The 553557-nt window shown below is 42.7% G+C and overlaps 7 protein-coding genes across 16 annotated transcripts; 3 read left to right on the top strand and 4 right to left on the bottom strand.

The window, feature by feature from the left end:
- Window positions 1–10028: 10028 nt before the first annotated feature.
- On the bottom strand, window positions 10029–57786 carry LOC117039819 (phosphatidylinositol-binding clathrin assembly protein-like). Of its 2 annotated transcripts, XM_033137040.1 has the most exons (20): window positions 57246–57786; window positions 39734–39876; window positions 38226–38301; window positions 36572–36674; window positions 36002–36095; window positions 35779–35890; window positions 34318–34424; window positions 33791–33832; window positions 30022–30107; window positions 28931–29054; window positions 28219–28358; window positions 26719–26822; window positions 24900–25046; window positions 24345–24455; window positions 20618–20734; window positions 20489–20519; window positions 18802–18922; window positions 15230–15286; window positions 13944–14051; window positions 10029–13077 (listed from the first exon to the last, which is right to left on the bottom strand). In XM_033137040.1, exons 1-20 carry the CDS (start codon window positions 57373–57375, stop codon window positions 13063–13065), a joined length of 1968 nt encoding a protein of 655 aa, XP_032992931.1. In that variant the 5' UTR covers window positions 57376–57786; the 3' UTR covers window positions 10029–13062. The 2 variants fall into 2 exon arrangements, with proteins under 2 accessions (XP_032992931.1, XP_032992932.1); XM_033137041.1 differs by lacking the exon at window positions 24900–25046.
- Window positions 57787–75310: 17524 nt separating this feature from the next.
- Window positions 75311–158728, bottom strand: GAB3 (GRB2 associated binding protein 3). Of its 3 annotated transcripts, none has more exons than XM_033137344.1 (11): window positions 158033–158728; window positions 105555–105858; window positions 97227–97443; window positions 92838–93310; window positions 89104–89159; window positions 87516–87635; window positions 86480–86735; window positions 84696–84777; window positions 79655–79757; window positions 77756–77863; window positions 75311–76911 (listed from the first exon to the last, which is right to left on the bottom strand). In XM_033137344.1, the coding sequence occupies exons 1-11, from the start codon at window positions 158102–158104 to the stop codon at window positions 76795–76797; spliced, it is 1908 nt and encodes a 635-aa protein (XP_032993235.1). In that variant the 5' UTR covers window positions 158105–158728; the 3' UTR covers window positions 75311–76794. The 3 variants fall into 3 exon arrangements, with proteins under 3 accessions (XP_032993235.1, XP_032993236.1, XP_032993237.1); XM_033137345.1 differs by lacking the exon at window positions 158033–158728 and adding an exon at window positions 135156–135536; XM_033137346.1 differs by lacking the exon at window positions 87516–87635 and having other exon boundaries at window positions 75312–76911; window positions 158033–158726.
- A 25343-nt stretch (window positions 158729–184071) lies between these two features.
- On the top strand, window positions 184072–209697 carry VSIG1 (V-set and immunoglobulin domain containing 1). Its single transcript, XM_033138248.1, has 8 exons — window positions 184072–184108; window positions 186170–186330; window positions 191354–191473; window positions 200678–200876; window positions 204773–204934; window positions 206870–206989; window positions 207779–207917; window positions 209407–209697. Exons 1-8 carry the CDS (start codon window positions 184072–184074, stop codon window positions 209597–209599), a joined length of 1131 nt encoding a protein of 376 aa, XP_032994139.1. The 3' UTR covers window positions 209600–209697.
- A 3310-nt stretch (window positions 209698–213007) lies between these two features.
- Window positions 213008–219953, bottom strand: PSMD10 (proteasome 26S subunit, non-ATPase 10). 2 transcript variants are annotated; one of them, XM_033137755.1, is made up of 5 exons: window positions 219778–219953; window positions 217855–217953; window positions 215028–215174; window positions 214777–214943; window positions 213008–213890 (listed from the first exon to the last, which is right to left on the bottom strand). In XM_033137755.1, exons 1-5 carry the CDS (start codon window positions 219892–219894, stop codon window positions 213737–213739), a joined length of 684 nt encoding a protein of 227 aa, XP_032993646.1. In that variant the 5' UTR covers window positions 219895–219953; the 3' UTR covers window positions 213008–213736. The 2 variants fall into 2 exon arrangements, with proteins under 2 accessions (XP_032993646.1, XP_032993647.1); XM_033137756.1 differs by having other exon boundaries at window positions 219865–219941.
- A 431-nt stretch (window positions 219954–220384) lies between these two features.
- On the top strand, window positions 220385–242243 carry ATG4A (autophagy related 4A cysteine peptidase). 2 transcript variants are annotated; one of them, XM_033137244.1, is made up of 13 exons: window positions 220385–220448; window positions 227716–227790; window positions 228571–228642; window positions 229499–229597; window positions 230863–230964; window positions 231703–231775; window positions 234059–234138; window positions 235025–235212; window positions 235439–235517; window positions 238771–238916; window positions 239375–239431; window positions 240502–240613; window positions 242089–242243. In XM_033137244.1, the coding sequence occupies exons 1-13, from the start codon at window positions 220439–220441 to the stop codon at window positions 242151–242153; spliced, it is 1158 nt and encodes a 385-aa protein (XP_032993135.1). In that variant the 5' UTR covers window positions 220385–220438; the 3' UTR covers window positions 242154–242243. The 2 variants fall into 2 exon arrangements, with proteins under 2 accessions (XP_032993135.1, XP_032993136.1); XM_033137245.1 differs by having other exon boundaries at window positions 220398–220448; window positions 227719–227790.
- A 5031-nt stretch (window positions 242244–247274) lies between these two features.
- COL4A6 (collagen type IV alpha 6 chain) lies at window positions 247275–419996 on the bottom strand. The gene is made up of 47 exons (XM_033137243.1): window positions 419842–419996; window positions 419672–419723; window positions 356384–356467; window positions 313854–313988; window positions 311841–311885; window positions 306381–306497; window positions 305518–305586; window positions 304752–304787; window positions 303708–303770; window positions 302420–302455; window positions 300869–300910; window positions 298230–298322; window positions 296201–296254; window positions 292482–292541; window positions 289817–289861; window positions 289057–289110; window positions 287051–287120; window positions 285765–285875; window positions 284214–284363; window positions 283307–283411; window positions 281725–281882; window positions 281418–281597; window positions 280099–280282; window positions 278477–278530; window positions 276091–276162; window positions 275630–275737; window positions 274940–275161; window positions 274168–274329; window positions 273103–273111; window positions 271848–272018; window positions 270183–270326; window positions 269583–269708; window positions 267851–268032; window positions 266183–266246; window positions 264856–264930; window positions 264132–264239; window positions 262551–262658; window positions 260979–261050; window positions 260071–260196; window positions 258875–258991; window positions 257453–257614; window positions 254836–254934; window positions 253527–253673; window positions 252471–252587; window positions 250759–250950; window positions 248918–249204; window positions 247275–247682 (listed from the first exon to the last, which is right to left on the bottom strand). Exons 1-47 carry the CDS (start codon window positions 419850–419852, stop codon window positions 247422–247424), a joined length of 5139 nt encoding a protein of 1712 aa, XP_032993134.1. The 5' UTR covers window positions 419853–419996; the 3' UTR covers window positions 247275–247421.
- Window positions 419997–422023: 2027 nt separating this feature from the next.
- On the top strand, window positions 422024–543907 carry COL4A5 (collagen type IV alpha 5 chain). Of its 5 annotated transcripts, XM_033137704.1 has the most exons (54): window positions 422024–422414; window positions 465161–465220; window positions 470199–470288; window positions 472061–472105; window positions 473668–473712; window positions 473834–473896; window positions 475202–475255; window positions 477198–477224; window positions 479071–479151; window positions 481268–481330; window positions 482670–482705; window positions 482804–482845; window positions 482962–483054; window positions 484200–484253; window positions 484354–484410; window positions 486812–486856; window positions 486950–487003; window positions 487825–487866; window positions 488324–488456; window positions 490078–490251; window positions 490588–490671; window positions 491763–491855; window positions 493199–493269; window positions 493377–493568; window positions 495270–495438; window positions 496947–497039; window positions 497133–497237; window positions 498092–498189; window positions 499263–499413; window positions 499844–499957; window positions 505976–505984; window positions 507621–507788; window positions 509109–509198; window positions 510075–510224; window positions 510605–510703; window positions 512619–512708; window positions 513148–513287; window positions 515556–515682; window positions 516920–517000; window positions 520487–520585; window positions 520749–520799; window positions 521547–521732; window positions 524680–524688; window positions 528199–528207; window positions 530529–530662; window positions 530786–530858; window positions 532266–532337; window positions 535050–535178; window positions 535348–535446; window positions 537151–537363; window positions 538139–538316; window positions 539104–539218; window positions 539559–539731; window positions 542521–543907. In XM_033137704.1, the coding sequence occupies exons 1-54, from the start codon at window positions 422304–422306 to the stop codon at window positions 542600–542602; spliced, it is 5115 nt and encodes a 1704-aa protein (XP_032993595.1). In that variant the 5' UTR covers window positions 422024–422303; the 3' UTR covers window positions 542603–543907. The 5 variants fall into 5 exon arrangements, with proteins under 5 accessions (XP_032993595.1, XP_032993598.1, XP_032993597.1 ...); XM_033137707.1 differs by lacking the exon at window positions 524680–524688; XM_033137706.1 differs by lacking the exon at window positions 505976–505984 and having other exon boundaries at window positions 422025–422414.
- The last annotated feature ends 9650 nt before the right edge of the window (window positions 543908–553557 follow it).

Genomic DNA, 553557 nt, shown 5'->3' with positions numbered 1-553557 from the left:
CACTGCAGGAATCTTTCGCCCAAAGTGGAGTTTAAACCCACGACGCCAAGACTAAGGGTCTCATGCTCTTCGGTTTTCCCACTCCCCGTTTTATCCGCGCAGTAACCCTGTGTGGTAGGTTAGGTTGACTGTCAGAGGCGCAACACGGTGAGCCGGTGGGGATTTGAATCCTAGTTTCCACTACATCACATTAGCGGTGGCAAATGCCCCTTGATTATGGTAGGGAGGGAAGGGAGGCAGGGCAACAAGAGGTGGACCCAGAGTCAAAGACAGGTAGAGCCGATTGATTCTGGTTTTGGCCCCCACTCACCTCCCTGCTGAATTCTACAAGGGCAGCGCTGAGACTGAAAAAGAGGAAGGTAGCAACTAGTTCCACCACCTCCTGAGGAAAGGAAGCTGAGGTTGGCGGAGCAGTGCCCCCTTAGCCCTTATGAACCAACCTCTAATATATCACACTGGTGGCTTTCATAGAAAAGCTTCCTTATACCAAGTCAGACCATTTGTCCTTTTAGCTCAGTATTGTCCACACTGACTGGCAGCGGCTCTCTAAGTTTCCAGCTGGTGACATGGCCAGCCCTGCCTGGATATACTATGATTTGAACCAGAGAAACTGGTGCTCTACCACTGAGCCATGGCTCTTCCCCTTTACCCATGGTTCTTCCCCTTTACACCACCCTTCTGAGTAATACCCCTCCCTACTCCCTCACTATATTTAAGGATCTGGTGACTTCTGTTTCAGTGTATCTGAAGAAGTGTGCATGCACACGAAAGCTCATACCAAGAACAAACTCAGTTGGTCTCTAAGGTGCTAACTGGAAAGAATTTTCTACTTTGTTAGCAAGATACTGTAAGCATTCTTCAACAATTTTACCTTCTCTTCTACCACTTCTTTTTGGAATCTCGAAATTGTATAACTAAACCCTTTTTATTATCTTCCTTGTAGATTTCATTTAATTGTCTGTAATGTAACCAACTCTGAGCATATCCTTTTATCTCCTCATAATCTTTTAGTTTCCATTTTCCATCTTGGTCTTTCAGTAAGTCTCCATATGTAGGCCATTTTTCTTTTTCCCCAAGCGGTTTGAGCAGTGAAGCCTCAATTGGCGATAGCCACCAAGGTGTTTTTTGTTCTATTAAATCTTTGTACCTTTCCCACACTCTCATTAATGATCTAATTATGTGATTCTAAAATCCTTTTTGTATCTTTCCTTTCCCATACCAAAGGTATGCATGCCATCCATATCTATTATCAAGACCTTCCAAATCTAAAGCTGCTTCCTTTTCCAGTTTTATCCAGTCCCTAATCTGTACCAAACAAGCAGTCTCAAAGATAATTTAAGGTCTGGGAGGGCGAAGCCTCCTCTTTCTTTTATATCTGTAAGTATCTTATGTTTGATCCTTGGCCTTTTGCCCTCCCAGACGAATTTAGAGATCTCCTTTTGCCATCTTTTGAGATCTCCTTTTTGCCATCTTTAACTATTACTGGGACTCTGTGGAAAAGAAAGAGTATTTTTGGTAGCACATTAATTTTTGGTAGCACATTCATTTTTATCGCTGCTATTCTTCCTAGTAGGGAAAGGTTCATTCTGCTCCATATTTCCAAATTTATTTTTATTTCGGACCAAACTTTATCCTTATACATGTTTATATATTTTGTTGTTAACCAAATTCCTAAAACTTTTAATGGACTTCTATCTCTATACTTTCCTCCAAATCTTTTTTCTCTTCTTTTACGTTTTTAACTAATAATTTAGTTTTATTTTTATTTAATTTAAATCCTACTACTTCCCCAAATTTTTGATTTTTTTCTATTACCTTAGGAAGAGTCTTTTTGGATCTTCTACCGTGATTACTAAATCATTGGCAAATGCTTTCAATTTAAATTCATTTTTTTCCAGTTTTTGTCCCTATAATCTATTTATCTGTTCTAATATTCCTGGCAAATACTTCCAGAACCAGAATGAACAACAGCGGTGATAATGGACATCCTTGCCTGGTTCCTTTTTGAATTTTACATTCATACGTTATCACCTGATTTATAATTAGCTTCACATTTTGTTCTGAATAAATTGCTATAATTCCTTTCAAAAATTGAGATCCACACTCAATTGCTTCAAACAGTTTTTTCATGAAACCCCAAGACACGTTATCAAAAGCTTTTTCAGTATCAATAAACATCATTGCTGCTTTTTTATCATTTTTTACCTCCAGGTATTCTATTACTTTCAAAATATTTCTTATATTATCTTTCATTTGTCTGCCTGGTAGGAATCCTGCCTGATCTTGATGTATATATTTGCCTAAAATTTTCTTCAATCTATTTGCTAAAATATTTGCATACTATTTATAATCATTATTTAACAATGAAGCAGGCCTATAATTTTTAATTTGCACTAAATCCGAATCTTGCTTTGGAATTACTGTTATATAAGCTTTCTTCCATGTTCCTGGGATTTCACCTGTTTTTAATATCTCATTCATCATATCCTTCAATGGATTCGATAATTGTTCACTAATTTTTTTTATAATACTTTGCCATTAATCCATCTGGTCCCGGTGACTTGCAATTTTTTGTCCAGCTGATTGCATCTAAAATTTCCTGACCTGTTATTTGAGTATTTAAAAATAAATGTTTTTTTTTATTTTGGCAAATTATTATTTTTAATATATTCCTCTATTTTAGCAATTTTTCCTTCCCTTTCTTATACAATTCTGAAAGATATTTCACAACCATGGCTTTTTAAATGGTTTTTTTTGGGGGGGGGGCCTATTGGTTTGTTTTTCATGTATTATGTATTTTGAATTCTAATTTTGTATTTTTATGTTGTGAACTGCCCTGTGGCCTTTGGATGAAAGGCAGTATGCTGACTAAATAAATAAATAAGACAAGGAGGAAGCAGAAGATGGGGAGTGTATCATGTTCAAGAACATGTACTACAGTATTCATAACCAGCTACCCACCCAGATATGTGGTTTGCAAGCTTGCTACCTCTCTTCCCTCACACATCCATTCTTGTTCCATAGGAATTTCAAGTCTATATACATTTGATGTACACAATTTGCTTACCATATCATTGATGCTAAAAATACTAGTAACTTTTACTGCTAACTTCACAGCTTGGGTCCTGCCTTGGGAGCTCCATGAAACCAAGTGAAGTGAGAGATGGCATTTTCAGCAGTGACAGCACCCTAGCTATGGACTAGCCTTCGCAGAGAGATTTACTTGGTACCATCACTTTGGTCTTTTCAGATTCAGGTGAAGATCTTTCTGATAGTCTAAATTATCTAAAAGCCCTAGGTAATCTGGGTGTATTACACACACAAACACACACACACACACACTGCTTTTTTCTGGGGATACGTAGGGGTACGCATACCCTTAAACATTTTGTGAATCTTTATACTTTTGTCCATTTAATGTATTTATTTTTCCCAATCTGAACTATAAAATGGTGGTTTTCTTGACTCAAAATTAGAGTACTGTTTCAATTGTTTTTTGACATTTATTGCTAATTTGTCCAGAGAACTGTGTTGTTGGGCCACACACAAACACAATAAAAATAGTTTCTGTACTGTGAAACTGATTCCAGTAGGAATGTAATTATGATTGGGGCATAATTTGAGGCTTTTAAGGGCAAAATAAATGAGTGATGATATAGTTAAAACCCTAGGCCTTTGTTTATATGCATTTTTCTGCCTAAGGCCCTCATTTCATATTTGGATATGTGGTCCGTGAATGAATGTATTTTGTACATGGGAATAGCTTCCAGTAGACAAAAGCTAAACTTAGAAAGCAAACTCTAATATAGTACAAATTTCCAGTTGGTTCCAGGGCAAACAATGCAGGTATAAGCTCTAAATTTTACTTTAACGTAAGATTAGAATACACAACCATGGTGTTATAGGCGAAGAAAATAAGAAGTTAGGCAATGTGGTGGGGAAGGTGTGTTCACTCACCTGCTTGCATTGAGAGAGGTGGGACATGTACTTTGGGTTTTGATAGCTACCGTAGGTTCATTATATGTATGCAAAACTTGAAGCACAACTTTCTAGCTTTTATGTCATTCTGTAACAGCCTGTAAATATGCACATATACCTGAAACAACCATGTAGTGCATCCTTTTTTACTGCCTATGCCATTTCTGCTGTAACAAATTTTGGATTTAGTCAGGGACCTGTCCTACTGTGATCTGTAAGGCACCAGTCACTGGTGGAGCTATATAAATAATAATTAAAAGGGTAAGACAGCTCTTAAGTTGAAGAAAAATTAAGTAATTTGCCAGAATCGCCAACCATAAACATTGACACAACTTAATTCCAAAAGTGACAGTACAACAATAGATTTGATAGGTTCAACTGAAAGGTCACACAGACTTTGAGCCCATTCACTTCTTAGCTGGTCCTACTCAAAATGATTAAATCTACTGATTTTGGGGAACGTTTTATTCTACTGGTTTGACATGGCTACCTGAACCATTAATGAAAAAGTGTATCCCTTTTGCAAAAGCCCTTTGGTTCATTACCCATAGCTGATCATCCTTAAACACCCAATGCCAATGGCATCAAATAAAACAATAAATGCTTTTAAGTGTTGCTGGTTGACCTGTACCATTGGCTGAAATGAAACACTGCTTTTTAAAAAGATATTAAAACACACACACCCAAGACACTTTGTGCCAGTTTATTTTCCAAAACCTGTTTCATTAACAAAATGGAGGACTCTCAACCACCTCCTGTTTTACATACTGTCAAGGATCATTAAAATGTTAACATAGCAAGCCCTGTGCTTCAGCAAAGTAAGTGTTGGGGGCGGGGAGAAGAGGCAGGAATTTATTTACTTTTTTTGATGGCTAGATGCACCATGTTCTCACACTGCAACTTTGTACAGGGAAAGCAGATCGAAATCAATATAAGTAAGAACAAACAAAGCTGGGCAAAATACATTTTTTCAGTAGTTTAAATAAAAAACACAATAAACTCCATTAAGCTATATTTCAAATATGAAATAAACTGAGAAACGTTTGAAATACAAAGTATGAGAACATTTGCAGAAACCCTGTTTTCAAAATAAATTGCTAAATGCGTTTATTCAGTAATGTCTTAACAATGCTTTTACAACCTGCAATTTTTAATTGTACTTGTGTTTTTAATTGTTTTACAGATAATTAAATATGCTATTTGTTATATCAGTTGAGGGGAAATTATTGAATCCGCTTTGATAAACTGAAGTCTAGCATCATTTTGGTGTTTAGTGGCCTTCACCACAACAAAACTATTGGTTGATTAATCATAATGGTACATTAAAAGAAATTTCCTGCAGGTCCAAATGACAATAAACTTGCATTTTATTAGCTAAACAAAATTTGGGCTACTAGGTATTCATGCAGCATTCAAACATTTTGCTGTTTGTCATTCAATTAATGTGGCAGGTATTACTATAATCTATTCTCAAAACGAAACAAAAATTCACAAGACTTCCTTTTTTTCTAAAATAAGAAGTCAACTCTGCAGCTGCATTCAACATTATTTTTTCTGAATATAGTCTGTCTCTATCACAGCCAGACAGCAAGAACTTCACATCTAGCCTTTAAGCTGTGGTTCCTGCTGCCTAGCTGTGATAGAGACAGATGCAGCAAAGAGGTCACTGAATTAAGGATTCAGCTCATAATGCAATATACCAGTAATGCTCACCAATACCATTTCCCAGACAATAAGGTGTTGTAGACTTTTAAAAACTGACTCACAGGGGAAAATATTTTTAATAACACAGTGACAAATGCTCTGTCTCAGAAACTTTTATCCTGTTGCTTCCACCAATAGCACTAGCATGTCATGAACTCCCCATGTTTGCTGAGACTCTCCTTGCCTGCACTAGCACTACTGATGTAAGCAGTTGCTTTCTGAACTGCAAAGATTGTAACTCACTTAGCAGTTCCTTCCCTTCAACTGACCTCTTGGAACCATGTTAGACGATGCAAGAAATGAGCAAGTGTCTTAAAAAGGAAATGAGAGGAAATAGAGAGGATCAGGTGTCTGGGTTATAATATGCAAGAAGTAGGGCTTAAACCTTTTCCCCACACTCTAGTAATCTTGACACCCACTCACCCCCAATCTGCTGTTTGTTCTGTGAAGAAAATAGTTACTGGAGTTAGTGGCATATGCTCTTGATTGCAAGGAAGCTTGTTCAACAAACTCAACACCATAGGTTGATCCCAGACTAAGGCAGTTATCTCAGACTAAGGCAGTAATCAAGTTACTACTAACTTGTCCCATTAATTACAATGGGAGCTATATCCTACTAACTATCTGGATCCAATGCTGCATGTTTAGTGAGCACATAGGACCTAAAATCTGCTTGAAAACCCAACTAAACTTCCAACCTTCTCCAACAACGATGTTTTCCTTGCTCATTCTACATACAGAATAAAAAATGATCAAATACTACAGAAACTCCCCAACACATTTTCTATATTAGATACAATATGCAATTTAAATCATATTTGAAATACAAATATATGGATTATCAATACTGCCCTGCTGTGACAAAATTATACAAGGATTTTAAAGAGTCATCCTGCAAACAGGAAGCACCTGTCAAATTAATATATATATAAAGGCACATACCTATTGCATTGGGGTGGGGCAAAGAAGAGAATATTGGGAACAATGAGTTGAAATTATCAATTAGAAAACCACACCCAGAACAACATACACATTTAACACCTTTCCCCCCCTGCTTCCAATATTCCAAGAAAATTCCAGCCAGCTATTTTATAAAGGAATACAATTGCATCAAATTATTTACCAAACTGGTAGGGTAGGGGGAGAAGAAGAATAAAGACTGCCTTGGCTATTACAATATTTTAAAATAAATGCTATCTTCAGAAAGCTGGGGGTGTGAGGTACACAATACATACTAAAGCAGTACATGGGACAGCCAGGAAGTCAAATTACATATTCAAAAGCAACATTTCTAAGTAATTTCTAGAAACTGTAGCGATAGCATGTACAGTTCCCCATTACTCAAAAATATAATCTTTAAAATGGAAATAAGTGACTGATACACAGCGCATGTCAATATTATTCTCAAAATGCAGGCTACTTAAAAAGAAAAGAGGTTTTCCCTTTTATGTACAAATAAAAGCACTGATCCACAGTGCATTCTACTCTAAAATTGTAGTCCACCCTTACCACACATCAATAAACCCCAAACAGATCCAGGTACACCCTGTATTTAATTTTAAAGTCAAAGACAACATTTTACAAAAAACCCAAAAAGTATACTTGCTTTCTTTTTAAGCTCTACACATTCTTATCAGAGACTGAAAATGTCTTTATTATATTTTTTAAAAATGAATGTATATCTAGGAAAAGGAGCAACAGCTTTAGAAGAGACGTTTTCAAGTATGACAATATTACCCATTAATATCACATTTCTATTCTAATGGCCAACCAAATGTGACCATAGCAGCCATGTTTGTTTATTCCTGGGTCTCATATAAAGTGGGGTTAGGTGGAGGCTGGCTTTAACTGCAATAGGTTTTCAACAATAAAGGGGATGGACTCTTCCCAGTCCATAGCATTAACTACATGTGGCTCATTGCTGCCCATTATTTACTCCCAGCTCATTTCATTTCCAGTGTAGAAGCAGAGCTGGAGGGACACATGTGGGCAATGGACCAGGGGACGGAATGGGCTCAGGTTTCCATATTCTTCTAATATTAAGCTCAGACGCCACCTTCCATTCTATATGAAAATGAGGCAGAGATGTGAACAAAAAAAGCACAGCCACTATCATCACGTCTAATCTGACCCTTAGAGAGAGCACTCTCTGTACAAGGGCACCTATCACCCTTCAGAATCTCACACTCTCTCCTAGAAGCCACATGATGAAACTGCCATCACTCTCATCCTGTTTTAAGAATGTACGAAATCATAATATTATAATCAAACTGTCCATGCTTCCCAAAGCTTTCAAGACAGAATTCTTGCCATTTTTATAATCTATATGTCTTCTTTAAAGCAAAAATAAATCTCTTATCAGAGTTGAATGAGGGAAATGCAGAAAATGGTGCTGACACAGAAATCCGTGTGTGTGTGTGTGTGTGTGTGTGTGTGTGTGTGTGTGTGTGTGCATGCATATTTCTCCTCAGCTTCATGCATTTTTTCTCTGAATATCTGTGGGAATTACAATCCTGACCTACCAGTCCAATTATCAAACTATAAAAGTATCAAACACAACTAAAGCCAGGACACACCAATCTGTGACCCTAAATACAATGGAAACAATGGAACAAAAACAGATGAAATAAATCTGCCTTGGTTTTGTAGCTTTTAAAATGGCAGCCTTGTAGCACTGCTTTAAGGATAATCCTGTGACAAGACCACCACCACATTGCTTCACCTGGAAATATTTCAGGACCACAAACACATATTTGCAGTCAACCTAAATAGAAAATTCTTTCCAGTAGCACCTTAGAGACCAATTGAGTTTGTTCTTGGTATGAGCTTTCGTGTGCATGCAACCTTCCATAGTTTTGCGTCCTCCAGATGTTTTGGACTACAACTACCATCAGCCCCAGTCAGCATGGGAAGGTTGCCCTAAAATAATGAATAATAGAAATGATACCAATATGTTCATAAGGAAGGAGTTGTTCTCTAAAGTCAGTATCTTTGAGAAGGCAGCAGGTTGGTCAGCATCTTTCTCTCACAATAAATTTACACAATGATGTCACATGCAGTGCAATCCTGTCCTGAGTTTAGCTGAGTTGCTATTTTTATAGTTAGCTTTAACCTGCTAATATATCTAATAGGGAAGCAGCAAATGTCAAGTATGTATGATGGACATCTTATTGGCTTTTAAAAACCTTTAAATACATATAATCTAACATTATTCAGACAGTTCAATTATAAACACCACTAATACCACTGTAAACAACCTTTCGCCAACTGGAAGTTGAAAGTAGTACAGCTACCTGTACTTTTAGCATTTCTGGCAAGACGAATAAAAGTGTAATTCTGGCCACAGCAACCCCAAATGCAGTTTCAATAAAGTTAACAGTGACCACCATCTAACTGCTAGGGTCAGCTATAAAAAAGATGCCTTGCAATCTTTCAGCAAGGAAATGAGTGTTAAACCCACCTCCACAGAGATAGGAGAGTTCTAATTCTCCAGATTTGGCACAGAAAGTGGTGCTAGCAGTTGTGACCAAACTGTTATTTTGCTTTTCCATAAGGACAGACAATTCCCTAAAGACCCAGTGTGGCTGCAGGAATGACTAGCTCAGGTACGAAGGGGGGAAGAGCGGCCATTCGCCCCAGGTGCCACCCTGACGTGGGGTGACAAAATGGCGGGCAGCACTCGTCACTGCGGGGCCTGCAGCTCTGCGCTGTCCGCCTGCCTCCCCCCCAGCTATAGGGTGGCTGAGGCCTCGGTGTGTGCCCTCTCCCTATGGGCACCATGCACCCCGTCTCGTCTCTAGGGGCACGGTCTTGTCCCTATGGGCACCGTGCACCCCGTGGCGCTCAGTGCCCATAGGGATGCAGTGCGAGGCAGCGCCCATAGGGATGGTACAGGACATTGCGCGCCTCATTCTGTCCCTATGAGCGCTGAGCGTCCTGCCCCTATGTGCGCCCCACCCCTATGAGTGGTTTGCCCAGAACCTATGGGCGGTTCACCCCGCCTCAGGTGCCTGAAAGGCGTCCACCGCTGCTGGACTAGCCATGGCTGTATTCTGTTCTTCCCCCAATTTATTTTGATCTCACACCTTGCCACTGTTCTCATTTGCGGCAACCTAAATATGAAGCAAAGACAGCACTCTAATGATACTCAAGAACCACCCCACTAATTGCACATTAAAGACCTGATAAAGGAGGGAGATTTTTATATATAAGTTAAAGAACTACAGACTAAGTATTACCTACAAAGGTTCAATGCTAATATTGACAGCCAAAATACAACTACTGACATTTATTTACTTTTTTGGACAAGATGCCATTGGTTTATTGAACAAATAGATAATCACTTATTGTCTAGAAAGCTCATTTATTATAAAATCAAAGTCCTTGGTTATAGGATAAAAGCACAACCTCCAAGTTTAGGTTTATTGGAGACAGAATGTAAAACTGAATCTGACCAAATTACACCAGTATAGTGGGCAACAATTCTTAAAAAGAATTCCTCAAATAATCATTACAGGTTAACAGTAATGCCATTACTAGGGTTTACAAGGTTACCTTCATGTACGAGCATGGGGAAAACCCCAAACATTTGTTGTAGGGAAAAGGTTAAATTAGGTTGTGCAAGTATCACACTGCTTACAAAGATTGTAAGCATGAGAAGATGCACATACTCAGAAACATTTTGAGTTCAGGTCACTGAACTGGCAAGTTAGATACGAAAAGAGAAATTATGAAATCTGGTCTTCCTTAACGAATTAAATTGCATATGAATAGAAGCAAGAATGTGTAAATATTGGGGGCTTATGCTACCATGGGACTATTGTGATTATTATGATGCTTTGAATCTGATTTTAATGGATACATCAATGATTACTGTATAATGTTGTAGAAAGCACATAAAACAACATACATAAACCCATTCATTTTGAGAGTTGAAGCTGCCCTCTCTCTGAGGAGGTGGGTATTGCATGAAGTTCCCTGCTGTAAGACTGCGGCCAGTAAATGCAATAAATTAAACACAGTTAAACTGAATTATTAGAAAATAATATCTGGGGGATAAAAAAAGGTTGCTGCCTATTTTACAGCCCCAAACTTTACATGGTCACAGCCTCTGAGATCAAACATTTTAGCTAGTTATTATAAAATCTGTGTAATTTAAATATATGTACTGGTCCAAACTGGATTAAAAGACAGAAAATTGGTTAGAAGCATGATTTATAATCCTAAATGAGGATCATTTGAATTAACTCACTAGAATATAAACTAAAACAAGGCCTTTAAGTAAGCTGCTCCAGCTTGTATAGGGCTACAATAAATATTGGTTTTGGACAAACCAGGAGAGTACATTAAAGCCCAAAGCCCTTGAAAATTCACTTTCCACATTTAATTACTGTACATGCATCCAGTTTATGTCTTTGCCAGTACATGTCCAAGATTTGGTCTGAAACGGTTTTTCCAACTTGCAACATTTAATCCATACAAAGTTAGTGGTTACAAATTGCAAACACATATGTAAAAAAATGATTCTTTTTTTAAAAAATCATGTTTAGTTTGACAAAACAAGTATATCTTTCTTGAAGCAAGCATATATATATATTTACATTCTTGGCACAATATTAACAAACACAAAAGACACTTACAGGGAAAAGACTGGTTTTCTAGAATTTGACACAGCCTGAGCCACAAAAGTACTTTTTGTTTCTGCAAATCCCTTCCCACGGAACAAGGGCCAATAACTTGGCAAAAACACTTGGAAGATCAAGCTCAAGTGCTGCAAAATGTTTAAAATGATAAAAAGGGGCAAGCTTAATGAAAGAAAGCCACATTGACATTTAAGAGAGAACCTTTTTGCTGTTATTGCTACCGCAATGAGCTCAAGACAAGAAAATCATCATAGCAGTGATAGAAAGGAAAGAACCAGTTTGCACGCTTTCTTCAGTTAAAATGTTCTTTTAAAAAATAAATAACAATAATCATTTTTTGCTTGCCATCTCCCCTCATAGGTATGCCCTGGACTCCATCTGACAAATTTAAAAAAATGTTTAAGGTAATCCTTTCATTATTTTGGGGCATTGGGTTTGAAAATCATGGACCATCTTACATTCTCCTACACTGCAATAATATCTTAAGTATCTTGAAGGATAATGGTCTGAACTTTTCAATACAAAAGAAATTTGAGCTAAATGTCTTAAAGCAGTACAATATCTGCATTTTGAATGTGTTACAAAGAAGAAGAAAAGATTATGCAGTACTAGATATATATTTTTTGTACTTCAGGGTTTACAAATATTTACACTCCTCCCCCCCCCCAAAAAAGTTTGTTTTATGTAGTGACTGGCCCTTTAAAAAATTTCTTTTGCTCCTTTACCCACAACATGGATCGCAAGCTATAGAGGGATAGAGGAGCTCAGGAACACAATTTTCCAGTTCTTAAAGTGCAGCACTGTAAATGTTGAATGACTAAGAAAATGCTGGTGCCCTACATCTTAAATTAAGGGCAAAAAACTTCCCAGACTCATTGCTGCTGGCCACCTGCAGACTTTTTTCTGGGACATGAAGGCAACTACCTAAAGTCTGAAATGATGCTGCTATCTGTACATAAGAGGCTGCATAAGGAAGTGCAGCTATTGCCATCCATGCCAGGACTGCACACACTCTACTTTGTAAGATACTATTTTCTTCAGAATAGGTCAGGTGCCCAAGTCTCTGCCAAAGCATAGCTCCACCACTTGGCAAGGCAACGCTCTGCTGAAATGCCAATTGACTATAGTTTTCTGTTAATGGCCTACATTTAGTTAAAAGTTGATTCACAGCATTTAAAACTCACAGTACAAAATTTGTGAATTAGAAGAAGCTAGTCTAGCATGAGAAAAAGCAGAATATTGGCATTTCTGATAATGCAAGATTCTTCTCAGAGTCTTATTGTATCAGGTACTGCTTAAGAGTATCTGAAAGGTTTATTGCTCAACTTCATTAAGTGGTGCCATGGTAACAACGGCCGCAGAATTCTGGGAGAAAATAAATAGAATAATTATACCCTCCACTAGCTTACTAGAGGCTAGCTGTTGCATGGAAATGCTGCAAAGAGTTTCCAAGTAAGCTCTTATTTAAAAAGGGAAAGTCAGGATTCTCCTTACATACTTTGCTGACCTTCAGCTTCAGAATACTTCAGCTTTCCACTGAAAACAGTCTTATGCTATCCAAAACCAAACATGATTTCATACCATAGTGACATAACAGTAATCTCTAAAGCACAGCAATTCGAAGTAATTGATATTGTATGGGAAGCAGGTATGTGCCCTTGTGGGGACCGCAGTTCAAAAGTTCTGTCTTCTTTCTACCAATATTTGGTTGTCAAAGTGTCTTGCTGCTTTGGCGGGTCTACATAAATTGTATCTGCAACATATATAAAGAAAAACAAACTGATTTAAAGTCATTAAGGTAACGTATATTTATTCATAAAATACTTGTAAACTGCTTTTTCATATATATTTTAAAACAAAATTCTGGTGCACAACAATTCTTTTGTACATACACACACTAAAAGCACGTAAAAATTTAAAATCACAGATCACCTTCCATCTGCTTAATAATATCCCATGAATATCTCTAAAAAGTTGTGCTGATCAATCAGAGGCTTGGGTGAAGCCCTGCTTCTTAAAGTTGAACTACAAGGTATCAAGTCTTAACTTTTGAACATTCATCACAATAAAAGTTCCACTACTCTACTAACTACAATAAAATATATCTTAATTGCAAATTAGGCAAACTTTTTTTGTCTGTTTTCAACTGAAAAACAAAATGAGATGATACTAAAGATACAAAGAACTGGTTTGTTTCCTGCTAGCAATATCCAGGCACAATCAGTTGCTGACAGACCCATTGCTGAAGGGCCCATAACTGCTTTTTTAAAAAGAACATTTTAAATAAATGTATATTTGATTCATTCTGTAACTCTTTGAGTGGAGCTGATCAAGCTCTATCTGAAAGTCTTAGCCTGCCTAACTTTCATCAGGAGGGGGTCTCAGTGCTGTGAGACAAGTACTTTAGGATCTGAGATGGTAAAAGAACATACCACTATCCTTTCAAGCTCACGGATAGTTGAATATACCAGTAAATAGTGATGGTGATGATGTTTTGCAGCCTGAGGAGCAGATTTGACCCATCAGGGGCAGTATATAAATATTTTAAAGAGGCAAGTGCTGATACCAGTCTACAGGAATCATGAAGAGTTTAATCTTTATGCTAAGGAATACACTAACCTGTGTTCCAGAGATAGGTGCAAAAGGATTTGTTGGCCTTAGGCTGGTTTGGGTATATATCATAGGCTGGGGTGCCATAATAGGAGTAGCTCCAATCTGAGCAGGTACCTAAATTCCAGACAGAAACAGGAATGTATAACGTCATTTATTGATCCTCTGAGCTTGAACATGGTTGATCTATATATTTTTAAAGCTGAACAAATTCTAGTTCCCTTTCAGCAACTTAGCGCCAAAGCTCTCGAGGCTAGGTGTAGAAGCTGCTTATGCATGAACACAGTACTCTTACTGCTGAAGCAGTCAGTTTCTGCACTCTTCAGACAGTGGTTCAATGTGGTCTTCAACAGAGTCAGACCACTAATCCATCTAGCCCAGTGACATATATTCTTATAGGAAGCAGCATTCCAATAACTCTGGCAGAGAAGATAATTTTCCCTGTCTGAAATCTGAGAGAGATGGAGGACTGAATTTGCTTGCAAAGGAACTGAAATGCCTCAGAAGTGTGTTGACCAGATAATTCCACCCACCTGTAATGGTCATAAATTACCATAGTGCAACTTGAGCATAATTATAAATGCAGGAGTTCAGATACAGCCAAGGTATTTCACCTCTTTGGAATTTGTACATAAATGGTGGGGGGTGGATTAAGCTACAACTTGAATGCACTTTCAATCAGTGTTTACAAAGTGGTTTAGGACATATAATTCTAAATATTAAGCACCACCAAACGAATGGAATTACTTACATAAAATATGACTAAAATTCTGTTTTAGACTCAGATTTCCATACCTAAGCTATTGTGGACATGATTCTCAAAAACATGGTGGAGACAGAATATTTGAGTCTGTTTCAAGAAAGAGATGAGGAGGCTAAGATAACTTCATGGGGGAGGGACAAACTAGTGAAAAGGTCTTGCTCTAAGGGGATGCTAAAATTGCATCCATTAAAAGATGCAAAGACCACATTGGCAGATGTTAAAACTTGGTGTGGGGATAATATAAAAGACATTTCTTAGGACATCCAAGTAAAACAGTGGAAAAAACCTTATACAACACTTTGATTAAAATGTTGGTAAGTACTGGGAAGCAAGATAAAAAAAATACTTCAATGACTTCCCTTGTGCATGTAGAAGCTTTTCAGACTATATTACAATGCAACAGAACAATCAAAGAATTGGTACTTATTTGAGATTTCAGGCTCATTAGACTGCTGCAAATCACGATGTATGACATTCAAAATAGAACATCTTCTCAATGTATTATATAAATATAAAGAGTGAATATTCTTACCATTCCATACACAGGCACTTGAGGTGTATTCAGTGGGTAGGTTACTGGAGCAGGTACCTTTGACAGTGGTGGGGGAGGGGGGAAAAGATTGCATATAAAATTTGGCTACAAATTCCATTGCTAACGCTGAAGAAACTGTATAAAATGCATCTTATTTTGCATAATAGGAACTTGCATGTCCAAGATAAGGTACTCCATTCTATCATAGCAAAAGGAGGAAGGACAGAAAATTATTGGGAGTGGCAGGATACCAAAACTAGAATGACTTTAGCTAGAAACAAGACAAGCTAGTTATGAAGTTAATTATGCTCAGTCTTGCACACCATATAACTGTACATTCAAAAAGAATTAATGCAATGTGGCTGAATGAAATAACGGGGCAGCTATACTATTTGACTGTTCTTTTGTACAGAGAAAGTTCTAGTTCCATATAAGGAAGGAATAGCTAAGGAGAATATTTTCATTAATTTGATTCATGCTTTTCAGCTCAGATTTGAAGCAACCAGGAAGCATAATAGATATCTAAGAAAGAGCTATCATTTATACATATAAGAGCAATTCACACCGAAACAGTAAAGCTGCAATCTGTGCTACTACAAACAAGTTAGAAGGCATCAAGCACCTGTTACTGGGAGCTGGAATACAAGCCTATGACTTTTTTGCCATATCTGCCAGGATCCTATCAAAAATAAAACACCAATCCACAAAGAACTAGACAGCAGAAGTGCACATGTTCCAGGGTTTATAGGGCTGTTTCTCTTCAGCTGCTTCTCCAAAGCCCTTTAATTTCAATTTAGTACACATCAGCTACCTTCAGAATACAGTATTTTCCTTCTGCAGCTTAGAACATTAAAACCATTTAAAGTAATAAAATATAAATATCACAATCATGACAGTAGTAAAAAAGACTTCACATCTGTCAGTGAACTGCCACCTGGCCGACTGAGGGGACCCAAGGGACTGTTGGGATACAGGGAGCCCCTACGCCAACTGAGCAGCAGCACCTCTTCCAGCACGAAAAGCAGCCACACCTCCAGTGAGGAGGAAAGGGAAGGGGCCAGCCGGGCGAGGAGAGGGCTTGGGGATGCTACAGAGACCCTGCGTTCACCTCACTTGGCTGGTCAGGAGGGAGGCACGCCATTTGCACCGCCCCAATTGAGCAGAGGAGTGAAACGCAAAGAGGATAGGAGGAGAATTTGGGGTGCCAAAGTTCTTATGCTGAGGAAAGAGCCGGAAGGGGCCACTCCCGGATTCTGCCAGTGACTGAGATGGACATGTACTTTGTAGCTCTGCAATGTAAATAGTTTGCACAATAAACCTGTAAACAGACAGGTTGGGGTCCTGCCTCGTTACTCATGAGACACCACCACTCGGACCTTACAACGTCAATATGTTACAACCAGCCATACCATAAAAAGGAGACTGAACCTCCTCACTAAAGGCAATCCTAAAAAAAAGTTTTTAGAGTCTGCCTAAACGCATCATGGAGCAGTGTTTATGCCCTCAAATTATTCTAAAAAAGGCCTAGGTTATAAGTAAAACACTGGGAATCTTGCAAATAAGCTTGTAAGAATCATTAGCCGGGGAACATTGTTCAAGCTTCTGACTCCTAAGAGGGGAAAGGAGAAAGGACCAAACCTATTGTGTCCCAGTAAGTGGGTGGCGCTGTGGTCTAAACCAGAGAGCCTAGGGCTTGCTGATCAGAAGGTCGGCGGTTCAAATGCCCGTGATGGGGTGAGCTCCTGTTGCTTGGTCCCTGCTCCTGCCCACCTAGCAGTTCAAAAGCACATCAAAGTGCAAGTAGATAAATAGGTACCGCTCCGGCGGGAAGGTAAACGGCGTTTCCGTGCACTGCTCTGGTTTGCCAGAAGCGACTTAGTCATGCTGGCCACATGACCCGGAAGCTGTACGCCGGCTCCCTCGGCCAGTTAAGCGAGATGAGCGCCGTAACCCCAGAGTTGTCCGCGACTGGACCTAACGGTCAGGGGTCCCTTTACCTTTAAGTGGTTTAATACAAGCTTGGAGTATATTTCTGTTCACACATAACACCTCCCCTGCTTTTTCCTCCTTTCAAACATTTACTCACAACAAGCTATGACTTGCATATATCCCCTATAATAGAATAACAAAATCACATTTTGATTGTGGTTTACAGTTCTGATGAGGAGAGTGTGTGCAAACCATAATGTGGCAGGTCAGATGTAATGGCGGACTATGGTTTGCCTGACCAAATAAATAAGTGGATAAAGGATGCAAGGGGAAGAGGATGCCTGCGAGCCTGAGCCTCACTCATGTAATGCCAACTATTAAGTGGTTCCACCTTAAACTTTTACAAAATGAATCAAATATAAATATAATACTTTAAAAGTATGTAATATATGACATACAATATATTAAAAGAATGTAAAAAAAAAACCCCACAACTTTAAAAAGCTGTTTACCTGGGTGTTTTTTTGTTTTGTTTTTACATTGACACCTCTGGCCCTGTTTATTTTGCCGCACTCCTACCCACCATCAGAATGTGACCCCAGCAAAGTTGGTCAGGTTTGGTTTAAAAAATGGTTCCTCATCACTGTCATAAAGACCTTTTCAAGACTTTGCCTAAAAATCCATAACATAGGATTTGTAGTTTTCACCGTCACTGCATACACTGAGAGCCAGTGTGGTGTAGTGGTTAAGAGTGGTAGACTCTGGGGAACCGGGTTTGAGTCTCCGCTCCTCCACATGCAGCTGCTGGGTGACCTTGGGCTAGTCACACTTCTTTGAAGTCTCTCAGCCCCACTCACCTCAAAGATGAAACAAAATAGAAAGTTTGTTCTTGGTATGAACTTTCGTGTGCATGCACACTTCTTCAGATACACTGAAACAGATCTGGTGACTTCTGTTTCAGTGTATCTGAAGAAGTGTGCATGCACACGAAAGCTCATACCAAGAACTAACTCAGTTGGTCTCTAAGGTGCTACTGGAAAGAATTTCCTATTTTGTTTCGACTATGGCAGACCAACACGGCTACCCACCTGTCACCTCACAGAGTGTTTGTTGTGGGGGAGGAAGGGAAAGGAGAATGTTAGCCGCTTTGAGACTCCTTCGGGTAGTGAAAAGCGGGATATCAAATCCAAACTCTTCTTCTTCTACTACTACTACTAAGTTGATGCTTTCCATAAGATATACATCACAACCCCAAGATCTATTTCCTGGAGGGGAATCTCAAAGCCAGTTTATGATAGCTGTGAAGTGCTCAGAGAAAAACAAGGCAACAACTCCACTAGGGTAGCACCAGCCCCTAGTGTGCAATTAAGTAGTTCTTTGGATTCTGGCCAATATTTTTGTCACAAAAATATTTTAAAAAATACGGAGAATCACATCCAGAAGGTACTAAAGTATTTACATGTTATACAAGATGCACTGTAACCTCCAATTTATTTTATGTCCAAATCCTCTCTCTTGGGATTCTAAAATTTCATGCCAAAGCCTTATTGGTAAATTCCTCTCAAAATTTTGACAAGAATGCTTTGTGAAATACAGGGGAAAGGCAAACACACAAACAAGTCTGAAAATACTGGAAGTATTACCATCTGTGGAGCAGGAGGAATAGGGACAGTATTCCATGTAGTTGAGGTGCTTGTTTTCGCTTGCCAGTTGGTTCCACCAGTAAGTTTCTTCTCTGTAGGTTGATTCCACTGCATATCAGATCTAAAAACAAATTGAAAACTGAGCAGTTACATAAGGAGAACAGCTGAAATGATACTGCAATATACGGAACTGCCACTATAATCACTTTTAGCTGCCACTATAATCACACCTCATAGCCCCTGGATCATAGCATTTGGTATATGTAACTTTTTAAACATCTACTTTTTATCAAATTCATAAATGCACAATAAATTACTTCAGAAAGAGCCTGGCAAGTATGACAGCCAACTTTCCATAAAACTTTGTGAATTACACTGGTGCTACTGTTACTGCTAAGGTAGCAGATAACACAGCTGGCTTTATACATCGGAAACTGCTCTCACAAAGCATTTCCCAGAGGTTTAGGCAAATTTTAAATCATACCAACCAGCTCACCACCTGGTCAAAACAATATTTTTATTAGCAATGTTAAAAATTCACCTGCGCCAGAAACTCTGCCTTATTGATGTGAAGCAGGTCTCAGAGCACATGGTGGCAAGTTTGATGTCACTGCACTTACAAGCAAATTCTATTTGTGATTTGTTTTATAGTAAATTAAATTATACTTTTAACATCTTTTACTCTGGGACTTCTTTACCTCTTTAGTTATTGATTATAGCAAGATATATATGTTAATTTTTGAATGCTTAGAATTAAAACATTTGGATTTTTTCCCCTCTAGTCAGAAGAGACTGGCAGGATGGTGAAAGTTTTACAAACCTTTCTTTTCCAATACTTGAACAATAGTGCTATTCATGAAATCAGTTGTGTCACATATTTTTGGAGAGGGATTTGTGCCCCAACCCTGGCCCGGAAATGACTGCCAGAACAGCCAGGTGCTACATGGGGAGATTGGGTTTGTTTTTAATATTTGCTTAATTTTGTATTTTTATCTGGATGTTAAAACTGGATGTTTTCATAAATTATATGGAAAAAAGAGGTGCCCAAGACTTCGCTTGGCTTAGTGTAGGTTAAAATCCCACTGGCAATTAGAATGCTCTCCACAGACTTATCAGCTGAATACAGACAAGAAATAATGAATTATTAGGAACCATTTAAGGGAGGTGGGAAGTCAAGTTACAAATAAGGGAGATGAGCCAGAAGTTGTAAAAAGATGGCTTGTATATACAAAGATGTATAACTAAAAATGTTCAGTTTTTTTAACTTTCTTTTTCTTCTTGTTTTTTATTTTTTCTTCTTCTCTATTTTTCTTTTTATTCTTTTTCTATTTTTCTGTATGTATATGTATATGTATTTGTAATATGTAACCAAAATAAAATTACACAAACACACACATACATTGGGTGTTTTATTATCTATATTGTACACTACCTTGAACCTCTGGGCTTGTACGAAGGCAGGCTATAAATCTTCTTAATAACTCAAAACAATCTTAAATAGCTATTGCTGAATGTCTCCTTTTGAAGGTTAAGGTCTGTTCTGTTAGGAAATATTTGCTCTCACAGAATGACTGTATTGACACTGAATATTAGAAAATTCTGTGATAGCTCAGCAATGCAAACACAAGTCAGGGACATTTTTATCAATATATAATTAGAAATTATGAAATTAAGAAATATGTCTCACTTTTTCGATGGTGTTCCTCCAAAGCCAAGATCTGTAATAAAACACCCCAAAAAACATTTAATTAAGATTTAGAAACCTTTCATAATAAATATAGGGAAACTTTTTTTTTAATGAAAATGTTAAACTTACTTCCAACCAGATTAGCAAGTGAAGAATCAAGGTCATTGGCCAAAATCTTCCCACTGTGCTGACCAATTAAAGCTACTCTCTGATTTTGAGCTTGTACTGTTGGTTGCAATACATCATCTGTAAATTAAAGACTGGGTACAAAGGAGATAACCTTTTAAAAAAAGAGTATTATTGGTTTGCAGCTATCATTTCAACTGGTAACAGAAGGCAAAAAAAGGGTACCACCACCCAGAAATCCCCTTCTCCCAATAAAATGCCACTACCCTTTTTACCTGGTTAAATTAGTTATATATGCGATAATCTGCTTACATCCACAGATGTAGGAATAAGAGCTACATCTATACTGTAATACTCACTGAAATGTCAGAATGTATATTTTGACGAAGCTGGGACGTGCATACCCACCTAAGCACACTATTTACCGAGAGCAATGGAAACTGAATTCTAGCCAGCATTAGCTTTTATGTACAGTTTCCATTTCAAAAGAGTTTAAGGATTAGACAAGATATAGGTTAAACCCCACATTATTCCTGGAAAAAAATATTCTAGACAAAATTCTAATAAGCTGCTGGCATGTAAGATCTGCACTTCAAAGATTTAAAAAGGAATTCTTAAACCCTGGATTTTCAAGCAGTCTTGAAAGTGTACAAAATATTTTAATGCACACAAAGATAACCACAGTTTCTCCTATGTATATGTTGGTTTGACAATTGCACTTTCTTAGAGATGTAAAATTAGAAAGCACAAACCAAAACCCACACACAACCATCAGTGCAGGAAATGGACTTGCCCAAGCAGCACCAAAAAGAGAAAAATTTACAAAACTGGGGTGGGTGTAGATGGGGAGGTCATAATGTTTATTTTATCAGAATAATCAGTTAAAAGAAATTACATAGCACTGTTTCAATTCTAGCCTTCAGGTATCTTAAGTACTTTAAAGCCAGAGTGTGCAGTAGTTTGAATGCTGGAATTAGGTACAGCAACCTAATCACTCACTATGCTTCATGGGTGATCTTAAGCTTCTCATCATCTCTCAGACTAATCAACACATAGCTGTCAACTTTTCCCTTTTTTAAGGGAAATTCCCTTACTCCAAATAGGATTCCTCGCAAGAAAGGGGGAAAGTTGACAGCTATGAACCAAGTTGGTGTGAAGAAAAGGGGGGAGTGCCATGTACATTGGCCTGAGTTCTCCAGAAGAGGGGAATGATAAAGATCAATAAAAGTTTTTTAAAGCAAGGATCATGTTCTTAGCGTTAGGCAAATATAACAGCTAAGAACTGCAGGCATGTTAAAACACTATGATGTAATGGTCCTTAGAGACTGGCTATTTGCCTTCCCCTGGCAATGTTTGTCTTGGAAGTGGTGGCTCCTATAGAGAAGCATTCAGTGTTGGAGGCAGTTGCTGGGGAGCAAGAATGGGGAGAGTGATCTTGCACTCTGGTCAGCCACTGTGAGAACAGGATACTAGACTATTATTATCCATCCTTTACCCTCAAGGCAGATTTCAACAATTAAAGAACAATGTTAAAAACAAGCAACTTAAAATCACAGAAATAAGTTGGGAACTAAATCTATATTTAACTCAGGTGTCAAAAGCCAGGGTAAAGAGATGTATGTCTTCAACATTTTACGAAAGCTGTATAATGAAGATATCAGACACATCTCTATGGGGAGCGAGTTCCACAATTTAGGGTCTGTCACAGAGAATGCACTCTCCCAGGCACCCCACCCCAAGCTTCTGGGGGCAGTGGAATAATTAACAGGGTCCCCTCTGCCAATCTTAACACCTGACAGGGCTATAGGGAAGAATGCAGTCTTTCAATTATTCAGGGCCTGGGTGTTTTAGGGCTTTGCTCACTAATTGTGAGCACCTGGGAACAAACTAGCAACTAGTGCAGCTGTTTTAAAACAGGAGTTATGTGAGATCTAAACAGAATCTGGCTGCTGCATTTGGGACCAGTTGAAGTTTCAGAGTTGCCTTCAAGGCCAGCCCCACATGGACCACATCACAGTAATTGAATCTGGAAGTTACAAGAGCATAAAGTGCGGTGGCCAAGTCATTTCTGTCCAAACGGGGCCATTGCTGGCAGAACACCCAGAGTCGGAAAAAGGGGGATCTGGCCACAGAAGTCACCTGAGCTTCCAGTGGCAGTGTTGAATCTAGGAGCAGGCCCAAGCTGTGGATGTGCTTCTTCCAAGGAAGTGCAACCCCATCCTGGATGCCTGCCTGGGTTTTCTGATCTGGGTCTCTAAATAGGTCTCTGATCTGATCAAACAGGGCTCAACTTATGTTCCAGTATGTTTTAAGACAATGCATTCCTATGGTCACAGGAGTTGAGTTTTGTCCTCTGCAATCTAACAGTTCCACATCCATTTCAATTGAGGGCTCTGATCCGGGAACGTATTCTTTTACAATCATGTTCATTCCCTCCCTTGCAGTTGAACACAATATTGAGTGCCCAGGAAATTCTGGAAGCATGTGCATTTGAGGAAGGTAAAAGAAGCATTTTGGGCCTGTACACCAATCAGACTAATCTTTGCACGAATGCTCCTCATTGAGGAGCAGTATCCTGCTCACAACCTATAAATGCCCAGATGGCCTTTCTATGTAAAAACATTGCTGTGAGTAAGAAGAATGCTGCCTTTCAGAGGAGAACCCTAAAGCCCTGGATTTTACTTTCTGGGTTACGCTTAAGGGCAGAGACCAGGGGCAGCACAAATTTATTCATGTTTACAGAGAACAGAATCCTGTGCTATTCAATGGGGCTCACTCCCAGGTTAAGCGTGCATAGGATTGCAGCCTTAAGCTTACAATCACTTTATAAACTTACCCATTGAAATCCATGATCCGGAACGCCATATTGAAATATACCAGAAATAAAGAAAAGGACAATCACAATGGGTATTACATTAGCAGGAAACAGAACTAAGCACTTGTACTTTGGGGCAGGTAACTTTTTTTCTAAAAGACAATTTAATCAGAAACATTCTAAGGAGCTTAGAATTTCTAAATTTAAATTATTTAAGTCCATCAGTTTAAAAAGACAGGTACCCTCCAGCGAATAAAACTATTTGACACACTATTTAAGCAAAATTAAAGTATGACTTCATCTCCATGATTAGGCAGCATGGTGAGTCTGCAAGTGACTAACTAGCAAGTAGAAAAGAGCAAAGACTATTCTCCCCTCCTCTTGTGGCTGAGCTTTAATGTCTAATCCAACAGTGGGCATTCCTGCTGCCCTCCAATTGTTTTTGGATTCCAACACCCATCAACCCCAGCCAGAATGGCCAACGGTCAGGGATGATGGAAGATATAATTCAGCAATATCTTAAGGGCCACAGGTCTCCCCAGCCTAATGGGAATGCCAACAACTTTTAGCAGCCCAAGACTGTGAGGAAAGGCTATTGATGCATGTTCAAGGAAAGGAAACATACAGAGAAAAGTTATGGCTGAGCAGTAAATGACAAGGAGGAAATTTGCCAGACAGGTTTACAGTATTCATTTGCTCCCCACTCTTTAGCCACTAACTGTCCATACATGTGAAGTATTGGCACTCTGTCTTCCATGAATTCTGGAAAGCAGTGTTTTACAGACTGACATTATATAAAATAATTATCTGATAAAAAGGCAAATAGTGAATCCAATGACCTATATAACAAGACAAATAAATGTAGCTGCTGGATTTATAAAATGCAGAAATTTGAAACACATTCAATAGCTTTACCTGTTGCAGTTCTAAATTCTTGTACTGCTGATTTGCCACCAAATACAGCATCAAAATCCACACTGACTGTTGAAGAGGCAGTATTCTGTGGTACCGAATTAAGGGGATATCCTACAAATGATAATAAAAATTATTGGTACTGTTTTCATTAAATAGTTCTGCAATTCTAAGAGGCTGATGCTATGTAAACATTTATAAGAAAAGTACAGGGTAGTGTAGAGAAAGAAAGGAACAAAGCAGATGCCAGATTTAAGAAGGGGCATCTAGTGAATTATAGAACTTTGGAAACCCAATCATATATATATATCTACTTTAAAAAAAAAGTTATGGTCATGAACATGTCAAAAGTAACACATGCAATTTTGCATATTTAAAGTGCACAATTTTGATTCTTAATTAAAATTGCCACAGCTATCTGACCAATAATTAGCAGTTGTAATGTAGTTTTGAGTTGAAACTAAGAAAATTAAGGCAGAAACTGAGAATTAATATAATTAGAAATATTAGAATCATTATAATAATGTATATTTGGAAAGAAATTAGAGGATGTTTTACCACTAAACAGTTCCACTGTTTGTTTGGAGGTAAAGGAGGATGTCACAAAAGGGGTGGTACTTTTTACAGCTTCTTCAACTGGCTTCATATCAAAGAGGTCCAGGTGGGGTGGAGACCCAACACAACCATTTGTGGATGAGAAAGTTCCTTTCAGATACAGCATTAGGTTGAAAGAAAGGGAAAGAGGTAAAACTAGAACACAAGTAGTATTCAAGAGAGAAGACACACTGAACAACATGGGGAGTTCACAGAAGCAGGATGGTAAGGACTTAACACGGTTTTGTGTAAGGCTGTTTCTCATTGGTCTGCTTACCCAAACACTACTGAATGAAATTCATACCAGTTTTGTCTTTCATACAAAAAGGCACAACCCTTTGGGAGTGGGAAACATATATTACACCAGAATACACTTCCAGGTCTTTAGACCAAGCAGTTGCTATTTCTACTTGAGCCTCACTGACTTGCTCACAAAATAGTTATGTCCTCAACACATAGAAAATTCGGTTACCGGTATGTTACGGATACAGTCCAAACTGGTTGTTGAGATGCTACTTCCCAGCCTCAACTATAGGCACAGTAAGATCATGTCACAGACTCGTGCTCACAGATATCCTCTCTTGTGCATCATACAGCTCTGAGCCAGAGGTTAGGGGAAGGAAAATGCAGTGCCAGAAAACCCTACAGGTCACTCTGCTTATGAGAAAAGTTAACAAGTGGACAGCTTAACCACCTGCCCCCAGAAGCTAGGAATATGTCTGCCAGGAAACAGTGGCTAGCATTCCATTGCAGAGCAAGCAAAGGTTCAGATGCAATGTAGAGACATGTTGTGAGAATTCTATCTCTACTTTATACCTAAAGCAGACTTAGATTGACAACCAAGGATGAATCTGTGTTGGTAGAATGGAAGGTGTATTTACTCCTGTACATATCTGTTATATATAGCAGCCTTATTTAATTCCATCACTAACTAGAATCCTAATGAGAGGAAGACATTCAAGTTATAATTATGGGCAGAGGCAACTCTGTGTAGATCAAACTTCCTACCTCAAGTTGTTCTGATAGCAGCTAAGCATTTGGATGTAGAACTCAGAAATGCAAAGTGGGACAGTTACAAATACCCACAGACCACAAACGTTCTGTTATGTTCTCTGCTCTTGTTACATGTTTCATTTACTATGGAAAACTGGTTCACAATGACCTAACAGTTCAGAACACACACCAAGAGATGCAGAGAAGATGTTACACTAGGCCCATGTGGCAGTGGGGGGAAGGGAGCAGCCAGGTGCACCTGCCCTAGGCCTCAGGGGGCTCTCCCAGGGACTAGTTTTTTTTTGTTTTTTTTACTTTAAAACTTTATTCTAACAAGGCTCCTATCCTTGGCTTTAGACAAACTCCGCATGGGCCTGTGTTACACCCTATGTAATGTAATAATAATAATAATAATATTTATTATTTGTACCCCGCCCATCTGGCCGGATTTCCCCAGCCACTCTGGGCGGCTTCCAACAGAAATCAAATACAAAAATGTACCCTCAGCAGACAAAATTTGCAGATGTTTATAAATCTAATGAAACTAGGAAGAAAACAAAGATAATCAGACACGTTCCTTGAAAGAAAAAACAGCAATAATTTTGGAGAACAATAATAGCTGCTGTTATCAGTTACATGTTTCTCTGCCACAGCTATTAATAAAGGTAACTGGATTACATGGCAACATAAGATTAGCTGTGCATTCAGGAATGTATGACAATCTGAAAGGGTAAAGACAATTAATTCCAAGGACTGCAAATGTTTTGTTTAACCACAGCAGTAAACTTACCTCCCCAGGCACTGCCTGCTGATGTTGCTATGGCTGGAGTACTCTGTACCGTTGGAACAAATGCAGGTTGGAGATCAAAGAGATCAGTAGAAAGGTTGGGCATGCTGAAAGTTCCAAAAAGGTTGTCAGCTATAAATGGCATACTTAAGCAAGAGGAAGTTTATTATGCTGTTTGAACATCTGAACATTAGACAACTTCAAGAAATGCCTGCATACACATCCACTGACATGAAAGAAATAACTTGAAATTTCACTTTACAGCACAAATTTGATTTGATGAGATCCTCCAAGAATCTTACTCGCCAAGAAAGATTTTGTTTACAACAATAAAACAAGTATTAAACCCACAGCCACCCCAACAATACTGTCAATGCTAGGTTTGCGCTGCAGAAGATTCTGTAGGCTTGTTTGGACTCCTCTATACAGGCCTTCCAATAAATGGTGAAGGAAGGCCTTCAGCATCTGTCTGACCTTCTTAGTAACTGGTTTTATTTGACCATTTTAATCAGGGGTCAGCAAACTTTTTCAGCAGGGGGCCGGCCCACTGTCCCTCAGACCTTGTGGTGGGCCGGACTATATTTTGAAAAAATAATAATGAACAAATTGGTATGCCCCACAAATAACCTAGAGATGCATTTTAAATAAAAACACACATTCTACTCATGTAAAAACACCAGGCAGACCCCACAAATAACCCAGACATGCATTTTAAATAAAAGGACACATTCTACTCATGTAAAAACACGCTGGTTCCCAGACTGTCCGCGGGCTGGATTTAGAAGGTGATTGGGCCACATCTGGCCCCCAGGCCTTAGTTTGGGGACTCCTGGTTTTAATCTTCAATTGGTTTTAATGTTTGTTCTCCTGCTGCTGGTTTGTAACATTTTAAGGTGGAAATTTTATGTGGCTTTTATATTGGTTTTATTTATTGTTCTGCCTGGAACTGCAGGATAAGCAGGATATAACTGCTAAATTGGAAAAAGTCTACAATCCAGTTATTGACTGGGTGGGGTCATTATTAATGCACGGAGGAATGCCATATTAATTTAAGGCTGAATGTTTGGACAGCACTATGTTCAACCTTTGGTTCCTGATCTCATACATTCATTTGTCATTGCAAAGTCAGATTTGAGCAATTTCTTTTACATTTTTTTCTTGCTGGTATCACTTCTATGTTATATACTTTATCTAAAAATGACTGTATAAATCTTGACGTTCAGTATTCAATCCTAATTTTTCAATTAATTGATTACAAAGATTATTGTAAAAGGGAAGGAGAAAGGTTACAATTGCTTTTTTAACAAAGGAACTTAGTCAAGTTTCTCTTCAGTAAAACAATGAATGAGAGTCTAAAACCTTTATGCAAATGAAGTGCCTATTCTCTTCAATTCCCACAAAGGATTCTGAGTTTCCACTTGGGAATGCTTTCCAATACCATAATATGAAGAATTAAAGTTCTCACTCTAGATTATTTGTACCTGATATTGAAATATTCCTCACCTATTGGTGGTTGGAGCAGGTGTTGCAAATAGGTCAACAGCTGCAGCATTGGTGTTTACACTCTTCCCTGATAAAGTGCTTGGAGAGGCAGATGTAGAAGTTGAATTTGACACCACAGAAATCTCTCTCAATCGCTGTTCCTAAAAGAGTTGTGCAAGATAATTCAAATTTTACATTATGTGAGTTTTTCAGAATGCAAGTACACCAACAATGAAACTTAACTATCTTGCAAAGTTAACCCACATCTCCATTCTACCGAGTGTTATGATGTAATCCAGCCATATTTTACTGTCATGAAAATCAGTGAGACTGTCCTGTTCATGAGTTAAGGTCATGATCCAGTCAAAACTAATCACTTTCAAATCACATTGATTTCATGAAGAATTTGGTTGGCTCTTTCCACACCAAGCTCAGTAGACGTGGAAGTGCTCAGCTTTGGCTTAATCTGCGAATCCAAGATTTACAGATTTTTAAAAATAGGTCACTGATTTGATGCTGTGATCAAAATGAAGACTAAGGCTGCAGCATATGGTCAATTTCCAAACACTCAAAGCACTCTTTCTCTCTCTCTCTCTCTCTCTCACACACACACACCCTTACTTTAACAAGACACAGAGCCAAGTTACTTTTTACAAGGGTATATGAAGTGCAGCTGCCAAACTAGCTTACACATTTTCTGACTCTGCATGTCCAACAAAACCAGAAGCAGTACCTTCAGTGCTTGAAGTCTAGCTTGCTCCTCCTCCAATGCCTGCTGTTTCTCTCTTTCATCCATTTTAGTGAAGGACATTCCTGTGTTGGCAAGTGTAGAAACTGCACTGGATAGGGTGCTTGCTCTGAAATTTGAAAGGAAAAGAACCACATATTTAACACCTTTGAACTTGAAGGAAGCTTCAAGCATCACCTAGATAGTTCATGAGGAAGGGGGAAACAGGACAAAATTCAGAACACTACAACGTTAGTATTCTTCAAATTAACCTGGCAAAGAATGATAGAAGGGCATAACATATGGGATCCTATGAACACTTACCTGGGAAGAAATCTCACTGAACTGAGAGGGACTTAAATCCAAGTAAATGAGTGGGAAACATGGTATCTCAAAGTATCCATGTTTACCATGCTTTTTATGCACTTAAACTGGATTACAAAATGCAACAAATTACAATAAAATAAGCACAACATATTACAATTGTTACAACAGGCAGAAAAAAATTAGATAATCCATCAAGACCATTAGCATTCTCAAGTGGTCCATGATCGTTTGGGAACCACTGTTTTAGGGTATACTTCGCAATGAAAAATAATCCGGTTTGTCTGGTAATCCAAAGTAAATCCAAATAAAGATTTTTGGAGTGCTTGCATGAGATAAGACAGATCTCAAAGGGAGGGTAATTCCACACGTGTGAGGCAGCTACCAAGATGACCATATGCATGTAGACAGTACTAAGTCATTTAGGTGGAGAACTGAGAAATTCACCAGGTTCTTTTTGTGTTTTTTTCAGGGAGTGTGGGGAAAATGAATTATTTTTCCCATTTCAGCCCATAATTGCATCCACCCACTCTTAAAGGCAGATGCTTTGGGCTAATTCTACAATTCAATTAATCTTCTGTGCAACTTTAACAGCCTGCTTTGCATTATTGCTTTGGTGTTATCACCCATTTTTGCACTTACTATTTGAGAAGAAACAATTCTGCTACATTACATAGAAGTCATAAAAAACAAGACTATAAAACAAATGGGAACATCCTATACTTCAACACTCCAGTATGCCAATTCTGGTTGCAGTCCGCCTGCCTATTTACCTGCTAGCAGCTGAAACCTCCTTTGTCTTCTTCCCTTCCAGTGAAGCCAGATGCTGCTCCAAAGCTTCAAGCAGACTGCTGGGAGCCTAAAGTGAAAATTCTTATCAAATGTATGCAGGATTGCAAAAAAAATAAAAAAAAAAATTGTATAAGATATAAAGGAATGTTAAATGATGTTTGGAAAATAGTTGTAAAAATCCAATAAAAATGTTGTTGTTTTTTGAAAAAGTATGCCAGATTGCAAACTACTATTTCTTCTTCTTTACATTTTCCCACTCCAAATACAAAAGAAATCACTTTTATGTAAGGTACATACATAGAGAGGAAGGACAATGGCCTCAAAGCCTCCACATCTACTTTCCACCTTTGAAGGTGACCCGGAAACTGCAATTAATCCAGAATGCGGCAGCTAGACTGGTGACTGGGAGTGGCCGCCGGGACCACATAACACCGGTCCTGAGAGATCTGCATTGGCTCCCAGTACGTTTCCGAGCACAGTTCAAAGTGTTGGTGTTGACCTTTAAAGCCCTAAACGGCCTCGGTCCTGTATACCTGAAGGAGCGTCTCCACCCCCATCATTCAGCCCGGACACTGAGATCCAGCACCGAGGGCCTTCTGGCGGTTCCCTCACCGCGAGAAGCAAAGCTACAGGGAACCAGACAGAGGGCCTTTTGGGTAGTGGCGCCCGCCCTGTGGAACGCCCTCCCATCAGGAGTTAGAGAGATAAACAACTACCTGTCATTTAGAAAATACTTGAAGGCAGCCCTGTTTAGGGAAGTTTTTAATTTGTGACTCTGTATTGTATTTTGGTATTTGTTGGAGGCCGCCCAGAGTGGCTGGGGAGACCCGGCCAGATGGGCGGGGTATAAATAATAAATTATTATTATTATTATTATAATCTCATAACTGAGCGAAATGAACAGTGGCTGCTTTACATCAGGTCAGACAACTTTCCAGTAAGACCCAGCATTGCTGATTCTGACTGGCAACAGCTTGCCAGGACCAAAGGCAGAAATCTTTTCCATTATCTCCTTTATGGTCCTTTTCATTTTGAGCTTCCGGGGCTAAATTTGGGTCCTTCTGCAGGCAAAACATTGCTCTCTCTGTGAGCAAGGAACCCTCTCCTGGTTGATGTTGTTTTTAAATTTAGGCAGGAGGCTTGTTATAACATTTCTGTCACCATCTTCCAGATGAGTTGTTTTCAGGAACTATTCCAGAGAACCGTAGGAGCACCTCAGCAATACCAGTTCTCGAAGTGAAATATGTTAGCTCTGACAATTCCACAGTGAAGTTTTCAGTTTATTATGTTGGTATGCTGGAGTCTACACTGGAGTGAAACGTTCCTTACATTTATTTGTAAAAAAGATTCATCAGCACATAGCTCATTAACTTCTACAGTAGACAAAATGATCAGAAACAAGAGCACATGATGTGCACAACTGAAGAATGCTGAATTCATTTTAAAACGGCTCGGCTCCATAAGCTACCTGAGTGTCATTTTGTTTTACTGGATGCTCACACACAGGTAAATGGAGTGGATTGCATTTCTCCAAAACATGGCACATATTTACAGAAAAAATTGGCTGTTCTGCAAGGGTTCAAACTAAGCCTCCCAAAGTCAAAGAAAACAACTATTATGCCAAGGTAATAGTTCTAAAGAGCTAACTTAAAAAAGTTGTTCCAAAGGCATTAGACAATGTATTAATGAAGATTCCTGTATTGTGCACCACTATAGCTTTGATTCACAAGGGGTGCCATGTTAACTGCTTAAAGAGTCGGTAAATCAATTCAACATCTCCTGGATGCATACTAAGGCTGGAAGCACACTAAGGTGGTTGTACTTCATTCCCACTGAAATAAATCACTGAAGTTTGCCCAAAGATCTGCATTGATTTCACGGTGTCTGCTCTCAACATTGGATATCACCCATTGTTTTTCTTTGTCCATATTTGCATTAAAAACAAAAAACAAAAACAAAGCCCTCCCCATGCTTCTTTAGCCTGCATTATTCAGCAGGGCTCCACACAAACACAATAGTCCTAATTTTGCTCCCAGTTTGTCAGATTAAGATTCAACACGTACATAAGTCTGAAGCCATTACTTCAGTGGGTATTAATGGTGTGACCCCAAAAAATGTGGGGGGACACACACAACATTTTAAAGAAGGGACCCACTTCAGGGGCATGCAGTCAAAAGGAGTACCTTGCCTTTACTAGGCACCCTAGTCATTGGAACAGTCAAAAAGCCAGAAGGGCTGACAAGGCAAATGACACATTGTGGGGGCTGTCCCATTGGAATGGTAAGACAGAAACAGACAGGAGTTAAGCAACTTTAGAGGCAACAATAAAAATAAGGGGACAGAGGGGTGACATGCGCTAGTAGGTACAAAAGGCAATGCCTATTTGGGACAAGAAAGAAACAGAAGAGCATGGCATGGTGCCAGCAAATGGAAAGATCCACGAAGATTAAGAGGGATCTACGGAACCATTTGAGGCAATGTTGTAACATTGGCAGCATGTGAACTATCAGATTCTGAGCTGGCTAGCAAGAATTTTTCACTTTGTGGAGCTGTCCTACATGAATTAATTCTGTACACCCCCCGTTATGTGAACATGTGGAGCAATTTTACATTGAATCGGTCTGTTGTTTTGTGTAGCCCTGTGTTATAGCTCTCTAAACTCTTTAAGTTAAATTCTTGCTTAGCTTTGTTAACTGTATCCTATAACTAGAGATCCTGGAGATTGAATCTTGGGCCATTTTCAGATAAAGTTTGCTCTGCCACTGAGCTAAAGGCCTCATCAAGTTTTTGTAGCTGTGGCTGAAACTTCTGAATATTATGCCTGGTGTATAGCACCAGCAAACCTCATAGAAGAAACTACTGTATTTTCCGGCGTATAAGTTGACTGGGCGTATAAGATGACCCCCAACTTTTCCAGTTAAAATATAGAGTTTGAGATATACTCGACCGCAGATTCTCCACCTGGCGTATAAGATGACCCCCGACTTTTGAGAAGATTTTCCTGGATTAAAAAGTAGTCTTGTACGCCAGTATATAGTTTCCATAACCAGGAGTTTATACCTATGTCACCCAAAGGACAACTTTAGAGGCCTCCATTTTCTACTTTTTATTTGAGCAGCCAACTCCCTCCCTGGCTTTCAATTACATTTTTTAAAAATCTCTGAAACACATAGGAACATAGGAAGCTGCTTTATACCAAGTCAGGCTATTTTACTATGTTGCCCAATATTGTCTATTCTGATGAGCACAGGCTCTCCAGGTTCCCAGGCAGAGAGATTTTACTGATCCTTTTTTTAATGCTCTTCCATTGTGCTATGGTCCCCTGCTGAGCAAGGTTCCCCTCCTGAGCAAGGGGAGGAGAAAGCTGTTCAGCAAGTGAAGTAGTTGTACTGCCCCGCTTGCTCAATTTGTGGAAATTGCTGAAAAAAACAAAGCACCAGGTTTAGGTATCCTACCCCATGTCTTTTAAGGGTGGTGGTGGTGGTGGTGGTAGTGTTTTTAAATAAACCCCCAAAATTTCTAGTAATAATATTCTCCAAAACAGCACAGGAAAAACAAAAGCATTACTTGTTACTGAGCACATTACCTATATGAAGCAAAACAGGTTACAGGAAAAATGGCATGTATTTCCATATATAATATATATGGAAGAAAATGAATTCTCAGAATGTATAGAATGGAACACTAACTATTAAAATCACAAAAGGACACAGGACTTAGGGGTTAAATTAATATGAAATGTACACTGACCTGAGTAAGATCTGGAATGTCACCCTGATCAATTCCAACTTGCTGGGTTCACAAAAAAGGGAAAAAAATGTACATTACTACATGCAGTGGCAATGAAAAGAAAGAACTGTGGATCTGAATGTCTACATAAAGGCTAAGGGAACAGGGAGGACATGGAGAGCTTTCTGAACTGGTACAACTCTAAATGCGACTTCTAAGCTAAATTTCATATGGAGATCTTGAAAGGTATTTCTTAAGATTTTATGTATTTCAGTTACCAGAAATAGTAATAGCTTGTCAGAACTTTGGAGAAAAAATATTCAATAGATAGTTTAAAAAAAAACCACCACCTTTGTTCAACAGGCATTTCTTAGTTGATAAATATAGAAACAGAGCTTTCAAAATATACCCTTAAATGTACATAGTTTAAGTGATGTTTACATCCAGCAACATACATAACTTGCATGAAATTGTGATCATAAGCACTTATTACTGTACCAGTCCAGAGAGCTAAATGAAATACTACTAATGCTACTGGATTTATTTACCTCTGCCACTTTGAGAAATTCTGACAATTTGGTCATTCTGGCTAAGAATTTTTTGTAAATATCCAGACCTTCTTTGCACTGGTTCTTCTTCATATCAAAATACTTTTCTGAAGCATGAAATTCAAAGAAAAAAATTGTGTGAATAAAAGAACAGTAACATAACATTATTATTAATAAAGTGGTATGTTAGACTTAAAAAGGCTAGGTTTGATGCTTTACTATTTGAAGGTGTCACTAATTGATTTCAACTATATTTAACAGCAGTTTTAGCCAAGACTATAAAATTAATCCACCAATAACAGTTAAGTTTATTCTACAAGTGCCCTTCACAGGAACTTCACTGACAGAAGCAGGGATTGCAAAGCCCGAAGAAGAACTGAAGGTCAGCTGAAAAGATATATCTGCAGCTGTAGATGAATACACTGATCAAAATCTATTGCTAGTGTGAGTCTCAGAAGAGGCCTATAATCTTCTGGTTTACTGCACACACATTAAATTTGTTTGAGTTTAGAATACTATAGGAACCTAATTAGTAAGCCAATCATATTCAAACACTGACAAACAAGCTTCCATATCTTCCAAACAATCAGAACATCAATCAAAGCCTTAACTGCACTGAAAATAAATATATATATATATAAAGCACTTTCTGAGCATAAGCATGCACTCTTGCTGTCATCACACCCAAGAACTTTTACATATTACCATGGCCACCACTGGAGCATAAAATGAGAGCGTGCGCACACACAAAAGCTTTAAGTGTTTTTGCCAAGTTACTCCAGCCACCACTACCCTTTAAAAATCAGATAAACACAACAAAAGAAAAGAAAATAGAGACCAGCTATTGAATTCTGCAGGGTGAAATGAGTCGATATTGGCTTAGCACTGAAGTGTTAAGCGATGTCTATGAACACTTCAGCTGCCTAATAGTTTAAAAATAAAATAAATTTCTGCCACACTAGAATTATGTGTACTGTTATGAGAAGGAGTGCAACAGAAGAGATAATAGGCAGGACTATTAAGGTGCTGGTCATCCGTTAGCTATGTGCACGTGTTTAAGAGAAACTATTTGAACATGGTGTAAGTATAAAAGTAGTGAATGGGCTGGCTTGCATGTCTTGGTAAGCCACTGCAAGAAATTAACCATGGATTGTTGCAAATGAGCAACACTGCTCAATTGCTCCCACTTCACTCTGTCCTGCCTGGAGCCAGGAGAAACAAATGAGGAGACTTGGCTTACTATGATGTGTGAATCAGCAAAATTTAGGATTATTATGTGCAAGTTAAATGAGGGGGGAAGGGAAGAGAGAGAGAAGGGAGAGAGAAATACATGGGAAAGAACACAAGGGAGTGAAGGGAGAAATGAACATGGAAGATATTACAAACAAAACCACATCTGCATATTTATACAGGTCTCCACTGGTAAATGTTTAAACAATTGTTGTGTGTTGTTTCACATACCTAACAAGTTAATGATCCCCTCATTATAGGCTGCAAAAAGTCTAATGGAATCTTTAAAGAGGAGCATGAAAGCAGCATTTATTACACCATTCGTTAGTTCATTTGGGTTTGCCTGCATAGAAAGCAAAGAGATTTTATAAGTCAAATCACCAAAAAGTGAAATCACAACACATTTTTCACCCTATCATGGATTGTAGTAATAAATAACAGCTACAGTGCTTACATCAAAATCGAGAAGTGCATCTAGTTGATTCTGAATAATTGGGAGTGTTTTCAGAAGTTTTTCAGTATTCATTGTTCTCATCACACCATCAATCCTTCAAAATAAAATAGAAAATAAACCAGAGAGATACAATCATAGAACACACTATTATGGCATCTGATGTCAGCACTACAGATTATATCAAACAAAGAGGACTCTACTGCTGCCCATTGAAATCAGTGGGCCTTTTGAGAAACATACATAGAATAGTATTTTTCAAAGTTCTGCATCAAATTATTCCATATAAAATACTTTAAGGAATATTCTGATCTCCCAAAAGGTTCAAACTTATGCCTAAAAGTTTATCCAAGCTGTTGTAACAGCAACAGTGCCACTGACCATTTTATGTACAGTACTGTCAGATTCAATGCTCCAAAAGTTGCATTTTTCCACCACTGCATATTTCAAATTTCACATCAGAACATGTTTTTTTGCACAATTTTCCAAACTCTGTTTTGACAATTTTGTTTTCTCAAACACTTTGATGCCCATCCAGTCACTAGAAGAGCATAAAATAAATGGAATTCTTACCCTCTTTTCATTTTGGTGAAATCAACTGCTACAAGTCTGTAAGAAAGTGCTTTTTCATTCAAGTATCTGCTGTATCGTCTGATGAAGGTAGACATATCATAGCCTGGAAATGAAATGCTATTCAATTAGACTTTTCATTCTTCTAGTACTCTTAACACTTTTTACTTAGTGCGAATTATGCTCCAAAAGTTCCTTGGGGACCTTCTTCACACCTTTGCCATTATTACACACATTTGAAACTAGTAGTATAGTGATCATGCTTCCAGCACTGATAAGTTGGTATCGTTTCACTGAATACTGCATTATGAAATTAATAAAAGCCAACACTTTTTGAACCAGTGAGACTAACAGCCTTCATTGAAAAATAAGTTTATGTGTGGTTAACACAAGTTTATGTGGTTCACACAAGATTTTATAAAAGTTTTGTATTTCACCAATAAACTAATATTTTAACAATTTGCACTATCAGAAAGCCATTTTACCAGGGTTGATAAAATTAATTTTTTTATTTAGATTCTTTATTTCTGAAGTAACTATAATTGAAATTGAAACAAACAACAACAACAACAACAACAAACTGGTTTAAAAGGAAATCTAAATTATATACATGTTGAAGTCTACACTTATCTCCTCAAAATAGAACGAACATCTATCAAAAAGAAACATAATTCATGTAAAAGAACCAGGGGGAAGGTTATCTAGCATCTGGGGGTAACCATTATTTCCCTTTGGTTCTCTGTTCCAGAGACACATAAATCACATACTGTTCTGATTCAGTTAAGAGGCTTCAAAAGTCACGGGTATGGTGCCAGAAGTGGGTGCCAGGGCCAAGATGCAAAGGATCTGCTAGGCTTGCATCAACTCCCATTACATTCAAACTAGGGAATTCTGGCCACATGTTGGTTTGAAAACCAAGCTGAGATCATAAGCCATGGTTTATGAAGCCTCAAACAACTGTCTAGGCCAGGTTGCTATATCCCAGTGGGTGTTCTGCCCCTGGGACAAACAAGTCATCAGAGCTGCCATGATCCAGGAGTGGGCAATTCTATGTATCATAAGGATCACAGAATCCCCCATAAGTAACCTCAGAGTCAAACAACAAACAACACAAGTTCTGCAGTGTGTTTATTTCTCAGGTTTTGAATATTTAGAACTCTACTAAGCAGCCTCAGCCTTCAGGTAAGTTATCTTAGTAACCATGAAGATGTACAGAGAGCCAATCAGAAATATGCATCTTATCCCTAAGCAGATATAATTCTGAGGTGAATGTCAGGTTCATGATTAAATTTTATGCAATTATAGTTATTATAAATGTTTGAATTAATTTATTTGTTTTCTAATAAAAAACATATCACAAATATTCTAAGACTACACTCCTAGATACTTAATTTGTTGTGAAGTTTACTAAAGTCATTGGGACTTCCATACTTACAAATCCTGGACTGGACTACTGGTCTACTAGAGCCAATGAATGAAACTGCAGAATACACCTGGATGCAAACTTCAATAAATAAAAGAGCACGCCTCTCCAATACAATTTGGATACATTAACGGGGTTATTTAAGATGACTGAATTTCTAACATTCCTTTAGCCCATAGAAGTTATTGTGCAAACTGCAACCAGCCTCAGAATAGCAAAGTAAAAAATTCTTACCCTGCATGGCACTTTTATCCAGATAGTTGTTGAGATTAAACAGGGTATTTCGAGATGCCAAGTATTGGATAAAACGCTGTTTGAGAAAGAATTAGACTCCAGATTACTTCATTTATTCCACCCCCCATATAGACATAACCATGTTAGAGAAACTAGTTTCTAAGCAGCTGTATAAGCAATATCTAAAAGTGGGAGGGGAATCTAATACTAAGACAAGCAAATTAGATCTACTATCAAGCCTGATTTTTTCAATCACTGCTCAGGAGAGCCAGAATTGGAACTGAGTTATGCAACAAGGGCCAATGCGTAACACAATTGAGAGCCACCATGTTGTGCAAACTCTGATGTGAAGAAAGGATAACGGCAGCAGAACTTGTTACACATTACACCTTTGCATAAAATTCATTTATGTGTGGCCCACATCACAGCAGGGTTATGAAGAGATACAAACATGGTTCTGAGGCTATTCTTTAGTGACACACATGCAAACTCTCCACCTACATGGAATAAGGAAATGAAGTTAGTATAAACTACAGACAAATACATTCTCCTCCTCCTCCATTGCCAACACCTTCAATGCTCATCACATTTACAGCAAGATGACATGACTAAGGAACTATTCACTCATTCACTCATTGTCCTTTGGGATTGTTCCAGCCGTGAGATAGAGAATGCACCCTGCTCCCTCTTACCACTGGCAGGAGTTATCAACCATACTTGGGAGGTCTGTGCTTATTTGATTGCTGCATCTCCCCAATCCCATGAGACTGAATCCACTAGAAAGCAAGTTATACCCTGTAATTTCAAGGAAATTTGGTTTTTCAAATTGAAGTGGGATCTACTCATGCACTTCTTATTTTATTGCGAGAAGAAATTTAGGGGAGTTGATTGGAGCAAATGAGACCAAGGCCTGCTCCTGATTCCACCACAAATAGAATTTCAAGGGCTAAGTAAGGAATGAAAAAGCTCCAAGCTTATTCTCCAAAAATAGTTCCTATACAATTCTGTGAAGAGTGATATGGTTGTAGAAAAGCTTATTGTTCAAATTCACCCCAATGTGTGTAGGTATATATGTGGTTAAAATGAGATGTGTATTAAATTCATTTCTGATTCAGACTTCTGTAGGAATATTTCTAATCTAGCCAAATGCAACCTGACACATAGTTTCCACAACTGCTAGATACAGAACAGAGTGCCTGCATCTTTGAGTATATGTATAAATTTCTCCTGCAGAAATTTAAAGCTATACCAGCAGTGCAATGTTGACAATTCATTCATTTAATACACTCACTAATTTAGCAATTTGAGTATTTTAAAAGGGAGGTATTGCTAAGCTCAGGCTTTTATTACTTGCTTACTAATAGGGTAGGGAACAGGATAGACAATTCAGATTGGTATTTTTTAATTGTTCTCTCTCACCATCATTTCAGAGATCACCAGCACTTCACATTTGAATGTTTTCCTACCATTAAACACAATGTTTTATGGCAAATTGACTACTGTCTTACCTCATTTCCATACATCATGAGGTGGTGTGTTGTAATTAGAGCTTTGAACACTACTACCCAGCTACTGTTTGCTGTCCTCTCAAAAAGTGTGTCTGCCAGCTGTGGAATATTCACATTCATCTCATTTGTGCACTGAATAAGATCTAAAATATAAGAAAACAAGATAATTTACTTAAAACAAATGTGGGGAAATGTGACAAAAACAGCAGGGCAAATGTTTTTATTTAGTGCCTTAAGTATTTTGCAGGTGTTATACGTAAGTGGGAAATATGAAGTCTCTCATTAGGAATCTGGCCTGCAAGCAATCTGGTTGCCAGTCCATTCTTTCCTCATTCCCTAACCTCACCGTCTCCAGGTTTCAGCCATTTCTTCTGTAACAATACCTATGTACTCCAGGGGTACGGGGGAGAGAGACAAACAGCCTTAAACAAATCCCAAATGCTGCTTTCCTTTTGCATATCTTTCAGTATCAAGTTGCTCTCTTTTCTCTTTTTCATTAATTCCTTTTCACTGGTAAAGACAATACTTCAAACTTTCCAAAACCAGTCTCTAAATTAAGCTCTGTGCCTTTCTGACACCCATCCTTTGGTTAAAAATAGTCTCACAGAGCTACAGCATGCAAGCAGGTGCTGAAAAGAGTGTGCTACCAACTCAATAAAGAAAAATAAAGTGTATTATCTTGAAATAAATAAGTGTTCTCTCTTTCCAAGAGGAGAAATAAGAGATGTGAGCATTGACTACAGGGTGGATTTGATTTAAATCAAACTGATTTAAATCACGATTTAAATCACTATTCAGTAAGGCTCAGGGTGGATTTAAATTTAAAAAATCCGATTTAAATAAAAAAATCATATATATATATTTTAAATTTAAATCCACCCTGAGCCTTACTGACTAGTGATTTAAATCAAATCCACCCTGATTGACTACAGGCAATTTATTATTATTATTATTATTATTATTATTATTATTATTAAATTTCTATACTATCATTCATCAGAGGATCACAGGGTATTTTAGGAAAAACGTAAACCACCCCTGGACAGTTAAGTCCAGTCAAAGGTGACTATGGACAGTTAAGTCCAGTCAAAGGTGACAAAGGGAGCTGGTATTTGTCCACAGACAGCTTTCTGGGTCATGTAACCAGCATGACTAAACTGCTTCTGGTGCAACGAAACACTGTGACAGAAGCCAGAGCGCACAGAAACGCTGTTTACCTTCCCTCCACAGCGGTACCTATTTATCTACAGTGGTACCTCAGGTTACAAACACCTCAGGTTACAAACATTTTGGGTTACAGACTCCGCTAACCTGGAAGTAGTACCTCGGGTTGAGAACTTTGCCCCAGGATGAGAACAGAAATCGTGTGCTGGTGGCATGGCAGCAGCGGTAGGCTGCATTAACTAAAGTGGTACCTCAGGTTAAGAACGGTTTCAGGTTAAGAACGGACCTCTGGAACAAATTAAGTTTGTAACCAGAAGTACCAATGTACTTGCACTGGTGTGCTTTTGAACTGCTAGGTTGGCAGAAGCTGGGACAGAGCAATGGGAGCACACCCCATCGCGTGGATTCGAACCACCGACCTTCCGATCAGCAAGCCCAAGAGCCTCGGTGATTTAGACCACAGTGCCACCTGCTCCCATTCTACAGGGTAGTTTACAATATAAAAATACAAAAATACACAACATTGCAACAAACAAAAATAGTAACTCCCCACATTACAGTGGTACCTCAGTTTTCGAACGTCTCCATTGACAAACATTTCTGTTTTCTAACACCGTACATCCAGAAGTAAATGCTATGGTTTTCGAACAAGCCTCGGAAGTTGAACATGCCACATGGCTTCCGTATTGAGTTTTCCATATTGAGGCTTCCGTTTTGAGTTTTTGGTTTTTGAACATTTCAGAACTTGAATGGTCTTCTGGAACAGATTACATTTGAAAACCCAGGTACCACTGTATTATTATTATTTATTACATTTCTATTAGAAGAAGCCATCTAAACCAAAGCAGGAATCTAAGACCAACAAATTTGGCAAAGAGCCAGCGCAAAAGAGGTTTGCCCCTTCCAACATTTCAAAGCAAGGATAAAAGCTTTATAGTTTCTCAGGAGACCTTACAACATACAGCGGGCAGGGGGAGGGTCAGATGTGGGAAGCATTTGCACAGGCTAGAAAAAATTGTACATTGAAATGGCACTACCCCAATGCTTTGGCAATATGCAAAGCTAAACTGTCTATATTCACTGAGATTATTTTCACTTTACAAAGGAACTTTTATGGTTAGAAATGTGAAGGCCTGGGAAAAATTGGAGCCCACCTGGGGGGCCTTCACATCTCCATTTATGATGCAATTAATCATTTACTCTGGAGTAATCCAAACTTTCTTCAGTAGAGTAAGGTTCGGTCCAGTCACAGATGACTCTGGGGTTGTGGCGCTCATCTCGCTTTACTGGCTGAGGGAGCCGGCGTACAGCTTCCGGGTCATGTGGTCAGCATAACTAAGCCGCTTCTGGCAAACCAGAGCAGTGCACGGAAACGCTGTTTATCTTCCCGCCGGAGCAGTACCTATTTATTTACTTGCACTTTGACGTGCTTTCGAACTGCTAGGTTGGCAGGAGTACCTTACAGCAAAACAGGAGACGGCTGGTTTAAGTCCTCCAATAGAGAACAAGTAGGGGAAAGAGTCTTTGCAAGCACCTGGTGGCCAACTGAGAAAAACTAACAGCCGTCATCTCGCACAAGAGACAAAATGGGATGTCAGCCGGTTACTGATAATTAGATATGTTTTTCAAAAATAGAATTAGACATTGGTTTTAGTTTTGGGTGCCTAAATTTTAACCTTAATTCTTTTTAGATATGTTTTATCAAAGTGATAATATTGGTCCCTGTGAGTTTTGTTATTATATCCGCGGCCTGTATTGGGTCGTCGTTTTATTTGATTTTATTTGATTTTTGATTGACTGCTTGTTTTGTATTGTATGATTGTATTGTATGATGGGCGCAAATGCCGAATAAACATCTATCTTGAACTGAGAAAAATCATAGAAAATGAGTTAAGGGCAACTTCCAGGGCCAGGCTACACTGGTGCTGCACTACAGGGACCCCCACCCTGCTAATATCAACCAATGAAGCAAGAAAGGGAACTTGTAGCAGGATGGCAATAATGGTAAATAGCTATTACTGTATATCTAGCCTGCTTTTCTACTTAGTCTCAGAGCAGCTAGCAGCACAAGTAAAACTGTAATCCCTCTGTCCCACCACCCTCTGAGTAATACCCCTCCCCACTCCTTCACTATATTTAAGGATCTGGTGACTTCTGTTTCAGTGTATCTGAAGAAGTGTGCATGCACACGAAAGCTCATACCAAGAACAAACTCAGTTGGTCTCTAAGGCAGTGTTTTTCAACCTTTTTTGGGCAAGGGCACACTTGTTTTATGAAAAAAATCACGAGGCACACCACCATTAGAAAATGTTAAAAAATTTAACTCTGTGCCTATATTGACTATATATAAAGTAATTCTCTTGAATAGGAATCAAATAAACACAATTTTTCCCACGGCACACCAGGCAACATCTCGCGGCACACTAGTGTGCCGCGGAACAGTGGTTGAAAAACACTGCTCTAAGGTGCTACTGGAAAGAATTTTCTATTTTGTTTCACCTGAAGGAGAGTTTTTCCTCTGAGTCCTTAAAATATCAGACTCCTGTTCACAGCAACTAGGCTTTCAGTGTAGATGCTCCCGTTTTGTGGAACAACATTCCTACTGAGATATGACTATTTCCATAAATAACTGAAGATGCTGTGCAGTAGCTTTCCACCACTGTGTGGCAGGCGCTGCTGTGTAAAAGAGCTGAGCCTTTAATGAAGGGATAAGGGTAAAGGTAAAGGGACCCCTGACTGTTGGGTCCAGTCACGGACAACTCTGGGGTTGTTGTGACGCTCATCTCGCTTTACTGGCTGAGGGAGCCAGGGTACAGCTTCTGGGTCATGTGGCCAGCATGACTTAGCCACTTCTGTCTAACCAGAGCAGCACACAGAAACACCAGAGCGGTACCTATTTATCTACTTGCACTTTGACGTGCTTCTGAACTGCTTGGTTGGCAGAAGCAGGGACTGAGCAATGGGAGCTCACCCCATTGCGGGGATTCAAACCACCAACCTTCTGATCGGCAAGCCCAAGGCTCAGTGTTTTAGACCACAGCGCCACACAATCAATTAACTGCTGCTCGTCTTGACAATTAGAAGAAAAGCATTAGACCTGGAAGACTAAGAACCAACCTCAGGGAATAATATCTAATTTACGCCACCAATACCTTGTTTCTCACAACTATTGGATCTCTGTTGTCAGAGAAATGCTTTCTGCCACACCCATTATTCCAGTTGTGCACACATAATGATCCACATCTGAGGTCTGTTTGTACTGCTACAATTGCATTTTGTACCAGGTGTAAACCTGATCACTATATTCTACATTTTCTTTGCAAAAAAATGTAGTAGGATTATTATTGTTAGTAGCCTTGAACAAGCAAATACCAGCTCCTGGCTGCTGAGGGGGATGAAAAAGGCATCTATTGCTTGTCATTTCCTAGAATTCTGAGCCCTCTACCAGGTGCCTCCCCCAAAAGGGAGAAGAGCTGCCCCACAGCTTGAGAACTAAGGATTTATTTAAAATGGACACCTCAAAGCTATACAACCTTAACTGCAAATACTTTTTCAATTTATGAAAACCAAAGATAGTAATGCTGGCCTGTTAGAAAAATACTTCCAAATCCAGAGTTAGGCAAACAACTGGAACCAACCCAAAATGTAACAAAATTGTGGCAAACTTTAAAGTTTTTCAGAATTCTTAATCAGGAAACTTGTTACATTAAGCAGTGGGCGGGGGGGGGGGAGGAAAAACAGGTTAAATGTTATGAAGACTTACAGTCCTTTTCCTTCAAATTTTCCCTTGAATTATGGAACCAACCACCCACTATATGAATATGTGAAAGATCCAATTATTTAAAGGTATCTATGGATTTCCTAGTAAATCACATTGATTTGTACACAAGCTTCTTGAATTTATTAAGAGATATAAACAGCGCAAGTTGCAGTTCAGAAGAAACTATAGTGTTTCTATTGTAATAATGACCAGAACAATTCAGTGTGTTTGCCTCAGATTCTAATCATCATAACTTTTTCCTAGGGTCACAATGATCACATCCAGCCTCATGCAAGTTGTATCAAAACATTATTCCCCAAGAAATGTCTATTGATAACAGTTTTAAACACATTGAAAAGGAGCCCCAAGTTTTCTTAGAAAGCAGACTATTGCTGCTTGTGAGGAGTATGCCTTAATCTCTAGTTTGGTTTCCCTGCGCTCTTCCAACACACAAACCTTCTGCAACCACATAATCTCTAGTCTTGGGAAGGCTCACATTAAAAAGAATCCACATTTTGGACCAGGGAGGATTTGATTTAAATCAAACTGATTTAAATCATGATTTAAATCACGATTTAAATCACTAGTCAGTAAGGCTCAGGGTGGAGTTAAATCAAAAAAATCAGATTTAAATAAAAAAATCAGATTTTTTAATTTAAATCAGTTTTTTTTTATTTAAATCGGATTTTATATATATATATATATATTTAAATCCATCCTGAGCCTTACTAGTGATTTAAATCAAATCCACCCTGTTTTGGACTAAAATGAAACCAACCTTCTTTACTACTAGCTAAGGCAAGACGCAACAGTGAATGTTTAGTGAAGAATGAGATCTGTGTATTGTGATCTGTGAATGTGCTTGCTGGATGACTCTCAATAAAAATGAACAAATATATTTTCACATTTCATTACTCTGACAAGCTGCTTTGAGGAATGCAAATGTACTGGAAGGGTAGGTTATAAATCTCTTGAGCAAACAAATGCATACATAGACCTATTGCTGGGCAGTGACATTAATATAATTGCAATATGGTATATATATATATATGTATAAATCTGTATCAGAAGTTAAATGTCAGCATCCCTTCCACTAATAGATCACATAAGCCACCTCTTGGGCCAGTTCAGATAAAGATTTTCTCTTCCTGGCTGTTTCCAAACACCCTTGGGTATAAAATGCAATATGAGATGTGCATCAATCCATTCAGCAAGCAATTTAAATGATTATGGCAGTACCTTATGTCGCCCCCACCACTGTTTGCTTATTCAGATGTTGTGTTTCTCCATACGATCATATGCACAAGAGAATAGCCAAGAGCAATTATGTGGAGAAAAGCACCAAGGAAGATGCATGTATGAAGCAGGTGAAGACCCATTATCCAGCTGGGAAAAACCTGTCAGATCAAAAGCATATTAAATTGTTTCCAAAAAGTGCAGATAGTGGGCACCTGTCACATCTCAACAGGAATGCTATTCCAGAGTGGGCTTCTGAGATCTCTGGAACTTGCATCAGAAACTCTCCCACAGACTGCAACAATCTACTGGGTGTATAAAGGGTAAGGCAGTCTCTTATAACTTGGTCCTAAACTTCATAGAGATTTATATGTCAGTAATAACAATTTGGGGATGCAGGTGGAGCTGTGGTCTAAACCACTGAGCTTCTTGGGCATGGCAGAAGGTCCCCGCGACGGGGTGAGGTCCCGTTGCTCAGTCCCAGCTCTTGCCAACCTAGCAGCTCGAAAGCACACAAAAAGTGCAAGTAGATAAATAGGTACCGCTTCGGCGAGAAGGTAAACAGCGTTTCCGTGCCCTGCTCTGGTTTCGCCAGAAGCAGCTTTGTCATGCTGGCTACATGACCCGGAAAAACTGTCTGCGGACAAACACCGGCTCCCTCAGCCTGTAAAGCGAGATGAGCGCCGCAACCCCAGAGTCGTCCGCAACTGGACCTAACGGTCAGGGGTCCTTTACCTTTACCTTTTTAATAATACTTTGAATTTTGCCCGGTAACAAACTGGCAGTCAGTGCAAATCCTGAAAGCAAGGTGTTATATACTGACAGAAATAAAGATTATGAAGTACAGTGGTACCTCTAGATGCAAACGGGATCCGTTCTGGAGCCCCGTTCGCATCCAGAGCAGTTCGCAACCCACAGCACCGCTTCTGCGCATGCGCGGGTTGCGATTCAGCGTGTCTGCACATGTGTGTGACATCATTTGACGCCACTGTGCATGCGCGACCTGCTGAACCCGGAAGTAATCCGTTCTGTTACTTCCAGGTCCAGCGCATTCGTAACCCATGCCATTCACAGCGAATACAACACGAGGTACAACTGTACTAAAACCACAATGGGCACAATGTAACATTCACAATTTCAAGTGCATCATTTCCCCATCAGTGTTGCTTAACTACATATTATTGTTGGCATCTGTCTGTCTCAAGAGACAATGGAGGAGTGCGCCCTTGGGGGTGAAGCCAAACTGCTGGAAGTTTGACCAATATGAGAGAGGTGTTTTGTTGCAGCTGGGGCAGATTAAGGCATCTAGTTGTGCTACTACAGATGTACCATGGCATTTCTTCTCTCTGTGCTCTTCCCAGTGGTCATTCCTCCTCTGGTAACTGCTGTGGATACACGACCTGACCAACCATCTCTAGGCACTGTGGTTGTCTGCAAGGGTTTTCCACATGGCAGGGTTAATGTTGCCAGCCTTCATGTTCGCAGACATCTTTGTGAACCAGAATTGGTCTGCCAACAGGCCTAGTGCCTGAAGCCAGGCTCGCCATAGAGCATGTCCTTGGGGGTCCTGTTATCTTCCATTCGTGGACATGACCAAGCCAGTGTAGATGTCACTGAGACATACCGTAAATGTGAACATGCTGGGAGCATGGGCTTGGGAAATCTCATCAATGTTTGAGACTGTCCTGCCACGTGATGCCCCAAATCTTCCTGATGCAGCTCATGTGGAATGTGCTGAGTCATCGCTCCTGGCAGGTGCAAGTTGCCCATGTCTCACTATCACAAAGCAGTGTGCTCATCTTGGTATTGGACGTTAGCATCACATTCTCCCAAATCCTTTTGGAGAGGCAAACAACACTTGTCCAGCTCAGCATCAATGGAAAGGTTGTTGGTTATGGTGGAACCCAGGTAAACAAAATTGTCTACCACCTCAACTACATATAAAGTATTGCTTTAAACTGTGTAGATGGATGATTTGCTCAAACCTTCAGATCTACTTGAGACCACATAGACTGAAACTAGTGCACATTAACACAACACAGAGTTTTAGTGAATGAAGTGAAGGAAAAAATGTGTTTCAATATCAAACATTATGATGAAATCTCATGAAAATTCAATAGTAACAAAATCCAAGATAACAATTCACTACAGATATGAACACCTGTCTTAATGAAGGTTAATTTACTGATTCTGAGAATTCTGAAACAATGGCCAAGATCGAGTTGTGTATTGGTCTTTTATAACAAAACTTCAGAATTTCAGTGACACACAACTTCCATGGGGAAGTTATGATGCTGAATACTGCCTTTTCTTCTCCTGACATGTTCCTACTCTTCTCTTTACATATGTGCAGACCATGTGCACAGAAAGCAGCACAGGAATTGTTTACCAACTTTTATACCCAACGGCAACTGTGGAGGCAACATTCAACTCTTCCTTGATGCTTCCCTCTTTCACTTGCAGCCATTTAAAAAGCTCTGCTGTTGCTGCTTCACAGAAATGACCTGGAGAAAAAGGATGGAAATAGCAGCCCTATCCCATTTCTGTGGATCTTGGAAGATGACTACATTGAAGCAACGGGCCTCGATCCTCAGAAATGGGACAGGGCTGCTCTTTCCATCCTCTTTGAAGAGGAATAAGCCTTTACATTACACTAGAAAGAAATGGAGACTATAGGTGATGGCTCACAGGATGAGGTACAAAAAACCAGATCCATCCCCACAAATGCCAGCAAATGACTGTCTGAAAAGCTGCTGGTTCATATGCTTGTTTTGGAAATTTTATTCATCTGATTTCTATTATAATTATTACTACTACTACATCATCATCATCATCACTGTGCATGGGGTTTTAAGAGTAACTTAACCAAAGTACAGATCCCTGCCTTGAAGATCTTATGGTCTATAAATTTTCACAGTTGGGAGACCAACACAGAGGAGAAAAAGGGAAAGGTGCAAGTAACAAGAAGGAAACATGAGGACTTGTGGTTACAGAGGCCCCCAGTCTATTTAACATTTACATGAAACCACTGGAAACTAACCCAATTTGGTTTCTATTGTATTGTATGAGCTCTGCATAATTATTCTCCAGCTTTATTACTACAAGGAGTACTGTACTTCTTCTAGCCTACATCTTCCTTACAAAAGAACTTTGTATTACAGTATCTGCTAGAGATCATCATAAACTTACAACTGTTTTCTGTATTTCCAAAAAAAGGAGCTCCTTAGGGTGTTTCTTGTCACAGCATGCCTCTGAGACTAACAAGTTCTGATTTCCTCCATTACCATACAAGGATCCAATTCAGAACTCTGTTGTGCCATGCAGTGCTGTAGGCTACTGTATTCTAAATCCCTGACATTCTTTACCCTGGCAAACCCCAGGCATATCTTGTGTTCAGACTGCATGGTTCAGCTGCTGCGCAGCAGCCAAAGAGGTGTTATTGTAACTAATCCTCAGAACAGTACCTACTAAGAAGCTACAACTCCCCTGAGCCTGATCCACAATGGCTGGGAAGTGCTGCAGCTGTGTCAACTAGCTGCAGAAGTCTGATGGGTGTTCTACAGCTGACTGCCTGTGTCATCCCCAACCCCTGGTTTGCCTGGGATTTGATAGTCGTCATAGTCGTCGTCCCCCGTTTTCCTCTCAGAAACCCCTAAATTAGAGCAAACAAGAATCTATCAGTTTTTCTGTGGATTGACATTTGTTCCGATTCAGTGGTAAAAAGTGGGTTTTCCTGGGGAAATGGGTGGGATAAATGAAATACCGCTTGGACCCATGCCTAGAAAACATGGGGCAAGTGGAAAACCTCTCAGATCTGTGTTTTCCATGGTTATAAGCAGGTGAGCAATGAAATATTGAATGTGTTAACTTAAGAAAGCAAGAGACAGGAAGTGACCTGCTTGAGCCCTTAACAGTTTATAGTATCCTGGAAATAAGCATTAGGAGGAGGGGAGAGAAAGAATATTTATGCCATAAAGTTGAAGAAAACCACAAACCGTTATCCCTAAGCAACATTCCACCTCATCCCCACCTCCTTGCAGTAATAAAACTGGTTCAGGGAAGACAGCTAGTCCCAATTTTGGACCCTTGGTATATACCAGTGGTTTCCATAGCTAAGTACTATGGAGCCCCTGTTTTTCAAAAGCCAAGCCTCCTACTTCTAAAAATTCTGACCACCAGTTGGGAATCACTGGCATATAAAATAATGGGAAAGAAAATAGGTGTTTCCAAGCAGCAATCAAAGGCTCCTGTTCCATGCTGGGTGGAGCCTAGAATTTGGGTTGGTTTTATTTTTATTTATAAAATTTCACAAATAAAATACAATTGATCAAACATTTTCCAGTATACATTCACTTAAAAAGTTGACTTCCCTTCCACCCTTCCATGGTTTTCTCACGATTATATTTTGCTGCTGCATACTGTAACTAATCTATACCTTCTTTTCTCAGCTTTATTCTCAAAGTAACTTTTAGTGTTGATTTACTCCAAACCTGCTAGTGTGCTAACATATTTACAATAATTTTCCAGAACTTAGGTTCTGAGGCAACATTGCAATATTTTGTTGTGGGTCGCCATTTATAGCTTCCTTTAGCCAATTCAGTAGAAAAACTGGAGCTCTCCTAGTAGAATTATCATGAAAGGGTACACTAAAATGGCAGTACAAGTCAATGCATAGAAACCTGCCTCCTCAAAAGATAACAAAAAAGAAGAGGAACAGAAAGGGGGCTCTCAGGTTTCTCCAATATCAGTACAGTAGCCTTCTCTGGACAATGAAGATAAAAACACATAAGTAGGCTAAAGATTCAGCTGTAAAGTGTATAAATGTGAATGTATACAAACTGCCTTGCCTTTAATATCTGTGCAGCACTTAGAACATGTTATGCACTTTATAAGTGTTAAATATACTATTATATCTTTGCAGCGTATGATTTCTTGCACACATATGGCTAGTAGGGCCCCCCAGATCACCCAGTTTTAAGTTAATTCTGCTTCTCTTCACATTGAAATGCCTATTATATGGGCACAGGTTTTTAAACTACATCTACATCCCTCAACTGGTACCTCCAAAACACTCAAGGCAGCATGCATGCTATTATTTAATTCTTATAACAACCTTAGGCTGAGACAAAGTGGCCTCATTTGCCTGCCACTTTAAGCCACAATTAAGGTTAACTATGATTTGTGCCGGTAAACAGGGCTAAATCACGGCTGCTTTGCGTCTTCTCTGCCATGCCAGCAAGATCTAAGCTATGATTTGTTTTAGAGTTACAACCAAACCTGGCTCCAAACAAATCACAAACAATAACCAAGGTTTGTTAGCCCCATGCATCAGCAAAATGCACTTTCACCTTAAAACCATAGTTAAGATTAAGTATGCGAACCAACTAAGTGACTGGGCCCAAACTTCCAAAATTGCCTTTAATTCAGGTTCAATGTTCTGTCCACTGCATTGGCAAACAACACCTTGGTGTCCTTACTATCTCTCTACTACATCTGCAAAGTACCATCGCTGCCAGTGCTCTTTGCTCAGCAAGATACAAATTACCAGATTGTATCAGAATGAATTATTCTCTCAAGTGTGTCCAGCAGTTGAAAAATAAATAAACCAAAGCACCAGGATAACCCACTCACAATCAGAAACCAGACTGCTATCAGATACCAGGTTTGGACAGAGAGGGCAGACTGAGAGAAAGATTACTATAGTTATCCTAAAGCAGGGATAGAGATGCTGTTGGCCTACATTATCCCTGACTACTAGTCATGCTAGCTAGGACTGATGTGGAGGGCCATAGGCTTCCCATCCATATTTCAAAGTTTTCAAAACCAAAACAAACCTCCATTCAACTATGAAGGGATAAACAGTTGGGAAACAAAGTATACCAAGCTGCCACAAAGAGAGGATACATGAATAAACAAACAAAAGCATCTTTTATATCATTTGATACACAGGTGATCTGTTCTGATGTACGAATTTTGTAACCAGAGGCTATGATTGTCAATGGATCATCTCTCCTTCTGTGTAGAGTAACTTACAAAAACAATCCTTTAAAAACATGAAGTGCAGGAATCTTGGCATGTTTGAAGTATCAATTATGATGCATGGTGTGAAAGTTTTATGATATGCCAAATGGCAGGCTAAGCTAGAGAGCATTCACAGTTTGTGAAAGACCACATCAGTTTTGCTGGGCTTCTGATCAACCCCCTCTCTGGACCTAAATTTTCACTTATTAAGATACTGTTCTAGTTTCATTTTTACTGCACTTGGTATACTTCTTCTTTGAAAGTGTTAAAGAGATGATCATACATTCTTGTAAGTGCTATGTGAAGAAAGAAGACAAAAGCTTTGAGTAAGTGCATACCGTTTATCTACCTTACATATCTTTTCTTACCCACATCACTCTGTACTAACAATCCTAAAAACAGATTATTCCGCTTCTATAAAGAAAACTAGCACAGCAGTGCTTGATAACCTCTTCAATACAAACACCCCAATGGCTCCCAGCTTCAGATAATTCCAAACCACCAACCTTTCCTTACACAGTTAGCATTAAATAAAAGCCAATTTTCAAACAAAGGAAACTAGTGGATTAAGCAGAACAATTTTTTCCACAACCTAAAAAAAACAATGCTTGATGTACAAGAAATGACATAAGCACTTCACAGCTCTTCTTGAACTTCATGATAATGGCATGTTGTATAAAGAATTATTAGCACAATTTTTCCAGTGGAGTGAGATTCGCATTATAGACTCATTTTAACAAATGGGCAAAAAGTACACTGAGATATATATTATTGAGGAATAATTGATACTGGTTTATATATATATATATATTAGTAACATTGTATATTGGTTTATATATATATTTATATGTGACTGTATTTTTGTACTATTTTGCATCAGGAAATTAAGAGTTGTTGACACTATGTTATTGAAGAGTTTTGAAATTATATATATATATATATATATATACTCTTAATAACAGTGTCAACACCTCTTAATTTCCTGACGCAAAATAGTACAAAAATACAGTTACATATAAAAATATATATAAACCAATATCAATTATTCCTCAATTATTGATTTCAACTTTGCATCTGAACTTCAACCTTTCACAAGAAACAGAAACCACAAGAAAGTATTATTCTGATTTTATAGACAGTATATTGGAGCTATGGTTACTGAAGATTTGATGCCCAAGCTAATCTTAAGTACACAAGCATCAATAAGTAAGTTTAGTCCTTAAAGTGCCAAAACACTTAGTTGTTTGCTGCAACAGCTGTACATACTAACCTTCTGGGATCAAGAACTTCGGATGTTACAATTAATTTATACTTCCTTTCATTCTGAAGACTATCATTCTTCAAAAGCACATGTGAAGGTTACATTATGACCTAGGCCTAGGGTGACTTCACAACCGCCGAAGATAGCGAAATGATCCAGACAACAGAATGTTGTATTATACTTAAAGGATTCTAAGAGTAATTCCATGCTAGAGTATCAATGATGACAACGGGGAACTACATAATTATTTAGACTTCAGAATATTTTTGCTTTTGAAAGATCCAGCTTTTGAGCACAGGAAGTTCCAATAATATTTTGGGATAGAATGGGATTAAACACACAATGGGCTTGTAGCCAGAAATGCTGCTGCAGGAGGTGGAGGACACCAAGGATAACTGATGGGGGCTATCACAAGTCAAGTTAAACATTAAAATAAACGCTGAAATTTTTATCAGTCACCACAGTGCCTTTGCAATCACTGGTCAGAACACTGTAAGCAACTAATGCTTCCTATTGAACAAGTAAAATAGTGCCTGCCTCTTATGTATTGCTTTGTAAAGAGAGTCTAGATTATGGGTAGGCAAACTAAGGCCCGGGGGCCAGATCCAGCCCAATCACCTTCTAAATCCAGCCCACGGATGGTCCGGGAATCAGCGTGTTTTTACATGAGTATAATGTGTCCTTTTATTTAAAATGCATCTCTGGGTTATTTGTGGGGCATAGGAATTCGTTCATTCCCCACCCCCCAAAAAAATATACTCTGGCCCCTCACAAGGTCTGTGGACTGGCCCCCTGCTGAAAAAGTTTGCTGACCCCTGGTCTAGATACTGGCTTTTTAAATAAAATTCAAAAATACAGGAAGGGCTCAAAAGGGGGTGGCGTTTGCCCTGCAAAACAGAGTTTATATATTTGCAGAAACAGGATCGAAGAGTACATCATAAACAAATCAGTATTCACAAAGAAATATTTAATCACAGAGTAAAACGTGTGAATTGCACATTGTTACTGCACCATATAGTAGCTGGAGCCCCTGGTAAGTCAGAGGGAGTTGTCCCTGAAAGTAATAGGAAACACACTCACACCAAGCAACAGTCAGATTCAACATATATTTTGCAATATGCAGCAGAGTAACTACATTTCATGTCAACACAGTTTCTCCACATCAAAGGGTTACAAGTAGATTTCTAGGTAGACAGTGTTTTATGCATGCTGTTGAATACAGTACATTATGAAACATACGGAACTAATGAAACAGCATTACTGAACATGTATAAAACACTTTAGAGTGTTCAAAGTACTTCAGATACATTATCTCGAAATCCTTGCAACAGCCACATAAGATAACCTAGTATTAGTCCCATACTGCAGATAAAGATTGAGGACAAGAGATAGTGACTTACCCCAGCAAACCTATGACTGAGGTGAGACAAACTGGGCAATTTCTCAACTGGCTTGCTACTCTAACTTCAGGATGAAAACTTTCTTCATCCAGGACTGCAGTTTTTAACCATACAGGTGAAACTCGAAAAATTAGAATTTCGTGGAAAGGTTCGTTTCTTTCAGTAATTCAACTTAAAAGGTGAAACTAATATATGAGATAGACTCATGACATGCAAAGCAAGCTATGTCAAGCCTTTATTTGTTATAATTGTGATGATTATGGCGTACAGCTGATGAGAACCCCAAATTAACAATTTCAACTTGGGGGTTTTCATCAGCTGGACTCCATAATCATCATAATTATAGCAAGCAAAGGCTTGACATATCTCGCTTTGCATGTCATGAGCCTATCTCATATATTAAACTCCAGTAGCTAAGGAAAACAATTGCTTACATAAATGGACTTTTCCACGATATTCTAATTTTTTGAGTTTCACCTGTACATGTAAAACAAGGCTGCTAAACTCCAAGTAAGCAGACTACAATATCTTATCTGGTCAAAGTGTTAACAGAAGACTTCACACCTTTGAGGCATCAGGTTAAGAATGTTCTTTATTTGGAAGCAGATTCCATTATGATGAGAGTCACCTGACAATATTCATTCACTGAGCTCTTAGGGAACAGATATTTTAATTTCAGTGATTTGGAAGTTGCGATGTAAATTCAGTACAACCACAAGATGGGGGGGGGGGGGAGAAATCTAAAAGCTACTGACCTTACTAATGAAAGCAACAGCATTACTTTGCTTCTGGGGGGCGGGCAGGGGGCGGGGGGGGGGAAGGCAGCAGCACAGCAACAGGTAAATCCTATTCAGGGATAGCCAAGTATACTGATATTGTTTGATAAAAGCATTTTACATCCACCACAATTACCCTTTTAGCCCATTATAAAACATCTGCTTTAAGCTTCCCACTTTGCCAGGACTCACAAGTGGGTGAAAACCTGACTTTGTTTGATCAGCAGGAGAGAAAAGGTGCAGAAAAGGACAGGGCTCCGAGTTTTACACCAAAGGTGGTTTCTGCAGGCCCAGCTTCAATTACTCCACATCACCTGAAAGTCTCTCTTCTACACAACTGTTAGCCCTGCTGTATTCCTCTGCACCTGCTCTTCCTAGAAAGAAAAAAAAAATCAAAGCACTAGAAACTGACTTATACCACAGAATTTATATTCTAACTAGCAATGATCTTCTAGGGTTAAAGACAGGGGTCTTTCTCATCACTTGATAACTGATTCCACCCAGCACCACCTTTCTATTTTAACAAGAAATGCCAGCAGTGATTGAACCTAGGACCTTCTATGAGCAAATAAGCACTACTACTGAACTTTGGATCTCTCCCCAAGCCCAAGTCACTAACACATATACAAGACTTGGGTACAAGTTGAAATTAAAAAGTGGGTCTTTGGTCAGGTAAGAGGCTCTGAAAAAGTAAGTCTTTGGTCTGCAAAAGAAAGGGGCTGTCAAAATTTCATTCCAAGTCCCCACCCCAACTAATTTTTGACAACTGTTGCAATACTGGCAAGATCTCATTCCTACTGCAAATGTTGCGTACATGGCCAACTACCAAAGTAATCACAACCAGAAAGTCTGGTACTGTAATATCAAAAGTGATGGAGAAGCTGACATACCAAAGGCCACATACCCCCAAGAATACAATTAGTAACTAGCTCATCAATACAGGAGTCAATGTATCACTGGAAATGATCGCCATCATTATCAAGTCCTGGGATTAAGAGAGAGGGGGAAATAAAACTAAGAAAAAACAAAACTTTCCTGCTTTAATATCCTCCCACTGCACCCTGCCAAGAATCTATCTTGTCCAATTTCAACCACAAAACAACCCTATTCTGCCCAGCTGGTAATGTCTCTTTCAAGCCTCCTAAATGAATTTCTCCTGTCTGTCTTGACAACCCTGAACTAGTACTAGTAATTTAACACACACACCCTACCAATTTGAGAGTTATGTTTTAACACCGAAAGTTAAACATACATTGCACTCAGCAAGCCATGTGTGTTTGAACAGCCCAATCCTAAAACCCTACCCCCTCAAAAATAAAGTTAAACGGGACTTCCTTCCAGGTATGCAAGCACAAAACTGCAACCTTAACCTTGAGAAATAAATCCTATCAAACCTAGTTTGTTAGTCGTGCTGCAACCCCCCCCCCCCCCCGCTTAGCTTGCTTTCCTTGCCAGTAGTGGCATTGCGCTCAGCCTTTTCAAAACTGAACCTATACCCACCAAGTCTGACGGTTTCGCTCTGACCGGCAAACGGGGCGAGTTAAAAGTCAGCCAGCCCCACTCTTCGTGTGCTTTTTGCATTGATATATTCCTAAAACACACGCACACACATATACGCACACCCCAACTAGCAGAGAGCATTTCCCCTTTGAACACGTAGCGGGGCTTGACATCTGGGCAGCCATGCTCAGGGCTGTGCTGTCAAGCACCGCGGCGGCGGCGACCCTTCCCTCCTCGGCAGGTCATTCCCCCGGGGGCTGGAAAAGGCGGCAAGGGAGAGCCCCATCCAGGGGTTCCCCAGCTGGGGCTAGCCGCCACCATCACCACCAGCCCACCCACCCAGGCTCCGTCAAGCCCTTCGTCTGGCGGGCCCGGCGACGGCGGCGCTACTCACAGTCGAGGTGCTTCTTCTTGGGGCCCATGACTTCGTGGGTCGTGGCCTTGCAGACGGCTTTGGCGACGGCCGAGCCGGTGACACTGTGCTGCGCTGCCGTGATCCGGTCCGTGATCGACTGGCCCGACATGTCGACGAGGAGGAGGAGGAGGAGGAGGAAGGTGGTGGTGGTCGCGCGGCCTTGAGGTTCTTTTCTTCCAGCTCACCTTTGGACCCCAAAATGAAGCGGCGGCGGCGGCAGGGCGAGAAATTCCCCGGCGCCCAAATCCCCTCAGCAGCAGCGGCGGCAGCCCAGAGTAGAAGGAGGAGGGCCGAGAGGGCAACGGGGCGGCAGGGAGGAGGAGGAGGAGGAGGGCCGGCCACCGCCCCACCAAGGAGAAGCCCAGCCCAGTGCACCGGCCTTGTTGGAGCCTCCTCCTCCTGCTGCCGCTGAGGGGTTCAACCGAGGCCAGGCGGACGGAGGCTCCCACCTTCCCTCAGAGGACTCCGGCTCGCTTTGACGGGCGCCTCTGCCTCTGCCTCAGACAAATCCTCTTCTCCCCTTCTGCCTGCCTGCTTGTCCGCCCTCTCAGCTGGGACCCCCGTCCCCTTTCTACCTCCTCCTCCTACACCACGCCTCCCTCCTCCTCCTCCTCGCCGATCTCTTTCCCCCTTTCGCGTTCCCACTCCCAGACAAAATGGCGGCGGAGCTGCGGCGGCGTCAGGTGACGGCCACCATGGCTCGCCCGCCCGCCTGTCGCGCTCCCCTCCACGCCTCAGCCCTCTCGCTGGCCCTGGGGGGGATTCCGCCCGCCAGAATGCCTATCTACGAGCGGGCGGCCGGGCGGACGAGATGGTGGTGCGCACACACGCTCCTTCACTTACAAGCACAAGCACGTACACTCGCAAGTGCACACACGCACCAGGCTCGCTTCACCATCCATGCCTCACCCTGTCATACACACTCGTCCCATCCCTCACTGTCGCTCCATCTCTCTCTCACACACCTGCACACATTCGGTCCATTTCTCCCTCCTAACAGAAGCTCACTCCAGCCCTCTTTTTCTGTCTCTCACACACAGCCCTCTTTTTCTCTCTCACACACATTAGCTCCACCGCTCTCTCTCTCACACTCCAACTCTCACCCAAGCTCATTTCTCTCTCACACATAACACATAGGCCTATAGCACACATTCCCTAGACTGGCTGGATGGGAGGTCGCCTGCTCTTGATGGGGTTACATTCCCTCTGAAGGAGCAGGTATGTTGCTTGGGGTTTCTTCTACATCCTTTGTTGAGGCTCAGGTGGCCTCAGCAGCTCTGAGTGCCTCCCATCAGCTTTGGCTGGTGGCCCAGTTGTACACCTATCTGGACTTCTGTCATCTTTGCTCTGGACTCTGGTAACCTCCAGGTTAATTACTGCAATGTGATGTAGGTGGGGCTGCCCCTGAAGATAGTTCAGAAACTTCAGCTGGTGCAGAATTTGGTGACCTGGTTGTTCACTGGGGCAAGAGTTTGACCATATTACACCGATCCTGGCCCTATGACACTGGCTGCCAATTAGTTTCCGCACCCAATTCAAAGTGCTGGCTTCAACCTATAAAGCCTCAAATGGCTCAGGACTGCAATACCTCAAGGATCACCTCATCCCAAATGAACCAACCTGGATCCTGCCATCGTCATGTGAGAGCTATCATTGTGTGCTTCCTCCATGAGAGGTCGAGGGTGGCAACATGAGAACGGGCCTTTTCCGCAGTGGCTCCCTGTTTGTGGAATGTGGCTCCCCAGGTAGGCTGTCCTGGTGCCTTTGTTATACACTTCTTCTTTTTTACTAGGCGAAAAGGTTTCTCTTCAACCAGGCGTTTGGCTGATTAACATTCTATGGCCTTCTAAATGTGTTGGGGGCGGAGTTATTGGTCTCTTTGTTTTATTATGCACTTTGTCTTCTCATTTTGCATTTTATGCTATGAACTTTCCTGTGATAGTTGGATGAAGGGCAGTCTACAAATTTAATAAATAATCATCATCATTCTATTGCTCTCTCTTAATACACACACCCCATCACTATCTCCAACACACACACACTTGCTTCCCTCTCTCACACATGCTCCCTGCTCACTCTGTCTGACACACGAAAACATTCTCTATCCATCTCTCACTGTCCGCCCACCTCTCTCGCACTTGAACACAAACACTCCCATCTCTTTCACATCCATGCCCTCTGTATCTCACTCATGCTCACATACATACTGTTTCTCTCTCACACACGTAGACATGTGCACACACCGTCTCTCTAACAGACATACAGTCATTACATCTCTCTGTCTCACACACTTGTTTTATCCATCTCTCTCACACTCCAACCCTCCATCTCACACACATACACTAGCCTTGATGGGTCGGACCGAAGATCATGTGCCTAGTGTACTTCAGCACCCTGTTTCCCACAGTGGCAAGCCAGATGTCTCTGAGAAGCTCACAAGCACACCATAATAATAACTGATATATTGCTTCCCCTCTCATTGGGACTCATGAGGGCAATAGCAACATTTTCCTGCTATTTTTTTCCCTCTCCCCACCAAGCAACTGCTATTCATAATACCTCTAAACATGGATTTGACTGAACAAACATTAAGCTAACCGGCCTGTAGTTTCCTGGATCTCTTCAGAAAGTGTTAAAAAAAAATGTCATTACATGAGCCATTTTCCAGTTCTTGGGTACAGAAGTCATTCTTAGGGATGTTACATAATTTTGTTAGAAGATCAACAATTGCCTATTTGAGTTCTTTAAAAATTCTTAACTGGATATTTTCTGGATCCAGTGGCTTGATTTCATTTAATTTGCCCATATGCCCTAGAGTTAATACCATTATTTGTCTTCATTCCTCTGACTCCTTTCTTTAGAAAGTTTAGGCACAAAGATCTAACCTACATCTTCTGTAGTAAATATAGATGCAAATAATTCATTCAGCCTCCCTGAAATCTCCTTTTCCTCCCTTATGCAGCCTCCCTTTCCTCCAAAGGTCCAACCACTACCCTAGCCTGTTTCCTGCTTATAATCTATTTTAATAAGTTGTTGATTATGATGATTTAATTTTTTGTGGGGGGGGGGCGGGGCGGGGCTGGCAATATGCCTTTTTGCCTCCAATAGATTAACTATACGTGTTAACCATGCTGGCAGCTTCTTGGCCTTGGTGGTACCTTTGCTGAACTGGGGTATATTCCAACTCAGCTTCTGGCAAGAGTGTCCCTTCAGATGGCAGTAATGCAGCAGCACTGGAGAAGCATTGCAGAACTAATAAAGCAGAATGATGTTTGCATGGTCCAATACAAATCCACTATTAATATGCTATTATTGCATCAGTGGCATGTTGCAGAATACACCTGCAGAAATCCTCCCACTGTTCTGGAGGGCTCCTTGATCCTTTTCCATGTACAAATCAACACCACCTTCAGTATGCCCTTCTCCAAAGCAGTGCCCCCAGAAGCTGAAAATGCGTTGTTGTTGTTGTTTTTAAATAAGACTAAATCCCACATGGGTTGAAAAGTCACTGGGGAAGGGGGAGGATGTGTTCAATAATGAAATCAGGTTGTGAATCTGCAGGTGTCCTTCTCAATCGCTGTAAAATTCTGTACCCTGTTTGAGGTCTCATAGGTAACTGGGCAGGCGGTTTAATTCGGTCCCTAACTGTGTTACTAGCAGATAAAATATTGGAGGAGGAGGATTGAGAGGCACAAAAGAAGCATTAAAGTGCCAAATTATGCAATGCTCCTATAGGAGTTCAACTGCATGACATTCATTCCGAGCAACCATTTGCACACTTCAGTTCCCTTTTTGACAGGAAATTTTGTAATTTTCACAAAACATAGCCTTGAAATTGAGACTATTGCCAAAGACTGGTTTTGCTCCCATTTAACCATGTTTGTTGTAATTACTAGCTAATGTAAATGTAGGCAAGCTGATTTCAAAATTCTTCTCAACTAGAGAAGTGGCATAAATTTAGCAACTACACTTCTCTGAGAGTGTTAAAATCATAGTGCATAGCACATACCCTGTAACCACAGTACATACTCCTTCACATCACTATGAAAATGAAAATTTGTATGTTAAAACATGAAAAATTGAAAGCCCTGGTGGTTTCCATTATTACTACTCTAACGAATGAAATGTTGTAAATAAATAAAGTAAATGGAGCCGCAACAAAATATTGTATTGTTCCTGTTCAGAGACTGTGTACACACTAACCCATTTGCAGAACAAAAGCATAGTTTTTCTCAATCCAGAATTACCCATGCTAATCCTCGACATGCTGCCTTCAATCTAGATTGAGTCTGCAAAGGTGGGTGTGGTTGCTTGATAATGTATTTTAAAACCCTCTCCTTGGTTAGCTTATCAATGTCTTTTCCTCCCTGCACATGTCCCAGGTGAATGAAGGAAGTGGTAATTCATTCTTGGTATTTATTTATTTATTTATTTATTTCATAAAATTTACACACTGCTTGACTGTAAGAAAAACAATCTTAAAGCTGTTTACAAAAAGATAAAACAATAAAATCAAGAAAAAAATTAAAGTAATAGTTTTAGAACATATAAAAGTTAAACCACTAAAACAAGCTAAAATTCACATCAACTTTCTAAGCACCTATATAGGCTTGTCTAAAAAGAGAGCAGGTGCCAAAAAGAATTCAATGAATATGCCTGCTTGATAACAGTACGCTTGCACACTAAACAATCACCCACAATGCTGTTGGGCAAGTGTGGATACACATACCCCATATCTGGTTTTGCCTACATCTGTTTTCAAATGAACAAATTGGGGTAATGCAGAATCAATCTGCAATAAGCTATTTTCTGTATGAAACTAGTGTTTGAATAAGTGCTTTCCAGGGGTAAAAAAATATTCTGTAGCTCTAGACTGTGTGCTGACTGTGTAGAAAAAAACAAGTAGACAGTCTCCATTGATTCTGGGATATGTCATGTACAGAGCCACAGTTGTAGCCAGACTGTCAAGCACTTTTCCAGGATACTCCATTCTGTTTTCTCTCCTCCCCCCAAGTAAGTCAGTATTACATAACCACTGAGCATATTCAGGGTGTCTCCCAACTGCATACCCAAACTTTAGCTTTATGCAATTAAAATGGATTAAAGCACCAGAAATCCACTTTTAAAAAAGAACTGGACTTTTTGTGGTTCAGAAACTGGCAGAAAAATGCAATGGAAAATGTGGAATTAACAAATGACTAACAGGAAAACATATAACTGCCCCACAGACAAATTGGAATGAGTGCAGAACAAATGCTCAATGTCTTATAGATACCCCTTTAACAAACTAATACCAATGCTCAATACATAATGGATATCATCCACGTTCCATGTAAGCTTTGTGCAAGCTAATCAGGATAAATGCTCAGTCATTATTGGGTAGTTTTGGAAATGATTTCTGCAGGGGGGTTCCTTTGAACTTCTATGTACATGTCCGGTGCCATTTGTGCTATATAAGGTTCTGTTCTTGGATAATGAGTTTCATTTTAGTATATTAAATAAGTAAATAAATTAAATAAATAAATAGCAGGGGGGCTGCTGAAATCAGATGGATAGCCTCTTCCAAGGCCAACAGGAAGAGGCTGTGGCAAGGCTGGTCTGGGCCAAAGTTGGGAGGAAACATTCACATAAGAAAAGGGAATAAAAAGCTGCAGCCTCCAGGCTCAGCTGAGGAGTTTGCATGTGGTGACAGCTTTGCCCTGACCCATCTGGTGTGGCCTTGTGACCCACTTGTGGGTCGTGAACTATTATCTAATGCACTCTGGACATGGCCAAAAGTGGCAATCTTAAAGTTTAGAAGAAAGTGATTGTCAGAGGCAGGTGAAGAAGTGTCCTGCTTAACCAAGGGGCATGCCCACAATAATTTAGTTTGCTAATGTGATATCACATCTTTAGGTCTTCTGGCACTGCTCTGCCATTCTTCACTATGATGTGAAGATAACCAGTTCTGTAGTTCATTATGGAAAGAAAGAAAACAGTTGAATGCACGTAATACATTCAGTAGCTAAATAAATAAATGCTGAGTTGCCCTGAGAGAAGGAACAGCTGAAATCAAGTGTGATGGTGGTCTTGTGATAGGGACACCTGTCCATTAGCACCTGGACTGTGACCAACAACAGGCCATCAAACAATTACAAATCAGATGGAAACGATATTTGGCAGCAACAAAACTGGATCTTAGCAGTCTGTCTAGAAATGATAAGCTCTCCAGTGCATGATTGCTCTAGAAATAAGCTGTTGTCACACATTATCAGTTTCTATTGTAGACATAATAGCCTGGATAGCAACTCATAAAATTATATCCTTCCTACTGCAACTCATTGGGAATGTAAAGAATGAAACTTGCAAATGGCATCTTTTTCATCCCCCTTCCCCCCTTTTTCTCATCCTTCTCTTAGCCTACCTTTCCTTAAGTCTGAGATAGCCAATACAGTGCTCTGCAGATGTGGTTGGACCATTGGCCATATTGCCTGGGGCTAATAGGAGCTGGATTCCAATGACATATGGAGAGCACCACATTGACTTTGTTTGCCCTAAGTATAGAACCATTACATCCAAGTTCCCTTTACAACAGAAGCAATACCCTTTTGCGGTATTAATGCTATGAGCCCCTCCATTCAGTTCAGTGATGTTAAAGTCCTGAATGAATCCTTTAAAGTAAATCTCATTGCTTAGTATCTTACAATTCAGCATACGGATGTGGAGGAATCTGATGTTGTTCACAACTCAATATTCACTTTGCACAAAGTCCATCACTGCATCTCAAAGTCAAACCTGATGCTGTTCAATAATGAAAAAGATAACATTTTGTGCAGCGTGAGCCTATGCATATTTAGCCAGAAATACGTGGCACACTATTTGATGCAGCTTATTCCTAGGTGCTGTGCTTTCAGCTCCACCATTGAGGCTGCTGTTGTGGGACGCCAATACTTTATCATAGAATCAAAGAATCATAGAACTGTAGAGCTGGAATGCCAGTACAGCTAAGAGGCATTCTTCTGAACGAGAAGCCACTCCCAACTGTTATCTCCTTTAAACACTCAAACTCTACCATGGGTGTTCTAGCAAGTTTTAACCTCCACCCTTTACTGACACTAAGTTCATCAAACAGAGGCATCACATTTTGTTTACTTCAGGTTTTGGGAACCTAGGAAGATGTACAGAAAGTTGCTTCATATTGAGTCAAACCTTTGGTCCATCTGGCTGAGTATTTTCTACTTTTTCAGGCAATAGCTCTCCAGGTTTTCACACTGGGGCCTCACACAGCTCTGCCTGGAGATGCCAGAAACTTCTGCATGCAAAGCAGATGCTCTACTAATCTACTGCCCTCCAGATGTTTTCAACTACAACTCCCATCAGCTCCAGCTTCCACTTCCTGCTTGTAGCACATCTGATTCTGCTGACTTCACCACAGTCTGCTGTGCCACTCTGTTGGACTCTTGGGCTCTGCCCCTTTGCCTCTCTCACATATGCTCAGGAGCAGAGAAGGCTGGTGCCCTTTGGAACTTCTCAGGGGTATCCTCATTTGTGACGTGGATAAGAGCACATGGCAAGACTAGCTGGTTCAGACCCATCTAGTCCTTAATGCTGTTCTTAGAGTGGCCAACCAGATGCCTGTGGGAAGCCCACAAGCAGGACCTGAACGCAACAGCACTCTGCTCACTCCAGTGGCATGTGGTCATTGGACTAAGGGGAATAGGCTAGTCCCCTAAATTTTCTCCTGGTGTCTCCTTTCCAAAGCCCAGGAATCTTCTGCCCAGCTTAGGGAGGTAGGTGTGTGGCCCTGATGGGTCCAAGATCCATCCTGCCATCTTCCCAAAGTCCACCCAGCTTTTGGAAGGAAGCAGAAGGACTCTAGCATCCTGTCGGAGCCCTGGCACCTCCTTTGCAAAGCCTGGGAAGCTTCTGGCCAGCTTAGGGAGGGAGGTGTGATGCTTACGTGCGTGATGTCAGGACATCACAATGTCACATGCATGACATCAGCCCCCCCCCCTCCCTCTTGCAAGTTGGTGCCTCTGGCCCTATTAAAAATTTCGCCGCACGACACTGGCTTACTCATGATTGCCAGCAACTAGTCTTCCGAGGCATGTTACCTCTCATACTGGAGGCAATTTATACAGTAGGTTCTGACTAGTAGCAACTGATAACCCTATCCACAAATTTATCTAAACCCCCTTTAAAGTTGTCCAAGTTGGGGGCCATCACTATATCTTTTAGTAGTAATTGCAGGGGTGGGGGCGCTTCACTGCAGGGAAGCCAGTGCAATTCACTGCCCAGTTGCTTTGACAGTTTCCAAAGATGCACAATTGGTGACAGCTGTAAAAAGACACACACACACACACACACTGTATTGAGATGACAATGGAGGCTTTGAAAAGGTTTCCAAAGTCACATTGCATCTGGAATGGGTTGCTTGGCAGAGCATCATTACAGTGAAAACAGGATCTTTCTCCTTGTTGGGCTCATTAGGCTCCTTAGCATTAAAACAAACAAATAAAGAACACAGCCCCAAATGCTGGAGATAATCCAATGGCCATGTTACACACAGAAAATAAATAAATAAAAACGCACTGCTTGAAACAGATCTTTACAGCAGGGAGCATGTAATTAAATCGTAGATTTAGAAGCAAAAGCATCATTGCAAATCTAAATGTACTGCTCATATGATGGATGGATGCCAGCCGATTTCCATTTAGAGATCTACACAGAAGCTAGTAGAGTTTGGCTCCCATTTATTTTCTTTTTTTAAAATCTAATTGGTAGTGACAGCTCTGAAGAAAAAAGTGCACTTATTTCATTTGTTACAGACTCAAAATTATTATGGAATGCTGGGAAGCAGCCTCATTTGAGTTGAAAATAAACAAAACATTTATTTATTCAATGCATTTATATCCCACCTTTTTCTCATAGGAGCTCAAAGTGCTGTACATGGTTCTCCCCTTTCTCATTTAATTCCCATAACAACCCTGTGAGGTACAGTAGGTTAGGCTGAGAGGCAGTGACTGCCCCAAGGTAACCTAGCACCAAGTTGGGATTTGAACCTTGGTCTCCCAGCTCCTAGGACACAGGTGGCGCTGTGGTCTAAACCACAGAGCCTAGGGCTTGCCTATCAGAAGGTCAGCGGTTCAAATCCCCGCAACGGGGTGAGCTCCCATTGCTTGGTTCCTGCTCCTGCCAACCTAGCAGTTCGAAAGTACGTCAAAGTGCAGGTAGATAAATAGTTACAGGTAGGTAGCCGTGTTGGTCTGCCATAGTCAAAACAAAATAAAATAAATAATTCCTTCCAGTAGCACTTTAGAGACCAACTAAGTTTGTTCTTGGTATGAACTTTCGTGTGCATGCACACGAAAGCTCATACCAAGAACAAACTTAGTTGGTCTCTAAGGTGCTACTAGTAGATAAATAGGTACCGCTCCAGCAGGAAGGTAAACGTCGTTTCCATGCGCTGCTCTGGTTTTGCCAGAAGTGGCTTACTCATGCTGGCCACATAACCCGGAAGCTGTACACCAGCTCCCTCAGCCTGTAAAGCGAGATGAGTGCCGCAACCCCAGAGTTGTCCGTGACTGGACCTAACGGTCAGGGGTCCCTTTACCTTTACCTTTACCTCCCAGCTCCTAAGTTTGACACCCTAACCCAGGGGTTGGCAAAGTTTATCTTGCCTGGGCCGGTTCACTCCAGCGGAGATCCCTCTGTGGGCTGGATTGTGCGCACACCCGCAATTTCCAGCATTTGCACAGACATGATTTCCTGCGTCTGCACAGACGCAATTTCCGGTGCCACGGAAGCGAGTCCCCGCACACTGCGCCACTTTAGCGCAGTGTGCAGGGACTCGCCGAGCGGGCAGCTCATGGGCCAGTTAAATGACCCCCGTGGGCTGCTTGTAGCCCATGGGCCTTAGGTTGCCGACCCCTGTCCTAACCACTGCACCACACTGGTTCTTGACAGATAGATATAGATTCTGAAATCTGCACTCATTCTTACCTGCCCTTTGACATAAGGTCCCAAGGTGGGTTGCAACTATATAAAAATAAAATATTAAAACCAGTTTTTTAAAATTACAACCAGAAGTTTAGGGTGGGTCTAAATATATATGCTTATGATAATATTTTATTCTCTTGTTAACTATGCTGTTTTAAATGTGCATTTTATATTTGACTTCACTTAGCAATGTTTTCTTTTGAAATGTTTAAGATTTGTTTGTTTACTTTGTGTTAAATATGTGTTCTTTAGTTGACCTTTGTAATGTTTTATTTTGAAATCTTTAAGATAATATTTTAGTTTCCTGTTAATTATGTTGCTTTGACTGTATACTTTATATTTGACTTTCTTCAGAAATGTTTGATTCTGGATTGCTTTATTGATGTTTAATATACTGTAAATCGCTTTGAGATTTTTCTTAAAAGTATAAAGCAATATAGAAATGAAATTAATAATAATAATAATAATAATAATAATAATAATAATAATAATAATAATATAGATATATAGATATGCATACACACCATATGTTTAAAGCACTTCCCCCTTCACAAGAATCCTGGGTACTGTAGTTTATCTCTCATTGAGCTACAATTCCCAGCATGTTTAGCAGGAGTCTTTGGGGAGTTTCCAGGAGTCATTGGAGGAAATCATGTGCTTTAAATGTATGGTGTGTATGCAGATCTCAGGTGTCAAAGGCCAAGGTAAATAGGTGTATAATGCTTCCTTCCATGGGCTTATTGCCTTTTCCAAATCTGCAAAACTGAAACATGTGTTAATGTTGCTCTCAGCTGGAGATATTTCATTCAATCTGGTCCAACCACCCCAGATTCTTCTGATTATGCTCTATGGTATCCTTCAGGAAGGGACATTTGTTATTCCTTTCCTTTTGAGTCCAAAGCATTACAGGCCCAATAGTAAAATGCAGTTCAAAGTGACTCTTGTTGAAGGTTACAGTACAGCATGGGCAGAAGGTAGATTGGCAAGGGCTTCTTGTCTCCCAGTTGTTTAGGAATGGCAGCAACAAAACCACTCTCCTTGCCCTCTTCTTGTGAATGATGCTGCTGCTAAAATAAAGAAAGCTATCTCTCTCATGCACATACAGAGACAAACAATATTTAGCTTCAGGGTGTCCCCTGATGTCAACTGAATAATATTGAATTACACACATATCTAGTCAAAGAATATGTACATTCTACATGAATGTCTTTTGCACCTGGTTCTGGATGGTGGATCTTGGAGTTCTAGTAAAAAAAACAACAACACACCACCACAAAGCAGACCCTGAAGTTTGCTGCCACAGCAACACATTAAAAGGCGATAGTGCAAAAGTTCTGCAAACTCCTTAAGCAACGTGTTGCCTAGCATATAACAGGTTTAAAAGTAATTGTCTTAAGGCACATGATGCAGCAGCTGCTAAAGCAAAGCAGGTCTGGGGGTGCCCAGTTCCTTGTCTTATATACCAAGCCAGAACACTGGTCTCTCCAGTTCATTGATGTCTACACTGATTGGCAGTGGTGCTCTGTGGTTGTAGGCAGGGGACATTCCCAGCCCTAGGTAGAATTGCTGCAGATTGAACCTGGGATGTTTTGTGTGCAAAGCACAAAGCTACAGCCCAACACATCTGAAAAAAACTGACTTATACTGAGTCAAACCATTGGTGCATCTAGCTTAGTACTGTCAACATTGACTGACAGTGGCTCTTCAGGGATCTAGGAAGAAGTGTCTCCCAGCTGTACTTGGAGATGCCAGGGATTGAACCTAGGATCCTCTACATGCAGATCAGATGCTCTGCCATTGAGCTATATGTACCATTTTGAGCTCTTTGGAGGTTGCTGAAGATCTTTTTACCTAAATGTCAACTACCAAAAATGGCTGCAGTTCAGAGTAGTTCTTTTTGTCGCCTGTGAATGGTTCACGTCATTTGCAGGTGGGATTCCTCATTCTTTTGCTGTACCTAATTAGCATCCACAAAGCAAAATGCATTTCTTTTCTCAAAAGCAGGTGTGAAATATCCTCATCTCCACTCTACATTTTACATTGAAATGCTACACTTAAAACACTCTCTCTCTCTCTCTCTCTCTCTCTCTCTCTCTCTCTCTCTCTCTCTCTCTCTCTCTCTCCAGCTTCTGCAGACACAGCATATGGAAAAAGAAAACAGGAAATAAATCAGCAGTTTATATGGACAGGCAGCAGCACTAAGAAAGAAAGAAATGAAAATCACATTGCTGCAAGGCAGCCTTTGACAACCTGGTGCCTTTCAGATGTTTCGGACTAGTACTTCCATCAGCCCCAGTCAGAGGTTAGTGAAGGCTGCTGTAAAGCTTTCTTTTAAAATCAATGTATATTCCTACACCCACGTATGAAGAAAGGTGCTGGGAATTGTAGCTCTGTGAGGGATAGACTACAGTTCCCAGGATTCTCTGGGGGATGACAGGTGCTTCAAATGTATGATGTAAATATGACCAGCTTTTGAACTCAGAATAGAGGGTTTTGGTACTCATTAGTATCTGCATTTGCTGCTTGCTATCAAAGCTCAGAGAGGCATGTTAGCAGCAAAATATGTCTCAGCTGGGGACAAAAAAGCAAAGCAAAGCAAAACCGGTTCATGTAAACAATGTTTCAGGACAGGAGCCAATACATCAGCCAAACCAAGATGTTTTCAGCTGACTTCTGCTCCAGTTACACATTTAGTAATACAATTGCTCCACCACTTCCTGATCTGATATTCACTTCCTTTTTCCTGCTACATAAAAAAACCAAAAAACAAAGCAGCTTAACTATTTGGCATGTCCGTGAGAGTTAAACTTGGAGCATAGCAAAACGCTTCTGAAAGGGCAAGCACATAAATTCCTTAGACTAGATTTATATGACATGGCATAAGCACATACATTTCTAGCCCAAAGAAAGTTCCACTGAGTTCAATGAGGCTTCCACATACTCATAGAATTGTAAAGTTGAAAGAGGGTCATCTAGTCCAAGCCCCTGCAATGCAGGAATCTTGCCCTCAGCCAATCCCTTGGTGGGCACAAACCACCAGCCTTCTGGTTAACAGTCACATGCACAGACTCATTACACCACAGGAGGTATAGGACTGAAGCCCTGAGCTTCCACAGCCTTCACCCAACATGAACCACCATTGGCAGGAACAGCAGCAGGTATTTTCTATGCTTATGATAATACTACATTCTCTTGTTAATTAGCCCTATGTTGTTTTAAATGTGCATTTTATATTTGACTCCCTTTATTAAATGTTTTCTTTTGAAATGTGTTATTTTTGTTTACTTTACTGTGCTAAATGCGCATTCTGTAACTGACCTCCTTTGTAATGTTTTATTTTGAAATCTTAAATATTTTAGCTTCCTACTAATTATGTTGCTTTGAATGCATAGTTTATATTGGTTTTTCTTCAGTAATGTTTTATTCTGGGTTGTTTGGTTTTTTAATGTGTTATAAACCACTCTGAGATTTTTTCTTAAAAATACAAAGTGGAATAGAAACAAAATGAATACTACTAATAACAATCTTCTTGTCCATGGATGGTCCCATGGTAATGTAAATGAAGGCGCTCACAACCTGAGCATTGTAAAGGGGGGGGGGAGGAATGATGCTATTATGTTCAGTTTACCTGGTCTGGGATTTGATTTGTTAATCAGGCATTGTGGGCAGAGACCAGAGGAGCTGTAAAGTCATTTGTGATTGTCTCCTGGCTTAGACCAGCCTGATTTTGTTAGAAACAGCTCCACTGTATATTTGCTCGCAGCAGAAGCATCTTTAGGAATGAAGTCGAACAGGCTTTGTTTTGTAATGCACAGGGAAATTAAGTTCTTAAAACGTCCTATTTTCCCTGCCCACGCAACAAAACAGGGCGCAAAGCCAGTTGACCTGAAGATAAGAGATGGGCAAATCTGTCAATTTCAGTTTCTCTGTTTTTAATTTTTCCAGTCTGATGTTCTCCACATTTCCACACCAGCCCCCGTAGCATTTCCTCACTTGCCTTTATCAGCATTTTCTCCTATCTTCAGAGAGATCATTCACTTTCTGCACCTTGTGACAACTTGGTTACAGTTATTTCCTCAGCTTTGCTGAAAGACCAGCTCCATCAGGAGCCTCCTTCACCTGAACTGTTTCTATGCCAGCTAGAAAGCTATAAGAAGTACCATTTGAGAACAGGTTCCTGAGTTTGCTTCCACCCCACATTTCCCTCCCTGTCCCCTTGTGTGTCGTTTTTTTTAAAGGGACCGTCTTGTATAAATTGATTGTATGTCAGTCACTATGAGAGCCTTCATAGCTGAAGAGCAGGGTAGGCATCATTCATGACAATCTTCTTTGCATCCTTCTGATTGTAGCATATGTACCACCAAAGCCATCAGAATATATACTAATAATGATGAATATTTATAACTGAGTTAGCACTTCATTTTGTGGATGTGTGTGTTACTGTATATGCACAAACATCATGGCTACATCTCAGGGAACCTGAGAAACAAAAAAGAGGAATTGGCATGCTAGCAGGAACTACAAGGTTTGCATAAATAGAAACAATTACTTGGGGTGGGGATTTAAGAGGGCATGGAAATCTCCCATGCAGCCCAGCAAGGACTGTGCATGCTTTAGCACCTACAAAATGCTAAATGTCTGCTTGGGATTGGAAACTAGTGGAGGGGAAATGTAATGGAGTGTCCTGGGAAATGGTTATGACTAGATGGCTGGCACACTGTACTGGAGCTCTCCACACTGCACCATTCTACTACAGGTCCCACTTGTAAGGCTAAATAGCTATATAAGACTTTCAGTTAGAATATGTTACAGTGAATACTTTTTGAAATGTTTTGTCTGTGGCTCATTGATCAAAATGTATGGTTTTGGTTCCAAAAAGCTGTCTCTCTCTCTTTTGGGTGCATGTGCATCAACCCACAGGGAGGGAAATGTAACGGAGTCCACTGAAAGAAGACATGGTTGGTTGGTTGGTTGGTTGGCTGGTTGGTTTGTTGGTTGGCTGGAACTCTGGACAGGAGCTCCCCACTCTGCAATATTTGTTCACATGCCCCACTTGTAAGAACACAAGAGCAACCCTGCTGGACCAGACAAAGGCTCCACCTCGTCCAGCAGTTTCCAGCAGTGGTTTGACAGATGCCTCTTGGAAGTCCACAGACGAGACATGAAGGCAACAGCCTTCTCCCACCATTTTTTCCCCAGTCAGTTCCTACCTGCCTCCTCTCAAACTTAGCACCAGTTCAGGTGGTGACCCTGGTGATCAGCTGCCTCCACCTCATTAGTTTCTGTTCTACCTTTGTAGAACTTGGCAGGATGCAAGAACATTAAGAAAAGCCTACTGGATCAGGCCAGTGACCTATCTACTCCAGCATCCTGTTCTCACACTAGCTGACCAGATGCCTTTACGAAGCCTGCAAACAGGACACAAGCACAACAGCGCTCTGCTCACCTGCGATTCCCAGCAGTTGGTATGAAGAGGCATGCTGCCTCTGGAATTGGAGGCAAAACATAATCATTGTAGTCAGAAGCATGGAGGACGAAGAAGAAACTGGAATTAGTTGGTTCTGTTTCTCATTGGCTCTGACTCCAGCTACAGTTGGACTCACTGCTTTCCGCCCTGCCAGTCCCAATGAGCACCAGCCACCACCAAGTGACATGCTGCATCTGAACTAGGTAGTCTATATAGAAAGAAACGGAACATACAACTCTTGCTGGAATAAATGGTATGGGAAAGCTTTTGCACTCCAGGTATTTTTGAGACTTCAGTTCCCAACATCCCCAGAGACTATGGCCAACTGTCAGGTCCAGTGGGAGTTGAATCCAACAAAATATGGAGGGACACAGTTTTCCTTCCCTAATCTAGTCGGTCAATGCATTAGAAGGGCCAGAGCTCAGAAGGGGAGCAGTTGCTTAGCATGTGAAATATCCTAGGTTCAACCCCCAGAATTTCCATGTAGGTTTAGGCATAATGTATGTCGTGTCTGAAATCCTGGAGAGTTGCTGCCAAATCAGTGTCAATAATACTGAACTAGATAGACTCAGTATAAGGCAGCTTCCTATGTCCCTACAACTGCAGCTCTGCAACATACTTTACCTAATGGTACAGAAAAATCCAGTTGATCAACTGGATGTTATGTTGATCAACATTCCAACTGTACATAATAACTTCATGGCTTGAAATGACAAAACTTGTAAACCACCTATGTCATGTAGGGCTGTGTGACTGCTCTGGACAAATTCCAAACTGAAGCAGGCCTGAAACATGTCAAGGCATCTCTCAGGCCAGTCACAGCAAAACATTCCCTAAAACAGACAGCTTGTCTTCAAAGTGTTGCAAATCAATGCCATGCAAGGAGACTACCAGGGTGGGGAAAGGGGAATTTGAACTTTGCTCATTAATAGCCAATCACAGTGCTGGAGGGTGGTGAACTGTTACAGGTGTCTCTCTCTCAGAGACATTTAATGTTTTGCAAGTTCTCTGAATGTCAGCACAAATTTGGTGGGTTTTGTTCAGCTTGCCTTTTGTTAGCCTTTAGTTGATACCAGCACTTTTTCTTGCATACCTGTTTGTTTTACAATGCTTTCCCAATCCCAATCTTATTCTAAAAAAATGAAAACATCGTTTATTGTCTGTATCTTTAGTGTTTGTTACTTAGGCAGTGTCATTTCTCTTATGCCATTCCCCAAAATGGCCCTAGTTTTTTAGTTAGGTTTGCATTACAGATGTGTGGTTTTCTGCATTTGTAGATGTCCGTCTTCTGAATACACCATACATCTACAGTGAAAAAGCAGCACATTTCCACAGGGCAGCTGTGGTGCCGCCAGAGGCAGAGGGTCCAGAGATGCTGGCAACAACAGCAGTACCACTGGCCAGATTAGTTTGCCACCAGTCCGCCTAGTCCATCCTAGGACTGCTTGCTGGGGTGGTGGGCAGTAGCAGCAACCTGTGTGGTTTCTTGCCTGTCTTGAGGGGTTTTTGTGGTAGCAGGTGCAAGCCTGGTCCCCACATCCATGCAATCATTTGAGTATGGATGGCAGCAGCCTGGCAGGGGTTTCCCCTTTGTTAACAGAAGGGAGTGAGTCCAGCCCGTTGGTAGACATCAGCATCTCTAAGGTGGTGTCTGTATCTGAGGTTCTCAGGCAGATTGAGGAAGAGGATTTCTTCCGTTTGGAATGCTGAGGGTGGGGAGCAGCAACAGGTATGCTCTCCAGTGCCATCAGGAAATACTTCCTCTGATGCCCTCACTGTTCCTATGGTGGTGTTGACACCTTCAGACTGAAGGCAATCTGTGGTACTATTCTGACATGGGGCTGGATCCCACCACTGCTCTCTGCCATTGCTGCAGATGGGCAATGACCAGGGGGAAAGTAACATTCAAATCCAAATTTATTAACAAGGCAACCACATACCAAGCTGCATGCACTTATATGAAAAAACAATGAAGTTATGGCCATTTTACTTTTGAAACACTTTATTTGGGGGGGGGGGAGAAGCTTTAAAGGTGGCTAGCACATAAACCCCTGGATCTACCTATCTGAAACCCCCTCTGGAGAAGCTACCATGTATTCAAATATCATGCATCTATGGGGAAGATTGTGGTCATTTTGGCTTCCCAATGCATGCCCCTCTGAGGACTGAAGATTCAGACCTCCGGATTTTGATTTTGATGTTGGGTGTGAATTGATCCAAACTGAATTGTGTCTTGAACTGAAACAGGGACAGGGAGCTTGCACAGTGCTAACATCAGAGATGGGGAATCTGGGACCCTCCAGATGTTGCTGGACCCCCAGCTCCCATCCACTTCAACCAGCATGGCCAACAGTCAAGATTGCTGGGAGTTCTGGTCCATGACTATCTAGAGCAAGGGTCTCCAAACTAAGGCCCGGGGGCTGGATACAGCCCAATCGCCTTCTAAATCCAGCCTGCAGATGGTCCGGGAATCAGTGTTTTTACATGAGTAGAATGTGTGCTTTTATTTAAAATGCATCTCTGGGTTATCTGTGGGGCATATGAATTCGTTCATTATTATTTTTTTCAAAATATAGTCCGGCCCCCTGCTGAAAAAGTTTGCTGACCCCTGATCTAGAAGGTGACATGTTGACCACCCCTACCAACATCCAAGCAACTCATTGAAATGAACCTGTTTGCGAGACCCAATAATTGGCAATAACCCTTTTCTTTACTGGCAGTGTCCATACAAGCAGCAGTGTTGTAGCCGGCCCCAAAAGATATCCAACCAGCACAGCTTTCTTATGTATGTAGGAGCAGTGATTAGCGAAAGCTTCATTGGTTCAATTTCAGCCTGCCACTAAGCTGTTATAGACAAAGGAGCCCTGTCAGCAGGGACAGGGAGGGAGAGGTGGTAACTGGGGTAGTGGAAGCCCTTTCAAACATGAAAACAGTCCCAATTTAGCAAACTACTGCCCCCAACAGAAGACCAGAGTTGCTATGTCCTCATTTATTTTTATTAAAAGAAGGCTAAATGTGAAGTAAAATATCTTACTGCTAAAAGACTTTAGCAAGTTTGTTCCAGTCATTTCCTAGCATCAACCGTGGGAGCAAAATCCTTGCTCTGCAATCTGGGACGATTGCCCTGGTTGACATCCATAAGCCAGATGACCATCCCTGGGTATCTCAACGCCATTTTATTCCTTTACTATGTAGATAATGCTTTCTGATGCTTGGCCAACTGTGTCAAGGCTTTGTTTTAATGAAAGAAGAAGTAGCTTTGCTGCTTCCATTGATTTCTTTCGGAAAGGTTCAGTTAAGTGAGAGGATGCACAGGAGGGCTTGTGCTACGTTGGAAGCAACTCCTTGCAGCACAGGTCATAACAGAAGGAAAAGGAAACCCCCAAATGCATTGTGAGCTCATCAGATGGAAAGGTGGCCACGAAAGTAGGGCAAGATTAACTGTGTTGGATGCGAGTTTTCCATGATGCATGATGAGCACAAGAGGGGAACAATTATTTCCATTTTCAACAGTGCAAAGTTCTATTTACATTCTTCAATAAATGAATGACAGTTAAACATATTACACTAAGGGTAATCCTCAACTCCCACTCCCCCCACCCCTGCAAAAAAGTTTGTTTTTAAATTGTTTCCAATGTTTAGCCCTTATTCTCAAACACCTGTCAGTACCAGACACTACAGTAGATGCAGCATCTGTTAAATAGGCAGGAATATATACATTTATATACATATATCTAAAACAGAAATAAGTAATTGCAGTGTTTCATGTGACATGGCAAGGCTTTTGTTCCCATTAAGTGTTTAGAGAGGACCAAATTCAGGTGTTAAAATGGTACCACAGGTCCTTACTGGAAGGAGGGATTGAGAAGATAACAGTGACTGTGTGATCTGGACATAGTACAACTCAATCCTCTCTCACTGATGTGCTCCTTCCATCTCCAAAAGATGTGGCTTCTGAAGAAAGTGGCTGACCATCACTCCATCTCACACTGCCAGAGACTTCTGCTTTGCACTGCCACTGCTGAATCATCCAAACTTCCTGGATTTTAATGTGCAAATTCAAGCTAGTCAACGCTTCTCTCTTCAAACTTTGGATTGCCTTTCATCTGTCCATTCCTGCTTAGTGTTTTGGAGAGCTTGAGTTCTCTGCTCGTCTACTTGGACATAATCCACTCTTTGTTCTTCAGAGAGGAAAGGTTTCTGCCAAGGTGAAGGAAATGAAACAAACAAACATACATACATACATGAGGGCATGCACAAAACATGAACAGAGCTACAGCTGGGCTTCTATCAATTCCCCTCCTCCTCTCCAACCTTAGCAGGCATTTCTTTTTTCACCTTGAAGCCGGGGGCGACATCAGCAAGCAAGCATGCCTATTGTCTTGCTACTGTGGTATCAGACATAATTCCCCATCTGCTACCCTGTCACACATCCCAGAACAGGCCTGGCAGACCCAGGAAAGTGCAGTACAGTGATATGTTCACCTTGAGATGAAGGGGAAATGGTTTTCCTCTAAGTTAAAGCTCTTGATCAGGCAAGACTGGAGTGGGTTTTGAACCCAGAGAATTGCCTCTGATGCAAGGCTGGGGAATGTTTTCCAGCTCAAGGGGAACATACCCTCTGGGTGACTTTCTGGGGACCACATGCCAGTAGCAAGCAGGGTCAAAGGCAAAAGTTGGTAGAGCAAGGGATGTGAATTTTATCTTCATATTTGCACCCCTCTTCAACTTCCATGGAGGCAAGCAAGAGGCACTATCCAAGTTCAAGGAAACATTCCAGCCAGGCAAAAACATTTAGGGTGTGAACCAGAGCCAGTGAGGAGTATGTTCTGGGGAGAATTCCAAGGGCTAGATGCAAAGGCCTGGAGGGCCATACTCAGCTCCTGGGCCCAAGATCCCCCACCCTTGATTTAAAGAACCACTAACAATACTCTGCTCACTTGTGGGGGAAAATGAAGCAGGTATTAGATATTACACACCACCATTTAATTTTTATTACTGATGTCAGGGAGCGGCAGTAGAAGTTGTTGTGAGCAAGGCTTACCTTTTGTACAGGAGACGGAGAAGCGGAATTAAAATCCAGTGCTAAATAATCAAGGCTGAAGTTCTTTGGCCATTGGAATGCTCCATTGCATGGAGATGTTGCTTGCTCCTGTTGAGAATGAACCATGACCACAAGAAAATGAAGAAATAGGCATGTTCAAAACAAATTTAAAAGGTGTGTGTGTAAGTGTTGCCTATAGACTCTCCTCCTTTCCCTCATGTTCTACAGCAGGGGCAGGAAGTATTCAGCCCACAAATCATATTGGCTCACTAGGTTTTCCAATTTGGTTTACTAGGGCTCATGGGCAGGCTTGATTGTTGCAGAAAGTAGATTACCCACTAACTGATGGGTGAGGAGGGGATTCAAGCTTGCTCAGTTTGGCTGTTCATGCCAAATTCCTTAAGGGGTTGATCGCTGAAGAAAGGACTGAACCCTCAACCTATCAGCTAATGCACAAGTTGTTCAGTCCTGCTTAGCTACTACCTCCCGCCACCCACAATGGCCAACTTTGACAGGTGGGTGGTTCTACCCACTTATCACAGGTGTCTTGTGCAGGTGGGAATTAAAGAACTGGCCCATTGGGTGAAAAAGGTTCTCCACCCCTGCACTACAACTTTGATCATGCTTTAGCAAGAGAGACGGCTTCCATATTTTTTCAACATCTCTACGGCCCCCAATTCTTCTCATCCCTGCTCTCACCAGGCCATTTAAGGCAGCCTGTGTTGTTCAAGGGAAACATTTGCATAGATGGCAGTCTTGGCCAACCTGGTGCTCCCCAGAAGTTTTGGGATTATGGGGTTCTGCTAGGAGGTATGGCCCCTGCAAACATCTGGAGGGTGCCAGGCTGGGGAAGGCTAACCTTGTGCAATGCAAAAAGACAACACAATGTTAGGAACATAGGAAGCTGCCTTATATGGAGTCAGATCACTGGCCCTTGTAGCTCAGTGTTTCCTACATTAAAGGCAGCCAATGTGCTGTCCTCCAGATACTGTCAGGATGCAACTCCCATCAGCCACAGACAGCATGGTAAATTGTCAGGGATAATGGGAGTTGTAGTCCAGGAACATCTGGAAGGCTACCCCTGTTTTGCCCTCGCTGGCAGTGGCTATCCAGGGTTTTTGGTACAGTCTTTCCCAACCCTGCTTGGAGATGCTAAGGACTGAATGTAGCCCCACTGCATGTAAAGCTGTTACTTTTATCACTGTGCTACAATCCTTCCTTGTAGTGTTTGGGCTCGGAACATACCATCTAGTTCTATCTAGTTCAGAACCGTCTATCTACTTCAGTATCGTCTGCACTACAATTCCCCAACCTGGTCCGCTTGTCAGACTACAGCTCCCACCATACTTTACGACTGGCCATGCAGGAGCCGTAGTCCAAATCATCTGGGTGGCACCAAGTTGGGGAAAGATTATCTACACTTACTGGCAATGACTTTCCAGGGTTTCAGGCAGCGTCTCTTTTCCAGCCCTAGCTGGAAATACAGGAATAAGACATGGGGTTTTTTGTACATAAAACACTAGCTCAACCATCGAGCTAAAATCTTTCCCCAACATATCTCCCTGGAGTTTTGTGCGTTTTTAAGGGGTTCCATAAAGGCTCTTGTCTAAAGATGGTAGGAATTTTTTTGAGGTTCTCTCTGCCTCCAGCAAATCACCATGTGTATGTTTGAGATCGCTTGGAGATGTGCCACCAACACTTGTGGGAACAACGGAGATCTGTAGGAATGGGAAAAAGGCTTCCCTTATCACTGCTTCAATTGGCCCTTGTGTGCCTGCACTAAATTTCTTCAGTAGGGCAAAGGGGAGCCCCTGCCACATGTTTGGCTGAAAAACTTGACTTCTCTGAGCCTTTCCGCTCACATGATTTGTCAAAGGAGAGTTGCATGAAAATGATTACCATTTGAATGTAACTTTCTTCTTCCTCTCCGGAAATTGAACTGGCAAATACTCTCGCTGAATTAATGCAGTCTCTTTCTGGAGAGATAAAGCTTGTTCGATTGCTAGTGCAGGAGGAGGAGGAGGGTGGGGGAAACCCAAAACACAAACAAAAGAGAAGTCAAAGAAGAGTTTTCACAGATGCTCTGAAACCAAGCCAAAACCTGATGTTGCCCAGTGTGGGGAATAAGCCCGCCCAAAGCCCAGCAACACTACAGAGGTTAAGTTAGCTAACAAAGGAGGTTACAATCTCATCAGTGTCCTCTTGGGAAATTAGTCATTTCTGCAATCGAATCTGACAGTAAAAATGGCTGCCATGGCATTAGGGGAAAGCTGCAGACATCAAAGAATGGTCAAGGAAGGAGAATAAACAGAGGCAAATGTCCATCACATCACAGGCCTTAGCACTTGTCTTGCTGTATGGCTAGCAACACTTTTGGAGGCAGGAACAAATTAATTAGCTACTGCAACTATATGCAGAGGAACTGCAACCACCGTGAATCATCTACAAAAAGATATGTTATTTGCACGTGGGAAATGTCTGCTACTCAGTTCTCTTACAAAGTAAAAAATGCTGCCAAATCCATTGCCAGATATGTCTGTAATATTTTTCAAACCAACCACAAGTTCTCAGTACATCATCTTAAGAGGAAAGCTAGCTAGCTAGATATTTCCAGTGTTCATCAATGAACTTTATCCTTTTCTTCACTGTCCATCTTTTTTACCAACTTCAGTGGCAATCACCCCCTGGTTTTATCAGGTAAATGCAAATGGAAGCATCTTACAAAGCTGGTTCAGGGCTCTATCACAGATCTTCAAGTGTGCAAACGTAGTGCTTTGTTACATATCTTTAGGCATCCAACAAAAACATTCCTCTTCTTCCATGTATAATATGGACTACACGATAGGACAGGGATTTTTAATAATTGCATTTTTTTATGTTGCGAGTTACTCTGAGAACCATGGGTGATACACAAATTTAATAGCCCTGTTCAGGGAAGTTTTTAATCTGTGACATTTTAATGTATCCTAATATCTGCTGGAAGCCGCCCAGAGTGGCTGGGGAAACCCAGCCAGATGGGCAGGGTACAAATTATTATTATTATTATTATTATTATTATTATTATTATTATGCCTTTCATTAAACAAACTATGACCTTTTAAACTTGGTGGGTGGGGTATTACTGTTTATTACTATGGTGTGTATTTTTGTGTTTTTATGTTGCAAACTGCCCTCTCATCCTCAGATAGAAATAACAGTATAGAAACAACAACAACAACAAACAAACAAACAAACAAACAAACAAACAAACAAACAACACTTTCCTAGTTTGGACTACAACATTCACACACAACCAGTAGCCTGATCCTCTCTGAAATCTCTAAGATGTGTGATGCTGCTGAACTACAACTCCCATCATCCCTAACAATTGACCACAGTGGATGGAGGTGATGGACTTTGTATTACAATAACATCTGAAGGGCACCACACTGGTTACTCCTCCTCTAAGAGGACAGGCTAAAAGAACTGTGGTAGACCAGTAGTACGTACTGAGGAAGAGATCAACGCAGTAGATATGTTACAGTTAGCTACTAAATGGTGAAGAAAGAAGGGGTGAAGAGAGAGAGTGCATACTCACAAGCAGCACTGGAGCAGAAGCCATCTCAGGGTAAACTAGACCAGCCCTCCAGACATTCTGGACTACAACTCCCATCAGTGCTTGCACGAACAGCCAATGGTCAGAGATGATGAGAACTGTAGCCCAACATTTCTGGAGGGTAACAGGTTGGGGAAGGCTGAACATCCCAAAAGGAGATGGTGGAAAGTCTATGGAGGACTTGATTTTTTAATTGAAAAACAGGTGCCATGAAGAATCAGTTGGAAAACAGGTATGGCAGAGGGGAAGGGATTCTTAACCCTTTCCCCTCCCACCTTCTGTCCATCTAGAATTATGTTCCTGATATTGCTTCTCTCCCCAGTGTTTTGCCCCATGGTATGAAAGCAGAACATTTCTCAGAAAGCTAAGGTCTGAGAAATTTAAGCTCAGTTAATATTGATAGAAATTTTTTCCTGTGTTTTACACACACACACACACACACACACACATGTATATGTATGTATGTATGTATGTGCGAGAATGAAGAAAATAGGCTGGGGAGAAGAAGAGGAAGGAACAGGTAACAAACTCACTGCTTCTTCCAACAATATTGAAATATACTGAATTAACTCTATAGCTGCAACCAAAATTCTCAAATGGCTTCTCCCATTGTTGGCAGAGCTAACCACCCTGGCTGAGATAAACCTCCACTTAAATACTCAGTTATGAGTTATGAGTTATCTGTTGCTGAAGCAACATTCACAATGGATGCCAGTTACTGCTGTTGCATTCAGGTCCTGCTGTGGGCTTCCCATAACATGCTATAAGAACAGGATGTTGAACTCTTGCCTGACCTCTTTGTACGCTCTAATACAATTTGCTCTAGCTGGAGTTTCACATGGAGCCATTCATCCCAATCTTGCATTGCCTCAACTAACCCTGCTTGCAGGACCTGACCTCTTTTGCCACGAACCCCCTACTTTAGCCAGAATGCTCTTTCCATTGGAGTGATCACTTGGAGCAGAACAGTTGTGAAGATAGAATAACTACATATCCACCTAATCTGGTTTACTAAGGAAACTCCCTGGGGTGCCAGGAGAAAGGCAGGAACCCCTCAAGGCAGGGATAGCCAATGTAGTGATCACCAGATATTAGGAATATAGGAAACTACCTTATACCAAATTTGACTGTTGGTCCACTGAATTCAGTACTGTCTACAATGACTGACAGTATTCTGCCCTAGCCCTACCTGGAGCTTGCAAGTTTTGAAACAGAGACCTTTTGCATGCAAAGCAGATGCTCTAAAACTGAGCTATGGCCCTTCCCCGATTTTGTTGTATTCAAATTCCTTTTAGTCCAAGTCAGCATGGCCAAAGGTCCAGGGTGATGGGAGCTGCAGTGCAACAATATCTGGAGGGCACTGCGTAGGTTATCCCTGCTCCAAAGATCACCAGTGAGCTTGCAGAGACATGTGCTGTCTTAAAGCAAAAATGATGCAAATCTCTGTTTAATTGAAGCCTATTTAATTATGGGAGGAAAGAAAAAACATTTTCTTGTCTTCTTAAAAGACAAGATCCACAGAATTTAAAGGCAGGGATGAGATCCACAGAACTTGTATTGAAAGTTTGTTTAGAAACTTTGCTTACAGACTCCCTGTGGAATGAGACAATATATAAATAATTTTCCTGTAAGGAATGCTAATGTTTAAAAGAAACATCATTAAAACTAAACAAGGTTGGATCAACACTACATGTGAAGCACAATTTATTTGCCCATAACTCACAGAAACAGTGCAACCAAATCAGTGTATCAAATGATGTTTGCTTTGGACTGATGTTTGTTCCAACATTCACAGCTACACTACACTTGATCTTAGAAATGTCATATTCAAGCAATAGTCAAGTCAGCTTCCTATTTATTTTTTTACTTTGCTATCCTTAGCATAAAATGCAAAAAGTGCAAATTTTCAGAGCAAGAAGGATTGATTTTTCTAAAAAATGAAATTATAAAATAGATTTTAAGAATCTATATAGGATTTTAAATATCAAGTTCCATTAAGACTTAAACAAGCCTGGTTTAAAATGTTATCTGAATGTAATACAAACATATTAAAATTTACACACATAATCATGGTCCTTCATCAAACATAGTCTGCTTTTCTATGCAAAAAATGCTCTATTCAAAATTCAGACAACATTCTATGAACCAAGAGCAAAAATATGTAGTTTCTGACTTGAGGTTGAGCATTATAATGACACAATAGGCCACATATTGCATATGTTGCTGTGTACATCATGAATATTTGGAGTCTGTCCACTAAACAGCATGCAAATTACTTTCCATGTCACAGGGAAACACCTTTCTTCCCAACTCTAGTACTATCCTTTCCTTCTAGAAAGTTTATCTTCAAGTGAATTATCTTACACTTGTGCCTTACACAGGTTTAGAAACAGAAATGATTGTTTCAGTTGCTGCCCTAAGCAGATGTGCGCAACAGGCACACAGACTAGGGACTCAGCTACATTGGCAAAGAAGAAGCGCTTTAGATATGGTTTATGCATTCTAACACTGTGACACCAGGTGGTGCTGTGGAGTTCCGTTTTTGCCAACCCAATTTCTCTTACAAAATTTGCAACTCGTTTAACTGAAACGCTTCTTTGATGCGTCTAGATCCAGCCTAGGTGGAATTTATGCTCCAGGCTCTATTTAGTTGCAAATAATACATGCTGTATTTGTTATAGTACAGAAGCCTGTGGAGGCAGTATGTTAGAAATATAAAAGGCAGATAAACACTGGCAGTTTAAACTTGCTCTCCTTCTCTGCAAGTAAAACCATAGCTTAAGTGAATTATATTAACACTGTTTGGGTATAAATCAGGTGTGGTGATGTCCTTTCTGGCCTCAAGGCCAAAACTTAATGTCAGGTTTGATGTGGCAGAAGAAAAAATGTTTTTTCTTTTTTCTTTTTTAGTACATTATTCTGAAATAGTAGCTGAATAATAACAATGTCATATGGCAGTATGCAACAAAACAGAAAACCGAAGGGAGCAACTATGCCACCAGAAAAAAAGTTAAGTGTGAAAAAACCCTATATGCCCTTTTGACTTGATATGCCTCTCCAAACATATTTTAACATTATAATTAAAAAATGTATAGTTAAAAAGTGTACTTATTTTGATACTTAACCTCTGCTTTGTGATGTGTGTATTAGGCATGAGTGTATGTGTGAGGCCTGGTTGGCAAAAGAGCAGTAAGTTGTTCATTCATGAACCATACATTTCAGCAAGATACTAGGTAAACGTCCCTCACACTGAGATCCAGGGATACTATTTTAATAGTTCCTCCAACCATCTTCCAAGACCAATCTCCTAAAAAAATTGTTGGGGCAGGTTTCACACCCACTTACTAAGGCACAGTCCACGTCCTGGTTAAGGCATCATGTTCTCGGATGGTGGAAAGGTTTCGCAGGTCCAGCGGAGGTGGTCGGACTGAAGATTTAAAGAGAGAGAAGACTTCTTACTGCCACAGAGCTGGCCAAGGACAGGGGCAGATCTGGCTGTAAACTCTGCTGTGTGGGTAGCTGGTTACTTAACAAGATGGAAGCAATTCCAAGAAAGGAAGTTTATGACACCAGGGGGCTCATACTGTAGACTCAGGTAGCAGAGCTTCCTTAATTTCTTCAGAGAGCCACAGTGGTGTAGTTGTTAGTGTTGGACCAGGAACTCGGAGGCCAGGGTTCAAATCCCCACTTGCCATGACGCTCACTGGGTGATCAATCACTGCCACTAAGACTAACCTACCCCACAGGGTTGTTGTAGGGATTGAGGAGGGTGAGAACTATGTTCACCTTCAAAGAAAAGGTGGGATATAAGGTGGGATATAAATGCAATAAAATAAATATTCTTGCTACTCCAAGGTAGCTCACAGGCTGCAGGAGTTACTGGTCTGATCCATCCTGGGTAACAGTGCCACCCTTTTAATGGTCAGGGAAGGTACTGCAATCTCATCAACACAAGCCAGGTCTGGTGATTTGAGGTGACCAATGGGGACGTGGCTGGCTCTAAATAACTGTTGCTCCAGGCTTGGTTCCTTAGTCTGAGCATCTTGTTCCACCAAGTAGCAATAAAGCCCCTCCATCTCTTCCCATCTGCAACCTCACCAACAGCCCATCCACAACCACATCTCCTGCCTCTGGTCCTTTTCCTCAACCATCTCACCTACCTCTGCACATTTTTTAAAACATTATTCTTGCCTGTACTCCCATAGGCCAGATTTTGTACAGTTCAGATATCAGTTTAGTTCCTCTGGAAAGCCAGACCAACCTCCTGGCTTTCCAACTCCACTACTAAGACTGCAGTCCCAAAGACATCTACTTCTTGAGTGACTTCTGAGATTAGAAAAACACACACCTCAAGCCTGTAGTTAACAAGTGACCCACCCAATGAATGTTGTATTTGCTCAAACATCAGCTGTTTGTTCTGTCCTTTGCAAGGCCAGCTCCAAGTTGGAGCAAATCAAATTAATCAAAGGGGCCTCTGGTGGGGGTCCCTCATATACCAGTGGGTCCTCAGCCCTGGGCTTACCTCAGGGTTGTGAAACTGGATCTGGGCAGCAGGTCACATCCCCACTCCTCTGTGGGCGAGTCACCTGTCAATCTCCTGTTATCACCATGACATCAGGTGGCCCATTTTCACGTGGATAGTTTGAAATCAAACCAAGAGGGCATTGCCACAACCTGGAAAGCTTCATCAATCCCCACAAGGATTTGCAGGTGTATCAGATCTGATTGCCAGCACCAGCAAACCTCCATTCAGCCCAGTCCAACCTTTACTTGCTTCACACCACTCATATGAAGGGAATGTGGGTGTGGTTTGACTGAAAAAGCCTCACAAACCCAATGGGAAGGTCCAGCAGGCCTAATTTGGCCTGTGGGCCAGAGGTTGCCCACTGCTGGCTTACTTGATGGCAGAATTGGAAGCAGAGTGCCAGTGAAGTCAATGTGGAAAACTAAAATGGGAGCTTGCAGACCTAGCCACTGTATTCAGGACATGCCCCTAGGCTGAATTTGTCCTGGACTAGAAATCTCTTGGCTCCTCTTGTTCATTGTCCCCGATATCCATTTGCTGGACCCATCAAATCCTGAAACTCATAGAGGTGCTCAAAAAACAGCTTGCGGAAATACAAGCTTACATTTTTGACGAGGCTTGAGATCCCGGTTCACCGGAGGTGGTTCCAGGTCTGTGGGGAGCTCGGGCAGAGGACTGGAGATTTTTTCCATGCTGGCTGCAGAGCGGATAAACGTAGCTGAGCCTGGACTCATGGGAATGTAGCCATCAGGTGTGCAGTCAGATCCCGTGATGGGTGGGGAGATGCTAGGGTGCATTGGCACATAACTGTCCTCGGAACTATTTGATGTGCAGGAGTAGAGAGGGCTAAAACGACTTGGCTTCAGAAATAAGCACAGGGAAAGGGAAAGGGAAAGTTGGTTAATAGAAGGGCTCCAAATCAGAAATCAGGTGCCAAACCTTGGACCTATCCATCCACTCTCCCTTTTGCCCAGGATTCTCTCAGGCTCAGCCTCCGGACTAGCTGAACAGACCCCATTTCCTGTGTGCATACCCCATTTAGCTCTGGGCTAAATTCCACCCTAATTATTTTTCCAAGTCTGGAAAATGGCATACTGAAAGTCTGGATTTCTTGGGCTAACCAGGAGGAAGAAGACTCACTAATAACTGTATTAGTATTATAATTGTGATGTCTTTTGTTGTTTTGTATATAATTTAAAAAAAAGTCTAGTAGCACCTTAGAGGGTAACTAAGTTTGTTCTGGGTATAAGATTTTGTGTTCATGCATACTTCTTATATCCAGAACAAACTTAGTTGGTCTCTAAGGTGCTACTGGACAATTTTTTAATTTTTTATATTATTTCAACTGCATCAGACCAACACAGCTACCTACCTGAATCTTGTATATAATTTGTTGTGGTTTTTAGCTGCCTTACTAATGTACCATATTTATGCAAATCTAATGCGCCATCGCATCTAATATGCACCTCAGTTTTCAAAACCTTGAAACCAGAAAAGTATTTGCTGGCACCATCAAATCTAATGTGCACCCTAATTTTCAGAAAGTAATTTGGCCAAAAAAAGGTGTGTATTACATTCGAGTAAATATGGTACATTGTTTAAATATATTTAATTTATTATGTTACTTTGGAACAACATACAGAGGAAGCTGACTTATTGGTCCATCTTGCTTGGTATCCTCTACACTGACTGGCAGAAGCTCTCCAAATTTTCAGACGAGGATCTCTCTCAACTCCACCTGCAGATGCCGAGGATTGAACCTGCATGCAAAGCAGATGCTTAACCACTGAGCTACACCCCTTCCATTCATACTTAAAATGTGGAATTATTGTGATCATTATTACAGTAAACTTATTATTAATACTGTTTCATTCTGAATGTGGAATTGGCATTGTATATCTTACATCAATTCCTTTTTGTTGGTATTTGTAAACTGCCCAGAGACCTCTTTTGAAATGTGGGATGGAATATGAATTAACACATAAATATTATGGACAGTTGGGACTTCCAACAAAATGTTGCAACATGGAGTGCTCTTGTTTAGTTTTCTACGCCCAGTCCTTCTTTCAGGACACTCCATTCCTGTCCTCTCATTGTGTGAGTCCAATTCAGATTGGGGCTGTGTCAATCAATCAATCATCACCACCACCACCATGTTTTTGTCGAACTACAACTCCCATAATCCTGACAGTTTAGCTAATGGCCAGGCATGATGGGACTTGTAGTCCAACCACATCTGGGGTCCGAAGGCTGAAGAACCTTGCTTTAGCTTTTACCATGTCAATAAGTATGTAATGGACCAATTCATTCTCTCTCTCTCTCTCATTATCTTTGATTTGAATTTGCAGCATTCTAACTGTACCATCCTTGGCAGAAACAGACAGTGGAAGGGAGGACGGAGCCCTTGATATATCCTCAGCATTATTTCATATTTTTCAATTGTAAACCACCCTCTGATCCTTGGATGAAGGGATAATTAATTAATTAATTAATTAATTGAACTGAATTGAATTCTCAGTGGAAGAGCACTTGCTTTCTCACTGAGAAAATCCTCTGTATGAAACCCTGGAGAGCCACTGCCACTATACTCAGAAATAAGGCCCATTTGGTCCAATGGGGCTTACTCCCAGGTAAGTGGGCACAGAGTTGCAGCCTAAACCAATGTTTCCCAAACTTGAGTCTCCAGCTTTTGGACTGCAACTCCCATCATCCATAGCTAGCAAGACCAGTGGTCAAGGATGATGGGAATTGTATAGGGCTGCCATACGTCTTGAATTTCCTGGACATAGCTGAGATTTGTCCATCGAAAATAGTGTTGGGGTGAAATTTATGAAAAGTGGCTGAAATGTCTGGGAAATCCCAGGCGTATGGCAGCCCATATAGGAAATGTTTTTTTTTGCAATTTCCCTAAAAAAATAGGGAGGCGAAACTTGATTTTTTTTTTTTTGTTTGGAGCTCAACTTTTGTGTACGGATGTTGACTTTTTGAAATATGGCAACCCTAGAATTGTAGTCCAAAAACAGTTGGGAGACCTAAGTTTGGGAAACCTTGGCCTAAACTTATGAAGAAATGCTAACTGTTATTTTGTTACATTGGATTGGGTAACCATTTATTATATATTGATCAGACGACATCAGCTGCTTAATTTCTTGTTAATGTTCACTTCTAAAACCATGCTAAAGAAGGTGTGTGTGTGTGTGTGTGTGTGTAAGACAGTACTGCACTTACCAAATTCAAGCTAAGCCTCTTATCCCTGCGTCTTAAGGAATTTCCTTCCAAGTCAGCTGCAAATCAAAGAAAGAAAAAAGAAAAGCCATAGCAATTTAATTAGCTGTTCAACAAAAGGTAGGTCTTGGAGGATACAATCCTAGCCTGTTGTGTGCAGTTTGAAGGTCCTGCTATTCACCTGCTCGCTATGTGAAAATGTACTTAACCAAACATAAAGAATTGTGCCCAAACCTCACTATACACACCAGATTCAGATATCCAGAGTTTGTCCATTTCATTACCTGTTGTGCTAAGCTGGTTGGTGACAGCCTTTTCCAGGCAGAAACCATGCAGTGAGGGAGAGAGCGAGATCAGACAAATCAAGGAGGAGAGATTGAACAAATCCATTGACTTCTGCTCTCTCCTGTTGTTCCATCTTTTGCAAAGTCAGATTGAAAGCATCTCTGGGCATAGATCCCCTTTTTGCTTGGCTTACTCTGGAGGGAAGTGTGTCACACACACACAGCCACCTCTGTGTGCTGAAAGTTGATATGGAAGGGCTTGTGAGGCTGTATGGGCAGGCCCTGCGCCATGCCACCGTCTCTAGCGCTCAGACCGTGAGAAGGAGTTCCACTTGCATACTAGTGAGAGCATGCAGAGTTCTCCATTGGGAGGTGGGACATTGATGACACACACAATATGTGCCCTGGACATTGGTGGATGTATAGAAATTAACAGCAGTAACAGGGGCTTGAGGGGGGCAAGGTTGGGCATTTGCCAGGGCCCCCTAGAGCAAAATGGGCCCCACTGCCCACACAGTGTTACCCATTCTACTTTGAACAAAGTATCCAAGAAGATCAGCCAAAGAGAATTCTAGAATTGCATGTCCAGTTCTTCCAGGTTAGGGTGGCCAAAATCCTGGAGCCAACACAGATCAGAGCTACAATGTAGTCAGCTAATGAGTTAAACTGCAAGTCGATTAATACTGTATATTCTGGCGTATAAGACTACTTTTTAATCCAGGAAAATCTTCTCAAAAGTCAGGGGTCGTCTTATATGCCGGGTGGAGAATCTGCGGTCGAGTATATCTCAAACTCTATATTTTAACTGGAAAAGTTGGGGGTCGTCTTATACGCCCAGTCGTCTTATATGCCAGAAAATACGGTAAGTAAACTAATATACAAATATTAAGATTGTGGTTTTCCCATCTGGAAAAGCTCTTTAAGAATATGCTCTCTGTGTGCACATGTCTGTGTGTGTAAAGTAGCACACACCCTTTTAGCAAGTCTGCTTCCCCAGCAACTCAAGGCTGTTAGTGAGAATAACACTTCCAGAGATGGGTGTTTCTCTCAAAAGCTTCCAAGAACTGCACAGGACACTGATAAAATGAGCTGGTAAAAACATTCTTCAGAATTATCTGAAGGTGTGCAGAGTGTCTCTCTTCAAGGCAGAAAGACGAGATACACAGTTGTTAATAAATTAAAACAAAATAGGTTCCATACAATGCAATGTGCATATTAAAAAGCAACAGGAGTAGTAGCAGCAGTTTGTGGCTGCCAGTTTGTTTCTGGGCCCAATTCAAGATCCTCCCACTAGTATTTAAAGCCCTAAACAACTTAGGCCCAAACATCTGAGAGACCCTCTCCTTCTCCTACAGGCCATTGCAGGATGTTGAGATCAGCCCAAGGGGCCCTCTGGGTAGTTCTGCCATTCTCAGAAGTTCAGGGTGGTAGCAGCCTGGGAGAGCAAATTATCTGTAACAGCCCCTAATTTGTGGCATTCCCTCCTTAAACAGGTGTTTCTGGCACCTTCACTATACAGCTGTTGGCGAATGCAGAAGACGCACATCTTCACCCTGGCCTTTGACACCAGAGAAGAATGTTTTCCAGAGCCACCCTATTCCTGTGACTATTCCTGTGGCTGTCATTTGTTTTAACAGCTTTTAACACTGATTAAATTGTTATAACCCTCACTTGGATCTGCTGGTGAAGGGCAGGTAAGGAGGACGAGGACGAGGAGGACTTCACTTACTCTTCAAAACCCTCTCAAAATGTGAATGGACATACTAATTAAAATGTTCCTATGGTCAATTGTCTTGTCCAGCTTTTGCCTCGCTGATATTTTCCTGATGTTTCAGATTACAGCTCATAGCAACCAGCACAGCCTCCTCATTCCGCCAGTTTCAACTTGGATATCATTCTTCTTTACTTAAGCACAGGGAGTATGTTCATTCAACAGAATGTTCATTTCCTCACTTATTTAAAATAAAACACTCACACAATCCCAGTTTTTCCGAAGTTGAAAAACTGTTCTGGAGTGGCCCTGTGACAGACATCACAGGGAGCAAACCAATCAATATGGCTTACGGTCAGTGACAGCTGCAAGCTTATTTCATTTATCTGAGACACTTGATACCCCCAACCACTTAATGTAAAACAACAATAACCAGAATAAGAATAGTAACATCACCAAGAGCAGCATAAAATACACACAACCCTCCCTTCAAAACCAGCAAAGATGAAAGACATCAAAACAATAGTCAGCACCAGAAAAATTAAGAAGTCTTCTTCACTAAGCACTATAGCAGCAGTAGGTCCTAACTCACCAGTTGAAGACCAGTGCTATGGATAGGGATTGGGGTGGGGAGGATTTAGTTCAATTTGCATTTAAAGCCGAATTTATCAAATTCAGTTTCCAAAGCAATAGGAGAACCAAAACTAAGCCATCCTTTGAAATCTGAACTTCTCCCATGTTTGCAATGTGATGCAGTTCTCCAACCAAACAATGTTAAGGGCAACTGTGTGTAAAAATTATAGTATTCATGAAAATAACATACAAAAATGCATTAGGATAAGAGAAATTGCTTCCAAAAATGTGCACATCAGTCAAAATTGGGGAGGCGTTGCCAGGGAATTGGCCAGGTAAGAGGGACCATCCTGCCCACACAATAGAAGGTAGCTTACCTGTGAAGCGGCAGTCAGGCTCCAGAGCTTCTCCCACCCTCCACTCCCTCAATTAAGTCTTATTTTGCAGGTTAACCTCTTCTTGCTACGTCAAGGCCACTGTTGAAGGGCCGGAAAGTAATTTTCCTGCATTGGCAGGTTTTGCCTTTCCTGTAGCAAAATGTCACAACTTTGGCGGTTTCAGGCCTTGGGTGGAATCCTTGTCTATCTTCCTAAATTGGGGGGGGGGGGGCTTGAGGCGGTGACCCACGCCCCCTTTGCGGTGGCGATACCAGGGTTCCCTGTTAAAGGGGTCTTGGGGGGAGGCATTGGCCATACGCCGAGAGGTTGTCATTGCTCTCCCCCTCCAGTGGCAGTGAACGGGGGGGGGGGGGGCTGTCTGCTTCAACATATGTTCTCCAGAGCCAGCCCAATCCTCACACATTCTGGATAACCCTAAGTCTCCCAGATCCCTGTCTGGGGACTGGGAAGGATAAACGCCCAATGCCTGAGCCAAGGTCTCCCCACATCTGAATTTTAATAAAGTTGTGGCCAATTTTAATCCCATAGCACATTGTCTTGAGTCATTATTCTGCTTGGGGGTCTCCTGAGGTTTGGGGGACTCCGCCTGTCCACGCAAATGTGGAGAACTGAATTTAAGATGGGAAAACCTAGAGAACTGAAACTGACAAATCCTTCCATTCCCAGCTATGGAGTAAGGGTGGAACAAACTCTGAAATTATACAAACCAGGGACGATCAAATGAGCTCAGGAAGGCCAACTCTTAACAGACAAGGCCATTCACATCCTTACCTCTCCAACTTCTCATGCTATCCAATCCAGACAAGGAGATTCTCCTTGGCACCAATGCCCCTTGAGCACAGGAAATCCCAATGTGTCCATTCTGAAGGGCCCCACTGGATGGCTCTTCAACCCGTTTGTCTGCAAAGTGGGTTGGCTTAGGAGGCCTTGGTGGTGGTGTATTGCCCAGAACATCAAGTTCAGTAATGCCATAGGAAAGAGCACTCGGGCTTTTATCAACCAATAATGTTGGTGTCAAGGGAGGTCCTGAAAGAGGTGAGGAAGAGGAGAAATCACTGGAAGGGGGACCGCTTGAATCTGCATTCTTGAGAAGAGCCCCATGACCCATTGCCTGGGGCATCTCTTGCAGAAGGATGCCAGAAGGCTGTAGATAAAGTGAGGGCTGAGATGCTACAAAGTCAACAAAGACATCATCTGATGAAGTCTGCTCCAGGGATCGTTCAGAATTGGACCAGCTGTGGCACCTGAAAGGGAAAAAAAGAAAAGAAAACTAGTATAGGTATTACTTATGTTGCAGAACATAGGAACAGTGGTAGCTAGTGACCATTGGACACTGGTAAGGTGAAAGGAAGGAAGAGCAGCAACTGTCAATGAAAAGCAAAGCCACTCCATGACTGGTTGAAAGTAAGAATGCAGTCAGCTGGATGTAGGCTGGGTGATGGTAAACTGAGATTGGTGAGGCAGTGCCCTATTTTCCCTACCATGGGATAGGAAGTTGCCTTACCTAGCTCAGTACTGCCTCATTATATACAGTAGTTTCCATCGTTTGCTGCAGACATACCTTTATATTTGTGTGATGTTTGTGAGACTGCTTGTATTGTTGGATGTACATTTATTTGGTTTGGTTTCATTGGTTTACTGGATTTTATAGGATATTAATATGAATACTAATGCTATTATTATTATTATTATTATTATTATTATTATTATTATTATCATCATCATTATTATTATCATCATTATTATTATCATTATTAATATGCCACCCATCTGCATGGGTTCCCCAGCCACTCTGGGCAACTTCCAGCAAAATATACAAACACAATAAAACATCACACATTTAAAACTTCTCTATATAGGGCTGCCTTCAGATGGCTTCTAAAAGTCATACACTTATTTATCTCCTTGACATCTGATGGAAGGCGTTCCACAGGCCAGGTGCCACTACTGAGAAGGCCCTCTGCCTGGTTCCCTGTAACCTCACTTCTTGCAGTGAGGGAACCGCCAGAAGGCCCTTGGAGCCCGGGCTGAATAATGGGAGTGGAGATGCTCCTTCAGGTTGTAACCCACCCAGGGACCTTGTGGTGAAGCGCAGGTAAGAAATCTCTTAACTAAGCAAACCAGTGAATATGAGAAAGGCAGGAAATGTGCTTTTGCTTTCCTTCTTCCTGAATTGTACAGGGATGAAGAGGGTTTTTTAAATACAAAAAAATGTAAAGAGTACACATGCTCTAATTCTTCCCAGGATATTTAGTGTAAAATGGGGCTTGAGCAGCCCAATTTAATCTTCTTGTGCTCATCTTCATTCTATTCTTCCCTCTTTTTTCCAACCAATACCTCAAATTATGATTAGATTATTTTGGTTAGTGTGAATTTTTGTGTGTTTTTTTTTAAAAATATTCTATTTTAGTCCACATTCACAGCATACATTTAAAGCACTGTGATACCACTTTAACAATTCTGGATTCCCTCAAAGATTCATGGAAACTGACATATGTTAAGGGTGCTGAGAGTTCTTAGGAGACCCCTATTCACCTCACAGAGCAAAAATTCTCAAGAGTTCCCTGGGAAGAGGGATTGAGGTTTTGCTCCAAAGAGAACAGCATCTCTCTGGAATGAATGGGAAAAACTGCTTTGGAACTTCATCAAGCAATCTGAAATTTATGGTTCTGAAATGCCTTTGGATATATATGCTAATTGTGGTTCTTGTTTGATGGATGATTATGGAATTCACTGTTGATGTTGTTAACAAAAAAATTAAGTTGCATAGTTGACCTTGTTGGTTCCGTCCCACCCCCACCCCAAATGTCCTTGCAATTCAGATGCACATGAGGGATGCACATTCTTATCTTGCCAAAATGTCCAAATACAGTACTGCTTTAAACATCCCGTTCCCACTGCTGGATAGCTCTGCATTCTGCTTAGTTTGAGGCGGTTGGTGGAATATGAAGTCAATTGTGAGAATAACAACCCTATTTAACTTCCAGAATTTGCTTAAAAGCGTGGTATGAACATTTTTAATATGGTGATTTAATACTTGCCTGGTGGGGAGTGGAAGGATTTGTTTTTCATCCCACAAGTTTTTGTTTAATTTTTACTTTCCTCTAAACAGTATCAGAGATAAAGGACAACAAAATACTTAAGTTTTGTTTTAGTCTTTGTGCTAAAACTGAGGAATCAACTCTCATTGATTTACTTAACTCTCATAACCACTGAAATAATTCCAGAGTGCTTAATTTTGCTTTGTGTCCTAAATTATCCCCCTCGCTTTATTTTATTCATTTCTACCTTGCCTTTCCAGGAAAGCTTTTAGGACAAGCCATTGAGGAGAACATTTTGTTGACTACAATATAGAGGAGTAATTTTATTTGTAGGGCAATTATGTTGTTCTCTCGTGGGTGCATTTGTGGTACTCATGTTATTGTTACAGCCACCGTTGAAAACAAAGAGGATATTGACTTGAAGAGGCACTCTGGAGGGTTTTTTTGGTTTCAAAATATTCCGCATCTGATTGCCGTTTTAAGCACAAAGAAGAAATTTGGGGATTATAGGTCAGGTTGACTTTTAAGGTTTCCTGCATTTTTCTTTCAGTTGAAACACGAGTAGCTTTCTCCCACCAAAGCAAGAACAGAATGTGATGGGGGAGCCCCACACGAAGACAGATCTGGGAGGGTAGGACTGTTATTTCTTTTGGGAAAATTTACAACTGGGATAAGGAACCTGTGTCTCCTAAGCTAGCTTAATGCTCTCAGGTGTAGAGGGCTCTGTCTCATTGCCATTGTGGAATTTTACTTCAACCACCAACCTAGGTGACAAGTAGGAGAAGAAATGGGGCATTACATGCCCTTTTAGCTAGTTCCTGGGATTCTCACACCCCTCTGCACACTTCTTGAGTGTTTTTACTGGTTGGAATATGTCCTCTAACTGAGATGCCTTTTCCATGGCTGGATGGAGAGATGTGTATGTTTTGTGTTTGTGTGTTGTACAAAGTCACGTCTATTGCTTGCTTCACTTCTGGTCACTTCCACTTTTGCCTCTGGCCATGCCCACCACTGGAATACCCAAGTAGGGATTGGGCAAGACTATCTGCAAACCTTAAGAGCTCTCATCAGCCATGTTGAGAGTATTGAGTTATATGGTCCAATGGTCTGACTTGGTATAAGACCATTTCCTAGAATATAGAAGAAGAGGCTATCTAGGCTGTGTATACCCATGCATTTAAATCACATTACTCCCCCCCCCCAAAAAAAAAAAATTCTGGGACCTGTAGTTTGTTAAAGGTGCTGGGAATTGTAGCCCTGTGAGGAATAAACTACACTTCCCATTAATCTTTTCTAGGGAAGCAGAATGAGACTGAAGTGCATGGTGTGTATGTAGCCCTGCATTTCCCACACCCTTACTAAAATGTAGGAAGAACCGCACGTGCAATGGGTCTGGCCCATCGGCCTATGAAAAACATTCTGAAAAATACTTGGCAATACAACCATGTGGAGAAATGTTAACATCAACTTGACACTGCTGACCCTACAATGCAAAGGGAGGCAGCTACCCAAAGCCTCAGGTGCTGAGAGGCAAAGAGCAGGCAGAGCTATGTGCCACATAGCCTATCCTGTGCCTCCTAAGCTAACTTTATGCCCTCAGGTGTGGAGGGCTCTATGTCATTGCCATGGCTGAATCTTACTTCAGCCACCAATCTAGGTGGCATTCCCATCATACAATCAAAGCACTATGATAACACTTTAAGCAATCATGGCGTCCCTCAAAGAATTTTGGGAGCTGTAGCTCTGTGAGGGTAATAGGGAACTCAGCACTCTTAATGAACTACAGCTCCCAGAATTCTTTGGGGGAGGCTGTGACTATTTAAAGTGGCACCGTAGAGCTTTAAATATAAGGTGAAGATATGACCACAATTTATGAGCTTACATACTTCTATGTGCTAAGTCCCCTTAGACCCAAACTTACTTTGGGAATAACCCTGTTTTGCCCCCCCCCAACTGAAAGGCACTCAACCTTCCCCAACTCACTGGTCTCCAGATGTTTTGGACCACAACTCACAGCAGCCCCAGCCAGCACAGGGTTGCTAATAGGAGTTGCACTTGAGCAACATCTGGAAGGCCACAAGGTTGGGGAAGGTTGTATCAGAGAGAGTTATGGTGATACCTGACATGACTGAGTTTTCCGGTCTCACAGTTTGATAAGAACAGATAGTCAGGAAGGAAGACAGACTCTGACTCGCTTGCCGTCTCCTCTGCAGCAGAAGCATCCGCAGCAGCCTGGTCGGCCAAAAGGGAAGGGTCTGCAACCCTCAAGGCGTGGGCAGAGGCGGCTGGTGAAGGTTGCGGGGAAGTGGTGGTGTGGGAGAGGCTGTCTCCGGAATCTGTGACAAAGGAAAGTAAAGGTTATAAGTTGACGGTGCTTGTCAGGAAGTCAGTTTGGCCTTGATCCTGTAAGGGGCTTGATTCTTTCCAAGGAGCGCAGTGAAGGATTTGTGGCCTATACTAATTTCTTCATTGTTTACCTTCTGTCCGTTCAGGATTGTTGGAACAAAGAGTAAATCTACAGTACTGAGGAAGATGAGGTCAGCACTGGAAGAAAGCTTATGTGCTGTGGCCAAATTAGACTGAAACAATCAGTACTGATGTATACCTGGTTTCTGTTGTTTTCTTCAGGGCCAACATTTAAAAGGAGGTTATAAATAATCTCGGCTGACTTAAAAGAAAACTTAAATTTAAGCGACATGTTCACAACATGGGTTATATGGAATGTTTTCAATAGCTTTTTAAAACAGTTTTTTAACTGATGTTATTCTTTTATTCTTTACGTAAATCATTTTGAGCTTTTAAGGGTTTTTCTTTTACAACCAAGCAGTGTGTGAGAGAGAGGGGGGGGAGAGGGAGAGAGGGAGGGAGAGAGAGAGAGCGAGAGCGAGAGAGAGCTGTATTTATAATCAACCAATGGACTCATACAGTTGCAGCATTTGGAAACCCATGCAGAATTTCAACATATTTTGGTGGAGTGGGGTGGGAGAGAGAGATGGGCCTTGGATAATACTAGGTTTGGGGTGTTTGTTATTATCACTGAGAACTCTATTATGTTTCCTGAGGGACTGTGTTAATGAAATGAACTTTGAGGTGATGGGGATTTTATTAATGCCAAAAAGATATTACAGCAAAAAAGGGAAGGATAACATGGGTATCCACTTGGGTAGCGTTCTGCAGGACTCCTTAAAGTCTCCCAAATATCAGAAGCCTACATAAGGAAGGGTTTTCAATGTGGTTGCCTCTATTCTGTGGAACAGCATCCCTTTTGAGATACAACAGACAGCCATTATCCGCATTTCCTAAACAACTGGAGAAATTTTGGTTTCAACAGGCTTTTCCAGCTGGATGAAAATGCTGGGTGCCTTTTTGTATGGTATTTAAACTTACCTTCAGAGGGTTTTTAGGGTTTTTTTTCAGCACTGCTTCAAAAACTATTTCTGTTTTCTTATTATTCTGATTGACTGATTATTTAATTTCTAAATAATTTCAAGATGCATAAATTGGCTGGAGACATATATTTAAAGGGAATTCATAAATAAAATAATATTTCACACTGTGTATTTTTTGCTCTATGTGTTATTCTAATAATTAAAAAAAGTTATAATAAGGCTGCTTCCCCAACCTGTGCGGAGGGTGGTTAGAATATATTGAGACAGCCCCCCCCCCAAGCCCCTAATATGGCCATACCACCCCCACTGCTTTTACAGCAGTATGCAACCCAATCTTGACAACAACAACAACAACAACAACAACAATTGATATTTAAAGTCACATTTTTCCATTATGGATAGCCACCAAGTGTTTACATTAAAGAGAAGCTCAGCTTCCCTAACCCATAAACAGTATCTGGGAAACGAGGCCAAGATATTATCTAATGCAACATTTCCAAGAAGCAAAGTGTTTATACTGCGGGAAGACAAACTGTAGTCTACAAAATGTACAGCCAAACACTTCCCCCAGACAGGTGTTCCGCATGGTCCTTTTCAAACCACCTGAGAAACACAGAGGCAGTGAGACAAGCCAGCCCCTCCGAGCCTCAGTATGGATAAGTGGAATTTGCAAGTTAAAAGAGGGATGGGGCAGGATGGAGGGGTACAGAAAACAAAAAATGAGGAGCCAGACTGGACTGGTATCAACTCATGGTAAGGGACCACTACAGTGACAGAACACCTGCTTTGCATGCAGAAGATTCCAGCTTCAATCACCAGCATCTCCAGGAAGGGCTGGAAAAGACTCCCTGACTGAAACCCTGGAGAGCTGCTGCCAGTCAGTGTAGACAATACTAAGCTAGATGGATCAATGGTCTGACTCACTATAAGGCAGCTTCCTATCTTCCAAATCTTTGTTCAAGTTGCAAAATCAGATCGCCTGTCTCTATAAGACCAGCAGATGGCAGCATTTTTGTTCTTCAGCCAAGCAGTTCCATCAAGATTGATCTGTTCTTAGGATACCACTTTTGAGTATTTACTACCCAGCAAGGTGTCATTCTAAAGCCTTTGCAAGATCTACATCTATTTCTATAAACGGCCACACACTCAAGTGCACACTTATTGATTAAAGCAAAGGAAAACTCATGCATGCATTTACATTATCTCTACAATGAAAGCCTACACATTTTAGAAAAGCCACTTAAATCTTACTGTTAAATGAGTCATGGACCAATTTGGAACACAAACAGCTTTTCAGATACAGAGTTAATCTGATGCATGGAAATGAGCAATGCTGCTGCCAGCAATGCTGCTTCCAAAAAGGTTGCAAGATCAATATTTTAAACTATCGGGATTACTGCTAAAGGGAGATGGGTGTTGTGTCCTTTGGAAGTGCCTTCTTGTCTGGCAATGGCACTGCCATTCTTGCAAAGTCAGCTTAACTAGAAAGTGTTGGAAGTCCTCGCTGCGCCTTAAAGTGGCATTTGAACAAGTATTAAAATAATTTGCAGACTATACTACGGTGTAATTAATGACCCACTGGATAAAATGGCCTCTATTTTGCAAAATCAATCTTCCTGCACATGTCCCAGGCCAAATCTGGCATAAAAAGTCAAATATTCTGGGGAAAGAACTCATGCCACAAAAACTGGTGCAGTTAGAGCCAGACTAGAAGGCCTAGGTAACCACCTTACCCAAAGAGCCTAGGTGCCCTCCTCCCCAAGCAGCCAGAGGCTAGGGAGCTGGTAGCACCAAATGGTCCTGCACCAGGAAGCATGGGTGTAGCCAGGAGTTTTGTTTGGGGAGGCAGAACTGATGTCATTGGTCAGTTAAGTATTTCTATTGCTTTACTGGGGGGGGGGGCAACAGCTGCCCCCGCTGCCCCCCTTGCCCATGCCAGGAAGTGAAGTGCTGCTCACTGTCCCCAAGGCTGCAACTATTCACCATTTTAAACTGAATCATTTCCACCCCAGGATGAGAGTGACAGCAGGCTCAGCCAATCAGACACCATATTCTGGGGGGCGGGGGGGTGGACCCATAAGGATACCAGAGCAGCGAGGGGTCAGGCATTCTCTAAATTGGTTATTGGGGGGGGGCATTTATTTATTTTATTTCATGGAATTGATGCACCGCTTGATTGCAAAATATAGCTATATATGGCGGTATATATGCTTATATATAAATAAATAGGCTCATTGTGCTTCTTAACCAGCTGATAGAATAGCATCTTCAAAGGGTTCAAGGTTGTTATCTGATTACTGAGGGCAGAGAGGGTAACATGAAGGGAAAGGGGGGATTTAGGCTACCTTTCTCTGTGTGAGGGGGGAGGTCTGGTGTGGGGGGATGGATCTGCTGTTTTGCAGAGTGCAATGCTGCCTGTCACTGCCCTCCCATGCTCCAACATGGGAACGAGTAAGTAAACCAAAATAGTAACAACAAAACAAAACAAAATCATTAAATCTCCAGTGATCTTTCATTGAAAGGAAACCCAAAGCACCACCCTTGGAAAATCACACTGCTCAGGGAGGCAGGGAGCACGATGCAATATGTCTTCTGAACGACATATCATTGCTGGGTGTTTTGTGCATTGTGAGCTCTTTTTGCAATTACTGGAGGGAGGAGGCAGCGCAATTAAAAATCTCTCCATACTGTGCTCTCTCTCTCTCTCTCTCTCTCTCTCTCTCTCTCTCTCTCTCCAGGCACTGGCCCGTTTGGGGAGTGCCGGAGGTAAGATGGATTTCATCCATCTGCTCCAACTGTCTGGAGCCCTTGTTAATAGTGATAGGGTTTCTAATGGGCTGTGTGATCCTTGAAGATAAACCTCAGTGACATTCAGATAAAACTGGCAAGGCTAGAATCCAAATCTCTGGAGAGAACTCAGACTCAGGCAAATGAAGCTGCCCACTGAATGGAAGAAACAAGAATCCCTCAGTTTGCATAATCTATTGTAAGCCATTTTACATCTCCCAGGGAAAAAGGTAGAAAACATCCTTTCCCAACCTGGCACCCTTCAGGTGTTTTGGACTACAACTCCCATCAGCTGTGATGGCAGGTGATGATGGGAATTGTAGTCCAAAACACCTGGACAGTATTGTGCTGAGTAGTGTGTGTGTGTGTGTGTGTGTGTGTGTGTGTGTTTGTGTGTGACGGTTATTTTACAATACTTGTATTCAGACCATTCCATTTTCTACCCACCTCCCCTCTTTCACCTCCCTTCAACAATCCCCTTGCCTTAACACTCCATAGCCAAAGCCTGTCTTCCCCAATCTGGCACCCCCTCATTGTGGATGTTCTCCCTATCCCTGGCCACTTGCACAGTCTGCTGTTGTTCTCGGAATAAACAAATGAATGAAAATTAAAACTGGTGATATGTGATTCTTCAGGTATATAATCAACAGGGGCTGCCCCCCAGCTTATGTTGCTCACCAACACCACACCACTCCTCAACCCCCTTGCCAATTCCCCACCCTGTCCCTTTACACCTCACCCAAAACCCTCACAGCTCTTTCAAACTCCCTATCGGCCTTTCCCCTCGAAACTCCTCTGTGTGTCTCCATCCATCCTTCATCCAAACTGCTGTTGTTTAAAATTGCCATTTTAAAAGCTGGCTCCCCCCCCATCCCCTACCCTGTGATGTGGCATTCCAAATCCTCCAATGGTGGCTGCATGATGACAGCCTTAAATTTTTATGTATATAGGAAGATAAAAACAGCACCCATACGATTGTGAACATATTTAAAGAGACAAAAAGGGCAGACAACCCACCAGATGCAGGGAAGGAAAATCAGTGTTGGCTGTAAAGGGAGGGAGGCCGTCTGAAAAAAGGAGCAAGCTCATCTAGCAGGGATCAGCTAATGGGCTGGAAGTCTGGTCCCTGCTTTATGTACATCTGGGGCAAGTGTTTTGAATGTATTCTGGAAGGGGTATTATATGCAAATGAGAACTCAAATTATGAGAGAGTTGGGTTTGCTTGCTTGCTTGCTTTTTAAAAGCTTCTACTAGCAAATGCTCCCAGTCTCTAAGGTCAACATTCTGGGGAAGGGGAAAGAAACTGGGACCCTCTGCATGTGAAGCAGATGCTCTACCATTGATCATCCACCCCTGAGGTGAGTTTACAGTGATTTCATTAGGAATCTCAAAGATTCTTACACCTGTCAGTAAATAAATTTTGACATGAACAGTTTAAGGCAGGGGTAGGTAACACACAGCCCTCTAGATGTTGTTGGACTTCCAACTTGCATCAGCCCCAGCCAGCATTGCTAATGGTCAGAAATAACGGGAGTTGTAGTCCCACAAAGTATTGAGGCATCATGTTGGGTATCCAAGGCTTAAGGGTACTGCTTAATGACGTGCAAGCAAACCCACTTTTCAGATGAGTGGCAAAGGAGTTCCTCTTTGAGAGCCTATGACTTGCTTTGGAGACAGAGGTAATGAGACAGAGGCCACGTCTTGCAGCAAGTTGAACTGTCAACATGGACATACCCAAGGAAGAAGTACCTTGTTCAGAAATCCTAACCTTGAAACCATGGTCTGAGCAATGTGGGCTCACAAACACATTCCGTCCTCTGTCCCCTTCACTTCCTTGCTTTTGATAACAAACTAGTTCTCTGGTGCCACACAAGATTACTAAATATTAAGACAACACCTTTTCCAATTATATTACAGGTTTTCTCCCCTGAATACTTTAATGACCATGTTTGATTTTTGTGCTCTGGTTGCTGGGTTTATTTATGGATATTTGTTTTGTTCCAGTTTCCAGTTTTGTATTTTGTTGACTATAAGCTGCTTTGAGAGCCACTAAGGAGCAGGAAAGCAGCACATAGAGTAATTAAAGTAACAGAGTCTGAAAGTTCCCCCTCCCAACAAATATTATAGCCAAGGTAAAAGGATCAGGATCTTGTCAGCAGGTTGGAGTCTGATCTCCCCAACCCTCTACAGGCCATTTTAGGGGCTCCTGTTCATTCCTTGGCAGCCATGGGCTACAGCCAATGTTAGTCCTACTCAAGAGTAGTCCCACTGAAATTAATGAACATGGCTAGCTCACATGCAGCTAATCCACAGCATATGCACAATGTCTCTGAGAAACAGACAGCAAAAGTCACACAGAATAAAGGGGCAGAAAGTTGATCTCCAAGGTTCAGAACTGGCGAGCACTAATTTCTCTGAGTACTCTCTCCAGCCCATTAGCAAATGCTCTTTGCAGGGAGAGCAAGTGAGAATACAAAAGTGTCCCTTTGGGCTGTGCCGACATCTGAAGCCAGGCTCCAAGGACAGAAGCCGGTGGCCTTCTGCACATTTTCCTAAGAGCCTAGTAATAAAATTGAGGTCCATTAAAGGCACATGGCAGCATCTGCGGACCATAAATTATGTATGTCCATTTTCTATGGAGGGAGCAAAGAGATTCTATGTTTGTTCTCATTCTCCCCCCTCCCCCTTCTCTTCCTCCTGCTCCCTGCTCCCCAATCAAGGCAGCAGTCTGCTTTCACCAACAGAATAAAGCTTCATTTGATAAGATGAAGCACTAATTGGGAAAAGAAAAATCATTGAAGCTTGCACATATGACTACAGAGCAAGATAGGAGAGAACATGATGTATATACTGGAGACCCTTGAAGTACCTCTGTTTTTATGATGCATAGGAAGCTACCAGACTCATAAACCACTGGCCCATCCTGCCTGGACTACTTTAATGAACTGTATGTGAGGCTGCCCTTTAATACCATCCAGAGACTGCAGCTAGTGTAAAATGTTGCTGCCAGGTTGGTAAGTGGGACAGCCCAATGGAACCATGTATCTCTCAGAGCACTGCACTGGCTGCCAACGAACTACCAGGCCCAATTCAAGGTATTAACACTAGCACACAAGGTCCTGCATGGCCTGGGACTAAAGTACTTAAAGGAGCCCCTTCCCCAATATCAGCCAATTATACCTGTAACCACAGTGGGAATGGCTGTAACTCTGCTTTGCATGTATAAAGTCCCTGCAATTCTCAGCATCTCCAGGTAGGGCTGGGAGACTCTCCGTCGGAAATCCTGAACCACTGATTATCAATGCAGACAATACTGAGCCACATAGACCATTGGTCCGACATAGTATAAGGCAGTTTCATATGTTCCAGTGCTTCTTGAGGGACAGATGGGGATAATGTGATCCTCCACTCCAAAGGTTGTTAGACTTCAGCTCCCATCAGCTTAGCCAGCACTGCCAATGGTCAAGCCTGATGGGAATTGTAGTCCTGCAAATATCCAGAGGGTTCCCCATCTCTGCCCTGTGGCATGCCTGCTACTCAGCGATTCTTTTGCCTTGCAAATATACTGAGCTACAGCTATGTTGGCTGATAATATAAGCTAAGGAATCTAGCAACCCATCCCCTCAATCAATAAATACATTGGGCTAAATGCATCTGACGTTAAGCCATGTCCTCAAAGTCTAAAAGCAAATTAAAGTGGTATATAGATTTGGTATGTTCCAGTGATAACATCAGAAAACTGGCTTTTAGTTTCCCCTTTTTTCTTTTAAGGGACACTGAAATATTTCTCGTAATCAACAAGCCATCTGCAAGATGATTCATTCCCGGGCACACGGCATTAAAATGAAAGTGCAGGCTGCAAATCTCTTGGAGAATTGTGACTGCAAAACTTGCCTCTTTAAAGGGAGTTCTCCCCCAAACTGGTGCCTTCCAGAGGTTTTGAACTGGGGCTGATGGGATTTGTAGTTCAAAATATTTGGAGAACCCCAGGTTGTGAAAGCCTCTTTTAAGATTTTGGTGCTTGCTTCTTTACAGTTCAGATAAAAAGCAGATATATTTAAAAGAGGTTTTGGTCAGGGAAACTTTTACAAGCATGTTCAAAAACACAAGATTCAAAAAACTTGAGAGGTGGGAAGGAATACCCCCTTCATAGGTATGCAAAATGCTTCCACGTGGTCAGAGACTTTCTCCAACCAAGCTGTGATCTATTTAAGATATTAACAGTGAATGAACCACTTTTGCATGAGTTTGATCCATCTTTCCATTCCTACCTGTTCCATCTTCCAAATGTCCAAAGTTGCAGATTTGGGTGATGTGGTGTATCCAAACCTGCATTTCCTCCTCTGACTTGGCCACCAGGTAGAAGGTGCGGTAAGTCGTTTTCACAATGAAGACAAAGTTGTTTTGGAATTCTTTCTTGATGAAGCTTGAGCCCGAGTGCTTCACCACCTCACATTCGTTCAGGTCGATCACCCGGATGGGTTTCTTGGAATGGCTGTTTCGGTAATACTCCAGGACATCAGGGTTTCCACTCATTCGGCCCTGGCGCAACACGAACCAGCGCTTTCGCCAAGCCTGAGGAAAAAAATAGCAAGAAGGATTGTTGGTGGCTATGTGTGTCTGCCAAAATAATTTAAATAGGAAAATCTTCTGGAATTTCCCCCCTATACAGATGAGCATAATTTGCATCATTTACATCAGAAAAGATTCAGGCTGCATCAGAAATTTATTTTTAGTTATAAATAAAATCAAAGAATGAATGAAACAAAAAAGGAACATGAATAATAATGATAATACTCCTATCAACTCACATTAATGATACACTAACCACCAGTATTGTTCATCTTAAGTTAATATAAGACCTCCAGATGTCAAAATAGGTATCCACACAAAACTGATTATCTATAAGAAACATCTTCAAATCTAGATAGGATCATGAGGTTCATTGTGTGATAGGCAGCGGGTGTTTATCATTCTAGACTCAAAGGCTCTTAGTTAATATTATATTTGACCATGATGCTCTGTCTGGCAGCAGCTTTCCATGGTCTCAGATATTTTGCTGTTGAAGACGAAAGACAAGATGGTGACCCCTCTCTTTAAAGCCAACTGTACTGGCAGCTGAATCTTTCTTCAGCACTGGCAATGTGGCAATCTTTTCTTCTGTGAGGGCTCTTAAAAATATGTTTTAGGGTGTGAGGAATTCAAATTTGCTATTATTTTTGTGACTGGACAACATTTAGCTTGGTAAGTCTATATTTGATGAAGAAGCATGTAACCTGCATTCAGAAAACCAAAAAGGGTTAATTTTACCTTCTGAAAATGTCAGGTAATGCAAAGTAATAATAAACAAACAAATAAATAATCATATTAATATATAACTGCAAGTCCTTTGCAATCATTTTTAATTACTTCGTTGCAATTTTACACACATTTTACTTACCAAGCAAAACTAACTTATATTCATTTAACCAAACTATCGTTTGAATTTCCAAGTCATGTTACAACTTTTTAGCACCACGCATGGGAACAATCTAAACTAGAAGTAACCAGGAATGTGAACAGGGTTGCATGATAACCTGTTCTGCACTGGGGGGTGGGGTGGGACAACTTACGCTGGCCACTTCCAGACTACTACCATTTTGCAGGTTCAATTGCATACCAGCAAATTTAGATAGCATAATCAAATTGGATTTGATCCTCTTGTGCAACAAACCAGTCCCTTGCCTTGCCTCCGCAAAAAAACAACAACAGTTTTTTGTAATAAGGAAAAATGCAATGAAAAAAATGTTGGTAACAATTGCTTGATGCGACTTCATATAACTTCTCTCTAAAACAAGTTGGAATGGATGCCAGGTAAACAGTGGGCATTGCATAATCCCCCCCCCCCCCAAAAAAAACCCTGATGCAAACAAATCAAGAGAGAATGCTCAATAAACAGGTTGTCTAGAAACAACCCATTAGCCAAAGTTACCATTCCTGATTGTTGACAAGAGATTCTCACTCCCCCCAGGTGATACAGAGATGGGGGCTTTTTGAAAGCCAGAATCTAGCAATTAAGCACCTCACCCACAGCATCGCCTAAAACAAAATCAAAGGTCTCTCTTCTTTCCACTGCCCCTCAGAAGTATGTGCAAACTGTAAATATACAGTTCCTATCACATACAGCAGATGCTAACAGTTGAAAAGAAGAAGAGTTTGGATTTGATATCCCGCTTTATCACTACCCTAAGGAGTCTCAAAGCAGCCTGTTTTGTTTTGTTTAATTTTATTTTTGGATTTCCAGGTTTACAAACAACAACAAAGAAAACAATTAAGATATAATAAACAAATCCCCTTTGACTTCCCTCCTGCTCTTTTGTGGATCCTTATGACAACATTTTCTCCTGCATCTCGTCTGTTACTTCAATTTTATCAAATCTTTTAACTAATCCATAATTCAACTTTTAGCTCCAAGTGTCATATTAGTCCTACTAATGATTTTATGCGTTTACAGTAGTTTTTAAAATACACTGTGTAATTTCCCCATTCCTTATTAAATTTTAAATCTTCCTGATTCCTAATTCTTCCAGTCAGTTTTGCCATTTCAGCATAGTCCATCAGTTTTATCTGCCATTCTTCCTTGGTAGGGACTATGTTTTCTTTCCATCTCTGAGCTAACAAAGTCTGGGCAGCTGAATAGTCTCTTCAGGTCACTTGGGATTTCAGGAAATGGCTGTTATGTGTCATGATCCAGAGGCTAGTATGGGATCGACAAGCAAAGAGAACCATTATTTTCAGAGAGAAAGGAGAGACCAGCCCAAATGAGCACCATCTCTCTCATCAACCCAAAGTTCTCTGTGATGGGCCAAACATTTGGAAAGGGTGCCTCAACTTCACCACAGGGGAGGGTGGACTATGGACAACCCAGAACAGAGCCAACTCCAGGTTTGATGAAGCTCTCAGCAAAAGCTCCCTCTACTTTGCCCCCACACCCATATCAATGGCCTTGGATCCTATGGTGGCTACCTTGCAGCAGGCAGCAGTGAAGCAGTAAGCCACTTCTGGAACTACAGTAGAATATACTGCAAGCTTTGTGATGATGACAACAAACAACAACAACAACAACAACAACAACAACAATTTATATGCAGCCAATCTGACTGGGTTGCCTCAGCCACTCTAGACGACTTCTGGTAAATTATAAAACCACAGTAAAACATTGCACATTAAAAACTTCCCTATACTGTACAGGAATTACTGGGTTATTTGCATCCAGAAAAAAAAACTGTTTACAAGAAAATACAGAAATGAATGCAAAACCTGTGCAAAATGCCTGGAAGTGGCTTTTACATCATTTGAAGGCTCAAATATTGTCGGGATAACCAGCTTCTGGGATAACCAGCCGTCTGAGAGCCTGCTCCGGCTGGTTATGATGGGTCCCGCTGGTTATGAAGTTTTCCTGAAGGTCGTGAGGAGTTTTCGGGCGTTGCAAATGTTTTTAAGAGGATAGGATAGGCAGCAAGAAGTAGAACAAAAGGTGTGGCCGAAGGCAGGAAAGAGGCCAAATAAAAAAGACTGCAGTCAGTTGTTGGGGTGCGCTCTCCCAACTACTCTCTGTGCGTGTTCTTTCTCTTTCGTTTCTCTCTTGTTTCTACACACCGCTAAAAGAGAGCAGGGGCCATTTATTGACAAACTGAACAGCGTCATCATGCAAGCATAAACCAATCAGAGCATTGCAATAGTCAGTGTTTCCGGGCGGGAAACAAGCCTTTGACCGTTACCAGGAGGCTTCCTGGCGCGCTTTCGAGCAGGCGCGGAGGGATCCAGGCACCAATCTCGGCCGGATCCTCTTTCCTTCCATGCAGTAGCGCGGGAGGATTTGCAAAGCGGCAAAAGCGCGGGAAATCCCAAAACGTATTCCCACAAAATATAATGTGGAATTTAACAGTTTGAGGAAAGTAATCAAAACAGAATAAACTGTGATGTGAATGCAACCATTGTGCACACTGCCCCATTTCTTCCTTGGGTGGGTTGAAGAACCTGCAAAAATCTTTGTGCTTGCCTTCACATCACTTTTTGGGGGTGTGGTGAAGAAAAGGGTGAAAGTGAAAAGGGGCACTTCCAGGCTCCCACGACATGGTGGGTGGACTGCGGATATGACGGCTCTGTCAGATTTGGCCTCACGGAGCCTCTGGGGAAGAGCACCTCCCCAAAATACTCCAAGAGGAGAATTGGGGTGTCTCGGGGTCCTGCTGTTCACAGACGGTGCCTCGGCATTGCCGGTCCCTGCTCTCCACCCCGAGAGGTGCGGAGAGGGGGGGGGGGGCGAGTGAAAGCGCGGGTGAACTAGGCTCCATCGCAGCTCCGTGAGGCAAAAATCTTTAGGCTATTACAGGGGTCAGCAAACTTTTGCAGCAGGGGGCTGGTCCACCGTCCCTCAGACCTTGTGGGGGGCCAGACTGTATTTGGGGGGGGGGTGAACGAATTCCTATGCCCCACAAATAACCCAGAGATGCATTTTAAATAAAAGCACACATTCTACTCATGTAAAAACACACTGATTCCCGGACCATGCACGGGCTGGATTTAGAAGGCGACTGGGCCGAATCCGGCCCCCGGGGCCTTAGTTTGCCTACCCATGGGCTAACATTTCTTTTAAAAGCCAGAGGCCTTTATGTTGGGCATTTTAGGCAATGACATTCTGAAAAAATTAAGAGAAATTTTCCTATATGCCACGGGCGCAGCTCGAGCACTGGTAGCAATGAACTGGAAAGGGGAAAATGTGCCAGCATTATCAGATTGGCAATGTAAATTACAGGAATATGCAGAAATGGCGCAATTGACCAACAGTTTGAGAGGTAATACAAGACAAGTGTTTGTTCAAAAATGGGATAAATATAAGAGATATCTACAAAACTATAACAGTGGTGTAATGTGTATGGCAGCAACGATTGACCCTCGCCTAAAGTAATCCATAAGAAATAAGACAAAAGGTACGGATTGTTTTAAGAATGTATTAGAGAATATAGAAAGAGTACCGGTAAGCCAATAATGATAGGTACATTAATAATCAGACAGAGAGTACGCACCAGGAAATGATAGGAAGTCTATTCTCATTTATTTTATGTTAATAAAAAGATAAGAAAAGGGGGGAGAGAAACAGCATAAATCTAAGTTAAGTTTAATTTTTGTAAACATAGCCTATAGAAGACTATTTGTATATGGTTTTTGTTTATATGGTTCTGTTTATATTTTTGTTCATTCAAGAATGTGTACATTATCTATGTTATATACGAATTTCAATAAAGTATTTGAAAAGAAAAGAAAAGAATGCACCGGTGAACTAGGCACCATCGCAGCTCTGTGAGGCAAAGCCTCTGATCCAGCCACAAGCGGTTACCATTCCAGCGTACTGAAGCCAATTGCAAAGGTGAGGACTGTTTAATTTGATCGATATGGCAAAAAAAAAGGGAGTGTTAAAAGGAAGTCCGCTCCCATTCCTGGTGCTATGAGCACGAAATATATACAAGTGAAGTGTTGATGAAGTTTACTTTGGGAGATAAGTTAACTAACGAACAATAAGGATTAAAAGATTCCCCACAGCTTTCCTTTATACTAATCTCAAGAATTTTTTAAAACATTGAACTTTACTTGAATTCAATTTGAACCTGAATCTATCCTATGTTCCAGTTACAGGTAGGTAGCAGTGTTGGTCTGCCATAGTCAAAACAAAATAAAAAATAAAAAAAATTCCTTCCAGTAGCACCTTAGAGACCAACTACGTTTGTTCTTGGTATGAGCTTTCGTGTGCATGCACACTTCTTCAGATACACTGAAACAGAAGTCACCAGACCCTTATATATAGTGGGAGGGGTATTACTCAGAAAGGTGGTAGGAATGGGTGATAGGCTGATAGGTGTGGGAAACCTGTTGACGACTGTTAACGACTGCAATTGGTCTTACAGGAAAAAGCAAGTGGTCTTACAGGAAAATCCTATGTTGTGATTGAACTTGACTTAAAATGGAGGTCAAACCGGAGAAGGATTGCAATGTTATTTAATGGAAGAATACTACAAATTTCCTCTCTGGAAGAAAGATTGGACTGACTCTCTGAATCTATGCTACTTTTGGGAAAGAAATTTTTGATCTTTCAGAGTATTGAAGACATCTAACCTAATGGAATTATAATTGTGGACTTATTTTATTAAAAGGTATCAGCTGGTTAAAAATCAAGATTAAAAAAAGAGGACTATAATATTCATTGCTAATATTGGACTAAATCAGACTTTAAAATAACATTAATATTATAGTTTTATTCATATTGGTAATTAAAAATCATTTTGATGTGAATGGATGTAAAGATGGGAATAGATAACTGTTAAAATCTGGTTTTGTGAGTAAAGTGGAAGGGGGGTAGGGAAGAGGCTGGAAGTAATGGTTTTCTCTACTGAGTCTAGTGAAATGGTCTGATAAAGTACTGATAAAGCCAAAATAACACCTTCCTTGGTGGGAAAGGACTTTTTGTTTTGGAATTTAATCTTAGAGAGGAAGCTGGGAAACGGGGAGAGAATTGGCCCCCCTTAATCCCAAATTAGAAATGGCAGAAGAAAAAATCTCAATGTTGAAACAAACCAGCAGGGCCGTAAGACAAGAGAACAGAAAATATGAATTATACGATTTGCTTTTAGAATTTAAAAGAGAACTGTTCAATCTGATAAAGGAAAGTGTTGATAAGGCAGCTTCTCAAATTCGGGAAAATACTAATTTACTTTCAGAGGCTGTGGGACAATTTAAAGAGGTAAATGTACAAACCACTGAGGTGGGAAAGGTTGAGGTGGAAGGTTTGAGGGAAATGCAAGGAAAAGTAAGGGTGTTCCACGACAAAAATGGCACCTCGTGTGAATTGATTTGGGAGGCTTTGACTGTGATGGAGACAAAACAGGAAGGTAGGGCAAAAGGTATGAGAGGCTACTATATGTGGTGGCAATGTAAAGTTATTAAGAAGGCCTGGGAAGTGACATATAAAGATTTGAAGGGAATGTTGAAAATGATTTTTGTTTAAAAAAACAACAACAACAGATACTATGATTTTGAAAGGTACAGGACTTAATGGATTTATTTATCGAAAGACTCTGTCCCTGCATCTGAGAGTGGATGCCAGGCGAAGACCAGCCCATCCCTATAGAAGGAAGAAGCCACTGCCAAAGATGATAAAGAAGATTGGCAAAACAAATTAGTGAACTATGCAGGACATATTAGATAATTTGAAACCCAAGAAAGGAAAAGGACATTGATTTTTTTTTTAAGGGGAAATGCATACTTTGCAAGCTTTGTGTATAGGCTTCTACATTGGTTGAACTTCTAAAAGGCACTTGTAACAAGATGAATAAGGTTTTAAAATTGGACTGTTAAGAATATAAGATTTTATGGATGTGCATGAATAAGTATAAAATAATGTAACCAGGAGGGGGAGTGGAGGGAAGTCAATTAAGATTTATGGTTTAAATTTTTGATTGTGATGTGTGTTTTTGGTTTTTTCTTATCATAAAATTAATAAATTGTATCTAAAGGGGGGGGGGAGAAAGAAAGAAAGTGAAAAGGGGTAGGTGTGAAACTAAACAAAATAATGATCAAGCTTCAAGTTCCTGCTACTCCCCACCCTGTCACTCAAAGAGATTACTAAATTCATAATGTGCTCTAATGGTGCTTTTGCAGTAAATGACGGGAGCAGAAGCCTGCTATTACCACCTCAAAATGGATTTTCTTATGTAATCGTTTTGTCTTAGTAAGAAGTCCCATAGATCCAGCTGGTGAATAAATGTAATTTATGAGGTACACATACAAGCAGATACAGTTATATTATTCCTACCATCAATTTTTTCAAGGCACATTTTGAAGTAGGAAGAGCAAATGAAATTTAGTTCACCCCCTCCTTCTCCCTTCCTTTTCAAAGTCTCTACTTCCAGAATGAGGCATCAAAATGGGCTGTGAAACGTCAGACTCTAGGTGAGGGGGGAGCTCTCCCACTGCCACACCATGAAGGGGTATTGAATTTAGTGGGATGAAGATTGCCTTCTTCCTACCCCAACAATGCCATTTCAGGGCCTAATGCCAGCTACTGCCATTAAAAGCACCAACAGCAGCACCTGTATGGTGTAGTGCCTTAAATGTTTTGTCATCTTGGACTAGGCCTACACATGCGCAGCAGAAATGAAGTGCTTGGTTGAGGAGGTGGTTGCACAGACTATACCATTTCACACTGAGGGGCAGCCTATGCCACTTTTGATATTCCTCCACATTAGAAAAAAAACAAAAACCAACCCTCCATGAAATTAAAAAAGGAGAAAAGATCTACTCCAGTACAACTGTTTGCCTCCTATGATTGCCAACTATCTGCTACAACAGCTAATTCCAATTTAGTGGTAAAGGGCAGGTAAAAATATGAATAAATCTAAGTTATTGCAAAATTATTATTTTCTTTTTAAATAACGTTCAGTTTTATAAGAACAGCCCTGCTGGTTCCTCAAAGTCATAGTCATGTCCAGTGCCAACCAGATGTCTATGGGAAGGCTGCAAGCAAAACCTGAATACAACTGCAGTCTTGCAACTTGTGCTACCCAACAATTGGTCTTTAGAGGTATACTGCCTCTGACAATGGAGACAGAACATTGCCATTGTGGCTAGTAGTCATGCATAGCCTATCCTCCATGAATTTGACTACCGGTACTTTTCTTTTTAAAGCCAAACAAGTTGGTGGCAATCAGTAGTGAATTCCAGTTTAACTATGTGTTATGTGAAGAAGCTCTATTGTCTGTTCTGAATCTTCCAACATTCAGTTTCACTGGATGGCCCCAAGTTCTCACATTATGAGAAAGGGAGAAAAACTAGTCACTGAAAGCCTTACCCTTCATGAAAACATAGTTAGCAACTGACCAGTGTTTTGAACAACAGAATGAAGCCTATATGTAACCCTTCAGGAGTCCCTGACAAGTAAGAGATGCGAATAACAAAGAGGGATTGGGAGAGATTTGATTAATCTGATTGGCATCAGCACAATGGAATCCACTGGGAAATGGAAAATTTCAAATTTTATCTTCAGTGCAAGTAGGGGGAGAGACCTAGCCAGTTTTGCCCTAAATGTCTTCTTTCTTTCCAAAAAATAAGTGTGAATTATTGTCAAAGCAGCCCAAATAGGCATATCAATCTGAGCTTTCTTAAGCTGTCTAGGAGAAGCATCACATTTATTTTTGGATTCCTGGAAATAAGCTCCTAATTGCTTAGAGGCAATATACACTTTATGTTTATATGCTTTCTGATGCTTGCTTTTATTAGCGTGAAGAGTCTCCATAAATCTGTATTAATTTGCACCCACCCTTCATAAATGAAGAAATCCATTGCAAAAGCACCAGTGATTTTATTCCTGGTCCAATGCCCAAGGTGTAATCAGATCAGTATCTTGTTTTATGCTTATCATCCCCACATTTTTCATTTATGGGGCCATCTACCATTAGCCAAACAACAGAGTTCTGACTAAAACCACCAAATGCTCTCACAAACAGCTTGCAATCTCTGCATCCACTGAATAAGGATCAGTTGTGAGGATGGGGCTGCCAACCTTTGGGGGCCATGGGGCACATTTTGAATTTGGTAAAGGTGCAATGGGAGCACACCAGACACAAAATGGCTGTGATTGGGGGGCAAGGTGTAACACACAATGGCTATTAAAGCTAAAGGAGCAGAAAGGGAGATACAGTAGGTTCACAAGATGGTGCAGGCACCCTGGCTGCAAATCAACGGGGGAAAAGAACCTACATTAGCCACTGCCACACTTGTTCATAAAGAGAAGCTCCTTGCCCCTCTCCTCTGTTTATAATGGAAGGAAGCATGGGTATCAATCCTGGTATCCAATGAAAAGTGAGCATGTTTATTCTGCTCTTTGTGCTGTGGAGAAGCAATCAGACAACACAACAAACCAGGTTAAACAGCAACCCTGGGTTAACATATTATCATAGAATTGTAGAGTTGAAAGGAACCCCAATGGGCATCTAGCACAACCTCCTGCAATACAGGAATCTCAAGATGAACAAACACAGCCACTGACTTTCACAAGGAATCTCACTTAAGTTATTGTACGTGTGGCATTTTGAATGGTCTTTAACACATTTGTGCCTGGCCTTGGAAACACAGTCTAACCTCAGCTTCAGCATCCAAGGGTGCCTATTTTAAAATTCCTAGAAAAGGCATGAGTAGTTTTTTCATTTTGTTTTTCTGAAAGGCTTATTGTTGACAGGATGTAGGGTACTTGGGGTAGGGTGGGGGCTTCTGAACATTTCAGACAAATGATGGGGGGGGGGGACGAGGCTGAAAATTACATCGTATTTAAAAGTAACAGCTGTGCCGGCACATTAAACTAATAATAATTAGAAGTCGCTCGGCTTACCCCAAGTTTTAATATTCTAGAGCACAAAACTTTGCTAAAGGGCACAGTAAACCCCAGAGTTCAAGTTCTATAGCTGGGGTGGGAAACCTTGCCCACTAGGCCTCTCTACCTGGCCCTTGGGACTCTCCTTAGGTCATACCCTCCTAGAATATTTTTGCCTGGCTGGAAAGTGTCATTGCACTCTGATAATGACACTTGCATGCCTAAATGGAGGATAGAGAGGGGTGTATGTAGAAACCACTCTACTGTATGAAGGTAAAACAGTAATTGCTCTGACCACTTGGCGTACATGTGTTTCCCAGGTGGTCACCCATCCAGGTATTGACCAGATCAAGGCCTGCTGACCTTCATCAAGGTGGCAGCCTCATGTGCCTCCAGACCACATCCTGGGATCATGAAGTTAGTCACGACTAACTAAAGTCCTGTTTCAATGGGTCTACTGTAAGCATGGCTGCATGGCTGGATCCAACCCTCATCAATTTATTTTTCATGAGGTATAAAAATCTTCCCTTTCTCTGGCATTAAAAAGTATCACTGGGGAAAACACCTCCCTCTTTCCCACTCAACTGACACCCATCCATTACTTGTGAAGAGCACTGGCCTGAAACTGTCTTATTCTAGTTGTATGATGAATGTTTTATAGAAAAGCATACAGAGGCTGAAATTTTCAAAAACAGCAGGGAAGCTCCCATTTCTCCTTGCGCACACACAAAAGGAAAAGATAGCATTCATCTGTGGGTGGGGAGAAGAAGTGAAAATGCCACATGCTCAGAATAAAATCAGAGCCGAAAGAAATCTGTTTCCCCAAAACCACGCTCCCATCCCAAATTGCACACCCTAATCTATAGTGTCTATGTATATTTACGCTCCCAGGAACAGCTGCAAGTGGATGAGTCATTGCTGCTATTTAATAAACTTGCAAATTTGCTGTCAGGCGAATGGATTCCTTTGAGCATATCTAAGTCAAATAGGTTTGAAAGCTGTGGAGTTTTTGTTTTTTGAAAGGACTATTTGCAAGAGAGAGAAAAACAACACTTCAGTCTGCGACAGTTAAGGAAAGGGGTGTGTGTGTGTGTGTGTTTGTATGCATAACCACACATATTCAAAACACTGATGGATTTGCTTAATGAACTGATTATGATTTTAAAATACTAGTGGGACTGGCAACAAAACGTTGCAGTGTCACCTACTCCTCTTTGCTGTTCCAAGTCAGTCAGCTTTGCTTCCTCCATTCCATTCTCTTCCCATTCCCCACTTTGCCAGTCATTCTGCACCCAGTGAGCATATGTAGTCCTCACTGGGCCAGGGATGGTGTTGTGATTGCTGCCTGCTGCCTGCCACCCCCTGCAGAACCTGAAAATGTGTCCCTTAAAAAAAAAAAGAAGACCGCATCCAGTTTTTAAATGTGTGGCATTTTAATGTATTTTTAATCTTTGTTGGAAGCCACACAGAGTGGCTGGGGAAACCCAGCCAGATGGGCGGGGTACAAATAATAAATTATTATTATTATTATAACCATTTTGACATGTGGCTGCCAGAGGGTTTACCAGGGATTAGTGTGGCACTCAGCCCGGAAAGAGTTAGCCACTGCTGCAATAGGTCAATTCACAAGTAGCACCAATGCCTTGGAGCTAGGACAATGTGTGAAGAAAGGCCTTCCTTTCACTCTTCCTGATTGGCAGGGGATTCAGGGCAGACAACAGGAATGACTTTTACATATATCATGCAGTTGATTTAAGGAATTTGCTGCCATTCAGACAGAGTCTTAGATAAATTTATCAACAGCTTTAGTCACTATGGTTGAATGCAACCTCTGGGATCAAAGGGAGTATGCTGCTGGGGACTAATGATAAGCTTTCTCATAGATCACACTGAGCAAATCATCTCTACACAGGTACAAGTGTTTCTGTGAAAGAGTGGCCCTTTCTTGATTTGTACAGCTCAACAATTTGTGTGCACAGAAACACAGACTTAACACCCATTGAATGTAACATGTGAATACTGCTAATAGGAAAAGGCCCTACACGAAAGCTTCCCAAAAGCACTGCATCTCCTGCCTATGAGCTACTGAGCCATACTCAAGGTTCCATTGTTAACATGTAAAGCCCTGAACAACCAAGATACCTGATAGACCACCTGTGGCGGTTCGCTCAACCTGCACAGGTCCCCCAGACGTTTAACGGTCCGTTGATACCTGCACTCACCACTTTATTAATTAACCACTGCCACCAACCAGTTTGTCTGGTATTTACTTCACTCAGTTCAGTCAAGGAGAATATTGGAACAAAACTGTTTTATTTGAAGTTTAGTACATAAGCATGTGGTTTCTGAATAAACAGTACTTTCTTGGTTGTATTCTTGTTAACAACAGTGCCCAACGATTTCTCCCACCCCTGTTCCTACTCCTTCCCTTGCCACCCTTCTTCCAACCTCTCAATATCCACAACAAGCCCCCAAAAGACTCAAGACTAAAGAACCAAAAGACTAACGAACCCCAGACCAAAGAACCCAAGACCTAAAGAACCCCTTTCCTTCCCCGGGAGGGGTTTATATAGCCCACATAACTCCACCCCCTCAAGGTTCTTACTGGTTATTCCCTTTTAACACCTTCTATGCCAATCCGAAGTTTGGGTGAACGCCACACCACCTACCTCTGTACAGACCCAGTCTACCTTTACAATCATGCAGCGGCATGCAGCGGCTGACAGATTGTTACGTAAATCAATGTATGGCTTAGTGATTTATAGCTTTTTTGTCCAAAGGTCCCCATAGTAGTGAACAGTGCTAGGTGCCAAATGGCTCCTTTAACCAGAGTAACGGTCGCCAAAACGCAATGTCTAGTTGCCATTTAGGGGCCAGGCAGCTTGAAAGTTGTATTTTTCAGTAAGACCTTTTGGTTCCTGAAATTCATTGATTGTGCAGATAAAATATTACGGATAGAATTCTACAGGATGTGTTGCTAGTGTGTGAAGACAGTCAAGATCGAAGGAGCCCCATGCATGCACCTCCAGATGGCGGAGATGCCATCCTGGCACCCGGGCATCTTCATTTGGTTGCAACTGGCTGGTAGCCAGGTGCAAAATGCATCTGGCAAATTTCGAACGCTGAAGGAGAACAGTATATTCATACAGATAAAAGATGCAAGGAAAGTGTGATAGCTCAATCAAAATTATATTAAATGGGAAAATCAGTGACACTGGATACACATTGTTGGGTTGCAGAAATGGTTTCAACATAGATGTAGATCCTCCGCACTCCACCTCTCACGTGGAAGACAAGGTAACTCACATCTCCCACCTCCTGATTCCCAGCTTCTCCATTCTCTGACCTAAGAGCAAGCCCATCCACAGACAATTGCCTAAGGTGAGTGCCCCTGCCCTCAAGACACCACCCCATCTCCACCACTAGAGCTGGCAGCAAACAACAGTCAACAGCAGCCTTCAAATAAATAAGCTTCTCCTTGGAAAACAGCTACAGCAATGGCAAAGTTCTTGCTCTTCATGGGTGGGGCTAGCTGGCCAAACCTTCTGGTTCCAACAGGCTGCTGTACTCCAGGTGCAGCAGAAAACAGCTAGGAAGTCTAAGAGTGGTACCCACCACCCACCTAGGTACAACGCAGATATAGGCCTTTTCCGCACTGGCACCAACCCTCTGGTACACCCTCCTGCTGCACTGTTTGAGAAGCGTCAGCCTATTTTAGGTGCCTTTTTGCTTGTTTATTCAGGCATTTCCTGGCTGTTAATTTTTAGACTGCGCTGCTTAGTATTTTGTTTCAGTATTTTGATTCTGGTTGTCTACTGTGATAGTGACAATTATGTATGTCATCTTATTTGTATTTTAGTTTTGTGGATTTCATGGATATTACTGTGTAAACCACTCAGAGGCTTATTTATCTTTATATGAAGCAGTTAATCTATTGGTTAGATAAATAGATATGGTTTATTATTGGGGAAAACAGGATGCTGGAATGATCAAATAACAAAAGGCGTATTTTTTTGAGACTGTAAATATGACTTATACAGAAAATAGCATGAGAACAAGGTGTTTCTTAAATCAGAAAGCTTTGTGCCTTGGACCTTGATGTGGCCCGTCAGGTCTCTCTGACCTTCCACAGGTTGTACCCCTTATTGCTCCTGCTTTATAACCTCCTTGAGTATTTTAGTCTAGCTGGAATGTCTGTGAACTTTGACAATAACTCTGGATGGCCCAATGCACCACTGGAAGGTTTGCTTGATCCTGGAAACCCCTGTATGGTCTTAAAAGAGTTCCCTACCCTTTTTAAACCATCGTCTTTATTCATCTTTATCCAGATCACAATTCCCACCCTGTTTTATCTCCCAGTGTTTGTAACAAATCTTTGTGTTCCCCTAAATAAATATGGTCTCCCATATTGATCAAGAACTGATAAATTTATTTCAGTTATACAACCTAGAAAAATGTGGTCTAACTTGCATGAGAAAAGAAATGTTGAAGCACAGTTGTGAAGCAGGATAGTTTAGCTTCTGTGGAAAGGGGATTAACAATGTCAGGATCCAAATAACTGCATCCAGAGCCTTCTGTGCATCTTGTGGGATCATGGATCCACCTTACTTCAGGCATGTAGTAGCTAAAGGACAGACTACTATGAACCCACTGTGAGTCCTGGCTCAGCAGAGCCCCACTATCCCTGTTTGCAATATGGGGGCAATAATAACTAAATTACAAAGGAACACACACATAAAGGGTCACTCCATTGTTCCATCTTAATCACTACTGCCAATACCGACAGGTCCAAGGTCCAATCATCAGTATCTCCATGTAGGCCTGGCAATGTCCCCTTCCTGAAACCCTGGAAGGCTGCTGCAGCTTTAGAGTTGGAAGGGAGCACAAGGATCATCTAGTCCAGCCCCCTGCAATGCAGGAAACTTTTGCCCAATGTGGGTCCCCCAAAAGAGGCATATGGAACACAACGCAACCCTTTTTGGACCCAAGTTAAGGCCTTCCTGCTTGCCCATTGTATTTTAGATGATACTTGGGTTGGTATTTTGCTCCTCTGTTGTTGTCCCCCCCCCCCCATTTTAGTCTGGGTGTTGTGAAGCTTACCTGTTGTTTTCTATATCATGTTTATATGTTGTGTGAATAGTATTATTCACACCTTCGCACGCCACCTCCTTGGAATAATTTTCGTTGAAGAGCAGCCAAGGAACACTTTTGAATGAATGAGTGAGTGAGTGAGCGGATGAATAAATAAGTAAATAAAAGATTACAACAAAATCTGATTTTAAGTCCTTTGAACAGTGAGAAGAACTAAATAAACCACCATCATCAGGAATGGCTTTGAAACTTTATCAGCATTGTTCACTTCTTATTCCCAGGGTGCTAACTGACATGGTTCCATCCTCCTTTTCAAATTCCTGCTATCAGGTGTTTTGAGCCACATCCCCTGAACCACATTTTGCGCTCTCCTCTTTCACCTTCATTAAAAGGTTCTTTAATTCCTCCTCACTTTCTGCCATCAAGGTTGTGTCATCAGCATATCTGAGGTTATTAAGTTTGGGGACCCCTGGTTTATGGTTTTACCAGATCCAAATAAAATAACACGCTAAATCAGATCACGCTCTAGGGCATCAGGCTATTTCCCAAGAAAATTACCCTATGAAATGTTCCCAGTTCAAAATCTTCCACATTACTGGGCTTAACTACTATATCAGACTGGCTGAACATATATCTCATCCCAGGTGTGCTTAAGTACAAATGCACATAGCCAACACCAAAATAACTGCAGCTTCAGTTAATTTTTTGAAAAGTATTGAGAAGGTTTATTAAACTAATAGCTTTTATGGAAAGATTCCAAACGGAACCCCCACACATACTTTTGCAAAAACAAAACAGTTTACGTCAACTAATCCCTTTTCTTGCAGTTTATGTGTGATCATAAACACAGATGTTGGTTGCATTAATACTAAGAGGTTGAGAAGCAATGCAGGTGGCATATCCCTTTGGCTAACTGGTTTTACTTCATTCTGGCTATCTCTTGCTACATTCTATGAAAACAGGGTACTTTTTCTTTTTTATTATTATTTATTAAAATTGTATGCCGCTCTATACCTGCAAGTCTCTTCCTTCTTTCTTTCTTTCTTTCTTTGCTGTTTTGTCTTCTTAACAGAGCATACTGTCAGGGGAAAGCAGCCAACATTCATACAGCCCATCTTTAACTGTCTAATCTCACATGAGGGTAAAGCACCGATATAAAAGGAACATAAACAGGAAATTGGGCAAAGAGGCTGTCTGCAAGAGTCCCCAACCCAATACTGTTCTTAAAAAAGAATAACGGTAGAACTGTTATCTTAATAAAGCTCAAGGAACTCCTCCTCAAATACCAAGTGGGTTTTCCATGCCATCGCCTTCCTCCCAGGATCTTCTAAATTCTGCTCTATGGGTGCTAATTAGAGAATGTGTGATTGGCACAAGTTAAGTCACCTTTTCGCCTCCTATGGTGTGGCTGCTTGTAAACAAATCCATCTGAACATTTCTGTGTTGACAGGAATAGGGAACTTACGGTCCTTCAAGTCTGATGGACTCCAACTCCTATCAGCCCCATCAGAAAATCCAACTGGTCAGGAAAACTGCGAATTGGGAGTCCAATACTACCAAGCAAGACTCGAAGGTTCTTGCAGGGGTGCCTTAGCCATTGATGCTAGTGACGCGAGGCACCACCGTGCCAAGTTCTGGAGGGTGCCTCCGCCATGCCACGCCACACACGGAGCCTCCTCTCTGCTTGAGGAGCTGCCCTCCAGCCCCGCCGGCAGTTCCGCCCTCGCCGCCCTCTTCTTGGGCTGCGGGCGCCATCGTGGGGAAGCCGGTGGCGAGCCTCCTGTCGGCGTGGTGGCCAGGGCTCCTTGGACTGAAAAAATAAACCTATGCTGCCAATACTCGTAGTAGACCAGTATACAGTAAGCAGCACATAAACGGTGCACAGAAATCTACCAAACCATTCCACGTTCCGAATCCTATATTAGTAATCCAAGAATAGAGAGAACAATGTGAAAAATCTAATACAGAAGCCACAAACAGAAAACTCATTCAAGTTAATGCAACAGGAAACTTTCAGTCTTTAAAGTTCCTTTAGCCAGGCTCCTGTGGATATTGATAAAGGTAAGTCCGATCAGATGAAATATCGAAGATGTTAACGCACAAATGTTAGACAGGGTGCCGGTGTATGTCCCCTGTTTCGCCCATGGACAGCTTCGGGCTTCTTCAGTAAATTCTTTCTCAGGGATTACTGTATTTTCATACATTCACTGGTGGTATAAACAAACCCTTATTAGTATTTAAACGTTCAATTCAAAAGGTATCAAAATTTCTAAAAAATGTCTGAACAGACAAGTACAAAAGTCAATACTTAAAATTTACATCTCATCTTGTGGTGTGGTTACATTTCATCATGTGGAAGGTCAGAGAGACATGACGGGCCACAATTTACATGTTACATCTCTATTCTTGGATTACTAATATAGGATTCGGAACGTGGAATGGTTTGGTAGATTTCTGTGCGCCGTTTATGTGCTTCTTACTGTATACAGGGCTCCCTGGACAGCAGCATCGCGAAGCCGCTTCGGCCAAGCAGGCGGAACTGGACCACAGCTGGCAGCGCCCGCTGCGCCTGGTCCTGCCCGGTGGAGCGCAAGTCCGGTGTCACCATTGTTGGTCCTGCCCGCAGTGGGCAAGAAGCAGAAGGCACGCCATGGCAGCATCGGGGGGACAGCACATGCCGATCCAGGCTGGCCCGGCATCTTCTTCCTCGCCAGGAAGACCTCCTTTGTTGCCCGCTGCGTGGTACCAGGATTGCCATGCACAGCAAACCCCACCCCACCCCTTCTCTCTGGGCACAGGTGCCAACTTGAATAAAATGGGGGGGAGCAGGTAAGCCTCGCCTGCATAATCGATCACATGACACGCACACTATTTGAATGGCAGTGCCCATCAAATTGAGAGGGTCCAAACGGACATTGGCTCCTAGAACTTGACTCCTACGCCTGGAGGCCAATGCATAGTCCCATTGCTAAGACCCCCATGGAACATGGCCATGTTGATGATGGGCGTGCATTTCTTTTTTTTTAAATTCGAGTTGTTGCAACCTACCCTTTCTCCGAAGAATGCAAGAATGGCACACTGTTTCCCCCTCCCTTCTTCTCCCCTTTGATACTCACAGCACCCCTGCAAGATAGGCCCAGGCTGAGAGACAGCTCCGCCATGCTGTGCCGTGCCCGGAGCCTCCTCCCCGTCGGAGGAGCCGCCCTCCAGCCGCTGCCCACCGGGAGGGAAATATAGGGGGGGCACAAGAGGGATATTTGCACCACGGCGCCAGATAAGCTTAAGACGGCCCTGGGTATTTGTATGAATTTACAAAGCCCTGAACAACTCAGGTTCATAGTACCATTTCAGCTCAATCACAAAGATCATCTGCAGGGGCTTCCACTGGTTGTTTCCTGAGTTGGTGAGGCTCATTTGACAACAATGAGAAACTTTAGTGCCATTGGCCCAGTCCTGTGGAATACTCTGCCAACAGTGATTCAGAAAGCACCTTCTGTGCAAATGTCTGAATGCCTGTTGAAAGCTTTAATTGTCTGTTTTTAACTTTTTAATATGGTATTATTGTACAGTTGTATGTTTTATTGCTGTAAACTGCTTTGATAATAGTCTACTTTTCAGAGGCCAATCCTCTAATTTTAAGGGTTGTAAGAGGATATTTAAAGCAGTTTTGTATTTGATGGACCAAGCAGTTTAAAGACCAAGAACCACAAGGACAGACAGCAGGTGGGGCCTTAAATTTGCCCATCAAGAGTTTGCACCTGGAGAGAAGATTGAATGAGCACAAAGGTCATTTTTCCCCACTGTAGTGAGATATATTACATTTCCACTTAAATTATAGTAACAATGTATATGTAAAAATGCAAATTCAGAAACAAACACACAAATTGTATGCAACCGAGTATCCTCTTTTCGGGGGGGGGGGGGTATTCATACATTTCTACTTTTCTGAACAATGCAAAATATACCACCCACTTTATTATTGTGTTAGAGTTGGAAATAACTGGATGGTCTTTTTTATAATGCCTGAAGGATTCTGTCACTTTGATTTGTTTTGTCATCAATTAGCGATGCTGGATCTCTTTCTCTTTCTCTCTCTGTCTCACTCTCATTTTCAATAAACTGTGAAGTACATTCTGACTTGTCTCTAAAGGGATCACCCTTCTATTGTTTCATCTGCATTTATACCTCCTGCACTGGTGGGTGTGCCTCTGAAATACAGGTGTATTATTATTACCTGGACACTAATAACTATTATTTCAGGGCAAAATAGACCTTATAGATCCATAGACATAATGCCAACAAATGCTTTAAATCAAGTAATGCTAAAACAAATAGGTCTATAACAGAGCAGCCAGAACACATTAAAAAAACAAAAACATATCTGGGCCACATTGTGTAAGTGGTTTATTGTGCTGTATATTCATTTTAAAAAAATGATCCTGTGCTCATTATGAGTTACAATCTAAATTACTTAGGGTGATATGATATTCACCACTGGCCATACTCAGAGTATACCCCTGATATCAAGGAACTTAAGTTGCTTAGTCTACTCTGAGTTGGATGCAACCCTAAATCGCTGAAAACAGAATTCAACGGATATACAGTGGTACCTTGAGTTATGAACTTAATTTGTTCTGTTCTTGTGGAGGTCCGTCCTTAACCCTAAACCATTCTTAAACTGAGGCGCGCTTTTGCTAATGGGGCCTTCCGATGTTGCCACGCCGTCGTCGTGCGATTTCTATTCTCATCCTGGGGCAAAGTCCTCAACCTGAGGTACTACTTTTGGGTTAGCAAAGTTTGTAAACCGAAGCATTTGTAACCCAAGGTACCACTGTACAAACACTGTCCAACTCCCTACATACAATGTGATTGCCCACTTGTGACAGGCATTTTAATTTTTTTTTCCAATATGGGAATCTCTCCCCACCCTGTTGCATTTCCCAACACCGTGTGTGTGTGTGTGTGTGTGCTCAGACAATATGTCTGTGTGAAATATCTTAGTCTTTTGTGAAAAATATATGCCACGTGTGGAATTCCATAGATGTGAGTGTTCTTTGTTTCACTGGGGTGCCCCGCAAAGTCTTGCTGTTTTGCATGAGAAGCAGCACATCAGCTTTCAGTTTCTTTGGGCTGCTTCATTAAGTGGCACCTATTGTTGAGCACCACTGAAGAACCACTCAGGCTCCAGCACCAGCAAAATATGAACTGATACACAAGTGAGAATTTCATGACTGAGCTACAGAGTCAGAGAGATAAAATAGCATGCAGTTGGACTGGATAATTATTTGAATGAACTGCACCCCCAAATCTGTTTATGGATAATATACAAATTGCTGGCTTACTCCAGCAGTTTATCTTCACCAAACAAGAATGAACTAAGATGCAGAAAAGCATGGAATAACTTTGGTGTCAGCTGATGGCAGTAACTATTTCCAATTGCCCTTTCCCACACTGAATCATCCACCAAAGAAATGACCACAGCTGCCCTTGTGAATACATCTGGTTGCTGGACCAGCCCAGGCACAAGACAATATGGTGCCAGCTTCCCCTACTCAATGGAGAAATCTTAAGCTGACTTGGGCCACATTAATACTATGCATTTAAAGCACTTTGATTCCACTTTAAACAGCCAAAGCTTCCCCCAAAGAACTATGTGAACTGTAGATCATTAAGGGTGCAAAGTGTTGCTAGAAGACCCCTATACACCTCACAGAGCTAGAGCTCCCAGAATTCTTTGAGGGAAGACAGGCCATGATTATTTGAAGTGGCATCACAACGCTTTGAATGTATGGTGGGCTTTCCACAATGGTAATGAGACAAGGCCCTCTACACATGATGGCATTAAGCTAGCTTAGGAGGCACAGGTTCCTCCTGTCCTACCCTCCCAGACCTGTCTTGGTGTCGGGCTCCTCCATCACATTCTGTTCTTGTTTTGGGGAGAGAGCTGCCCATATTTCCACTGAAATAGAAATGCTGCATGCCTGAAAAGTCAACCTGACCTATGATTCTCAAATCTCTTCCTAGTGTTTAAAATGGCAATCAGATTCTGAACATTATGAAACCGAAAAACTCTCCAAAGTGCCTCTTCAAGTCAAGATCTACTTTGTTTTCAATGGTAGCTGCAACAATAGCATGAATACCACAAATGCATCCACAAGAGAACAACATAACTGAGCTACAAAGAAAATTACTCCTCTATATTGCAGCCAACAAAATGTTCTCCTCAATGGCTTGTCCTAAAAGCTGTCCTGGAATGGCAAGGTAGAAATAAATAAATAAATAAATAAATAAAATAAAATAAAATAAAATAAAATAAAATAAAATAAAATAAAATAAAATAAATAATGTTTAGGACAAAGCAAAATTAAGCACTCTGGAAATCCCATTTAGTTTCAGTGGTAGTGAGAGTTAAGTAAATCAGTGCGAGTTGATGCCTCAGTTTTAGCACACAGGTGAATATTTTGTTGTCTTGTTATGGCTATTTCTGATATTGTTTAGCCATAACAAGACAACAAAATATTCACCTGTGTGCTAAAACTGAGGCACTGATTTACTTAAGTCTCACTACCACTGAAAGTACAAATTAAACAAAAATTTATGGGATGAAAAACTAATCCTTACACTCCCTACCACCAGGCAAGTATAAAATCACCATATTAAAAATGATCATACCATACTTTTCAGCAAAGTCTGGACATGAAAAAGGGTTGTTATTCTCACCACTGACCTCTAATTTTTTCCTCTAACCTAAGCAGAGCTATCCAGTAGGGGGAAGATGTTTAAAGCATTTTGGCAAGATAAGAATGTGCATCCCACATGCCCATCTGGATGTCAATGACAGTTTGGGGGGGGTGTGACACAGTCAACTTTTATCATCAACAACAGTGAATTCCACAATTAATCATTAAACAAGAACCTCAATGAGCCTAAGCCTAGCTATGTCTCCAAAGGCATGTCGACCCATTTTTCTATTTGCTTAATAATGTCCCAAAACAGTTCTCTCATTCATTCTAGAGAGGTCATGCTAGTCTCTTTAGATATGCTAGTCTCTTTGGGCCAAAACCATCAGATAGTCTTGTGGCAACTTGAACGATTAACAGATTTGCAAAACAACTGTGTACATGACTTCTCAGAAATAAGTCCCATTGAACTGCTGGTTGGAGTTGGCTGCAGGTGCAGTCGAAATCATCTGGAGCATATCAGATTGGCAAAGACTGGTATCAAAGATAAACTGAGCAACTGACGGTGTGATCATCTTCCTAGTTTTGTCATGCTGATTGTCTGATGTATCCTACAAGGCAAAAAATCTTCAGATGCAGAGCTGGCCCAAACCACTCAGATGTGTACTGTTTGTTGAGCAGACCCTTATGTTGTAAATTTTCCTGGAAATAATGACAGTGAATGTCAACGCAACATAGGTCATGCTGGTCAGTGGTGCCAGCATTACAGTATAAGAGAAAATCGATTGTTTGTATATTTACTTTAGCTGATTAGTAGATAGCCTAAGGCAGACACTCTAAATTCACTGAGGATAAGACTATCAACAGCTACATATAAGCAACAATGATTATGTGGAAGCCCAGAGCACTAGAGTCTGCAGGAATTTTTCTGGGTGGGAAGGCACAGTAAAACACTGAGGGGAGGGGGCCAGGGTTCCCACACACAAAAATTGAAATAGATAGTGCCTGTGCACTTTGCCTCATATCTCAGGTTCTACAAATGCTAGAAATTTACTCTTTAAAAAAAGGAAAGGAAAGGAAAGCTGGAGAATCTCAGTTTTATGGCTGACTGAGTGAGTATTCCCTACCTATGGTCATCATGGATGGTGATTTCTTAGAGGCAGTATGTCACTGCATGCCATTTTCTGAGAAGCGAAGATGGAAGAGGTCATGATTGCATGCGGTCTTTCCAGAGATATCTGAATGGAAAACAGGACTGTTAACTGACTGCCTCCTTTTGTTCTGAAACCCTCTCCCAGCTCAGTACTCTGGGCAACTGCCTGGGCCACCCGCCCCTAACTTTGAAACCCCTTGAAATAATCCAATTCTGAAACCTAGCATGAATTGCATTTTTGCTGCACACGGAAGCTGGAACTCAAGGCATGTTGATGCAAGAGAAAGCTGGTGGGAGGGGGCACAGGGAGAGGGAGGGCAGAGAATCGCTTACCACATACTCTCCCTGTTGAGTTCTGTGTAACTGCCCATGTTGCTATTGCTGGCAAAGCAACTGCCTGCTGTTTTCTGACCTTTTGCTCTTCTAGAGATAGAAATGGGAATTGTCTGAGACGTGGAATAACTTCCTGCAATTGTGTTAGCAAGGGCTGGTCTGACTTGATAGATAGCTGTGTCTGTTAGGCCTGCTTTTGAGAGGAGAAACTACTTGTTGGGTGACTAATTGGAAAGAAACATTAGGTGGCCTGCAGGAGGGCAAAATGTACGAAAGAGAAACCTGCGGATAAAAGCTGTGCAAGGAAGGGGTGGTCTCCACTACAGCCCACTTCTCTAATTCACCCAAGATATGGGGGGGACCTTGGCTGTGTGTACAGTCTGACACTGAAGTTCTGTATTTAGAGACTGTAAATCATTTTTCTTGGACTCTTTTTTGCCTGTTTCCTAGCAGACCTAAAAGAGATTGTTCTTTTAAAAATATAGGGTAAAAGAGAATACAAAAGAACAAATCATGAGAATGATTTCTTCCCAAGAGCACCATCACTGTCATTTTAAAAACAACTCTACTGGACAGTGGATACAGACACTACTTTAGTATATGATGGGTGTTTTGTAAATGCTATAGTTTGAGTGCCCACACTACATTCTCTGAGGAGATAGGGCCTATGTGCCTTGGGGGGTGGGGTCTGTGTGTGATCCAGACAGACAGTTTAGAAGAGGGCAATTCTGAAAGTGTTATGTATTGAAGTTCTCGCCCTGGCCACCAGGGCTATTGTGTATACCTGTACAGTGGTACCTCTGGATGTGTTCAGGATCCGTTCCGGAGCCCCGGTCACATCCTGAGCAGTCCGCATCCTGAGCGCCGCGTCTGCACATTCTCACCGCGCAATTCAGCGCTTCTGTGCATGATGTCATTTGACACATCTGCGCATGCGAGAACCGCCAAACCTGAAGTAACCTGTTCCGGTACTTCCAGGTTTGGCGCATTCGTAACCTGTGCCATTCGCAACCTGCAGTGAACACAACACGAGGTACGACTGTATAGTTTTCACTCAGGTCCACGTCAGTTAATTTAGACGGGAAACCTTGGGCTGTTGTTGTTACAATGCTGCTAGCCGGCTGTCTATAAAAGCAGGCCAACTGAGCTGTTTGCTGTGCAGTTCCAGCTTACTTATAAAGAGCTACTTGGAGAAATCTGTGTCGTCTGCTATGTCCACCCACTACTTAATACTGGCAACGAAGGTGGGATCTGATGGACATCAGAGCACAGCCAGATTCGGACACTCACTGAGCGAAATCACTGAGTTGAAACACTGAGCGAAATTACTGAACAGAACCCAATTCAGAGCTGACCATTCTGGCTACAGCACTGTGTTCCATCCCTTGCCCACCACATCGGCATCGGAACCATGGCTTCACTCGTGCCTCTACTGCCATTTATCCCGGCCTCTGAATCATGGGACTCATACCTTGCTCGGTTCACCTGCTACCTCCAAGCAAACAAGCTGACAGAAGGGTCAGAGGAGCGTAAGCAGGGCCTTTTCCTCAGCCTCTGCAGGCCCGAGGTGTTTGAGACAGCCCGAGCTTTGGTCGCACCACTAGCAGTCCAGGCAAAGCCATGGACGTGCTACAAGAGAAGCATGTATGTGTATATATATATATATATATATATATATATATATATATATATATATACACATACATATATATGCTAATTTTTGACAGGAATAATTTTAGTAAGAAACAAAATTACAAAAAGGTGAACATGAGGAGTGTGCAGGACACAAAAAGAAGCAGAGTTGCTTCCTTTACAGCCTATTGCTTACATGTATTTATTTTTTACCACTTTAAGTATTTTGCATATCCAATCTAGCTGAGCAGGTTATTTTCATAAGAGATCGTTATTATGACATATTAGAATTCTATGAATGAACCAAAAGAACTGTTCTGTATTATCCTTTCTTACCTCTCATCAAAGTCACTTTTACTTACGCACAGTCGCACACTGTTGCTTGAGGTATCGGTATTCCAAGTTTATCTGCCATAGGGCACTTCTGCACCCTTTCAGAGTGCACCTCTATAAATGAAATGAAACCACGTTTTGCCATTGGTTTGCAGTTCAAAGCAGGGCCAGTAAAGGGTGTAACCTGGGGAAGGTTCAGGGGTCCCCTGGGCCTCATGTTCCCCACAGCATTCTGTAAATGTCACAACCACTAGCGGGTCTTCCCCACAGAGCTCAAGGCCCTGGGTGCTAGATAATGGGTGGCTGTACATGATGATTGATGCCATGAAGGTTAAATAATGACTCACAACCCTGTGTAGTCTCAGCTCACAGCTCAAAAAGATTTTCCAGGAGGTTTTTAACCCTGAACTTGACATGTGTCAGAAACATGCAGAAGTACAGTACTCACAAGACGGAAGACCACACCCAAACAGCCAACTCATGGTGATTTCACCACAACACCACCATATCAATGCAGCAGTCCCATTTTCAGTGCCACCCATAAAACAGAAGATTCCTTCACTGAATAATGCAGGGTGCTACACTAGTGCTCTTTGTAACGTCAGAGGTAAACAGCAACACCAACGCAACCAGCACAGCAGCCGTCCTCAGAGAGGAACAAGAAGAACAGACTTTATAAACAAGTAATAGCAAATCAAGTGCTGATTTTATATAACTAAATTAACAGAAAAAGGAAGTAAACAAAGAGGTATTTTGAGTAAAGAGCACAACTCAAGAGAGTATTTGGATCATTAACCTTTAAAGCAGTTAGTGACATTTAACAGAGCCTGCTAGCGCAGGTTTCAGTTCTTTAAAAAGAACATTACAAATTATGCAGCTAAATGCCCACCTACAACTCTAGATCGAAGCTGCTCCATTTCGACAAAATAAATTCTCCTTCAGGATCAAGGTGACTTTTTAACTAAAGTGTTTGGGCAGGCTTTTTTATTTTATTTTATTTGAGCCATACTACAAATTCACAACATCCTGATTCAAAGTAACTCATATTGATGACAAATCAAACAAATGGGCAGTAATGATGGGGGTGTGGAGAAGTGGGCCCAGTCAGATGAGAGCATCTTATTTTTTTATTTTTGCCAACAATTAATTATCTATCTGCTAGCTGCCTCTTATTTAGTGATCTCTCAAGGTTAGAAGGATGTATCTTGTTATTCTGTGGATTTATTGTTTTAAAAAGTCATGTTTATCGACTTTTTTTTTTAAACTTGACTTATAAAATACCAGGGGCCAAGGGCAATGCAGACCCCCCCCCCCGACTTTGCTTCAGTTTGGGGGTTGTTTGTGATTTATATGACCAAACCAACTGCATGGTTGGCACATTCCTACTAAATATGATTTTATTTGGCAACATTTGTGATTACTTGATATGTTTTGTACACCATGGAATATATTTTACACTATTCATTCTTTTTAAACCCTTAAAAATAGTATGGTTATTTTATTATCCTGTATTTTTACTCCCTCTTGTCTGTTTGAGTATTTTTAGTATGGTTATTTTATTATCCTGTATTTTTACTCCCTCTTGTCTGTTTGAGTATTTTTAGTTGGATATTTTTTTGTAGCATTTGCAAACTTTTTTTAAAAAAAAGTTATGTTTTAGCAGTGTGCACTACCCTGGTACTTTCTGATATGGTGGTAAAGTACTTCTATAACAACTACATTAAATACCAATATTTTATTCCCCCACAAAAATTGTTTAGAAATACTAATACTGTAATCAGGAACCATGAAGAAACAGCTCAGCAACAAAATATCATCACATTTCTCTTTACTTTTCTCTCTTTTGTTTCAGAGTCAACAGAAGACCTTTTTTCAGCCCCTTTTGTGAACCAAGATTTGCAAATTACAATGCTGCTGCCCACAAGACATTAACCCCGATCTTCATAATTTCTAATTGTGACCTTGCCTGCTATTAATATTTTTTTCAAACTGAAATGTACTTTGGGAGTGGTTTCATTGTATTATTCACCATTATATAAGAAACCAAGTTACTCCAAACAGTGGTGAACAATTCTGATTTAGTTGGCCTTTGATGACACCAATGTGATGATGACTAAGCTTCTCTGCAATTGCTATCTACCAGCAATCTATGGACAACACGACCTTTTGCAATTACGTGTTGCAAGTCTAGCTGCAACCAGCGTGAAACACACAATGTCTTTTGGTCTCACATGTGTGCTGTCCTCTTCAAAACAGAAAGCAATAATCGTTTTGGAGTTCTCACAATCATTTGTCCTATCATAGACAATTCTCACAGCATTCTAATCTAGACCCTCTCTACCTGATGACATTCCACAACAAAAGATGCATAGAAGTCCCCTGGATTAAAACCTCAGATTTCTGAGCAACAATTTGCTTCTTAAAAGAAAAGATTCAAAGCCTAATCCACACACAAAAATTTCCTCTACCCAAAGCCAGCATGCTTTCCAAATAGGCAGCTGAGGCAGACTGAAATCTGTCATCCACTTTCAGACGGCGGCTTGGCGGGGGGGGGACGGGACTCATTTCACTGAACGATTGGCAAAAAAAGGATCTTTGAGGTAAAGTCAAATTGTATGCATGTTAATCACAGGTCCACAGTGACCTCCTAGCTCCTTCATAAGCTGTTGCCATTTTGAAATTGGTCCAGAAGGCACTTATAGTTGAGGGAAAGTCCGCAGAGCTGTTGTTTATCCACAGTCATTGCGGTTCAAATCTGAGCCCCATCTGCATTATATACCTGTACCTAAAGCAGCATTATACCACTTTAAATGGCCATGACGTTAATCTAAGATTTAAGAGTCCTGAGCTGTAGTTTGTTAAGAGTGTTGAAAGAACCCTATTCCCCTCACAGAGCTACAATTTCCACAGCTCTCTGGAAAGACAGACTCACCGCTAAACCATTGTGGAAATTGTAGCTCTGTGAGGGGTGGTCTCTTAACAACTCTCATCACCCTCAAAAACTATTGTTCCTGGAACAATCTGGGCAAGTCATGACTGTTTCAAGTCATATAATTGTGCTTTAAATGTATAGTGCATGTGGCCCCCTGGCTTTTCTGCAATACCAGCCACACATTTAGCAATTGTAGACACATTCAAGTGTAAAGTGACTTACAGTGAGGGGGGAAAGTATTTGATCCCCTGCAAAATTTGCCCGTTTGCCCTCTGATGAAGAAATGACCAGTCCTTCATTTTAATGGTAGGTTTATTGTAGCTGTGAGAAACAGAATAACAACAGGAAAAACCCCAGAAACCCAGAAGACAAAAGTCAGATTGATGTGCAGTATAATGAGTGAAATAAGCATTTGATCCCCTAACAACCAGCCAGATGTCAGGCTACCTGGTATCTTCACTGTATGTAACAAGCTGAGATTAGAAGCACCTGCTGTAAGGGAGAGGTCTTACCTGTAATCTCAGCTCATTACAGTACCTGTACAAAAGACACCTGTCAACAGAAGCAATCAATCCAGCAGATTCCAAAGTAGCCACCATGACCAAGACCAGTGTTCCTCAACCTTGGGCCTCCAGCTGTTTTTGGACTACAGCTCCCATCATCCCTAGCTAGCAAGGCCAGTGGTCAGGGATGATGGGAGTTGTAGGCCAAAAACAACTGGAGGCCCAAGGTTGGGGAACACTGACCAAGACCAAAGAGCTGTCTAAGGATGTCAGGGACAAGACTGTAGACCTGCACAAAGCTGGACTGGGCTACAAGACTATTGCCAAGCACCTTGGTGAGAAGGTGACAACAGCTGGTGCAATAATTCGCAAATGGAAGAAACACAAAATAACTGTCAACCTCCCTCGGTCTGGGGCGCCATGCAAGATCTCATCTCTTGGAGGTGCAATATCAGGAGAACGGTGATGAAGCAGCCCAGAACTACACGGGGGGAACTTGTCAATGATCTCAGAGCAGCTGGGACCATAGTCGCCATGAAAACAGTTGGTAACACACTACACCGTGAAAGACTGAGATCTTGCAGAGCCCGCAAGGTCCCCTTGATCAGAACAGCACATGTACAGGCCCGTCTGCAGTTTGCCAATGCACATCTGAATGGACAAATTAAGCAGGGGATCAAATACTTTCCCCCCTCACTGTAAGAGGTAAAAATCTGGAGAAAGCGGGATAGCATATTTTCAGAGCAGGTCAGCGGCTTATCTTCATACCTTCACCTCTGGTAGATTCTGCTTTCTCCCACCCACCTCAGCTTACCTGATCCTCCTACTGGTGTCATGTGAGTCCTTGTCTTACCATACCTGTGCCTCTGTCTCCTCCAAGACACAGATATCTCCCAGTACCTAACAAGGAGGTTAGGTAACTGACATCTAAAGATTAAAGATACACTCCGGAGCCTTATCAATGCCATCTTTCTACTGCTATCACAGCCACCATGGTTATGACTCATGTCTAGAGTCGCCAGCTATTAACACTTTGCTCTATCTAGCTATTTCTGGAATTGAGGGGCCCAAATGAGAAAGGCAGCATATTTCTGCCAGTGTAACTATAGAAATCACATCAACAAACCAACAGCAAGCTGGTCTTGAGGGTCAAGGAAATAACAAGCTTGAAATAGCTAGTTGTTTAAAAAAAGGAAAGAAAAGAAAATACCCCTCATTGCATTAATGCTATGAGGAAGAGAAAAATCCCACAATATGGAACAAGGAACATGGTTGTACTATATAAAACATGCAATATAGTGTGGTCAATGTATCTGGTCAATAATCAACACCCCCCCTGCCCTCCCCCCCCTTTCATCCTGCTAATCTTGGACCAAACTGGAGTTAATAATATGCAAGAGGCACCAATGTTTGTAACCTGCTTTAAAAAACAAAAAAAGACTAATATGCTCTGTATGTGCTATTATTGCAACCCAAGGCTAAATCCTTGCATTAACAAGAAACATAGTGCTACTTCAGATATAAGCCCTTACTTATATAGTATTAATTGTTAGGATTATTCTATGTACTTAGGGATTATTTCAGTAAGTGGTTTATAACATTTCTTAATGAAACAAAATGAATTAAAATAAAACACAGTGCTTAGAGGCAAAAATGTCTCATTTTCAAAATTTGTATTAATCACATCATTTTCAAATATGGAAACAGCAGCTTTCAATGTTCTATCTGTTGTAGAAATGCTGTAACAATTTTCATAGCCTGGACACTGAGCGAGACCTAAGCATTACTGTACATGTTTTACACATATAGTCAATTATTTAGACTACAGATGGGAAATCTTTTGGCCTCCAGATCTTTCTGCACTACAACTCCCATCGTCTTTGGCCAATGACCACACTGGCCAGGGCTGATAAGACATTGGGGTTCAACAACATCTGGCAGACCAAAGGTTCCTCACCCCATTTTTAGAGCCTTTCAGTATCATATGCGATATAGAAATAATAATAAAAAATTATTCTGCTTACTCACACAAGGACTCTTGCCAAGAGAACATTTATCCACACATTCATACATAGAAACAACATTCAGCTACTTTGAAAAGTCCTTCCTGTTGCTTTCTGTAAATTTGCTAACCTGGCATAAATAAATAAAGAATAGAATAGAACAGAATAGAATAGAACAGAACAGAATGTTAAGAGTTAAAACAAACCCTCTCAATAATTACAGAGCATAAGTATCTGGAATAAACCCCCAATAAGCTGTTTCTTTTTAAAAGCAAAAGAAAAAAGAAAAAAAGATACATAGGTCTGTGGAGAGTTTTGGTATGTAATAGCTTCCTGCTAAGAAACTTGCTATTCTGAAGCTTACTGCAGAATATTTTAAAGTATATTTATCTAGGTTTTGTGGGTATTCTTTTTAGTTTTTCACAGTATTGTGTAATACAATATATATCAGTTCTCAGCTCCTCCCTAAATTTGCCACTGTTATATCTGATAGGCTTTATTTGAGGGAGGCAGAAATTCAATAGGAAAAGCTTTCTTTCACACTTCCACATCTGAGAAAGACCTTTGCCTCTTGAATTTGTCTTACACGCAAAGGATTGAAGGGAAAGAATTTGAAATTCTTTGAACTCTGTTCAAAGTGACTCCAGCTGAGATGCGATAGGCCCGTTGCCTTGGACCCTCCCAACAGCCCTTGCCTCAGGATGCAGGCACGTCAACAAGCACTTCTTGGAACCGTTAGTACAGACTTCCATGGAAGTGCTTTTGCTGTAACAATTGATAAAATGATGCTGAAGGGGGGGCTGTTGTTGCTTCATTAGAACTCCTCCTTCAAAAGCCAATACTTCCAAATAATTTACTCTTAAAATTGCTGTCTCACTCAAATTCATTTCTGATAAGCTCCCTCTGAACTCTGCTTCTTTCTCTACATCTGCATAGGCTGCATTGCGTTGCTACACAAACTCTTAAAAGAGTTCCCTTCTGGACACAATGATGACTGTAAGCACAAAATGAAAATATGTGTGTGTGTGTGTGTTTGTGTGTGTGTGTATAATGATGACATCATAGCCTATTTGTTTAAACAAACCAAGCACAAAGCATTACTGGATTTTGTACTTATCATAACTGAACACTGGAGAAGGGTGTCAACTCAAACATAGGTCGCAGGAAGATCTCTCCAGCCACAGCTGTGAAAGATTCCTGTCTCAAACTCTGGACAGCCACTGCCAGGAAGTGCTGACAATACTGGACTAGATGGGCCAATGGTGTGACTTGGTATGGAGCAGTTTCTTAATGTTCCTAGAAATAAAGACTAAAGAACAAGCAGCAAAAGAGAGGGCAACCACATACTCTCAAAATGGATGTTTGAAGCTAATTTGACTGTGGACATCACTTTGGCTGTGAACAGTTATTTCTGTTATTGAACTTTCCGTCCAAGAATCTTTGTTTCTGGATACTATCAAAGGGGGTGGAGGGAGAGAAACAATGGATGATATCCAACATTAGTCATGCTCAGAATATACCCAATGGGTCTGTTCTACGTATGACTCAGCTGGATATCACCCAATGCTCCAGTAATTATTTTGTTGGGTTTAACACACACACACACACACACACACACACACACAGCATCCTACACAGGATATGAATTCAGATAAGAACAATGAAGTCCATACACACATACACACACACACACACACACACACACAGATTTCTTTTTGTACGATTTTATTTTTGTTTTTGTAAAGTGAATGGCAATAGAGGTCTTTTTTAAAAAAAAAATTACACCAAACCCACAATAAGATACTTGTGTGCAACTAACCACAACCAACAAAAGGAAATGGGCTGCAGTTTTCAACACCTGTGGTTGGAAAACAAAATGACCAGCTGGCAATAGGAGAAAAGGGTTTTTAAAAGCAAACAGATTTGGGGAGACCAACCTGAAGTTGTTTTAATGATGCTTATAGGTTTCTCTTAAAGCAGAGATTCCCCCAAAAAATCTCCCCATGGGCCACTTGAAAATTGCTGGGGGTCTTGACAGACCACTTAATGATTTTTGTGCCTGTTGTAGCAATTGTAATGTGCTGTTCTTGATGCTGCATGATTTTTAAATGTATTTTGTTTCTTTAATTTCTTATGGAATTCAAATTGCAATACAATACAAACAACACAAGAAATATAAATGAATCAACACAAATACAGTTAAAATCAATATGAATACTTAATAATGGATTTGTCGTTTCCAGTCTTCAGCCACAGATCCAAAGACTCACCAAGGGCCATGAATGAAGCTTGTGGTCTAACTTGGATGATTTTGAAGATTAACTTGGGGGAAAGATGGCAGACTCAGCTACACAGCTGCAAATAAAATGTTTTAAGTGTGTCTTAAGTACAATATACAATGTGACACTACATAGTGATGGTGAGCCTTATGGAAAATTCAATGCATTTTTAAAAACACTTTTTTAAAAAGCATTTTCGAAGCTGTTTTTATATGTGGCTAGATTTCACCTGTTATAAGAAAGTGAAACAACTCATTTAGTTATATTTTTAGTAAATTTGAATGTAAGTATCTTAAATGACTCCAGCTCCTCCATCTGAGAGAAGATTGAGCAAAGGTTGAGATCATTTTTGAGCCTCCCATAGTGTATAGTAATTGTTACCTACTATTATTTAGCCCTGGTCCAGGAACAGGGATCCATGCACAGAAACAAGGATTTGCGCAATGATTTTTCCAAACAGCCTGCAATTGAGGGAAGGCCCCTTGTATCCTGAATCACCGAGGGATGGGTCTCAGCTGTAGTGCACCTGCAATATGCACAGATCACTGATCAGTAACAGCAGCTCTCTGACGGTGCTGATCATGTCAGTCTGAGGGAGGACTAGAGGGAAGCTGAACTACTCCCTCTCTGAGTAGATGATCAATATTGTCAGAGATGACAGAGCTGATCTGTACAGTGGCACGGAACAGAATATGAGACTTTTATGTCCCAGATATGGTAAAAATCTATTTTAAATATAATGATTGAGAGCATTCCCAGGGCTGGTGTCATGGCAGCCATTGTTGGGCAGCTGTTGAGGCCCCCATGGGGGGGGCACTGCAACCCCGAGCCCCCTGGTCCTGCTCTTCTCCTCTGCACCTTTACTACCAGCTCACCAGTCCTCTCTGAGCATACAAGAGCTAATACAGATTGGACAAGTGAATAGACTGCAGTGACAGGAGGTTAGCCCATGCAGGGAATTGCCTAAGAGTCCCTCAAGCCTAAGGGACCCCCAAAACTGCAACAGCCACTGAGATCCTCCCCCACCCCCACACTTTGTAACCAGCTTGCTCTTTAAATTGACAATCACAGCTGAGCTGGGCAGAGACAAACTCTTGTTAGGGACATAAGAGGAGCCCTGTGGAATCAGGCCAAAGGCTCATTTGGTCCAGAATCTTGATTTCCACAAGGGTGTCCCAGATGCCTCTGGGAATACTGCAAGCAAGCCTGAGTACAGCATGTGCCCACTTCTGACTCCTCCTAGCAACTGATATTCAGAGGTCTTCAACAGCGGAGGAAGAGCAAACTTATAGTGGATAGTAGTCGTCAAAAGTCTGATCCTCAATGGATTGTAATTGTGTTTTACAGCTGGTGGCCATCCAGTGGCAGCTAATTCCACACACTTAGCTATGTACTGCATGAAGAAATACTTGGTTTTGTCTGGACTGAACCATCCAGTACAGTGGTACCTCGGGTTACAGACGCTTCAGGTTACAGACTCCGCCAACCCAGAAGTAGTACCTCGGGTTAAGAACTTTGCTTCAGGATGAGAACAGAAATCGTGCTCTGGTGGTGGCAGCGGGAGGCCCCATTAGCTAAAGTGGTACCTCAGGTTATGAACAGTTTCAGGTTAAGAACGGACCTCCAGAACGAATTAAGTTCTTAACCCAAGGTACCACTGTATTCAGCTTCATTATAGGTCCAGAAGTTCTAGTGTTATGATAAAAAGAGAGAGAAAATATCTCTAACCTCTTTCTCCACACGATGCATTACGTTCCTGTATTCCTCGTGGTTCTACTTTGAGAACGTTTTACAAAGCTTCACGCTGGTATAATCACTACCGCAGTCTTCTGCTTTGAATTTTACCACATAAAAGGTTTTCTCTTCGTTCATCATCCAGTTTTGGTGACACTATACGTCAGGGTATATTAAAAGACTTTGGTTGTGTGTGTGGCTGTGCTGTTTCTTTCAAAAATAGGAAGTTAAGCAGGGAAAGCTACTTGTGAGTCGTTAATTTCAAAGTCTGAGGCACTCACATCTTTCAAAATGGGGTTTTGACCGTTTTTTGTCCCTCACTTTTTAGCCAGCTAATAGACTGACATGATAGACAACTCAAGAACGCCAAATACTTGGAAATGTTTCCACCCGTTCTATCTGATTTACTAGAAAATAAAAAGCCACAAGATAGTTTAGAGATTATTATTCACTTGACTGCTTTTAGAGTGTCTGGCCTTACTGATACTTTGATCCAAGTGCTTCCCCCAGGGGGTGGGGGTTGCAGGAGATTATATGTACATATATAGACATATAAATTTATACTGCGGAAGGAAAAATATTTACACCATCACATAGGCCACATATGCACTATACATATAAATAACTACTTAAACTACAGTTTAAGAGCCATGTCAGCCCCCCAAGAATCCTGGGAACTGTTAAAGGTACTGCGAGTTTTTAGAAGTTATTAGAAAACCACAGAGCCTAGGGCTTGCCGATCAGAAGGTCGACAGTTCGAATCCCCGCAACGGAGTGAGCTCCCGTTGTTCGGTCCCAGCTCCTGCCCACCTAGCAGTTCAAAAGCATGTCAAAGTGCAAGTAGATAAATAGGTACCACTCTGGCGGGAAGATAAACCATGTTTCCATGCATTGCTCTGGTTCGCCAGAAGCGGCTTAGTTATGCTGGCCTCACGACGCTGAAGCTGTCTACGGATAAACGACGGCTCCCTTGGCCTATAGAGCAAGATGAGCGCCATAGCCCCAGAGTCATCTGTGACTAGACCTAATGGTCAGGGGTACCTTTACCTTTACCTTTATTCCCCTCACTGCAATGCCTGGAGTTCTCTGGGAAGAAGAATTGATTGTTAACCATTTGAGTGACTGTGGTTCTGTGTATTGGGGAGGCTAACAACTCCGAGCACCCTTAACTAACTACACCCTTCTTTAGAGAAAGCCATGACTCTTTAAAGTGGCATAATGCTTTAAATGTATGGTGTGGGTGTATGCCAGGAAGGTGTTTTTTCTCTCCAAATATGCTTTGTTAGACCTTCTCTCCTTCACTTACAACAAGGAGAGATGGGAAGCAGTGCCCAGTCCATAACTCATCCTACCCTGAAAATGTAACCATAAAAGCAGGTAAATGACCTTTTAACTTCAAGGTTCTCCACAGCTACTCAACAAATAAAAGCAGTAGTTCTCCAGGGTTTCAGACAAGAGATTGTACTAGCACACGCACACACACACGCACACACACAGAGTAGATGCAATGGATTGAACCTGGGGACCTTCTGCTTGCAAAGAGGGTGCCCTGCCTCTGAGCCACGGTCTTTTCCCTTCACAAATCCTAGGGAACTAATGCAGAGAACAAATCCAACAGAAAAATAATCAGGCAACCTGTAAGTATTAACAGCATGATTTCTTTTCTGCCGCCATCTAAACAAAGAAACCATATTGATTAATTTCCCAGTAATATCCATGCCGTAATAGCCAAAACAAAGAAATGAACTAGTAAATATCAAAAGTGGGTGTATAATATACCTACATTATACATGAAGTGCTTTCTATTTTTGAAATAATTTTCCTTTTAGATAAGAAATTTAAATCCTTATAACAATAACAATAAGCATACTGCAGGACCAAAGGATAGCTCCAGCAATATTATTCAACATTAGTTTATTATCCATCAATGAAACAGTAACTTTATAAGAAAGCATGTTTAAAACTAGTTGCTAAATATGCTGCTCCTAAAATCTAGGGTTTCAAGATCAGACCTGAAGAAAATGGGGACAGGAACGTCTTAATTTTATCCAAGATTTTTCTAGTTCAGTCGTCAGGTTTCTATATTATATAGGCATGAGAAACATCCTAAAGCCCAAGGGCCAGATTTGTACATGGTCAACCTTCCAGAGGAAAGTAGTCAGGGCCAATAAAACCCCCAAAGAGTGCATAAGTAGGGGAAACGGGGGAAACCTGGAGTGGGCAAAACAGATCAACAATGATTCAGCATTCTGGCTGTTGCAGGACAAAAACGATGAGAGGAGTACTGGAATGGTAACTTGTAAGAGGGCATAGATGGCTGGCATCCTAAACAACAGCACACTACTTGTCATAACAAAGGTCCAAATGAGAATTTAATGTTTTGCTCCAAGCATCTACACTTAAGCTTAAGACTATGTTTTGAGGGGAGGATAAACAGCATGAATAGAAAACCAAAACTACTTACTTTGGGGACTTCTGTTTTGATCTTTGAACAAGCATCTCTTAAAAAAAAAAGTGTAATGTGCTTTACAATCCTCACCTCACCTTTCCTCCCTAAGTAGGTACCTATTGCAAATGCTGTTTTTATTGGCACCATTCTACAGAAAAACATCAAGAATATGGCTGAGGTAAGATCTGAACTCACAGCCAGTTCAGACCCAGTTTACATGCATATCTACTGCATAAGGGAAACAGATGTGAATAAACAGCCCCATCACAATGTGGGGTTCAGGAAGTCTCTGTGTGTTAGATAGGGTGGCCATGGGTCCTGCTGTACAGAGGACAGTTCTCTATGTGAAGAGGTCCTCTTGTGTGAAGGCCTGTGTAATCTAAAGGTAAAAGAACTGTAACAAGGGAGAGCAGGAGTCTTGAATCTGGCAATGATCAGTATCTGGAAAGCAAATAGAGTAGGCAAACAGATCCCCTTATCATAATCTTTCCTACTCTGGTATTGTATTTCAGTTCAAACTGCAGTAACTATTTCTAAATTTGCATATGTACATACACATTTTATGCAAAATTGTACTCTTTCTTTTAGGTGGTGGGGGCACATTTTCCCTTATTTTGGCAATACACAGGTGGCCATCCTGGAGCTGGATCCAGACTAAACTGGTTTCAGGTGAGTCCTGCTGAAATCACTGAAACAAGCTCGTCATGACTTAAGTCATGAAATCAATGGGACTTAAATCATAACTAAATTGTCCCATGGTACCCAAATTCAACTAACATAGATGAAGCCCAGTAATTAGTCATTATTCCCACTTGTGTGACAAGAGTTTCCGGAAAACCCAGCAAGGATGCTGAAAGGTGCCATCAAACTGTCTGCACGGTTGTTTGTTGTTTTAATTCACCTATTGCTCTATCCTCAAGATTTGATTTCTGAAAAGGAAATTTGGGGGGGGGGGGGTTGAATAGAACCAGAGCATTGTGATGACACAACAGTTCTCCTCTGAAAAGTTAAGCAACTGGGCTTGAATAACTCCATCATTAACTGGCAGGTCAGTGAACATACAGTACTTTGGAAGAAATTCCCTAAATTTCATCTCTGGTATTTGCTGACTAATTAGTGGAGGACTCAATCATATGTTCTCAGAAGCTGAAAGTACAATGCCTTGATCAGCATTCTTACCCTCTGGACAAAAAACAACAACACCTTCCCGGTCCAAGATACACCAGTTCACTTGCTGCTTTTCAAAGCAATATTTTTATTTTAAAATAATCTTGTATTATTTTCCACTATTATACTAATGCAGCTGAAGCTGTACCACCCATGCACAACAGGAAGGTATCAGTAGGCCTGAGGAAACCCCGGATTTGTACAAATCCCCTCCAAGTAGAACTGACAGTGTCTTCTCAGCTTTCAGGGTCAATGGATGGTTTTGGGCAGGATTTGACACCCCACCTCCAAAAATACCCATCTTAGGAAAAACCTAACTGAGATCACATGATGAAGGGAAGTAAGTAAGTAAGTAAATAGTTACAATGCTAGTGTTTCTGTCCCAGTTTCCAACATTCTTTTTACACTGCATTAGCTGATTGCTTTACTGTCACGTTGTGCTAAATTACATACATGCCAGTTGCTGTGGTGTGATACAACAGAAGACATAATCAGACAAGTACCATCCCCTCCCACCCTCTATGAGCATGTGCGTGTCTGTTCCCCCATGAATCACCAATGAAAACTGCAGGAAAAAAATTATATGCAAGTACACTGCCCCAAATTTTGCCCCACAATATTCCGGGATAATAGGTTTGCAAACAGATTTGTTTTCTGGAAACAATTAACACAGAAATCCGTGTTAAGTTTCCTTTACAATCTACTACTTTTTTCCAGAAGTGGTTTTTTATGTCATGTGAAAGGTCACATAAAATAAAATTAAAAAATATCAGGACAGTAAACGTCAGGAAATCAGAAGCAAGTGTTTTCTGAATGCAGCCCTGACCTAGCCCCATTCAGAAGCTGATACTCAGCCATGCAACTCAGGATACTGTCTTGGTGCAGTCCTACCACCTTTGGTGCTCTGAGATGAGTAAACAAAAAGCAGGATGCCGTTAGTTCATATTCCTCATATCTGGCAAAGTGCACCTTATCTGGTTGTCTCATTCATCTTGGAGATTTGGGATGCAACTGAATGCAAAAAAGGTGGGGGGGGGAATCATAACCAGAAGCAAAGAAAACCACAACTCCCTGCTGGTTCACTTTTATCTATTTACAGCTCAGAATTCATAATAAATGAATTTCAAAGAAGTTGGAGGTGGAAGTGGCCAATTATTTGGAGGGGGGTGTTGTGCGGAATGTGTGGTGTGATAACCTAGTTCTCTCAAAGAAGAAAGAGAAATAGCAGCTGTTCCCTTAAGTGCCTTTGTAAGTCAAGGGTAAAATTAATCCCCTTGCAAAGCAAGACAAATTTGTCCTGGATCCTCTTTCAGTTCAAAATGGTGAAGAGTGTGTGCTGGTTTTGCTAAACTCAAATAAAAACTGTTCTGAGTCATGCGATTTAGAGGAAATACAAAATATTTATACATCGTTTGGTTGTTTTAATGTAAAGCAGTTTATAAATTCTTAAATAGATAAATAAAAGCTATCACTTACAACCTTGCTACAGGGTTTAAACCATTAATTTCCATGGAAACAATGCACAGTCCACTACACCAGGGAAGTGGAACCTGTGGCCCTCCAGGTGTTGTTGGATTCCTGGCCAATGCTCAAGGACAATGGGATCTGCTGACCAACATCCAGAGGGCCACATGTTCTCCATCTCTATGCCTCACTATAGCTTTAAAATGATTTAATAATCATCACCTGTCTTCTAGAGATCCTTGGGAATAGTCAACTCCAACACCACCTGGATGAGAGGCAGCTCTAAGTCCTGGAAAGAACTATCAAAGGACCCTGGAAATGTCCTAAACTCTTGGGATCTTTTCTGATGATGAAGTAGGGTTATTTATCAGATTTCTCAGCAGATTTTGTGACTGTGGGAAAAAGAGGTTGCAACCCCATGAACTGTTGATTAGCATTTACCATTGCTGTCATCCTGGTAACAGATCTTCAGAATTGTAAACTCCTCCATCTGTAAACTCTAGAATTTGCAACAGTTTTTTTTTCAAATGCCCAAACAGCTGTCTTATGAGCAGTGTAGAGTCCAGAGTTTACACTAATTGTGATTCTAGACTGGGTTTGTTTATAACATCATCTAATCCAGAGGAGTTTATGTAAGACATGAGCAATGAAATATGGGTCATTCACACAATTTATATTGTTTGCCACATATAGAGTTTACTTTAGGAATCACAAGATATGAAAGGCAATTTCCTTACAGCAGAGATTCTCAAGGCGCTTTTTATAAGCAAAGGACTGTACATTTTTCCTTATTAACAATCTTGTGTGGTCAGTTATTTCCACCCTATTTCTACATAGTTGCATGCATGTCGGGATTTGAACCCAGTTTCATCAGAACAACTAAACAACAGAGAGTTTCCAAGGCTTCCTGAGAGGGGATGAGGCTAGAGGTGATTCCTCACTCCACACTTAATCCTAACCTTAGCTGTGTAATCATATAACAAGTGCTAGTCTGCTTTTTTCTTTTTTTGAGGGAAGCGAGTGGCACTGTGGTCTAAACCACTGAGCCTAGGGCTTGCCGATCAGAAGGTCGGTGGTTCAAATCCCCGCAACGGGGTGAGCTCCCGTTGTTCAGTCCCTGCTCCTGCCTACCTAGCAGTTTGGAAGCATGTCCAAGTACAAGTAGATAAATAGGTACCGCTCTGGTGGGAAGGTAAACGGCGTTTCCGTGCACTGCTCTGGTTCGCCAGAAGTGGCTTGGTCATGCTGGCCACATGACCCGGAAGCTGTCTGTGGACAAACGCCGGCTCTCTCGGCCTATAGAGTGAGATGAGCGCACAACCCCAGAGTCGTCGTGACTGGACCTAACGGTCAGGGGTACCTTTACCTTTAGTCTGCTTTTTACAAATCACTTTACAAGAAGATCTGAAGTTCCCAAGCAGAAGGTGCCTAATAGTAGGCGGACCACAAGAACTATTTAAAGTGGCATTACACTCTTCCATCAGTTTCTTTTTGGCAGCCCATCAACAGTTTTCCTTTTAATATTTGATAGCATTATTAGACTGATTATTAATACGCCAACATGCCCTCTCTTTGTTTCAGCTCCTATGTATAGTGGCTGTAGCAACTATAGTCCTTCCTAAGGTGTCAAGATATACAAAGCCAGTAGCCATTCCCCGCCCCCCCCCTGAACAGGGACCACTAATCTGGTATTCCTGAAAGCAGAAAACATATTGTCCAAGATTAAACAGGGGCTTCAAGGTCTGTTGCGGCACCACCCAAATTTATTGTCCAAGGGAAATGACTTTGCTGAACATTTTTGCACTCAAGATGCCAAGAACAGCAACGTTCTTTACACAAATATTTTTTCCCATTAAAAAAAGAAAGAAATGTCATCTCAGATGAATAAACACTACAGAACCGTCTTGAGATGTAAAATAACTAAAGGTAGCATCTGGGTCACTCAACCCAACTAACTCTCCAACTAGACTGGGCCAGCACATAGCCAAAAGGAAAGCCTAATCCACAGTTCCTCTCATCCAAAGGGTTGAACAAGACATTATGTTGGAAAATGCATGGTTCCAACCCTGCAGATACAGAGATGATGGGGAATGTGCAGGTGCAGGCATGTTTTCCCTTCTTGGTGCTAATTTCCCCCTGCAAGTGACCCAACACCCATTTTTCCTCAACAGGCTCATTTTCAATTATGTATATTTGTTTTGAAACTCCATATATATATATATATATATATATATATATATATATATATATATACATACATATATATATATACACACACACATACACACACACACACACACACACACACACACACACATATTATGACTGCTTGTTTTTAAAGTTTGATCTCATCAGTATTTTCCTGCATGTATATATGCACAAAATGCTAAGAGTTTTTTCTGGGTAAATGATATTTAAAATAATTTTGATTTAAACCAGTTTCTTTTGCTTTTAAATGGCTGGGTTTCATTTGAAAGGAAGAAATTGTGGAAAGGAGAAGGGTTAAGCACATTTACACACACCCCTTCTGCCCCACAACGAGCATTACAAAGGAAGTGTGGTTCTCCCATAACATCTAAGCTTCACCATTAGGATGGAGGGTATTTCACCAACCCTGTAAAACTTGATCCATGCACCCCTTATCTCTGCTGCCTGCCACTGCTGCTCAGCTGATGGTCCTTTGTTGTTGTTGTTGTTGTTCCTCATTCAAAAGGAGGCTTGTATGCACACTTAGCCCCTGTGCAAACAGTAAGGCAGCCTTGTGAATAAATACATAAGAGTTACTAGGCTGGAAAGAAGTATTACTAGCAGAGGAAGGAGGGCACCATCCTTCTTCTAGCAGCCCAGCATATTACTATGCTGGAGCTCGAGGGGGAGGGGGCTTCCCTCCTCTGTCAGCCAGTAGAGCCTGCTCTTGGGGTAGGGCACTGCCCCACCAACAGCAGTCTGCCCTGAGCCTTCCTACCTGGCCTGCCTTCTTACTTACAACCAGTCCAGGCAGGTAACATTGCTTATCAGCTTCCTCCTCAGTCTCAGTGGTGCCCCTTGCATAACTCAGCAGAGAAGAGAATGGGGACAAACCAGCATTAGTTTGCTCTGCATCTCACTAGAACCAGAAGCACCTACTGTTTGGGCTCCCTGCCAGTCCCAACAGGCACCAGCCACCAATCTTTGTCAACCCTCTTAATTTCTAAGCTGGGTGTAGAGGAGGGACAGAGCCCCCCCCATCCCTCTTTCACCAGACCATCCACCCTCCTGCATGGAATTCCTTATTGCCCATGACTACCAAGTAAGAGCTTAAACATGGGGAGATGTTGTAATACTTTTAACTAAGCAAGAAAACTGATAAGGGAATCAATAAAACGGACAAAGCTTTTCCCAAACAGCTTATAAGTTTTATTGGAGAACAGAGGCAGACTAGTGAAGGAAACAATAGCGTAGAGACAGTCAACCTGGTGCCTGAATGTTGCTGTACTACAGCTCCCACTGGCTGGGGCTGAGGGGCGTTTCAAGCCTAGAAGGGCTCATGAAAGGGGTTAAAGTGCATGGTAGCATTTGAGGTAATTTGGGGAAAGGCCTGGTAGCTCGGTGGTACAGCATCTGCTTTCCATACAGAAGGTCCCCGGTTCAATCACTGGCATTTCCAGGCAGGGCTAGCAGAGACTCTGACTGAAATCCAATCAGTGTAGACAATGCTGAGTGAGATGGACCAATGGCCGGCCCACACGTGAGGCAGCTTCTATAGTCCCTTCTATATAGGAGGAAAAAACATCTTCTCCTGTACTAGCTGAAAGGGGTGACAAGACATTTAAAGCAAATAAAGAGTTAAGTTGTGAATGTGGTGATACACATGAACTGAGACAGCAGAAGATTCCTCAAAGTGATTTCAAGCCTGATTTCCCTAAATGCTCAGGGTGCTCCAGCCTCCTCATGAAGAGCACAAGCTGGTGCAGGTTTTGAGGGTGTTTTCCTGACCTCCTTGTTTACTTTTAGGACTAGATGTTCTCTAGCGGCCAGTTAGAAATGAGAACCGATTAGCACATTACAGCAGAAGCACAGAAAGCAGAAGAGGATCAAGTGACCTGAACTTCTGCTTTTGCAACTGCTGCTGTAACCTATAAAGCAGACTCCAGTGGACTCAAATATGCATGTTGGCCCATAGAACAGTCCTCCTATACCACTCTCAGTACCATCTCAGAATCATGTGGGGATGGACAGCTTGTCTAAAAGTTCCCTGATCTCATTTCCCCCCCCCCCCATGCATACAAAAGTGTGACCTGCTAGTTTTCTATGCGCATGGGAATTTTAACATGTTCGGTTATAATCAGGGATATTTTAATGGGAGTGCTTTGAAACTGGCAACCTCCCATTTGCATTCTGGGATGGGAGAGTTGCATGGACGACAGCAGTACTTCAGATCACAGGTCTTCCTGTACAGAGAAGCAGATTCATTCAACCATCTTTTACAAAGGAAAGTCTGCCCTGCCACCAATTCATTATTGTTGTTCTCTCCCAGTGAATGCTGTTACATCTGAAGGTGTGGCAGAAGCCGGTCATCAAGACAGTACAGGGAGCTGCCAGCTACTCTGTTGTATGTTTACAAGCACAAGCCCCCAGAATTAGAGAAACTCCCTGAGAGATATACAATGACAAGTAAGAATATGTCGCTTGTGCGGAGTGCAAACAAGAAGCACTGACTGTTTAAAAGTTTCATTTATTTTCTTTCGCTAGGGATCCCTGTTCAATGAAACGGACAAGGTAGTAGACAAATCTTGTCCAGTTTCATGAGTGACATGACATGCCAATTTGTTTTATAACTGAAGTACTGTTGTGTTGCCGTGTGCTTAATGTGTATACATGTCTTTCTGAAGGGGGGGGGGAGTCTTATAACTGTAAGACTGGAAAGTCCTGAATGGCATAGATAAGACTTCACTCACCCCAGCACTGAAAAACTAGTATGAGCCAATTCCTTCAGTCAAGCAAAAGATAAATTCATGCCTGGAACATCCTTTTAAGTATAAACTATTTTGCTTGACTTATAAAGTATTTTACAAGATTTCACAAACTCTCAGAAGAGCTCAATGAATGAAGTGAAAAGATCACAACTTTCACAATAAAACCTCTTCGTAGACTTCCATTTTGTACTTGGGAATTGCTATAAAACTAAGATTTATGAATGGCATATATTGCTGGGAGGGGGAAATATTTTCAGGTGAGGGCCTAATACTTACCCTTCATATAGTTGCGATTTGGTACATGTGTGTCCAGTTAATAAATTATGCTACTCTTGTGTAAAGAAATGTGTCCTACACATAAATTATATGTATGTTAGCTGCCTTGGGAGGAATGGCGGGTTACAAATCCATTGAAAGAAATAAACAACAACATACATGTAAAGAATCTGACAGTATTATTGCAGCAAGGATGTGATCCTTTGTTGTTGTTGTTGTTCAGTTGTGTCCAACTCTTCGTGACCCCATGGACCAGAGCATGCCAGGCACGCCTATCTTTCACTGCCTCCCGCAGTTTGGCCAAACTCATGCTAGTCGCTTCAAGAACACTGTCCAACCATCTCATCCTCTGTAGTCCCCTTCTCCTTGTGCCCTCTATCGTTCCCAACATCAGGGTCTTTTCTAGGGAGTCTTTTCTTCTCATGAGGTGGCCATGATCCTTAGATACCCCATATACGAATCAGTAATACCCCTCATTGAAACCAAAATTCATAGATTTCTCTCAGGTGTTTTCTATTTTTCTAATGTCTAGACTTCAGCTCCCTTAAGTTCAATTCTAAGAAAAGCAGGGGAAAGAACTGTTTCATCATCAACGTAAACAGGCATATTTATACAGTGGTACCCCACAAGACAAATGCCTCGCACAACGAAAAACTCGCAAAACGAAAGGGTTTTGCGAGTTTTTAGTTGACTCGTGAGACGAATTCGTCTATGGCTGTTTTTCGCAAGACGAATTCGTCTGGTGAGGTACCACTGTAAGCCGGCACCGGACCACGCTGTGCCGCGTTTTAAAGCTGCAGCGAGCGAACAGCAGCGCTGCTGTTCGCCCGCTGCAGCCTTAAAACGCGGCGCGGTCCGGTGCCGGTCGGAAGGGGTGTCGGCCGATCGCGCCCGCCATCTTGGCGGCACCGGACCGCGGCCTTAAAACGCAGTGCGGCGCGGTTCCGGTCGGAAGGGGCGCCGGCCGATGGCGGGTGCGATCGGCCGGCGCCCCTTCCGGCCGGCGCCCCCAGACTTTTTTCCCATAGGAACGCATTAATTAAATTTTAATGCGTTCCTATGGGAAACGGTGCCTCGCAAGACGAAATTTCCGCAAGACAAAAAGTCTTGCGGAACGAATTAATTTCGTCTTGCGAGGCACCACTGTATAACGTATTTTTCCGTCTATAAGACACCCCCATGTATAAGACGCTCCCTATTTTGGGGGACTCAGATTTAAGAAAATGGGGGGAGATGTATCCGTGTATAAGACGCCCCCTAATTTCTGACATTATTTTTAGGGGGGGGACCTAGTCTTATAAACAGAAAAATACGGTAAGTGGGATCTCCAACATATTACAACATAGTCTCACCTCTTAACAGGGATGTGTACTCCTGTTCAGGCCACCATGCCTTCCTCTGGGTCTCTATACAGCCGTAGGGCAGCAGTGTGAAACTTGAAGCCCTCCAGATGTTGTTGGACTACAACAACCATCAGCCCTGTCAGGCTGAAGGGAATTGGAGTCAAACAACATCTAGAACAGCACAGGTTCCACACTCCTGTTGGTAGCGGCTCAATTCATTCTCCCCCACATAGACCTCTCCAATTTCCTGGTTTTCTTTTTCAACCAGCACTCAACATCTCATAGCTCCTGAAAACTATGTACATATTACTTGTTTGGGGGCTTTCTTTGGCCCCCTTTTAATTATTTTCTTTTGCATTGTATTCATGCATACCTTAAGATTCACTGACATACTGTTTCTCAACAGCCCCGTTTTAGCTCTAATCCTGTCTGCACAGAAACACTGAGTGAGTTCACTATTAGGAGGAGTGACATTACTTTACCTAAGCGTTCAAAGCCCTTCACATTCATTATCAGCAAAACCTGCAATACCATTAACATATTAATAGCACAGAAGTGAACCAGCTTGTACTGAGCTCAACTGTCTTACCAGTAATTTTGCATCCAAAAGATACGTGTGAATCATCATTTCAGTCATCACCACGACTCACATCAGCACTGGGACACTCCAGCTACAGTGGCATGCTGGACTAGGATCTGTTTTCTCAAGAGTTACAAGTGAGCAATCCTGTGTGTGCATCCCTCATTTTCCAAGCTAGCTGTCTTTGTGCTAAGATTCTTAGAAACAAACTGCTACAACCACCAGCCTGTTTGGATGTGCAGCGACTGAAAATAAGAACATAAGTAGAGGCCTGCTGGATCAGGCCGATGGCCTTTCTAGCCCAGCTTGCTGATCTCATAGTGGCCAAACAGATGCCTGTGGGAAACGCACAAGCAGGACCTGGGCACAATATCACTCCCCTCTCCTCTGGTTTGCAGCAACTAGTATTCAGAAGCATCGGTGCCTCCAGCCTTGGAGGCAGTGCATAGCCATCGTGGCTGGTAGTTGTTGACAACCTTAACCTCAGTGAAATAATAAAATGTTCTAGCACCACAATTCTTGTTCACATAGATGTTGTATCCAACTTAGTCTGAGTAGGCCCACTTGAAATTAACGGGCACGACTAACCTAGCCCCATTAATTTCAGTGGGCCTACTCCAAGTTGTACTTAGTTGGATATAACTGTGGATGTGAACCTAAATTCTTCTTCTGTTTGTAACTTGCAGACTAGAAGTACTGTCTGAGGCAGTGAGTTAACTTTGGCTACGGAGTAATAATTCAGCAATCCTCTTATCTCAGAAACATTTCTGCTTTCACGGAAGCCACTGAGAATGTCCTCCAATGGCTGTTATTAGAAGGTAGCCACAAGTGCATATACATCAGCGCATAAAACATATGCCCCTTTTTACATTCTAAAGTGAGAAATGCTGCTCGAGTCAATATATATTCCAGGAGTATAAGATCAAAGTCATAGCAGGAGTATAAGATCAAAGTCATAGGTATGAGATGAAATATATGCAGGAATACGTATCAAAATAGCCAACCAATCACTTATTGAGGATAAGCATGGTGTCGCGGTTTGTGTGCTAGACTAGGACCTGAGAGGCCAAATCCCCACTTGGGCATGAAGCTCACTGGGTGACCTTTGATCAGTCACCCCTCTCCACCTAACCTACCTCACAGGGCCGCTGCAGGGATTAAACGAGGAGGGGGAGAACTATGTATGCCACCTTGAGGTCCTTGGTGAAAAATGTGAGATACAAATGCAATGAATAATGCATAAGAAATAAATACACAATTCCTAGACTAGAGAAATATAACTAAAGACCACTGGAAAATAATACCACCAAGGAGCCTTGAATTTAGGTATCTTGCCTGGTCACAATAAGCGACATGGAATTTCATACAGGTGAACAAGCAGGCTGTCAGAAGAGGGATTACACCATCCTTCCCCTACTATCCCGTGGCTCCTGTGTCGGCTGCAGAGTAAGAGGTTCCCCCACTTCCATGACCAAAGGAGAAATGCAGAACACTGGCAGACGAAGGATGGATTGTTCTGTCACTCCACTAGCCTGCATGATAGAAGGTATTTTTTTAAAATAAAAACTGGTCTGCTAAGAGGCTAGTACTGTGTGTTTCCACGCTGTCTGAGAATGAATCAGACTCCCCTCTTTAAAGACCACTAGCCTCTTAACCAGTAGGGGCTGGTGCCCATAGGGAATGGTAGGGGAGAAGGCAGAGAGGTCAATAGTAGGTGGTGCCAGAACCAATGACAGGCAGAGTCAATTAAGTGTTGGTGCTGAGCTTTAAAGCCTCAGCCCTGTAGTCACCACCCCCATCGTTCTGCCTGGACACTGAGGTCCAGCTCTGAGGGCCATCTGGGAGTTCTCTCACTGCGAGAATACAGGGAACCAGGCAGAGGGCTTTCTCGGTAGTGGCACCCGCCCTGTGGAACGCCTTCCATGACTTTTAGAAGACATGTGAATGCAGCCCTGTATAGGGAAATTTTTTAATGTTTTATATTTTATGGTGTTCTTAATATTTTGTTGGGAGCTACCCAGAGTGGCTGGGGTAACCCAGTCAGATGGGCAGCATATAAATAAATAAAAATGTTGTTGTTGTTAGTTTTGTCCCCATCCTCCTCCCTGAATGAGTTTCTACAGGGGACAACACTGAGACAAATGCAACCTTGTGGATTGATTGCAAGTAGGAAGGAAGGCAAATGGGAGTGACTGAGGGTAGATTGAGGTTGGCACAGTAGCACCCCAATTCTCTCTAATGGACCAACCTTCACTGCTCCCAACAGGCTAGCAACATTAATGGTGCATAAATGCAATGGAATTCACTGCTGTTTCTCAAGGCAATTCTGGGTATTGGTGCTACTACAGTTCCTGTCTTGCCTTTTGAGCACCTGAAATGTTCCCAAGGTGCAGCAAAACTTTCAAAGCTTAGACCCACCTGCAAAAATAGTTATTTATAAAGTGTTTGTCTGAAGAGAAGGAAAGATCCCCTTTGCCACTGCCCTAAGTTTGTAAGATAATTGCAACCCACCTACCCCAATAAATCCTTAGAAATTTCCTTCCATTTTTGGAGGCATCTTCACTTTCTCATCTCCCCCCCCCCCCAAAAAAAAAATGGTTGTGGGGAAATAGCATGCAATATTTTGGCAGAGCACTATTCAGGTGAACTATCCCCCTGAACCACACAAAAGGGACAGGTTAATTATGACTTCCCCAACACTGACAACTGGGAAACACTGGCCTGCAAGCGCTCCAATTGGAGAACAGCCTTTACCAAAGGTGTCATGGGCTTTGAAGACACTCGAACTCAGGATGCAAGGGAGAAACGTGCTAAGAGGAAGGCAGGCTTGGCAAATCCACACTGTGATCAACTCCCGCCCGGGAACCAATGTCCCCACTGTGGAAGGACGTGTGGATCCAGAATTGGCCTCCACAGTCACTTACGGACTCATTGTTAAAACCGTGTTTATGGAAGACAATCTTACTCGGCTACGAGTGATCACCAAAGAAGAAGGAGAAGCAGCTCTGCAGATGTTTCAGGCAACTCCCATCAGCCTGATGAATCAGTTCAACATGCTCCTACAGTCTGTTTAGGGACACATGAATTGAATACACAAAGGGTAAGATTGGGTGATAAGGCAACAAACCTGCTGTGCTTTTGATGCAGCTGGTGTGTGTGGTGTGTGGTGCAAAATTTAGATCTGGATGTACAGGCAGTAAGGCCCATATTCATACCATACATTTTAAGTACATTTAAAAACGCATTTCAAGCACGTGGCTTCCTTCAAAGAACCGTAGGAACTGTGGTTCTTTAAGGGTGCTGGGAACTGTTGCTCTGTGAAGAGTAATCTGCAGTTCCTTAGGATTCTCTGAGGGAAATCCTAAGGCTGCTTTAAATGTATGGTGTACAGTAGTTGCAACCAGTGGAACCTAACTGCAAACTTACATAGGCGTGCAAATGACCCAGACTGTTCTGCTCTCAAGAGCTACTAACAACAGCAGACAGGAGATTTATACGTATTATAGGTATGCTTATCTCTAGCTATACAGATCTGTATGCTGCTGTGTAAGAGCTGTCTGTGCTTTTCATATTCCAAAACAGGCACACAGATGTCATTGTCAGCAATGAAATAAAATCCAAAGATACTACAAATTTGCTATTTATATGCAGCACCCTGGAGACTGGCTGCAATGGTTATTTAAAGTTATGGGGGGGAGGGAATTTAGCAGAGTAAAAGCAAGAAAAAGAATAGAGCCCAATAGATGTGGGGGAAAGGATGCTTAGAAAGAAAGAAACCTTTTAAGAGTCCACCCATGCAATAATTTTTGCTTTCATTTTCCAGGTTTGGGGAGAGGGAGGGGAGAGCTGATGTCTTTGAGGGCGAGGAGGACCAGCAGCTTAGGAAAACACAAGGAAATAGAGAAGAAGTGATGCCAGCCTGCAAGAACTGCATGCAGAAGTGGCATCGACTCTCCCTCCTCGGGAGGCGTGGGGCGCTTAAGTGCATTCATTCCCGATCAGTCAACAAACCGGACAGCAACAAAGGGGACGCACAGGATCAGGAAATGTGTTTTGCTGGTTGCATTCCGGAGTCACTGTGCCTCCAGCCCCAAGTCTGCTAAGCACTCGCGCCGGGCACTTGCAGGGCACTGTACAAACTAAGAAGGAAAAGAAGCCGCGCGGGTGTGAGGGATCTCTCCGCCCAGCAGATTTATAGCGTCAATGAAGACAGACCGGACTAACCGGGAGGAGGAGGAGGAGGGAGGCGGCAGGGCTGAGACGAAGGGAAAACGAGACCGGCTGGGCTGGGTAGTTCAGGGAGAGGAGTCTATGCGGCCGAGGCTGCGAGGTGAGTCCACGGACCACCAGAACGGTTACAGCGGGTTTAGGCAGGCCAACACACAAACATTTGAAAAATGATGATGTTATTTAACTGTTATGGCGTTCTTGCAAATCCTGAGCTGAGAGCTTGCAATGGGCTTTTAAAAACAACGCGCTCTTTCATAGGGGCCCCCCGCGAAAGCAAGTCTCTGGGTGGGTTGCAAAATAACGGTCCCTTGTAACACACGGAGTTGGTCCTGAGCCCCGGAACCTTCTGAACTTTCTAGCCGAAGCAGGCAACTCCTTCATCCTTCTCTGCGCCGCCTCCACCCTGCCCTCATAACACCAAGTACGAAAGACGCTAAGGGTTCATGCAAATGAATTCGGTCCAGCTGCGATCAGAATCTGATCACACACACACAAACAAACGAAGCAGCTGCAAGATTGCCGCATCTTTACGCCACTTCTTGGGATGCAACTATGTGTGCGTGTCCCCCAATAGGAGAGCAAGAAGTTATTTGCAAGTCACCCAAAGTCAAACAAGATGCATCTGAATGTCGGTTGCAAAACAGGCACACACATTAACTGAAACAGAAAATGTGGTTTGTTAGGTTTTTGGGGTTTGAAAACAAACTACAGGTTGCATAACAACCACCATCACCCAAGCACTGAAAGGGGTGGGGGCCGACGGTTGTATTTGTATCACACACACAGAAACACACACACGTCTACGAATAGCACCATCAGCCCATGCAACCAATGCCGATGGGAGCCTGCCTAAACGAGAACCGGGCTTCGCCGATGCGCATTTCGGCGTTGTCCCTTGAAGGCTGCAATCCTAACCCTAACTCACCTTGGCAGCAAGCCCCGCTCAATTCAAGTAGGGCTTACTTCCTAGCAGACACAGCTTTAGGATCGCGCTGCCCCTCCCCCCAGTCGTAGGAACGTACACCCCGCACCAGCTCGCCGCAGTTGGAAAGCGAGCAGGCAGGAGTTGCGCGGCAAAGGAACCATCAGCCCACCCGAGCTTTCCGCTGTTAAAGCAAGAGAGAAAACCTTGCAAGGAAAGGAGCAGCGGGGGACGCGCGGGCGGGCGTGCAGAGATAGGGCTTATTATTATTATTATTATTATTACTCACGTATCTCTTGAGCTTCTTCTCAGGGGGCGATTTGATGAGCCAGCCCGTGCACACGACGTGCCCTGCGCTCATCTTCTTCGCCCCCCGCCGTCCCGCAGGGGGGAGCCCAGGAGGCTTGGTGCGATGCGCGGAGCAGCGAGGGTGGTGGCGGCGGCGGAGGCTGCAGAGGAATGCCGAGGAAGCTGGTGCAGCCGGGCAAGTTGTGTGTGTGTAAGAGAGAGAGGGAGCGAAAGAGCGTGTATATGTGGAGGTGGAGGAGTTGGGGGCGACGAGATCAACGCAGTCGGCTTCCTTCCACCGGGTCCTCCCCGACGCAGCCGCTTGCTCAGCCCGAGGAGGAAGTCATGACATTGATCAGTGACACACACACACACACACGGCTCCCGACACAATGAGAGCCGTCGAGGAGGCACGTGATGCCGGGGCCGGGCTCAGCCCCATCAACAAAAACAAGCACGTGCAAAAAAGGGGGGGCAAGAGGCCGATACAAACCCCCATCCCGCCTTCGCTCCCTCTCTTTGGCTCTCCGCCGCAATGCACTGCCTGGTTTTTCCGTGCAAACTGACAAGTCCAGCCAGTGGAGCCGCTTTGCAGGCTCTTAATTTTCTTTCTTTATCGCTCCCTCTCTCTCTCACTCCAGAGAAGGGTCTGCCTGCCTGATTCCCCCAAGCTTCTGCTTTGTTCGGATAAATTTGGAGCCCAGGTGCGGGCAGGCAGTTGCAGCAGCGTGGAAGGGGTCTATTTTGTGCCCCTCCTCCCCACCACCCACTTCTGTTTCTGGAACCCCGGGGTCCGCCAACCGCGTCCGGAGAATCCGGAGCCAAGGGATTTGCCTTTTGAACACCAGAACAGAAGGGGGCTTACTGTCCTTCCACTACACGAGAAAGTAAAATAAATCAGTTTTCAAAAAATGTACCGAGTTATCCCCAAAGATACCAAATTATCCCAACCACAGCTTTTCTTCATTGCAGCTAATATTATAATTTAGGGTTGAGTGGGTGGGCTAGAATTTTGTTTTTAAACAGCTGAGAGAGAAATCTTTGCCGGCTCACTGCAAATCATTTCATAAAATCATAAAATTCTAGAGTTCGAAGGACCCTTAAGAGACATCTAGTCCAATGCAGGAATCTCAACTAAAGCATCTATAGCAGCAACCTCTGCATAAAAACCTCCAAGCAAGGAGAGTGTACTAGTTGTTTAGTGCCACTTTATCCATCCCCACTGCCAACTAAAAGAACAAACTTTAAGCCTTTTACATAAAATATGCATCAAATGTTAATTTATTTTTTTACAAATTTAATAAAATAAATAAAATACCAATAAAATCAATAGAATTAAAAATTTTGGAGGCATAATGCGTTGCATCCAATGCTAGTCTACTCAGAGTAGACCCATTGAAATAAACAGATAGCTGCAAACAGACTATGTCTTTAATGCACATTGGAAGCACTTCCATCCCTCCCTAAAAGTTCTAGGCACTGTGATTTGTTAATAGTTGCTGGGATCAGTGCCACTTATGAGGGGTAATCTACATGAGGGCAGAAGGCAGCTGTAGGCCATTAATTTCAGCAGGTATGTGGTGAGTAGGACGAGCATTAGATAAAATTATCAAAATATAGATAAAATCCCCCTTTGTAAACCTATGTAAATATGCAGCCTGAAGTCTTTACTCTTTGGCTTTTTAAGTACTGTAGTAATAAAAATATAATAGCAATTTACAGTACAGTACCTTTCCCTGTCTGGTGCCCTCCAGATGTTTTAGACTACAACTCCCACCAACCTCTGCATCATACAGATGTGCTGGCTGGGGCTGATGGGAGTTGTAGTCAAAAATATATTGCCAGCAACTTACTAGAGACAACTTACTTCTAAGGAAACATGTCTAGAATTCCACACTATTCCAAGATGAACAGGTATATTCTGGCGTGACCTTTCATGGACTAGAATCCAACACTTTCTCAAATGCATGAAGTGTTGTTTTAGGTTGGCAGGTGCATATTACACAGTTGTACTGTACAGTGGTACCTCGGGTTAAGAACTTAATTCGTTCTGGAGGTCTATTCTTAACTTTAAACTGTTCTTAACCTGAAGTACCACTTTAGCTAATGGGGCCTCCCACTGACGCCGCACTGCCAACATGCAATTTCTGTTCTCATCCTGAAGCAAAGTTCTTAACCCGAAGTACTATTTCTAGGTTAGCGGAGTATGTAACCTGAAGCATCTGTAACCCGAGGTACCACTGTACTCTGAGGGATGTGGGTGGGTTGTAAGCCCTGAAGTCAGAGGGAAAAGCAAAGCAAAAAGTAGCAACCAGGGTTTCCCAAACTGTTGTTGGACTATAACTTTCTTCATCCCTAACTAGCAGGACCAGGGGTCAGGGATGATGGGAATTGTAGTCCAAAAACACCTGGAGACCCAAGTTTGGGAAACACTGGTATTGCTGTTTTCAAACTTAAAATGCATGGAAAATGGTCACAATGACCATCGTTCACAACACATGGTTCACAAACAGCCAGACATTACTCCTAAGGAAGTAGAGGTGAACTGTCCATCTGGAACATGTTTACATGGGAGTAAGCCCCTTCGAAATCTTATTGAGTTGTGATGGCTAGCTTTGGAGGCTGATTCATCAGGGCCAATGGGGCACTGCCCCACCCACTTTGGTCTTCCCTCAGCTAACCCCCAGCTGCCCACTTTCCTACCTAAAATCAGTCCAAGGGTGGCACTGGCTATCAGCTTCCTTCTCCTTGGTGCCAGTGCAACAGAGATAAGAGGGAACAAAGCTAAAAGAGTTGGCTCTCCCCATTGTTGGCTTCTGCTGCACCTCCTGTTGGGCTCCCTGCCTTCCACCATACCAGTCGCAATGAGGACCAGTCACCAATGTTGGTTAGCATTGGACCGCGGGGGTCTCTTTATCTGTTAGGGTAAAACAAATTGTGCAGTTGCATGCACACACAGAAAGAGGCTGATGGCACCCTAAAGGCTAGCCAATTTAATGCAGAATCAGCTTGTGTGAATTAGAACCCACTCCATTATATGCATGAACTGCTACCCTCAATTGCAAGTGCATATTTAGAAAACTTTACAGTGGCCTTCAAAGGCCCCGACTTGAAATGTGTCAGGTATCGTCTGTAACATATCTATGTAAATCTGCGTAAAGAAATCCTTTTGCTGAAGATTATAAAATGTAGCATACTGGTAAGACCAAGATTCACTTAGTCCCATTATCTCTGCAAACAGCAAAAGTGTGATCCCCAAAACTTGACCCTCAAAATGCCATCTGTCTCCTGCCTGCTCATGGCACAGGGTACTGGAAATAGCCAGCACTGTGTTGTACTCCACCCCAATCTCCAAGCAGTATGATTTTCCAAGGGTTCCAGGAGTTTACCCAGGGTTTGGTTTCCTTGGAATGAGGTTTTGGATTCCTGACACAGATCGGCCTCAGGTCACATGTGAGCGAGATTGTAAGTCACTAAAGGCTATATCCCACAACCTCTGTTTCATGGTTTTGAGGGCAGTATCATACCCCAGGTGGGTAAGAAAATATGGTGAAAAACCTATCGAAGGGGCCTTACACACCATAGTTTTTGACCAGTAGCTGATGTACTCCTCATTTATCAAATGGTAGATGTTTTATTTACAAATATATATAAAGCCAAAGGTGGAGGGACTCACAGCATTAACACCCCAGAAGGTATTGCTTCTCCCACAGTCACAGCCTTGGATTCAAGCAGACATCAAGCATGGTTCTCACTCTCAGGCTTCTGCCAACAGCCTGCTTCTAAGCCCAGCTCTCTCTCTCTCTCTCTCTCTCTCTCTCTCTCTCTCTCTCTCTCTCTCTCACACACACACACACACACACACACACACACACACACACACACTGCACTTGCCCTGGCTGTTGTCCTCACTACTAGCCAGGTATGGTGGAAGCCCACCCATTTGCCCTCTGGCACAGAACAACTTCCTTTCTTAAAATAACAACTCATACCTAGGGCCATGGTGGCTCTTGCCTGGCTAATTCAACAATGGGATCTTCCATTAGACTCCAACAACACATACACACACACCCTGAAAAAACCTCACAAGAACAGAAAAATAGTAGATAGCCATGTTCATCATGGGGTGGTAGAGGAGTGGCTAACCAAAACGTCACAAAACAGTGAGAAAGCATTGAAATCAGGCATCATAGGCAAACTCGGCCCTCCAGATGTTTTGGGACTACAACTCACCATCCCTAGCTAACAAGACCAGTAGTCAGGGATGATGGGAATTGTAGTCCCAAAACACCTGGAGGGACGAGTTTGCCTATGCCTGATCTAAATTCTCTAGAAGGTTGCTAACCAAAACCAGTGGTTCAACCCTATGCAATCATGTTCTAATTCCTGCCCAAAATCCTTATATTTACAGTATTACCAGCTTCAGACATGTGCCTAAAGCTGGAGCAAGTGGAGGCCTGTCCACATCCAATGATGTGGAAGTGGAGGGACAAGAAGTACTCTCCAGGAGACAAGGGAAAATGATATAACAAAGAGCCTCTCTACCACTTGAATGTCTATGGTCTTAGTATCTGCCTATCAGCAATACAGCTCTGCAGTGTTAACCCCTTCTCATGCTAATTTGCAATAATATGCATTTGTTAGGTTTGGCTGCTGATCTCCCACAACAACAACCTGACATTGTCTCATAGAAAAAGCCTGTGCAGGGATGATAATACTGGGGAAGACTGATTCTTCTGCAAGTAAGTTTTTCTGAGTCAGAGGACAGCTGTCTAACATCTACAGGCCAGAGGTACCCTTGCATCATGGGCTTGTCTTGTGAAAGTGGTTCTGAGGGTGGTCCTTGAGTAGAATTCTTCTTCTGACCAAGTCCTTGGCCTCATCCCCTTACAAAGGGAAATTCACCTCCACAGTCATGACAGTGGGCAACCCAATCACTGCTGCCACCACTTGCAGCAGCTGCAGAAACCCAAACCAAACAATTGCTGGTGGGGGAGTCAAAATCTAGTGTGCAAATAGCCCCTTGATATTCACCACCCTGTTTGTGTGCAGATATATTGTGGAGGCTATCCAAACAGCCACTGCTAATAGATAGCCTCCACAATATCTCTGCACACAAACAGGGTGGTGAATTTCAAGGGGCCATTTGCACACTAGAGTTAGTCTGTTCTGTGTATCAGTGGCTCTGGCTCCACCTACTGTTGGTCTCCCTGCAAACCACCCTACCAGCCTCAACAGACACCAGCCACTATATCAGTGTTTTTCAACCTTTTTTGGGCAAAGGCACACTTGTTTCATGAAAAAAATCACGAGGCACACCACCATTAGAAAATGTTAAAAAATTTAACTCTGTGCCTATATTGACTATATATAAAGTAATTTTTCAATTTTTCCCACGGCACACCAGGCAACATCTCACGGCACACTAGTGTGCCACGGAACAGTGGTTGAAAAACACTGCACTATATAACTATCTAGGCAGGTTATTGCATCCTCCTTGAAAGGAAGGAGTAAAAAGGGGTTTCTTGTTCCAGTTAAGTCTTGCATGAGTATCAGAGTCTTGCTGAGCTCTGCTATGTCCCTGTATCTTTGATTAACCTTTCATCTTAATGTCTGGATCTGCCTCCTGGATTAACCACAGGTCTTTATTTGCTCTCTTCAGCCCTAATATCCAACTTGCATCTTCTTGACCCTGCTTCCTCAGCTGTCCTGTGGCTCTGACACTCTCAGGTACTGATTACTGGCTCACTTTGGACCTCTGCCCATGGCCCAGCCCTGACAGCAGGGAGTGTGATCCTTGAACTCATTAGTGTTTGACAGCCCTGCCTTAAAATGGCACATCCCTTGCCCCTGGCTTTTTAAAGCAGGTTGACCTATGTGTCATGGGCTTGCTAGGTTGTGAGCAGTACAGCATGATCAGGAGCCTAGGTGGTTGGTTTGGGCAGGCTCAGAACCAGGGGAATCCAGGGCAGGCAAGCAGACAAACAGGCAGGACTGGCCAGGATAAGAGACTCAAGGAAGCGGGGCAAGGTGATGAGAAGTAGAAACAAACGAAGAAAACACAAACTTGTTCTGAGAAACAGGGGCAGCCAAATGGTTTGGGGAAAGGAGCCATAGCTCCGTGGTAGAGCACCTGTTTTGCAAGTTGAAGGTCCCAGGTTCCATCTCTGACATCTGCAGGTAGAGCTGGGAAGGTCCCCTGCCTGAAGCACTGGAGAACATCTATCAGTCAGTGCAGACAATACTGAGCAAGATGGACCAATGGTTTGACTCAGGATAAGACAGCTTCCTATGTTTCAGATATAAGCTATTGACCAGCCTATCAACAGCCTCTTACTGGGGCTGCTGGGGAAACTGGAACTAACAAGTGCAGGGAAACTCAAGAAGGTTTGAATTTCAGAGTTTGAAAGAGAAGCTAAGGATGGATGCCTGATATCCTGGATGACTGGCCCTCTTCCAGGCATTTGACTGGAATGGGGGGTGTCCATGGCTGAGGTGTACAAATGCAGTAAAAGTACATTTTCATGGCCAGTCCTACCATTAATAAGAGTGAGGCATCTGCCTCAGGTGGCAGGTGCCAGAGGGTAGCAGCATCTCCCCCCTCTACCATTCCCCTTGAATCCCCTAATCCAGTGGTTCTCAAACATTTTTCTCTGGGCCACATTCTCAGAATAAAAACTTGCTCTTGCCACACCGATTTTTCTTTTTCTTTTTGGAAGGTTTGCTTGGGCCTGCTACTAGTGTCAAATTAGACTAGTTTGAAAGGGAATTCTGGATCACAACTAGGATTGTCCTCACTATCTGTTGATGTTCTTTTTCTCATTTTGAAAAGCTATCTATCCATATTCCGAAAATAAAAAAAACATATTTTGATACTATGCCGTACTATACTATACTATACTACATTGAAATGTTTAAATGTTTATTTGATTGTCCTTGAATTTTCCTGCCACACTTGCCATTCTCTCCTGCCACATCAGTGTGGCACACACACCACACCCTTGAAGAACCACTGCCCTAAGTTGTTATGCTCTGCACATTCTAAACTACCCTGCTGCTTTCAGGAATGGTGAAGGATTCTGTCTCACCACCAGTATTGAAATAAAACTGTGTATGCACATTTAAAGTACACATGCATACCCCAAAAAAAGAATCCTGGGAACTGTAGTTTACCCTCCCCCCAGAGCCACAGTTCCCAATAACATGAGCAAACTATGGTTTCCATGATTATTTGGGGAGCAGAAATGTGTTTCTAATGTATGGTGTGTAGGCAGCCTTATAATGGGTGATGCTATCTGAATCTTCCCTCTTGGCAGGAAAAATGCCTCAGGCCAGCCATGTATGTTCAAACAATTTTGAATGCCGATCAGCAAAAGTAAACGAATAAAAAAAATTGACTATTTTTGTCATCGACAGTTTCTTTTGTGGGTGATGCAACAAGAATAAAAGCAAAGAAGAAGGGAGCAAAGGAAAAATATATATAATCCTTTGATAGAGGCCGAGGAAGCTGCAAAAGATGACAAGCCATGGGAAAGCAGGGATTTCATGCTCCTGTAGTGGCCACGTGCCACATTTATTCAGCAAAATGCTAACGTGCCTCTGCAATATTCTCACAGCAAGGAAAACAACAGTGTGCTATATTTGGGAAGGGGGGAGGAGAGGGAAGAACAGCACACACGATACATGTTCCAGCTGTCTCTGACACCCACAACTCCATTTCCTCCTACAGACTAAATATTCTCCATCTTACCAGTGTGTGGGGGGGAATGAAAATGAAGGAGAATTTTGGCAGGCCCTTTTGTCTCTTCACTGCTAAGTGAACTGCCTGCCTCCACATATTTTCTTTTCTTTTAAGATCTAATGGAGAAAGTGACTGACTTCCAGAAATATAAGGCAGTTCTATGAAACCCCACCACTACCTTGCAGCATTCTAGGAATCAAAAAGAACATGCATGTCATGTTTTAAAATCTCTGCCAATCAGCTAGGCTGACAATACAGGGTGTATTCCCAGTGCAATCGAGTAAGCAGGCATCTTCAATCACCCAGTCATTCTCTAGTGGTAGCAGAGGAACCAGAATGCTGGGTTTGTGTGTTTCGGAAAGGTGAAGGCCCTGCGAAGAGTGAGTTAGGAACACTGGAAAGTCTGCTTTGGTCACACGCTTGTCATCAGGACCTGAGTGGTACTCATTGCAAGGACAAAGGGCAGCTGAATGAAAATATAATTACAGCATCCTTGCTGAGTCAGATGAATGTTGCATTCTAAGCAAGTGTCTTTCCCCCGAGAGCAGCTAGGAATGAATTGCAACACAGCATTACAGAACAGCCCAGAATACTAATACAGGATTTGACAGGTGGAGCTTGGGGTGAGTCTGAATGAGCTCTCACATCCGTGCCATACATTTAAACCATACTTAGCACACATTTAAAGCACCTGGCTTCCCCCCAAAGAATCCTGGGAACTGTAGTTTACTCTTCACAGAGCTACAACTTCATCCTTAACAAACCACAGTTACCAGGATTCCGGGGGTGGAGCCAATTCTTTAAATATATGGTGTGGATGTGACCTTTGACCCACAATTTGCAAGAGCATAGAAACTAATTTGGTAAAATCTTGCCCAGTCATGTCCTGTGTTAAGTGATGGTTATTGGCTCAGTTGCTTCCTTTATGAATAGGCAAGAAAAGTGGGGCATCATTTGTCCTTCACCTGTGGACAAACGTAGTCTGGCTCACATCAGGTGTTGGGAAAATGTACCCTTTCAAAACTAAAATAATGATGGCCAAGGACAGGTGATGTTTTGCCACAGAAAGTATAGACCTAGAGTTCTTATGGAAGGAAGATGTCTTCTCCGCCCTCACGGAGGGAGATGTCATCAAAGTGTCTCTGTATGCAAGAGAACAAAAGACAGTCAGTTTTGTAACTGGGCATGAAAGAGATCCAGAGTCCTGACTTGTTATCTCTGAGTTGGAGAAACCCATTGACGTGTTGGAGAAACCCACTGGAGGATCTAGGTCTGCTGAAGTGTTAAATGCTGTGAGCCGTCCATCTCATACTCTTTCTAATTATCATTATTCCAAGGACCTCAAACCCAAGGGACATGTTGAAACCCCAATACATCTCATCACTCAGTGACTTGGGTATTGCAGAACTGGAGAAGGTGCAGAAAACGCAACAAAATGACCAAGGGGCTAGAACAATGACCCTGTGAGGAATGGTTACAATGCTTGGGACTTTTTAGTTTAGAATAAGGGTGAGATAAGGACCAGAGCATGATAGAGATGTACAAAATTATGTGTAGCATGAAGAAAGTATACAGAGATATATTTTTCTTCCTCCCTCATAAAACTAGAAGCCTACAAGGCCATCCAATGAAGCTAAATGTTGGAAGCTTCAGGATGGAAAAAGAGAAGTACTTCTTCATAGTGCATAGTTATTATGTGGAATATGCTCCCACAAGAGGTGATGATGGCCTGCAATGTGTATGTCTTTAAAGGAGATATAGACAAATCAATGGAGGATAAGGTTATCATGGGCAACTAGCCATGGTGGCTGTCTACTGCTTCCTAAACTGGAGGTGGATTACCACTAAATACCAATCACTAGGATTCCCAAGTGGGGAGAACACTGTTGCATTAAGGTCATGATTGTATGTTTACCATGGGCATCTGATTAACTAGTGGGGGAACAGGATGATGGACTAGAGGGCTCCACTTTGCTCTCATCCACCATGGCTCTTATTAGATTATTAACTCTGCATATCTTGTTTCCCATTCAGATTATAAGCCTGGGAAACTTGTAGCCCTCCATACATTGTTGGACTCCAATGTCCTTTCAGTCCCAGCCAACATGGGCAATTGTCAGGGCAAGGGAAATGGGAGTTGAAACCACAGGCTTCTCATTCCTGTTCTAAACAATGGCTTATCTGGAAGCAGGAATAATGCCTCCAGGTGCATACCCTCCAACAGCCGGTTGATCCAAATCATGACGCATGTGAAGGCTGTACTTTAATTATTGCGCCTTCTACATGGCTGCAGCAAAGGGGAATGTCTGTGAATGGGAAATAAAGGAAAAAGATAACACTATGCGCTCTTGCACACACACTGGCCACTGGCAAACAACATGGAGCAAAAGATGTGGGGGCGTGGGAAGGTGTGGGAACCCATCCTGTGTGCTTCAGCAGTCCAAGGCCGTCCAATGTCACAGGATGGCGGCTGGCTGGCCGAGAGGAAGCCTCCCTTTACTGTAGTGTTTCTCCTCCCTCTGACTCCTGGCCCCATGGAATGATATCCAGCCTTGGTTTTTTTCTCATCACTGTTGTTGCTGAGACAGGAAGTGATGAATGTTTTCGCTCTGAGTGGCTGAGAAAAGAGGGGTGCAGGCGGCTCTTGTCTACAGGTAAAGGGGACCCAAGAAGCCTCTGTGACTCTTCCCCTCTCACCACTGTAAAGGAATACCTCACACAGCCAATTCAAGAGGTGGGCCAAAAGATGCAGTACGTCAGCTGTTCTCCCAGGGGTTCTCAACCATTGTTCTCCATAAGAGATCACAGTTATGTGCACCTCAGTCCTGTCAAGCTCTCCTTAAACTAGATTGCTGCCCTCAGTTGCCCTGGAGGAGGCTGTTCTGTTGTCAGAAGGATCACACACACACACACACACACACACACACTGTATGACAGTACTTCAGATATCTGAAGATGACTATAATCTCTCCCTTTCATATTCTCTTCTATGAGCTAAACATACCCAGCAGTTTCTCATATGATTTAGTTAATCTGACTGAGCCCTCTAGAGCTATCTGCAACTTTGGGTTTTATTTGAACTTGGAATGACCAACCTACAGTGCACAAGGATTGTGAGGAAGGAGGCAAAGATAGCATTGGGCCTGTGGGGAGAATGAGACCATCAGCTTTGTGGGAAGGAAGAAGGGAGGGAGAGAGGGCAGTGTCATGAGTCCTGTGGAGACATCTTGGTAAGATTGGTCAGAAGGGGAGGAGGGTTGGGATGGTAACATAGAACTGGGGAAACTGGATCTTTGGGACGGGCCCAGCATGTGTGAGGGGGGCCAATCCAGATCCAGGGGAGAGGCTGAGTGGATTATCAGGGTAGAAGCCCACCTCTGTGCCACTGGACACCCCAAGTGCCATATCATAGCAGACTGACACAACTCCCCACAGCAAAGAGCCTCCCTTTACCACGCCAAGAGCTGGCCCTGATGACTCCACCTGTTTCCAAGAACATGGAGCTGACTGCACCAGCATGAACAGACTCAGCACACCCAAGTGATTCAGAGGAGTGCCTGTCTGCTTGCCCAACCCTGTGGCTTGGGACACTAATCTTGTGGATAACTGTGCCTGCCCTACTCTTCAAGAGGAGAACTTTGGAAGGCGTCATGTGTTGGGACAATGTCTTAGCTCAGTGGTTCTCAAAGGGTATGGCAGTAGAGGATGGCAAGTGTTGGGACAATGTCTTAGCTTGTGCCTAGCCATGAACTTAGACTGCTGGTACACCTGTTAACTTGAATGCTTTATCACCTGGCATACCTGACAAGAAGGTGCATGAGTGCTCCCTTTCCTTCTTGGCAAGGAGCTGTATCAAAGCCAGGAGAGACCATGGACAAGAAACACAAGGAGTTTGCATTTTATTACCTTTTGTGGGCTCCTAGCCACTCCTAGCCAGAGTGGAGAGGTGTGATTTTTGTGCCCTCATGGGTATGCATCCTTGGCCGGGGCCAACCCAGCCAACTCATAGGTACCCCCCGCCTGGCTTATGTATCACATCGACCTTTGGCAAAAACCAAGTTGGTTGTTTGAGTACTCCATCCACCAATGAGGGTCAGAACCAGGAGGCGAAACAACATCAGGGCCTGTTCTGTTTGGACTATCTCCTCCTCAGCTGTCAGGGTCTGGAGTCAGGGACAAGTCAGCAATAAAAAAACATGGTGTCAGTGAAGTTAACTCTTTATTCATAGAAACCAAAACACTGCAAGCCTATTGATCACAGCCACTATTCACACGCAAGGGAAGTTTCTAACTCACTAAGGGTTTGAAAGCCATCAGCTACCCTCACCAGGTTTAGCCAGCCAGTAAAAGTCATTCCCAGGGTGTGGCTGCTGTTGCATGCTGACAGCTTCTAGGAGCCACAGGTGAGAGCAGAGTGCAGGGTGGGGACCAAGGGTGGACAAACTACTGCAGAAGGAACACCATGTGTTCCACCCCTAATGTACTACCCCTACCCTAACACCCCACACACTCTTGACTTAAGACCAAGGCATCAAAAACTTCCAAGGACCTCAAACTAAGAGACACCAGCCACTGTGGCTGGCCAGCCAGATCATCTCAACAGTGCAAGAGAACTGGCTGGAACCGAAGACCGTCGTGCAACATGTGCAGGACCATCCACACTGAGAGGAGGATCAGAAAGAAGCGGGTGGCGTCCTGTCATTGCTGTTGCACCAGCCAGCCACAGGAAGAATGCAAGTTAAGATGCTGATTGCAGCTTAAAGGTGGTTGATATCCATAGCTGGAAGATGGGCAAGAAAGGAAAGAGCCAGGGTGTGGTGGGAGAGATTGGTAGGGGTTACTATCTTCTGTGGGTGATAAGAGTTACCTTTAAGAATGGACTCTGACAGGGCATATAGTCAAAGCTGGGGGGAAATATGGGAGAATCGTATGTTGAAAATGTTGTCTATAAGAATAAAATGAAATTATTATAAATTAGTTTGGAGATGGTATTTAACATGAGTCAGATTAAATCAAATAAACAAGGAATATTCAGTTTTATGTTGGAGGGGATGCCAGGACTCTGGGAATTATGTTCACATGTGGTGGGGGTGCAAATATGTACAATTTTTCTGGCAAAGGGTGTTTAAGGAGATAACAGAAATCACTGGGTTAGCTGACCAAAAGTCCAGAGGTAGCATTATTTATGATGGGGTGGAAGGTTTGCAGGCTATGAAGAACTTGCTCACAAATTTATTGACAGCTGCACAAATTATTATAGCAAGGAAGTAGAAGGGGCAAGCAGAATATAAAATGGAAGAATGGTATAAAGAGGTGTGGGATATAGCTATTAAAGATAAATTAACAAGTGCCATTAAGGTAAGACAGGGAATATGCAGGAAAAATGATTTTAAGGAGATATGGAGGGTGTTTGTAGAATTTGTACAGTCGTACCTTGGTTTTCGAACAGCTTAGTTCACGAACAACTTGGAATTTAAACGCCACAAACCTGGAAGTAGGTGTTCCGGTTTGCGAACTTTGCCTCAGAAGCCGAATGTCCAGCGCGGCTTCTGCGGCTTCCGTTTGGCTGCAGGATGCTGTACTGTTAAAATGGAAAGGGGTCAAACCATCACAAGAAGTGTTGAAATTTGGGGTGTTGGATAGTTACAATGGAATGCTCTTGGTGGTGGGGTGCACATTTTTATTCTTATTTATATATGCGTCAAAATAAAATAAAATAATAATATTTTTTTTTAAAAAAGAAAGACTCTGTATGCTACTTATTTCATTTGTATTTTGGGTAGCTGTTATCTTGTTGCATTAAGAAAAGCTTTAATGTCTATAGAAAATTATATCTATGGATGGAAACTGGCTGATACCTGGCAATGGACCTGGCAGAAGCTGCAGTTGATGTGTGGAAGTCAGTGAAGTTCGCATTTGGATGCTGGTAGATACCACAAGGCTGAAAGTAGCTGATAGTTCGGGATGTGAGCTAGTTGAAATTCACCTTCAGAAACCTGCTGACAAGAGCTGTGTAGTATTTGTGGGTTGAAGCTGGGGCGTGAATAGAGAATGCTTGGTGAGTTAATGCGTCTCTGTGTGTGAATGGGAGGTTTTTGAATGTGTTTGAGGCAAATTGTGTGTTCAGGGGTGAGGCGTATGTGGCCCTCCAGATGTGGCATGGCTGGGAACAATACAATCAGGAAGGAGGGAGTGGAGACTGGCCCCCAGGCACAAAGTGAATGTGTGAACCAGCGAATACTCAGGATTGGAAACCAGTGGAAGTGGGCTGATTTAATAATAATAATAATAATAATAATAATAATAATAATAATATTTATACCCCACCCATCTGGCTGGGTTTCCCCAGCCACTCTGAGCAGCTCCCAACCGAATATTAAAAACACAATAGAGCATTAAACATTAAAAACTTCCCTAAACAGGGCTGCCTTCAGAAGTCAGGGGTGCCATTGCCAGGCAGAAGCCAGTGGAGGTGCCTGGTTTACACTGCCAAAAGGTAGCTATCCCCCATCACGATGCCACCTGTGTTTTCCTTTCAGGGATGTCTGGAGCTGGCAAGGTTTTTCCTGAGACCATGCATGAAACTAATGAAGAGGGGCTTCAGCAAGCCAGCTTTATTTCTAAATAAATATATTTCTGAATATACATCTGCCTTTTTGGAAAGTGTTAATTACACAGGAGCGCAAATATCCTAGTTTTATAGTGTGCATGTCCCTGGTATCAGCTGTTGCCACTGGCTACGGACTCCCTGAGATGTCACAAGTTGACAAGGCAGCTGAGGAGAAAGAGGCAGAAGGAAGAGGCAGCTCAGGTGAAGTTGGAGAATAATCTGGGTCAATTCCCTCCTGCCCACTTGAGTTGCCAACATTTTGCTCTCTCACCTTCATTGCTGACAAAAAAGTAAAATAAAATGATGGCTGATTTTGTCACTCAGAATCCACCACCACTGATCAGTTTGTAATCCTCAGGGATTAAAAAATCTCCTTTCACTGAATTATGCTTGCTGGGTCTGGCAAGGTGATTCATTTAGGAATCAGGACCAACTGCTGTCATCTTTTAGCAGAAAGAGCCACAGCACAATTTAAGGACTCAGTGTGTGAGCTATGATGAGCCACAAAGACATGGGTTCGAATTTTACTTCTGCTCTGAAACTCAAGAGCGTCATGAGAAAGAGAGGAGATGCTATTTCCTCAGCAATCCTCCCTCTGGTCCTCATTATTTACAGCATTCTCTTTCCTAACCGTTTTCTAATCCTGCCGAGATTCTTTCAACTGATAGTGTTGAACATTATACCTCTGGCCTTCTTCATAGAATGTAGGACCCTGCCTTATACCCAACAGGCATAGCTGTCAACTTTTTCCTTTTCTTGCGAGGAATCCTATTCGGAATAAGGGAATTTCCCTTTAAAAAGGGGTAAAGTTGACAGCTATGCCAATAGGCCCCCAATCCGTCTGTATGGTGCTCACAAAGTCCTACTGAGTTGCCTATCAAACTCTCCAATTCTTTACCCCACACCACACTGGAGTGGGATTCAAAGTCTAAACTTGAGGAAGCTGTCCCAGCCTGTGTACACACTGTACATTTAAAGCAAATTTAAAGCACACTGTTTTCCCCAAAGCATCCTAGGAACCACAGTTTGTTAGGAGTGCTGGCAACTGATAGCTCTGTGAGGGGTAAGCTACCCCCATGATTCTTTGAGAAATGTAATGCTCTTTAAAGTTAATGGCACATACACAACCCCAATTCCTTTCTTGTTAGTTGTCCAAGTTGTCCAAGTCCTCCACCTCTTCTGTGCTGAGTACAGGAAAGGTGGCCTCTCAATGAGCACCAGCACTGGGCATAGAGAATGCGAGAGGAAAAGTCAAAGGCCCAGGGGGGATTCACATGTGTGTCTGTGCAAGGAATGGAGGCAGTGGTGGGGAGCAGGAATGGAGTAGTAATGGGGGACAGAAACCACAGAGCCAGGGAAGATGGTGGCCATGAGGAGACATGGTGCAATGGTATCACCCCAAAACTGCAAATGTTAAGAGTTGCATGCCTCAATTCTCTCTGTAAGTGACGTATGAAAAGAACACCACAGGCATTTTCTCATAGCATTTGACTGGCATGTAACTATTAAGCACTCATTCCACTCACAAATCCATTCACAATCCCATTTCAAAAAGGCTCCTGATGTTTGCATGATAGTAAATGAAAAGCAAAGGATGGCATTGAAGAAAGGAAAGGGGTGTGGGGAGAAGAGCAGTCATATGGGAAAAGGTAACAAAATATTTATATCAATGGCGCTCTCTAGCGGTTATCATCATAATTGAACCAGGCAGAGTTTCCTACTGAATCTGGAGGCAGGCAGCCATTCTCTGTAGCTGGATTCTCTGAAAGCATTGTATTTTTGTGTGTGTGTGTTTAAATATGAGATTAACTCATCTGTGGGGCTTTTTTTGAGCCGGAATTTATTTGTGGCTCCTCTCAGTTGGGCGTCTTGCCATTCTAAGAGAATGAGGAAAGTGTTCATGGTTCATTCCAGCACCTCTTTCTCTGGGAAAATAGCACTGTTCATCTGGAACAACGGCCATCCATTAGTCACTTGCTCCCATCAAAGTGTATTAGAACCACCATTCACATCAATGTTTTTATGTACAATGAGCCCCCATCTTTTACACCAAATTACTTAAGACAAATGAATTATCACCGCCTAGTTCTAGATTGTTAACCAGAGCTGGTTATAGGGAGAAGACCAGCTTGCTACAACAGCTTGCCTGGCTACTGGTCTGTTTCAGGACGCAATGTGCTGGCTATCACCTATAAATCTCTACACAGCTTAGGTCCAAGCTGTGGACCTTAGGTTCCTTTATACGAACCTGCCCAGGGTTTGAGATATTTGATCCTTCCACTATCACAGGTGCTTGGTGCAGACATGGGACAGGGCCTTCCTGGTGGCTGCTCCCAGACTCTGGAACTCCCTCCCTAGAGAAGCCGGACTGGCTCCCTCCTTGCTGTCCTTCCACTGGCAAGTGAATACTTTCCTGTTCCAACAGACTGCTTTTAATTAAAGGGCTGGTGTCATGTTGTTTTTCTTGTAATAATTGGTGTGTTTTAAACAGATTTTATGTACATGTATAGCTTTACTTCTAACAATGTTTATTTTTTTTAATTATTATTTTCTCTCTCTTTTTTTTAGTGGCTCTCATTTTTAGATATAAGCTGCCTAGAGCTCCGTCAGGGGAAAAGGAGGGGTATGTATGTATGTAGAAATAGTTCAATGCTAGCAGTTCCTCAAAGGAACTGAGTCCACAAGTATTGTAACTGAAGAGAGAGGAAAAGAAACTAATTTTATATATTTATTTATATAATGTATTTACAATGTAATATATAGACCACACACATATTTTTGTTGTACAATGTTTTGATCTTTTTCATTATGTTGCACTATATCAGCATTTTTTAAAAAAATGAATGAATGAATGTAGAATTATTTTATCCCACAACATTAATCCAAAAAGGTTCCCAAACAGCTTACAAAAGATTTGACATTGCAACCACATTCAGTAAGATTTGCACACATAATCATAAATAACACTGCACCACGTTTATTTGGGTAGATCCCCCCCCCATTTTCCTTGGTGTTGCCCACTGAGGATCTCAAATCCATGACAAGACCTTGTCTTCCTTTGCTGGCAATTAGTGGTCCCCACTGAGGCCTTCTGACGGAAGGGCTCAATTGAATGTTGCGCAAATATAAATAACTGCCAGGGCCGGTTCGCCCATTAGACAAAGTGAAGCAACCACCCTCGACAGTGGATGCTCGTGGGCAGCAGTGATAACATCAGTATATGCTACTCCCACCCCAGCCTTATCATAGCTGCAGTTCTCTGAGTTTCATGGGAACAGAAACTGGTTGATAAAATACTCTGGAAATTGTAGTTCTGTGAGGGGAATAGGAATCTCCTAAAAACTTTCATCACCCTTAACAAACTACAGTTCCCAGGATTTTTAGGGGGAAGCTGTGACTGTAAAAGTGGTATTATACTGCTTTAAATGTATGGTAAAGATGGGGCGCTTTGTGCTTGTAGCTCCAGAAAGGCCTGTTTCCATGGAGCTTAACCTGCAATTTTAGTCTCCCACGACACCTCCTCTCTGTGGCAGTTAAAACTGCAGCCCTCCAGTGAAGGTATTTGAGTCACCGTTATTAATTTCCTCAATTGCCCCAGCATGATCCTTGGCAATATGGGAATTTAAAATGGCAGCTGCGTCAGTCAGAGCACTGATGCTGCTGCCCACCATTGCTACTCCTGCCAGGTAAGACCATGAGTAAAGAAAAATTGCACCCAGAGGGAACTTTGCTGCGGGCCCCATCAAACTTAGAGCTAATCTTGCCTTCTGGTTGAAGTTCAAAATTGTGGTTTTGCTGCAGAGACAAACCCAATGAGTAGAGAAAGGGCTTTCCCCTCTCAGAGAGGAATAATAATAATAATAATAATAATAATAATAATAATAATAATAATAATTTATTTATACCCCGCCCATCTGGCCGGGTCTCCCAAGCCACTCTGGGCGGCCATTGGGAAGGGCCATTGTATTAGGCAATATAATGAGCTGGGCCTTGAGATGTTAGCAGGAACTCAAGTGATTTAGAAATGGTTGTATGGTTGGGGGTGGGGGGTGTTGTGTATTGATTCAAGGGTTATCATATCTGTATTACTATTGTCTGTATTCACATTAGGGGAAAGTAACTGCCTTCCTGTTCCAGAAGGAACAGCTACTATTGGTTCATTCAAGTTGCTGCATTTGGATCCTCAGTCTTATTGGTTCCCACCAAAAGGCAGCTTTGTGATTGCTTGAGATTCTTCACTCCCAAATGTATCCTCTACTGTCCCTATAAATGTATCTCCCTCTCCTCAGTTCCCCAGTCTTGTTTGCCTGAATAAAGAGTGTTACGTGAAGAAGCTGTCTCCTGCCTGCTATGTCAGAGCTGAAATCACTTACTGAAATCACTAACCTCACGTTACAACAGGGGCAGAATGGATTCTGGGGGACCCCAGCAAGGAAAGGAAGTTCAGGAGATCTAACTAGGTTCAGTTATATATTGGTAGTTGTGCACTGCTAAATAAAGTTTATTCCTTCTAATCTAGTCTTTGTGGCTCATTTGCAATCTTGCAGAAGCTACAGGCATAGTATTGATAGCTCAGCTGTATGAAGTGCTGCAGAGAGCCTACCCACAACGAACTACCTCTTCAATTAATTAGCCGCCATTTCCGAAGGAAAGATGTATCTTCAATATGTCCTTCAAGACTCCTGGAGGATCTGCAAGCTCCAGAGGATATCTTACAAGGCCAGCTCCACAGAATGGTGTCAGGCCTTTTGCCAGGGATCCAAGGCCTTCCTTCTGCTGTTTACACTTTGCACAGAAAATCCAATAAGTTCACATGCAGCCGTAGAGAATTCTGTTTTGATGTCTTGTTCTTCTAGATCGGATGGGGGCACAGATGCCGTGCTGAAAACTCCCCCCCCCCGCGAAATCCTGGGTGCTATGTAAGTGCCATCTGTGTAACAAAGCCTAGAACCCTATTTCGTATGTGTCTGCAATTCCTGTTTAAGATAGAGAAAGCAGAATCTACAGGCGGCAACCATTTTGTGCAGGGGTTCCATTCTTGGCCCAGTGCACATTGGCGGAGCGTGCAGAAGCCTGTTTGACCCTGTTCTGCTCCTGCCCTGTTCCTCACTCTCCCGGGTCCAAAGGGACCTTTGCGTCAGCGGTTGTACGTCAGGTGGATGTGCCAAAAATGGTTGCCACCTGTACGCATGGGCATGAAGGGGAAGGGGCCAATTCTGAGCAGAAAATAGCAAGGAAAGAGACCATTTTTCCTGGCCATTTTAATCTTAGACAGATAGCCTTCTGTGACTGCTTTTCATTAAAGAAAAAAGTTGGGAGTGTGACAGAGTGCTCAGTCAGGTAGAGCATAAGGCTCTTAATCTCAGGTTCATGGCTTTAATAATAATAATAATAATTTATACCCCGCCCCCCCTGCCAAAACCGGGCTCAGAGCAGCTAACATCAAATATATAACATATTACCATAAAATCAAGCAATCAACTAAAATCAAATCAGAATCAAAGTGAAATCTAATGAGATGGCAACCTGTAAATTAGGGATGGGGCCTTAAATGCTCACCAGGCCTAACTGTTTATACTGATCTTATATGAGCCTGTGAGGAAAATGGGGGGGGGGGTCACTTTCATGCAAGTTCTTATAAGGATTGAGGGGGAGTCAGACTGGACCTTGGCTAAAGGCCTGGTGGAACAGTTCCATCTGGCAGGCCCTGTGGAAAGATGTCAGATCCCGCAGGGCCCTGGTCTCTTGTGACCGAGCATTCCACCAGGCCGGGGCCAGAGACAAAAAGGCTTTGGCCCTGGTTGTGGCCAGTCTAATCTCCTTGAGGCCCTGTACCTCCAAGATGTTATTATTTGCGGACCGCAAGGTCCTCCGTGGGGCATACCAGGAGAGGCGGTCCCGTAGATACAAGGGTCCTAGGCCGTATTGGGCAAAAGAATCCTGCATTGCAGGGGGTTGGGTTAGATGGTCCTCATTCTGTAACACTTCTATGATACTTCTACACACATCTGCTGAGCAATTCCTGTTTTGGCCATAAGATGGACATGTTGCTGAGTAAATGTTCAGCTATTAAGTATGGATTTCATACTTAATAGCGGAACATTTGCTCAGAATTTGATCATTTTATTTATATCATTTATAACTATTGCTTCCTTCAAAGACTTTAAGGTGAGCACACATGGTTTCTCTCCTACCCCATTTTACTCTCTCACAACAACAACAACAACCCTGTAAGGTTGTTCAGGCTGAGAAAGAGATCCAAGGTCAATTAGTGAGTTTCATGGCTTAAGTAGGTATTGAACCCAGAACTTAACTGTTTTTGTCTAACCACTGCACCACACACGGGCTCTCAGTAACAGAACCTTATCACATATTTGTGAGAACAATAACACTTTGGTCACATCCACACTGTACATTTAAAGCACAAGGCTTCCCCCAGACAATGCCAGGAATGGTGGTTTACCCCACCAGCACTTTTAACCAACTTCTCAGGATTCCTTGGGGAAATTTATGTGAGGACGGTGAGAAGCACTGGAACGAGGTAGGCAACTCCCATTCCCTCTTCCCTTGTCACCACCTATTCTGTACCTAGGCTCTTTGGCTCAAGTGCTTTAATTGGGAGTTCAATTCTCCAACAATGAACCTTACACACATTTGCAAGTGGGCCCTTATCTAAAGATAGGAAGGAAAATGGGAAGGGCCAGGACAACAGAAACTCCTGTTAGCAGACTCTGAGTCAGTCTTGACTATGCTCAAAGGCCCATTCATATGTAACTCCTACTCATGGGCAGCAGACAAATAACCATTTCACATTTCACTTCCAAAAGAAGACATAATTCCACACCAAGACACTCCCCAAGGGATATATATAATTCTTTCTTTCTTCTTTCTTTCTTTCTTTCTTTCTTTCTTTCTTTCTTTCTTTCTTTCCATATGTGGTGTGGGTGGGTGCATGCAATTTGTTCCCCCTTATGGCAGTCAAGGGCTGTGTACTCTGTTCACTAGTCCTTGCACTAGCAGACAGGTATGGTAAGTTTTAATGTTGCACAACAGAGAAATCCAATGCAACAGCTGCAATTGAGGAAACTCATTAATTTCCTTGGGCAACCACATTCCATGGGCAAAAAAACTTTGACCAACAGAACAATTGTACCAATACTTAGCGCTACATGGGTTGCAACCTTTTATTATAATGATGATGGGCAAGATATATGCTAAATGCCATATTGGAATGTAAAATATATTCAGTTTCATGTTTGTTTGTGGTGCATAGGATATACAGAAATGCTTGCACGAGAGTGGAGCAAAGGGAAGAATCTCTCTGTGTGCCCCAAACAATACTAGAGTTCCTGTTCCAGGCTGACTGGAGTCCTGAGCAGAAATACTCCTGAGGATTTACGCTACAGCTGTTTGCCATTCTTGAGAACATAAAAAGAGCTTTGCTGGGTCAGAAAAAAGCAACATGTTTGTCACAGTGGCCCATGAGAAGCCTTTGTAAAGCCCAGAGCAGAGAATGAATGCAGTTGCTCTCCAGCAGCTGCTGCACAGCAGCAAACTGCCTCTTGAATCCTGCAGCTCATCCTTGTTAGCAAACTCAAGTGATAAGAGCTGACTGAAACAGGCCCAAAACAAGGCTATCTGATAAACATTGGGGTATCTGTGTGCTTGGAGGGAACCCTGACGTTTGCAAACTATACTCTGACTGCCCTTGTTTCATAATTGACTATTACGGATGAACACTTTTAGCATGTCACAATTGTTCCATAGATATGTATTGTCAGGGTCAGTTTATTTAGTCTACAGACCATGAAATGGTTACAGTACTGCGCAAGGTTATTGAGAAGAAGAAGAAGAAGAAAAACACTATACGCACGAACAAAGAGTGCAGCATCCTGTTCATATAAGGGACAAACAGACGCTGAGCGAAATCCACAAGCCAAACTGCAGCACAATTGCACTCTCGGCTCATGTGGTTTCTTTCCAGCCTCTGGTCCTCAGAAGCACCCTTCATCTGATAGTGGAGACAGACCGTATTCATCAGGGTTAGTAACCACTGGTTATTGATTGATTGATTGATTGATTGATTGCTGCTCTTCACCCTAAGGTCCCAGGGAGGGTTATGGCATTAAAATAAGTATTAAAAAATAATTTAAAACAAGTTATCCTCCATAAATTTATCGAATCCTCTTTTAATGCCTCCCCCCCAGTATTATTAGTATTAAGTCTGCCATTAAAACTGAAACATAATATTTATGTGCGGTATGTATTGTATTAGTTTGTTTTTGTAAGTAACTTCAAGACGTTGTGGAAAGTAACAACAGAACAAGTGAATTAATTTATTAAGGTGGCTGCAAACACATGCTGCAACTGGCTTGTCTGTGAAATACGATGGGCTGTACCCAATTAAGTTCAACTCAGAACAGACCTAATTGAAATTAATGGACTGAAAAGTCATGCCTATCAATTTCAATGGGTCTACTCTGATTAGAACTAGCAGTGTCTGGATGTGGATTAAGGGCCATAGATGTGGATTAAGGCCCTTAGTTTTCTCCTGGGTGAGTGTCCATGCTTTTCTACTTCTACAGAAGGCTCACTGTATTTGCATTTAGTGTATAAATGTGGGTGACTAAGTACTGGCCTTTTCCATTTGTTTGGTGTTGACTCATGTGTTAACATGCACCGCCTGGTACTGAAGCTAATTTTCCAGCCTATCTTGAGATAAGTGTTTCCATGCCACCAGCTGCATATTCTCAAATGTATATTGCAGGCACCAGCTAATGTTCCTTATTAATACCTTGCACTAACAGCTGGAGAAAGCCTTGGCTGGTAGACAGTCTGTTTCAGAAAACAATGATTTGGGTCTGTTGATGGCACAGCATTATTTCAAGAGAGACCTAGGGTTTGGGAGGGGGGAAAGTATTCCATTCATTAGGCAGACCTCATAACTTCTGTTTGGCTGGGGGTAGTGAGGCAAATATCAGCTCCTTTCCAACCTTAATTCCTTCCTTCCTACCAACTCTATGAAGACCAGAAAACCAGGGTAGGGATTTTACTGCATAATCTTAACCAAACCTACTCAGAGCTAGCTTCTATTAAATAGAGAGGTGTTGAATTCTGTGGAAGTCTTATTGAAAGTGGAGTTTAGACTGCAGCCTTAATGTTTGAATTCACTAAACTAAAAGCAAAAATATTACATATTACATAGAAGAAGAAGAAGAAGAAGAAGAAGAAGAAGAAAGAAGAAGAAGAAGAGTTTGGATTTGATATCCCGCTTTTCACTACCCGAAGGAGTCTCAAAGCGGCTAACATTCTCCTTTCCCTTCCTCCCCCACAACAAACACTCTGTGAGGTGAGTGGGGCTGAGAGACTTCAGAGAAGTGTGACTAGCCCAAGGTCACCCAGCAGCTGCATGTGGAGGAGCGGAGACACGAACCCGGTTCCCCAGATTACGAGTCTACCGCTCTTATAAGCATGAATGTAGACACTTGATGCTTAGATTATTGGCAAAGAAGATAATGAGCAATTATTTAACTGGGGCTGCAAGTTTAACAGAGAGCAAGCTTCATTGAACATGTACAGGAGTGTGCAACTGGCACAATATATTTTGGCACATGAGACGAACGGCAAAATAGCCTACCCTCCAAGTGTCCCAATTTTCCAGGGACAGGAATTACAGAAACCATCTAGGTTTCTGATTTGACCCTGGAATGTCCCTGTTTTTCTTTTTCCTTCCCTCCATGTTTCAGAAAACAATTTAAAGTGGTGTGGGGGAGGGGGCGCACATGTGTAGATACTGAAAATAAAATGCCTGCGCTAAATAAAGGAAATCGTGACGCTGATATTTACTCAGAATTAAGTCTCATTGAGTTCAACAGGATTTACTCTCTGGTATGTTCCTGATCATTTCCAGTTTCCATTGTTGTTGGTGTTGTTCCTTCTACAGTAGTAGCATATCCCACTTTTTCCCTGGCAGGGATTCAAGGCAGCTTATAGCTAAAATTTTAATTTCATTCCGTTGGTCTGTGAAAGGTGTTGTACATTATCTATTACTTTACACATTTTTCCTCTACAACAACCCTGTGAGGTAGGTCAGGCGGAGAGGTTTTAATTGGCTCAGGGTGACAGAGGTATATCAGAAGCTTCCTGACGTAGAATAGAACATCCCCATTTTCATTGGAGAAATGTTGGAGGGTGTGAAATGGCATCTCCCCGCTAGAGAGGAAGGGACGAGTGAAGCTGTACATCAGGAGCAAGGGGAATCTTTTGCTGAGATTCCTGCATTGCAGGGGGTTAGACTAGATGACCCTGGGACTCCTTCCAACTATACAATTCTATAATTCTATAAATAAGCCTAATCTCCTCCTAGGGTTGTGCTTCCTCCCCTCACACCACCAGGAGTTGCTAGGATCTCCTGGGATATCGTTTGGAAGCTTTTGGCTTTAGTTAACTGTCATTTGTCATTTCATCTAAACTGGGACTCCAGGTTTAATGCTAACTATGGTTAATATCAGCCTGTCAGATTCAAACAATGGGTTAAGAATATGGGTGGCTGACATAACTACTGTTGGTATTAAACAGCAGTCCCTGGTTCAGGTGAAATGTCAAACTGCAGTTAACTCAAATGAAAGGCAAAAGCTCCACCTTCTGGCCATACATGAGGATGGGAGCATGCAAATTTGAGAGGAAGTTAGGCTCATTCACATACTGCTAGCCCATGGTTTGGGGTTACATCAGCCTGCAGCCATATCAATCTGGGGTTCAGGGCTCTAGAATGTGGTGGTTCTTATCATCTGGAGTAAATAAACAAGGTACCCTTGTTTTGTTAGTATATGATCGTAGTAGAATTATCAGCTGTGTTGGACATCTGTAATGAGTAGCTTTCACCAAAAACCACCTTAATTATGTTTTCTTTTAAAAATCCCAGCCAAAATACATAGAATCTAAAGACTGGAAAATGAAACTGGCGGGGGGGGGGTGTATTGGTGTATTTCCCCTGGGCCGGACTTACTGGTTTTGCACTGTCTGTTTGTGTCTTTTCAATTATGCTCCCCCAAATTATTTTAAGACATTATGAATGTTTTCCAGTGAATTTGAGTCCTCTGGGGTCCAAATCAGGCAAAAGGTATAGCTCCAAACTATCTATTGTGTGGGTTTGTTTTGTTATTTGTTTTTTGCTATTTTATACATAACTAAGTTTGGGTGTTTTTATTTCCCAATGAGAGCCTAGCTCATTTATTCACTCAAGATGGTAATGACCACCCTTCTTGGCCCATAGACTATTTCTTCTGTTGGAATCTGTGTAATCAGTTGGAAGCTTGCATATCAAGTGAAATGCAACCACAGTTCTGTACAGTAGCCATAGAAATGGTTTCTCATCATGAATAATGATGGTAAAATCTCACCCTGTGTGCACTACAGAATTGTTGGGTTTATTATTAACGCATATCCCAACAGCACACACCCAATGAAATGATTTCAGCTAAACAAATCATACAGCTAGCTACCCTGAGAACAGTCTTATGAATCTGATAAAGTTGAAAAACAAAAAAGTTTTATTGACTTGCCAATACCTTTAGCTGATAAAATAAAACTCAGAGCATGTTTTTTTAAGTCCTCAGTTGGGATTTGCTGTTTCATGCAACAGCATCTGCGTCGCTTTCTCTCTGGGCCTGTAAAGACACCAGCAACCATGTTGAAGATACTTGTAATTCTAGCTGCAATCACAGGTAAGACTCATTCAATATAGAGGTTGAAATTAAACAAGAATGAAAGGGCTTGTCTTTTTTGGACTGTAGTCAACACAAGCAATATATATTTTGGGATAGAGCTAAAGCAAAAATCATTTTTCCACAGCTTAAAGACTACTTATACATCAATAATTGTGTGATATTTTTCTAAACTGTTGAAAAGTATCTCTAAAACTTGGAGATTACTAATTCAGAGGGTGTTGGAGTACGTGGGACTAAGATCCATTTAATGCAGTGGGACTTGTGAGTAGGGATGGAGAGATTTGTCAGTTTCAGTTCTCAGTTTTTAATTTTTCCAATCTTAAATGCAGCTTTCCACATATTACAGCAATTTGACCATTATGTCAAATTTGACCACTAAGTCACGTTTTACAGCAATTTGTTATTTTTAAAGATGCGTATGAAAATTCACCAGCACTTTAGTGTGAATTTCTTCATATACAGATATTTTTATATGCAGTTTTGATATATGTACACAATTTCCACCAAACATTCATTTATGTATATTATTTCCACCATTTTCTTCATTTTTATGCACAATTTCCTCTAATATATGCAATTTTTGTAAGCATGCTTGGTTGGGGGAACTGCACTGAAAAATTCAGGTAAGTGTTAATTTTGAAGGATCACTGTGTTTCAGTTTGCATTTGAAAGTGTGAATTTGATCATCCTGGCCTGCTGAATTGTATTTCTACTCCATCCCTATTTCTGAGTTAATACACATGGAAGACTGAACTACCTACCGACCTATAAATTGTGATCTGGATCCAAAGAACCCATATGTCTCATAGAAAACTGAGTTTCAAAAGTAGTTCATGATACAACACCAGTCAGTTGTTATAAGGTGAAACTTTTACACTAGGCTGGCACAAGCCCTCATGGATGCCCATGCCTTTTTAGACTTAAATATACTGTGGGTTATATCCAACTAAGGCCTCATCTACACTTCTGTTTGCCAGGCTGCTTTTCTCTGGGAACATCTGCAGTATTGTGCTAAATGGCAATAGGGTTTTCTGCAGAATGCTGATTTCGCACAAAAGTGCGGGTTTTCTGGGGGAAAGTGGCATGGCAAAGGCAAAGCCACTCAGATCTGTGCCTGTGGAAAGTGACTAAAATAAATAAACAATATAAAATGCTTAGCCAAAATCAAACCCCTTTCATTTGTGAACAATAAGTATCCTCCAGACCCGGAGGAATTTTTATTCTATCTTCTATTTATATATGCCAGTGTTCTTTAGGTTCAGAATGGGTGGAAACCAGTTTCAAATTCCACATGGCCTTCTTGCACCTATTTTGCCAAAATGGCACCCCCTCAAAACATAATAAAAATGCCCAGCAGAATACAAAGGGAAAAAATGCCCAATGTAAATCTTCCAGAAGAGTAGCTGTGTTAGTCTGTTGCAGCAAAAATAACAAAGTTCTTACAAAAAGACTAACAAACTTATTCTTGTAATGCCATAATAAAATGGTTAGTCTTTAATTGTTAGTCACAAGAATCTTTGTTCCAACATAAAATAACTGCTGAAGACGAGTCTTGCATACTACCAAAGCAACGGAGTTGGGAATCTGCAGCCTGATGAACTTCCAAAAGCTGGGCCGAAAAAGCCATGCTTTACTTGATGGTGCACATTTAGAGAGAGCCAAGCATTCAAAGCTGCTTTAAACTGAGTCAGGTCTAGCTCAGTACAGTACATTGTTTACATTGACTGGCAGCAGCTCTCTAGGGTTTCAGACTGAGGAAACTCCCCAGCCTATCTGGAGGTGTCAGGGGTTGAATCTAGGACTTTCTGCATGCAGAGCAGGTACCCTTCCCCTGAGCTACAGCCCTGCTCCAATCTTTCCAGAGAGCAGGACATTCTATAAAGTTGATGCCACAGCCGAAAAGCCCCTACCCACATGTAGCACTTCACTTGGAAAACCTGGATAGGACCTTTGATCATGGTGCAATGGAGGGAACATATAGGAACATATGGGAACAGTGTGTTACTTCCTTGGCTTCTCACAGCCTTTGATTGACCTGCTTGGCCTTGCATTCCACAGGACCTGTGAGCTGCGTGATTGTGAGTGTGCCAGAAACCTCTGTGAACACAACCGTTGGTGGAAATGTCACTCTTCAATGCACATACAGAACGCAGATGTCTGCATCTGGTTTGTTCATTCAGTGGAGCTTCTACAGTCACAAACTGAAGAAACGTCCAGTAGTAAGAAGTTTTAAGAAATATATCTATATAGCCATGTATTTAGTTATGTATCACCTGCTACCAATAGCTTTGAATGCCAATTAGGTACCGTTTTTGATGCAGTTTTAAGTTATTCTAAGGAAGGCCCAAATATTTCTTTAAAAATCATTTTGACCTCACAGTAGTGGAGTCGTGCCCCTTACTGGGAGGGAGAGTGGGCAGGGCAAGGTGACATGGAGTTCAGTGTGGTGCAAACACACTGGCAGGGGCACCATATGGATCCATTGGTGCTTTTGCACAATACAGACCTCCCAACTATCTCCCTCCCACAGCAATCCTGCTGCCAGGATGTCAGCTAAGTGCTGGCACCCTCCTGTCACTTCTGACCACCAGTAGCTATTGGTCCTCTGGTCAGACTCAGAGGATGAGATCAAACTGCTCCACTCAATAATTAAGTTTCCCTGGAAGTGGGTACGTCCTTGGGACAGCAGAAGGAGACATAAACTTCGAACAGGGATTAATCCTTTAACCGTCTTGAGGAAAACCCCTATTTTCTTCATCCTGGTAGGCACAGATGAAGGGGGCATTTCACATGTGACCAGTAGTAGCTATTGGGGTGGAACGGGGTGGGGGTGGGGAGTAGGCATTGCTTATGTGGCTTCCCAACCTGGGTTGCTCTGATAACCAAGAGGGAGAAGGGTGGGGCAGCAGGGAATGTGGGGTGGTGCAGGCCCACATCACGCTGACCGTCCTTACCTTTTCCTCTTGTGCTGGGAAGCCAGGGTAAACAGCTCTGCCCCACCCTGCCTGCTACTAGTCCATGTGACACAGCAGTGGATCTTGGTTCACAGCAGGGAGTTACTTCCATCTGTCATTTTAGATGCCTTTTTTATTCCACCCTTAAATATACCCTTAGCTAAAATACTTGAAGCTGCTCTGACTGAGGGCAGTGGCTGCAAACTTGTTGGATTGGGGAATGGTCCTATTGGCTACTTCCCTGTATCTCACTTTACTGGCTACTGATTCTTACCACATTCTGGTTGCAATCCTGCACACACTTCCCTGGAAGTAAACCCCATTGATCTCAGCAGTGCTCATTTCTCAGAAGACATGCCTAGGATTGTGCTGTTAGTTACCAACCAACAGAATTCCATATGTTAGTCCAAGGCAACCACTTATCTAGTGCAGGGGAATAGTTGGTGACCAGTTTGTGGTTAAGCTGAAAACTCAACACCCAGAAGTGCTGCCAAATATTACGAAGTGCCCAGCTTGTTTCAAGTAGGGTGCCCTTTATCAGAGGCAGAATCTATCTTTCTATCTAGCTATCTATCTGTCTAAAATAGCTAGTTAATAAAATCGGCATTGTATACAAAAACTCTTCATATACAATAATTTGTAACAACCGGTGTTTTTTTTCCTGGGGGGAAGCAGGGGTACGCATACCCCTAAACATTTTGTGAATCTAAGTTTGGTCTCATTGAGGAGCAGTATTTCAATATGAGTAGGAAAAGGAGAGTACCCAAACATTTTTGAAGAAAAAAAGCACTGATAACATCTACCAGTATGTAGATTAGCACTTTTTGATTCACCCTACTGTACATATATTTGTATGGTAGTAATGTCATAACTTATATTCTGTCAGGTTACAATGCAGAAATTGGTTCCTGACCCATCAGTTGAAGACCAGTTATGTAGATCACTTCATTCCCTAATATAAGGGCCAGTCATCCTTGGGGTGTACTCTCTTCACCTGTGATTTCATTCTGCTGCAGGGACAGCCATTCTTCTTCCCCTCTCCCCACATCCTAGATTACTGTCACTGAGAATAAGCAGCCCATTTCTTCTTTTTGCCTCCTATGTTTTTGTACTTTTATAATCTATTTCCAGTATATAAAACTGTACTGCTGCATCATGCATTTGAACACTTGCATTCTCACTTCATCTGTCTTGGAGGGGGAAGCCTATGTCACTCAGTGCTAGAGAGGGCATGTTTTGAATGCAGATTGGCCCCAGGTGAAATCTCTGACATCTCCCTCTATTATGATTATTTGCATTTGTTAATCACTTTATAAAAAGCCCTCAAAAAACCCTTCTAGTGGGGTAAAATACAAAAAAAAACCTGTAATCAGATAACAAGAAGAAAACAAAATACAATAAACAAAATATGTTGGAATAATCAAGTGATATAAAATACCCTCTTCTAGATCTCCTGGATAAAGTAAAGGTAAAGGACCCCTGGACAGTTAAGTCCAGTCAAACTTGACTATAGGGTGCAGGACTCTTCTCGCTTCAGGCCGAGGGAGCTGGAGTTTGTCCACAGACACATTTCCGTGTCATCTGGCCCACATGACTGAACCGCTTCTGGTGCAACAGGACACCATGACAAGCATCAGAATGCATGGAAACCCCGTTTACCTTCCTGCCACAGCGGTACCTATTTATCTGCTTGCACTGGTGTGCTTTTGAACTGGTAGGTTAGCAGGAGCTGGGATAGAGCAACTGGAGCTCACCACCGTCATGCGGATTCAAAACTTTGACCTTCCGATTGGCAAGCCCAAGTGACTCAGTGGTTTAGACCACAGTGCCACCGTATCCCTGTAAAGTAGATGGGTTGAGACGGATAGGTAACTCCTTCAAACTGATATACAGCAGTTTCGTATGTGTGGATATAAACAGAGACCTGTGTTTATGTCTGAACACGATAGATCAATGGATTGTATCCAATGTTAGTCATTCTCAGAGTAGACCTACTGAAATTTAGACGTTGCTAACTTTGATCCATTGACTCTTCACAATGCTCCACAAGATATGGTGCTCACCTAAGCTTTGCATGTCCACAAGCACATGCACACCCAGACGGGCTAGGACAACCCAGTCAGATAGGCGAGGTACAAATAATAAAATTGTTATTATGATTCTTTGATTCTGTGTATGGCATTGTACAGTATGATGGCTCATACTCAGATGTCTTCCCTATAAACAGAAGTGTGAAACAGGGCTGGGTTCTCACCTCAACTGTTCTTCTCCCTCGTGCTCTCCTATGTCTTCAGGTTGTGTACTTTCAAGGAGCAACAGGGTCTGTTCAACCCAATATACAACCCAATATTTTAATATGATCACCCTGTGAGCACAGCCTGATAATTTTTGCCATGGTCCGCCACATAATCAGCCCAGACACAAAAAAACAATACTCTGGAAGACTTTGAATCTGTGCACAGGGACTCATGCCGCTGTGAATCAGGGGGCAGGATCTTCTGATGTCATGGGATAGAGCCCCATATACAAAAATCTGATAGGCAAGGGGTCAGGAGTTGGAGCTACAAATGTCCACAAATATGGTGAAAAAACAGGGTAGGGGAATAGGATTGTTGTTGTGTCATTTGGTGGGATTCCTGTCTCTATTTTCCACTGGAAATATGGAACAACCATTATTGGGTTGGGGAAGGGAGGGGAATAACCTATTTGATGCAAGATTTTCTCTTCAAAATCCTGAGTGTGTTTTGCAATATCTTTTTAAAATAACCCTGCTATGAAACGCCAAGGCTAACATCCAAAGGTTGTAATATGAGACAGTCCTCTGATTTAAACTTGCTCTCCTGGGGTTCAGAGGGAAGGGCTTCAGCTCAGAGGTTGAGCAGGTATGTTGCATGCAGGAAGTTCCAAGTTCAATCCCAGGCAACTCCAAGGAGAGCTAGTTAAAACAACAACCCTGTTTGAAGTCCTGAATAGTGGCTTCCAGTCATCCTAGACAACAATGAGTTAGAATCTCCATAGAGAGCGAGAAGGTAATGAGTTAGATCAGCGGCTCCCAAAGTATGTCGTACCACCTCCTGAGGGGTGCTGGGATTACCTGGCAGGACTCTTAAGAGCCAAGGGGGTGATAGAAGAAGAAGAAGAGTTTGGATTTGATATCCCGCTTTTCACTACCCGAAGGAGTCTCAAAGTGGCTAACGTTCTCCTTTCCCTTCCTCCCCCACAACAAACACTCTGTGAGGTGAGTGGGGCTGAGAGACTTCAGAGAAGTGTGACTAACCCAAGGTCACCCAGCAGCTGCATGTGGAGGAGCGGAGACACGAACCCGGTTCCCCAGATTACAAGTCTAACACTCTTAACCACTACACCACACTGGCCCCTATGAGCACATTGATTACTTATTTATGACCAGGATAGAACCTAGTACAAACCCCCTCTCTTGCTTTGTATTTAAATTTTACTGTTTTTATCTCTTTCAAAGCTATTTGCTTTGGTAGTGTTTGTTTGTACAGTATTTACGCTTCTGAAATGTCACAAGTAACAAGATAGCCAATTATTGGCATTAGCTACTGATTTTCTTATAAATTAATTACTGTACATCTGCGGTAGGTGATGTTTGTGTATGTTTGTTAAGTAGTTATATATAACTATTTTGCTATAATTTCCTTTACCCTTATGCTTTCATGAGTAAAAATGCCTAAAGATATTTTTTGTGAATTATTCTTTGCTAGTAAAGGTAATACTTACATAGTGGTCTGACCGTCTGACCCAGTATAAGGCAGCTTCTGATATTTCTAGAGCAGGGAAGGGGAGCATCAGTCCTAAATGTTGCCTTCCACCCATCAATTGTTCTGTGCCCTTGTGTGTTTTTGCCTGGCTGGAATGTGTTCTTGAACTGTAATAATGTCCTTTGCTTTCCTGAATAGATAGAGAGACAGGTGTGGGTTGGTGGGTAGGTGGTGGTCACATGTAGAAACCTCTGGCTTTCGCTGTCCAAAGGTAAACATCACACCTGTTGCTCCTCCCACTTTTGCCTCTGGCCCCACCTATCGCTTACAAGCAGCCCCCATGAGATAATGTGGCTTTCAGGCTGAAAAATGCCCCAAAACTCCGGCCCTTCGAGAATGGACTCCGAAACTCCAGTCCCAGGGCTGAACCCATAAATCTGGCAACCCTATACTAAATCCCTCTTATGTCAATATCCCTCCAACTTGTTTAGAGCTGCCTCTGCTGAAAGAGTGTTCTGTGTTTTGTATGAAAACTCAAAGTCACAACTCATCTCTTAGATCAGCCCATTTCTACTCAAATGCAGCTTTCCCCGTGCCACTTTATTGATGAAAAGACCATCGGTCATTGTCAAATGATGGTGTACCTAACAGATGCACGGGGAAGGTGTAGCTGGCTTTATAAGGTAAGGCAAACTTCTTCTACAGCATCTCAAGTCCGTCTTTGGATGTGTACCTCTTCAAGTACTCTCCATCACTTTCTGCTGTTTGCTTCTTGCATCCACATAAGCCATGCTCTTAGTTCATCCACCCATCATCCATCGCATCGTCCCCTTGGTCTTTTGCAATTGTAGGGTCTCCATACTAACACTGCTTTGTTCCATCAGCCTGAGTCACCTCTTGCCACCGATTCTGCATATGTCCATTTTAACTTTGCGTCCTTTCCCACTATATCTGTAACTTTTGATCTCTGTCATATCAAGTTATTAGTTTTTCTGTATTTGCATGATATTCCTAAAACTGCATGCTCCACGGCATGTTGTTTTGTTCTTAAGCTGTTCATGTTTCCCTGTGTCATAGTCCAGTTTTCTGCTCCATAACACATCACAGGTAATATGCACGTATTTAAACTTTAGCTTTCTATGGAAATATTTTTATTTTTCATTATGAAACTGAGTTTTCCAAAGGCTGCCCATTATAACATATTACTTTGATATCTAGCATTGTTATTTATGTTCTTCTGTATCCTCTTTGCAGGTTTCTGGAGTTAGGTTTCGTCAAATATAAGCTCTAACCTTCTTCCTCACGCAGTCTTAAGACTGCATTTCAGGATTAATCTTCATTTTGTCATAGCAAGTCCCCATGTGACAGAATCAATGTTACCCAGTTGATAATTAGTTCAGTTGGGATTTGAATATTAAACTACTTAATTCCAGAACAATCTGCAGTCTAGGACTCAGATATCCTTTGAAATTTGCACTCCTCCGAATTTTGTGATGTGGTTCAGCAACCAAGCAATATGTACAAAATGTGTATATTGGGGCAGCCGGCTATAAAAATGCATATATTGAAAATTACGAACAAGCATGCATTCAGGGGAACTGCTTGCAAAAATGTGTATGTTAGGAAAAAGGACACTAAAATGCTGGTGATTTCTCATGAGGATTTTTTTTGGGGGGGGAGGTGGGGAGTGAACTACTGCAGAAATGTAGAGAACTGAATTTAAGACTGAGAAACTGAAATTGTCAGATTGGGCAGATTCTAAAAAGGGAAATAATCCAAACTCACTTCAATATCTTCTAATCGTCTAACCCAAGAGAGGTAGTAGATGTTCTGAACTGGTGCCTGGGTATGGTAATAGACTGGTGGAGGACTAAGAAACTCAATCCAGAAAAGATGCGGCACTGTTGGTGGGTGGGTTTTTTTTTTGGTTTTTTTTGGTGGGTGGTTCATCTGTACAGTTATGTGGTGTTCAACTTGTCATTGATGGAATTGCACACCTCCTAAAGAGGTAGGCTCATAGCTTGGGGATACTCTTGGATCCAGAATTGTCACTTGAGCATCAGATGTTCTTGGTAGCAAAGAGTGTCTTTTTTCAGCTTCAGCAGATTCACCAACTATTACCATGTTTGGACAGGTATAACCTTGCAATAGTTACCCATGTTCTAGTAACCATGATGGGTGTATAGGTGATGGACCATGCAAGCAGGAGGTCAGTAGTCTCAGTGATCCAACCAGACAGGAAGTTTAGGCAAAGCAGGATCAGCATATTGGAGAAGGCTTTTGGAGTGGGTACAGTTACAGATATTTATTTTGGCTTTTTGCCCATGTATAAAACAACAAAACGGTACAAAACAAAACCATAACAGCATAAGATGATACCATTTCAAGGTGATAATTTCATTATCAAATGATAATACCATTACAAAAACACAAAACAAGGGGATCAGGTTTTGAACAAATTAGTAATAAAACTTTCAATAATCAAACAGCATTCCAGAACATCTCTTATGCGAGAGGACTGCAGTTAAAAACCTTGCAACTTGTAGGGTTATATGGGGGTCCGTATCTTGCAGCATGTATGCAAGATGTGACTCGGCTGATTTATCGGCTAGTTTCTGGATTATCGGGTTTAATATACTAGTCCGAGCCGATCTGTACATGGGGCAACTGAACATTATATGCTGGAGGGTTTCAGTTGACTTATTGTCACAAACACACAAAACAGAGACCTGGCCCTTGGTTAATCTGTGTCTCAGCACATTTGATGGAAAAACATTAAATCTCGCTTTAATGAAGGCAAATCTGTGTGACACCACGGAAAGGGAGGTTAGGTAAGCTGGAACCTGATTAATAGGAGTGGTGCCAATATTCATCGGCGAACAGCCCCCCCCCCCCCCCCCGTTAGTAGATTTTGATGTAGTTCTACCTCTTCCAATCTCTGTTTAAAAAGTCTTTTTGCTACGGCCAGATCTAACTTAAGGAGTTCTGATGGTGAAATTCCATAGGACAGAAATTTGGCGTGGATTTTACTAGTCCACTGATTTGCAAAATTGTCTCGCCATAAACATTGGACAAGGTAATGACCAGATAATCTGTGCCAAAGAGATAGCCAGTAGTTAAAGACTCGCCTCCATAGGGACGACTCTATTGAGGGGATCTTCGGTTCTAAACAGATGGATGTATTACTGATGCATGATGGTAACTTTAGGAGTTGGCGTAGAAATTGATTTTGTAGTGTCTCCAGAGGTGTAAGGTTTGCTGAAGCCACCCAGAGCAGGGCGGCATAAGCCAATGTGGCAATCACTTTTATGTTAAACACCTTTAGAGCCGAGGGGACATGTAATGCCCCCTCGGAAAAGAAAAAGCGAAGAGAATGAGATAGGGCTTTAGTCTTATTACATAAGTAATTAATTTGTGACTTCCACCCCAAATTATATTGGAAGTATATTCCTAAATATTGGAATTTAAGTATTTGTTCAATTTTCACTCCATCTAGTTTCCATGTATAGAATTTCCTACTTCTTGAAAAAAATCAATACTTTGGATTTAGAGTGGTTTGTGGACAGTTGGTTAGAATGGCAATAAGCAGCAAAAATCTTAAGTGCCCTCCTTAAGCCCACTCTGGAGTAGGAGAAAATCACCGCATCATCCGCATAAAGGAGCAGCGGACAGTGATAGTCTGCAAGACGTGGAGCGTGAATAATTTCGTGCGATTCAACTAGCGGGTTCCTTATATCGCTGATAAACAGATTAAAAAGGAAGGGTGCTAATATGCAACCTTGGCATACTCTTTTATTTATTGGCACGGAATTAGTGAGGTTGCCGGCAGGTGTAAGTCTTACCCTGGCAGCTGACCATTTGTGCAGTTGGATCATGAGCCACAGAAGCCTTCTATCAATACCCCATCGTGCAAGTTTATCCCATAGTATATTTCTAGGAATACTATCGAAGGCTGGCTTCAGATCTATGAAGGCAGCATAGAGTTGGACAGGGGGACGAGTACTTCCGGGCCAGATGGTAGAGAGTTATTGCATGATCAGTCGTGGAGCGGTTTGGTCTAAACCCGGCTTATTCATAGCCGGTCACATTTGACTCATCAGCCCACCGCATCAGTCTTGCTAACAAAAAACGGGCGTATAATTTCCCTATAATCAATAGTAGGCTAATATTCCGGTAATTCCCTGGGTCTCCTGGAGGACCTTTTTTATAAATTGGAATTATAGTGGCCTCCTTCCACGTTCTTGGTATCTGGCCAGTTGCATTAATTGCATCAAAGGTTTTAGCTAGGATCCCGGCCCACCATATAGGATGTAATTTTATAGCCTCAGCAGGTATCAAATCTGGACCGGGAACCTTACCTGTTTTCAGCTGAGCTATTAATTCTGTAATTTCGGCAGGGTCAGTATTGGGCCAGATAGGTAAATACAGTGGTGCCTCGCAAGACGAAATTAATTCGTTCCGCAAGACTCTTCGTCTTGCGGAAATTTCGTCTTGCGAGGCACCTTTTCCCATAGGAACGCATTAAAATTTAATTAATGCGTTCCTATGGGAAAAAAAAGTCCGGGGGCCCCTCCCGACCGGCACCGGAGCCAAGCCAAGCCGCGTTTTAAGACTGCAGTGAGCGAACAGCAGCGCTGCTGTTCACTCGCTTCAGTCTTAAAACACGGCGCCGTGGCTCCGGGAGGGAGGGAGGGGGCCGTGGGATGATGCCCGACATCGGGCATGATCCCACGGCCCCCTCCCGACCGGCACCGGAGCTCCGCGGTGCTGTGTTTTAAGACTGCAGCGATCGCTGCAGTCTTAAAACGCAGCTTCGCGGCTCCGGGAGGGAGGGAGGGGGCCGTGGGATGATGCCCGACATCGGGCATGATCCCACGGCCCCCTCCCGACCGGCACCGGAGCTCCGCGGTGCTGTGTTTTAAGACTGCAGCGATCGCTGCAGTCTTAAAACGCAGCTCCGCGGCTCCGGGAGGGAGGGAGGGGGCCGTGGGATGATGCCCGACATCGGGCATGATCCCACGGCCCCCTCCCGACCGGCACCGGAGCTCCGCGGTGCTGTGTTTTAAGACTGCAGCGATCGCTGCAGTCTTAAAACGCAGCTCCGTGGCTCCGGGAGGGAGGGAGGGGGCCGTGGGATGATGCCCGACATCGGGCATGATCCCACGGCCCCCTCCCGACCGGCACCGGAGCTCCGCGGTGCTGTGTTTTAAGACTGCAGCGATCGCTGCAGTCTTAAAACGCAGCTCCGCGGCTCCGGGAGGGAGGGAGGGGGCCGTGGGATGATGCCCGACATCGGGCATGATCCCACGGCCCCCTCCCGACCGGCACCGGAGCTCCGCGGTGCTGTGTTTTAAGACTGCAGCGATCGCTGCAGTCTTAAAACGCAGCTCCGCGGCTCCGGGAGGGAGGGAGGGGGCCGTGGGATGATGCCCGACATCGGGCATGATCCCACGGCCCCCTCCCGACCGGCACCGGAGCTCCGCGGTGCTGTGTTTTAAGACTGCAGCGATCGCTGCAGTCTTAAAACGCAGCTCCGCGGCTCCGGGAGGGAGGGAGGGGGCCGTGGGATCATGCCCGACATTGGGCACGATCCCACGGCCCCCTCCCGACCGGCACCGGAGCTCCGCGCCGCCGAGTTTTAAGACTGCAACAATCGTTGCAGTCTTAAAACGCAGCGGCGGGGCTCCGGGAGGGAGGGAGGGGGCCGTGGGATGATGCCCGACATCGGGCATGATCCCACGGCCCCCTCCCGACCGGCACCGGAGCTCCGCGGTGCTGTGTTTTAAGACTGCAGCGATCGCTGCAGTCTTAAAAACGCAGCTCCGCGGCTCCGGGAGGGAGGGAGGGGGCCGTGGGATCATGCCCGACATTGGGCACGATCCCACGGCCCCCTCCCGACCGGCACCGAGCTCCGCGCCGCCGAGTTTTAAGACTGCAACAATCGTTGCAGTCTTAAAACGCAGCGGCGGGGCTCCGGGAAGGAGGGAGAGGGCCGTGGGATCATGCCCGACATCGGGCACGATCCCACGGCCCCCTCCCGACCGGCAGCGGAGCTTACCTTTTCGCTGCGGTCGGGAGGGATGTTGTCCGCGTCTGCCATTTTGGATCAACTGCGCATGCACAGTCGATCCAAAATGGCGGACGCGGACATCACCCCTCCCGACCAGAGCGAAAAGGTAAGCCAGCTTACAGTGGTACCTCGCCAGACGAATTCGTCTTGCGAAAAACAGGCATAGACGAATTCGTCTTGCGAGTCAACTAAAAACTCGCAAAACCCTTTCGTTTTGCGAGTTTTTCGTCTAGCGAGGCATTCGTCTTGCGGGGTACCACTGTAGCTAAAAAGATGCTCCAAATGGGCAACCAGGGCCTCTGTCATGGAAAAATATTTCCTCAGGAACTGTTCCCATGTAGGGGCCGGAATAATCGTCAAGGGATATTTCCTTGATCTTCTATTAATTAGAGACCAAAACTCCCGAGAGTTATGTGATTTTAGGAGTGGGTTTTATGACCATAGCTAGTGATCCTGCAGCTGAGGCAGAACATACGAGTTCTCTCAACAGTGTCCTGGTGCAAGTGCCAAATTTTATAGCCTGGGCTACAGTATCCATTGACTAGAGACCTCACCCCTCACCCCTGAATGGATAATTAAAGGGCTAATGCCTTCTGTAGCTACTGGTTTCTTCTCGAATCCTGTGACCCTCCTGTTCTTGTTGGATTATAGCTCCCATCATCCCTGACCACTGCGTATGCTGCCTGTAGCTGATAGGTAAAACAACATCTGGAGGGTCACATGTTCCCCACCCTTGTTCAAAGCCATAGTGATGTCTTCTCATGGCTTCCCTGATCTTTCAAGGAATCTGTGGAGCAATCATAATAGATTAGTAACAGAGGTAGCTCTTTGGGTTTCAGGGCAGGTTATGATGACCATGGTTCTACCAGGGAAGACCAAGGAATGGATTTGTCTCCTTAGAAGTGCCATTAGTGTAGGACTCTGCCGCTAAGGACTTCTGGTCTTTTTGACTTATTGCAATTTTTTATGTTTAGGGCTGCCCTTGGTCATATTGCCCCCATATGTGGTATTTGTTTGTAATTTCTTGTTTATTTATATTTAATACCTTCAGCTGAAACTTAATGATGTTGTGCATTGCTGCTTTGGGGTGTATATTTATGTGCCGAAGGGATTAGTAGGTGTTGCATGTGCAGCGGACCCACTGGACCTGCTCCTTCTCTTCCCCATTGCAACCTATTTGTTCATCCATCTCTGGCTCTGATGGAGTACCAGAAAGAGAGCAGTCGATGCCATTGACTGCTTGCTTGCTACACCTCTACCTGGCATGCATACAGGTGGTAAAAGGATGATTAGGAGGAGGTGGTGGTGGTAATGTCAATGCTGAGGTAGACTTATTGTACTTGGGGGTGCCAAGGGACCTCCAAAATTGTTGTGGACAGGGCTGTAGACTATGGCTACAGGAGCTGCCATGGTGAGCTGAACTTTGACATTACCAGCACACCTCTCTTTGCAGGGGAGGTTAGCTGCTAGGCATGACAGCTATGCCCTACCTCCATGTTGGAGGCAGTTAGTCTCTGATTACCAGTTGCTGGGTATCACCATGTTGTAGTTAGGTTCTGTTTGTGGGCTCCCCCTGGGCATCTGGTTGGCCACCATGAGAACAGAGTGCTGGACCAGATGAGCCCTTGTCCTGATCCAGCAGGCTCTTTTTATATTGTTTTTGAACAGAGGAAATACAGGTGAAACTCGAAAAATTAGAATATCGTGGAAAAGTCAATTTATGTAAGCAATTGTTTTCATTAGCCAATGGAGTTTAATATATGAGATAGACTCATGACATGCAAAGCGAGATATGTCAAGCCTTTATTTGTTATAATTGTGATGATTATGGCGTACAGCTGATGAAAACCCCAAAGTTGAAATTGCTAATTTGGGGTTCTCATCAGCTGTACGCCATAATCATCACAATTATAACAAATAAAGGCTTGACATATCTCACTTTGCATGTCATGGTCTATCTCATTTATTAGTTTCACCTTTTAAGTTGAATTACTGGAAAAAAAAAACCTTTCCACGATATTCTAATTTTTCGAGTTTCACCTGTACATACTTAACAGTGGAAATGCATTCCTTGTATCTCCCTGGAAAGAGTAGCCTAGAGTTGCTGGCAGAATTAGCTGGTGGTCAGATTTTGACCATGTTGAGTTCTCTGTGTAGGAGTCAGGCCTTTAGATTATGTCTTTATTGATAATTTTTCTGTGAATCTCTCTCCCATAAATTTAGTATTGTTTTGCTTTTAAGGAATGTGTTCTCTTTTATCACTGAGAGGCAAGGTGAGGTGACCACCTCAGGAAGCAGGAGGCACAGGAGCAGCAGATCCCATTGTAGATCTTTATCTCCCCCCTCCCCTTGTTCCTGATGTAGATCTTCCCTGATTCTTTCTTCCCTGACAGGCTGGTGGCACTATTTTGTGGCTCACCTCAGGTGCCAAGATGTCTTGGCCAGCCCTCCTGAGAGGGTCGCAAAAAAAACACGTCTTGTCTGAGTGCAGATCAGGAGAGAGTTTTCTGCTGGCTTTTTGAGAGGGGAAAAAAAGTATTTGCATTTTATTTGTACTTTTAAAAAGTGTTGTATCTTTTCTTTTTGCACTGAATGTTAATTGATCTGAGGCCATAATAAACAATTCTTCTTCCAGGAGTTAAAGCCTTTGGTTTTAGAAGAAAACAAGGCCTTTGGTGGCCAACTACCCTAAAATTATTCACGTAGTTTCATTTCAGCTAGGGCTTTTCCAGATTACAGCATTTAGTGAGGATTTGCCCTGATTGGCTTGCCCAAATCTTATGCAGAGGTAAGATGATATCTGGTCTTTACTGAGCATTTGTTCTGAATTGTTTGTAAGTAGGTTATATGGCAATGAACATTTGCTCTGATTTGCTTTTCACTCACCCCACACATTTCAGTCCATTTTTACATCAATTTCCAAACCGCAACACACACACACACACTTAGAAATATTGTGAGTGTGCTAGAGTGACAAAGCTTTTTAATCTACTTTAAATGCTCACATCTAAAAGTTTTGTTGTGAGATTGAATCATTCCTGCAGAGTGACATTCTGGGGTCACCCTTATACAATTTTCTAGTCCCCTGTGACTTTTAAATCTCTTCATTTCACTTCTTTTAGCTGGGAAGGAGATGCAATGTTGCATATAAGAGCCCCAAGCAACAGTGTGACCCTTTTTTTGGGGGGGGGGTATTTCCTGATTGCAGTAACCCTTGGTAGTTTTAGGGTGCAGCCTGCTTTCAGTCAACAGCAGTGTCTAGATAACATTGATGATAAGCATTAGTCAATCCAGCATCCATTTGCATGAGTGTTTCTTTGAATACAATCTAGCTGATCTGTAAAGTAAATAGAATGATTTTGCTGCTGGGTGACAGGGATTGATCATTATAATTTAAACTAGTAGAAATTATTGGTGCATTTTTCTGGCAGCAGAGAGGCAGAAAACTCACTTTATTTTTCATGAAGTTTTGCAAAGTAGCTACACTGATCAATGTGACATTGGCAATTGGCAATGCGATGCCAAAATTATGGAAAAGTCCTGTGTCAATGACACAGCACAACAACAAAAGCTCAACAACTTTTGTGTCCGGAGTTTCACTTTTTGAAATATGGCAACCCTAAAATATGTCCTGTGATCATGTGGAGCTCAAAAACATGACTCTAGTTTTACTCTGTTGACTTGAATTTACAACTCTTTTACTTTATTGAAAGATAACATAGAGATACTGGAAGTAATTAAAAACAACAACAACAGAAAATACAAATGTCTTATTTCATTACTATGACTGTGACTGACCTTAAATTTTGTGCTACAGATTTATTATCGGCAGGGATCCAACTCATATTCTTATGGACAGTTTGAGGGTCGCATTCGAGGCAGCACCGGAATAGGAAATGCATCAATAACCATCTACAACATGCAGGCATCGGATTCTGGTATTTATACCTGTGAAGTTTTCAACCCTGAAAACCAAAATGCCCAGAGTGAAAAAACAATGTCTGTCAGCGTACTAGGTATTTATTTCTTCTTCTTCTTCTATGTACCATTCCTATTGATTTCATACACAACATTGAATTTCAGACTCAGCGTTAACAGATCCTAACTAGAAAACTCCTGATCAGGGCTCCAGCCAGTTGTTCCCTTTAAGACTGGTATACCAGTCCCCTGGTTTTCATGTTTCTTTTCCAGCTGATATATAGCATTCCAGGTCTACAGCATGTCTAGTTTTTGTTGGACTATTTTGGAGGCAGGGGCAGGTGAGTTCCTCCTATTGTTGCTCAAAGAAAGATGCTTAATTTTTTGAGTTTCTGGTTAATGCATGTGTTACTTTAAACCACAAGAGGGCACTGTTTTGAAAGCAACCTAGCCAGCACTTGCTTGTAATCTTTGCTTTGTGTAAGTTAACTTCACCCTTAAAAGCTGAGCCATTTTGTTTGCTGCTCTCTCCCAGCAATATGTCTGCCACTTTCTCTTATCTCCATGTATTCTGTAAATACCTCCTGCATGAGTAAAGCCTTTGAACTCCAGAAATTTTAAGTCCTTATTCCAATATAATTCATCCATACTGCAAGGTCTGCTAACACCTTGTAGTTTTGCATACCTTGGGATTTTACCAAGCATGTTGTTACCTCTCACTTGTTTTTCAATTGCCTTGTTTTGGCTCCATGTCTGTGTCTGTTGTAATGAACTGAAACACAGCCATTCTTCAAAATTCACACTTCTCTGAATTTTGCATTGCAGTTTCCCAACCAAGTAACAAATATAAAAATGTATATACTAGGGTAAAGTGTGCACAAAAATGCAAATATTCATGAAAATAACATAAAAATGTATTATAACAGAGGAAATGGCTTTAAAAACTGCATGCAAAAAATTGTTTCTGAGGATGAATTTGCACTAAAAGACCGGTGAATTTTCATAAAGATTTTAATTTATAAAAATGCAATTGCAGAAGTATCAAGAAATGAACTGTAAAAACAAAAAAACTTGGAGAACCGAGATGGACAGATTTGTCCATTCCTACTTGCCATGGCTCACTTTTTGATAGTTGAAACGTTAAAAGGGACTCATGCAATTAATAAGAAGTGGCCAAGACCTGTGCTTCAAGGCTCGTAATCTAAACATTATCCAAAATGGCACCTGAACAGTGGAACTCTCTCCCTTTGACAATTTGATTACCCATTCCCCTCACTGATGATATGCCAGCTTCAGGTACGTCTATTCATTCAAGCCTTGGTAATAAGAGCTAGGCAAAGGAACTAGAATCTTGTGGATTTGTTGTATTTTATGAGGTGCTACATATTATGGGTTGTGCAAATCTGCTTTAGGATTTGGTTGAATGAAGGGTGTGGAATGAATATATGTACCAGTATGTACACTGTTTAGAAATGCTAATAATTAAGTGGTATATAAGTACTTTATTAAGTGCTATATAAATGCTTTGAATAATAAAAAACAACATATTAACTGCATCACATTTAAAGCAATGAGGGAAAAAATATGAAAGATATGCGGAAATGCAAACACCATGGTGGATTTCACCGATAGAAGCCATTGCTAGGAAAAGATTAAATATAAACAAAATCTGGCCGACATATAGACAGTTAATAGAAAATCAGGAAGGTAAATACAAATTAAAATCATATGAGGAATTAAGAGAGCATGGAATCGATAGATGGCAGTATATACAATTGAATAGTATGTTTACTGTAGACATAAAGAAAGGTTTTTCAAAGGAAACTTCCAAATTTGAAAGAGTGGTGATCCAAAATAATAAAAAAAGTACTTTCGGGCGCATATAATTTGTTATTGGAGTGGGATTTAATGGGAGAAGAGGTTAAAGAGGCAATGCTAAGATGGTCCAAAGATCTTGGATATGCAATAAATTTGGAGCAATGGGAGAAATTGTGGGGAAAGGACATTAGATTTACGGCTTCATACAATATTAAAGAAAATTTCTTTAAGATGCACTACAGATGGTACTTGACCCCCGTGAAACTTGCAAGTATCTACAAATTGAAGTCTAACCTTTGCTGGAGATGTGGGAAAGAGGTGGGGACGCTATTACATATGTGGTGGCTATGCGAGGATATAAAAACCTTTTGGGTGATGGTACATACAGAAATGACAAAAATGATGCAAAAAACAATGGTAAAGAAACCAGAGGTGTATCTGCTAGGTTTATTAGACGACCAAATACCAAGAGGAAAGGAAAGTGTATTCCTGTATGCTAGCACTGCCGCCAGAATGGTGATAGCAGCAAAATGGAAGACAGAACAGGTACCAACAAAGAATGAGTGGTTAAGCAAGTTAAATGAGTATTTGTTAATGGCAAAATTGACAGCAGCAATAAGAAACCAAACACATCAAAAGCTGAAAGAACAATGGAAATGTTATGAAGAGTATATGGAGAAACATTGCTCAAAGAAAGAAGTGCTAATATGCTTGGAATAATAGGTATGAAGGAATTCTAGGATTAACAAATTAATTTAAAGAATTAATAAGAGGAGTATAGAACAATTTAGTAACTATGAATGTACAAATAAGGCATAAATAAGTAATTATGAATGTACAAATAAGATGTAAATAGCTTTAAGGAAGTCGAAAGAGTGCTGGAGGGAAGTCAGAGGGATGTGGGGGGGTGGGGGGAGATGGGATTAACGGGAAAGGTATGAGAACAATGATATTGTATGTTACTATGGAAATGTATGAGATGCAATGTGTGTTTTTCTTTTTTAATTAATAAAGTCTAAATTAAAAATAAAATAAAATAATAAAGCAATGAGGGAAACCTGTGCCCTTGCAGATGTTGCTGAACTACAACTCCCAGCACCCCTGCATTGGCCAAGCTAGCTGGGGCTGATGGAAGCTGATTTAAAGCCTGGGGCCACATTATTTTCTAGGCAATCTTTTGACTGCAAGAGGCACAGTCAAAATGTTAAAACAACATGGTTCTAATGGGTGATCAATGGCTCTTTCGCATGCATCTTTTTTTTTTTTACGGAATTTTTAAAACCTGCTCTTCTGACTCTCGATTGTTGCTACACTGTCAGTTTTATGTGAGTCTTTTTTAGTGTTTTTACTGGGTGACTTTCATTGTAAGCGACTTTGGATATTTATTTTTACAGAGAAGTGCCTTATCATTACTGTTATATATTCTTACAAAGGAACTCAGTCCTCTTGAGTGCCAGCCGTTATGTTAGGCAAAACAGCACCACCTATAATGGGGGAGAAATGTCAGCTGATTTGCAGGAACAAAGGTTTGCCGAAATAATATAAAAATATTTTTCGACACCCCCTCCCCCCAAAAAAAACCACCCTAAAAGGTGGTGGTGATGGTAGCACCCTGAGGCAGTGGAGGGTGGTTTGTCGGGGCAAATGGGGCACTGCCCCATCAACCTCAGTCTTGGCCTACCCCGGCATCTGCCTAACTTCTTCATTACAACCACTATAATCTCAGTGTTGCTCTTGCAGAACCCATCAAGGAGGAAGATGGGGACAAAACAAGACTTAGTTGGCCCTGCCTGTCATTGGCTCTGGCTCCTCCTATTGCTTGGGCTTCCTGCCTCCTGCCCTACCAACTTCATATATGCAAATAAATCTGTTTTACTGTAAAAGGGCTAAAGTAGTTTTTTTGGGGGAAATACTGTTATATACATAAATATGTGTTATATGTGTGTGTGTGTGTGTGTGTGTGTGTGTCCTGGGTTTTTATTTCGTGTTGCTGAATTAATTTATTTTTATCCTAAATGTTTTGGTGGCGTAAAACTTATAAAAAATAATTTTTTTAAAAAAATGTTTTATTTCTCGCTGATAGTTCTATAATAACTGGAACAAGGCGTATTTATAATGATGCCACAGATTTCAGGGAGAACTTCACTGATCTGCGTTTTCTGCTGTTGTTTTCTAGTTGCCCCCTCCAAGCCTCACTGCGGCTTTGTTCAAAATAATGAGGCTGAAATTGGCCACGCCATCACCCTTTTCTGCTTTTCTGAAATGGGGATGCCTGATCCTATATACCTCTGGCACAGAGTATCAGGAGATTCAGTCGTACACGTGACAGGGAACTACAGTAAGTAATATCTGTGTATTGTGTTATGTCAGCAGAACCGGCCCTCTTAACTTGGTTGTGCAGCAGTGCCTGCAAAGAAACAGCAACATTTTCCAGTGAGATCTGGCATGCATTGCAATATCTTGCAAGATTTTAGAGAGATCCCACTGGAAGCTGGTGCCACTGCTGGTGCCATTTCACCGCCAGTGGCAGAGCCTCTGGGCCTTCTGCCGCTTGAGGTGACTGCCTCAACCTGCCTTATGGGTAGGCTGGCTCTGAGCATCAGAAATGGGGGAACTGTAGCCTCCAGATGTCGTAGGATTTCAGCTGCCATCATTGGTCATGCTAGGCAGGGTTGATTGGGGCTACAGTCCGAGCACATCTGGAGGGCCACATGTTCCCCATCCCTGATTTAGGCAATATGCAAAGCCTGATGTGGCTTAAAGAGGACACCTGAAAAATACTGGTGGTTGCCTGAACTCTTGAGTAGCAAGAAGCTTTGGGTCATCTGGGATGAATAAAGGGTATTCTACACTGAAAGTAACCCTGATGATAGTGGGTGTCCAGCCTTTTCTTGAAAACCTCAGCAGAAAGACATCTGCCATCTGTCAGTGGGTCTCTAGGATTTCAGACAGCGGATAATTCCCTGCCCCACCTGGAGGTGCTGGGGATTGAACCAGTGCCCATATGCATACAATGCAGGTGCTCTACCACTGAGCTACAGCCCTTATGAGACACCTGACATGAATACGGTGGCCACCCACAGTTCACCGCAAAAGGAAGAAAACCAAAAAGAAGAAGAGAGGGCACTGGTTTGCATAGGATGTGTACATGCTGATTTAAATGCATAGATGCAAATTTAGAAAGAATGGCTGTAATATAAAAACAAAACATCTCCCTCTAGTGGGGAAAACTGTGCTGAGGTTCCTTTCATGCCTCCTCTGTCTGTTTTCCAGATGCTAACTCCCAGTGGGCCACTGCAGGGCCCCTCATGCTCTCCCTTCTTAGGGACTGGACAGCCATCCAAACAAAGCCTGCAAGCCAATCTATTTCCCTTAAAATCTTGCCCACCTGTCATCTGGAATCACTGGGTGACACCAGCTGATAGGCACAGAGGCAAGCTTCAATCCTGCTGGGTCCTTCTTTGCCAGTGCACTCCCTGGGGGGGGGGGATGCATTGGCAAATCAGACTCCTGCAGAGAGCAGAATTGAGTAGAGAGCTGGTAAGCACAGAGTTCAATCCTGCATGGTGCTTCTTCATCAACAAATTCCCTACAGACCCGTTTCTCCCAACCCACAGCCCTTGCTGATTTTTTTTATTGCATAGTTTTATTTTACAAGAAAATTCAAGTTAACGAACAACAAATACATAACTTTGTTCCCGCAAAAAATTCAAATTAACAAAATAGCAAATGCATATCAAATGTAAATGTATATTTTGTCCAGCCCTTGCTGATTTTGACAGGTGCAATGAAAACACTACCAAACCCTTTGTCACGTAAATACAAAACTGGTAACAACACAAACAACGTAACAGGCTGTATGTAACCATATAAATTCTTTTTAAATGTGATTCAACATATCATATCAAAATATATGGTTCTATAGACCAACTTATCATATAATATAAATGAAACATATTATGAGAAATTCAAGTCCAGCAGATTGATCAGGAAATATAATCTATTCACCTATCAGTCACTGGATGTCATCAGGACATCAGTTGATTGACAGGCAGTTGACCCCACCTTGAACTTACTTTCCCTGCTTCTTCCTTTTCCTTTGTGCATCTTGCCTCTTGTACACCTGAGGTTGTGCAGCTGGGGACAGGGACCTTATTAATGATTTTTGTAAGCTGCTCTAGCAGCCTTTTTGACTGAAGGGGGTGGGGGTGGGAATGTATAAATATCTTAGGTGAACAAATTAAACCTCAACTTCTCTCTCGTTTTGTTACAGTTCCTCAAAGTGGTCACTTGGTAATAGGAAACCTGACGAAGTTTGAAGAAGGCTACTACCGTTGCACAGCTATTAACTCTCTTGGAAACAGCACCTGCCAAATCGACCTCACTACAAAACGTGAGTTTGCTATAGTTATGTCAACCTTTTCATTCTTTATATTTGGAATAGCTATTCAATGAAATTCCCAAATATTAGCTGTTCCAGGATGCCTGGGGCTGACACAAGACCTGAGCTGATCAGGTGCTTTGCATGGTTTCAAGGACAACAGAACAGACACAGGGGAAGACACATTTAAAAGATGTAGTGCTACAACCAGGGATGGTAACTCAGGCATCTGCCAAGAATGTACATCCCACTGACAAAAGCCTCCTGAACCTGCTGCACTGAACAGGCAGGGTTGCTGAGGGCGGGAGGGGACCATGGAGGCTTGCCCAGGGCCCTCCAAAAACCTTGAGCTGCCACTGGTGACACTGTTTCTCTCTGCTGAGCTTCTGAAAGAACATCAATTGCTGCTGACCTGAAAGCAAATGTGGAGTCAGAATCATTTCCAGCTTTTGTCAACCTACTGAAAACATTCAGCTGCAAAAGAATAATAATAAAAAGGAACCATCCCAACACCAACAACATTCCAGGCTGTGTTCTAGCTAGCTAGTCATAAACAGCAGGGGAGGTTAAATATGTTCTCCTAACCTTCCTGTTGAGGGGCCAGCGCCAGAAGGTGCTGAGGTCAGGCATCTGCTGGGGTTCCAAGAACAGCACTGGGCCTACTGCCCCAACAGCACCACCATTCTTGCTTTGCAGGGAGCACACCGGAAGAAGGCGAACATCGGCTTCTCAGGGTGCATTGGTTCTAATCTGTCAAGTTCATTCCATATATTAAATGAGTTGGCTTCCCTATTCTTTCAGATTCAGAAGGTGGCATTATTGTTGGCGCATTAATTGCAGCAATTCTGGCAGCTGCTCTGATTGGTGTAATTGTTTGGGTTGTAGCCTCAAAGGAGAAGGAAAAGAAGAAAAAAGAGAAAGCTGCAATCAGTGAAATGCAGTAAGTTGGGCATGGGGAACCTCAGCTTTGGGGGCTCAGCTTTGCAGCTCTCCAGGTTTCTCTTTCTGGCCCTTGTGGCTCCCCACTGGCCACGCTCCATTCCCACTGGCTCCGCTCCATGCTCTTCCCCCCCTGGTTGAAATATTTATTTGAACTGTAGTAATGGTTCCTGCTTGCAGATATGTGTGTGTACAGAAACCTGACATATTTGTGATTGGAATGAAGCCTACTATACAAAGGTTCAAAAAGAGTCATAACAACTGCTCCACTCACTTTTATTCTGGCCCCACCCACCACTGGCACACAACTCCCTTGGAACATTGCCCATGAAGGAATGTGTCCCTCAAGCTGAAAAGGGTTCCTCATACTTGTTGTAAAAAAATAAGGTAAAGGTAAAAGACCCCTGGATGGTTAAGTCCAGTCAAAGGTGACTCTGGGGTTGCGGTGCTCATCTCACTTCATGACGAGGGAGCCGGAGTTTGTCCACAGACAGCTTTCCAGGTCATGTGGCCAGCATGACTAAACTGCTTCTGGTGTAACGGAACACTGTGACGGAAGCCAGAGGGCACGGAAATGCCGTTTACCTTCCCACTGCAGTGGTATCTGTTTATCTACTTGCACTGGCATCTTTTGAACTGCCAGGTTTGCAGAAGATGGGACAGAACAACGGGAGCTCACTCTGTGGATTTAAACCGCCGACATTCCAATCAGCGAGCCCAAGAGGCTCAGTGGTTTAGACCACAGCGCCACCCGCTGTAGTTGCTGCCTGCATGGGGTAGGTAGGGCATTGCTCTAAGGTTGCTTCAGACATGATGGGCTATATCAGCTGTCTGTCTGCTAGAACAAGGGCTCTTCTGCCAATAGACAGGTGAGTTCTAATGCTGTGCAACAGAGAAATCCAGCACAACAGCTGGGCTAGTGGAAACTTATTGCTAGTGGAAACTTATTGCACAACAGGTTGCTTGTGACTTTATTTCACAATAGCCTTTGCAATCAGCTTTTGCATTCTGTTGCACTACAACATTCTGCTGAAGCAAAACATTTCGCTTGCAGTATACAACCAAGGTACTATAACTTAGCACTGTGTTGGACACAGCCCTATAATTCTGTCTTCTTACAGCCATTGTAGCTGTGCAGCTTGTTTAATTGTTATCTTCAAAACCATGAGCCATCTGAAAAATGTGATGGGGTTGGGGAATAAAGGAAAGGGGAGAACTATTCCTAGAGGCACATGTGCTTTAATGGATTTGGCTACTACGGCTACTACTACTACTACTACTACTTATTTTATTTCTATACTGCCCTATACCCGAAGGTCTCAGGGCAGTTCATAGAAAAAATCAAATACATAAAATCAAAACAAAACCAACAACCCAATAAAAAAGCCCCAAAGGTACTACTACTACCTTCTCTGTTTTGCATGAAGTTTCTGAATACTTTTGAGATATTCTGTGGGAGAAAAATGTGCTCTTACTTTGTTGTCTTGCAGGACTGTGACTCAAAAAGAGCCACTGAATGTTGCCTACACTGCTGTGCCCAGCCAAGAAAGTGCCCCAGTGGCAGCTGTTCCACCAAGCAAAGAATCCAATGAGACCAGTGAATACAGCACCCCAGAGGAGGTTGAGGTTGCTGCCATGCCTGAGAATGCGACACAAGAAATGGGGCACCAACCAATTGCCTAAATTTTCCCCACAACATTAAGGGAACCCAACAGCAACTTGTCTAGTAATGAATTTATAAAAAGCACAGCCATATTAACCAGTGCCCCCAGTGCAGCAAGGGCTTCCATATGCAGGTCCCCTTTTGGATCAGGGCCTGCGTGCACAAAAGGTTGCTCAGCATGTGACTCCCTTGGCTGTATGTGAACATCCAGGACCCAGAACCATGCATGGCAGCTTTGTCCCCTGGCCTGGGCCTGCATGCACACCACTGCAGTTTCTATCTCACCTTTCCCTCCCCTTTCTCCTCCAGCAGGTTAGCAGTACTGGTCATCTTTTCAACTGGTGTGTAGGTTTCAGAACTGGAGCCCAGGTCTTTAAGGAGTTAGAGACCCCATGCTTTCAAACAGCTAAAGAAAGGGAGGTACTATTCCTTTAACACATGTTGTAAATGTTGCACCTATGCTCTTGAGGTCTTGCCTTGGTACCCACAAAGCCTCTGACCCCTCCCCTTCACTGTCTCTTGGTTATGAAAAGTACACAGAGCTGAAGGAGGAAATTGGAAGAGAAGCCCTCTTCTCCACTCCTTCAATAATCTCTATAGTACTTTCCAGACTCAGATTAATTCTACTGAAGTGCCCAGAGTCTGGAGCCCTTAACACACACTTAAAAATGCAAATGTACCCATGGCTTAAGGTTGGCAACCCCTACTTTTAAGATATATGTAAAAAATCATATTTTAAAAGCACTTACAATACTGTGTAAATACATTATTCTTTCGCATTTTCCTTATTAAATGGGATGAGATGTTTTAGGCTCTAAAACAACTGTAGCTCTTCCACTGCTCACAGCTTTTTACTTAGAATAACTCTATCCTAGAACTCTATCTGCCAAACTACATTTTTCATCCTACATAATAACTGCACTTACTATGGGGATGATCAAAAGCAGATTGCATCCAGCTCTGTCTTGCAATGGGTCTTCTCAGTCCCAACTTTCCTAAAAGCAGCTCATTGAGCCTCCTCTTCCAATCAGAGGGAACTTCAGAAACATCCTCCTATGCAACAGCTTCTCTGAGAAAAATATCCTCATGGAAAGTTATGCATGGACGAGTATTATAATGTATACTTCTGCAGGCAGTTCTCCCTTGCTGTAAGAGCATATTGGAATACAGCATTTACACCCTGTGTACACATGTAAGGACCCATGCATTCATGTATATTTCTTTGTTCCCATTAAATACTGCTAAGGTTTCATTTTGTGTTGTAGCTCTCAATCAAATATCCTTTAGAGGAAATGCTGGAGGACAATGAGGGCTTGTTTCAAGTTAAGGGTATCTAAACTTAATGTCACTGCTGAATTCGCTTGCATCAATCCCGCCCCAGTTTTATATCTACCCTGCCCCAGCCAAGTGATGATAAATAGCCAAGGTAAAGATTGCCGATATGGTTTCCAAATATTGGATAGAGTTTAACACCGTGGAACATCTAGCTTAGGCTGTCTGATAAATTACGGTATTCAATTTGCACCCATGTAAACTTTTAACATCTGTAGCTTCACTGGGATGCTTAATATAGTCAAGATGACTGGATGTCTTTTCCCTTTTATAACATGAATATAATTTTTGGATTAAGTATTTAGCTGTTTAGTTTAACTTTCCTTCTGTCTTGTACTGCAGTCTCTATACTCAAACAAGTCTGTATTTTTTCTGTTATTTGCTTTTATAGAATATATTTGTTACCAATGAGTAATACACATTTGTTCTCCCACTCAGCTGTGATCAGTGATGTAGGGTTACTCTTTCTATCAGGGTCGTGGTTTTGAGCCCCATGTTGGGCAAAAGATTCCCACATTGCAGAGGGTTGGACTAGATGACCCTTGGGGTCCCTTTCCAATTCTACATGTGTAACAAGATGAGGGGTGAGAGAACAGCAGTGATTCTTTTGTTACTCCAAAACATAATAAACTTTTGTTGAAATCTACGACTCTACATTTCTTTTATAATGAAAGAAACACATCAGACAACCAAATGCCAAAGCCCCACGTGCATGGGGTGGGTGTTGCTGGATTCTCTCTACAAAATTACTTGAAAGTCTATTGATGCAATGCTGCTGTTCGCGATTCCAAAATACTGGGAGCAGTGACGAGACCACGGCTTAGGAGAAAAAGTGATATATACAAGCTCCAGCTGCATAGCTTAAAAAAGGTATGGGGAAAGGCAGCCTATAACAGAACACAGGAAGGAGCCTTATACAAGGTCAGGTTATTTATCCATTTAGCAGAGGACTTTCTACGGAAGTGGTCTTTAACTGCTCAAGTGTGGGAACCCCAATTTGCAACATGAAAACCCACCTCCAAGAGTCCATGTGTCTGGTGGGCCCAGCAATCAAAGGGTAAGGCTTATGGCCTGGGGCACAGCCAAAGAGGGATGGGGCAGAGATAAAAGAAACAGCAATGTCCAAGTGCACTGCTCTTTCACAGGCTGACAAATCCCCTACTGCTGTGTTCTATATCCATACACGTTGCTAACTCTTCCACAGGCACCAGTTCTCCAGTGTTAAAGGCAGAGGTTTTTCAAAGCACCTTATGCATGGAGACACTAGGAACTGAACCTGGGGCCTTCTGAATGCAAAATGTGTGCTCTGAAATGCCTCAGTCCTATTAGCAATGTAGTACATTATATAATACTAATACAGTGGGACCTCGACTTACGAGCTCCTCAGCTTACGCCGTTTTCGACTTCTGAAACACTTCCGGGAGAAAAAAAATGGCTGCTGCTTCTGAATTTTTCGACCTATGAAGGGAAAGCAGCGGCGCAATACCTCGACCGAGTTTTTTAATGCGGTTTTCTTGACCTACGATTTCCCCCCCCTCCGGAGATAGCGCCTTTCGAGTTACGAAAATTTCGACCTACAGGGGCACCTTCGGAACACATTAACGTCGTAAGTCGAGGTACCACTGTAGTTATGAAAGAGTGAGCAAAAAACAACTTTGCATTTTATCAGCCTTGGAACTAAGAGCAGTCATGGCATGTGCCACCATAGAAAAAATTAACTTAGATTCACACGATGATAGGTACAGAACAGTCCATCAACCAATACTATCAGAATATGCAACTTTTGGGTAATAATTGGTGTCCCTGCCAATTATTTCTGTAGGCATACACTAGGTGTGTCTATTACACCAAAAGCAGCAGCCTTTTCCCACAGGTTCTATGACATTGGAAGACTTTGTGCACCTTATGAAGGACTGAACTAAACTGATCTAAGGAGCAAATAACATTTTATTGTAAGTAGCTCAGGGCATAAGAAATCACTCCAGTTGTATAAAGCTATTTGCATTAAGTCACACAGCTCAACACCACCCTTGGGGAGGGAGAAGAGGAAGAGGAGAAACAAATCCAACTTGGCCAGCAGATGATCCTAACAAATGTTCTTACCGCAAATATTGGGATTTATTTGTTGTCTTTATAGCTGTTACTTAGCAACATTTTAAACAATCATATTTTGTTTAAGAAGCAGCCTACTGAGATTGACAGCTGTCTACACAAGTTCATGGCACAGTAACCCTATTAATCTGTTAAGGTGCCACAACACTTGACTATTTGTGTTTACAGCCTTACCATGTCTATAATCGCTTTAGCTGAATTAAGCCCACTGCCTTCCCACAATGCTCCATTCCTATAACACTCTCCCTGTACTGGGTATAAGGTTGAACCAACTGGTTTCTGTAAATAAGAATTCCAAGGAGACATACAACAAAGTAAACACAACTTTTACGCAGTCCTCATTCTCCCTCCCCAAATTTTATTTCGCATAACCATGATAACACTTGAACTGAGTAATAAACTTAGTTAACAAGAACTTGGGGAAATATTGAATACTGTTCCTTTACAAGCAAATGTATTTAAAAAGACCATTAGAACCTGTATGGAAAGAGATCCCTTCTATAGGAAAAGCAGGGCTTTATATTTTTTTTCCAAAGCAACAATAAACTTAGCAACAAAAATTTATAAAGTTTTGTTTGGCCATAGAAAATGTAGAGAAGTGTAATAGATGCAGTACAATAAAAATTCAAGTTGTGACTGTTAAAGCCAACCTAAAGACAGTGAAAAGTCTTCAGTACTTTCATGAAGAATGGAATTCAATTGGACTGACACAGCTAGCCTTCAACTAGCCTCCTTAGTATAGAACCCAAGCCACCTTTTGCAACTTGCAGTGGAGTCTTGTCTTCTTTGTTCTCAATGTATATGCTTGCTCCGTGAGACACCAGTAGTTTAGCTTCATCCGCTCTCTCTTCATCACAGGCTAAATGGCTGTAAACAAGATGAAAAATTACCAACTATGCTAGAGACACATGACAAGTCAGTAATGAGCTGTCAACCTGATGTTCCTGTATTTCTTTGTAGGTCCCACCTATTTTAAAAGTAGGCCTAAAAACTAACCCCTGTCCCCCTGTGAAATCCCATCATTTACATCAAGGTGTTTAAAGCTCAATTCAGACACTATGTTAAACCAAGATCACGCTGAACCATGATTCACTATAGGCACAATATCTGAATTGACGTGATAGTTACAGGAATTGTTCCACCTCCAGACTGCAGTAAGAGAATGTCACCAAACTCGTGATAGAAAACAAAAGCAACTGACAGTGTAAACTCAGGTGAATGGGGTTAGGATTATAGTCCTAAACAGCTTTAACTCACAGTTAACCTGTTGTTCACATGGACATACAAGCCATGGTTTAATTTTACACTACTGTTACTCAAAATCATAATTTCATGCAAAATCTCAACCAAAGCCAGAACTGCAATAGGGTGCACTTACTTGGAAGTTAAGTAGCTTGGTGGGATGCGTATCTTAAATAAACATAACTAACACCAGGCTCCTCACTACAATCCCACATGCATTTACTAAGGAATCAATGGGACTGAACTCAGTGGGATTTATGTTTGGGATTAGGCTGCATAAAATCTGTGTGGATGTTTCTGCACTATACATTTTAGAATACAGCCTCTCTTGCAGAATCCCAAGAAGCTCAGTTTGAATTGTTAAAAAAAAAGTTACTGAGCCTGTTACATGAAAACTCTCAACATTAGAGAATAGTTTATGCTAAGTAAAGAAGTATTAATATCAATGAACTTGAAAAGTATGGTTCAAACAAACTAGGGCAAAATCTACCACAAATACATTAGTTCTTACAGAGCTGTGTTTCCCTCTGAATCCTGTAGATTGGCAGAAGCTTTGTACTTCAAAAGAATTTGTATCATTTTCAGGTTTCCTTTGGATGCTGCTCTGTGTAGTGGAGTAGATGCCAAGTGATCTTTTGCATCTGGATTAGCGTTACTCTCCAACAGCATTAGTGCAATCTATGAGTGGGGAAAGACAAAGGTTACCAAACAGGCTGCTTTGTGCTGAGCAATGAGAAGGCGAGGAAGCAGGTGAAATCTTACCTCCTGCCTATTTTTGGATGCTGCATAATGCAGAGGAGTACAGCCATTCTGATTAACAGCATTCACCTGAGCACCTTTCCTAATGAGAGTTTTCACAATTTCATCTCGGCCAGCAGATGCAGCAATATGCAGAGGACTCCAGCCAGCCTGAGGAGTGAAAAGAAAACAAGGCATAGTATACTATAAGCTTTACAATTCACAGAAGCAGGGCAGGTAAAAAGACTTGTGTCATGAGGAAAGTACCCCAGACCTCTGCATCAGTGATAATGTGGAAGCTAGGGTTGGCTTATAGTGAGTGCTCAGTTTTCTCTCTAAACAGAAGACATGCTGGCTCATGATTTTTAGCCACCAGGGACCGTTAAGACATTGTACAACCAAACTTTCAAGCCCTGTTAGGAAGAAAATCCAGTACTACAGAACTATAGCAAGGTTTCAACAAAATTTATCCCTTATAAAAATACTGTAAAACAGGGATGAGGAACATCTGTACCTCCAGATGCTGTTGGATTACAGCTGATCATTGGCCATGTTGCTTGGGGCTGGAGTCCTAAACATCTGGAAGGCTACAGGTTCCCCATCCCTTCCATAAAATAACTTGCTCAACTTCTGTAAGAACTTACTCAATAGTTTACCTGCTTTGGTTATTAAAATGGAATATGGCCACCCACCATTCAACATTTATACAACTGCCATCACATGATATTAAATAGTCAATAAGGAAAGGACCAGGCTCCCTAGTTCTGGTTGCCACCCACCTTCCCAAATTAGCTCTTTCTGGAACACCACTATATTTCTGATCTTCTTTTATTGGGCCTTCCATAGCTATTTGGGGACTTTATATGACTTTGGATCAGAGAAGAAGTCATGGTAATGCTGCAGCTTTCTTTTCAAACCAGCCTTCTTCAGCAGTGAAGAGAAGCAACTATGCCTTCCTTCAAGTGTAGCCAAAGACTGAATCGTTCCCCAATTCTAAAATTTCTTTTTGGAAGCCATATACAGTCTTCATTTCAATTTCACATGAGAACTTTTAAACTGAAGTCATCCACATACACAATGTAATACAGCAGAGGAGAAGCGGCTTAGAAATTTACCTCACACAAGGGCAGTGCCAGCTCAAAAGGACCCCAGAATCCCGTAAAAAAACCCTCATCACATGTTGAAAACAGCAGCCAAAGATAACATACCAGCACACATGCCACCTCTGTGTATCACTAATTCTTCTTTAACACATGAGAGTAGTTGGTAACAACTCCAAGTAGCATTAGGAACTATATCAGCAGTGGGGAATCTTCTTGGCTTCATAGATGAGTTCCTAATTAAGATTTGCCTTGCAGGCCTAGTCTGAGAGGAGGGCATGACCGCCCACCCACCAATCACTTAATGTCACAAATGATGGAGTCAGGACTTCGAAGCATCTGGGAGGCAGCAAAGTGCTAAAGTTTTTAACTTCTATCCAAAGGGGGGGAAACTCTCCTGTTCGCAGCACCTTTATTGCCTGCTGCATGTGCAGTCAAGCAGCTGGTTAGGGTGTCTGAGAAAGCTCCCTGCAGGGAACTTTCTCACATAGCCAGACTAAGGAGTGCCCTCCTGCCAGGGGATGTGGTGTGTGTGAACCACTGAGACTATCCTGGCTGTCTCTTAGTGCAGAGCCAGGACATTGACTGAATTTCCACAGTCACCACTTAGCCATGAACCAGCATTGACAAAACTGGCAGCAACAGCAGCAGATATGTTTGATGCTTAATATAATATTTTGTTCTTTTGTTAATTATGCTTTTTTAAATGTGAATTTTATACCTGACTTCCTTTAAGTAATGTTTTCTATTGGAGTGTTTAAGATAACATTTTAATCTCCTGTTAATTATGTTGCTTTGAATGTATATTTTATACGTGAATTCTTCAGTAATGTTTTACATTGGATTGTTTTATTTGATGTTTTAATGTGTTGTAAAGTGCTTTTAGCTTTCCCCCCTTAAAATATAAAGCAGTACAGAAATGAAATGAAAGATAATAATAACAACCTAATTAGTGCTGGAGTTTTATCATGAAATGAGAACATGGAGCTGCTTTAAAGTGCCTTGCATAAGCATTGATTAAAGCATCTCATCTTTGTCCTTTAAGTGAGTGGGCAGTTTGAGCTGAGCACACTTTTGCAAAATGCTTTAAATCTGCTCATAAAATCCTGCTAACTTGGCTGTGTGATCCTCTTCCCTGGGAAGAGGTAAAGGTAAAGGGGCCCCTGACCATCAGGTCCAGTCGTGTCCGACTCTGGGGTTGCGGCGCTCATCTCGCTCTATAGGCCGAGGGAGCCAGCGTTTGTCCGCAGACAGCTTCCGGGTCATGTGGTCAGCATGACAAAGCCGCTTCTGGTGAACCAGAGCAGCGCACGGAAACACCGTTTACCTTCCCGCTGGAGCAGTCCCTATTTATCTACTTGCACTTTGACGTGCTTTCGAACTGCTAGGTGGGCAGGAGCTGGGACCGAGCAACGGGAGCTCACCCCGTGGCAGGGATTCGAACCGCCGACCTTCTGATCAGCAAGCCCTAGACTCTGTGGTTTAATCCACAGCGCCACCTGGGTCCCTCCCTGGGAAGAGAGCACACAGCTAATGCAGAATTTAACCCCTGTTCTCCTACCCATCAGCTTATGTTTCTAGGGATGTCAGCTAATGATCAGGTGAGTGTGGCCTGGGTAAAATGGCCTTGTGGGCAAAGCTGGAACCTCTGGCCTGTGGGCTGGAGGTTCCCATCTCTGAACTATATACCTCTGAACTATACATGCAAGATCTTGCCTAAGCACTTTCTGAAAAATAAGTCCATAACTTACATCATCTTTGTCATTAACATGCACTCCCAGGCTTAGTAAAAAGTCGACAATGTCTGCATGCCCAGCTGAACATGCCCAGTGTAGGGCTGTCCTGTTATCCTAAAACACAAAACACAAATAAGCATTAGTACAATCTTGTATTTAAGAACACATCTAGTATCCACAAGCAAGAGGGAACTGCATGAAGGTGGGCTGGAGGAGAAAGGACAGAGTATTACACCCAGTACAGACAGGCAGCAAATTGCTGAAGGAGTGACAAAGGTCTCCATTCTTCTTCTGTCAGCTCCCAGCAGGCCACAATTATTATGATTATGATTATTTGCAGACTAGTAACTTTTGTGGCCTTATTTAGAAAGACACATTAACAGAATATTCAGAACTAACTAGAATGATGAAAACTAAAAAGGATAGATACTCCTTTATACAAACAGTAAGTCATTTAACAATAAGAACAACAATGGCCAATTTGTATGTTCCCAGAGGCCATTTCATTCTCCAGACAGTGCTCCAGGCATTTAGAAGTGCATTCAAACTGCCCCCAACCCAATGGGTGGTCAGGATTCATGTAGCAAAGTCTTCATAGTTACTGGGAACATGCTCGCAGGTATGTCATTATATACAAAAACTGCATTTAAGTGCAGCATGATGCAACATTGATTTTGGAATTCTCACCCTGAAATTTAACACCTCTCCCCTGGCTACTTCCAGAGGTATAGCTATGTTTGTTCTTTTTGCAGGTACGGACAAAGAACTTTGTGATGCCTTTAAAAATAAACAAACATATTGTGAAATAAGTTTTTGGGGTGCATGGTGTGTCCTCAGGCACGTAGTGTGCTATTTTCCGTTGGCAGATATAATTTCACTCTCCTAATTGGTACACTTTCCCTCTGCCACCTGAGGAAAAAACCCTTTATGCATCTAACAAAGTGGGCTAAAGTCCAAAAAAACTTACATCACAATAAATCAACTGCCTGTATTTTAAGGTGTCATTCTTATTTTAAGAAGCTGAAACCCTGGCATCTGGCAATCTTACTGATTTAAACATCTGCCAGGTATGTACTGTATCCTACTCTCAACTGAATTAGTAAAAAGAGCACCCTTTCTCCCCTCTATTAAGGGTTAGGGGGAAGAGTTTCGGAATCAGAGAATATGCGTCTATGTGCTTCCCGAGCAGAAATAAACCCTGCTATTCTTTAATGTTAGGAACTGTATTTATCTATGCCATTTACAGGTATATCAGGATTGACCTCCAGATGGCATGAGACTTCATTTCCCATCCGTCTTAGCCAACATGGCCAATAATCAGACAGGATGGCAGCTTGGGTGCAACAACATCTAGAATGATAAAAGTTTCCTATCCCTGCTATATTCTAATTGGAAACTCATCCCCTAAGAGCTGGTCCTTATGTAGGCAAAACAGCATCTTCCAAGGAAAAAGAGGGACGAATCAGGGAGCTTGAGGAGACCCCTAAGTTTGCAAGAATACAAAAACTAGATTTATTGCACCTTTAAAACTGTTTTTGTGAGTCTTTGGGCTGTAATAAAGAATGAGTATATGAAAAGCTAGATTTTAAAAAGCTCCTCCCTTTCATCTTACTATTTTATTGTAAAACAGTAACATTTGGTCTTGTGAATAACTTTGTGAGGTTCTTCTGAAAAGCAATATATAACTATCTCAAATATATATATGTATATACCAAACTTTTACTTCAAGGAACTCAAAAGACGCCCTGCGTAGGTTTCTCTCTCCCCTTTTCAGCTTCACAGCAACCCTGTGAAGTAGAGCAAACTGAGAAAGAGGGGAGGCCCGCCCAGTGAAAGCCTCACAGCCGAGTGGGGATCTGCTGAACCCAGGTCTCCGGGTTTCCAGTCAGGCACTTTAACCACTACACCACACGCCCCCCCTCCGGTTGCCATGCCAACCTGGTCCGCGCGCTCCGCCAAGCTCCGGTTGGCGCTCAGCCGCTCCTTCAGCTCCTCCAGCCGCCCCGCGTAAGCCAAGTTACAAACCTCCACGTTGGACACAGACCCGCCTTCCATACTGGAAGCCAACTGCCCGAAACTGGGCCCTCTCCTTCCCCCACCACAACACACACACACACTGTCTTCAAAGCCAAGTGGGCGGAGACTCCCTCTTCTCCTTTTACAGCCAATCCGCAGAGAGGCTTTGGGGACAGACAGCCAATCCTCGCTCTCTCTCCGCCCCCTCTGCCGTCTCCTCCTCCTCCGAGCTCTCTCAACTCCCAGGGACCAGGGGCGTGCGGGTTTCTTTTTCTTCGTGAGCAACTGCGCGCGCGCAGTGGGCGGCCGCGATCATGCGACTCTGCGAGGAGGGCCGACGGGAGTTGTAGTAATTGGAGGTGGGAAGGGAGAGTAAAGGGCTCCGGCTTGGCCTACAAGGCAGCTGGACTGCAGCTCCCGGCGTGCTCCGCGGCGGCTGTCGTGGCGGCGGTGTTGTTTTCTGAGGGGCGGAGCAGCGAGAGGCTCTCGGCAACGGCAAGAGGGCGAAGGAGGGAGGAGGAGGAGGAGGAGAGGAGAGGATGGTGGCGGTGGAGGCGCTGGTTGCTGAAGGAGGAGGCGAAGGATGGAGTCCGGTGAGGGGCTGGCGGGGGAGGGCGCGGGTGAGAGGGGGAGAAGCGGCCCTTTCCCACCCCCTATTTGTGCGTGTGAAGCCCAGATCTCCCCCCCCTCCCCTGCCTGACCGTTAAATCCGCCTGCTTCTGCTTGTTTATACCGTGTTAAGCCCTGCTCGGAGTAGACCCGCTGGAATTAATGAACCTAAATTAGCGCCCATTAGCTTCAGTGGGTCTACTCTGAGATTTGATGCAGCTCAGGCAGGGTGCCCAAACGCCAACATGTTCGCTGCTTGCTTGGGAATCACATATAAAGGAGGAAAAACAGAAAACTGGTGCTGTCTGCCTGTGCTTCTTTATATCTATATCTGTATGTGCGGGTTGTAGCCAACTAAGTCTTACTCGACAGTAGATACACTGAAATGAATAAACTCGAGTTAGTCCATGCCCGTTAGCTTCAGTGGATCTGCTTTGAGTAGGGCTAATATTGGATGTGATTCATAAACATTAGCATGTTCAGTATATGAGATTGCTCGGGATCATGCGGGAGGGGGATACTTAAAACTGGGTCGGTCGGTCTGGGTTTATTTATATACTGTATGTGTGGGTTCTATCCACTCAGAGTCCTATTCGGAGTAGACTCATCAATGGGACGTATGCCTATATTTGTGTGTGCATAGGGTTGAAGCTTTAGGTATTTTTTATTACCAATAGGATGCATATTTTGTCAAAATTGTGTGTCTGTAATTTTCAGAATTATGTATATGTAATTTTCAATGTATGCATGTCCAACATACATATTTATTTTGGTGTCTGTAACCTGCAGTATCGTGATTCTGGTATTTTTAAGCTAATTTGATGCATTGTTTGTATTTATATCCTGCTTTTCTATTAAAACGAACTATTACAGTCAAAAACAAAAAAAATCAAAAACCAATAGCAATGGTGGGTGAAGGGGAGAACAAGATGTACAGGTGACCTTACTCTGTTGTAAGAATAACTGATCTTTTGGTTTTGACAGAGTATGGAAAGATGGTAGGGCTCCTCACCCTAAATCACAATTGGTTTCACTGGCCCTTTTCCCTGTGTGCTGCTGTTTAAGCTCATAGCTGGGGGACATGACAAGATTGAAGTGTGTGTGAAATGAGATAATTCCTTACAGCACGGGTGTCAAACACAAGGCCCGCGGGCCGAATCCGGCCCGCCAGACCTCATCATGTGGCCCGTGTAGCCTCTGCCGGCCGCAGGGGCGGAGGGAGGCTCCGCGCCACCTGGGGCGGCAGCGCGGAGGAGGCACCCCCCTGGGGGCGGGGCGTCGTGATGTCGCGCGTGCACACTCCGTTGCTGGGCTCCCGCTGCTGCTGCCGCTTCCGCAGCAACTTTGCGAGCCCTCTGAGTGAAAAAGCGGCTTGGGGGGGCTGCCGTGCGCGATCGGCATCTGCCCCCAAGCTGCCTTTTCATCCGGCGGGCTCGCAAAGTCGCTGTGGAAGCGGCAGCAGCAGCGGGAGCCCAGCGACAGAGTGCGCACGCGCGAGATGTCATGCGTGCGCACTCCGTCGCTGGGCTCCCGCCGCTGCTGCCGCTATCAGCAGCGATGCTGCAAGCCCGCCAGATGAAAAGGCGGCTTGGGGGCAGCTGCCAATCGCGCACGGCAGCCCCCCCCCCAGCCGCATTTTCACTTGGAGGGCTCGCAAAGTCGCTGCGGAAGCGGCAGCAGGAGCCCAGCAACGGAGTGCGCACGCGCGACATTATTACAAAAAAGTCATAATTGAATGCAGTGACAATAATTTATGATAATAAAGAGTGGACACATAGTCCTACAGATACAACCGGCCCTTTGAGGGTGACCAAACTGCTGATGCGGCCCCCGATGAATTTGAGTTTGACACCCCTGCCTTACAGCATCTCATGCTACTGACAAAATCCTAATATATTTTCAAGCATTCTTAGTCTTCTTGCTAATGAGTCCATAAGAAAGGTGCGATTTGAACTAATGACTTTATGAGTTGTAGCTCAATCTCCTAGTTGGCATCAAGAACTTATAATAGTTGATGCATTCCTTTTATTGGACGGGAAGGAATTCCATTGAGTGCATGCCATCACAGAAATATCCTCCCTTGGGTTGCTGCAGCTAATAGTGGTACCAATAGGAAAGCCTCCTTTGATATCTTTTCAAATAGGCATATCTGTATGGGAGCAGCATTTCCTCAGATATCCCAAGTTATAGAGGGCTTAATATATCTGCAAGAGTACCTTAAATTTGTCTTGGTAACAAATTGACAGCAAGTACATCTCCTTCCAAATTGATTAAATATGGTCATGGTAGGCTTCCCCACTCAGCTGCTGCCTCATTGTGCACTAGTTGCAGCTTCCAAACTTTCTTTTAAAGGCAGTCCTGCACAGGGCACTTCAAATTAATCCAGTCTTGAGATTACCAATGCATTGGTCACTGTAGTCAGACCCTTCTTTTCTGGGAACAGCTGTAGCTGGTGTACCAGGCAAAGCTGGTAAAGGCACTTCTAACCACTGGGGATATGTGAGTCTCCACTGACAATGAAGCATCTCCAGACTACGCACCTTCTCCTTCAGTAGGAGTACAGTGCTGTCCAGAGCAGGCACACCACCTAATTCCTAGATCTGGAGCCACCCACTCAGAAGTCTTTATTCAGCTCACCACTGTGTCCAGCCACTAGTCTAGGACCTGCACAACTACACCTGTCTCAGACCTAGTTGGTCTCTTAAGGTGCTACTGGAAGGATTTTTTTATTTTATTTTTTGTTTCGACTACGGCAGACCAACACGGCTACCTACCTGTAACTGTATCAGATGTTACAGAGAAACAGTATTGGGTGTCATCTGCCTATTGATAATACTTCACTTGAAGTCACTCCTACCAGCACCATATAGATGTCAAACAAGATTTGGGAAAAGAGGATATGTGTGGCACCCCACAGCATAGTTGCCAGGGGGCCTAAGGGATACCATCAATTGTACCAAAAGCACCAGGGAGATAAAGTTTGCTGTGTTCCTGGACCAGGCTGAAACCCAAACTGGAACAGATCTACATAATTTGTTCCTTCCAAGAGTGCCCCACTTAAAAGACCACCACCTGCTTTCTGGAATAACAGCACAATCCTAACCATATCTACTTAGAAGTAAATCCTGTTGAATTCAATGGGGCTGATTTCCAGGTAAGTGTAGTTAGGGCTGCAGCCTAAGTGAAGTTTTTGAGCAATCTCCAGGGGCAGTCGCATATATAATACATTGCAGGAATCTAATCTGGAGTTTACTAGAATGTGGATGATCGGTCAGGCTCATTTTGTTACAGCAGCCTTGACTAGTGAAAGGTGCCATGTGCCACTGAGGCCACTTGAGCCTCCAGTGACAAAGGACTGCATTGTTGTTTATTGCTGTAAAAATGAGTTAGAATTTTTTATGACCACCAGCTCAAAATGGAAGCATAAAGTAAACAAAGCATCCTTTTTACCATCTTTCTTGAATATTTCAAAAGGTGATCAGTGGTATTGACCCACCATCACGTTGTTGTTGTTGTTCAGTCGTTCAGTCGTGTCCGACTCTTCGTGACCCCATGGACCAGAGCACGCCAGGCACACCTATCCTTCACTGCCTCTCGCAATTTGGCCAAACTCACGTTAGTAGCTTCGAGAACACTGTCCAACCATCTCATCCTCTGTCGTCCCCTTCTCCTTGTGCCCTCCATCTTTCCCAACATCAGAGTCTTTTCTAGGGAGTCTTCTCTTCTGATGAGGTGGCCAAAGTACTGGAGCCTCAACTTCAGGAGGCTCCAGTACCATCACATACTGTGTTATTTTCCCCAGCCCATGTAATAACAATGACTATATGTGTAGGTACATGAGCTGACATATGTCTAGTTGAATAAGTTCTGTATGAAGTTGCAAATGAACTTGCAAATTAGAAGGCAGGTGTCCAACTCCAAAAGACAAGTTGAGGCTGCTTTCCACCACTTATTCCTGCAGTAATTATGTCCAGTAAAAAAACTCTAGAGTTACTTTTGTAAGCCTCAAGACTCCCAGATCTAGGCTCCTCAGCTACCTCCTTGCCATCTGATGTCATTCTAACCCACCCTGTGTGTTCCTGGCTGCAAGTCTCTTTGTGGTTTCTGCGCCTGCAGCGTTAAGTATACTTGTGGGAAATTAACTCTAGTTTCCCCACCGTGTCTAGTACTTGAGCTGCTGAGTCCATTTGCAAATCCTGAGGCTTAGATGGTGTAGGGTGGGATTGGTTACTAACATAATACAGTGATGTCCCTATACAACAGTCTTATTGCATGTTACAGCATTGTCACAACTCTTACGTTACTACAGAAAATTTCATAGTTCTGCATAACTTGTAGTGCAAATGGTTCTGTTCAGTTGATTTCTAGGTGTATTAGCCCTATTCTAGGATTTTGAGGTGCTTTGCTTTAATTTTATGATCACAGCAACTCAGAAATTGTTTAAGTTAGGAAATGGTGACTTGCCAAATTTGTAAGATTTATGACTAAATGGGGAAGCATAAATTCAAACAAAGTTTGCTTTGTTTTAACCTAGTTTTGCAGTGAAAGCAAAGTTGCTTGCCTACAACTGGAGACAGAAATGTTACAGCATGAAGGATAATGCAGACGAGACATAAAAAACTTTTATATCCATCCAAAACTTACTCTGAGATTATCCGAGCTTTTATTTTTATTTCCAAACTTTTAAAAAGGGCTATCCTTGTAGTAAGGACTTGGAAATGAGAGAAGCTAAACCTTGCCAGAGTTTCAAACATGAAACGATGAATTAAGGAAATCTATTTTGTTTTCTTTTAAATGTCACAGTAGACTTTGTATTTAAATCACACAGTCTTAAGTTTGGAACCTAAATGGTTAAAAATTTCCAGTTCTTTTTGGAAAAATAAACAGGACTCTGGCAGTGCATGCAAAGAGTGTCATGCAGATGCTTTTACGTGGGAAATTAAAGTATCAAAGGTTAGTTCATGCCTGACTTTATGGCATCAGTCTGAGCTGCAGCATATTTTTAAGCATAGGAAAAGTCATTTAAAATGTCTGGTTAATTTTTGTTTTATTTATTTGCTTATTTTTTGCCATTTGTATCCTGCATCTTCCAAGTTATTATGACTAATCAAGTTATTAATTGCAAGCTCTGTCAACCCCCTCTCGTGCAATTAAAAAGTAATTATTGAAACTTGAGATTTTCACTATATGTCAACGAACTATGTTTTATCTTCTCAAATATTTTTATCACAGCTTTTCATCACTTGATATATCCACTTTATGTGGATCATCCCTCAGAAATAACAAGAATGATAATCCTTGATGTTACTAAGAGCTGAATCAGGTTTTTAAGAATCACATCACTACACACACATACTTCTTTTGCTTGAAAATGAATAGTATTTCATGACACTAAGCTTAGCAAAGGAAGTTGCTGAAAATGAAAGACACAGAGGCCTGCCTTTTAAACCATATGAACCGGAGAATTGCTGACATTAGGCTGCTTTGACCTTTTAAACATTACATTTGCTTGTTTGAAGGAGCTCACAGCAGCAATTTAGTGTTATGTCTTACTCCTTTCTATTTTAGTACAGTTCGTTCTAGTTGAGGTTGTAGATAGTAGTAGCAGTAATTTCAGTATGGTGTTACATACTGCTTTTCGTCGAGACTTGTTATTGCTTGTTTAAAGGAGCTCACAGCAGCAATTTTGTGTTACATCTCATTCTTTTCTTATTTTAGTACAGTTCGTTCTATTTGAAGTTGTGGCTAGTAGTAGCAGTAATTTCAATATGATGTTATGTGCTGCTTTTCGTTGAGACTTATTGTCATAATAAAAAAGAATGCAAGTTACATTTTTAAAAGGTATGCAAAAAGGGAAAAAAGCAATATGATGCAGAACCAGAACTCTGTCTTCACTAAAACTAAATACATTGGATTATATACAACATTACACTACTCATACTTGGAGAAAACTGATTGAAATAACTGATTGCATCCCCTGCCACCCACTGGCTGATCCCTGGGTGCGGTGCCCGGCTAGCTGACCAATCGGCACAGCGGTCGGGCGTGGCTGGCTGCATTTAAGCCAGCCCGTGCCCAGGGGTCAGCCTCTTGCCTTCGGATCCCATCCTGCTCGCTTACTACTTATACCCCACCCATCTGGTTGGGTTTTCCCAGCCACTCTGGGTGGCTTCCAACAAGAGATTAAAAATACATTAAAACATCAGTCATTAAAAACTTCCCTAAACAGGGCGGGTGTTCCACAGGGCAGGCGCCACTACCAAGAAGCCCCTCTGCCTGGTTGCCTCTAACTTTGCTTCTCACAGTGAGGAAACCGCCAGAAGGCCCTCGACACTGGATCTCATTGTCTGGGCAGAACGATGGGAGTGGAGATGCTCCTTCATAAAAGAAGCCATGATTCTACTTCCCCCGCAATTTAGTGTGGTAACCCCAAGAATATGTTGTTTCACATCATAGTGAAGAAATGGAAGCATTATTGTAGGACAGCCCCACACATTTTAAAGATCAATTTTGTAAACAGCATGTATAGGAAAATGTCTTTCTTTTCAACAAAAAAAAAATATGGAATTTTGAAAATGCATTATCAGGTCAATCGAGATTTTTTTCATGTGAAAGGACTATTTTGTGAAATGGAACATTTCTTTAAAAATACTGTAAGCTTATTTTCCTCTCCTGTCACCTAATTTTAGAAAACAAGTTCTTTGTTTATTTGTGGTCTCAGTTCTGGAACACCTTTGTTCCTTGTCCTGATACTATGACTAACTTTATATCTGCCATTGCTATAGTAATAGACACTTAGAAAAAAACTTAGTTCTAAAGACAGGGACTGAATCTTCTTCAGTATTGTTAAGCTGTTGCATATTGGGACCCTTTCTCAGCTGATATGATCACAGTATACATGTGAAAATTAAAACATACAAATCTATCTCATGCACCTTTTACATTAGCCAAAAGAAGAATTTTGCAAATCATAGATCATCGTGTTTAATGCTCAGCTCTTGCCACATAGGATCTGGTTTCAGTTTCGTCTACAATATTGCAGTGCAAATGGCAAAGGCTATAGTCTGGCTAAAAGTAAGAGGTCTAAATTCCAATGTCCGAAAGGGTAAACAAAGTGTGACAGTGTGGTAAGAGGTTCATTAGTTAGGAATGAACTGAACAGGTACTAAAATTACAGGGGAAACAAGGGAATAAATGTTATACATGTGTGTTTATTTTTCAAAAAATATGAAAACCTAATTATTATTTTAGTAGACTATGTAGAAGAGCTTCCTGAAACAGATGAGCCTGTCTGGATCTTAGGAAGGCAGCACCATCTTAAAACAGGTAGGAATGGAAGGAAGCTGTGTTTCTCAGGTCCACAAAGCTTTTGTGGATGCTTAGTTTAAGCACCTCATGTTTCTCACTTTTGTATTGTGCCTCACTATATTAATCTGTGTAGAGAGTAGAAATCCTGGAAAATAAATCTGCTGTCTAGAATGCCCAGGGTACTAATGCTGTAAACCAAAATGGCATTTAGGAGAGGATGCTATCTAGAGACCATCCTTACACAATATACTTTTTTGTCAGGTTTTTCACATGTGACTTGTGTTATTTCTAGCAGTTGGATGATTATGGCTAAACAATCTTCATTTGATAGGGTGGTCTTGACTCTTGAGAAAGGGAATGGTATTGTGACACTTTCTTTGGTGAAAAAACAACTTGGGGGTGATCATGTGCTGAACAAGGACAGATGGAAAGAGATTTAAAGACCATCTTATCAGGATTGCTCAAGATTGTGGAATGAGAGAAATAAAGCAGGGGAAAGAATAATGGAACTGTTTAACATGGAGTCAACTGACTGATATAACACGGAGTTTGAGAGATCTGCACTTCTGCAGTGAACTGTGGAAGCAACTGTTCCAAATATTGACATGTCTTTGGAATACAAAAAGGGAAGTTAAGAAGGAAGTGCAGACTTTCTACAAAAGGGGGCTACTTTAATACACATAGATCCTTGATTCTCTCTTCAGTTGTTCATGTTCAGCAGTGCAGCAGCAACCACAAACTGAATTTGTGTAAATTTGCAATCTGAACTCTCTATTTGTAATGCTTTTTTAATTCTAGAAAAATCTAAGCTTCTTTTGGATATAAGTGCTCGTCTTTGGTTTACCTACAGAAGAAAATTTTCACCAATTGGTAGGTACGCTTGCTGAGATGTGTGGGTTCTTCCCCTTCCCTTTGTTCTGTTCTTAAAAATATGACCTGCGTAAAGGAATGAACAATTAGTTCAGGATGACAGCACTTGCAGCCTTTGATCATTTAGTGCGTGCTTTTTAAAAGTTTCCTGTATCCGCTTGCCCTTGGTGGAGAGAATTACTTGGTACAGAACAGGTCCTGACACTTTTAGGCTTTTGCCTTGATCCAGTGAGTCCTTTGCAGCCTAGCAATTGCTTTGGGTAGCATTGGTGGGATATTTGTTGTGATGTTTGTTGTGCTTCCTGAAGGGAATGATACAGTACTGGGTTTGTTCCAACCACCTTCCTTTAGGGGGGCCATCTGAACTGCCCCCTGACTTTCAAAGACCTTATTTAGCTTCTACCCTCTCCTTTGTGGCTCTCAGTGCTCTTATGCTATGAGTTGGGTGTGGGTCTATACTCTTACATTTCCCAACTTAGTGCTTTCCTTACGTTTTGGACTAAGATTCTCATCAGCCCCAGCCAGCATGGTCATTATGCAGGCTGGGCTTGATAGGGAGTTTTAATTCAAAGCATATTGAGGTCACGAGATTGGGTAAGGTTGGATGACATTAATCAAACTATCACAACATTCTTCCAGAATTTTGGATATATGATCCACAGCTTAGGTTAAAGCCTACTTGAGGACTTCACTCAGTCCACCACTGCATTTTCATCATGCTAAGAATTATTCCAATAGCAAACTGTTGCGGGTACTAAGCATTTTTCTTTTATGTGAAGAGAAAAATCCAAGGAAGGGAAGCATTCTATATTATTTCTTTTTGTAAATTCATAAATGTGGTGATTCTTGACCCCAGGTGGCACTGGCCCTTCCTCAGATGCTGGCTGGGGCTGTATGCTGCGATGCGGACAGATGATGTTGGCTCAGGCTCTGATCTGTCGACACTTGGGGAGGGGTGAGTGTGGTCTTTCACCAGTAGATTCCCAGAATGGTTGTGGTGGAAGGAATGAGAAATGAGTGAGGGCAGGGTGGATAAAAATCAATGATAAAAAAAAAATCAGATTTTTTTTATTTAAATCGGATTTTTTTAAAAAATAAAATGCTTTTTGGTAAAAATATATTACCATCCAAAGGTTATTCAATCATGAAATAAAGATTAGTTTTTTAATTATGTAGAATAAGAGTGTATATGTTTAATTTTTTTGGTAAATAAATTCCATTAATCCATTCACAATGTCATTTATGCTCTTCCAGAGGTTTTTGTATGATTATTGGGCAGTTTCTCTGCCTACAAGATATTATCACAGATGCTTGGTTTACTTTTGCAGTTCTCAAAACTGAATTTGACTCAGCAGAGATCACATGCCTCTTCTTCACAGCAAAAATGTTATAACATGAACAGAGTTGAGAAAAAGACCTTAATCCTATTGTTCTACAAAACTATGAATACAGAATCAACCCCTTCAGTGTTAAGTTTCAAGAAGTTCAGTGAATAGAATAGAAACAATATTTTTCTGATTGTTTGGAGTGGAATGGATCTAATAAATCTATTTAAATTGTTATTATTAAGGTAATGATTATTTTTCTCCTTCCTAAGTACAACAGAAAAGTTGTCCAAATATGAATGATTAACCTATTAAACTGGGGATAAAAAAACTAATATGAAAAGTTGTTATTCTAAAAATCTTCATCTACTTGCATATTAAAGTTATACCAGCAAGAATTAGTCTTTATGTAGAAAACTGTGATTTAAATCAAGCCTTACTGACTAGTGATTTAAATCGTGATTTAAATCAGTTTGATTTAAAATGTGATTTAAATCAGTTTGGTTTAAATCAAATCCACCATGAGTGAGGGTGTGGGGTGTCTGAATATGTTTTATAGTGTTTGGGGTGGGGCTTCAGTACCTCATCTAGTTGATTCTAGCAAGACTAGAATAACCTTTGCAAGGAGAAAATATGCTATTATGTACAGCTTTCCTAGTTATATTTTAAAATCAGGTTTTTTCTGGTTCAGAAATTATATTACCCGGTTGTGCAATTGTAATTCTTTTTTTGGTAGTAAGTATGCAACCCTGATTTGTAACCAATAATTTAGAAAATTACAGTAGCTATCATAACCATGTATCGCCATAATACATGTATCACCTACTGCCATTGAGCACCACTTTTTCAAGATTATGATATGATATTTAAAATCTAGAATAATTTTCTCTCTAAGATTGGCATTGGGAGAAACACAAAAGGCAACCTGAAGAGTATCACAAAATCTTACACTGTTTCCTGGACAGAAAAGACTGCTGTTATTCTATCCATCAAATGGGTAAGAGTTGGCTTTGAGAATTATATCTTCCACCCTTGTTTTTCAAACTTTTAGTGTACTTAAACTTCTGTTAGCATAATTTTAGTTTGAAAAATGTATGTATGTCTTCAAATGTTATAAAAGTTGCAAATCTTGGTCAAAAGCATAGCAGTGCAAAAGAGAATAAGTTATTGGGTGCACATGCACAGATATAGAAATAATAATAACTGGGTGATGAGGTTGTAATTTAGAATAGAGGTTCCCAAATTATTTGATGTCATGAGAGCTCCCAAGTGAAAGGCATGATTCTGAAATTTGAGATTCACTGAGACATATGGACCAGGACACTAAACCACTATTTGTCTTTATCCATGGTTCAGTCGAACATGCCTCTCCCTTGCTGTATAGTTCCCTCTCATGTGACTCAGATAAGTCATATTATGGCTTGTCATGTGTTCTGAACTCTGAAGGTTTGTTTTTGGCTTCTTTCTGGCTTACTGCTAGTGGTCTGGGTTCAGACACTATAGTTTAGCATTGCTGCTCAGCTTAAATCAAGCTTAAAATATTTAGCTGAGGTTCTTAGTCTTGTGATAATATTCCAGTGTGATACAGAACAAGTTTCCATCTCACTTGTGTGAAGGTAGTCCCAATTTCTAATGGCTTTGGAATGTGTGCAATGCAGCCTAAAAGAATGTGCCATTCGACAGACTGATGCTTCTTATTTTTCTGTGTGTCTGTTTCTGTTTCTAATCTACACAGCACAGATGGGTGTTGGTGAAGGGAAGTCTATTGGGGAATGGTTTGGACCAAATACTGTTGCCCAAGTGCTCAAGTAAGCAAGCAAGCAAGCATGTATATCTTGTGTGGAATTTAGATGGAATGGAAAGACAGTTTAGTTTCACTCATTTAACATTGATACTCTGCTGCACTTTCATAACATGAAGGTTCTCCCTGGAGATAATGATGGTGGTGGTGGTGGTAATGATTGACCCTTCTGGCACATTAACGATTCATTATTGTGGCATGAACTTTTATGCACAAGCTTCCTGGCTTTGTTACATTAACACCTGCAATGGATCTTGATTGAGTCCTGAACCAAATTGCTGTCCAGCTATTTCACACAGCAATCCTGCTTTGTATTTTTTTTTAATGATGTTAAATAACAGTCAACAACAGAGTTTCCTACTGTTTTCAGTTGTGTGTGCATTTAGTCTTTGCACGGAGACTGACTTGTTGCTCCAAGCAGATGGTGGAAGGTCATTGTTGGCAGATGATAGCATATATTCACTGTGGGATGAACAAGTGGAGCCTCTGTGGTATAGTGGTTAAGAGTGGTAAACTCATAATCTGGTGAACCGGGTTCACATCCCCGCTCTTCCACATGCAGTTGCTGGGTGACCTTGGGCTAGTCACACTTCTCTGAAGTCTCTCAGCCCCACTCACCTCACAGAGTGTTTGTTGTGGGGGAGGAAGGGAAAGGAGAATGTTAGCCGCTTTGAGACTCCTTCGAGTAGTGATAAAGCGGGATATCAAATCCAAACTCTTCTTCCTCTTCTTCTGGTGCCCTTTTTCCAGCACAACACATAGTTATCAATTTTATCCAGAATATTTTTCTGAGGCAGGTTAGACTGAGAGATAGTGACTTGCCCAAAGGTCACTCATTGAGCTACATGGCATAGTAGGAATTTAAAGCCAAGTGCTCTGAGTCCAATTCACCAACCATTGCATGACTTGAGCTGTCTTCCATAGGCTTTGCACTCCTAATCACCAGGCTATCTCTTGCATGAATCAAGCAACAACTTGCAGAATTGATCCATATGATAGAACAGGGAAGGCAAAACCCCTCTAGGACAAAGTTTCTAGTTAGCATCACAACTTGCTGTTGTGATCGCTGGTTTGATTTTGAAGCAGCTCAGTATTCTGAGATACACATTGTCCCCATGTTATAGAATTTATCTGTCATTACTCGAAGCACTAAAATTTAAATTGCAGCTTTAAAAGCATGGGGACCTGTTGAATAAGAACAGCCTGAAATTCTAGACCTGACGTAAAAATCCTATTATTAAGTAACATTAAGCTGGAAAAGCAATGTATCTCTTCCACACAAGCAGTTAACAGAAGATTGAAATATGACCATACTTGGGGAAGGTTAGTAGTGGAAGCTGAATATTGGCAGATAGAGAGATAAAAATTATGTTAAACTGCCAGTCTCTTGTATTAATTTAGCATAGCAATCTGCATCTTCAGAACATTTTCAGTAAAAACAAGCAGAATCTTAATAATTTGAATCTCAGAAATCAGGGATCCAGATTAGCACCTGCAACAATAAAAAATTATCTCCTGTTTTTCTTTTCCCCCTTTAAAGCAGGCGTGGTCCTCCAGATGCTGCTGAACCACAACTTTTGTCATCCGTGGCCACTGAGCATGCTTGATGGGAATTGTAGTTCAGCAACTTCTGGGGGATCAAATTTCTCCATAACTTTCTTAAAGGTTTTGTGCAGATCTTTTCCTAACAACATTTATTTTTCTTGCATCCCACTTGCATCCCTGAGAAGCTCTTGAAAGTAGTTTACAACAGATTTTTAGAATGAAAATCACATTCAAGTTTTGTGTCAGTCGCTGTGTCCCTATGGTACCTGAATTATTGTGAACTCTATGGTACCCTAATCCTAATCCTGTCATAATCTTCCCTGTTGTTGACCTTTGGCGTCAGCCTACTAAGCGCTAGAGCCCAGGGATGTATTCTGTGGCAAGAGAGTGTAGCTAAGCAACTGGAACCCACTCAGCCTCTGGAGGCAAGTCTTCCCTTGCTGGCTGTTGCCAGTTCCCACTAAAGAATGGGATTGAACACTCACAGACAATCCCACTACACTGGTGTGCAACGTTATCCATGTGTTTGTAAAATGACCTCTCCTAGAAGTATCAGTAAGCGTAATATCATAAAAAATGGGTCAGAGAAGTGGCAAGATGTACAAAAGGAAATAACTAGAACCCCTTCCTCAAAAGATAGAACATCTTATTTATTTAAGAGTCCTCCAGTCATATTGAAGGCAGAGTGTTGGCCTCTGAGTGGCATGGAATTTGGACTTACTACTGTCTGTTTCCCCACCCCCAGGAAACTTGCACTATTTGATGAATGGAATTCCTTAGCCGTTTATGTGTCTATGGACAACACAGTTGTGATTGAAGATATCAGTAAGTTATAAGCACCAGCTGTTTAACAGAGTTTCTGATTCACCCAGGCCTTAAACTGAATTGGGATTTAGCTCCAGTCTGATTTTTATTCCTTGGAAAATATGAAGATCAGTACAAGCATGCTTGGACACAGATTGTCAGCTAAAAGAGGACTAGTTTAATGTATTTTTAATCTTTGTTGGAAGCCACTGAGAGTGGCTAGGGAAACCCAGCCAGATGGGCAGGGTACAAATAATAAATTATTATTATTACAGTTGTACCTCTGGTTATGATTGCTTCAGGTTGCGTTCGTCATGGGATATGAACGCGCCGAACCCGAAAGTACCGGAACGGGTTACTTCCAGGTTTGGCAATTCGTGCATGCGCAGACGTGCAAAATGACGTCATGCGCAGAAGTGCCGAATCGCGTCACACACATGTGCAGACACGGCACTTCAGGTTGCGGACCTTTCAGGTTGCGAACGGGGCTCTGGAACGGACCCCGTTCGCAACCAGAGGTACCACTGTATTAGTTTCAGTCTCACAGCCATACCACATGAGAATAATCATGCTACGTGTCACAATGCATCCACTGAACGGTTTGATTGCTATTTTGTAATCAATTTCTTTAGAAAACTCAGGGTTTGCTTCTTTACTTGAGCTCTAAAACTTTTCCAAGCTTATTCTAGTTGTGCAGACAGAATCGCCACAATTTTCTTCTTAACTACTGGTTCCTTTTGTAAGGAATGTCTTGCTGTAACCCACAAGTATTTGGGGACACTGAACTGAGTATTCACTTCATAGATAAGTATAAGACGTGTGCACACATGAATGGCTCCCTCCATTAAAGTGAACAGTTAAATTCAATTGAATGGACAATTAGGTTTTATTGTCTCTTATTTCCCAGAGAAGATGTGCCGGTTTCCATCCCAGAACTGTTCCAGTACCCACTGCAGCTCCCTGTCACACAGGAGTGTGCTCAGCCGAAACAAGAGCCCTATGGGGACCTGCTGTGGTTGGAAGCCTCTGCTGCTGATTGTACCTCTTCGCCTGGGGATAAACCACATCAATCCGGTTTATGTTGATGCTTTTAAGGTATGGTTCTCTTATAGTTGATGTGATTGATTTGGTCAGCTTAATAGGAGTGTTTGGAAATGTTTTGAGCAGTTGCAGGTACTTTAATAACTAAAGAGTACCTGCAACTAAACCAGCTAAAGAGGTCTGGTTGACTCTGTATATGCTGCCTTCAGTTCCATCATGGAAGAAAGGTGGCATATAAATGTAATAAATCTCTTCTTCTTTATCTTCTTTCAATCTGTAGGAGTGTTTTAAGATGCCACAATCTTTGGGAGCTTTAGGAGGAAAACCAAACAATGCCTATTACTTTATAGGATTCTTAGGTAAGGAAAAATAAGTGGAATACAAAATAAATATCTTTGCTTCTGAAGGATTATTTTAAAGCTGAATTTGCTAAGTAATGCAGGTGGGCCTAACAGCCAGCAGTAATAAGAGAGTACAGTATATAAAAGATACTCCGTACTGCTTCATAATGCATCGTATGCTCAGTACTTTGCTTTGAGGCTGAAGAGCCAAAGAAGTAGTGTGATCAGGCTTCTGTCACTAGCTAGGACAGTGTTTTTCAACCTTTTTTGGGCAAAGGCACACTTGTTTCATGAAAAAAATTACGAGGCACACCACCATTAGAAAATGTTAAAAAATTTAACTCTGTGCCTATATTGACTATATATAAAGTAATTCTCTTGAATTTTTCAATTTTTCCCATGGCACACCAGGCAACATCTCGCGGCACACTAGTGTGCCACGGAACAGTGGTTGAAAAACACTGAGCTAGGAGACTGGGGCCACAGGGAGGTTTCACCCTTTTTCTTTCTGAATGAGGACAAGAACCACCAACTGCTATTCAGGAAAAATACCAACAATCAGTGATCGGCCTGACTCAAAACCTTTACTTACTTTTATCAAATTTTCACAAACAGTACAAAAAACCTGGCCCTTTCTCCACCCTCTACCTCTTCCCTCCACTGCTCTTTCCTTGTGTGTCCTATTTAATTTGTAAATACATTGGAATATATAATATGAAATGATGCATGAAATCTTCCCTCTGCCCCATGTATATGTGCGCGCACACACACACACACACACACACACACTCCTTTCTTAGGAAAAGTTCAAGATAATGGTGTCCCATATCTGTTAGTAATTATGGCTAATGGCATGGATAGTTTAGTTCTTGATTGATAAATGCATCCATTGATCATTAAGACTTTTAAATAGAGTATGAAAAGGTGGTTAGCAGGCCTTTTTGAATGCTAACTCCTCCCCTGTCCCCAGGAGGAATATTAGATTGGGGCCTCTAGTACAGTGTTTTTCAACCTTTTTTGGGCAAAGGCACACTTGTTTCATGAAAAAAATCACGAGGCACACCACCATTAGAAAATGTTAAAAAAATTAACTCTGTGCCTATATTGACTATATATAAAGTAATTTTTCAATTTTTCCCACGGCACACCAGGCAACATCTCGCGGCACACTAGTGTGCCGTGGAACAGTGGTTGAAAAACACTGCTCTAGTATACTCCCTACCTCACTTGTTTGTTCTCTTGCCCCTTTCTCTTTGGGGAGAAGTGAACTACTGAAACATCACTATTTTTATGTGGAATTCCCCCTTATTCTGGAAAGTTAATTTCTCTTTAAAGGTAAAGGTAAAGGGACCCCTGACCATCAGGTCCAGTCGTGTCCGACTCTGGGGTTGCGGCACTCATCTCGCTCTATAGGCCAAGGGAGCCGGCGTTTGTCCGCAGACAGCTTCCGGGTCATGTGGCCAGCATGACAGAGCCGCTTCTGGCAAACCAGAGCAGCGCATGAAAACGCCGTTTACCTTCCCGCCGGAGCAGTCCCTATTTAACTACTTGCACTTTGATGTGCTTTTGAACTGCTAGCTAGGCAGAAGCTGGGACCGAGCAATGGGAGCTCACCCAGTGGCAGGGATTTGAACCGCCGACCTTCTGATCAGCAAGCCCTAGGCTCTGTGGTTTAACCCACAGCGCCACCTGGGTCCCTTCTTTAAAAATTCTCTTTAAAGAAGGGTTAAAAAACCCACACATTTGTGTATTCAGTTGTTCACGTTTCTCCACAATGAAAACTTCGTGGGGAGGAGCTCATTCCCAGTCTGCCCCCGGGGGATGTGGAAATGGTTAAAGACAACATTATCAAAACTAAGGGTTCTCCAATTTGTTGCTGTTATCCTCCTAGAGTCAAGATGACAGAAAACTGATCAAGCATCTCTACAAGACTGTGCTCTTGAGTGCACTCAGTAGTATTGTGCTGTAAGTGTACATAAGGACACTCCAGGCTCAACCTGGAGGCAAAGGCCCACATCATTCTTTAATATACTAGAGAAAGATTCAGGTGGATAGCCATGTTGATCTGTCATAGTCATAATAAATAACAAGATGAAAGATGAAAAAATCTTTTTTAATAATTGCAGTGGCACCTTTAAGATCAACTAAATATAAGCTTTCAAGGTATGAGCACTTCATCAGAGAAAGGTTAGGGAAAGCATTTCCTCTATTCACAAAGCTTGCCACAAGACATGCCCTCTCATAGCATGGGACATCAAAACATACAACATGGGTAGGATTGGGTGGTGATCACAGTGGACATGTTGCTAATTCTCAGTTTGGAGAGTGAAGTTGAAAATACAGATTGCTCTCCTCTAGTCTACATGAGAGCCTTTTGATTTTATGCTTAATGAACAGCAGGTGCCTGTCTTAATGGGGATAAACAATTAAGGTTACAGTATTAAGTATTATCCAGATTTTATTGTGCTGACAAGTTGCAGTGTTGGGAGTATGAGAGCAGGTGGTTTGATCAGTTCAAATCACTGTATGAAATCTAGTTCTTCCCCAAAGCATTGCTTTGGCTTCTCCAGCCCACCTTTTCTTTTAAGACCCTTCCTCCAAACAGTTTGCAACCTTTCCTGTCCTATGCAAGTCTTCCCCCAGCTCATCTTTGGCTACTTATTTTCTCAGCTCCATCTCTTCTCTGCCGTCATTCCTTTAGGCTCCTTCACCTCTCCTTCCTTCAGTTTATTATGTTTGAGCTCAGTTCCATTTCCTTCAGTCGCCCTGACTCAGCCCATCTCCCCTTCTAGTCCTTGGTCTCCCTGCCTCTCCAGCACTACTACCTCTTTGCCTTTCTACAGCACCCCTTGTGTTCATAGACACCAAATGTCTCTTGCTGCCCCCTGCATTGCATTGTTCCCTCCTTTTCATTATTGTGTATCTCTTTTGCGGCTTAATGGTAGAGCACAGATTTGTGTGCAAAAAGGTCCCAGATTCAATCTCTGGCCTCTCCAGTTAGGGCTTGAATAGACTTACCAGTATGTTTGGGGATCCTGGAGAGCCACTGCCCATCACTGACAGCAATACCGGGATAGCTGGATCAATGGGGAAGCTTCCTACATTTCTAAGCCCCTGCTTCCTACATTTGGCAGCTTCTTTTATTTTTCTTCTCAATCCACTTTCTCATCTGCCCTACCTCACCTGCTGTTAATGTCCATACAGAGTGCAAGACTGAATGGCTTTCAGTTCTACCCATTTCTGACAAACTGCTCTTGTTTTACCCACACAGGAAATGAGTTGATCTACTTGGACCCTCACACCACACAGATTTTTGTAGATTCTGAAGAAAACGGTGCTGTAGATGACCATAGCTTCCATTGCCAGCAAGCACCACATCGGATGAAGATAATGAATCTCGATCCCTCTGTAGCTTTAGTAGGTGTTGGCAGGAGTGGATATCTGTCACCCTGACCTGGAGCCTTGCAACCCCTTAGTCCATACCCCACACTTTTGTCTCTTCTTGTCTTCACAATTGGAACACGAATGCTGTACCTCCCCTATCATGCACAGGCAGCTAACTTTACCTTATGTCAAGGCCTCCTGGTTTGGTTACATACCTAAACTGCCCAATATTTTGTATACTGGCTAATTTAGCCTTACATGTTAATGCAGTTTGTGGCCTTTTTTCTCTGTGTTTGTTTTGTACCACTTCTGACTGTTGATGAGGGACTTGCATGACCAATCTTGGGGGAATTATTATAATGTTCATTCAAGATGCCCTGAAAAGTAATATTTGGACAGCTGGATCTTGCTCTTCCCCACACCAGACTTCTGACTGGGTACTTTTTGCCCCCAAATTATATCTCACTTAAAATATTCCTGTACCTTCACAGGGATTCTTTTGTAGAGAAGAAAAGGATTTTGATAACTGGTGTAGCCTTGTGCAAAAGGTAAGCATTAGGAAACTTCTTAATTGGCATAAGTTCCCCCTTAAAATGAACCTCTAGGTACATTAGGTGGGGTGAGATGCATGAAATAATATAACCAAGGAGAGGCTGTTTTAAATTACTCCCCATTGTGGCCCTCTCTGCTCAGCAGCACATTTATATGTACTGATTTGCTAATTGGCTGCAGTGGTGGTATAGGGAAAATGCATGGCGTTAGCCAGCATGTGCCCCTGCAGTTTGCGTAGAGAGGTCAGCCAGGGCCCAAAGTACATATGGATCTATTGCCCAGGTTACATTCTGATCTGATACCTAAAAGTGTGTGTGCTCCTGTGTCATGTCTTCATCTGCCAGCCCTGGTTTGTGAGTGAGACACGTAATTGGTGTACAGGTGCCTGTTACTTATGGGATCTCCTCACTGCCCTGGTACTTGTTGAAAAGCAACCCAATGGTATGCGAGTGTGAGACTATGTGGCAGGCCACACTGCTTGGTTTTGGAAGTAAAAAAATAAATAGTTCAAGATATAATGTAAGCATCTTGTTGGATCAGACAGAGGTCCAATAATTTAGGAATATTATGCGTGATCCATATGGAAGAGAATTCTGAAATCCTGGATAGCTTCTGCTAGTCAGTGTAGATGTTGCTGAGCTGGATGGACCAACAGTCTGATGATGTTTAGGGCAGATTCCTATGTTCCTAACTAAGCCGTTCCTTGAATAAGTTCTCCCTGCAGTCATAGAACATAATGTGTGGCTTTGCAGAAAAATAAAACCGAGGTGAACATGATCTGCTGCCTGAGTTTTGCTCAGCTATAATAGCTCCAGCTGTGCTTTTGTGGTGTCGCAAGAATGCTCACAGATATTTCAGTCATGAAAGCATTAAAGTGTGAGCATTGATCATTAGACTAAGAAGTGACTACCTAAAGGACTGTGCAAGCGATGATGATGATGATTCTGTAGCACATGATCAGAAACTGTCTGCTACTTCCAGTTGTTAACTTCCCGTATAATTCAGCTATATTTTCTGGTTTTGTTATTGCAGCACACATTTTAAAATGAAATATTGTTCTCCCCAGGAAATACTTAAGCAACAGAGTCTGCGAATGTTTGAGTTGGTTCAAAAGCATCCACCGCACTGGCCCCCTTTCATACCTCCTACAAAGCCAGAAGTAACCACAACTGGAGCAGGTACAGGATTGTGTTTAACTCCACCCCCCTCAAACAACTATATATAGAGAGAAGGATACAGAGAGTGAGATGAAATCTTGGTTTGTGAAGTAACAAATGTTCCTATCTAACCCTTCCCACTTTTCTTCCCAGAGGCTGTAGCCATTTCCATATGTTGCAACACAGCAGTAGCATCTTAAAGAATTAGCAGTTTTGTTGTGACGTAAAAGTTTTGTGGACTAGGGTAGGATTTGTAGCCTAAACAAGCTTATGGCACTGTTAGACTTTGAAGGTACTGCAGACTTTTGTTGTCTTCCCTTCCTCCCACTGCTGTGCTCTTTCTGAAGTCAATTTCATGATGTATGAAGCTGTGTGCTCAGCCAAGGTTTTCACTAGATTAACATGCACTAATTTGTCATCCCTGGGAATGGAATCTTTTTTCCTTTTGTTATGCTGTGACTTTTCTGGTTACCTTGTAATGAGAGCCACATAGAAATTGGTCCTATGGATTGGTGGTTATGTGATGGATTCCAGTAATGTCAGCAACACATTTTGTGGTTTGTTTAAATCACAATGGCACTGGAATCTTTTCCAAAGTACTCTGAAGATTCAGCCCATCCTAGGAAATTGGTGCACCCAGTTCTAGTAGTGGTGGAAGCACTCCAGATCTTAAGTAAATACTTGTACATATAAAACACAGTGCTGCTTGAGAGGAGTTATCTCTGTTTCCCAACAGATGGGATCCATTTGGAACTGGAATTCCCCGTGAAACAGTAGCAGCAAATGAGACTGATGCAGACCTTGCAGATTGAAGGCAGGATTGTGGAATGGGGTGGGGTGCAACTGGTCTTCATGTCAAATGGAAGTCCATAAGTTCTGGAACAGGGGATTTAAAAGGGAGATGTGGTAAATCAAGTGTCTTGCATCAGTGTGGAAAAGCAGACAAAAGGATTGCACTAATGCTGATTTGGATGTAAGTAGAAGGTCATAAAAGTCTCTAAATGTGGTGAAAGGCACAAGAACAAGAACAAAGCTTGCTCTTTAAGGAACAGCAAGTTGCACTTTGCAGGTTGGAAACTAGGAAAGAGACCCACAGAAATTTATGTGACACAAAGGCAGCTTTTTAAAATGAATCCTTGCTGAAGGTACAGAAAAGTTTGCTTTAAAACTGAGCCTACATGCTAAGAACCTTGGATTATGCCCAAAACATCTCTGAAGAAGGGAAGACAGTCATTCCCACATATTCCATGGGACAAAAGTTAAAGGAGAACAGTTTTAAAAACAAATCTTAATCTATCATCTCCTTTCTTGAAACATAGGCAATTGCAATAAATAACTAAACTTTCTTATCTTTGTTACATTTGGAAAAGTTTGACAATTTAGTGTTTGTTTATTTTATAATTAGGGAGGCTTGCCATGGTAAAGTTTGTAAATTTCTGCACAAAAGCCAGAGGTGCATGCTCTTGATAATAAGTTGTTTTTTCCATTTCCCACAGAGCTCATTGAATCCACTGACAAACTATTTGAATCAGAAGAAGAGTTTGAGATCCTGAGTGTCTGAAGGAAGCTTCAGTTGACCTTGTGTGTGCCCATGTGTAGCATATGAATTGACTAAGACCACGGCAGCCTTTTCTCTCTCCAAAGTGCCTGCATATAAACAGTGAACAGAGCACAAGAAATGACCAGTAACTGGAACTGAGGATAACAGTTTTGAAAAGAACTTCCCAGAAGTGAAAGTGGACATACCCCTTGACCCAGCCCCCCAGCCCCACAGTTTTTTTTTAAGAATGTATTTTGCCTGAGGAAAATGAACTTTTGGGGGATGAAGGCAATGATGATATTGAAGTAAACTGGGATATTGAAGTAAACTGGGATATTGATATTGAAGTATTGCTGGGAATTGCCTTGAAGGCATTGATATCTGGACGGCTATTATTACTCAGTGTAGTATAATGCAATAGTTCTGTTCACACTGAAAGCATGATGTAGAGGTAAAGGTGTGTGTTTACCTCTTGTTTCTTCACCTGGACTGTTTCATAGGAATAAATGTGTTGTTTTTATAAGATCAACTGCATCAGGAAAAAAAGACCCAATGGTTTTGTTTAAATACATTTCTGCAACCACATTTCAAAAATAAACAGACCTAAATGTTTCTATGAAAGGAACTGTCTAATAGATACAAATTTTGCAATTGTCCTCCTGTTTCTAGGAGTTAAATAAATGAATGGGGGACCTGGAGGGAACCCTCCAGCCTCCTAGCCTCTCCCCACTTGCACTCCTGGAAAGGAAGTGAAGGTTGGAGAGTGCCAGGAGCAGCCTGTTCCCTTGGTATGTTCCTCCTCCTCTGTAATTTTCATGACATATTTCACCTTGACCTTAAGTTTAAATCATTATGGAAACTTTCTACTTTGGTTTTTGAGTAAAAAAAAAGCAATTTGTTTCAAACTGTAATTGTATTTATTTTAAAATATTTACAGTTTTCTCTCCTCTGTAAGAGCACTTTACATGTGCATCTAATAAATTTCTTAAACATTTAATAAATTACATGCTAGATTTTGTGAATTGTTTTGGACCTTTCTAACCACCCAAGGAAGTTCTCTGGCAAAATGAAAATTACTGTCTCTTCCCCTTTGTTACTACTTTGGCATGGATGGGGTAACTTTTATAGTCCTGTGATCCTAGCAATGCAGTTTTATTTGCAACTTGAGGTTTTCTCCCCTAAAGGTTACTTTTGCTGCACGTAGCACATTTATTTCTCCTTGATGCCATAATCATTAGCACTTTGCTTGTTAGGTTAGCTGCTCCTGTAAAAACAATGCTTTGGGCAACCATTATGAGCATCTTATTATTCCATATGGGTCTAAGCATCTACTTTGCCTTTACAAATGAAATCTGATGAGAACTACACATATGTGCATTGAGAAGCAAGTATGCTGTTTCTTCACATATGTTTGGCCTCTTGTTATGCAACAAGATCTAATGAATTGGTGCTGAGTTACAATTGTACATATTTACCCCCTGAAACCATCACCTGCGCAATCAGGGAGTGTGAATCTGCTAGAGGGTGGGGTGTCCCATATAAAAAAATCATTGTGTGGTTCCATGTGAGAGAAAGCTGCCCTTTGGTACTTTCGTAAGGAGGGTAGGTGGCAAAAGTCCCCTAGTGATCTCTCTGGTAATACAACTGCAAACTGATTGATTTGAACACACAACTGTTGAATCCATTAGATTTTCATATGTGTTTATGTCCTGCACCAAAACTGGCATCCTGTTCAGAAAAACTCTGAAATTTACCGAGAAGTTGGAGAGTGGTGAAGAGAAAGGGACAGTGTTCATTCAACTGCATAAGGAAAAACAGCATAACTCACAAAATTGGCATATTTGTGTTTTATGGCTTTTTCGATAAAATAAACAATGGAAAATACAGCCTGTGCCCTAAAGATGCTTTTGATAGTGTATTACAAAAATAATCACACTTCTCCCCCAGTTGAAACAAAAGAGAACCCGCCATGGTTTAAGCAGTAGAAAAGGTTAATCTAACATCTACTCAAAGTTAGGTGTAAAACTAAACTATTTTATAGTGTATATCACTTTGGCACCAGCAGTTTCAAGGCTACCTCTGAAAGGCAAAAATCTGTAAATGTGCTCTAACAGTTGCAAACCAGTATATAAATTTTCTCATTTTATGTACAGTACAGCACAAGAGTTGGAGAAAACCATGAAATTTCACACATATGTCTTTAGATTCCACAAAGAAAAATGGACGTTTTCACTCAAGACCCATAAAGCACCAGTGAATACAGAAGTCATTAACCCCCAATGACCTGCTCAAGCCTGCATTCCTATTGCAAATGGTACAGAATCACGATTGATTTTGAGACCTGTCAAGTGTCAGGGAGGTTGAGCTTTCGGACAAAGTGAATCTTTTTATGCACCACCAGCAGCCTGCCTGGTATGATCAGGGGTTCATAGAGACCCGGGATATAGTGTGCTATCATCCCATAAAGATTGGTACATGGGTTTTAAAACATCTGAAAATGGTCTTCAAGATAACTGGCTATTCTGTTTATAGTGTAAAACTCAGTAAAAATAGAGCACCCTAAAAAATAAATGAAAAACAGTCTGTTCATCTTAGATGCACAACTATTGCACATGTTTTTAAGTCCCCTATGACCACGAAATACCATCCACATATAATAGACTATCACAGATTAATCCAACATAGCCTAGGCTATTCCTGTGTCACAAGCAGAAAGCAAGGAACTTTGCATAAACACCTACAGGAAAATATTAAGACATTATGCAATGAGAAGACATATTTTACAAAATGCCCAGAGGCTTCCTATAACTGCTGCAAATGCATGGCAGAGACCATCAAAGCAGAGCATTAAACCTGGATCCAGTGAATCCATGGCAGAGCTCAAAGCACATGCAGAGCAGATAGCTGAAGAATGTGACCTTAAGTGCAGGCTATACTATATTATATTATATGCTTAATTAAACCAGCAGGAAACATTTAAAAAGGTCCCCATTTTGCAGAAACTTGCTGCACACATGCACACAATTTTGCACTCACGTTCCCATGCAAAGGGGAATCTTGGAGCCATGCTAGAAGTTGCTTCTCTGCTCCTACAGGCACCTGCAGTCTGTGCTGTTTCTGCTACAACAACCTGTCCCATACTCTGACCTCCACAGCAGCTGATGGTAAGCACCCTAGGACTGAGAGGCAGCTGGTTGTGGGGCGGCGGTAAGTGGTGCCAAGCCTGAGACTATGCAGGTGTATTATCACCTGCCGCTGCCCTGTCTCCCTACTGATGGGGAGGCAAGCCAGGTGGGAAACAAGAAACGTTTTTGGCTCAATGAAGCCAAGCTCAGAACTCCAAGTATAGCTGCCACCCCAAAAGGCACTGAGGCAGGCCAGCAATGAGCAGGCAGGTCAGCTACATTGGAAATTGCATGGCAGCCCAACATTGTTTCTGGCTTTCCCCACTCTCTACTGGGCTTTCCAGTGCATTCAGAGGCAGCCTGGAAAGGATCAGAAGGAGCCTCCCAGTAATAGTCAGTACAATGCAGTCTCAGGCTGTTCTAACTTTGCAGGTATCACAATGCATTGTACCTGCTGCATTGGACCCACCCCCTGCAGTTGTTTCAGTGCATGTGCCTGCCTATATGCACCAACCAAAAAATCTGTACAATGTAGTACCACTAGTGTGCTTTGACTCTGCAAAGGCTTTTTGCAGTTCTAAGTAATACAGCAGTACTGTAGGAAACTACTCAATACACTTGCCTCTTTGGTATATTCATTCAGAATCCATTATTGCCCGGTTTGGATACAATATTCTCTGCTTAGTAAACTGAGGTATGCATTCAACTTCTGCCTACGTGTTATGTCTATGCACTGCCCTCCCCTTCCTAGATGCACCACATTTGAAGGTTTTATTTGTTAATTAACTACAGTTTCCTGCTATGTTTACAAAAGCTGTAAAAGAGAGTCTGAAACCATGGTGTGAAGTTGGGTTCAGATCCAGGTTTGTAAAAATAGTGGTTCTGCTTTGGATGCAACAGAAAACTATGGTTAATTGATACAGGAAGTACTCAACTGCAGCACACTGAGAAGGAAGGAAGGAGGGAGGGAGGGGGAGGGAGGGAGGTACATGCATGGGCAAACAGTGTGCTTGTCTCAGATTAAGAAGCAGATATGTGTAATGTCTGAACAGGGCCTGTAAATTTCGTTACTCTGATTTGCAAAAGATGTAAATGAGATGTAGGTGTGAAAACACTTATCTTTGCTTCCGCTGCCTCACCTCTTTGTAGCACATTAAATAGCAGGGGAATGCTGAGAAATATTTCCTAAACTTTTATATGTAAACATTACACAGGGAAGGATAGTGTGTAAAAAGTGTACCCATCACAAATTTCTCCACCAAATGCATATTTAAAAAATGCTGGGTAATTGCTAAAGCACCCATGATGATAAATCCTTCCATTTTTTAACTGATTTAGAGGTTTCAATGACCAGTTTAAATTTATCATTTCAGATACAATAATTGATTTGTAAGATGTTTGGAGCTTGTCTTTTATAAACTTGATTCTGCCTATGTCACAGGTACCTTTTCATTGCTGCATAAGCCTCAGACCCGATCCTCATGTTACAGTAAGAGCACACTTGTGCTTTCCCTATCATGTTTGACACAGGCACTCGTTTTACAAGTTCATTTGTTGAATAAAGTGCCAGGCAGCACTTGACCAATTATGACCCTCTGCTCCAGGGACCTGGACAGAACAATTATTTATAGTTGCTTCAAATATGATAGTGTGTGTTTGTGTAGTCATGTGCCTGCTCACCTGTGGTGAGCAAAATCACATTGACGGGACCAAGCTCTGACAAGCTGGGGGTGGGGGTTTGCTTCTAAAATAAACCATTAAGAGGTCTGACTATGGCTGTTCAGTCAACATCTATGGCATGGCATTTGTTGAACCTCTTTTAATCCATAACAGCATGAGAAGCCGCCTGGAATGGCCAAAGCTCTGAAGAGGAGACCTTTCTCCAAAATTCAACAGGTCCTATTAAAATCTGTTTAGTATGTTAAAGAGAGGACAGGAAGTGGCACCTGGAAAACCAGAGAAAGGCCTCCTGAGGTAGCCTTGAACAGAAGAACAAAGAGAGAAATATAGCACCATGTTCTGTGATATAGACAAGGGGGCTCCAGAGGTTTTCGAAGTGATTTCAATGCCATTACTGCAGCCGGGGAAGATTGCACATCCCACAGTCTCCAGCACTGCAAGACCTCAAGTCCCTTATGTTGGCTCTGGCCAGTTCTGGCTTTTGCTACAAGTTCTTCATGCAGACTTGGCACCGACCAACTCGTGTCCGGAGCTGACCTGCTTTCAGAGTCTCGGAGACAGTAAAGTCGGCAAATTGCTGGGTCTGCTCAACCGTCGTCAGCCAAAAACTGTACTTGTTTGAGAAGTAGTGGCAGGTCCCTCGGGCACCATTACATTCGATGAAAGGGGTGGCACGGAAGTCTTCCAGGCAAGAGCCGGGGGAGACGAGGGACTGGCCGCCACCTTCAGCTCCAGCTGCAGTGTGCTGAAAGAAAACAGTTTCGTTAAAGAAACTCCTAAGCAGAAACAAAACGCTCACAGTTCTGATTGCCGCAGAAAACAAAATCACACCACGAGGGAGGACCACAGATCATTGGCAAAGCATTTCCTTTGCATGCAGAAGGTCTCAGGTTCAATCCCTGACATCTCCAGTTAGGGTTGGGAAGAGACTCCCTGACTGAAATCCCAGAGGGCCAATGCCAGTCAGTGTAGACAATACTGAACTAGATGGGCAAATGGTCTGACTCAGGGTAAGTCCCCCTCTTATGTATTTATGGTATCTTGCAGCAGACGGAGAAGGCTGTGCAGAGAAAGAGACATTCAATTCTTCCTTTTGCTCTCAGCTTCCACCCAACCTGTAGGTCTCATGTCCATGGAACCAGGAGCAGGCACTTACAGGGCGGGTGGTAGCTACAATTTGCGGGAAAGGAAAGGGGAAAACAAGGGATGGAGGGTCTTTACTCATCCTCTACCCTGCCTCCCTGGGCCAACACAAGCACCAGCTGAATCCCTTATGTGTACACAAACTTATATGAATGCAGGCACTCACATATTTAGGTCACATCCGCACCAACCATTTAAAGCACTATGATGCCACTTTTACAACCCTGGGGAATCCTGGGAACTGTGCTGAGCACTGCAGCTTTGTGAGGTCAGTTTTAATAGTGCTTTAAGTGGTTGGTGCGGATGTGACCTTACTCTCCAGTTTCATAATTTGTTCATCTGTTTTTGCTGGGGTTTTTTTAATTTCCTGAGATTCATATGCCACTTGGTTGCAATAAAACATCAAAGCACTTTGCCGAAAGAATGAAACAATAAAACCATCAGTTAAAAACAATCATTTGAAACATTAAACAAATTATTTAATTAAAATCAGCGATGAGCTGAAAATCAGATTTAAAAACACATGCCAACATTCTAAACATCTGGATAGGCTTACCTAAACAAATGTGCTATAAACTGACCTGAAAAAAGTACAGTGAAGGTGCCTGCCTGGTGTCCATAGGCAAGAAGTTCCCAAGTGTGTGGGGTGTTTCTACTGCTACAGTGAAAGATCAATTTCTTGCAAATTGATCTAGCCTACCCTTGTCTACACTGCCTGTCAGCAGCCTTCCATGGCCTCAAGGAGAGAGAGACTACTTTTTTAAGTGTGGATGCTGCCAGGGACTCAACTGAGTGCCTTCTGCATACAAAGCAAGGGCCTCCAAAGTCGACTCTTACCATGAGGAAGGAATATCCAATCCAGAGGCTACGCCAGCCTTCTGGGCACTGGGGGATGGTGATGTCCTGACTGTGAACAGCCACAGCCTGGGAAGGAGCTTCGCATACTGAGCAGCGGCTGATGTACTGAGAGATCTGGAAGCTGCTGACGGGCATCATGGGGATGGGAGCTGTGGTGGAGAGCCAGTAGGATTTGTCATTGCGGCTGGCATAGTAGCAGACCTCATTAATGTTGCAGTAAATGAAAGGCATCGTGCTGAAGCGAGGCAGGCAGGAGCCGGCAAAACCTACAGGGGTAGAAAAAAAGCATGGCAGTCAACTCAGAGCGTCAGGCTCATTTAGATGGCCTGTTTATTGAATTCAAACCACGCACGCACACACACACTACTGAATGGCACATGACTGTAAACGAATCAGCATATTGGTTATATTAAGTTTGCAATAAGATAGACAAAATATTTGTTGCAAAGTAATGCAATGAAATGCTCTAAGCAGCTGACAAGTATCATTACACTTGCAAAGTATAACATGTTTCACGGATGTGAATATGCCAATGTTTATTAACTGTTTTCATCTGAGAAAGATTTTCGAAATAGGACCTTATCTGGAAACTTAAGCTCCCACTTGCCGTACTAAAAATCGCTTTTACAGAATTCCAATTCCAATCGATGCCCTCAGCAGTGGTGGATGGTCGGTACTGGCCACAAGGAGAGACTTTGTCTGTGTGGGCAACCTTGCGTAGAGGATCTGTACCATTATTTATTGCAATGCCCACTGTATATAGAACCAAGAGACCGATTTATAAAAACCCCTGCTTACGAATGGAATACACTCAAACAGGGTGGAAAGGGTGAAATGGCTGATGAGTGATACTGATGACTTCGTAACTTATAAAGTAGCACTGTATGCATTGGCAGCTAAGAAGATCAGGAGAAAATAACTAGATAAAATAGAGGTCAGTTGCAAAGGTGATTCGGACATTTAAGCTGGCACATTCTACCTGAGAACCCCTTGCTATTCTATCGTATGCAACAAATAATTCTTAGGAGACGTGATCGTGGTTTTTTATGGTTATTGTTGCTTTTCTTTTTGTTTCCTTTGTGAATGATGCCATGGCCTTTGGCTAGTGCAATAAAGTTTATGATGATGATGGAAACATGTCATCAGCTGTTCAGCGCATTCTTTGAAACAATAACAACTTTTGTGCCAAATGCTTCTTTGTAAGCCTTGCTGATGTGTACACTTTGCAATAGTAACAATATTTTGTCTATCTTAGTAGGCTGAGCTACTTCTTATAATCAATATATTGTTTACAGTCATGTGCCCTTTTATGCATGTGATTCTGTTTGTTGATGACTAGGGGAAGGAAAGCCTGAACATATAACATCAATTATGGAACTGAATTGGCTACCAATTAATGACTTCCACTTTGCTTTCACCCTCTGAACCCCCCCCCCCGAACACACACACAAAGCAAGGACAGGTAGGTAACAGGCCTCTTCAACCTCAAGGGTCACCTGAGGGTAGCCGTACCACCAGTGGGGAAGATGGGAAGCAGGGCCCATTCCATCATTTTTGCCAAAAGCCCAGCTCCATCAAGCAGCTCCTACCCCTGAACTGTGCAAGCTTCTCATTACAAAAACAACTGTTTTAGGAATTGGTGTCTGAGTTTGATTTTTCCCTCTTCCCTCCCTGTCCCTTTCCCCTTGTGTGTCATGGTTTTCCTAGATTGTAAGCCTGCAGGCAGTGACTGCTTTGTTTTAATGGATTGCATGTAAGACATTCTGGGAGACTTTGGGCTTCTGAATAAATAAATAAACAATAAATATTTGCCTGCTTACCAAGGTCCTGGTTGTGAGCCTTCTCCTGGCCCTCCACATACAGCAAACTGTACCCTTCCCAGAGCTTGTTCATCCCTACAGGGCATGGCGGGATCTGTTCCGACTGGCTGTGCTTCACCAAAGTGTAGCCAACCCCAACACTGCGGCCCGGCATGCCAGGTAAACCGGCAGGACCAGGCTTCCCAGACATTCCTGGGGAGAAAAAGAGAGAGGTTGGATCCTGGCCATGAGTGACGTAGTGCCAGAAAGACTGAGGCTGTCATGGATGAGGAACTCCTCTTCCTTCTCACCTACTCAACTAGTGCCAAGCTAATAATTTTGAGGGCCAAACAACATCAGAAATGCTCTGATGGGCATTTCTAGCGGTTCCCAATGCCCCTGAGTTTCAGCCAGCCTTTATAGGGGACCAAAGTTTCAGTTTGGTAGACCTTGCCCTGTGGAACTCCCTGCTGGTACAAGTTCAGCAGGAACCATTCTTGCCTTCTTTTTTTTGCAGGGGATGTCTCCTAAAAACAGTGTTAATCACAGAGGGCTTCTGCAATGTGAATCCCCCCACCCCGCCTAGAATTTACAGGTGTTTTTACTGTAAGATTGTATGGTGTGAACCACATTTTATTTTTTATGAAACTGTGGTTTACAAATAAACAAACACATGTTACACCTAAATGCTTATGAGCAGCATTGTCTTTTCTTCTTCTTTGGTTAATTATACAGACATGCTCCCACCACTGGTGGAGGAAGGGGGTGTTGTGGGTGTGGCCTGCCCTGGGTATCATCCCTGAGGGGGGTGACATCGCCCCCACCCCCTGGGACGCTTGCCCCACCCCTCGGATGCACAGCAGGTGTGCTGCTCCAGGTGCCAGAGCATCTAGCTCTGCCTCTGGCCCCCACAGCTGTTTTCAGAACTGTAGCATGACTGCACTGGAATCCTCCTTTCCCCAGCCTACCCCACCCCAACAAGTTCTCCTACACAACTATGAGCGTTAGTTTTAAAAGCTTTCATTGTGTGCCAACCTCCTCTTTCCACATCGCTATGGCTCTCCAGATGTTGTATAGACTCTCAATTCCCATCAGCTCCAGCCAGCATGGCCATTGCTCAAGAATGCTCACTGGGGCAAGACAGTTTGAGCATAGCGCCAATCCTGGACCAACTGCACTGGCTGCCAATTAGTTTCTGGGCCCAATTCAAAGTGCTGGTTTTGACGTATGAAGCCTTTCATGGCTCAGGACTGCAATACCTCAAGGACCACCTCTTCCCATATCAGACCCTGCAATAATCACCAGAGGCCCTTCTTTGTATGCCTCCTTCCTCCATGAGAGCCCCGGAGGGTGGCAACATGAGAATGGGCCTTTTCTGCAGTGGCTCCCTGCTTGTGGAATGCCCTCCCCAGGGAGGCTCACCTGTTGCCTTCATTATACATCTTTGGGGGCCATGCAAAAATATTTCTCTTCTCCCAGGTCTTTGGCTAATTAAACAATCTATGGCTTTTATAACTGTGGGAGGGGGGGAGTTATTGTTTTGTTTGTTACTATGTTAGGCATATTTGTGGTTTTGTATTGTAAACCACGCTGTGATCCTTCAAAGAATGGAGATATGGAAATGTAATAAATCGTAATAATAAATGATGGATCTTGTAGTCCCATAACCTGGAGGGCCACAAATTTCCCATCCCTGCCCTAGACACTAAAGAGACAATGTAAAAAGCATTTACCTTCAAATCCTGGTGGCCCGGTACTTCCTGGAGTCCCTGGATCTCCAACTACACCAGGTGACCCTGGAAAACCATTGACTCCCATCTGGCCCTGTCTACCTGCCATCCCTTTGGGGCCTGTTATATATATAAAAATAGCTTGTTAAGTTTCTTTCTTATACCCCTGTCTTCAGTCCAAACAAGAGATCTGTGTCATGATGAGTAGGACCAACTTATCTTAACCCACAGTTGGGGAACCTGTGACTCCAGCTCCCAGCTAGCACGGCCAATTGCTATGGATGATGGGAGCTGCACTCCAAGAGCATCTGGAGGGCCACAGGTTCCCCACTGCTGCCCCACCCTTTCCACTCAATGCAGCTTAGCATAATAATACCTAGGACTTCTAAAATGTCTACTTTATGAACATACTTGCTGGGCAGAAGCAGCAGTGGCATCCTAGACATGGAACATTTGTGCGAAACCAACACAGGTTAAAAAGCGAGTTCTGGATAGATGGTTGTAGGTTTTCTCCCCAGCCCTTTCCCAACACATGGGGAAATCGTATGAACTTTATGCCTCCACTTAAATGGCAGATTCCAAACCACAGAAAATAAAGCCAAGTTCCTTTGCTGTAGCTTTCGAAACTAGGTCACACTTATTAGAGGGAAGAGGTGTGCCAAGTCAAAATTGTCTGCATTTTTAGCTTTTTTTTGATATCTGATGGATTTTGCTATATTCCCATTTTAAAAGACACCATATGTATGTTGTCATGTGTGTGTGTGTGTGTGTGTGTGTGTGTGTGTGTGACACTTAGTAACCCAATATTGCATTTGATGTTTATGATCCATAGACCAAATAAAGACAATTGTTATTAATTACTCAATCTCTGCAACCTTTTTACCTGGGAGAGAGTGGCTTAGAGGGAAGAGATAACAAAAAAGTGAAACAAGGAATCAAGTGGAAATGTAGGTTGTGAATCTGAGAATCTACTCTGCTGAGGCCACTGATATACTCCTAAAATAAGGACACAGGAAACTGCCTTATACTGAAGGCATCCACGTAAGGTGCGTGCTTTACCTTGTGGTCCAGTCAGGCCCTGGAACCCAGTATCTCCATCCAAACCAGGGATGCCATCAATTCCTGGCAGTCCAATTAAGCCTGGAGCAACTTTGACTTCTTCTACTTTCTGCACAAGACCAGGAGCCCCTTGAAGCCCAGGAAACCCTGCATATGATGGATAGGAGAATGGCCTGCCTTGATTATCAACAGATGGCAGTGAGAAAATATATCACATCACAACCCTAGTCCCCCTCCTCTTTACCATCAGTAAAGAAGACTCTACAACTGGGATGCTAAAGAGAAACAGGAATAATAATATGGAGAAGATGCAGATCTTTGGAACTCCCTTGCTTGGGAGATTTACCTTGTCCTCTCTTTGCAACCATTCCCCACCCCCACGCCTTTAGCTTCAGTCAGATTGAGGGGGCAGGGACAGACATTAGATGTGTGTTTGCTCATATGATCTAATCTTCCTCTCTTTGCAGTGTGGTTCCCAAGCGGGAAATGCCCACAGGAATTTCGCATATGGTCAGGCCCCACACAACGATCAAATTTTGGCTTACAAGATCGATCCTGGTAGGGATCTGGCTCCGTGAAGCAAAAAGGTTCCCCACTTCTGTTATAGGTAATCAAAATGAAGCTTGAATATAACACAAATTACAAATAAAATATCCGAATACCTCACCTCCCAAGAATCATTCAGACATGACGTAAAGAACAAGGTTTCTGTCAGCTAGTATAAAGAACTGCAGTGAAATCAGATCACAGCAAGAGGAAACAGAAACTGAAATGGGCAAATCTTTTACTGAATTTTGAAAGCCACAAGAACAAATACAGATGTTCTGTTCTATGCCAATAGCCAAGTCTTTCTCTGCTGATCTTTACGCAGCCAAAAAAGCAACATCTGCTCACAAGAGGGAGGTATAATCAGGACTGAGGGAACTCAAAGGTTTATGGAAGTGCCAAAAAATATATTCATGAAAAAACATGCCTTAAAAGGGATGAAGGGGAGAGCAAAGATTTTTTTTTTTTCTTTTGCGGGGGGAATGGAATGGAGTAGCCTGGAAAAGGGCATGGCTGCCTGCCTGGAACCCTGAACAGGAGCATTCCGCACCACAACCTTTTGGTCCTTCCTGTAAGTGACATATTTATCTTGATCGGATGACAGAAGCTAAACTAAACAAAATTCTGAAAACTCAAAATATTATTTTTGGCTTAGCATGTAACAGGCAGCATAACAGAGAATCTATAACATTCTCTTATCAATCTATGTTTTGTTCCATTCCCAAAGTCAAGCGCATCTCCCATGAAGCTGCTTGGCACTTACCTCGACGGCCTGCTTCACCTTTTGGCCCAGGGAAACCGGAATCTCCTGGAGGACCATCTTTACCTGGCATTCCCATTAAACCTGGGTCACCTCTGAAGCCTGAGAAGATACAAGAGTTATAGACTTGCTTCTGCAACCAGACCACAGAAACTGATACTGGCAATCACATGAGTACATTCGTAAGAAAAAACCAGGCTATTTTGTTTTAGAATAGCATTTAGCAGCTTTCCCCAATCTGGTGCCCTCCAGATGTTTTAAGACTACAACTCCCATCATCATCAGTCAGGGAATTGATGGGAATTGTAGTTGAAAATACCTGGAGGGCCCCAGGCTGAGGAAGCTGGTATTTAAGTTTATACTGTTCCTCAAGGCTTTTTAGTGCAAATCTGCATGCTTTTATATTTTCATTATGCCTGTCCTTTGATTTAAACAATCTTTCCAATTTATTTTATTTTTGGTCTGATTCTGGTCTCTTTCTGATTACCACTGATGTGTTCGCTGAAGCAAAATTTAAGAACCTATTTTCATATATCACCTTCAACATCAATGCGGTGAGAAAGCAGGATACAAATGTCTTCGACAAGCAAACACTGCAGAACTTGCTGAATACAGTGGTATCTCGGTTTAAGAACAGCCCTGTTTATGAACTATTTGGTATAAGAACTCCACAAAACCAGAAGCAGCGTTCTGGTTAGTGAACTTTACCTCAGTCTACAAACAGAAGCTGAACAGTAGCACCGGCAGTGGAAGGCCTCATTAGGGAAAGCGTGCCTCATCTTAAGAATGGCTTTGGTTTAAGAATGGACTTCCGGAACGGATTAAATTCGTAAACTGAGGTACCACTGTATATGCAAATGGAGCACATATTATTTTTTTAAAAAATGTGTTTCTTCTCCTCTTACTTATCCTGAAGAGAAGTTAAATAAATCAACCATCAAAACAGCAGTGGATTAATTAAAAAACATCAGAGACTGGGATTATGTAGTAATTTACTTAGCTGGTGAAGCAAACAAGGAATCCACATTTTCTTTAAAAGAAATGACAGCAACAAGGTGTCTGTTTATTTCTTATGTGGAAACCTATTCAAGATTCGAAATCAAATTCAGGTGCCTACATTTCCTCCCCAATTAGAATACATATAGCACAGGTAAATTCTGTATGCTATAGTTAATTGTGCTAGCTCTCCCACAAACATTATATATTAAGGATTATGATATGTACCATTATTCCTTTATCAATTTTATAATTCTTTTTGCCTACATCTTAAAAACATTGTCCCTGAACAAAACCTGATCCTTAAAAAACAGTAGCTGAGATGGTGGAAGTAATTTTCCACACACTAGCAGTTGCAGAAGCTTCATTCTGATCTTCCAGCTTGAACTGCAACTTTGGCAACTGCACCGTGAAGGGAAAAAAGGAAGACCCAGAGAAAAATCACAGGGCCTTCAAATGCTTGCATCTCCTTTGAGGTTAGCATCACCCTGCCCCAGGAGCTCATTTCTGGAGCCCAAATCTGGAATCACTGTCCCAAGTTGAAGCTAAATGGGGATATGAATTCCAGTCTCCCAGGTCCTAGTTTACCACCTCACCATGCTAGCTCTCCAAGATTGGACACTCAGTCACTTTGAGAGAGCTCAAACACAGCCACGTGCAAAGTCCAGCTGCATGCTCCTCCCCCTCTTCTATTAGCAAGTGTTTTCCAAAGAGAAAAGGAGGAACCCCAATTTCATATGGAAATTCAACATTTTGTACACATATTATCCTAGGCAGAACTGCTCTTTTGCAGAGAAGCTCTGTCCTCCTGGCAGTGTCAGCTTTTGTTGTAAAAGGCGAATATAGAGAGCATTTCTCTCAGCTCCGCTGTCCTATTTAACACCGAACTCAAGATATGGAAGGATCTGCCTAACTTCCGAATGATTGCGCTGCAGAAGTTTTCACTTATTTGGAGCAAAAGCAGAACTGGACTGGGCCTGTTAACACTGTGAGCTTCTTAAAAGCATCTGCCTTTACCCCAGTGGTGGGAAACTGGCCCTGGTGCCAGTTTGGTCTGCTAGGCCATCCCCTCCACAAACTCACAGCCACCTGACATTGCAGGACCAACCATGACAGGGAACCCCAGTGGAGCTGATCATTGCAGACAGGGAACCCCAGTGGAGCTGATCATTCAGTTACAGGGAGGCCCTTCAAACTTTGATTGCTGTCAATCACCCAATGACATTGTAACATCAGGTGATTTACAAATGGGAGGCCTCACTCACCTGTCACTGTTCATTTATTTATTTAGATTCCCTACCTGCCCTACACCATAAGATTCCTGGACAGGTTGGCCCATGGAGTGTGAGGGAATTAAGTTGGATTAAGTTCCCTACTTCTATTTTTCAAAGTTTCTTACACACACACACATTTTGATGGGAGCTACACAGAGTAGTTGGGGCAACCCAGTCACATGGGTGCATATAAAACAGCAGCAGCAGCAACAACAACAACAACAACAACAACACAATATCCTTTTCCATTTACTGTCCATCACAGTTAACTTGGGCTTAAGAATGACTAGAAGGAGAAAGCTGTAAAAATAATGTAAATGATAACCATATTAATGCATGTAACACTGTACCTTTGAATCCTGATGCTCCCGGTTCTCCGTCCAACCCAAGGAAGCCCATGTCACCTTTGAAGCCTTTTAGTCCAGGATGACCAGGGAGGCCGGGGTCACCAGTAACACCTTGGTTGGAGGCTGGGCCTGGTGGTCCACGTGGCCCAGGGGGACCTGGGAAGCCTGGGGCAAAAAGGAATAAGCAAAGGTAGCTCAGAGACTGTGTTGGTCTTCAGCCTTGGGGTTCCCCCAGGCCCTGCACATAGCACCAGACCACATCCAAGCCAACATAAACACTGCAACATCAATATGGCGTCACTGTAGACTGTTGTCAAAAGGGTGCAGGTTATTGTATAACTGAGAGGACACCCTTGCAAGTAGAATCCAAGCTTACAACCTCTAATATGGTTGTAGGATTTTTAAGAATGAGGTTCTTATCACCCTTATAATCACAGGGGAAAGATAGCCCTTTAATACGTAGGATGAGTATCAATTAATATTTTGTGCACTTGTTACACCCCCCCCCCCAAAAAAAAAACCTTGTTCTTGTACCTAAGGAAGAGTTTGCATTTTACTCTTAGGGTTGCATCCACTGCTGGTCATACTCAAAGAAGACCCATTGAAATGAATGGAGATGACAAACTTAGGCCCATTCATTTCAGCAGGTCTGCTCTGAGTTGGGCTCAGTTGCAGACAACCCTTAATCAGCAGCAATAGTCTACTTTCGTAATGAAGTGTGATTGTTGTTGTTGTTCAGTCGTGTCTGACTCTTTGTGACCCCATGGACCAGAGCACGCCAGGCACGCCTGTCTTTCGCTGCCTCCCACAGTTTGGCCAAACTCATGCTAGTTGCTTCGAGAACACTGTCCAACCATCTCATCCTCTGAAGTGTGATTATGTGGTTTTAAAAAACCGATATTTATACTACTGCTTTATTGATATAACTTTGGAAAAGGCTTTTATATTGGCTGAATTATATCTAATGCATTGGATTTTTTTAAGTAATGAAATTACAAGCATAAATGTACAATAATATATTTCAAAATAAGAAGTGCTTTTATTTTTAAACATATTGTATATTTATGCTTGCAATTTCATTAGCTGCCTTGAACGGACTTGGTTCGTTCAAGCACATTAACACAAGACTTTTGCTATAGTAGCTCAATTCATTCTGCAGTATATGCATTAAGCAGCATATGTATTCTGCAGGTTAAATGCATGCAAGGTCATTATTCAACCTAATTTGCGTACATTATGGTGGTTAAAGAACTTAAAGCCTTTGGCTCCAGCTTTTGGGAGGTTGTATTCCTGAACTGCAGGTACAGATTCTGCCACACATTCTGGCAGATTCTCCTGTCAGGGCTTCGCTGGTGCTTCATTAATGTGTCTCTCTCTTTCCAGTTTAATTTCTAAAGCCAAATGGTCAGATTCCCAACTCCATACCTGGTCTACCATCTTCTCCAGGACGTCCAGCATCACCGGGTCTCCCAGGAATTTCTGATGGAAGAGAGATGCCTGGAGGCCCTTGCAAACCAGGAGAACCTATAGCTCCAGGACGACCTACAGTGACACGGACAAAGATTAACTAGAAGAATATGAACCAGGGGCTGTGCGATCCAGATCACTTTGCTCACCAACACCAACCCCTCGCCTAAACCATCGGTCCCCTTCCCTCCTTGCCAAAGCTACCACTACCCTTGCCAAATCTCCACTTGCTGGCCTGCTCCACCAGCTGGCCTGGGCTACCCAGCCACTCATTTACAGGTCTCTGTCACCTGCCAGAGTCTCTGGTTCCCTCCTCCTCACCCTCCAACGCTGCAGCTATGGCCCAGCAGCTCCAAGAGCCCTGTTTGTTGTCATGCTGTAGCACACAGCACCACCGGTTGGCAGCCGCGCAAACTGCAGCATGATGACATCCTTAAGAAAATATTTATTATATAAAATATATATCAGATAGTCAATCAGAAGTGGACCATGTGGCATGGAGCTTAATGTGCAATGTCGTTTATTATCAAAACAAGCTCAGTTATTGTTTTTGGATGATTTAAATTAAGTTGTTCTTTTGTTTTTATCCTATTGCTTTAAGGCAGACATATTTGCCACCATGGTCTACACACACACACATACACACACACACACTTATATATATATAATGTGCTTTTTTCTTGGGGGATGCAGGGGTACGCATACCACTAAACATTTTGTGAATCTAAGCTTGGCCTCTTTGAGGGGCAGTATTTCAATATGAGTAGGAAAATGAGAATACCCCTAAACATTTTAGAAAAATCACAGTGTGTGTGTGTGTGTGTGTGTGTGAACATAACATTTTTGTAACTCCTTGGCCATACTATTTTAGGCTGATGGGAGAGAGATCAACATCTAGGAGAGGTACAAGTTCCCATCCTAGCCTTACAATGATTACCACACTGCAGTTGTAGTGGGGGGGGGGGAGGGACTGAGAGAGGTTTGTGTTAGGCCAGCTTCAGAGTTCATGGCAGAGGTGAAATTTGAACCAGGGACTTCCCAGTCCATAGCCCAGTATCTTAACCATTCTGCTGCACCAGCTCTCAACACTCCTCTTCTAGATCATGGTCTCTTTCAGCTGCAGTTTATGATCTCTTGCGGTTGCTGTTATTTACCCAAGTCTCCTGCAGGTCCCTTCTGTCCAGGCAATCCTGGGGGTCCAATTTGAAAACCGGGAACACCCTGTTCTCCTTTGGCACCTGGCATTCCAGCAGGCCCTGGAAGTCCAATTTCACTCAGACCTAAACAAGGAGTGGGAGGATGAAAAGGAGGTCAAAGCAGCCCATTAAACACCATCAAAGAACCCCCCACCCCGCAGTGGGCCACACAACACTTCTCCCATCCTCTGCTGGGGGCACAGTATCCTGCTCTGGCACTTAGTTGAGAATATTGGCAGTGCAAGGGAATTTAAACAGACCACAAAAAATTGCTGCAGAGAATGGAATTCCCAAGGGGGCTAAAGAAAAGTATACCTTAATTTCATCGCTGTGATATTTAGGGATTTGGGTATAGGTTGTGGAGAGGGCAAAGGCTCCTTTAGGAATCAGCTGTCAAAGGATTTGAAGTGGCCACATTCCCTCACAGGCAACCTTGGGGGGGGGGCCACACTGATAACAGTGTTTGGGGCCACAGCCAAAAGTGGGCAAGACAAAAAAACACAACCTTTACCTTTGCGCACCAGGCTACATCACACACAGAGAGAAGTCAGTGGTTTCTACAGGCACGCACATACACTCACTCCCCTCTCCCTCCCCCACCTAAACAAGCAAGACAAATTGCCCCAATGTCCGGACACATTGCAGCCAGACAAAAGCACTCAAGTGAGGGTGAAATGACGAGCCAAGGAGGTGCGTGGGGAGGGTTTCAAGAGCCAGAGAGAGACATGGAGGGTCACATTTGGCAGCCCTGAGGTTCCCCATTCCTGGACCTCAAGGTCCACAGGTGGTCTTGGAGATAACTACCAAAAGATGGAGCAGTTGCCCACGTTATTAGGTGTCTTCCTAGTCTGTTTCAATTTATTTACCTGGTGTTCCAGGTGAGCCCTTTGTGCCAGGTAAACCATTTAAGCCAATCAAGCCCGGAGAGCCGAGGAATCCTGCGGAGATATTTGGAAAACACTGAATTGAGTAACAGGAGGCAACTGAGACATTGGAAGAAAATTGGTTTATTTATTCGAAGATTTAGTTGCCCTGTCTTGTGAGCCAGTGGACCTATAGCAAGTCACCTTTAAAGATACAAATGGAGGGTGCTTTCAGACAGGCGTTTTATTGTGGGCACATTCTACAACATGTTCTTGACACAAGAATAGTGCATTAGCGAGGGATTGGAATGATTCATGTTCTTATGCAGCTGCACTATTTTACACTTTCTGGATGTTCCATGATCATGTTGCAAAGCAGTTGTGTTCTGTGTTTCTTATCGTTTCCCAATGTATTTCTTAACAATAAAAAAAAATTGGTATGCTGCAAGCAAAAAAAAAATTTCTGGAAGTGTGGCTCAGAGAAAAAAAAGTGTGAGAACCACCGCTAGAGAGTAACAAAAGCAGGAAAATAAGCCAGAACATTTGTGGTATAAAAAGTCGCAGGATTTTAGCAGCAAGTTACAGGATATATACTGACTAGAAATAAAGCAGTGTGTCCGCAGCAAAATATTTGCAGGTGTAAATAGTACTGAAAGTGGGACTTAATATGTCTGCCCTGATAGTATCATGATCAAGAAAGGTTCCCCCCATCTTTATTTTTATTAAGTCATAAAAATTATGTACCATTTGATTGTAAAAAACAAACAAACCTCAAAGCAGTTTACAAAAAGTTTCACAGTTTAATGTTGATTTTAATTATTATATACTGTATTTTTTAAAATACTGTTATGCTTATAAGCCACCTAGGAAATATTATTTGATACATTGATGGCCAATTGTATAAATTTAATTCAACGAATGAAGTCTAAAAACCCTGAGTGAGGAATTAGAACTGTCCTACCCTATTCCATTATCTTGGGGCCACTGCTGAAAAGGCTCCATACTGACTCACCATCATAGCAGCAGCAAAAATAGCATAATGGGGTGGGGCTGTTCACCCTCCTCCCTCCAGCTGAGCTGCTGCTGTAAAGTAGGATAGAGAGGGGCAAAGCTCTGGAGAGGTCAGCATAGTGCAAATGTCCTGGCAGAACCCATCTGGTGCTCCTGCCAGAGCATTTGCACCATGGCAACCTCACTCCCCTCCACCCCAGTATGAAGCAGTGACTTAGTCAGAGGGAGGTCAAGCTAGTCACCTCTGTTGTGGGCTGGCACTGGCAACTCACACCTGCACCAGGGATATCTAACTGTCTGCAACCACATGCTTGCACAGTACCAATGATGGTGCCTTGACTCCACAGTTGGCTATTGACTTGCTGGCTTGGTGGGAAATTCCCTGCACATACCTCCCTTCTGAAATGGCCCTGATACTGGACTCACTGAAATGAACAATGGATCGAAGCCTGTTGACTTCAGTCAGTCTACTCTCAGGGTGATTAATGGTTCATGTCAACCTTTGTCTTTCCAGATCTCCCTCCCTACCAGCATTTTGGGTAATTTAAGAAAATAAAGTCATACCTTTTGGTCCTGCAATCCCAGGAAGCCCTGTAAGTCCTGGAGGGCCGCGCTGCCCAGGAATGCCTGGAAAACCTGGATTGCCCCTTGAAATCCCAACTCCAGGGAAACCTGGGGTGTGGGCGGGGGGGGGGAGGAAGAATCAACAGATTAATTTAAGACACAGCTTTAAAATGCATGGCACATTGTTATTATCATCTATTTAACTTGTGAGATCTCTTGCTATGCAAAAAGAATCCAAGTAACCCTGAGAGCACAAACACACATAAAAGCAAAATGAAACATACAAATAAAACCCATTTTTTACATTTATGCATAAACCCAGGGATTCATGAAAAATACACAAATCAACCCCCCAGCAATAGCAGGAAAAAGCTTCAACAGCACAACAGCCGACAGTTACTGTAATCCATATACCTACACAGCAAAGTTTGAACTCTGAGAAGCTGTGAGCATGTGTACATTGAACTCAGATGAATTTTCAAGAGAACAAGTGCAGGAGGAAGGCTGCAGGAAAGCAGGAAATTGCTTCCTACCAATAGACCATTGGTCAGTCTAGCTGAGCATTGTCAACACTGGGTTGTGTCCAACATTAGTCATGCTCAAAGCAGACCATTAAAATTAATGGAATTGACTAAGTTGGGTTCATTAATTTCAGTGGGTCTACTTTCAGCAAAACTCGGTGGATGGAAGTGCCTACCTATCCTAGGGTCATCTAGTGAGGTCACATTTCCAACTTCCTCCTCCAGCTCTATAATATGTAAGGATGTAAAAAGTAACCACTCTCACCACCTCATGGCCAAGGCATTCAGAGGCCTTGTGGGTGCTAAGGGTGGCAACCCCTGTTGTAACCACTAAACCCTACTTGTTAATATAAAGTCTTGGAGGGCAGCAGCCAGAAACATCATAACCAAACACTGGAGAGACCTGTCAGGAGTAAGCATGGACCAATGGTACCAAGTAGTATGGGAAACAGCCCTACTAGAAAAACTAACCAGTAAGCTGAAACTGACACGGGGACAAATAGAAGAAGATGCCTTCACCCCGGTATGGCTCCCCTTCATCACACACACAGCCCAACAAAAAAAAACTACCGACAGCATACAAATCAATATGGCTAACCTGATCGAAAACACTCACCCACCCCACTCACCCAGGAAACCAAAGACCAACATAAATGAACAATCACACCCTACGCAAACTCTGACCTCTCTCACCACCAAAGGAGCACAACCGAACAACAGAAAACCTACACAAACAACGGTGACACCAAACCTTGCATATATTAAGTAAAATAGAAACATCGTCACCCCACCCCACCCACCTCTTTCCCCCTTTTCTTCCTAATGTCTTAACAAATGAAACTGGTTTGTAAAAATGTTACATGGGGGGAAAATACGAGAGAGACATTGCACATACCTTTGTAAATCAAGAAAATCTTTAATAAAAAAATACTTTAAAAAAAAATAAAGTCTTGGAGGGGAGGACAAGGAGGCAGGTTTCCCATGCATCTGTTAAACTGAATATTCATCTCACAGGAAACATGGCCTGTCTGGTTAACTACCCACAAAACAGCATAGATACCTGGTGGTCCATCTTGGCCAAAGTCCCCCGGTGCACCTTTATTTCCTTTTATCCCAACGCTTCCTGGGAGTCCTGGCTCACCCTTTGGTCCATCAAGTCCTCTTGCACCTCAAAAGATCACACAGGAAGTCATGTAATTGTTTTAGATGTTTGATCCACTGGTTCGTTTGGCCACTGGCTCACCACCAATCATTCTGCATCTTTCCCAGCTCACTAAATTTAAAGCTGGAATTGCCAGGGACTGAGCCTGGGATGTTTCACATGCGAAATATGTCACTGAGCTCCGCCCCTCCCCAAGCACGTATCTACACCCAAAACACATGGTGTGTGCCACCAGAGACAGGTCAGCAGTGCTAAGTTAAAGTCACTTAGTGTATATAATTGTTCCATTGGAGAAATATTTTGCACTAGTGGAGTGTTGTTGCACCTGAGAATGCATTATCAGGCTGCTAGTAACTTTGTTGTGCAATAGATTGTGTAATCTATTATGCAACAATTATCTGTGATTGCAACTGTTGTGTTGGATTCCTCTGTTGTGCAGCATTAACACCCACATGTCAGCTACGGTAGTGCAAAAAGCCCTTGTGGTAGCAGATAGAGAATGTCCAATATAGCCCCATCCTGACAGTGGCAATCTGAAAAATTGTGAACAATGCGACTACCTACTTTTATCTTAAAACTAAAGGAGTATGAAGCCTTTCAAATATCACCATCGGTTGTATACCTGGAAGTCCAGGGCCCCCTTGTTCTCCTTTAGGTCCTACACCACCTGGGATTCCAAATGATTCTCCTCGGTCACCTGGAAGAGGGGAACAACCACCACCACCATTAAGTCTCCAGGGGTTCCCATGTAAGCTGCAACTCTCAGAGAGTTAGGAATGATGCACCACCAAGGATACAGGAGCACACCAGAGCTTAGGAAGACTATTTCATTTGAACAAAGCTCAAGTGGAACAGGAAACCCTCATATACTCCCTCCTGTCAGAGAGGATCCAATGGCTGGACTTAATGGTTGGGGGGTCAGTATCAGTTCGTGAAGTTACATCCTGGAGAAGCTGTCGCTTTGCAGTTCACTGGCTCACCACACGAGGCAGCAGTCCATATATCACAAAGCTATTGGCCATTCCTACAGCAGTGTGTCACTGAACCACGTAAATTAATTATGTGGTGTGTTCCTAGTGTTGAACCTGCCAATCAATTTCATCAAGTGGCCAAGGGTTCAAGTGTTATGAGAGCAGAGCAATGACATTTCTATAGCTTAAAATGCTGCCTGTTACTAGGAGCACCAAAGATGGTTAAAAAACAAAATTACTTTCATTTATTTAACGTATATTTGTAACACTTAACATATATTCACTTTTAATCAGTTTACAAAATTACAATTTCTCTTTCTCTCTCTTTCTCAAGTGTGTGTGCACGCACGCGCGCGCGCACACACACACACACTTAAACAATAAAACTGAAGAACTACATATAATACAACACTTATGCAGGGGTTAAGTTCCAGGGATAGTGCATAAAGCTAAAATCACATATAGTCAACAAAACATCCTGGGTGCAGTGGTGGGTGGGGTTGCCAGAGTTTTCTGCCCCTTTTCAATTTTGTTTTTTTTAAAAAAATCTTTTTGCCACAAGTGTAAAGCTGAATGTGCATAAGTTAAACACACATTAAGTTGTGAGTTAGTTATCTGTAAAAGACTACAATAAAATAATAAGATCCTGCAAAAACCAAAAAGATAGCAGCATATTTTGCAAACTGTCTTAAGGATCAAGGGCTCCTCCTTTCCTCAGCCTCCCTCTTACCAAGGCACATCCTGACTCACAATATACAACACTCCCCCCCTAACAGCTATACATCACACTCAAATTCTGCTTACTCAAATGTATACATAAATCACACAATACTTAACTACTCATCCCATTCTAGCACACCTCCACCAATGCATACAACACACAACTTTACATTCCCCATTAGCACTGTCTCCTGCTGTGGCCCCTTTGTGGTTTCCCCCTTGGAAATGGCACCTGAAAATATCACACCAGTGACTTACCCTTTGAACCACGCAATCCCGTATTCCCTGGGAATCCAGATGGCCCCAACAAACCCTTATCACCCTGTTGAAGGAAATCACTTTATTTATAATGCACCTTTCACAGAATAAAGTATTCCAGAGCAGGATACATTAACATTAAAGCTAGTAAAAGGTATTATAGATAGAAGTACATCAGCAGGGCAGGGAGAAACGTATGGCCTCACAATGTTCACCGCTACGCAACAGTAGCACCCATTGCAATGCACAGCTTCTGCAGCGGGCAGTGGGCTGGAGGTCATATGACTGCTCTTCTTCAACCTTGTCCTGACAGTCATTCCCTGGTGATGTCCGCATGGAACTGGTCCTTGTGAAAGGTCCAGCCCACATCCAAGTCTGTGTTCACAAAGGGTTCAGAAAGACAGAGGACTCCTCCAGACAACCTCACTGAGTATTCACCTTTATGTGTTTGCTCAAAGCTTATGAGGAGGTTAGACTATGTCCGGTTTGTCAGAATTATGATACAAATGCATTTGGTTAAAAGAATTCACTGGATCCCTAAATCCGAAATGCAGGGCAACCACAGTTTTCAGTAAAAGCAGTTTTTAAAAAGCCACAAAACATGCAGCAATAAAGTGTGGGAATTTAGGCTGCTTAAACCTTTTAAATATATTGTCCTGAGTTGTTTAAAGTGCTTCCCTTGCAGTGAACAGGCCACACAGTTTAGTAAGTTTACAAACGCATCAAAGGTCAGATTCATGAGCCTTTCCATGAAGCAGCAGGAAAAACTCAGGCAGAAATCTTGTTACAAAATACAGTAGAAAACATTTCTAAACATGTGGTCTGTGCCTGGAGCCCCAGGTCCAGACCTCCAATCCTTACGATTTTCACATGGTAGACTGAGAGTGAGCAAAGAAGCTTCACTTCCTTCTTTACCAGAGGTGAGGGGGCATGACTTAGTCAAGTCTAGCAACAACAGCTTACTATGTGATCCTAACCCCTTCACACATTAATGGATGTTCGGCTTCCAAAAAATGTTCACAAATTGGAACACTTCCGGGTTTGCGGCGTCTGGGAGCCGATTTGTTCGACAACTAAGCTGTTCGAGAACCAAGGTACCACTGTACTGCAATTTATCCCATACAGTTTTCATTGAGCATTTGTTCTGTTTATATGTCTTCCTGCTAATTATTCGTTCATCCCATGCTTTTCAGGGCATCTCCCCATCTCTTTGCTAAGCAAAAAGAGTCCCTGTGTGCTTTTTAGAGTGGATTTGTTGTGCCCAGGTGACAGAGCACTTTAATCCAGTTTAACTGCACAAACCTAAATTTCTAGCATACCCCCACCCCCCACAAAACAGTGGAAGCCTGTGAAAAAAGCCAGGACTAATGTTCGCATGGTGAAATGATGTACATGACCTGCTTCCATTTGGCTCTCCCTTCAGAACCGGACAGTGGTACTCTGCTGTATACACTGTAACTTTAAAGCACACTCAAAACACATTCTTTCTCTCAAATAATTCTGGGCACTGTAGTTTCACCCCATCACAGAGTTACAATCTCCAGCAAGCTTTAACAAGTCACACTTCCCAGAACTCTCTGAGGGAAAGAACTCGCTTTGAATGTGCTTTAAAGCAGTCAAAAGGAATCCAACGTAGGTCCCCATTTGGAAAGAAACAGGCATACTTACATTTCCTCCGGGCATTCCTGGAAAACCTAGGATGCCAGAGGTTCCCTTCTGTCCTGGGAAGCCGGGAGAGCCGGGTGTTCCAGGGAGACCTGAGTCTCCAGGAGGTCCTTTCTCTCTGCCTGGAAGCCCAGCTATTCCTGGGGGCCCTGGCTGTCCACGGGGACCAGGGAGTCCCTTGTTCCCTACAGAAAAAGGAAAGCAAAGTTGTTATGATCTGTGTTGGCTGGTAGGGCAGAAGACGGGGAGTCCAACAGCAAGTGGAGCTAGAGCCAATAAAGGCATAGCCAACTCAGTCTAGTTTTCCCAGTTTTGCCCTATTCCTTCTTCCTGATGGACAACAAGGACAACACAGAGGGCTGATCCAGACTTCCTTTTGTGCCATGTTTCTAGGCATGGGTCCATGCTTTAAAGCAGGCATCCCCAAACTCGCCCTCCATATGTTTTGGGACTACAACCTCCATTATCCCTAGCTAACAGGACCAGTGGTCAGGGATGATGGGAATTGTAGTCCCAAAACATCTACAGGGCCGAGTTTGGGGATGCCTGATATAAAGCTCTGTGTCCAAGTGCCTTTCTTTCTTTCTTTTTGGCCCGGTGCTTTCCATGTGAAAAACTGTTTTTTACTACTGAATCAGAGCAAACGGCAATCTGCGTAAAAATCCGAAATGCCATTTGTTCCAAGTCAGCATTAAAGAGTGGGTTTCCTCATATACTATACTATATCCCAGAAGCTTTTTATTTTTTCACAGGTCCACCAGATATGTATAAGTGTCCCTTCTGCTTTACTTCATCATAGTATATGAACTTAAAAAAAAAGTTTAAATATAACTTTGTGAAAAATACAGAAGCTTTCCTATGAGGAATAACAGACACAGGTATAGCAAAAGAAGATCGGAAAATATTCCTTTATGCTGCAGGCACAGCGAGGATCTTAACTGCCAGAAATTGGAAAAAAGAACTTGTGCCAACAAAAAGGGAATGGCAGGATAAATTATCAGATTATACTGAACTGGCCAGATTAACAGAGACAATTAGGGGTTAACCCAGACAAGAATTTCAAAAAGAATGGGGAAAATGCAGAGAATACTTTACCAAACAGTGCCCCAAAATATATACCTGGACTTGTTTCGATTAATTTCTACAGGAGACTTTGCAGTTTTTAAAGTCATAAGTAGGAAAAAATTGTAATAATCACATATAAAAGAATTAAATAAAGAGGCAGGCCATTTACAGGATAAAGGAAGTATTTTATTTTTATAGTCAAAATAAAATAAAATAAAATAAAATAAAAGAATCCTTCCAGTAGCACCTTAGAGACCAACTTAAGTTTGGCAATATATGTATTTGTATTTGTTATGTATTTGTAGGTGTGGGTTAGGGTCTGTGTTGTGTTATGAAAATGCTAATAAATTTTTCATAAAAAAACAACAACTTAAGTTTGTTCTAGGTATGAGCTTTCGTGTGCATGCACACTTCTTCAGATACATATTTTTATGTTATGTTTTCTTTATTTAAGGGGATAGGAGTTTAATTCTGATAATTAAATTGTCAATGGTGGTGGGTTGGTTTGTATGTATGTACGAGTTGTTGTGGACTATGTTGTAAATAAATTATTAATAAAAAATAAAATAAAAAGGGGAAGTGACATCATTCTAGGCTGTTAAAATGGGTGAACGATTGGTTACAGACAACAGTGGAAACCGGATGCTATTATGTGAACACCCACAAGTACCTCTAGGTCCTGTAAACCCTGCATTCCCAGCAAAACCAGGCTCTCCTTTGCTTCCTTTGAATGCAAGGGCCAGTTCTGGAGGTCTAAGGACAGGAGGTCCTGGAGGACCACGGTCACCTCTGTCTCCTGAAGAAGTGAAAAGAAAGACATGACGTGAAATGATAAAGACACCTCCCAGCCACACAAATTTACCCAAAGGTCCCTGGGTAGGTCGCAACAATTTAAAACACAACATTGAAAACAATCAATTAATGTGAATGAGTCCTAAAGATATACATCTCAAGTATCAAAGAACAGGGTAAAGAGGTGGGTTTTACAGCAAATGAAATCTGTATAGTGAAGGTGCCAGACATAGCTCTGTGGGGAGGGAATTTCACAACTTAGCCCTCTCCTGGGACAGCGCCCCTGAGCTTCTGAGGGAGGTGGAACTGAGAATGTCTTTAGTGAAAGAGGCCATATTTTGGATATTTGGGGCTTAAGACATTGAAGGCTTTAATCACTAACACAAGCACCTTGAATTGGGCCCCCCAAATTGCTGGTATGGGTCTGGCTTTGCCCATCCAGGTGAAGCTTGGTTCAATCCCAAATTGCCAGCCTTACCTTTTAGACCATCGAGTCCAGGAAACCCAATATTTCCATCTCTTCCTGGTAATCCGAAAGCTCCTTTTGGCCCGTTCACCCCTGGGATTCCAGGTAAGCCTGGCATTCCAGGGAAGCCGATGACACCTGCAAAGCCCTTTTGTCCTAGCATCAAACAACAAATTGAATTTGTTACACACATATAAACCGGAAAGCGGTTTATGCTGCAGTGGTTTCCAATTGCTGGTCTGCGGACCTGCATAACTCACCCAGAAGGTCTGTGGCACCATTTACATAACAAAAACTACCACAGAGGTATCAAAAAATTTATGGCTTGGCTTTTGAAAAACAAGGGGTCCACAGTACTTAGCTATTTGGGAACCACTGGTCTACTGTATCAGTCTTTCACCTTTTCAGATCCAGGACTCAAGTCTAGCCCAAACATGCATGTGGGGACCTGCTCCCTATTGTTTCACCATATATTTGTATGGCTATAGTGCTGCTGTTGTGACCCATCTGGCCTCCCACCAGCAGGTCCTGACTAAGGACAAGCAAACTTATTTTAGTTCAGTCCTTCCCAGTTGCCGGAGAAGATAGGACTAAGCCCATTCTGTCCCATTTCCAGGGAAATGGAAAACACTTTAAAAACAAAATCTATTGGAAAGCCGATGTTTAAACACAGTTAAACCCATGGACTCTTGTAACAGAATCCACCAGAATGAGGATTCTGAAGTGGTTCATTGATTTGATCTGGGTTGTGGTCTGAATGGATTGGATTAGGAAAGTCCACTCTGGAATCTGAGTGAGGCAAAGTCCACCTAGTCCTGACACACACATCCTAGGCCAATTGAAGGCCAGTGGAAATTAAGCTTTTGGAAATAGCCCTTCTGAGGGGAAACAAGAGACAAGGCCCTAGACCTTTCTGTCACATAATATTGTGGGCAGACTTGCACCTTACCTAAGCTCTCTGGCTGAACCTATCCTCCAAGGTTGAGAGGAGATGTTGCTACATTGGCAAACACTTAGCCCTCACATATCAAAAGTCTTCCCCCCCTTTCCTTTCTTTCTTGCGTGGCCCTTAATCAGTGCTTCTTTTCTGGGGGGACGCAGGGGTACGCATACCCCTAAACATTTTGTGAATCTAAGTTTGGCCTCATTGAGGGGTAGTATTTCAACATAAGTAGGAAAATAAGAGCACACCTAAACATTTCTTTTGGGGGGGGGGAAGCCCTGCCCTTAATAATAATTTTTAAAAACCCTACACTAAAGGCCCAATTCCTACTCTGTGTGGAACGAATCTCCTGATAAGATGGTATCTGCATGAGGCCTTCACCTGAGGAGCACAGTGATCTGTTGGGATATATAGGGTGAGACAATCTTTCAATACGGCTTTCTGTGGCTGTTCCTATGTTATTGCTGAGGTATGGTATTACATGTCGTTGCCTTTATACTGTTTTGTTGTTTTTTGTAATTGCCACTTAACACCACCACCTGAATCTTCTACACCCACGTTCAACATTCTACCTACAAAGGCAGCCTTCGACAACATAGTGTGCCCAAAGTATTTGGAGGGTGCCAGTGCCTGATTGGCAACAGTGTGATGTTCCATCTAAAAAAAGTGCCGTGAGACAAAACGACTGTCATTACAATACATGGCTAAGCAGATTGAATATTGACACTTGTTACCTTTTGATCCGGTAAAACCTGGATTTCCATCTGCACCTGGAGGGCCAAGTGGCCCGGGTAACCCTAGTTCACCAGAACGTCCTGGGAGACCAACAGGACCAGGGAACCCCTTCATACCAGTGGGGCCTGGTGCCCCCGCATCACCACTTCTGCCTTTATCTCCAGGAGCTCCTGAATCGAGACAAGTAGGGACTCTTAATTTCACAGCCTCTCTTTCTCTCCCCTCTTTCAATCCGTCTCTGCTCTAAGTGTCACATTGCATACAAGAGGATGAAACCTCAAAATCATGCAGCCTTTCTAATATGCAAAAATAAATAAATAATAAGCATTAGTTATCTAACAATTAAAAGGCCTAGGAAGGTTACTGTCTACACCACTACACAACTGCCAATAGCGAAACCCCTTATGGTTTGGGTTAATTTAGGATTTATCAGCCAAGGTTCGGGAAGCGTCTTAGTCATACTTGTAAATAACCAGGCCGCAAGCTGGAACATCAGATTCCATTCGCTACCCCCACCTTTGTGCTGAACCAAATAACGTGTGTTTCTAAAAAGAGGCCCAATGATGCAAGGTGCATTTTCCACCATCGCTTCTATCATTCTGCATTCCAGATGTTATTTCCAAAACCTGTTAAATCCGTTGTCATTTCCAGGGGAGGTAAACAGTAATGGCATCAGCCGGGCTGAATTTAGCCAATTTAGCCTCTGAATTCTTTGCTCAGCTTGCTTTTGCCTGTGAATTTTGAATTTTTAAAAAATACTTTGTGGTTTGGTCCACCATAGTGAAGGGTTGAAGCATGGAAAAAGGAATGCTCAAATACATTAAAAAAAATCAGGTAGTTTCTGGGGAAAGCAGCATCTAAAGTTGGGGGGGGGGACCAGGCTAACAAGCTTTGCAAGATTCTAATTGCAGCACTTAAAGGTCACATCCTGATTTTTTTTCTCTTTAAAACAAAACAGTGAAATATGTTTTATATTATATGGATGGAGGTAGCGGAGGAAGGGGAAGAGGGACTGTAATGAAACTGAAGTCCATGTTGGGGATTCCCAGAACACAAAAGCCTTGTCCGGGTTGGGTTGGTTGCAACATCTGAGCATACGAAGTACAATGTTTTGTGGTTGTTATTGGATTGTTGTTGTTTTTTTCTATGATTAAAATAAGGGGTGTCACCTACAGTCAATGCAAGTCTTGTAGCATTAAAACCTAGATAGCTGTTAGTCCAGGAGCTTTTATGCTACAGTGCATTTTCTCTCACCTTGACAGCCTATGTGGAGAACCCCAGAAAGCAATACAGAGTGACGTCAGAAATGGAGGGGTTGGTGGTAAATGGAAGAGAAACATGGTGAGGAAAAACAGACAAAAACATATGAAGAGGGAGAAAGCACAAGGGCCATGAATGAAATGAATGACTCAGAAAATGATGGTGCTTACCTGTAACTATGGTTCACTGGGAGCGACCAATGCACAGGTGTAAGTACAGGTGAGCTGCTTTTATAGCTACAAAATGTTGAGGAGCCACCCTGCCCTACCACTTTGCAGATGAAGTACCGAGCCTCTGGGCCACAGATGGTGCTCTTACCCATGCAAACATTATCCACACACATTGGCCACAGCAGCAGCATGAACTTAGAACACTATTATACTACTTTAACTGTCACGGCTTCCCACAAGGAATTCAGGGAACTATAGTATGTTAAGGATGCTGCAAGTTGTTTAGGAGAGCCCAGTCAGAGAGCAACACTTCTCAAGAGTTCCCTAGGAAGAGGTATTGATTGCTAAAAACACCCTGGGAACTGCAGCTCTATAAGCTAATGCCTGTGAAGGACCGGACCTCTTTAAATAAGGTGACTGAGGTTGACTGGTGCTGGAATGACATTCGGACTATGCTGTTATGTAGTCCCCAGCTGAACAATGTCTGGAGCTGTCCAGGGTGCCACTGCACCTGAAATCATTAACTTACCTTGTCAGAACTTAGATCCTGTCCTATTTTTGCCTTGTCTTACTCTGCTGGCACTAACCTGAATATCTGTTTTGGATCAGAACACCCAGTCTGCTTGGAACAGGACCGACAACACCCAAGGCTCCCCAAATACATGGACATTGCACCACAGGTTTATAGGCCCATCACTATAATCCTACCAAGTTGTATGAAAGCAAAGAAAGGGGGCTACAGAATCCAGTGTTAGTTCTGCTGAGAGAAGGCCCATTGGAATTGATGGGCATGACTAACTTAGGCTGACTGTGTAGAAGATAGTCAGATACAACCCAATTTTTGCCCATGAAGGGAGCACCCGTTATTCCCATTTGATACACAACTTACCTGGTGGTCCTGGGAAGCCGACTGCTCCCATTGGACCTGGCTTTCCTTTAATGCCAAAAGGGCCTCCAGGTCCTGGAGGTCCTCGTGGTCCATCAATGCCCAGAAGGCCTGGTTCCCCACGTCCACCTTTCACACCTGACAGACCTGGCCTCCCATCTGCACCTAAAAAAAAGAGAAGGGGTTGGCCCCTTGAAACGGCTGTTTCAGATCCATGGGATGAGATGTGAAAAGCATTTTGCAAAATTCAAGGAAATGCAGTATGACTCCTACATTCAAAGGAGAAGAAATATGGCAGATGGGCATGGCTTGGCTAAATGGAGAGCCCTAGCAAGCCTAGTATGCCTACGGGCCAGAGGTTCCCCACCACTGTATAGTGGACCATCCGGATACGAACTTAATTTGTTCCGGGGGTCTGTGCCCAACCCAAAAAGTCTGCAACAAGAGGCACTGTTTCTGCACATGCGTGCAGCGTGATAGAGTGCTTCTGCACATGCACACGGCACACAGAGCAGTTCTGTGTATACACTTCTGGGTTTGCAGTGTTCACAACCTGAAAGTTACGTTACCCAAAGGTAACATAACCTGAGGTACCACTGTATTAGAAAAACCAGAAAGTGCCAGACCCCAAATTTTCATCCTATTTTACTTGGGGTTCCCAGGCGGATCTCCTATCCAGGCACTGAGCAGAACTAGACCTGCATACCTTAGGCATCATGGCTGCATCATGGGCTCTCTTGGACCAGCAGGCAACTCTAGCAGCAGCAGAACTAACCTTTCTGACCTGGAAGGCCAGGTTCCCCAAGGATGCCTTTATCTCCTGTCAATCCTGGCAGACCAGGTTGCCCTGGAGCTCCGCTTTCAGCACCAAACACTTCACCAGGTGGCCCCCTTGGCCCTGGCGAACCAGGGGAGCCTAGATTTCCAGGCAATCCATCCTTCCCATCAGGTCCTGGGGATCCTTGTGGCCCTGGCTCTCCACGAATGCCAGAGAATCCTCAAATAAAAACAACAGCAAAGATGTAATATTTTTTATGTTACAGCCTGAATAAAAATTAAAATGAGGAAAAAATAATTGAAGATTAAAATGAGAATAATGCAAAGTCAGTCAGTGGAAACTGCCCACAAACAGGACTGACACATGACTGATAGACCCACGACTTCTGTTTTGGCCCTGGGCTATGAATCAGAAATTCCTGTGGTCAATCCTTGCCTCTACCATGAACTCGCAAGATGGCTTTAGGCAATCTGGCTGTACCCTAACCTGCAAGAGTATGAGGCAATTAAAACGGACCCACCTTACAGGGCTGTTGTGAAAGTTGCAAAAGGAAAGGGGGAGGAAAGGAATGTGAGGTAGTTTGAGCACTTAAACTAGCCTTCCCTAAACCTGGTGTCCCACCTATTTTGGACTACCACTCCCATCAGGCCCACTTATTTCAAGTCAGATGCCAACCTTGGCTCTTACCTGGTGCTCCTGAAGGCCCTACTGACCCTGGTGATCCCGGCTGCCCTTGAATGCCATTTAATCCTGGCTGCCCTGGGATGCCTGGCAGACCTTTGCTGCCCTTGGAGCCTGAAGGTGGGTGAGGAACAAAATCCGTTAGGCACAAAAAATAAAAAGTTCTCACAAAAAAATTGCCAGCATTTCTCCTAACAGACACATTTTGCATATGATTTTCCTTCAGAGAAAGCTTTTTGCATGCTATTTTCCACTAATATATGCATGTCCCTACACACTTTGTCCTAATATATACACACATATATATATTTTTTAAAAGCATGATTTGGCTGGAGAACTGCATCACAACATTCAGAGAAGTGTGCATTTTGAAGGATGGTTGCATTTCATTTTTCACATTGTTGAAGGAACCATGAACCAGAGAGGTTCACAGCAGGACAGGGCAAGGAGTGTATAATATTTCATACCTGGAGATCCTGGGAATCCTGGAAGCCCAGGTGGACCAAATGCTCCAGGAATCACACAGGGCAAAGTTATACCTAAAGGGGGGAAAATGTGTGTCAAAAAGTTACTTGGTCAATAATGGTTGAACAGGTCCATGAATCCTCTTGATTAAAGAGCGCTCAAGAGTAACATTTCCAAACCTACCAGAGAATAATGTTTTCTAACTTTATTTTAAATCCTGTTTTGACTTTAGCTCATACTTATGGCTTGCAGTAGAAGGGAGGATTTGTGTTCAAAAGAGAATGGCCCAGTCCAGGGATGGCGGAACCATTATACCCTCCAAGTGATGCTGGACTCCAAGTCCCATAATCTTCGAGTCCAGCCACATTTGGAGGGCCACAGATCTGCCACTCCTGGCCCCATGTGATGGACCAAATGATCCTAGGCCTTGCCCCCACATTCTCTTTACCATACTGGTTAATTCCAAGTGGAAACACCCTCTGTTTCGCAGAAATACAAATGCTCCTGCAAAGTGTTTTAGGATTTTCAGTATCTGAGGAAAAAATCTGCCTTGCACAATACTGTGTTTCTCCTAAAATAAGACATAGCCATAAAATAAGCCATAGCAGGATTTCTATGCATTTGCGAAATATAAGCCGTTCCCCGAAAATAAGCCATACCCCAAAAATAAGCCATAGTGACGCGGCACCTCCCATTAAAACAGCCTGGAGCGGCGTGGCTATGCAGCGTACCGATGTAACACGGTTAAAATAAGACATCCCCTGAAAATAAGCCATACTGTGTTTTGTTGAGGGGAAAATATATATAAGACGGTGTCTTATTTTAGGAGAAACACGGTAGCTACAATGTGCACTCTGGATCTTCCCCACAAAATGCCTCAAGGCAGTGGCTGGGATATAGGATGCTGTCTCTACAGCAGCTAAGAAGAAGAAAACTGAGATAAAGCACAAATTCAAGTAAACATTCTTGATCAGGAAAAACAACCACAAGGTCCCGTCCCCCCCATCTCCATTGAAATAATAATACAGTGGTACCTCGGGTTACATACGCTTCAGGTTACATACTCCGCTAACCCAGAAATAACGTTTCAGGTTAAGAACTTTGCTTCAGGAGGCTCCATTAGCTAAAGGGGTGCTTCAGGTCAAGAACAGTTTCAGGTTAAGAACAGACCTCCGGAAGGAATTAAGTACGTAACCAGAGGTACCACTGTAATAAAATGTGTGACTTAATGCCAAGGTACACAGGAACCCATGAAGCTGTTGTGACCATTTGTTTATCTAGCTGAACGCTGCTCATTCTACTATGTGATTGCAGACAGGGAGTATTGCAAATTGAACCGTGGACCTTCGACATCTACATGCAGTGCTTTATTTTAAGGTGCCAATACTCACCATGAAGTTGCTGCAGCAACTGCCACACTTTAACATAATTTTTTTTGGGAGGGGGTATCGTACCAGTACTGTTTACACCTGAGTACCCACAGAAAAATAGGGACGCGGGTTAAACCACAGAGCCTGGGGCTTGCCCATCAGAAGGTCGGCGGTTTGAATCCCCGCGGCGGGGTGAGCTCCCGTTGCTTGGTCCCTGCTCCTGCCCACCTAGCAGTTAGAAAGCACATCAAAGTGCAAGTAGATAAATAGGAACCGCTCCAGTGGGAAGGTAAATGCCGTTTCTGTGCACTGCTCTGGTTTGGCAGAAGTGGCTTAGTCATGCTAGCCACATGACCCGGAAGCTGTACGCCGGCTCCCTCGGCCAATAAAGCAAGATGAGAGTCACAACCCCAGAGTAGTCTGTGACTGGACCTAATGGTTAGGGGTCCATTAAGCTTTACCTTTACCCCCAGAAAAAAGCACTGAAACTATGTACTCTATCATGGAGATATGGCTCTTCCTTCAAAGTACAGAAGCATAAGGAGCTGTCTTATACAGTGTCTGACTATTGTTCCATGCTGCTTAGTACTTTGTACACTGATTGGCAGCAGTTCTCCAAAATTTCAGACAGGGGGCATTCACAGCTCTCCCTACAGATGCCAATGTGCTCACAAAGCTTGTGTTCTGCATCAAGCTGTAGTCCTTCCCCAAAGAGAAAGAGAAATATATACCAACTTGTTCCATTGCCATTGTGAGGAACACATGCAATAAGCAAAGACGTGGAAACACTTAGACACAAGGAAGCAGAGGGTTAGCATGGGAACACGTGATTTGGGGGCAGGGAGAAAGCACATGAAAGCAAGCTCTCCATTTGCTGTATCCCCCCTCAGCCTGCTGCAACCACCAAGTGTGTCCCTGCCCCCCTCCCAAAATATTGTGCAACATGCTTCTCTGTGTGCCTCAGTGGAAAGGAAGAAGATTCTCCCATCACAAGTCTCAAGACTGGCCTCACTCTCACCTCCCTGAGCGTCTAAGACTTCATTACCAACCTCCTCACCGCAGCAGCAATCACCTATACCGGTTAAGCAAAGGAGGAGAGGTTAAAAACAAAGGCAGGAGAAAATAAAAACATAAAGCCAAAAGAATAACCTGCAAGTCGAAGAGTGATTTCCTTTGAACCATAATTCTCCTATATTCACAGGCACTGTAAACAGGCCACAAAGGCAGTCGATCAAGTCGAGAGGAAATTCACAAAGCTTCAGACCCTTGTGATTATAGGAAGCAATACTTTTTGAGTGGTGTGTGTGGTTTGGGCAGAGAAATATATGAAAGCCTGTTTTGCTTGACACATATATTTTTTTAAAAAAAGCTGCAAGATTAAATGCATTTCTCCATAAACAAAATGTTAAAATAGGCACAAGCTAGAAATTGTATTAAAAACAAAACAAAAGCAGCAGAAGAAAAGGAAGGAACTCATCGCCATTGTTAAAATTGTTCTGAAAAGCTGGCATTGGAACCTAGGAATAGGGAGGATCTTTTCATTTTACATTCCAAAGTGATTCAAACAAGAACATAGAAACTGCTCCTCCTCAGCAAGAACATTTACAAACCTGTTTTGGTTCACTTAGGCTTGGAATCAGGTTTCAGCATCCTTTTGGAAAAGACCAAAGTCCTGGCACCCTACAAGGGCCCATTGGTACTAACCACTGACCCACAGCTGCTAAGGTAGAGCAGTAGTGGCCTCTGACACTTGCCCTCTCTCTACAGGCCATGGTGAGGAGGAGTGTGACACTGTCCTCTGTGCTATGCTCCCTACCACACTCTTTTGCCATGCCATTTTTTGCAAAGCAGTTTACACACACACACACACACTGCGCAACTAACATCTGTTGTTGTTGTTCAGTCGTTCAGTCGTGTCCAACTCTTCGTGACCCCATGGACCAGAGCACGCCAGGCACGCCTATCCTTCACTGCCTCTCGCAGTTTGGCCAAACTCATGTTAGTAGCTTCAAGAACACTGTCCAACCATCTCATCTCATCTCACTAACCATCTCATCTCATCTCACTAACTTCTACTCATCTGATTTTTCTTATTGTCATTTCTCTATAACATCCTTGTCTGTTTAACAAATGCCATTTGCTCCCTATTTCTTTCTTATTTGGGCTTACAGCACATGTGGAGAACTTTAGGCCCTCCAGATTTTGCTGAACTACATCTCCCATCAGTCTTAGCAATGATGGCCAATGGCCAGGTGTGATGGGAGTTGTAATCTGGCAACATCTGAAGGGAGAAAGGCTCCCCACCTGCTTTACAGCTATCTTTCCCAGGTGTGCAAAGGAGATCCTTGCCAAAGTAGCATGTGTGAATATACTTTTATATATCCTATGATCATTCACATTATTTAAAAGACATAACAATGAATCTTCTATCAACCCTATCCCAAGTATTTCATTTGCAATCAAGGTCACCACCCTCAAATAAGTTCTAGCTTTCCATCATTTCTACCATATATGTACAAAATCTGCTTGTAAGATTTATTGCAAAGACAGGTGAGAAGTTAGAAATTTGGTTGGCATTCAGCAATGCAAGTCACATGGGCCTTGTTTACTGTTTCAAAGAGTAACCCCCAAATAACTTACCTGGAGCACCTGGGAGACCAGGTTGCCCTGGATATCCGTCAATTCCTGGGTCACCTGGAGGCCCAGGAACTCCAGCTGGGCCTGGGAAACCAACTCCAGGAAGACCACTCTCTCCACGGCGACCCTTGAAACCAGGTGACCCTGAAAAACCTTTGTCTCCTGGAAAGCCCAATCCACCATCACCCTAAACTCAAACAACAAAAGTAATTTTTAAAAATCCCCAAGTGAGAGAAGATTGGATTTCTTGACTGGAAAAAAATCCAAGTTTACTGCAGCTCATAATTTAAATACAAGACGAAAACTGCAATGCCTCAAACTGTTATCTGGCTTGGTTTTTAATCTGAACTAGAAAATAATTCATCTCCTTCCTTCCACCCAGCCAATCCCCACACTCTCATCACAAGACCTTGTAGTCTTATGGATCTCTGACGTTTGCAGTAGTTCTTGGGGAAACTTTGCTTCCCAGGTCTACTTACACCTCACATGTTGCTTTGCCAGAGAGAGGAGTGAGAAACCCCCACCTCCCCATGTTCTTCTGTTGCCATTGTTTAACAAATGCCATTTGCTCCCTATTTCTTTCTTATTTGGGCTTACAGCACATGTGGAGAACTTTAGGGTGGGAGGAAAGGAAGGAAGGGAGCATGCAAAATCACTGTTAAAAGGGCGAAAAGTTCTTAAAGGTGGGCACTGTGGTAGGGATTGGTCTCTGTCACAACTTTAGTGGGGTGTATGATGGATTCCAGATTACTTCAAATTAACTCATATTAAGCCAAACCATTTTACAATTATTTTGGCAAGTAGTTTGGTTTATTCCAAGCAGTATTATCCACATCTGAGAGAGCCCATGAAGATGACTGCATTATTCTGCAGGATACTTTAGAAGCAATGCTGGCTTTCTGAATATTACACTGACTTTCCTCCATGGTTGCTTGGACTAAGAGATTGACTCAGACCAAGGAATTTTCCTTTTCCATAACTTGTTAAGGCCAACATATTGATGAACTATGGTCAAAATTACAGCCCACAACTGTTCAGCATTTGATCACCATATTGCCTATCCAGTTGCTTTGGTAGCTACCCTTGCAAAAACCAGAAATATGGGCTTTTTAGAGACTTTCCTCCATGCAAGGCTCCCCCACCAAGCCACTTCAGAGATTTTCCCCAGGTCTGTTGATTCTGCCAAACTTGAAAAGCCTTCTTGTCAGGGACTTCACCCCTTCTGTATTCTGTACGGTGCATGGCATGCTGTTGACATCACAAACACAGCATGCTGTAACAATAATGGGCTCTAATGCCCAGGCAGATGGAAAAACACTTACTGGAGGGCCCGGTCGACCTGGCAAACCAGGTATGCCATCCCTACCAGGAACTCCTGATGCACCTGAAGGCCCTCTGGGGCCCACATTGCCTGGATCTCCCTGGGTGCCTCTGCCTGAGAACAGATATGCTTCTCCTTTCTCTCCTTTGTTGCCTGGAAGACCAGGCTGACCAAAGAAACCCTGGGATGCAAACAAATGGAAAAACAGTTAGCAAGCACAAAGATATACAGATACTTCTCCTTAGGAAACTGCAACAAAGGACTTGGTGGGAAGCATGGACAATGTTCAGGGATGAACATTTACTTACCGGTTGACCAGGTGGCCCTGGTGCACCATCTCCTGGATCTCCAAAAGGTCCTTTTGGGCCTGTTTCACCAGGTCTTCCAGGCTGACCACGGGCACCTGGCTCCCCTTTCAAGCCTGCTCGTGTGATCCCTCCATCACAAGCACAATCTCCAGCTTCACCTGGGAAACAATGGTTCAGTTCTATAACCATAGTTCAGAACTCAAACCATGACTAGAGCCTCTCAACATCCACCAAACAAGCCATGATTTATAGAACTACTTGTTTGCTTTTGTCTTCACATCTGTTCAACACACCAATTCCTAAGTGAAAAGGCTTCTTGGATAGAGTGTGAATACCATAACTTTATATCAATTCAGACATCACTTCAAAATATGATTAGCACAAACCTGGGTTTGCAAACTGACTTCAAACCATATCTTCTGATTCTAGTTTGCTGGCTGATTAATAAACTGTGGTCAGCAGAGAACAAACCAAACAATGGTTATGCTTTGCTAGTCATGGTTTGGCATGATGGTAGAATTAAGACAATATTTGCTCAATAGGGCTTATTTCTACTTCCCCATGATTTTTATTTCCTGATGCATATGAAGCCCCACCTCTTTCACCTTAATTGGCATTTAAGCTCTCTGACATAGACCCTGCTTTGCACTTTTAAGGGTCCCTGTCTAATTCCTCCCATTGTTGGGAGTTTTGCCTAGCAAGGCAGGGAAAAGCTGTTGACAGTGTTAAAAACTTCTCCACGCAAAGTGCCATAGCTCTTCTCTGGAGATGCATTTAAAGGGACAATATAATGCAATCATTTGGACTCTCCAAAGATCCAGAAGTTTGCAGAAGTTATAAACCACACACAAACATGTTGTTTCAAATTCACAGTGATATTCTGTCATACCACTGGTCCATCTAGCCTTCCCCAATCTAGTGCCCTCCAAAAGTTGTTGGATTTCAACTCCCGTCAGCCCCAGCCAACATGATCAGGTATGATGGGAGCTCTAGTCTAGCAAATATCTGGAGGGTCATAGCTTCCCCATATCTGGGCCTCTATCCAACGTAGTGATAAGTTAAAGCCATTTAGCAATATACTTGTCCCACTGATTAAATGTTTTCCACTAGTGGAACATTGTTGTGCAAGAGAATTCCATGTTGTTAGTAACTTTGTTGCCCCATAGATTGCAGAAGCTGTTGTGCAGAGCTTCCGCTTAGCACAGCTGTTGCTCTTGAGTCTTCTGCTGTGCAATATTAAAACTCACCCACCTGCTAGTGCAAGACCACTTGTACTAGCAGAGAGAGAATGGATACAGCTCATGGTCTACAATGACCAGCAGCAGCTCTTCAGGGTTTCAGAAACAAGTGTTTCCAGGCCCTTCCTGGAGAAGCCAAGGATTAAACCCGGGGCATTTGTATATAAAGCACACGTTCTACCAAAAAGCGATGTCTCTTTCCTACAAATTTCCTAAATGCATTGTTCCTCTTCATCCCACCCCACCTGCAGCCACCATGTTCTGTGAACAAAAGAACCACGCGATGTTCAATTCTTGGCGACATCTGGGTGAAAATGCACAAGGGCCATGGAAAATCTGCTCACCTTTGTAGCCTTTTACCCCGAACAGTCCTGGTGGCCCTCTCTGTCCTGGTGGTCCTGTCTCCCCGGGTTCTCCAGCAACGATCGCTCCCGGAGTAAATATGGGAACTGAAGATTTGGAATAAAACAATTCAGAACAAGCTTACTTGAAAGACTGCCTGTCCCTGCACAGACCAGTAAGATCACTTGGGATAATCTGTAGAAATTTAACTGATCAAACTGTGCCCTTTGCCATATCACAGGGCAGTGACTCCCAAAAGAGTATTTTTGAACACTGCCTCTGCACTATGAGATACCATTCCACCTCCCAAACTTGAAGCATCACCCACCAGTTGCTTCTGATGTCCTATAAATATTTATATTTTTGCCTGTGCTTTCCTTGACCCACAGGGCTAGAAGCAATGATTAGGAAATTACTGTTTCTTGAGACTGTTGTCTCAAGGATTTCTGGTATGTTTGTTTTTATATGGCTTCGGTTTTTAAAAACACATTAAGCAGTTTAGAAATACTTTTAAACAAACAAACAAACATAAAACACTGTGAATTTGTGGGGGGGGGGAGGAATGTGGAAAACCACAAGGCCATGAACGACAGAATATGCAACATTTCACCAGCACTGTGCGATTTTCACTTTTTCTTCACAGCATGGGGGAGGAGTGGGAGGACATTTATGCTGAATATGATTTCATTTCATGTATATTTACGATGTACGTGGTTCTCCCCCTCACCCATTTTATACTCACAGCAACACTGTGAGGTAGGTTAGGCTAAGAGACAGTGGCTGGCCCAAGGTTACCCAGTGAGCCTCACAACTGAGTGGGGGACTAGGATCCTGAACTCCCAGGTCCTAGTCCAACTCTGTAGCCACTACACCATGCAGTACTAAAACTGAGCACCATAATGTACTTACGTGATGGTCCAGGTAAGCCAGGAGCACCTGGCAAACCTGGAGCTCCATCTCTGCCTGGTGGACCAGGCAAGCCAATTGTTTCTCTGCCTGGGTCTCCTAGGTCTCCTTTTGGTCCCAGTTCACCTGGGATTCCCATACGACCCGGGGAACCTAAAACAGACAAGATTTGTTTCACATTTCCAGTCATTAACACTTTATAAAATTATCTGCTTATTAATATTTATCTTTATTCTTTTAATTGCTGCCAAAAAAAGAGGAGCAAGAAACTTTCCTCTATTGCACTGGGAGGGCATTCCACCTGTAGGTCAGTGTCTTGTAACTGATGAAATGTTAATGGGAGGAGTTAACAGTGGAAGAAAAGGAACATAAGAAGAAAGAGGGGAGCTATCCCATCCTTTCTACAGAGTCCAGATCACTGCAATCATCTGGAGAAGCCCTCTTGACTACCGGTATCTCTCCCCCCCCTCCAGTTATCACAAATTTGTTTTGTTTCCATGTAAATGAAGTTTTTCAGCATGGGAGCAGGTGTGCCACGGAACACTTGAAATCAGACAGGCCGCTTCAATTTTAATATTTTGCCGCTTGCCAAAAACATTTCCTGTTTTGTGAAGTGTTTTAGAGACTTCATTTGATTCAGTGTTGATCACTGGCTCCATATCTTATTGTGTTTCATTGTACAACCCCAATAAATCTTTTGTTTAAAAAATGAGTTGTAGTTTATAAATACTCATAAAAAACGATTGTTGCTGTTGTTTATTCCAGTTGTCAGTCACTTCATACAAAAAGAAAATGTCTCAAAGTTGCTTAACAGCAAAATGAAATGCGAACAGAGAAAACCACCTGAAAGTCAAATTTAAAAAAACACATAATGAAAATCTCTTAAAACGCTCGTCTATGATTGTGAGCAGATAAATAGGGACCACTCCGGCGGGAAGGTAAACGGCGTTTCCGTGCGCTGCTCTGGTTCGCCAGAAAGCGGCTTTGCCATGCTGGCCACATGACACGGAAGCTGTCTGCGGACAAACGCCGGCTCCCTTGGTCTATAGAGCGAGATGAGCGCCGCAACCCCAGAGTCGGACACGATTGGACCTAATGGTCAGGGGTCCCTTTACCTTTAAACTATACAGAACAAAAAAGTGAGCATGAATTTGTCTAGTCTTCTTTCAACGTCATCCAGGTTGGTGGCCATCACTGCCTCCTGTGGGAGTGAGTTCCATAGTTTAACTATGTGCTACATGAAGAAGTCATTTCTTTTATCTGTTCTGAATCTTCCTATTCAGCTTCATTGGAAGTCCACAATTTCTAGTGCTGAGAGGGGGGAAATTGTATTTCTCCACACCAAGCATAATTTTATAAACTTCGATCACATCCCCTCTTTCTCGCCTTCTTTCTAAACTAAAAAGTCCCAAACACTGCAAACTTTATTCATAGGGGATCCACTCTGTTCCCTTGAGCTACCATGCAGATTATTCAGTTAAAAGAAGAGGAAGCAAAGAGTCCAGATACCACTGGAATTCTGCATCTTAAGGCAAGGATCCTCAACTGAATTACCTGGAGTAGGTGCAGGAAACCCTGCTTGGCCAGGAAGACCTGGTAAACCATTGAACCCTTGGTCACCTCTAGCTCCGGGGGTTCCACGTGTCCCAGGCTCTCCAGGAGGACCTGGCATTAAACAAAAGGAACAGGAAAAGACTTCAGACCTATCTTGCATTCATCTCACCAAAACCACCATGTTCACTCATCGTGGCCAAGACCACAACACTAAGTGTTGTTGTTGCCTTTTAAATCAACTTTCTTTTCCTTTAAAAAAAAATTTTTTTTTGCATGCAAACAAACAATTCCTAGTTTCCCATTCTCCTCCTCTGAGCAAGCGGTATATATTTTTTTTTTGATGATCATAAATAATAAATGCTATCACCACCCCTAACATTCCTGTATACATTGACTTCACTCACAATGAGTGAGGAAGTCTGAAGGGGGGTGGGGAATCTTCACTCATTTGAAGTTAGGATGGAGCTAAAGACACCACCACATCGGATCACAGATTGCATCTTCAGGTCAAGTCTAGCCCTTGGAAACTCCATGGTGGGGCTCAATAATAAAAGTTTTGATTTCTTACAGCCACATTTCCCAAGTCTTCGACTCTGAGACTTTCATGTGACTGCTGTGCTGGTTCCCTTTTTGTGTTACAAAGCAAACAGATAAACCCCCCAATAAAAACTAATTTTAAAAAAAACAGTTCTGAAGACACATGAGTGGGTTTTATAATCTGCAAAACTGTTTAACTGCTGCATAAAATGAACTGTAACATGTGATCTAGCCTCATCAGAGGACCATTGATGAAAAGTTGTGTGTTTGTGTCAGTGGCTGTGTACCCCAACTTTTGGGGTGCCCTGCTTTTTACTTTTTGAAATCTGGCAACTCTATGTTTAGTCAAAATTGTCTCTATCCTTTGCCCTGCCTGGCAGCTAACTAGCCTGCCTTCCACAAGGAGGGAGAGACTAGAGCTGGCACACTGAGAAGGCCTTGCCCGGAAAGGAAAGTGGAGAGTTTAAAAGCTTTTTCCGTGCCAGGTCCACTTGGGGCTATCCAGCAGGAAAATAGCTATTAAGAACTCAGCCTTGCTTCTTGGGCGAGGCCTGCTAAAGCGTGCCAGCTCTGGGACCGGTAGGGATGGTCTCATGACATCTCACGGGACAATCTGACTCCCCACAAGTTATCACAACAGCACCCCACCTTGCCTGCACGTAGCTGAAATCTCACAAGTTAGATGGGTGCAAGATGCAGGCATATCGTATATCAAAACCTGTGCAAGAGAATGAAGAAGAAAAACGCACCCGAGACCACAGCACCTTCTCCATCAACAATAACTGTAGGACCTGGTGGACCAACATCCCCAAAGTCGCCCTGAAAATGAATCACAATATATATGTATACATGAAATGTGTGTGCACGCGCATGTCATACATGCAACATGATTACAGTTGCCAATAGCAGAATTTGAAATATTTTACAAATACAGTTCTTTGAAACAGCTTCTGTTTCTTGTTGCAATGGCTGTTCTGGCATTTGAGATTTGTTTTGTGAGCTGGATTGTAAATCAACATAGACCTACGCAAGTTAGACCTGCCAACAAAAAGTTACAGCATGGAGTGCTCCTATTCAATGTTACAGCTGGCTGGCGGCACCCCTTTTCAGGATACTCCATTCCATCCCACTGTCCCCAGTTTCTGGGGCCACTCAACCCTTATTTAACTGTGTTTCCACCCTGGGAGGTTGGGTTAAAACGTTTTTTGTGGGGGTATTTCTCAAAACCTGGTCCCTCCTCCATGCCCCAGTGCTGATACCTCCACCTCCCCTAGGGCATGGATGGTGCCATTTTGGCTACATATAGATTGACGGAGAACTGCATTTGTTGTTATAAGTATACAGTAAGCATGCAACTTACACAGGGGTCACATTCCGGGATCATGCTTAAAGCCAAAATCTCATACAGTAAAAAATACACTCAATGGTAGGTGGGACTACCAAAGTCCTTTTTCCCAGATGCCCACCTGCTTTTCTTTAAAAAAAAGAAGAAGAGCTAAGCATATGAAGCTGAATGCGCACAAGTTAAATGTGCATAAGTTGCAGGCTTACTGTATTGGATGCTCAAATGCTTTTGTTTGCTCCATATATCTTAGAATCATAGAATCATAGAGTTGGAAGAGACCACAAGGGTCATCCAGTCCAACCCCCTGCCAAGCAGGAAACACCATCAAAACATTCCTGACAGATGGCTGTCAAGCCTCTGCTTAAAGACCTCCAAAGAAGGAGACTCCACCACACTCCTTGGTAGCAAATTCCACTGCCAAACAGCTCTCACTGTCAGGAAGTTCTTCCTAATGTTTAGGTGGAATCTTCTTTCTTGTAGTTTGAATCCATTGCCCCGTGTCTGCTTCTCTGGAGCAGCAGAAAACAACCTTTCACCCTCCTCTATATGACATCCTTTTATATATTTGAACATGGCTATCATATCACCCCTTAACCTTCTCTTCTCCAGGCCAAACATACCCAGCTCCCTAAGCCATTCCTCATAAGGCATCGTTTCCAGGCCTTTGACCATTTTGGTTGCCCTCTTCTGGACACGTTCCAGCTTGTCAGTATCCTTCTTGAACTGTGGTGCCCAGAACTGGACACAGTATTCCAGGCGAGGTCTGACCAGAGCAGAATATAGTGGTACTATTACCTCCCTTGATCTAGACGCTATACTCCTATTGATGCAGCCCAGAATTGCATTGGCTTTTTTAGCTGCTGCATCACACTGTTGACTCATGTCAAGTTTGTGGTCTACCAAGACTCCTAGATCCTTTTCACATGTACTGCTCTCAAGCCAGGTGTCACCTATCCTGTATTTGTGCCTTTCATTTTTTTTGCCCAAGTGTAGTACTTTGCATTTCTCCCTGTTAAAATTCATATTGTTTGCTCTGGCCCAGTTCTCTAATCTGTTAAGGTCATTTTGAAGTGTGATCCTGTCCTCTGGGGTATTAGCCACCCCTCCTAATTTGGTGTCATCTGCAAACTTGATCAGGATGCCCTCAAGCCTATCATCCAAGTCATTGATGAAGATGTTGAATAAGACTGGGCCCAAGACAGAACCCTGTGGCACCCCACTAGTCACTTCTCTCCAGGATGAAGAGGAGCCATTGATGACCACCCTTTGGGTTCGGTCAGTCAGCCAGTTACAAATCCACTGAATGGTAGCATTGTCTAGCCCACATTTTACCAGCTTCTTTACAAGAATATCATGGGGCACCTTGTCACCACCAGCACTTGTGGTTCTTGTTTGCATTCAGGAAAGTACCTTTCCTCCTGGTGATCCATCCCGTCCAGGAAATCCTGGTTCACCTGGTACACCCTGCATGAAAATTATTTATTATTTTTTATTATTAATGAAAACTGTGATCATTTCTACCCACTTCTATGGCGGCATGCAGAACAGCAGCTTGTAGCTCTTAGCTTATGCACAAGAACAACATAGTACTGAAGAAGAGGATACAGGGGGAAGAAAAAAGAAGAAGCCTCCTTTATTGCCACTATTAATATACTGGGTGCTTGGATTGTAAGCAGCTTTGAGAAACAAGCCTTCACATTTGGAAAGAAATACATTCATTGTGTATTTACAGTATTTGGAAATATATAGCTTGCTTTCTAACTACTATTCTCAGAGTGGCTTACTATTTTTTTATATTATTTTTGTAATTGAAAGTGCAAATAAAACAGTAACACAGCAAAAGGACATTACAAAAAACACAGGTTGGAACAATGAGCTGACCATAAAGACAACATAGAATCATAGGATTTGGGTGTGTGGAGGGGTGTTCTATGAGGTTTTCTAGTTGAACTCATACTTGATGCAGGAAATCCAGACCAAATCATCCCCAACAGCCAAAAAACCGCCTGCATAGGAAGGTCTTCATTGCCTGCTTAAAGGCACAAAGTCCTGGGATGTGCTGCATAGAACTTGGAAGCTGATTCCACAGCTTTGGGGCCACCACCAAAAAGGACCATTTTGCCAGTGGCTGCCAGTATGGCACATGGTGGGATTTAAACTCACTACCTACCGGTCTCCCTGGGCCTCCATCAAAGCCCTTCAATCCCATATCTCCCTAAAAAGGAAGAAGGCAAAAGTTAGTACTGAATATTTCTGCAGGCCTCAAGGGACTGCCTGACTCTGGTTTCACTTTTACAATTACATGGAGATCCCACTATCCAAATGCTCATTATACAATAAAAATAAAAATAAAAATCACTTATCCAAACATGAAAACTTTGTATCCAAACCTCACTATGCACACCACGGATGCAGATATCCAAACAGCCAGATCTGTGTATAGTGCTATAAACAAATAAGCAGCCTTAAATAACCCTTCCTTTTCTTTCTTTCTTTCTTTCTTTCTTTCTTTCTTTCTTTCTTTCTTTCTTTCTTTCTCTTTTTTTTTTTCTGGTCCATGGCAGCCATTTTTCCAGAAATCATGGTAGGAGTGAGGAGGAAGGGGGAGAGATCAAACAATAAGAGAGTATTTTTTCCCCTTCCTTGTTTGCCTTTTGTAAGGGTTCAGAGGGTTTTCCTGGGCTTTCTTGTCATTTTGAGATCAAAATTCAGTGATCGGGAACGCATTAGAAATTTTCCCATAGGGATTAATGGAAAGTGTCGACTCGTTATGCGAACACTCACCTAGCAAGCCATTTCCTGAAAATGCACCGTGTTCAGATAGAGTGACCTGCATGTATTCACACCAGTGGCTAGCTATATAAAGTTCCTGTGCCACACTCAAGTTTAGGTGGTGTTTTTGGTATTTGCTGGCAGGACAAGACTCTTGGTGGCCAAATGGGAATTACCCCCCCCTCCCCCACTTGCCATCCTACCAAATCATGAATTGAAACTGTTCCAAGACTTACAAAACCACTAACAGAACTGTATAAATTATGGTATTGATTACATTTTGACTATGTCCATGGACCATGAAGAAACAACAGCTTCAAACTAGGTTTGAATCCTAAGAAAAGCCAACTGAAAGAAGAGTTTCCCATCCATTCCTCCCTCCTGGCTTATTCAAGAAGGGCCCCTGACCTCCTGACGAGGCTTTTTCAGGGGTCAGAAGTAGCTGCAGGGGGGAAGGAAACTGTCCTTCCTTGAACTTCCTAAAGTTAACTTTTCTTAGGATCCAAGCCAAAGGCTTTATTTAGGGAGCATAAGGGAGCAAGTTTGTATTGTTTCGGAATTTATTTATTTATTTTAACTCTTAAGGAAAATACACACATGGAGTTTCTGCTGGCGTTATAAGTCAGGTCAACTGGACATTTTATTCTTTATCTAAATCCCCGCAGCCACCGCCGGGGCTCTGTAGAGCAATGGTGCCACCCCTGCATCTGTAGCCCAGAAACCACAGCAGCAGTACCTGAAAGTTTGGGGTTGCGGGGGGTTGGGCAGGCAGATTGGGCCTGATCCCTGGGCCACCTCCAAACAAGGCCCAATGGTGGCAAGCACTGATTGAGGCCAGCTCAGGATGCAGTCGACTGCATGCCAACTCATGTCTCCCCACCCCCACCCCAGGGGAGAGTGTTCCATCAGGCTCCACTGGCAAGGATACCACTAGCTGGCTTCCCATCTCCCCTTGTGATCAGCATCAGTTGAGAGGCCCTCTTAAACAGCAGAAGAGAGCAAAAGGATACCACTGTTTAGGGCTGGGCGATACCTGGTTTTCAACATTGCAATATGTCACCCACTACACATTGCAATATACTGCTATATCACAATGTCTGAAATAAGGATAGAGCTATGTAGAGGCTTTGGCTGGCTTCATGGTTTCCCCCACATTGTGATATTTTTATAGTGTGTATGCGCGTACACACACACACACACACACACACACACCATGATTCACAATACATTGCCAGGTCAAAAATCATGAAATCGATATCACAATATGGACTTCAAACTGGTTTTAGACAATATATTGATATATCATCCAGCCCTACCTCTGTTCAATCTGAATCCCTTGCAGCCTGGCATTAAGTGGAGCTCAGGCTGCATCCTAAAATGCTTAAAAACATATGAAATCAAGTAAGTATTAAACCAAGTAATTAAAGACATGACTAATGGTGAACGCAATGCAAACTAACCCTAAGCACCAGGCTTGGCATAACACCTAGCATAGTGGAGGCATTTAGGAACACAAAAGCACAGGAAGCTGCCTCAGAGCCAGACCATTGGCCCATTAGGCTCCCTACTGTCAACACTGACTGGCAGCAGCTGTCTAGGGTTTCAGGCTGCTGCCACTCCCAGCACTACGTGCAGATGCCAGGGGTTGAACCTTTTGCAAAGCATGTGAACTACCATTTATCCATGGCCCTTTCCATAGCTTTGCCAAGGGCTCACACACTCTGGCATGCTCCTCCTTCCCACATGGTCTCCAAGATGGCAGTGCTGCTGCTAAACTCCCAATCTTACATGTGGGAAGGATTATCCAGTGGTGCTGGCACTAGAACCGGCCAGGAGCTGAGCAGCTGTTATAGTACTGCTGCCAAGGCAGGCCACAAGTTGGCAGCTGGGATAACCATGCTGCTGGGGGGTGGGGAGTGAAAGCAGGATAGCCTGGTCAGGACCCCCCCCCAAAGACCCCCTAGTACCGACTAAGCCTGCTAAGGCCAGTGACACCACTCGCTTCCACCCTCACAAATATACCTTCCATAACAGCAAAGGATGGATTCTGTGAAGTTACTTACCCTTGGCCCTGGCAAACCAGGTACACCTTTTTCTCCCTTTTCTCCGATAATCCTAATGCCCTGAAAGGGGGGAAATGGCCAAAGATGCTTGGATTAATCCACACCTCAGCATGCAACCAAAAACACAATGCAAGCCCAAGATATAGAAAGCAAATGATCTCCATGTGAGAAACAATGGGGCACAGGTATTCTCATTGAAGTTACAGATAGAAACCCTTTGGTTTCATATCTGTAGTTCATATCTGTAGATATCCTGATTTGCAGTCAGAGATTAAACCAGTTTCCCTATTTGGATATAACTGGAAACTGTGTTTGAACAAACTCCAAAGTCAATTACAGGTAGGTAGCCGTGTTGGTCTGCCATAGTGAAAACAAAATAAAATTAAAAATTAAAAAATTCCTTCCAGTAGCACCTTAGAGACCAACTAAGTTTGTTCTTGGTATGAGCTTTCGTGTGCATGCACACTTCTTCAGATACCCGAAGAAGATATCTGAAGAAGTGTGCATGCACACAAAAGCTCATACCAAGAACAAACTTAGTTGGTCTCTAAGGTGCTACTGGAAGGAATTTTTTATTTTATTTTGTTTTGTCCAAAGTCAATGTCACAATTCTGTACACTGAAGAGGGCTTGAGTAACGCTTGGCATATGTGTGAACCTTACACAGTTCACCTCATATCAGCCAGCTACAGCACTGGCTTCTCCCTCCTAACCTGAATGGAGCCTTCATGTAGCTTAGCAAACGAACTTGGGATTTCTTTGTGCCCAAATACAAAAAATGGAAAACCAAAAGGTAACAATAAGGCACTTCAGGGAAGAAAGGAAAGAAGAGTCAACCACCAAAACCAAAAACAAAAAGATGTATCGTAGGACCCTAAGAGTGGAACTCCACCCCACTCCATGTTATTAGCTTGGGTTGGCCTTAGGATGGGGTATATGCTCGTGGAGAGGAGGGCTTTACAGTGATGGAGGTCCCAGCTTTACTCAGTTGGGAAGCTATCAAAGAGATAAACAGAACAAAATCTCCTCCCCAATTTCCTCCCTGGACTCTGCCCTGCTGTTCCTCAGCAGGGTTAGGATTCCTCTGCCTCTGTAATAATGACACATAATAACAACAGATGAAATAATAATAATAATAATAATAATAATAATAATAATAATAATAATAATAATAGATGAAAGGGCTCTCCAGTGGCAGGGAGCTGAAACGGAAAGGGATGCAGATGGGAAGCAGAGAGGATATTTTTAGGCATAACCATTAAACTATTACCTGTAGAACAGGAGTAGCCAACAGGATGCCCTCCAGATGTTGCTGCACTGTACAACTCCCATATTTCTGATCATTGGCCATGCTGGTTGAGGCAGATGGATGCTGTAGTCCAACAACATCTGGGAGGCATAATGTTTTCTTCCTCTGCTGTACAGCAAGGGAGCTAAGGAATACAGGAATCTCCACCTCCCATATATCTTATCTGAGTGCAAGAGCCCTTTCCCCACTTGTGATTATCAACAACTGGTACTAGCAAGGCATACTTCTTCCAACACAGAGGCAGAACAAACTGTACCTATGATGGCTAGTAGCCATTGAAAGCCTTTTCCTCCATTTGTCTAACGCTCTTTTAAAGCCACCCAAATTGGTGGCCATCAGTACCTCTTGTGGGAATGAATTCCGTAGTTTGCACTGTGTGAATAATTACTCTCTCTTTTTTTGGTCTCTAATGAATCTTCCAACATTCCGCTTCATTGGATGGCTGTGACTTATAGTTTTACAATAAAGGGTGAAAAGCTTTCAGCTGTCCTCTCTCACCAGTGCTGCTATGGCTCGGGTAGCTTGGTCATGCAAAACTCCTGCAAATCATTGTTCCTTTACCTAATGTTTCAGGAGCACAGCTGAGCATACAACCGCATCACAGTATGCAGCAAGGGTCCCATGCATATATCTGGCATTATCTGTGGCTCATACAAGCAAAGGGAAGAGCTCTTGTACATATGGAACTCCCACATCCATTCTGCATGACTCTTTGGTCTGAAAAATGGGATGTGTGCAAAAAGAGCATTTCCCTTCTTCAACAAAACATAGATCATGTTTAATACCACAAACCCAAGAAGCCAAAAAGAACATCTGTCCTTGGGGATAGTAAGAAGGAAAGCTCATAGCACTGATGCAATTCAGATAATTTATATCATGCTTCAAACTTTCCTAAAATATTTATTCCTTAGACTGTTAAAGAGGCTGTAAATTTTCTTAAAATATTTATGCTGGACTGTAAAGGGGTTGTAAAATTTCCTAAAATATTTAGTCCTTATAGATTATATGGAATCAGATTTACTAAGTTTTAATGTCTGTGGAACTTGATCATGGCCACCCAAGAAAGTGGGGAGAAAGGGAAGACCAGCATCTCAGTGCTCAGATGCTGGAGAGCAGCAACAGGAGATTGCAAATTGCTTGTGGGCTTCCTGGAGAAATCTGGCTGACAACTCTGAAAAACAGGACGCTGGACTTGATGGACCTTTGGTCTAATACAACAGGGCTATTCTGATGTGCTAATGTGTAGATTAAAATATCTCAGCTGCTTAAGCCTTTCTGTTGCAGGAATACATTTCACACTCCAGATCAATTTAGTATGCAATCCTATAACACTTTGGAGTAGACATGCATAGTTGTGTACTGTTACTTGCCTCTGTCATAGAATCATAGAATCATAGAGTTGGAAGAGACCACAAGGGCCATCCAGTCCAACCCCCTGCCAAACAGGAAACACCATCAAAGCATTCCTGACAGATGGCTGTCAAGCCTCCGCTTAAAGACCTCCAAAGAAGGAGACTCCACCACACTCCTTGGCAGCAAATTCCACTGTCGGACAGCTCTTACTGTCAGGAAGTTCTTCCTAATGTTTAGGTGGAATCTTCTTTCTTGTAGTTTGAATCCATTGCCCCGTGTCCGCTTCTCTGGAGCAGCAGAAAACAACCTTTCACCCTCCTCTATATGACATCCTTTTATATATTTGAACATGGCTATCATATCACCCCTTAACCTTCTCTTCTCCAGGCTAAACATAGCCAGCTCCCTAAGCCGTTCCTCATAAGGCATCGTTTCCAGGCCTTTGACCATTTTGGTTTGGTCATACTTTCCTACCTATTAGATGACTGAACAGAAGTAGTTACTAGTTACATTTAAAAAAAAATGGAAAACCAACAGGTGACTGAGTGTCCCATGTTCTTTGATCTTTTAGAATCTGGTACAAAGTTAATCCTGACTTTTCACTTGAAATTCTTCACACAATGTGGATGTCAGATGCACGTAGTCTCTGAAAACTTCATTCCCAGGGACAAAGGTAAATGTAACGTGAGAAAGGCAACAAACCAAGATCACTTGCAATAAAGAGGCTTGAACAGCAGAGTCCTTCTTCAGCCTTCTCTCTCCGCACCATGTAGATGCACTTCAAAGTACTTCAAAGAGATAATGTAGGGAAGTGGCTCTTGCACCTCACTTATTTTATACCACTGTATAAAACATCTGAAACCTCCAAATGTTGTTGGACTGAAGCTCACACCATTCTTGACCAGAAGCCATGCCAGCTGTGGCTGATGGGAGTTGGGAGTCCAACAATGTCTGGATAAACGCAGATCGCCCCCCTCCCCAATGGCTTTATGCCTTCTTTATAAGCCCTTTGTATTGAAAGAACTAGAGGAGTGGAAACATGGCATAAACAAACTTACTGGAGGACCAAGAAACCCAGGAGGACCAGGAAAGCCTTCAGGACCAGGAACACCCTGAGAAAAAGATGCAAGAGGATTTATAGAAAATACTGGCAATTCCAAGGAAATGGGAACCATTTTAGAACATTCAAACCCTATACCAGTGTTTCCCAAACTTGGGTCTCCAGCTGTTTCTGGACTACAATTCCCATCATCCCCTGACCACTGGTCCTGCTAGCCAGGGATGATAGGAGTTGTAGTTCAGAAACAGCCTGGAGACCCAAGTTTGGGAAACGCTGCCCTAAACTGTGTTTAATCTTATGGTTTGTCAGGATCTTAAACTATCCTTTGAAGTTGGCTTGCTAACATTAACAGCAGTTTGGTGGGTGTGGATGACAGGCAAGCAGTAATTAATCTAAAATGGAACCAAATGTTCCAAACTCCTTGCTTGTGGCACTGGAAAAGGAAGGAGTACGTGAACCTGAGGATAACCTAGATTTGTGCCCATAACATTTAGCTCTGGTTTAGCATTAACTCAAAACTAGCCCCCTCTTGCCTAACCAAATCAGCCGAGATGGCCCAATTTAATCCCAGATAATCTGTAAAAATATTCAGTCACTTCAACTTGTGTTTTAGCAAATAAACATGAACCCATCTTGAAAATATGGCAAAACATACATCATAAAAACTGAAAGCTGCTATATGTCTGCCCTTATTTGCTTCCTTAAGAGATTACATCTTCCACCTGGGTTACTGTAGTTTCACAATTCAGAGGGTTTCTGTATAGAAGCATGTGGTATGTCAACGCTCGCTCCCAAACTAATGATTAAAACCTTGGGAAGCCTTTTGGCTGCTTCCTCTCCTGGGAAAGCTTAGGTTCTCAGCAACAAGCAAACAACCAGAAAAAAGAGGTCCAAAATGCTTAGGTCACCTTGGTGGTGGTGGGAAAACAGTGTTGGAAATCATTGATCAAGGCTTCTGGAAATCAGACCAAGTGAGTTAATCATTCATAGAGTTGAATAAATATCCAGCATCAGCAATAACTGGCCTCAATTGTCTCTGCACTCCTTGAATAACTAATTTCAAAGTAGGCTGATAAATATTTTTAATCACCTTAGGGGCATGAGACACATTGTTATCTTGGCTTTTTCCCTGGGGAACAAAAGGTCAAAAGGATGCTTCTAACCTCTAAGCAAATTCCTGCCAGTTATCACAAGAGAGAGTGCCGAAATAGTGCTGAATCTAGGATTTCTCAGTGCATCAGTTCAATAAAGAACCAAGAGGTGGAAAAAGGTAAATAGACCATCTCTTCTGAGTTTGCATTCTGATTAATGCATGCACAAGGCAGATCTTAAATTTTCGGTTGCAACAGAGTTCCCTCCCCTCCTTGCAAGGAGATTGGAGAGACCCAGAACAATGGTGTGCAAGCTTCTATCAAGACTTTTGAAATCGTCCACCCTGTAGCCCAAGACTAGCCCCCCCAAAACATCATACATACATCAAAGAAGGAGGTGGTCTCCAGCAGAAATTTGAGAGTGTTGCTTCTTTCCTGTCTGACAGGATACCTGATAATACCTTACTTGATTGCATTTTCTGGGTAGCCTGGCCATTCCTTTGAAATGGTAAATGGTTCCTGAATCTCTTACACATATTGATAGTTTGCTCAGCTTAACAGATACTTGCCAGACTGTATTTGAAGGGAGGTGTAAGACAATTGGAAAGCTTTTCCCATTTCCTTTCTCCATGCAGAGAAATATTGGAGGTCCATTTGGGAGAGTCAAAATGGCTTCAGGATTGCTCTCCTTACTATTTCAGACACTATACTTATGTATGTGTGTTTGCCTTGTACATTTATGAACATTTATTCTATATTTGAGACCTCATAATTCCTATAACAAAACCTTCAGGCTTGGCTTGGTCTGACTTCTGCCACAACTCAAAGCATCAACATCATCTGGCCAAGCCAGAAAACCAATCTACCAAAAGATTTATTCAGTGGGTTCTCCCAGTTTCACACTAAACATGGGTGATTCCAAAGGTAAAGACAAACCTTAGCTCCTTGCTGTCCTTTGGGGAATCCCATGAATTCCTGGATCCCAGTAGAAGGTGGAGGACCAGCAGGCCCTGGAAGCCCAACATCTCCCTATCAGGGGAAAAGATTATGCATGAGGTTAGGCAATTAAGAATGTATGCCTTACATGGGTAAAACATGTTCAATGGGCTTTAAAGCCAAAAGAAAAAACAACAACTTGGAAATCCCAGAAGCTGGAATCACACATCAGTTGTCAAAAGACATGTAGAGTGCTAGGGGAACTTAGAAGGGGCTGAGTGGGTGTTGCTGGTTATGAACACTGGTAGTTATTCTAGGTGAGAAAAGTCCACCTGAAATTTGGTTTGGTAAAGAGCCCCGTGGGTACAAGACGGCAGCCTGAATTGCAAGTTGCTGGGAAAGATAGCAAAGGAAAGCTTCTGCACTCAACAGGCATTTGGTTGGCGACTGTAGGAAGAGGGTGCTGGACTAGACTGAACCCTTGGCTCAACCCAGCTGAACAAACATAGGAAGTTGCCTTATAATGAGTCAGGTCCTTGATCCCTCTAGCTCACTATTTCTACAATGACTGGCAGCAGCTGCCCAGGGTATCAGGCAGGGGACCTTTCTCCAACCCTGACCTGGAGATGCCCGGGGACTGAAATGAAGACCTTCTTCATTAAAAGCAGCTGCTCTGCAACTCAGCAGCGCCCCTTCCCTGTATTCTTAAGGCTGCTTCATCAACCAAAGAGGATTACAGTGGAGTACAACTTTGGATCTGACTTTCTATTCATCATATTCAGGGGGAAAGATACCAACGGGGTCAGCCTCTCCAGAACAGCTGCTACACAAACCAAATTTCAGTTAAATGAAGCTTGAATTTAGAGTTTTGGAAGAGACATTGAGGGAAACTGTTTTAAATGTATAGTGGGGCCTGAGTTGAATGGATTTGACTCAGGGCTTATTCATATTTCCTCTGGTCCTGTTGCTTTCCCCCTAGGGAAAGCTGCCCTTTAGCACTCAACTGGAGTCAGTGGCGGAGTAAGGCTCCGCGGTACCCGGGGCGGCAAAGGAAACGCCCCGGGGGCGGGGCGTCGTGACATCACATTGTGACGTCATGACGCTCCGCCCCCAGGGCGTTTCCGGGGGTGCCGGCGCCGCTTCTGCAGCCCTCTTTTAAGCCGAAGAGCTCGCTTTTAAGCTCTCCGGCTCAAAAGGAGGCTGTGGAAGCGGCGATCCGATGACAGAGTGCGCCTGCGCGTGCAGGCGCACTCCGTCGTCGGGCCGTGCGCTGCCGCTCCCAGGGTGACGGAGGGAGCGGCAGCGCGTGGGAATGGTGGGAGGGGCTGCCTCCTGCCACCCCCACGTGCCGCCGTTCGCTCCGTTGCCCCAGGAGCAGCAGCACCGCACACACCGTGCGCTGCTGCTCCCGGGGGGACGGAGCCAGCGGCAGCGCGTGGGGCTGACAAGCGCCGGCCCCTCCTGCCACTCCCCACGCTGCCGGTCACCCCGGGAGCAGCAGCGCTGCACGGACGGGGTGCTCCCTCGGCCGTGCGCTGTTGCTCCTGGGGTGATGGAGGGAGCGGCAGCGCTTGGGAATGGCGGGAGGGGCTGCCGCTTGTCACCCCCATGCGCCGCCGCTCGCTCCGGTCGCCCCGGGAGCAACAGCGCACGGCCGAGGGAGCACCCCATCCGTGCAGCGCTGCTGCTCCCGGGGTGACCGGCGTTGCCTGGGGAGTGGCGGGAGGGGCGCCGCTTGTCGCCCCCACCCGCCGCTTGTCGCCCCCACCCGCCGCTTGTGGCCCCTGTCGCCCGGGGGCGTCCCGCCCCCACCGCACCCCCCTAGCGACGCCCCTGACTGGAGTAAATGGCAATTTGGGTTTTCCTTAGAAGGTCTATTGCTAAAGGGCAGACTGCTCAGACCCATGCCTAGAAAGTACGGGCCAAGCAGAAAACAGTTCAGACCTGAGTTTTCTATGCAGGGCACAAGCGAAAGTGTCGATGAGCCCACAGTGTAAGGCAGCTCTCTACGTTCCTATGAGCAGTGATTTGAATCCAGGTCTCCCTGGGCCAGTTCCAAGATCTATTCCAGTCAGTGGTAGAGGAAGCTGCTCGGGCGCCTGGGGCGGGGTGCCCAGGGGTGGGGCAAGCCGCCCATAGGGGCGGGGCGCACCATGGGGCCTCTGGAGTCTGCCTGCCTCTTCCCACTCAGCCGCCCTACAGCTGGGGGGGGGATGGAAGCAGTGGGCGGACCGTTTGGGCAGCGCGGAGCCTGCGCGCACATAAGCCACCGCCTCTCTCCCAGGAGAGACGTGTGACTTGGGCATGCTGCAGGCTCCGCAGTGAGTACCACCCGACATTTTGTCACCCCTCTCAGTGGTGACACACGGGGTGGCATGCACCCACCACACACACCCTTTCTCCGCTCTTGATTCTGGTAGAATTTGATCCGACTTGCAGTAGCTCTCTAGGGCTTCAAGACCAGCCACTGGTACATGGTTAGGGCTGTTGACACATTTGCTCCTGAGTAACTCCTTTCGTTTGATGAATCAAATGAGGTTCCTGACCGGGGATTAAATGGCTGGGATAACCATTAGCAGGATGCCTAAGCACATTTCCAAATATCATCACAAGACAAAACCAAAATAAATTGAACTTGCCTTTGCTCCTTTTTCTCCTTGGAAAACTAGGCCACTGTTACCCTGTTGAAAACCAAAACCAAATAAGCAATGTATTATGAAAAATAAACTGGTTTCAGATTTGTAGAAAAATGAGCAAAACAACAACAACACACAAATCAAGAATCTCCTAAAATAACTAATGCACAGTGTTCTTGTTATTACATTTATTTTTTACCTGCCCTTCACCAGCAGGTTGCAGGATGGGTTATTATAACGATTTAAAATTCAGAACTAAAACCATTTAAAAGAAATGGCAGAAACAGGAATTGATTGGGTCCTGAAAACACATGTCAAAGGTGAGGGTAAAGCATTCACTGAAAGCTGTATAGTGAAGGTGTCAAATGCACCTCTGTGGAGAGGGAATTCCACAGCTTGGGCTGCCATGGAGAATGCCTTGTCCTGGGCTGCCAGCCCTTGAGCTTCTGGGGGCAGTAGAACTACAAAGAGGGCCCCCTCTGCTGGTCTTAACACCTGATGGGGGCCTAATATAGCTGTTTCAAAACAGGGGTTATAGGAGTCCCAAAGGCAACCCCAGCCAGTAATCTGGCTGCTGCATATTGGACCAGCTGAAGTTTCTGAGTCATCTTCAAGAGCAGCATTGCCATTATTCAATCTGAAAGCTACCAGAGCATACAGTACAGTGGCAAAGTCATTTCTGGCCATAAGGAGCAAAGCTGGCAAGCCAGCCAGAACTAGAAATATACACTTCTAGCCAACAAGGCCACTTGGTCTCCGATGACAATGCTGGATCCAGGAGCACCTCCAAGCTATGAACCTGCTCCTTCCATGGTACAAGCCATCTTCACACCTCTTGGACTTGAGAACTTAGAACATGAAACACCTCTGCCGTTTCAATTTCTTGGCCCACATCCAGGCCCACTGCCTCCAAACACCAGCCTAGCACCTCCACAGCTTCTCCTGATTTAGATGGAACAGAGAGTTAGAGATGAGTATCATCCACATATTGATGACACTCAAGATAACAGCTCCCAGTGGCGCTCTCTCTCTCTCTCTCTCTCTCTCTCTCTCATAGCATGGGGAGAAGATGGAACCTACAGGACACCACAGAAAAGTTCTCATGGCATAAAATAGTAGCTTCTTATGACTACTTTCTGGAAACGGCCCTGGATGAAGGAGCAGAACTACTGAAGCACAGTACCACCAGAGACTCCATGTCAAAAGTGTCAAAAGTCCCCAAGAGATTAAGGAGAACAAGCAATGTTGCACTTCCTGCATCTCTCTCCCAGCAAATGACATCAACCAGGATGACCAAGGCAGTTTCAGTTCTATGCCCAGGCCTGAAGCCAGGTTGGAACAGATCCAGATAAGTATATGTAATAGTCTCTTCCAAGCATGCCTGAAGCTGGACGACCATATTTCATCCAAAAGCTTTGATGTTGCTTAAAAGATGCAAGGAAAAACAACAACAACAACAACAACAACAACAACAACAACAACAACAACGTTACTTATCTAATGAATGGAAATGTCTAAAATCCAAGAATCAAGGAAATAATCAAACATACTTACCACAGGACCTGGGAGGCCAGGTGGACCTGGTGGCCCCTAAATGTAAAACAAAACAAAACCAAAAAACCAAAAAATTACATATAGGAATTTACCTGTACACTTGGCTAGGATGTCAATTTTTTAAAGGCATGGGCATGAAAACAGAAAAAGAAGAAGCAAAGACAGGCAACAAATGAAGGGTGGGTGTCTGTCTTATTATCCAAAAATTAATAGTTGTTTACTGTAGAGTATACAGCAAATGTAAGCACAGAAGCACAGAGGATAAATGGGTGAGATCACATGACACATCTCTCCACTAATTCTGGTGGGAAGTGAAACGGCCTCTTTCCTCCGGACTCACCCATACCACTAGATGTTGCCCTAACTTTTAAATAATGGTGTGTGTGTCCAAGGCCAAAGCATCTCCTCCCCAATAAGGCCGGTGAACCAGTCATAGCTGGGAAAAGGTATTCCTAGACCTCAGTGACAGTGTTCAATCCAGGAGCGACTGTAAACTGCAGATCTGCTGCATCCATGGGAGTGTAACCCTGTCCAGAATACAGACTGTTTCCTCACCTCTGCAAAGTGAGGAAGTGGGACACATTAATACCCCTGTCTTTTCAGGATTCAGCTTCAGTTTACTGGGCCCATATTCAGCCCATCCCCACCTCCATGCAGCAGTCTAACACCTCGACCACCTTTTCCAATTCAGGTGGACCAGAGAGACAGAGATGGGTGTAATCTGCATATTGACCGACACTTCGTTTCAAGTCCTCATGATAGCTCCCAGTGACGTCATACAGGTCTTAGCCTAGGGGAAGAGACGGAGCCCTGCAGGATGACCACAGGGCAACTCCCATGGCACCAAAGCACCCCTGGAGATAGGAACAGAACCACTGAAGCACAGCTGAGTCCAACAACACTTGGAGGGCATCACTTTGGTTACTCTGCTCCATAGAAAATATAAAACCATTCACAGGTTCAAAGAGGTTAAGTGCACTTAAGTTAAGTGCACTTAAGATCTCGGCCTCAATGATGAATTGCTGCATTGTCTCTGGGGGAAAGGAGGGAGGGGCTTCATTGCCACGATCGATCATTCATTAACTGCACTTGTGTGTTTTCTCACAGAAACTATTTTAACAATTATGGACTGCTATAAAAAGTAAACCTAAGAATTTAAGCTACCAACATTAGTAGCAAAAAATATAGCTCTGCACAACTGACAAAAAAAAATTGAATGTAGCAAAATGACTATAGCAGGAAACATTATAATTAATGGCAAGGAGGGCAAACAGAAAGAGTGACTTACCTGAAAGCCAGGTAGCCCAGCTTGGCCAATAGGACCAATAGGGCCAGGGAAACCTTTAGGGCCCTAGAAAAAGAAACATTAGGGAATATAACTTGCAATATCATAGGCTTTTTGGGTAGAGAATAACGGGCCATATATGCATGTATTATTCCCTTGTGCACAAAAAAAAAATCATATGCAGGCAAATTAATGGAGAATAATCCTTCCCATTTTAGGGAACAGTTATTCCTACTTATTTGTTATGGTAGCTGCTTTGCTGGTTCAGAAATAGTGATCTCATCTTTAAAATGTTGAGAACAGAAACAGTGCCAATGCAATTAGCTGTTACTCCTCCCTTCCCTCATGCATCTCTTGGGCTGCTTCTACTGTGGTTAGTGGAAACAATAGTTTCACGTTACATGTGAACAGAGAAACTGTGGCTTAATCTCAGCTTATGAACTAGGATGCGAAACCAGGGTATGATTCTGTAATGGGATGGAACCCGAAACCACTACTGGAGCATCAAAACCAATGTGTGAGGAAAGGAGGGAGCATGACACTTGTCCTCAATGAAGAACCATGGTTCTTTAAGCTGAAATTGTTCTGTGTGTACTAGTCCATTGTGTATTCCAGATCCACCTGCCGTTGCCATACAGTGCAGCAGTTATTTGTAGATCAATGGCATGAGCAGAATTTGGTGAGCTTGAATCTCTAGGTTGTCCCAGGAAGAAAACTAAGGATCACGTGCACTAAAAATAAGTGCAAGCGGAGTTCAGCACATGCCACCAGCCTTAACACAGCCAGCACTCCACGTGTGGTATGAGCAACTAGAACTTGATGTGCAGTTATAAAAGCAGACATAGTGTGAGAATTGATCTCACACCATCCAGAAATGCTCATGGTCTTTGGGATGATGATATCCGTATTTAGCATTTCAAATAAACAGCACAATCCCAGGACAGCAAACATAAATAACACAAAGATGCATTTTGGTTCTCTTAAGGAGCTGCCTGACAAGATTCAAAGCTTTTATCAGAAACTAGAATGTATGGAAAACAAACTTACAACTGCACCATTCAATCCAGAACGACCTCTTTCTCCCTAAACAACAACAATAGCCTTTGATGAAGCCAAAATTAAATATTCAGACAAATGCTTTAATGCAGATGATAATACTACTACTATTACTATTGCCATTATCACAACAACTTGTTAACTATTACCTACAGCACATGCTAAGATGCAACTTTACTGAGTGAAACATCTACCTTACTGGCTCAGACAAACATTCAGAAATAAAAATCCACGATTAAGCCTCAAATAGAGGCAAAAGTATTTTTAAATGTCAAAAATAAAATCTACATTTCTATTCATTTATGCCCTGTATGCATGTGCGATACAAACTAGTATGAAAATTGTAAACAGTTGATTGCAGTCACTTGCAGAAAATTTCCCCTAACCAAAACACAAGCAACAAAATGAAATGTCTTAGATCAGCTTTCCCCAACCTGGTTGGAATCTAGACACATAAAAAAAAAAAACCACTGGGAATTTTAAAAAAAAGGTTTTGAAAAATTTATTAAATTTGTCATGGTTCACCATCGCCATCTTGTGTCATATTTGTATATTACACTTTACAACACACTTAAAACATTGTATTTGCAGCTGTATAGCTGAGTCCCTGGTGCCTTTTGGATGCTTTGAACTACAGCTCCCATCAGCCCCAGTCAGCACAGTGGTAGCGCAAAATATCTGGAGGGCGCAAGGCTTGAGAAGGCTGGTGAAAGTATTATGCATGCTTCCATTTCTCCCTTATTTGAACATGTCTTACCTTCATTCCTTTAAAAACTCCCTGGGCAAACGAAGGCTCGCCTTTTGGCCCCTTTGGTCCAGGGCCACCCTATATAGACACATAAAAACAAAAAATCTAACCAGTCAAGCATGGTTGTTTCTCTTAAAGAAAAACAAGGGGCAGGGGTAGAAAGCAAAAATATGAACTTTCCTGAAACTAGTGTCGAAAAGCAAATGGATATAAGCAGGACCCAATTGTTTACCTTGTACCTCCCAGAACTCTCCCAAGGCCACACCCTCCTTGAGTGCTTTTGTCAGGTCTGAATATGTTCTTGGACTGGAATAGTGCCTCTTGTTTGCCTGGGAAGAGCTGGAGAGATGAGCAAGGGGTGTGTGTGTGTGTGTGTGTGTGTGCAGAAACCTCTGAACGATACATGGGATGAGATGCACTCCATGCTAGGAAGGTAGCAGTTATATCCATCACATTTCCCACATTTGCATCTGACTTCACCCAGTGATATGTGGCCTTCAGAAAGGACATGTGGCTTTCAGGCTCAAAAAGGTTCCCCACCCCTGACTTAACTGCAAAACTACCTTATACCACACCACTGTTCCCTGTAACCCATGACTGCCTATTCCAAATGACAATGGCTTTCCATAGTTTTTGGAGAGAATGCCTTCCCAGTTCTCCAAACATAGGGTTGCCATATTTCAAAGAGTGGAAAGGAAATACGCCAAAATCTACACTTCTGACATGGGCTGCCATATGTCTGGATTTCCACCTGGGTGCATTAAAGCAATTTCCGCCAGGGTGCTGTTTCCGCCAGCTGAATCCTGGCTATGTCCAGGTTAATTTTAGATGTATGGCAGCCCTACCTAACATAAGGCAGTACAACAAATTACCTGGGGACCTTGCACACCAGGAAATCCATCTGGTCCTGGAACCCCAGGACTCCCAATAGTGCCATTACAGCCATCCAGGCCAGGCAAGCCTCTGTGTCCTGGCTGACCAGGATGCCCCTGTGCAAAGAGAGAAAAGGAAAATAGTGCATTAAGATTAGCATTTATCAAACATCTTTGGACTTTTTAAAAATGTACAATAATGTAAACAGTTGCTGTAAGAGGAATCAGTTTATCAAAACTAATGAAAACAAAGATTTGATTTAGCCAGCCAAGGAGTTTTCCAGAGACAAAAATAAAATGGTTACAAAAGCATAGCCGAACAATAATGACCTACATGCCCTAACTCAGTACCCAGTGCTGATACACTTACAGTGTTCTTGATCATGCATTTGCAATAGCAAGCACACTGGAGAGAGCGAAGGAACACACTTGTAGATCTGCAGTCTACAGGGAAATGAACACAAAAGCTCTCAGGGTGGGTAATTCTTATTTATACATCATCAGAACTCCCCGACCTCTGGGTGCTTTAAGGGCTGCCTCATTCCGCATGTCTCAAGCCGATCATGGAGAACACCCAGGGGAACGTTTTTAGTAGTTCCCCATGGACCAGAAGCCACCCTCCCAACCTCACAGGGAGGAGGCACACGAAGAAGGGCCTCAGATGATGAATGCAGGGTCTGGGTCAGTTTATATGGGGAGAGGCATTGCGGTCCTGAGCCGCTTAAGAAGAAGAAGAAGAAGAAGAAGAAGAAAGATTTACAAGTTGTGGATCAGGGGGATGCTGTGGACATAGAAGAAGAAGAAGAAGAGTTTGGATTTGATATCCCGCTTTTCACTACCCAAAAGAGTCTCAAAGCGGCTAACATTCTCCTTTCCCTTCCTCCCCCACAACAAACACTCTGTGAGGTGAGTGGGGCTGAGAGACTTCAGAGAAGTGTGACTAGCCCAAGGTCACCCAGCAGCTGCATGTAGAGGAGTGTAGACATGAACCCAGCTTTATAGGTCAAAACCAGCACTTTGAATTGGTCCTGGAAACTAATCAGCAGCCAGTGCAGTTAGACCAGGATTGGTGTAATATGCTCAAACCATCTTGGCCACTGAATTATGCACTAGCTTAAGTTTCCAAATATGACATGAAACCTCCACATTCGGAGGCAGGTTGCCTTTGACTCACAGTTCCAGCGCCACTGAAAACTGAAAAGTCTCCTACCTGGTGCCCGCTTTAAGGTGCAGGATAGAATATGTGAGGATATCCAATCACCTGTTTCATTTTTTATAGAAAATGTACATTTTGTGAAATTATTAAGCTTCACTTGAGATTAGATTGGGAATGGGTAAGCATGTAAAGCCAAAATCATGTACAGTCAGAACAACCCTGGAGCTTCCCTCACGTGACCACCCATACCTTTTCAAAGTAGGCATGCCTCATGCAAGGTGAGGAACATAAATGCTCTTTCTGTGGCAGGAAAGCCCAGTGTGGAAAGAGCTTTTCAAGCTCAATTCCTGACTTATTGGGCTCTGGGAAGGTCTCGCTCGGGCTCTGGAGGCCTTTGACAGTTCTCAGATGGCCCCAGGAGATTTTGCAGAGGCCTCTAAAGCCCTTACTGGACCTTTCCAGAGTTTGGAAAGCAAGGTGAAGAGCTTGAAAAGCTCTTTCCACTCTCTGTGTGTTTAGTTTGTTCTGTGTCTGCTGGCCGGTCACCAAGCATGTAAAGCTGTGGTCGTACAAGTTAAATGTGTGCAAGCTGCAAGTCTGCTGTACTCCGCTCCTTTTTAAAAGTGGATTTGTTGCACTAGGTCGACAGAGCATGTTAATCCACTTTTAATTGTATGCACCTAAATATCTCTGCATGCTCCTTTAATCCCTCCTGCAAAATTCTGCCAGTCTGGGGGCACCCAAAGACAACTTTCGAACATGGAAAAGAAGGACTGATGGGCTTATCTCTGTGCTCTTTCCTAAGGGCTATTCTTGCTCTGAAGAGAATTGTGACGCTAGATGGCAGCAGCTGCAGCTTTAAGAGAATGAGCACCTCTGGATCCTCACCGTAACGGGCACGTAATTCTGAAGGGTCCTACTTAATCTGGGTTACTCTCTCAGAATTGTATGAACTAAAACCACCATATCAAACTCTCAAGAACTGAGCAGCAGATCTTATTCAAGGCTTTTGCATAGCATTACCACTTGTCTGACAGACACCATTGATAAACAAAGTATTCCACATCCCAGAGGTAGCCAACCCTCTAGATGTTGTTGGGCTACAACTCCCATCAGCCCTGGGGCTGGCCGGGGCTGATGGAAGTTGGGAGTCCAAGAACCACTAGTGGGCACAATGTTGGTCACGCCAAGGATAGGCTGATTTTGCAAAGCAGTGGTGGGGAGCCTGTGGTCCTGAAGATGTTATCAGACTCCAACTCCCACAAATGTACCTTGAGTGCTGTTGCTGCCTACTACTGCCAGGTAAACCCAAGGGAGCCCACTGTCAGAGGAGGGGAATCTAATAGAGGATATAGCCAATGTTCTCTGCCAGTGTGAAGGTGAGTTTTAACATTGCACAACAAAAGATTCCAACGCTTCTGCAAGAAATAGATATTTCACTGTGGAACTCCCTGCTTACTGACACCACCCAGGCACCTTCACTGAACTCTTTTCAGAACCTGCGAAGAACATTTCTGTTCAGGTACGCATCCCTGGATATGTCGAACATTTACATGTTCTAACCGGTTTCTAGTTTATCTTTCAGCGTTCTAAACTGTTTGAACTACAGTGGTGCCCCGCTAGACGAAAATAATTCGTTCTACGAATTTTTTCGTCTAGCGGTTTTTTCGTCTAGCGAAGCAGCAATGTAAACCGTGGTTTTTGCTAGACGAATGCCTTCGTCTAGCGAGTTTTTCGTCTAGCGAGGCACCACTGTATTAAAGCTGATTTTAACTGTTTTTATTGATAATTTCATTGTTTCTTTGTAAACCACTTTCAGAGGTCCCCCCCCCCGCCCCACACAATCAAGCAGCACATAAATTTTATGAAATAAATAAATAAAACAATACAAAGTTACTGGCAACCTGCTTAGATCTTGCAGAACCATGTTCCGCTGGCAGAACAAGCACATCACTAGGTGACTTTAACATGGTGCTATTAGAGATACAACCTGTATACAAATAAGCCAGTTCCAACTATACAGTGCTGATTTGTGGGTGGGCTGCTTTTCAAACTGGGAGGAGCTTTCCCCCAGTCTCAATCATCGCAGAGTTGTATGGCGGGGCTGTGTGTGAAATGCACCCCAAGTAGCTGTGTGGGTTTTAAAATATATTTTCTTTGTTCCACACTCTCCAGAAGGTATTGTCTGGCTAATGCATTTAATGTATAAACTGCAGTAGTTCAAACTGTGCTGGCAGCAGCAACAACAATAAAATAAAATGAAATTAGGAGTTGGAAAAGGTCCCGCTAAAGGATTATTGGGAAATTAGCCCATACTAGTAGAAACTCCAGATTTGCAGTTCTTGGTACATCCCTTGCCCAGCTTCCTCTCTGTTTAAAAGCTACTCCCTTTAAAAGCAGGAGAGCCTGCTATTGTAATCTCTTGTATGCGGTTCAGGAGTAAAGTATCTTGTGTCAACACACCATCCAGTAATAAAATATAAACATTGAGCTGTGACTATTCAAAGCAAACATGTGCTATTCTTTATACATATCTTTATGTATTTAGATTTATTGCCAGAAGGCTGCAGATATCTCTAGGGACAAGCTCATTCAGTGGAATTGAGAATTACATGTGTTTGCAAATAAAGGCCAGCAGCTCCTACCCACAAGTAGATAACTAGATAGTACTACAGACTGTTTGTGGGCTACGTTATCTCCAGCTTCTACAATATTATAAACATCCTGGAGTAGCCTTCTTGATTTGAGATGGAGCTTACAGAGATGATGAGCTCAAATAGTACCTGTCATTGCTATATGTCAATTCATGCTTTGCATTAAGTCTGCTCATTTGGGCACCAAATAGCTGCAGAGCAGCAGAATGAGATGATAGAATGGACTACACAATGCCAGATTTCAGGTGAAGAAAATCACAGACTAATGCAGTTAATAAATGATAAACAAAATTTAAAGCACTGCTGTGTTCAAAAGTGGATTCCCTCCCTGAAATGGCATGGTTTCTTCCCTCTTGCTATTGTTGTTAAATGTATGTATGCTTACTACTTAATGCGACTCATAATTATACATATAAAAAAACTTACAAGGATAAAAGTTTAAGACTAACATCAAAGCAACAGGCAAAATCAAGTGTGGTTCCCTCAGCACTACACTGGATACAAACCGCTATACCAAATGTTCCTGCTCTATCAATTCAGATTAAAGAGATTACAATAGAGGGTGTTACAGATGACACAGTGACACCTTTTTCTAACACAGTGCCTGGGAATGGCCTGCCTTCTAAACTTTTCCAGAGGAACTGAATAAACATTGAAAAAAGTGGGGAAATAGATTCATTCAAGGATGAACGCTAGCCCAATTTAATAAGCAACTCTGTATATTATGAGAGCTGGAGGGGGCCCCTCTGGTGAGTTCCAGATCTTGCCTTTAAAACAGCCTGAGGTTCCTCTCCTGCCCCCAAACACTTTTAAACAGAACTGATAGAAGCCATTCCATGCACTATTTCACTGTGATGTTTCCATTTAGCGAACCTTGTATATTCAGCTGAAATGGTATAAACCTTGCATCTCGCTTTCCAAACTCCTGAACCTTGTTCCATGGGAAAAACTAAACACATGCTGCAGGGTGGGGGGTTTTTAGAGGGCCGCTTCTCCCGTACATCTGTGGTTAACAGTTCATAAACACAGGCGGCTGCAGCGGCTGCTGCCAAGAGATTTCATCGGCCCAGCTGCATCAACACGGAAAGACAGAAACTTACCTGGCGGTCAACATTTCCTACACGACCTTTGGTGGCCCCTTTCCCTCCCGCAAGGACTCCCACTGTGCAAAGGCTTTCCAGTTCCCTTAAAGACCAGTCCCATAAGTGTTCTATAGCAATCACATCCAGTCCTCACACAGATTGGAATGGGACTGCACTGGAAAGCGTACCACATTTTTTTTCAAGCATTGGGAGCTGTCCTTGTTCACGGCTTTAACAAATAAAGTAAATTGGTACTAGCCAGTTTCTCCATGTGAAATCTAAGAAAGGTGGAAGTGGGAGGCAGATTCGTCCGGCTTATGTTTTATTGATGTTTAACAGTAATGATTGCATTTATTAATCCTGTATGCTTATTATATTACTTACCTGAATTATACAACAGTGACTTGCCTATACACAGTTTACGGGAACTATGATGAGATGCAGCTTGCTTTTGAACTCAGATAAATGACTATGCATTTTCTGGGGGCATGGGAAAAGCAAAACAATACAAACAGCAGCATTTTTTCAAAACTTTATACTTAATTTTTTAAAACACAGAGCAACTTACAGGAACTCCGGATATTCCTGGAAATCCGGGGACTCCCATTGGGCCCTGAAAGGATTAAAAAGAGGAAGTTGTTTCATATGATCCATAGATCTGAGCTCTGTTAGCAAATTATGGTATTTTACAATAAAGATGGACTAGTCACAGGTGATCACAATGATCTATTTAACTATTTACCATTTTCTTAAACACATGAAATGTATATTTTTAGAACCCACCTCATTTTGCAGAAAAGAAAAGAAAAGATAGAAAGAGCTGTTTTAAACTAGAACCCTGATCATCCAGCTTGTCAATATTCTTTCTTAAGTTAGGAAGTGAGTAAAAACAATGAGCTGTGAGTTTAAAATACGAAACTGCATATGCTCTGAGTATTTTCATTGGTGTTGTTGTTTACTAAGGCCACCTAAATTGTTTGTGTTTGGTCAAGAGATATGAAATGCTCTGAATATTTTTTGTAGTCAATGAAAGCTTAATGATTACAGTCAATTTAAGACATCTCAAAAGGTATTTTCTGGTGCATCCCCGTTTTTTGGGGTGTGGGTGTCTCTATTTGGTAAACTACACCAGGGTCCCCAGCCACCTTGATCTGGCCGGGCAAGACCCACTGTGGTGTGCTCCCTGAGAGGTTCCTTATGAAGCCGACAGTCCGCAAAAGGTTCCCTAGCCCTGCTGTAGAGAAAGAAGGAATTCAAAAATAGAAACCTCAGACTGATGGCCGAAGGAGAATTTATTGGTACAAATACTCTGCCTAACGCATTTCAACAAAATGTCTTTCTTCGTGCAGATTCTCTTGAATCAAAAGGTGCCATTTCAGAGTTTTGGTATACAAAGGATTAGAACCAGCACACTTTGTCCAAACATAGTGAGCAGCCAATTAAATTCTCCTTCAAACACCAGTTTGTGAGCTTTGCCTCTTCTTGGCTTCTGTGCCTTGCCCTCCATTCTTTATGATTAAATGATATTACTCCACAGAGCTGTTTGCTTGGCCATATTTTAAAAGTATTTCCATAAGCAAATGGGAGGCTGGGGAATAGTTACTTGGCTAGAACTGAGCCAAAATTTCTCGGAAGAGGTCTACCCTCCCTCCCTTGAGAACTTTCTTTTCCATCACCTCCGTGGGGAGGGGGGAGTCATTTTGAAGAATGATCTCTGAATATCCTCTGCTCCCCCCCTTTCTTTTAACAGTGGAAGCTAGTATTCAGGGAAAATGGACCATTGCCCCACCAACTAAACTCTGCCCTCAGCCAGCTAACCTACAACCAGCCTAGGGAGTAGCACTGCCTGTCAGTGTCCTCCTTTGCTGCCTTTGTCAAATTCAGCAGTAAGGAGGATGGAGACAAAACTAGAAGTAGCTGGCTCCACCACATATATACAAAGTTACAGAGGTCTAATAAACATATTCTGAGACCAGTTTTAAAATTTGGACCTGGAACACTCCCAATAACATCACCGGGAGTCCAAAAGACAATGCCTACCTCCTAAAACCCATGAGCTTCACCCTTTCACCACATGTTCCTTCTAGAAGCAGCAGTAGAAAAGTTGTCTTGCCTCCTGGAGGCCTTTCTGCAAAATCTCCCTCTCACTAGTTTCCCATATGCTGCAGTGACATTGTCCCAAGTGCTGTGGACTCTGGGAACTGTGATTTCCCCAGGACACCTGGATCTTTAGTAATTACATTTGCCAGGGTCCCTGACACTAAACCACTGCAGCATATGAAGCACTAAATGGTGGTGATGACAGGAACAGGTCTTCATGGCTCAAGTTTTAATCTAAGCTAAAAAGAACTTTTTGGGGGATTATGGTGCCTGATTCATAATGAAGCCACATGAAATAGCCAAATTTATATTATGTGCTAGGTAATTGTGAACTTCAGTGATTTTGAAATTGCACTATGTGTACCCCATACTTCTACAGGATGTGAACAAGACAACACTTTGCCATTCCAGCAGTAAATAAGTAAAAACAGGGCTGCTGTCTTTAAGCATTCAGAAAGCTCAGAGGAACGGATAAACTTACCTTATCTCCCTTCAGTCCAGCTGTACCTGGGGCACCTGTGCTCCCTCTCTCTCCCTTTGGCCCCCTCAAGCCTTCTGGTCCAGTAAACCCTGGAACACCCATCAGTCCTTGGTTCCCAATTGGTCCTGGTTGACCCTAGGAGGAAGGGGGAGGAAATCCATCTTAAAAGTTTGCAAACAAGCACCTGCCTTGCCATATAAGCACCCCCAAAAAAGCATCCAACAGGAAACAACTGAAGGAGGAGTACAACTCATCTGGAGTGCAATGTTCGGTTCTGGGCACACAGAAGGGAAACAGAGATGATAAGGGGTATGGTTAAGAGAAGCGGATCTGTTTAGCCTTGAGAAGAGATGATGGGGTGCAAATGTCGACAACTCTCTGAAGGGCTGATATGCAGGAAATGGCAAAGGCATGGTCCCTGCTGCTGCTCCAGAGGGAAGGATAAGATCTAATGGGTATAAGTTAAACAAAGGTAGTTAAGGGCCAGCATCAAGTGTCAGCATGAATGGGCATCTCCTGAGGGCCCACAAGCTGTCAGGGGGACCAATTACTCTTTTACACCATTGCAACCTGCTTGTTCATCTGCTCCCAAAGGATTCCTGCCAGAAAAATCTTGCTTGACTTTTCTTTGGTCACAAAGATGTTGTTTACTGCAAACAGCACCTCTGGGGTGAAAAAAATATTGGGGTGGATTTTTAGCAGCTAGTTGGTTTAGGCCCCCGATCCATATCAGGAGCACATTCCAAATTTGGGACCCCTTGACTTCTTCTCTCTCCCCCCTTCCGCAAAGCAAAAGTAACTAGCTGAAGCAAACCTTTTAAAAAAAGCATGACTAACGTACCATTTCACAAGAGGTCACATTTGTGTAACTCACTTGCTATTGTTTGCAAATATGTATGTGTATTTGTATATGTGAAAATTGTGGTAAGCTTGACCGGTGCTCAAAGCCCTTTAACAGCTGGGGAGGAAACTTGTCTCAAATTCTCACAGTTATACAACAGCTATATGAAACATGCAGGAGTTGTTTCTAAAGTAGAGATGAAAGACCTTGCTACTTTGGTTTGTGGTAATGGAAGGCCACAAGAGTTGTCTTAACGGGGGGGGGGGGGATATGAAAAGGCCAGATGGTGCCAAAGTTAGTTCATGTTATGTGTGGTTTTTGAAACTGCGTAACATTTTTTTTTAAAAAAAGCTAATCCCTGAATTACATATCTGCTATAAACTTCAAGTGTTGGAGAAATTTAAATGCAAAAAATACAATTTTAAATAAAGCCAGAGAACAGTTCAGACACAAAACCCTACCCATTAAACCCCAAAGAGCAGGAAGTCGCCCTACTAAAAGAAATGCAGATTATATAAAAACCACTTATTACAACAAAAAGAGTTTCATCTGTTTGCTAAAATGCTGAAGAGCTAACAAAGAAAGTTACCTTAGGGAGGCTATTCCAAAGTGTACACTGTAGGTGCCACAATCAAAAAAGGTCCTGTCCCACACCCTAGAAGATCATTTCAGAACAAGGGAGAACACAAAGATGGCTCTCAGCCCCAGAAACACAAAGTCATTCTGGTGTAGTGGATGGAATATTGGGCCTAGTCCAGTGATGGCGAACCCGTGGCACGCGTGCCACAGCTGGCACGCAGAGCTCTCTCTGCCGGCACGCCAGGGGCGGGGAAATGGTGGGGGGCGCCGCTGCGCTGCGCTGCACCGTGCCGCACCCGTGGCCCGCCTGCGCCCGTCCACTTCTCCAGCTGGCTGGCGGCCCGCCCTCCGGAGGCTGAGGGCGCTGCTGCTGTGCTCATGCGTGTGCCTCCTTTCTGCCAGCGCAGGCGCAGCAGCAGACAGCAGCAGTTTCCCTCCTTGGCGCCTGTCCCAGTGGTGTTTGGCTGCTGCTGCTGCTGCTGGCTGCTGCTGCGGATTCGACGCGAGCGACGAGGACGAGGTAACGGCAGCGACGAGGTTTCCCAGCAGCGGTGCTTGAAGCGAGGAGGAGGAGGAGGAGGAGGACTAGTCTCGCCCACGGGAGCGCCGCTCCGCTCTCCAGAAGCCCCCCGACCGGCCCTGCAAGAGTGTTTCCTTGGCTTCTCTCCTGGGAAGAAGCTGCCTGCCCACTTGTCGCTTTTGCCTGCCGCTTTCCAAACTCTCCTTCCACCCCACCCCCTCACCGTAGCGGCTTTTGCACGGGGATCAGGAGGGAGGCTAGCCGGCAAGGGCTCCTGCAAGAAGCGTGCAGGGCGCTCCCTTTCACAGCCAAAACCCGGGGATTCCTTGATTCCTTGCTGACAGCCTGAAGGGAGACAAGGATTAAGGTTTTCTCCGGGGGGGGGGGGGAAGCAGGAGCAATCGACAGAATAAATGCTTTTAATGCAATGGCCATACATTTCTTTTTCTCTCCCCAAACGCCCTATTTTGGTCTTGTTTGGGTATGGAGCTGCTGCTGAGAGCTTTGCACAAAGAATGGCGCAAACGGAGACCACATAAAGGAGAATCGTGTTGTTCCTTAAAAAACAGTGATTGTGCTGGGATCGCTCTACATGTCTGTTTTAATGGCTGAGGAGGGGTTGTTCGGTAGAGAGAAGGGTGGCTGCAGTTCAAGGAAAAGGGATTTCCAGCCACTGTTTGGGCTCAGGCCCCATTTCAAAATAAAAGCAAAGGAAGCCCATGCAGGCAAGCCCCCCCCCCCAATGTATTGTGTGGGTCTCCCTTTCCCCTGACTTGTGTGATTAATCTTAGGCACTACTGCCGAGATCTTGTTCTCTTCTTTAATGGCAAGGGAGAAGGAAGCAAGTGTTAAAAACAACAGTAACAGGGAAAGCCAATACAGCTCTACTCAAAAGTAAGCCCCATTAACATCAGTGGGACTTGCTCCCAGGTAAGGATTGCAGCCTAAAGAACCTAGGGTGCTTTAAAAAAAGTGTGTTTTAATATACTGTCATTAACATGGCATTTTATTTTTAAGCTTCAAGTGATTTTTTTCCTTTGAAAACTCTTCTGACTTTTGCATCTAAAACAGAAGTTACATACACCCAAGGCTGTATTCAGAGCTTAGTCATCCGAAAGCAGAGAATTTGATTCTAAAAGAATAGTGTGGCTTGAGAGCATTAACCCCCCCCCCAAAAAAAAAACCACCACCACCTTGAAGGATTGTATTTGCTATTTTCAATACTATTCTTGGAGTGAATGATTCCCTGACTCCCAGTGGCTCAGAGGGGCAGGGAAACCTGGTATATACCAGCCCCACACGTCAGCCTTCAGGTGTTGTTCTGGCATATAATCATTATTACAAGTTGAGTATCCCTTTGTCTAAAATACATGCACATGTAGAGTTTATGTTTTTTTAAATAAAAAACTGTAACATTGAAAACTTTGTTATTGTGTTTTACTTTTAAGATTGCAGATGTCTGGACAACTGTAGGAGTTTTTTCTAACTAAAAACCTCGATATTCAGGTTTAATTGCAGTGTTGGCACTTTGAAATAAAAAAGTTGGTTTTCCGCTGCAGTTTGGGCACTCGGGCTCAAAAAGGTTCGCCATCACTGGCCTAGTCCTTGTCAATGGACAGAGATGTTGATGGGAGTTGTTACATGATCAAGTTGAGACTACGTTGCACAGGGTTGGAATACATAACCCTTAGGATCCTTTCTAACTCAACAATTCTATGATCCTGCTATTCTAACTCTGATTTTTCAGCATGAAATGTATGTAGTGCTGCCCAGCTAGAAGACTGATGTGCCTTGTCTTCTGTGGATCACAGCGGAGGATGTTGCCCCTTTGCAACACATCACTCAAAGAACATTGTGCCAGGAGCGTACAAGCTAAATCTTGGAAATTCCAAGGCTAAGAGAATGGTACTGTATATTCTGGCGTATAAGACTACTTTTTAATTCAGGAAAATCTTCTCAAAATTCGGGGGTCGTCTTATACGCTGGGTGGAGAATATGCGGCCAAGTATATCTCAAACTCTATATTTTAACTGGAAAGGTTGGGGGCCGTCTTATACGCCCAGTCGTCTTATACGCCGGAAAATACAGTATATTGAAGTGTGGGGTCCAGCTGTACTTCATAAACTCACAGGAGTTATGTGGTTATGATAAGGAGCGCAGAGTGTTAATAATTTCGAAGGAGGCTGGAAATGTTTTAAACTGGATTAGAGTAATAGAGTGAAATGCTTCTTTTCCTTTATTTTGAAATAAGTTTGATAACTTTGGTTGGGTATAAGCAGAAGAGCCCTCTGTTGTTGTTGTTGTTAATAAACCAACAAAGACTTGTAGCACTTTAAAGATTAATGAATTCATTATGTCATAAGCTCTTGTGGACCACAGTCCACTTCATCAGATGCATCATGTGTAATCCTGGATTGGCAAGCATATGCAGTATACACATGCATGGATGAGAGACCAGGGTTCACAGGATAATGAAATGCACACACAAAAAAGCTTTGATGGTGATGCTTATCTGAAAGCAAAATAGTTACAGTGACCAATTAGCAAGACAACCTTACTGGTGACACTAGCTAATTAATGCACATAGTCCTTGCACACTTAACATATATGATGAAGGGGCCCCAAAAAAGCTTGCACCTTAATAAATTTTTTGCCTATAAATTTCTGCAAAACCCTCTCTCTCAGGGTTCATCCACACTTCTGCTTGTTCAGTGCTTTATAGGCATGGGTACATGATGTTTTTCATTTGCCCTGCCCCCCCCAGTTTACAGCTGTTTACTGCCAAATTGCATGCTGAATTATCTGCTATTTACTGCTGAATTGTAATAAACATCAATTGGGCTTTCTGAGGACTAGTGGAAGTGTGGATGAGCCCTAACACTCCCTCTGTATTTTGCAACAATAGATACCAGTAAGCTCAAAATTATTTTTGTTGTTGATGATGATGTTTCTGATTTGACTTTTTTTTTTTGCTTCTTTATGTATTATTAATGAAAATATCCATATAGAGACAGAGAAGGAGAGGGAGAGAAACAGATGTACCAAAGAGGGAGAAGAGGGCAGTGGGGGGAGGGGCAAGTTGTGAAAATGTGTAGTTAGTAGAAGCTGAACTATCTTCTTGCCACCCATCTTTCACCCAGCCCCTCCCTTCAGACCTTGCCAAACTCTCTCCCCTTACCATCATGCTTCCCTCTGGGCCCTCTGATTCAGAGCAGGAGTGGGAGACACCAAAGGGTGCATTTCTGAGAGTAATGTAACCATCAACCCCCTTTCCCAGGGAATTCTGGGAATTGTAACTCTCTGAAGGGCATGCTAACAACTCTCAGCACCCTTAGCAAAATGCAGTTCTCAGGATGCTTTGGGGGAAGCAATGACTTTTTAAAGTAGTATGATACTGCTTTCATTTTGTACTGCTGATGGGGTCTCAGATCACCCTGAGGGATGTTGGGCTAGGTGGGTCTTTGATCTCATCCTAAAGAGGCTTTCTTACGTTAGTATATAATAATGCAACACTGAGGTGAAGGTCGTATCCAAATCTGATTACCGTTAGTTTCAAGAGTTCTACAATGGAGGGATTAAGTGTAGGTCCTGTGTTCTAATCCCAAGAAAGAGAAAAAAATGACTGAAACCTCTGTTTTACTTTGCACACTACAAGAGAGATCTTAATACTGCTTGAAGATTTAGCCCAGTATCCTGGGGTGGCTCCAGTGGCACAAAGACCCAGTGAAATGTTGCTAATCTCCCTCGTAATGTGATTAAACCATGATAATCTAATTCTTATGAATTTCATTTAAATCCTTTTGAAGATGGCTGGCAACAACATTTTCCACAGTAGAATAGAAAGAAACTGGTTAAACCATGGACAACAAAACCTAAGCGGCAAGCCCTTCTGCATTTTTCATTTGCACATTGTTTACCTTTATTATATCAGGAACCCCTAAAATGTCAGCTAAGCACATGGCAAAATTTGTTTCCTTAACTGAGGCCCCATCTGCACTATACATTTAAAGCAGTATCATACCACTTTGAGAAGTCATGGCTCCCCGCCTCCAAGGAATCCTGGGAACTGTAGTTTGTCAAGGTTAATGAGAGGTGTTCGACAACCTCTATTCCTCTCAAAGCTACAATTCCAATCAATGCTTCTTCCCAGGGAGGTCTGGAAAATCTTACCCTGTGAGGGCAACAGGAGCTTTGTAACTACCCTTTACAACTTTGGGGGAAGCCATGGCTGTTTAAATTGGTATGACACTGCTTTTAAACGTATGGTGTAGATGGGAGACACGGTCTGAATCTAGTACAGTGGTAACTTGGTTCTCGAACAGCTTGGCTCCCAAACAAATTGTCTCCCAAACACCACAAACCCGGTGGTGTTCTGGTTTGCAAACGTTTTTCGGAAGCTGAATGTCTGATGTGGCTTCTGCTTGAGTGCAGGAAGCTCCTGCAGCCAATTGGAAGCTCCGCCTTGGTTTTTGAACCATTTCGGGAGTCGAATGGTCTCCCGGAATGAATTAAATTCCAGAACCAAGGTACCACTGTACAGCTAAGGCTATAATTCTAAGTAACGAGTAGCTTCCATTGAGGACTCTTCTGTTTACCACATTTACATTTGGCTCTTCTTCTAAGAAGCTCAAATTGCAACCATGGGGGGGATTATCTTGAGTTTATTCTCAAATCAACACTGCGAGGTAGGTTAGGCTGAGAAAGAGCAGAACACTGACACAAAGTAGTAAAAATGCTTACAGTATTGTTATTTGGGGACAAATAATAGCCACAAGTGTATGAGATGGAGAATGTGGATGGGGAGGAGCCTCCCTGCCCCCTTCACTCACAGTACTTGAGGGTTGTCCAATGAAGCTCAATGGTGAGGGATGTAGGACCAGCAAAAGAAAGTGCTTCCAAGCACACAGTCAAACCATGGGATTCACTACCACAACTATTTTACTGTCCTAAGCAAAGACAAACTATGTTATTATTATATTATTACATTCTATTAAATTTATTGTATATGAATAATTTTTGTTAATGTTTTTCATCCAGTCCAGCTAATAATGGGCTCCCAAAGCAGCTTACAAGTATCAGTGACAAGACAGAGCCTGCCCTCAGGCTTACAACCTAAGACACACCACACAAAAGGGAAAGAGACAGGGACGGAGAAGGAGAAAAGCAAGCCGACGAACTAATTATTAGTTTCAGGGATCCTGTAGTGAACAGCAACAATGGACATTTTCTTTTTTTTTAAGAGCAGTGAAAAGTGCTGGCCTTCCAACAAAGCCGGTGGAGAGGCCCTCTTTGGCAGTTGAAGTCCCATCTGTTTCACAGCCTGATGGAACCTTACAGCTTGAGCCAGTCCTGGCACCTCTCAGGTGGGCAAGATTGCAGGTTGGCTCCCCCCTCCCGCTTCTTGCCTTTATGTAATTCAGAGAAGCCCAATGTGGGAATACGTTTTAAGGTGCTCCTGCACCTGTTTTCTTTAAGGTAATCTTCTGCACATAGCAAGGAAGGTAAAAGGAAGGTAATCTTCCGCGCATAGCAAGGAAGGTAAAAGAGGTTTGCTGCCTGGATCCCTCCGCGCTGGGGGCAAAGCACGCCAATTTAGCCTCATTAATGATCAGTTAAGAGTTTCCCGCCCAGAAACTAGCCTAGAAACAACGTTGTGATTGGTTGTTGTCAATGTTATGACGATGTTTAACTTCCTAATAAATAGCCCCTGCTCTCTGTAGCGGTGTGGAGAACGCGCGAGACAAGCCAGAGAGAACATCAGTGCGAGACAAGCCAGAGAGAAACCGAAAGAGAAACCAAGCCACACAGAGCAGTGGAGCGCTTCTTCACCATTGACTGCAGTCTCTTAGTATTTATTTCTTTTATTTCAAAAACGTTTATTTGGCCTTCTAAGTTTTGGCCACTATTTAGCTTTGCCTATCTTTCCTATCCGGAAACCTCCGGAATCTCCGGAACCTTCGGAAACCTTCAGAACTCACGACAACTACCTTCAGGTTCATAGCCAGCGGACCCTTTCACGGCCAGTGGGAGCAGGAACTCTGGGATTACTGGTCGTCCCAGATGCTGGCTATCCCCACAGCCCAAAATGAACATTTCAAGTCAAAACAGAAGCTGACTCCACCTAACTCCTAGCCGCTCCTAGCTGTGATTGGTCAAAATATGGGATGGGGCCAATTCATATTTCCTTTTCTTCAATCTGTCTCCCATGTACCAGCAGCAGGCTTTAAGATTTCCAGCCAGGCCTCTACTGTTGCACACATGCATGTTGCGCAAGGGCCCTTCTGAGCTGCCCTAGCCACCTGCCTAAATCTTAAGAGAACGAGGGAGGTGGGGGTTACTTGACCTGCACTAGAACCAGGGGTGACCCCCAAACCAACTAGAGAGACAGCTTGCTGTAGTTCTGAGCACCTCTGTGGGCAGTTTACAAGGCTGTTGACAAACCGGCATCTGTTCAGGGCTGCTGCAAGTCACCCAGCAACTTACAAGCATCCTCAAGGCGTGAGCTAACAGCAAAAATGTGGTGGGATGGGTAGACTCAAGTATCATGTTGTATCAGAGAGAGAGGGTGTGTCTGTGTGTGCTTTGTTTGTGTACAGAAGGTCCCAGGTTTCAATCCCCTGCATCTCAAGGTAGGGATGCGAAAGACCCATCTGAAATCCTGGGGAGCCACTAATAGTCAGGGTAGAGTCTACTCACTAGACAAAATAGGGCTACATGGACAAATGGTCTGACTCATTTATTTATATACCCATTTATGGATTTTGTGCTGAATGTCACTGCCTATACCAACCATATATTTGTGTTACCAAATGATTCTGTGTATACTTTATATAGTTCAAGTGAATAACTTTTTTAAAAGACAACAACACGACCATCTGATTTTAATATGCATCATGGGAACACAACCTGGAACAAAAGTTAAGCATTATGTTTCACACACTGTCATATTTGGTTCCTTTTCCATGTCAAAATGGCTTGTGTGTACTGTAATTAAGGAACCTCCCAGGGCTTTAGGGGTTTGTTTCATTTTTGCTGTTGTTTACAGTAGTGTTTGCCCAGCTCAAAACCAGAAGTTACTATACATTCCAGTGACCCCCTGGGTTTTTTATTGTGGAAAAAAACAATTAAAATATAATATTTGAGATAACTGCACTAAATAAGTTTCAGTACAAACATTGGCAGAGCTTTCCCCACAAAGTTCAAAGTGTTTCCAGCTGCTGTAATAGCGTAGTAGTTAACATAGCAGTCCTACCCATTACTCAGAAATAACACTCTCACTGTGCTCAGTAAGGCTTTCTCCCAGGTTAAATGTACATAGATTTATTCATTTGTGGTTTTTTTTTTCTTTTGGAAAATGTATATTTAATTAATATCTCAAGTCTTTTTTTGCCATAAAGATGAAAACCTGTTAATTCATTCACAAGTAGTCCTACTGAGTCTTAGCTGTGACATCTGGCCCACAGGACAAAAGAGTCTTCCAGAAGACTTGCAAATTATTGTGATATGCACACAACACCCATCAGCAAAAATGCAGGCAGTAGCTAGAATCCCATTTTCCACAGTGGCTAAATGGGCTTACAGGAAGCCCACCAAGCAGGACATGAGTGCAATGACCCTCTATCAATGTCATTACTCAGCAATGTACAGTGTAATATACATTACCTATGTACACACAATTATATAGCATGTGTGTGTAGATAGGCAGACAAGTAATACCCAGTGCTGCATGAGCGGATTTCCTTTTCCTGACTGCCCCATGACCCTGCAGTACCTTGCAAACCCACCCAATCTGCTCCAGAGGGTCCCCCCAGCCCTCTGAAGCAGATCTGGTGGATTTGTGAGGGGCTGCATGGGGGAGGAGAGGAAAGGAAAAGGGAGACCCATTGGGCAAGCATAAACGTCATTCACTAGCAGATGCACATACACAGCACTGACGTGGGTGTGGGAGAATTCTGTTTTACTAATTTGCTTTAGAGCACAAATAAAAATAGAAGCATATATTCAAATTTACATTCCTTAGGGACATTGCAAGCTGACCTATACCAAGTCAGACACCGTTGCCACAGACTGGCAGTGGCCTTAAATGACTTCAGGCAGGTATCTCTCCCAGCCCTACCTGGAGAGGCCAGATTGAACCCGGGGACTTTTCCATGCGGAGCATGTGCTCTGCCACTGAGCTGCAGCCCCTGCCCCCCACCCCCCAACCTGAACCAAATTTGGAAATGCTGTCCAGGCTTATGCAGAATTTAACATTTGCAAACAAACTGATGCTTCAGGCAGTGGGGGAGGAGGACACAAAACAAAACAGCCCCCTGTTTTGCTTTTTTACTCTGTCAGGGAAAAGTGACAAGTGAGTGAAATCCTACCATGCACCCCTGCCAAGTCTAGCAGCAGTGCTGTTTAATTGGGGTGGGTGGGGGGATGGGGATGAAGCACTACAGATACACTTTTTCCTTCCCAAGAAATGAGTGGGTAGGGTCACCCCCCCCCCCAAAGAGTGAGGCAGGCGCCAAGTTTGTTCACTGTGGCTGATCTCCACTGGCCTGAGCCTGCAGTCCTCCTGCCACCCGCGAGGATCAAACTCAGGCGGGATCAAATGCCCTAAGCAACATCAGAGATGTGGAGGGATAGCTCTAGGCCAGCAGGAATGCAGATAACTTGCAATTACATGAGATCTCATTCATGGATTGTCAAATTAGCAGAGGTTGGCAAGCGCTCCTTACCTCCTCTTAATTGAGAGCAAAAATGAGCTCTGGCATAGCACTTTGGAATGAAAGGAACTAGAGATATGTGAGGAATTTGCCCTTTGTTTTAAGAAGCATGGACAGTTAACATGGATGTCAAAACACACAGGGCTTGGTGAAATTCTAGGGGATAAAACCGCTGTAAAAGGGGCTGGCTTGTGTGGCTACAGCATTGCTCGAAACCACACTTTAAAAAGAAAATAAAAGAAAATTGGAAACTTATTCTTATGCATATGAATCTTTCATCTCTGAAAGCCAGTTCCCTGGCACTCCCTGCCACTAATCTAACCATCATATAAAGACATTACAACAATTAGATGATGAGTAAAATTCCTTAGCTCGCTCCTGGAAGAATGATGAAACCATTTTTACAATTATTATTATTGTAGATATTCTACACCAGGGGTCAGCAAACTTTTTCAGCAGGGGGCCGGTCCACTGTCCCTCAGACCTTGTGGGGGGCCGGACTATTTTTTTTAAAAAAAATCTGAACGAATTCCTATGCCCCACAAATAACTCAGAGATGCATTTTAAATAAAAGCACACATTCTACTCATGTAAAAACACCAGGCAGGCCCCCACAAAACCCAGAGATGCATTTTAAATAAAAGGACACATTCTATTCATGTAAAAACACGCTGATTCCCAGACTGTCTGTGGGCTGGATTTAGAAGGCGATTGGGCTGCATCTGGCCCCCGGGCCTTAGTTTGGGGACCCCTGTCCTACACCATTTAGATCAGATAGATTACCAGCAAATTACTGTACTTGTTGCACATTCCAACAAGGCAGGATGGACAAACAAGGTTACCAACTTCGAATTTACCGGTATATTTCATATCATATGCAGTCATTTGATTTAATCTTGTCTTCAAGAAACTTGTCTTCTTGATGTTAATGCTGCCCACCTGCAGGGTTTTAAGACACGACAGCTCTCCCAGCAAATGAAGTTTGGCTGCGGGTGTGGGGATTTGAATGTTCTCATTTCTACAGATTCACATATCGAAAGCATTTGTCGTGCACACCATTTATTAAGCATTGGAAACAAGGCAGCGAAAGTCACGCAATGCTATAACCCAAACAGTTTTATTTTGTGCACCCATCCAAAGTTCTTGGCCTGTCTTTTTCTTTGGATTTCGACCACTTCATCCAAAGGTGGCTAACCTGTTGCCCTACAGATGTTCTCAGACTTCCAACACCCATGAGCCTCAGTCAAACATAGACAATTGTCAGCGATGATGGGAACTGTAATCGGGCAACATCAAGAGGGTCAAAGCTTGCCCATTCCCAGTCTAATCTCAAGTGAAACCTAATAATCACCCCCATCATCCTTGACCACTGGTGGTACTTAAAAAACACACAAAAAAACAATACTTTTTGCAGTTCAGAAAGTGATGAGGAAATGCTTTGAAAATGTGGGGTGAATGAATTATTAATAGAAAGACCCCAGAATCAAATTAGGATGAAACGAAATTAATGCTCTTTGTCAACCCTCTATTGCTCAGAACAGACAGAGTAAGCTTTGTGCAAGTAAATCAATATGAGGAGGCTAGTCTAACCCAGACTTCTGCAACCTGGTGTCTGGTGTCATATGAACATAGGATGCTATGTTATACAGACTCTTGGCCCTTCTATTGCAATATTGCCTAAACTAACAGTGGCTCTTCCCAGTATCATATAAGGGACATCAGTGCTTTTTTTCTGGGGGCACGCATACCCCTAAACATTTTGTGAATTTTTGTACTTTTGTCCATTTACTGTATTTATTTTTCCCAGTTTGAACTATAAAGTGGGTGATTTTCTTTTTAGAAAAAAAACACTGGGGGACATTATTAGCTCTACCTGGAGAATGCCAATGGTCAGGGATGGTAGAGTTAGTTTGGAAACCTCTGTCTGCAGAAGGCTTATGTGACTGGCAGACCTTATGTGACTGGCAGACTAATGAAAGCACAAACAGGTAAGCACTCTTCATGCCTCTCTGGAGGAGCCCCCTCACCTTTGAAAACCCCTGTTCCACAGAGCACTCTTGCCATCTCTCCCTCTCCGGTATTTGGGCTGACTGTGCCAACTCTCCATTCCAGAGCCCAGCAATGCCTTTTATGGTCTGATAGATTCAGAGTTGCCTGATCCACTTCAGCTCTGGTGAGAGGTCATCTAAACCCACTTTATCATTCCCTGAGCCAAATTGCTCACTGGAGACTGCATTTTAAAAGTATAATTAAAAATGTTTGGGCAACGAGCTGACAGAAAAATGGCACCCAGCAAAACACTGCCAGTCCTGTCCCGTTCCGCCCCCCTCATTTCTTCTTCTTTATTTTCTAGCATTATGCTTTTCATGCATAGGGCATTTATTCTTTGATTCTATTCAATGCTCCTTTTGGAAGCTGTTTCCATGTCTCTCATTTGAAATCCTCAAGCTATGAAGTGGGTCTGTTAATCCTGGTGGTGTTGATCATAAAGCAACCTCTACTTTTAACTATGGATCACTATGACGACTCTCATTTTACATACCCAAGAAAAAGAAGTCGTGTCCAGGGAAAAGGGGACATATGGCAACCCTACATTACGATCATTTTGAAACAAAACTTTAAGACAAGACAAAACACAAGCAGTTCGATAGGGAATGGTTTCTGTTCGTCAAATTTATAAACGGTACTCAGAGGTCACATCGTACCCCCTGCATCCCATTCAACTATAGGGAGCGAATGCCAGAATACGGTGTTTATACTTGCTTCTCAATGTGTCTTGAGATGGCTATATATTCCGTCCTGCACAGGTTTAATGATGGCTGCTTACTGCTTTTATGTTCACTCTGTACGTTCACAAAAGTAATAACAAATGTTTCCCAGAGGTTGCTGTTCATGGTGTACAACTATTATGAAGCCATTCAAAGTATTATTTGTCTCAAGAGTTAACTGAAGTGTTGCCCTTAAGCTGATAAAAAAAAATGAATGAATGCATGAATGGGAAGGAAACTGAAATCTTGATTAGTCTTGGATTGTCATGTTTCCTTTGAGGCAATTATAACCTAAGGCAGGCATGTCCAACAGGTAGAATGTGATCTACCAGTAGATCACTGGACGTCTGCGGTAGATCATTGGCTCTCCCCAAAGAAGTGTGGCTCCTCTAAAGAAAGCTCAACATTTTACCTCCTCCCTGAAAAAAATCAACAACTTTGAGCCGACCCCCCCCCCCCTGAAAATGGGCCTTCCTCCTTCCTAAAAAAAAAGCAGAACAACTTTGACCTGAACTGCAAAAAAGGGGGTAGATCACTGCCAGTTTTTAACTCTGTAAGTAGATCGCAGTCTCTTGGGAGCTGGCCACCCCTGACCTAAGGAATTTGCCTTATTCTAGGTTGAACTGTTTGCCCATGCCACCTAGCAACGTACTGTCTATTTTGACAGGCAGCACCACTTCAAGCTGTCTTAGTCAGAGGCCTTTCAGATCGCCTAAAAGCTGATATTTTTAAAATGAACAAAACTGGAGGCGTTCGTGATACCACTGAGATATGGTCCCAGTGCAGTGAAAGGTAGGAGACTGGGCCCAGTTGGATCCAGTAACATTCCACACAGATCCTTGCACGGAAGGGAATTGTCAGTGCATCTGATGCTGACACCACCTCACCTCCACCTCCCCAGCAGGTATGGGAACCCACACTGAGCAGGAAAGTCAGGGTTGCAATTGATTTTGCACGCCACCCCCACCCCAACCCTGGCAATACAGATTGAGCTACAGTACAGATTGGGCTACAGAAATATCCCCACAATAAAGGCCCACCTCTTCACACAAGTGATTCAGCTCTCTTCTAGTTTAGTAGAAGCTTATCTACATGTTCTAGCCCACTAGGCCTCTCCCCAAGAAGGAGCTAGTGACCAAAAATGTAAGTTCTGCTCAAAGCAGGACTTATTTATACAGTGATGCCTCGCAAGACGAAAATAATTCGTTCTGCAAGTGCTGTTGTATAGCGAATTTTTCGTCTTGCGAAGCACCAACGGGAAAATAGCGATTTGACGGGGGGGAAAATTTTTTTTCATCTTGCGAGGCAAGCCCATTGACAAATTCGTCTTGCGAGACAGCCTTCAGCTAGCAAATGCCTTTCGTCTAGCGAGGCATTCGTCTAGCGAGGCATTCGTCTAGCGGGGAACCACTGTATTATGCTTAGTGGACCACAGGAATGATCCAGTGCAGTATTATTATTATTATTATTATTATTAAACTAAAATATATATACCAAGTACTTGACAGAATACCTTTAAGCAGTTTACAAAGAACAATCAAAAATGTTCAGTAACACTCTGCCGATAAAAGCACACATTAAAAACAAATTAACATAAAATGATAAATATACATAAATAAGCAATTTTAAAACATATATATATATATATATATATATATATATATATATATATATGTGTGTGTGTGTGTGTGTGTGTGTGTGTATAAACATTACATTTTAAAATTACATGCCGGGATAGGTTTGCTGAAACAGAAATGTTTTTTAGCCAGCATGAAAACAATTCAGCCATAGGTACATGTTTAATATCAATGGGTAGGGAGTTCCAAAAAGTAAATGTTCCCACACTGAAGGATTTATTCACTACAAGTGCAGAATGAACATTTTGTGGCATTTGTATTAAAAACAACAACAACAGATAAAAAGTACTCCCTACCTCCCCTAAAGGGATTGTGAGATAATGCTACTGAACAAAAAGCACCATTTCTTTAATTTGTACAGAGGAATGCCTCTTCCAGTTCCCCCATTTACGTAGATCCAACTGAGATAGTTATTGTCCAGTTCTGTGCAACCCTGATCAGCAACAGCGAGGATGAGGAGCATGCAGCCCTCCAGATGTTGCTGGACTACACCTCCAATCATCCCTTACCACTGGCTGTGCTAGAAGGGGCTCATGGGAGTGGGAGTCTGCCCTACAGCCTTTAAACTGGGTGGAATTAGTTATATCTCTTTAGATTTCAACAGAGGAAATGGCAGCTCCAGCCAGCCAGCAGGACTGTTTTCTAGACAAGCTTATGCTAATATAAATTGTTAGTTTTCAAGGTGTCACAGAAGCAGACTAAACACGAATAGGGCTGGACTCTCTGAGGGGGGAAAAACAGCCATAATTTGGGAAGGCAAATGTCTCCAACCCAAATGCCCAAGAAAATGAAGTTTATGCAATCTTTCTTCTCAAGTGGAGTACGCTAAACAGGGTAATAGTGAAAATGAACAAATCCCTCACTGGAATTCCCACTGGCTAAGGTTTATAAAATAAATGATTCATTCCAGTGGTGCTTGTCATCACTTAAATTGTATGTCTAAGTCCTTGGACCTTTCATTACGTGGCTGTATTAACACTCCAAAAAGGCTGTTCGTTCCATTTGTTGGTATAAAGTGCACTTCCAGTCTGCTTAATCTTTGATGGACATGCCCGATTGTTCCTGAAATCCCTGGCTATACAATACAACAAAGGCTTAAAGGCCTTTCTGGGCCTGGGCTACTACCCACAATGCACTGTGCTTCCTGTCCCTGTAGGGCTGGAATTCATGACCATGCAAAATGCTCAATCACACACTAGGCCAGGGCTTAAGCTGGGCTCTTTGTACAGCAGCATCTAAGGTCGGGAAGAAGATTTTAACTGTCAGGGCTTGGTGCTCATTGGCTCATTGATGAGAGGGAGAAGGAAATGCAGCGACACAAGATCACCAGCGGATGGTGTGTAGCTAACAGCAATCTGGCTCTGATAACAGGGGAGCCTGTTGGCTGGACTCCCATCTGTGGCTTAAGGGAGTTTGATATGGGACCCTGAGGGGTGGCTTATCTCTCTAAACCCAAACAGCAATGCCTGAATAGCAACTGTCTTGTGCTCCCATAGAAAGGAGGAACCGAGTAAATACTTTCTCAACTACTCATCCATCACACAAGAGGTCTGGAAGCAAGCGAAACGTTAAAAATCTACTCTTTGGTTTTGTCAATACTCCAAAAAGAAAGAATGTGAAGTATCTCAGTGGAGCAGTTTTGCCATCCATCCTAAGAAAAGCACAAGGGTGGGGTTTCATTGCAACACACCTCCAGGTGCTTTGGTAGCATCTGGAATATAAGAATGTAAGAAGAGCTCTGCTGGATCAGACTAAAGCTCATTTAGCTCAGGACCCTATTTCATGTGATGGCCAAACAGATATGTAGGAGATACCCACAAACAGGGTTTATCCTACTGATATTAAGAGGTAAAACAACTACTGCACCTGGGGTTCCACTGAATTACCACAGTGCCCATTGATAAGACACCCGCCACGAATTTATCCAGTCCCTGAAAGTCTGGTAGAGGTCATGAAAGATTAAACATTCTGCAAAGATGGCCTAGTCCATGCCACCTCAAGATCAGGTAGCACTTCTGGTCACCCCAAACAACATGTTTAAATCCCTTTTTTAATCACAGGGTTTGGGTATCTCTAAAGCACTAAGAGTCTCAATGAACTACAGTGGGGCAGAAATTCACCACATATGAATTGAAATTCACCATATTTTGATTAAAACCAAGGCAGACCAGATTTACAAAACATGCTGGTGTGTGTGTGTGTGTGTGTGTGAGAGAGAGAGAGAGAGAGAGGGTGGTGGTGGTGGTGGTGGTGGTGGTGGTGGTGGTATAGAGGTCAGGGTGTTGCACCAGGACCTGAGAGGCCAGGGTTCAACCTCCACCCTTGGCCATAAAGCTTGCCCTTGTGCCAGTCACTCACTTTCAGCCTAAGAACATCCAGAGAGCTTCATGACCAAGTGGAGATTTGAACCTTGGTCTCCCAGGTCCTAGTCCAACACTATAACCACTACACCACACAATACAAATTTATGAACATTTATTCAATTAACTAAAACTAGGGACTCAGTTACATCTCTACTTTCCCCATCACTTTCCCTCGGGAAAACCAACTGTTTAGCAACTGAATCAGAGCAAATGCCAATCAGATTTTCTCTGGATTGATGTTTGCTCTGGTTTAGTGCGAAACAGTGGGTTTCCCAGGGGAAAGCAGCAGGGCAAAGGCCAAATCGCTTGAACCCATGCGTAGAAAGCACAGGACATGGAGAAAACCACTTGAACCTGTGTTTTTGAGGCACAGGACAAAATGATTTGCGGACAAGCCTCCCCACCCCAAGTTAATCAGCTAAGGATACCCTCAACCAGTAGTAGCCTTGCTTATATTATCTGTAAAAGAAGTAGCATTTTAAACAGATAAGGGTGGCCTCAGGACACACCTTATCCACAGACACGTTGGCATTAACAAGCCCTCTATCAGAGAAAGCCTAGCATTCCATGACATTCCAATCATACCCTGTTCAAAACGAAATGCTGTCAGCAGCAAACGCTTATGCATTCTCTGCCTTTGCGGCGATATCTGAGCAAAACACTGGTCTTTGGTCAGCCAGAGGGGCTATTCTGCTCTTGTGTTTGAGCACAAAGTATCATGAAGAGAGATCCCTGTGCTGAAGCATGCGGCTGAGAAGCAATGCAGAACTTCCGCATTGCTGTTTTTAATTCAGTCGCTACAGTTGCCACTGCTGACACCAGTCGCAAAGTTCGCTTGGCTGATACAGTGCCAGGAAGGATGTTGCCGGCGTCGCCAGCTGGAAAAGGCCACCTCTGAGTCTATACTTCACATTGGAAGCAGAAGATACACAATGCTAAGGGGAAGGAACCGACCTGTCTTCGAAATTGCACCAATGGAGGGAATGTAAAAGAATGAGAGGAGAGGAAACAGATAACTGGGTCCACACCCACGCCATACATTTAAAGCAGAGCTTTCCAAACTGTGTGTTGCAACATGTTAGTGTGTCAGCTGTGGTGTGTGGGTGTGGAACATGAATACTCCCCGCGCTCCTCCTGGGGCAGGAAAGGGGTTAGTTTAACCTCCAGTTTGCTAGTAAAACTGAATTGGTGTGTCATGAAATAACACATGTCTAAAAAGTGTGTCACCAACATGAAAAGTTTGTCGATCAATTTAGATCCCAAAATAGCATTGCTTTCTATACAGTGGTACCTCGGGTTACGTACGCTCCGGGTTACGTACGCTCCGGGTTGCGTACTTTTCGGGTTACGAACTCCACTAACCCGGAAGCGCAACGCGGCGCGCGCGATTTGCGCATAGCGTTTTTCACGGTTTTTCCTGGGTTTTTTTGTCTGTGCATGCGCAGAACGAATTGTTCGGGTTACGTCCTTGTCGGGTTACATACTGTAACCCGGAACGGATTAAGTACGTAACCCAGGGTACCACTGTATTTGCAGATGAAGCACATAATCTTAGAGATAAAGACTTAATTGTGCATCTTATAACTGCAGCACGTCTTGCTGTTGCTAGACACTGGAGGACATTAAACGTGAACCTATATGAAGTTTGGTATGCTTATGTCTGGGAATTATTTTTGATGGAAATGTTAACAGAAAGGATACGTGAAAGAAAACAACGTGAGAAACTACATAACTTTTACATAATGTGGCCCTTCTTTATTACATATACATCAAAGAAACAACATGCATTTAAACCACCCAAGACACATGGGAGCATGTGGAATGATATTTTTTAAACCAGCAACTGTAGAAATAATTTTTTATTTGATTATATTACTAATGTAATTACCTGGAAGTAGTTGGGGCTGCTTTTTTTGGGGGGGGGGTTAGGGGAAAATTGTATTTGATTATATGTTGTTCTTATATTCAATTAATAAAATATTTATTTTTAAAAAAAGTTTGGAAAACTCCCGATTTAAAAGATTAATATTCATGGCTTCTCTTACACAATAATGGGAATGGTAGTTTGTAAAGGGTGCTGGGAATTGTTGCTCTTATATTTATGCTTTGCTTTTTGAAGTTCCCTATCCTGGATTAATGAAGATACACACAAGAAGGCGGTGGATGGAAGCTGAAGGACCTTGCTTGAGAGGCAGTGTAGAGAGGACTTGGTCCACAGCAGGTGGATCATTCTAAGTCCTCAAACAAGAAGCTAGAATAGCAGACATTTCCAAGCAGCAAGGAGCAGTTCATGGTCAAGGAAATGGCAGGCAGCTATCTGGAGGTGCTGCTGCTACTACTAAAAAGTTGATTTATGGGGATATTTGGGGCACATTGGATACCCCCACAAAATCTACAGAAGAACTGGGAATGACAGTGGGAAACTGTGGAAAATAAAATATAGCAAAACGGGTTTTAAAAACCTGGTACTACCACCTAGTGGTTTTGTGGTTTGTTTGTTTGTTTTTTGCAGGGTGGGGAAAGGCACAATAAACATTTTTTTTTGAGAGGGTGACAGAAACCATACCTCTCAACAGAGTGCTTTTGGGGGAGCCTGCTATGACATGCGAATCACATGACTCACATAGACATGCAGCCCTGGAAGACGGCATCCTGTTTTTTTGCCACAACATGTTGGATAATATGCAGATACAAGTTCTAGGGCATTTCAGTTTTAAGTATGTTGTCTCAGTGCCCTTCCTCTTGGGGGACTTAATTGAAACAGACTAACAGGTTGCCTGGCACGGAAACTGAGTAACAAAACAATTCATACACAACTTCCAGTGTTGGATCATGTTCCCCTTATATTTAATACATATGCTAAACCCTACCCCAGACCAAGATTATTGGTAATGTTTATTTTATTTAGACAATTTATATACCTCTTAATTACAATCTTCTCTCAGCAATGTACAAGGAAAGCAATACCATGAGAAGAAAAAACCATTAAAATTATATTTTTGGGTGTCCTCTTAGTTCCTATGTACCCTGCTCTATGATAAAAGTTTTAATGAAAACTCCAGATTCTGCCCAAATAAATTCATAGGCACAATGCAATATAACCTTCCACCACCAAGAAAGGAGGGGTTACTCACAGTGCTTATCATTTTGGGATTTTTGGCACAAGACTCCAGATACTCTGCATACAGCACCCATGAACATTTAAAAAGTGAGGTTGAAACTAGCTGTGCTTATCTTAGTACATTGTACAGAGTATTTGGATACTGATTCAGACACAGAAAGCATTTTCCTTGCATATTTCCTATGCTTCTGGCAAATCTGTATCAGTCACCAACATATTTCCTCTTTCAAGGCAGAACCCATCTAGAAGCAGTGGAAAACAGCTGGCAAATGAGTTCAAAACTGCATGCAAACCCAGGAGCTTAGGAATAAATCCTCATGGGTTCTGCCAGACTGGCTATGTGCAGGTTGAAGATTGTAGAATCTGTTCCAATGTTTGCAGCTTGAATGACTAGCTTGAAAAGAAATGTCCTGAGGACATTCAGTGGGGGAGATTTGTCTGCACAACAGTGCTTGAATAGTTTCAAGGGCCATTACATACGTAACCTGAAGCAGGCTATGTTTTCTTAACTCAGATTCCACTCACTTTCAAAGCAACATGTACTATAATGATGCTGCCTTGCAGACATCCTCTTCCTTCATGATTTAACCTTTCTTCCATTTTTCATACATGCCCTTATTACATCTAAGCTCATCTGTGATCTCCTTGTGCAACCACACTGGTTTCTTTAAATGCCTCCCACTGCAGTGACTCAGACAGAGGTCAGGTAAGTGCCACAGCCCCACCACCTCCTCTACTGACAGAACAAGCCCTACTGAATGGGGGCATACAACAGTACTTTCACAAGTCACCTACTCATTCAAAGAGGAACATCCTAGGAGATAGGGGCTGCAGACATAGAGTTTATTGTGCAAGTTTTACTGACTGCAGTGCTAATGCTTCTGTTCTGCGTTCTAATGTTCCTTTTACACTGCATTACCTGTTGCATTATCTATTTTTTGACTGATACACCACCACGTGGTACTAAATTTTACATGGCGGTAAAGGCCATATGCCAGAATCCCACTCGAGTTCTTGTTATGTTAAATTGTAATACAAAACTCCTGAAATTTTCCAGGTGACCAGAGTTGCGAAAATATTTTTTTCCTGGAAGCAAATAATACGAAAATTATTTCTCAACTTCTACTAGTTTTCCAAAAGTGACTGTTACATCATGTGATAGATCACATAAAACATGGAAAATATCAGGTAAGGAAACACTGAAAATTGAATAAAGTGCTGTTTGAATGCAGCCTCAGCCTTTAAGACGATTGTTAAAATGTTTGGAATTAGATGCAAACCTTCCCATAAAGTTGCGCTGAAAGGACCCCAGGTGTCCTTCATCCTAAGAATGCATGAGTCTGTTGAGATTCAGAGTAAACAAGCTAGCTCTTTTATAAATATTTAACAGAATGCTGGCATAGTCAGCAGAACCAGGATTCTCCCCAATTAAGACCAATTCCTTACATGACACACTGTTAAGACAACTTTTCACTGTTCAGCAAATATTTATGATGTACTTTGTTGATATCCTAATGAACAAAAACCAGCAGAGGTGGACTCATATGCCTGCTCAGACCATGAATACATGTTTTATTAGTACATGAGTCACTTGTTGAGAATCCTCTTTACAGGAGGTCCTTTTTGAACCAACACACACATGTGACAGTTTATGGTAGTGGTGCCCACACAGGATATGCATACCACTTCTAAACACAGAAGCTTTGTGTGTTAGGGGAGGGGTAGTATCCCTGGTGGGGGACATGTTGTGGTCCTTCTAGCATAGTTTGTCCACCTTTGGTCTCCATCCTGCCCTCAGCTCTCACCTGTGGTTCCTAGAAGTTGTCAGCATGTGACAGTGGCCACACCCTGAAAACGGCTAAATAAAGGTGAACCCTCAGTAAGCTCAAGGGTTGATAGGCCTCAAACCCTCAGTAAGCTAGGACCTTCACCTGCATGCGAAGATGGACTGTGGTGGATTGAGCAGACAGGACCAATAGTGGGCATAGCTGTCAACCTTCCCTCTTTTTGCGGGAAATTCCCCTATCAGTACTATACTATAGACTATAGTACTGATAGGGGAATTTCCTGCAAGAAGAGGGAAGGTTGACAGCTATGATAGTGGGTCCAACAGTGAAGAAGGCAGTTTCTGCACATGCTGTGTAGAGAGGAGTGAGGGGCAGATGGTGTTAGTCACCCTGGAAAGGCAGCCTATCTAGGAGAAGGAGAACTCTGATTCTAAACCTCTGCTGACTTGTGAGATATCTTCAGAGGAAGAAAAGGCTAAGGAGTAAACCTTGAAGCTCTTTTTGCTGTAAACAGATGTATTTTACTTTTTGCTGATAAGGACGAATGCTTGACTGTGAGTAAAATATATGTTTTAAACTTACTTTTCAGTCTGTATCCTATTTCTTTGATAAACAGACAACAAGGGGAAGATCAGCCTAACGGCTAATTCCTGTCCTTTCAATTAAATTGCTTAAGATGGTATTTAAACTCTGCTCAGCACCATGCTTCTAAATGCAAGTGTTAAGCTGATCCTTTTGTCTGTTAACCCAAATACATGGGTCTGCAGAGGGATAAAATATAGTTAATTATATTCCCTCATCTACCTAATAAACCCATCAAATACAACATCTGGAGACCCAAGAGTGAGGACTCACAGCTGTTTTAATGTATGGATTCAATCAGATCACAGCTCTCAAGTGAACAGCAAAACATTTAAATTCTTTTGTATTGCCACATTCTTTTAAAATATAAAAGCAGATTTATTTATTTATTTTTGTTCTCCACATCAGAGAAAAGTCTCCCTTAGTATAACCAGGACTGACATCAGCACCCAAACTCCCCATGCCCTCCCTGCCAAGGCCCACTGACATCAAAGCCTTCTCTGTGCTGGGCAACTGCATGGAGGAACTGCCATTTTAAATTTCCCACAATGCCCCAGAGCAATATGATTTCATCATCAGGTAAAGCTTCTCATGGGCAGAGGGGCTGCAGACAACTTGATTTATATAATGCTTAATATCTTTAAAACATATCTAAGTAGTAAACAAAAAACTGAAGCAACAGACAACTTAAACAAAATATTACAAAAATACACAGCTACATATAAAAATGTTACATTAATACAAAGTTACTAATATATATAAATCAATATACCTATATACTTGAGTATAAGCCTAGTTTTTCAGCACATTTTTTGTGCTGAAAAAGCTGCCCTCGGCTTATACTTGAGTGAGGCGGGTGGTGGGGGCGGCGAGAAAGCCCTTTCTCTCCGCTTGTGCTGCCACCCGCTCTCCCCAGTCAACCATTCCTTAAGAAGTGTATAAGAACGGCGGTTCTTTACTCTCCCCAGGCAGCTTGTTCTATTCCTGAACTGCTCGCATAAATGCAAACTTGCCAAAGGAGGAAGAGGAAGGAGCAGCCCAAAGGGCTGCTTTCGGGCTGCTCGTTCCTCCTCCTCCTCCTCCACAGCGGCAAAGGTGAACCGGCTTATACTCGAGTCAATAAGCTTTCCCAGGTTTTTGTGGGAAAATTAGGTGCCTCGGTTTATATTCGGGTCGGCTTATATTTGGGTATATACGGTACATTCATTTTCCTTTTGACACACCCTCCCTCTTGGCCTCTGGGTTCCTAACCAGGGTCCAAACGAACTCTCAGTTCACCCAAAAAGTCTGACAATGAGAATAATTCCTATAAACAGCGGGCAGCGCTCTAGTCTCTCACTCTAGACTTGCTTTTTATGGGCAGGCTTAAGGTGGGAAGTCCTTCCTTGCCTGCAGTTGTGTCCCATTCAGCTGCATGTGCCACACCCAGTTCCAGGTGCAGCAAGTTTGCTGAGTTTCCCATGAGGTCCAGAGGACAGGGAAAGGGCTCTTTCCACTCACAGCTCTTTTTTTACCCTCTGTCTTCTCCTCCAGCTGCTTGGCAACCCAAAAATAACCAAACCAAGTTAGCAAACCATCAAAAAGGAAAATGGTGGCTGCACCACTGATGTAACCTGCCTCAGGTCGGAGCCCCATCACTTGTGGTTGCTGTCCCACCGGTGGAAGAACAATGCTATCAGGCACAGATTACAGATGTGATTGCCATGTTCACAGGTGATGGTTGCAATCCAGCTCAGAGATGACAGAAGAGGAGGCAGCACCTGAAGAGCCATCACCTCTGCTCCTGGACCATCCAAGCTAGAGCATGAGCCCTTAGCTAACTCCTCTGGCTTACAGGACATAGGTAGCTCTCAGCATCCCTATGCTCTATGAGCCTGTGGGTGCAGAATATGGCTATGGCCCTCCATGCAACATATACCGGTAGCTCCTGTTAGGCTTGCCCTCTCTAAGTGGCTATCAAATTGGCCACTTTGTCATGCCTTAAAATGCTCACTCTTGGGAGAGTTCTTGCCAATCCTGGCCCCAAGGAGCTCTCCTAGGTTGGCTTTGGCAACTCACCATACTTGCCCCTGTTCTTCAAGGCCTAACAACTTAAATTGTGAATGCCACAGACTCTTAACTGACTGCCCCCTTCCTAAAACAGGACAGGGATGACCTCCAGAGCCAGCTCCCTATGTCTCAAGGCTCACCTCTGAAATATGTGGATAATTATTTTAAAAAAACAAAAAACCTTGTGCCTTTAAGTATGCACAGAGTGTTTCATCAGTGATCCTCCCACAATCTGGGCTTAAGGTAGTGCAGTTGAGGTTCTGATCCAGAGATAAGCCAAGTAGAATTGGCAGTTTTCTCTTTCTCTGCTGAAGAAAAAGTGCACAGTCTGAGCCACACCTCTCCAGATTTCCAAGTGTGCAAGTTTACATTCCCCAATATGAGCACCTATTTGTGTGGCCTTGTGGTTCAGCTTGGGGTGGGGTGGGGGGGTGATGGCAGTAATTCTGTCAGCTCTCACCCATCCAAATTTGCAATGCCTTTCATAGCCTGATCAGCTTAAATTCAGGAAAACCACACCAACCACAGCACTTGTTAAGTAATCCAGCCCTGATGAAAAGCAGCCTCTTGCTTGGATATTTTCCCTCTCTCCCGCAAACTCTATGGAAGGGAGACGGGCTGGTGAAAAGTGGTTAAACAGCCGTTCTGGGGATTCTAAAGCCTTCACTTACACAAATCTACTGTTTATTTTATGCCCGTTCCCAGCCCAACTTCTTTTTTTACAAATAAAATAAATATTAAAACTCTTTTAAAAAATTCTTGGCAGGACTGAAGCAGCAAAGAAGTGAAAATCCCAGGGTGAATTATTTCTCATAAGTGATGGCAACAGGAACGGGGTACAAAGTAAATTATTTATACGGCAGAGTATTTTTAACATGGTCAAGCTGACCTGCACGGTGGAAAGGCAAGATCATCTGTGCCAAATGAACCCAAAGATCCACTGTGGCTTAGCACATCTCACAACCATTTCTCAAGATCAAGCCACACGAGAACTGTGGTTCAAAACCCTCCATCAGCTTAGAAGCAGAACAAACACATGTTTTGCATACAGGTCTCAGGTTCAATCACTGGCTACTCCAGTTAGAAGGGCCAAGAAGCAGGTGATGGAAAGACCCTCCTCTGCCTAAGACCCTACAGCACTACTGCCAGTCAATATTGGTTTAAACCATCTCTCAACAATTAAGAGTCCCTCAGAGACTGCTACCATCTTTGACAATTGGCTATGGCAGCTGCTGCTGTAGGAGTTATTGTCCAAAACATCTGAAGGGCAACAGTATAGTGACAGATAGGTTATTTCTAGTGCAGACCCACTGAAATTAATGGACATAACTAACTTAGAACCATTAATTGCAATGGGGCTGAGTAGCTGGCAACAGCCCCTTGTCTGGCCATCAAGTAAGAAAGTTTCCTACATTCTAAATCATTGGTTCTCCGCCTTTCTGCTTCACAGGGTTGTTTGGGAGAATGAGCTGGAGAAGCAGAGTAAACCATTACCCTAGGTGCTAGATCCATCAGAGCATATAGCTGGAAAGAACTATATAGTTGGAAAGGATACAACTACTGCATCCCTGACAGATGATTGAACAGTTGTTGAAACTATAATTAGTGGACCCATTAGGCAAATGGGACAACACTGCCCCACTAATTTCTGCCTGCCTTCTTATTTGCAACCAGTCCAGGGAGTGGGACAGCTTTTCAGCTTCCTCTTTCTTAATCTCAGTGTTGCCTTGTGGCAATCATCAGGGAGTAGGATGGGGACTAAACTAGAGTTAGTTGGCTCTGATTGTCATTGGCCCTGGCTCTACCTTCTGTTGGCCTCTTTGCCTTCCACCTCACCAGTCCCGAGGTGCAGCAGTCTCCACACTCTAGACCCAGAGAGATGATGCCTCTTCAATGTCATGAGAATACACGACAGGGAATGGCACTCTATAGGTCCTCCACTGAAAATCTTAATGTATGGGTAGATACGATATGGAGATAGGTGCTCCTTCAAGCTCCCCAGTACTAAGTGTGCACATGGGATCGGGGACCTGTACTCCTCATATGTTGTCATACTCTAATTCCCATCAGCCCCAGTCAGTATGGACAAAGGTCAGGGATAATAGGAATTATAACCAATGATAGTGTTTGTAGAGCCACAGGTTCCTCAACTCTGGTTCACACAAAATAATCACAGCCTCAGCATCTTGTGACCAGTTTATTGGAAGGATCATCACCTACAACATATATCTACAGTGGTGCCTCGCAAGACGAAATTAATTCGTTCCGCAAGACTCTTCGTCTTGCGGAAATTTCGTCTTGCGAGGCACCTTTTCCCATAGGAACGCATTAAAATTTAATTAATGCGTTCCTATGGGGAAAAAGTCTGGGGGCCCCTCCCGACCGGCACCGGAGCCGCGCCGTGTTTTAAGACTGCAGTGAGCGAACAGCTGCGCTGCTGTTCGCTCGCTGCAGTCTTAAAACGCGGCGCCGCGGCTCCGGGAGGGAGGGAGGGGGCCGTGGGATCATGCCCGACATCGGGCACGATCCCACGGCCCCCTCCCGACCGGCAACGGAGCTCCGCGCCGCCGTGTTTTAAGACTGCAGCGATCGCTGCAGTCTTAAAACGCAGCTCCGCGGCTCTGGGAGGGAGGGAGGGGGCCGTGGGATCATGCCCGACATCGGGCACGATCCCACGGCCCCCTCCCGACCGGCAACGGAGCTCCGCGCCGCCGTGTTTTAAGACTGCAGCGATCGTTGCAGTCTTAAAACGCAGTGGCGCGGCTCCGGGAGGGAGGGAGGGGGCCGTGGGATCATGCCCGACATCGGGCACGATCCCACGGCCCCCTCCCGACCGGCAACGGAGCTCCGCGCCGCCGTGTTTTAAGACTGCAACGATCGTTGCAGTCTTAAAACGCAGCTCCGCGGCTCTGGGAGGGAGGGAGGGGGACGTGGGATCATGCCCGACATCGGGCACGATCCCACGGCCCCCTCCCGACCGGCAACGGAGCTCCGCGCCGCCGTGTTTTAAGACTGCAGCGATTGTTGCAGTCTTAAAACGCAGCGGCGTGGCTCCGGGAGGGAGGGAGGGGGCCGTGGGATCATGCCCGACATCGGGCACGATCCCACGGCCCCCTCCCGACCGGCAACGGAGCTCCGCGCCGCCGTGTTTTAAGACTGCAATGATCGTTGCAGTCTTAAAACGCAGCGGCACGGCTCCGGGAAGGAGGGAGAGGGCCGTGGGATCGTGCCCGACATCGGGCACGATCCCACGGCCCCCTCCCGACCGGCAACGCAGCGCCCCGCAGCTCCAGGAGGGCTTACCTTTTCGCTGCGGTCGGGAGGGATGTTGTCCGCGTCTGCCATTTTGGATCGACTGCGCATGCACAGTCGATCCAAAATGGCGGACGCGGACATCACCCCTCCCGACTAGTGCGAAAAGGTAAGCCGGCTTACAGTGGTACCTCGCCAGACGAATTCGTCTTGCGAAAAACAGGCATAGACGAATTCGTCTTGCGAGTCAACTAAAAACTCGCAAAACCCTTTCGTTTTGCGAGTTTTTCGTCTAGCGAGGCATTCGTCTTGCGGGGTACCACTGTACTGGATACCAAGATCATCATCAGTGGCCCGTCTCCAGATACCTGCCACCATCCCAGGTGTGACAGGCAGCTATTTGCGAAAGGACCTTCTTAGATCACAACCTGGTTATGGAATACCTCCCCAGAGAGGCTAGTCTGGCACCTTCTTTGCACTCTTATTCGCACCAAGCGAATAACATTTATCTTCTCAGGATTTTTAATCCTGAACTTGTAAATTTGTTGGTGTTTTATGTATGCCGTTTTGCTGTATAGTTAACCAGAATGCTTCAGAGTCTTTCTCAGCCCTACCTGGAAATGATGAGGATTGAACCTGGGATGTTCTGCAAGCAAAGCATATGCTCTAGCCACTAAGATGCAGCCTTTCACTCCTAAGATGCACTACCAATGAACTATGATCCTTATCTTTATCTAATGCTGATTTTTTATTTTGGATTTTATTTCTGTTCTGTGGAAGGCATGTTTGGCAAATCCTGTGATCAACTCCCACCCAGAAACCTATGTCCCCACTGTGGAAGGATGTGTGGATCCAGAATTGGCCTGGGGCCACAGTCACTTAGGGACACACTGTTAAGACTGTATTCATGGAAGACAATCTTACTTGGCTACAAGTGATCACCAAAGAAGAAGACCATTGTATTTTGATGTTTTATAAACAACAAAACTTCAAAATACAATAATAATCACAGAATAATAGCAAAAAAGAACAGTCTTACTGAACGATAAAGAGATGCCGTTAATGATAATAGATAACTGGGAGACATCCAGAAAATGATCAGAGACATGAAGACCCAGGAACTGTATAAGATCACAACAACTAAGGACAAAAAATTAATTTGGATAGTTAAGGTTATGCCAGTGATTACATCTGTTGTAGCTTGAATAAAGTCATGTCAGATATGGTGATAACAGATGCATGAAAAATAATTAGATGTTCAAGACAGTGTTGCCTTGAGAGCAGATGTTACCAGCTACAGAACGTAAGCAGACAACTATTTAAAAACAAAACCCCAGAGTTAGTTTTAAACCACACGGTATTATAACATCTGACCAGATAATCTCAGCCACATTGATATATTTCTTGACATGTCCAAAAGCACTTGTAGTCATCTCATCTTGAGCTATCTTATTAGCCATCTTTCATTTGAATATGGCTTTAAATAATTACATGGAATTTGGAGAACCAATAAACCTTTTTTGGAAAAAAAAACCCCAGCTGATTTAAATGAAAGGGTTTGTGCCACATGATATATTTATCTGGATGAAAATCAGGGGCATTAAAGATGTTACTGTTCGGTTCTAAGCTGACTTTCTAAGAATATCATTGCCTCCCCTGAAAAAACCTTTGCAACTAAATATGTCACCAGAAGGACACATTCAGAACACTTTTTAAAAATTCAGTTTTGCTGTTCAAATAACTTAGCAAGGCACTCAAGAGCAGCTGCAGGAAACCCAGATCCTTGTGATAAGCATCTTTAGCATCAAGATTCTGATTCTTTTCCTTCTGAAAATGATTATCTGATTTGCCACTCACAAAATTCCATTTTTTAAAAAATAAATAAATGTATGCAGGTGGGGTGGGTAGGAATGTACACACCAAATGATGGCAAAATTAAAATGAACATCAAAACACAAGCTGGAAAGTCTACCTACACAACTTTAGACAAAAACCATAACTTAAATGTACCAAAGAGTGGCTGGGGAAACCCAGCCAAATTGGTGGGGTATAAATTATAAATTATTATTATTATTATTATTATTATTATTTAAAATAATAAAAGTGACATTATAAAGTCAAGCAAGGTCATATATTGTTTAGCACAGATATGCTTTTCAGAGCTGTGATCAATTACATGGCAATTAATAAAGATGAACAATCTGGGTGAAACTGTAGCACTAGCACAATAAACAGTGGCAGCTGCAGGAATGTCTCTTCCTTTCAAAGTGGGAAGGATTATACCACATTTGGTTGGCTACTCTTTAAACCAGGTGCCACAAGACAAGACACTTATTTTTCTTGCAGGAGACTAACATGGCTATCCTTTTGGAATTTGTATTATACTAAGTTTGGTTCAGGCTGAATGTTTGACGAAACAAGCTCTGTTCGGTGGGATTGAGACGTGCAAGGAAAATGTGGAAATGGGTATCATTACAAAAGCCATGAAAATACCTCAGTCCTCTCATTTCATCTATTTCAAACATGCATGTCATGCTTGACACTTAACAAGACCACACTGGAGGAAACAGTCCAGGGCACCTTGGACCACCAAAGTCACTGGTTCAAGTTGGAGTAGCTAACTTAGCAGAAAAACTCATCATAACTTAACCAAGCAAGAAGTTACAAATGGACACCAAGATTCCCAAAAGTCCCCCTGCTTGATAGACTACCTGGAGCAGGCATCCCCAAACTCGGGCCTCCAGATGTTTTGGGACTACAACTCCCATCATCCCTAGCTAACAGGACCACTGGTTAGAGATGATAGGAATTGTAGTCCCAAAACATCTGGAGGGCCGAGTCTGGGGGTGCCTGACCTGGAGGGTAGGAGAAAACTTTAAGCATCCATCTTGCCAGTGCCAAAGGTCCAGGTTGTTTCCTCAGAGGTGAAGAAGAAGAAGAAGAAGAAGAAGAAGAAGAAGAAGAAGGCGTTTCAGTAGAACAAGGGTGGGAAACATGTGGTCCTTCAGGTACTGTAGGACTTCACTTCCCATCCAGCCTTGCTAGCATGGCCAGGGATAATGGGTGTTGTGTTCAGCAACATCTGGAGAGTTCCAGGTTCCCCATCCTTGCAGTAGAAGCAACAAGAAGGGTCTGACATAGCTGTTTGGGAACCATCATGTGTATAAGTCATGAAGGACCGATGGCCAGGCCAAGCCTTTTCATAGAAGGCTGGGAGAAACAAGTCTTCACATTGATCAAAGTTGGCTCTAGGTAGAATCAACCTCTTGCCAGCCAGAAGTTAAAAAGAATGAGCATCAGGTCCAAAATGGAAGTGGCAACTATCAGATCATGCCAAAGAAATGTTGCCAAGTTTGGACAATGTTCTTAGAGGCATACAGCTTCTCTTTGTTGACTTGTCCTTCTAGCATATTGATTCATTAATTTAAACAAATTGAAGACATTTAATAGCATACAGGTTGTAACTCGTTAAATACACTGTTCAGCAATACGTTACTTGTGATTTTTCCTCTGGCATTTCCTTTCAATGTTATGCAACATTAGCACACATTTACTAAAAACATCTTAAAGACCTTTCCTGGCATTATTAGCATTATGAAAGCCATTGTTGTATCAGGATGCGTTCCAGTCTGCTTCAAATCCACATTCTCTCTCTCTCTCTCCTCTTTGAAGAACGCTCTTGCCTTGCATCACAGATACAAACATTATTTATTTTCTAGGAAGATCCTTAGACAGACATCCTATTTGCTCCAAGCCAACTGGCACCACAATGAACTTGTTGGATTAACCATTTGACTATGAACTTAGCTTGGCTGCAGGCTTTTATGGCGGGTGAACTTCCTCACAGCCTAATTAGGTTTGCAGTTTCTGGCACTGAGGCTTGTTGGCGAAGCTTTTATTTCCTGGCTTTCAGCTTGACTTTTGCCCTTGTGGCTGTCTAAATGGATGGTTCTACGCTCTTATAGCTTTTGATACTCTCTTCTGAGGACCTAACTTCAGAGGAAGGGCCTAACCCTACATTCGTATATACTTCTGGCCTAGATTCTCCAGTGAAATTTATTTATTTATGTCATAAAATTTATACACTGCTTGGTTGTAAAAAAACAAACTACAACACCCCTCACAGAGGTTTATACAAGAATAAAACAAGAAAATTATTAGGTTAAGCAGCTATCTAAAACATTTTTTAAAAAAGATAAGAGATAACCCAAAAACCAATTAAAACACACACCAGCATTCTACAAATCTGTGTAGGCTTGTCTAAACAAAAATGTTTTTAGCCGGCACCAGAACAAGTACACTGAAGATGCCTGCCAAATGTCAATCGGCAGGGAATTCCAAAGTCTAGGTGCTGCCACACTAAAAGATTGGTTTCTTACAAATGCAGAACAGATATTATGTGTAGCAGTGATAGTTCTGCAGAATGAAGTGTTCAAATGGGCATATATGGGGTAAGTTTATCTCAGGTAAGCTGGTCTCAAATTGTTAAGCACTTTATGTATTTAATGCATTTCCTTCCTTTTGCATCTTCCATTTACTCATTGATAACACAGTGGGCTAGAAAGATATCATCAAGGTTTCCAATAATGTTTCCAATAAATCCTTCACAGGCCCACAGTTAACTGTCTATCTCATTCAGCATTCCATTTCCTATTAACACAGATAACAGAGCAAGAAATAAAATTACAGACTTATGTAAAATCTTTTTTTAAAAAAAACTTTTGAGGGAAAATAAAAGTACCATAATGTCCTGTAAAGATAATCACTCAGAGTTATATAGTAGACCCACTGAAATCAATCGGCATGACTCTTGAGTAGAACTTCGCTAAATACTAACCCTGCATTCCATAATTTTATAAGCCATCCCAAATTTGACTGAAGGCAGGCTATCAATCCCAACAATTAATGATTTAATTGTTAATTGAATTAACCCACCAAATTGATTTTTATTTTATTTTATTAATTCAACGACTCAGTTAAACTGCCAGGTCAGGTGTGGCACAGGAATAGAATGGGAAGGGATTCCACAGCCTCAATTTAATTTTGTTCAAGCCTTCGAAGTTCAACTAAATGCACAGACCTGGTTTGATTCTTACAGCCTGACACATGTCTTCCAAGTGCCCCAATTTCCCAGGGACACCCCCAGAATTATAAAAGTCACCCTGGCTTCTGATTTGATATTGGAATGTCCCTATTTACCCTGCCAGTGCTGCTGCCGCCAAGCTCGGGGAGGAGGATGAGCCAGTGCTTGTCCTGAATTATGGTGGCAGCTGCAGCAGATGTGAGGGATCAGCCTGTTGCTTCTCCATGGCTGCTACTGCTGGCCTCCTCCCTTGGGCAGCTTGTAGTGGTTGCTGGATGAGGAGGAGAGGCTACCACTGCCAGGGCCCAGCACCGTAAGACGTGCTGGCTCTGAGGGGCAGGTAAAGTGCGGGGCTGCCCTGGGCGGGAAGAAAGAGGGAGCAGAGTGCAAGGAGTCTTCTTCTTCTTCTTCTTCTTCTTCTTCTTCTTCTATTATTATTATTATTATTATTATTATTATTATTATTATTATTATTATTACTGCTTTGTGTATCCATGTCTAGTCTTGCCCCTTTCTAAAATTTATTTATTGATGTGTGCTTTTCTTTTTGTAAATCTACCAAAGAATAAAACAAAATAAAATTGAGATTAGGGATTATCTCAGGACACTGGAGGCCATGTGTGCTTTGTTCCGTTGGTAAAGTGGTGGTGGAAATGCTCTGTGGGGGTGGGGTGGGGACAAAAATGGGTGGTGGAGTGAAAAATGTCCCATTTTCATCTGAGAAATGTTGGCAGGTATGCTGACACATCCATTGTACATATAATTTTCAGACTACAATGGCTCGTGTTATCTTTGAAAAGTTACCTATATGGGAAGGGAGGTGGGGGGTAGCTCAGTGGCAGAACTTTTCAAACAGAAGATCCCAGGTTCAATGCCCAGCATCTCAAGGTAGAGATGAAAATGTTCCCTGTGTGGAACCCTGGAGAGCCACTGTGATTCAGTACAGAACAGTATTTCTCAGCCTTGGGTCCACAAATGTTCTTGAACTACAATTCCCATCATCCCTGACCACTACTGGCCATGCTGGCTAGGTAAGATGGGAGTTGTAGTTCAACAACATCTGGAGATACAAGGTTGAGAAAGGCTGATATAGACAGTACAGTGGTACCTCTGTTCCGGAGCCCCTTTTGCAACGTGAGCAGAACGCAAGATGAAGCACCAAATCTGGACACGCGCACGGTGCGATTCGGTGCTTCTGTGAATGCGCCGAACCTGGAAGTAACCCATTCCGGTACTTCCGAGTTCGACACGTTCGTAACCCGTGCCGAACGCAACCTCCAGCTATCATAACCAGAGGTATGACTGTACTGAGATTGATGGCCCAATTGGTCTGCCTTAGTAAGATCTATTAATTTGTTACATTTATATCCTGCCTTTTTTCTCCAGGGAGCTCAAGGGGGCATATACAGCTCTCCTCACTCTAATTTAATCCCTGCTACCAGCCTGAGAGGAATGTTACTCTGGGAGGCAGTGGCTAGGCCACCCAATGAGCTTCATGGCCAAGTGGGGATTTGAACCCTGGTCTCCCAGGCCCTGTCCCCTTATGTTCCTATGCGATTGACCGACATTCTACGTATCCACTACTGGATTTAGCATTCAGTTTTTGAATGAAACTGCTTAGGGGACTGAACAGCAGGGCAGTACAAATGCAAAGTGCATGTCGAGTAAAGTGTTCTACTAACATCCTCCCCCCCCCCAGCACAAGGCAATGCACATCTAATGCATTCCAATGTTTTGGTGTCCCTTCTTTCTAGTGAGCTCATCTACAAGCATGCAAAAAAAAGAAAAGAAAAAGAAAAAGTAGTGCATGGTTCCTTAGCAAGACCATCACTCACAAGAAACAACAGGGTTTGCAGAGCAACAGATGGATTGCCAGTGTTCCAGAAGCAATTTGCAAGACGCCCTGGAACTGCTCCAAAGATCACAGTTTGCAAACCAGGCTTTGAGGCCATTTCAAAAGCAAGCACTTGAGATGTCCTCATTTAAGATGGGAAAGGTTTTAAAATTGGTTTCGGTACAGATAAGCCATGTGTATGCAGCTGTACGAACAGCACGGCCCCTTTTGCTAAAGTTATGGATTTTCATCTGGTTTCCCCCAACACCCGCAAGGTTTCGGAGTTTTTGCAGGGATGGGAACAGTTACGTTTTATGTATAGTACTACAAAAAAAAAAAGGAGTGCAGCGTGCTACGCTGGTTGCAAAGCACCAGAATGTGTTGTGAGCTGAACTCTAAGCACCAATGCAATGGCAGCCAGGACTCAAACCAGGGATAAGAGCTGGCAGATCAAAAACTAGAGCCAGGAAATATTGCCTGAACAGCAAGCCCTGATAGCCCTTCCTATTGAGAAGACCCAGTTGCCAGCCTAGGAGGGCAGAATCATTACAGACAAGGGAGATGCTGTGTGACCTGTAGCTTTGGTGAGTTTACTGCACAGGTGCTTGGGTGAGGGGGGGCACAGAGCCATTTCTAGCCTGGCAGCTCCCATTTCTAGCCTGCCAGATGCAACTATGGCATAGTTGGCTCCCATTTGAGGATTGTCTACATGGGAGTAGGCAGCCCTGTATCTGACTGTGGAGAACAGTACAGCTGTCTGCAGAGGCAGTCCAAGGGCTCTCATTGTTTAATTACAGGCACTGACAGCCAGGGAGATCAACAAATGGCCTGTTTCAAGAGTCATCCTGACCAAACACCCAGATGTTTGAGAGCAAGATATGACCAGCAGCGCCTGCTCCTCGAGATGTCTTGGCTCTCCAGGCTTGCAGAACTCTCACCACCACAACCTACACGTACACGGGTCCTGTCTTGATTGCACAACTGCAGTGGGGTAGGGTAGCAGCTGCAATGTACAATTTTTATTTCACCACTATAGGCACGCACACATATCCAGCTAATGGCTGGGACTCCTTGTACTGAGTGGGAGAGGGAGGAAATGTGCACTAATTGCTTAATGCCCCATTTGGCAGCAGTGAGCATTTTTGGAAACTAGAAATAAAAGGTCTTGGTGGTTGTTAATAAAAACAACATTGGCATAGCAAGTTTGTTTGACTTACTATTACCTCATTTTCACCTGAAATTTTGCCAAAGACATGTTGAATAACAGCTAACAGATGGTCGGGACTTCTTTACTTTGAAGATTAATTGTAACCCCCAAGTAAAACAACAGTATTGCTCCCCCCCCCACTTTTATGTTTACCCATTGGGAGAAAAAGATATCATGATTCGTTTATTGGCTAGACTTAAATCTCCCTGACAAACACTGAAAACACTAACATTTGCTATGGATTAGAAGACGCGCATTATCAGAAAAGGTTATCTTATTGGGTTCTTTTTTTTTTTTTACAATGCCGTTTCCTAAAAGATTTTTTTTTTTTAATGTAGCAACGTTGACTGTGTTCAGGCAATCATATATTGACTCAGTAACCTGAGACCTGAATAAGCCTTTTGACCACAGGCACAGACCCTTTGCATGAGCAAAACAGAAACAAATTGGGATGTCTTCAGTTAACAATAGTTTCCTGGTTCATCTAAACCAAGAAACTATGGTTACCAGCTTTGGAACAAGCCAGGATATTAAACCATTGTTTGAATTTGGTTTAACATCCTGGCTTTTCCCCCCAAAGCTGGTAACCATAGCTTTGTGGCTGGATTAAAAATGAGAAAACGAATAACTAGAGGCTTCCTGACCTAATTGCACCACCCATGAAGGGAAGAGCAGTGGGGTTCCATGCATAGAAGATGGGACCTACTTTTGAGAGTCCCAATACCTATTCTTGAAAGGCAACAGAATAGAGGTAGAGGACAAATGAATTGGGGAGAAATGAAGTTCAAAACCAGAAAAGCAGTTAAGGGAACAGGCAGGAAAACAGTTTCGGGGGGATTCTGGGATGAAGGAAGGGGGGGCAACGAAGCAAACAGATTAGGCTGGGATAAGCAGCTGCACAGTCAGGTTGTAAGCTGACAGGTGACTTTAACTGCTGACTCAGATAGCTGGACCCAGGCACCTTACTCCACTGAGATGGGTCTTCGAGGATGCTACTGGTGCCATGTTTGCTGCACTGCAGTGCCCTCATGCAATACTGTGGGTATTGCACCTCAACAGAGCAGCTGGTGCAGGTGAGCAGAGGAATAAATGGGCCTAGCTGGCTGCATTAGATGTTCTAAGCCAGTGGTGGGGAACCTCCAGTCTGCACCTGGCACAGGTTTCGGTTTGGCCGAGAGGACATTTTGCAGCAGCCACCTTCCCCACACCTGATGTCATGTGTAAGAATGCAGCTGCAAAGGAACAAATGGTAGTCTGGGAGCTCCCTAGCACAACCAAGAGGACGCATTGCCAACGCTGATTGGTACTTAAAGTGCACCTTCAAGGAGGTTCACTTTCAGCAGTCCCCTTGTGAGTTTGTTGCTGTCACATGACATTACAATGATGGCAGGTGACTGGAAGATGGGTGGTAAAAATGGCCTGGAAGGGGTGGGGTTGGGGGGTTGGGGTCTGGCCTATTTATCAGATCAAGTTCTGCACCCCTGTTCTAGGCTTTGGGAGAAGCTCCTGGTATGCATGTGGATCTCCTTCAAATGCCTGCTAAACGCCAGCCAGTTACAGACGGCATTCTGCTCCTCTGTTACAACAACCTCACTGGCTACTGGTCTGTTTGGGGGCACAATTCCAAGTACTGGTTATGACCTATAAATACTTCTATGGCTTGGCCCCAGGCCTGAAAAATCACATCTCCCTCCTGGGTGCTAAGGGTTAACACCTTATTTCAGTCCTATCAACATCAGTGGCACAGTTCAGTAGTAACTGCTGTGGCTGCTCCCATAATCATGTAATTCGCTCCCAAAAAACAGGTAAACTGGCTCCCTCTTTGTTATCCTTCTGCCAGCAGGCTAATTCCTTTCTATTTCAACATGTCTTTGAAAGCTAAGGTGCAGATGATGTTGATTACTGGGCTGCTCTCTGGGCAAACTGCATTTTAATTGCTGGTTCTAAATGTGTTATGATGTATTTTAATAATTGTTTTAACTAGTTCCCCCCCCCCCATTACTTTGTATTATATAACAATGTTTTTGAACATAGAATCCCAATTGGGAGAAAGGTGGGAATAATAATAATAATAGTAATAATAATAATAATAATAATAATAATAATAATAATGCTGTAAATAACTAAATAAAAACATTTCCTTAGATTTGAAATATGAAGTGTTCCATATGTGCATATTATGAAGCACAGAACAACACAACATGCCATGGAACATGCAGTTTTAGGAATATCATTAACATTCAGAAAAGCTAATAATTGGATACAACAAAGATCAAAAGTTACAGATGTATTAGAAAAGGATGCGAAGTTAAAATGGTTATATGCAGGACACGTGGCAACAAACGACTCAGGCTGATAGAATAATAGGCAATGTTCGCATGGAGACCCTACAATTTCAAAAGACAGAGGGCATGACCACCCATGTGGTGGGTGGGTGATCTATAACTAACGTGGATGTGGAAAGCAAACAGAGAATGCTAGAGAAAACTTGAACGAGGCATCTATCCAAAGACAGAAGAAGAAGAAAAAAACAAATGTACCAACAAAGGGGTGTTAAGCAAGTGTGCATGTTGGCAGTAGGACCAGGGCCATGCTGTGGGGGCCCACCCCACCATGCATTTTTTCAATATTGGGGTATGGTCACCTGGCACCCCCCTCCCTTATGGCTAATAAAAAAAATATCATTCAGAAGCCACACAGGCTCTCTTCCCCTTGCAGAAGATAAGAGGACATAACCCACCTCATTACAAATTGTTCAGTTCCTGAGAAAATTTTGCATTGCCAAAGACAGAGAAGAAATTAAAGCAAAGTTCACATGACCTGTACTTTTTTGGGCTGGGATAGGATGTAAGAGGACCATATAGAACATTTCCAGTGATGTTTAGAGAAGTTATCTTCCCAGATAAGAGAGCAGGCCTCGGGAGATTGGGTATGGGAGAAGGAAGGGCAGGGGGAGGCGAGGGGCTGCTCCAAGCTGTGCAAGCATTGGAAAATACATGACAGAACACAGAGCACCATGCAGGATGCATCACCAGCTGTGTGGGTGAGCCTGTGCAAAGCCCCTTCCGTTCCTTAATGGCCCAAAAAGAGCAGAGTCAGGGGAAAACCTTCCCACTCCCTCCTCTGCAAGGCTAGTCTGGTAATACGCTCACCAAATGCGAACTGCTTGAAGAAGAAGAAGAAGAAGGGGCGAAAACAGCAACAGCAACAACTCAGGGGCTAAGCTCGCCTAAGGCTACAGGTCAAAGAGTGAATGGCAACCAGGTGGAAAATCTGCAACATTCCTTTTGCAGCTTCTGCTGATTGTTTCTTTCAGAGCACAGATTTAATTAAGCTATCTGGTTCTCATGTACAGGCACCTTTCACACACAGGGAGAGTTTCTGGAATTTCCCACTGCACCAAATGCAAACTCTACCATCGGCTACAACAGGGGCAGGAAACCTATGGAACTCCAGATGTTGTCAGACCCCCCCCATTCCCATCAGTCCTGACCATTGCTGGTTTGGGGGTGATGGGAGCTCGCATACATCAACAACTGGAGGCCCCCAGTGCCCACTCTTGGCCCAATGAGAAGAACCAAGTGGTCCTATGGACTTTGTTCCCAATTTCTTTACCACACTGGTTAATTCTTTGGGCAATTCCACCCACACAAATGCAGAGGGTTAGCAGTGGTGAAAGAGTGGGATTTCAACCTACACTTCTGTGTGGAGGTTCTAATCTGCATTAATGGCAGTATTATCATTATCATTATTATTTATTAAATTTTTATACTGCCCTTCATCCAATGCTAGTTCTACTTACAGTAGACCCAATGAAGTTAACGCACATGACAAACTTAGGTCCATTGACTTCAGTGGGTTTGCTCTTAGTTGGATGCTCTGCACTTGCAATGAATTGATCCTTCGGTGTGGCAGCAACTACACTTTGGAACTCCCTGCCCATTGATGTTAGGCAGGCACCTTTACAATATTGTTCCTGGAGCCTGCAAAAAACTTTTCCTTTAGGCAACCCTCATGTTAACATGTCACTTTATTACATAAACTCATATTTGGCTTTAATGTTTGGTCTTATTGGTGTTATTAATGAATATTTTATACTGTTTTTCTAAACCACATAGAGGTTTTTGTCAATTAAAAATATAATTTTTGTCAAATTAAAATAAAACAATCATACAGTGCAGTTAATCTAAACTAGAAGAAAAGTTTCTGAACTTTTCCTTGAGGCCACACTGGAGAAGGCAGGCAGGAGGGCATGCAAGTATGAGGCTCACTGCATCTTTGTTGTTATGCTAAAATATTGTTTCAGTGATGCCTGAACTGAGCTAATTGCATGATTCCATGCTGCTATGAAAGTCCCCTCCAATCCTTGTTTATGGGAGCTGGAATTTATAGGGAAGGGTGTTGCTCCCCACCATGTCACCCCCCAAATTTTAAAGCAATGACTAGACCTAGTAGTTTAGAACACACAAGAAATAAAAGTAAAAGTTCATCCAAGTTCCCAGGTCAGTTGTGAAAACAAATCAAAATCTTTGTGACATCTTCACAAAGGATAAAACCAAGAGTTTGAACTGCAAGGTCAACAGCGATGTGTCCAGTTCAAACAATCCAGCTGAACCCAAGCAATGGAAAGAGACAGGATGATGACACCCCAGTACATCCGTCAATGATTACATCATTCGTCAGAAGTTTTGTTCAAGGAGATGGACGTGATTTGGACCAAAGCAGAAGGGGTCTATTACAGCCTTCCCCAACCAGCTATTTTGGATTGCAACACCCATCAGCACCAGCCAACACAGCTGTACGATGCTGGAGCTGATGGGATCATGGCCATGCTGGCTGCAGCTGATGTGAGTTGCAGTCCGAAACATCTGGAAGGCACCAGATTGTGGAAGACTAGTAAGCAGCATGGTGCAAACACCAGGTGTGCATGTTAAACTAGAACATGTGAGATCCACACACTGGGTACAAGCAGGGAAGTCCTCTTCACGGAGGGGAGGTGTTGTGAGCAGGAACCGCTTCCTGCGCTTGCAGGGGGGCATAACTCAGCCCCCTGCATCACTGAGTCCTGTGCCTGCGTCATGCTCACCAGCCAGCCTATATGGAACAAATTTAGTTGGTCTCTAAGGTGCTACTGGAAGGATTTTTTGATTTTTGATTTTGTTTTGGCTGGGTGGGGGCGTGGCTTAGCTGTATTTGAACGACCGTGGGCACACGGACTCTCCCTTCTTGCTCCTGGCTTCCTCGCCCCATTAACCTAAATACTTGTGTCCATGTGTCTTATTTTATCTCCAAGTGGGGGCAGGGCCTCGACTCACAACCGCTACTCATGTCGACAAAGAAGGATTTAGCTTTCTGTATGCAAGGAGTTTTTCGTCATAAGGCAGCATTTAAAATACCTAACCTTCCAACTTTCAGTCCTAAGTGGATCAAAAAAAGGGGGGGGGAAAGAATCCTATTAGCCACTAAACTCCATATATAAACTAGGCCTGAACTAGATTTGCAGAAACCTGTAGAAAGAGGCCCACACTACTTTAAACAGCCATGGCTTCCCCAAAAGAATGCTGGGAGCTGTGGTTTGTTGAAGTTTAATGAGAGTTATTAGGAGACTCCTAATTCCCCTCACACAACTAGAGTTCGCAGAGTTCCCAGGTAAGAGGGGTAGTGACTGTTAAACCACTCTGTCAGGGTGATGAGGTTCTCCTAACAACTCTCAGCACTCCTTAACAAGCTACAATTTCCAAGATAATTTTGGGGGAAGTTATGAGTATCTTAAAGTGGTTTGAAACTGTTTTAAATGTATCAAGTGGATGGGACCAGAGGGAGAAATAAGAAGAGCACTGGCCCTTCAAAGGTGATATCGAAGCTCACAGAGCCAGAGACTTTGAAATAATATGTTTCTTTTGATGTCCATACACAGGAATCTACTGTATTTTGTTTTCCAGTTAAGTGGCTGGCTCTGCTGCAGCTTCGGTGCATAGACTGTAAAGTTTAAGTCTTCTATGTGAGTTTTCAAAGTTTTGGCTGGGCCTGGTGTTCTCCCTGCAGCTGTTCTTCCTCACTCTCCTCGCCTGATGAATCCACTAGACAGGGTCTTAAGCATATTAACTCTGTTTTCTTTGAGAGAAAAGACAGCTGTGATAAGAAACCTGGGCACTGTTTCCCTTCACCAAAAAAAAAGAATAAAGGGTCAACTTACCCGACCACCTTTCTCTGGAAAGCACTGGCAGCCTGAACTGCAGTCTCGACCCCCGCAAGGTCCATTATAAAATTTCTTCCCACCCTGTACGGAAAAAGACAAAAAATAATAATAATTAGCTAACATTTTCCTTTCCAAAACTTTCCTCAGTTATACAGCACCTAAGAAAAGGTTTGTTTCATTACCGTTCTGACATGTTTGCAATGTGCTTGAAAATTCACTGGATGACAAATATTAACTTGTACCTTTAAAAAACAACAACTAGATCATACTCTGAGAAACGGAAAGATATGAAGGTTCCTGACTTTGAAGAGTCGAAAAGATTTTTTTTATACTGCATACAAATTCCTGCCCCCCCCAAAAAATAAGTAAATCACAGAACACTTATTGCAGCAATGTACAACTATAGCCCTAAAATCCTGCTGACATAAATAAAACCACTCACAGCAGGACACAGTGCCCTAAACACTAAAGCCCAAAGCTGTAGAATTTCAATACAAGCAACCCCCCCATCGGTGGAGTGTGTGTACGTCTGCCCCGTCCCCGCCCTTTTACTGGTGTCGAACATGGCACATGGTTGGGCATGCATCATACACACACCAATTGAGAGCTTACAGTACGTCATTGTGATAATCATGATTTCGTGCTAAGCCACACTATGCTTTCTACCAGGGACAACCATTGTGGGGAACACCAGGTGTTGAACTATGACTCCCATCAGCCCCTGTCAGCATGACCAATAGTCAGGGACAATAGGAGTTGTAGTTCCACAACATTTGGAAGAGACCACTTTGGCTACTGTACCTTAAATCATCCCCACTTTTTATTTTTAAAGAGCAGTTAATGTTGTCACCTTTATCTTAAGGAAAAACAGCTACAGGGAATCCCAATCTTGACTGGGGCATACACTGGCTTTCCAGTGAAAATCCACAACACCTATTTGACCCCAAAGTTGTTGTTTGTACCTTTGGGGACAATCCAGGGGGCCAGAGGGTAAGCATGTGGAGGATTGCCCTGTAAATTGAAACTAGTACAGTATACTGAAATCTTAACATTTGATGTTAAAGGTTGGGAACACCTCAAATGGTTTTATTATGAGTGCTATGCATCTAGACAACATCTTAAAAAGCAAAGACATCATCTTGCCCACAAAGGTCTGTATAGTTAAAGCTATGGTTTTCCCAGTAGTAATGTACGGAAGTGAGAGCTGGACCATCAAGAAGGCTGATCGCTGAAGAATTGATGCTTTTGAATTATGGTGCTGGAGGAGACTCTTGAGAGTCCCATGGACTGCAAGAAGATCAAACCTATCCATTCTCAAGGAAATCGGCCCTGAGTGCTCACTAGAAGGACAGATCCTGAAGTTGAGGCTCCAGTACTTTGGCCACCTCATGAGAAGAGAAGACTCCCTGGAAAAGACCCTGATGTTGGGAAAGATGGAGGGCACAAGGAGAAGGGGATGACAGAGGATGAGATGGTTGGACAGTGTTCTAGAAGCGACTAACACGAGTTTGGCCAAACTGCGGGAGGCAGTGAAGGATAGGCGTGCCTGGCGTGCTCTGGTCCATGGGGTCACGAAGAGTCGGACACGACTGAACGACTGAACAACAACAAATGCATGGATATTTGGCAGAGCACTTGTACATCAGTTCATTAAAAAGGGGGGAGGGGGGAGAATCCCCTGTGATCATACTGTTTGAATGCATTTTTGTGCAACATTTATTCTGCCTTTTACAGTTACATACATCAACTGTTGGTATGGGAAACATTTCTCCTTTTTGGAAGCTCCAAGCTTTGTTAGCAGGCCTAGAGCCAGCTCTACCATTGGGCAGGGTGAGACAGATTCAGGTGGCAGATGCTAAGGGGCATAAAGCAGACAGAGCTCTGTGTGATGTGCAAACTGCATTGTACCCCCATGCAAAGCTGGTATCATGGAGGAAAGCTTCAAGTGACAATACAGTTGGCTTTTGGTACGCAGAACTTGAGCAGGGGAAAGAAATCAAAGCAGTTTTCTTTGGGAAAGTGTTTATTTGCCCAAGCTGTTCACTGAATGGCAAAATCTGATTTTAGCCGCAGAGTGTTTTCGCAGGTTGTTTATTTTTGATAGCATGATGTCACTTATACCCTTTAACCATTGCTACTTGATCTGAGTTTGTTTCTTGCTTTCCCCCCTTGTTCCTGTCTTTGTATGTGCTGCTAGTTTGTCAAACTTTATTGTGTGCCACCTTGGAACTTGTATTTAAAATATTAGAAAGCAGGTTATAAATCTTTATTCATTTCAAAGACCAGAAGCTTCCAGTGTTTGCAGAAAGGGCCTGGAGAGGGTCTACGGGCTCAGATTGCACAGATTCACTATCCTAATTTGCCGCTGCCATTCCAGAGCAGCTTATTTAGCATATACGTATTTCATAAATATCTGAATCTATTCACAAATGCCTTCATTGTTCAACTGATTCCAAACCAGTGAGGAGCAGGCCCAAATCAAGTGTTTCCACTGAAAACGTATTAATGATCAGGAAAAGTGTGGAAGGGAAGTCATATGGTATATGTATACATCCTGTATTTAGTATGAAGTTGTAAGTGGGACAAGGGGAGGGGAGGGGGTTAAATATGCTCTCTGTTCCTGTTTTTGAAAATGCAAATAAAAATAAAAGGGGGGGAGACAGATTAATGATCCCTGTAAAATGTCATATTCACACCCCACTTCTAAGTTTCCTTCCCTTTCCCTGCACCAAGAGGTCATTCCGCTCACTTGTGAATGAAAGAAACCTGAGAAGGGGAGGAAGCACGCTGGAGCCAGTTGGCGGAAGACCAGGTGTTACATGTCACACAAGTTATTTTATTTACGGGAAGGAGCCGACATCAGACACTCCCAAATTACTTAAATAGCAAGCGACCATGCACTTAATACTAATGTGGGCGACTTTCAAAGTCTGCTCTCGGCTTTCTAGAATGGATCCCGATTTTGGGGAGGAAGCCAAATGTATGCATGGTAAATCCAGAACAACGTTCCAGGCATCACTGCACTCCTTTAAATCTTTTTATAAAATGCATTTTACTCTGAGGCATCTGCGCTTTGTGTGTGCATGCGGTTAAGCGTATTTCGGTAGGCAACAGTTCCAACCGTTCAACCACATTGCATTTCATCATTTAAAATAGATGACAGCTATTCTTAGGGCTTCTAGTGTGGCCTGTCCTTTGACCATGATTAAGGCTGTCATCTGATACATAGCTGCCTGAGCACAAGCCCCATTGAACTGAATGAGATTTACTTCTGAGTGGACATGCGTTAAGATTGCACTGTTGGGGGATGGGCTGCAGAATTTGAACTCCCTGCCAATAACAAATCCTCCTTGCTTTCCTTCTACTGGCTTTAACTATGGTGTGACCCAGAGTGGCACCTAATTAATACTAACCATACAAAGGTCAGTATTTGCTACAGCTGATGGCAGTTACAGCCTAAAACATCTGAAGGCACCAAATTTGTGAAGGCTGCTTAAGATCTACACCAGGGGTCCCCAAATTAAGGCCCGGGGGCCGGATGCGGCCCAATCGCCTTCTAAATCTGGCCCATAGACGGTGCGGGAATCAGCGTGTTTTTACATGAATAGAATGTGTGCTTTTATTTAAAATGCATCTCTGGGTTATTTGTGGGGCATAGGAATCTGTTCATATTTTTTTCCAAAATATAGTCCGGCCGCCCACAAGGTCAGAGGGACAGTGGACCGGCCCCCTGCTGAAAAAGTTTGCTGACCCCTGATCTACACCTTAGAAAGACAAGGTGCTACAGAAATCAGGGCAATATTTACAGAGGCAAGCACCATAGGATACATTCTTGTGTGAATGCAATTTGAAAAACAGTGGACTGTTTTAAGTTTAGCATGCTTTCCTTTTTTGCACTGATGATGTACAAACACCTTCAGGAAAAACACGAACTCATCCTCTTTTGGGAGAGGGGTATACTCCAGAGATGACCTCAGTCTTCAGGTCTGAAGATGAGGCAGCCCCATTCAACATTTTGATTATCATCTTAACCAAATATATTATGGGTCTGTGGTTTCTGAATAAGATGAAACCACAATCCTCAGACCTAGTGAACTTGATTGGTCAGGTTTTCATGGGTCTTCTATCCGCCCCCCCCCCCCAATCTTAGCTTATATATGTATTTCTATGTAGCATTGTATGACATGAAAAGAGGAGGAGGAGGAGGAAATGAATAAATAATTCAGGTGCTACATCATGGAGAAATTGCATGAAAAGATACTCCTTAAATTATGATTCAGATGCATTTCTGTCAAATTTCAAAGGTCAAAATTAAATGTGCCTATGTACATACACGTATCACTTTAATAAGGGCATCAGGTGGTGATGGTGGGTATTTCAGGATTGGGGGTACAGTGTGTGGGGAGGTAGGAGGCTCTTATTGTTGTCAAATAGGCCTTTCCCATGATGGTATCCTGCTTATGGAACACACACACCCCTGAAAGTGCAGTTGATGCTGGCTCTTTTTGTCATGTCAAAACCTGGTATTTCAATATTTGTTTCGATTCCCTCACAAACCCTTCCCCATTGAAGGAAGGGCAACAGAAAGAAGAATTGATTTGGGTCACTGATGGTAAAAACAACAGAGTTCAGATGTTCCATTACCATGCAGATTTACCCTAATTCTTTTAGACATATAAAATTAATGCTCTGCGTTTCGGGGAAATAACTTGTACATTGCATGTCTCCAGATGGATGGAGGATCCATAATGCTTTTATGTCATTTTTATTTCTTAAGCTAGGGACTTAAGATGCCCAACATTCACCATCGATGCCAACTCATGGATGTCCCGATTCATATCGGTGTGGTCCTATTGGTCCTATTATTTCTTTCTTTCTTTCTTTGTGCAGTATATGGTATGATGTAACTCCCTACTACTACACTTTGAGGTTGCTAACAACGGTCATTATGTTACAGTAAAAAACAAGAAGTTGAGCATTTATTTGATACTAAAATCAAGTTCCTAAGCTCAACGAAGTCATGAATAAATTGTGCAGTGCTTTGGAGTTGCTTCACCAGTAATTTCAATGTGTGCGGAAGGAACTCATAGGATCAAATGCTGCTGGAAGAATGATGATGATAAGCAACTCTCTGGACCAGCCTTCCAGCCACGTCAATGCCGCTACAGTAGTCTAATTATCCGTAGATTTCCAATGCAAAAGGTGTGCTTCTTATGCTCCCTTCATTGAGGAGCTGTCACTCGAACTGACTGTGGTCTCCCTGAAAACTTTCGTGTCCCCCCAGTTGATGCAATCTTCCCCGCCCCTCTGATTCATGACCCACGAAGGAAAGAATGCACTGTCCTTGTGTTTTTCCTTCTGATGATGCCTTCTTGAAATGCTGTTATTGCAAGTTTATCATGATATTAATGCCGTTCTTCAGGGTTCAACTTCTTTTCCACGCAGTCTGGGAGTTGCACTGCATCACATGTGTGGGGGGGCTGTATTTTGTCTTTATTGCACACAGTTAAATAGATGCAAATAAACCCAAAGCACCACACAGCACACTTCACACACTGCAGCTGCTAAGGTACAGTTTGAACTGTAATCACGTATTATTGGACAATTATGTTTCGTGAGTATCTCTTCACTCAGAAAAACAAACACTGTCTTGGCTTTTAAATCTGCAGTGGACAGCCCTATTACAGGGTATGGAGTCAGTTGTTTGAGGAACTGTGTGGCCAGATTAGCCCTGCCTGCTTAGTGCACTGCCACCAGCTCCTGCTCTGTTCCTAGATCTGATGGGGAGAAACAGTGCTTTTTGCGCGCACCGGGGGGGGGGGGGAGGACTGCTTTCCTAGACAGCCAGAACCTGCATAGACAGAATTATGTAGAATCATAAGGACAATCACTTTAAGAACTCATGCTTCAGCTTGCCTCTTTCCTCCCATTCCTTTTTCCTCATGTGCCATGTCTTTTTAGAGTGTAAGCCTGACTGCAGGGACCATCTTACTACTGATTTTTGTAAGCTAATCTAGGAGTCTTTTTTGGTCAAAGGGAAGGGTATCAAAGCTTTAAATAAAGAAGTAAATAAATAAACAGGCAGTAATCTTCGGAATGAGAACAAGGGTACTAAAAGTGTGCCCCTCTTTTGATCTGTGAAATGTTGCGAGGCATGTGAACAAGGCAGGCCCCCCTATCTTGAAAACCATGAGCGAAAGTGTTTTCAGCAGGGATCCTTCTAAATTGTTACAGATTCAGAGGCAACATTTCTCTGGATACCAGTCACTGGAAAACAACACTATTGTCCAAATGTCCTGCTTATGGGCTTCTCAGCTTCTTATGGTTGGCTGCTGTGAAAAATAGAAGATCCTGGATTGTATGTCCTTTGGCCTGATTTAGCAGGACTCATCTTATGTTCTTATGTCCAAAAGCAACTCCTAGGGTGGAAAAGCATTGTGTTGAAACTGGCCTTGTGAGCGGTTTATATTTTTGCCTCTTCAGGGACAAGCTTGTTTAGAACGGGCAGTTCTGTGGCAACTCTGGGTGGAAGTCATATGGTTACCGTAATTTAGCCTTAGATACTCCTAGAATTCTGGACCTTCTGCTGAGTCACTGGCCCCAGACAATCTCCGCCACCATCGCTTGCAGGGGCACAGGGAGACCTGCCAGCCCCATCTAGTCTGAAAACATTTACTTCTCCCACTTTGCTTTTCTGCCACAATAAATACAAAGCTATGTCGTATGGTTTGTTTCACACAATCTCCCCACCCTTCACCCCAGTTCCACATTTTGGGCAGATTCTCACCTCTTCCCTTGGGTCAGGTAGAGATCTCTTAGAAATCTGTTCAACCACAAAATGTGCTTGGTCAATGCATTATTTATTAAGAACAAATATTAACAGCAAATGATTACATCCAAATTGCATTCACAACCCTCCCTCCCTCCACTGAGGTCAGAATGGTAAGTACAAAAGCAAGCCCCCCCTTATTTTCTTTACAACATCCCTGCAGGGTAGGTTAGGCTGACAGCGTGCGACTGGTGATATTCATGGTTAACTGGAGGCATGTACTCTTTCTTGATCTTCTTGGCTGGCTCTGCAATTGCTACAGCACATTGGCTCACATGAGGATGACAAGAAGAATATACAGAGATATTGAGCTCAGAATGGGATAAAATACTTTGCACATCTGGAGCTCCCCCACCCCCTATAAGCAGTTTCCCATGTCTTGTGACAAGAGAACACAAAATGACATAGGCACTTAGGAAGCTGCGCTATGCCTCATCCATTTAGTCCTCTATTTTTAGGAGCTCTCTCGAGCTTCAGGTAGCGAGCCTTTCCTACCTGGGCACATCAGGGATTGAACCAAGGACTTTCTCCAAGCAAAGTGTGAGCTATGATCTGTTACAAGTGCATAGCTTGTGCCTTGCGTGGATAAAGTCCTAGGTAGCCAGGATTTATGGGCACAGCCAGGATTTATGTTGGGGTGGGGCAAGATTTATGTTGGGGGAAAAGAACTGAGCTATCTGAGACACGATTGGTCAGTTAGCTAAGTATTTTTATTTATTTACTTGATGGGGGGGTCAGCTGCCCCCCCTGCCCCCTGGCTATGCCCATGTATGTGTGTGGGGTGTGTGAGAACGACAGTTTGTGGGTATCTTTCTTTCAACCACATTTATTTCATAAAATTTATACACTGTTGAATTGTAAAAGCAAGCTCAAAGTGGTTTACAAAGAGAACAAAGCAATAAAATTATTAGTATAGCCAACTCTTTAAAACACTCAAAAAAACGAAGTCAGAAACACATTTAAAAAACAGATTAAAACATGCTTCAACATTCTTCATGCCCATATGAGAGCAACCCTTTATTCCTCCGAGTTTCTACCCCCTCGCTGTAGCTGCAGCTGCCCCTTCACTTCTTATGTTCCTCTGTGCTGGATCTGCAGGGCCATCCAGAGGGAAAACAGCAGCAAATGCTCATTTGCTGCTCCTTCTTTTTCCTACCATCACTGCTGGCTCATTCAAAGAGGGCAGGCAAAGTAGCAGCAGCTGGTGGCTCTGTGGGTTGGCAGTGGACCTCTTACAAGGCAGGGTCTTTGTCAGGTACACAATTGCTAGCCCCACTCTATATGCCCCACTATGAGCAAAAATAATCTCCGGGTCAAGTTGCGTAACTAGGGGAAGGAACCTGGTCCAGTCCCAGGCATCCTAAGAAAGCTCTGGTAAAGTCCACTCGTTGAAATCACAGAAACCTGCTACCAAACAGTGTAGGCAAGATGAGCTAATGGTTTGGCTCAGTAAAAGACCATTTTCCATGTCCACTCAAGGGTTTCTAGCTAGTGTGGAGCACACGTCTGAGGTTTTCATTCCAAGGCAGAGATTAATCAATATCCAGTTTCCAGACCTATGGTAATCAACATGATTTAAGTGGCAACCCCCCCCCCCCCGCCAGTGCTCCAATTCCTAGTGTGGTTTACCAATCAATTCCTCTTTCCAGGGAATTTTGGGAACTGTCGTTCTATGCAGGGAACAGGGGGCCTTCCTAATAACTGGCAGCACCCTTAACAAACTACAGTCCCCAGAATTCTTTGGGAGAAGCCATGGCTGTTTAAAGTGGCATCATAGTGCTTAAATCCATGCTGTGGTTGGCATTTCCTGTATGTGTGATACATATATGTACACATGACTATTGCTTTCCAATGGCCAGCATAGACAATACTCAGCTAGATAAGCTAATGGTCTGACTAAGGCAGCTTCTGGTGCTTCTATTTTGGACAACAAAACCCAGTATGGTGCCCACCCAGCTCCTCTGAAGTCTAAGCTGGCTTCACCCTACCAGTCTGCATGAGCTGCAAGGGACAGAACAAAGCAGCAATTCTTGTAAAATGGACAGAAACAGCCCTTCAAAACTTCAAATCTTCTCTGCCTTTGGCAATACACCATCACCTTTTTAATAAATGTACCTGAATACATTTGGCCTACCCCTGCTCTTTCCTTCCCTCTACAAGAGTTGACATCCCAATGCCCCTTCTCCTTTCCTGAGTCCCAGGGGCAACTAACAGGAGCAGAGAGGTTCATCTCAAGTTTTAACTCCTACAAGGTGAGTTGACTGCTTGCACCTGCCAAGCTCAGCAGTATTATCAAAGGAATTCCAAAAGCTTAGTGAGGCAGAACTGCCCCTACTTGAAATATGTTGGAAATATCCTGTGTTAAAGAGAACGGCTTGTTTTTGCATGTGGTCTTCTACTGGGATCAGACCATAAAATTCACAGCTTCCTCCCACGAAATACTCAAGCGTTGCCAAAACAATAAACCAATCATCACCTATTGCTAATGCATCTGTTTCCTTTTTTATTCCATCCATTGCCTTTTATTGCATAATATTTAGGGGGGGGTAGGGGGGAGCATATGCCAAAAATGTGAGTTTTGTTCCTCCATCAAGCACTTAGCAGGGGGCTGGAAGAACAGAGGGAGAAAAGAAATAATCCTGATTCCTACTGGAAAGTAATAGTCATCAGTATATATAAGTGTGTGTGCCAGTTATACACACAAACACATCCATACATGGAAGACCAACTGACAGTACAATTTTATACATATCTACTCAGAAGTAAGTCTTGTTGAGTTCAATAGGACTTATTTCCAGGTCAGTGGACAGACTGCAGCCTAAGTCACACAATTACTATACAAGGGTGTTAAATTGGGTGGCTATTTCCACATCTACAAATTAGTGCACCTGCCATTCAACATACATAAATTACTGGGGAAATATGGAAATTGGATACTGATATATCTCTGCCTCTGAATGAGAAACTCAAACATGGCTAGACACTAGCTCCACACTAACTAAAAATCTTGTGGTAAGCATAGGAAACAGCCTTATCTTGAGTCAGACTACTGGCCCATCCAGCTCAGTATTGTCTACGCTGATTATCAGCAGCTCTCCAGGGTTTCAGGCAGGAGACATTCTCAGCCCCATGTGGAGGTGCCTGGGATTGAACCAGGAACCTTATGCATGCCAAACAGACATTCTACCACTGATCTAAGGGCCTCTCTCCATAGTTACCCTTAGATAACTAAAGGGAGTTATCGGTTTAGCACAGATGAGAAAAACGTTGAATGAGACACAAAAGGGTGTTATTAGGTAGAGGTAGCCCAAGCTGCTGAAGGCCTTTGGGTGGGAAAACAGTCTTATAGAACAAAACACAACACTGTTACAAACAAACAAATACAAACACATAGACAACACGCAAAATTGAAAACTAGATCAGTGCAGGGTTACCTTTAGTTTATCAAACTGTGATTAGTGCAGTATAAACAGCCTGAGATTCCAAATGTGCCATCCAACAGAGCCAAGGCTATTGGTTTTCACACTAAGGCTGAGGTTATGTAATAGGAGGTTTATAGGATTATAGAATATTTTTATTATTATTCATAATTAGAATGAATGCAACTTAAGTCTGGAGAGGTTAATACACAGCACCAGAGCTTGTTGCACAACTGAAAAAGGCAGCTACTTTTGAATGTCTCCAAGGGCACCAACCTTCAAAAAGTTCCCTTCCACATAAGACCTATTGGAATGAGTAGAAATCCCAAAAGAGCCAGAGCTGACCCTATCATTAGACAACATGAGTGTGAGGTATGGGGTGCTGAGGAGTAGGGATTAGATTATGTGCCCCACAGCCTGTCATGTGCCCACTAAGATAGATTGCTGCCCTCACTGTCCTGTAGAGGAAACTGTTCCACTGCCTTGGTTGAATACTACAAGGGTGGTTTTCTACTAATTTTTGCCTGAAATAGACCAATTTAAATTAATATCTACTTTGACAAAAATTTGCTGAATACCACCCTCCATCTGGTTGCCTGGAATGTAGGAAAAGCACAATCTTGTCCTTCGTCTCAGGCAGCTGAAGAACTTGCACCGACCCTGGAAAGAGTGTCAACTCCTGCTGCCTCTTCAAAGGACTTGAACTTAATGTCTAGGGTGGACGTTCTCTCTTACCATCATTTTCTCTAAAGTAAAAAGCCCAAAATGTTGTAATATTTCCTCTCAGGAAACATGATTTTAGTATGTATATGTGGTTTTAAAATCAGGAATCAGATTTTACATTTCTGATCTTTAATGAGACTTCTTTTTTTTTTAAATTGTATTTAAAACTATTTTCATTATCGTTTTAATTGGTTTTAATGACAGAAACAGAGAATACAAATCAGTACAATTTCTATCAGTTCAACACGAAAAATGAAACACAAAATGCCAAAATGAAAGGAAAATATAAAACAAAACAATGTACACATTTTCCAGTGCAATGAAATACAGAAACAGTACCTTTAAAAAAGGAGACAAGTGTTAGTCACAAAGTACAAAACACATGCATATTAATATTAATATAAAATTATCCCTTTATTCTGTAGGAAAGAGAATAAACAGAAATGCATTTCTATAAAGAATTTTTGGAAAGTGTTTAATAATTGAATTGAACAATTAAAGCAACCATATCCATCGGAAAACTGAAGAAGGTGACCTGTGTTCTTTATCCTTAACATAAACTATAAAACTATAAAAAACAAAAGCAAATGTGTCTCTTTATTTTGACCTCTTTAAACCCTAAGTCTATGAGCTGGTTTTCCTTAAAAAGCAATTTCCCATACCTTAGTAAGTTAGAATGGCTTCTGCTAGATTCCTCCAAAACTGGATCAAAGTCACTTGTGCCACCATAAGCAAATGAATATTCATCTCTTTACAGTACAAACCCACCTCTTCCTCCTCAACTATATGAAGGAGGGCTTGTGATTGCACCAATTTCATGGAATACCATAGCCCACAGTTTTTGTACCTTGATGTAGTCCCACCAAAAGTGACTACATCTGGCATCCTCACCAATGAGGAAGAGGTGTAATTCTCTGCAGCTTGCTGAGGTAGAGTGAAAAGGAGGCTTGGTCCACATAGCATGCCAAACTTGTCCTTCTGTAGCTCAGCCAAGGTGTCTCTACACTTTTCTAAAACCATGTGAATTACTGGATTCAGAACTTCAGCACCAATCATTTCGTTAAGTGAATATTTTTAGACTATCTCTTGTTAAGCACTTACAGATCTTTTGTTCTAGAAAGCAGAATATAAATTTTGTTAAATAAACAAAATTAAATAGAAAGGTTGCTCCATCCCCTGGAACCATTTTCAGCTCTTCAATATTCATTTTCAGGTGAGGTGACTAGAACTGTCTACAGTACTTCAAGTGTGATAGTGAAAGTTTTATTTTAAGTCCCTTCCCTAATAACCCCGGCACAGAATTAATCTTTTTTACTGAGCTGTCCACCACAACCCGAAGCAAGGTCTCGTTCCCAGTCAGTCACTACCATTTCAGATCCCATCACTGTGTTCAAATTTCAGCCCACCAAGTTAAAGGTGTTAACATGCCACCTCCTCCATTTGCTACATAAATTATGTGTCTGTAAAACTGCCCCACAATCCTTGGATGAAAGGTGGTATAGAAATTTAATATAAACAAATAAGCGATTTTTCAGCTTTACAGAAGAGCTCACAATGGTGAAGTGAGATTACTTTCCCTTTCTGTTAGAATAAATCAATGTATATGAACTTAAATTTAAAAAAATAAGAGAGGTCATTAATACAAGACAGCAATATGCTTCCATTTATACGACAGCAGCTAACGGTATCCATCACCAAAAGGGTGTAGCTGTGGCATTAGTCTCTTCAAATTACTGCAATAACCCAGCCTCAGATTAAGTTTCTAAATTAGAACAGTTATACACGTCAGATGCAGACAGGGTGGAGCCAACCCTATGTGAAGGTAGAGTTTTGATTACCAAGGAATATGCCCCAGACAAATCAACCCAAATTTTCAGCTTTGTGTATGGAATCTAGATAAAAGTTGTCCTACTTTTCTCCTTAAGAGCACATTAGATTAAATAAGAACAACCTGACCGAGTCATTTTTTCCTGTTCACCTCCTGTTATTTTTAAAAGCTCGTGTTCTTCATTGCTAGCAGATGAAACCAACTAAAGGCAGCTGAAAGTCCACATTAATTATAGCTTATCTAAATACAAACTTATGGAGTCACCTGCTAGAGCCATCATAGGACTATGAGATGGAGAGCTAATTCTGGTTGGCTGAAATAGATGTTCTTGGCAAACAGAGAGAGCATTCAGGTGTGGAGATCATTGTATTAGTTTTCTTGGTTATAATCAGGGGGCCAAGGGCCCGGGGCCCAGGGAGATGCAAGAATCACCCCTTTCCACTCTGGCTAGGAGCTTGCCCACCCATCCACTCCCCAGGCTGCTCCTCTGCCACTCTGGGTGACCAACAATTCCTAGTCAAGGGTACAAGGGAGCCAAGTTACACCTCTGGTTATAATGCTAGCATTTCTATCCCAGACTCTAAGGTTGCTGTTATACTGCATTTTGTTGTTGTTGTTGTTGTTTAGTCGTGTCCAACTCTTTGTGACCCCATGGACCAGAGCACGCCAGGCACTCCTATCTTCCACTGCCTCCCACAGTTTGGTCAGACTCATGTTGGTAGCTTCGAGAACACTGTCCAACCATCTCGTCCTCTGTCGTCCCCTTCTCCTTGTGCCCTCCATCTTTCCTAACATCAGGGTCTTTTCCAGGGAATCTTCTCTTCTCATGAGGTGGCCAAAGTACTGGAGCCTCAGCTTCAGGATCTGTCCTATAAGTGAGCACTCAGAGCTGATTTCCTTAAGAATGGATAGTTTTGATCTTCTTGCAGTCCATGGGACTCTCAAGAGTCTCCTCCAGCACCATAATTCAAAAGCATGATTCTTCAGCGATCAGCCTTCTTTCAGCATTATGGAACTATGGCTTTTTAAAAAACATACTGCCATGTTGCTCTACATTTTAAATAGTGGAAAGGAACTGTAGGTAAGAATAGTGACCCAAATATAATCACAGGAAATTACAATGCAAAACTCCCACAATTTTCAATGTAAAAGGAGTTGTGAGTTTCTGGAAGCAGAAAACAATGAAATGAGTTCAAAATTTCCACCAGTTTTCCAGAAGTGGCTTTTACATCATGTGAAGGATTACATAAAATGTGGAAATTATCAGGCAAGTTGCATTGTGAAAACATAATAAATGGCTATCGGTGTGGGGTGACCAGTCCCAAATAACTGCACGCTTAACTCCACTGGAGATGAAATGGTATCGGATGAATATATGCAAGAACCTCCCTGTTGTCGGTCAGGTCATTGTTGAATACATGTTTCTCTTTCAACAAGCCTTTTATAAGTGGAGATTTTTAAAAATCTGGCATCCGTTATCTTCTGCTATCATAGATCACAGAAACATCGAGCTGGGAGGGTCATGTAGCTTTGAAGCTTTGAATTGATGTTATAAATGTGTTGTTGTCTTCAATTGTTTTATATGTATACTTGCTTTTATATGTGCAAATGTTCCACATATATGTGCATCTTTTTTAAGTGTAAACTGCTTCCTTGGGAGAAGCAATTCACAAATGAAATAAGCAAAAGCATCTGGGGAACAGAGTTCCACTGCAGTGTGTATTTGTATATTTGCAAAGGTAGATGAAAATTGGCATAGGCTTTTTCTTTTTCCAAGACTCTTGCCCTCTTCTGGAGGAATGCATCTCCTCCCTTGGGGCAATATGCAAGCAGTTACACTAGTAAGAGGAGAGGCAATTATCAATGGGAGACTCTTTGTTCTCAGGGGCATACATGAATTCTCCCTGGTCTGGCAAAAACACTGAAGAGTCAGGTTGCAGCTTATGGACTTCCACTAACCCATTTCTCCTGGCATCAGATTTTGTGGACTCAAGTCCATGGCATCCGATACAACAATGCCTGGCAACAATGTTACAAACTGAGTTTCAAATCCTCTTTTAATTTTCCTGCAGTTTTGCTTGTAATTAATCTGTTATCATTTGTACTGTTCAAATATCCTTTAAAAAAAATGTTTCTGCTTTCTGAGTGGCCCAGAGAACCTTTGTTATTTGGTGAGGTGTGGGGGCTATAGAAAGAGGCAATGTTATGTGGTGCAATTGTATTCTGTAACTATATGTTTTTAAACTGTTTTAATGTTGGATTTTAAATTATTGTAACCTACCCTGGGACCTAGGCTGGGCTGGATGAATCCCAAACCGGAATTAAGATTGCCGGAAAAAATATCAACAACCTCAGATATGCTGATGATACAACCTTGATGGCAGAAAGTGAGGAGGAATTGAAGAACCTTTTAATGAGGGTGAAAGAGGAAAGCGCAAAATATGGTCTGAAGCTCAACATCAAAAAAACTAAGATCATGGCCACTGGTCCCATCACCTCCTGGCAAATAGAAGGGGAAGAAATGGAGGCAGTGAGAGATTTCACTTTCTTGGGTTCCATGATCACTGCAGATGGTGACAGCAGTCACGAAATTAGAAGACGCCTGCTTCTTGGGAGAAAAGCAATGACAAACCTAGACAGCATCTTAAAAAGCAAAGACATCACCTTGCCAACAAAGGTCCGTATAGTTAAAGCTATGGTTTTCCCAGTAGTAATGTACGGAAGTGAGAGCTGGACCATAAAGAAGGCTGATCGCCGAAGAATTGATGCTTTTGAATTATGGTGCTGGAGGAGACTCTTGAGAGTCCCATGGACTGCAAGAAGATCAAACCTATCCATTCTCAAGGAAATCGGCCCTGAGTGCTCACTAGAAGGACAGATCCTGAAGTTGAGGCTCCAGTACTTTGGCCACCTCATGAGAAGAGAAGACTCCCTGGAAAAGACCCTGATGTTGGGAAAGATGGAGGGCACAAGGAGAAGGGGACGACAAAGGATGAGATGGTTGGACAGTATTCTCGAAGCTACTAACATGAGTTTGGCCAAACTGCGGGAGGCAGTGAAGGATAGGCGTGCCTGGCGTGCTCTGGTCCATGGGGTCACGAAGAGTCGGACACGACTGAACGACTGAACAACAACAACCCTGGGACCTGAGGGTGAAGAATAAAACAATAGAATAAAATAATAAAATCAATTATCAATATGTGACGATTAGATGTTATAATTAGATGTTAATGCTCTTTTATTTTCTTTTTCTATAAACATGTATTATATATACTGTGTGTGTGTGTGTGTGTGTGTGTGTGTGTGTGTGTCAGATTCTACACTTAGGCAGGAAGAACCAGCTATACAAATGTAAGATGGGGGATACCTGGCTTGCTAGTTGTACATGTGAAAAGGACATAGAGGGTCTTAGAAGACCCCTTAACATGAATCAAGCTTAACATGAGTCAACAGCGTGATGCTCCTGCAAGTTACAAGAAGGGAGATTCTGAATAAACAACAGGAATAAGTTTCTGACAGTAAGACCTGTTTGACAGTGGAACAGACTCCCAGGAAAGGTGGTAGACTCTTCCTTCCTTGGAGATTTTTAAACGGAGGCCAGATGGCCATCTGTCATGTGTTGTCTGGTTGAGATTCCTGCATTGCAGGGGTTTGGACTAGATGAACCTTGGGGTATCTTCCAACTCTATGATTCTATGATTATGAATAAAAAGAAGCCATCAGACCAGGGCCAGATTTAGGTTTGATGAGCTACTGAAGGTAATGGGGCCCTTTATATGTCCAGCTGTCCTTTGTCAACAACAAATTGTCACTGTTTTTTGTGTTGAATATATGCTATATACAGGTGAAACTTGAAAAATTAGAATATCGTGGAAAAGTCCATTTATGTAAACAATTGTTTTCATTAGCTACTGGAGCTTAATAAATGAGATGGACTCATGACATGCAAAGCGAGATATGTCAAGCCTTTGTTTGTTATAATTGTGATGATTATGGTGCACAGCTGATGAAAACCCCAAAGCTGAAATTGTTAATTTGGGGTTCTCATCAGCTTTACGCCACAATCATCACAATTATAACAAATAAAGGCTTGAGATATCTCGTTTTGCATGTCATGAGTCTATCTTATATATTAGTTTCACCTTTTAAGTTGAATTACTGAAAGAAATGAACCTTTCCACGATATTCTAATTTTTCGAGTTTCACCTGTAGTAATTTATGGACCTAATAGGTATCTAAAGCCATTTGCACATAACAAAATATGTATTTTATGAAAGTAATTGTTTTTGGAGGGCCCCCAAGAGAGTGGAGCCCTAAGCTATAGCTTGTTTAGCTTATACCTAAATCCGGCACTGCGCCAGATTACAAACCGAGAGAATGTGGTTCAAATCCTCAGTCAGCCATGAAGCTCCCTTGATAACCTTGGGCCAGTCACCAACTTCTAGTTTAACCTACTGCACAGGACTCTTGTGGTGATAAAAGGGAGAGGGGGACTGCTAGGCAGAAAGAGGACTCCAAATGCAGCAAATAAAAAAAGGTGTATGGAACCTTCGACACTCCGGATATTGTTAATCTGCAGCTCACAATCTCTCTGGCCATCAACCATGCACGCTAGAGAAGAAAGGAGCCGCAGTTCATCAACACCCTCTCTATGGCTACTGCTGGGATATTTGCAACCCACATTTCCATTCTCACTGCCCTGGAGTGGGGGTAGTGCAGGGTGGACCTGAACCCCATGCAAAGGGTCCATCCTGAGAAGCTCACTAAAGCAGAACTGGAATGGAATTTGCTGCTGGAAAGGCAAGTAAAGCAGGCAGGGTGGGGGAAAAAAATCAGATACAAGATGTCTAGAGAGGCTTCATTAACTCCTTTACATAATCCTATGTTTATTGAAATACTTGTACCTAATTTAATTTATTAGGGACAACGAGAGCAGGGCAGATCACTTTTCATTGGATTTTGCTTGCATCTGCCAAGAGAAGAGGGACAGCCCTTGCTAGAGATAATCTTACCTGTCTGGAAGTGGGGAAAGTCAGAATTCTTTTGCAAGATTTATTTCATACTAAACAGCACAGAATAGGTGTAGCCTGATGCGTTCTTTTGCTGGGACGAGTGCATTTGCAAGGGGAAAAAGCATAGAGATTAAATCTCACGCAAGCTACATTTCAGCCGTGACACCAATGGGAGAACCAAAAAAGGGCAGAAAAGCAGAATAAAGCTGCAAGCGGCACACTTGCTTATTTACAAATAGCCTAACGATCAGTAGTGTGTGATCTTTCGTTACTATGAAAGCCTGCATGTTTTGGAAAGGCAAATGGCACAGATATTTTCTGGGAAGGCAAAGCCAGTTATTTGCTGGGAGCATGGAAAAGATATGCAGAATTTGGCAGCGGCAGCAGCAGTGGGGGGACACGGCTTAGAAAAAGAACTCTCTCTGTGGGTTTCTTATTTTATTCTACCAAGCTCAAAAGCAAGGAAGCAAACTATGGTCACCAATGCACACCATGCAAACTATACAGAGCTCCTACTCATGTGTTAACGCTCAATGCTAAGCAATGGGAAGCAAAGCTTGAGTAAGGGCTCCACCAGCCATACCTTTTATTCTTTCTTTTTTTTTTTAAAAGATATGGTTTTTCATTTTGATTTTAATAAACATACAATGGCAACCAAACAAAAAGTGAAGCACAGTCATTCCAGTGTAAGACCATTACATTGTTCAATAAATGGTTGCAGCGGGTGGGGCAGTATGTCCCGTTTTGCTGCTTGAGGTGAAGCAAGAAGTACCAAGCTGAACTGCCACTATTGCCTCTGCCGCCTCCAGAGAAGCAGTGCGAACACTGGTGCTGATTTCTGGTGAAATCTTGCTGAGATCTTGCCAGAAATTGACAGCGGGATGCCACCTGAGGTTGGCTTCACCCCACCTAATGGCTGGACCAGCCCTGGCAGCAAAATACAACACACACACACACACCCCGAAAGTAACATGTGTTACTGGAGGTTTAATAGAGGCAACACATTTATTAATCTAGAAGATAAGTAAGAACCACATTGCCTCAAATCTGTCCTTTTCAGTTTGACCCCTTACCAACCTACTGTGATGCGTGAGAAGCTCCAATGACACTATTTCCCAGACTCTAGTTAACCAATTGCTCAACATAAGCCCAGCTCCTGTTTTCCATTTAGCTCAGATTTCAACCTATGCAGCAACCAATAAAAATGCCACTAACTTGATATGAAGAATATCTGGATTACTATCACTTTCCATCAATAGCAGGGCTGATACTGGCTCAGGCGCAAGCTGTGGGCAGTTTCTAAAGCATCCTTACTAGCTAATTTCCAGAAGGAACTTAGAAGCACATTCCTGATTATTTGTGCTCCTGATGATATTGGAGCACTTGTATGCATCGGTATTGTGTCTGTCTGCAAAAGCTTAAGGGCAGAGATACTGCTTTGTTTCTGGACAGTGCATGTCCTATATTTTCCTGCTGAAATTCTGTAACTTTTCATGCCATACATGTTCCAGGTGTGCATGTTTGCCCTGCACACACTGCGCTATATATACTGCAAGAGTCCCACCCTCCCAGATGAAAATAACCACCACTGAACAACGAACAAAATGGAACAGAGTGTGGATAGTCGAGTATAAATTCACCACTAATGCATTATTATCGACATGTTGCAAAATGCACACACAAACACAAACACAAAAATACCAGCCAGGTGAGACCTTAAGATAGTGCAATATTTTTGTTTACCAATAACCCATCTCAGAGGGAGTCTTGAAGCAAGCCATAAAATCCCTGTGTCACTACCACACTCACAGATTTTTCTCTTAGCTCCTATGGAAAGGATGTACATAATCCTCTTGTCATTTTTTTGTTCCTTCCCTGAGACAGACCCAGGAGCAGATTCAGTCAAATGGAGACTTAAAGAGTCAGCATTGCCCCCTGCTCCCAAAATCCACTGTCCCACCCAATCATAACATGGATTCCCCCTCCTCCCACCCAGAGTCCTTATCCTCAACTGCCTCCAATTCTTGGTCTGAAAGAGAGTACTCAGAAGTTTTGAGCACTTTAAAGCAGGACTGGACGGGAACCCTCTAGAGGTTGCTGGACTACAATTGCCATCATCCCTGACAATTAGTCATGGTGAAATGCACACTCGGGCTGATGGGAGTTGTAGTTTAACAACATCTGGAAGGCCATAGGTTGCCCACATCCCTGCTGTATTTGAAGCAGCCCTTTAATGCAGGGGTCCCCAAACTAAAGCCCGGGGGGGGGGATGTGACCCAATCGCCTTCTAAATGTGGCCCGCAGACGGCCCAGGAATCAGCGTGTTTTTACATGAGTAGAATGTGTGCTTTTATTTAAAATGCATCTCTGGGTTGTTTGTGGGGCCTGCCTGGTGTTTTTACATGAGTAGAATGTGTGCTTTTATTTAAAATGCATCTCTGGGTTATTTGTGGGGCATAGGAATTTGTTCATATATTTTTTTTCAAAATATAGTCCAGCCCCCCCACAAGGTCTGAGGGACAGTGGACCGGCCCCCTGCTGAAAAAAGTTTGCTGACCCCTGCTTTAACGGAAGGGATGCCAAATCCAAGGAACAGAGAGCAGAGGCCATGGGATATGCACCTGGAAGTAGACACATAGGAAACCTCATCACCATATTCCCAGCTACGTTGAGACTGAAGCCTTGTGATTGCCTTCTTAAGGGATGAACATGCTTTTGGGTTTTTATAACAGAGATTTATATATTTTTTTAATTCATCCAGACAAAATGTTATTGAAGGATGACTCAGTCTGCCTCACCTTTTGAAAGTTACAAATATTTCACAGTAACACATACAGTTCAGCTAACCTATAGATATTTTATTATTCTGTCCTGACATGTTTCCAGATGCAGTTGTGATATTCTGTATAATTAAAGCACTTCTGCTCCTTATGCTCGTAAAACACACACCAAAAAAAACCCTTTCATAACCCTCATTTCTTCCACCACGTAAGACAAAGTGCTAATCCTTCTGGGAACATGTTTTTTGATGAGATTTACTTGAGAGTTTGTGGTTTATGAGTTCTTTTTTTAAAAAAATAAAAAATAATCCTAGCACAATGAGAGGAGGTAGCAGGCAAGAATCTGGAATATGTAACCCCAAAAAGGGGATTTGAAAATAAAATTACAGCTCTGAAAGTGATGATTTAAAAGTCTACAGCAAATCATAATGTAAACAGTTATTTTAGTCCGGCTTCCAAACTAAAACAGAACCTCAGAATCTTTGATTCCTAGGAACATAGAAAGGAACATAGAAAGCTACTCATCGACAACTGGATCCATTGAGCTCACTCTACCCTGGCTCACAACAGCACTCCAGGGTTTCAGGGAAGGGACATCCCCAGTTGATGATAGCCCTACTCAAAGTAGGCCCATTGAAATTAATAGACATGACTGGTTTACGCCCATTAAAATCAAAGGGTTTGCTTTGAGTGGCTGCCCAAAGAGGGGAAAAAGGATGAAGGATCGAAGTCCAGGGGCAAGCAAAGCAGAGCGTCACAGCAGCCACCAAGTTCAAGGAGCAGCAGGAGAAGGCTGTGGTTGCAGCCCTCACCTGTAACGGGGGGGGGGGTATGATGGTGTGGGGAGTGGTGCTGCCAGTGAAGCAGTGGGCCAACTATTGTCACTGCTTCCTATGGCGGGTACCCGGCAGCGGGCCGTGAGCATACCACACATGGGTGTAGCCCGGATTTTTCTTAGGGGGACAGGCTTTTTTGGGGGGGGCAGAATGTTCTTGGGAGGAGACAGAACCTCAGATTTGTATTGATTTAGGGCAGGCAGCTGCCCCCCCATGGCTATGCCCATGAGGCCATAGGAGTACAACAGCGCTGGCAGTGCCACCCCAGGGGAGCTTGCTGCCAAAGCAACCTGCTTCACTTAGTCTAATTGGTGGGCCATACCTGGCCAATTTATTCTGCCTCATAGCCAGGCCCTGGTAGGGCCCCCCCCCCAGCCAGTTTAGCCCTCCAAGGCCTGGGACAAGTATACCTGGCTGCTCTCCCCGCCCCCAAAGAGCCAGCTCATAAACCAGGGCTTTTTTTTTCCAGCTGGAGCTCACCTCTCAGGTGGGCACCATTGTCATAATAAGAGAACAAGGGAGGCGTTCAAGGTGAGTTCGGGCACTTCTTTTTTCTAGAAAATTAGCACTGGCAAAACCCCCACATTCCAAACCGTATCTCCAGAATGTGACTGACGGTTTAAAAACAAAGTGAAAAGCACTAAACCTCACTTCAGGTAATACTGACTCAAGGCAACATTGAAGCCAGCCAAGACACAAGACCATTAATCTCCTGTGATTAATAGAGTGAAGACACCAAAGTGAACAGCATCCATTTTAATGTAATCTCTCCTTTTCAATCAAAGCTGAACACTAGATGTCCTTTTAAACTTTCCCATTTCCTCACTTAGTTAATCAAGCAGGCTTCTTGAGATGCAGCACAACTGCCCACAAATCACCTGCGCTAATTTGCCAAGAAAAAAAAAGTCTGAGATCACTAACCAGTATCACTGAGGGAGAAATTGACAACACCATGGCAACTGAAAAGTTGCATGTGTCCACCTTGAAACCCAGGAACACAAGTGCTGTTCACATTTTAAGAAGAAAAAACCCTCCTGGAAAAGGAGCAGTGCCCTTATTAAAACATTGACTGCCCTCACATAATTTGCTTGTGGCTGATTTTTTAAAGCACAGAACAGTCATGTTCCACATTTCCTTTTTCTTCTTCTGTTAACACCTAATTTGTACTCTGAATTTGGCAAAAAGCTACTCATTAATTCTTCACACACAATAGATAGCATTAGAGGTGGTGACCATGTTATACCAATAAGGACATTTGGGCAAGTGGGTGTAATAGTTATCACCCTTGCAATGTCACAGCATGTCAAGTTTACCTGCCATAATTCCCTTTTCTTTTCCTTTCTCCCCCCCTACAAACTCATTTGTTGGACAGCAAGAACCTCACAGCATCGTAGAGTTGGAAGGGACCCAAGGGTCATATAGTCCAATATAGGAATCTCAGCCATCCAACTTCCTAGGAAGGGGAGTCCACAACCTCCCAAGGGAGACTGTTCCACTGTCGAACAGCTCTTACTGTCAGAAAGTTCTTCCTGATGTTTCTTGTAACTTGAAGCCATTGGTTAGAGACTTACCCTCCAGAGCAGGAAAAATACACATGATTGTTCCCACTTCCATGTGACAGCCCTTGAGATATTTGAAGATTGCTATCATATCTCCTTTCATTCTCCTCCTTTCCAGGCTAAATATCCCCAGCTCCTTCAACCGCTCCTCATAAAGATTGGTTGACAGACCTCTGATCATCTTGGTTGCCCTCTTCTGCACACATTCTAGCTTGTCAACATCCGTCTTAAAGTGCCAGAATTGGACACTCACACTTCCTTTATTACGATCCAAAGACCCACAATAACAATATTGAAAGTACAACAGAAATACAGAAAAGGTATTAATAGGCAGTCATTGTGTTTTATCCAGTATTCTAGATGTGGTCTGACCAAGGCAGAATAGAGTGGTGCTATTACTTCCCTTGATCTGGACACTAAACTTCTGTTGATGCAGCCTAGAATAGCATTCACTTTTTTGCTGCTCCATCACACTGTTGACTCATGTTAAGCTTGTGGCCCACCAAAACCCCTAGATCCTTTTCACTTGTACTGCTAGTAAGCCAGGTGCCTGTCTTCCCATCTTATATTTCGTTCTTCCTGCCTATGTGCAGAACCCTACATTTGTCCCTATTGAAATTCATTTTGTTAGCTTAGGCCAGGCATAGGGAACCTTCGGCTCTCCAGATGTTTCGGACTACAATTCCCATCATCCCTGACCACTGGTCCTGTTAGCTAGGGATCATGGGAGTTGTAGGCCAAAACATCTGGAGAGCCGAAGGTTCCCTATGCCTGGCTTAGGCCCAGTTCTTCAAACTATTAAGGTCATTTTGAATTCTGATTCTGACTTCTATGGCATTATAACTACCCCTCCACCTTTACTCCCAACTCTTGTCCTACAACCACAGAATTAACAGTGACCTCATCTAGTCCAACCCCCTGCAAATGCATTAAGTCAACCATTAAAGGACTTCTGATAGAGGTGACTGCACCACCTCTGCTTGCAAACCTTTAATAATTGAGAAACCAACAACTTTTCAGGCAGTCAAACAGCTAATACCATCAAGAAGTTATTCCTAGCATTTCGCTGAAATCCAATTTCATTCATTTCTCATTAACTGATGATTGGTTTGGGAAAAAAGCTGTGGGAGAAAGTTCGACACAGCACTAAACCAAAGCCCTAATCGTGATTGGTTTCTCCTTTTAACAAAGCAGGATTCATAAGCCAACAAGCACCCTTGGTTTAAACACAGTTAATGATCCTGGCTTGTAGGAGAGAAGCAGGTCACAATCCCAGGTTTAGATGCCACATGAAGCTGGCTTGTTTATGTACTTGTACCCAGGGAGGAGCAACCAGGCTGTGTGCAATTAGCTGGTGCACAGCATGACTGATGAAGCCGAAGTTCTCGGCTTATTGCTCTGTGAAATATTCTCTCTCTCCGTGTGTGTGTGTGTGTGTGTGTGTGTGTGTGTCTTTCTCCCCACCCCGAAGCAATCAACGCTGAACAGGAAAGGATAGTTCAGCCAAAGGCTGTTGAATAGCTGAATAAATGAATTCTGTTAATTCATTAAGTTAATAAAAAACAGAGGGGGGGGGCTTCCCCCACCAAAGCTTACTGGGGAATAATCTATGCAACCTAAAGCTATCTGTTCCATTGCTAGGGGAGTGCATTGCAAAAACACACAGAGAAACACTTCACTTCACAAATATGCCCTGAGGCATAAGACTAGCATGAACCACTGCCATACCGTATTTGGAGACTGATTTTCCTGGGGGTTTCCAACATGGAAATCAAGACTTTTGATCAGAAGGAATAAATTGGTCTGATAAGCACATTTGCAAAAATTAATGTTGTATGCAAGGAGTTTACTTGCATACAACAGGGGCATTGCTTTCTGGTCTGTGTTCTCTGGATTCGGCTCAGCAGCATTCTACTTGGTCAAGCTTCTCCACTACATTATAAGCTGCGAGACAGTGTGGCATGGTGGTTGAGGCTCCCCACTTCACCATAAAGCTACAGGTGGACCCTGGGCGAGTCACCATTTCTCAGACTACCCTACTTCATAGGGCTGCTGTGAAGATAAAATGGGCATAGAAGGATAGAGAATAATGCATGCCACTTTGAGCACCTCAGAGGAAAGCTGGGTGAAAAAAAGTGTAATAACATAATTAAAAGTAATATAAATGGCAGCAGCTCACTTGGGTTCCAAGCAAAGATCATTCCCATAACCTTCCATCCAATTCTTCTTCTTTTTAACTTTGCATGGATTTACCAATGCAAAGCATGTGCTGGAATACTGAACTATGGTCTCCACATTAAATCCATGTCATCACTCTGTTAGCATAGTACAACCTGTATACTTTTAATAACAAAGTTCAGTTTCACCAGTACAATTTATAGAGCAGCCTACCACACAGAGATGGAGATCTTGTGCCATTAAGCTAGAGCAGAACTGGACAGTTCTTCCTAACACGCCCTCCCCCTCAAAATTAATAGTTGGATAGAAGTAATTTATTTCAGTCACACATGCCATACATTTAAAGGGCATGTAATACACATTTAAACCATGTGGCTCCCTGGGAGCTGTAGTTTACCCTTCGTGGATCTAAAATTTCAAGCACCCTTAAACTACAGTTCCCAGGATACTTGAGGGGCAAAAAAACACTCTCCCTTCTGGAATTCTGATGCTGAGTTCTGCAGTTGGTAAACCACTAGTAAATGCTTTGTGAACTGTGATATGGTAAATTCATGCCCCTTCCCCACCAAAAATAAACCCCTTTTACTGATATTACTAACATCCTCTTTCTTGGATCTTTTCTAAGCTCAACAGAGGCTGAAAGTTGGGAACCAGCTACCATTTAAGAAAATAATCCTATTCCTTACAAATGTCCTTGTTCTTTCGTTCATGAGTTAGATATGTTACGCACTTTGCTGGGTCCAAATCTCAGATGAAGCCTTTGAACATTTGCAAGTGCAACTCAAAACTAATCACGTCTATATTTGGAAATGGAAAGATCGCAGTAGAGAAAAATTCTATGTTTTGAAAGAAGAAAAATTAGTTTTTGGCATGTGACTTGAGAATGGAAACTATAGGCCTCAGTTTTGGCAGGGGTTTCCCCCACCCCACCCCCAAAAAAAAAATCTGGAGGAAAACAAACACACACACACACACCCTCCAAGGTGTTTTCACATCAGATTTAGAGCTGAAGTACATTATGAAAAGTCGTGTTTTGACAGCTTCTGTAATGCTGACTGCCTGAACCCTGGGACTGCAGGGAAACTAGATGTTCCCGTAACACCCCCAACTGTCTACATCTCTGCGCTCTAAATAGTCCTGAGTTCCAAAATCAGGCAGCACAAATCCAAACGTTCATGAGCCAATTTTCATAAAGGCAAAAAATAAACTAAAACATACAGTACTGAAATGTTTTACATGAGATATGTGAACCTCTTTAAGTACACTGCATGTTCAGGGACACTTTGTTCCCTTTCCAGGCAAAGGATAAAAAGGGTTTCTGTAGATTCTGGACATTGGCGCCCGGATGCTTGGTTTGGGTGCTGCAGATTTGGAACAGGATTGCTCAGGCTTCTACTGCAGCAGTAGTGGGGAACCTCAGGCTGCTCCAGATGCTGCTGGATGCCCAAGCTTCCACCAGCCCCAGTCATCACAGTCCTTAGAGAGAGTCAGTTGCTTGAGCCAGTATACAGGTGCATTCAGACATGGTGATTATTGCACTATTTTCCTGATAATTGTAATAATGCTTTCGTCCTAGTTTCTAATTTTTTATATGCTCGTTACTTGCCGCGCTAGATCCAAACGTGTGGCTTTTGGATCGATAATACTGTACTATCGCTTCACTCCAAATATCATTCACATCAGTGGGCATGGTGTGACACAACAGTGGAAGTCATTGGACATGCTGCCACCTTTTCTGCACAGACATCCTTCTGTTTCTCGCAGGAAAGCAGCGGGGAAGAACTGTATGCCAGAATACTGCCCTGAATTCAATCACACAGTGTGATGCAAGGAAACAGCAGAAAAATCATAGAACAAAAGCCCTGTGATTTTTCGGGTTAATGGGAGTTGCAAAGGGATTTCTTTGTTTCTTTTTCTGGAAGTGATCAATATGGAAATGGACTTTAACTTTTCACCAATTTCCTAGAAGTGGATTTTATATCATACGAAGGATCACATAAAATGCAGAAATTATCAGGTAATGAAATGCTGGGGAAACGGAGGAAAGTGCTGTTTGAATGCAGCCTAAGACATGTCCTACTAGTCTTTTAACGCCTGTGGTGGGAGGATAAATTGGGGAAAGATGCAATCAACGTCTGCCTGCAACAACAGATCCACTGTGTCTTGACATGCACAGTAACAAAGCTTAACATGGAGCACAACACTGAGTTTAAATACAGATCTTCAAAAACTCATGCCAAATATCAAGCAGAAATTTAACACGCACAGGAGTGACAAGCTGCACTTGCTACTAGGTTGTAAAGTTAAACATATGACCATATATTTAAAGAGAGTTAAGATGGAGGTAGAACCGACCCCATGAAGCATCGCCATCTTTTCTACAAATACCCAACAAAGTGCTAATGCATTTCATATGTTAACACGTTCTGATATATACAATGATTTTCCTGAAACAAAAACTTTAATGATCCAAAAAATGCTATCCCTCACACAAAGGAAGCTGATTAGATTGGTCTACACTCCACCCTGCAAGTGACACTTAAGTTATCCGAAAAGTTTCTATTGGGAGATACTAGCAGATTTCTAAATTAGCTGAAGGCCAGAGTACTATTTTAAGTACTGAAGGATAGCTGTGAAGCCTTGCAGTTAACAGGCATAAAGAAGCATTGCTAGTTTTAAAGGGTTGCATATCGCACACAGCCTGGTGCTATTTTGGATTGCTATATTGATAAACAGATGAAGGAACCAACCAACAGACTCTGCCCCGACTTTCAGCAAGTCCTGCATGCAGGCCCTGCATAGAGCTAACCCCTTGAAATACCAACTCTATGACAAAAATTTGGTGAATACCACTCTCAGTCTTGTTGCCTTCTCAACATGGAATGTAAGAAAAGAAGCATCTTGTCCTTTGTCTCAGGCAGCTGAAGAACTTGCACAGGCTCTGGAAAGAGTATAGTGCTCAAAACAACTCTTGCTGCTTCTCCATAGGACTTGAACAGGGAAACTTAATGCAGAGGGTGGAAAAATTTTCTGGAACGTGTATGGATTTTCTGGTGAAAATAGCAAGAGCCCTGCTGGATCAGGCCAAGGACCCATCTAGTCTAGCATCCAAATGTGTATGGGAAGCCCACAAGGAAGACAGCACTCTGCCCCTTCTGAGATTCCCAGCAACTAGTATTTGAGAGGCATGTTGCCTCCAACGGTGGAGGCAGATCATAGCCTTCACGGCTAGTAGCCAAGGCCACCCATGTAGCAAGTTGAGGCGACTGACACAGGTGGCAGGATCCACAGGGATGGCACATCCGGCCTCCAAGAAATGCATCACCCACTGCCGCCGCCACTGTTGCAGTGGCAATGGTCTGTATGGCATGCTCCTTGGAGGCCAGATCTGCCTTTTCCTGAGCAGCCCTACCCCAATGCTGCCTGTTGGAAAAATAGGAGGCACTGCTGGACTCCTACATGGGGAACAAGGGTTGGAGATCTTCACTCACCCCTTCTTCCCTGGCAGGAGAGCCGCCATTTTGTGTTTCTCCTCAACAGCCAAGATGTCATGGGCCAGTCCTGCTAGTAGTACTGAAAGGCCTTAGGGACAAAGCAAGCTGCTTTTTATTTGTAAGCTGCTTTGAGTGATGGAGAAAGTGGGGTTTTACACTTTAAAATAATTAAATTTGAAAAAGTTAACACCTGCTAACAAATCACAAAACCAGCATAGCAGCAGCAGCAGCACCGGCCATTTAACCAAATTCGGATTTTTATCTTCCATTGTATTGATTCACTTGTACTGTACACCATTTACAGATTGTAATCAAGCAATTTATAAATTGTTGAAACAAACAAACAAATATAATAAAGTAATATTTCTGTGCTGCTCCAAACAGCCTGGCCATTTCCCATACCCTCATTCAAAATGACAGTTCTAATCTCAACAGCTTCCTTCTATGCCTCGCTGAGGCGTGCATATTTCCACTGAGCACTCTCCACAAACAGCTAAGTGCTAGGATGTATATTCTGGACTTCCTCTCTGCAAAAAAAAAGGAAAGGTAAACCAATGTTCTGATACAGTGGAATAATCTGCTGCTTGTGTGAGGAAATCATGCTTATCTCATCAATTTGCTGAAGGGAGGCGAAAAGGAAATGAATCCCAGAGTTTTGAAAAGGCTCAGCAGATACCATGCCCATAAAGCAACAACATAACAAACCACTGTGGTGGGAAAAGGGTCTCTCTTTGTGGCTCTCCCTGTCTCTTCATATGGCAACAGAATTTCACACAGCTGCACAGTGAGCTCATCTACAGCCCAGCTAAGTTTATCTCAACCCTGGGCAGAGAGGAATCTTTGGCAAGCTGGATGGTTCCTTTTAGAAATCCCATCAGCCTGGCTTCCTCACTTTAAAGTAAAGCATGAGCCAGAGCTAGTCTAGCTTCAGTTCAAACACCTGTCACCCCTTTCAGGCTACATCTGTGCTTCATCTGTATCCCAACCATTTCCCAAGTGAATCTTGCAGTGATCCAGGTGGAGACCTGGCCATCTGCAACTGTTATTGCATAGTGTTATTAGGCCGATATTCCTTGGAAATCCAGAGACTGGAGAGGAGGAAGGGTTGGATGATGTCCCCCAACACTGCACCAGGCCCAAGCTAGCCCCCCACCTTCCTCCCAGCTGCCATGAATGGCAGGGCTATATATGGTCTCACTTCTCCATAAAGCCCCATTGGGTTTGTGGAGGAGTTTGGATAGCTCCCTGAAGCACTGTTTGTGGACAGATCTGACTTGTCTTAACGAAGAAAGACACCATCTAAGTTAGGGGTAAGTAAGTCTTTTTTGGGCCGAGAGCCACACTGACCCATGGCCAACCCTCTGGAGAGCCACTTGTCAAAGCAGGTGAAGTCACACTGTAAAAAAACGGGGATGGCTGAAACCAATATTTCTCTTCCCCACCTTTATTCCTTATTGACTTTTGTTACTATGATTACATTCACTGAACTATAAGCCTCCCTACCCTATCCCTTCTGCAAGTATTCTTTGTTAAATATCCACTCTCTCATATCCAGTAATGTGAAGGGAATGAAATGGCTACTATGCCCACCTCCATTTTCAGAGGACCAGAGACTACCGGTATATCTTTTCCCCAAGGGTGTGGTGCTATTGGGGAGCAGGCTCGTCAGGCAGCAGGCTCGTTGTATCTGTTACAAATGTCTGCAAATGTGATATGAAGTCTGGCAACATCAACCCTGCCCTGTGGGAATCCCTTGCAGACAAACCACAGTGTCTGGAGACAGTCAGGTCATGTATCCACAAGTAGTGACCAGAGGAGGAGCAATGACTGCTGGGAGGAGTGCAATGAAAAACGTCTTGTTGCATTTGTAGTAGCACAGCCAGACGTCTTCATATGCCCCACTCTCTCATATCGGTCTCCATGGCCACTGAAACTCTCCAAAGGTTTGGCTTCACTCTTCCATTGTCTCCCAAGATAGATGGATGCCCGCCAACCAACCAACAATCTCCCATGCTCCCCTGCTGGAAAAAAACGCTCTTCATCTTCCCCTACTGGGGGCAATCTTACCATATGGCTCTGGAACCACTTATCACAGAACTGATCAAGGTGGAAGGATAGCTCAGATGAATGGTATATCATTATGTGGTTCTGTTATTTTAGCATTGTCACATCATTACTCTTTTTTTGAGGGAGGGGGAATGCCAAAAAATGAAAGTAAATGGAGAGGAAAATTCTGTTAGATGCGTGAGTTTCTATGTTGCTGCTTCCTGCTTTGCTTTCATTTTTTCAGTGTTGCTTTCTAATACTCATACACTCTTCCATTGATCATTCTGGGCAAGGAGGGTAGAACCAATCTACTCCCACCAGTATGGTGATGCAGCTAAAAAACTCCCCTCTACCTGCTCAGGTATTGCAGTTGTCTAGACTGCAACAAGTTACCAAATACCACCACCCCTTGATTTATTTAGTTTAGCCATTTATATACCACTTAACATAATAGTATCTACATATTTAATCAATGACACAGCACAAAAATTGTTAGGAGGCTCAGGGAATCAAAACTAGGGAGCTGGATATGGGCCACAGGTTAACCCTCCCTGACCTACGTAACAGTTTCTAGGTTTCTTCCCTGACCTGAGGAAGTGTCTGTCTTATCCAGCAAAGACTAATTGTCCCAGACTAATTGGATGTCACAGAGGCTCTGCCAAAAACTGTTATCTGTCACCGAGGTGCTGTCAATGTGGGGCAGAACTCTGGTCTGTAATCCATTTGATGTCGAGCTGCCTAGTTAGTTTCAAGTCTCTTTTGGGATGAACTCTTTGTAATCATTAATTTAATCCTGGGACCTTTACATTTCAAAGATACACATGTTTTGCTCAATTACACCCTTTCCATTTGGAATTTACCAAAAGTTATGAGTTACAGTTCATGCATCCAGCAAGGCCAGGCAAACAAACAAACAAACAAACGATGCTTCAGCACTGGAAGACAGAGACATTGCAATATATACAATAATAGATTAAGGATTTCAGCTGACTGTCCTTATTTGAACTAGCACTTACTGACATGTGAATAAAGAAGAGAAATGAAAGAACATTTGGCCAACCTCTTTTTTTAGATTTAATAGTTAATAACCTCACTTACTTACATTTCCAATTTATATGGTCAAAACATATTCATCTTCCACTTTTAACTTACTCTTTTTATTTATTTTTGCTAGAAATTTTCTTTACTTTTTTTGTCCCCAAACTGAGGTCTTTTGTTTGTTTACAAAAGCCTTCCATTTAAAAAGCACACACAATAGTATTGGGGTGAGGGGGTGGAGGTAAGGGGAGAAATTCGATTCAGTTCACATTAAAGGGTGAATCTCCCAAATTCACACTTTCTGAAAAATAGTGAACCCAGCCAATCCCTCAAAATGCACTCTTCTCTGAAGTTTGCAATGCACTTGTCCAGCCAAACAATGTTTACAAAAATATTCTAGGGTAAATTATTAGTTATTACATTTCTATCCCATCCTTCCTCCAAATTGTGATAAATTGGGCATATATATGAAAATATTAAATGAAAGCAACGTACCAGAAATGCATTTTTAAAATGCTTTGAAAAAAAGGTTATTAGGAGAAATTTGTACTAAAATCCTGATTTATTTATTTTTTTGTTAAAAACAAACAAATTACTGCAGAAACATGGAGAATTGAATTTAAGATTGGAAAAATAAGAAACAGAGAGAACCAAAACTGACAGCTCCATCTATCCTACACAGGAGTCTGCTGCAGCCACTTCCTTCTTACAATATAGAATTGGCAGTGTAGTAGAAAGGCAAAAAGACAAAATGCTTTGCAGCTATAAGGAAATTTCAAGGAGACAGCTGAGTGTTTCCTCTCCATCTCATTCATCATCACTTTCAATGACAGCCTGTATGTCAATGGTCGAAAAATATTGCTCATCCGAGATCATGCCACTCCCTTTCCCAGTGCTCATGACCAACTGTTCCCAATTTTCTGCAATTAAAAAGGCAATATCTCAACCTTCCAACATTCTGCCCATACCTACAGTGTGCTTATCTACAGTTTACTAAATCCTTCAGATATTTATGCCAACAAAGAACTCCTATTTCATCACTATCATTACTGATAGCTTGTGATCAGCACATTTTTGTTTGTTGCTTTATTATTTCATGGTATTCTCTGAGTGTGTACGCATAGCAGCTTAAAGTGGATTGGACAGGGATAGGGGGAAGCTGCCTTATATTGAAAAAAACCATCGGTCCGTCTAGTTCAGTATGCGTCATACTTGGGGAAACTGCTTTGCAAAAATGTGTATATTAGGAGAAATTTTCACGGACCCGCTGGCAAATTTTCATGAGGACTTTCCCCCCCCCCCCCTTAATGATGTGGAAATGTTGAGGCCTGAACTTAAGAAGGCAAAAATGAGAAACTGAATTAGAAACAATATTGTCAATTGAGGCCAGGTGGCCTATTTTCAGCTCTGGTCCCTGTTGGCACCAGAGAGGTATGGCCACCATACTGATAACTTTCAGATTGGATTATTGCAATGCACTCTACATGGGGCTGCCCTTGAAGATGACTTCAGCTGGACCAAAATGTAGTGGCCAGATTACTGGAACATCCAGGTCTTCAACCATTCTGTATAGGATTTAGTTACCAGATCTCCTCCATCCTGGGTGCCAACCTGGTTGGACCATCTCCACCTCGTTTATATCTTCCTTCTTCTTGTTCTTTAAAAAATAACTGCATGTCCTGTCTTCCCTCTAAGAAGCTGGAGGGGATGATTTGCTCCCTCCCATTTTATATTCACAACCACCCTGTGAGATAGGTTAGAATTAGAGATAGTAACTGGCACGTGATTTACTGGTAGGGATCTGAACATGGTCTCCCAAAGTTCTGAACATGAGTCTTCCAATCTGAAAGCCTAATTACTATACATGTAAGAACAGAACCTTTTCTTTCAAAGACAATGAAATGTTTATCCCACAACAAAATTTGCTAACCAAACACACCACACTACAGAAAACCAAACACCTGGCCACATGTTTTTGCCCTGAAATTATCACTGCACTTGTAACAAAATGTTCCATCTCAGATTTTTCTAAAATAGGTGACTCAACAGACTCCAAAGGGATAGAGCATCCAAGGATTCATTAACAGTGCATTGTTCCAGGCAAACGTAATTACTTGGGAAGGAGTTCAAAAGTTTTCTAGATAAAATTACGGAGCCTGAGGACGAAAACACATGGAAATCAAGATCTGTAAATATGGCTCATGAAGAACTCAATTACATGCAGAAGACACCACTGACAAAAGAAAATTACCCCAGGAAATTGTTTGACCTTTAAATTTCAGTCCCAGACAGGTGCATCTGCACCACGGAATGACTCATATGCACATAGCAAGAGACACAATTGGTTCTTGACCAACTGTGGGACTGCCAAACTGAAGAAAAGCACACTCTGGCCATATCCATTGGCCCGAGCACCAAGGAGTGTTGGGTTGTGTATATCTCTCTGTTTTGTATTGTATTATTATCTCCATCTGTTGAATATGATCATTTGATTGAAAGGCAGGGGTCTTGTTAGCATCTGTCTGTCTCAAGAGACTAACAGACTGCGCCTCCTCCAGGGGTAAAGTCAAACTACTAGAACAGAGGTTTCCAACCTCTGAGTCCACGGCTCCCTTGAACAACTACACTCTCTCTGCGGTCCCCCTGTGGGATACCTGGTAAAAACTTGACCATCATTCAAGGTACTGAGGGTGCCGTGGCACACTGGTTGAAAACCACTGGCCTATGCTATAAATTCTGCACAGACTCAGAGAAACATCTTTAAAAACAGCCTTAAACCCCCCACCACCAGTAAATCCAGTAAAGAGCCAAATCTACTATTAGATTTACTAATACTATTAATACCAATAAAAAAAAACCCAATGCATTGTAGTCAGCTTACATCCAACTCAATAGTAGACCCGCTGACGTCAGTGAACTAATTTAGCCAAGAACACTGCCCTCAGTGGGCTGACCGTGAGCGGCAGCAGTAACAACACTGGATCGGAAGTTCAGTTCAAGAGTATCCATTGAAAGAAACAGTAAAACCCCTCATTCTCTCTGTTTACCCCTCCTTCTTCCTCCTGTGCTCTGCATATGCTCAGTGGCTGCCATAACTTTCTGCTCTGCTCCCTTGCTGCCTCCATACCTGCCCTGCAGACCACAGAGGCTCTTCATGCCCAGCCCAGCCCCGCTGTTCTGGGACTTCCTCTCCACCTTCAACACACAGACACACACACAGAAACTGCCCATCTGCCAGAGGGAAGTTGGCCTGAAACAGGAAATGCCATTCACCACCCCAAGGAGAGGCCCTTAACTTGCCTTTTTCACTCGCCCTGAGGCTGCAAGCAAAACTACCTGAATTTAATGCAAAAAACCCCTCTCTGCCCACCTCCACCTCTTGCACTGTATAAAGACTAAATAGTTGGCACAGGGAAGCTTGGTGCGGTTGACAATGGGTCCTAGATAGGGATGGAAAGATCTGTCAATTTTGGTTCTCCCAGTTTCTCATTTTTCCAATCTTAAGGAAAGGTCTCCACATTTCTGCAGCAATATGTGTGATCTGTTAGTTTTTTAAAAATCATGGAAACTCAACAGCATTTTAGTGTGAAATTTTCTTTAAAAACACATTTTGCAAGCAATTTTATCTAAAATAATTCATCTTTCAATATTATTTTCATGAATATATTCCTTTATATGGAAACCTTCCCCTAATATATGCATTTTTGTAAACACCAATTAAGTGGAGAACTGCCTCCAAAAAGTTTGGATAGCTGCAGATTTCAAAGGTCTACTCTGTGTTTCAGTTTCAGAAAGTGTGACTTTGATAGATTCACTTTTAAATGCAAATTGAATAATATTTCTCCCCCATTCCTAATAAGATTGAAGACTATAGCACTAAGAGCAACAAATAATTATTCCTGTCTACAGCCTCTTCTTTATTTATAAGAATTAAATATTATATAGAACATAAAGGTATACAGTATATTTATGATAGAAACTACCTATATTGCAACACTTACTGTAAGCCATTTTGAGGCTCTGATACAAAAGTAGTGTAAATACATAAAAAATATATTTAAATATATACAGTGGAAAGGGCTGCCCATCTAAGGTCAGTCTTTAAACATTATTGCTTAAGCAGTTAGACAAGTGTAAACACTATTCTCAGTTTCATTCCAGAGGCATCCTTTGGAAAAACCAGAAAATTATGTGGGAAGACCAAGTTCAGACAGAACATAGCTTGGTTAAGTAAGCTAAGGTACGCACAGGTCTTGAAACTTTGCTTCAGCACACTTTGAAGATTCCCTGGTTAGTGAACCATAGTTTCCTGTTACATCCAAAGTGAGAAACTGTGGCCATTAGGATCAAAACAAAACAGAGTATGAGCCAAACTCCAAACTATGACTTCAGACCCTGCTTTGTTTAAACCCGGACAACCTCTGCTTGGCTGTGGTTCTTTGTTCACGGCGCTCCAAAGTGGAAAAAGGAGTAGCATGAAGATAAAGTACACAGGAACATGGCTGAATTGGGACATGGATATAATTCCAAAGCGACCTTGACAAGGATCTCAAGACTTGCCTCTTTGCTACCCCTTCATTTTCCAAACCCTTTCTTGAGTACCTCAAACATTGTCTCTCTTTGCTCCGCCCTCCTCATTCCTCTTCATATTGTGGGAGATCAGAGGGGAGAGGAACTGGTTGCAGCAGGAGGGGGAGATCCCCTGGCTTCTTCAGCAGCCTGTCTCCTCTCAGCCTCTTGGTCCCCCTCTGCTTCTGCCTCTGCTTCTGGACTGCTTCTGGACTGCCACAGCCTCTTCCTGCTCACTAAACCCTATTGCCTCTTCAGCTTGTGACACCCCCTCCACCTAGTCTTCTCCCTGTGACCACTCACTGTCATCCCACCAACAATCCTCGGGCTCTGAGACTTCTTCCCCTGGGGGTACCCAGTTGGTGCTTCCTGCCACTCCTCTGCATCCAGCAGGTCCACAACACCTATCTTATTTACAACATGCATGAGGCAAACAGCTGCATCGTCTGAAGGTACCCCCCTCAATAGCTCCATTGCAAGAAAAAGCTGTTGTATGAGAGGAACCTTCAAACGATAGTAGAGCAAACTGTAGAGGTGATACAGTTCATGCTCACCAGCTGACTTCTACATTAGAATTTGCTACAGTCAAATGGGTTCACTGTAGCCCCAGGTCACTATAAGCTGCACAGGACTCTTCACAAATATTTTATTATTTTGGATTGGATCGAACACACCAAACCCTAGCAGGGCTGGGGGACCTAATTTGCTTTAGATGTTGCTGAACTACATCTCCCATCAGCTCCAGCCAGCACGACCAGTGGTCAGAGATTATGGGAATTGTAGTTTAGTAATACCTGAAGGGTCACTGGTTCCCCACCCCTGCCTACAACCTAGAACAGGAAAACTCCTCTCAGTGGATACATTACAACATATTGTTGCAGGTTCCAGATGTAGATTTATATATTTAAACACCTTTTCTTGGATGGCATTGGGTTAATTATACCTGTATAGACATAGATTCTCTATGCCTTTCTGAAATTCCTTGTCCTTCTCTCCTCGTGTTACTTTCTAGACACAAATTAAGACAAAACCCTTTGCAACACCTTTTAAAAGAGATAGAAACTATGTGGACTCTATTCTGGGAAGGGGAATAGTATTTGCTCATTGGGTCATCATGACTCCTGGCTGCATTCTCTATTCTTTTTACTGCTCTACCTTTTATGGTCAACACTATGATGGGCTTTGGGATCCTAACTTGATGCTGCTAGAGTTAACAGCTTGTTTAATACTCAGGTTGAACCATACTTTTGCCTCTTACTTTCTTCCCAGAAAGAACAGCTTTCTGAAACTCTCCCTATCCCCCCTTTAAAAAAAACAAACCAATTTGGCCAAGTGCATAAAGCTGTGATCATGTAAGTAAAACCCACATAAGTTGTGAGTTGACTGTATTGCCTTTAAAACAACAGTGGGAAATCAGTGACACTTAAGATGTTGTTGGACTACCACTGCCCCCATCCCTGACCAACTGGGGCTGCTGGGAGTCATGTATTGTTTCAGAAAGTGTGAATTAGGTAGGTTCACCTTTTAATGTGAATGAAATCAAATTTCCCATTCATCACTACTCTGCATCCAACACAAGGCTACCATAATTCTCCACTGATCTATTCTTTAACATCAAATGTAAAAAGATAGTTTGCTTTCTCCCAAGAAAATTACTTCCATCTTTTATTCCACAGGTTATCCACAACTTTTAAAAGGGAACTTATTGTACAAGTTGATCATTGCTGCTTCCTCTACTTGCAATGTTTCACTGCATACCAAAGCTACCTATCTATATTTAGCCAGATGTCTGACCTGACTACATACATCCTTTGAGCTAAATTAGAATGAAGGCTAATTTGAGCATTCACTTGGAATACGGGCCAACCTAGGCTTCTGAGGATGCCAATTTATCAAGAATACATTAGAAATAAACCTTCCACCCACCCCTGGTATTAAAAACAAAAGGCAATATTTTACATGTATTGAAACCACTGTAAAAATCTACATGTACGATATAAATGGAATGTTATAGAAATGTGTATTCTAGACATAACAACCCTCAGTCTCTCCTCTTACAAAATATGTAGATAATAAAATGGTTGTAAATCTCCAGTCCCCTTGCAGAAAACCATGGGATTGTGAATAGGCCAATTTACCAAATATTTCGGAAAGCTAGCCTGTACCTGCATCTCCATTTACATTCCTTTGTCAATGGAATTTCGCCCTGAAAACGTGTCCCCCTACCCCATTACGGGCACCTCCCAACTTCAGAATGATCTCATTATCCTGGAATGAGGAGGAGAGGTATATTGGTATGCAGATTCCCTCTAATGGAACTTCTAGGACCACTGTCCCCTTTGAAAAGTGTTCTAGAGGAATTTGTATATCTGTTATTCAGAGAGGGAGATCAAGCTGCATTATTTTGGAAGCTGCCTTATACTGAATCAGAATGCTGGTCCACCTGCCTCAGTATTGTCACAGGGTAGAGAACCCTTTTTCATGGCCAGTCTTCCGGGGGCCACTACCACATGCCAGAGGACGGAGACAAAAGTGGGTGTGAGCTACTCTTACCACTGCGGAGTATGCTACATCCCAGCCATGCAAAAAAGTCACAGGTTGCTGTACGCAAACACACACACCTCCCTTCTTCCTGGTCAGTGACACATTCTAGCCAGACAAAAGCCCCCAAGCAGGCTTTGGATCAGGGAGACCCTCTGGAGGCTTCCCCACCTGGGGTATAGATTGGCCGGCAATGACTTTCCAACCCTTATGAGATGAGTCTTTTCAGTGCTGCTTGGAGATGCCAGGAATTGGGACCTAGGACCTTCTGCATATGCAGAACATGTGCTCCTCCACTGAGTTGTGGCCATTTGTAAGGGAAAACCCATATGTTTTTAAGGCTTCTTGAAACCTTTAAAATGTAGCGGTGCCCATTTGGTTTGGCTTTTTTGTTTTTGTTTTTGTTTTTTCTAAGAGACAACAGCTATTAGTGACAGTGGCTAGTTAAGAACCCAGAAAGAGCCCTGGCAGATCAGACAGCAGGCCTGTCTAGTTCAGTATACTGTCTAGTTCAGTATAAGCACACTCTCCTAACAACTCCTATGCAGAGGATGAAAGATGGTATGCAAATTTAATAAATATAAATAAATAAATCAAGGAGGTAATATATAGCCCTCATGACTACAAACCATAAACAGAATGTTGTTCAGCAGCAGAACCAGTTGTTGAATAGGAACAAAGGACTGCCTTCATGCACTGTCTCTGGGTTTCCGGGAAAGATGGAACTTTGACCTGGCTACCGGTAATTTATTTTTACTTTACAAAGATTTCTTCAATATAGAATATTAATAAGAAAATGCCAGTAAAAAAATCAACAGACACTGAAACAAAAGAAGCAATAAAATTACCATAATATAGATGAAACCAACAATTTAAAAAATGAATGTGTGTTATCTGGGGAGATGCCTAAATGAGGAATTTCTAGCAGGCATTCAACACTGCCCACATGGGCTGCCATACTTCCAGATGGCAACCTTAATGGTGGGTGACCTATCAGTAACCATTATCAATGATAGCTAAGATGCAGCTTCCCCATTACAAGGCAATCTACCTCTATATATGTTGCAAGGACTGCATCCTTGCCCTGCTGTGGGTTTCTTGGCTGCGCCCAGCTTACCATTGTGGGAAACAGGATTATAGACTGCATCCTACAACCCTTGCTACGTCTCTTCTGCTGCCCTTATGTGCCAACAATGAAAAAACAAGTTAGTGAGAACTTATGGAGGTTTCCAGCTGGACAACAACAGTCTGAAATTTGGATGGTGTTCATGGGAGATGCTTCCCACACACACCACCAATATCCAGTCGACAGGCTGTTTAAGATTACAGACTGAAGACTCGTTTGCCAAATTGGCAAAAAAAATGAGAGGAAAAGTCATAGTGTTTCTTAACAGTTACAAAATGAACAAATACAGCTGGTTTGTGTGTGTGTGTGTGTGTGTGTGTGTGATAAATCACATCCTGCATTCAGATTTGGGAACCCTGCCCTATGAAGATCTTGGAAAGTTTCACAGGATATAGTATATAAAGATATCTTCTCTCTCTCTCTCTCTCTCTCTCTCAGAGAGAGAGAGTGTGTGTGTGTGTGTGTGTGTGTGTGAGAGAGAGAGAGAGAGAGAGAGAGAGAGAGAGAGATTGTATGGCAAGAGATACATTTCTGCCCCCCCCCTTTCCTCTGAAGCACACATGCACCAGGACTTGGCAAGATGATGGGAATCTAGAAGATGAAAGCCAACCCACCTCCACTCCCCTTTGCAATCTCCACAGTCTTGTACTACCCACTGCCCATGAAAGAAATTCCAACAGAGTTAAGAGGCCTTTGCTGAAGCTACCAATTGCTTCCCCCCCACCTCAGAAAATTATGTTTAAAATCAAATGCTCGAATCCTGATCTCAAAAGCTAAACATAAACAGAGCCCTACAAGGTAATACCAAAGGCTCACTGATTCCAGGAGTGAGAGGAGAGGGAGATCTCTGGGGTGATTTGCAGTAGAGCAACCATGATTCCTTTGCTTTAGGTACAACTGCTGAAATGAAGAAAGCTTATGGTGACTAGGAATAAGATTTTTGTATGGAAGCACTGTGAACACAGCTCTAGCACTCAAAATAAATTCCTCTCTTCAGCAGACCCTTTTCTTTAAATCTAAGTGTATACCTTTCCCACCCAGCTCCAGTTGATGAGTCTCAGAGTTCCAATAATACACAAAATCAATCCACCAGGGCAAGTGGGGCAATGTCCCACCAACCTCACTGTGCCCTCAGCCAATGTCCACCTGTCTTCCTTCTTACAGCCTGTCCAAGTGGGTGGCTTGGCCTGTTAGCTTTCTCATCCTTAGAGTTCCCCTTGTAGAACTCAGCAGAGAGGAGAATGAGGACAAACCTAGAATTACCGGTAGTTGGCTGTCAGTCACTGGCTTTGGCTCCACTATTGGCCTCCTTGCCTTCCACCCTACTGGTCCCAGTGGGCACGAGGCACCACTGGATCCAGCAAGTCTGCCCTCTCCTGATTCTGGTTTGCCATCTTGTTTCCAACAGTGGTACTTATGGGAAGCCCACACTGAGTTCCTTTTTGCAATTCTCTCCTTGGTTCTGCAAAGAAATTGAATATGAATTTAACCAGCACACCTAGATTGGTCAATTGATTGGCAGGCACCTAGTCTAATCACTGGCTCTTCAAATATGCCCTGCACTTATCACAATAATCCTGTATCTTCTTTGCTTCACCTTTTCTACGCCAGTCTCTCTTTCTCCCTCTCTTTCATATCACCCTTTAGGGTAAGTCTTCTTTAGGGTCAGGGTCAATCAGTCGTTATTATCCCTATCTATATGTCAACCTTTCCCAACATGGTGCCCTTCAGATGTTTTAGACTACAACTCCCACCAGTCCTCCCTCTAGCATGGACAGCGGTCACAGATGGTGAGAGCTATTGTTCAACAACCTCTGAAGGGTCACAGGTTGAGGGTGGTTGTTAGCCTACTAACACCCAACTGTGGATCTTTATGTGCCTAATTAACACCATCCTCACATAAGAGGGGGTGTCAAAAATTACAGAAGTAAAAGAGGATCTAGGACAGGTGTAGGCAGCAGGGAATATTTTGGCATATGCAATCAGTATTTAAATAGAGTTACACTGATATAGTTATGTCTGCTGAATGTATCAATTCCAGTAGAATTAAGACACACACTAACCATTTTTAAACAAAGTCCTTGATTATTATTTTTAAAAAGAGATTAAATGCAATCAGTAAATGCAATAAAATATACATTAAATACAACATTCAAAGGCAGTCATGTTCCTTAGTGCGAGTTATGTTTTTAATCCTTATGGGACACTATTTTTTTCTGAAAGATTGCTGATTACAGAGCTGTATGTACATTTTTTTTAAAGTCGGGTATTATGCCTTTCATTAAAAAAATGACAATAAAGTCACTACGGAAACACGCTATTCCTTTAAAAAAAAACAACCTCACAATTTGCAAGTCCACATCAAGTTTCTGATTAGGTTTTTCTGTGCCAAGTACAATTTCCACATGAGTCTCACATAAGCTCTTCAGTGTCATTCTGAACTTCTTTATTAGGTTGAAAAATGTACTAAAGTTCTCTCTGTCCTTTCCCAAAAATACACCCACAAGCTAAGAGAAAATTGAGGCTGTGGCAAACCAAATGGAAGATTTAACACAGATAAAGCAGGCGGGTCTTTCCTATGTTCCCAAAGGGCTTTTCCACAATCCAGCAGGCCTAATTCATTAGCTGGATAAGACAGAAATGAAGCATTCATAGATTTCAAAGTACAGTACAGGGTGTCCCAAAATGGGTGCTATTGAATCCACTTCCCAGGGTGAATAAAGACCATGGGGTTGAGAGGGGGTTGAAAAGGACATGGGTGGAAAAGAAGCAACTATGAACCTAATCCCCCCCCAAGAAATTCTTACAGGGATCTGTAGCAAGTGGACCATAAGCCCCCCTGGTGGAACATTTGAGGCCACGTAAGTCTGAACAACAGCTTCCTTAAGCCACCTTGAAGTAGTAGAGGTGGAGATCTTCTGCCCAGGTACAGCACCCCAAAAAGAGATTAGCAGCACCTCCAATTTCTAGAGGGTTGCAGGCTGTCCAAGTAAAATGGAAGAGCCCTGTGAATGTTCAATGCATGCCTTGTCCATATCAAACCCTGCTTCAGATCAGGGAAGAAGGACGGTAACACCACCTCCTGCACCCCATAGGAAAGAGAGTTCACCTTAGGAACAAATGATGGATCCAGTCAAAGGACCATGTTGTCCTAACAGAATGTACACAACTGGGCATTGGATGAAAGATTCCCCAGCTCAGAAACCCTGCAAGCCAACATAACTGTCACCAGGAATGCTGTCATGAGCGTAAAAAAAGCCCTGATTAAGACCTTCAGCAATTTTCAAGCAGACCATGGAGTGGGGAAAGTTTTGAAAATTACTGTACTAGAAGGTCCTGTTTCTCTTTCTTCAGGCCTGACATCTCTCTAAAAACTTCTGCAGAGGAAAACCTCTCTTTTGCCTTGTCTAGTCATTGATCAAGCAGTCTCTGACTGTTCATCCATTTCTGCATACACCTACTTCCCTTACAGCTCAGGAAGAGAGAAAATAAGAGTCATGCTAGGGTATGTTTAGCCTGGAGAAAAGAATATTAGAAGGAGACATGATAGCTGGCTTCAAATATCTGGAGGGCTGTCATGTGGAAGATGGAACAAACTGGTTCTCTGTTTCCTCAAAGGACAGAACTAAAAATGGATGGGCAGCAATTGCAGAGCAGCATTTTCCCTTTTGGTGAAATATTAAGAGGAACTTCCTGATGGTATTTATTTATTTATTGCATTTATATTCTACCTTTTCTCTGAGGAGCTCAAGGTATACAAGACTCTCCCTCTCATCAGTTATTAAACTACCTGCGAGGTAGCTTAGACAGAGGCAGTGACTGGTCCAAGATCACCCCAAGAGTTTCATGGCTAGGTGGGTATTTGAATCCTGGTCTCACAGGTTCTAGTTCAACACTCTGGATCACAGAACCGTAGCATTGGAAGGGACCCTAAGGATCATCTAGTGCAACTCTCTACATTGCAGGAATATGCAGCCACATTGCATGCAGCCCTTGCGGAGCGCAGGGGGTCTGACAAGATGATCCCCAAGGTTTATTCCAAGTTCAGGAGTCTAGGAATCAAATGTGATTTCTGCTGTGGTGATGCTAAGGAGCAAATCAAGACAGCCGGGTTTATTTAAGGTATTTTAGGCCATTTGTGGAAGGGGGAAATCTCTCTCAAGGTGGTTTCCATAATATAAAAGCACAGAATATAAAAACGCCCAAATGTAACTCCAAATCGCCATACAAATGCTGCTTCTGGAACCCCCACAAACTGAGATACACCAAATGTCAAATCTTTATTGCTTAGCGGCACCTAAAGGCCACTGCTAAACAATACCCTCCCCAAAATGTAAATAGGGTCTAGCACTCAAAATCTAACTAAAAGAAACTAATAGGACAATCCACTACAGTATCCAGTATTTTTATTATTATTAATTGTTGTTGTTGTAAAAAATCTAACACTATAAATATGACGGGGGGGGGATCGCATTTCAGCTCATCATTTTAATAACAACCAATAGCTCCCTAATGTCTGACTGTCTTCATCCACCTACATTATTCTAAATCATTTTGGCTATCAATCAGAGAGGACACAAAGGGTGGCTAATGAGAGAATCTCCCAAAGGCCCCCACCCTCAATACTGGGGTGCCCTCCCCAGGGTACCTCAGCATGAGGTGAAGACCTTTTTTCATTTTCCCAGGCCTTAAAAATATATATTAATAATTTAATCTCTTCAGTTTGTGGTAGAATTATGACGTGTTTTAGAAGGGTGCATTGGTAGTTGTCTGGGGAAAACTACAAACTGTGGCTGAATTTATGCTTGCACTGCTATTTGGCTAGAGTTTTATTTGATTTGATATATATATATTCCAAGTGTTTGTTGCCCAGAGAATCCAAGCTGAAGGAGAACTATTAAGTGTATATGATTGTATTGACTGAAATGTTTTGGTAATTTTTAATGCTATAGTCATTATTGCGGGCAGCTTTGAGCTCAACATGGTTGTTGGAAAAGTGGAATAGAGATATCAAATCAAATCTACCCAGACCCTTAATTTTTTTTCTGAGGCTCCTTCCCAGGTCCCCTCTCTGAGGGAGGCTCAGAGAGTGATGTCTAGCTAATGGAGGCCTTTTCAGTTGCTCTCTCCAGGAAAGTCTCACTGGTGCCTTCACTGACATCATTTTGGTACCAGGTAAAGACTTGCCTTTCCTCCCAGACTTTTGATGGACTGAGCCAATTTTGTTCTGCTGTTAGTGTGCTGCCAAAGCTTCCTTTTGTATAGGTATGTATGTGTGTGAATTGTAGGTGTTTGTATGAGAACGTTAATGTTTTATATGTATTTTAATGATATAATGAATTTATGTTAATGTTTTTAAATGCAAGTCGCTTGGAAGACTTGGTAACAAGCGAATAAGAAATCTAATAACACAGTGTTTAAACTTTCTTTGCCTAGAGGTAGTTTCAGTGCATAGGGAGAGAGATGGACATTCCACATACAATGTAAGGACCACAGGCTATTTTAAGGCACAGTCATGCCCTGCAACTCATAAAACAAGGACAGTTGCCAGATATGTTGGCTGGTTCCCCCCCCCCCAATCCCTCCAGGCTATGTTCTTTCAGTAAAACTCCACCCTGATTGCAGGATAGAGTTAGTAATAATTTTATGGCATAATGACTCACCCACTTATTGTTTAATTAAATGCTTAATAGCTTGACAGTGCAAGTTTGCTGTCTTTTCCAAAAGCAAAGTGAGCAGCTGCTAGAATCCTGGAGATCTCACTGCAGATTGCTCCCTGTTGAGTTTCGATGTGGAACGACCAGATACATGTCTCCACTCAGCTTTGAAGCTTATTGAGTGGTCTTGAATGATTCATGCTCCTTGCCTAATCTAACCTAGTAAAGGTTGATGTGGAAAGAACACTGATCTGAGCATATTGGAGATAAGGACATACATAGGATAACTCTGTTCTAGAAGGCTGTCTGGACCCTGTTCTAGAAGGCTATCTTTGTACACCAAAGCCAGAGGATATGAAGCCTCTGGACGTTTTGCTCTATCCAGTTAGTATAATGGAACAAGGTGGACATAGGTTGCGGTTCTGTGAGCTGAATTAGTACTATTTAATTTTTCAAGGGGTTGGCGGGAGGAGACATAGCTCATCGGCTTTGCATGCAGAAGGTTCCAGGTGCAGTCACTGGCATCTCCACTGAAAGGGATATTGGGTACCAGGACTGGCCCTATCTTTGTGGGGAGGGGGGTCACTGTCAATCAGAGTATACAATGCATGTGCCCAGTTCTTGCATTTACTGTATAACCCCATCTACAGATAGTTCTTCCCAGCAATTTGCACTAATCACTGCCCTATAAGGCCTTTCTCCACAGTAAAAGAGGTGAAGAAAAGGGTGTTTCATGGACAAAGGTTAACTAATACTGAACCAACTGGCCTTTACTGTGTGTTTAATTCATTTAGAAAGATTCCCTTTACAGGAAAACCCGAGAAAGAAATTTTGATGTGGAAAATGTGGTTTGATGGCCCTAAAATCCTTTTACATTAATATGGGGCAGACAACCTTTCCAATTGCTTACTAGGTGGTATATCACTCCCACTAACAAACATAACTGAGAAATGTTGACTCAGAGACAAACTTTTTTCTCATCTTTGGTGGTCTGACCCTCAAACCCAAAGCTTTTGCAAAACGGTATTATTATAGGTTTGAAATGTTAAAGTTATATACGTAAGCAAGTGTATCTCATTAGATTTTAATACATAAGTTATTAAAATTGTTTAGATACTTTTGGAAACACTTTAGAATCAATGAACGTAATCTGAAACTATAGTACAACGTGCAAAAAATACAGGACATAATGACTGTATAAATTACCCTTCAAATTAATAGTTATACAAAAGGCTCTGCTCTCCAATAGTCATTGGCATGCTTTGGGACAAGTAGAGTTCATCTGTTCTTAATGCTGGTAAAACTAGCAATTTTAAACCTGGGCCCCCTAATATGGCATTTGCGAACACCATGGCACCCTCAGACACCCCTCTTAGGGTTCACTTTTAAAAAATAAAATTAAAAAGCTCTTACTTTAACCTGAAAAGGCTTATCACACATTTTGCTATTTCTCTTCTGACTCATCTAAACATCCTGTGACTTGCCTGTGGGTAAGCTAGGTAAGTGATATGAACTGCATTAACAGAATTGTATTTGACACACGGGGACAAATGAATGAATATCCAGGGAAATTTACAATGGCCTGGTTTGCACATCACAGTAAGCCAAAGTATGGTTTACCATGATCGTGCAAATGTGTTAGCTCCTGAAGAGGTGAATGCACTTTGCTCCTACCTGGGCCTTTTAGGTCAATGCAGGAAAACAGTTATGCCAAGGTTTGGCTTAGCATTTCATACAAACCCAGGACCATGGTTAAGGTCTTTCCTGCTTAACTATGACCTGTAGCCACAGGAGAAACTTTGGCTACAGAAGGTGATTAAAGGAGGAGAGAATTTAACCACAATCCTGGGTTCAGATGACATGTTAGCCAAACCTTGACTTGATTGCTGTGCCATACCAACCTAAGAAAACAGCCAGAGAGAAGTGAAGTGGTTGCTATCTCCTTGGGAGCCAACACACGGGCCCTATGCCATGGCCCTAAACCCTAACCATTTATTTATATCCCACCTTTTCCCCAGAAATGGAACTTAAGGCAGCTCACAAAACACAGGTAGCTAAAAACATAAAAGATTATAGCTGAAAAGTAATTAAGCTATAATAGAATTAAGCACTGTAAAAACAAATCTATTAAAATGCAGATAGTAAAAACAGTCAGCTCCCAAAATTCTGCTGGTGGAAGGACAACAAGGAGGGAGCCAGTCTAGCTTCTCTAGGGAGGGAGTTCCAAAGTCTGGAAGCAGCCAGTAAGAAGACCCTCGCCTGTGTCCCCACCAAGCGTGCCTGGGAGGGTGGCAGGACGGAGAGAAGGGCCTCCCCCGAATATCTCAGAGCTCATATGGGAAAACACAGTCTTTAAGATAGCCTGGACCTAGGCCATATACAGCTTTGTATATCATAAACAGCACTTTGAATTGTGCCCGGAAACAGACTGGTAGCCAGTGTAGCTTTTACAATAAGGGAGTCGTATGCTCCGTAAAACCAGCCCTGGTCAACAGTCTGGCTATGGCTCTTTCAGCTAGTTTCCAAACTTTTTTCAAAGGTGGCCCCATGTTGAGTAATCCAAATAACCTGGGTTCCATAGTACATTGAAGACTGCCTGAATCCTTATACCCTCTCAATCACAGAGATGCAATCACTGAGGCCCCTTTGGTGGTCCCCCATCCCCTCGAGATTCAATTGACCTTTGCCAGAGAAAGAGACTTTGGTGTGGTAAGCCCTGCCCTGTCAGGTGATTTCCTGCTAGTCACCTCTGCCTTCTATTAAGATGTTTTGAAAACTGTATTGTTCAGACAGGCCTTTGGAATGTGAATTGGTCTCTCTCTCTCTCTCTCTCTCTTTCACCAACCAGTATCCAATTTTTTAAAATATATTTTTAATGGATTCAATATTACAGAGGAGGAGGAGGAGGAGGAGGAGAAGAAGAAACCAAGTACAACAACAATAAACGCAACCAGTATACATTGATGTTTTCATCGCAATACTATTTTTTAAAACATTGCACATAAAAACCTTGTTTTTATGGCGGTGCAATGCATAAATATTTAAATAAATAAAGGCAAGCAATATATGGGAAGGGGAAGAATCAAATGGCTATCAGCATGAACTGGGCTGCTGTATATCTCTCTGCCTACTAGCGCTGAATAGAGTCAATACCGTATGCTCTGACAGAGCCCCCAGTTTTCTGGTAACTGACCCCAGTAAATCATTATCACTGCCTGTGCTTTTGGTAATACATATTGTTCTGGCTTCATTGTTTCAAACCTGCCTCTGGCCAATTGTGTGTGGGGTGTGTGTGTGTTGTGTGTATCTGTAACTCAGGATAACACGCAGACATCTGGATTGCAGTATACAAAAGCTTGTGATGCAATCAATGTGTCTGTCTGCCACAAGAGCTGCAATAGAGTAACAGGGCAAACCTTTGGAAATTGGTAAATTATTAAGCCCATGTTGACCCTCTATTGCTTTTGGAGAAGACTTTTGGGATTTACTATTGTTTACTATTGTTTTGTTACTTCTTCTCAAGTTACCAAAGATTAATTCTGGTAGTACAAGTCAGCAATATATAATCACCAAGGATACATCAGGATTCCACAGGTGAGAACAAGCTAGGCAGGCAGTTTGCTCAGATGTGCTCACCTCTGGTAAATGATGCAGCAGAGTTGCGCTCACACACACACACAACCTGGACCAAGCCAGATAAGCCTTTGTAAACCTCTGCAACCCAATCGGAGCCTCTTAAAAACTCCCAAGACTATACATTTGCTCTACTACGCCAACCCCAACAAGTAGAAATTATAGCTGTCCTCAATTAAAGACAGCTTGGTTTATTAATTGTATGAGTTTTAATTAATAAAATAACAGATTCTATCTGCAAAATTTGTGGGTGGGAAAATAAAGTGTTTTGAAGATAACCCCCCCCCAACTTTCCAGAAAGAAAGAAAGAAAGAAAGAAAGAAAGAACCCTGTTATCCTATTAAGCAGGATGGAAAACTCATAATTCAGTGGTAGAATGTCTGCTATGAAGATCAAGTGTTAGAACATCAGCAGCTATGAGCCCTAATGGCTATGTTCCATCTGCACTTTTGGAGGCTGTAAAGCCTCTGAATATTAGTTGTGAGGAATCACAAGTGGAGAAAATGCAGTTGCACTCAGGCCCCTGTTTACAGTCTCCCCATGGGTTGGCCACTGTGGGAACAGGATGCTGGACTAGATAGGGCCATTGGCCTAACTCAGCAGGCTCCAGGTTCAATCCCCAGTATCTCCAGGTAAGGCTGAAAAAGCAACCCTGCCTGAAATCCCAGAGAGCTGCTGCCAGTAAGTGCAGACAATATAGGGCTAGATAGCCCAATGCTCTGACTTGGTATAAGGCAGCTTCCTACCCTAGTCAAGCCAAATGCCTCTAGGCAATTAATTCAAAAACTGCTTATCTGACTAAGCACCGCAGCCAAAGCAGAGGGGTTGTGTTGCCATATGGGAGAGCAAGAATTTATAAACATCAGCTGAAAATAAAAGCAGGCAGAATTCCAGGCTAATTGCCTGGCCTACATTTAACCTACAAGATTAAAGTGTTTCCTGCAATTTGTGGCCTGCAGAGAGTGATCTAGATGGGGCACTAGCAACCAGAGAAGCATTAGTCCACGCATCAGCCGTTCGTGATGCTGTTCATAAGCAAAAGGAAATTCTCATTTCCGCATAGTATTGCCCAGGCTTCCTCAACCTCGGCCCTCCAGATGTTTTGAGACTACAATTCCCATCATCCCTGACCACTGGTCCTACTAGCTAGGGATCATGGGAGTTGTAGGCCAAAAACATCTGGAGGGCCGAGGTTGAGGAAGCCTGGTATTGCCAGAGAAAATAGGACAATGAGAGTTTTACATCAGGAATACAGCATGGTTGTAGCTGTGATGCAGCTGTGATTAAATAAAGATATCCCTTATGTTCTATGGCAGGGGTTCCCAAACTGGTCCATGGATTCATTCTGATGGTCCCTGCCCTAAAACAATTATTCACTCTGTCTAATGGTAAGGACTGGACCTGATATAACATCGCTTGAGAACCCACAAATTCTGTGTCAGCACCGCTACAACTTGTCCTTCCTTCTGCACAGAAGTGACATCGCAGAACCAGCAAATCTGCCACGAAGAGCAGTTACACATAAACAGCTTCCATGTAGCTTGCACATCAAGCAGCCAAGATCACTGCTTGTTTGAAGTCGATTTTACCGGAGTCTGGATTTCCTTTTCTAAAGATAAAGATCCCCCTGTTTGTTTTGCCAGAGTAATAAAAAGAAGAAAAACAATGGAGAGGATAAGCTGGAACTCTCCAGGAGATGCTCAAGATATATTTGCACTGATGCAATCTCCAAAACCCATCAATCACACCATCTATTCATTAATCCTCAGCAGCTATTTGCCAGTCACCTCTGGACTTTGGGCAAAAGACTCTTCCTTAATGCCAGGGCAAATATATTTAATTCCATGCTGACCTCTTCCTGTCCTGCTTGACCATAGGGATGTTTTCAAGAGTTAAAACCGGACCCAATAGATTTAATGCTGAACTCAGTAAGTGGAAAGTCCACGTAAGGCAATCAAACTTCAGCAACTGTAACTCTCCCCGCTTAAATCACACACACTTTCTGTGGCTTCCAAGGAGGCAATGAAGCTCCTTGATATCACTGGATTGATACCGCTGATACTTTCCTTTAGCAACACAGCATACTTTGTATGGACAGAAGTTCACCCCCACACTCCAAGAGCTGCTCCAATCCTTATCCTGATCCTTGCTTTGATTCCTCCATTATTCCCTTGTGTCCTAAGGATCAAATGCAACAGCTTAAATTTCAGGAAGTTGCATCCCTGATAGAGGGCTCATCAGATTACTTTTGAACTAATGTGTGCTCCTCTTGAGTCCTCTGGAGTGGGGTATCTCTACTGTCCTTTCTCCTGATAGACAGTAGCAAAGCTAGAGGAGCAGAGGTCATAGATTGGGAAGTATCAGCATATGCAAGAAGAGAGACAAGTACAGGTAAAGGAAAAACCATGAACAGCACTGGCACTAAGGCTGTGAAGTACAGTATGCCTACAGTATGTCCAGAGAAACAGAGCCCTTCTGCTAACGCTAGGAAAGGGGAACCAACCCTGTATGTATGTGTTATTGGACTCCAACTCCCATCAGTCCCAACTGGCATGGAGGGAAGCAGGTTCCCCTACTCTGACCTACATCCAACACTATTTCAAGTGAAATATGTTTTTGTCAAGCAATTTCCACCACTTAAGAGAGGCTGAGGGTGGGGAGATAGCTGGGCCAATGTGACCCCCATTAAAGGTTTGGTTTAGCCCAGTACAAATGAGTAACCCAATGAAGAGATAGAAAGGCAGAGTTGAAGCTTGCTCTGCAAGGAAGCTAAATAATATTTCTGGGCTCTTATCATCTTGTTTAAGATAAATTGAAATATGTGGTTTAAGTAGGAAGAGGATTGTTACAACTGCCTTACAACTAAAGGGCTGTCCTGGGGGACTAATGTGGTTTGCCAAGAAGCAACGTCCAGCACCACGGCAGATTACAGGAATGTAATCTGGACTGGCAAACTAAAAAGTCTTCAAGCAAGAATTGTCTAATTGTATCTTTAGACTCAGTGAGGCTATTGTATTATCCATGTGCTAAACAGATTACAGTACTTGTGCATTTAGCTCTTGTTCATCAATTACTGCATTCTTCTGTACAATTATGGTTCCAAACAAAGAAAAAGTGTTCACATTAACTATCTGCAAGCTTTACTCCACCTAAACCCCATTGGACCTACACAGATGGAAGTCGCATCAACAGCCAGCTTGAAATTGAGCCAATAACTCCTTCAATTTATATTTAGGTATAAAATCACAATCAGACAAAAAGGGAAATCCAGCAGGCAGTATCCTTGCGAATATTCTTCTGCTTGAGCAAAGGTAATAATAAGCATGATCATAGGACCAGGTCTCATTTCACAATCGCAATCACTTGCCTTATCAAAAAACAAACATCAAGGGCTCACAGCTATCTTGAATTCAAGTTTAAACAGTTCTCTAGTTAGGGAGGGGAGAGGGAGAGATAAATTGGGTTGATTTTTCCAAATACCCCAACCTTTTACTGGAAAAAAACACACATGCATTATCCTGTGACTAGTGACCAGGAAAGTTTGAGACACAAGTTGGACAATTGTTTCAACTCAGGCCGGATTGTTCTTGGCAGTTTGAATGGAAAGCTACCATAGCAAACACGGCCATTGAGATATTTCCTTATCAGCAGATAATTTTCACCAAAAAGATGCTGAAATTCAATTTCTTTGGGTGGGGGGAGGGATGAGTAGAGCAGAGAAAGAGAGATATGAAACACTCTGGGGTAGCTCTACGAAAACCAACGAATGGGGCTATTTCTATGGCAGTGGTGGTTTCATGCTTTGGGGAGGAGGTGCCTTCCATTAATTGCCACTCTTCTCTACCCCACACTTGCCAATATCGGGACAGGCCACAAGATCTGATTTGCATGCAGAATGCCCCAGGCTCAACCCCTGGCATATCCAGAGAAGGCTGGGAAAATAAGTGTTTCTGAAACCCTGGAGAGCCACTGCCACTCACTGTACACAATACTGAGTTAGCTGGATCAACGGTCTGATTTCCTGACAAGGTGGCTTCCTGTGTAGGAGTAACTTCAAGGGAAAAACCCATAGCTCAGTGGTAGGGCACACGTTTTGCATTGCAGAAGCTCCCAGGTTCAATCCCAGGCATCTCCAAGTTAGGCTAATGTTGCAGAGCCCCTTTCGGAAAACCCTACAGAACCACAACCAGCCATAGCAGCAAAAGAAAATTTTTTTGCACTGTGGCATCTTATTCATCCTGTTCCTGTGTTATGTTGTGAACTGCCCTGTGATCTTCAGATGAAGGGTGGCATACAAATAAAATAAAATAATAAATATTAGACAGGGCTTGGAGTGAGTGGGATATACCTATCATATGCCTCAACTGGAATGTACTTCTCCGTTAAATATAGTCATTTCCCTTCTATCTCAATCAACACTTACACGTCAGTAAAGCATTCCAGTTTCATTCAAGCCTGTGAAAATGCTTTAATTGGATCACTGATCCACAGGGAATAGGGTACTTCATAAACCATTACCTGTGAAAGCTCCTGACATCATAAAATGTAGGCGACATTGCCATTTTATAACACACAGACTTTTCCAACTCTCTAAAAACGCTTTCACATTATGGTTTTAAACACTTGGTCTTCTGAAACATTTATTCATTCATTAAACTTATATCAAATTCATCCTCCCAAAATACTTTGAATGAAGCCTCCAAAGTAGATGCCTCAGACTATCTAGAGGGACTTTACAATATCCACCTCTCAGATTAAACAGCCTGGCCCTAGATAGGCATACCTAACTAGGCCAAATAAAATATGTGGGTTCAGGCATGCTTAATCTGCATGGAATGGCTGAACAACAATCAATACTTCCCCCTTTCTACAGTCTAGCAGGGCAAGGAGAAAATGTGGCTGACTTGATAATTCAGTGCCTATTTGCTCTAAAGCACAGTGAAAACCAGAGTCAGCTCTTGACTTCACTACAGGTTAACTCACAGTCTTGATGAAAATCTACTTTTGCATCCCATCGGGACTTCTGCCCCACATTTTTGCTCTGCCTCAAGGTGCTTGCACAGAAGCCACCTACAAGTGTGGCACTTGCACAAGCTCCTACTGGCAGCTCGCCTGGGCATAGGGTGGCCCTGCCCACTCAAGACTTGCACCTGCAAAGTACAGTGGTATTTTCCCCCCTTGCACCTGTCAGATGGTCAGGAGAGTGAGCATGTGAGCAGCACATCCAGGATCAGAGGAGGAGGAAGAGGTGATGTGGTGGAGAAGCTGCCACCATGGTCATGGCTCACCCAGCCCCTGCCTGCAGCCTCTATAGAGTTGCACGGCAGGGGTAGGAAGTATTTTCTACTTCACCTCAGGCAGCAAAATGTCTTGGGCTGGCAATGCTTGGACTCCAACACCACCCAAAGCAGAAACAGGTGTTTCATCCATTTCAAACCATGTGTTTAATTTCACACATCGTTTGGCCCTACACTTCAAAGCATAACAATTTGGTAGGTTTTTTTATTTTGCTTCTGATTCAGGGAATACTGGCTTTATGTTTCCTTAGTTTTATGAAGTCATAAGGATAGGAACTTTGGTATAAATAGCTCCACCAGTTTGTTAAAGTACCAGGTAAAAGGCTGAGAAAGAATAATTACAGTATATACTTGGCAACCGTGCAATTCCTAGCCCATCACCTGGATCTTTTACTTTGAAATTTTGCCTTTGAGTGATGTGGTAGTAGTGCACATACAGAAGCATACTTTGGGGTGGTTGTTGTTTTTTATAAAAAAAATGCATTTATAATTGACAATTAAATGGTTAATTGCTCGATGATTAACCAAAAGAAAAAAACTAGAACACCTAGGAATAAATGTTTTATTTTTTATCTTTTTAAAATAGTTATTTGGGTTTTATTGTACATCACTGATAAGATTTTTTTTAATGCTGCTGCTATTTGGATTACTCTCTACAACCAGGTGGAAATTATCCAAAGTGTAGCATTGGTCAATGACAGAGCAGCTGAGAAAGCCTCAGGTTCAATCCCTGGAAGTATCTCGAGGGCTGGGAATGTAACCTGTCTGAAACCCTTGAGAACCACTTCCGGTCAGTGTAGACAGTACTGAACTGAATGGACCAATGCTCTGTGTACAAAGCTTCTTCCTATGTACAGACAACCCCATGTCCTTCCTTCTAAAATAATATTTTACATCTCATATTTCCATGAATCATGTAGGTAACACTAATATAGCTTAGGGTCACAGAACCTGAATTATCGCCTACTGTATTCCCATCCCAAATAAAGTCATACCAACAACACAAAACCACAGCCTAAAACTGAGACAGATATCTTATAGCTCCTCCAGATGTTCCTGGACCCCAACTTCATTTGTGTTGGCTGGGGTTGAAGGGTGTTGGGAGTCCAGCAACATCTGGAGGGCCACTAGTTCTCATCCAAAATATTCCATGGGAAAAGGATCACATTTCATTGAAAGGCCTGTGAGGATTAATTGCATGCAAGGCGAGAGAGCTTAAAAGCTCCTTTTGCACAGGGTTTTTGTCCCCCAGTGCAGGAAGAGCTTTCAAGCTTTCTGTCTTGCTTACTGGGCTCTGGAATGCTCTCATGCACTCTTGACACCTCTTTGCCTTGCTTGGGGTGGGAGATAAGGACAGCATGGTGTGCCATGTACCAGCTCCATAAGGTAAGGGCAGTCGCACAGAGGTGGAACATAACCCCTGCACGAGACCTGATTGTACTGCACCTCTTTTTCTCTACAAGTGATCATACTGTATCTCTTTTTCTCTAGCCAAGAAAACCCTCACACACATGCTCCCCTCCCCTGCAAAAAAAATTATTGTTAAGTTTTCTTGAAGTTATATTTTAAAAAACTTCTCTTTCCCTGTAACCAACTTGCATACAGCTCAATGAAGCCTGCTTTTAGCTAAGGCCAATGAACTCCTTAATCCTGCTCCTTCTTCTATCTTATAATGATCTCCTGCCAAATGCTTAAAATATGGTACTGTTCAATTTGTCTAAGCAAATAATTATTATAAAATACAAGGGTTTTAAAGCAGGAAGCTGCAACTAACAGTTCAGAAGTTATCAGCATTTGCCTAATCTAACGGCAGGTTTCCAATATACACAAATGCCTTTGAGTAAACCAATTTTAGTACCACTGATACCTACTGTAGATGGCTTGAACTCTAATAGACGAGTCCAAGAACAATTTAAATATCTATCTACTCTATTTATTGCAGTCATTCACATGGTGTCTTCTTCCCCATCCACCACCAGAACTCAATGCAGCACCTACAGCAGGTAGGGAACCTTTCTCAGGACAAAGGTGGGGCAGTGATGAGTGGAGCCAGAGTCAATAGTGGGTGGTTCAATGAATGCAGAGAGGTTAGTTTTTCTACTTGCAAGCAAGAGGCATTCTCAGAGTTCAGAAACACATTCTAGCCAGGCAGAAACATTCAATGTGAAGCAAAGCCAGTGATGGCAGCCTGGGAAAGTTCTATAGGCTAGATAGAAAGGTTTGGAGGAGCGGTTTTTGGTCTATAAAGGCTCCAAGCAGGTTCTCTGCCCAGGCCCAGACCCAGATGTGTTTAGCTTCAGTGAGATTGCTGCATAATCTACTTCCAGGCTATGCATACCCTGGAGTGCACACAGCTCAAAGGCTGATCACAGGTATGCTCACATCATACTCATGCAACATACATGCATAGGCAAATTGTGACCCATCCTGACCTCCAACTTCAGGTATGATGCCTGCACTCATGCGGCCTTCCTACGCAGAACTGGCATTTGTGAATGAAGCTTATCACACATGATGCAGCTCCGGTATAGTCCAAGGATGAAAATAACAAATCATTCCATGCTTGCCCTATACACAGAGACACAAATGGATGCTTTGGTCTCAGTTTCACTTATGCCACACCAACAAATCAGGCATTGGTCCTGGCCCTACCATTAGACAGAGTGAAGCAGATTGCTCATGCTGCAAATGCTGAGAGGTGGCAATGAGGTATGGTTGGGAAGGGTTGTGTATGCCACATGCCATGCCTTACAGTCACTAGAGCTAGCCAGCTGCTGTGAGATTCAGTAGAGGACACTGCCCTATCACAGCAAGATTCAACTGCTGCTCCACCTGGCTTTGTACAAATAATGGGTGTGGTGGTTGGAAACCATATTATCCTCCACCTCAGGTAGCGAAATGTTTTGGGCCAGTCCATTGTAACTCTGTACTGCTAACACTAGCAACAAGTCTCCTGGGTTTCAGGCAGGAGTCTCACCCAGCCCTGCCTAAAGATGCCGGACATTCTGCATACAAAGCAGATATTGTAATTCTTGAGCTATGGCCTTTCTCTAATTCCAGCTACTGAGCCCAAGGCATTTTATATGCAACTATGTTCTACCATTGAGATACAGCCTCTTTTCCCATCCATGCAAGGATTTGTCTTTTTGTAGCCATTTTTAACAGTATCTACTTCGTTTCAAAAATAAGCATTTCAATGGTATGCATGTAATACAGAAAAGCTAAGTTCCCTCTTTCACTCAGCTTTGCCCCACCATTCTGCAAAGTTCTTTCTTTTAACAACATATTCATATTTTCTCCTTTAGGTATTAAACTGACCCAACCAGAAGCTGCTTTAGACCTGGTCTAGTCCATTATAGCACACCATGAGGACTAAGGGAAGAAGCTACTGCTATGAGGCCCAAGGAAAGAAAACACACACAATAAGGACAAGCTTCATGCTTTGTACACATACTGTCCCATGATTAATGCTCACCATCTCCAATTAAAACAGGAGTGGAGAATTTTTCTCACCCCAAGGGCCATATTCGCTTTCCGTGGGCCACATGCCAAAAGGAGGTGGAGCACCAAATGTAAATTTTATCTTTGTCCAATAGGTAAGTTTCCACATACACACTTGCACACTCCATGCAAGCAAAAAAGACTTAAGAGTTCATGGAAACATTTCAAACTAGCAAAAATAATACAGTGGTACCTCGGGTTACAAACACCTCGGGTTACAGACACTTCGAGTTACAGACTCCACTAACCTGGAAGTAGTACCTCAGGTTAAGAACTTTACCTCAGGACGAGAACAGAAATCGCGCACCAGCGACATAGCAGCAGTGGGAGGCCCCATTAGCTAAAGTGCTACCTCAAGTTAAGAACAGTTTCAGGTTAAGAACGGACCTCCGGAACAAATTAAGTTCACAACCAGAGGTACCACTGTAATAATGCTTGAGGCGCAGAGCAGTGTGGCCTGTAGCAAATTCAAGGAAAGGCTTGGAGGGTCACATTTGGCCTCTTGGTCTGAGCTTTCTCAGCCTGAATGAAAATGACTGCACCTAACAGTAATCTTGTAGATCCAGTGCCAATCCAAGGGAACAATAGTGGACTAGATAATGCCTACTTTATATTTGTTGGACTACAACTCCCATCATCCTTGACCACCAGCAATGCTGGTAGGGGCTGATGGGAGTTGGAGTCTAAAAAAATAATGCGGAAGCACAATGCTGGGCACTCCTCTGGTACATGGATCAATGACTCAGTAGCATACCTTTTCATCTATCACTTTCAACAGATTTTTCATCACATAGTGATGAAAAATATAATAGGAAAGGACGACGGGAGCTTTGCCATCTTCCCCTATTACATTTGTATCACCATGAAGCTACAAATGCTGAATTAGGGCTAGTGTCACAGCTAAGAGTTGCCAAATGATGAGGAAAAGCCAAAACACAGGTTCAAATTGCTCTTCAGAAATTACTGACTTGAATACAGAATAACAGTTAGTTTGGCTATGCTCGAAAACAAAAATAACACAGTAGGAGAAATAAGGCATAATATTTGATTTGTTCCAGTCAAAATGAGCTCACTCAGGAACAAGCTGCATTGCAATCAATGGTTATTAGCCATGATGGCTATGCTCTGCCTCCACAGTCAAAATCAGTAATGCTTCTGAACACCTGTTGCTGGAAACTGGTGCTCATGTACCTGGGTCCAGCTTGTGGGTTTCTCACAGGCATCTATCTGGTTGACTACTGTGAGAATAGGATGCTAGACTAGATGGGCCGTTGGCCTGATCCAGCACGGCTCTTTTTACTGAGATTTACTTCCTGGAAAGAACAGTTAAGGCTTTCAGTGTATGGACAGGGATAGAAGTATGGCAATGCTCACAGTGTGGCACCATTATCCTAAAACCCTGTAACCTGGAAGTGAGTCACAACTGGTTAAACCCAAAACAGCTGGCAAGACTGACAGGCGGATCAGGTTTTTTTGCAAATTAAGGAGCCGACCCGATTATCCCAGGTACATTACTGATCCAAGTTAAGTAATTTGCCACATTTTAGTCATTTAGAAACTACCCTTTGGGAAAATCGCTGGTCTGGCCCAACTTATTTTGCAGCAAACAGGATGGAAACACAAGAGCTACTGAACAATGCTAATTGAAGAGTGTCATCTGCATAACTTGACAGTATGAACCTGGATACACAACTAGAGAATTGACTACTTAGCTTTTTTACCCCAGTCCTACAAAACACCCAAGGTTTACAGCACAATCCTAAGCATGCATATAATTGTAAATTCAACGGGGCTCACTACCAGATAAGTAGAGTTAGGATTACAGCAGGGGTTACCAAACATATTTCTCTACAGACCACTTGATTTTTGCTGAGTGTCATGGTGGACCACATAAGGATTCTTCTTCCTGTTGCATAAATATGAATGTGCTGTGTCAGATGCTGGATGATTTTTAACTGTCTTTTTATTGCTTCTATTATTTTTTTAATATAAAACACAACGAAGCAATAAAAAAGACAACTAAATATCAATATAGTTGAAGCAATACACGTGCTGTCTTCCATCTTCAACCACGAATCCATAGCGATACCGTGGGCCACCTGGATGAAGCTCCCCGAACACTGTTTTGTGAACCCCTGGATCACACCCTTAGCTGTAAGAGTAGGTCATTAAAGCTTGGAATCACAGTTACTTTTTCCAGTTGAAAGTACATTGTGTTTTTCTTACTTTAACAAAATGTATACACCTGTTAGTCAAACAAAAGATTTCTACGTAATTTAAAACTTTTATGTGAGTAAACAAAATAGCTCTAAAGAATAAAAAAACAACCCTACTTTGTTCTAAATAAATTATGTACAGGCACCATATCACAAGCATCCTCTTAAGAGTTATCCCTTCCTGGCTATGAGATATGGGGAGACACCTCTTTTAAAGTAAGGGTAGGTAAAGGTAAAGGGACCCCTGACCATTGGGTCCGGTCGCGGACGACTCTGGGGTTGCAGCGCTCATCTCGCGTTACTGGCTGAGGGCGTACAGCTTCTGGGTCATGTGGCCAGCATGACAAAGCCGCTTCTGGCGAAACAGAGCAGCGCACGGAAACGCCGTTTTACCTTCCCGCCGGAGCAGTACCTATTTATCTACTTGCACTTTGACGTGCTTTCGAACTGCTAGGTGGGCAGGAGCTGGGACCGAGCAATGGGAGCTCACTCCATCGCGGGGATTCAAACCGCTAACCTTCCGATCAGCAAGCCCTAGGCTCTGTGGTTTAACCCACAGCGCCACCGATGCAAAAGAAGATAGGGCTCCTGCACCTTTGATAGATGTTCTACACCAGTGTTTCCAAAACATGGGTCTCCAGCTGTTTTTGGAGTACAACTCCCATTAGCTAGCAGGACCAGTGGTCAGGGATGATGGGAACTGAAGTCCAAAAACAGCAGGAGACCCAAGTTTGGGAAACACTGTTCTACACCTACTAAATTCCCTCTGGAGCCCTGTCTTCTTTTGTATCTCTCCCCCCCCCCCCAGTGAGAATGGTGTGAGTTTCATCAGTACTTATACTAAAAGGCACATATATTGTTTTCAATTTGCTGCCAAATTACCTGGAAACCTTTTACCAACTTAGGTTCTACACGTGCTATAAACTTTCTTTCTCTTGCTCTTTAATGAAGAAGTGTGCATGCACACGAAAGCTCATACCAGGAACAAACTCAGTTGGTCTCTAAGGTGCTACTAGAAAGAATTTTCGATTTTGTTTTATCTGGAGATTATGACTCATGGGAGGACTACCCTCACCTCGCAGACACCCATGTCACCTTTTTTAACTCAACCAAGAAAGTGTTAATAAATGAATCTAACACTATTAAGCACTGCAGCACTAACAAAAGCATTTGTAAAACAAGGGCTTTTGCAAAGGGGTATTTAGAGAAATAAGAAGCACTTTAGATTAATATTTAAAAACAATATTCAACCAACAGCAGGTGGTGGTACAAAAACCTATGTTTCAGATGAGCACCATCTGGAATTACTGCCCTTACCAAACAAACTAATTCACCATATATGACAAAAAGTCCTGTGGCATCACAAAACATTTTCCCAGTCCAGTATAGATATTGTATGTTCTGCATATGTTGCATTCCACAAAGAGGGCTTAATTTGAGCCACAGTTTAGCACCAGGAATGTCCCCAGGCCCCACAATGAACCAAGTCATATCAACATTGACAAACTATACATTCTAACTGCATTGCGAGTGGTTGGATTAAATGACCTTTGGAATTCCTTCCAACCCTAGGAGTCTACAATTCTATGACTCCAAGAGTAGGAAAGGGAATCTCAAGAAGACATTTAGCTCTCATGCTTCTCAGAGGCTTTAAGAAGTCCTGTCCCTGAACTCTATGAATATGGATCTAGAACTGGTGCTGAGCATAAGGCTGCCAACAGGCCTGCTCCTAAGGACCTAAGCCTACACAAAACACCACACATCTCGGGCACATGACTTGCACCAATGAGTCATGGGAACTGTTGTTTCCCCCTCATATGACCACAGTTCCCTGCACCCTTAAAAAACACAGATTCTAGGGCTCTTTGGGGAAGGCCATGTGTTTTAAATGTGTTGTGTGTACACAGCCTCTCTTTGACAGGAGCCCTAAATGCAGTTTTCATCACATGGCCCGCTACTTAGCACAGTGCACCACCCTTAAAGGGACAGTTTATAAGTGCTCACTTTAAAAAACAAGGAGCCATAGTTCAGCAGGAAAATCAGCCCAGCCCCTTTGCAAAAGAGTGCTTTTGAGCTTGCACAGAGTGTAGTCTAGAATAGAGAGAAAAGGAGGCTTAAGCATCCTCATCCCATTCTCTTTAGAAGCAGTAACTGCTTCCAAACCTAAATGGATGGTAAATGCGGTCTACCTTGCCCATGACTTTGGCTTATGTTCTTACAATCCCCACCATAAATGTATAAACCCAAACTTCCAAAGAGTTCTGAAGAGCACTCCAGAGGAAAGAAGATGGGCTCAAAAACTAATCAGTTTTATTTATCATTCTAGTACGTGGCTTCCTAACTTTGCAATTTTATATATAGCGCATGCGTTCAAGGACAGAGAAGTTTCACTTTAAGTACCACAAGTAAAAAAATAGACACCAGCAAGGAGTTGCAGTTCTCTACAATGCTTACTTGGGAATCAAGTCTTACTTAACTCAACAGGGCTTGCTTCTGAGTAAATATACAAAAGATGCATAGGACATTTACTGCATGTAGTGTCCCTGTGTTTTGGCATCCACAGACCCTCATGCTCCAGGCCCAAACTCCACAATCCACATAAAAAGCACCCCAGTTATTACAGAAAATGCTGCAGGGGTTTTAAATGAAGTGAATCCATCATGTTGCTATCCCAAACAAGAATAAGCCTCACTACCATTTCTACTAGTTCATTTACAGCATCATGAACACTGTTATCATCCAGCACCCTACTCTGGAGTAGACATTGAGTATGCATTATTTCCCCGAATTAGGGCATACGGCCAACAAACATTTACTTGGAACTAAATTCCATCAAGTTTAATAGAGCTTACTCTGCGGTAATTGTGCACCCAGTTCACATTCTTAAGTTACAACTGGATGCACTTTTACCTGAGAGGAGGCCCCAATGTTGTGTATATTCTGACTCAGGAAAATAAATGCACAGGATTAGAATCTGCTTTGAGATTATATGGGAACACTTACCCCATTCACAGAATCTGGAGTCAGACAGAAAGCAACAAGGAACGCAACCAGCCTGCACGGGGTAAAGGACCAAACATTAAATAAAGTTATAACAGAGACTCCCCCAAGTTACATTTTATTAAAGTCAAGGTAGCATCACTCCCACCGGCCGCCCTTCCCCAGAAACTCACCCAGCGCGCATGGTGCAGCGTGGCCGGCAAAGAAACTGCTTCGCTCCCGCTGGATAACTCAATTCCTCGGGTCGCTCACGGCGCCCGGCCCCCCCGGTCTGTGGGAAAGAAGGCAGCCAGGTTAGACAGCATGACAACAAAGTTTGGGATTTTGCGGGGGGGGGGAGTGAGCAGGAAGGGCCGGCCGTGCTGCTACAGATCAATTAGGGTACGGGAAGATCTTGGTCCCGCCTCCGGGTGAAACATTACCGCGTAAGGTGCACGAATCCTGATCAAAGAGCGCGCAAGCGAGGATTCCCCAGCAAAACGGCCGCGGCAGCGCGGCGTCGGGCGAGGAATGGAGGCGGCTAGGGGGCGGGCCCACGACTGTCAATCAGCCAGGCACAAAGTAGGCAGCCGCAGAGCCGCATCAAACTCTTTCCCTCTCCTCCCCCTCCCCCCCCCCAAAGTCAGAAAAAGGATAAATGAATAAACTTGGATTCTCTGATCTCCCGTTTCTGTGCTATGTTCATCATTCCGAAATTGCGCTGGGCACCTGCTTTTGGTCCGAATTAATGAGAGCACTCAGATGAACCCAGACCAAATGTAGGTAGGTACCCAACAATGCGCCCCCGCGCGCAGCGGAGACCATACCCTCACATTTGCTTATTTTATTTTATTTTTTAAAGAAAACAATTAACTCCTATTCACGTTCACATGGAGGCAAGACTCACTCCATTTCGTGTAGCTTAGGTTGCAATCCAAACACCACTGACCTGCGAGTAAGCCCCACTTAATTCAATAGAACTTACTTCTGAGTAGACATGGTTAGGATTGCGCGGCAATTTAACTACTCTCAGGGAAGCACACTAATAGTTCCATTGAAATTAGCACCCCGTGCTTCGAGTGCAATTGCATAGGATCGCACAATTACACGCAAGCATCTCAGCTAGGGAACGAAACCGATTCAAACAGGTGTGAAACAGAAGTCCAACTCTGAACTCTTATCAAACCCACTGGAGGTTCTGAAGTATCTCATTACCTGTGATTCTCCTGAGTTTCTTCACTGAAGTTTTTCTGCGCGTTTGAATGGGTTTGGAACCCGATTGTATCTTGGGGAGTTAAATGCAATCAAAAATGTATCTCCCTATTTTTTCTTCTTCTTCTCAATTCAGAGCTGGCATCCAGTTTCAAAGACTTACAGCGCAACCCTACGCAAGTTTACCGCGCAAACAGTAAGCCTCAGTTAGTTCAATGGGACTAGGCTGCAATCCTAAACGGTCCATACAAAACCACTCACTTTCCGCTTTCCATAGGCAACCAAGGGATGCCGAAAGCAGCAGACAGATTACGAGGGTGCATCAGAAAACTTACTTGCTCCCCAGTAAGGATGCAGCCATGGAATCCGCCCCTAGGCATGTTGACTGAGGCCCCCTAACCAAGTCTACCTGGGAGTAAGCCTCATTGAATTCAATAGGATCAGTAAGGTTAGGATTGAGCGTAAATCTCTCAAGAGAGGCTTACTCTCAGTTAAATGTCCACAGGACACTTGTGGTGGTTAAGTCTGAGAACTTCCCAAGAGGGTCTGATCTGAATCCCGCCCCCTACCCAATTTTCTTACCTATTTCCCCACTTTTCTTTCCAGAGCACCTTCCCACCTGCCGCCGCCTCGGAAGGGGGGGGGGACGCACAGAAATACCCTTTCAGGCTATTAGATTTGGGGTTTAAACACACCTTGCCGCTTCTGCCAATCATGTGTCAATCAAAAACACACAGGGAGAAACCTTGTGGGTTGTATCTGATGCTGCTTTTTATACAGAGTAGAACCACTGCAACACATCGACACGACTAACACATATCTTATACGTTCCAGTGGAACTCATCTGAGTAAAGTTTAGTTGGAACACGAACCCTGCGTGTGTGAGAGAGACAGCGTTAATTCTCTGGAAAACCTGAACTTTTTATTTCATGGTGGCTTACCTGGAATGACTCTGAGCCTGGAAAAAAAAAGAAAAATAAATAAACCGTCACACAACACCTATTTCAAGAACAGCCCCTTAATCATAACCATCACGGCCATTCGCTGGGAGGCTTCCTCAACCAGCTAAGGAGTGCGGCGGATGAATCCCAGAGCGCCTTTTTTGGGGACAAAGTAGTCCCGGGAGAGCGGCTTTTCCTTTCTTTCCCCCCACTTTTCTTTTTTTTTTGGAGCGCGGACAAGTCTGCAAGTCTGCACAGAAAGGCGAGCGGGTTCGCGGAGACCGAGGGGGAGGGGACAGGACAAGCGGGCGGGCGCACCGCTCGCCTCGGCTCGCCTTAGCCCAACCCAGCCCAACCTTCTCTCCCCCCCTCTGCCCCCACCACCTTCTTTCCTTTCCTTTCCTTTCTTTTTTTTTCTTTTTTTGCGAAGACCATGTCAGCTCCGAAGGACCAGCCCGGGAGCCTGCGAGACTGCTGAGGAAGGGAGGAGGAGGAGGAGGAGAATGAAGCTGAGCCCGGGGGCCAGCTGCCTGCTGCCGCCAACGCCGCCGCCGCTGCTGGTGCTCTTGCTGCTGCTGCTGCTGGGTCTCTGGAGCCAGGACGCCGGAGCTGCGGTGGGTGCTCCGAACTGCTCTCCGCGGGAATAATGCGAGCGGGAGCAGCGGGAAGGGGGTGGCCGAGTGAGAGAAGCAGCCTCAGGTTGGTTTGCCTGCGGCTGTGTGATCTCCCGGAGTGGAAATCGTCTCGTATTTATAGCCCTTGGTAACTGAAATCCTCTGGCGTGGGCACTCCGCTGTAGGTTGTTTTTTTTTTTTAATGTAAAAAGCCTCGGTTTCAAAATAGGGCGACCTTGATTGTTGTTGCTTTGGAAGTGGCCATGTGTTTCAGGGGCCGGATGACCGAGCGGGTGGGTGGGGGGACCTTGGGAATGACCCTGTGCGCTACCTTCGTAATTCCCGGGTGTGGGGAAACTCTTATCTCTCTCCCCTGCCTCACTTCCCGGCCGCGGAAAAGGGGGAGGGCGAGCGGGGACCCACGTTGCCTTCAAGGCAACTCCTGAATTTCTTTCACTAATTAGCTGAGCCTTACGTTGCTTTTCCTGCAGATGGGCGAAACTTTTTATTTGCAGCCGCTTAAAAACCTGTTGAGAGTGGAGCACAAAACTTATTATTATTCTTATTATTAGACAGCTTTGTTTTTTGGGGGGAGAATAGCCAAGAAGCTGATTAGGGTAGGGGGGCTGCTGCTGTTTTGCTTCCGGCTCAAGTGCCTCTCCTTCAGGTGGCTGCAGCGTGGTTTTCTTATCTCGCCCCCTCCTCTTCCACCGCAGCTCTCTCCCTCTTCACGGGGAATGTCTTTATCAAACAAAGGCATGTATAGTTTTGTCTAGCTCCCTTGAGGTTGATTTGTGGCTGCCCTCACGAAGTGCTTTCCCCCTTTCCCGCCGCCCCCCTTTTAAAGTAATGTATGTGAAAGTGAATTGGTGAGTTTGGGGGGGGGGGCTCCATGTAGAGGAAACCCTCCCCCCCCCATGCTGCTGTGTGTCTAGCTCCATTTGTGAGGTTTTAGCACAAAGAAGAAATTAGTTCAGCTTCACTCAGAACTCCTGAGCGCTTCCATCGGAAGCCCTCTGTCTGGATGTGGAGAGGATCACCTCTCTTTCCCGGGGCCTCAGGGTGTGAGACTCTCCTGAAGGGCAGCGGCTTAGGCTTCCCACTTGTTTCCAGAGGATGCTTCTGCTAACCAAGTTGAGGAAGTGTGTTGTGTCCTACTGGGGTTTGGAAGTATGTTAAAACAAGTGTGTGTGTGTGGTGCTTAGAGCAAAATATGATTTTAATGCCACACCAGCTACTTCTTGCTTTTTATATAGTATTCTTTCTTTTGCAGCCATGGGGGTCGGGGAGGGGGTATTTTATTTTAATTTTTACTGAAGCACTGCTTAAGCACCCACAGAATCTTTGGTGAGGGAGGAGGATGGGGAGAAAACCAATGGGTACCACCTCTGGCTCCACTCTTGGCTGCCCCACCAGGTCCCCAGCAGCCGGCACTGAGTTGCAACATGCGGTACTCAGGTTTGCTGTTAATGCCCATTTTACAGATGGGGAATGCCGAAACATAGGGCCCAAGACTGCACACTTGAATTTGTGACAGAGGTAGGACTTGGGCCCAGGCTTTCCAGCACATGGTGGTTCGCTTCCTCAGTCTGTGGGACTAAAATGTATACCTTACGCTATATCAAAAATATTGTGCAAAGTGTCTCTTGGTACCATTGCAGGATAGGAAGAGCTTTTTCAACTGAGCTAGAGTGTTGATCCGTCTAGCTCAGCAGTGGCTTTTCCTGGTCTTGGACAGAAGTATGTCTTTCCAAGTGCTACCTGGAATTTGCATCTGGGACCTTCTGCATGCTTCCCCTGCCCTTGCAAGACATAGGGCTCTGCTCTCTGGCTCTGCTCCTCTGCCTACTTTCTCGATGGGAGTGGAAAAGAGAAACCGTAAAAGCATCATCTTGCCTGAAGGCTCCTCTCCTAATAACAAAATTATTTCCACTGTTACTGAAAGCAGCAAACTCTTTGAAAAGCTGCCATTTGGAAGAAAAGAGTTCTCTGTGTTGCACTTTTTTGTGAAGGGGGGAAAAGACACTGTAATTTTTATATCTTCCTGAGATTTTCTTCAGAGCCAGAAAAAATGGATAGTAGTGGCAAGATGGTCAAAATAACACCCTCAAAGGTTATTTTCAATTGACTAATAATATCTCCCTTTTAAAGAAATATCTAAATATATCTAAATATACTGTCCACTATGATAATAAAAATGATGGTGGACTAGAATGCCTTATTGCATTTTGTGTATATTTTGAAATCACCTTTGGTTCAGCAACAGTGTCCTGAATTCATTTGTAACTGTATTAGAATACCTGTAATAGTGTATGTAATATGGTGGGCCAGATATTTACCTTGCAACCTTCCTCTATCCATTTTTTTAACATGGAAAGAACAAACATTGCTGATGTTTATCTCATATTCCTGTTGGCCAATATATACTGTAATGTGCTGTTAGCTAAATCAGATTAGTTGCTCCTTTTGAGATTTCTCAGGTTCTTCACACTATGCTTATAGTTTACAAATGTGTGTTTGGTCTTGTGGTTATAAAACCAGGGATGATAGTTACTGTAAAATCATTCACATTCTTACATTATATGAAAAGGCCCAAACATACGTTTGTAACTGTATGCATACTATGATTGGTTGGATAGTGATGATAGAACTTGGTGGCAAACTGGCAGCTGTTTGTCTTTTGAAGATATGATATAACATAATGATGAATATGCCACTGTTGTGATTTTTTTTTAAGTCCATCACCCATGCTTTGATGTTGCATGATTAAATTAACTAATGGCCAAAAATATAGTTCAGATTTAGACTATTGAGTATTTTTGGACCTTTATACATGTACTGTAGGGAGAGGCCCAGTTAAAGAACTCACTGATGTCTCTGCAAAATGGGTATAATTTTAAAATTTGGTTAAACTTAAAAGTGCATGATGGAGCCTGGGTGGCTAGTTGGCACTCCAGAAATCGCTTTAAATTAGGTTTGCCATACATTGGAAATGACTGTATAGCCTCTTGTGCAAACCAAGTTCTTGCTTGCAAGTAAATTGGATACAGTCCCAGCTTTGCAGCACCATTGTAGAGGTGTTTACGCAGGAATGAGTTCTTATTGATTTCAATGGAATTCAGTTTATTTAGGGTGGCAGCCTTGATTAACATATCCCACCTAACTGCATCGGGTTCTGAAAAACTATCAAATTTTAAGTAAAATTACTGAAGCAGTGCTTGTGCACATCCAATGAGTATCATAAGCACATCACTATGCTGAGATATTTTGCTGGTGGAAAAATCAGCATTGCACTGTGGAAGCGAAATTAATAATTCAATGAAGAGTCAGTAGTATAGCTGCCAGCAAACTTGCAAATTTTCTAGAAATTTCTTGCAGTTACTGACTTGCTCTAATCTGAATCCATCCTTGTGACTCCTCTCCTGAACCTCTTGGAATGCTAACAGGGTTCTTTCACAACATTCTTTTCTGCTGGGGTCAGGTTTTCTTATTCCTTGCAGATATCCAGATAAAGTTGCAAGTGACAATTCTCCTAAATGCTAGGTGAAATGAAGTTGGCTGATCTATACAATGATGTGTGTTTCTATGAGAATTTAAAAAGTCCTGAGTTAACTGGATTCCGCAGCATTTTAAAATTTTGATTAATTTACAATACTTTTTTACCACCCATTAACAAGTTCTCTGGGTGGTGTGCCATACTTTTTCAAATCCATAGAGTATAGAAAATGCTACATGGAACATAACATCAGGCAACAGCTAAAAGAGCACCAGAATCAAGCTAGTAGTTCCCAAGGTCTAAAAACACTTAAAAAGCCTGAGGAAATGAAAAGGACTTCACCTGATGCCAAAAAGGCCACAGCATTGGTGCCAAGCAAGCTTCTTGGGGAGGGCATTTCAAAACCAGGGTTGTCACCATTGCTAAATGCCTTTTTCTTAGTAACCACCAGCCTCAAATTATTTGGTAAGGGAACATGGAGAAGAGTCTCTGAAGATTGGTGCAAGCTTGGAACTGCAGAGGGGAGATGATTGTAGCTTATCTATATGGGAAACCTGGGGCCCTCCAAATGTTATTGGGACTCCAACTCCCACCGTCCTTGATCATTGGCTTCATTGCCTGGGGCCGATGTGAGTTGTAGACCAAGAACATTTGGAGGGCCACATGTCCCCACCCCTGTTTTAGAGATACAGCGGAAGGTTGGAGGCAAGACCCCAACTTTTGTGAAAGAGGCATGGGCTTGGCAACTACAAATTTTTGTATTGGCCACTGAGGCTAGTCAAAAGACTGCAGAGCCCTGTTTAAAATACTCAGAATGTGTTTGCCATGCAATGCCAACCTAGGTGTTTTGGTGGTTCTCCTTAGAGTTCAGAACCCTGGGCCTTCATTTGGAGGACCTGCTTCATAATAGTTACTGGAGATTTATGTGGCAGGCAAAACAACTGGGTGACAGCCAGTGTTGTGTAGTGGTTCACATAACATACTAGAACCTGGGAGACCAGGGTTCAAATCCCCACTCAGCCATGAAACTCACTAGATGACCTTGGAACAGTCACTGCCTCAGCCTAACCTACCTAACCAAGATGATCAAGGGTCTGGAAACCAAGTCTTATGAGGAGTAGCCTTAATGATATGAAAGTCAGCTTCAAATATCTCAAGGGCTGTTCACATGGAAGATGGCACGCTAGCTTGTTTTCTGCTCCGAAGGGTAGGACCTGAACCAATGGATTCAAAATGCAAGAAAGAAGATTCCCACTAAACACCAGGAAGAACTTTTAATGGTAAGAGCTGTTAGACAGTGGAACAGATACTCTCAGAAGGTGGTGGACTCTCCTACCTTGGAGGTTTTTAAGCAGAGTTTGGATGACCATCTATCATGGATGCTTTAGTTGATATTCCTGCATTGTAAGGGTGTGGACTAGATGACCCTCAGGGGTCCTTCCAGCTCTACAATTCCATGATTCTGCCTTACTGGGTTATGAGGATAAACAGGAGCAGGAAGTACACCTCCCATAATCTTCTAATAGGATAATGATAATGCATTGCTGCAAATATGTGCACTGTCACATACCAGTTAATATAAAAAGAAATCTCCATTTTGGATACAAAAAAAATCAGGGAGGAATCAATATAAATTTATGAGTTTATAGTCAAGTAAAAGCTAAATAAAATAATGCTTCTTGTGCTGACTCCTATAACCGGAAATGGGTAGAACAGAGGAGGCCCCATCTTGTGCTTCAGATAACAAAACATCTGTAGTTGACACTGCAAGACACTTAAATATTTAGGCATGAGTAGCTTTGGGTGCTGGAATGAGTGCTAGGGTGGAAAAGGTTCAACAGAATGGGTGCTAGGGAAATGTACCGTAGTTGTCATGGGGGTGGCATGTAACTTAGGTCACACCATGCATTTAAAAGCATATGGCCTACCCCAAAGAATCATGACCACTATACTTTACCACTCACAGAGTTACAATTCCCAGCACCCTTAAGAAACTACAGTTCCCAGGATTCATTGAGGTAAGTCATGTGCTTTAACTAGATTGCATTCTTGTGATTGCCACAGGTGAGGTTAATATCCAACCTGAAGGAAGCTTCTTTTCTTTTACACAGCCATCACTGAATCTTTTGTAACTTCAGGCTTGTTCTGAGATGCAGCCTCTGCCTAAACAAACAAGAAATTCCAACTCTGTTCCAGCCACAGGCTTTGGCAGACAGTCTTGGGTCACCGATGGGTCACTCTAGTTCCCCACCACCACCAAAGAACCCTTGAAAGCTCCAGCCATTATATAAAAAAATGACATTCTCGGTATTGTTCACTTTGACTAGTTTGGACATCTCTGTACACGTGTGGAAGCAGCTTTCTTATTCATTTGTTTAAAATAATACCTCCATCAGTTTCTGGGAACAGCAGGTATCCAGTTTGCAGGCTTCACACAGGCATCTGGCAGGCCACTGTGAGAACAGGATGCTGCAGAAGATGGGCCAGGGGATCATCTCATGTTCTTGTTTTGTTTTGTTTTAAACCGCCAACTTGCATTAAAAATAGACCCTCCCTTCATTTCACTTTGTTCATAGTAGCTTGGTTAGTCTTGTGTAAGATTGACCCACAACCAAGGGACAGATTTAAAAAGAACCAAAAACTCTCTCTATATATATATACCAGGGATTAATATTTGATTAATTTTAAACACCAGTAGGACTGCCATACATCCAGGATTTCCTGGACACATGTGGGATTTGTCTGCCGAAAATTTTTGGAATATCCGAAAACTGGTAAAAAAATGTCCAGTAAATCCCAGGCATATGGCAACCCATGTTGTGTTTTTCTTTGTCACATACCCTTAAAAATAGCTCAAGAACTCAGCTCCCAATTTTTGTGAGGTTTTGTAAAAAAAAAAAAAAAAAAAAGATCAACAACTTGAACCCCCCCCCAAAGGCTCAGCAATTTTTTGTCCAGATTTTCACTTTTTGAAATATGACAACCCCAAACACCAGAGCATAATAAATTGTTGAAAAGCAACATGTTGTAACTCTGTATGTTGTTCCCTGTTTAAAAACTGGGTATACTTTCTAAGGAATATGGGGGTTGCTTACGTCTAAAATCCTGAATTTAAGAAAGGGGTTTATTTCTCTCACTTTCCAGCCCATCCAGCAGTTGAAGAACAGAGTTAAATATACAGAGCGAGGTCTTCTGGAACCTTCTAGACCAGCTGCTCTTTTCAACTCTTTCCTTTTCCATCTACAACTCTTCCTCTTATTTTCTTGAGCCTTCTCTCTTAAGCTTGGACTGTGAACCCACCATATATTTAAGGCACATGTCTTCTCCCAAAGAATTCTGGGAACTGTAGTTTACCCTTCACAAAGCTACAATTACTAGCACTCTTAACAAACCAGAGTTTCCAACATTCTTTGGGGGAAGTCATGTGCTTTAAATGTGTGCATATGCACAGCCTTGCTCTCTCTGGTTGCAATTGCACCATATATTTTAAAAGCACTTTGATATCACTTCCCTCAATGAATATTGGGAGCTGCAGTTTGTTAAGGGCTCCAATTCCCTCTCACAGTGCTACAGTTCCTAGGGTTCCATGTGAAGAGAGATTGATCCTTTAACTACTCTGAGCACTGTAGCTCTGTGAGGGGAATAGGTGAGTCACCTAACAAATCTCAGCACCCTTAACAAACCACAGCTCCCATAAATCTTTTGGAGGAGCAATGACCTTTCAAAGTGGTGTGTTGATGCTTTGAATGTATAGTGCAGATGTGGCCTAAGTCTCTCCTGCTGGTAACAGTTTCTGGCCAATAGCATGCAGCCACCTCTCTGTTTTTCTCTTTCCCAAGGACCAACAGATGTTCTGCTTTGGAGTGACCCTCAAAACACCACTCAGATTAGTCCCTTCTAATGCACTTGATTCACTTTCAATATAGATAACCTTTAAAAGCTTTCCCCTGCTTGGCAACCAAGGCTTTTGCTATGAGGCAAGCACCCACTCAATCTGACCTTTGAAAAGGCCTGGGACTTAATTGGATACCTTTTTATCTTTTGTTCCATTTCATGATGACGCATTTTAATGTGCGGCCTTCATCAACCTGATGCTCTCCAGATGTTTTGGATCATAGCAACTTCCGCCGGCCCCAACCAGCAAAGCCACGTTGGTTGAGTTTTCTTGGGGCTTATAGTCCAGGGTGGCCTACTGTGCCAGATCCTCCACTCACTCATTCCCACTATCGGCTGATAGGTGTGAGGGACCTGGTGGGATAGTCACCTGGTGCTATCATGGTATCAGGTGACTGGCATCTGGCAAAATGCAGCGATTTGTGCAGTGCTTCCAAAAATGCCCAACAATGAGCTATTTGCTGGGCAGTCATTGGGCAAGGAGCTTTGCAAGCCCTATGCTTGGCACTTCTCACTACTCAATCCTGAGCTCCTTTGAGAGGAATAGTGGGATATAAATTTAATAAAGAAATAAGAGCTTTGCAGTCACTGTGTGCAACACTTCCCAAACACTAAGCACAGGGCTTTCAAAGTGCTTTGGTGGTGCTTCCCAAGCACCCAACCACCAGCCTGATGTTGGGCACTTGGGAAGCACTGCCCAAGGGCTTTGCTGGCACTGTCTATCAGCCAAGCCTTGCCTGTACCTGCCTCACACCTGAAGTTCTATATGATGTTGGGTGTGGTCTGGCCAAACAGCCTGGTGGGCCAAATGGGGAAGCCTCACAGGTCAAGTTTGGCCCATGGGCTGAAGATTCCCAAACCCTGTCTAGTCCAAAACATCTGGAGGGCACCAGGTTAGCAAAGGCTGCTATAAATGTCATTTTACATTAAATAATATATGGTATCTCCAGTTACCCATGGAGAAGCACCAGTTGGATAAGGAATAGCCTCTGAGGCTCTTCTTCATATGATTCTGATCTTATAAAGTAGAATGGGAAGAACCCAGTAACAAGGTGGCTCCTATGCTGGCAGAATATGACTGTAAGGGGGCCTTTTTCCAGGACTGTGGAAGTGGGAAGGAATGCATGTAAATAATGCATTGGCCATGTAAAATTCTCCTTGCAGTGCAACAGCTGTTGGAGAAGAGTAACACTGGGATGCTCATAAGAAATGGGAGGGTGTTATATGACATGAAGGGAGAAGCTTATGTTGTTTCTTGCTATGTGCACATTTACCTTGGGCAGCTTGCACATCCCTTCTGCCCCTTTAATAGCAGTGCTAAGGAGTTTGGGGTCTCCCTTTTAAAAGGGTTTTGAAGTGATGGGGAGCTGAACTTGGTTAATAAGTGAAGGTTTCTAGTCTCCGAGTTGCAACCTTTTTCATTTCCTTGTGGGGACAATTGTCTAGGGCAGTGATGGCGAACCCGTGGCACGCGTGCCACAGCTGGCACGCAGAGCTCTCTCTGCCGGCACGCCAGGGGCGGGGAAATGGTGGGGGGCGCCGCTGCGCTGCGCTGCACCGTGCCGCACCCGTGGCCCGCCTGCGCCCGTCCACTTCTCCAGCTGGCTGGCGGCCCGCCCTCCGGAGGCTGAGGGCGCTGCTGCTGTGCTCATGCGTGTGCCTCCTTTCTGCCAGCGCAGGCGCAGCAGCAGACAGCAGCAGTTTCCCTCCTTGGCGCCTGTCCCAGTGGTGTTTGGCTGCTGCTGCTGCTGCTGGCTGCTGCTGCGGATTCGACGCGAGCGACGAGGACGAGGTAACGGCAGCGACGAGGTTTCCCAGCAGCGGTGCTTGAAGCGAGGAGGAGGAGGAGGAGGAGGAGGACTAGTCTCGCCCACGGGAGCGCCGCTCCGCTCTCCAGAAGCCCCCCGACCGGCCCTGCAAGAGTGTTTCCTTGGCTTCTCTCCTGGGAAGAAGCTGCCTGCCCACTTGTCGCTTTTGCCTGCCGCTTTCCAAACTCTCCTTCCACCCCACCCCCTCACCGTAGCGGCTTTTGCACGGGGATCAGGAGGGAGGCTAGCCGGCAAGGGCTCCTGCAAGAAGCGTGCAGGGCGCTCCCTTTCACAGCCAAAACCCGGGGATTCCTTGATTCCTTGCTGACAGCCTGAAGGGAGACAAGGATTAAGGTTTTCTCCGGGGGGGGGGGGGAAGCAGGAGCAATCGACAGAATAAATGCTTTTAATGCAATGGCCATACATTTCTTTTTCTCTCCCCAAACGCCCTATTTTGGTCTTGTTTGGGTATGGAGCTGCTGCTGAGAGCTTTGCACAAAGAATGGCGCAAACGGAGACCACATAAAGGAGAATCGTGTTGTTCCTTAAAAAACAGTGATTGTGCTGGGATCGCTCTACATGTCTGTTTTAATGGCTGAGGAGGGGTTGTTCGGTAGAGAGAAGGGTGGCTGCAGTTCAAGGAAAAGGGATTTCCAGCCACTGTTTGGGCTCAGGCCCCATTTCAAAATAAAAGCAAAGGAAGCCCATGCAGGCAAGCCCCCCCCCCAATGTATTGTGTGGGTCTCCCTTTCCCCTGACTTGTGTGATTAATCTTAGGCACTACTGCCGAGATCTTGTTCTCTTCTTTAATGGCAAGGGAGAAGGAAGCAAGTGTTAAAAACAACAGTAACAGGGAAAGCCAATACAGCTCTACTCAAAAGTAAGCCCCATTAACATCAGTGGGACTTGCTCCCAGGTAAGGATTGCAGCCTAAAGAACCTAGGGTGCTTTAAAAAAAGTGTGTTTTAATATACTGTCATTAACATGGCATTTTATTTTTAAGCTTCAAGTGATTTTTTTCCTTTGAAAACTCTTCTGACTTTTGCATCTAAAACAGAAGTTACATACACCCAAGGCTGTATTCAGAGCTTAGTCATCCGAAAGCAGAGAATTTGATTCTAAAAGAATAGTGTGGCTTGAGAGCATTAACCCCCCCCCCCCCCAAAAAAAAACCACCACCACCTTGAAGGATTGTATTTGCTATTTTCAATACTATTCTTGGAGTGAATGATTCCCTGACTCCCAGTGGCTCAGAGGGGCAGGGAAACCTGGTATATACCAGCCCCACACGTCAGCCTTCAGGTGTTGTTCTGGCATATAATCATTATTACAAGTTGAGTATCCCTTTGTCTAAAATACATGCACATGTAGAGTTTATGTTTTTTTAAATAAAAAACTGTAACATTGAAAACTTTGTTATTGTGTTTTACTTTTAAGATTGCAGATGTCTGGACAACTGTAGGAGTTTTTTCTAACTAAAAACCTCGATATTCAGGTTTAATTGCAGTGTTGGCACTTTGAAATAAAAAAGTTGGTTTTCCGCTGCAGTTTGGGCACTCGGGCTCAAAAAGGTTCGCCATCACTGGTCTAGGGGTTGCACACGAGTGGTGGATGACACCATAGACAAAAAGGAGGCTTTTGCAGATGTGCGCACATGTATCTCCATCCTCTTAACAGGTGTGCAAGAGACATTATCACAGTTCAAGAACACATTCCAGCCAGGCGAAAGTGCCCAAGAATAATGTGAACCCTAAGGGTGTGTGATGTGGGGAGAGAGTTGCATTTGCCTCATCTCTGGGCCTGAGGGTTCTCCATTTCTGTTCCTAATAGCTGTGAGAAGGCAGGGGGGCACGCAGAGACCATGTTTCCAAAGGCTGTGCACGTAGCAGACAACTATGATACCCTGTTACATCAGGTGCAGCCCATAATCTCTCTAAGTTTGAAATTTAGCTTACCAGTAAGTATTTTTAACCGGAGAGGAATGTGCTGACTATGCCTATGGACCTGAAAGCTTCTGATGCTTTAAATCAGAGTCATATTGGAACATGGGAAGATGCCTTACCCTGACTCAGTGGCGTAGCGTGGGTTGTCAGCACCTGGGGCAAGGCAAGTAATTTGCGCCCCCTAACCCGTGGATTTTAGCACTCGAGTCTCTTCCACTAGATTAGTTAAAGAAACCCTTACCCGCTAAGCACATGTATTTGATTGTTATGAAAATACTGATGTAATTAAAGTAAAATGCATCTAAATACAAGTTTATTTTCAAACACTTTATTGAGTGCGAACATGCATTACACATTCTCCACATTTTCAGCAGGTCTATGAATACAAATCTACAAATGTAGTAACCTAGCATGGGCCATGCTATTATATGTCGTCTCACAACCATCGTAAACGACAAAAAATATCAAGAACAAAAACTAAACATCAAAATGGAACCATACCCTGGAGATGATCCAAGACTGGGCTAGATGGAGCCAACTTCCTCAATCCTGTACCTCTAATTGTAATTCTTTAATAGAAGTGCAAGATATCAATCTGTATATACAGATTAATTTAAATTCGCCTGCTTTTAATTAGCACAAATTTTTCAACAACGGAATTGAAATCTACATTAAAGTCTCTCTCAATGGACAGTATTGCTAGATTCGCACAGCCAGCACTGCAGTGAGAGTGAGTGAGTGAGTGAGCCAGGCAGGGGTAGAGAGCTGCGAGTGCGAGCGTGCCCCCCCCAGATGTTGCACCCGGTGCAGCCGGCCCCCCCTGCACCCCCCACGCTACGCCACTGCCCTGACTCAGACCATTGCTTCATCTAGCTCAGTATTGTCTACACTGATTGGTAGTGGCTCTCCAGGGTTTCAGACAGGTTCCCCCCCCCCCCAGCCCTACCTAGCGATGCTGGAGATTGAACCCAAAACTTTCGGCATGCAGCAAGGATGTTCTGCCATGAGCTACGGCCCTTCTCAAAGTGGAGGGGTGTGTGTGAGTCCATTTTAGAGTTCTGATTATTCCAGCATTGGAGGCCTGTGTCTCTGACCTCTTCTCCGCCCCCGCCCCCCAATATTCTCTGCTTGCACTGTGTCCCCGTTTCTCAGCTTTCCAAGTTTAATCAGTTATTAACCAAACTTATAGACTGCCACAAGATAACTCTCAACGTAACCACATTAAAACAATACGAATAAAACTATTACAGGTTCAAAATAAATAAATCAGGTCAAACAGAATGAGATCTTTAAATGCCAACTGGAATTGAAACACCATGAATTCCTCTAAAGGTTGGAGAGGACAGGTATGTTCAAGCATGAGGTGTAAATAAAAGTCTGAAAGCAATCTGCTAGTGAATAATGTAAAAGCACCCAGATTCCTGAATCTTCAGAGCAAAATGTAAGGGTTTTCTCTAGTGATCTAGGTCTGGTCAGTTTGGAGGTGCTACCAAGGGGTTGCCCAGACAGGGAGATGTGATACAGTAGTGGCAAAAATGGGAAATTTGGAAAGGAATGCATATTGCATCCTCCTCCAAGAGAAAAATCTGGAAGCTCCCTCCATTGAAACTGCATTCACAAGGTAAAAACTGAGGCAGAGCTGTCAGGAGGTAAAAGGTACCATTTTCCTGAAGCAGAAATGGGGAACCTGTGGCCTTCCAGTGTGCTGCTAAACTCCCATCAACTCCAGCCAGCAGGACCAATGGTCAAGGGTGGTGAAAGTCATAGTCCCTCAAGATATTGCTAGACTATGTCCCCCATCGCTGATTGACATTTTGACTGGGTCAGTACCCAGTGTCAAAGCAAGAAGTTTAATGTCTTCACTGAATTCTCTAAAAGGAAAGGGGAAGAAAAGGCAAGCAAGGCAAATTAGGCAACTCTTTAAAAAGCTGCTCCTATTTCTAAACTTAGAGGCACATCTCCGTGTACTTGAAATCTCTGAGAAGTTTACATTTGTGGCCAAGACCAACACTTGGAAAAGCTAGCTGGTCTTAAAAACAGTTCTACTGGTCTGCCAAATGGGCGGCTTGTTCTAGGCCAAGAAGGTCGTGAGAGATGAGAAGATAGAATATAAAGTTTTCAACTATAGACTTTCCCCTCCCACTTTAATTGGGAAGGAGGGAGCTGCAGGAGTTCTGTCTCTTGGGGGTGACTTTCCAGTTTATTCCCTTGGCATACTGCAGGCTTGTGTTTTGCTTGGTTTTTAAAGGCCCCCTTTTCTCAAGATAGAAACTGATGTAAAATTGTGCCAGCTTTGAGTAGAAGAAATATTTGCATTTCTCCCAAGTTTATTAAAAACAATTTTAATCAATTTCTTTGTGGTCCAGAGGACATTAGCTTGGCACACGTCTAGCCACAGATAGTGATATAGCTATTTCCTGACCCTACAAGTGTCTTGGGGAGTTCATGTGTATGGCGTTACAAAACACACCAAGGCAGATGGAACAATTTAAAGCTTCAGGTGTGCGCACACAAGCTATCGGACTTCTCATTGGTGGTTTCTCCAGATACTGGAAATGTCCAGCATTTGTTCAGTTCTGCCTTTTGTGGGGAGCTTTGTTTACATTATGTTTGGCACAATTAAAATTCACTTCCCAGGTTTTGTTGGACTACAATTCCCATCATTCCTGACCATTGACCACGTGTCTGGACTTGAAAGGGTTTGGAGTCCCACAACACTAGAGGGCACAACATTGGCTATCACTGCCCTACTGGATGCTGCTGCAGAGGCTACAATAAACCTAGCCAGAGATGCTCTACAGCTTTTTTTTCTCCTTTATTTTGGTCTGTTACCTTTGGAACTTAAGTAGCAGGGAGGTCCTGTATCAGGATGGGATAAGCTTCAGTGTTGGGAATTCATTTTCATCATCGTCACAAGTCATTGTCCACCCTTCACCTCAAGGGCCTAGGGTGGGTTATATGAAATTAAAACACGATATTAAAAACAGTTTAAAAGAACTTATGATTTTGGAAATAAGGTGGATCCAACATATACATCACAAATGTCAAAAGCTTAGGCTTCTACTGGCCCACATCCCAGCAGGGGGCCTTATCTATCTATCATCTATCTATCTATCTATCTATCTATTAAAATACTATAATGTCCATCTGAGTATTACAGGGAAGTTTAGCAGTCCTCAAAGACAACCCTCTCCAACCAGATAAGGCCTTTGTTTTTAAGGTCTGCTTCTCTTGATCTTACCAGAAATCCTGGTGGTAGTTTATCCCAACACAGCTCTGAGGTCAAAGGGCAGAGGTAGCCAACATGGTGTTCTCCAGCTGTTGTGGAACTACAACTCCCATCACCTTTGACTGTTGATCTTGTTGGTTGGGGCAGATGAGGATTTTAATCCAGCAACATCTGGGGGTACCACATTGGCTACCATTGACAATATGCTCTGGCTGCCAACTAATCACCACAGGCCAGGCAGCAGGATTCTATGCCAGTTGTACTTTCTGAACTTACAAGCACAGCCCTTGACAGTTGGGTGCCAAGACATCACACTTTGTCCGATGTACACATGCCTCACATTGGCACTTCCCAACATCAAAGATTGAGATTAGGTAAGGCTTGAACACTGGAAGCCAACAATGCAGTATTCTAGTGCAAGTTTCCAACAAATCCCAATAACCTTAAATGCAATCTTTGTATGGAAGGGATAAGGTGGACCACACAACCATCTTGTCAGTACTGTACAGTACAGGATAGACATTGATATCAATGTAGACCAGTGTATATTGGCCACACACTCTTGAATTGATGCATAACAACTTGTTAAAAAAGGTGTAACCGTAAAACTAGTGATATACAGTAGAAATGGGACACATTATTCCTCTGAGAGAATACAGTTCCTCTCGTCCTGCTTTGGGCTTCCCGTCGGCGTGGGGTTGGCAACTATGAGAAGAGGATGCTGGACAGGCTCTTCTTCTGTGAAGGAGCACAGCTCTGGGACTTTTTTCCCCCCCAGAGCAGGAATGATGATGTCAGCTGGCGCTCCAGAGCAGCTGATGACACACTCTGCTGTGGCAAGTGAATGAGGGAATATTGAGGCTTTCAAGTTTGTGACAGATTAGCATAGAGGAAAACAGAGCCTTCTGGGCAGGATCTCTTTTTTTCTTAAGCCCTGTTGTGTGGGATACTCAGGTGTTCTACCATATACCACAATAGTAGTGACTACTTTAGCAGTCATCATTTCTAGACACACCCATCAGGAGTTAATTCCGTCATCAGCATAGCTTTTCTGTGGGATGAACATTGGATTTCCTTTCCCTGTAGCCACAGAGTTAGAACTCCTGTGACATCATTTCAAAGCCGCACCTATTACAACCCGGCGCAGCAGCTTTTCTTGTTCCCAGCAAAGCAAGTTAACCTGTCCTCAGGTGATGCAAAACTGAAGCTTCTGCCAAAGCAATAATAGTGTCATTCTTTCTCCCTCCCTGGGGAATGCTTTTTGCAAGCGAGATAATTAGCTAAAACTTTGGATGAAATGCCATGTTAGGCCAAGAGGTTTTCCTTAAACTCGTCCTAGTACTGAAAACCTGTAACCCAACTTAATTTTCAATAGCTTTTCTGGATGCATGGCACCAAAGCGCCACAACCACTAAGGTTCTTCTGAAATTAAACACCGTAAGACAGAGAAAATATCCCTAGGATAGATTCTTACTGAGGATCTTCCTCTTTCAACATTACCTTTAAGTGGAGATCTTCATCTCAGCCTGTATCTGAATTGGAATTGGTTTTAGATACTGTTTGCTGTATTGTTTTAGCACTGATGTGTTTGCTACTCTGGGAAAGAAGGGCTACAAATATCATAAGAAATAAGTAGCAAAGAACCGGTGCATATTGAACTATGAAATGTAGAAGGATGCTAACTCAACCATTTACCAGTAAGGTCCAATCCTGTGCTCTCTGCATGCAGAATAGAAACTTGGAAGCTGTTGCAGGAAGTCTTACCTATGAGGGAGAAACAGGTTTCAATATCGAGTTTGGTAACTCTTCAAGCAGAACAGCTGAAGGATGATATGTGTGCTGTAGTGTCATTGGGAGCAGTGAAATGTGGGTTCAAATCTTTGAAACTCACTGTACTTTTGAGTCAGTGGCACCTTTTTTCTCATAGTCTAATCCACTTCACAATGTGGCTGTGATGAATGAATGTTTATTATTACAGCTTGGCGTAGAATATGGCTGTGATATTGAGTCCTAGCATGGTGTAGTGGTTAGTGTGTTGGACTAGGGCCTGGGAAACCAGGATTCAAATCCCCACTTGGCCATGGGGCTCACTGGATGATTTCAGGTTGGTCACTGCTTCTTGGCTTAACATACCTCACTGGATTGATTTATTAAATTTTTATTATTTTATTGAATTTGTATACTGTGCTATACCCGGAGGTCTCTGGGCGGTTCACAGAACAATATCAAAATACAAAACCACAATATATATAATCAGCATAAAAACAATAAGCCCCTGCCGCCGCCCCCCAAAAAACATTTTAAAAGAGCATAGGATGTCAATCAAAGCAACCAAAGGCCTGGTTAAAAAGGAACGTTTTTGCCTGGCGCCTAAAGGCGTATAATGAAGGCACCAAGCGAACTTCCCTGGGGAGAGCATTCCACAGACGGGGAGCTACTGCAGAGAAGGCCCATACTCATGTTGGACCTCTTGAGGAGGAGACACACGAAGAAGGATCTCAGAAGATGAGCTCAGGGTCTGGGTAGGTGGTCGAGGTGTTGCGGTCCTGAGCTGTTTAAGGCTTTATAGGTCAAAACCAGCACTTTGAATTGAGCCCAGAAACTAAATTGGAAGCCAGTGCAGTCGGACCAGGATTGACGTAATATGCTCAAACCGTCTTGTTCCAGTGAGTAACCTGGCCACTGAATTCTGCACTAGCTGAAGTTTCCAAACCATCTTCAGAGGCAGCTCTACCTATAACACATTGCAGTAATCTAACCTTGATGGGAAAGGAATGAATGAATGAATGAATGAATGTGGAAAAGTGGAAGAGCTATGTATACTATCTTGAGTTGAGGATGGGTGGAATAATTTTTTTTGATTGAGTTATTGTTCCATTGCTGAACTGTTTTATGTTTTATCTGAAAATATAAACAGAGAAGGTGTTAGAAGGCTTATAGCTATTCAGTGGTCCTCAAAGGAGCGAGGCATAATGTGTATCAGCGTGTAGCATCTCTATAAATTGTAGCAAATGCAAAAGTTGTGTGTGTGTGTGTGTGTGTGTGTGTGTGAGAGAGAGAGAGAGAGAGAGAGAGAGAGACGAATGATGACGCAGTGTTACATCACATTTTTCTGCTGCTAGTTAACACTGAGTTGAACATAGTAGCTTTTTTCTAGTATATATTTTAGAAAGGTGTTTGTTTGCTATGCATTTGGATGCCTCTTAAGATACTGTAACCAAATTTTGTGGTTCCTGAGATCAAGGAGCAGGTTTTCGTTTGTGTTTGGATATAATTGGACACCATTTTCAACCAAGATGGCAGACTGAACCTTTCAAAACTGCACCAATTTTAATGACTTATTTCAGAACCGCACTGATTTTTGTGGGTTTCTTAGAATTGCTAGTTGGCAATAATTGCTCTGAGATGATCTGAAGTGATAAATGCGAGTCCTTCCAGTATTTCTTTAAACCGTGATTGCTGCTTTGCGCATTGAAGATGCCGCCATCTGATGTCCCAGTCCTTGACTGAGCAGCACGTGTGCAGATTTGCCCTTAACCATGAGTATGGTTGCAAAAAGATGGCGGGGTTAGGGAACCAGCTGTGTATCATTTTTGGATGTCAATAAGCAAGAGATTATCATAATCTCTTCTGTCAATGTTGAAATGTGTGGCTTCTTTTCAAAAACCTTCAGATAATGACGGCCAAATGTTTTAAAAGAGTTGATACAAATATGAAATGCCTTTTGTTTAAAAAATGGGGTTTTGTATCTTAAGTGAACCTTAATGAATTAATCCAACTTTGGCTCTGGCAATGAGACTGAGTGCTGTTGACGTGTTTGGTCATGCCTGCAAAACGTACTGGCTTGGAATGTTTTACAGTATATTTGAACTCTGAAATAAGCAGGCTGTGAATATTTTGAGACCCCCCTTTTTTAATCACCACAACCTAGAGGAAAGTAGATTATTAAAACCAGAAACTTCTATCAAAGGCAAATGATGAAGGCTGGAAAGCAACCTTGGAGATAATGAAAAGAGCTGAATTAACTCAGCTGCTTAGGTAGACATTTGAGTTTGCATGAGGTGTTTTGCAATGCATTCATCCAGTTTGTAAATTCATGAAGCTGTAGGTTTAGCAGTTGCCATCTATGATATAAGTAGTTTCATCTGGTAAAAATGCACACAGGTGCTGAAGTATAGTGTTCAGATCAAGAAGAGCAATAGTACCGCTCTATTGTGCCCTTGTCAGACCACACCTGGAGTACCATGTCCAGTTCTGGGTGCCATAATTTAAGAAGGATAAGCTGGAACATGTGAAGAAGAGGGTGACCAAGATGATAAAAGTATTTGGAATGTACAGGAATCGTAACTAAAGCATCCATGACAGATGGCCATCCATCCTTTGCTTTAAAACCTCCAAGAAGATCACCACCTTCCAAGGGAGTCAATTCCACTGCCAAACAGCTCTTACATGATCTTTACCCAAAATCTTCTTTCTAGTAACTTTGAATCCATGGGTTCAGGTCCTACCCTCTGGAGCAGGAGAAAACAATCTTGGTCCATCTTCCACATGTCAGCCCTTTAGAAATTTGTAGATGGCTATCACATCTCCTCTTAGTCTCCTCTTCTCCAGGTGTTATATACACTTGATATTAGCCAGAAGGCCGAGGTTTCCCTGGTTTCTCTTCTCCAAGCTAAACATACCCAATTCCTTCAAATGTTCCTCATAAGGCCTGGTTTCCAGACTCTTTATTTTCTTGGTCACCCTCCTCTGCACATATTCCAGCTTGTCAATATCCTTCTTAAACTGTGGTGCCCAGAACGGGACAAAGTACTCCAGGTGGGGTCTGACCAAGACTGAATAGAGTGGTACCATAACATCCTTTGATTTGGACACTGTATGTCTGATGATGCAGCCTTAAATAGCATTCAGTCTTTTTGCTATTTCATTATACTGTTGACTCATGTTAAGCTTGTGGTCTACTAAGACCCCTAGATCCTTTTTACATGTACTGCTGGCAAGCCAGGTGTCCCACATATAGTATTTGTGCAGCTGGTAGAACCTTCAATTTCTCCCTATTGAAATTCATTTGGTTTGTTTTGGCCCTGTTCTCCAATCTGAAGGTCATTTTAAATCCCAGGTCTGTCTTCTGTGGCATTAGCTACCCCTCCCAGTTTGGTGTCATCAGAAAATTTGATGATCAACCCCTCAGTTCCTTCATCCAAGTCCTTTATAAAGACATTGAACAACAACATTCCCAGGACAGAACCCTGCAGCACCCCACTTGTCATTTTTTTCCAGGATGAGAAGGAATCATTTGTGAGCACTGTTTAGGTTTGGTTAGTCAGCCAGCTACAAATCCACCTAACAGTTACCTCATCCAGCCCACATTTTACCAGCTTATCTGCAACAATAGCATGGGGGGCTTTTGTCAAATGCCTTACTGATATCAAGATACTCTATCTTGAGAGCCAGTGTGGTGTAGTGGTTAAGAGCGGTAAGACTCGTAATCTGGGGAACCGGGTTCGTGCCTCCGCTCCTCCACATGCAGCTGCTGGGTGACCTTGGGCTAGTCACACTTCTCTGAAGTCTCTCAGCCCCACTCACCTCACAGAGTGCTTGTTGTGGGGGAGGAAGGGAAAGGAGAATGTTAGCCGCTTTGAGACTCCTTCGGGTAGTGAAAAGCGGGATATCAAATCCAAACTCTTCTTCTTCTTCTTCTTCTTCTTCTTCTTCTTCTTCTTCTTCTTCTTCTTCTTCTTCTTCTTCTATGTCCACAGCATTCCCCTGATCCACAACTTGTAAATCTATCAAAAAAAGAAAGAAAGAAATGAAATTCATCTGGCATTACTTGTTTTGAGAAACCCATGCTGGTTCTTAGTAATCACAGCATCCTTTTCTCACAGACCGACTGTTTAATTGTCTTTTCTAGGACCTTTCATGGTTTTGACATCAAGCTGACTGGCCAGTCTTATTCCCCCCCCCCCTTTTTGAATATGGGGACAACAATTGTGTGCCTTCAGTCCCCAGGGACCTCACCAAGAATTCTCAAAATTATAGACAGAGGCTCTGAGATTGCACCAGCAGTTTCCTTTAGTATCCCTGGGTGTACCTCATCAGCCCCAGGAGATGTGAAGTCATTTAAAGTAGCTAGGTGATTCTTTACCTCCTCATTTGCTACCTGGGGCTGCAGCTCCCTCACTGCATTGTTTATTCTGTTATCACCAGGTTGGGCACTGCTTTCCTTTTGGGTGAAGACACACACAAAGTACCGGTAGATGTTGAACAGTTATACCTTCTCTCTGTCACTCAATAGCATTCTGTGTTTTCAGAACACAGGGGATATACTACAGTACTTGGTTGATCTTCCTCTTGCTTTGAACATAGCCAAATAATTATTTATAAATTATTTTTAACCTCTCTTGCAAGCCTAAGCTCATTCTGAGCTTTGTCCTACCTGATCTCCCTGCAACTGTTGGCTACTTGTGTATACTCTTCCTTTGTGATTTCCCCATTCTTCCATTTCTTATACATGCCCTTCTTAAATCTCACCTCATCTTTAAGCTGCAACCACACTGGTTTCTTTAAATGCCTCCCACTTTTCTTTCTTGTTAGAATTGACTGCCTTGGTGCCTTCAATATTTCACCTTTAAGAAGCTCCCATCCCTCTTGGACTCCCTTCTCTTGGAGCATTTCTGACCATGGAATCTCAACCAATAGTCCCTTAAAAGCTTTTTGAAATCAAAAAGTCCAGAGTGCCTGTCTCACTCCACTCCAGTTTCCCTTGCCACTGTATAATGAAACCCACAGCATATTATAAATATTATTATTGTAATTTTCTTTTTGCTGCATGTATTTATACGCATTGCATACATGTTGATAATTACTGTATTTTCTTGTTCTCAGATAAAAGGAAAGATAGTACTGTAATCACCAAGGCTTTTCTGCAATGAACAAAGGTACATTGCTTCATTAGTTCAAGGATTTCTGCTTGTGCAACAGAATTTCTCCTTCTCCTGCACAACCCCTACATTTGTTCTGGGGTTTCTCCAACACCCAGAAGCAGACTTGAGGAGGATACAGGGCACAAAGTTCCACAGTGTAGTTGTAAATCCTTGCAATAATGGAATGGGTGTGTTGGATCGCACCATAGTTATCTTAACATTTACCCTGGCTGATTGTCAGGAAGGCTGGAAATGAACATTTGTCACCACTAAAACTTTATCTGTTTAATTTCTTTTCAAAAATGGCTGATTTTCCTTGCTTTAAGTAACTTAAGCAGCTTGAAAACGTCCACCAAGAACTCTGGAGAAACTCTAGGAGCTTAAGTTCTCACATCCTTGCATCTTCCAGAGATTGAAAATGATGTTGCTCTCTAAATGGATTTTGGGGGACATTCTGAGAGCTGCAAACTATCCTGAAATTGAAACTTCTCTTTCCATTACTGAACAAGTAATATGGAAGACTAACTGAATTGTGGCATTAAGTTATTCTGATTTATCCTCCTTCCCCAACAAGGGTTACAATGAATTCATGGAAGATAGCAAATGCTGATATTTCCTAGTAGAATGCCCAGTTTGTCTCCTTGAAAAGTTCCTGCTTCCTGATAGCTTTATAAGAAGTAGAACCATCTCTGCAAGAGAAAACTGTAAATGACTACTAGACATGATGAATCTGTTCTGTCTCTACTGTTAGAGGCACCGTGCCTCTGAGATTCAATTGCTTGGAATCGCAGGTGTGGAGAGTGCTGTTGCATTCAGGTTTTGCTAGCTGACATCCCATAGGCATCTGGTAGACCACTTTCAGAAGAGGATGCCAGACTACGTGGTCCTGAAGGACTTAATCTGTCAGGGTTTTTTGATGTTCTTGTGGCATCTGAAACATTTGTCGACAACATGAATGGATGAAAATGGTCCCTATTTTGCCATTTATAATTGAGATGGGTGTTTAGGTCAAATTCAGGATTTTAGCCAGTCCCAGGTTCCTCCTTTCCGTTATGGGGGAAGGACCATAACTCAGTGGCAGGGCATCTATTTTACATGGCAGATGGTCTCACATTCAGTCTCTGACACCTTCCCCTTTTGGGAACCCTGGATAGTTCCTTCCAGTCAGTGTAGACAATAGTAAGCTAGATGGACCTATGTTCTGCTTCAATATATGGCAGCTTCCACAGTTTCTTATGTTACCTAACCTTCCCTAAGCTGTGTCTTGGTCTGGAGAATATTCTTTTAGTGTCCAAAGACTGATTCATTCAAGCACAAATGCTAAAGATTGTTGGGTTTTGGTTGAGACAGATTAAGTTTTGATGCTGGACCTTCCAGAGGTTTTAGGTCTCTGGAAATGGCATGTGCGTAGTGATCTGTATGCTTCCCAGAGACTGCAACCCATTATTTACAGTATTTCATTAATGAATCACTTTCCATGAAGCATGCTGAAGTGATTTGCAATGTTATGGAAGCATGTGTAAAAACAAACAAACAAGAATATATGTTTTGTTCATGAGCAGCACATGCATAAAATAATTCAAATCTAATACAAATACCAAATGGAATGAAGGTCTCCGTTTAGAAGACTCACAACCATGGCAGTTGCAGTGATTAAAATGTAGAAGTGTTTTCAAACTTAAACTTCGGAATGATTCGGTTTTTGTCCAGAGACCCTGTTGGATTTGGTGTCTTCCCTGTGCTACCAGACTTTGCTAGAGCAAACCTCGTCTCTGCCCTTAACATTTTGTACTGTACTTAAACAAATGTTTTTATCTCATCACTTCATCTATTAAGGTAGCTCAAAGCTATGTTTTCAAAGCATAATGCTAATCTGCTATGTGACCCATCTTGTACACTCTTGGAAATACCCTTGCTGGATTTGGCAGGTGTTGGTGTGCAAATATTGTGTGCGATTCTTGTGCCAAACTGTATTTGATTTAAGAGATGAATATTTTTGCAGAAACAGAAAGAATTGTTGTAGGGACATGCAGCTGAGTCTTTTTTTTAATCTGTTCAGTTGCACACATTGAAAATGCCATTCAGATGTCTTGGTAAACCATAGGTTGCACTAACCACAGTTTATTATCAAGGTCATGGTTTTAACTTCCAAACAAACAATAGGCAATAGACTGGATCAGGGTGCTCATCTGTGCAGCTTTATACTTTCACTTCAAGAGCTTTCCAAACCATAGTCTGCACAAACCATTACTTGAAAGTCTCCTTCAAAACAGGAGGTTTAATCTGGATTGCTGCCTGTTCACAAATCATGGTTTGTCAGTTGAGATATAGACGGTTGACTTGAGTCCATCTATGAATTCGGGGAGGAAAATATATGTGCAAGAGTTGTCATTGCATTAGTGCTCAATTCTTTATAAAGAGTAGGGGATCCATTAATGACATCCACAAGCTCCACCCCCACACCCTGCCAAAGTTGTCCAAATCAATAGTCTTCTAGAAACATTAGGTAAGGGGATCTTCCTTCAGAGAGCACCTTGTAACTTGAACAGAGCAGTACACCAAGCAGGAACAAGTTTTCCATTTGAATTAGACAGATGTCCCCAGAAGGAACTAATTTCACCTTAGTGTGACAACTTAAGCGTGTGGTACCAAGCTTCTGAGGAGAGATTCCACTACTAGGCAGTCATCTACTATGTTGCTGTGTGTCTTTACGTGGGAAATGAGTAAGAAACCTCTCCTTGCAGGGTTGGGCAGTACAGGGCGTAAGGCTTTTACTGACAGTGGTGGGTAATATACTGCTTTTCTGATGCTATGTGTTTTGGTGCCACAGGCATTAAAAACACACACACACACAACTTTATGGAGATGTCTGTCTTCCTACAAGGGGCCCAGAGCCACGGTTTGTGGTTTGAGAATTAAATCAAGGAAGGGAATCTGCAGGCTGTGTCTTGTAAGGGTGTGATTTCTTTCTTTTCGAAAATAAAAAAAGAGATAAAATCTTAAATGCTGCCAGCACAAGGAGAATTCTGATTAAAACAATCAAGCTGTTTTATGATCTCTTAGGCCATGTCTGCATTGCAGGTATTCCAATTATGCTTTTTATAGCTTTGGGTTGCACTTCATTACAGAGTGTCTCATCTTCTCCTTCCTGTTCTGCCCTACCTAATGCACGTAATCTTCCAACCTTCCCAGATTTTTACTTCATATATTCGACTTATGCTGGTGCAATCAGCAATATTACCAGTGGTGGTTGTGTTCTACCTCCATTTTTGGAGGTGCTATGCCTTTGAATGCCAGCTGTGGGGAATGAGAAGTGGTGGGAGAAATCAGGTCCTGCTTTGTGGCCTCCCATAGGCATCAGGTGGACAGGATTCTGGCCTAGAATGGGGGGCCATTAGACTGATTCGGCAAGCTCTTTCTATGCTCACCCCCCCCCCCGTTTTTTCAATAAAAATATTTATATGCTGCTGCATCATAAAGATATATTACAGTGGTTTATAACAATATAAAAGCATGAAACTAAACAAAACAAGTTAAAAACTAATAATAATAACAAATATAAATAGATGAAGGAAATAAGAGGCTGCTTAAATCCTAAGCTCTGTTCCAAGGTCCAGGAAAACAGATTGGAGCAAAAGTCCGGGGCGTAGCAAGGGGGGTGGGGGTGGCCCACCCCGGGCAGCACCCTGCTGGGGGTGACACTTTGGGTGGTGGCCCTGCCCCCTGGGCTTTTCTTTTTAAGGCTATTTTCGGCACTGCCAGGGTGGAGCCGCAGGGGCGGCCAGTGAGGCAGAGTGTCACCCCCACTTGCTGCCCGCCCCTGAGGCTCCACCCCAGCAGCGCCGAAAATAGCCCCCCCTTCCAGCGGCTTTTTTCGCCGTGGCATGGAGGCAAGGGGCAGGCCAGCAAGGAGGGGTGCCACCCCCTCCTCGCTGGCCCACCCCTTGCCTCTATGCCCTGCTCCACACAGGCCAGCCGGCGGCCAAAAAAAACCTCTGAAAGGGAGGAAAGGAAGACAAAAGAGGTGCTTTCAAGCACCTGCTTTGCTTTCCTTCGTCCCCCTTTCAGCGGCTTTTCCCGCCGCTGGCTTGCTTGCAGAGCTGGGGCATGGAGAGGGGAGGGCCAGCAAGGAGGGGTGACACCCCTCCTCGCTGGCCCGCCCCTCTCCCTGCCCCGACTTTCACTCCGCCGAGGGAGCCCGGTGGCGGCTTCGGGAGTCTCTGCGGCCTGCAGAGACCCCCGAATTCGCCGCCTGGCATTCCCGGAGGTGGGGTGTCGCGCTGTGTGCGTGCATCATGATGTCATGACGCACACACATGCCGCGATGCCCTGCCCCCAGGGGTGCCTCTTGGCTTCCCACCCCTGGCAAAAGTCCTTGCTTTCTAAAAACAAACAAACACACCACCCAAACCTTGAAGAAAGGATAGGAGAATGCAAAAAGATTCAGAAAAGCTGGGGGGGGGGGTTGGAAAGTACCACACTCAGTTCTTCCTGCCCTAAGACAGGGGGCTCACTTAAACGAGGACACTAAGGCAGCAAAATGGTATCAATATCTTAAGAATTTGTAGCACAGCAAGTAACCAAAAAGGAGCTTATTAAAAATACCTGGAAGGCACTAATGCTTCAAGAATCAACCATGGCAACAAAACAATTAAGCCAAATCCATGGATAAGAAAGCTCCAGACTGCCAACCACTCCGCGTACCTGAGGCCATTTCTTCAAAACAACATCTACCTGTCTTATCAGCTGACACCACTTGGTAACATCAGCAGATGGGTGAGGGTGTGTGGAGATCAGTTCAGTATTGGCTGTGCTTGTGCACAGCCAATACAGCAGGATCTAATCCCTGCTCATCAGGAATTGAAGTCACCCCTTGTTTTAGCAACACCATGTTGCCTGTGAGGTGCTTTGAAGTCCCGAATTTGGGATTTCAAAGCACCAAAGTGCCTGTCATGATTTTAACATAGGGTGATTGATCCTGATAAGAACATAGCCTGTGGAACCAAAAAAATACCCTCCATTCCTAGTGCAGATAATACCGAACCAAATATACCAAAGATTTGTCTGTGTTCCACATAATGCTTTGATTAGCTGTGCTCCAGCAGGTTCCATCTTTCCAGGTGTATAGCTGAAGGCCCACTTGTGTTCGTCTGCTTTTTATTGCTGCTGCTGCTGCTTGTTATACTTGCAGTGCTTTGGGGGCTGGATATTTGTGGATAATTTTTATTGGCTTTTAATAATTTTATTACTGTACTTACGTACTGTAGTGTATATTAACTGTACTCTGTTTTGAGAGGTATTTTCCCTTAAAGGCAGCATGAAAATATTTTAAACTAATAAAATGCAATTTAAAAATTGTCTGGAACGTGCTGTGGACCTTTGTCCTTAAACATAGTTTCATTGTACTTGGTATATGTTCTTTGCAAGTGATTTTATTCCCCTATTTGTACTGGTATTTTTTTTTTATTTCTTTCAAAAAGCAGCCACCAGTAATTCAGCATCTTCCTCGGGCTGAATAATACAAAAGAGTCTGCATGTGTGTATGTGTGTGTGTGTGTGTGTGTGTGTGTGTGTTTTCAAAAAACAACAAACCCTATTTTACAGGTGTTCAGAACGACACCCCCTCCTCCCTGTCTCATCAGACAAACCTCACAGTGACCCTATTGAACTGTGTTGCTTTCCGAAAGCAAAGCTTGTCTCCTATAATTGGATTCCTTTAGGTTCCTCTGACCCATCACATTGTTGCATGTGTTGAGATGAAAGATCCGTGAGGCAGAATTGTGACTACTAGTGTTGCAGAGGCAATTTTCTTTTTTTTCTTTTTTGCAAGCCTGAACAGATCAGGCATTGTACAGACTTCAAAGGGTTGACGTTTCAAGATGTAAAGGAACCTTTCCTGCATAATTTAGCCTTCTTAAAAAAAAAAAACAGTGGTCACAAGAACTTCCACCAACAATATGAGCTTGATGTCCCCCCACCTAACCCCCCCCCCCGTAAACCATGAAAGTGTTGTTTGAAGGTTTTGGATGGGGCAGGTAGGGTAGAAGCTGCTCTTTACAAAACATTTTTCTCCTACATTATTTCCATTTTGCGTTAGCTTCTCTTGTGTGCATAACTCTATTCCGTCCCAGTTCTGCAGTTTTTAACAAAAAAATGTATTCAACAACATATTTAAATATCTTTTGATATTTAATAACTATTAAAAATGTGTTTCTTATCACAAACTACAATTTGGCGCATGCATTGAATGCATGCATTTTGAAACATTTTAAATTCTAATGCATTTTGGTAAACATTTAGAACAACAAGAAGTGAGAAATCTGAAGGATAATTTATGTTTCAATTTGCATATTAGTGAAGAAGGTGAGAGTTGAGTTAATTTATAGAAATGAGGACCAAGTAAAATTCTCCTCCATTCCTACTCCCATGTAAAGCCCTGCAACCATTTTAGGGGTGCACAAGCAGGAATGAAGGATGTTTGCTTCTTTAGAACTTATAAATGGCAAAGTGTGCAACAAAATGCCCTGTGTGATTCCTCCCTGTCTCTCTGCCAAGAACCTTTTCCAAGAGAGGGGAACAGATTCTTGTTCCATAGTGGAAAGCGATGTTCCTTTGAGAGCAAGCCTCCGTTAGAGAGAACTACCAGTACATACAGCCCTGAAATGTCTGCTGTGAAAAACATCTTCCATGAAACATTTGGTGCAGGTGCAGAACAAGGAAATCTGGAACACCTGCCATCCCTTAATACTGCAGTTTCGTAGCATGAATGGCTTGCTGCCCCCCCCAAACCCCCCTGAAATGGAGAATGATGTCAAACTTGTTTTTGTATAATCTTGAATGAGTTGGGCAGAGGGGGAACACTCTGTCCTCCACGATAAAAGAAGTATGATGATAAATATGGTGTGACTTACATTTAACTTGTCTCCTGTGAATTTTGCTATGCTACTAAACTGGAGCCTGTCAACTATTTTTGCATGTACACTTCTTGCTAAGCCTGAACTGTGAGCGCATTTGTAACTGTATTTTTACTGTTTTCGGTAGCTCTTTCTCTGCTTGTCAGGACTCCTTTCAACCTGCCAGTTTCCTGATGTGTTCTTGTCTGGGCAGGTGGGAAATCCCATTTAACATGCTGTCTGGCTATTCATCTGCCTTTTGACCTGGATAACGAGCAAACCTTAGCTAGGAAACACTGCAGGTGTTGAGATAAATTTCAGCTTGCTGCTTTCTCCAACTCTTCCCCCACCTCCCTTTGGTCCTGTCACAGAATAAAACTTAATTCATTTTGATCTGCTTCAGACATAATGCTAAACCATAGCTTAGTACAACATGGATGAGCCTTATTGAGCCTCGAATTTGAACATGCACTTCCCTCTCCTCCCCTGCGATGGCTGTGAAGAGGCATTTGGAAGCAGCTATGGACAGTGTGTCACCACATCCAGCAAGGACAAACTGTGGTTAGCTTAAACATGGAACTGGGTGCTTCCAGTTTCCTCTTCACAGCAGCAGTGTCGGAAGGGATATTTGGACAGAGGATGAGCAATATCAAAACTGTGAGGGTATGTGGGTGTTAAGGAGGACTGGCAATCTCCCCCCCCTTTCTGCTGATGATAGACAGGAAGTGATTGAGAAAAGAGACCTGGGTAAGAGCTGGGAGGGAAAGATAAGGGATTTTTCAATATTCTGCCACAATTGCCTATTTGGTTTGATAAAAAAATATATTCACTAACTTCCCCCTCATTTCCTGTGCACCACTCTCTTACCATTCCAACTCTCCTTGTTCTGTTATCCCATCTATGATATATCTTAACTGATCATATAAATCGTTGTGTTTTTATATTGTAAACCACTCTGTGATCTTCTGGACCTGACTTGGTATATGGCAATTTCCTAAGTTTTCTATATTCTTAATGGTGTATCCTTCTAGTCTGCTAAATACATATTGTTTGGATTTATTGCATTGACAAGGGAAGCTGTGTTTGAAGGAGGGGGAGCTGGCAGAATAAAAACACAAACGATTAGGATTTGAAGGAATACCGAGAAATCTGGGAGTGGAGAGAAGACCTGGCAAGTGGAAAATGCCTAGACCTTTCCTAGGGATGTGGCTGTGTAAAAGAACATCAGGAACAAGCGAAATGTAGCTTAAGTCCTATGTATACTCATCTGGGAATGGCTCCCACACGATTTAATGGGGACATGTTCATGTAATCATGAAAACCTTTAGGTTGTTCCTGGGACATGTTCTGAAAACATGACACTTATTTGGGCATGTAAAGGTAAATAGGTAAAGGACAGTTAAGTCCATTCAAAGGCGACTATGGGGTGCAGCGCTTATCTCGCTCCAGGCCGAGGGAGCCGGCGTTTGTCCACAGACAGCATTCCGGGTCCTGTGGCCAGCATGACTAAACTGCTTTTGGCGCAACGGAACACCATAACGGAAGCCAGAGTGCACGGAAACGCCTTTTACCTTCCCGCCGCAGTGGTACCTATTGATCTACTTGTACTCGTATGCTTTCGAACTGCTAGGTTGGCAGAAGCTGGGGCAGAGCAATGGGAGCTCGCCCCATCGCGGGGATTTGAACCACTGAGAGCCAGTGTGGTGTAGTGGTTAAGAGCTGTAGACTTGTAATCTGGGGAACCGGGTTCGTGTCTCCGCTCCTCCACATGCAGCTGCTGGGTGACCTTGGGCTAGTCACACTTCTCTGAAGTCTCTCAGCCCCACTCACCTCACAGAGTGTTTGTTGTGGGGGAGGAAGGGAAAGGAGAATGTTAGCCGCTTTGAGACTCCCTAGGGTAGTGATAAAGCGGGATATCAAATCCAAACTCTTCTTCTTCTTCTTCTTCTTCTTCTTCTTCTTCTTCTTCTTCTTCTTCTTCTTCTTCTTCTTCTTCTTCTGATCAGCAAGCCCAAGAGGCTCAGTGGTTTAGACCACAGTGCCACCCATATCCCTTTTTGAGTCATGTGGCCCTTTATCTGATAGCTGCTTTTGTCTTGAAGTTGCTCCATGTGTGAGGATCAGCCTGTGCACACTGACAGATGTTGATTCTTGGGTCCTGGTGTCCCCCCCCCCACCCCCAGTGTGGCATGTCAAAAGCTGAAACCTCTACAAGGTTCAGTGGGATCTCTTTTTGGTTTTAATGGCTAGTAGTTAACATGGCCAAGCCTTTCCCTTTATGTGTTATTTTTGCATACAGGTAGATGTTTGTATGATGATTTTTTTGAAGAGCCCATCTTCCATTGTCCCTTGTCTATTTAGAGGACTGTTTGGTGCCGTCTTCTCTGGTAGACTCATGGAACTCAAATGGATCCCCAACACTTGCATGGATATATAAGCTACTGCTGGACTAGGGTTCAAATCCCCACTCAGCCTTGAAGCTTACTGGGTGACCTTGGGCCAATCACCATCTCTTAGGCTAACCTACCTCACAGGGTTGTTGTGAGGAACGAGGAGAATCATGTACACCACTTTGAGATCCTTGGAAGATAAAGTTGGTATATAAATGTAATAAATAAATAAATAAGAAATAAACTAAGAAGTGACAGGTTTGCCTTTAGGGTTGCTTCCAGGCACTCCTTCCCACTGCAGATTTTTTTTTTTTTAAATGTCCTTCTTGGTTGGTTTTCAACCTGATGTTGTGAGGTGCATTGGTAACTTTAACAGCTCTTTATTTACAGATGATTTGGGACAGCTGAACTTTTAAAAGGCCTTTCCAGCAAGCTTTGGCACTGTGCTTAGAGATTTAATCACACAGTTCTGGGATCCAGGGGTGCTCCCAGGACCCCCTTGAGTTGGAGGTCTCCAAGGACTATTGAGTTCTTGTAGGGTGGGGTTGCTGTTGGCCTTCTCTATATGGATTGCCTTATGTCTTCCTCACGCTAAATCAGGCATGCTAAATATGCTGCTGCCAAAAGATAATAGAGGTGTTCAGAGGTGTATCATAGGTGACTAGCACCAATCGTTTACCCAGATTTAGAGGCTTAAATCACAAGTTAACTCAAGGATTGCATACAGTACTTCAGAGTTCTTTCTGAAATTTGATATCTTCCCCCCCCCCCGCATCAGTAAAAAGAGCAGAAATTTATTTCACCCATTTTCCTTAGGGACTCTCAGCACCTTGGAAATTCACAGGACTGAGTTACTTAATCATGTCTATGTGAAAGGGAGAGAGTAGATTTTCTCAGCCTTGCATATGTGTTATTTCCATCAATGTGGAAAGCCATTCCAGCATTTACTTCAGACTTCTCAATAATTATAATAATTATAATTATTTTATTTGTACGCATTCTACAGGGTGGGAGCCACTACTGAGAAGGCCCTCTGCCTGGTTCCCTGTAGTTTCACTTTCTTACAGTGAGGGAACCACCAGAAGCCCCTCAGTGTCCTGACGGAACGATGGGGGTGGAGATGCTCCTTCAGGTATACAGAGCTGAGGCTGTTTAGGACTTTAAAGGTCAGCACCAAGACACTGATTTGTGCTTGGAAACATACAGGGAGCCTTTCAGGACCTGTGTTATATGGTCCCAGTGGCTGCTCCCAGTCACCAGTGTAGCTGCCACATTTTGGATTAGTTGTAGTTTCCGGGTCACCTTCAAAGGTAGCCCCACATAGAACACATTTTAGTATCCAAGCGGGAGATAACCAGGGCGAGACAGTCTGCAGGCAGGTAGGGTCTTGGCCTGCGTACCAGATGGAGCTGGTAGACAGCTGCCCTGGACACAGAATTGACCTGCGCTTCCATGGACAGCTGTTAGTCCAAAATGACTCCCAGGCAGCACACATGGTCCTATACTTCCTCAGACGCCTCCAGGAAGTCAAGGTGTGAAGATAGCTAATCATTACTACTTTTTCTCACCTGCTATTGCAATAATCATGCCTCGTCTCAAGCTGTTTCTAAGCCCTTGTATTATGCTGGACCCGGACTCCTCCTGGTTTGACATTATCTTTGCCATGTGACTTCCAGCAAGATGCACATCTGATAGAGCCACAGCCATGTGGAGGTGTGTATAATCACTTTAATAACTTGTAAGAACTCTTTCACCAATAACTGAACTGGCTAATTACAAAGCATATTATAGGTTACACTGTAAATGCCTTAAGGGCTGGATAAATACACTTGATCTCTGTGAAGGAGAGAAAAACTGGTGAAGTTTCTGTGCTTTCCTGGAAGCTCTTTCATCTTTTTTTCATCCATAGAGGAAAATCTTGTTGCAGCTCTATACAAAAATGGGTGGGTTTTGGCTTCATGTCTTCTTGGTCTGAGCAAAAATGCCTTTCTTTTGAAGTGAGCAGAGTGAGTTAATGTGTGTACATACAGAAGAGCCCTTCAGTGTCTCTTTTGTGTGAGAGGAAGCTGGGAGGAGAATAGATTTTTACTTCTTCAGATACAAACTAATGTGCCAGACCCCATTTCGGCTGTTGAATGGAGTATAAATGCTGCCGCACTAAATCCCCTTGATCGCACAGTTGAGTGAGTCTTTAGTGAAGTGCTTGGAGAGGATCACGGAGTAAGACCTTCAGCAAATATTTGTGGAATACCACACTTTTGACCATATACCTCATTTTATTTATCTACAAGTACCTTTAAGCTCTTGCTAGTCTCCGTTACCCTGTTTCTCACTTGCATAGCTTAGACCTAGAGCATAATTTCACATTCTTAATAAAGTTCTTACCGGCGACTTTATGCATTGGAGGCTGCCAGGCTAAACATGCATTTTGGTTCATTTCTTCATCCTTTACCTGAACATGCTTTGTTTTTCAATATACTGTATAAAGCTATTAACAGCTAGGGACCAGTTTACTTGCAGGATCACCTTACACCATATTTGCCTCACCAACTGCTTTAATCAGCAGAACTGGCACTGTTAAAGTTGCTACATAATACTTATACCACACTTATAATAAATTGGCATTTTAGCATGGCAGCACATAAACTCTGAAACTCTGGGCCTGTTGACATCAGGCAGGAGCCATTGCTGTGCTTTTGCTTAGAACATTTTTGTTGAGGTGAGTCTATCCCAGACCCTCCAAGTGTCCCTATTTTCCAGGGACGTCCCTGATTCAGAGAAGCTGTCCTAGTTTCTGATTTGATCCTTGAATGTCCGGTTTTTCATAGGACGTCCCTATTTTCATCAGAGAAATGTTGGAGGGTATGGAGTTATCCAACCCCTGAGCCATCTGAAGGCAATCCGGTATAGGGAATTGTGTTTTGTTTTTGTTTTTTTAATAATGTTTAATGTTTTATTATATTTTTTATGTATGTTTGAAGCTGCCCAGAGTGGCTGGGGCAACCCAATAAGATGTGTGGGGTATAAATAATAAAATTAGCATTATGGAATGGAACATCTCTATTTTCATCGGAGAAATGTTGAAGGGTATGTGTATCTAGATAAATAGAAGTTACATGTGTTTTATTTCTGTTTAGCTGCTGCTGATTTTAATCATTTTCTGGATTATCATTTAAATATTTGTTTTTTAACTTCAATAATTGTAATGTTTTTTTATTTTTGTAAACTGCTTCGAAATTGTAATGTTTTATATTTTTGTAAACTGCTTCGATATTATTTTTTAACTATTTTAAATGAATAAAATAAGAAAGGGATGAGGCAACCCAGACGAATCCCACCAACCCTCAGATGGGATTGAGGAAGATGGACGTTGTAGCCTGCAACTTGTGGAGGGCTGCCACTTCCTTATCCCTGTTGCAGTACTTTGCACACACACAGCACAGACCTCTCTCTCTGCTGATAATTCTTGCTGGTAGATCAGGGTTATGGAGCATTTGGCCTTCCAGATGCTGTTTAACTAGAATTCCAATCAGCCTTGAGTACTGGCCATGCTGATTGGAGCTGACGCAAGATGCAGTTCAGCAACATCCGGAGGGCCAAAGGTTCCCCACCTCTTGTGGCAGATCATGGTTATCCAATGTGCTGCTCTCCAGATGTTGGATTCCAGCTCCCCTCATCTTCAGGAAGTGTGGCTGGTGTCAGGGATGTTGGAAGGCCAATATCTTTTTGTAGATAAATATCATTGTTTTGTGGCTTTTGCATCAGGTCACTTAATCATTGCATCATTAATGTGGTGGTGGAGGAGTTTGATCCATCAGCAATGTAGGTTATTATTAAATGTAAGCTGTTTACAGGAGACCAGCTGGACAAAGAGGATTTAAACAGTTTGGCATTTGTTTGCTTGGTTTCTCCTTTCTCCAAACAGCCCTCACTCTTTCCCTAGGTTTACATGCAAAGTGTTGCATGTATGCACAGATACCAGCAAACTTTTGTTTGTCCGATCCATAAACTCTTCTTAAATGTTGGCATTTCCTTTGCTTTATGAAAGTTTTTCCCAGACTGATATATCTATATTTAATGGTTTTAAATGAAGGGCGACCAGAGATTAATAGAACCCCATGGAGCAGTGGTAAAACACAGGCTTTTCATGCATGCAGATGGTTCCAGGTTCAGTTCCCAGCATTTCCAGTTAGAAGATCTCAGCTAGCATGACATGGAAGCACCCCCTCGGTAAGATATTGGAGGCCTGCTGGCAATTGTGGACTAAGATCAGTGGCCTGATTATGGTATAAGCCTGCTTCCATAAATGCACATTGCCGCACAACTAATTTGGGCACTTAGCAATAATTCTGAGAATTTGCTGTGGTCTTTAAGCTAAACAGCACAAAATGGAAAAATATTTTTTGGGATACACGCATAAGACTTAAGCTGATAGACTCTGCTTTGTAGGCAAAGATGGGTCTTGGGTAGCAAATGGTATGTTCCAGACAGGCCAGTGACTGGGGTCCAGAGCAGATGGGAAACAATCACAGGAACATGGGAGGCTGCCTTTATACACCACTGGTCCATCTAGCTCAGTATTGTCCACACTGACTGGCAGCAGTTCTACGGACTTCCCAGCCCTTTCTGATGTTGCTGCAGACTGAACCGGCAACGCAGGCACCAAAGGAGTTATTCTGCAGTGGGGTGGGGTGAAGGAATTAAGCACTGAATGGGGGAGTATTTTAGTTTCTCACACATGCAAAAAAGAGAATATTGCCTGTGTCTTTTGCTTTAAATCTCAGACTTTGCAAATATTACATACTTTAAAACAAAAAGGAAAGCTAGGAATCCGGAGATTATGGTTCAGTAGGAGGTGACAACTGCTACCTTGTGTCTTGCCCTGCACCACCCCATGGGCACCCACAATTTATACATGTAAAACATGTGCAGTACTCTGAACTGCAGCTCAGACAACCTGGTTTAACTTGGATTGGTGATCAGGTTCTGGAGCAAACTGACAGGAAGAGGTGTGTGGCACGAGAAGTCTTTTTAGGACTTTCAGTCACAAGAGAGTTGCTCAGACTGAGGACCCAGGCCTAGAACAAGGGGTGGCTGCGGTGAAGTAGAGGTCAAGCTGGATGTTCTCTCTACCTGAGAGCTGGCCCGTGACACACTGGTTTGGGTGCTACTGCCGTGGTTTGAGGCCCTTGATGCCTCACCTAAGACCTACACCATATAAATCTGGGTTAGCTGGGTCCTGATTTTTGGCAGGTTACAGGTGGTGCATTTTAAGAGCATGTCTTAAAAGAAGGTGATCAAGATGAGGAATGGTTAAAGAGCAAGCTGTGGGCTTTGCAGAGGCATCTGTTTGGTCACTGTGTAAGAACAGGACAAGATAGGCCTGAGTCAGCAGCCAAGTTTTTCTTAGGTTTAACCTGGAAAAGTGAATCTAAAGGGAGGGAGGCTAAATCCCCAAAATGCTGGTTGCCTTTCTGCAGATAGGTAAAAGCTGGGAAAAAACCCTTTTTTTGCTGGAGAAAGCAACAGCAAACATCTCCCCCCCCCCCATGTCTTTCTCAGGTTTGTGCAGGTAAAGCTGCTTCTTTTTGCTTAGGGACACAATGGTTTGCTTAGGCTGTGAGCCAGGGCATTTCCAGTGCTAGCCAGGTAGGCAATAGGTCACACCTTTTTAGCTTGGGTTTGGTGAAAGAGGAAGATTGTTCAGACATGGAGAGAGAGAGTGGAGATGTAACAAGATGGTTTTGCTTGCCTGCTTTGTCTGATAATTAATTTCGTACAAAATGTTCTTTTTCGCAGGTTTAGTGCTCCCCCTCCCCTTTTTTGTAATCCTCTCAAGGTTTGCAAGCTTAACTGTGCCACCTCATGTGGGTAAATGGCATTAACATGTTATTCTAGCTGCAGATGCTGTTGTAATAACAGCTTCTTTTGTTTTTTAAAAAGCGTAGGAAGCTATCAGGGAAATGAATAAGTTCTCGAAATCCCCTGAAAGGTCAGGGTTATCTTTATTAATCAGGGCCATCTAAAATTTCATGTGCCTTGGGGGGGGGGGAATTAGCCATCTTACCTGATGAGTTCTGAACATGGAAGAGGATGGTTTTTCAGCTACCTGAAGATGGGGCTTAATTTTGGGAGGAAGAAAAGATTCAGAATCACAGAATTGTAGAGTTGGAATGGGCGACAAGCATCATCTAATCCAACTCACTGCAATGCAGGGATATTTTGCCCAACGTGGGGCTCGAACCTATGACCCCCAGATTAAGAGTCTCATGCTCTACCAAATGAGCTACTCTCAGATCAAATAAAGTACTTCTTCGGGGTGTGCATATTTTGACTACAGAACTCGCTTCCACAGGAGGCAGGGATGGCTACCAAGATAGGTGGCTTTAAAGGCAGATTAGCCAAATTTATGGAGGAGAAAGGTATCAATGGCTACTAGCCATGATGGCGGCACTCTGCCTTCACAGTCAGAGGCAGCAGTGCTTCTGAATACTACAGAAGAGGAGTGTTCTTGTGCTTGGGTGCTTTTGGGTTTCTCACTTGGGGCATCTAGTTGGCCACTGTGAGAACAGGATGCTGGGAGATATGGGCCATTGGCCTAAACCAGCAGCCTATTCTTATGTTCTTAGTTTTTTTGTTCTGTAGTTTAATGTTCTGCAACTCAGGGAATCTAATGGCGGACCTGGAGGAAAGCAAAGGAACTGCAATATTTTACTGTCCTCCTCCCAAAATGGGGAAACATTTTACATCCTGTCTCATACATTTAGAGGTTAATCCATTCATGTTTGCGAAACTTCTTTTGCATACCCGCTGAGGATGGCTATGAACTCCTAACTACTTCAAATTAATTCAAGTGTCCAGAGCCTGATGAACTGCATCCAAGGGTACTAAAGGAACTTGCAGATGTAATCTCAGAGCTTCTGTCTATATTTTTTTGGAAATTGTTGAAGAACAGGTGAGGTCCCTGTGGACTGCAGGTGGGCAAATGTCACTATATTCAAAAAGGGAAGAGGGAGAGGACCCAGCCAATTACTAACTAGTCAGCCTGAGTTGTTTTAAACAGCCTGTGAGCACTTAGAAAAGGATGCTGCGATTACTGAGATCCAGCATAGATTTCTAAAAAAACAAGTCATGCCAGACAAATCTCATTTCTTTCATTTTTCTTCTTTTTGATAGAGTTACATGATTGGTGGATCAAGGGAATGTGGTGGATGTAGCGTATCTTCATTTCAGTAAGGCTTTTGACAAAATCCCCCCCCCTTGATATTCTCATAGAGAAGCTGGTAAAATGTGGACTAGGTGGATTTGTAGCTGAACCCAAAGTGTGCTCAACAATGGTTTCTTGCCATCCTGGAAAAAGTGACAAGTGGGGTGCCACAGGGTTCTGTTCTGGGCTTGCTGTTGCTCAGTATCTTTATAAATGATTTGAATGAAGGAATAGAGGGGATGCTTATTAAATCTGCAGATGACTGGAAGGGGTAGCTAATACATCAGAAAATAAAATGAGGATTCAATGTGACCTTCACAGACTGGAGAACTGGCCCAAAACTAACTAAATGTATTTCATTAGGGACAAATGTTCAGGTTCTACACTTAGGCAGGAATAATCAGATGCACAAATATAGAATGGGGGATACCTCGTTTGACTATAGTGCATGTGAAAAGGATATTCATAGACCACATGAGTCAACAGTGTGATGCAACACCAAAGAAAGCTAATGCTATTCTAGGCTACACCAACAGAAGTATAGCATCCAGTTCAAGGGAACTAATAGTACTGCTCTATTCTGCTTTGGTCAGACTCCACCTACCTGTAGATTATTGTGTCCAGTTCTGGGCATCACAGTTTAAGAAGGATATTGACAAGCTGGAATGTGTGCACTGGCAGGTGTCCACGATGAGAAAATGCCTGGAAATCAAGCCTTATGAGGAATAGTTGATGGAGTTGGATATGTTTAGCCTGGAGAAGAGAAGACTGAGAGGTACTATGACATCCATCTTCAAATATCTGAAGGGCTGTCACATGGAAGATGGAGCAAGTTTGTTTTGTGTTCCTCCAGTTTGGAGGAACCAGTACTAGTACCTTTAGTACCCTTTAGAGAGCCAGTGTGGTTAAGAGCGGTAGACTCGTTATCTGGGGAACCGGGTTCGCGTCTCCGCTCCTCCACATGCAGATGCTGGGTGACCTTGGGCTAGTCACACTTCTCTGAAGTCTCTCAGCCCCACTCACCTCACAGAGTGTTTGTTGTGGGGGAGGAAGGGAAAGGAGATTGTAAGCCGCTTTGAGACTCCTTTGGGTAGTGATAAAGCGGGATATCAAATCCAAACTCTTCTTCTTCTTCTCCAGAGGGTAGGATCCGAACCAGCAGATACAAGTTACAAGGAAATGAGATTCTGACTAAGCATCAGGAAGAACTTTCTGTCAGTAAGAACTGTTAGACGCTGGAATGGACTAACTCAACAGAGTGTGGTGTCTCCTTTATTGTTTTTTTTTTAAAAAAAAAAAATAGGTTGGATGGCCATTTGTCAGAGATTCATTAGCATTGCAGGGGGTTGGACTTAGAAGATCCTTGAGATCTCTTCCAACTCTACAGTTCTGCTCTTTCTCTGTCTCCTGCTCCACGTATTCCTTTGAACCTCCTGCCTGTCTGGTGAAATTTTTTGGCAGCTTCAAATGCTGATCTCTGTTTTGTGACTCAGCAGTTGGTTCTTAGGTATTGTCTGCTGTGAATTTGTGGTTAAAATAATAGTAATCTTAATTGTGACTTTGAGCAGCTTTGTGCAGGCTTATTTACCCTTCACTGAGTCTTTAGGTGGTGGGCGCTGTTATGAAGGGGGATAAACTTCAGAGAGAGAGAGATCTAACAAAATGATTTGGTTAATAGTTTAAAAGGTTTGGTTTTTTACTCTTTCTGGAGTATGACAAGTTTCTTTGTAAATGGGCATTCTGTTTCGCTCATTGCTGTACTGAGTTACTATGGCATCAATTTGCTGAGCAATACCTTTCTGATCTACTAAAGAGGTGTCTCTGATGATGATGATGATAATGTTTAGTACCTGCAATCTGCAGGTTTCCAGACTTGAAACCTTCTTTCTCACATAGGATGAACTCACTCTTCTAAAGAACCTGCTGTGTTGCATAACAGGCGCACACCCACCCCAAAGAATAAATAATCCTTTTTCTTGTTTATTTCTGCTCCTGGAAACATATGCAGATTTACTCATTTATGGAAAAACATACAAATACTCAAAGAAGTCTTCTTGATTTGGGTGGCAGCAGTATCTACAATCAGACGTGAACAACCGAGGCAGAGTGCAATAATTAAATAACTAGCAATATTGTTAATTATATTTGTATTTTCTGTACAATTGCACAATGTAGCTGCCAAATTGATCTTTTATGTATGGTCTTTAGTATTATTATTTTTTTGCTGTTTTTTTCTGCAGGTCTCTTACGACTTTGCCTAATGTTTTATTTTATTGGAAGTGGTTACATTTTTTTCTGGCATTCTGAAGAAATAATTATATTGTAATACAGTCGTACCTTGGTTTTCGAACAGCTTAGTTTTCAAACATTTTAGCTCCCGAATGCCGCAAACCCGGAAGTGACTGTTCCGGTTTGTGAACTATTTTCTGGAACGTCCAATGGGGCTTCTGCGACTTCCGATTGGCTGCAGGAGCTGAAATGGATTACTGAATGTCATTATTAGTTTTAAATTGTATTTTCATTGTAACTTTGTTTCTTTTTAAATTGTAGAGTTTTGTTGCTGCTGCTGTACTCCATAGAAACAACAAAATATACAACATTGTAGAAAAACAGTGTACAAATTAAACACACACACATATGAAAATGAACTTGCCTGGAACCTAGGTCACTGAAGTTAAATGCTCAAAATTCTAGCTGCCGTGACATACCATCATTTGTTCTTGCCTCCCACCTCTTGATTTTTCAATAGAATATTAACTTTACCTTTAGCTCTGGGTGCCAAAAGCATCGGAGAAGAGGAGGAAGTTATTCTTTCCCTCAGAACTGGACAGATTTGGCTTAACTGCATCTTCCGACTGCGAGCAAAGTGTGCCACCTATTGGCTGGAATTCTTATTGCAACAATTCTTTGTTAGGTGAAAAAGTTATGGCTCTTGAGTCTGTGCAGAAATTAAGCAGTCAGTTTAATAAGTATAAAGAACTATCTGCATGAGTGGTGCAACAATGAAGGAAAGAACCTGCAAGAAATTGCTTCTTCCCTGTAATCAGGAAAATGTGAAATGTATGGGGACAAATGTTAGGTTGGCTTAGGTAAAGGTAAAGGGACCCCTGACCATTTGGTCCAGTCGTGGACGACTCTGGGCTTGCGGCGCTCATCTCGCTTTATTGGCTTGAGGGAGCCAGCGTAGTTTCCAGGTCACGTAGCCAGAATGACTAAGCCGCTTCTGGCGAACCAGAGCAGCACACGGAAACTCCGTTTACCTTCCCGCTGGAGTGGTACCTATTTATCTACTTGCACTTTGATGTGCTTTCGAACTGCTAGGTGGGCAGGACCTGGGACCGAACAAAGGGAGCTCACCCCTTTGCGGAGATTTGAACCGCCGACCTTCTGTTTGGCAAGCCCTAGGCTCTGTGGTTTAACCCACAGCACCACCTACGTCCCCTTAGGTTGGATTAGTTGGTTTTAAAAGGCCTGTCTAATCAGGCAACAGATTTTTTTACAACACACACTTGTGTTGTTTTAGAAGAGGCATTTCCCATTGTGCGTGTGAAAGAGAATAAAGAATGCCTCTTACAAGGTCTGCTGTGACATGTTCTCAAATGAAACAAAAGAAGTTGTTACACACAACTTTTTAGGTGGGCCTCACATAACAGTTCACATATATATGAACAGTTCATATATATGGAACGATCACTGATTAGAACAAGCCATGATGACTTCAGAAGCCTGTGTGATAGCAGTGTATGTGTGTGTTTATATAATCATGTATGTTTACACACACGGTGTCTCATCTTCAGTTCGCACGGTGCTTTTCAGAGTGCACAAGGATAGGCCTCTGCCCCGAGCAGCTTACAATAATAAAAAAAAGATTTATGCAGAGAAAATGTTGGGGGGGGGAGTGTAAGCATGGAAGCAATATGCAGTGGATTCAGTTACAGATGCTTAGGCTTCTCAGTAAGATGTGAGAATGAGAGGGTTATTCCAAAGGCCTCAAAGGAAAAGTGGGCATAGAGGTGGGTTGGATGTGAGGAAATGCCAGCACACAGGTGTCCTGGGAGGCAGTTCCAAGTATATGGGGAACAAGGGAGAATTGCTGTAGCTGCTTGAGGTATCAGGAGAGCTTTGGAAAGGGGAGGGTAGAAGAGTGAAGACGAATGACAGGGCTGCGGGGAGAAGAGTTGGAGGTCAAGGCGATGGAGGGCTCAGTACTAGATTTGGGAATAGACAGGAAGCCAGTGTCTATTTAAGGAGGGGTGATTATTATGAAGGGAGGGAAATTATTTAGGAAACAGATTTCTGTGCAGATATGAGGGGACCCAGGTTGAGGCAATAGAAGATCGGGGACAAGGGGGATTCTGTTGCTGTTTTCAGGTAGGGTTCAGTCACATCCCAGCACATCCGGGTTGCACAATGAAAGCTGATTTGGAGTTCTTGTGCAACAAACCTGCTTCCCCCAGGAGATCTGACTTCTTGAGATAAGGAAAGTGACTGGTAAAATGCAGTGAGGAGTCTGGGAAAGCACTTGCTAAAGACTTCTAGCATCCCTGCAAAGTGAAAGGTCAATAAATGGGTCATTTAGAAGCACCCTTAGGGTGTGGAATGGCCTGGGCATGAATCAAAGTGTTTTCTTGAGGGAAAAACCAGGGTTGGGTGTTGTTGTTTCTTCTTGTTTTTTGTTTGTTTTTTCCTTTTTTGAGGGGTTTTAAAGGGAGAAGTGAGGTGATCTGCATTTCTCCCCCTTTCAGGGTTGAGATTATTCTTAATATATGTGAGGTCAGTCCATTTAACTGATTAAAATTCACATGTTGCACTCCTAATTTTTTTTCTGATTGATGAAGTGTGCTAATCTTAAACTGTGTTCATAAAACAAGCAATTGAAATTTCCCCTCATTAGCACATATTTGGTGGGGTGGGAAAGTTCTTTGCAAACTTTTAATGTTATCTTTTTATTTCTCTTTTCCAGGCATGCCATGGATGTTCGTCAGGATCCAAATGCGACTGTAGCGGAACAAAAGGGGCAAAGGTGAGCTGGGTTTGTGTGTGTGTGTGTGTGTGTGTGTGTGTGTGTGTGTGTGTGCAGGAGGAAGCCTATCTGCATCCTGAAGAGTTTTTGCTCCACTGCACTAAAAGAATTTGACAAGCTGCACAGCAATGAAACATCTCTATGGAGGGACTGCTATACGTTTGGAGAGTTCTACTGTTTGGTGCCACCATAAATAAAGCCCTGTCCTGTGTTGTCGCTATGTGGCCATGTGTTACACTCTGCAGAGGGCAGTCCTCTATTGGATTGATTCTTCTGTTTGAGGGATGGGGGAACCTGTAGCTTTCCAGATGTGGCTAGCAGAGTGTGGTGTGCATTGATGTTTTTTAGCATATGGAGAGTCACAGTTCCCCACTGCTCTCCTGGATCTGATTTAAGCTGGTTTTTGTTTCTGCTTCACTTAATTCTGTTTCATATAAACATCATTTTAACACCCTCAAAGGCACCCTATTTCTTGCTTTAAGCTGTTTTTCAATATTGTGTTTCAATTGTTGTAACCCTCCCTGGATAAAATAAGTGGTTGTGCTTGTGAATGTAAATTTCCAATGGATTTTAAAAGCACAATTTAGTTTATTTTGGTTCTCAAACTTGCCACTGAGTTATGCTCTCAATGCCAAGCCGCGTTGGTGCAGTAAACATTTCCCCCAGTGAGTTGTTCAGGGGTGCCTCACAGAAGCTACCCCAGGGGCCACGCCTATCTATCCAGGTGGCTCAGTTGAATGAGATCATATTTTGGCAAATGTGCTTGCCAAAGGTTCATAGCATATGTGTGTGCTAAGCCTAAGGCTTAGTCTTCTTGGCAATAATACAAGGTTAAATGAGGTTGTGCTGCTAAAACTTCTCTCTCTCTCTCTCTCTCTCTCTCTCTCTCTCTCTCTCTCTCTGTGTGTGTGTGTGTATACACATACTTAAAAAGTACCATTATGAACTTCTGTTATAATGATAGAGGGCTTTTTTTATAAAAGAAAGAATGAAAAAGAAAGATAAATGCTGCGTGGTTTGAACAAACAAGGAGGGGCTTTTTGCAGGAGGCAAAGGGTCAAGCTAGGCATGGATGCTGGTAGCAGATGCACCCAACTGCAGCTTCAGAGAGGAGTACTGTAGCTGGATCAGGCCAGTGGCTGAATCAGGCCATCTTGTCCTGTTCTCACAGCGTCGAGCCAGATGTCCTAATGGGGAGCCTGCAAGCAGGACCTGAGTGCAATAGCAGACCACCACATTTGGGAGTCCCAGCAATTCAGGGGCCTCCCTGCCTCTAGCATTCCCAACACAGCTAGTAGGAACAGGTAGCCTTATGAATGGGTCTAGTGTTCCACCTCCCTTTCTTAAGGCCATCCAAGTTGGTTTTCATCAGGATTCCACATTGACATGGTTTGATGAAAATTGATAGAACTGTTTATGAAGTAGTCATGGGGAAGCTTTGGCACATCAGATGTTGCTATGCCATGCTGTCCTTGGCTTTCATTTTTTTAAAACCAACCTTCCTTCCTTCCTTCCTTCCTTCCTTCCTTCCTTCCTTCCTTCCAGCCAAAATCAACATATCCTTCTGTATAGATAAAAATGAAAAATGTAATCAAGCCCTGCATTTCTCATGGCCATGATAGGCAGCCATGCCAACCGCAGCATAAGGAACAGCAGGCCAGCTATTCAACAGAGGGGCAAGAGTTCCCTGGGAAGAGAGATTGATGGTTATACCATTCTGAGAACTGTAGCTCTGTGAGGGAAATAGAGGGTCTCCTAACAACCCTTAGCGCTCTTCACAAACTGCAGCTCCCAGAAGTCTTTGGGGGGGAATTGTGACTGTTTAAAGTGGTATAACAATGCTTTAGATGCATGGTGTGATTGTGGCCTATATCAATGGGTGACAGCCACAATGATGCAGGACAAGGTATCCCACTCTGATTGTTTCCATTTGTGCTAATCAGTTTCCTCCTGTAGGACAAGTTCTTGGCAGGTTCTTCTTCAGGGCATGAACTGTCATCCATCTCTCTTGTTCCAGGTGCTTAACATAGCTAATCCACGAGAACAATTCAGAAGCACACACTCTTTGTTGAGTATCTAAAACAAATAATGCCACATGTACACCTTTTGCTTCCCTAATCCCTGCGCAAATTGCATGGGCTCCGATGCTGGAAAACATCTGCCTGACAAGAGGCTGTAGTTCCGTGTGCTGCTGAACAGTCCCACCTGCACTATGTGAACACTAAAGGTCTTTCCCATGATTCAACCCTTACCACTGTTTCCCAACATACACATTTCTCAAGGCAGATTCCATGCATATCAGGGCTGATCTGCACTTGCCTTCTACGAGGGAAAATATTACACTGTATGTTGGTCTCAAAAGGCAGGGTTGCCCTTGCTGCGTCCACCAAAGGGGAACAGGAATTTAAAGAGCGTGAAATACTAGGTGGAAATCAGAGGTAGCAATCTCACATTTCAAAATTCTTTCCTCTCACCAGGAAGTTTAAAAAGTGCTTCCACAAAATATTTATTTTCCCGTAGCAGTGTTAGGGAACCATCTCACATCAGCCCCAGCCAGAATAGCCAATAGTCAGGGATGATGGGAGTTGTCGTCCAAAAACATCTGAAGGGTCACTGCTTCCTCATCTCCATCCTATAACCAGCCTTTGTTAAAAAAAAAAAAAACAACCACAGTACAACCACTGCAGTTAACAACTGAAAGGAATGATGTAACTAGTTCTGTCTCTTAATACCACGGGGGCCTTAGCAATGTTTGCCCTGGAGCAAGCGCTATTTAGAGATGTACTGCCTCTGGAACTGAGTAAGATGTGATTGTACTGTATGTTTAAGGAAAAGAAGGGAACTACAGTGCAACCAATTAGGAATCATCTTAGTAGTGATTATTTCAAACAGGCTGCATGCTATTTCCTCCCAAATCAGGCTGGCTTACTCTCCTGAGCACTTAGGACTCTGCTAACTGTTTCCTAGTGGCTGGGCCTGTCTTTGCCTTTTACCCCTGTTCACCTTGCCACCACCTCACTACCTGCGTGCCAGGTACAGGGTGTGATAGTAGAATGCATGCCAAAGCTACATATTTAGTGCTTAGGACAAACAAACAATCCATACAAAAGTGAATGGAATGCTTGAAGACTTTCCTGGATTCAATGTATTTGGGCCATGTTAAGATCAAACCTGGCAATGGATTAAAGTAGAAATAGGGTCAGGGAGCTGTGCAAGATAATCCCTTCCAGGTATCACCTATTTCCTGTACTAATTAGCAGCTCACTATAGGGGAAATTCATATATTGGATGCAAGATTTGGTTGACCTTTTGGCTATGATGTAAAGAATTAGTTCAGTGTGCCAAGGCTGACCCAGCTTTCAGAAGTGGATCAATAAGAACAAAAAACATAGAAGATCTTGGAGCACATTCCCCATGCGTCTTTATCAGGCTCTCTAAAGCAGGGATAGTTACTGCAGATAGTTACCGGTAGTATTTTCCAGGGACAGTCCCAGATTTACAGAAGCCATCCTGGTTTCTGATTTGATCCTGGAATGTCCCGCTTTTCCTTAGGACATCCCTATTTTCATTAGAGAAATATTGGAGGGTATGGAGTTATCCAACCCTGAGCCATCTGAAGGCAGCTCTCTATAAGGAAGTTTTTTAATGTTTAATATTTTATTATGTTTTTAATATTTTGGAAGCTACCTAGAGTGGCTGGGGCAACCCAGTCAGATAGGTGGGGTATAAATAGTAAAAATATTATTAAATAGGACATCCCTATTTTCATCCGTGAAATGTTGGAGGCTATGTTAATGTAGCGCCCTCCCAGTGTTGTGGACGACAACTATAACCCATGACCATTGACCTTCCTCGCTGGGTCTGCTGCGAGTTAAAGTCCCTGATCCCTGAAGGTTGTTACCTTGGCAGTGCGTCCTCTAAAAGACTTACATTTGCCCTGAGCTTCCAGCAGCATTGCTTGAGGGTTTCCCATCATCTTCTGGTTGATTTCTAAGTGAAACCAGATGCTTGGCAGGCAGAGCAACCTTAACACATGCTGAAGGCTGGCTGAAGAGACTGGGATGGGGCAGAAGGACGGTTCCACTGGCAGAGAAGAGAGCTGCTGGTGGGGCAGCATGCCCACGCTAGAGGCCCACCCGCAAAAGGCCGTACTGCTGTTAGGGGCTGAAACAGGAAGTTCCTGTTGGTGGTGTTCTTTGAATATATGAGATCCAAAGTTCCCTCATTCACCTAACACACACATGGGTTGGGCCTCAACCTAAGCCAACATGGCAGCAGTAGAAAAGAAATTTGTTTGTTTGTTTTTAAACAAAAACAAAACAAGAACAACTTGGGGAAGAAAAAGTTGTAGCCGTTGATAGTCTTACACTCGGTGAGTTCGTATAATTCTCTTTAAAAGCCATCCAAGTTGGTAGTCATCACTACATCTTGTGGGAGCGAATTCCAGTTTTAATTATGTGCTGCGTGAAAAAGTAGTTCCTTCTGTCTGTCCTGAATCTTCCAACTTTCAGCATGAGTTCTAGTGTTATGAGAAAAGGAGAAAATCTTTTCTCTAAGCTTTCTCCACATAGTGTTTAAATTTTGTATATCTCGATCATGACCTCCATTAGTCACCTTTTTTTTGTAAACTGAAAAGCCACAAATACTGTAACCTTTGCTGATTGGGCAGTTGCTCTATCCCTTTGATCATATTGATTTCCTTTTTCTGAGCCTTTTCCTATAATACTTTTTTTTGGGGGGGGGAGGTGAGGCAACTAAAACTGAGCCAAATGAACCAAATGGATCCCATGTTGATGTTTGCCGGAATTCCTGATGCAGATTCAGCATACAGGAATTCAGCATGGTTAAACAAATGGCATTTCTTATAGCAGGGAAGAGGTTTGGTTTTTTTTACAGAAAATACCAAGAGAAAACAATGATTCTATGTACTGTATGGTGAGAATTCTTAATTCTGTTCGTTTTTATTTTATTTTTGCAGGGTGAGAGAGGCTTCCCAGGTTTAGAAGGACAACCAGGCTTACCTGGATTTCCTGGACCAGAAGGACCAGCTGGGTCACGAGGCGAAAAAGTGAGTAGCTCAACAGAATGATGATGAATGCCTCATATTGCCATGATCTATAAAACATCTAATAAGGCTTCAGTTGTCCAGACATTTTGATAGTGTTCACTGCATCAGAGCAGGTGTTCCTTTTAACATCCCTCGTACATGTGGAACTGTTTCTGTGTTGGCCAAGAAACACAAAGGTAAGTTAAGAAGAAGTTGAGTTATTGGACCAGCCATTTAGACTCTGAAATTAATCGTCTCACAGGGGATCTATTTAGATGGCAACATGTGGCTTATATATATGTTGTGGTTTGTATATTTATTTAAATATGTTCATTTAAAGTCACCTATCCTAATTCAAGGAAGATGGAATTAATAAGGGACATGATAGTGGGAGAAAGCTTTCTACCTTCAGTAAATTCAGGAGCATTCTGCAGCAGAGGCAGAACAAGCAAGTTGTCTCATGACTGGCCTGGAGCAACTGCTGTAGCTCAATGATCTGGGATAGTCAGTCAAGATTAAAGCCCGCACCCCACGCCCAAGTGCATCATCTAAAGCTACAAAACTTTCTTCTGGGGTTTCAAGCAGTGGGGAAACCGCAAATATGTTTCCTGAGTTATCTGAGGAGCTGTTTACTCAGTTGTGAAAGTCTAGTGGTGAAAGTGACTCCTTGGGGTTCAGTGGATGAGATGCAGGCTACAGAGATCCACATAGAAAGCACTGGGACATAGAGCTATCTCCTTCTTGGGGGATACTGCTGCATGAGGACACTGTACCCCAGGATTCCAGGGCCATGACGAGTCTGATTTGATCACATAAAATAAAAATGTCCACATCACCTCAGTGGTGACTAAGAAGCCTCATCCTAAATTTACTTGAGAGACCACCTTATCCCTCATATACCCAGTAGATAATTGGTTTCTGCAGGAAAGCTTTTCTTCCACATCCCCAAAATGTCAGGCGCTTGTGCTGCAGTAACTCGGAGCAGAGCCTTCCGTCTTACTGCTCCTGACCTGTGGAACAGCTTCTCCCTGAGATACTATAGGCCCCCACTATCTGCACTTTTTGTGAAGAATTGAAGGCATTTTTGTTTTAAGAAGGTTTTCCAGTTGGGTGAAAAGATCTCTTCTTTTTGTAAACCTGACTTTTTATCCTCCCTTAAAAAGAAGAAGCTGTTTTGTGATACATCTGCAAATTGCCTTGGTTGAACCTTGTATGTAAACAGCAATTCAGGAATTAATTAAGCATAAATCCAATTGCTTGTATGTAAAGGGAACTTTCTGGATTTCTGTGTGTACATGCTTTTATTGTATTGGAAGTTGATTCTGAGCATTTACATGGGGGTAAGTAACTTTGGTTTCAGTAGGATTTTCTTGTAAGTAAGTATGCTGACCTGAGACTTAAGAGCACCTTCGATTCTCTGGAATGGGGTGAGGAACTTTTGGCTCTCCACATGTTGCTGAAGTACAAGCAAGCATGGTCAATGGCCAGGAATGGGGGGGGGGCTGTGGTTCAGCAACATCTGGAGGGCCAAAGGTTCCCCACGCCTGCTCTAGGATTTTCATAATGAACCTGGAAAAACTTCTGTGTGATTTGGGGTGGGGTGGGGCATGGAATTGAAATTTCCTGTTATGCAGCCAAGCTGTCTGAAATAATACAAAAAGCACGAGGGTTGTCTTTGTAATTAAGGCTAAATGAAAAAGTGGATTTCAATATCTGTCTTTGAATTCATGTTAACTCATTGCTCACTTTTCTCTTCCTCTTCTTTTCCCTGCCCCATATTTTTCTTTTTCCAGGGGGATGATGGATTTCCAGGGCCATCTGGACCCAAAGGAATTAGAGTAAGTGATGTTTTAATTTTCTGAAATGCAGTTACTGGGGGGTGGAGAGCAGCAACAGGACGTGAACAAAATAAGCAGTGGATGCAAATGGGGTGCTGCCCCACTGACCACAGTCCACCCTTAGTGAACCCCCACCTAAGAGCCTTCTTACTGCCTGCCAGTCTAAGTGGCTGTCAGCTTCCTCTTCCTTAGTCTCCGTGTTGACCCTTTTAGAACTCAGCAGGATGGGAGAAGGATGTGAACAAAACAGAAATGAGTTTGCTCTGCCTGTCATTGGCTGCTTTGCGAGTCATTGGCTTGGGCTCCACCCACCGTTGGTCTCCCTGCCTTCTGCCCCACCAACCCCAGTGGGTACCAAACACCACTGAAAGTAAGTGGTGTATTTTTGAGGCAATATGTGCCATGTTTTAAGCAAAACACAACAGCCAAAGCAATAATGTAGAGATGAGGAACCTTTGGCACTCTAGATGTTGCTGGACTAAACTCCCCCTCCCCAATCCCTGATCATTAGCTGTGCTGAATGGGGCTGATGGGATTTGGAGTCCAGCAACATCTGGAGGGCGAAAGCTTCCCCACACCTGTTGTAATGTGTGTCTCTGAATTTTGCTAGGAGCAGGTGACTGGCAGAGGCTCACCAGTGCCTTGGGGGTTCTTTGCAAACTTTTTGTTTTACAGGTGCATTTCCCTACCCCACCCTGCATTTCCATAAAACACATGTGTGTCCCTGGCATGTTTCTTATGGGTACACCTGCTGCACCAGGCAGCAAGAATTCTCTTCAACACCATTGCTAGCTCCACATGGGGACTTGTGCACAATTCATTTAGTGGAGCCACTTCATGAATGGGCCTTCATGCTGTCAATGCAATTCATCCCTTTGGAACATAGAATGCTGCCTTATAAAAAAAAAAGTCAGACCATTGCATTCAGTTAACTCAGTATTGTCTACTCCAGGATTCCCACACTTGGGTACTCAGCTGTTTTTTTGTTCACAACTCCCATCCTCCGTGCTCACTTCGGCAGCACATATACAACTCCCATCCTCCCTAGCTAGCAGAACCAGTGGTCAGGGATGATGAAAATTGTAGTTCAAAAGCAGCTGGAGACCCAAGTTTGAGAAACCCTGGTCTACACTGATTAGCAGTAGCTCTCCAGGGTTTTAGGCAGGGCGTTTCTCCCAGCCCTACCTGGAGATGCCAGGGATAACTGTGGACCTTTTGTATGCAAAGTAGATGCTCTTCTACTCCGCTGCAGCCCTTTCGCAGCCCACGAAGCTACCCAGAGCACCAGGTATACAGAGGGTCTCCTTGTTCCCTGTTGAAGAAGCCCTATGGGTGGGGAGCCTGGTGCTCTCTGGATGTTGCCGGACTACAGATACCATCATCACACACCGTGGGCCATGCTGGCTCAGACTGGTGGGAGTGGCTCCCCACCTTGACACACCAAACTAGCAATGCACAATGTACCTTGCACACTTCCAGTTGTGGCTGATAACTCCTTTTGAAAATTACAATTCCTTCATCCCTTTTATCTAAACATGAGTGTGGTTATTTCTCATCTTCAGGGACCTCCAGGTCTACCAGGCTTTCCGGGAACACCAGGACTTCCTGTAAGTAAGCTTTGCTTACAGCAATACTGAAATAACAATGGCAGAATTCACTGTTTTGTTCTGGAGCGTACACACAGTGTTGCCTGGATGTGATTGTGCTTCTTTCCCTTCCACCTTGCAGGGGCTACCAGGTCAGGATGGGGCTCCAGGACCTCCAGGTATCCCAGGATGCAATGGAACAAAGGTGGGACTGGTTCTGATGGAAATGCATAGCTCTGCTGCACTCCAATCATCCCTGAACATTGGCTGATGGGAGTTGGAGTCTAATAACATCTGGAGAACATCATGTTGGCTACCCCTGAGCTATATGTTTTCCATTCAGATATTTTATTTTTATTTATTTATAGCATCTCCTGCTTTCCAGCCAAATAGGTTCCTTGAATGGCTTACAAGCAGTCAGTTCAAACAAGGCAGTCTCTGCACACACTCCCTGGTCTTGAATGGGGTAACTGTGCCCCTGAATGACCAGGTGCACAACCTGGGAGTCATTTTGGACTCACTGCTGTCCTTGGAGGCGCAGGTCAATTCTGCATCCAGGGCAGCTGTCTACCAGCTCCATCTGGTACGCAGGCTGAGACCTACCTACGCACTGTTTTGCCAGAGTGGTACATGCTCTGTTATTTCCTGCTTGAATTACTGCAAGGCGCTCTACATGGGGCTACCTTTGAAGGTGACTTGGGAACTACAACTAATCCAGAATGCGGCAGCTAGACTGGTGACTGGGAGTGGCTGCCGAGACCATATAACACTGGTCCTAAAGGATGTTCATTGGCTCCCAGTGCACAATTCAAAGTGCTGGTGCTGACCTTTAAAGCCCTAAACGACCTTGGCCCAGTATACCTGAAGGAGCGTCTCCACCCCCATTGCTCAGCCCGGACACTGAGGTCCTCCTCCAAGGGTCTTCTGCTAGTTCCCTCACTGTTAGAAATGAGGTTACAGGGAAGCTGGCAAGAGGGCCTTTTCAGTAGTGGCGCCTGCCCTGTGGAATGCCCTCCCATCAGATATCAAGGAAATAAACAACTATCTGACTTTTAGAAGACGTCTGAAGGCAGCCCTGTTTAGGGAAGTTTTAAATGTTTGATGTTTTATCGTGTTTTTACTATTCTGCTGGGAGCAACCCAGAGTGGCTAGGGAAACCCAGCCATATACTGTAAATTTTTGTTGTAGGGCCCACACATTTTTGTGTGTGCACATCAGTATTGGTGTCCCAGCTGCATGGAAAGTGCATCAGTCTACCATGGTCTTATGTAGTTTTCCTCCTCCCTTGGAGCTTCCGTCTTTTTCACATATATCAAATAAAAGTGAGGCAAGAAGAGAATATTGAGTATAGGGGAGAGGGTGGTCTTCCTCGTGTTTAAAAAGATCTGCTATAACCCATGATCTGTTGCAACACACCTGTCTCCTTTGCTCTTTCGTTTTATAGCAGCATGCATTTGGGCTTCCTGCTGTATTTGGTGATGTATTCAAGTCTTTGTTCTGTCCTCTACAGGGAGAACGTGGCTACCCTGGCAGTTCAGGTTTCCCAGGTTTACAAGGCCTCCCTGTAAGTACAAAAAACTTCCTCCTGCAATTGCTATATGTGGTTGATTTTCAGCTGCTTTTTGAGGCTTTGAGAGGACTGTTTTACTGAGTTGGTTTGCACATAACACTAAGCCAAACTATGACTTTGCAAATATGCAGGCTCCTGGAGAGGAGAGCGTGGCCAGTTTGCTGCTCCTGCAGTCCTGCTTTTCTTGCACAGCTGTGAGCTAAGCCATGATTTGGCTTAGGGTGTTGTCTGAACCAGGACTTGTGGCTTGTCTTATAGAATGAACTCATAAATAAGGTTTTTTCTTGGGTTTATAGCTCATTATTTGTCTGGAGGAGGCAAACCATGAACCTGGATTTAGATGACATGCTAAGGCAAACCATGGCTTAGCTCTCAGCAGCACAGCAGCAGGACGAGAGGAGGGGTGCACAAATTGTAATCTCGTCCCTTTCCACAAACCTTTGTGCACTTAAGTTCACACTAAACCATGATTTAGCATAGGATGTCACCCAAACTTAGCTCACTGTATTTTGCTTCTGTGCTGTGTTTCTATGGATACTTTATTGTGAGCCTTAGGCTACAACCCTGTGTCCGCTTTCCAGGGAGTAAGCCCCATTGAACTCAGAAGGACTAATTGTGTAACTTTAATTTTTTTTAAAAGTTAGTCCATCGTGTGACATATCATATTAAAGCCCCTGAAGTTCTGAAGAGTTTGGTGTTTTTAGTTTTGGCGTATCTCAATACTGGGCTGAGCTTCAAAGATTTTTGTGTAGTCCTGCAAGGCCAAAATTGTCATTTTATTTTTTGAAGTTTCAAACCCTCATAACTCAAAAACAGGATGAGATGAAAAATTAAAATTTTAGATTTAAACTTAGTTTTGATCATTCAACAAGTTCACAAAATATTAAGAAAATTGGATGGCATGAGGTAAAAAAGTTGGATCATTTGATATGGAATGACCCTTAGACCTGTGAAAGACAGACACAACAATAACTTGAGTCCTTATTCCAGTAGATTTCTCCACAAGTTTCTATGAGTTTGAGGTGGCCTTCTCCATTGATCTTCATGGCACACAAATGAAATAAATCAGTTGGTTAGAGCATGGCATTGACAACGCCAAGGCTGCAGGTTCAATCCCTGTATGGGACAGCTGCATATTCCTGCATTGCAGGGGGTTGGACTAGATGATGATCAAGGTCCCTTCCAACTCTTCCATTCTTTGATAAAACAATGGAGGGTTTGCCTAATCTCTGGCTGCTTTTGCTTTGCAGGTTAACTTTTCAGCCAGGGCAACAGACCAACCTTGTGCACAGTCCTGTGGTAGTCCTGTAGCAGTGTGCCAATGTTCAGCAGTTTCTGGGCAAGCTGCCACCAAAAGAAACATTAACCGTTCTTTATAACATAGTTGTTCATTCGTCACATCTATAATTCCTAGGAAGGCTAAGGTTGTTCAGTTGTCAATTGTCATATTACAGATTGTTTCTATTTCTTTAAAGACAGCTGTACAAAACTTGTGCACCACGAGTTAGTGTTAATTCTACTTAGTCTGTTTTTATTGGATGATTGCACTGATGGTGATAGTGTATTGTTTTGTTATGAGACCTCTCAAGTGTTTTATATATAAAGACTGCAGCATCCACCTCAGGGCAGAGAGACCTGTCTTTGAATTGTGCTCTTGTCCCACATAGTTTTGAGCCCTAAGAGTTGATAAAAAGAAGCTCCGTTTAGCTTGTGTAAATGATACAAGTAACTTATTAGAGGCAAACTCTCAAGGCTCCTTGAATCATGGCTTTCTTCTAATCCAAAGAGTACCTTTGGCAGTATTCAAGTGTTTGACTCCATCTGTTGTATGTTTGAGTGAACTGCAATTTGAAGCAAGGAAGAAACTGCATTTGCTATCTAATAGAAGATTCATACTTCTCCTTTTCTTCTACTCCCCCCCCCCCTTTTGCTGCAGGGTCCCCCTGGCCTAATAGGGATGAAGGTAAGTTCTCATTTGAATGCACTGCTGATTCTCAAGCGTTCAACAATAACATTTGGTCTAATTATGCATTTTATTGGCAGCTAGCAACTTTTAAGAACTCATTCTTGTGGTTGAAAATGGGGGATAAAAATGGGGCAAGGGAGATTGGCATGTCAGCATTGGGGGGAAGTTATTTCATTTACAGTGAGTGCCACCAATAGGTACGTCTCAGACTGAAGTGTACCAGAAAATTTAAGATACAAGACTACAATTCAGATGATGCCGCATCACTCTTTCCTGAATTTATGGGGTGACCACAGTTTTGTTCAAAAGAACTTATAACATGGATGTTGGGCCACAACAAGGATTTCCATAGTGCAAAATTATCACAGAACCTGCACTTAGCTTTGCACAAAAGAATGTGTAACCAACATGTGGTGGTGGTCAGTGATGGAGGGAGATATAGTGCAATACATATGGAAGGGACAAGATTGGGGAAGGCTGTTTAGTGTGATGAGAATGAACCACAGCAAGCCTTAGCCTCTTGCAAGGAGGATTTGGAAAGCTTTTGCTTCTGGTTGTGATAAACTGCAACTTTACAAAAGCTAAGAAAATGAATTTCAATAGGGACAGATGTAAGGTTCTGCACTTAGGCAGATAGAACCAGATGCGCAAATATCAGATGGTGGACACCTGGCTTACTAGCAGTACATGTGAAAAGGATCTAGGGGTCTTGGTGGACCACAAGTTTAACATGAGTCAACAGTGTGAATCACAACGTGATGCAGCAGCAAAAAAAGTGAATGCTGTTCTAGGCTGCATCAACAGAATTATAGTGTCCAGCTCAAGGGAAGTAATAGTACCATTCTATTCTGCCTTGGTCAGACCGCACCTGGAATTCTGTGTCTAGTTCTGAGCACCACAACTTAAGGATGTTGACAAGCTGGAACATGTGCAAAGAAGGGCAACCAAGATGATCAAGAGCCTGGAAAGCAAGCTTTATGAGGAACGGTTGAAGGAGCTGGGGATGTTTAGCCTGGAAAAGAGGAGAATGAGAGAAGACATGATAGCCAAATTCAGATATCTCAAGGGCTGTCACTTGGAAGATGAAGCAACCTTGTTTTCTCCTGCTCTGGAGGATAGGACTCCAACCAATAGCTTCAAGTTACAAGAAAGGAGATTCTGACTAAATATCAGGAAGAGCTTTTGGGCAGTGGAACAATCTACCTCAGGAGGTTGTGGACTCTCCTTCATTGGAGGTTTTTAAGCAGAGGTTGGATGGCCATCTGCCACGGATGCTTTAGCTGAGATTCCTGCATCACAGGGGGTTGGACTAGATGACTCTTGGAGTCCCTTCCAACTCTATGATTCTATATGATCTGAATTGGGCAAATTGTGGTTAATCTTAATTATGATTCGTTTGAAACAAGCCAACTTTAATCTATGATTTTTGAAGGTGGCTTGTTTCAGCAAACCACAATTAAGATTGACCACAATTTGGGATTCAAATGTAACTAAACTGTCTCTTCCATGTGACAGCAGCAGAGTAGGAGATGCAAGGGGAAAGGCTGCAAGCCTGAAGCTTGTTTTTGTCATACTGAACTATGCTTTAGCCACATCTTTTGAACACAACCACTGTATACTTCAGATCATTGGTCAGAGAAATATTATGAATGAGTTCCCACAGGGAAATTTCTAAGTAAAAATAAGTGGTTGGAAGGTTTCTTTTGCACAGTTAAGTTCCTATAAGAAAGAAATTGTCACTTTGAGACATAAATGTTTCTGATCTGGCTCTCTTATAATATGTTTGAGTATTCCTTTCTTACTCCAAATTTCTTTCCCCCCCCCCTCTCTCTCTTCCTTTTAGGGGGAGCCAGGTGAGATACTGACATCTTTGCAGCCAGGACAAAAGGGTGATCCAGGATTTCCAGGTCTACCAGGACTACCAGTAAGTTGATGAAGATGTCACTTTATGATGTCTTGACTGTAAACCAAAAAAAAAGTAAGCTCCACAGCTTTAATTGCACTTATGACAATGTTAGTAATAAGTGCTGAATATTCAGAGCAATAAATGTAGGTGTGGGTTTTGTGTGTGTGTGTGTGTGTGTGTGTGCACGCGTGTGCTTCTGTCCCCAAATAAAAACTTTTTGGGTACACATAATAAACAAATTGAAATAATAACAGGCTTCAAACTACCATTAAACTCATTAATTGAATTGTTTGGTTATGTTTTATCTAACGATAACAAAATGATAATAACATCTTTTAACATCTGCACAGATGATCGGTGGCTGTGAAAGAATCTTTACAATTGAAGATAGGCTTGTAAGAGTTGGGACATAGTTTACATGGTTAAATTAACCAACATGGCAATGATCAGAAAGGGTAGACAATTGAGCAATGTCTTTATAGCAAAATACAGTATGCTATGTACTGGACTAACCAAGTTCTAGAAAAACATACTGTACTACTTTGTACATTGTTCACTTAATTGCAATTTATACTGTTCCATTTTACTTTGTGATATGTTTATGGTGTGTTAAAATTAACTGAGGACTGTTTGAAGTAAATGCAAATTTTATGGGTCCCCAGATTTACATTTTCCTATTACGTACTATTTTGGAGTCTGCTTTCAAGCTGCAGTTGTGTGAAAGAGCCACAAGGTGTCAGCTGGGAGCTACAGAAAGTCATCCATAGGGCTGTTTAACCAGATAATCAGGCTATTCTTTAGATCAAAGTGTGTGTTGTAGGTGTGTTTATTGCCAAACTGAGCTTCTGGGGCTTTGCTGCAAACACTGTCAAGTTCAAGAGCAGAAGAGAGCTCATGTTCAGAAATGGAGTTCACAGTTTCTGTTCGGAAACGATGAGATCCAGGGAAGTTGGTTCTGAAAGAAAAAAACAGCTTTGTTTGCAGTTTGTCCTAACAATTGCCTCACTGTTTCATCCTGCTATCTGATTCTCTCGCAGTTCCACAGTTTTGTGCCCAGCATCAGTACAAGCACATCAAGAAGCTCTGTTTATCTCCCAGATTGGCGGCTTATTTTTAGTGGGTCTGTTCTTTGAATTGAGTAGGGGCCAAACCACTAGTGCAATTCGTGCATTCCACTGATTTGTTTCTGTATGAGCTGAAGAAGTCAAAGCCTTTCTAAACCTCTCCTCTCCAGTGTGAACAGCAGTGTGGTGCAGCGGTTAGAGTGTCGGGCTCTGACACTGGGAGGCCTGGATTCAAATCCCCACTCAGCCATGAAGTTCACTGGGTGACGTTGAGACATTCACTGTTCCTCAGCCTAAACAAACTTACAAGGTTGTGTTGAGGATAAATTTGGGAGGGGAAGAACTGTTTACACCACCCAAAGCTCCTTGGAGGGGAAAAAGGGGGGGGGATATAAGGCAGTAAAATATGTAACAGGACCGGGCGATACTTTGTCCATAACCAGTCTGAAGTCCATATCATGATATTGGGTTTCATAAGTTTTGACCCTGCAATATATTGTGAATCATGATGTGTGTGCTATGCAAAAATCCCGATGTGGGGGAAACTGTGGAGCCAGCCAGTGCTTCTACATACATCCTTATTTCAGACATATATCAGTGATATATCAATATATTGCGATGTTTAGCTGGTGATATATCACAGCTGTTGAAAACCAGATATCCCCCAGCCCTAATAAAAAATAAACCAGAGGCTCCCCTCTCTGAGGAGTGTGTTCTATGCCACCCTCTCCCTGCTACACAATAGAAACGCAGACAAACGAGGAGCAAGCAGCTGAGGTTCCTAAGGGGAGAGCTCTGATGGAGCCATTATCACTGGTCACAATGGAAAGGAAGGAATTGTAAACACCATTTCCTGAGACTCAAGTGAGAGATAGCTGGAGAAGTACATAGCAAGGGTAGGCAGCCCTCCAGAAGTTGGTGGGACTTCAACTCCTGACCATTGGCTGTGCTTGCTGGGACTGATGGGAATTGGACTTGAAAGGCAACAGGTGTCTTGCACCAGCCCTGGAGTTTGCTGTGGGTTTGCTCTTGCCCACAGTTTGACTCTCTCTTTTCTCCTCTTGTTCCAGGGCTCCGCAGGTCCCATTGGAGCACAGGGCCCTATTGGTCCTCCTGGACCCCCAGGTTTGCTGGTATGTTTCCTTGATGACCTCCATCTGGCTTGCAGAATGAGTAGATGGTGACAGAAAAGTGCTTGTAGCTGCCGAAGTAGCGGTTTCAGAAGTTCTGGGGGCAAACAGGTTGCCCAGGTCTATGGCCTGTGCCCCTTTCTCTTGTCCTGGTCATCACGACAGGTCCGTGTTTGCATTAGGGTGAACTGTTAACAATTTCCTGGGGAAGGTGAAGAGCAGGGATTTATATCAAAGGTCCGATGTATGGAGTTTTGCATGTGAAAGAACCATACCTTTGGCCTGGCCCATATGGCTCCCTTATGCACATATCCCTGGAGTTGTCTGGGGATCATATTTGTAGAAAAATAGCTCTCACACTGTTATGTTTTATGAGTACAGTGGTACCTTGGGTTACAGACACTTTGGATTACAAACTCTGCTAACCATGAAGTGGTTGCTCCAGGATAAGAACGGAAATCACACGCCAGTGGTGCAGCGGCAGCAAGAGGCCCCATTAGCAAAAGCACGCCTCAGGTTAAGAACCGTTTCAGGTTAAGAATGGACCCCTGGAACGAATTAAGTTCTTAACCCGAGGTACCACTGTATAGTAAATACAGAATTTAGAATTCCACTTGCCTTCTTCCGAAACAGGCTAACCTTTCACATATACACATCACTTGCAAAGCATTCTAGTCTAGGGATCAAATATCAGTGGCACAATTCAAACCATCCTAAACTATGGTTTGAAGGATTGCTTGAACCAGGCCACTGATTTGATCTCTAGACAGCTGTTTTTCCTTTGCGGTGTGTATATGTGATCATGTTGCTCCCTTCCCATATGTGGCTTGACTTTGAGTTCCTTGTTTAGTGCAAACCACAGTTTACTATGATATATGAATTAGCTAACTATAGTTCATGCTCATTCTCCAAACAGGAATGGGAAATGACACCTTAAAGTAGGTTTCAAATTGAAGTTTGGAAAGCAAGTGCAGTGTGGTGATTTGGATAACTTGCCTGCAATATCTCTTCCTGTTTTCCCTCGTGGTGGGGAAAACTGGGGAGGAGAGATAAGTGGGTGAAATCAGTGTTGCCTGTGATCGGATGCAGCCCTCTCTCCTGGAGTACCCTTTTCTCTTCCATTACAATTAAGTATATTCCAAGTGATAAACCTGGGGTAGAGTTTTTCTTTTCTTCCCTTCCCCTGATTTATTTCTTCATTTGTCACTATAAAAGAAAGGAAAGAAACAATAAATAGCAACAACAGAGCCAATGCTCTGTTTCTCAGAAGGCCAGCATGGATTTATCTTGTGGGGTTACAGAAGTACTCCTGGAGATTGACTGCCATGTTTCTCATTTTCAGGGTCCCCCCGGTCCCCCAGGACTCCCAGGTCCTAAGGTATAGTATATTTTAACAGTGTTTGTCCTTGTTTGGTTGTTTGCATTCAATCTCATGTACTTCGGGTTTGTCTTACTAATATTTCAAATTCCTTTTAGGGCAACATGGGCTTGAACTTCCAAGGCCCAAAAGGAGAAAAGGTATGTGTGGCACATGGGAGTGGAGTTTTGGCTTTGATTCTGCTTATTCTTGGTACTGCTTCTATCAGAGTGGCCTAATGACGTTAATGTGCCTTGTTGTCTCCTGCGGGAATTAGGGTGAGCAGGGACTCCAAGGACCCCCAGGACCCCCAGGACAGCTTGGCGAACAGAAAAGAACAAATGATGTAGAGTTTCAGAAAGGTGATCAGGTAAGTGAGAGGAAGACGGTTCCACAGGCATTATTCCTTCAGCCAACCTTCATGGGTTGCTCTAGTTTGCATCAGTGGGTCACACTGTACCACACTCCCCCATCCCAACTGGCCCATTGTCTGGAGAAGAGTGTGAATGCCCCTGCCTTCGCTGCCTGCCCCATTCACTTGCACTTCCTCCAAACATACATCGTGCAGCCCAAAATGCAGGCTTGACCACCTACAAACTCCTGTGATCTCTGCATCGGCAGCAAATCTACATCTCTTGTCTGCAGCACCAGCTACAAAGCAGAGGCGGGGCTGCTGCTGCAGTTTTTTTTTAACTGTTTTTAATTGTTTGGGTGGGGTTTTTGCTTGCTGTTGTTGTTTGCTTCTGCTGAGTGAGGGGAGAGGTGTATCGGAAAAGAGAGGCACAGCCTGCCTCATCTAGCAGGATGCTCATAATTCAGCAGCGTAAGTTACAACATGAGATAAAGAGAAGGAGAGAGGAAAATTTAGAACAAGAATACGCAGATAGGTTAGGAATAAAGAAGAAACCAGGAATAGGAGTGGAAGGGAAATATATGAAAGGAAGTTTTCTTTCTTTTTTTCTTAACTTTTTTTTTTATGCAACACTTTCATAAAGGTAAAAGTAAAGGGACCCCTGACCATTAGGTCCAGTCGTGTCAGACTCTGGGGTTGTGGCACTCATCTCGCTTTACTGGCCGAGGGAGCCGGCGTACAGCTTCCAGGTCATGTGGCCAGCATGACAAAGCCGCTTCTGGCAAACCAGAGCAGCGCACGGAAACGCCGTTTACCTTCCCGCCGGAACAGTTCCTATTTATCTACTTGTACTTTTTGATGTGCTTTTGAAGTGCTAGGTGGGCAGGAGCTGGGACCAAGTGGCAGGAGCTCACCCCATCACGGGGGTTCGAACCGCCGACCTCCTGATCAGCAAGCTCTAGGCTCTGTGGGTTTAACCCACAGCGCCAGTTGTTGTACTAATATTAATATACCAATGAAGAACTGCAATGGAAAAGCAAATGAAAACAAATAAATCCTGCTGGGACATAGTAGCTTAAATGGGAGCGAAATATTAAGTCCTCAAGGGCAGTGATTTATTTTCAATTATATCATTTCTCTCTCTCTTCCCCCATGCTTGACAGGGCGTTCCAGGTGACCGAGGTCCCACAGGTCCTCCTGGGCTACCAGGTCCTCCTGTAAGTCAATTCCTTTCTGAGTCATTTTTGAAGTCATAGCAAATTGCCCTAAACATCTTTGTTGTCATGGGCACTGACGTTTTGCTTCCCCCCCCCCCAGGGTCTTCCCGGTGGTGGAAAAGGTGAAAAGGGTGAGCAAGGAGAACCAGGCAAAAGGGTAAGTAACTTCTTTGAACTCAACATTTATCTTTCCAGACCTTGTATAACTTTGGGGATTCAGGTTGGGTCACCAAATACTGGGTAAGAAATTTTCCTTTCTCCTATGGTCCGCTAAGATAGTGGGTTGGTCAGTGGTTTTCCCTGGACAAGAAGGGCCTCATTGATGGCACACACCAGAATGCAGGTTGTTGTTTTTTTAATTCTGGATTTAATTTAATCTGGACTGATTCCTGTTCTATCCTTGGAGTGGGCACTAGCAGCTATTAACAGAGAAAAACCTGATCACCAGGGCCAGCAGATTACACTCCTACAAAGGCTCATTATTTTGGGGAGAGGGGGTGTTAATACACGATTCACTGAGTGGCTGGGGCCTACAGATAGGCAACATCCAATCATGGCAGAACAGAAGATGTAAATACATTTATTTATTTCATTTCCAAATCTCTCACCATGAAACATTCTCACCATGAAACATTTAACAATAAAACAGAAACAATAAAAAGTGTGTAAAAACACAATTTCAAATCCAATAGATACTGAATGGGATAGCAATCTCCACATAAAAGGATTGTTGAAGCATTTACAGAACTCACAGGCGTTAGACTCTGTCGCACGAAGCTTAGATATTTAAATTTTAAAAAGATACCTTAACAGACTCACAAAACTGTCTCCCAAAGAGCTGAAATACCGTAGTAAGGAGTGCCTGCAAAGCCCATGTTTACAAAGCATTAACTTTACAAAACATGGAAACCACACCGTGAGCACTGGATTTGCAACCTCTCCTTAGAGTGTGATTTCCTTATGTCGTAAAGTTATTCCAAGGAATCTTTCATTTTTTCTCTCCTGAAGCGTGTTCATCAGCAATATTTTAATACATATTGAGACAACCAGCTTTAGCCACTGTTCATTTATTTTCTTATCAGACACATGGTAGTAAGAAAATCTAAGAATCCCATAAAAACTGCTATCCTTGTGGATTCTGTCAGCCGTCAAGAATTAGCTGTAAATTTAGCACATCTTAGGAATGCAAGTGATTTATTGTTCATAATTTCCATCCTAAAACAAGCATGACAATCTTAATTCCTTTGTGGTGGGCAGTGGCGTACGGAGCCGCTTTGCCGCCTGGAGCGGCAAAAAAGGGGGCATCCCCCCAGGGGCGGGGTACCGCTCCGTAGCACACGTGCGTCGTGACGTCACGACGCATGCGCGCTACGGAGCGCAGTCCGTCCGCACTGCCAGGTGCAAGCAGCAGCTGCACAGACAGGCTGCCTCAGCCCGTCCGAGCGGTGGCTGCTTGCACCCGGCGTACAGGACGGACTGCGCAAGTGCGCACATGCGCAGTCCGTGCAGGATGCTGGTGTCAGCAGCCGCCACAAGGCTGCAGCGCATGAGCAGAGAGTTGCCACGTGAGTAGACGCTGCACGGAAGTGGTGCTGGGCGGTGGCGCCAAGTGTCACCCCCCTCCAGGCTGGAACGGGGGGCATACCTCTCTCAACGCCCCCACCTTGCTACGCCACTGGTGGTGGGGAAGGTATATGGTAGCGCTGTGGGTGACTTTTCTACAGCTCAGTGCTCAAGATGCCACTGTTTATTTTCAAAACTCTTCTTTTCTTTTCTTTTTGAGAGATTCACTAGGCCCCCCCTTGCCTTTTGTTTTTGTTGTTTTAAAAAGGCAGTCTTTCAATAATTTCTTTGGCCACACCAGGCTTTCTATTTTATCAAAGGGACTTTGAGAAAACTCCCCCCCCAAAAAAAAAATCCCCCTGTAATTTGCAGGAAAGGAAGATTGATAAATATTACAGAATCGGCCTGGGAGTATTTCCTTTTCTGAATTTTTAAAATTGAATTTTAATAACAAACAAGTTACAAAAAGAAGAAGAAATGAAAGAAAACATAGGTTGGTGTTTGTTTGTTTTTAAAAGGATAAGTTGTCACAATTGCCAAGAAGAAGTAATATAGGATACGTGATTTATGAAGACAATAATAAGTCAATAATAAGGCATACCAAGAGGAAAAGGATGTGTGGTCTGAATTAAAACAATTACAAATTTTTTTTTCGTAAAAATAAGATTAAAAAACAACCCATTGTACTGTTCTAAATCCAGACACTCACATAGAGCCTGAGTTTGTTTGTCTGTTACATTGCCCTAAGAATTCATGCCACTATCTGTTTGCTGTGCTTTTCACTCCTATCATTGTCAGCCTTGGTCCTTGTTTTAATTACCCATGCTTACTACGGGGGTTGCCTGCCTGTTGGTATTCTTCCGGAAAGTTGCGCTGGAGAGGGACACATTTTTCATATTGTCTTAGCAAGTGGTATGAACAGCACAATGTCAATAGCATATTTGTTCTTCCTAAGCTGCTTGATTGCTTTTTCAATACACATTTGTATTTTAAAGGGGAAACCTGGCAAGGATGGAGAATTTGGTCAGCCTGGCTTGCCTGTGAGTCTGTTATATTTTTCTTCCTTCCTTCTATAAATGACCTTTCACCGTTTTAGTTTTTTTGAGGATTGATTCCTTCTCTCTCCATCATAGGGTTTGCCTGGAGGTCGTGGTATACCTGGTTTTCCAGGAAGAGATGGAGAGAAAGTGAGTACGTTTTATTTGAAGTATTTTCACCCCACTCTGGAGCCAAAAAGAACTCTTCCAGTTGGCTCGCAATCTGAAATAGGCTCCCAAGGTGTGGCCCGTGGATCAGCAATGGTTCGAAAGTTTTGTTCAGGTAGCTTGCAAAAGCTTCTCTACAGAGTGGCATAGCTGTGTGTGTGGATCATGGCTGCAGTGGCTACCTCACCATTTCCAGATCCTTGTGGTCTGCCTGGAAGGTTTGTGGGATGGACCAGAAATGACAGAGGGAGGAGGCTCTGCCTTTCTCAAAGGAATAAAGCCATAGCTCGCAGAAAGTCAGGGGAAGGTCTCTAGGCTAAGTGGTCTGCCAAGAAGATCCTTGACTATTTTTGAATGGTCTGCAGAGGGCGGAAAGTTTGAGAACCAGTGATACAAAATGAAAATTAGTTGACGGAGGGGGGAATGAATCAGTTTCTTCGATGCAAAGTTCTTAAAATGGCAAGAAAATGGCAGCAGTTCAAGGAGAAGAGGAAGTAAAAGTTACTCTGTTCTTAGCAAGCCGATGGAATGGCCCTACCTCCCTTGGCTCTCTCTGTTTTAGCTTGACGGAATAGCATCAGCTTAAGGAGACATGCCTTGGTAGCTCAGTCGGTGTTGTGGGTTCAAGCTCCATGTTGGGCAAAAGATTCCTGTATTGCAGAGCGTTGGACTAGATTACCCTTGTGGTACCTTCCATCTCTTTGATTCTACGGGGGCTTGGTGGAGCTTGTTTCTTACCATAGGCATAGTCAAGTGAGTGGCCCTGCTTCCCTGTTAAACTTGCTGAATTTCTTTTTGGGCAGGGCAGTAAAGGTGACACTGGTCCTCCTGGTCCTCCTGGACATGTAAGTTTCTGCCCATTCATTCTGTTTCCCACCCCCTCCCTTACGTTCCCCTGTGGCATGTTGATTATGTTCATTTAATTAACTTATTTTTAATGTTTTGTGTTGTAATTGTAAAATGTTACAAGTGGTATATTACATTGGCTACCCCCCCCCAAAAAAACCTTACAAATATATACCAATATATTGCATACACAGCTTTTTTTTATAAATGAGCATGGTCTTAAAATGAATAATACTTATAGATACTTTGAAGATGACCTATTATCTCTTTGCAGGAACCACCCCTTTGTAAATATCTATTCCAGTATGCTAAAAAATGATTCCAGTTTTCACAATACACCATCATCTGCACTGGTTTGCTCCCAACCTCTGTGAAACATAACTAAATACTAATTTAGCTTGATAGAATCTTTATCCTTTTCTGTGTGTGTAACTTTCTTTTAATGGAATATTCCAGACAATTCTAAGGCCAGATACTGGAGCAACGGTGGGACCAAAAGGTAGTAAAGGGTTGCCAGGAATTCCTGGAGACAAAGGAGAACGTGGATATCCAGGCCAACAGGGGCCACCGGGCCTCCCAGGTTCACCAGGTAAGACCCTTGAGTGTCCGGAGCATTAAGACCAAACACACACGAAGCAATTTCTCCCCAAAGCCAGTTCAGGAATCAGGGCTGGTTTGGATTTGCACCCTGATTTTGTTTTGGATTCAGCCAAGTCAGTTGCCCATCCCTAGTAGGAATTCTGTTTGTATGTTTGTTTGTTTGTTTGTTTTGAGATATTTTATAATGTGACACCAGCACTCTCCAGCAAGGATTCTACTGCCCTGCTTAAAGGTAAAAACCTGGGATCTACTGGAATCTTCTCATCATCCGAGCCCGTAGCGATAAATCAGACAAGCGCAAGTGATTTTAAAGTTGTATTTAAGCTACAGCTATAACAGGACTGGCAGAGTAGAGAATACAAAATAATGCATCAAGGAACTGTGGGCACCACAGTTCAAGAAGGATACTGACAAGCTGGAACGTGTCCAGAAGAGGGCAACCAAAATGGTCAAAGGCCTGGAAACGATGCCTTATGAGGAACGGCTTAGGGAGCTGGGTATGTTTAGCCTGGAGAAGAGAAGGTTAAGGGGTGATATGATAGCCATGTTCAAATATATAAAAGGATGTCATATAGAGGAGGGTGAAAGGTTGTTTTCTGCTGCTCCAGAGAAGCGGACACGGGGCAATGGATTCAAACTACAAGAAAAAAGATTCCACCTAAACATTAGGAAGAACTTCCTGACAGTGAGAGCTGTTCGGCAGTGGAATTTGCTACCAAGGAGTGTGGTGGAGTCTCCTTCTTTGGAGGTCTTTAAGCAGAGGCTTGACAGCCATCTGTCAGGAATGCTTTGATGGTGTTTCCTGCTTGGCAGGGGGTTGGACTGGATGGCCCTTGTGCTCTCTTCCAACTCTATGATCCTATGATTCTATGAATAAATAAAACAAAGGTTCTGATATGTCCTCCTTGCTTCTCTCCTGTGCTTACTTCGAACACATTCACACCTATCATTTAAAGCACTATGTTGCGCAGGCATGCCCAATATGCCTTACTTTACTTCCGCTTATGTTGTAACTTCCTAACTGCTTTTCTATGATGTAGTGTCCCCATAATGCAGAGACCCCTTGGTTATAATTATGCTGCATTAGATTTAAAGACACACACCTACTTTACCTTGGCCTCTCTGATGGTTATTATTGTTATTCATTCTTCTTGTTGTTATATATCACATGAAGTTTGGCTCTTTTCCTTGTGCGTTGGGCAAAACCAGGGGGCAGAAAGAAAACCCAGAGTTGATTTTAAGTATATTATAATAACCAAAAGGCTTTACATAGAGGTATTTGTAGAAGCCCTCACTCCCGAGTTGATCTTTTAAACGTGTCTTTCATCACCCCCCAGGTGTGTTTCCTTCTCTCTCTTTTTTATACAGCTCGAATTCCTTGTGTTTAGCTGTGAGATTTCACACCTGTACAACCCAAATGCTTTCCATGTGCCTGAAACTCTTACTTGCCATCCCTTGTTGGGAGTGCCCATTTTAAATAGTTGCCTCTTGATAGAGCAACTTGCAAAAAAAGATGCTTTGCTTCGTTTCCTGGTTGGTTTCCCTTTGCTCCTCTCTAAAAGCGTCCTAATTTTGAATTACAAAGATGCTGAGATCTTTTCTCATTGCAGGAATTCCAAGTGTTGGTTCTCCTGGTGCTCCTGGTTTTCCCGGTGAGAGAGGACAGAAGGGGGATCAAGGCCTTCCTGGAATCCCAATACCAGGGCCACCTGGAAATGATGGACAACCAGGCTCACCTGGCCCCCCTGGCCCTCCTGGCCCCCCTGGAACTAGCATTCCACCCAGTAAGTAATGTTTTCTGTCTATAAATCAGTGCCTAAAATACTCTTCATTTGAGGAATGGCTAGCTGGGTCTTCAATACACACAGTCTCAATGATTTTAGGTGGCTCATGAATTCAATCCCTACCAACTCCAGGTAGGGCTGGGAAACGCTTGTGTCTGAAACCCAGGAGAGCTGCTGCCAATCAGTGAAGACAATACTGAGCTAGAAGAACCAGCTTCCTAAGTAGCTTGTCAGTCTTCCAATGGATGGAAGGAAGATGGAGCAAGCTTACTGAGCTTTGGCTCATCTACCCATAAGTTCTCTTAGTTCTTGAACTGCATTTGCTTTTCCTTTCAGTTGACAGACTCTGTGAGCGAGGACCACCTGGCTTCCCAGGACTCCCAGGAGAACAAGGATTTATTGGGGAGAGAGGCCAGAAAGGTAGGTTCCCACAATGCCATTGATTTTTTTACTTTTTTCATAGGCTGTAGTCCAAAGAGTGGTTTAGGTTCATGTAAGGAAATTCCACTGGTCCAATCCCAGTTTAACTTCTCTCCACCCACCATCTTAATTCAGACTCCTTCTGAAATTCCATGTAGTTTCCAAAGAGTTATCCATGTGATTTCTTTGGGTGGGCGGGACTGTTTGACAAAAGCATATCTGAAGCCTTCTGGAGGTCACTAAACTAGTTTCATCTAGACATGCTTCAGGATGCACTGATAGGAATTTAGTTATCCACTGGATAACTAAGTGCTCCAATGTAGTTTTTGACTTTCAAAGGCTATCAAAATAAATTCTGAAATGGTTAACAGAAAATCCAATTTAATATTTTAAAAAAATATGCCATTTTTTAAAAAAAAATCTAAGATTAATGCAAAAAACGGATTGGAATACACATAAATGTGATACAGGCCAGGAACTTGATTTGCCCCCCCCCCCTTTTCATCCTGTGAATTGGAACAAGCATCAGCAGTTTTAAAGCTTGCTTTGTGTGTGGGTGTGATGACTGAATGTGGTGGATCTAGGGGAGCCTTTTCATATCACAGACTATATCCATTGGTTGTAAAGTTTTGATTGCTGTTTCGTAGTGAGATCTTGCAAGATATCTCAATGTCTACATAAGTATCTAGTGTTTTCTGTTGAACTTTGACTGCTAATTCAGGCTTTGTGCAGGTATGTATTTGTAAGAAACCAGAGCTATTAAGCAGAGTTGTGTTGATCTGTCCTGCAGGGTACTTTACTCACACCTGGAGCAGAGTTTCTCTTATTCCAAGGGAAGTGAGGAAGCAGGGACGGTGGCGTTTGAGACTAAGGTGTACTTAAGGAAACACTGCATAGTTAATTTATTGTGCCTGAGTACCAGGCAGCTATTGCTTTTCCATGAGTGCACAGACTGCTACTCCAGTTCTTCTCTAATACTTAAGGGTGCATGCCGAATATGTACAAGAAGTCTGCATTTGAATACTTAAATTGTATGTACTCATACCCATAGGAAATGGTACTCACCTCTTTATTTATGTCTTTGTTTCCAGGTGATAAAGGAGACACCTGTTTTAACTGCATTGGAATTGGCACTTCAGGCCCTCCAGGGGAGAAGGGAGTACCAGGTTTACCTGGAACCCCAGGTATACAGTGGCTGCTTCCAGCCTTTATCCCCCTTTTGATTATTCAGATTTAGGACTATGTTTTGATTTGTTTGCTTTACAGTGATGAACAGCTTTCTAAACAACAACTGTATATGTGCATTGGGAAAACCATGACCACTCTATGTGTAGCTAAGAGATAAGTGTTTGTGGGCATATTTATGCACAAAGCAGGCAAGCTGGTTAATATTCTAGTACATCTGCTCACAGATACCTTTTGGTATTTGAATGTCCCACATCTTATTTCCTTTTCTTGCAGTAAGTTTGATTGCTAGCAGAAGCAGGACCAATGCTTCCCGCATGCCATAGTAGTATACCATTGTGGAATCAGACCAGCACTAAGGATATCTATGAAATTCTTACCATCTGAATTTCATCCTGAGTGGCATGTGTTTTCGGATTGCCTTTCCTCCATTTTATTATATTGGTCAGGTCTCTAAGGTGCTACTGGAAAGAATTTTCTATTTTGTTTCGACTATGGCAGACCAACATGGCTACCCACCTGTGCATGCAAAGTTTGCCAGGTTTTGGTTTGCATCTTTGCGCTCTCTCTCTCTCTCTCTCTCTCTTCTTTTTTGCACAGATGTGCATTCATTTGATCACAGTTCAAAAAAGGAATCTTGAGGTGACAATGCAATTGCACCAGGTCTCCTTTTTTGTGCTGTGATTTAATCAATGCACACCCTAGAGGCTTGCAAAATATCCGTATGCATCCCAGACAAAGAACCAAGGTGGGACTGCTTCAGACAGATATAAGAAGAATTCCAGGGTGGAGAGAAGGGAGTGTGAGACCTGTTTTGTGACTGACAGGTCTAGTTTCTAAAGAGAGGTGATGATTTTACCAGGGCTCTCCAGTCAGAGTGTTCTGCACTACCCTAAGACACGTGCAACTGGGTTATGCAATCTTCCTTTTCACACTGTGTTTATGTGTATAGGTAGCCTATTAAAAAGGAAAGACATCAACTGAAATCTGTCAAACTACAAATTCTGAAATAAGTTTTTAACCCCCCCCCTCCCCCAGTTTAATTGGAAGGTAGATCATGGGGCAAAGCAGACCAAGAACCACATGCAGTGGAGGGGTTTGGGATCTGCCCACCCTTAACTGCCACTAGCCATAAATCATCCCCTGGACTAAATCTAGGAAACAATCAAATAGCCTTTGTAGTGACTACAATGAGCATTGCATCATTTCCCTGTGAGGTTTTCTGGGAGTCTTCTAACGTACTATCCACAAAGAACACTAAACAATTTGCATTGCCCATATCATGCGTAGGCTGTTTTCTAGCTGTTCTCACTGATTTTTCCCTCCCTCCTTTCATGATCAGGTTCTCCTGGTTTTCCTGGGCTGAAAGGTGATAAAGGAGTCCCTGGCCTTGTTGGTAGTGTTGGGGCACAAGTAAGCACCATTAATTGCTGTTTGTTGGGAGCATGGGGTTAGAGGGAGAACGTAGGGGGGAGTATGTGCAATCCTAATTACTACAATAGTTAAAATTCTTTATCTAGGGTCTTCCCGGCCCTCCTGGCCCTCCTGGACGTCCCGGCGCAAAAGGTGATCCAGGTGATGTTCTTGCTTTCCCTGGATTAAAAGGCGAGAAGGGGAACCCTGGCTTCCCAGGCCCTCCAGGTCTGCCTGGGTTAGATGGATCTCGTGGACAAGATGGACTGCCGGGTCTTCCTGGGCCCAAGGGGGAGCCAGTAAGTCAATGTGAAACCATTGCAATTCCATTTCGACCAAGTGTGATTTGGGTGTGTTTTAAATGCTAACAAAACACAACGGTCATTGAGTACTTAGCCAGTCTTCTGATGTCTCCCAATATTGGCAGCCTCAGTGGTGGCTGGGGCCCAATGGGACTGGAAAGTTGGAAGCCATGGAGGCCAACAGTAGGTGGAGCCAAATCCAATGACAGGCAGAGCCAGCTAATTCTAGTTTTGTCCCCATCGTCCTATAGATGAATTCTGCAAGGACAGCACTGAGGGTAGAGGCCACATTCCACACCAGATGTTTAAAGCACTATGACACCACTTTAAATAGCCATGGCTTCCCCTAAGAAATTCCAGGAGGGGTTAAGAGCGCTGAGAGTTGTTTGGAGGTCCCAATTCCCCATGACCGAGCTATAATTATCACAGTGGTTTGACAATAAATACCTATTCAAAGGGAATTCTGGGGATTGTGAGGGAAAGAGGGGTCTCCTCTAACAAGCCTCAGCACCCTTAACAAACTACATCTCCCAGAAATCTTTGGGCGAAGCCACTACTGTTTAAAGCATCATCATGCTGAGTTAAAAGTATGGTGTGAAGGGGAAAGGTGACATTTTATGCCACCTCTTGACATGATTGTAAGTAGGAAGTCAGGCAGGTGGAGGCTGGTTGTGTGCAGACTCTGGTTGGTGGTGCAGTGCGCCATTGGCCCAACCTCCACTGGTAAGAAGTAACATTAAAAGGTTCAGCTTTTACATGCCATGATAAACTGGCATAATGTCCTCTCAAATGCACAGGAGGGCCATATTCCTCAAGGCAGTGCTTTGCAGTGTGACTCCATTCTCTTTCAAGTTGAATGGCATTTTTGCATCTTAGCCTACTGCCAATCCACAGCTGCCATTGCTCAGTGGTGGTGGTGGGGGGCACTGCTTTGCGTGCAGAAGATCAAACATTAACTTGCTTTTAAATCTGATTTGTGGAAATTTGGTGAAGTGACTAAAGAAATAATCTGCCACGGCAGATTATACACACAAACACACACCTTGTGGCTGATATTGAAAGAGGAAAGGTAATTCTAGTACTGGCACTTACGGAAAGGCTTAAATCAAATAATACTGTAATCTGTTATTATGTTATAAAAAGCTTAGATGTGTTGTGGTTTTTTTGCAATCAAGTGGTATATAAATTGTGTTAGATAACTAATGTTATTGTTCCCATTGGGCCTAAATAGTTGTGATGTCACAATTATTTCCTTTATATGAATTTCATTTTTTTCTTATTTTGTTGTTTACAGTCCTGAGCTTCTTTGGGAGGAAGGGCAGGACAGAAATTTAATAAAATACCTACATGTTAGACCATGTCATTAATGGATAATACAAAAGTGTTAATTTTATTTAATTTCTTCTTCTGAGTCTGCATCCATATTAGTCCTTCTTATCTGAATCCTAAGGAACGTCACTGAAGATTACAATTGCTTTGACTGTACATTGCAATCTGCCCCACCCACCCCAAATGGTGGGGACAAAGAAGAGAATGGCTATTTCCATTATGCACTCACTCGCCTTGGGTAGCTTCCCATAGGCATATGCCTGGCCCAATCAGATTTCAAATGAGCTTTGTTCAATCCAAGTGTTCTGGGGGGTTGGGGTTGGAGTGAGCTACAAACTCATTTTACCAACTTTCCCCTTGTCCTTTTAGGGTGGCATCAGTTTCAAAGGGGACAGGGGACTTCCTGGTGATCCAGGAATTCCTGGTATTCCTGGTGATCGAGGGCCTCCAGGATCTCCTGGATTTGGCCCACAAGGTCCCCCAGGCCAGAAGGGCATTCAGGGTGTTTCGGGGCGCCCAGGAGCCCCTGGAGGTCCAGGTAAGTTTCTTTGTCTTATTTGACCAAACCACAAAAAGGAATGTTTGCATCATTGGGTCCAACAGGGACCGTCCTTGCTAACACTCAAAAAAATGAGCTCTAAAATGATCAATTTCATGAGATGATCTGTAGTTGCCACAAAACTTTTTGTAACTCATCATTTAGCTTGTTTAAACGTTGGGGACTTCTTTTAACTTTTGTAGCAGAGTTATCTAAAGATGATGTAAAGACAGTGTCATCAGGTAAGAAAAAGATCAAAGCTGTCTTCTAAAACAATTATACAAACACTTGTACAAAGCCTTGCTTGGGAATTCTAAGAAACCAAAAGAATCAGTGCAGTTTCAAAAGATTCAGACTGCCATCTTGTTTAAAAATGGTGTCCAACTGTATTTAAACATTGACAAAAACCTGCTCCTTGATCCACCCTTGGCACCTCCAGTTAAAAGGATACAGTGGCAGATAATGGGACAAACTCTTTTCTGCCTGAGACCCTGAAGAGTCAGTTGCCAGAGTAGACAATAGCAAATATTCTGACCTAGTATAAACACAACGTCCAGGATGCCTCTAGTCTATATGTGCAGCAGAATGAGTTGGTGGGGTTGCCTGGGCCACTTCTGACCGCTTGTGAGAAAGACTATAATAATTTGTTATTAACATAACAAATAAACAGCTTTCTGAAAGATATTGATGATGGTGATAATGAACATGTATGTATTGCCCAATACTACTACTACTACTACTAGTAGTAGTAGTATATTTACATATTTACATTTATACACTGCCATTAATTTGGTCATCTGTGCAGTTTATAACATTTAGAAAATATGGGATACAGTTCAAAGAAAAAAAAGCTATAAAAGCAATTGCAAAAAATATAAATCAGCACATAAGCTTTCTAAAAGCCAGCAGAAACACGGTAGCATAAAATCAACTTAAAATCAGCATAAAACCTGTAATAGAGAAATAATTTGGTACAATAAGTTAAATACCAGAAAAAGTACAGTATGTCTGTTGTAAATTAAAAGACCTGGGAGAATTTGTGGTGATTATATGATGTGTAACCTGTAGATGAGACCTAAACATGGAGAAAGATTCAGACCATCGACTGGGGTAAAATGAACCTAATTCATGCACTGTCAGCATCTGTGTGTGTCTGCTAATGAAGGAAGGAAGTGCACAGTGGGAAAATGTGGCTCCTTCCCACTCCAGTGTTACCCCAGGCTGGTTCCTGGAGACATCAGTTTGGGAAGTAACTTTACAAAGCCTTAAGCAGCTTAAGTCCTGTATACTTGAAGGACCGACTGGCTGAACTCTTATATTACAGCTCAATCACTGAGATAATCTGTAGGAGCATCGCTGGGTTGTCCTGTGAGGTTGATTTGACATTAACATGAAACTGAGTCTTCATTGTTAATAGCCCAGTCCTGTGGAATGCTCTTCCAATAGATGTCTATCAGGTGTTGTTGGTGTTGATTTATAAATGTTTCCTATTATACACCTACCTCTAGGGCCCAAAGGGGAACCTGGACAAACTATCACAGAAGCAGGATCTCCAGGTAACCCGGGCCCCCCAGGCAGAGATGGTGAAGTTGGCCTTCCAGGTAAATAAATTTGTTGTTTTTCCAAGAGAAATACTATTATTTACATTTTTTGTTGTTGGTTTTTTTCCCTAATTCAATTGTTCCTGTTTGCAGGTGATCCTGGCCAGCCAGGGCCATCTGGATTGCCAGGCATCCCAGGCTCAAAAGGGGATCCAGGAATACCTGGCATTGGACTTCCAGGCCCACCAGGACCCAAAGGTTTGTCTCTGTCATATTCTATGATGCCAGGGTGGTGTGCTGGCAAGATTTCTTATAGTTAGTCTGTGGAGAGCTGGGTTTAAAACCTTGCCTAGCCACAAAGCTCCCTGGGTGACCCTGGACCACTCACTATCTCCCAGCAATAACCTTATGAGGATGAAAGAGGTCCTGCTGCATAGGCCACCCTGAACTCTCCAGAGGAAATTGCTTTTGGACCATAGACGTCAGAAAAACCTGATACTCCCCTGTAGGGTTAAAAAGATAAATCTGTCTGCTACAGTAGTCATTTGTTTTATTTTTAATTGGTATTTTTTGTGGAAATTCTGGCCTTTCAGAAAGGAAATGAGAGAAGGTTTAGAAAAAGTTGGGATTTATCGTTATCTGCCCCACAGCAACTTGTCTAAATCCATGTTTTAGATGTAAATAGCTGGTTAATCATATCTGATTCATTCTGTTTGGACATAGCGGCAGAGTCAGGATATGGGACAGAATCCCATCATATGAAAGGACTGATCAAGAAGATTCTAAGAACACAAGAGCTCTGCTGAATCAGACCAAAGGCCCATCTTGGTCCACCATTGTGTTTATCAGCGTGGCCAATCTGCTGCCCCAATGGGAAGCCTGTAAACAGGACATAAGGGCAACAGTGCTCTCCAGCTGTTCTTCCCCAGTGACTGGTACTCAGAGGCATCTTGCCTTATTAATCCGTCTGCAGTGTCAAAACTTTAGCAGTCAATTTGATTTGAAACAAGTTGTGTTAACAAATGGCAAAAACAGAAGCTTGCAGAATGCCTTTTGAAGACTGCTGAACCTTCATGGTAGTGAGTACCAAACCCTCTTCTTTGTTCTTTTAGGATATCCTGGGTTGCCAGGCCTTCCTGGTGTACCAGGAAACCCTGGAAGAGCAGGTCAGGATGGACCTCCTGGGCTTCCTGGATTAGCAGGACAGAAGGTCTGTAAAGAAGGGTTCTCCATTTTCTTGGGATGTTATGAAGAACTATTGCATGCAATAAATACAGTGGGGTTGGACTTTTCTGACAGTGGAAGCATGGTCAAACTTCCTGGTCCTATAAGTTACATGCATAATGCTTATATGGTTAAGTACTAAAAGACTGTTTGTTTGTTTGCTCCTGCCCAAGGTATGATGGGGATTAATGGTTGGAGTCTTACTGCCTCCAGTTAATGGGAGTTTAAAATTAACTTAACAGGCACTTGGGTACCAAGTGGGAACCTCACAAATGTTAAAGGTGTCCAGCACAAAATCCCTATGCCTCTTTCTCTGTAATTTACTATGTATACCCACTCAAGACAGACTACTCTGCTGGCAAATGTAATACACTTCTTTAAAAGAAAAAGTTATAGCCGTGTGCTTTTTCTTCTTCTTCCCCATAATAGTGAAAGGGGGAAGCACAAAACTTCATTCTGCTGGATCAAAATTCAGATTTGGACCCTGAATAAAATTGGACAGCCTCTGAAGTGTTTCAGATCAAATAATGCTCTTTCCAAAGTATTGAATTGGGGTCCGAATCAAATCTTGTGGTCAGTGCACACCCCTAGTTTGTACTATTAACCATAGTTTAGAATGTTAAACCATGGTTTGAACTTACAAAAATATTGCAGCAAAGTATGGTTTAGACCTGTTTGCCTGCTTTCCTTTCCCATCTACTCAGCACTCATATTTCTGTTGTTCAGCAATAACCATTAATATAATTTATTAATTTAGACATCATAAAAACCACAATGATAAAAAGTGATGGTTTGGAAAACTCACTTTGAAGCATGGCCTCTAGTTACTGGCTTTCGGGCCAGTTGCAAGCCATAGTTTGCTAATTGAAACATAATGCAAGAATGTAGTTAAGCTACATTAATTGTTGCTTGGTGTGATAGCTGACTTATCAAGTCAAATGTATGATTATACCCCATTTCAGTAGTTACTGTAGTCAAGATGGGTTCACAATAAACATAAAAGCAACAGGAACAAAGCAAGCATATTCTGAATTATTGTTTGACTCTCTTATGTTGCAGGGGGACCGTGGTTTTGGTGTTCCAGGACCAGCTGGACCACCTGGGCCACAGGGTTTCAAAGGAGCACAAGGTCCCAAAGGTGATTCCGGCTTTCCAGGAACCCCTGGCCTTCCAGGACGTATAGGTTTTGATGGAACTCCAGGGCCTAAAGGTACAGATATTGTTAACTTTATGCTGCCAGTCAGTGCAGACAATACTTAACTAGATGGGCCAGTGATTAGACTGTATCAGGCAGCTTCCTGTGTCCCTGTGCTTATGGAGTGTTGTGCTCATAAGCACTTCTGTCCGGTCTTTGTTAAGATAGATCAACTCAATGCCATCAGTGGTTAAGCAAGCTTAACCATGGTTTGATGTGATAGGTTACCTGGCAAACCTTGGTTTACAGTTCCCTAACTTAGCTGTATTGGAAACAGTGGCTTTGGAAACCGTGGGTTGCGCTGCCTATGCCTTGGCATGATATCTTAAATTGAGAAACTGTAATTAACTCTCTGTGGGTTCTGCTTCCTTGAGACTGGTCGAAATTACATCTTGAAATGTTTGCAACCTTTTAAAGATTTGATTTGTTGGATTTTTCTTTCCAGGTGACCCGGGGCCACGTGGCCAACCTGGGTTAGCAGGACCTCCAGGGATTCCAGGGATTGGCGGCCAAGGCCCACCTGGGGCTCCAGGGCCTCCAGGACCTGTGGGCCCACCAGGTAGGTCTCACAACAACTTGCCTGTAAATGGCATGATCCCAAATCCGACACAACAGAGTAGAAAATCAGGAAATGCAGACTGACCATCCATTTGAATTTCTTCCATTATCTCCTTCCATATATAGCCTAGAGTAAAATGGCAGCATTTGTCTTCTCCTCAGATTCCTTTTCCCAAACTTTTTGTGGCACTGAATAAGCTGAAGCAAGCTCTAAAATAATCAATGTGCTTATTGCCATTTGGGCTGCTTTAGAATAGCTGTTCCATACTTACATGAAGCAAAATTATCCCACAGAACATTAGTAGTTCCTAACTGGACTCAAGAGAGGCTTAAACTCTTCATTGTATCAGTGCAGATCTAGAAAGAACTGTTACCTTAGATCACAGTCACCTGCTTTCTGACTTCCAGTTGTGAAATTTGTTCAACAAAGATTTTTGTATTTTATGAATGAATGAAGAAGATTCTGGTTCCTGATTTTAGGTGAATTCTCAATGCGGGATTCAAATGATGGTGTGTCCTTAACATATAAATTATTATAATAAAACTCCTGTCCACAGAAAGCTAGCAGGTAATGGGGGAAACCGTTCTAACTTGACCTTCTCCCTAACCTACTAGATTTCTATGCAGACTTTTAAAAAAGGAACACTCCATCCTGTAACCATCACAACTACAGCATGAAGTTGCACAGTCTAAACATAGGCTGAACCACAGCGAAGTGAGTGAAATGGGGTGTTTAAAAGACTTAGAAGCATTACCCCTTCTACTTAGATGGCAATTGACTGGTGTACTTAAGGAATTTTAAGTCCAGATATATGAAGTGTCATCACAAGGACATTGGGTTGCAGTCTACGTAACTTCTACTCAAGAGTACACATAAGCTAGTCATGGCCATTAATTTCATTGGGTCTACTCTGACTAGGACTAGCATTTGATACAAACCATTGTTACTGTGACACAAAATCAGACTGCAGACTCAGTGATCTGGGAGTGAGCCCTATTGAACTCAGTGGGACTAACTTCTGAGTACATATCTTCAAGCAGAGGCTGGGCAGCTAAGTTGTTGTTGATGCTCCTGCACTGAGCAGGAGGTTGAACAATATAAAATTACAAAGTTCTCACCAACTCTTTGAATCTATGGCAGAGCTTTCCAAACTTTTCATGATGGTGACACACTTTTTAGACATTCATCATTTTGTGACACAGTAATTCAGTTTTACTAGCAAACTGGAGGTTAAACTAACCCGTTTCGAATCCCAGGAGGAGCGCAGGGAGCGTTCGTGTGACACACGTACGCACAGCAGCCGACAAACAAATGTGTCACAACACAGAGTTTGGAAGCTCTGATCTATGGCCATATCCACACTATACATTTTAAGTATTGTTATACCACTTTATGAGTCATGACTTCCCTCAAGAACTGTAGTTAGGAGACTTGTTAGGAGACCCCTTTCCTCTTGAAAAGCTACATTTCCCATGGGATGGGGGATTAATGATTAAACTACTCTGGGAGCTATTGCTCTGTGAGGGGAATAGGGGGTCTCCTAACAACTCTCGGTACCCATAACAAACTACATTTCCCATGGTTCTTTGGGGAAAGCCATGGCTGTGAAAGTGGTATACTGTAAATGTATGGAGCTGATGTTGTCATAAATATATGTTGCTGGTGCTGTTATTCCACTATCAGTCTCTAACTGTACCTTGAGACAGGTGAAATTATTGGCCTACATCAAATTTCTGCCTACCATGGGCATAATTTGCTTCACCTTTATGGTGTCTATAGATTATCCTTCCCCTCTTCTGTATTATGCCTCCTCTTCCCCTCATATTTAGAAATGTTTTTAATGTCTATGACGTGTATATAAGATAAGCTTATATTTGGGTCTGTTTCACAAACGTGTAATCTATTGTAAGGTGAAAGCATTGTTTCTCCCCTATGATTTCCCTGAGTCGGAATTCTGCTTTTCCTGTCAGGATTATCTCAGGGGGTGTTGCAGGGCCACACTGATGGGTTTATGGACAAATATGGCCTTGTGCAGAAGTGCCCTTCGCCTCCACACAGGTCACAAAATAGGAAAAAATGGGGGGGGGGAGTTGCCAATACAGTACAAGGAAAAGAAGAGAGCCAGATACTGTATGCAGGAGTATCTCTTCCTCTTAACAGCAAACCCAGGTGGTGAGTGCCAGCCAGTTATGTTGCTGAAACAGGACCGCTGAGAAACAAGAGGGAGCTATCAGCATGCTTTTTTTGGTTTTCAGGAATACAACTGATCTTTAGAAATAAGAACCTAATAAGAGAAATATCCCTCTACCCAAAGCAGCCAGAGGGCTGAGTCTGTTCAGTGGTGAATTGAATGCAGAATGTCTATTGAACCAGAAGGGAAATAAGCAGAAAGTAAAAAATAAATAAAAATTCCTTCCAGTAGCACCTTAGAGACCAACTAAGTTTGTTCTTGGTATGAGCTTTAGTTGGTCTCTAAGGTGCTACTGGAAGGAATTTTTATTTATTTATTTGTTTGTTTTGACTATGGCAGACCAACACAGCTACCTACCAGTAAACAGAAAGTAGTGGGGGAAGGTCATGCCCTGCTTGGAGAGAATGGTTGACTGGAACTTCCTTTGGGAAGGAGGAAACACTATAACATTTTTGCTTCAGGCCCCACTTTTACTTCGTTAGTTAGGCCCAGCATGTTTGGAATTAGGATCTTGTTCGGGTGTGTGCTTTTAACAACAACAGCAACCAAACTCAGCCTTTAATCTTTTGTAATTACTTTGCCACAGAGGCCACATCCACACCATACATTTAAAGCAATATCCTCCTACTTTAAATAGTAATGGATTCCCCACCACAAACAAACAACAACTTTGGAAACAATAGTTTATTAAGGATGCTGAGTTTTGTTCGGAGACCCCTCACAAAGCTATTCCCATCATAGAGCTACAGTTCCCAAAGTTCCCAGGGAAGAGGGATTGGTGATTGAACCACTTGCAGCTCCGTGAGGGGAATAGGGGGTCTCTTAGCAACTCTGAGGGCTGCTAGCAAACTCCAGTTCCCAGGATCATTCCTTGGGGGAAGCAGTGTTAAAGTGGAACAATACAGCTTTAAATGTAAGGTGTGGTTGTGGGCTACTAGAGACAGGGATTATTATTATTTATTAAATTTATTTATCACCCTTCGGCCAAAGATCACAGTGTGGGATTGGCTGTGCTTATTACAGTGCCCCTGAAGATTCCAATTCAAAGTACATGGGGCCTAATCAAGGATACTCCTGTATATCTGAAGGTCTCCTCTTTTCCTTGTATATGTGGTCCCAACAATCCCTATGATGGTAGCACCTCTTTTTCAGGTTGCTCCTATCACAGGAATAATTACAACTTTGTATACACTACCCAGATGTCATGCTAATGACATCTCTATGAAGGCCCAGCCAGGAGCCCAGCACACCTGAGGTAGCCTGCATGGGCCTTGCATCCGAACAGGCCCTGAATCTGCACTGCAGTAAACTACCATTGAAATGTTTGTTGTTGTTCTTAATTAAAATAAAATATGAGCCTCACTTTTAGCTACAAACTGCTTTAAGTACATGTTTTGGTCCTTGTGGCACACACCTTCCTTGCTGTGTTGCATGACTGCTCATCCACCTCGTGTTGATTTTAGAGATTGCTTACACCAATATTGTGCAAAAACATGAGCTGGAATATGCATTTCAAGAAAATCCATGCCTTGGGGTCTAAGTGTTCTGCATGATCACAACCTTATTGCGAAACAGCCATTCCAGCAACCATCCAGCATCACATTCTTAATGGCTTTCATTTAAAAGGAGGGGGGAAACTCCCATAAATGTCTAGCATTCATGGCAGAGGAGATATGAGACTAAAAAGGCCTAGGTAGCACCTGCAAAGGGTTCCGTTACAGTGGAGGATGCACAGTAGACTTCCTTTCACTTTTGAGACATCATCAGGTAGCTGAGCTGCTGGCAGTCTTGGCAGGGCATTTGGCCTCATAGGCCAAGAATAAGAGCCCTCTGAATCTGGGACACAGGTAAATCTGGCCTGCATTAGGACCAGAGATGACATACTGGGAAAATGATATTTTTAGACCCAAGAATGAGGAATCCAAACCACCTGCCCCACACCTTGTATGTGACATCAGGTGTGGGGTCGGTAGTGATGCAGTTGGGTTGCCTCTTTGTGGAGCCAATCTCTGCAGAAAGTAGGGTTGAACTTCATGTTCAGTCCTTGCTTGGTTACCATTTCCACCCGACACCCATTTCCACCCCAGCCCCATGGACCAACTTTGATAGACAGGCAGGACCACTCACCTGTCAATCACCTGATGTCATTTTGCAATCACGTGATTAGCAGTTAGGTAGTCTGGTCCTCCTGCCAAAGTTAGCCTGCAGAAAAGGTTCTCCACACCTGTTCTAAGCATTGGCTAAATCCCTGAAGTGAAGCAGAACATTTGGGAAGGATTCTGCCAGAAATCAGCCATTGAGGAAGGCCTGTGGAAACCGAATAGAAAGCACATGACAGCAAGAAAATTCCCAGAGTTCCCTGACAAGAGGGACTGGTTGCTAAATCATTCTGGGAATTGTAGCCTTTGAGGGAAAGAAACATCTCCCTCCTAACTGCTCTCAGCAACCTTTATGGAGGAAGCCATGACTGATAACGTGGTGGTGAGGTGCTGATGTGATCCAAGTAACTAACCCACAACTCTCTGGAGACCTCGCTTGACTAGTTCCATTGACTATAGTATTTAGAATGACTGAATCATGACCTTGAGTGATTACATCATTAAGAAGCACTCCAGTGTTTTGACTCAGGGAATGGATCCCTCAAGAGCTGTCCAGATTCCTTGTCCCATTTTAATACCCTCTCCGCATGACATGTCGTAGCTTCTCAGGTGAATCTCTGCATGTAACACTGCTTTGAATGAACATGCATTCACACATTGCTTGGGCTCCCATACCACCTGTTTACCACGCGCTGAGTTTTGCCCATCATATAATTCAGGGGGAGAGAGCCTAGAGCTCTCCAGATTTAGTGTTGGACTACAGTTCCAATGAGCCATAGCCAGTGTGGCCAAAAAGGATGGGAGTTGTAGACCAACATCTGCAGGGCTACAGCTTCTTCCACCCTTGATGATGAATTTTTACTCTACAAGCATTTATTTTCCTTCGCATGCCCATTCTACCTGCCTTTCTCAAAACATATTTATGGTTCATTTTTCATTTTCCCATACCACTGAAATACAGCTGCTCTTGCAGGCTGATGGAATGCTGTGCATGATTAGAGTTTGTACTAACAAATCAGCATTTAACTATCTTTGTTTGTTGCGTTTACTTTGCTGTGATGTCATGTTCGTTCTTTTGTGTTCATTTCTCTCCATATAGCTTTAATGTTAGGTTGGAATAATGTTAAAACAATCTTTGTTGCATTGAAACTTGAGACAGTCTCCTTGGTTCACGTTTTCCTTTGTGTGTGTCACCATTTATTCAATACCACCCACCACCCGTTGAAGAACAAGATCGTTCCAGCAAATTAGCACATTGCAATAGCTGTGGTATCACTTTGGAAAGAAGAACAGCCAAAATGTATAGATGTTAGGATTTTATTCCATTATATAAATGCATCAAAAGCTTGCCTTTTCACTGGAATTTTTCTATATTAAAAATATGTTGTCTTTCTCCACATGTGGTAGTTACCACCCATTGGAAAACGTTTCAATCAAGTCTGCTCAAAGTCTAGTCTCTTTGGTGTTGACATTGCATAGCCTGGCATTGTGCTTGGGTTAGGTGACATGCTCTACAGTCCACAACCCATTTACTCAATGGTTGTTCTGTCCAGTTGGCGAGTTGTGGATTGCAACCTTTTGTATAGGGTTTGTTTGGTTTTCTTGGTCTAACACCGATGTGCTTCCTTTTGTATCCTAACCCTAATGGCATTCTCGCAACCCCCTTACTGCTTCCTGTGCCTCAACCTCCTGATGAGTTCTTACTGTGCTGGGTTTGCAACTTCTCAGGTTCATCAGGTACTGTGGTTTCCTTCAAGCTTTTTTTCTTCTTCCCTTAAATATTATTTTTCTTACCTTTTTTATAAAAAAAATAGCAGTTCTTGTTGCTATTGGTAAAGAATAATGATAAGAAAAATAATGGAGCACAGAGACAAACATAATATGTTTTAAATTAAAGTTGCTCATCTTTCTTTCGATTACTTGAAAGTTTTTCAGTGTGCATAGCAGTTTCCATCTTGAGGCATTATTATTATTATTATTATTATTATTAGTTGTTGTTGTTGTTGTTGTTGTTTTTATTTTGTTTAAGATGGACTTATATACTAACCTTTACCATACTTATCTCATGATGGTTTTCAATACAAATTAAAACAAAATTGCAATAACATATATACACGCACAATTAAAGTCAATGAACAAATAGTTGAATATCAAATAAAACATTCTTTACAATATTTAAAATTCAGCATCCATCCAACACTTACAATGCAAACCATGAAAATGCATGAGACAAAAATGGCTTAACCTGGCACCTAAAAAAAACCCAGTAAGTAAAAAACAAACTGCCTCTTGATCCATCAGTCATAAAATGGGAGTCGCTTGGTGATGCGTGGGATGCAAATTTTTCAAATAAATAAATAATAAAATTAGAAAATAATATCTGTTCACTTAGAGCAGTGTTTTTCAACCTTTTTTGGGCAAAGGCACACTTGTTTCATGAAAAAAATCACGAGGCACACCACCATTAGAAAATGTTTAAAAAATTAACTCTGTGCCTATATTGACTATATATAAAGTAATTTTCCCATGGCACACCAGGCAACATCTCGCGGCACACTAGTGTGCCGCGGAACAGTGGTTGAAAAACACTGACTTAGAGCAAGATTGCAACAGTTTGTTTAGACCTAGTGTCTTGAATTCCTGATTTCTAAATTCCTGATTGTGTGTTTGTTAACTTTTGATTTTATTTACCGTATTCTACTGTGTATAAGACGAGGGTTTTTATTTTAAAAGTATGTTAAAAATGAGGGGGTTCGTCTTATACAGGTATACGGATAGTGCAGAGGAGGGACAGGCGATTGGTCGCATCCGCGAGCAGGAGGTTGTCAGTGGTGATTGGGTGGGTGATTGTTGGCTGTGGCAAGGGCTGCTGTTGGATTGGGTGCCCTCCCCCCAAAAAAGCTCAACTCTGGGCAATCTCCCCGCATTTTCTTGATTTGGAGTCTCCCACAGTAGGGGGGCTCTTATACATGGGGGGGGGGGGTGTTATACACAAAAAATACGGTATATTTATATTTTGATTCCTTTTTTTCTTTAAAAAAACTTTTTTTAACTTGGACAATTTTAATTTATATTTTATACTCTTTGTAAACTGCTTTGTGGTTTTGCAAATTTTGTTAAATAAAACAAATAAAAATGATACCTAGAGTCCTAGCCCTTGTTTTTATCACAGACCTGCTCAGCTGTAGGTTATGTTGGATGAAGGCAACAAGCCAGCTCTATATTGCAATATAATCATATTGTGATATAAAGATATGTATATGATGCAGTTTGCAACAATTCCCCTGCTTCTGTTGCCCATACAAGTTGATCTGTAGTACCTTTTGGAAATTGTTTCTTGCTGAAGGATTGTTTTCTAATCATATCTGCCTAGGATTACCAGGCACACCAGGTGAAAAGGGAGATCCTGGTTCACCAGGATTCGACATTCCCGGTCCACCAGGAGATAGGGGCAGTCAAGGATTTCCTGGATCACCCGGTCTCCCAGGACCTCCAGGTTCACCTGGGCCACTCGGACGAGATGGACTTCCCGGACTTCCAGGTAAATCCTTTGATACTATCAACTGCATAGTGTAGACACTGTTTGCATCTATGTGGAGCTTTACTTGTAGAAAATAACAATTCCATATGAATTAGCGTGCTTTAAAGAGATGGCTTGATATGTAGGAAGCAAGTAAATGCTTGTGTAAAACCAAGCTATCGAAACCTAGTTCACTGGCGAAGAACTGGGAACATTTCAAGCTTTTGCTGTCTGATAGCCTAAACCAGAGATAAATTCAGTTTCAGGGCCTCATGATAACAGAAATCATGCACAGGTGGTCTAGTTCATAGATGAACAGTTGGGAAATAAGACAACTGTCATGATCCGTCAATTAATTGTGCAACACATTTATTTATTATTTATTACTTATTTTGCTTGCAAATGATTGTTTTGCATGTACATACTTCCAGTGTTGGGGCTTGTGGTGGGATGAAGCTCTCCTCTGGCACTGCTGCTCCTTACTTGGACAGGGATAGGGAAAGGACAATTATAGGGTTGGGTGTGCAGTGGTGAGAGCATTAAATTAGTGTTGGCAGTTGTGCCACCACTTCAGCTGCTCAGCCCCAACCTCACCCCCATTGAGTTCTTCCATGGGTGGCAGGTGACTACTTAGCAAAGCACTCTCCCTTCACTCTCTAAAAAGGGAATTCCTCTTCTGCAGTGGTGCCTGTTTCAATGCATGCATGTGGCATCTATAAGTGGAGAGAGGTGCTTTTTTCTTCCTCCAATCTGTTTATGCATACACAAACCTGTAATTCAAACTGCTCCAGGTAAACTCCAGTATGGATTCTGTATGTTTGTTTGTTTTTTTGAACTTGTGAAAAGTTGCACATTTAGGAGCCAAGTCCTAGGAGTTTTCATCTTCTAGAGCAGGCTCATCCAACAGGTAGATCGTGATCTACCAGTAGATCAATGAACGTCTGTGGTAGATCACTGGCTCCCCCCAAAGAGGCTCAACAGCTTTGCCCCCCCAAAGCTCAACACTTTCTGCCCTGCACCCCCCAAAAATGGGGCTTTCCTCCTCCCTAAAAAGAGCCCAACAACTTTGACCCCCAAAAGTGGGTGGGTCACTGCCAGTTTTTAACTCTGTGAGTAGATCGCAGTCTCTTGGGAGCTGGCCACCACTGTTCTAGAGTTACTCTGTAGACAAGACATTGTGGATGCTTGCAGGAGTGAATGGCTTTTGGATTGCAATAGATGGCTTTAGTGCACTAGACTGATTTGATTCACCAGTTTAATCCTATAGGAAAGAAAGCAGTGAATTTTTTGGGTGTGTGTGTATTTTTGCTCAGAATAAAACTGGTAATTCCATGCATCCAGGTAACAAAGGTGATATGGGAGTGATGGGTGCACCTGGTCCCCAAGGTTCGCCTGGAACCCCAGGCAGGAGTGGACTTCCTGGCCTGAAAGGTAAGAGCTCCTTTACCTTACTGTTGTTTTACATTTTTATAGCCATAGAAGTAAAGCAGCATTGGAATGTGGAACTGGTCCATTTAAAGATTCTGGAAGTTCAAGTGTACTTCCTGTTTAACACACGTAGGTAAGAGGAGGGCATTTGATTTCTGTCACCCTCTGCACATTATTTGGTTATAGTGTTGGCAATCTATCTGTCTAATAGTTTTAGCACCCCATGGCCTGATTTTTTGTGTGTGATAAGAGTATTAGACTAGGACCAGGGCAGACTTGAGTTCAAATACCCAGTGAGCCATGAAGCTTATTGGGTGATGTTGGCCCATACCTAGCTCACATAGTTCTGGTGAAAGCAAACTGGGTAGGGTAGCAGTGACCATTTATGCCAGAAGGGGGACTCCTGGCCCATGGGCCTAAATAGATCCACTAAATCTCTGAATTTGGCTCCTAAGGCTGTATTGGTTAAACCAAGCCCACCTGCAGTCATTAAGTGCAAAGATCAAAGTTCAATCTTTTTTCTGCCAAAGATCAAGCAGTGGGTTTATCTCCAATCTTAGTGCTCTGGGACTAAGCCTTAAAATATGAATAACCTGACATTAGATGGTTGGCAATTTGGTGGCCCCACCCACTTGTTAAAAAATAATCCATGAATGGTGAGTCAGTTCCCCACATCCAATTTATACCACTCCAAGCATTTTGGAGGAAGTACAGAGCAATAAAATAACATTTTAGTCAGTGTGTCTTTTGGTTTCTTGGTGTTATACCAAATGCTTTGACCATGCAAAGGGTGTCAAGGTAGATCACCACCTGTTTCACAATGTTTTGCAATGTAGACTGAAACAATGATGAATACTCTCTTGTTTGGACACTGCTTAGGCAATGATGGGTTACCAGGCCAGCCTGGTCGTCCAGGCCCAGCAGGGCAAAAAGGCAGCAAAGGTGAGACAGGCCTGCGTGGACTTCCAGGAACAATTGATCCAGAGCAGCTGGGCTCTAAAGGAGAAAAAGGAGAACCAGGAACTCCTGGTGAGATAACTGTGTTTCTTGTGTTGCTTCCTGTTGTAATACTTTTCGGTACCATTCAGCTCTTTTCAGTCCTAGGGACATTCCCCATGCCCCAATCCTTGCAACAATTCGATTTAATTTCTGGCTGCATCAATCCTTCCTTCCTTCCTTTCTTCCGTCCTTCTTTTTGCTCTGCAATCTTTTTCACTGGAAAAGCACATTCACAAGTTCAGCTGTGGAGATTATCACATGAAATATGTGACTGAATATGCACCGCTGGATTTGTGGTTCATGTGCAGTGGCCCTTAGCTTGGTTGATTGGATGATGCTATTGGAACTGTTAACATATTTCTGTTTGTGCAGCTAAATATAAATAAAACTCTCTGTCTCTTTGCCTGAAGGTATTCCTGGTTTAACAGGGCAGAAGGGCTACCCAGGCACCCCAGGTGACCCAGGGACTCCTGGACTAGTTGGACAGCCAGGGATACCTGGACTACCAGGTAAGGAAGATGGCTTGTGTAAATGTTCATGTGCTATGTGACCACAATATCATCAATGAAGACAATGCACACCAAAATATCGCATTGGCTTCAAACCATTTGAGTTCCATTCTCCTCCTCTGCTATAGCACTGAAAACTAGCCTGTTCCTAAAAGAGCTAGAAATGTTGCCAGAGTCATGTATGGATTTATGTTGGCCTATTGAGCAATTGGATGTTGGTTATTTATCAATAACAAAGGAATATGAGGCCTTTAAAATCATGTGCAGCATAAAGAATGTGGATAGAGCAAAGTTTCACTCTCTCTCTCATAACACTAAAACTTGAGGACATTCAATGAAGCTGAATGTTGGAAGATTCAGGATAGATAAAAGAAAGTACTTATTCGTACAGTGCATATGGAACTCACTCCCACAAGAGGTAGTGATGGTGACCAACTTGGATGGCTTTAAAAGAGGATTGGATCAATTCATGGTGAATCAGGCTGTCAGTGGCTACTAGTCAGAGGCAGTAATGCTTCTGAATACCAGTTGCCAGAAACTCCAGTGGTGGGGAGTGCTCTTTTGCTTGTATGCTGCTTGCAGGTTCCTCACAAGCATTTAGTTGGCCACAGTGAGAACAAAATGGGCTGTTAGCCTTACCCAGCAGGCTTTTATTGCAGCTTTATGTTAAGTTAAAACCATGCAAGCAATTAATTATTCAACCAACCACAATGTATATTGTTAGAAGCATCATGGCCCACCCTACAAAGCCTATGCTAATCATGACGTTCCACAGTCCATAGTTTTAAGTCTTATGATTAACAATATAAACCCAGGATCTTCTGCTGCTATATCAATATCCTCCAACAGTTTGCAGTTGAAAATTGGGGTATGCATAACACACCTTAACACCCTAGTTCTTATAGCTACTACAGAGCTGGAAGGATAAACAGTCTAACTGTGGTGAAGGCAGATTCCTATTTTCCTTTTAAAATGTCCCCATTATTACACATTGTCAACAGCTCCACTGCACAGCTGTTTGCTGTATTTAAACAGCCTCCCTTCTGCTTATTTAAAAGCCAAACTCAATACATCTAGGATGGGTGCCCCACAGTATATTAGCAGTATAAAAGTGTATCATGATAGTTTCAGTTTGTTAAATGGCAGGCTGTGCAATGGTGGCTTAAGAGTTCACATGCAATGCATTTTCTTCTAATGTGCAATAGAGAGAAAAGGCAACCCCTCCCCACATGGAGATTGCCCTTCTAGAGACACTGAGGAGGGTGATAAATCATGAAAAAATATCAGCTCTAGTTAGTCGTTCTAAGAAAATGTTATCAAGGCATCCATCAAAGACCAAAACCAGGGAAGTGGTGTTTTAAGAAATGGACTAGAAAACAGGAACTGTCATTGATAAACAGTTGTAATGTATGATACACATACAAATACATGGCTTCTCAATTACACATCAAGGGCACTTTCTTGCAGCATTTTATTGTGGACTCAGATTGCTCACCTATGCATGTTTTTTACAGTGTCCATACAACTTCCTTAACAAAATATTGTTTCATTCACACACAAAAACCAGTTTAAGATGGATTTCCACTTTAAGCCTCAGTAAAGACAAAAGTTTTCTCTCCAATTCAGGTGCTCTGTTATCATAGCAAACATGAGAAGATATTGTTTGTTGTCAATTTCTGTTGATAATGGTCACTGTATGTATTTGAGCTTTGCATTAAAAAAAATCACAGTATTCACAGTGTTTGGGCCTTGGTGTTCACACTTTATCAGAAACACTTCATTCATCTGATGAAGTGGGTTCTAGTCTATGAAAACTTACACCACAATAAATGGATTAGACACATTTTGTGTGTCTTTCATGGGGGAAATGATTTTCCTAGAAGCGATCTGATTATGATGATTGTGCCTTCTCTAGGCCCGAAGGGAGACTTGGGATTTCCTGGGCCACCAGGACCAACTGGACCTCCTGGACAGAAAGGTGCCAGTGGTGAAATGGGACTTCCAGGTAGTTATTTAAAGCATTTTTCTTCCTGGGTTGTTTAGCTGTTTATTGGTTTGTTTGGCAGTAAGGGGGGGTGGGATTGAACTGCAGTTCTAAAACATGTCCAGAGATTAAGCCTCATTCGATACTTTATTTGCTGCTGAGTTAACATGCGTACATTTGACTGATTCATTAATTAAATACCATACTCTTAAGGAACTGTGGACAACTTTGGACAGAGCAGCAAAAACACCAATATTGGCAAAACGAAGCAACTCTTATTTATTTTCTAGGGCCCTTCATTTCGGCAATTTTCCAAAGAAGTATCTTCTATTGTGGTTGCAAACCCTGCTTATAGCATACACACCCCTTCAATTTCAAAGATATTGAATCTGGATAGGTAGTTTGCTAACTGAGCCCTTTAGAAGCCATTGCAAAACTTTCTTTTTAATATTTTGGGCAGGTCCTCCAGGCCAAAAAGGTTTCCAAGGCATAGCAGGACAACCTGGGCAGCCTGGCCAGCCTGGGTTTCCTGGGCAGAAAGGAGACAAGGGTGATCCAGGCCTATCAGGCATCGGTATTCCAGGGCCCCCTGGCCCTAAGGTATGTTGTCAAAATGTTATTTCAAATTAAGAGCACTATTTCTAATGCACAGTGGCAGGACTCCAGTGCTCTACCCACCTCTTTGCCTCTGACCATCTCTGGAAGAAGTGAAACAGATTTTGAAAAAATAACAAATGTAGGGGAAAGGTTTGCTTGCTATCATAATGGATTCCTGTTGCATCATAGGATTATTGTGGGCATAATCCAGTACACATTGAAATTGGTGTGACTCAAGCATACCAATACGAATGTGCACTTTCTTGCCTCTATTAGAAAAAAATTAAGAACCTAACAAGAGTCCTGCTGGCCTATCTAGTCAACATCCTTTTCTCATAGTCACCAACCAGATGCCTGTTGGAAGCCCAAAAGCAGGACCTGAGCTGAAAACTACTTGTGATTCCCAGCAACTAGCATTCAAAGGCACACTGCCACTGGCAGTGGAGCTAGGACATAGTCATTGTGGCTAGTAGCCACACATAGTCTTACCATCCATGAGTTTATGTAATCCTCTCTTAAAGTTGGAAGCCATCACTACTTCTTGTAGGATCAAATTTGCAAGGCTCTGGTGCATGAAAGAACTTCCTATCCCATTCAGCACATAGTACAGCTCTTTTTTCTGCTCAAGAAAGAGCCTTTTCTTTGCTGTGGGAACACTCTGCACATGCATGCACACTCATCTTTGCGCGCACACATCTGAGACCCTATGTTTCCATCAGGGCTTTTGGATCACATGCACAGCATGCAAAAATAACATAGATACACCAGAGGGGAAGCTGTGTAGGTCCGTTGCCAAGAAAGAGTCTTGTGACATCTGAAAGAGTAAACATTTTTATTGTGGCAGAAATTTGCATGGATTAGAGCCCAGTTCATCAGGAAGATGAAGTGAAGCTTTTTAGTTCCAAGGAAGCTGAATGTTAGAAGATTCACGGCAGACAAAATGAAGTACTTCTTCACATAGCACGTAGTAAAACTGGAATTTGCTCCCACAAGAGGCAATGATGGCCACCAGCTTGGATGCTTTTAAAAGAGGATTAGGCAAATTCATACAGGATAAAGCTATCAATGGCTAGTCATCATGAAGGCTCATTTATCTGCTCTTTCAGAGGCAGCATGCTTCTCAATACTAGCTGCTGGGGCTTACGTGCAGGAGAGTGCTGTTGAGCACATCATCTGGATAGGTATCCCGCACAGATCGCGTTCGCAACCCGAGCATCCACTGTACTTTGAGATGTCAGTAAGAGAGATGGAAAACTATGAAGCCCCTTTTCACTTTATGGCTTCCCCACCATCTACAATATAGGATATTCTACAATTTATATAAACGTACTCTGCTTTCTACCCAAGAGATTGGCTGCCAAAGTGGGTTATTCCATCACAACATTCAAAGGATAGTACCTAACAGTGAAGAGCAATAAGGCAATACACAAAATGGAGTGTGGATCATTTAAGCCAGCCAGCTATGCCTTCTATCAGCACACTCCATCCCCCATGCCCGCTAAGCATAGTCCACTTTCTGTAAACCTTGGAATTTCTTCAAGTCCGCTGATGCCTCCTCCTTGTGCAGCTGTCCCTAACCGTTTGCTCTCCAGAAGTTTTAGTCTAACTCCCATCATCCCTAACCATTGGCCATGCTGGCTGAGGCTTATTGGGACTTGTAAGTCCAACAGCATCTGCAGGGCACCAGGTTAGGGAGAAGACTGCTCTTTGACATGTTGATGATGACACATAGGTACCCACACTTGGAGAATGAGTTCACTTTTGGTATACAGTGAAAAGAACTGAGAGTGGGAAAATATGAAGTTCTTCTGATGAAATTGGCTTCTGGAATGGCACAGGGAGGCCTGGGAAAGGGTACCTCCTGGTATTCCAACTCTTGCTAGTCCTGAAATTGTTACAATACTCTTAGGCCACATTCACATTATACTTTTAAAAAACACTGTGACCCTACTTTGAACAGCCAGAGTTTCCCCCAAATAATTATGGAAAGTATGGTTTGTTAAGGGTACTTAGAGTTGTTAGGAGAACACACACACACCGTTTCCCTCATGGGGCTACAGTTTTTCCAGAGTGGTTTAATGACCAATTGTTCTTCCCAATGACCTCTGGGAATTGTGTTTCTGCACCCTTGACAAACTTCAGCTCCCATAATTCTTTGGGAGAAGCCATGATTGTTTAAAATGGTATCATAGTGCTTCAGATACATGGTGTGAATGTGGTCTTAGTTGTGTTTGTCTCAAGCATAAACCCTTCTTCCTTTTCCGCCCCTAGGGTGACCCTGGTTTGCCTGGATATACAGGTAGTCCTGGCAACAAAGGTTCTTCTGGCAATCCTGGGCTGCCTGGTTTAGCTGGCAGTCCAGGTGCAAAAGGTGATGCTGGCCTCCCTGGATTCCCAGGTAATTAATTTCCATTGGATTTTCACTGTTATTTTTTTTTCTGGTTTTCCTCCATGGTTCTCACACTTCAGCTCCTGGAACAAGTAATTTTTTCCCCTCCCTGATTATGCATATATAAAATTAAATATAAAATTTAAAAGAAAAATTGCAAAGATGGATTGGCGTCGGTTCAATCCAATGAAATGAAACGAGGTAAAAGGTTTAAATGATAGTAATAAAAATAAATAATTTTTGATACAAATGAATAACCCAAGCACTTTTTTTAACTGTTTCACTTTTTTAACACTATTCAGCAGATGTGGTTGGAAATACGTGGAGTGTTTATGTTCGGATATTGCTGTAATTAGTGCCATATATTTGTGTACCTGATAACTCTTGATTGCGTTCAGGCATGGATTAAGGATCTGTGGGGCCTAAGGCTGATAGATAGGAAGGCCGTAAGTAGTATATACTGTATATTAAAGTAGATAAATCATAAACTCATAAAATGATCTAAAATTAACAAAGCTGTTCAAATCAAAGAGAAAGTATTCAAACAATAAACTATTGTCTCCACTGATTTCCCCTTTCCCTCACTAGCTGTGGGAAAATCAAGAGTGGTGTCATTCCTCTGTGGGGCTCATGGTGGCAGACTTGCATAATAGATTTTTCTTCCTCTTTATTTTCACAACAGCCCTGGAAGGAAGATGAAGCAAAGTGGAGAACAAGGGCCCAAAGGACACCAGTTGACATTGTTGTTGAAATGGGAAACTGAAGGGCCTAACGAAATTTAAGAGCCTAAGGCTATAACCTTCTGGTTAATCCGGCCCTGTTTATGCTTCTCTTTTTATTGGCGTGTATACACTGTCAACATCATAAAGCAAATAGGAGTGTTATTAAGGCGCCATAGACAAAAGCAGAAATGCCTTTTCCTTTTCCTTTACATATTTGCTCTTGTAAAGAAATATACATAAAATCAAAAGCACCACATTTTAACATCACGTTGCTTTGCCACTTTTTCCATGCCTGAATTGCAATTCATGCACGAGGCACTACAGTTTCCATCCTACTTTCCTGTTTGTATTTTTAAATTGTGTTATTGTTATCTACAGATCTTTGTGGTTTTTACATAAGAATGTTTCTTTATAGTTGTTGTTGTTGTGGTTTGTTGTGAAAGCTGCTTTGGACAGGCTTTACCTGGAGAAGCAACATAGCTGTATTTGAAAAGACGAGGATTGCATAAACTCTGTTTTCACAGGTACACCAGGTATTCCAGGACCAAAAGGTATAGATGGACCCCCAGGTAATCCAGGTGTTCCAGGGTCACCTGGGCCTCCAGGTATGTGTTAAAAGGTGTAATATCTGTTAATCTTCTTTTCTCTTTTGTTGTTTGTTTGACCCACTTGAGTCATCTTGACATTGAACTTTTGATCTAATGCAGGGGGGAGGGTCAACACAGTGCCCTCCAGATGCAGTTGGACTGCTGCTTCCATCAACCTCAGCCAACATGACAAATGCTCACCGATGAGGGGAGCTATTTTCCAGCAACATCTCAAGGGCACACCAATCTAGTGTATTTTTATTAATTACAAAGAAAAGTATTGTTACATATTCCCCACTACCTTGAGTGTTGAAAAGTTGCAGGGGCAAAGCTTACCTGTTTTTGAACTATGAGCATTCCTTTAATGGCAGCAATTGTGTACTGGCACACCCATGGCACTTGTATCAAGATATGAGTGTGGCACCCCCCCTTTTTACTCCCCCCCCCAACCCCTGCGCTGGCCCTTTAAACAGTAATCAGGCAGCAATATCACAACAGTATTATGTAGGGAGTTCTAGTGGAGACGTGTAAATTTGTGAAATGTTTTCCTTTTTCCTGAATGCAAATGCAGGTGACAGGTAGTTAGTATACCTTGCCTGTAAATGGTTTGGAATATGGATTCAGTGTTTTGAGAATAAATCCCAATTTTGATTCCACAGATGAAGCCAGTGGCATTGATTTCTCTCCGTCTCTTAGTAGATAATAAATTGTGGGTGGCGCTGTGGTCTAAACCACTGAGTCTCCTGGGCTTGCCAATCAGGTCGGCAGTTTGAATCCTTACGATGGAATGAGCTCCTGTTTCTCTGTCCCAGCTCCTGCCAACCTAGCAATTTGAAAGAACGCCAGTGCAAGTAGATAAATAGGTACCGCTGTGGCAGGAAGGTAAACGGTGTTTCCATGCACTCTGGCTTCCGTCATGGTGTTCTGTTGTGCCAGAAGCGGTTTAGTCATGCTGGTCACATGACTCGGAAAGCTGTCTGTGGACAAACACCAGCTCCCTTGGCCTGAAAGTGAGATGAGCTCCTTTGACTCGACTTAACCGTCCAGGGGTCCTTTACCTTTTTTTATAAAAAAAAAAAATAGATTGATATATTAACAAATACTGCTCATACAAACTGATGTCATGGGTTAAAACATTTAAGTGCAACTTGATGCTGAGTTTCATTTGTCAAATGGAGCTATTTAACCATTTAAATTTCTCCCTGATAAATGCATTATTGTGATCACAATATATCCTACCAAGAGAGAACCTGTCTTTGTGGCAATGAACACTATAGAAGACAGTGACCATTGTTTGTGAATTTAACCTTCATGCACCAGAAAAAGTGTGTGGGAGGAAGAAAGATGTGAACCATTCAGTCATTTTGAGATATTTAATGCTCACAATAAAATAATAATGTTATACTCATTAGAGAGTTTAGATATTCAATAAGAGCAAATTTGAAGGCATAGAAAGACAAGTTTGTTTAGTATAGTAGTTTCAGAGCTTAAGCTGGAAACAGAAATGAACTTATTTTTTCTGTTCCATTATGTTCTGGGTTCCTTCTGCCTCATGCTCAAAGGCTGCTGCCTTCTGGTTTGAATCGTATAATTTCTAAAATCGATATTTTAACTGGCATGTGCAGTTTGCTACAGTTTTCAGCTTGTGTCTTTTTTTTCTTTTTTAACAGATTAGTGAGGCATACTTGACCATGTGCACGGGGATTGAATTGCAGAACACAAAGAAATTATGATACAATTGTGTGATCATATCAGGATTCCTTTGTGTGCTGCTATTTAACCAAGCTTTGATTTTTTGTGTGTGCTCTGAATTTGTGGCATCAGCAATCTTTATCAAAAGTGAAAAGAGGTGGGGAGATCAGTTTGAGTACTGTGTCAGGTTCTGGGCACCACAGTTTACGAAGCTTGTTGACAAATTGGGATATAGCCAGAGAATGGTGACAAAAACGTGAGTGGCCTGGATACCAAATCTATGGGGAAAAGGTTGAAGGAGCTGAATGTGTTTAGTCTAGACAAGAGCCCAAACAATGGGCTGTCTCCAATGACCCATTGAAGTGGATGGATATGACTGGACATTGACCATAATAATAAAGATTTTTGATTTGGACATAACTAGCTGAAATAGACATGAAGAGCTTTCTGGTGGTACAAGCTTTTTAACAGGGGGAGACGTGGACAGTGATGGACCCACTTTTGTTACATTCTTTTAAGCAGAAGCTAGATGGTCCTCCTACTGGAGATGCTGTAGCAGTAGATTTCCTGCATTGGCCAGGGTGGACTAGATGGTGTTTGAGGTTCCTCCCACCTCTATGACTCTATAGGAACTCAGGCAAACTGCACACATAACAGCAATATACACTAAGCAACTGAATATCAGAAATGAAAATGCTATAACACCAACAAAAGGCATGAGCGTAGAGGGCAACCAGTAGACGTTGGTAAGGGGAATAAGGGACTATAATGTTTTATTGAACCAAATCTAATAAACTATAGGGTTTTTAAAAAACAAAAACAAAATAACAATATCCTGAATTTTTAAAAGGGAAGGTTGATGGATAAGTAATGCATTGACAGTACCCCAGAAACAAGATTGAGAACCATCAAATCCAAGGGCAAATTTCGTGAGTTATCTTGAGGTAGATTACTTGGCTCTTATAAAATGCTGTTAATACAGCGATGAATGGAACTGAGCACTTTCACCCCTCAAGTAGGGCTTATAGTTCTCTGCATATACCAAAGTAAGGGGAATGTTTTGATCACTGAAGCAAATGGTCTTAAGGTAAAGATGGATCATAAACAAATCTATGGTGCGACCCCATTTGGAATACTGAGTTTTGCTCACCTCACCTCCAAAAGGATATTGTAGCGTTGGAAAGCATTCAGAAATGATCAAGGGGATGGAGTGACTCTCCCCTATGAAGAAAGGTTTCAGTGTTTGGGACTTTTTAGTTTAGAGAAAAGGTGAGTAAGAGGCGACACGATAAAAGTTTATGAAATTACACATGGCATGGGGAAAATGGATAGAGAAATATTTTTCTCCCTCTCTCATAGACACTAGAAAAGAAAATGCTTTTTTACACAGTGCCTAGTGAAGATGGTGGAACTCGCTGCCGCAGGAGGCAGTGATGGCCACCAACACAGATGGCTTTAAAAGAGGATCTGACAAATTTATGGGCAAACAAGGCTATGAATGGCTGGCTTGCTACCATGGCTATGCTCTGCCTCCACAGGCAGAGGGAGAAATGCTTCTGAATGCCGGTTGCTGGAATCCATAGGAGGGGGAAGTGCTCTTGTGCTTGTATCCTGCCTGCAGATTTCCCACGGGCATCTGGTTGGCCACTGCCAGGAAAGGATACTGGACTGGATGGGCCACTGGTCTAATCCAGCAGGCCATGCCTATGTCCTCATTATTTTGGTAGCTGTTCAGAATGCATCCATGGGTCATAAAATGAGGATCAGTAATGAAATCCAATATTTGTAATATGCTTTTTCTACTATTTTTAGGCGACATTGGCCACCCTGGCCCTCCCGGCCTTGTAGGGGAAAAAGGACAGCCTGGACGGGATGGCATTCCTGGACCAGCAGGACAGAAAGGCGAACCAGGTCAGCACCTTCCATCTCTTACATTGTTCTCTTTTCTGTTTTTTTATACAAACACTTGAGGTGGCAGTTCTACCAGAGATGCACTCATTGGTTTAAATTGTTTGCCTCTAGCAGCAAGTACTGCATTCACAGATCTATAACTAATAGCGATTGTGTATTTTAGGTCAACCAGGTTTTGGACGCCCCGGACCTCCTGGACTCCCAGGACTCTCAGGCAAAGTTTATTTTTCTTCATTCATGAAAGAGGAGGGGTCTTAGCTCAGTGGCAGGACACATGCTTTGCATGCAGAAGGTCCCAGGTTCAATCATGGATTTCTCCAGTTTAAAAAATGATCAGGTATCAAAGACCTCTGCTTGAGAATCTGGAGAACCATTACTATTCAGAAGAGATGATTCTTAGTAACATGAACACATAATCTGACTTGGAATAAGAAATTACAGCTGGGGTCTATTGAAATGGACAGGGTAGGTGGGGTCAGTGCTTTTTTCTGGGGGAACGCAGGGGTACGCATACCCCTAACCATTTTGTGAATCTAAGTTTGGCCTCATTGAGGGATAGTATTTCAATATGAGTAGGAAAATGAGAGTAGCCCTTAACATTATTTAAGGAAAAAAAGCGCTGGGTGGCACCACAGTCACTGACTAGCAGAAAAACCTCTGACTGGTTGCAAGAAAGAAGGTGGGTGGGTGGGCACAGATTATAATTGTTGGGGCAGTATCCCATCTTCTTTAATGAACCAGCTTTCACTTGGAATAAGGTTTTCTTCTGTGTGCCTCAGATCCCTATTTTGTACTTTACCTCCACCCAATGGATCTCCGGATCCGGGGGTGGGGGTGGTGGGTGGGACATGTAGATCCTGCAAGCTTGATGTCTGCCTGCCCTTAGTATACAGTATTGATGATTGAAACATTGCAGTGCATCTATAAACATGCTCTCTTCTCTTCCCCCACCCTTAAACAGGTCAAAAGGGTGACTCGGGTTTACCTGGACCCTCAGGACCTCCAGGAGCCCCTGGTCTGAAGGGAGAAACAGGCGGTCCAGGATTCCGTGGCCTTCCAGGTTCCCCTGGCTCTCCAGGGCTGCCAGGACCACCTTCAGAAGGGCCTAAGGGAAGCCCTGGGCAACCAGGCATACCAGGGAGGCCAGGTAAGAAAGAGAACATTCAACAGACATTTTGCTGACAGGTTATTGGTCTGTTAGAACAGTATACTTGTATACTGTTCGGCTGAAATTCACCTGATGTCTTCTGGGTATCCTTAATTTACCATGAGAGGTTACCTGAAAGGACAATGGTACCTCGGGTTACAAACACTTCGGGTTACAGACTCCGCTAACCCGGAAGTAGTACCTCGGGTTGAGAACTTTACCTCAGGATAAGAACAGAAATCGCATGGCGGTGGCGCAGCGGCAGTGGGAGGCCCCATTGGCTAAAGTGGTACCTCAGGTTAAGAACGGTTTCAGGTTAAGAACGGACCTCCGGAACGAATTAAGTTAGTAACCAGAGGTACGCATGTCAAGAGTGAAAACAAAAGAGCACCTAACTGATAACCTGTCTGCAAAATGTTGCAAACTTGAAATAAGCCTCCGCATGTCATCACGGCAATCATCCAGCCAAGCACCCAAATCAACTTTTAATTGCATCCGCCAAACATGCCTGCACCATGGTGCCACATGATAAAACAAATCCATCTTATGCACAACAACATAATAATAATATGCACTGTCCGCAAGACCTATGGAAATCAAATCCATGTTAGCAGCACAGCATGATCAGAATTTATCATGGTTTCATTCATCTTCACGTCATGTATGCTCATCCATGCTCCATCACGTCCCACAACTCCCGACGGATATTCAGTGCACCCCTGTATCATCTTCATCCTTCCATGCCCTCTCGTCTTGTTTGCTGACCTACCGTGTACTAATTCTGGAACTGATAATTCCCATTTGATGGGTGAATGCCACTGAGCTGATATTGGGTGTCCAACAAAAAGTTCCATAATGACTGGAACATTCTTTGGCAAAAGACGGGAAAGCTAATATATCTTCCATGCTGCTTTCTACATTCCCGAAATACTCAATTAAAACTGACAAGTGGAGCTGGCAAACCATGACCTAGTTGTTGCTGTAGCCATTGTCCATGGTTTTCTAAATGGCAGACAGGTGTGTGTTCTATTACCATAAGATAAGATAAGAAGATAAGATATTAATTACTATTATTAATTAAGCATTATTGGTTTATCAATTAATTACATGTATACCCCCATCTTTCCTCCCATGGTGGTATACATGGTTCTCCTTCTCCACATTTTATCCTCACAACAACCCTGCGAGGTAAACTAGACTGAGAGGGAATCACTGGTCCAAGCCACCCAGTGTGCTTCATAGCTGAGTGAGAATTTGAGCCCTGATCTCCCAAGTCCCTAGTCCAAAACTTCTAGCCACTGTGCCACACTGGCGCTGTTTGACAATGATGCCACACAAAAACAGATAGAATCCAGGACATTTTTATAAGCCACTATGGCTCAAAAATCTCTGTGCAAAACCAGATGGAACCTCAGGAAATGGAAATGGGCAGAACAGAATGTGCAACAGTTGGGAGTCAAATTTGGGTGGGAATTACTTGGTGTTTGCTAGCAGAAATTATTTATTAAAGATATTTTATCACCTGCCCTTCATAAGTACAGACACCAAGCCAAGGGTACACAGCAGAAAATAAAAGCAGCAGACCAAATTGTAAAATAACACCTATCAAACAAATAAAGTACCTGAAAACAACACAGCAGATTTAGCATGAATAATCCTGCAAAAGTTAATATGCCTGGACAAATAAACAAATCTTAACTTCGTGCCAGAATGTGACCAATCTTTGCATACATACAATCATACCCGGAAGGGGAAATAGGAGTAAATCACCTCTTCCATTCCCCCACCACACTTCTTTTGGGGGAATTTTGGGACTTCAGCTCTGCTAGTTGAGCCAGGGTGGAGGATGGCATATCTCTGGCTGAGCTGGGAACCCCAGCTGGAGCCCCAGCTGAGCCCAGGCTCAACCAAAGAGCCACCTTTTTCAAGCTTCACTCATCCCAGCAAATCTTGAGTATTGCTCCCTTCTAAAGGTGGAGGCACTTGGATAGGAGCCTCATGAACAGATCTTCGTTGATAGGCAAGTTCCTATGGATTCAGAAGGATTTGATTTACCCTGGCAGAAAACATGGTTTTCCTCACCACCACCATCTCCCTCAAATGAGTATACATAATCCTGATTTCTAGTAAAACAGATACGAGCTTAAATTGGTTTCACACTGAGAAGGAGAGAAGGAGTGAAGTTGTGACTGATGGGAAAACACCAGTAATGGCTCAGTGGCTTTGTTCCCACCATCTTGTTTTGTATTGCATGTGGACTGTACTGTACAACATGAAACACCCATCCCACTCCACCATGCATGTCCCAGTGTGGGTAGACCAAACTGTTATACTGTTCAAGTCAATCCACATTTTAGGACTCCTGGATGGGCAGGAATGGTTTGAATACTGTCTCTGTAACACTGGAGTGAGGGGTTGTTGGCCCTCCAGATGTTGCTGAACTACAACAATTAGCCCTAGCAAGCATGGCCATTGGCGAGGGATGATGGGAGTTGTAGCTCATCAACATCTGGAAGGTCAAAGGTCCCCAACACTGCTGTAATATATTATCACAATGCAGTTGACCAGTGTAAGCATGTTTCTTGGACAAAGAATAATGGATGCATTGGATATCTATTGATCTTCATTATAATTGTAGATAATTAGATGAGTTCTTGCAATTGATAACATAATTCAGTAGAGGACTTCCTTCAGTTCTTACGTGGTCTGGCTTTTTGATGTGAGAATTCCTAATGTGCCATTTCATCCCATCCTACAAAACTGAACTCTTAGTTTAATCAGTTTTAAAAATTCTATGGATTATAATAGTTTGGTCTATTCAAAATATACAAGAAGGAATTATAGATGGATCACTGTGAAAACGTTTAACTTATTGACATATCTAACCATATTGATGTTTCCCCATTCTAATGATGGCCTTGGTGAACTTTTGATCCCCTCCTTCCAGGTGCCACAGGTTAGCTCATTAACTCCAGTGTGATAACTTTGCATGCCCTTGAATGTACTTCTTTGATGAAAACAAATGTCTCAGTCTGTAGGATGGGTATGCCAAGTCATTAACCTTACATAACAGTAATATATTTATTTTTACATTTTATATCCCACCTTTTCTCGAAAGAGCTCAAGGTGGCATACAAACTTCTCCGACTCTGCTTTATCCTCACAACAACCCTGTGAGGTTAGATAAGGCCAAGAGACTGGCCCAAGTCACCCAGTGGGCTTCATGACTAAGTAGGGAGTCAAACCCAAGTCCTAGTTCAGCGCTCTAACCACTACACTACGCTGTCAGTCAGTGCAGGACTCTTATTGACAATTCTGCCTTGCAATGTTGATTCCAACTCAACATGTCACTTGAACATGAGGCCATATAACAAATTTCTGGGTGATTTTTGCAGCTTGCAAGAATTGGAAGTCTGATTGAAAGGATAACAGCATTACCTGCCAAACATTTGCCAACATCATATCCATTATAGAACTAACCTGGCACTGAACTAGTTTGGCATACCTTGTGTATGATAAATTTATTTGGAACATATCCAGTGCTATAGATGTATATCAGACTTAAAGCCTTTTGACAATTAAAGTATTGTCTTGGTGGATTGTGGGTGGGTGTCATCCGGTGTTTGTCATATTCTGTGTAGACCCATTAACTAATGTTGGATATTACCCTGTTTTTTGTAATTTATGATAAGTATTTTTATAGATTTTTACTCCCAATTTTCCTAAATACACATTTTCGGATCATGGCCTAGCAAACATCCCCTTTCCATTTTTTGACTTGGTTAATTCCAATGACATGTTGTCGGCAGAAAAGCACTGCTCACATGGGCAGTGTAACCCAAGACCACTCACACAAGGTTGTGTGCTCCTATTATTGTTGCTATTATTACAGTCATTAATCATTATTATTAATCATATTCTAATCCACCATCTCAAGGCCATTCACACATAAGAGAACTGAAAACCGTTAAAAAGACAGAACAACAAATACATTTAAAACAAAACTAAATCCCTAACCCGTGGGCGCTCATGGTAAAGACTCATTTATCCAGCTTAAGAAAGCCTGTTGAAACAAAAAGGTCTCCAGTTGTTTCTAAAAAGTAGGAGCCTTTTGCTTCTTGACAGGAATGCTATTCCACAGAACAGAAGCAGCCACACTAAAAAGCTCTGCTCCAAGTTACTATAGAGCGGGCTTCTGAGATATTGGAAAACTGCAAGACAATCACTCCTTTTTTAGACTGGAAGAATGCAGATCCGCCATTTGCCAGTTCATCAAAGGCAACACAAGGCCACTGCCTGCTGTTTCTTACACTTAGTGAGCAGGGTTTGTGCATAAGCTGGCTTCTGATATTTTACTAAAACCAAACTGTTGATGGTCAGAATTGATTCCTAACTTACCTACTAGTTCACACTGTTTGAAAATATAGGATTTCACCATCTGGAATGGTTTTATGTTTTCTGCAGACTTCACTACATCAGTGCTCAGCCCTGACTGCAGATTGTTTACAAAATTAATTATGGATCCTTATTGTATTCTACTGGATCCATATTGTATTCTACTGGTTAATACCTTCCCTTGTGTAAACTGACATACTCTGATCTTTAGCTTTCCTGATTTTCAACCTGTTACTATTTCATGAGGATTTTGCAGTCAAGCAGGATGCTAATATAAAACAAAAAAGTTAAGACTATACCTTTTGCTGATCTGTAGCAAAGTGTGTTTTATCCCTCTACACACTACTCCTGGATAAATTTCAGGACAGTGCCCAAACCATTGCTACTAAACAGGCAACTCAAGTTATATTTCTATGGATCCCATAATAAGTAGATCTCGTTTTAACATAATGTAGTTGAACTTATTTTATTTTTCCAACCTTGTGTACCTTGTTTGTAACAGCCAAATACTTTGGTCTTATACAAAGTTACATAGAGGTAAATCCCATGGAACTCATTAGAAAGTAGACTTGTAAATGGCTGTGCTGTTTTTCCACAACCTCCTTCTGTGCTCTGATTTCACTGAATATTGTGGCTGTTCTGTTTGTTCTGTTCTAATGTAATGTTAGTCAGACGTCATTAAAATACTTCTAACACTGTTCCATAGAATAGGAATGACTTGGCATACACCTAAGTATTAGATGGGTTTGGATGAAGTCTTGAAAGTTTTGCTGTGATGGCTTTTAAAAAGCAAAATGTCTTCACCCCAGCCAAAATACACTGTTTTAATTCCAGGCATTAAATTAATATAGCAACCACCTGTGGTTGAGTAAATCTACAATTAGACCTTTAAAAAAATGATAGTTGAGAAGTCATACTCCGTACTATAGTGCGCTGGTAGGGCAACATGGACTAACCATTGAAATTGTCCTTCTTTAAAGCCATAGCAAAACTTCCATTCTGTTGTATTCTAAAATGTTTACATTAGCCTCATCTTTTGTTTAATATTAATATAATATGACTGTCAAAGGATAAAGAGAATGAAAGAATGAGTGAGATAAAACTTACATTTGCCTATATAAACTCTGTTTTATAATTGAACGTTGCATGGAGTATGTATATTTTTGGAATATTTCACTGACATGTTCTGTGTTGAGGGCATAACAGAAGAAAAAGGAATTTGTATCAGCAGGAACAACTGGAAATAAAAATTTAAATATTAATAGAGGTACACAGTAAATAGGCCTTTGTGCTATTTTTTTGTAAAAGAATATTATTAATCTTATTATTAACTAAGTAATTAAATGATATTAATAAATGCTTATGGGTAGCTGGACACTGTTCAGCTATAACCATGAATATCTTCGAATGTTAACATACATAAATTATTAATAATTAACCAGTGTTCTGCTCATGAATGAGAAATTATTGGTGCTCAGATTATCCATTTAATTTTATATCGAGCCTTGCGTTACTTAGTTCCCCCCTCAAATTTCTAAATCATTTTGTTGCCCAGAAGCACTTTGGTGGTCCAAGGAGAGGCTGCTTCCCCTTATGATGCAAATGGAAAAATCACAGGCAAACTTATTTTAACCAGGTTGCCCCTCATGCAGCGCTGTCAGTGAAATAGTCACAATAGTACTTGTCTTTGTTTATGTAGAACTAATAGATAGCAAGCCTCAGGCTGCATTATTAAAACCAGAACTTCAACAAAGTTTTAGATTCAGTGGATTGCTTCACATTGGTCATAGCAGCCTAATCACCAGAATAAGTTGTATATCTATATATAAATTACGCTAAGTTAAACACCCATATTTTTATTTATGTATACTGACCTGGGGGGGGCACTCTCCTTGTATGCATGTTTGCTGTGTTGTAAATACAAAATATGCTGGTGAAATGGTTTGCACTGTTTAGTATCAATATCTCTTCTGTACTACTTCTAACTAATAATCTTATTTTGCACTGTGTGGTGTCTGATATCCCCCCCTAACATCGATCATTGGGCTTTGGTGAACTCTGACCCTTCCAGGTCCTCCAGGTTAGATTCTTACCTTGGTCAGTTTGCTTTACTACATTGCTTTGGTTGTTTAAAATGTTGTTTTGACTGTAAATCAGAGAGTTATTTATTGTTTCATGAACGAGCCTGGTGAAGCTTCATGCTCATGCTCATGCACAGGCCACACCCCACCTGTGCCTCAGCTTGGTTGTGAAGATGAAATTAAGAACTTGCACCACCATTTTTTGTTAAAAGCAGTTTAGCATAACATCTAAAACCAGGCAACCCTGTGTTTGGACTTAACTATGTTTTCCTTTAAAGTAAAACCAAGTTCAATACCCTGGTTTATTGTTGAAATAAACCATAGTTAAGATTAACCACAGTTGAAGGTTTGGAAATAATGCTATAGAGTTATTAATTGAAAATGGAAGTGAAAGCTTCTAAGGAGGAGAGGGAGAAGAAATGCTAATGCACATAATTATTATGTCTGAACCCTGCCAATGTTTTAAGAATTGTGATTAATCCCCTATAGCTGCACTTGTATCAGCTAATGTGTCCTGTATTGGATCCTGGTTTTTCTTCAAAAACAGCGTTCCTGCTGACATGAATTCTACAATAAACATGAAAGCTAGGTTTTGGGGTTTAGTCTGTGCCCCTCCCCAGTCAGTATTACATTGTTAAGGAGATAATGGAATTTAAAAAAGGTTTCTTAATAACAAGTAACTAGCCAGTATTGCCAAAGAGAAAATTGCCAAGTCCCCACTAAATACCTTCCCCACTCCTCACAATCTATTTCATGTTTTTAATAAATTGTCAATATGTAAGTTCCACCTGATATGCTCTTCTACATATTTTAGTAAAGATATCTCTTACTTTTTTATAACTTTCATTTAAGATACAAACTGCATTTTATATTTGAGTCTGCTACTACCTAATGATGACCTTGTATTTATCAATGTGGCTAAAATAATAAATTGAGAATCTCATTCCTACATCTTGCATTCTCATGAAAAATTGTCCTGAGTTGTACAAACACAGGAGAAGTCTACAATGGAATGTGGCCCTTTCTCTTGCAGTGTACCTGTTCTCTATACTGCTGAAGGTGTCGTTTCACGTTCACTGTTCAATTCCCGTTCCTTTCAGCTGAACCCACAAGTGGTTTGTGCCCAATATAGGTTGTGAGAGTCCACAAAACACTGAAAAGTTTGCTTGCTTGAAAATGAAAATATCACCAAGAGCACCAGGATTCAGTCCCAATTCCCTCCACCTGTGAGATAGGAATGGAGAAGCTATGGCCCTCCAGATTTTGTTGTACCTACAACCTTGTATCATCACTGATCATTGGCCACCCTGACTGGGGCTGATGGGAGTTGTAGTCCAACAACATATGGAAGACACCAGCTTCCCCACTCATGCTGAAAGGCGATATCTTTTCAGTGCTTTGTTTTAAGTTGACTTTGTAAAGAAAAACAAGATTTGAATTTGGGTGAAAGGGTGTGATTATTAGAGGTAAGGCTAATAATCTGAAATGACTTCCTTGAGAAAACTCAAAATTGCAAACCCATCTAGTACATTGCAGGAGATGGCAACAGAACCCCCACACCCAACAGCCAGGTCCTTTCAGAGCTCCACCTTGAGCATGGAAATACATCTCTCCACAACCCTAATGAAAATGGCCCTTTAGCATAGGCCATACCAGAGCTCAGAAAGTCCATTTTAGAAAGGATTTAGTTCTTGCTCAATAAGGAACAAATTCCAGATCACGTTCATGCATTTAGAAAGCAAACTAGTTCAGTTCACAGTTCATCCTGGGGGCGGGGTGGGGGGTGGGGATTCTAGGCTTCAGAATGTTCCAAGTTGCTGTGCTTAAGTATATAATATACTTAAGAAGACATAAGAAAACAGCAAAATACACAAACACAATGGAATATGAATTGTTCAATATATTTCTCCCAATAATTACAACCTTTAAGCTTAAAGGCCCAGAGTGTCTAAAGTGCAGAAAATCACTTAAAAGAATGAACTTGAAGATGAGCTAGAAATCATTTTCTACCCCAAAACATACTCTATTCACATTCAGTTCACCCCAAAATTATGGGAACTACTTCCAGGTGTATTTATTTATTTGTTCTGTTTGTTTTCTATACCACCCTTCATCTGAGAATCACAGAGCAGTTTGAAATACAAAACATATAACATAGTAACAAACAAAAACAATAACCGTGTAGCGCAGAGGTTTCTGAGTTAATTCAGTGAACATTACTAAACCGAACAAGTACATTCCAAACACTCGCCCTCATTGATAACAGACAAGGGGACCAAGTCATTCTAACCCAAGAACTTATTTTTTTTGCAATATCAAGGTCTTCCTGGTTCAGAAGGCCCCCGTGGACCCCCCGGAACTGGAGGAGTAAGAGGAGAAAAGGGAAACCCTGGCCAACCAGGTCAGCCCGGAGCGCCTGGTTTGAAAGGAGACCAAGGACTTTCTGGACGCCCGGTGGGTGCTTGGAAATGGAGAAATGTTTGTTTCTAAAGCAGCAGTTGGTTTTGGATGAAAGAGATTTAGGCTGCAGTACTATACACACCTATGAAAGTAATAACCGCAACTGTGTTGTCTTAGGGTGATCCTGGTCGTCCTGGTCTGAATGGAATGAAAGGAGATCCTGGTGTTCCAGGAGTTCCAGGATTCCCAGGTACATTAAAGGCAATTCTGTAGGGCCTCTTTCAAGCTAAAACCATATGCCCCCTCATTGATAGTTTTAAACACCCAAGAGGGGCAAGAGTCCAGAGTTTGCAAGCAGCTTGTCTCCACATCTTTGAGCCTTACCAACTGAAAACTCATCCAACACAACAGGACTAGGCTGTGCTCTGGACAGATTCATCTGCTGTAATAGCAGAGTTGATCCTGGTGGATGCATGCAATTTTATGCTTAAAATGCTTTAAAACAAGCTGCTGTTACAGATATTAAAATACTGAAAGTAGTTTAGAACAACTTCAACATAAAGCAACAATAATCTATGAGGTTGTGGGCTCACCTTGTGAACATGGCGCATCATGTAGGAACCTGGAGCAGGGCCTTCTTAGTGGTGGAGCCCTTGTTGTGGGACTCCGTTCCCACAAAGGCATGGGTCACCACAACAATGGTGAGCTTCCACTACCTGAGTCAAAATGCCATTTCGAATCATGTAGAAATAATGAACAAGGTAACCAACACTGTAGCCACCGGAGCATGTTAAAATAAAAACTTTTGACAATAAAACTGTCTTATCCTTTGTCTTGGGGAGCCCACATGGTGCCCTCCAAATGTTGTTGGACTACAACTCCCATCACCGCTGAGCATTGGTCATGCTAGTTGGAAGTTGGAGTCAGTCCAACAAGATCAGGAAAACATGGTGTTGCCTACTTCTGGGTCTAATTGGTAAGCGTTGAACCTGCTGAGGGAGGCAATTGTAGAAATGAAGCACCAGTACTAAGAAAGCTCCCCCAACAGCCACTTCCAAAGCAGATCCAAAATTGTGGGCAGATTCTTCAGCTGGGAGATGGCTACAGTGCATCAGGCACCCATGTCCCAATCCATTTAGGGAGTGGGTGGGAAACCTTTTCAGCTCAAAGTGGGAGGCATTCTTTTCTGGGCAGCCTTCTGAGGGCCACATAGTAATGGTGGGTGGGGCCAGAGGAAAAAGTGAGCAGAGCAATGAATGTATGTTCTACCTCTGTACAGTAGGCTAGTTTCTACACCCACACCCACACCCACCTCTATCCTTAATCCAGAGAAGCAAGAAGCATCATTAGAGTTCAACGATACCTGTGTAAGCAGGACCAGTGAGGGGTTCGGTTTAGGGAGAGTTCTAAGGGCTGAATAGGCCTTGGACAGCCAAATATAGGCCCCTGGACCTGAGGGTCCCCACCCCAATTTTGGCCTTTATAGGTAAATGGTGCCATAAATGTTGCAGATAAAAATTATGTCCTTTGAGCTAAAGAAACAGGTATCTGGGGCAGGAGATAGAGTTGCTTCATGCAGTGCTAATGCTGCTAAATCGAGGAACAGATCTTTCAATTCCACTGGGTTATCATTAACTGCACAGCTTTTGCCTTTCAGGCATGAAGGGGCCCCTTGGACCTTCAGGACCACCAGGCCTTGGAGGAGACCCTGGACTCCCTGGATCTCCAGGTAGGAACTGTGTTTTTTGTGTGGCTGAACCAGAATGGAAATGAACTGTGAGACCTTGTTTTGACCAGGGTAGGGATGTTTATTGGAGAAGAATTGGTCTGCTGCATTTCTTCTGCTTTAAAGAGTATAGTAACTGGGCCATCAAAGCTGCTGCCACCACCCAGCATTTTTAAAACTCATATAGAAGGAAGCTGCTGGAAAGTTGCTGAAGGCTCCCCTCTCAGAAAGTAGGGCAGCCAACATGAGAAGCTGGATTACAGATCATAGTTTGTTTGGAGTGAACCAAACCCTAGTAACAGATTCAGATGTAAAGTTAAGTCAGAGATTGTGGTTTGTTCCTCCCAGCGTGAATCACAGAATCATAGTATTGTAGAGTTGGAAAGGACTCATAGCTGTCGACCTTTCCCTTTTTTGTGGGAAATTCCCTTATTATAGCATTGGGAAACAGCAGGGAGGGTTGACAGCTATGAAAGGACCCTGAGGGTATTCAATCCAACTCTTGCTATGCAGGAACCACAACTAAAGCATCCATGACAGATGGCCATCCAACCCCTGCTTAAAAACTTCCAATGATTGAGAGTTTACCCACTTTCTAAGGGGTCAAACAGTTCTTACTGTCAGAAAGTTATTCCTGATGTTTAGTTGGAATCTCCTTTCTTGTAACTTGAAGTCGTTGCTTTGGGTATATACTCTGTATGTATACAGAGCAGCACAAAACAACTTGCTCCATCTTCCATGTGGCAGATATTTGAAAGATGACTGTCATATCATTCTGAGCTTTGGCCCACCTGATCTTCTCCCAGCAACTGTTGGCTAATTGTGTATACTCTTCCTTCATGATTCCCCCTTTCTCCCATTTCTTATAATGCCCTTCTTAAATCTCAGCTCATCTGTAAGTTCCTTGTGCAGTCACACCAGTTTCTTTAAATGCCTCCCACTTTTCTTTCTAGTTGGAATCATAAGGACTTCTGATGAAAGAAAGCCTGATTCACTTGTGCATTGTAAACCATAGTTGAAAGCTTAATGTGACATGCAAATACAGCCACAGAATCATAGAGTCATTGGGAGCTTTAGGTCATCTAGTTTAACCCGTTTTATACAGGAAACCCAGAGCTAGAGCTTGCCCCACATGCTTGAAGACTTCCACTGAAGACCTACCACTCCACTACGTTATTGGTTCCATTGTCAAACTGCTCTTACAATCAAAAAGTTGCTGTTACCATTCATCCAAAATCTACCTGGCAGCTTAAGTTCATAAGATCTGGTCCTGCCCCCTGGGGCAGCAGAGAGCAAGCCTTTGATCTTTCCGGGTGCTCTTTGGGTATTTGAGTATTTTAAGAAAGCTATCATGTCTCCCCTAAGTCTTCTGCAGGCTAAGCAGCATACTCAGTATGTTTAATCTTTCTGCATAGGGTTTGTTTTCCATACTTCTGACTATTTTCATTGCCCTCCTCTGAACCCATTCTAGTCTGATTATATTCTCCTTAAAGTGAGGATGTTGCAAAGATCACTTAATTTACTTTATTTGCCTTATGCTTGTGTCGAACAGAAGCATCAGCCTCAGCCCAGCATGACCAGTGGTTAGGAATGATGGGAGTTGTGGTCAAGCAACATCTGAAAGGCCACAGGTTCCCTCTCCCTGTACTATATAGATACATCTCTTGAGCTATATTCAAAATACAAATAAGATCATAAGAAGGGCCTGCTGGATGAGGTTAATGGAGTTCAGTAGCCTGCTCTCACAGTGGCCAACTAGATGCCTATGGGAAGCCCCAAGCAGGACATGAGCCCAAGAGCCCTCTCCCCTCCTGTGGTTTCCAGCAAATGGCATTCAGAACCATTGCTTCCTCCAACTGTGGAAGCAGAGCATAGCCATCATGGCTAGTAGCCATCAACAGCCCTGTCCTCTATGAATTTGTCTAATCCTCTTCTAAATTCATTCACATTGGTGGCCATCACTGCTTCCTGTAGGAGCGAGTTCCATAGCTGAACTATGTACTGTCTGAAAAATACTTTCTTTAATCCATTCTGAATCTTGCAACATTCAGTTTCATTGGATGTCCACGAGTTCTGGTGTTATGAAGGAGAAAAGCTGTTCTCTAGCTAAGTTTTCCATGCCATGCATAATAATGTTATAAATTTCTATCATGTGTCACCTCTTCAACTTTTCTCAAGCAAACATCAATCAAGAAGAAGTGGGGCGGGGGGAATCTACCAAGTTATGCAAAGTTTTAGCATAGTAAAGGCATAGGAGAAAGGGGCAGATTTTCTACCAGGTCCAGATCAGGCTGAATTTCACTGTCATTGAGTCCAGTTTGGAGAAAAGGTTTTTCTCTGTCCTTTGTTCTGAATGTCAGGTGCCTTTGAGTCTCTCTTGTGTGCTGTAAAAAAAGTGAAAAGACAAAAGCCCTTTGTGTCACAAATCAAAAGTCTCCTATGGGGTCAGAATGACTTGTCTGCTCCAGTGTAGGGCATATCTCAGAAAGTCTTTGAACCTTTGAAGCAAAGTTGGTCACAGTTTGAATGGTTTCAGTCTGATCCAACAAAAGGACTGCTGGGCCCCCGATGGACCTAATCAATTTCCCTTTGGTGGGATGTGCATGTGCAAATGTTTTCCCTTGTGGGATTCACCCCCCCCCTCCCCTAATGAATCATTAAGAGGAGGACCAGTTAGTGATGTAAAAACTGAAAACTGCTTTTGCTTTCTCCTAGGACCTCCAGGGATACCTGGTCCAGCTGGACAAACAATTATTGTAAAAGGTGATCCAGGCCCACCAGGTCCTCCAGGGCAGCCTGGAATGAAAGGTCTACCTGGACTATCAGGCCCTCCAGGATTACCAGGTAAATTTCTCATTTGGAGACATAAGAAACTCAGATAAAACAGACAATTGCATAGCTTAACATTTGGCTAGCTCCCAGGATTAAATAAAGCCTGATACTATAGTTGCTGATTGCTTAGGCATATTTGCAGACATTTTGCTACAATTTGTTTGTGCATACACATATCTAGGCCCAATCGGTCTTCCTGGTGATCCTGGACGAGATGGGCTTCCTGGATTTGATGGACCAGGAGGACGTAAAGGAGAGAGGGGACTTCCAGGTCAACAAGGTATGGTAAGCGTTCCATCCATGTTGAAGAGAATTTCAGTGAGAGGGTGGTGACAGGCACATGGTGTGCAGAGCAATCTGATTTGCCTGATTGCCATAGTCTTAAGGAACAGGGTATCTTAAAGTTTTCTTTTGTTTAGGTTGGTGGGTACAAAGGTTTGCTTGTTTGTTTGTTTGTTTGCTTACATCATTATTCCTCCTCCCTGCATTATATCCTCAGAGCAACCCTGTGAGTTAGGCTATGCTGAGAGTCACTGGCCCTAGTTCACCCAGTGAGCTTTATGGTTGAGTGGGAACTTGTGAGTGAATGCATATGGATAAATTTAAGTGAATGCTCTCTAGATGACTTTTGCTGCAGCATTTTGTAGTTACTGTGCACTCTGAGGTACATGTGCTGGAGGGGAGGAACTTGCTCCAAGGTGGGGAGAAGAAGCACTGTGTGCAAGGAGGAGGTTCCATCAAAACTGCAGAGTAGGAAGCTACATGTCTTTAGAATAGCTGCTTGAGGGGAAGGTGATAATGTGCATTAACTGGACATAGGAAATGTAGTTTGGTACCAAACTCTGAAAGTACCGTAGTTGAACCCTAAATAGGCGGATTTTGAATTTATCTGAATTTTTCAGTTAAAAAGCACAAGACGATGTAGAGTGAAGGGAACAAATTATAAGGGGAGAGCACATTCACCTTCTTCTGAGTCGGGGGCTCTCTCTTTCTCTCTCTCTATTTTATTGCAGATAATGTATTTATCATCTTCCCATTCTAGACAGTAGGTTGCATCCAATAAAATGACACAGAGAGTAGCCAAATTTAAATCAATGGGCATACATTAGCCATGTTTTCAGAGAGTTTGCTCTGAGAGGGACTGGCATTAGATATCATCCACAGGGTGTAGGACACCTTACAACAGTTCTAAGGCAAAAGCCAAAACGAGAATAATAATAATAAAAGCAGAGATGGATGATGCCCAAACTTGGCCCTCCAGCTGTTTTTGGACTACAACTCCCATCATCCCTAGCTAACAGGACCAGTGGTCAGAGATGATGGCAACTGTAGTCCCAAAACAGCTGGAAGGCCAAGTTTGGGCATCACTGATAGATGAACCAATCCAACTGAAAACCACAGCCCAGCATGTCAGATGGCTGCCTAAATATATTATTGGATAGGTGGTGAAAAGCACAGAGTGCAGTTAGGGAGTTCCATAGCCTAGGTGCAACCAGAGAAACCATGGTCTGGCTAATCTTGCCTTACCCACCACTAGGACATGAAGAAAAACCTCCTCAGCAGAACCTCCATATCTGCATGATACATTTAAAGCAACTACGATGCTGCTTAGGAAGTCATGGCTTTTCCCCCCCCCAAAGGATCCTGGGAACTGTAGTTTGCTAAGGGTGCTGAGAGTTGTTTGGAGGCCTCCTATTCCTTTCCGGAGCTACAATTCAGAGTTATTTAGGGCACTCTGGTGCTCTGTGAGGGGACAAGGGGCCTCCTAACAACTCTCAGATCTCTTAGCAAACTACCATTCCCAGGACCCTTTTGGGGAAGCCAAGCCTGCTTAAAGTCAAATGATACAGTGGGGATTCAGCCTATCTCTACACAGTTTGGCATTTGTTCTGTGTGGCATGCCTTTGCTTCACAGCCTTTGCTTCATACGTCTTTACATCTTTCTCAGGGGAATTAATCCATTTTGTTTGTCCTGCATAAACAGGTCAACGAGGCTCACAGGGGCCCCCTGGTCCAGATGGACTCCAGGGCCCCCCTGGTCTTCCTGGGACTGCTTCAGTTGCTCATGGATTCCTCATAACTCGCCACAGCCAGACAACAGACACGCCGTTCTGCCCACAAGGAACCACCCAGATTTACAATGGATTTTCTCTTCTCTACGTGCAGGGGAATGAGAGAGCCCACGGGCAGGACTTGGGTGAGACATAGTCTTTGCTGGGAATGTGATTGATTCGTTTGTTCATTCACCACCTTTCCAGAGTACCCAAAGCAGCTTGAATCCTAGAAGATGGAAAGGAGCCCAATGGTCATCTAGTCCAACCCCCACTAAAGCATCCATGACATGTGGCTATCCAAAGCAACAAAGAAAGCAGAAATCAGCAATTTAGCAAAGACTAAATTTAATGTTACAAAACAAATCATCTGGACTTAGGGCCCAGCCACACTTTCTTTTGTCCCATGATTTCAAGTCGCCATTCCAACAGGTGTTTCTTTCTGTCTCGCTGCTTTCCCCGGAAAAACACGCAGTTTGCTGCACAATTGGAACAAATGTCAATCCACAGGAAACCCGATTGAAGCACTATGAATCCCACTTTACAGATGGCAAACTGAGGCTGGGATTTGCCCATAGCCACAAAGTAAATCCATGGCAGAGGAGGGGGTCACCAAAGTCAAATACATAATCCTTTAGGCCTGCACTGCATCTTCTGGGCCAGTGGTTGGGAAGACCCTTCTGCATGGTGCATTTAAGGCTGCCTTTTCCAACCTAGGGTTCCAAGAAGTTGCTGGACTACATATCCCATTAGCCTCATACAGCATGTGTAATAGTTGAGGTTGGTGGGAGGTGTAGTCCAGCAACATCTTGGGACCAGGGATGGGAGAAGCTGGGTTAGGGATTATATAAAGACCTTCCACAGAGGGGAAGATTCCCCCTACCCCCTCATGCCTATAAAATTGTGTCTCTTGTTTGTCAGGCACTGCTGGAAGCTGCCTCCGCCGTTTCAGCACCATGCCCTTCATGTTCTGCAACATCAACAATGTCTGTAATTTTGCATCTCGGAACGACTATTCCTACTGGCTCTCCACCCCTGAGCCAATGCCAATGAGCATGGAGCCTTTAACTGGAAAGAATATCCAACCCTTCATTAGCCGGTGAGGCAGAAAGTGGGATTTGAATCCAAACACACACAGATAATGCATGTTCTTTCTGTCTTTTAGTTGCTTTCTTCAAATAGCTGTCTAGATGAAGATGTTGCTACATAAAGCTATATAAAACATTATGGAGCTGTATCTTTATATATGAGGGCTTATTAGTATGGGATGGGTACAGATTGATGGGCAGGAGATTCAAGACAGACAAAAGAAAGGTCTTCCTCACACCACAACCAATTAACGTGTAGGATCAAACTATGGAGTGGGTATTGTTTTGTCATTTTGTTTTGTGGTTTTGTATTGTAAACTGCCATGTGATCTTGGATGAAGGGTGGTATAGAAACTTAATAAATAATAATAAGTCCACATTAAGTAGCTTAGAGATTAATTAATTTGTGGTACTTATGCACCACCCATTATCCATGCGCACTGGGCAGTTGCTGCAAATTAAAATCAATAAAATAGAACCAGCAGACAATTGAAACAATCCAGAAACTGCACTGTCACTCAGAGTTAGCATAAAGCCATATGAAGCAAAAAGGAGTTTGAGGAGAGGCCTACCCATTGCTGTTAGCCACAATGTAGAACCTCCATGTTCAGTGGCAGTATTCCAGCTGCTGGGTAGCAACAGCGGGAGAGGGTTATTGCCTTCATGCCCTGCTTTTGGGCTTTGTAGGAACTTCTAACTGGTTACAGTAAGACACAATGCATTGAACTAGATGGGATTTTTAATCTGATTCAGCAGGTCTTTTAACACTGTTCCTTCCCCAATATTTTCCCCTTCAAGCTGCACTGTCTGTGAAGCTCCTGCCATGGTTATAGCGATCCACAGCCAGACCATTCAAATCCCACCTTGTCCACAAGGCTGGAACTCGCTATGGATTGGATATTCTTTTATGATGGTATGTACCTTCACTGAAAGTTTCCATAATAATGTCCCAAGCTCTCTCCATGAGTTTGGGGCAAATGCATGTGAGCTTAAAGAGGGGAGAGGGCAGGAGTCATATTCACACCCCACCCACCAATATCCCTGTACACTCCAGACAAGCCATATAACATTGAGTCCAAACCATGGTTTAGCTTCTGGTAGCATGGCAGCAGCAGGAGCCAGCGCAGAGCAAAAGTGACCACAGTTTTCTCCCTGTGCACCAGCACAATTCCTTGTCTATGGTGAGCCATAGTTTGGCTTAGCATTTAGTGTGGATGAGGCCAATTAAACTGACCTTGCTGCTTATTTTTTAGCATACCAGTGCTGGGGCAGAGGGATCTGGACAGGCATTGGCCTCTCCTGGTTCCTGCCTGGAAGAATTCCGTTCCGCTCCTTTCATTGAGTGCCATGGTCGAGGGACCTGCAACTATTATGCTAATTCATACAGTTTCTGGCTGGCAACTGTGGAAGTGGCAGAAATGTTTAGGTGAGTGTGCCCCACATTGACTAATGTATATATATTTGGCAAGTTTTTTGTTCAGTATGCATTTGGACACTTCATATGATATCTTGATGGTTCCGGAAATCAAGGAGCAGGGTTTTGTCAAGGTTTGGATACTATTGGACGCCATTTTCAATCACAATCTCCAAGCTTGTCAGTTTTTAAAAATTGCTTACAAATAGAAGCAGACAAAAATAATGAGTCTCAGCAGATGCAACAAACAAAACAACATAGGGATTAATTCCAGATAAACTTAAACATGTAAACTTATAAAGTTTAAGTCACATCTAACTAGGATTGCCATATATGTCCTCTTTTTCCAGGATACTTCCTCTTTTTCATGGGTATGTAAAATTGAGTGCCGTCATAGCAATCCATAGTTAAAGGTAAAGGGACCCCTGACCATTAGGTTCAGTCATGTCCGACTCTGGGGTTGCGGCGCTCATCTCGCGTTACTGGCCGAGAGAGCCGGTGTACAGCTTCCAGGTCATGTGGCCAGCATGACTAAGCCGCTTCTGGTGAACCAGAGCAGCGCATGGAAACGCCGTTTACCTTCCCGCCAGAGTGATACCTATTTATCTACTTGCAATTTGACGTGCTTTCAAACTGCTAGGTGGGCAGGAGCTGGGACCCAGCAACGGGAGCTCACCCCGTTGCGGGGATTCAAACCACCAACCTTCTGATCAGCAAGCCCTAGACTCTGTGGTTTAACCGACAGCGGAAGTCGGCAAATGTGTCCTCTTTTTTGCTCTTCAAAATATGGCAACCCTAAACCACACCAGCCTGTAATCTAATACAGAAAGTTCTTTCACTACATACATTGTCATGGGAGACAGATTTCTGAGCTGCTATTGGTTCAGGTATAATTAACTATTACTTTGTGTAAATTATATGTAAGGTTCACAGTCTAGGCAAAATCCTTTCCTAAGTGCAGTAGAGACAATGCCTACATGTGTAAGGATTCCATTAAGACAGAATAAGACCATCTGGTGCCCTCCATATATTATTGGACTCCAACTCCCATCAGCCCCGGTCAGCTGAGTTATGGTAAACTAGAAATGTAGCTAAAAGCTTGGTGCACCTGTCAAAGCAAAACCCCATTCTGCACAACCATAGCATGCATTTAGGACTAGGAAATAACCTAAACCGACATCAAGGGTGGGAAACCTGTCATCTTCCAGATGATGTTGGACTACAACTCCCATCGGTCCCAGCCAGCATAGCTAATGGACAAGGATGATGGGAGTTGCAGTCAAACAACCTCTGGAGGGCACCAAATTGGCTACCCCTGGACAGGACATAATCATCCTGCCAGATTATTAAAAGAATCCTCAGAGGTCCATCTGAGTCGATCCACCCACAGAGATGAGGTGTGTGGTGTCCTAGCATAGGCCTTTTTGTGATGGCACCCCAATCACCTGAATTACAGAATGTGCTCTCAGGAGCAGGGCTCACCTGGTGTTGTGCCTGTTCTCTTTTTGGCAGCTGGTGAATATTTCCTTAAAAACAACAATAACTGCCCCTTACCTTTACAACTTTTAGTCTCCTTTTGTACTGAAATCTTTTACTTAGTTTTTATGCTGAGGTTTTTTGCACTGCATTTCTCTTGATTCTTTTATTTGGGTTTTAATCTTGTGAGCCTCTAAGGTAGGGGTCCCCAAACTAAGGTCTGTGGGCTGGATACAGCCCACGCGAGCCAATTATCCGGCCCCCGACACCCCCTGCCGCCCGCTCTTACAGGGGCGTGGCGGCGTGGCTACCCATCTCTGGGTCGGCGCAGCACCGAAAATAGCTTTTGCGCATGCGCAAGCGTAATTTCCGGCGCACTTCCGTGTCTGCAGAGGCCCATGCGCACAAGCTATTTCCAGTGCCATGCCACGCCAGAAGTGCACCAGAAATGACGCGCATGCGCACAAGCTATTTCCGGTGCCGTGCCGCGCCGGAAAAGCAAGTGCGTGCGCATATGGGCGCGTGCTCCCCTGCCTTCTGGCCCGCCACACAATTGGCGCCGGAGGAACGGGCCCGAGGCTAGGTAAGTTTGGCAACCCCTGCTCTAAGGGCATCTTTTTTTCTTTTTAATGAAGAACATATTCTTAAAACATTGTGATAAATAAATAAAATCCTCCATCATCCTGCCCCCTGCCCATCTTTGGCCATGCACACAGGCGCTGTACCAGAGTCGTATATAAAATGTGATCATACACACGCTTCCTTTACCCCCATATGGCTTGTTCTCTCCACCCATTCCACTCCCAACATCTCCAGTTAAAGAGGTCTTGGAAAGCCTTCTATCTCAGAGAGAAAGACTCTGAAAACCTACTGCCAGCTGCAGCTGGAAGACCCAGTGACCCCTGAGTCAGCCCTCCCTCTCAACTATGACTTCATCTAGCCATAGGAACATAGGCAGCTGCTTTAAATGTAGCCAGACCCATTGGTCCATCTAGCTCAGTGTTATCATCAATGACTGACAGTGGCATTCCAGGGAGGGAGTTTCTCCTAGCCCTACTTGAAGATTGGGCCTGGGACCTTCTGCATGCAAAGCAGATGTTTTAAAAAAGCTAAGGCTTTTTTCCCCAGACACACGGCTCAGCTTGCCTCGCAGGGCTGTTGAGAGTATAGCATAGCAGGTTGGGAGGGACCTTGAATGCCACCCTAAGATCCTTGGAGGAAGGTTGGTATAGAGATGTAACTATGGTATGATGCTGGGCTATGTCTGACTCCATGTATTATTAAGCCAACTAACTTTATGTGTCCTCTGCATTTCTGTTGACCAGTAAACCTCAGTCGGAGACTCTGAAAGCTGGAGACCTGAGGACGCGCATTAGTCGATGCCAAGTTTGTATGAAGAGGACGTAATGCCTCAAAGACTTTTGAAAACAACGGAGAAATCTAACGGTGCACTTCCTTTAGATATACACTTCCTTTAGATATAACAATGGTGCTATTGTGCAGAAGAAGAAGAAGAAGAAGAAGAAGAAGAAGAAGAAGAAGAAGAGAAAATTCTGATTATGCAGATTCCGGTGTGCCTCTCCTCAAGTGCCATCCCAAAGGTGTTCTTCTGGTGCATTTTGTGTGTGTGTGTCAAGGAAGGGAACTGACCTCTTGCAAAATATTGGAGACACCTGGGGTCACTAAGGATCAGAAGGTGAAGTTACCACTTCTCCCACCCCAAAGGCCAAGAGGGCCCGCTTTGAAAATTGATCCCAGAGGAAAAGAAGAAACTACAATCTTACAATGCACTGTGATGGTTCAAAAGAGCAGACTGCTCAGTTTTGAGAAGCCCAAAGTTCATGGTGCTACTAACCCTACTGTACCCCAGGTTTTTAATATGAAATGTTTAAGCTTATTTTTTCCCCATTGTAAGTAATGAAATGTGTATATTGTGTAAGCACATTTTTTAAGTTTTCAACTTCTTAATCATTTAGACACAAAGCAGCCTAAAATCACTGACTTCACCAGAGTAAACCAAACCCTATATATAAATATATATGTTAAAAATACTCACATAAAGCAGAAAGCAATATTGTATAGGCAATAAGTGACGAGAGGATCTATTTTTGTCGTGCAGCAAACTACTACTGAGTTTTAAAGGTTTATTTTCTTCTCTGAGTTCTGGGCATATTTTATTTAGGAAAAGGTATAATAATGCTATAGCCATAATTGTTTTTAATCGGGGCTGTTGATGTCTATATTGTATGCCACACTTTTGATGATTCTATCTGTCCTTAAGAAGCAAAAGAAAAAAGACAAACCCACATTTTAAAGGGTTTTATTTTTGCATATTCTGTGAAATATTTTAAATGCTCAGCCAATCTGGTGCTTTGCAGATGTTCTAGACTACAACTCCCATCATCCCTAGCAAATGACCATGTTGACTGGGGCTTATGGGAGTTGTAGTCCAAAACCTCCAGAGGGCACAAGATTAGGGAAGGCTGCTATTTTCTTCTATTAAAAATAAATCATATTCATATAGTAATAACTTACATTGGTTCAGCTAACTACCCCTTGGAAAATATGCAGAAAACACAAATGTATAAATATTATTCATGCACACACAAATCCACTTTTTTTTAGCTATGGTGTCTTATATTTTATGCAGAGTAACTGTACACTTTGAAAAACCCTTTTGACTGAAATAAAGTGAAAACTGGTAATAATTGACCTTTTCATACCTGCATGTCAGTTATTCAGGGAGTCTCTTTAAGGGGATCCCTACAAGTTAGCCGTTATTCTAACAACAGTTGATAAACATCATCCTTCTTGAATGGTTAGGGTTAGGTTTATTAAATTTATATATCGCTTCCTCCTATTATTTATTCAGTTTATTTCCTGCCCTTCCTCCCAAAGGAACCCTGGGCAGCAAACACATCAAAAACAGTCTAAAAATAGCTTAAAACAATCACATTGTCTTAGGCAATGATTTCATGGTTACCAGGATCAGTATATTTCAGACATCAAATGCCTGGGTATAAACAGGAAAAGTTTCAGATTCTTCCTGAAAGTGAGCAATAAAGGAGATAGAAGACTCTCACCAGGAAAAGTCCAAAAGCAATTTGCAAGCAGAGTAAAAATACAATTCAACACCATCATCAGATTTATTAACTGCCTTTTAAACTACCGTCTCAATGCAATTTATGCATAAACTTATAAGTTAAGGTGTATATATAAGTAATTTTAGGATATGATAACAGGGGAATTTTGTATATGTGTAAGAGCTGGGATCAAATCGCTCCATTTTTTCTCATAAAATATGCAAGTTGAGTAAATATGCAAGTATTTATCCAGTTTTCGTTTACAATGAGAAGGGTTTCACTTTTTTACCCCATTCTTTAGGCACAGATGACCTAATAAGAACACACAATACTTGATTGGAAAATAAAACCTGCTTATCTTGTCCTGGCAGAGCTTCCTGGGATCAGGCAGTCCATCTCTGCTGCTAGAAGGGTCAAAGTGCAATTCCTACAGAAGACTGGGCAGCAGCAACAGCAGCAGGCATGAGCCAAGGAGAGAAACCTGCACTGGTCTAATGCAGGGATGGGGAACCTGTGGACCTTCAGGTGTTGTTGCCTCCAACTCCCATCAACAACACCAGGAGGGCCGCAGCATGTTCCCCATCCCTGGGATTTCTCATAATTCTACTATTCCTCCTTGTGGTTTCCTTAGCCAGCTCTGGAAAGTGTCAGAAGTTGATGATCCTCAGCCAAGCCAGATGTGTGTCTTCAGCTAGAATAAGATGATTTTGCCCACCATGTCAGCTCCCTGTTTTAATCAGGAATCGGTAATTTAATATTGTGTGTGAATTCTCCTCCTCACATCCAAAATGAACAAGAAGTGTGCTAGGGTTCACTTGTGCATCAGCACTCCCCAAAAAGGAAATGTGTTACCAAAAAGAAGACACAGTACGTAGCTAAACTATGGAACCGCTTCCCACAGGAGGCAGTGATGGCTACCAACTCAGAATTCATGGAGGACAAGGCTACTGGTGGTTAATAGATGTGATGGCTATATTCTACTTCCAGTGTCAAGATGCCTCTGAATGCCAGTTGCTAGGAATCACAGTTGGAGAGGCTGTTGTTGCTCTCAGGTTCTTGTCAGCTTTCCAGAGTGGGCATCTGGTTGGCCTCTACAAGAACAGGATGCTTGGCCTAGATGGGCCATTGGCTTGATCCAGCAGCCTCTTCTTAAGAGCTTACATAATTTTTCAGAGGTGTCTCCCCAAAAAGGGGCAGGGAACAGTTTGATATATCTCCCACATGATATAACAGAAATCATGTGACAGACTGGGCAAAAAAGAGAGGAATGGATGTGGTAAACTTCCAGTCAGAGCAGAGAAAGGCAAAGTAGCTTGAAACAAGATCCCTTCATCTATTTAAGCAGAGATGACCCAAGTGATAGAACTGGTGTCCTGTTCCACCCCCACCCCCACCCCCACCCCACATCTTAGCTGCCGACATAGATAAAGTATTGACAACTCTTTGAAGCCAAAAGGTCCGAGGATCTAATGGGGGCAAGTTTCCACCTCAGATAAGGTGGCTGTTATTAGTTTGCTTCAGGGCTTTGTGAAATTCCATTCATTCTAAGCCTCTGGTGTGTTGTGCGTTTGCTTGTGTGTGTGAAAATCAGTAACATCATTTTGCTTTAATCTTCTAGACAAAAGGGTTGGTAGATTTCAAGCTTGTCAGATCTGGTTTGTTTTAATTCTAGAAGCCCAAGATACGCCAACCAAGGCCAAGTGTTAATGTGGTTGGCATTAAAGCAGTGTCATAGCTACTGAGGGGGGGGGTAGCTAGGTTTTTTGGTCCAGGTGAAGCCTCCAGAGATGCGACATTGAGGCTCCCAGCCTGTGTGTGCAAATATTTGTGGGTATGCACACAAAACTGGGCCTTTGAGCCAGGTGATATAAAGCCTAGTTTCACCCTTGCATTAAAGAACAGGGTTCTTCTGAGTCTTTGTATCTGTTCTCAGTAGTAGAAGTGAACTGAGCTCACAGTTCTTTCACCTGACTCCTCTCCTAACTACTATACTTTTCCGTGTATTGGACGAGGTTTTTTGACTCAAAAAACTGGGGTCGAATACACGGGTAGTGGCATGGGAGGGGGGAGAAGAGGCATGCCCGCCAGCCAACTGGTTGGCTGGAGCGTGGCTTCCCTCAATGCCGCAGCGAGTGAGGAGCGATCTGGGAGCGCTGTTTGGGGGCACGCAGCTTCTCCCGATGCCGCTGCACGCAGGAAACGATCTAGGGAGTGTTTCCTGCCCACAGCTGCGTGGGGAGAGAGGCTCAACAACTTTGGGCCATCTCCTCTCATTTTCTTAAAATTTAGTCCCCCAAAATGGGGGGGGGGGGTCCTTATAGATGGAAAAATACGATAGCTTTCTTCATTATAACAGCCTAGGTTTAGGTGGGAAAAGTCATTTTGTTGCTGTTAATCAATGTAAAGTCAGAAACACTTGATTTATTGCAAATCACCCAGAGATCCACCTGTAGAACCTACTCCAACCTTTTTTCATCCTTGTTTAAGAGTACTCGGGTTGAATAAAAACACATCAGCATTCTAAACATCTGAGTAGGCTTGGCTAAACAAAAATGTTTTTAGCAGGTGCTGGAGAGAGTACAGTGAAGGTATCTGCTTGATGTCAACAGGCAGGGTGTGCCAAAGCGTGAGTGCTGCCACACTAAGAGATCAGTTTCTTGCAGATGTGGAACATGTATTATTTGGCACCTGTAAGAGTGCCTGTTCTGCAGATTGAAGCAATCAGGTGGGCATACATGGGGCAAGGCAATCTCACAGGTAAACTGGCCCCACATTGTTAAGGACTTTATATAACACCTTGAACCTGGCCTGGCAGCAAATCAACAGCCAGTTTAGATAATTGTGTTACCGTATATTTTGGCAAGGTCTCACTACTGCCATACTGTATAGTGTAACTGATCGTTCACATCATAGGAAGAGGGAGGAGTTTGGATTTGAAGTCCACTGGCCCATCTAGTTTAGTATTGTTTGCATGGATTCAGCAGCTCTCCGGGGCTTCAGAAAGGGGTCTCTGCCAGCCTCATCTGGGAATGCTGAGGATTGAACCTGGGACTTTATGCATGTCAACAAGATGCTTTTATCATTGAGCTAAGGTAGTTCCCTGTTGACCCCTGCTTGTGTACTGGGCACAATAGTAGCCAAAGACTGATGGATGGCAATACTATGTGGGTATGCACTGACTTACAACTAAGCCAACCCTGATGTTGTAAGTGTGTGTATATGCACATGCGTGCTATGGCTTTTTTGTGAAACTACTCACTAGGAGGCTAGGAGACTTGAGCAGGTTCATCTCCAGGTTGGTGTGGTAGGTCCACACACACAGAAGAGAGGGGCTTTGTGGCAGTGGTGCTGTGTGTGTCTTGTCCTTCTCTCTGTCCCTCAGGTTCTTGATGAAAAGAAATGGTTAGTTAACAGTGCTGCAACCTATGGGGAGGAAAGGCAATGGCAGGGGGTTGGGGCTGGGCCATTGTTGGCTGCCCCACTGTACTGCAAAGTGCTGCTGGGCCTGGCAGAAGGGGTATAAAGGGCAGCTGGCTCATCTCTGGCTTGCTTGGGTCCAACAGCCTCCTTGATTTTGGGGGCTAGATGACAGATTGCACAGTGCCCTTTTCCAAAAGCTGGTGCATGTAGCTCCTGATTTTGGACATCCTATAAGCTAGGGGTGATGAGAATTGTAGTCCCAAACATCTGGAGGACCAGAGTTTGCCTATGCCTGTCCTTGAGCATCCTCCCTGAGGGAGGGACTTTTTTTGTTTTGCTGTTGGCCATACTGGGCTCGTTTGGGAAGAAAAGTGGGATAGTTTCTTTGTTTCTACCCCATGTTTTCCTCCAAGGAGCTCAAGGCTCTTCCCACTCCCCATTTTATCCTCATAACAACCCTGTGAGGTAGATTAAAGCTAAGAGGCAGTAACTGGCTCAAAGCCACCATGTGAGCTTCCTGCCTGAGTGGGAGCAAGAACCCCAGCCTCTCAAGTCTTAGCCCAACACTCTGACCACTACAGAAAGAAAGAAAGAAAGAAAGAAAGAAAGAAAGAAAGAAAGAAAGAAAGAAAGAAAGAAAGAAAGAAAGAACTTTCCATGGGACAGCAGTTGCCAAATATTCATGTTGTTATTGTAGTTGTGATTGTGTTGTTATTTGCATGCATTGAAAGTGCAAAACTGCACATTTTTGTCAGGGCTTGAGTTTTGCAGTAACTTGTCAGGAATGTAGTTAATAACTGCATGCTTCATCACTGAAGTAACATGCATGGTTGTCTAAAGACACACACATACACACAAACAAATGCTGCTGTTGAGACCATGAAGTCCAGGGTCAAGATTACTTGGCTGTAACTCTGATTACTGGTTAATGGCTAGTGAATTATCTCTTTTATCCCAGATGATTTGGGATACCATCAAGAACAACCTGTTTCAGTTTTGATGCAGTTTGCATCAAGTTCTTTGCATTGGAAACAATTGAAAATATCTTTGATAAAACAAGCTTTCCCAGCATGATGAATTGGTCTCTGGCATTTGTTGTTGTTTACTCATTTAGTTGTGTCCGACTCTTCGTGACCCCATGGACCAGAGCACGCCAGGCACTCCTGTCTTCCACTGCCTCCAGCAGTTTGGTCAGACTCATGTTGGTAGCTTCGAGGACACTGTCCAAACATCTTGTCCTCTGTTGTCCCCTTCTCCTTGTGCCCTCCATCTTTCCCAACATCAGGGTCTTTTCTAGGGAGTCTTCTCTTCTCATGAGGTGGCCAAAGTACTAGAGCCTCAGCTTCAGGATCTGTCCTTCCAGTGAGCACTCAGGGCTGATTTCCTTAAGAATGGATAGGTTTGATCTTCTTGTAGTCCATGGGACTCTCAAGATTCTCCTCCAGCACCATAATTCAAAAGCATCAATTCTTCAGTGATCAGCCTACATCACTACTGGGAAAACCATAGCTTTAACTATATGGACCTTTGTCGGCAAGGTGATGTCTTTGCTTTTTAAGATGCTGTCTAGGTTTGTCATTGCTTTTCTCCCAAGAAGCAGGCGTCTTTTAATTTCGTGACTGCTATCACCATCTGCAGTGATCATGGAACCCAAGAAAGTAAAATCTCTCACTGCCTCCATTTCTTCCCCTTCTATTTGCCAGGAGATGATGGGACCAGTGGCCATGATCTTAGTTTTTTGTTTTTTTGATGTTGAGCTTCAGACCATATTTTGCGCTCTCCTCTTTCACTCTCATTAAAAGGTTCTTTAATTCCTCCTCACTTTCTGCCATCAAGGTTGTGTCATCCGCATATCTGAGGTTGTTGATATTTCTTCCGGCAATCTTAATTCCTGTTTGGGATTCATCCAGCCCAGCCTTTCGCATGATGAATTCTGCATATAAGTTAAATAAGCAAGGAAACAATATACAGTCTTGTCATACTCCTTTCCCAATTTTGAACCAATCAGTTATTCCATATCCAGTTCTAACTGTAGCTTCTTGTCCCACATAGAGATTTCTCAGGAGACAGAGGAGGTGATCAGGCACTCCCATTTCTTTAAGAACTTGCCATAGTTTGCAGGAGCTCATCTTCCAGCGTCATAACTTTTATATGCCTGTTGTCTTTGTCCATGGAGTTTTCTTGGCAGGGATACTGGAGTGGCTTGCCAGTTCCTTCTCCAGGTGGATCATGTTTAATCAAAACTCCACTATGACCTGTCCATCTTAGATGGCACTGCACGGCATAGCTCATAGTTTCTCTGAGTTATTCAAGCCCCTTCGCCACGACAAGGCAGTGATCCATGAAGGAGGATCTCTGGCATAGGTGTCTACTTTGAATTGTTTTTCACCATTTTTATCTTTTATTGTGTGTTGTACATGACCTTGAGGTGTGGAAGGCAGCGCACTGTTCTGTGCAGTATGTCAGCCTTAGGAATAGTATAATTCTTGCCTTCCTTTGTACATCATTAGCCAAACATCTTTTTAAAATGACAAATACAGCTTCCCCTGTTCCTGGACTACAATGCTTTTTGTTTAATAAAGTTATTCATTATTAAACAAGAAAGGAATGAGGGACTGGAAGAAATTTAAATTCCAAGTCCTTAAATATTGCACTTTGGGCTTGTGGAATGGGTATATGCTGCAAGAAATGTAAAGAAGCATACCAGGTGTTAAAACTATTCTCGAACATCTAATAATAGGTTCCAGATGCCAAGCTTGATCATGAGGGGCCTGAGGCATAGTTTTGCCCCAAGCAAATTTCTCAAAAAACAGCAACCCTCCATTTGGCAGCAGTGGCAAGAAGAAGAAGGTAGACAAAACAATCAGGTAACCAGAGTGGCTTAAACTTTCTAGAGTGGAGGAACACTGGTCATTCCGAGGGCCGCATTCCTTTCTGGACAACTTTCTGAGGGCCGCATGCCAGCGGTGAGCAGGGCTAGAGGCAAAAGTGGGTGGAACAATGTAAATTTTGTGCAGTAGGTTAGCACACTATCTTGCATCCAAGCAAGAGGCACTACTAGAATTCCAGCCTGGTAGAAACACATGGGTTGCAAAGGAGAGCCAGTGAGGGGTGTAGTCTGGGGAGAGTTTTAATGGCTGGGCAAAGAGGCTGGAGTGCCACAGACCACGGCCCCAGGGTCTGAGGTTCCCCACCCGGCAAGACCCTGATGGGGAGGGAAGTCAGCACCATCCTCATCATCAGATCAATCATGTGATGTGCAGGGAGTAGTTCTAGCTCCCTAGATGAGATCAGCTGAGGAGGGGGCTATGTACTTGTGTATGAGAGAGAGGGGGGTGGTTTATCCGCCCTGCAGCTGGAAATCCACATTTTTGAAATCTGTTTTGTGCTCCGTAGCCCTCCTTGTTTCCATTCTGATCCAATTGTTCACAATTCCAATGAATCATTCTACAAAGCCCACACTTCACACTTTTCGTGTAACATTCTGAATATCCCACCTGTGACTTTGCATAAGCAGTTCATAACACACATACCCCTGAACTTCCCACTGTTGTACTGCTTCTGGCAGAAAGAAAGGAAATCCATGCACTGTGCAGAGGTGCTTTTTTATATGTGTATTGCTGGGGTTTTGCCATATTGTTTCTTTGTTATTACTAGGCTGCGTCACACACTGTGCTGGTTTAAATGCCTCAAAATGAGTGTGTGCGCACATACACCAACCCAACAGGAGGGAAGGACTAGAAGAAAAAGAAATAAGGAAAGCTTTTGCAAGCTGAAGAAGAGAGAGCGGACGGTGCCTTGGGCTTGTTGGCACACTAGAATGTATGTTGTTTGGAAGCAGGGGTATGTTTGTTGCTCCCACACAAATAAGCCCCATTTGGAAACGCATAAGCAAGCAAGCCCTAAACTTTGTGCCCTTCCTAGTGTTGTAAGAATATTAAGGTCTTATATATATAATAATTGTTCATAAGTGTACAAAGCAGGCACGTATACAAGTGTATGGGCCACGTGTGAAGCAGCACAGGAAGACAGCCCTCAAAACCATTTTGACTCCCAAACTGATAAAATGTTTCTCTGCAAGCAGGGAGGGGGTGAGAGAACCTTCCCATTGTCTCAGGAATTAAAATTATTACCATCTCAAAGGAATGGCCAGGCTACTAATCAGGAAGGGAAATCAGAGAAGGCATTATTACATAAACTGGCAGACAGAAGGTAAACAAGGGCATTCAGTTACAGGTAGATAGCCGTGTTGGTCTGCCATAGTCAAAACAAAATAAAAAAATTCCTTCCAGTAGCACCTTAAAGGTAAAGGTAAAAGGACCCCTTGACCATTAGGTCCGGTCGTGTCTGACTCATGGGTTGCGGCGCTCATCTCGCGTTACTGGCCGAGGGAGCCGGCGTACAGCTTCCAGGTCATGTGGCCAGCATGACTAAGCCGCTTCTGCTGAACCAGAGCAGCGCACGGAAACGCTGTTTACCTTCCTGCTGGAGCGGTACCTATTTATCTACTTGCACTTTGACGTGCTTTCAAACTGCTAGGTGGGCAGGAGCTGGGACCGAGCAACAGGAGCTCACCCCATCGTGGGGATTCGAACCGCCAACCTTCTGATCAGCAAGCCCTAGGCTCTGTGGTTTAACCCACAGCACCACCCATGTCCCTTAGTAGCACCTTAGAGACCAACTAAGTTTGTTCTTGGTACACAAAAGGGCATTCAGATTCTGTTGAAATCTGTTGGAGACCACCTTTTTGTGTGATGTAGGTGTGATGTATCTGGGGGGTGGGCTTTGGGCTGCACCTCTTCTGTGATGTATGTGTGATGCTTCTGGGGGTGGTCTTGAACTCCAGTGTGGGCAATTTCAAATTTCTATATAAGGGGAGGCGCTCCTTTGTTCTAGGTTTTTCCCCTACTCTCCTGTGTGTGGGGTAAGCACCCTGTTGCAACAGAACAATAAAGATCAACCTTACTAGCTGCTTTGCTTCTAAATATTCTCTGGTTGGCCTCTGTTATTTACTCCTACCGATGGAGAACCTGCAAAGGACTCCACAAGGGCTCTTGTGTACCCCATAAGGGAATAAGGGCAGATTTTTGTTTATTACACTAGAGTAATCTTACAAACGAAAATCCAGGTAAACAGGGAAAGATGAAAATCCAGCCTGTGGTCCTTGCTGACCAACACAACTAACAACAGTCTCAGGCACTCCTACACAGAAATAAGGCCCACTGAGTGCAAAGGGAATTCCTTCCTCCCAGGTAAATCCACCCAGAAAGGAGAGGAAAGGTATATCTGGAAATGAACAGCATCAGCAATTAAAAAGAAACAAGTGAAGGAAGGTAGAGGTTTGGTGGCGTAGGGGGCATAAGCAGCAGCACAGTGGAGTTAAGAGACAGTAAAACTGTGATATTGCCAACACACCTGACACAAAACATAGGAGCAGTGCCATTGCCATGCAATTTCCATTCTCATCCTGGGGCAAAGTTCGTAACCTGGACTTGAGCAACTACTTCCGGGTTAGCGGAGTTCGTAATCCAAAGCATTTGTAACCCGAGGTACCACTGTAATGGAATTAGAAAACCATTTCACATTACTATCAGTTAGATTATGGTTTCAGATAAATTTATTTATCACCAGGAAGGAATTTTAGACTTGCACATTTAAAGTGGATTAATGTGCCCTGTCACCCTAGTGTAACAAACCCACTCTAAAAAGAAAAAGAAAGAGGCTTTTTGCAACTAGAAAAGTGATAGGGAAATGCATTGAAAAGTGTGGGATTAGCAAATGAGTCCTGAGATGGCATGGTTCCTGGGGGGTTGGCAAAGGAAGAATGTAGATATCAAGTCAAAAAAGTTTAGCCGCCTC

This window comes from Lacerta agilis, chromosome Z (assembly GCF_009819535.1).
Source record: "Lacerta agilis isolate rLacAgi1 chromosome Z, rLacAgi1.pri, whole genome shotgun sequence".
NCBI classification, from domain to species: Eukaryota; Metazoa; Chordata; class Lepidosauria; order Squamata; family Lacertidae; genus Lacerta; species Lacerta agilis.
This window is presented reverse-complemented; position numbering and strand designations above follow the sequence as displayed.

Coding starts and splice junctions, on each gene's coding strand:
- LOC117039819 (XM_033137040.1), bottom strand. CDS start 57,375: ATGTCGGGCCAGTCGATCACGGACCGGATCACGGCAGCGCAGCACAGT. Junction 20,520..20,617: donor ACTTGCTAATCTGGTTGGAA/GTAAGTTTAACA, acceptor GTTTTATTACAG/ATCTTGGCTTTGGAGGAACA. Junction 15,287..18,801: donor TTCCTCCTGCTCCACAGATG/GTAATACTTCCA, acceptor CCACTGTCAAAG/GTACCTGCTCCAGTAACCTA.
- GAB3 (XM_033137344.1), bottom strand. CDS start 158,104: ATGAGCGCAGGGCACGTCGTGTGCACGGGCTGGCTCATCAAATCGCCC. Junction 84,778..86,479: donor TCTCAAGCCTCGTCAAAAAT/GTAAGCTTGTAT, acceptor TTAAATCTTCAG/TCCGACCACCTCCGCTGGAC. Junction 77,864..79,654: donor AAGAAAGTTACATTCAAATG/GTAATCATTTTC, acceptor CATTCTCAACAG/GAGCAAGCAACATCTCCATG.
- VSIG1 (XM_033138248.1), top strand. CDS start 184,072: ATGTTGAAGATACTTGTAATTCTAGCTGCAATCACAG. Junction 191,474..200,677: donor GGTGTAGCTGGCTTTATAAG/GTAAGGCAAACT, acceptor TTTGTGCTACAG/ATTTATTATCGGCAGGGATC. Junction 200,877..204,772: donor AATGTCTGTCAGCGTACTAG/GTATTTATTTCT, acceptor GTTGTTTTCTAG/TTGCCCCCTCCAAGCCTCAC.
- PSMD10 (XM_033137755.1), bottom strand. CDS start 219,894: ATGGAAGGCGGGTCTGTGTCCAACGTGGAGGTTTGTAACTTGGCTTAC. Junction 217,954..219,777: donor TGGCGGAGCGCGCGGACCAG/GTTGGCATGGCA, acceptor TTTGTGTTTTAG/GATAACAGGACAGCCCTACA. Junction 214,944..215,027: donor CATCCAAAAATAGGCAGGAG/GTAAGATTTCAC, acceptor CCCCACTCATAG/ATTGCACTAATGCTGTTGGA.
- ATG4A (XM_033137244.1), top strand. Junction 227,791..228,570: donor GCAGCACCATCTTAAAACAG/GTAGGAATGGAA, acceptor TTTTAATTCTAG/AAAAATCTAAGCTTCTTTTG. Junction 240,614..242,088: donor AGTAACCACAACTGGAGCAG/GTACAGGATTGT, acceptor CATTTCCCACAG/AGCTCATTGAATCCACTGAC.
- COL4A6 (XM_033137243.1), bottom strand. Junction 356,468..419,671: donor CTCCAGATTCTGTGAATGGG/GTAAGTGTTCCC, acceptor TTTTCCGTACAG/GGTGGGAAGAAATTTTATAA. Junction 250,951..252,470: donor CGGGCCACCAGGATTTGAAG/GTAAATGCTTTT, acceptor TTTTCTCCCCAG/GAATGTCTGGGAAGCCTGGT.
- COL4A5 (XM_033137704.1), top strand. CDS start 422,304: ATGAAGCTGAGCCCGGGGGCCAGCTGCCTGCTGCCGCCAACGCCGCCG. Junction 487,867..488,323: donor CTCCTGGTCCTCCTGGACAT/GTAAGTTTCTGC, acceptor GGAATATTCCAG/ACAATTCTAAGGCCAGATAC. Junction 520,800..521,546: donor TGGACTCCCAGGACTCTCAG/GCAAAGTTTATT, acceptor ACCCTTAAACAG/GTCAAAAGGGTGACTCGGGT.